Here is a 559,116-nt window from a genome sequence, read left to right as displayed (position 1 = left end):
ACCTATCAAAACTACTTCAATGGCTTTCCAAAGGTGAAGAAAGATGTTATGTCTTTTTTATAAAGTACTGCTGCTCTTCTATCAAAAATCCGTTAATTTCCTGTTCATAAACACTAGAGATTCTGCAAATGCTGGAAATCCAGCACAACACACACAAAATGCTGGAGGACCTCAGAAGGTCAGGCAGCGTCCATAGAAATGAATACAGTCAATATTTCGAGCTGAGACCCTTCATCGGGACTGGAAAAGAAGGGGGAAGAGGACAGAATAAGAAGCTTTGGGGAGGGGAAGGAGTACAAGGTGGCAGGTGATAGGTGAAGCCAGGTGGGTGGGGGAAAGGAAATAAGAAACAGGGAGGTGATCGGTAGAATAGGTAGAACAGGTTAAGGGCAGGAGAGGAAGGAATCTGATAGGAGAGGAGAGGAAAAGGAAGGAGGAAGGCCACCAGGGGATGTCAGGCAGGTGAAGGAGAAGAGGAAAGGTAAGAGAGAAGCCAAAATATTCTGGCCTCTTCCCCTTTCCAGTCTTGATGAAGGGTCTTGGCCAATAACATCAACTGTTTATTCATGTCCATATTTGCTGAGTTCCTCCAGTATTTTGCGTGTGCTGCTTGTGTCACTGGAATACTTTATAATGGGAAAGATGCGCATAAAGAGTAAATGCATTTCTGAATCCACAGAGGTTTTGTGCAACACATGGGACTTGTGATTTAAAATAAATTAATAAACAAATTAAGGAAGAGAGATGAAGAATGGCTTCATTGGGACTGGAAAATAAAATGGGGAAAAGTACATTAGTATGAAGTTCATTAGAAATGTTCCCAGTTGGAAACATCCGGGAAAAAAAGCCCTGGGAACTGAGGGCAGCTGTATCAGTAAAAGAAAATCCCATCAGCACAACAGTAGGAATAGAACAGTCAAACTAGGGAAGTAAACCACAAAAGATACATGTGGATTCAAACTTATGACAGGCACTTACATTAAATACTCTCGATTTCTTTTTCTCTGTGAATTCATACAAGAAGAAATAAGAAACATACTTTTCCCAAAGAACTTTATCCCAAGTGAATGGAATCACTTCAAAATATGAGCGGGAAGATGCAGATAGATTAAACTGAAAACAAATGTGACCCTCAGGATGGATAATATTTATTCCAGTTTATAGAAAGGAACAAAGGGGGAGCTGTGTGAAAAGTTAACAGTCATGATGGGATTAGATAAACATGAAATATACCAAGTAGTAAGAAATAAGACCCTAAGATATAAGAGCAGAATTAGGCCATTTGTCCCAATGAGTCTGCTCCACCATTATCATGGCTGATCCATTTCCCTCTCAGCCCCAATCTCCCACATTATCCCTGTATCCCTTTATGCCCTGACTAATCAAGAATCTATCAATCTGTGCGTTAAATATACCTAATGACTTGGCCACCACAGCCATATGTGGCAATGAATTCCACAGATTCACCACTCTCTGGCTAAAGAAATCTTTAAATGTTGCCCTGTTTCAGTTGCTGTGATCTAGAATTTATGAATTAGTTTCATACAAAATGTAATGGATAAAACTTTTTAAGAGCAAGAATAAGAGGGTATCTTAGGAACAACTTTTCCACCCAAAGGGGTGTTTGAAATCTGGCAACACACACAAAATGCTGGTGGAACGCAGCAGGCCAGGCAGCATCTATAGGAAGAAGTACAGTTGGTGTTTCAGGTCAAGACCCTTTATCAAGAAATCTGGAATGTCCTGCCTTAGGTCCGTAATGGAGGGAGATATTCTCACATTTATTAAGTGTCTAAATAAGCACTGAAATACCCAAGAAAGTTGGGTTTGGACCACATGCTAGTAAATTGGATTAGCAGAGAGGTGATAATTATTGGTATAGAGTTGGCATGGAGATGGTGGTCCAAAGAGCCTGTCTCTGTGCTGAATGATTCTATAACTCTGTAGCTAATATCCAACATACACATACTAGATGGGGACTATTTACCAGTTTGGTGAAAGACCAGGAGCTGGGAAAAATTCAGAAGATCTTACAAATATTAAACACAGCCATGAGAGAATCACCTGGTGCCTGCTTATATAATTCAATGAATTCAAGAAGAGTAACAAAGCAGCAAAAGGTAATTACAAAAGCATAGCAGTTGGCATGGATGCAGCAGGGAAAACAGTGCCTCTGCACAACATTCTCTGAGGGAACACACATCAATTGGTAGACAAACTCAGCAGGTCAGTATCAATGGATATGAGTAAATAGTCGATGTTTTGGGCCAAGACCCTTCATCAGGACTGGAAATGAAGGGGAAAGGTGCCAGAATAAGAAGGTGGAGGAGGGGAGGGAGTTCAAGCTAGAAGGTGATAGGCAAAGCCAGGTGGATGGGGGAGGGGATGAAGTAAGAAGCAGGGAGGTGATAAGTGGGAAAGGTAAAGGCAGGAGAAGAAAGAATCTAATAGGAGAGGGAAGTGGAGAAAGGGGATGAGGGAGGGGTTCTCCATGGAGAGGTGATAGTCAGGTGAGGAGAAGGACCAAGAGGAAAGAGTGGAGAATTGAAGACATGATCATTCTGGAGTTAATGTCAATAGGAGAAGCAAAATACAAAATGACAGAAGTAAAATACTACAGACACAATTAAAAAAAATTTTAAACTGATGAAGTGCTCATTTCATGAAATTTTTGAATGCAAAAGACTGCAATAAGCTTGTAGAAAAATCAGGTGTCACTCCTCAATCCTGTATTGAACTTTAATGGAAGAGAATAGGTGACCTAGCACAGGAGAGACAGTAATTGTAAGATGTTCACAGGCAACTGAAATTATGCACAGAACAAGGAATTTCTGTAAAATGGTCATGCAGTCTCTGTTTAGTATCTCTTACGTAGGGGATACTACATGAGGCACAAGACACAAAATGCTGGAGGAACCCAATGGGTCAGGCAGCATGTTTGGAGGGACACGAGGGGTCAACACTTCTGGCAGAGACCCCTTATTGGACTGAAATTGAAGTTGGATTTTGGTTTATTACTGAAACATGTACCAAGATGCAGTGAAACTCTTTTCTTGCATATTGTTCATACAGATCATATTGTTACACAGTCCATTGAGGAAGAACAAGATAAAACAGTAACAATGAAGAATAAAGTATAATAACTAAAGAGAAGCTACAGTGCATGTAATCAATAAAGTGCATGATCATAACAAGGTAGATGTGAGGTCATGAGTCCAATTTAGTGTACGCGACAACTATATCAGAATAAAAATGTGGAGGGAGGGAAAGGAACGCAAGTGGGTAGGTAATGGGTGAGTCCAGCTGTTCTGCAGAGTCTGTGAGATGCTTTTGCACTGCTCCCCTCTGTGATCTCTGATGTTATCCATACCTACACTCAGCTATTACCTGCCAGTTCGTGCTCTCCCCTCTCCCTCTGTCTTTTTATTCTGGCTTCTGCCCTCTACCTTTCCAGTACTGACAAAGGGACCCTGCCTGAAAAGTCAGCTGTTTACTTCTCCACAGGTGCTGCCTGACTGCTGATTTCCTCCAGCATTTTGTGTGTGGTACTCGAGGTCTCCGGCATCTGCAGAATCTCTTGTGACTACATGACACACATCAAGTATGTTACGCGGAACTAGAATAAGTACTAGTGATTCAGTGTTTTACTTGGAAAGAATGTTTGGGTCTTTGCAGAATGGGAAAGGGAAGTATTAAAAGTCAGATATTGCATCTCCTGTGGAAAAGAGAAATAGTTGTTGGAGACAGAAGAATGAATCACAAAGATCACGGAAAGAAAAAAAGAGAGGAAAATGTCTTTGGAGATGGAAACAAAAGGTGTTGGAAATTATGGTGGGTTGGAATCAAAGACACAGGTTACCCTCTTGTGATTCTGGACAAGAGGGGAATTGAAGGTAATGGAACTATTCCTGGTCTACAGGCTTGTCAATTAAATGAAGAAAAGGCAAAACCTAATAGAAGATGAGATTGTTGGAATAGATAGAGGAAAGATGGAGAATGGAAAGAAAGAGGAAGGAAGATAATGCAACAGTTTGAACGTGAGCTTTTAGAAAGTGCTAGTTGCTAGATGATTCACTAGAGTTTGAATGGAAGGAATTGTTCAGAAAAAGGGGTACAATAACAGGGAACCAGCAATGTATTTTCTAGTTCAGGATGAGGGCCCAAAGCAGTAGTAATGTGGTCACCAATATACCAGAGGGAATATTAGGCTGGAACACCTGAGTAAGACTGATGAATACTTCATGAAGAGACTACTGTGTTTCTAATATTTTGAGAAATTGAGTGGAGTCCAAGGAGACATGGTTCAAAGTTCATAAAGCTAAAATGCTGCTTTTGTAAAGATAATGTAGAAGTTGCTAGAAGATTGGAAATGAGGTAGACTTTAAGGAACAGCATAAAGTGAAGAGTAGAAAGGCTCCAAGATCCAGGAGGTAACTGTAGAAAAGAGGAATTAGGCAACATGTCATAATTGCTGTGGTTAGGACTATAAAATGAGATGAGCACAAGAGGGCGTATTGGAGAAATGCAGAGCTGAAGTGGACTGAGATGCCAGATCAAGAATTGGACTAGACCTTGGTCAAAATCAGTAACAATGAATAGTTTAATTAATTGCCTAATTCTCCATGAAGGAAACCAAAGCAGAAAAGATTGGAAATACTCAACAGCTCAAATAGCATCTGTGGACGGAGAAAAGACTTAACATTTCAGAACGATAGCTTTTCACCAGAACTGGGAATAGCTAATCTGCTTTATCACAAAGAAAACGTTAAGGGAGGGAGGGATTAAGAACAAGCATTGAGAGGGGAAAGAAGTCAGGAGAGAGTAAAATGTGTCAGTGCAGAATAACAACAACCTCGGTGAGTCTAAACACAGAAAAATTATTTGGATTAAGCAAATCAGTGCTGAGAACCAGAAATGAAAATATGGAAAATGCTTATAATTGAACATTCTCTCATTATCTATTTCCATGAATGATTCTGAAATAATTGAGGAGGAAACTAAAGAATACCCACAAATATAGACAGATACAGTGTGAAACATTACCAAGCACTGTGGAGCAACAATTGACGGAATTACCAAGATCTTGAACTCCTCATTGACAAGTTAACAGTCAGTGTGTGAAAAGAGATATTGAGCAAACTGCATTGTGAACAGTGCCAAGTTCAGATTTAACCAGGAAAAATGCACCACTGTCCAAAGACTAAGAGAGAAGAAAGGCACTTGATGACTGGAAAGCATACTCAGAGGAGTCACATTTCTGTGTTTCAGCACTTAGACACTTCGCAAAATGACTGAAAATCAAAAACTGCAGATGCCTCATATCTGAAATAAAAACAGAAAAGGCATGAAGCAGGTGGCATCTGCAAAAAGAGAAACCAATGCTGAATACTTCATCATAACTGGGAATGAGAGGAAACCAATTGAATGTATTTCTAATGGCTATACTTTGGAGGGGGGCCTTTTCAAGATATGACCTTGTAGAAATATTTAAATAGAGTATAAAGTTCACCTCAGATTAAACCATGAAAGAATAATGTTATCTTATGTTCGGAAGTGGAGAGTGGTAAACTTTATAACTGCAAGTCAATGGGATTTATGTGAGTTGTGGAAAAATGATAAGACGTCATGTTCAAAGACAAAGAACTTTGACTTAGAGAAGCTAAGGCAACATGTTAGAGTCCTTACTGAGCTCCTTGATGAAGAAACAGGAAAAGGTGATGAAGGTGGTAAAGCAGGCACAGTCCTTCAAACATTACTTTGATAATAACTCAGATTTGGAATGGTATTAATTTAATGGTGATTACTTGAAGAAGTAACCAAATAAAGGAAAGGAATCAAAGAACAGTGGAGAATAGATGAATTGTTCTTATGAAGCATTATCTTAGCTTCAATTTCCACAGATGTTGCCTAACGTGCTGTGTGTTTCCAAAATTTTCTTTTTAATTTGAACATATTTTTTCTGATGGCACACAAGCTTGCAGGGGTTTGCATTCGTTGTTTTTCTTACTGGATAATTATAGGTAATACAATATAACCTCATAGTAATGGTAGGAGGTTCCAGGGGATAGGAAAGTCAGAGTTTAGTGTTTTATGCACAGTACATGTAAGCACAGGTGCAATTCAAATCTTACTTGCATCAGCATCTCTGGTACTAGTAGCTTTGTGTAGGCAGCATTTACAAAAGGAAAAACATGAATCAAGTTATTCATAATTGTTACAAAAAAGAACAAAATTCAAATAATTTGCAAAGTGATCAAAGTGGTCACAGTATTGCTAAAATGGAGTGATTGGGATTTTGCCAGTTGGTTCAAGAAACGAACCGTTGTAGGAAAATAGCCATCTACTCCCTGCAGCTTCTTCTGTTCTTGAGCATTTGAACTGCTGGATCAGACCGTAATGCAACTTGTCAGGATAAAAACAAACAGGCATGTGGTATATGCAATCTAACATATAGAAAAATAAAAGTGGAGTTTTTTATAGAAATAGGATTGAGATGATGCCTTATAATCACGTGCGTGCGTGCATGCATGCGTGTGCGTGCGTGCGTGGGTATGTACTTCAGATGGGGTTAACATCTCCTGGATCATCCTGATGATCACCTGACAGCTTCTGCTAACAAAACACCTATTCAGCCGTTTCTAAAATTCTCTAATGAATTTGAATAATTTACAAACAATTGGAAGAGATTTACATAATTATACAATTAAAGCTCATTATAATACATTAAAATCATTTATAATTTAACTCCACTAAATATATTTAAAAAATAATATTAGATAAAAGAGAAAAGAATACTTACCCATATTTATCTTATCATTCCAAATCAGCAAACCCAGATGAAAAGGATCATGGCCCATACACTGGCCATGGCTTGTATTCAGCTAATGACAATATACACTACATATTCAGTCCCTCAACTCAGCACAGTGAGTTCCTCTCTTGGACGCAATACTGAGATGATCTTCAACACCTCTGGACCTCCTGTTTGGATCAGAACTGGCCTGTTTGATCTAAGGTCATCCACATGTGACTTTGTTTTGCTCTTCCTATCCCGGTGACTACTTCAAGCAATTTCTTTCAGAATTTGCAGCATCTGCTGAGGTCTGCACCTCACAGTTCCAGCTTGATGTAAATGTATCTCATTCACCTCACCCAGTATACACTCTCCCAAACCGATCAGCTATGATTGGCTAGGATGCATTTTCCACCATCCACGGCTTTTGTGTTACCTAGGCAACCTTGTTCTCCACCCAATCAGAGCCATTCTTTATTGCCTTTCCTCACAAAGTATTTAAAATGTCAGGGAAGTGAGGATCAATGGGGAACTGCCAAACAACAGAAGGTGACGCCTTGGGCAGACTGGCCATGATTATATTGAATTGCAGAAGAGCCTTGAGGGCTGGCCTAGTGGCTTACTCCTGCTCTTATCCTCTCTCCAAAACTTAAAACACCTCGTTGTGTTTTACCCTTAATGTCAAGCACCCCGGATCCACAGAATGTTGTTTTCTATGGAACAGCCAGCGACACTTTAGTGTGATCTGGGCTGATTAAGGAAACAAATGATTCTAATCCTTTAGCAAGTTAATTGGCTACTGTGAATTATCTCTAAGGTGTGGCTGAGTGGGCCTTTGATGGTAACGGGAGGGGGTGGAATAAAAATGAAATGGGACATTGGTGTCCATGTGTGATGAATAGCCAACATGGCCTTAGTGTGCTGAAGGGCCTACTTTCATGCTGTATCTCTTTATGACTCTGTGACTCTTTAAAATCCTCAGCTGGATTATTTGATACTTCTATTTTTATTCAGAGATCTAATGTGGAATAGGCCCTTTCAGCCCTTCAAGCAACCCCCACCGCCCACAAACCCTGCTTTAACCCTAACTAATCACAGGACAATTCTTACAATGAACAATTAACCTTCGCAAAACCTCTCTGGACTGTGGCAGGAAACCGGAGCACCCGTAGAAAACCGACATCCCATGGGGAGGCCATACAAAGATTCCTTACATAAGGTGCTGGGATTAAACTCCAAACTCCGATGACCCGAACTGTAATAGTGCACCCTAACCGCAAATCTACTGTGGTGTCCGTTCCTGATCACCACATCTTAAGAAAGACATCGGGACTTTGGGAAAGAAAATGGAAGACATTATCAAGTTAATACTGGGGAAAATAAATTTTATGCAGAGAAGATAGAAAGGGGCACTGCACTGAGAGAAAAGCAAAGAAATGCAAAAAAATTTTCATGGATCAAATAGGGAAAACCTTAGGTAGGTGAGTCATCAGATTAAGCTCAAGGCTCTGAAGTTAATGTCAAAAGACGAAGCAAATAAATGGACAGGAAAAAAATTTCAGAGAGCAAGAGTTGTTATTAAATGGAATATACTGTCTGAAAGATCATAGATTACATAGGAACTTTCAAAACAACTTCAATAGGTATATGTGGCAAACTAATTTTCAAAGTTAGAAAAAAGAAAATCTGGTTTGGGACTTAACTGGACATTTTTAAAGATTTGCAGACATTCATTGTGATAAAGATTCATTTCTAATGAAGTGACATTACAGAAATCTGACTTTCCGAGGTGCAAATTTAAAATACAAAAGATAATTTAGAATGATTCCAGAGAGGTGGTATAAAACAGCCAAGGAGAAGTTAATTCTCTCCTGACTTTCTTTCAATTGAAGTATTGAAAGAGCAACATTTTTAAAAGTGTAAAACACACTATTTAGGCCACTTAACAGGATCAACCAAATTAGTTCCCTCAAGAATGTTCACAACCTGGAAGAAATTCCAAACAGAATACGAAAGACAAAAATACTCAGGATTGTTAAAAGAACATTTGGATGTTTCATTTGGAAATTAAAGAGGAAGGACATTGCCCTGGAGCCCTGAATTCCTTATCTGTAATTATCATGCAGTGTTGTGTGCTAAAGGTGAACTTCTCTTATGTTATAACTAAGTTAGGCAAGAAATTTGATTGTGAGGTAAAGGTTCTATATGATACACCAACTGAAACATCCAGAAACTTACATTGTCAAAGAGATGGGACAGAATGAAAAGCCAAGTGACCGTAAGTCTTGTGTAAGTAGTAAGTATTGTACATTTTCAGTTACTTCATGAATTAAAACAATCGGTGAAACAGAAATCTACATATTGTGAACTAGACTTGAACAGTAGTGTGTTTCCCATTTGTTTCTGTGCTTCAAGGTTTCAATCTCAAGTAAAACACATTGCTGGAGAGAACAAAAAATAGCAGTTTCAGGATTGTAACATTTTTTTTGATTTGGTAATCATGAGAGTTATTTCCATTTAGCCTGGCTGAATTGTTGCATTTATTTCCACAGGGAATTTTATATGAAATGTTAATAAAGAGAGATCACAAGCAAGCACTGTAGACTCCATGTAGCTGTTCTTTAATGTCTAACCACACTTCCAGAATTTTACTTCCTGAAACAAATCTGAATTTCCAAATATTTCACAATGTGGGCTACTCCAGAACATCCATATCCAATACCCTTATTTAAGGACATGTTCATTGAAATGAAGGTGTGAAACGAATATTTGTTTTGATTTACTATTCAGACTTGATCTGTTTTCTTGACTTCTATGGCTGACCAAATATTCTGAAATGATCATTTCAGCTCCCATCCTTTATCTATCTAAAGTTGCATATTGCAATACTTTAAACGCTAAAGTTCCTTGCAGCTTTAGATGTAAGGGTGTTGAGAGGACAATTTTTAACACATACTGCAGATTTAGAATAACACCATGGATAGAAAGAATGGCATGTGAAGCTACATAATATATTTGCTTATTAAAATACTAATATTTATAATCTTATTTCATATTGTAATAAAGGTATAGAAAAGCATGGCTAGACAAGGAAATGGAAATAGAAAGTGCCATTCCCAAGAACAAATATTTCTAGGAATAAGGGACACACAGAATTAGAAATTAGGACATAATATACAATGGTAATACACAAAAATGCTGGATGAACTCAGCAGGTCAGGCAGCATCTATGGAGATGAATAAACAGTTGATGTTTTGGACCAAGTCCCTTCTTCACAACAAGGGTAATAGTTGGACAAACACAAACCATTCCCATTTTCTTACTCCATACTCACATTTTCCTTCACTTGGTCTTCCCTATCACCTCACCCTACATTCCTGTTCTGGCTTCTGTCCCCTTCCTTTCCAAGCCCTGACAAAGGGTTTCTGCCCAAAACATTGACAGTTTACTCCTACCATAAATGAAGCCTGACCTGCTGAGTTCCACGAGCATTTTGAGTATGTGGCCCAAGATTTCCTGTATTTGTAGAATCTCTTGTCCACTCATGCAAAAAGTAGTTCGGCCAGGAAAAATGGTGAAAGTCCAAATTCTCCAAAGGGAGTTGCTTGGCACTTGAAGGAAACTAATGTGCAGATTTATGAAGAAACTGAGGGAGTTATTCTGTTCAATCCAGTCGGAGCTGTCATAGCCACATTAGGCTGAAAAGATTCATTCTGTGCCATATGTATTCAATAAAGGTGTGAGTCTAATACTGTATTTTGTTTTCTATAACAGCTTACCACAAAGCCACAATGTGCTTAAACCCTGCCATTCTCCTTTGTAACTCCTGTATAAATAGAATAATGTTCAGAAAAGTTCTGTCAATGTAATCAATCAATAAAGGTTACAGCAGGGTTAGCAGTCAATAACTCTTTATTCTTATATTAGAACTGGTCACTTATCTGTTGCAGAGGGTGAATTTCTCTCAGCTCATTTCCAAAGGGTGATGACCCATACTGTTTGTATCCCTGAAGTGTGTGCTTTGCGTTTATCACCGGAAGTCAATGCCTAGCTCTTTAGAGCATGCAATGCCTTCAATGGACCCTGAGAGATTTCAGTCTATTTGATTTGATTCTTCAGCTCTGCTGTAGGAATAGACTACAGTAAGTAAAAGCAAGCTCTGCGGAAACAATACATAAAATGTTCTCCTGTGTGCACAAAACTAGAAACAAAAATTTTGAATTAAATAATTATAAATTATTGACAGTTTAACATTTTAACCATGGCGGAAAACGTGTATTTCAACTACATGATGCATCTCCCTTTATCATACTGCTGTGGAAGTTACTAACTATAGATCTCAGCAAACAATATGAAATAATCCTTATCTGCAGAACCAAACAGTAATACCTGGTACGATTCCAGAACAACTTTCCATATCTCTACAGCATTGGAGGCTGAGGGGTGGCCACTTCTCTGGTGATCAACAGAGCTGCAGCTTAAGAATGAGTGTTTAGCCCACTGCTCTCCTCTTTCTACACTCATGCTGTGTGGCTAAGTGCAGTTCAAACACCACCCCTAAATTTGAAGATGATGCCTCTGTTGTTGAAGAAATCCTTCATGGGGAGAAGGAGGCATGCAAAAGTGAGATAGATTGACCGATTGACTGGTGTCACAATAGCTACTTCAAATTTAACATCAGCAAAGACTAAGGAATCCACTGCTCACTTCAAGAAGAGGAAATCCAGGGAACACACAACAGCCCTCATTGAGGAGTCAGTGGTGGAAAGCGCAAGCAGCTTTATATTCCTGGCATCAACATTTCATTTCTGAAAGGTCCATAAACCCATGAACACAACCTCATTATTCCTTTTTTCATTCGTTCCTTCCTACATCAGTCAATTCATTAATTTAATTATGAAAGCCATTGGATGGTTGTAATGATGATGATACACTATATAAACAGTACATATGCAATAACACATGGACATACACACAAGTATTTTTATGTATGCATACTGTATATACACATATGAATTAACTCGCACACACACTCATACTCACACAGACTTACTAGAAAAAATTCACTGTTAATGACTCATTCTCGAACTGCCCCCCTTCAAAATCAAATTACCCCCCTGTGGGGTGTATGCCCCACGTTGGGAACCACTGGGTTAGATGGAAAAGATTTAAAAAGGGGCCTAAGGAGCTGCTCTTTTTCACAAAGAGGGTGGTGGTACATGGAATGAGGGGCCAGAGAAAGTAGTCAAGGTGGGTATAATTACAACGTTTAAAAGGCATTTAGACAGGTACATAGGTAGGAAAGATTTGGAGGAATACAGGCCAAATGAAAGCAAAGAGGACTAGCTCGGGTAGACAGCTTGACCAACATGAATACGTTGGGCTGAAGGGTCTGTTTCCATGCTGTATAACAGTTGAAAACTATTTTCTTGGTGGTAATGCTGACAAAAATCATTGTATTTTCAGAATTTGTGGAAGTTTCAGGCTTGGGCTGGTAAACTGTGAAAACTCTGGACTTCCACTTGTGGGATTAAAAGCTCCTAGCTCAGCCCAATAGGACTGAAGCGATTTCTGCTTTCATGTCACCAGACTTTAAAAAATCTGGCTATTTGTAAAGCTGTGTCTATCCATTTCTCAGAGGATTTGAGTTTACACTACCTAAGATCAGTTCAACATGAATAGGCATTTCATTTAAGTAGACCTATAATCTTTTTCGTTCATAACAATTCTACAACCCCATGCTTTTAATAGTTTCAATCATTTTGTCTGTGGGTGTTCGCAATTTGTGGACTCTTTGTATAATCCCTATACTCATTTTAAGAAGTTGCCATTTACTGTATACATCCTGTTCTTAATGTAAATCTTAAAAATAAATCACCTCACATTTCTCCATATTAAATTTATTTATCCACTCCACAAGTGTCCTTCCATGGCATTTCAAGGTGCTCCACGTCTCCTTCCACCAATGTTGCCTGACCTGATGAGTGTTACCAGCATCGTATGGGTTTGTTTCTATCATTCTGAAGCAATTCAGAAGTTTCTTCACAGTCTCTGCAAAGGTGCTATCTGCAAATGATAGAAATTGAGGCCCATATGGTGGAGGGTTCCATTCTCCACTGCATGGAGTGGACATGGCATCAGGTAAAGGCAGAGGCATTGGCAATAGCCTCTTGATTAACTCAGCATTGTGCGTAGTTGTGGTGGCTCTATCTCAAACCTGGAATATCCAGTGATGAAGTGTCATCCATTCGATCTGCCGAGGGAGTTCTCCACCATCATCCAGGCAAATGTTGCTGTCGCTGGAGGAGCTGAGCACTATGATCAACAGGCATGAGACATCACACCTTGACACCTTCTTGATCATTACGGGGTATTCAATCTGGCAAGCTTGAAGTCTCTGATAGTCATTAGGTACAGTATATTTTAGAAAAGAAGTTGATAGGTTCTTAATTAATAAGGGCATCAAAGATCAGTCAATGAAAGCAAGCATGCAGGTACAGCAGGCAGTGAAGAAAGCTAATGGCATGCTGGCCTTTATAACAGGAGGAATTGAGTATAGGAGTAAAGAGGTCCTTCTGCAGCTGTTCAGGGCCCTGGTGAGACCCCACCTAGAGTATTGTGTGCAGTTTTGGTCTCCAAATTTGAGGAAGGACATTCTTGTTATTGAAGGAGTGCAGCGTAGGTTCACAAGGTTAATTCCCAGAATGGCGGGACTGTCATATGTTGAAAGATTGGAGTGACTGGGCTTGTATACACTGGAATTTAGAAGGATGAGAGGGGATCTGATTGAAACATACAAGATTATTAAGGGATTGGACACACTGGAGGCAGGAAGCATATTCCCGCTGATGGGTGAGTCCAGAACTAGAGGCCACAGTTTAAGAATAAGGGGTAGGCCATTTAGAACAGAGATGTGGAAAAACTTTTTCACCCAGAGAAGGGTGGATATGTGGAATGTTCTGCCACAGAAGGCAGTGAAGGCCAAGTCTCTGGATGCATTCAAGAGAGAGTTAGATAGAGCTGTTATAGATAGCGGGGTCAAAGGATATGGGGAGAGGGCAGGAACGGGGTACTGATTGTGTATGATCAGCCATGATCACAGTGAATGGAGATGCTGGCTAGAAGGGCTGAATGGCCTACTCCTGCACCTACTGTTTATTGTCTATTGTCTATATTGTCTATTATAGGAAGAAGGCAGGATAATGAGGGATAATAAATCAGCCATGATAGAATGGCAGAGCAGATTTGATGGCCTATTTCTGCCTGTATCTTATGGTCTTATGGTCATATAAAATATTACCAACATGTAAAGCCAGAGGAACCAACACATTAGATCACTCATAAACTCTTCTCAGGCTTCCAACAGAATTGCCAATATGATAGAGATGGCATATGGCTATGGGAGGTCCACCCATCTTTCCGTAATCTCATCATTTTTGGTTGACTGGCTTTTCTTCCTTTACATCCAAAAATAATTAGAGGCACTTTAGAGTCAGAGAGAAGTACAGCGTAGAAACAGGTCCTTCGGCCCATCTAGTCCATGCCAATTCTTTCTTATTTTCCAATATGTTCCATATTTCCAATTACTTTGAAAGGTGGGAGTTGCTAATGGAGCACCAACTTTTATTTGTTAAGGAGCATGAGATAAAAAGCTATCACATCGAAAGAACTTCTTACAGCTGATTAACAAGATGAGCAAGGGTGTCAACTGGAAATGTGTTACTTTATTGGGTGTTTGCTAATATTAAAGGGATATTTCTGCAAAGGAGGCCCGAAACAATGCAAATTTTAATAGTTTCCCCAATTTTCACTCTGTTAATAGAATCAGACTTTAATCGCCAAGTACCTGTGCACATATAAGGAATTTACTTCCGGCAGATGTTGTCTCTCTGCTCATAACAATAATAATGATAAATATAAATGAAAATATAGATTATACATACAGGTAGTGCAATCCAAGTAATAGTTAGCCGGCAGTTAACTGTTCAGCAAAGTGACCGCAGTAGGGAAAAAACTTCTCCAGTGCCTATTAGTCTTAGTCTGGAGGGATCTGAAGCACCTACCAGACGGAAGCAGTTCAAACAGTCCGTGCGCAGGATGGAAGAAGTCCTTTATGATGTTCCCCGCCCTCTTCTTCAACCTGGAAGAGTACAGGTCCACAATTGAGGGCAGGGAGGCTCCAATGATGCGCTCGGCAGTCCTCACTGTGCGCTGTAGTCTGGTTCTATCCTGCTTGGTGGCGGCTCCAAACCACACAGTGATGGAGATGCACAGGACAGACTCAATGACTGCAGTGTAGAACTGCAGCAGCAATTCCTGAGGCAGACCATATTTCCTCAAGAGCCGCAGGAAGTACATCCGCTGCTGGGCTTTCTTCAGGATGGAGCTGATGTTCTGCTCCCACTTCAGATCCTGAGAGATGGTGGTTCCCAGGAACCTAAAGTTCTCCACGGTGGACACAGGGCTGCTGAGGACTGTGAGGGGGGACATAACGGGACATAGCAGAATAAATCAAAGCAATAGTAAGGTTCAGAAATCCTGAACTATTCTTGCCCTTATCTGTTATTTTAGTATGATCTTGTCTTAAGGTCCATTCACACTTCAGGTTTAGTTTCTCACCAACATTAATTATACAGGAAATATCCGATATCAAATCAGCATTAGAACATAAACAAGCTGGAGGGAGTTCCTTACTCTAGGGATCCCAGACTCTTTGCTCCCCTTAATTTCAGATTCAAACTGCATTTACTATACACAATCATAAGACTAGCTGATAAAAAAGCTAATCTATTTTGCTCTAAGGCTGTGGTTCTCAGTGTGAGTAAGTGTGTTTTGCGTCTGCACATCCCAGGTGCGATTACTGAACATTACCTGCATTCCCTTTCTAGTTGGAAGTGTATCCTTTCTAGTGGCTATCAATCCAGCACACCTCTGTTGAAAAGAGTCTATTCAATCTCAACGATATTCACTTCTTTAAAGGTGTAACTGTGTGATTAAGTTCCGCCTTATTCGTAAGTCTCACCTGCGGTCTTTAAGATTTGGTCAGCCTGAGTTTTAATGGGCACTGAGATTCCTCATGGAAGATTGGCACCCTATCCAACTAAATCTTTGAGGATCTGAGCAAGCTCTTCTGTTTTTCTCATGGAGACTATAACAACAGTCAAGGCTGGTTTCTCCTTTTATCTGGAATATACTTCTAATTGACTTCTCAGCAGGTTCCAACCCTTTCAAACCACCTCAACCACTTGTTGTGTGCATCAACCAGAATTATCGCTCTTTCTACTGAGAGAGACAACACAAGTCATACCCATTAAGATCCTGAACCAAGCCTGGGCTGACTTTGGGCAGAATGAAAGACTTAGTATCCTAGACCTTCTGATTGGCAGACCTTAGTCAGTGAGGATTAGTAACAAAATCTCCACTTCACTGACAGGTTCAGTTCAAGCCTGTGTGCTTAGTCCCCTGCTCTACTCCCTACACACACTTGACCGTGCAGCTAAGCACAACTACAATGTCATATACAAAGTTTGCAATGACACAACTATTATTGGATGAATCACCGGTGATGATGAGTCAGTGTACAGGACTGAGACAGACTCCTGGTTTTGTGGTTCTGCAACAACACCCACTTGCTCATCAGTAAAACTAAAGAACTGATTGTTGACTTCAAGAAGAGGAAAGAAAATAATGCAGCTATATAGGACCCTGGTCAGACCCCACTTGGAGTACTGTGCTCAGTTCTGGTCGCCTCACTACAGGAAGGATGTGGAAGCCATAGAAAGGGTGCAGAGGAGATTTACAAGGATGTTGCCTAGATTGGGGAGCATGCCTTATGAGAATAGGTTGAGTGAACTCGGCCTTTTCTCTTCGGAGCGAACAAGGATGAAAGGTGATCTGATAGAGGTGTGTAAGATGATGAGAGGCATTGATCGTGTGGATAGTCAGAGGCTTTTTTCCCAGGGCTGAAATGGTTGCCACAAGATGACACAGGTTTAAGGTGCTGGGGAGTAGGTACAGAGGAGATGTCAGGGATAAGTTTTTACTCAGAGAGTGGTGAGTGAGTAGAATGGGCTGCCAGCAATGGTGGTAGAGGCGGATACAATAAGAGGCTTTTAGATAGGTACATGGAGTTTAGTAAAATAGAGGACTCTACGTAAGCCTAGTAATTTCTAAGGTAGGGGCATGTTCAGCACAACTTTGTGGGCCAAAGGGCCTGTATTGTGCTGTAGGTTTTCAATGTTTCGATGTTTCTATGACAGCAAATGAGTGACAATCTACATTTGTGGATCAGCGGAGTGGAGGACCTGCTTTAAATTCCTGGATGTTAACATATTGAGTGACATGTCCAAAGCCCAGTTCTTAAATGCAACTAAAGAGAGCCAGCCTGTCACTAAACACTCTAACATACTTCTACAGATGTGTCCTGACTAGTTACATCATAATTTGGTACAGCAATTCAAACACATAGGGATTTAAGAAGCTGCCAAGAGTAGTGAACTCTGCTTAATATATCATGGGCATAGCCATCATAAGTATCTACACAAGTCATTGCCACAAAAAAGCAACATATTGTGTCAAAAATCCCCACCATCCAAGCCTTGTCATCTTCTTATATCTATCATTGGGCAAGAGGTACAGAAGCCTGAAGTCCCACACTACCAGGTTCAAGGAAAAGACATTTCCCTTCAACCACTTAGTTCTTGAACCTAATGGCACAACAACCCCAATTATTGCCACAGTTCAACAACTCAATAATCACTTCAATCACATTGAACTACAATAGACTTTTTATGTTTTAATTGTATTTTTTCTTGAATAATTTTAAAAAACTAAGGTTTATGCTTTCTTTTAAATGAGTATCTGATGCAATGTGACAGTGCTGCTGTTGCAAGAAAGTTTCTCATTGCACCTGTTCATAAATGTACCTGTGTTTATGAAAATAAGCTCAACTTCTGCCTTTGGCTTTGAATTGCCTATTGACACTTCTGCAAGTTGTAGGCCTGTGGTACAGCCCCATTTCACCATGGCAGATTTTGGCCAGCTAATGAGCGTAGCAAAAACTACGACCTTCCATTTCACTTCATCTCCATGGCAAACTGCTCAGCCACCCTAATAGGTACCTGGGCTTATGGTAATCATCTGTAAATCATATTGTAGCCTTGAGTATCTTTCTGACTGTCCTGGCTATCAGCACTCATCAAGTAAGCCTGCATTGAATAAGAACATCCCATGAACAGTTACTTTTCCCTAATTAGCAAATGGATCCGTGCACAAATATTTCTCATCTTTTTAAATGTACTATTGAAACACTTACAATTTCTGTGTACTTTTGCTAGATTACTCTCAGATTCTGTTTTTCCTCTCTTAGGCATTAACCAGTCTTTAGAATTCTACTCCTTTTAACAACATTTGAAACCCATTTTCTACAATGACTGCAGCTAAAGCTCTTCAGCAGCCACAAGATCCTTTGGAGCACTCCAAGGTTATGAAAGAATTCACTTAACTCCAAGCCTTTATTTATTTGCTTCATAGGTAAACAAGAGTAACCTGAGAAAGTCAATGAAGACCTGTTGAATCATATCCCAGACAGGATTACTATTTTGAGGAAATTGGAGAACTGAGGCCGTTGCATTAATTATGAATTTTGAAAGTATTTTTTAAACTCTGGTTTAATTGGGAAATACAACAAGCAAACTGGTTGTCTGAAGGAGCTGTGTACTTTTGCACAAGGCAGAGAAACTAATGAAGTTCTGAGGTATAATTGAACTGAAGAACATGGATTGGAACCAATTATTGTTCAATGGCCTATAATGAGCAGGTGGCACATCTGACTGTTTCAAAATGTAATCTTGCTGTAAAGAATGTTATTTCTTCCCTGAATGCAAAGATTTAATTCAACAGATTTACAGCTTTTAATTACAGTAGAGTAGATCATTAAAATGCTAAACTAAGAAAGGAAATTTTTAAAGATCCACAATCTCTCCACTCTTTCACTTCCTGTTAGCTATATTTCAAAATCTATGATAGCAATACAGTCTTGTCTCCGAGTTTGAATTATAATGAAGATTACAGATGGAGAGCACGTGGAATTATTGTTTACTGTAAAACTAAGACATGAAGTTGAATGTTGATGAATTTATAAGGAATTGTTCCCACTGCCTAAAAGAATGGTAGGAGTGATCCTGAGGTGCATAATATCATTCCTGCCTCTGAGGTGGAAAAATGCAGGAAGGAGTTGCATTTTGGACAGCCCCAAGATGCAGGGGGTCAGGGCTGAGAAGCATCAGAGTATTCAGATTCAATGGAATGGTGATCACTTCCAGGTCGCTCCCTTACCCACTATCTCCAGTCAGTCTTTATGGCAGAATTCTCTAACCCAGATTAATCCTGTCTCCAACAGGATTGGATACAACAGGGTCTTGGTCACTAAAACAAAGTTGAATGTGATCCACCAGATGTGAAAGTGATGAGAGAAATGGGCTGCCCGAAGTACCATGAAGAACTGAAGAGAAAGATGAAGACGAGGAAATCCTACCATACCCTCTCACATCACCACTGGCTGACAGCTTGTTAAAGGGAAGTCCTTCTGTCTAACAACATGCATTTATTTTCCCTGCAGAAATAGCTGCAGGCCCACATTGATTTTGCTTCTTTAGTAGTTTCATTTGCTTTTGTCCATCCATTCTTCTCCACAGACCCAATTAGGAAATACTCCCCTTATTTCCCATAGTCCACATATTAATTTAAAGACTGCAGGATCAAATTTCCCTCTGAAATATGGATTCAAGGCTCATCAGGCTGATTGCCTTTCAATATCATAGAACACCTAGAGGATGGTTTTAGTCTCCTGGAAGTGATTAGGCCTGTGTGAGCCTACTTTCTGCATTAAAGTGACAGAGTCATAGAGCATTGCAGCAGAGATACAGGGACTATGGCCCAGAGAAGTATATAACTCGTATTACAGAAAAGTGAACGGACCCAGCAAAACAGTATAGAGTACTTTTTTTCTCACCCACACAATGCAGTAAATCTCTAATAATCCAGAGTCCTGAGGCAACAGTTGCGCCTAAAATGCTGACAGTTCAATCCCCTAGCAGCCCTACAGATGCTGCCCGACCCATTGTGTTCCTTCAACAAATTGTTTCTTGCTCCATTTTGCACCATCCGCATCCTCTTGTGTCTCTTGTGATAGTCCAGCATGCTCAGTACTTTTGTGATACCAGACTTGCAAACTTTCTGGGCTATTTGCTGTTACTCTCTATTAATACACAAACATTTAAATTCCGATCCCCATTCCCTTCTCTTCTACCACAATGAGGCCATCCTCAGGGTGGAGGAGTGATGCCTTATATTCCAAACACGAGTCAGTTTGCAGATACTGGAAGTCCAAAACAACATATACAACTCAGCAGGTCGGTCAGCACCTATTTCCATTCCCGTGTCAATCCATGACCTCCTCTTGTGTCAAGACAAGGCCACCCTCAGGATGGAGGAGCAACATCTTATATACTGTCTGGGTACCCTCCAAACTGATGGCATGAATCCCATCTATCTCTTTCTGGTGAAAAAATTCACCACACCCTTCCTCTATTGCCCACTCTGATCTTTCACTTCTTATCACCTGTTTATTACTTCCCCCCAGGTCCCATCCTCCTTCCCTTTCTCCTATGGTCCACACTCCTCTCCTTTCAGATTCCTTCATCTCCAGCCCTTGACCTTTCCCACCTACCTGGCTTCACCTTCCAGCTAGCCTTTTTCCCCTCCCCCTATCTTTTAATTCTGGTATCTTCCCCCTTCCTTCTGAGTCCTGAAGAAGGGTCTCGGCCTGAAATGTTTACAGTTTACTCTTTTCCATTGATGCTGCCTCATTTGCTGATTTCCTCCAGCTTTTTTGGGTGCTCGCTTATATTCCATCTAGGTAGCCTCCAATCAGATGGTATGAATATTCATTTCTCCTTCTGTTAAAAAAAAATTCCCTTCCCCTCCCCTCTTCTTCTATTGCCCACTATGGCTTATTATCTCTCCTCACCTGCCTATCACCTCCCCCTGGGTCCCTTTCTCTTTCCCTTTCTCCTATGGTTCACTCTCCTCTCCTATCAGATTCCTTCCTCCCCAGCCCTTTACCTTTCCTGCCCATCAGGCTTCACCTTTCGACTCCTAGCTATCCTCCTTCCCCTTCACCCACCTATTTATTCTGTCATCTTCACCATTCTTTCCAGTCCTGAAGAAGGGTCTCACCCCAAATCGTCAAATGTTTCTTCATTTCCACAGATGCTGCCTGACCTGCTGAGTTCCTCCAGCAATTTTGTTTGTGTTGCTTTGGATTTCCAGCATCTGCAGAATTTTTTCATGTTTCTGTTCTTTGTCATTTGTGTTTTTTGATGTTAGATAAAATTATAATATATTTTCCATTGAAGACACAAGAAAGACTGCAGAAGTTGGAAATCTAGAACAACGCACAGAACACTGGAGTAATTCAACAGCTCGAGCAGTATCAATGGAGAGAAATGAACAGTCGATGTTTCTGGCTGAAGCTTTCATCAGGACTGGAAAGATAGAGGCCAGAAGCCTGTATAAAGGGTGGGAGGGCGAGGGAAATGGATGGAGGAGAAACTGGCAGGAGACAGGTGAATCCAGATGAGGATGGAAGGTAAGAAGTTGTGAGAGGGGAATAAGAAAGTGATGTGAGAACCTGGGAAATGAGAGGTGGAAGAGGCAAAATGGTAAAAAGGGAATCCAATAGAAAAGAATAGTAGAGCATAGAATAAAAAGAAGGATGTGGGGAACCAGAGTTGGTTGAGTTGACAGACAATTCATAAGGTGAAGGAGGTGAAAGATAAAGGGTAAATAGGTCAGATGGGTAAGGGAAAACAAAGGCAGGGCAGTGATTAACCAAAGTTAGAGAAATCAATATTTAAAGGCTACCCAAGACAGAATACAAGACGTTGCACCTGACCTCAACGCGGCAGTAGAGGAGGCCATTGAGAGGAGTGTCATTGTGGGAATGGGAAGTAGAATTAAAATGCCTAGCCACCCTGAGATTATGGCTGTTTCAGCAGATGGTGTGAAGGTGCTCAATGAAGCGATCTCCCAGTCTGAGCTGGGTCTCATTGATGGCAGCAAAATCCACACTGGGAGAACAGAATACAACAAGCAACTCTGAATGGTTTGCGTGTGAAGCACTGCTTCACCTGGAAGGGTATTTTGTCCCCTGAACGATGGTAAGGGAGGAGGTGTACTGGCAGATGTAATACTTTGCATGTTTTGCAGCCTGTTGAAAAATACACACGCAGGCCGACAAATACTTTTACGTTTCTTTAATTCCATTATCTGTTTTAGATGTTTTGATGCAGAAAGAGGGTATCAGAATAAAAACGACAAAATGAATTTTAAAAAAACCACAGTTCCAGCTGTTACAATCCCAACTTAATTTCGTTCCACACCCTTGTTGTGTATGCAGAATAACATATAACCATATAACAATTACAGCACGGAAACAGGAAATCTCGGCCCTTCTAGTCCGTGCCGAACGCTTACTCTCACCTAGTCCCACCAACCTGGAATCAGCCCATAACCCTCCATTCCTTTCCTGTCCATCTACCTATCCAATTTTTTTTTTAAATGACAAAATCAAACCTGCCTCTACCACTTTTACTGGAAGGTCATTGCACACAGCTTCCCCTCTCTGAGTAAAGAAGTTCCCCTCGTGTTACCCCTAAACTTTTGCCCCTTAACTCTCAACTCATGTCCTCTTGTTTGAATCTCTCCTACTCTCAGTGGAAAAAGCCTATCCACATCAACTCTATCTATCTCCCTCATAATTTTAATTACCTCTATCAAGTCCCCCCTCAACCTTCTACGCTCCAAAGAATAAAGACCTAATTTGTTCAACTTTTCTCTGTAACTTAGGTGCTGAAACCCAGGTAACATTCTAGTAAATCTGCTCTGTACTCTCTCAATTTTGTTGACATCTTTCCTATAATTTGGTGACCAGAACTGTACACAATACTCTAAATTTGGCCTCACCAATGCTTTTTACAATTTTAACATTACATCCCAGCTCCTATACTCAATGCTCTGATTTAGTATGAAAACAAATAAAACAAAATATACAAAACCAATATGGTAGCGGCAATTCTAAAAAACAACACAAACAGCATTAGAATCCCACCAACCCTGTACCTTATATGAATGAATACATCTCATCTTAACTAAGAGATATACTCACTTTGGCACACATGTGTTTAACTTCCAAACACTTATAGGCTAGACCCCAAAATGAGTTCTTTTCACTCAAACTACGTAAGCAGAGTAAACACATTCACATTAAGTCATGAAACAATAGAGAAAGACAAAAATAAACTTTTACAAAATCTTCTACAATATATTGCCTTGGAGTTTGAATTACTAAGAAGACTAACCTACTAGGCCAATAAGGAACTTTGCACAACCATGCTATCCAGTGCTGATACATTACTCGCAAAAATTTAAGGCATCCACATGCAAAACATCTCAAATTACCGATATTCTAGATTTACAAACAAGTGCAAATCAATTTACATGGATATTATCAAATATTATTCTCTTTTCCTCACCATACGACTAGCATTCGATGTCCTTTCTTGAACCTTGCGACGCTGCTTTCTACACACGTGCATAATGGCATCACTGTTTTCTCTTAAAGGCACAGGCAGCGATTCTAGCATTACATGGTGAATACGCAAGTCAACTTTAATAGTAAAAAATTATATTCAACAGTCACCTGGTTACACATGGTTGGAGGGATAAGTACCTGGAGAGGGATCAGTGGAGTGGGATGGGCATAAAGGAGAGTCATGGAGAGAATGATCGTAATGGAAAGTGGAGATGGAACAGAAGGGCAAGCTGCGCCTCATGGTGGGATGCTGTTGAAGATAGCGCAAGCTACAGAAAATGCTGTTTTGGATGCGGAAGCTCGTGGGGTTGAAAGTGAGGACAAGGAACCCCTATCTTTGGTAAGTTGGTGGGAGAAATGGGGAGAGTGCAGACATGCTGGAAATGGTGGAGAAGGGGGCAACAATGATAGCAGTGAAGGGAAAACCACATTTTCTGAAGATACAAGTAGAAAAAAATGAAAGTTTCTACATGGGTGCAGGAAACAGCACCAATGCAATCGCCAATATAGCAAAGAAATTTAGTGAGCATTATCAGCATAGGTTTGGAATATGGACTGTTCTACATCACTGATGAAAAGGCAGACACAGCTGGGGCTCTTGCAAGTGTCTACAACTACTTCTTTAGTCTGGAGAAAGTGGGAGGAGATGACAGAGACATTTTTAAGGGCAAGTACGAGTTTTGCAAGACAGGGCAGGGTGGTGGTGGAGGGGAACTAGTCTGGTCTGTGATCAAGAGAGCCTTGAGGCCTTTTTGGTGGGGTGAAGGAAGAGGTGTAGGGGCAGGTATGATATTTAGTAAGGTTGGAAGGATAAGTGCCTGGAAGGGAATCAGAGAGAGGGATAAGCAAACAAGGTGAGAGAGGAAGTGTAGGGACAATTGTAACACTTAGCATGGTCACAGAGCTTAATGCTTTGAGTTAGATTGGTGGAGAGGACAAGCAGAGAAGGAATTTTCATTCTTTTTTTTTGTAATTTTTTTTATTGAAGTTCATCATCAAACGAGCATTTCCATAAGATGCATTTCAGATATTGTACATGTATATCATATAGTCACATATGCCGCAAATCTCCACATAATATTTATCTGAGGTATACACTTACATTTATAGAAAATAGAGGAAAGAAAGAACAAGCAAAAGGTGAAAACTATGTGCAATTAGGGAGTGATCATTTTCTTTACAACATATTCACTGAGTTGTGAGAATAAAATCAGGCCTAAGAGGTGTTATGTAGTTAAACTATTTTTCCCAGTATGAATCAAATTATTCCAACTTATGTCAAATTATTCCAACTTATGATTAATAGATGCTATTATCTTCTCCAGTTTGTAAATGCCCATTGTAATTTACATCCATGCATTTAAAGTTGGGCTCTCCTGTGATAACCATCTCCTGGTAAGAGTCTTCTTACCAGCCACCAGCAGTATATTCATTAAATATTTATCTCTTTTCAACTATTCTTGGGGTATATACCCAGAATATATGGTCTGATGAAACCAGTAACTTTACAGGGAACACTGCAACCTGTCATTAGGGATTTGAAAGGGAGAATGAGAACTGAATCGATGTGAATTGAAAGGAGGCAAAGCAGATATATCCTGGTGAGACAGGTTCAAAGTTCAAAACACATTTATTATCAAAAAGAACCTAGAGCTTCACCTCGTTACAGGCAGCCGCAAAGCAAAGAAAATTAATAGAATACATTTTTAAAAAGACTGGCAAACACCCAATGGACAGAGAGAGAGAAAAACCAAATCGTGAAAACAATCAACGTATGCAAATAGGCTTCAGGACTGAAGTTTACAAAAGTGAGTCCTCAGACAGCAAGCCACAGATGATTCAAGAGTCTGTTTAGTTGCAAGCCAGAAGCTCAGTTCAGCGCAGAGACAAGTAAACCTCGCAGAGCTGGCCCATCCCTCAACTCTGGCCCCAGCACCCTGACCTTTTCAACCTGGCCCAGTGCGTCAATTGTCCAAACCTTAGGTCATTCTTTGTTCTCAGACCCAAGCCCCCGATTTGGCCCATACCTGCCCTTTCCAAATCAGCCCAGTGCAGAAAATGATCAAACCTCACTTCTTTCCTTGCTCTCAGACCCGGCTCCACCTCAACTCCACCTCACCTTGGTTCTGCTACCAAATCACCTCCAAGTCCACTCAAGCAGCCAAACATTGGCTCGTTCCCCAGTCTCATGATAAAAGCTACTGAGATTTCTGAATATTCAAGTAGTGTTTACTGGATTTTCACTACATAACAAAACAATATTGGTGATAACATTATTACAGCACAGTGGCATAATGGCTGTGTAGGTAGAAAAGCGTGGGCCAAGTAACAGTGGAGGAGGGCTATGTGAGACGAATGAGTGTAGATAGGTGCTTGATGATCCACGTGGTGGGCTGAATGGCTGATTTCTATGCTCTATCATTATAATAACCAAATAAAAATTACAAAATTGACAACTTGTTTTATAGGGTTCCTTGTATTGCATAATTTATCAATCCAAGGTTATTTGAAGAAATCTAATTATTAGTATACCTCATTTGTAATAAGAACTGGCTGCCTTACATTGCTTGTAACTGAAGCGATACCACTAGAGCAAAATGCTTAGCAAGTTTTCAGTTTGCAGAATTAACGAATATTCACAAAGCTCACAGCAGTCTGCTTTCTCATTTAGGTTTGATTCGCTTCTCATTTGGCTTCCTTGTTTGTAAACTGAAAGAGTTTTAATGCAGAAAATCCTCAGATGTGTTGTATACAAGCATTCTGATTTGTGGTCTGATACTGGGAGAAAGAATAGAAGGTTTTGTTCTATTCTTTGGCATCCTTGTGTAAGCAGTGAGCTTTTCATTCTCTCTTCTCTGCTGCACTCAATAGTGCCAGCATTAACTGCAAACTGCTAGCTGAGAAGTTCTTTGATGTGGGCCCTACTCACTGCCACAGATGGGCCCTCATTGGTGGGTGATAGTTGGAAAATAAGGGCATGTGTGGGAGAATATGGGATGAAAGCAGGGACCAGCCACAATTTGAACAGACCTCTGCCTGTTCATTCTTCCAACCCTAGCTTCTGATTTTGGAGGGCGAGGCACAGTGTAATCTCTTAGATCTTTACAGCTGACCATGAAGAAACCTTTCCCACATAAAACAGCTTTTGTTCCTTTTATCTTTACAATTCGTGAACCAGGCAGCAAGGGTAGAGTGACAAGGCCCTGTTTTCATTTTCCAGTTTTTAAAATTGTACAAATCAAAAAACGGATTAAACCAAAAGACATATACTAATCGTGCTCATAGATGCAGGTCAAACAAATGAACTTTTCACACCTCATTAATTTGGTCATACATGTTTGGTTATCATCCTGATTTAAGCTCAGAAAATGCAGTGTTAAATGATACCATATAACCTGTGTACCATTAACAGAATCATACTTTGATTAAATTAGTTTTCTCCCTTTGGCAATTTAGGCCTAACAGGTTAATTATGTCCGATGAGCTTCTCTAACAATTTCAGTTATCGAGATTGGGTTTAATGTTGAATTTTATATGTGCAAACTGCAGTCAGTTATGTAGACAAAACAAAGGCTAGGCTGGGCCATTATTTGTAATTATACAGGATTTCTGTTGTACCATTACATAGAAACCTATGTAAATTCAGTCCATTGAAACATTTCTATTGATTATCCATTAGGGCCCTTCCCTTAAAATAATATGAATCATTCAGCATACACGAGCATGGCCAAGGAGATGGGTTATATGGTTATTCTTGGTATTGGCACATAAATAATTTATATTGCATAATTTCAGTACACAAATAACACATAGGCTTGTATTGCTATAAAAGAACAGTGTGACATTTTGCAAATCCTAATTTTCCCTGCCCATCACCAAAACCAGTATTCATCAAAATCATGATTGAAAACAAATAATAGAAAGAAAAAAAATAGTATTCTTATAATTTGTAAAAACACTAAAGTACATCCATCAACTTGTTTTCTTTGTTAAATCCGTCAAGCAATAAGACATAGCAGCAGAATCTGGACACTGGGCCCATTTAGTCTGCTCCACTATTCAACCATGGCTGATACGGAATATTTCCATTATTATTTACAATCCTTACCATTTCCATTCAGGATTATTCTCTGGGTTATTCCACGGTGTGCAGTCAGGTTTCTGTTAATCTGAGCGTTTGAATAAATCTGGATTTTCTGATCCATGCCTAAGCAATTTTGTACGGGTGAATCAAGTACACTTAAGCAGAGTATTGGGTGGTGACCTTCAAAGCCAACCTACGTTCAGTCTCACTACGTCTACCATAGATCCATCAAGATGTTTTCATCAAGTGACAGCACTAATTACTTGGTGCGTGAATTCATTATACGAATGGACAATGAAGTCCAACTATTGCCATCGTTTCCTCCATTTCCATTCACTAAGCACTGGAGTCTGACCTAGTTTAGTTAGCAGTACTCGTGCCTCTGGATTCAGGTCCCGCTCGAGCATTTCCACAGTGCTACATTGCCTGAATTGCAATCTTTTAGATGAGATCAAGTTAAATCAAGTTTCTTTCTTGCTATTTTGGTGGCAGGAAAAGATTCTCTGGCTCCATTCTAAAGATGTGCAGACAGTGTGCTTGTCTTTCAAACCTTCCCGTGACCTTTCGAACCATCTAATTTCCAAAGTACATGACCATGAGAGCAACTTACCAGCTCTTCCTTAAAACAGTGACACGGCTCCTTCACACTCATCTGAGTATCATAGTTAATGCTATCTTGGAAATCAGCTCAGATTTTATACAATGGGTCCTGAACTCACTAGGCAGGAAATTATTTCATATATCTCAAAGCCATTTTGCATTTTGTGATGGAATTTGTTTGAAAACTTTATTGTTAAATGTGATTGTACAATTTCCAAAATTTCTTCTTCCGTGCCTATGATAGGCATAAGCATGGCATTTGCCGGGTGAGCCCAGTGATGTCAAATGATTGGCAAATTTTGAATTCATTTTCACATCCAAGTCCAAAACACATCACGGGCTGTTGACAGAGAGTCGAGATACAAGAGACTGCAGTTCTGGAATCTGGAGTGTAAAAGCAAACTGCTGGAGGAACTCAGTGGGTTAAGCAGCATCTATAGGGGTCAAGGAATTCTTCTGGTGTTCCGATGAAGGGTCTCAACCGGAAACATCGACAATTCCTACCCACCCCAACTCTTCATCTCATCCCCTCACTCCTATGAATGCTGATCTATAGAACATTAAAGTTTGCTTTGTGTTAGGAAGGACTAACTGGATATGGATTGTGACCGAGTTGTCCAAGACATCACTTCCCTCTCAGGTATGTCATCTAAGAATTTCCCTTGCTGCCTGCTCTCAGCACACTGCTCCTACCCCAGCACACTCCATTGATGCCTTTTAGGTTCCTAATTTCATCTCAAACTATTCTATAGTGGGTGAAAATCAGACTGAGTGCTGCCATGACAACAACCTCTTTCTCAATGTCAGCAAGGCCAAGGAGCTAACTACTGACTTCAGGAGAAGGAAACTGTAAGTCCATAAGCCAGTCCTCATTGCTGGACTGGAAATTACTTCATGTATCACAAGGTCATTTTCTGCTTTGTTTTGGAATTTTTTGGAAAGCTTTATAGTTAAACGTGATTGCACAATTTACAAAAGCTGCTGTATGTGCCTGGTGGTGTCAAATAATTTGCAAATTCTCCAGCTGTTAGTTTTTTTTGCTCCAGATTCCACCCAGCTAACTGCACGTCCAACATCACAGAGTAACATGTCCGATCCCAGAAGGGTACTCCTCTTGATTCCCTGGAATTGGAGTCTCATTCTTGAATATTCAAATCCCTAATATTCTGACAGTTGGTGTCCTGGACTGCGCCTTATTCCTGGGCACACTATTCCCAATTCTCCTAACTTTCAATCTCTACAAATCTTATTATCCAGGGTCTGTACAATGCTGTGTTCATGGAAGACTGGGCTTTGTGGCTCAGTTTCCTATATAAGGCATTTTTACTGCAAGTGGGTTTTTGAGGCTCATATGCAAAGGAAATTCTTGTGAAGGGGTGTGACACACTAAGGTGATGTGAGACTTTTGCCTCATGCACTCCTCCTTAAGCCAAAGCATTGTTTAGTTTCTCTGTAGCCATCTGCATGGATTTATGCAAATCAGTTAAAGTATCCAACTTGTTTTATATTAAGTTACCATCAATATTTGATCCTTAAGAGTTAATGAACATAATGGCTCCCGGGATACAGACAGTCACATCTATCCATGGTTTTGACACCTCCACACCAATATCTAATGATATGCAATTTGTGAACCAGAGTACTAACAGTGCAGTGATGCTGGAATTGATCTGGGAGTGTCCTGCAGCCTCTATGGCAGGGGGTCCCGACCCTTTTTTATGGCACAGATCCCTACCATTAAATGAGGGGTCGCTGGACGCCAGGCTAGGAACCCCTGCTCTCAAAACTCTCTTTAGTCTTAACCAAAGGAAAATTTCAAAAGTGAAATTGGTAACATTTTGTCAGTGAATCGTTTTGAGGATCATGGAAGGAAGATGAGCAAATGGAAATATGTATTGGCAATGATGTAATTCACCACAACTTCCACAACTTTTGTCTCCTTGTCAGAACATTCCAAATCTCCAATTTGGTTGAACCAAATCATACCAACCCTAGACGTGTGCTGCTTATTGAAGGTGACTTTCTCATTGTTACTCATGCAATACCGAGTCACATGGCTGTCAGCTAGAGTTAGCAAATGAGCCAACTTTGTTACGAGCCGTGGTGAGAGGGTTACATTTATCATTGTTCTAGACCTCTTCTAGACCATCATTCTGAATTGCTTCCTCGGTCATATGCGTTAAGGGTGATATTTAAGACCTTCTGTCATTGAACTATTAGCATAGAGAGAATGCGGGTAGAAAGTCTCTATTCAACACAAGGGTACCAGCATTGGGTGCTGAGCGAGCAGTGGAAGGGAACTTTTACTGGATGAATTCACACAATTCTCACACATGAAACTTTCTCACAATCTGCAGAACAGTCATGTTTCTCTACTTTTTCATAGTAGCCTATGAATATTTATGTGGTTCTGATGAATAATCATAACTTCCTGAAAGTACACAATTTAGAACATTGGAGAGTACAGCACAGGAACAGGCCCTTCAGCTCACAATGTTGTGCTGAACCAATTAAATTAGTAATCTAATAGCCGAGCAAACTATCTCTTCAGCCTACTCAATGTCTATGTCCTTACATTTTCCTTACATTCATGTGCCTCTCTTAAACATCTCTTAAGTATTCCTAATGTATCCACCTCTAGCACCACCCCACGTATTCCAGGCACCCACTGCCCCTCACCTTAAATGCCTGCCATCTGACATAAGACGTTTCAACCCTGGGAAAAGAAAATACTGTCTGTCTACACTATCTATGTCTCTCATAATCTTATCGACTTCTATGAAACTTCCCATCATCCTCCACCACTCCAGAGAAAACAACCTAAGTTTGTCCAACCTCTCGTTATAGTTCATGCCCTTTAATCTGGGCACTATCCTGGTAAACCTCTTCTGCACCCTCACTCAAGCTTCAATATCTTCCTATAATGGGATGACCAGAAATGCATGCAATAATCTAGATGTGGCCTAACTAGGGTTTTATGAAGCTGCAACATAGCCTCCTGATGCTTGAACTCGTTTCCTTGACGAATAAAGGCAAGCATGCCATTTGCCTTTTTAATCACCCGATCAACTTCTGCAGTCACTTCCAGGGAGCTGCGAACTTGGGCCCCATGATCCCTCTGTTCACCTCATTACATTTGACCTACCAAGGTGCAACATTTCACGTTTGGCAGAGCTGAGCTCCATCTGCCATTTCCCCACCCATAACTGCAACTGAGCTATATATTCCACTACACTTTTTGCTATCCACAACACCATCATTCTTCACATCATCTGCAAACTTACTAACTCACCCATCTACATTTTTTAGAGATACTCACTTCCAAGTGCTTCTGCCTCTCCTGGTGTGATGCTCTCAACCATTGGCTTCCCCTTAATTTCTTTCCTCAAACTCTCAGGCTATTCTGTACATAGTCTCAGGCTATTCTGTACATAGTAGCTGAAGTTAGAGCAGCCAGCATGCACTGAAAGAGGGTTCTGCCTCCCGTGAAAGAGTGAAGGGCCATTAAATAGTTCTCAAAATACAAATCATCAAAAAAGCAAATTTAAGGCATAATACATTGTGGTTCGGAACCATAATGACAACACGGATTTAAAGCAAAATTACACTATGGTTATCAATTCTATGAAACAGATGAGAACAAACAATTTGCATGAAAATCCTCATGTAAGGGAATCATCGTTAGAAAAGTTAACATGCATGTTAAAGCCACAGTTCACAGCAACCCCAATGCCCATCTTTGGAGAAGGCTCTGTCGTGTTTTCCTTGAGGCAAACCAGATGTAGCCAGCCTTGTAAACATTTCATAATGGCTTTGTCTTGGTTTTAATGTCATTTTCACTGTAGACGTTTGTGCTGACCTGTGCAGGCACCGGTTGTTACAAAGTGCCCTGTTGTAAATTAGGGGGCAGAGTTCAGGTGACAAAGGCCAGGGGTGAAGCAGCTATATAAGGTTGCAGGCTCGTTGACTGTTTTAAATGACCTTCCCTGAGTATGTGTGAGCACTGCTTTTGTTTCTATTAGTAGTGGTATGGATTCAGCAAGACCAGAGGCGAAAAGGGTCACAGACATGAGTGTTGGGTAGCGAAGAAGGATCCATAACTGCTTGCAATCCTGCTCGAGTGACAATCTCTTTGACACATTTTCGAGCTAAACATTTCACATGAAGTACATAGACCTCCAGGGAATGAAATCTAACAACGACTGGGAAATACATTACTTGTTTTGGCAATCAATTATTAACAATCATTACACAGCATATTATCCATTCTCAACACTCTCTTAACAGATTCATTTATATCAATGCACAGAAGCAATATGTAACGTGTGTAAATAACTTAGTGCTTCAGCTGGAGTTCCCATAAATCAAAAACTGTTAAATATTGTACACATATGCAAAATCTTCCTAATTATAGACAGGGAGATATACACGTACAGACCCAGATTGACAAGTTGATAAATTCACCACTTGTTTGCATTAACTGACACCAACCAAAACATTGATCTCTATGTAAAGGTACCTCTTCCTATTAAGAGAGAATATTGAGTAAAAGCAAAGAAGTGGGAATCATTTTTACAACCATCAGCTTATCTGGGGCATTGAACTTCAGTTACCAAATCTCTCTTGAGTTTGGCTGCACCAGCCTGAATTAATAGCCGCTTGCATGGCATAAGTTAAGAACAACCATCTACTCTGCTCAAACCCAACGTTTTCCTTCCCATTCTATTTCTCACTGCTGTGCAAATGTAAACAAGTGGCAGTTCCATCAAACTTGCAAAGAATAGAGAGACACAGATGGACAGGGAATTTTGTGTGACTGACAGAGAAGAGAACAATCCAGTATCAATATACAGGAGTAAAGGACAATCCAATAGCAAACAATACCAGGAGAGGACGGCCAGTACCAAATTGCATGAGAATTGAACCACCTTATCCAGTAGAAGACTAATAAATCACAAAATTAACCCTTGATAACTCTTCCACTTTTAGAAATGGTGGGAGTTAAGTAATAGTGTGACCCATTTTCTGATTTCCACATAGAATTAAAGAACTCATTTATATCTGTATGGCAGCTTTCTATTTTAATAATATCCCAGAGTCTCATAAAAAGCCTGAAGCTTTGAGGGTGCAGATGCAAATTCCTGTAAACATACCTAAATGACCACTTTATTTGTTAGAGCAACATTAATTGAGGGATAGAGTTGTCCAAAACACTAGGGAAAATTCCTTGTTGCCTTAAAACAGTTTCATTTCATCCACCCGAGAGAGCAGATTTAACGCCTCTTCTAAAAGATCACACCCTCATCAATACTCAACTCTATCAGTCCTGTGTTGAAGACTCAGCCGAGGTTACGTGGTGAAATCGCTGGAGGGGGAGGGCAACTTTAATTCCAGCAGTAACAAAAGTGCTACCCACTGATGCAAAGCCAGCACTGTGGAAAGCCTCCAGTCACCTGAAGAGAGGGATAATGTCACCATTTGCTGAAAACACCAAAATAGGAGAAGTGGCATGCTGTGAAGGATAATTCAGATGTACTGAACATTACAGTACTGAAAGTGGAATAATCCCCCTCTCTCTGTTTCTAAGAAAGCTTAGCTCACTGAAGCAGAAATTAAGTGGGGATGAGGAAAAGAATGGAAACAAATAAGCAGATTCAAGCTTTGTGCAGTGAATAGCTATTTCAAACTACTAAAGCAATGAAGTGGTACAATAATGTATGCAAGGATATAAAAAAACAGTATTTAAAGAGTTGAATTTAAAGGTGATTCTGATTGGGCTAAATCACAGTTAGTAAAGTCCACCACACTCCGAACCACCTAATCAGCGCTCTTCCCACACTGATACTAACCTGCAATAAGTGCTCGGGTCCAATGGAAGCAGATTCTCCACAGCTGAAGGTATGCAACAAGGCTCAATGAAGCTTCAGAAGAGACGAGAATTCAATATGTGCACCAGTGAGGCCCCATCCTCAGAACACTCTGACAGTCATAAGTGATGCACAGCCTCTCATGACAGTGTGGCTAAGACAGCTCTAATGTCTTATTACGTTGCTGACAACACCACTGTTGCGGGCCGAATCAAAGGTGGTGACAAATCAGCATATAGGAGGGAGATTGAAAATCTAGCTGAGTGGTGCCACAGCAGCAACTTCTTACTCAATGTCAGCAAGACTAAGGATCTGATTATTGACTTCAGGAGGAGGAAATCTGAGGTCCTCATCAGGGATCAGAGGTGGAGAGGGTCAGCAACTTTAACTTCCTCAGTGTTGTCATTTCAGAGGGCCTGTCCTGAGCCTAGCACACAAGTGCAATTACGAAGAAAGCACTGCAGCACCTCTACTTCGTTAGGAGTTAGCGATGATTCAGCATGACTTCTATAACTTTGATAACTTCTAAAGATGTGTGATGGAGAGTATATTGACTGTCTGCATCACAGCCTGGTATGGAAACACCAATGCTCTTGAATGGAATATCTTGCATAAAAGTAGTGGATATGGCCCAGCCCATCACAGGCAAAGCCCGTCCCATACTTCCTTGTTCCTCATACTTCCTTGTTGCTGCTACCATCAGGAAGAAGGTACAGGAGCCTCAGGACTCACACCACCAGGTTCAGAAAAAGTCAATACCCCTCAACCATCAGACTCCTGAACCAGAGGGGATATCTTCATTCAACTTCAGTTGCCCCCATCATTGAAATGTTCCAACAACCTATGGACTCATTTTCTAGGACTCTTTATTTCATGTTTTTTGATACTTACTGCTTATTTATTTATTTAATATTATTTCTTTCCATATTTGTTTTGTATTTGTTTTTTAGTCTTTTGCACACTGATTGTCTGCCCTGTTGGTGTAGTCTTGCATTGATTCTATATTGGCTATTGAATTTATTGAGTATGCCCGCGAGTAAGTTAATCTCAGGGTTGTATATGGGGGCATATATCTACTTTGATAATAAACTTACTTTGAACTTTGAACAGCTTGACAGTTCCTGACAAAAGGCTATTGTGGGAGTGGAGCCTTACATCCGGTCAAAGTCTATGAGAGATTTTAAATATCAATGTTATTCAGGGCAGTTAAAGACCATTAAGAAAGAGTATTTAAATATTTTTAAAATTTAATTATAATATTCAGACATTAAAATTATCAGTATCTTAATTTTCATTTTCCTTCTTTATTACCAGATTAGGAATCTTCATTGAAGTGATTGAAACAATTAAGTGCCTGTTTCTTAGCCAGGAGAAGCCGGAGAGCTGGTCTAAATTTTTACAATTTGTCTTACCAATAAACATCCTGTAGCACTATGCACCATCGCTGTGGTGAATACATGGTAGCTACTGAAAATTTTGCTACCTTGAGGTTTGAGGGGTGCAAACAAACTATGACTAGGAAAGGCTTACTCTACTGTTCAATAACATAATGGTCAATTGGATTGTGACCTGACTATACCCCTACACCAGTAACTGTTCACCCCATGTTCAACAGAAATCTATAAATCTTTGCTTTAAAATATTGAAAGTTTCTGCTTCTACTACCCTTTGGAGAGGAATATTCCAAAGATACATAACCCTCAGGGAAAAAAAACAGCATATCTGTCTTAAACAGTAGTCCCTAGCTTCGGATTTCTCCTAAGGAAGGAACAGTTTCTCCCATTTACCCTGTCAAGACCCTACCTCAAGAAACTGTCAAATTGTCCGAATCACTTTTCTTCAAGTTAGCCTGCCAAAATGAACAGTTCAATCTGTGTTCTGTGTCTAACAGAGTGATTGAGTGACAATGATATTCAACTGGGTAGACTATTTCATGAAGATGCACATCACTCAACAGCCATACCAGTCCCAGATCTGATGCCAACCAATCTCTTCCAGATACAGCCTACATAATATCCTTTGGTGTTGTCCATGACAAGTCTTTAAGGACAATGTTCTATTCTGGAAACAATAAATATAGAAACCAAAATCAAGGTCTTCATTTGGCAGTGAATTAAACTTAAACAAGTGTGAGGTGATACATTTTGGAAGGACAAACCAAAAGACTGAGTACAGGGTTAATGGTCAGTTACTTAAGAGTGTGGATGAACAAAGGGACCTTGGGGTTCAAATCCATACATCCCTCAAGGTCACTGCACAGGTTGATAGGGTAGTTAAGAAGGCCTATGGGATGCTAGGCTTCATTAACAGGGAGATTGAGTTCAAGAGTAGAGAGGTCATGTTGCAACTCTACAAATCTTTGGTGTGACCGCACTTAGAGTATTGTGTTCAATTCTGGTCACCTCATTTCAGGAAGGATGTTGAAGCTATGGAGAGGGTGCAGAGGAGATTTACCAGGATGTTGCCTGGTTTGGAGAACAAGTCACATGAAGTAAGTTTAGCAGAGCTGGGACTTTTCTCTTTGGAGCGTAGAAGAATGAGAGGGGACTTGATAGAGGTCTACAAGATTATGAGAGGCATAGATAGGGTGGATAGTCAGTACCTGTTTCCCAGGGCACCAATAGCAAACACCAGACGGCATACGTACAAAATTAAGGGAGGAAAATTTAGGGGAAACATCAAGGGTAAGTTTTTTTACACAGTGGGTTGTGAGTGCCTGGAATGACTTGCCAGGGATAGTGGTGGAGGCTAAAACATTAGGGGTATTTAAGAGCCTCTTGGACAGGCACATGGATGAAAGAAAAATGGCGGGTTATGGGGTAGAGTGGGTTTAGTACTTTTTTTTAAGGATTACATTGGTCAGCACAACATGGAGGGCTGAAGGGCCTGTACTGTGCTGAAGTGTTCTATGGTTCTATGTAATGAAATGTTGTACAAACATGAACTTTTCAAGGTCTACCCAGAATCAGGTGATAACAGGACACATACAAAATGAAAGTTGATGCAGGCAGCACTTTTCTCAAAGGGGTTTCTTAATAATTCACCATCCGAGCTTATATCTGGGATAATCTCACTGGACAACAAATTTTTTCAAAAGTGTTGCTTCGCCAGAATTGTTTTTTGTTTAGGATAGACTGCTTGAAGATGAGCACAAATATAATTTAAGAATACTTGTATCAGGTCGGAATTTGGAGAAACAACAAATTAACTTTTATTGAATATAATGTGTTTAATTGCATAATGCTGCTGATGCTTTGCAATAGTTCAACTAACTTGAAAGTAATCTGTTAATGATTTTCATTTGCAGTCCAGACTGATATTGTCACTTAGCACATCAAACACATTCACGGGCATGCTTGAATCAGAATCAGAGTCAAGTTTATTATCACTGATATACTGTATGCCGTGACAATTTTGTTTTGTGGCAGCAATGCAAAAGTTCAAATTTCAAAATAAATGTATTGGCAAAGTACACACTATATATGTCACCATATACTGTCTTGAGATTCATTGTTCTTTTAGGTATTCACAGTAGAACAAAGAAATACAATAGAACCAATGAAAAACAGCACATAAAGATGGACGAACAACCAATGTGCAAAGGAAGACAAACTGTGCATATGCAAAAAAAAAATAAATGCAAAGAACACGAGTTGTAGAGTCCTTGAAAATCTGTCCAGCGGTTGTGGAATCTGTTCAGAGTTGAGATGAGTGAACACTGGTTCAGGAGCCTGATGGTTGAAAGGTAATAACTGTTTCTGAACCTAATGTTATTGGATCTCAGGATCCTGTACCTCCTTCCGATGGGAAGGGCGAGAAGAAAGTGTAGCCTAGATGATGGGATCCTTAATGATAGATGCTGCTTTCTTGTGGCCGCGTTCCTTGTATATGTGCCCAATAGTGGGGAGGTCTTCGCCTGTGGACTGGGCCGAATCCATCACTTTTTATTGGCTTTTTCACTCTTGGGCAAGTAATTCCATACCAGACCATGATACAACCATTTAGGATACTCTTAATTGTTCATCCATTGAGGTTTTGTCACAGTTTTAGATCACACGCGAATCTACTCAAATTCTCAGAGAGGGCCTGCCATGCCTTCTTTTGCATGGCACTTACATGCTGGTCCCAGGACAGGCCCTCTGATATGATAACACCAACGAATTTAAAGTTACTGACCCTCTCCACTTACAATCCTTTCTCCTGGAGTCAATTATCAGCTCTTTGGTTTTGCTAACATTAAGTAAGAGGTTGTTGTTGTGGCAGCATTCTACCAGATTTTCAATCTCCTTCCTATATGCCAGTTCATCACCACCTTTGATTCAGCCAACAACAGTGAAACTGGGACTGTGGGGAGGGTGCTCCCTATCGATAGCGGGCAAGAACCTGGTCAACCGGTGTGAGGGTGCTCTCTAGGCCGCTGTACTTGGCGCAGGTGTGGCCAGTCCATTGCTCCTTCAGCTCGGAAATCACCCGAGCCGTCTTCAGATCCATCTAGAGATCCAAGATAGAGCGGGTCAGACAGACCACCATGCACAAGACCCTGTACAATGGGGGCAAAAACATTCCCAATGTCACCCTCACCCTGGTGGCCAGCTTTGTGTGTGGCTGCATCAGGTTGTGTGTGGATCTCACGTACGTGGGCACCAAGTACCACTACGTGCCCAGGTTCTACCTGTTGCCCTAGCTACGAAGGATGGGTATGGCCCCCTTACCGCGCAACATCCCTGTTAGCTGGTCGTTGCCGCCATGCCTGTCCTTCATACAGAAGTTCTTTCAGGTCAATGCCTTTGACCACAGGGCCATTAGGCAGTGGTCAGCTCATAAGGTCCTGCAGGTACTGCAGGAGAAGGATGATATGGACACAGTGGGGTGGTTCCCTGAGCAGACCGTCCAGTTCATCTGGCAAAATGCCTCATCACCAGACCTCACCGACAGGCACCAAGACTTTGCCTGGGTGACAGTGAAAGGGATCCTCCCAGTCTGATCCCTCCTGTACGCCTGGAACGTCGCCTGCATACCCCTCTGCCCACGGGAGGAATGCAGTGAGGAGGAGTCGGTGACCCACCTCTTTGCACACTGTGGGTTCGTGGAGGTGTGGAGGAGGATGGAAGGGGCTGTGTCAAGTTTCATCCCCAGCAGCTGCGTAACAGAGGACTCTCTGATCTACGGGCTGTTCCCAGGGATGCACACCGAGACCAACATCCGGTGCTGCTGGCAGACAATCAACTTGGTGAAAGACACTTTTTGATCGGCCCGAAACTTGATGGTATTCCAGGACGCGGAGATGTCCGTGGGGGAATGCTGCCGACTGGCACATTCTCGGCTGCAGGAGTACGTGCGGAGGGACTCACTCAAACTTGGTGCAACCACTGCAAGGGCCCGGTGGGGAAGGACCACAGTCTAGGGTTCTTCTCGCGCGGGAGTTGAGAGGCGGGGGGGGGGTGGGGTGTATACCCCTGAATAAGTGTATGTAAGTATGAAGTAACACAGTGCCACCTGGGTGGCAAAACTGTGGGAATGTAAAGACTGTAATGGAAACATTTGTAAAGGACTGAGAGTCATTGAATGGTTTATTGTACATAATTTTATTATTGAATAAAGTATATTTTGTTTAATTAAAAAAACAACAGCAGTGGTGTTGTCAACATACTTAAATATGGCTTTGGAGCTGTACTTAGCCTCACAGCCATAGGTATAAAGCAAGTAGCCAGGGGGCTATACACATAGCCTCCTAGTGCACTCGTGCTGATAGTGATTGCAGAGAAGATGCTGGTGCCAATCCCTACTGACCAGAGTTTGCAAGTGAGGAAATCAAGTTGCACAAGGAGGTATCGAGGCCTAGGTCTCCTCTCGTGAGGAGGTGATCATGTTGCACACTGAGCTACAGTAAATGAAGAACATCCCGATGTAAGGCATAAAACTATTATATGTCACCAAAATAAATAAACAGTGAAAAGGAGGAGATAGTGTTCATGGATTCATGACAATTCAGAAATCTGATGGCAGAGAGGAAGAATCTGTTCCTAGAATTGTAAGTGTGGGACTTCAGGCTTCTGCATCTCCTTCTTGATGGTAGTAACAAGAAGAGGATGTGTTCCACAAGGTGATGTTTCTTAATGATGGATATCACCATTGTTCTATCAATAGGTGGGATATGTATGCAAGAGAGTCAGTCCCCACAACATTACTTTTGCATATCTGTGATCTCTGTCCTCAGAATCTTTTAGACCATCTGTGTGAATTAGCTTGTCTCAGCACAGGTTTTGAACATTCAGAGATGGAGGAGATGCAACCCAATGGCAACATTGTTACATCCAGAAAATTGAAGTAAACATCATCTTGTAGCAACTAAAACTATATTGAATCATCTGCTGTTACCTTTGATCTTAAGGATATGAAAATGTGATATACTTTGAGATTGAGAGGCTCTACTGAGAGGATCTGCAGAAGTATACCTGCATGTCCTGATGAACAAAAACTTTTATATCACCAACAGTGTCTCTTCAGTGGCTAAAATCACAGTCATAACATCTTTGCCCCAAAACGTTAACTCATCTTCTGTAGATGCTGCCTAACCTGCCGAGAGTTTCCAGAAATTTGTGTTTGTATTTCTCTGTTATACCCACATTGATTGGCCATAGAGATATCAGTTCATATCCAGATACTTGGGAGTGAGCATGCGGGTAGCCAAATTTATCAGGCACTTCCTGCTTAGCAGGACTCCCAGATCTATAATCACCTTCACAAGAAGCAGAATCAAAATTGGAATCAGGATCACGGCTTAAATCACTGGCATAGTATATGTCATGAAACTTGTTCTTTTGCAGCAGCAATACAGTGCAATACACACAAAATACCCTAAAGTACAATAAAAACAGTTATAAAAATGAGATTAAGTAAGAGCTGCTAAAAGAGAGCAAAATTAATGAGGCAGTGTACAAGGGTTGCTTCCTTGTCCATTCAGAAATCTGATGGTGGTTGGGGAGGGGTGAGTAGGGGGAAGAAGCTGTTCATAAAACATTAAGTATGTGTGTTCACACTCCTGTGCCTCCTCTCCAATGGTAGAAATAAGAAGAGAATATGGCCTGGGTGATGGGGATCAGTAATGATCGCTGCTGCCTCTTTGAAGTATTGAAGATGTTCTTGTAGCTGGGGGAGGCTAGTGCCCATGATGGAGCTGGCTGAGTTTGCAACCTACTGCAGCTTTTTCCAATCCTGGCCCCTCGATACCAGACAGTGATGCCACAAGTTAGAATGCTCTCTACAGCACGCCTGTTGAAATTTGTAAGAGTCTTTGGTGATATACCAAATCTCCTCAAACTCTTAATGAAATATAGCTGCTTATGTGCCTTCTTCATAATGGTAGGGATTTAGTCATGAAAAAATTCTGCCACCGCGTCCGCAGCGTTCATGTGGCAGGGAAACTGACCACAGCTCACAACCTTAATACCACAAATTGAAACTAGAGCTTACATTTGTCCTATCATTTACACTGTCTTCGTGTAATGAAATGTCATGAAAAGCCTTCCCCAGCTTGATCATTTCCCCCCATAGGTATCAAGGAGAATCTTCCCTGTGGTTATTGAACTCTCGAGGTACTGTGTAAAGTCCTGTCTTGGCAATGAAATGGAAAGACTTCCATTGGTAACGGAAATGCTCAAGTCTGGGCATATGGTAGAGGAAATGCAACAATGATTCATCAGCTTCATTCTTAGGAGGGTAACATTATTATCTGATGAGAGACTGAGCAGATAGGCTTTATTTTTCCTAAGTTTATAAAAGGATAAGATGCGACTTCAAAGAGACATAAATTCATCCAGCGTTTGACAAGGGGAGGTGCAGAGTTGATGCTTTGCTTGGTGGATTTATCCAGTATCAGGGGTCTCAGTCTAAAACACCTGGGGGCAACCTTTCAAGACCGACATAGTGAGAAGTTTCTCCACTTAGAAGATAATTTGCCTATCACCACGATAGGTCAACTGCAGATGCAATCTGAATGGCTCTCCACATGGCTTTAGACCACCTAGACAACACAAACAGCCAAGTCAGAATGCTGTTCATCAACTATAGCTCAGTATTTAATACCATCATTCCCACAATCCTGATTGAGAAGTCACAGAACCTGAGCCTCTGTACCTCCCTCTGTAATTGGAACCTTGACTTTCTAACTAGAAGATCACAGTCTGTGTGAATTGGTGATAACATATCCTCCTCACTGACAATCAATACTGGCACACCTCAGGGGTGTGTGCTTAGCCCACTGCTCTACTCTCTGTATACACATGACTATGTAGCTAGGCATAGCTCAAATACCATCTACAAATTTGCCGATGATACAACCATTGTTGATAGAATCTCAGGTGGTGATGAGAGTGCGTACAGGAGTGAGATATGGCAACTAGTGGAATGGTGCTGCAGCAACAACCTGGCACTCAACGTTATTAAGACGAAAGAGCTGATTGTAGACTTCAGGAAGTGTAAGATGAAGAAACACATGCCAATCCTCATAGAGAGATCAGAAGTGGAGAGAGTGAACAGGGTGAGAGGGTGTCAAGAGTGAACAGAGTGAGAGGGTGTCACGATCTCTGAAGATCTAACCTGGTCCCAACATATTGATGTAGACATAAAGAAGGGCAAGACAGCAGCTATACTTTATTAGGAGTTTGAAGGGATTTGGCATGTCAACAAATAAACTCAAGAACTTCTATATTTTTACCGTGGAGAGCATTCTGGCAGGCTGCATCATGATCTGGTATGGAGGGGCTACTGCACAGGACCGAAAGATGCTGCAGAAGGTTGTAAATCCAGTCAGTTCTATCTTGGGCACTAGCCTACAAAGTACCCAGGAAATCTTTCGGGAGTGGTGTCTCAGAAGGACAGCTTCCATTACTAAGGACCTCCAGCACCCAGGGCATGCCCTTTTCTCACTGTTACCATCAGCTAGGAAATACAGAAGCCTGAAGGCACATACTCAGCGATTCAGGGATAGCTTCTTCCCCTCTGTCATGTGATTCCTAAATGGACATTAACACTACCTCACTTTAAAAAAAAAACACGGTATTTCTGTTTTGAAAATCTTTTAAAAATTCTATTCAATATACGTAATTGATTTACTTGTTTATTTATTATTATGTTTATTTTATTTATTTATCTTTCCCCTCGCTTCTAGATTATGTATTGCATTGAACTGCTGCTGCTAAGTTAACAAATTTCACATCACATGCCGGTGATAATAAACCCGATTCTGATTCTGAGATCATGAATATCTGTAATTCTCTACCCTAGAGAGAATGGTCACTGAGTATACTGTACTCAAGTCAGAGATCAATAGATCTATAAGTATTCAAGGAGTCAAAGCATATAAGGAAATGAAGGGAAGTATATCTGAGTGGGAACATTAACCATGATGTTACTGAAGCAAGGATGAGGGGCCAGATGACTTCCTTCTGTTTCTATTTCTTATGTTCTTATATTCCTACAATACATTGAACGATAATGTGATCCATGGTGTTAGTAGAGAACATTGAGCACTTACTTTGATTATTTTTTCTCCTCTGCCCTAGTATGCAGATGGCAGAGACATGCAACCCTGTTAGCATAGGTGTATGATTTTATTTGGGATCTTACGATGTTTTACAAGGAAGGAAGTAACTAGCAACAAGACCAACAATACACAGAATTATTAAGCAAGGGCAGGTGAATGCTATTATGAAGCAGCAGATAATCACAAGAGTCTCCAGTCTCCAGAAATGTAGGCTTAAGTTAAGCGATTTGCAATAAAAACCCAATAAATCACTAACTCCATAAAACCGCATCTGGCTCATTGGGTGATATTCCATGCTCCCTTGCAACTGACCAGAGTCCTAATTTCCATGATACCTCAAAAGTCATGAAGGTCCTAATTGTCACACTCCCTTGAAAACTATGTGGTCCCAGTTCCCAGGCTTCCTTTAAACTCCCTGGCATCCAGTTCCCATACTCCTCTTGAACTCACTAAGGTTGTGTTCCGCACCATCCTTTAAACTTATCAATGTTCTAGTCCCAACACTGTTCTACGAACTCAGCTCAGTAAGAAGCTGCAGTCATCTGAACGTGGAATGGCACGACACAGGAACAAGCTCTACAGCCCACAATATCTGTGCTGAATCTAAAAGCAAATTAAATAAATCACATCTGCCTGAACGTGATCCATATCTCTCCATTCCCTGTATGTTCATGTGTCTCTCCATTCCCTGTGTCTATCTAAATGCCCCTTAGATGCCACTATCATGTTTGCTTCCACTGCTTCCCTTGACAGTGTGTTCCAGGCATCTACCACACTCTATGTAAAAAGAAAAACTACCTTGCCTTTCCAACTCTCACCTTAAAGGAAATGTATGTATTTAACATTTCAAATCTGGAAAAAAAAATTCTCTATCTATCTGTCAATATATCTATATTTATTTTTACATGTAAAATCGTCTCAACTTACAAATCTCAATCTGTTCTCTCCTCAACCTCTGTTACTCCATAGAGAGCAATCCAAGTTTTTCCAACCTCGCCCTATAGCTAATACTCACTAACCCAGACACCTAATACTGGTAAAACCTCCTCTGCCACCTCTCCAAAGTGTCCATATCCTTTCTGTAACGTGGAGAACATAAATGCATACAACGCTTCAAATGCAACTTAACCAAAATTTCATACAATTGCAAAAAAAATTCCCAAGTCTCACTCATTCAACCCAGCCTTTGAAGGGAAGTAAACCATCACCTTCTCTACAAGTTCATCCAATTTGTTTGTACATCTTACAACCCTGTCTATCTGTGTTTCCACTTTCAGGTAACTATGCTCTTGGAGCCCAAGATCCCTCTTGTACATCAATGCTCCTAAATTTGTGGCCTTTCTCTATACCATTTTCCCTTACATCTGACCTCCCAAAATGCAACACTTCAACACCTACCACATTAAACTTCATCTGTCATTTCAAAGATTCAAAGCACGTTTATTATCAAAGAATGTACAAGTAATACAACTTGAAATTTGTCTGTTTATAGGCATCCACAAAGCAAGAAACTCGAATAACCCAGCAATTGATTACACGCAGAATTTCCAACACAAACATCAGTCACACCCAAGATTTTGGCCTGACAGGATCAGAATCCTTTGTTTATGGAAAAAGTATCATCCCGGATGTGCATCAAGTGTCAGGAGAAAAGGAAATGGTAGGGCCTACATTATTGGGGAAGAGCTATCAGGAAAACTAAGCTGATAAGACTGGGAGGGAACCAGATGGCAGTGGGGGAAAGTGGTGATGAAGAGAGGTGGGGAGAAGGAATGGAAAGAGGGGGCTGTGAGAATGATAAATTGATCAAGAAAAGCATCAAATGGCCAAATGTCAGGGTATGGAACATCAGGGACTGGAGATTCAGCACTGGTGGGATCATCAATGGGTGGATGTGTTCAGGAGTGGGACCAGAGATATAAAGGTAAGTTTGGGACTTTAAGTAAAAAAGGATCATGAGTAGTGTGGAGTGGGGATGAGTAGTGTGGATTGGGGATTAGTAGTGTGTGAAGAATATAATGCAGAAATGGGATTTCCCTCTCAGGTAACCCAAAATTGGAGTAAAACCTAGATGCCTTGGAACTTTCCAATAGCAGTTACGCTTGGAACAGTTTGGTCTAATTTTCCTCCAAATGCACCATAGAAACTTTAAAAGGGACTCTTGGGTGACTAATGCACTAAGTGAAAATAACATTGAGAACAGTGGATCAAGCACCTTACAGATGAAACAGTCATTATTTTATGTCACTTCAGGGAAAAAAAAAACTGACATTCAAATATGATATCTTGGAAAGACAGTCTTTTATGATTAAGTTCCTGTGAATGCATTTGTCATTTGCAAATGTTTCCTTGTGATATGATCAGTTGTAATTCAAGGAAATGTTCATATTCCTTTCTGTTAACAAATAAAAAATACTGCAGATCCTGAAAAGCAGGAAGTAAAACTGAAAACTCTCAAAATATTCAACCAGAAACCCTGGGTAAATGCAGAGGTGTGTTTCATATGACAAGCCTGGGATGCTGCCTTCAAGTTTAGTGACAGAACAGCTCTCAGAGCAGCCAGAAGTAGCTTCATTTTAGGCATTAAGAGGGCAAAGATCTCCTATGCAAGGAAAAACAACATTGACTGTTCCAGTGACACCTTCAAGGCATGCACCACAACTCTAGCGACAAAAGCTACCCCTCTTCCAAGAGAGCAACCAGTGTCTGTAACAGCAGCAGATGTGAGAAGGTCTCTGCAGAGTCAACTCCTGTGAGGCAGCCGAGCCAGATAACATCCCAAGCCAAGTATACACACCAGATCACTGACATCTTCAACGCTTCACTCATCTGCATGCTTCAAGTCGGCCACCGTCATCCCTGTACGAAAGAATTCTACACCTTCAGAACTAAACATCTATCGTCCTGTGGCATTGATGCCAATCGTCAGGAAGTGCTTTGAACAGCTAACACCATTCCTGCCACATTGAACACTCACCAATATGCTAACTGACAGAACCATTCTACGACAGATTAGTATTTGTCATGCACCTAGCCCTTGCACACCTAGAAAACCAGGACACATGTCAGAATGCTGTTTCTGGGCTTCAGTCCCACGGACTGCAATCAACATACTCTTGCTGCTCGGTCTAAATATACCACTGTGCTGCTGGGTGTTAATCATTTTAACCAAAGACCTTAGATAGTCAAGATGCACAACTGCTCTTCCCTCCTCATCATCCTCAACATGGGTGCCCCCCCCCAACTGCTGTGTGCTGTACATTCTGCTCACAGTCAATGTTTCGGGCCGAGACCCTTCATCAGGACAGCAAAAAAAGATAAGAAGTCAGATAAGAAGATGGGTGAAAGACTCAAAAACAGTTACTTTCCCCAAGCAGTAAGGGTGATCAACACCTCCACTCACAAACCCACCCCTCAACACCCCAAACCACCACTAGTTCATCATTTCCTGTCAGTCACCTTATGTACAGACACTCCAGCACCTCGCATTACTTTATGGACATATAATCAATCCCTGGAGATAATTTATTTTATGTATTTGTATTTATTGTGTTTTTATTAGTCTCATTGTGTTCTTTATCTTTTTGGGGTTTTTTTTGTATGACACCTGATCCAGGTTATCAATTATTTCATCCTTCTTTATACCTGTGTACTGGAAATGACATTAAACAATCTTGAATCTTGAAGGTAAAGTAGGATCCACAGGAAAAGAAACAGACTTACACTACCCTCTACTCTTTACTTCAGATTCAGATCATAGTCATTTAAAAACCACAAATGCAATGCAGTTAAAAAATGAGACAACGTTCCTCCAGAATGATATCAACAAAGCACATGACAAAATAGACTACACCAGAAAATCCACATAACGTTTGGCAATCCCCAATCCAGAGTCCGGAGAGGCTGCTGCGTATTAATATCGCACTACCATCTTAGCGCATTCCCCGGAAAGGAGCTCCAAATTCACCAGACAAAACAAGACCAAAAACTAAAGCTACAAGACCTGCACAAAAACACATAGTTACAACAGTGCAAACAATACCATAATTTGATAAAGAACAGACCATGGGCACAGTAAAAATAGTCCAAAGATGTTAAAAGATTATAAGTTCGGAAAAATTACCACACATTTTCCACAAGTCCTCGGGGTCCCCACGCCAGTGGCAGAAGGGAGTAGCCCCGCTATGGACTTCCACGGCGCCGCCCGACTCAGCCTCGCAGACGCAGCACACACTGAAAGAGACCTGACCGCAGCAGACTCCGAGTCCGTTGAACCTCCGAGCCTCTGACCATCCCCTCCGGCACAGTTTTTCCGAGCACCATCCTCTGCCGAGTGTATTAAGACACTCCCGCCAGCGGCCACCAGCAACATGACCCTGAAGACTGGGGGCCAGTTCTTCTCAGCAGAGACCTGGACCTCACAGCAGCAGCAGCAACGAAGAGGGCCTTCCTTGAGATTTCCAGATGTTCCTCCGTGCTTCCACGTCCATTTTTCATTAGATTAGGATTGCGCATGGCACCCCGCTTAACAAATAACATGTCAGCTCCGGAGTGGCCACTGCAAGCTGTGTTGCGCCACCATATTTATTTATTTGTGTATTTATTGGGATGCAGCACGCAGTAGGTCATTCCAGCCCTTCGAACTGCACCACCCAACAACCCCTGACTTAACCCTAGCCTAACTGCAGGACTATTTACAATGTCCAATTAACCTGCCAATTGGTACGTCTTTGGATTGTGGGAGGAAACCCACGCGGTCACAGACAGAATGTATAAACTATAAACTCTCACAGACAGCAGTGGGAATTGAACCCAGGTGGCTGGTACTATAAGGCGTTGTGCTACTACGGTACCATGTTGCCCCCTCTGCCTTTTATTATCCCTCTCTGCAGTCACTCTGCAGATAGATTTTTTTTGCTGAAATATTATCCTTAAACTTCTTCCAATGCCACAAAGGAAGGACCTTTCCGCAGCCAACTCCACCATCTGATGCAAGCTGTTCAAATATTCTCACTGCATTAATCTGGATCTACAGAACTCCTACAAATGCTTCCGATAAGTCAAATGTTTGTCTTTATCCTTATTCAGCTACTATCAAGCTACTTTTTCTCCAAGAGGTCATCATTGTTAACTGGAACGTTTGAACAACTTCTTTATATTCTTGCTGTGTCCACTTTCCTAATGTTCTGGACCCCTTCTGGGGTATGGTGCTCAAGTGCTGTGGGGCTTCAGCTTTGCCTTGCCTTGCTTGAAAAGCTCTATCTGCCCTCAGATCTTCTAATGGGAGCCAGTCTCCTCCTCCAGTTTCAGCATGCATATTAAGTAAAATAATGATCAGAAGCTGATTGTGGATCATTTGGCCCCTTTCCACTTCTGCACCCAAGATTACTGAGGCCAAGTGGATTAGTTCAAGCCAGACCTTACAGTGATTCCAGAACAGAAAATGCTGGAAACCTTCAGTGTCTACAGGAAGAGAAACAAAATTAACATTTGAAATTGTGAAGTTTGAGAAACGCAAGAGGTTTAAAATGAAATGCAGAGACAGGGGGGAGGAGAGCAGAAGAAAAATAAGTTTTCTTTTCTCTTTTTAGACAAGCCATGTCTATAAAAAGAAAAAAAGTTTCTGTGCTGTAATGTTCTATGGTTTTAAATAAAATCGCAAGATCTGTGCTGTGTTACAACACAGCTGGTTTTAAACAACTGAATTAGGTGGAGTGGCACAAGTATGAGGTCAAGTGTGGATATCTTGTGCTGAAATATGTGAGCCTTTCACCTGTGCGAGGGTAAACTTTAGAACTTTGATCAACAGGACCAAAATGCCAAATGTGTACAGAGCTCGCATCTGCTCTGAACTGCACAGATCCAAACTTTATCGCAGTCACAGTCCATTGATTTATCTTGTGACAGCTTTGCCAAGAAATGGTGTTGAAGGATGTGAGGGAAGAAAATTGAGTGCAGTTACTGTTACAAAAGAGAAAGTGCTCAAAAAGCTGAAAGACCCAAGGGTAAATAAGTAACCCAGGCCAGATGAACTGGAAGACCTAAGGGTACTTAAGTCACTGGGTTCTGAAAGAGGTAGTGATAGAGATTGTGGAGGCATTATTAATGATCTTTCAAAATCATTGACCTCTGGCATGGTGCCAGAGGACTGGAATATTGCAAATGACACTTCACTCTTTAAGAAAGGAGGAAGGAAATTATAGACCAGTTAGCCTGATCTTAGTGGTTGGGAAGATGTTGAAGTCAGTTGTTAAGAATGAGGTTATGGAGTACTTGTTGACACAGGACAAGATAAGACGAAGTCAGCATGGTTTCTTTAAGGAAAAATCTTGCCTGGCAAGCCTGTTGGATTTCTTTGAGGAGACTACAAGTAGGATAGATAAAGGGAATGCAGTGGATGTTATATACTTGGACTTTCAAAAGGCCTTTGACAAGGTGTGACACATGAGGCTGCTTACCAAGTTAAGAGCCCATGGTATTACAGGAAAGTTACTGGCATGGTTAGAGCATTGGCTGATTGGTAGGAGTCAGCAAGTGGAAATAAAAGGATCCTTTCCCTTTGGCTGCCAGTGACTAGTAATGTTGGGACTGCTTATTTTTATGCTGTAGCTCAATTACTTAGATGATGGAATAGATGGCTTTATTGCCAAGTTTGCAGATGATACAGAGATTGGTGAAGGGCAAGTGGTGTTGAGGAAACAGGCAGGCTGCAGAAGGACTTAGACAGATAAGGAAAATGGGCAAGAAATTGACAAATGGAATACCATGTTGGAAAATGCATGGTCATGCACTTTAGTGGAAGAAATAAAATTGCAGACTATTTTCTAAATGGGGAGAAAATCCAAAAATATGAGGTGCAAAGGGACTTGGGAGTCCTTGTGCAGAACAACCTAACAGTTAACTTATTGTTTGAGTAGGTGATGAGGAAAGCAAATGCAATGTTAGCATTCATTTCAAGAGGTTTAGGATACAACAGCAAGGATGTGATGCTGAGGCTTTATAAGGCACTGGTGAGGCATCGCCTTGAGTGTTGTGAACAGTTGTGGGCTCCTCGTCTCAGAAAAGATGTGCTAGCATTGGAGAGCATCCAGAGGGGGTTCACAAGAATGATTCTGGGAATGAAAGGGTTATCATACAAGGAACATTTAAAAGCTCTGGTTCTGTACTCACTGGAATTTAGAAGGATGAGTTTGGGTCTCATTCAAACCTTTTGAATGTCGAAAGGCCTACACATAGTAGACGTGAGAAGGTGGTTCCCATGGTGGGGGAGTATAGGACAAGAGGGCACAGCCTCAGGGTAGAGAGGTGTCCATTTAAAACAGAGATGCGGAGAAATTTTAGTCAGAGGGTAGTGAATTTTTGGAATTTATTACCACAGGCAACTGTGGAGGCCAGGTTGTTGGGTGCATTTAAGGCAGAACTTAATAGGTTCTAGATCGGACATGGCATCAAAGGTTATGGGGAGAAGGCTGGGAAGTGGGGAAAAGGGGTTACGGGAGAAGGCCTGAGGAGGGGAAAAAAAAGATCAGCCACGGTTGAATCATGCAGCAAACTCAATGGGCCAAATGGCCTAGTTCTGCTCCTATCTCTTATGGTCTTAACATCTTCAGAAGTGTGGACTACAGTGTAACTTATTTTTGTAGTTTAACTATGCTTGCTTTATTTTTATATAATCACTTCTATATGTGTTCAATGAATTCAGTGAATTTTTCAATAATAAGAGTATAATTGATTTCCAGAAGTTTATCTGCAGTAGGTGTCATGATTTTGAATATGACTATTTCATAGGTTATTGCTACCATTGGAATGTCTTGTTAGCCGTCTGGTCTGACCTCGATTTTAAGCATAAGACAATCACAACTTTATTTTTTGTTTCTTCCTTGTCTGTTCTTCATTCTTACAACACTTAATAGACTACCAAAACCAAACCATTTTAATGCCTCATTGTTGACTTCTGAAGGAACTTTGGATCACAACATTACCAGGATTCAACAGAAGACAGCCAAGTGGATCTACAGGCTTTTTAGCAAGGTAATTATCCATATAAAACTGAAGTACAAAACCTCATAATCAACTTAATCATGAAATATTTGGATCATTCTATGGCCCCTCCTCTCTCATGGCCTTGACTAGTTTCCATGAGTTTTGAGTTCAAAGTGCAGTGGGGGATCCACAGGCAGAACATGAGGTTTTGATGAGATGGGTGGGAAGCTTGTATCAGATGGTTCGCCTCTTCAGCTGTTCCTCCATGTGCTCTCATCACAGAGACCCAATCTGTCCAGTGCTTTTATAGATGCTCTTTTTCCACATCAGCAGTTACAGGAGCAGAAATTCCCATGCAAGGAAACCTTGAGAATATTTGACAATAAAAAGAAACAAATAACTTAAAGGTTTCACTTGGATGCAAGCGCACAAAAAAAAAACATCTCAAACCCCTCAGCAGGGCGTCAATGCAAGTTAATTTTTTCTGCACAGCATTTTTAAATAATGCAACTTCCAGTGTGCGGGGAGTTCAAAATTGAAATGTCTTTTCTTTATTCTCCGCCCTAACTTTCATCTCATCCTGCGCTTCTGACACTTTGCCCTCCTCCTGCAATCTGTGCTGTGGAAGAGTTAAGAACCCACAGCAGAGGGACGTAGCTGGAGGTGGGGCTGTGCAATCAGTGCTGGAGAGAAGTCGGCATGGGGGATTGCCACACAAATGCCTCTTGACAGATGGAATTAAGTTTGGAAAGTAGGATGTGGTGAGCAGGAAAAGGGAGAAAGGACGGTCCTTTCGTGCATCCACTTGCACAACGACACACTGCTCTTTCCCTCCCCTCAACTCAGTTTGCCATATTCTGAGATGAGAGCAAAATAAAATTAGTGGAGGTATCATGGCAAGCAAAGCAAAAAAAAAACTGTATCCTGACCAATGGAATTCAGAGTGAAAAAAAGAGACAATGGAAAAATAAAAGCATTAATTACTAACTTGCATTACTGCTTTACAGATTAACTTCTTGCCAAATACATAAAGGCCAGCTCATATGATAACTATTATTTATTTATGTTTTGAGATATATTTCAGAATCAGCCTTTCCAGTGCTTAAAGCCACACTGCCCAGCTACCCACTTATTTAATCCTAGCCTAATGAGGGAACAATTAACCTATCAACCGGTACATCTTTGGACTGTGGGAGGAAACCAGCACACCCGGAGGAAACCCATGCAGTCCTTGGGGGGGAGAAAACACAAATTCTTTACCAATATGTTTAGCGTATCAGAAAGTTTTCATTGCTTTCAATTTCAGTTATTGTTCAGACAGAGATTAATGTAAAATCTCAAGTTTAATCATCATAAAATACAGACAGTCCAGAAAAGTGTGCCTCGCAGCTATGACCTTTTTAGATGTTTATGATGCCAACAATATATTACTGACAAGATCTTCAAAGACTTCGGTTCTGTTGCAGCTGAGTTTGATATTTAGTTAAAAATAAACATGGAACTTTGGGCTGTTGTCAAAGAGATAAGATTGCCATGCAGAAATGATGGAGCACATACTGCAGGAGAGTCACAGAAGAGGGAAAGACCTCAATTGTACTTCCTGTACACTGTCTAATAATATTACAGTACTGTATTCCACACCTACCCAACACCCCCTTTGCAATAATTGCTGATTAGGTTGGTGGTATGAGCCAGCACGCCTGCCTCGGGTTGCTATGGAGTAAAATGCATGCTTAGCTGGGGAAGGAGCACAGAAGAGTAAGTGAGCAAAGAGGTTTAATTTGGGGAGGTTAGAATCCTGCAGGCTTGGGGTCGAAGGTGAAGCGACTGCTTGGCTCAAACTGAATATGCAGAAATAAAAGTAAATTGCTTGCATCTGGTCCTGATGCCAGGGAAGAGCTGTGATTGGTGCGTCAGCATGCTCTGCACCTCGTCTCTGTTGAGCAGGGGCTTTGACATACCGAAAGCTTGTAATTGGAGTAATTCCGAATTAATGGATGTAAAATATTTCAGAGCCTGGGATAACACATGACAGCTGGCATGAATTCTGCTGTTTTATGAATGCAGATGGGTTGCACAGAGTATGCGCAATAGTAGAGTGTTCCTGAGCCAATTTGATAAGATTTTCTAAAAGGCAGTGCTTATTATTATGGAGCTCTGAGTATTATATTTTTATGCATTCACTGATTGAGTATCGCAGGTAATAATAATACACCAGGTTTGATTAACATATTGAAATCTATTATTTCTTCCTTTTGCTCCATTCGCAATACACTTAGGACAATAGCATTAGGTCAGCCTGTGATGAGGGCTGTTTTAAGTTTCCAAAACACCTTTCAAACTTTTAAATCTGCCCGTGTTTGTGATTTACAATATTGAAGTTTATCCACAAGCAATAGCGAACTGCATCAGTCCAGAGAGAACAAAGACCCAGGCATCCATTTTAAAGTATTGCACGAGCAGCGTGAATTAGTTAACGTGCTTTCCAAATACATAATGCTTCAATTTGAAATAAAAGAAATGTAACTATTCTAATTCACAATTTCTATGCTTGGGATTTTTTACACAAATAAATTAATTTAATTTTTTTCTTTTGTTTTTAAACTTGAATACTAACATGTTACTTCAGCTTATGACAGCAAAGGAAGCTTTGTTCCACCCCTCTTTATGTCCAGCTGCTTCACTAAATGCTCACAATACCACACAGCCAAGCAACTGGGAGAACTATTTAGATTCCATTTCAAAACGGCAAGACATCAGCCTCACTCTAAATCATTATTAGTGTACACCAACTTTGTCACAAAGCCCACAGAAAAATAAATATGATTGATGCAGATGTGTTTACACGCAGTGTATTTTTTTCCATGTTTCTGTCTTTTCGTGAATAAACTGACAGCTAAGAATGCTCAAATCAGTACATGGTAAATGCTTTTGTACTCACTGTTAGACTGTCGACTGATACAAGTAAAAGAGAAATTGTTTTTTTTCCCTGAGAAATACATTAAACATTAGTCCTTCTGAAGAAGCAGAAATCCTTTGGCAAAGAATGGTTAAATTTCTTCAATACATATGCTTTATATGAAATCATCGCCCACATCCTTGTGAAAAGTCTAATGGAGGACCAGTTTGGCAGTGATTAAAAATGACCCATTTAGGTCAATAAAAGGAAGAAATGTTACTTTAAGTAATAACAGGTCACTGAGATGCTGCTACTGATAGGATGGAAATGAAAGCTCCAGTGAATCATTAATATTATACTAGGGTCTGAGTTGGATGCTGTGTTATTGTTGGCAAAGACCATTAAAAGGGATACTTAACAGCCAGCACTCACTCCCTCATTCTTGCTCACATCAAAGGATCAAAGAATGAGTATTTCAATATCAGGAGTAAAGTCATAGAATTGGGAAATATTTTCCTTCATTAGAGTTACACTTAATGTTTTTAAGAGGGACCATGGGTAATGGTGTCCTTGAAGGCTTATCAGTGCAAAATGGCTGATTGTGTCCATGCTTCAGATGAATAGGAGGTGCCAGCTATTTAAAATCTATTCCCCCTCAACATTTCACCTCTTGGACCTTCTTTTAGTTCTTTGTGAGTCTGCTGACATTTGATGGTGATGGTTAGAGTGATATCATTGCTCTAAATTTTATGTCCTTGCATCTACACTGTGAGATAGACCATTTTATGTATGCACATAAAGATGGCACAATAATAAAGCTTTAAAAAAGGAATTATCTTTTCAATACTGGGAAATCTGAAATAAGGCTGAGGAATTTGTTAAGTTCAGCTTTGTGAGATAGAAAACATTCATTGCAAGGGCTGCATTTGAAAATCTCACTACAGCCCAGGAAAGTGCAGCCTGTTTCATTGGCACCTATCAACTGTTCTAAGCAATCATTCCCTCCATCACTGGTTTCAATGTGCGGCATCTGCAAAACTACCTGCACTTTGGCCACTTTGACAGCCACTCCTAAATCCATGCCTCCCTCACCAAATATGACAAGGCTAGCAGGCACTCGAGAATGCCATTGGCCACAGTTTCCCCTCCAAGTCCAGTGTCATATTGGTTGGAACTATATCAGTATTCTTTCATTGCTGGTGAGACTAGATCCTGGAATCCTCTACCCAATAGCACCTTTGGAGTTCCTTTGCCAGAAGGACTACACCAGTTCAAGAACACAAAAATACAACAGCCCGAAACATTGACTACTCTTTTCTCACAGATGTTTCCTGGCCTGCTGAGTTCTTCCAGCGTTGTGTACGTACCAGTTCGAGAAGGAGGCTGAACACCAGTTTTCGAGGTCCATTAGAGATGGGCAATACATCCTGGCATTACTAATGGTGTTCAGATGCTCCAAAAAATTGAACAACTAGATTTAAAAACTGGCGATATCACCTGGGAAGTTAGCTGGACATTTTCAGTATGTCATCTTCATCTTCTGCAAGGATCATCACCTCATCATGATGGAGAGGCTTGTGAGATCCTAAGAGCAATGCCGTTTGTAGTTTAGCCATTTGGCACTTTAGCTCCTCATAGGGTTCTCCATGGCAGTAAGCTCAAGGGGGAGGGTCCAGACAAAGAGAAATCCAACCAAGACCTCAGTGATGGAGCTGGTGGAAGATGATGGCACATTACAACAGCAGAGAAGGCAGAGGAAGGCTGCAGCAGTGAAGGGTCCTCAGTCATTGTTCATTCCATGTCTCTAGACCTTGAGCATGATCTGTCAAGATCACCTGGTGTCTGCGATGCATCAACCTCCCCACACTAAACAATGCCATGCCTATGCATTCCCCATTAATGGAATCCACCATAACATCCTGGATTGTGTCTCCTGGCAATCAGCAAGTGACAAAGGGGCAGGACTATGCCAGAATATGCCGATACCATATTGGCCTCTACACCCACCAACAAGCTACTCCTTAGGAGAACATCATACTTGACTGGAGTGATCACACTACTTTTACGTCCTCTGATGTCAGGCAAGATATCTGCATCAGTCTTCTATGGGATGATGCAGTTCCTGGTTGCATGAATGCAGCGGGGAGCTTAATCTAAGTATCTCAGAAACAACCATTGTAAGTCAGTCTTAAGATAACCATTTTACTAAAGAAGATTGGATGGGAGCCTCTATAATGTGCATCCCATGGTTACCGTTGTTTCATCAAAGCCTAATCAAAGAAACAGCTGTTCTCTCTGTCCTGAATAATTGACCCTGCTCTTTGCTTCTGAGGATTGAGCCCCAACCCCAGACCACATAATCCCCTGGTTCTTCACTACATCAACTAAAGGCCATCCATTGGTCGAAGACCATATCTACCGCCATTCCTCCTTCACTGACAGGTCTCATTCCTCCATACCATCCAATCAACTACTGGTAGACTCTGAAATTCCAGTGCATTCCTTGCCACTTAACCCTGATTATCTTTCAAAGTTCAAAGTTCAATTTATCATCAAAGAATATATACTATATACGACCTTGAGATTCCTCTCTTTACAGGCTGCCACAAAACAAAGAAACCCAAAAGAACCCATTAAAAAGACTGTCAAACGCCCAATGAGCAGAAAAAAAAGAAACAACTCATGCAAACAATAAAAATGAGCAAATAATATTCAGAACAGAATTTCACAAAGGTGAGTCCACAGCCACAAAAGCCAGTCACAACTGATCCAGGAGCCTGTTAGGTACAGGACACAACCTCAGTTCAGTTCAGTACAGAGATGAGCAAACCTACACAATTACATGAAGTCTGTGTCTTGAGATCTGAGCACAACTGAAATTTTCCTTTGAGGAAAAGATTATTCCAAAGCACACATAATACGTCTATTTTGGATATCGTACAACTTGCAAGCCAGAGTTAAAATTTCAGGAGTTATTTTAGGTAACCTCTAATTTGAGCAGTACAGAAATAAAAATAAATCAAGTTTTAAGATGCATTGAAAGAGTGAGTGGGGGAGGTAAAGGACAATGAATAGTTTGCAATAGGAAGCGTTTCCTTTAACGAGGATCCAACTGAAATGTGACGGGACTGTGGGAGTTCATGGTAGGAAGACTGGGCAATATCCACGGAGAAAGAAAAGAGTGAATATTTCAAGCTGTTGCCATGTCACCAAAATGCACTAGAGATTATTTGATACTCCAGTGCCACAGAAAAATAAACAGTACAGCGGGTTTTGATGTTGCGGTGTTCGCTGAGCTTGGCAATTAGCTTGCAGATGTTTCATCACCAGTAAGAAGGCATCCTCAGTGTGCCATTGTAGGAACAGCGCACTGAGGATGTCACCTCGACTGGTGATGAAATATCTGCAGGCTAATTGCTAAGCTTAGTGAGCATGGCAACATCGAACACCTCAGCCTGAGCTACCAATATTCACCAACATCCTAAGTACAGAAGCTCGCTATCATTGGGATAGGGGATAAACAAGGAGGGGACTGACTGTTGGTCCCTCCATTAGTTAACATATGGCATACAGTATGGACAGCGGTAGGACAAGAAAACTAAACCAGCAAGCTCTGCTGCTTAAGTGAGGAAGCCTCTGTAACCTATTGGTCACTGTAATGCAAGTGGATCATAATAATATAGTATTCAGGTGTCATGGTCTGCAATAAATTTGAATGCAGACTAAAATGTACTCTAGCCTTTCTCCTCCTGGTGTGAAGCCAAGTATAATTAGCCCATTTCCTAACTACATCATTCTTTTCAACTGTTACAAAGTTATATTTTATGATGCAAACTGAGAAAAAAAAAGTTAGCCCTCAGACACTTTAAACTAATGATTATTCAGTCTACCTAATTTTGCCTTGTATTGCATTGCTTCCTGAAGCATATTGGATTGGTTATTGGCAGGCAGCTGTCGATAGCTAAACCCCAGAGAGCTGGCTATTTGCACATTGACTGATCAAGTGCTGCTTAATAGACATATAATTGTTAACAAATATCCTTCGATAGACTGTCAGACTTGTGCGGTAAACGAATGACATTTCACTTTGCAAAGTGACTAAGCTCTCTCTGAAATGTTAGGTCTGACAGAAGTGGCAAACTTTAGAAAATGAAATGTCTGATCATGGTCGGAGATTAACCACAGACAAAGCCTTCATTGTGGAAGTAGACAGTGTAAAAAGAGGCCACTCGCCCATTGTTCCTGTCCTGGCTCTTTGAAAGAGCCATCAGCTAGGTCCAGTCCACTATTTTCCATAATTCTGCAGTATATTCCTGTTCAGTATATTCCCATTGAACTTAGTAATTGCTTTCAAGATTATTGTAACTTACCACAGAAAAATAATTATTGTTCATTTGTCTTTTTTTTCCTCATAAATCTGAGTCCTAAAAGTTCAATTTATTTGTAAACATAAACAGGCATGCTGCTATTAGGAAGGTACTTACTGAAGTAAGCCTACCATCAGCTGCAGTAGAGTTTATAGCACTCTCATTTCTGTCAAAAGGTTGTGGTGCAAATCCAACACCAGGGAGTTGAACATGCAATCAGGGCTGCCGCTCCAGGATAGTGCTGAGAGCCTGCATTCATTGCCTTTCAATTAAGAAGTTCAACTGAAGACTTTCTCTGATGGATGTATAGGATCCCGCAATAGCCAGTGATCAGATTCGGGTACCCTGGCAGACACTTCTTATGCAATCTGAAATGTCCCACACTATTTCTTTCTCTGTGGATGCTGCCTGACCTGCTGGATATTCCCAGTAGTTTCTGCTGCTATTTCAGGCATCAACAACAGCCGGGGTTTCCCAGTGGTCAACCAGTTTAATTTCATTCCCCATTCTCATTCCATCATGTCAGTCTATGGCCTCCTCTACAGTCACGATGAAGACACCCGCAGGTCAGAAAAGCAGCATTTAATATTCTATCTAGGTATCCCGATGGCATGAGCATAGATTTCTTTAAATTATCTACATAATTTTCTATCTTTCTCTTTCTAGCTCGCCTCTTACCTCTTCTCTTCTGCTCACCAGCCTATCACCTCCATCTTCCCTTTCTCCCACACTTCACTCTCCTCTCCTATCAGATTGCTTCTTCTTCAGCCTTTTACCTTTTCCACCTATCACCTCCCAGATTCTCATTTCATCCTCCCTCCCCACCCACCTGTCTTTTCTCTTCCCTGGCTTCATCTATCAACAGCCAACTTGAACTCCTTCCCCTCCCCCTTACCTCATTATTCTGGCTTCTCCCCCTTCCTTTCCAGTCCTGATGAAGGGTCACCCCAAAATGTTGACTGCTTATTTCTCTACATATCTGCTGAGCTCCCTCAGTATGTCGTCCATGTTATTCTTGATTTCCAGCATCTGCAGAATCTCTTGTGTTTTTTACCTCTTTGTTGTTTGTGGACTTTTTCTGAGGGCAGATTTGCTACAGCATTTTCAGCAAAACAATGTGAGTACACTTCAGAAAGTCAAAGGTGTAGAATTTTGACGTGGACATGTGGCTTTTAACTGGTTGCTCCATCCGTAAATGCTGCAGGGACATTAAGAGGCTGGAGGCCAGCAGGTTTAGTGTAAGGGTACCACCAGTGTATCTTCCAGGATTCTGGCTATTTTCCCAGTTCCAGGCAGAATCTGTGATCATGAGCTCTGAATGACTTGGGTCCCAGCAGCCTGTTAGCTTTCATTAAGTACGTGGTTTAGATTACCATAAATAGAAGAATTGTAAAACTATTGCATCTGTTTATAGAACTTATTTGGCACCGATTAGACTTTTCTGCAAAGTCCTTATCTTGTTTTTCAAGGAACTTAAAAGATTTCACGAGTAAAAGAAAGAGAGTTCGAACATCCCCCATAATGTCACCATTCCCCGTCATTCTCAGAATAACCAGGCCACAGGGTTGTTGAAAGTGGAAAACCTGCCTCCTTTACTAATCATAGCAAGGACCTCTAAAAACAAAGATAGAGGACTAAAGTGAAGAAACTGCTTCATTTCAGTCGGCCTTGATGACAAAGAAGAAGCAAGGTCATTTTGAAATGTACAGTTCAAAGTCCTGCTACAACCAAGATGCAGAATTATCCCTGGGTCCCCACTGACCAAATGAGTGAGCAAATGATTCAGCACGAGTACAAACCTACAAACCTACTCTAAGAGACTGCTGGTTCATTAAATTGGCCTATAGAAATGCAAAGTCATGTTATTGAAATTTAGAAGGAGCCTACCCTATTCAGTCATCGTGCAGTCTCCAGAAAGTGACAAAACACAGAATAACTGAAAAAGAAAATCTATAAAATTGTTTTGAGCTTCTTTCATACAACCAAGAGTAGTTAAGTGTCTCAATCTGGTCTTGACAATGCTATGCAAGAGCAGCCTTTGGAACATCAAGGAATTCAGCAATTGGCCCCCATTCCACTAACTGCCAAAAGGTCTATTAATCTCCGGGTGAGGTTAATTTAACCTTGGTGATATGTCCCAGTTACAAGTGGCCAAAGTGATCTCACTCCAGATCCATCCACATCTAAACTGATAGCAGTACTGCCTCTAATCCCCTCATTCCTTTCTCGGAGCCTTCTGATTCTATCTCCTGTTCTTCTGTCTTGCTCTTACCACTATAAATCTCCCTCTAACACCTGTAGGTCTCTCCTTCACCCCTCTAGAAATTCTCAACTCCTCTGGTCAAATGTGTTGCAGATGTTAATAAAATAAAATAAAATTCAATTTTTTTATAAGGCCTTCTGTTTATATTGAACTAAGGACAGACAACTCCATGGGCCAGACTTTGAATATTGCCAATTCAAATATTACATGTTTGACATTGAAAATTAAAAATTTCAATTGCTGGATGTTATCTCACCAATTCTCAAATGTGAGGGGAAGCACAGTCAGGTTGCAGCTTAGCCCCAGTGTTTAGAAAGATGCTGCTTTGATGTCTGGAGTAGGATCTCATGGAAGTGGTGTAGAGGAATGAAGATGAAGTACTCGCAAATCTATTAGTCTAAGAACATTAAGCATGTTCCAGATGACTCTCAACATATTTTACAGATGCGCCATGGAAAGCATCCTATCCAAATGCGACACAGCTTGGTATGGCAAACTCTCTGCCCGAGATCTCAAGAAATCTCAATTACCAATTAGTAGGTTCACCCAGTGTCCCTGAGAAGAGGAGTGAGTCTCAGTGGAAGGTACAGGCCTACACTGACATTACCCTGCAGACTGCTCATGAAAACTCCACTGCCTTGGGTGCTGTATACTGTGTTAGGTCCCATCTCTTTGAACAATAATTACTTGTTAGTCATTAGCCATTTCAAAAGAGGTTTTAGCCAGGTGAGAGTGTTAGCTGCATGATTTCAGTAATAAACTGGACATTCTGTCTTTGAACTCAGTGGCAGATGAAATTTGCTCCCTTCCTCTTCTTAGAGATGCTTCTTAAAATCCACCACTTTCTCTCCTCTTCAGTTTGAGGATTTTGTTTTCCTAATTGTACCTGGAGATGCACTTTGAGCTGGTTTCCCAACAAGGAGAAGCAGATTATAATTGTTAAAATGGCCTTCTCCTATCCTGCTCTTTCTGGAGGTCCTGGGAACAGTGAGTCCTGGATGAGATGTCAGAGGAAGGCTGGCAACACCCCCCTCCCCCACCTAACTGCCCGAGAAGGGCCCGAGTTTTTTGGGCAAATTCTGGCACAAATCAGTAGAATGCATAATCTAATGTAATGAAATGCAAAGTAGAATGGATAATCCCACATCGTAAGTGAAGAGGGGCTCTTTAAAATCTGAGAGGGTCCTTTGTCACCCAGTGAAATCAACTTTCATCAGATAGTGGATTAACACTTTACTTTCAGAGCTAATCCCTCTGTGTTTCTTCCAGACAGTGGCCACGCATATTAGAAAGCTTAATTCAACCCCTAGTTCAGTGTCGTTTCTTCAGACCAAGAGACATCTTCTCTCATGGTGTGGAGCCCAGTGTCTGGACATTATGGTATTACAATAGGTGGCACGGGATGTGGGAGGGAGAAGTAGATGTAAACTGCTGCATTAAATACACACTTAAAATAAAGCTTTAATAGCATCCAGTCAGCACCAAAACAGAATGGAACACCGAACCTTGTTCTTTATTTTGAAAGTAAATAGAATGATAACCAGTTCAACAGAAGGGCTTCAGCTGGATACAAAATAAACCAGGATTAACAAATAAACCAGAATTGTTTAAAAATGACACTCCCTGACAATGTGGTCAACTGTTTGCATTTACATTATGGGCCTTTTAACCCTTTTGTTGCAGTGAGTTTAAAACACGCAAGTTGCAACACTGCAATATCTTTTCAACGCCTTTAGCATACTCGCCCCACTAAATATTGCAACTAATTAGCATGATATCAGGAATCTCTCCCAAGCAGCCATTTGCTCATTTCACCCCCTTTCCAAGTCGACATGAATCAGTGAAATCAATGCAATGCCTCATTTGTAGACTTCAGAATTGAGACTGTGGCAGCTGTTCTTAATAAAAGCACTTCCATCAAAACTCACTTCTCTCCCACTTTGAAATGGCAGCCATTTTGACCACTTAAAAAAAAGATGCTCGAGAAGAAGTCTTATTTATTTTATGCTTTCACAAATTTCAACTCCCATGACACACGCTGTGCCATTTTCTAAAAGCAAAAGGCACATCGTACATTTACAAATATTTTTCCTTTGCTAGGTGGCTAGTGTAAATCAATCAGTATCACAAGCACGAATTATCAGATCTTTGAATCTCACCCTATGTTTAAAAAAAAAACGAACTACTGCGGCATCAAGTACAAGATTTTGGAAATGCCCTTTGCCTGAGCAAGTTAAGCAGCTACAGTACCCGAAGACGTGATTATCCTACCATAGCTCTTTACTGCCATCTACAGCCAAAATTACATAACACAATTAGATTTTATTTTCATTGAAAACGTCCTGGAGGCAAGAGAAAGGAATGAGAAAGATACTTAAGTCAGAGCTTTGAAAAGGAAACAGAGGAATGGAATTTACTGGCAGCCCTTTGAAAGAGTCACCACCCTCAAGGTGAGCTGAATTGCCTTATGATTCTATAATCCTGCAATCAGCTCTGGCCCTTATGACTATAAAACTCAATTTAAATAATTTACTTTTTCAAAGAAATTTTATAATTTTTATCCAGTGTATAATAAATATATCAACTATTTAATAACATTATTGAATAATAACATATCAAGGAATATGCTTGTGAAGGCTTTTACAGTAAACTGAAATACAGAGAGATTACTCGGTTAACTGTAGTCCAATGTTTTTTATGGGTCTTTAAAAATAAAGTTTGCAGGAAGGTTACATTTCCTTTTTATACTTATTAAATTAATTGCTTATTTCTATTTTATATATTAGTCTGTTTACTTATTTATGTTGAAGTGGTCCATTATTAATAACCAGAGCAACACAGCCCTCACTGTCTGAAGTGTCACTTCCAACAAAATTACACAAACTTTCCCTTGCTTACAAAATGTCCTTCCTCGCAGCTCTTTGCTCTCAGTGATTATACTGATATTAAAAAGTCCTCTGACTGAACAAGAAAGAATATGGCGTAACAATTAGAACAGAAAAGAAAGGGAACCACACACAGAAATCTGGTTTGATGCTCAACTTCTAAGACAGGGACATACAGCTCACAAACGGATTTTTAAATTACCAGCAAATTCCTGCAGATAGATTTCAAAACTTTAAAATTGATTTCAAAGTTTTTATTTTGTCTTTCTCCAGACAAGATCAAAGGCAACTATCTGTCTGCCTTGTATTTCTGCAGTCTGATTTTAAAAAAATAAAGAAATGGAAAGCTTGCAACAAAAAAAGAGTTTCCTTTTTTAAGTTGTGGCTATCATGCACTAACTGGTGGGTAATTGAGTAAGAGAAAAAGCAGGGTGAATGACAACTCCCATCAGTTAGTCTGCCTGAATAGGGACCATCTGCAGTAGAGAGCAGTTGGAAACCCATTATCAATGAAAGAATGAGAATGCCACTGAAGTTTCAAGATAACCAATTCTTTTTTTTATCATACAGGGCCAACAAAGGTTTCATACAACGCTTTTTACCTGCATTCATTTTCTTGGGATGAAGAGAATGTGGATAATTTGGACTGTTTTGTTTTTGACAGACACAGCCTCCCTGACATGTCTTAAAGGGGGCACAATGGAATCTGTCAAACAAGGTTGAGCCAAAACAGTGTGAAGTCCTCAATGCTCTGACTGCATTTCGACAAGCCTGCTCCTGTAGCCCCGGGCCAAATTTGTAAGGAGAGAGCAGACAGAGGAAGAGTATTAAAGAATGCAACAATGTTGATTGAATTAAAGGCCAAATTCCAACTTACTTTGGAACAGGTGGGAATACCGTAGGAAAGGACCGAGGGCAGAAATCAGAAGTGCAAAGCCTTTGCTACCTGCTCTTATTGAGTTACCATGGGAAGAAGTTGTTTTCTGCAAAATGGAAAAGAATTCAGGAAATAGTTGCAGTTTTTAAAATATGAAACTTTTCTGTTTTTACATAAGGTTGCTTTTGCTCTGGGTCAATTATAATTCATTACAGAATTTCTAAATAGTTGTTAAAGATATTTCAGAGTGCAGATATGCTACAGAGTAGCAAATAGATACTATTTGTCACTGGTCCATATTATTATAAAATAACATGGTTTTATGTAGCACTTTCTATGGTTTTGCCAAAGTATTTAATTGGCTTTGTATGGTCTAATAATTGTTATGAGGTAGGAAACTCAAGACAATTTTTGTGGACAGCAAGATCCAATAAAACAACAATGTGATAATGATCAAACAATCTGGTTTTAGTTGAAGGACTGAAATCAACCAGAACACAGACTGGAATCCCATCGCTCTTCATCAGACTAAAGGTGTGAGAGCTCAAAGTTTGCTTGAGAGGAGAGACATGGCCTCAGGCTTATAGAACAGTGACTGCGCTGAAGAAGCTCATCATTGCTTCTGTAATAGATCTCTTCAAGGGTACCACAGCTGTTTACACTCCCTTGCCTTTTCCCAGTAGTCCTCAAAGTTTCTTTTCCAATTACAATCCAATTCCTTTTTCAGAAGATCAGCCTGGATCAACTTCCACCATCCTGTCAGGTAATGATACCCAGATGGTAATCACTCATTGCATATAGAAACTGCAACTCATCCAAGAAATATCTTTTTGGTACAAGAAACATGACCATAGCAGCAGGAGCAGGCCACCTGATCCCTCAAGTCTGCCCCATCATTTGATCTGATCAGGGCTGATCAATGCCAGTCTCAAATCTACTTCTGTTCCAGTTCCCCATAGTCTCCATCATTTAACACAAGAAATACTGCAGATGCCAGAAATCCAAAGCAACACACACAAAATGCTGGAGGTACTCAGCAGGCCAGGCAGCATCTTTGGAAAAAAGTACAGTTGATGTTTCAGGCCGAAACCCTTTGGCAGGACAGTGTATGTTTCAAGCTGAGAACCTTCTGTACTGGGAAGAAAGGGGGAAGGTGCCAGAATAAAAAGATGGGGGGGAAAGGGAAGGAGAACTAGCTATAAGGTGATAGGTAAAGCCAGGTGGGCGGGACAGGTAAATGACTGGAGAAGAACGAGTCTGATTGGAGAGGAGAGTGGACCATGGGAGAAAGGGAAGAAGGAGGGGTACCAGGGAGCGTTGATTGGCCTGTGAGGAGAAGAGATAAAAGGCCAGAGTGGGTGATAAAAGAAGAGAGAAGGGAGAGGGGAAAAAGTTACCGGAAGGAGAAAATGTTTGCGGCATCAGGCTAGAAGTTAACGAGATGGAACATGAGGTGTTGCTCCTCCACCCTGAGAAGTACCTCATCGTGACAAAAGAGGAGGCCATAGACCACATGTCAGAATGGGAATGAGGAAAGGAATTAAACACTGGGAAATTCTGCTTTTGGTGGATGGAGCAGGGGTGTTTGGCAGAGCAATACCCCAGTTTATTGTGGGCTTCACCAATGTAGAGAAGGCCACATTGGGAGCACGGAACAGAATAGACAACCCCAACTGGTTCAACAGTGAAGTGTTGACTCTCCTTGAAAGTTCTGTTCTGGACCATGAATAGGTGTAAGAAAGTAGTTGAATGGACTGATGCTGCTTGCAGGGGTTTATTCCAGGAGGGAGATTAGTGTGGAGGGACGATTGGAGAAGGGAATCATGGAGGAGTAATTTCTGTGGAAAGTGGAGACTGGGGGAGGGAAGTAAAGACTTGTTTAGTAGTAGGATCCCATTGAAGATGCAGAAGTATCAGAGAATGATGTGTTGGATGCAAATGCTGATGGTATGTGAGGACAAATGGAGTTCTAGCCCTGTTAAGGCAGTGAGGAGATGGGGTGGGCATGGATATCGGGGAAATGAAGATGCTGGTGAGGTCATCGTCAATGGTGGAGGAAGAGAGAGGAAAGGAAACCCTGTTCTTTAGAAAAGGAAGAAGGTCAAAGAATGAGATCACCTTCATTCTTTCAGAACATTTAACCAGCTCCAACTTATGCATTTCTTGTGACTTGGGCTCCACCAAGAGATTCACTACCTTCCAAGAAATTAAATTTCTGCATACATTAGTGCTGAATGACCAGTCCTTTATTTTGTAGATATCTCCCCTTATTTCTTTGTTTGTGACTCTTCCACAAGTGAAAAATCCAAATATCTTCCTTATCAGACACATTAAGGTCTAAAGTGTTTGAGTAAGATTACCCCTCATTGGAGTATTCCATGTATGCTATCATCCCAGGAATTAGCCTGTTGAGTCTCCTTTGGATAGCTTGCGAGACTCCCTTACCTTTCTTTTTAGCTAATGGGACAAAAATTGTGCATTGTATTCTAGATGTGCCCCTTCCACTGCCACCAATATCCTCAAACTGGCATTTCCTATTCTTAATCTCCAATCTTTTGTAATAAAAGCCAGCATGCTAGTTGTCCTGTTAACTTCCCATTGGACCTAACCGATGGTGTTTTATGTTTCATGCAGTAGAGCATTTAGATCCCACTGAGCTTCATTTGTTTGCCATCTCCTTCCACTGAAAACTCCACCTGCTGATTCCTTTTATTTAAGTGCCTGACCTCACACTTCCTTACCAGTTTTTTTTTGCAATTGTTCAATCTACTTCCCTTTACAGAATCACAAAATCCTCAAAACGTGCCCTTCCACCTATTTCTATATCATCGGCAAACTTGGAAACCTTGCAAATCTTAAGTTCCCTCCTTGAGGTTGTTGATGGAAATAGTGAACATTTGTGAGCCAAAAACCAACCCCTGGGGTGTACTAATAGTTAAATCTCTCCAGCCTGAAAATCAAATTCCCCCAAACAGGAGCTGTATTTCTGACATAAAGCTGGGATTGCTTTTACTGAGTCTAAGTCTTTGAGGATCTTGTGAAGGTATCAGTGGTGAAATCTCTCCTGTTTTCAGATGCCTGCTCTTGAAAGTGCTCTAATCATAGCTTAGAATCACCAAACGCAAGATACTCATCTCCAATCACCTCCTTTCCCTGTGCTGTTGAAGGCAATGATGATTTAATCATGAATATCTGAGCATGCCTTTTTGAGAAATGGACACTCAGCAGGAAACTCAAATCGCTGGTGAGGAGCCACAAGTTCTATCTACGCAAAATCCCCCAGATTCACTGAAAGGGTAATCGAACAGTGTCCTCCCCCCAGGACAACATCTCTAGTAACAAGTCCCTAATCATGCTTGTTTGGTTCATTTGGATGGATCATGTCATATGCATGGCTGTCACCAGTGTCCCAGACACTGCATAAGGCAGACACCTTATTCATGGCAAAAGATTACCAGGTGGATGAAAAAAACAATTCAAGGGTGTTCAGAAAGCTTCCTCGAAAAGTGGAATATTCCCACTGATGTGTGTGCGAATACTGTGTCCATGGACTGCTCAAAATGGAAAAGCATGGTAATTAAAACATTGAATCTGCCCTCAGGGATGCACAAGAAAGGAGAATAAGTAGCCAAGTAGCCGCAGGAGCATTCCACTTCTGAGTTATTCAGGCGCCTCATGTCTCATCAGTGTCAGAGCCTTGCAATGCAGGGATCTTGCAGTGGCCCCATCAGGCACCTCAGAACTGACCAAACCTATGTTGGAAGCAAGTTAATGATCAGTCCTGAAGGACCACTCATGAAAGAGCAAATTTTCCTGAGGCACCTACCATATCGGTCTTCTAAGCTGGATGTGGAATTCCCTCTGTTCATTAACTGCAAGCTAGCTTACTTGGAGTTTGTTATTGAAGAAATGCCTTTCGCACTTCAAAACTGATGCATTTGATTGGAGGAGTGGAATGTTACTCATGTCACATAGAATAGTAACATTCCATGGAACATCCTTGGCAACACTATGAAGGTGAAAAACTCTATGTGGAGCAATGAGAAGTGCTAGAGACTACAACAGCCACATAATTGTTTAGTCCCCATTGATGCCCAAAAACAGGTTAAAGCAGTGAATGAAATAAATTAATGTATCAATAAGATTTGATAACCAAAATCTCATACAATAACTCAAAATATTTTGGTTACAATATGTAAGAATGATTTATATTATAACAAGAAGAACCTTGGGCTCCAAGTCTATAGATCTCTGAAAGCATTTGCACAAGTCAATAGGTATTAAGGTTTCCTTTATTATTTCTGAATACCTGCCTTTAGTAGTCAAGGCACTGAGTTCAGGAGTCTAGACAGTGTGTTGAAGGTTTACAAAGCTCTGGTTAGGCCACATTGTGTTCAGTTCTGATTTCCCCATTATAGGAAATATGTGGAGGCTATGGAGAGGGTGCAGAGGAGCCTCACCACGATGCTGCCTAGACTGGAGGACATGCGTTATAAGGAGTAGTTGGGAAGATTGAGTTCTTTTCTCTGGCAGGGCAGAGTTTCAAGGGAGGACAGATAGAAGTTTAGAAGACTATGAGAGGATAGATGGAATAGACAGTCAGTATTCTTTTTCTAGGGTTGAAGCGTCCAATACTAGAGTGCATGTGTTTAAGATAGAGGGGATTAGATCAAAGGAGATGTGTGGGGCATTTTTTATACCAAATGGTGGATGCCCAGAATGCACTGTCAGGGGTGGTGATGGTGATAAAGAGAATAGGGACACTTCAGAGACTCTTAGGTAGGCACATGAATATGCAAAGAATAGAGGGGTTTGTTTGTGTAGGCAGAAGGGGCTAGCTTTATTAGGAGTTTAATTACTACTTTAATTAGTGCAGCATCGCATCATAAGACCAAAAGATACTGGAGCAGAGTTAGGCCATTTGGCCCATGAAGTCTGCTCTGCCATTTCATCATGACTGATCTACTTTCCCTCTCAGCCCCAATCTCCTGCCTTCTCCCCATATATTTTCATGCCCTGACTAATCAATAATCTATCCACCACCACCTGTGCCAATGAATTCCACAATTTCACCACTCTCTGGCTAAAGAAATTTCTCCTTATCACCATTCTAAAAGGACACCTTTCTATTCTGAGCCTGTGCTCTCTGGTCTTAGACTCCTCCATCAAAGGATACATCCTCTCCACATCCACTCTATCGAGGCATTTCAACATTCAATAGGTCTAAGCGGGGTCACCCCTCATTCTTCTGAATTCCAGTGAGTACAGGCCCAGAACCATCAAACGCTCCTCATACGACAAGCCTTTCAATCCTGAAGTCATTTTTGTGAACCTCTTTTGAATCCGCTCTAATGTCAGCACATCGTTTCCTAGATAAATGGCCCAAAATTACACACAATACTCATAGTGAGGTCTCACCGGTACTTTCAAGGGCTGATAGGCCTGTTCCTGTGCTGTGCTTTTCTGTGTACTCTGTGTAGAGTGTGTAGTTCCAAATGCTGAATATCTACAATGGTAGAAGACCAGGATTAAATTTGCAATTCCTTCAATCTTTGCTCCCTGTTCCATCAACCAAAACCACTTGGCCATTGTTGAAACCGGGTTTTTTTCTTTTACATGAAGTATAAGCAACTTAACAGAAACTGTAAGTATTTATGTCAAGGTTTTTTTTCCAATGTGCTTCATAGTCAGAAACAAAGTCTAAACTGCAACTTTGAAATTTTGATTCAGAGTCACATTGAGGCATCCATTAGAAAAAGTTTGTTGTGTTCAACGTTCGCAGGAAATACCACATTCAGTATGTGCTGAAAAGCAGGCAGATGGCATGAAAATCAAATCTCCTTAGAAGCTTGAGAAAAGACAAGAGCTGAAGAAAAATGGCCCATATTCCTTGGAATATGAGGAATTAAAAATATTGATAGATGTTCAGCATGATGTGGCAGAAGAGTACATTTAAACATAACAATAAGATTTGAGATTCTTGACTTGTGTGAAAGGGCATAAGGTTGGGTCTTAAGGATTTACAGATGCTGGAGGACAAATATCCAGATATTTGTGAATGGGAATTGTTCTAAGTAGTTCTGGGAAAAGAGGAATTACTGTTGCATGGAATAATTAGTGAATTAATTCCTGTAGCTTCTGGGAATATCAATTTAAGTCCATCTAAAGTTTATTCTTTCTGCATTTTTGCTTATATTCCAAATAACTTTTACATTCTAATGATAACCAGGGCTTCTAATTATTAATACAGACATTGGTTGATAAGCAGAGATTAAATAAGGGAGCATATAAGCACGTAAGGTTCTCTAAGTAATTTCTCCCACTCAATGCACTACAAGTAATGAAACATTATAATTCTGATTATTGTAGGATTCATAGATGCTGCTTCCAAAATGTAGGTTTCTTCTCAACTGCTTTCAATTGATTTGTTTTGAATTGTATGAAGGAGTGAGATTCTGTAAGTATACAACATTCATTCAAGGAGAAAGAAATCAGGAACCCACCTGCTGAAAGACACAGAGTTGGGGCGGGGTGCAGTTAAAATTGCCCAAGTTCCATTGTCATCCTGAAGTCAACAGGAATAAATTTTAACCTGATATCCTTTCCATGTGACAAAGACAGTGTCCATGGTCACTGTACTGCTTATATTATGGTCCTTTTTGGGCATGACGCTATTACATTTCAAGGTGTTGGAGTTTGGAGTTCAGTTCTGGTGTCAACAGTAAGGACTCCCAGTATCACCTCACCATGGAATGTGTGGGTTTTCCCTGGATACTCTAGTTTCCTCTCACAGTCCAAAGACATACCGGGTATGTCAACTGATCATTGTAAATAATTGCCTAGTGTTAAATCAGAGTTGGCGCAGGATTGCTGAGGCAGCACAGCTTGAAGGGTTAGAAAGGGCCAACTGCCCACTCTGTCACAAAGCCAATAAATAAATAACTCAATAAATAAAAAATAGTATAGCTGGTTCTGATGAGGTAATCAAAGATCTGAATACAATTTTTATACTAAAACTCACCAGAGAAAACTGGCCCCAAATATATACACAGAAACACACAGAGACACACCCACTAACATAGATGGTAGTATGGCATTGAATTGACAATCCGCCAGCAGTGATAAATCCACTGCATGCAGAAACATAAATAATCTTTACTTATTTCTCCACTCTATTAGCCTGTTTACATGCAGCATTTACCGATCCCTAACATTTGAATATGTTATATCCTCTCTAAACACACATCTGAAAGAAAGACTTACTCCCATCAATGCAGATATACTAAAATAAACTAGACTACACATCCATTTTTCAAAGCTTATCTGCTAGAAGAATTGCTTCTTTAAACCAGCACAATGATATAAATTAATAAAACATGCAATAACAGTGAATGAGCCTTACATATTCAGTAAGTCAAGTCCATGGATGACAGCTGTCTGAGCTACAGTTTGTTATCAGCTTGAAAAGTTTTTTTTAACTGGACATAAAACATAGAATAGTACAGCATAGTACAGCCTCTTTGGCCCATGATGTTGTGCGGACCATTTAACCTACTCCAAGATCAATCTAACCCTTCCCTTATACATAGTCCTCAATTTTTCTATCATCTATGTGCTTGAGAGTCTCCTAAATGTCCCTAATCTATCTTGACAGTGCGATCCACAAACCTATCACTCTCTCTGTAAACAATCTACCTCTGACATCTACCCTTTACTTCCTCCCAATCTTTTAAAGTTATGCTTATTTATATTAGCCATTGTATTAGCCCCTAATAAGTGTCATGAGTGGCAAACACCCAACGCCAGTTGTGTGGTATATTAGCGCAGTCAGAGCCATCTGATATATTGCAGCAATGCAAATTATACACGGAGCATCATTGCAATGTGGAATGTCCCCATGTTTGGGTATATTTTCTGAGTATGAGTCAGGCATGTTATATGACTGATCCATCAGTTATGTGTGGCACCTTAGTGCACGGAACAAGTAGTCTAATCATTACAGAATGATATCACAACATGTATAGTGCATCAGCGCAGCATGGATCACTGAATAAGGCATGGTATATCACTACAGTGACATTCATACTTGGGTGGTCAAACACAGGCCAAATCACATGTGATATATTGTTCCTGCCTCTGTCATATGTGGTAACCTAATGTATGGACAACAGGTTGCATGCGATAAATGTTCTTCATTGTTCCATGTTATAAGTACCTTCTTTCAAGTTCCAGATGATGTAAACAAATGATCTAAATCATTCTAATGTAAAAAAAATGAAACAATCATCCTATCAGAATCAGATTAGCACTGTCTTATATGACACAAATTTTGATGTTTTGCAACAGTAGTATACTGCAAAGACATAAAGTTACTCTGATTATACAAAAATAAATGAATAATGAATGATAGACAGTGTTCATGGGTTCATCTTATTGATCAATAGGGATTGATAGTGATGAGAATCATTTCATGTACCAAAATTCTCCAGCATCCCATAATCACCTTACATTGCTACAACCAACAACTCAAATCTTTGTTTCTATTAGACACAGCTTCTAAGAATGATGCCTTCAATTACAATAAGAACATAAGTACATAGGAAATATAAGGATGAATAAGTTATGCAGCCTCTCAAGACTGTCCCACCATTTAATATGATCATTGCTTACCTACCCCAGGCATCATCTCCTCTCTTATGTCATAGCCTTCAGATCCCAGATCTTTTAAAAAATTATCTACTTTCTTTTTAAATACTCACAATCATCTAGAATCTGTCAAAAAGACTTTGAAGACAATGGCAGAAGCTTCGAGTATTATCTCAGCAATTGCATAAACTGCAAAAAGTAAATGTTTTCATTGCTCCTGATTTTGTTAAATACAGAAATGTCAGTATATTTCGCTAGGATTTAATATATCAGAAATATGAAACCTAATGTATTAGATACTGAAAGATTTATGTACTGCCTTTATTTTTTTACTTTATATTAATATTTATTATATTTTTTCACTGCAGTCATCAAAAGCAAGAATAATCAAAATATCATCACTGGGCATTGCGTATTTGAAGAGCAAACAGATACAGATGAGAAAAACACCCAGCTTTGACGACAGGTATAAACTTATTAATTATTCATTTGACACCTGCCAAACAAACTTTAGAATACAGCATCCATATTTTCATTAAAAGACCGTTCACTTGTCACTCAAGGGAATCTTGCAAGTTTTTTTCTCTCTAGGAATAGGTGCGTTTGTACATTAAGAGTTTGACAGTAATGTAACAAAATGCTACTGGCCTAGTTGGCAAAGGAATTGGCAGCATTTGGGAGATTAATTGATTATTTGTTCGTGTTTTTCTCCAGCACTGCCCCCCCCCACCACAAAACGAGTCACTCCTGAATGAGCAGGAGATGAAATTGACGAGGAAGTGTGGAGCATCATCACTAATTTTAGACTTGTCGTTACCTGTCTATACCAGTCAGAAATCACACTTGCTGGATATGTGTACTGGTCAATACCTGTCCACAGCACTTAGCGGTCATTCACCCGTGCCAGAGGGCAAGCTTCATTGCAAGTACTATTTGCTTTGTAAGTCTTCCTTCAAAACAAAATTGATGCCCAAACTAAAATGTGGAGTTACCAACACTCTCAACATCACTAACTGTTATAGGCATCAGGATCTGTTGATTCCCATTGATCTTTTGTTAATCACCTCACTAAATTCCAATCTGTAGTTGCAATCTCTGGGAAAGATTGTGTTTTACCATTTTGTACGGTCCTTTCTGCAGCCTGTCTTTCTACAGAGGCAGAGGCCTGCACTAATATTCAGCGCAGCCAGAACTTTGGAGCTGCCTTTTAAAATGTTTCTCCTGAAGTTATCATTTCAAGGTCTCCTTGCCTTCATCCCTCAAATTCTAAATATTCATAAAGATAACTTTGCATACACTTCCTTGCATGACAATCCCAATGAGCTTAAGTGCAGAGTTCCTTTGAGGTCTCTCGCACTACTGGGTCAGTACATTTGACAAGTTTGACAAGGTTAGCATTTTTCTAATTTTTTTTTCAGGAATGGTTAGTGTTAAATATTCAGCATCTGGTTTTCCTTTTCCTTCAATATCTGTCATGGCAATCCGATGAAACAGACAGCTATTGCTTGGCAGAAAAATTAAGAGGCCCATTCACATAGGAATAGGGCAAACAAATTAGAAATCAGCTCATAATATTGCAATTTTAACTATTTGAAACTATGGCACTTAAAAGACATTAGTTTCGATGCTAACCATGCCCCTGCCCATCAATTTTGTCCAATATGAATTAAAATATCAAAATTGAAGGAGCCCATTTCATTTTGACGTATTTGCTCCTCTTCCAATATGTAAGGGCAAATTTCAAAACATGGTGAGGTTTCCAAAATGTTTGGCAAAGGCCTCATTAATAAACCCAGATTATCACCAGGCTCTGAAGCAAGACCTTCCTGTAGCCATCATCCACCACCCAATTCCCCAATCTCCTTCAAACGTGCAGTACTTCAACTCTCAGTATCAAGCTAGGCTCTTTCCCCATTGTCCCTGTTTTAGCCTCATTCAAGTTCCCAAGTCCAGTTCCAATTCCAAATCTCACTCTCTAGTTGAATACCCAATCCAATTTCTAATCCCACCGTCCACCCCAGATTTTCAGCCCGGCTCTCCAGCATCAATCCCAAAATCCAAAGAACCTAGTTAAGGTTAGCAATGGGGAGATCTTGTCAACAGCAAGGCAATACCTACATTATGATGGCTTTATTTGGCTACACATATACCCTGCTCATTAGTATTGGAGCCAAAAGCATAACAATTGCACTACTATGACCAATAAAGTCTAAAAAATGCCTGGCTTTTACAAAAACAGAACAACATGATAATATTGGATGGGGAAGATTAGATGCTACCAGGAACAACAAAGTTCTGAATTCTTTTTACCAGTTTGCCACAGGGTTTTCAATCATTTTCTCATCCATCTTTCTACACGTTAACATTCCACTGTGGCACTTTTCCTCAGTTAAGGCAGGAAGTGAGGCTTTCCACAATGTTGCCTACTGAACAAGTGAAAGGTGACCTATAGAATTCAAGGATAGATGGCCTTGTTTATTCATATACAATGCAGAATAGGCCTTTTAGGCCCTTTGAGCTATATTGCCCAGCAACCCCAAATTTAACCAAGGCCTAGTCAAGATACAATTTACAACTGACCAATTAACCTACCAACTGGTACGTCTTTGGACTGTGGCAGGAAACTGGAGCTCCCAGAGGAAATTCATATGGTCACAGGGATACAAACTCCTTACAGACAGCAGCAGGAACTGAATCTAGGTTACTGGTACTGTAAAGCATTGTGCTAAACACTATGCTACTGGGCACAGAGCTTTCGCCATCACCACGGGAATCCAATTTAATATTTCTAAACTTTTAGGTGTCTGGAAAAGCATTGATGATCAGGACCTCTAGGAGATCTGTGATCTGTATTACTGCAAGAATAGAACAGAGTAACCACACAATAAAACGTAAACATTCTGGAAATACTCAATGGGTCAGGCAGCATCTGTGAAGAGCAGGACTGAAGAAAGTTCGGTCAAAAACTTTGTTTTAGGTTAACTGAGCAAGTAGTTTGATTGTCAAATGGGTATAACTAGGTGGTGTGGGATCCTTGGGCTGGAAAGGCCTGTTGCTGCACTGTATCCCTGAATATATAAATAAATATTGTCTCTCCCTTTCTTTGACTTGCTAGATATTAATGGAGCTCTTTATTTTTATTTAATTTTCTTGTTGAGGACAGGAGTAGTGTGTGAGGTAGATTCCCAACAGTAGCTTAGAATTACTTACAATTGGGTCAAGGAGTTGGGGGCAAGTCTTTGTGACAAACAGCTCTAGGGTTCACATGCATGACCATCTGGATTGAATACTAGTACTATAATTTCTAGGCTTCCAGTTCACCAGTGCTTTAGAGAACATCTTTCATGTACTCTTTCATCCCTAAAATATAACCATTACATGGTGGGAGTATTTCCAAGTTACCAAGTAATAAGATCAAGTGGCGCAATCCAAAATATACAGGGCAGCATTCAAATTACACCATAATGAATGAGTAAGCTTCAGCTTTTTCTAAACATAAGCCAACTTTTAAGATGTAAAATTTAGAATAAAATAATAACATTCCACTTACCACAGTCACATCATACCTGACAAAAACTCAATTAACATTCTGGCATCCTGTGGGGAGCGGAAGGCTCATTTTGAAGCAGGCTTTATAAATAGATAATCAAAAACAATCATGGGATTTATTTGTAGGATGAAATTAGCAGTCCAGTGAATAAAGTGCCGTACTTGAAATCTGTAAGAAGAATACAGTTTAAGAGGACAAATTATACTTGTATCTGCAGAACAACAGAATACTTGTAATCTATGTACTTCTATGAAATATATTCCTGAGTTTCTATAAACACACAGGTTAATAGCTTTCTCTTATACACTGTTGGTCCTGTTGGGTGTCTTACATGCTGTTCAATTTGCCTTGTAATAATTGCATTAATAATAAATTTGAATTGTAAAATAGAAATTCTTTATATTTTTATATTTTGTAACAGAAATACAATTACATTCTGAAGAATTTAAATATGAATAAAGGGTAATGCATAAAATAATGTAATGTGGAAGTGGCTTAGTAGAATCAAGGCTCTTGACTGTAATACATAAGCATTAATAGCCTGATTCAGCGGCATCTACTATAGCAATGCTTTCACTTAGTTCACACATGCATACCTTTTGCATGAAGCAGCTCATTTCTGTGCTAAACATGTTAGAGTCTAATGCATTTGTCTCAATAGGCCATCCCATGTGTCAGTACAACTGAAAATCAGCCCTAAGCTCCCTTTCATCCCAAGCACAGCCACTGAATCCAAAATAGTCCCAGAGTTAACAGATCTGGATGGCCTGCACATCATCACTGAATACCGTATTCATTTGCCTCTGGCAAAGAACCTATAGAGGCTACCTCAATGGCATACTGATGTCATCCAAGAAGGAACTATAATTGGGGTAAAAAAAAGAAACAAGGGAAAAAAAGCAGGCAGCACTCAGGATGACTGCAGGCCAGGGACTGTGAGAAGGGTTGCTTTCTCTCACTGAAAGTAACATGAAAATGAGGTAGGCTTTTGTCGCCCGTTAATTGGACTCTTGTGGGCGACATTGCAGAACATAATTAAAACAAACACAGCGAATCGTCTGTACAACTGGACTTTCAGGACTGTGATCACAACGCGGACGATTGTAAAGGGCTCCTTAATTACCTCCAACACCACCGTATCACAAGACTTTTATCAGAAATTAAAGGATATTGTGTCATAGAACTGCAGGAATCGCTAGAAGACAGTAATTAGTATGGACTGTTAATAGATCATGGCTCTGATTGCTGTACCAGCAATGGGCATGCCTGAGAGGTTCAAAAATCTTTAATGAACACCTGCGTTACTGAAAGAAATGTAGCCCATGCCCTCAGATGTGTCTGATTGATGCCTGTAAGTCATTAGAATTAAAGCCTTTCTTGTTGGCTGCTTTATGTGATATTTTAAAACTAAAATCCAAGGATGACTTCCCCATTGTTTTTAGAATCCTGATGTCAAAATCCAAACTGAAAAATAAATTATTTAACGCCTACCCCCAGTTAGTGATGTTATGCAACTCTTAACAAAATACCCCTGTGCTTGGCTGCAAAAAACTCAGGAGGCACAGGATTCTGAAGGAATCTACTGAAATTTTGTCAGTTGTAAGCTTGGTCCAAAGAGTGACTTGATAATACCTTCAACAAAGAAGAAGAACCTTTCTCCAATCCCACTTTTGTGGCACCACCTCTCCAGCCTCTCAGATGTCTGGGACCTTCCCACCTACCCAGCTCTGACTTCCTGCACATTCCTCAGTTGCCTCACTCCACCATTGGCACTAATCTTTAGCACAGCAAAGCTCTTAAATTCCCTCCATCAACTTCTCCACCTTTGCATTCTCTTTCTCTCTCCCCCCCCCCTTTCTTGAAGAGGTTTCTTAGAATCTCCCTTTTAGCACCTCTCCTGACATATTGTCATGGAAAAGTACAGCACAGGAACAGGCCCTTTGGCCCATCTAGTCCATGCCAAAACCTACTAAACTGCCTACACCCACTGACCTGCACCAGGCTCATAACCCTCCATACACCTCCCATTCTATCCAAATTTTGCTTAAATGTTGAAATCGAGCACTTGTGTTGGCAGCTCATTTCACACTCTTCACAACCATCTGAGTAAAGACATTACTCCTCATGTTCCCCTTAAACTTCTCACCTTTCACCCTTTACCCATGATCTCTGGTTGTGGTCACACTCAACCTCAGTGGAAAAAGCCTGCTTGCACTTACCCTATCTATACACCTCAAAATCTTGAATGCTTCTGTCAAATCTCCTCTCAACCTTCTACAATCTAAGGAATAAAGTCCTAACCTATTCAATCTTTCCTTATAACTCATGTCCTCCAGACCCAGCTACATTCTTATACATTTTTCCTGTACTCTTTCAATCTTATTTACTGTACATCTTTCCTGTAGGTAGGTGACCAAAACCGCACACGATACTCCAAATCAGGCCTCACCAATGTCTTATACAACTTCAACATAACATCCCATCTCTTGTACTCAAATACATTGATTTATGAAAGCCAATGTGACAACAGCTTTCTTTCTGCCTGTGACACTAACTTTCAACAAGTTATATTCTTGTGCTTTCAAGTGTCAATACCTATAAAACAGCTTTGGATTACAACTGCTCAAAAAAATAACAGCTGTGTTGTAGATGTTGGTGAGTCCGGCTTTGTTCTCATCATGTGTGTAGAGAAGATTGTTGGCATTGTGAGAGTTCTCCATGGTACACCTCCCAAACCTCCAAAACTATTTCTTCCAGAGAGCTACTTCCAGTATAGGCTGGGGGACTGTAGGAGAATTGCTGTCATCCACACATGGAGTGTGGGATTGGTACAGATGGTGAAGCAAAATTTGAATTAGATGGTATAGAAGTTTTCTTGGATAACATCTGAAACTTTAACACAGTTAGCTAGTGAATTTCAGATTCAGATTCAACTTCCCTGAAATTTTTGATTAAGCTGATTTAAGGCCAACTGATTGTTCAAATTATCTTGCAACAAACAATGAAGTTCAGTTGAAGTAACAAATGGAAACAGTGAAGGTTTATGGAAAAGGTCTTGGTTATTCCCATTCTATTTATCCAGAATGTGGTTTCCATATTATTCAGGGCACACATGAGGTTAAATGATCCCTGCATGAAAAGTTAGAGCAATCACAAGCAAATGTATTCTTCTTTTGACCCTTGGTCCTGTATTTCCTCCTTCCCATTCCACCTGATTGCTAAAATGCTATATTCAAATAACAACGAAGAGCAGCATCCTAAATATAAAAGCCAGCAGACACCTTAGACCATCAATGAATTCAGCTGGAAGTTATTTGGCATACCACTGAATTTAAATTTAAATGTAGCAGTAAGGCCAACATATCAATGTTACAACTGAAGAAGATTTTCCTCAAGACAAGTTAGTAACAAGCATAATTATTCTGGTGACTTAACAGCTTTGTGGTTTATCTCTTCCAACACATGTTCTTAACTGTAGTTGTGATAATTCCTCTTTTTGTGTCCAAGAACCAAAGGGGATGACCACTGAAGTGAGATGGTCAAGAAGGAGCATTGTTTTATAATGCTGAAGGGTCTTGCCAAAGGGTTTTGCCCTGCAACGTCATCTGCATTTTATTCCATAGATGCTGCCTGGCCTGCTGAGCTCCTCCAGCATTTTGTGTGTTTTGCTCAGATTTTCAGCATCTGCAGATCTTTCCTTGGTTATTTTATAACAACAACTTTATTAAGGTTTTCTTAATCCTACCTGTCAACATTAGGTCAACAAAATATTTAAGAAATCAAGATAACTAACTCGTGTTAGCCCTATCTGTCACAATGTGCAATTTAGTCACTATCAAAGCAAATTATCAAAATGTAAGTAACAGTGAAACACACCTGTGTTCATCTCTACTGGGTTCCCAATTTTAAATAAACTCTGGCTGAACTCATTCTATAATCAGAAATATGCTCGACACAGAAATAAACATCACAGAGCAAATGTTATATTAATAGCAGCATGCCAATCTAATAAATCCCAATAAAATGGCATCGTCTAAAAAATAATGCTGTCAGTTATACACACAAGAATTCTTAAGTCATCAGGGAGAGTAACCTTCTTGTTAGTGAAGATGAAACCTGTATGGATAGATTGCTATTAGTTGTTCAATGTGTTGCACTGGTTTGACTCTTTTGGATATCATAATCAGGATGAAATGTGCTGTTGAAGTTGAATTTAAAGGCAAAAATGAATTACTTTCTTCAAAAACAAGATATTTCTCTTGTTCATATCGCAGATATTAAAGCTAAATTAACTGCAATGGGATAAAAGTATTACAACTACTTGTGACATTGAACTTGAAAGATTACAGTTTCAACAACAACTACCAAGTATTTTGGGCTTGTTTAAGTACCAAGGAAATCAGAGCTAATACTGTGCAGCTTCGTCACAATAGTTTTTGATATACCAGAGCTTATAGTAGAATGTGTATTGCTTATGGCTTCCTCACTAGAAAATATCCCATTTAAACATTTTGCGTTACTGAAAAACAAATTATGCAAATATGATTTACAACAAAATAACCTCAGGATTCAGATTATACTGTTGGCTACAAGGATGATGTGTCAACAGTTTGCACACAGTACAGACACTATATTGCTGCCTCAGGGTGCTTTATACTGCTTAAGCCTATTATCCACCCTCTTTCACTTTTGTTTAAGCATGGAAATCACTAATTACTTAGTATCATGTCGTCCTTCTTTGGAGGTATGTGTAATATGTAGCAGACAGCAAAACTGGGAATGTCACCGAGATATATCCAGCTGTGTGCTGTTCATTGTACAGGTGTTGAAAAGTTGATACAGGTTTTATTTTCATCAAAATGTTCACAGATTTGTACTTAGGACTCCAGCCATCCAATGAAGGCTTTAGGAAGGAAATTAAAAATAGGGCTTTAAATTGTACTGATTATGATTCGCTCCGATGCAGAAGGAACATGACAGAGACCTGGAAGTCAGTATTCACAGTACTGTTATAGATAAAGAATAGAGCTGTGGAGTCGTAATGTTTTAATTCCTTAAATAGATTACCTGTTACTATATTTAAATATATCACAGGCACAGAATCATGTAGTACAGGAATAGGTTCTTTTTGCCACAGTATCTATGCTGACCATCCACCGATACAAATCTCACTTACCAGCATATGGTCCAATGCTTTCTAAGCTATTGCAAGTCAAGGGCTGGTCTAGATGGTATTTCCTGTGAATGCTGGAAGTTCCCACATCCACCACCTTTCTCAACCTTGTGCTGCAGATTCCTACCACGTTCAAGGTGAAAAAACAAATCCTCCGATCTCCTCTAGGCCTTTAAATTATCCTGTTAAGGGTAAGGGTTTCCTGCTTTCTCCCCTATCCCCAATCCCAATAATTTTGTACGCCTCTATCAGGTCCTCATTGGCTTTCTCTTCTTCGTGGAAAGCAAACACAGCCTAACCGGTCTCTCCTCATTAGCAAAACGCCTCACCACAGGCAACGTGCTGGTGAATCTCCACTGCGTGCACCCCACTAAAACATCTCCTTCCTAGATTGCAGTGATGAAATATCCTCAATATTTTAACAAATACTCTCAAAAGTATTTAAGAAAATGTGCAAAAAAAAAGTTAAGAAAAAAATGGCCAGATTAGCTATCAACTTTGTAGAGTGAAAACATAGTTATAATGTGCAATTTACCTTTCTGCAGTAATGCCCACTCTCTCTTTGTGCCAATACAGTCAATATTCAATACCCTTGAGGAGAATTCACGTAAAGAAATAATCACTCTTTTAAGATGCCTGGAAGCAGATACAGAGGGGATGTCAGGGGTAAGTTTTTCACACCGAGAGTGGTGGGTGAATGGAGTGTACTTCCGGTGATGGTGATACAGGTGGATACAATAGTGTCTTCTAAGACATGTTTAGTTAGGTACATGGAGCTTAGAAAAAATGAGGGCTATGCAGTAAGGAATCTCTAGGCAGTTTCTAGAGCAGATTACATAGTCGGCACAGCGTTGTGGGCCGAAGGGCTTGTAAGGTGCTGTCGATTTCTATGTTCTCTGAAACAGAGCTGCAAGTTACATAAATTACCTTAAGAGCTTAGTCCAAATAATTAGCTTTTCTTAAGCATGCTTTTAAATTGCAATGGGATGAATGGCTCAGGAAATTGCGGATGCATTGGTAATCATTGGCTCAGGAAATTGCGGATGCATTGGTAATCATTTTCCAATGTTCCTTAGATTCAGGATCAGTTCCTGAAGATTGGAGAGTGGCTAATGTTGTCCCACTTTTCAAGAAGGGAGGGAAGGAGAAAACGGAGAACTATCGCCCTGTTAGCCTAACGTCAGTCGTGGGGAAGATGCTTGAGTCCATTATTAAGGACGAAATAGTGGCACATCTAGATGGCAGAAATAGGATTAGGCCGAGCCAGCATGGATTTACCAAGGGCAAATCATGCTTGACTAATCTGTTGGAGTTTTTTGAGCGTGTAACAAGGATGTTAGACGAGGGTAAGCCAGTAGATGTTGTGTACCTAGATTTTCAGAAGGCATTCGATAAGGTGCCACATAGGAGATTGGTGAGTAAAATCAGAGCTCATGGCATTGGGGGCAGGGTTTCAACATGGATAGAAAACTGGTTGGCAGATAGAAAGCAAAGGGTAGCAGTGAATGGGTGTTTCTCAGACTGGCTGGAGGTGACTAGTAGGGTACCACAGGGCTCTGTATTGGGACCACAGCTCTTTACGATTTATGTCAATGATTTAAATGAGGGCATTGAAAACTATATCAGCAAGTTTGCTGACGATACTAAACTGGGTGGCAGTGTGACATGCGAAGAGGACGTTAGGAGAATACAGGGAGACTTGGATAGGCTGAGTGAGTGGGCAGATACTTGGCAGATGTCATTCAATGTGAATAAATGTGAAGTTATCCACTTTGGAAGCTGGAACAAGAGGGCAGAGTATTGTCTGAATGGTGTCGAGTTAGGTAAGGGAGAAATGCAAAGAGACCTAGGAGTCCTAGTTCACCAGTCAATGAAGGTGAATGAGCAAGTGCAACAGGCAGTGAAGAGGGCAAATGGAATGTTGGCCTTTGTTACAAGGGGAATTGAATACAAGAGCAAGGATGTTCTTTTGCATTTGTACAGGGCCCCGGTGAGACCACACCTGGAATATTGTGTACAGTTTTGGTCTCCAGGTTTAAGGAAGGACATTCTGGCAATTGAGGAAGTGCAGCGTAGATTCACTAGGTTGATTCCTGGGATGGCAGGGCTGTCTTACGCAGAGAGATTGGGCTTGTACACGCTGGAATTGAGGAGATTGAGAGGGGATCTGATTGAAATGTTTAAGATAATTAAAGGATTTGATAGGATTGAGGCAGGTAATATGTTCCAGATGTTGGGAGAGTCCAGTACCAGAGGGCATGGATTGAGAATAAGAGGTCAGTTATTTAAAACAGAGTTGAGGAAGAGCTTCTTCTCCCAGAGTTGTGGAGGTGTGGAATGCACTGCCTCGGAAGACGGTGGAGGCCAATTCTCTGGATGCTTTCAAGAAGGAGCTGGATAGATATCTGATGGATAGGGGAATCAAGGGATATGGGGACAAGGCAGGGACTGGGTATTGATATTGAATGATCAGCCATGATCTCAGAATGGCGGTGCAGACTCGAGGGGCCGAATGGTCTACTTCTGCACCTATTGTCTATTGTCTAATTGAAATGGAGGCCCAGGAAATGGGTGCAGGGGTACAATTGTCATCACCATCCACAATCTGTAAGGGACGAGTATTGGATACATACTGCATCTTGAGGTGTTCATGGTTATTTATCTACCCTCATTGCCAAGGGTTAAATGAAGTCATTGACTTTCCTGGATTTCTACTTAATCTTAATTCATACATTAATCTTCACTATCGCACCTAGCCAAAGTATATACATAAGTTTAATGGCCACTATTGATTGTTGGAACACATATTATATAGGGATTATGTAGAAGGAAGACAAGGAGATTAGGTGGAACCTCATTAAAGATGCAGGAGAAGAAAGCTCTGATCTCAAACCTCCATTGCATTGTGGCTATACCAACTCATGAGGAAAGCTTTGGGAGTAAACCCTGAGGAGGACTCGGGAGCTGGGATCCCTAAGACAGTCCTGCGTTGAGTTCAAATCTGACTGGCAACTTCTGCGACACTGCTGATACCAAACTCTATCGGTCTCTGCTGTTCCTTCGGATTTGTCAGCTGCACGGAGAGGGGGAGCCTGCTGCCCTGGCTGGTGGACAGTGCTGCTCCGAATTACACAACATCCACGGTCAACCCTGAATAAAGAGCTTCAGAAATTAGATTTTTCACATCTTAAACACTATCTGAGACTACCTTTGTGGATTCTGATCTAATATGGCCTGTCAGTTGGCGATGAAAATTTGAAACAAAATATTAAATGTTACTCTCTTAAATCTCCTTTATAAACTTTCAAAATAATTCACTCTTCTATCTTAGAACAGCAGTGAGGCGGAGAAGGCAGATTGGCTATTCTTTGAAGCTGAACATAAAAAAATGCAGCCATGTGTAGATCTGTGTCTGGACTGTGTACCGAGAATGCAGTGATATGGTGGTTCCCTTATAATATCAGCATATAAACTACTGATCCCACCAACATGGTTGGAGAACTTGTACAGCGAGTCAATTGGGGTTCCATTCAAGCTGGAGGCATGAGTGACGGTCACCCCTTAGACTTCAAGACCTGGTGTTTGGGTCCTGTCATCAGCGAGTCCAGCGTTCATGGCCTGGAGTTCAGGTCTTCATCCAGGGTCCTCAAACATTGCAATCAGCAAGTCTTGGATCAATACCAAAGATTGAAGCCCGAAAGTTGGCTGAAAGCCCAGATCAAATACCTGAAGACTAATCGGATGTCTGAAATTGAGGTCTAATGGCTGGAGTGAATCTGCTGAGAAGTTGAAGGCCAGTTGAATTCTATGGGTCTGTTGGGGGGGCTGAAGAGGGTCTGTCCTGGGCTTAAATGCCTGTGTATATGCATGGGTGGATAGGAGGGGGTAAACAGGATTCAATTTGCTGTTGTTGCTTTTCCAACACGTAATTTCTGTAATCATAACTGAGAAATATTACATCATAAAAAATAATCTGTCCACAAGGTAACAATTCCCACCTTCCCTATTTTATCTGACATGAATTCACTAAAATGGACTGATCCCTGAAATTACACCATCAGTGCAACTTAAAAGCAGCCTGATCAGCCTATTCCATCACTTATGTTCCACTTAAACCTTCTCTCATTCTTCCTCCATTAAACTTACCTTACATTCCCTTCAGCCTCATAATTATATCCTTCCTTCCACATGTATGCTATTCTCTTCAAGCACTCCCAATGGGAGGAAGTTTCATGTTCTTATCAATTTTGGGTAAAGTACTTGGTGCTGAATTCACCACTGGATTATTTGCCGGTGGATTTATAAAGGTGGCTCTTCCCACAAACAGAGGCATTTTCTCTGCTTTCGGTCTCTCAAAGGCCATAATCTTGTTCAGTCACCTCTCAGAAAGGCATTCATTCATCCTTTCCTCATGTGCAGACCTTTGCATTGCTCATTCAGGCCTCATAAACCATTTCAAACCTTCTATCGCGTTTCAATTTCCTTTTCATCCTTTTCAGAGTTTAGAAATCTCTGCAGCTTATTTTGATCCTGTGCAGTAGCCCCACCCACCCCATCCATTACCAGATGGTGATGCAGCCAATTAAAATGCTCTCCATGGTACATCCGTAGAAACTGGCGAGTGTCATTGGTGACCTACCAAATCTCCTCAAATTCCGAATGAAATATTACTGCAGTTGTGCCTTCTTTGTAGCTGCATCAATATGTTAGGTCCAAGATTGATCCTCAGACATATTGAGACCAGGGAACTTGAAATTACTCACTCTTTCCACTTCTGAACTCTCTACAAAGACTGACGTATTTCCCTTCTTATGGTGGTCAGAATGGTGCACAGTGCCTTTCATGTGGTTTAACACAATTTTCCTTCTTGTTAATTTTTAGCTTCATTTTATGACCTCTTTAACGCAATGTTTAGTGTAGTTCTGTCCCTTTCCTCCTCTGCTCCTCAGTGATCTTTCTCTTCTTCCTCCCCAAAAATACTTCCATCACTCCACATTTAACTTAGCACTTGAACCCATCCTTTGATGACTGTTGGCAAAACATACTTGCTAGTCTCTTAATAATTAATCTTTGATCTTGCATATATTTTAGTCTTTACACACAAAAAATAGAAGCAGGAGAAATCTATTCAGCCTTTTGAATCTCTTCCAAATTTGGTATGATGAGTACTTTTCATCTATCTCAGTAACTGTCCTCCCATTGCCTTTGATGTCTTTTGCATCCAAAAATTCATCTATTGCTTGAAAATATTCGGTGACTTGACCATTACGGCACCTAGCAAATGTTGTAGATTTACCTCCCATTGTGTGAAGAAATTTCTCCTCTTCTCAACTATAAATAGCTTTCCCTGTAATCTAAGACTGTAACTGCTTTTTCTAGACAACACAGCCAGAGGAAACATCCTCCCATTATCCAGCCTGTCTCGCCCTGTCAAAATTTTGTAAGTCTCAATTAGATCCCCTCTCATTCTTCTAAGTTCTTGTAAATACAGACTTAGTCAGCTTAATCTTTCCTCATTTGACAGTCCCATCAGGATTCAGTCTGATGAGTCATATTTGCACTTCCTCTACAACAAGTATAACTTTTCCTGAATTATCTTAAGCCTATCAGGTAAGGAAACCAAATTGGACAACACACTGCAAGTGTGGTCTCAACATGGACCCATGTAATTACAGCACATCCTTACTCCTTTACTCAAATTCTCTGTTGATAGACACCAACATACCAGTTCCCTTTTTCCCTTTTAAATCGCTTGTTTTACTTGTTGGCTTTTCATAAGTATTGTATTCTATGACTTTTGCACAGTACTGTAGTAATTTTATGCATTGCGCTGTATTGCTGCCACAAGGAAAAGCAAATTTTATGAGATCTAAATTACAATGAACCCGATTCTGATATGGGTATCTTTTATGAACTGAGAGTGGGAATGGAACAGGGAGAGGGGAATTATGGTTGGGAAAAGGGGAAAGGAGAGGGCAGGAAGCATCGGAGAGACATTCTGTAATGGTCAATAAACCAATTGTTTGGAATCAGATGACTTTGTCTGCTGTCTCAAGGCTGAGTGTGTCTGCACCTGCGCTACCCCACACCCTGGCAATCCTTCTCTGCCACTTGTCCCACACCCCTCCCTCAGCAATCCACCCTCACCATTCCCAACATCATTTGCTCCTGCCAGATATACAAACTTGCTCTCTGCTCCAGATAGTCAAATACAATACAGTGCAAAAGTCTTAGGCATCCTATCCTCGATGTTCATATATATATTGAAGACTTTTGCACAATACTGCATAGCTAAATGTTATATTAATTGCAATTTAATTCTTATGGTATGTACTAATCAGCAGCTATTAAAGTTGGAGTGGAGCGGAGTGATGATGGCTCTAAACTGCGACTCCTTTGCTTGCACCTTCAGAAACAGCTCTATTTCCATTTTTAGTATCTCCATTTTTCTCTTTCAAGTTTCTTTTGAAGACCCTGACCTGGAGTTATACATTGACTACAGTTCTTTGCGGGAATGGGACCCGCTTTGGAGGCCTAGGATTGCGGGGGTTTGGAGATGGGTGGATGGAAGATCAGTGTCATGGCAGAAGACCCGTGTGTCGTCAGGGGAGTCAGAATATCTATGGCTGTGGCCGCAGAGACTTGAGATCTTTGGGCACGGAGCTCGAAAAACGTGACGTAACGGACTTATAACATCGTAAACCAGCGAGTTGTTTCTTATGTCTCCCCCCTCACTGTGAAATGGAGATACCCCTTTCTCCCTTATTAGGGAGAGAGAGAGCCTGTGGTATGTCGAATGTCATGCAAACTATGCAAGTCTGTGTCATTACCGTTGCTTTGCTCACTCTTCAGTGCTCAGTGGCGGGTGCTGATGCTTTTTTTTGCTGGTGGGGGAGGTTGTTGCTTGCTGCTGCTTATGCATGGGAGGGAGGGGAGCTGTGGGGGTGGATTTTGGGGTTCTAACATTTAACTGTCATTCACTCTTTGGGGCACTCCTCTGTTTTCATGGATGTTTGCGAAGAAAAAGCATTTCAGGATGTATATTGTGTACATTTCTCTGACATTAAATGTACCTTTGAAACCTTTGACTGTTCCAATCAAAATTTTTTAAAGATTTACATAATTGCAACTCATAATTAATGATAAGCAAAAACTATCCATTAAGTTAATGTTAATTATCAGATTATGAGAAATCTTTTGTCAGCCATCTTGAATTCCCTCAGAAATGAGGACTGTGCTAGTGGAAATGGATGTTGCCATTTAGTACAGAAAAAGTACCCAGTGTATGAGAAATCAGTGATGCTACTTACTCAGTACAATCTGTGCATGTGAAATGAACCTAGCTTTCCTTTCAATGAGTGCATTATGAGATACCAAAGCTGGAAACTTATAAAGCTTCATCTTCATGGTGGTACACAATAGAAAATGATCGATGCCCAACACCACCTGCATTATAAAACTATAACATCACAGAGCAACATAGCACAGTTACAGACCCTTGGGCTCAATAAGTCTATGCCATCCACAATGCCCACTCAACTAGTCCCAATTCCTTGTGATTTGCCCATATCCCTCTAATTTAAGTGCATCTCAAAACGTAGTGGATGTAACCCAGTCTATCACAGAAAAAACTCTCCCAACCATCGAGCACATCTACATGAACTACTGTCGTTGATAAGCAGCATTCATCATCAGGGACACCCATCAGCCAGCACCTGCTCTCCTCTCTCCATCAGGAAGAAGGTACAAAAGCCTCAGGATCAACAGTATCAAGTCCAAGAACGATCATTACCCCTCAAGCATTTTGAACAAAAGGGAATAACTTCATTCAACTTGCCCCATTATTGAAATGCTCCCACAATCAACTCACTTTCTCACGTTCATGTACGTTTCATGTTTTCGATATTTATTGTTTATTCATTTATATTACTATTTCTTCTTTACGCATTTGCACAGCTTGGTGTCTTCTGCACTCAGGTTGAAAACCCTAGTTGGGCAGTCTTTCATTGATTCTGTTATAGTTATGAGAAATCCTGGATCATTTTCCTGAAACAACTTCACTTGCAAAACTGAATAAAATCATATTTAGATTATATATGGGATATATGAAACTTTGAACTTTGAAACCTCTCCTTTATTACTGTTTTATTTTCTAAACAAATACAAGCATCAGCAGCAGCTCTTTCCATATTTTGAAGCATCTGAAAAAGGACTCAGTTAATAAATGCAAAAAAAAATTAGAAGAGGTTGTATCATCGTCCAAATCCATTTGATTGGAGGCATTTTGAAATAGTGTGAATATTAACAATAAAAATAAATTAAATTTAGTTCAGAAAATAATAAATTTATTTTTTGAAATATTTTCAACTTTGGTTAAAATATTAATAGTAAAGTAAAATCTCAACGTCACATTACTTTATTTACTTCATTAATAAAGTTTGCAAACCCATTCAAATGGACAAGGTCCTTTAACTGCACCATTGCCTAAACATCCCGGACTCCTGGTCTCCCCCTATCACAGGTATTCCCTTTGTCATATCCACTACTCCCACCAACTTCACTGCAACTTAATGAAGGATCCTGGAACTGAAACATTAACTCTTGCCACAGGTGCTCCCTGAGTGGCTGAGTCATTGCAGAAGCTTCCAGTTTCATTTTGGATTTCCTACATCTGAACGAGGTCGTACACACAAAATGCTGGAGGAACTCCGGTCCCTATGAAGGGTCCCGGCTCAAAACATCAACTGTTTTCTCTCTTCCATAGATGTCGCCTGGCCTGCTGAGTTCTTCCAGCATTTTATGTGTGTTACTTTTATTTCCAGCATCTGAAGAATTTCTCTTGTTTGTGATCTGAATGAGGTGCTGTTTGTGTGTTGACTATGGCTGCTGCTGCTGGGGCTGATTAAAAAAAAACTACCTGAGCTCTCTCACCTCCCCCTGATCTCCTCCAACTTAGGAACCACCCATGGAGCTGGTGCTGAATCCAGGAATGGAGCAGGAGATCAGGTTTGCTCTATGTGAATTTCAGGGCATTTTGTAGATCCGACTGCATTGAGCATGACTTGGCATTCTGGAGTCCATTAATGCAAGAGCTGCAGCTATTCTGTGTTCCTTTCCATTCCATCTGTTAGGCTTCAGTGCAATTCAGCCCAGGCAAAACGTGCTCTTGTACAAATGTCTAATTTATTAATCTGTCTGTGACGGTCAAAAAGCACACCAGTTCGGATTTCCGAGAAATTATCACTGCAACTTATAATTATCCTTCGCAACCATTACTTTAGCAATAACTGTGCAACAATTCATTGCAACAGGGAAGAAGCAATGATGCACACATCATAATCAATGTCAAATGGGATCTGGTAGTAAATGTTATTTAAATAGTAATGAATAACAGGAGGTTGGCCAGATGAACAATAGATTGCAACTTTAAGCTGCTAGAACTTGCATTAAAGCAACACACACAAAATGCTGGTGGAATGCAGCAGGTCAGGCAGCATCTAAAGGAAGAAGCACTGTCGACGTTTCAGGCTGAGACCCCTCGTCAGGGGTCAGAACTTACATTAAATGATTTTGACAGGGTCTGAAATAACCACCCAAGATGCTATGAGAGGAAATCATGGAATACTGGCCAGTGATGCACCAGTCACCATTTCCCACTCTGCGCCATAAATGGTCTTGACAGTGTTCAGTGAGAGGCTGCTTTGTGGGATGTTGGTACCTGCCTAGTAATCCAGAAGTCTGGACTAATGATTATATTATCAAAGAAGAAGGACATTTGGCCCATCATATGTACTCTGATCAAGAACGATATTCATTTCCAGGCTCTTAATACTCATCTCACCCCACTCAGAAACTGTTATCAATGACATTAATATTGTTCAATCCTCCATAATCAATATCTGGGGATATCACTGGAAACATTCTTCAGATAGCCTACTAATAAAAGAAGTGTGAATTCAAAAACAGGTCAGAAACATGGGAGTGAAGTGATTAATGGCTGACGTAGAGTTCTCAAATTATTTTCATCATCTACAATGCATAGATCAGGAATGTAATGGAAAACTCTCCTCTTCTATGCACTCAACACCAGTCCAGAACAAGACACACAGTCTACCACTGGTGCATTATGGCTGCAGTCTATATCAACTACAATAACAATCCTCAAAATGTCTTTGCATTATTTTCTTTTCTCTATGCCTCCAACACTTCACCAATGAGCGTACTATTTTCAACTCTACACGATGGATGAAAGCTCTTTTCACAACTGTGCATTCTACCTCCATCACCAAACCACCAGAAAGTCTCAATCCTGTTGGACCGAGAGATGTTGATACACAAGAACTTGAAACTGCTCAGCCTTTCCACTGCTAATTCCTAATTGAGGAATTCGACTTTGAGGGAAGTCGAAGGAGTGTGTTCCTTCGACTTCCCCTTCCTGAGATCCACTATCAACTCCTCGCTCTTACTGACATTGAGTGTAAGGTTGTTGTTGTGACACCACTCACCCAATTGTTCTATCTCACTCCTGAAGTCCAAAGCATCAGCCTGATTCAGCAACAGGCTCCTTTTCAACATGAATATAGAGTTTCTGTAGCACAAGAAGGACGCTAATTACATTTTGAAACGGGAACTATTCACACCTGATCAACACCGCTGGCATACAAGAGAGAAGAGTTCTACAAACACTTTGCCTGAGAGAGGGAGGAGAGCTTATTTTTACTTCAGGGCTCCCAAAATAATTGTAGCCCAGGGAGCTCCAATCCACCCCCAGCCATGATGCCGACACCTTCCTCCCTCACCATTATCCATCTTGGCCACAGCGACAGTCCACTGTCTTTGACTGAGTCTGGGCCACTGCCAACTCCTAATGCCTAATTGGTGCCAGCAGTTCTACGGGAAAATGTAAATGAGACAGGAGAATTAGAATGACCGGGATTTCTCCACTGAAGGAATCGAAGGGTGAAGAGTGGGCAGCGCTGTCGTCCGCAAAGTCAAAGCAGGCCCCAATGATTGGCAGCCACTTGGCAGTGATATTCCCAGTGCCGGCTTTTGCTGGCAGTGCAATAATAACAGCAACAAACTCACAATCATACAAGGCCTTCCACTGAATAATTTGCCTAAGGCACTGTACAGGAACACTACCAAGCAACGTTTGATAGCAGATCACAAAAGGTAATATTAGTGCATAAGATAATATTAGTACAGATGACCAAAGGCTTGGTCAATGCTAGGTCTTAAACATTGAGAGACTGGTAGTGGGGCAGAGGAGAGATGGACAGGACTGCAGTGAGATGGAGAGGCATAAGCGGGAGAATTATAGGCAACTCACCTGTTCTTACATGGCCTGTGATCCCCTAACTTTTAACTTTAATGGTTGAAAAAATTCAAGGTCCTGACACTTGCAATGGTACTAGGGATTTTTTTTTCTTCATTTCTATTTCCACATTGGGCACTGGTTACCATCCAAACCCACAATGTGCTAACTTGCTAAAGCCTGATTGAAACAGAAACCCCACTAGGTTTGGGTTTGTTGAATCAGCTCAGCATGTTTTTTTGTAAATCTGTAAAAACATTGATTCTAAAACTGAACTGTAAAATCTTTCTGTAGGTTCTGGAAATGTTGAGCAACACAGACAAAATGGTGGAGGAAGTCCACATGTCAAGCAGAATCTACAGAGGAGAATAAACAGGACACCTGATGAAAGGTCTCATCCTGAAACATCGATTGTTAACTCCCCCCACCTCTATAGATGCTGCATGATTTGCTGAGCACCTTCAGCATAATGTGCATGTTGCTCAAGATCTCCAGTGCTTCTTGTGTTTTATTAAAACATAGGCATTATCAATCCACTTCTTGGAATAATTGAGAAGCGATCAAATTTCTAATCTGTAGCAGAAAGCAGAAAAATATCAGCTAGTTTGAATCATTTTGGAGTTTTGATATGCTTGGGCTTTAAAATTCTGGGATTTGATGGGGCTTTTGACTGTGTCTAGGAAGCTTCTGCTAGGATTGCAACATTATTTGATAAGGGGTGTGTGGGAGAAAAGATGGCATTCTAATCATCATTAACAATGCCAAGTGGGAATGTCAGCCTGGCTGCACTGGTAAGTTCATCCTTTACTCTTTCCTTATGTCCCAAGAGGCCAAATAGTTGACCATAAGACATAAGAGCACAGAATTAGGCCATTTGGCCCATTGAATCTGTTGTGCCTCTTGATCATGGCTGACTTATTTTCCCACTCAACCCCATCCACCTATCTTCTCCCTGTAACTTTTGATGTCCTTACTAATCAAGAACTTATCAACTTCTGCTTTAAATATACCCAATGATTTGCTCTCCACAGCTATCGATGGTGAAAAAATTCTAACGTTTCACAATCTTCTCTCTAAAGAAATTCCTCCTCATCGCTGTTCCAGTGTAATAACACCCTTCTGTTCTGAGGCTGTGTCCTCTGGTCCGAGAATCTTCCAATATTGAAAACATCCACTCTATGCCAACTTTATCCAGACCTTTCAACATTCGCTGGGTTTCAGTGAGATATCCCTTATATTCTTCTAAACACAAGCTGATACAGGCCTAGAGCCATCAAACACTCCTCATACAGTACTGAGCAAAAACCCAAGATATTTTATATAAATTTTGTTACCTTGTGTCTTCTGTATTATTGTGTCAGAAGAAAAGAGCAAATTTTAGATTTCCAAATACTCAGTTTCCAAAAAATTAAATGTTACAGTGCAAGTTTTGTGTTTCATTAAAGATAGTAACAAACTAAGTGATGAACTCTTTTCAAATATAATCTTGATCACTTTGTAAGTATCTAGCCCAGTGCATGATTAAACAGAGATGACAAACGGGTGCTAATGATCAATGACATAATGGGCTGAATGGACTAAACTGATTAACAAACAGAACAGGTGTAGAAAGAATCAAACTGGATGAAGGACAAACAAACTATAAAGTAAAAGGCTGTGGTAGATGTGACAGTTTAATCTTAAACTCATCATTTTCTGTACCATAGCAGCAAGACACAAGGTAGCTACCCTGCATTAGCAAATTCTCTCCAAATTAGAAATTTCACAATAGATGGGAATTTCAAGATGTGCTGTCCAAGCATTTCTGAAGAAGCACAAAGAAACGGGCAAGGTTGATGACCAAGAATGCAGTGGTCAGTTGCAGAAAGTGAGTACAGCAGATGACATATACATCAGACTAACATGCCTTCAAAATTGGAACTAGTTTTGCACTGCTTTCAGCTCTGAACGCACAGAAACACCAGAAACTCCTCAACAGTCTGGGAAAGTTTTGTCCGGAGTCATCTTCATAAGAGTATTGCTGCCAAAAATGCATTCCTCCAAAGTGGAAACAAAATCAAGAGACTCATCTATGCACAAAACCAAAAGAACTGGTATGTTGAACAATGGCAGCAAGTGCTTTAGACTAATTTGTCAAAATTTGAAATTTTTGGCTCGAACATGAGGCAGTTTGTCTGTAGAAGAGCTGGAGAGTGCTACATGGATGAGTGTCTGCAGCCATCAGTGAAGTATGGTGGAGGTTCCCTACAGATTTGGAGCTGCACACTGCTAATGGAATTGGTGATCTAGTCAGAGTAATGGAATCATCAGTGCTAAGAAATACAAGCAGATTCTCACCCATCGTGCAATATCATCACAGAGGTGTCTGATCTCTCCCAACTTCACTCTGCAGCAGGACAATGACCCCAAACACATGGTCAAAGTCATAAAGAATTATCTTCTGCTAAAAAAGAACAAGGAGTTATGCAACAGATAGTATGGCCTCCATCAAACCCTGATCTTAACATCTTTGAGGCCGTCTGGAATTACCGGGAAAGACAGAAGTAAGCGAGACAGCCAAAGTCTGCAGAAGAACTGTAGCAAGGTCTCCAAGATGCTGAAACAACCAGTTTTCTTTTAAAACTGCACGACAGTGTACCTAAGAGAATTAATGCCGTTTCAAAAGCAATGGTCACGCTAAATATTGATTTGATTTAGTTTTTTTACTGTTCACTGCTTTTTATAGCAAAGTTTTTTTTATATTTAGAAACTTTTCATTTCATTACTTTTGAAAGCATCTTCACTTTACTGAATTTTTTTTACATGTGCCTGAGACTTTTGCACAGTATAATACTTCCATTCTAAGGATTATTCTTGTAAATCTCCTCTGGACCCTCTCTAATTCTAGCATATCCTTCCTTAGATATGGGGCCCAGAACTGCTCATAAAACTCCACATGTGGTCTGACCAATGTTTTAAACAGCATCAACATTACGTCTTTGCTTCAACGTCCCAGATTTCTGAATTTGCACCCCATTTAGAGCATAGTCTATACCTTTATTCCTTCTACCAAAGAGCATGACTATACACTTCCATATATTGCATTCCATCTTCCATTTCTTTGTCTATTCTCCTAAACTGTCCATACCCTTGTGCAGACTCCCTTCTTCCTCAACACTACCCACTTCCCCAACTACCTTTGTATCATTTGCAGACTTGGTCACAAAGCCGTCAATTCCGTCATCCAGATCAATACATATTATGTGAAAAGTGATGGATCCAACATCAGTCACTGTGCAACACCACTGGTCAACAGCAGCCAACCAGAAATTGTCTTCTTTATTACCACTCTCTTCTATTACCACTTCTGCCAGTCAGCAATATTCTGTGCATGCTAGTACCTTCCTGCAATAGCATCTTGCTTAGCAGGCTCATGTGCAGCACCTTGTCAAAGACCTAAAAATCCAAGTAAATCCACATCCACAATGACTCTCCTTCATCTCTTCTGCCTGTTACTTATAGAGTCAAAGAGCACTACAACACAGAAACAGGTCCTTTGGCCCATCTAGTCCATGCTGACCCATTTAAACAGCCTAGTCCCATCGATCTGCGCCCATACCATAACTCTCCATACCCCTCCCATCCATGTACCTATCCAAGATTCTCATAAATGCTGAAATTAGACCTGCATCCACCAATAACATTGGCTGCTCATCCCACGTTCAGAGTGAAGTGGTTGCCCCTCATGTATCCCTTAAATTTTCCCCTTTCACCCTTAACCCATGAACTCTACTTCTAGGCTCACTCAACCTCAGTGGAAAAAGCCTGCTTGCATTTACCCTTTCTATGCCCCTCATAATTTTTTATACCTCTGTCAAATCTCCTTTCATTCTCCTATGCTCCAGGAAATAAAGCTCTAATTTATTCAAACTTTCCCAATAACTCTGGTCTTTGAGTCCTGACAGCATTCTTGTAAGTTTTCTCTGCACCCTTTCAATCATACTGATAACTTTGCTGTACATAGGTGACAAGAACTACAAACTATACTCTGCAAAACAAGCCTCACCAACATCTTGTACAACTTCAACATAATATCCCAACTCCGGTTTACTTCAGTTTTTTGAATGTCAATGTAACAAAAGCTCTTTTTATGATCCTATCTACCTGTGATGCCGCTTTCAAGGGATTATGAATCTGTATTCCAAGATCCCTCTATTCTACCGTACTCATCAGTGCCCTACTACTCACCATGCAAGTCTTAGCCTGGTTCCTCCTCCCAAAGTGTATAACCTCACCTTGCCTGCTTTAAATTCTTTCTGCTATTTTGTTCCAGCTGGTCCAGATTCTGCTGCAAGCTTTAATAGCCTTCCTTGCTATCCATTATACCCCCAGTATTGGTGTCATCCATAAGTTCACTGATCCAGTTTACGACCTTATCAAACAGATTGTTGACTTCCTCAAAGAATTCTAACAGATTTGTCAGGCAAGGGTTTCCTTTAAGGAAACTGTTCTGACTTCTCCCTATTTTATCCATGTGTCTCCAAGTACCCTGAACCCTCATTCTCAATCATAGATACTAACAACTTAACAAGCTCTGAAGTCAGGCCAACTGGCCTATAATTTCCTGTCTTTTGACTCCCTTCCTTCTTAAATAGTGCAGTGGCATTTGCAGATTGCTAGTCGCCTGGAATTATTCTAGAATCTAATGATTCTTGAAAGATCACTACTAATGCCTCCACCATCTCTTCTGTTGCCTCTGTCAGAACCCTTGAGTGCGGATCATCTGGTCCAGGTGACTTACCAACACTCAGACCTTTTAGCATTCCAAGCACCTTCTCCTTAGGAATAGCAAATACACTCACTTCTGTCCCAAATCTATTGAATTTCTGGCACTTTGCTGCTGTGTTCCACAACAAAGCCTAATGCAAGAATACATTTCAGTTCATCTTCCATTTTTTTGCTCCCCATTACTACCTTTCCAGCGTTATTTTCCAGCTGTCTGGTATCCATTCGTGCCTCTCTTTTACTCTTTAAATATCTGAAAAAAAACCTTTATATTTTTTATATTATTGGCCAGCTTAACTTTCTGTTTCATCTTTTCTTCCCTTATTGCTTTCTAGTTATCTTCTGTTGTTTTTGAAAAACTTCCCAATCCTCTTCTTTCCTATTTGCGTTTGTTATACTGCATGCCCTTTCTTTTGCTTTTATGTTGCCTTTGGTTTCCCTTATCAGCCACAGTTGCCTCATCCTCCCTTGAAAATGTTTCTTCTTCTTTGCAATGAACTCTATTTCCCTTTACTCAACTGTGATAGCTTCTTCCACTCAAACTGCTTGGTGAATTCTATCATATTAAGATTACATTCCTTTTTCTTGGATTGCAGTATTGACCTGATTTTTCCAATCTAGTTGCATATTGAAACCCCCTTAACCATCATGATATAGACCATGTAACAGCCCTTTCATTTCCCCTTGCAATTTATACCCTAGATCTTGGCTACTATTCGAAGGTCTGTACATAACTTCTATCAGGGTCTTTTTAAGCGTGCTTGTCTTAACCCTACCCACAAGGATTGTACAACTTCTGATCCTACATCACTTCTTTCTAAATACAGTGAATTGCAGTTAATTGAGTCATTGGTTTATTGGGACAGCTACTTATTTGGGACAACTGTTAACAAACAAGTCTACTTGGGACACTATGCTGCTTAATTGTTACAGGGGACTGTTGCTGAACAGTTTCTAACTAGTGTCAGTCGCGTGTGCTTGTGTGGCCATTAGACACGTCATTGTGCTTAGTGCAAGCAGTTTTTGAATATTGTCAGTTGCATGTGTTTGTGTTCAAAACGGAATGATTTTTGTCGCTAGTATTTGACGACAAATAAGCAGCAAGTCATTTCAGAACTGTAGTGCTCGCTGAAGTTTCAAGCATTCGGACTTGGAGATGCCAGAAACAGCCAGGAGTGAAAATGAAATGATTTCACTACTTCAACAAGTTAGAACTATGAAGAATTTGAAAGTATTGACAATGACCTTGAACGCCACCTTTGGTCCCCACTGGACACACGGCTCTCACCTGTGGCTCCAAGTAGCTGTTTACATGTGAGATCAGCCATACTCCAGTACACCACTTTGACAGCAGGCTGAACTGGGTGAGGGCAGCTGGAAAGTCTTGTATCCCAGTGAGATAGGGACATGCCCATCCCAGCATGCGTAGTCAACTCTTGTGGTCAAGATAGTTGACATCTACAGTGAGATCCAACGGCCCAGGAAGGTGATTCTGCAACACGATATGGAAAGCAAAGACCATGGCAAGGCACAGAAGAAGTCATGGTCATCACTGCAACCAGGGAAGACCCCAGATGTGATGCTTAGTCATGCCACAAGTAGTATTCGTAGTGTTCCAATTTGGTCTGTATTTCATTTAAATACATAATATGTAACTCAGTTAAACGGTAGTTTGTCTTTTTTTAAATTCCTTTTTAACTGTTTCCATGAAACTTCAGCTAACTGGAGCAGCTGCTTATTTGGGCCAAAATGTACTGGTCCCAATATGCCCTTAATAACTGGAATCCACTGTGTATAATTTTTTTTTACCATTAGAAAAACCCCACATCTTTGCCCACCTGCCTGTCTTTTCATAGAATGTGTATCCCTGGATGTTTAGCTCCCGGTTGTGATCTTCTTTCAGCCATTACTCTGTGATGCCCACAATGTCATACAAAGCCACATTCTAGCTGCACCATAAACTCACCTACATTATCTTGTATACTATGGGCATTCAAATCTGACATCTTCAGTCCTATATTCAACACCCTCCTTCTCCATTTTGTCTCCATGTTGTCTGAAGTTAAATTTGTATCCCTTTCTAAACTTTATCTTATTCTTTATTCTGAAGAATTCAGTAACCTCTCCTGCAATCCCCCTCCCTTTTACTTTATCCATACTTTTCGAATCTGTTGTGCCCTCTCCCCTTATTATTTAGCTTAAAGCCTTATCTAGAACTCTAGTTATGTGATTTGCCAGAACTCTGGTCCTAGCGTGGTTCAGGTGAAGCTTCTCCCATCAGAATAGCTCCTTCCTTTTCCAATATTAGTGCAAAAGTGTCGCAAATTCAAACCCACTTCTTCCACACCAAGCTTTGAGCCACACATTTAGCTCTCTGATTTTATTGACCCTATTGTTAGATTTTTGGTCCTGTGTTTCAATTTAATCCCTAGCTTCTCAAGTTCCCCCAGCAGAACCTCTTTCCTTTTTCTTCCTACGTCGTTGATACCCTCATGGGCCACGATTTCTCGATTTCTCTCCCCTCCCACTCCAAGTTCCTCTGCAGGTCCGAAGATGTATCAAAGCTGACACCAGATTGGCAAAGCAGCTTTTGGGATTCTAGATCTTTATGACAGAGTATTATGTCTATTCCCCTATGCTATCCCTATTTACAATTAAACTTCTCTTCTCTCCCTCCTCTCAAAATGGCTTCCTGAACCATGATGCTATGGTTCAGTTGTTTATTCTTTTTACAGCCCTCACTCCCATCTGGACATGGAGCAGGAACCTCAGACCTATTAGACAAGCTCAAGATTTGAAGCTCCTCCAGCACTACCTCTTGGATCCCTCTACCTTCCACACTCACAGTGACACCCTCTTGTTCCTTACCACAGAGCGAATGTGAAGTAGTTAATCCAGGATGTGACGGTCTCCTGAAACACAGTACAGTAATGCTCCCGTTCCTTAACGTATTGCAGTGTTTAAAGCTGAGACTCTCTGTCATCAGCTTTGCGCCTGAGTTCCTCGAGCAACCAAGACTTGCTGCAGGTATGGTCATCAGGAACGACACTGGAGTCCAACAGGTCCACATGATACGCTTACAATACATCATCTGATATTGTATCCTGACTTTACAGGTATGCATTGCTTAACATCCACGATACGTTCTGTGAAATCGGATGTTATGTGAATTGGACATTGTGTGAACACCATATTACATACTTTGCCTCTTGCTGCTGCTATCACTAGGAGTGGTTTTGCTGCGTTTGGAAGCCATGATGCACTTTACAACAATACTTTCGAAAGAAAATTAAACAGAGAGGTAACGCTACTACACTCAAGAGACGCGCGATACATGAGATTGGTTACGTCCGCTATGTCACGTTTTCCGATCAGGACTACAGAAGTATATGCGATCAGACTTTGTCCGAATGGACGTTAAGCGGTGCACAACCGTATTTAATCAGTTGGAATATGGTGTCTTTATATTTAACTATATATTTTTTTTAAAAACTTAACTGCTATTACCTGCTGCTGTCCTGTGCCTTCTTCGCAAAGCTTCTTGAGGCAAACCATAAGATTTCCAGTCCTACATTGGCCCGCTCACACAATGGCCGCTCCAAAATGGCCATTCTGCCTTATGCAGTTTTCATTGGCCTCACACCTAGCCAATCACACTCTTTAAAAAAAGCTGTTAGCTCTTCCCCTCGGGATACTGCAAACGGAGAAATCTTCTTGAAATAGCTGGGAAGTCCATGCTTCAGGAATGCTACTGTTAAGGCTCAGGGCAGCTCTGCATTGAGACCTGCACAATCTATTCGGAACAGAGCAGCTGGTGTTCATTCAATGACAGAATGACATGGCTGGGAAATCCAACACTTAGCAGCCAGTGGTCAGGTTTGATCCTGACCTGGAGTGCTTTCTATGTGGTGTTTGCATGTTCCTCCTGTGTGCTTCCTCCAGGTGCAAAGATTTTCCCCCACATCCCAATGGCATTGCAGATTACTTAGCAACAGTAACTGACCCTTGATTTGATAGAATTTGGGGAGTTAGTAGGATAAGGCGCAAAAACACAGATTTAGCATAGGAGTGCTGTAAATGGGTATGGACTCAGTGGGCTGTTTCCATGATGTATGGACTCTTTTTCTGCTGCTGAGATAGTGTGATACCTTCTAGACATTCTTCTGGGAGCACCGGATATGACATTTGGTACATTACAGTAGCCATGTGCGTCAGCTTATCTGAACAAATATCCTGCTGCAAGTAAATCACCTCCTGACATCACAGAGTCTTTCCACCATTGCCAATGCACAAGTCACAAATATGATGCACTCCTAAAACATAGAAAAAATAGAACACTACAGCATAATACAGGCCCTTCCGTCCACAATGTTGTGGCAACCTTTTAACCTCCTGAGATAAAATTAGCATTCCCTCCTATATAGCGCTCTATTTTTCTACCATGCATGTGCCTATCTAAGAGGTTCTTAAATGCCCCTTATGTATCTGCTTCTACCTGCACCCCTGGTAGGGTGTTCCATGCACTCTGTATGAAGAACTTACCTCTGACATCTCCTCTATACTTTCCTCCAATCTCATTAAAATTATGCCTTCTGATATTATCCATTTCTAACAAGGGAAAAAAATCTCTGCTCAGCTGCTCGATCTATGCCTCTTATCATTTTGTACACCTCTACTCGTTCCAAAGGGAAAAGCCCCAGCTCATTTATCCTTTCCTCCTCATAAGGTGTCATCTAACTGGGTGAGTGCAACTCCCAATTTCTCTCAAAAAGTTTAACACCTCCAAAGCAAACCAACTGATTGATTTGGCACCTTAACCACCAATCAAAATAATCATTCCATCAGTGCACACTGCGCTCAAAGTGTATCATACACAGAATTCGTCCAGGGTACTCAGATAGTTTGGAATGGGCAATAAATGCTGAACTTGCCACTGATACCCAGAACCTCAAAAATGAATGAAACAAACTTGCTCCACGCTATCCAGCTTGAGATATTGTTGAGGTTTACCCACTTGACTTGTCTTTGCTAGATGCACCCTCTCACCCTGCACTGGAAATTCCTGGGCTTTTCCTTATTTCAATTAAATCTAAATAATTTTAAAGGATCATTTTCAGAGCAACATCATAATGGAAATATCAGAAACCAGAATTTACTGTAAAATGTCATTAATGCTCAACAACTTGGGGGCAGTGACTGCAGAGATAAAAAGAAAATCAATGACTTTTCTTCAGGAAACTTTTACCACTTAAAGTGGACCATTCTTTTACAGCATCTCAGAACAAGTGTGGTGACGATGCAGTTAGCAATGTCCTGATTTCTTGCTGAATTTAGATTTAGAGTAAGATTGCGTATTCCGTTCTGAGCACCCGCCTCCTTACTTTCCCTCTATGGCACATACAGACAGCATACCTGCACACACTCTGAGAGAGCAACAAGTACACAGTATAAACATGTAACCGGAACAAATACAAAGTGGTATGTGACTTGGAGGCAAACATGAACATTCATTTTGAGAGCAGGACTTTTATTTTGTCCTATGAAATATAGTTGAGGTGATTTACAGAGCAAGATATGTCTGCATTTTGCTGAAGGTTTTGACTGTTCATCAACACACAGAATCCTCAAAGTAATCATGACTTTTAAAACACAGTTGAGAAGTTCTGGACAGTCCTCCATGCATATTTTTAAAAGTGGAAGATCTTCTTTAACACAGAGAAGTGCTGCTGAATAATATTTGGCCTATTAGGAAATGTCACGCTGCTTGTGGGAGTGACAAGCTGAGTACCTGGGAAAAGGTAAAGGTTTCATACTTATCAGTGACGGCTTGAAGCCTGCCGCAGGGCTCAACACTGGAGATTGCAAGAACAGGTTGCAAGGGTCCTTCACCACAGTGCGCCTACAGTGCTGCCTGAAGGGGTACCATGGAAACCAGGCTTGACAGGCTCCATGGGACCTGCCAGTGCTTCAGGCCCTCCTTTTGACAGGCTGATGAAGACATCACAGCCATCTCTGAGGATGGACAACTGATCGTGTCAGAATGCTGGGGATTGGCCTTGACCTATAGCATCTACCAGGATGGTCCCTCACACATTGTAATCTGCAACTGTTTTAAAGTAGTGCCCAGAGCTTTCATAGATCTGTTTAAAAAATCTTAATGATAGGACCAAATTGTTAATTAAAATGCCGAAAGAAGTTCAAGGTTTAATGTTAGTAAAACAATCTTGTTTTGATCTTGTCACTAAATTCACATATTGCTTAAATTATTTTTCTGCTACTAAAACATGATTTTAACTGATATCAGAAATACTAAAGACATTTGCAAATTTGAAGCAAAAGCTCTCAATGCACAAATAACTTAATTACATATGGATCAGTTATCAGCATTAGAGCAGAATTTTTTCAAACCCTTTTTTCAGGACATTGTTCACTTTTTACCATTCTAAATTTTAAATCTAATGGGATGACTGAGTGAAATGATTACGTTCAACCACTGTGCAAAAATGCAAGCACATTATTGATTCAGTTGTCAGATTTTTTTTCCTTGTTATAAAACTGCTCAGATGGAGCTCAGATCTCTGTGCTTGCTTTATTCAGCAGACTCAGGAGGACAACTAAATTTCAGAGAAAAATATATACATTTATTCACGTTTATTATCTTTTAGCGTTAAGTCAAACAAAAGAAAATCACAGAATTCAATCCACTGCAATACAATGAAAACATTGCAATAAATGGATAACAAATGTTGGATGTGCTCCACGAAATTTAGTCAGAGCCTGAACTGAAAGGGTTAAATAAAGTACAAAAAGCAGAAGAGTTTAAACAGGAACCATTCGCCTCCCCATCCCCCTTCCCATGGGGGAAAGCGGGTCCAGATAGAGAATAAAACAGTGGAAAAAAGCATTTGGTATTCATATATCTCATAAACTATTCATTTCAGCTACAAAGAGTTCTGTCAAACATTGATAAGGTCCAGGATTCCAGGTTCTATAGAATTTATACAGTCAGCTATTGACAACTTCTTTACAAGATCTAAGTTGAGACAGCCGACGTTCATTTTATATCCTCTGCTTCTCCAGCCTCCTTCTTCCAACTTCCTAATGAATAATTACCCCAAAAAAAAACACTCACAGGAGACAGATATTTTAACTTTTGGACCGCTCAATATTTAACAGTGATAAGCATACTGAATGGTTGTAAGACAAATAAAGACCCTTTGTGATGCCTTAAGAGATTTTTTTTATATTTTGCCATGGATGGGCTGTCTTGTGTTGGTACGTTTTACAAAAAGAAACTCAGCCTGGATATTCAGGAAGCTAATAACTTTGTCTGTAAAGAAAAACTTCAAAATATTGGCGATTATGTAAAAATAAGTGCCCGCACAACCGCCCTTTACAATCCCCATGCTGCAATTAAAGAACTGGTATCACTAGGTAGTCCAACAGTGCTATCCAGGGACATCATTAAAACTACTTTCAATGTCCCTGGGAAACCAACAAATAGAAGAGGTTTTACTGGGGTTCACAGACAACTGACAATCTTAGTAATATTCCCACTCAATAATTTAGCTGAGGCATCAGTGCCAGCCATTATTAGCATGGAGTAATAATTACCACGTAAATATCACTGAGATTTCACTCTGGTCATTTTTTTCCAATGTAATTAGCAAGTCTACAGCCATGGTTATCACTTTAATATTCAGGAGGGGTGGGGTGTACTTAGGTGCTTTCACATAATCCAGCCACTTAGATAGTGTTTCAAAACTTTAAAACAAAGGGAAGGACGAGGATTGAATATGTCGATTTTTGTGCACACATAAAGGCTACTTTGTCAGAAATATTGTTGCGCATATTAGCACAAGGCTTGAATGGAGAGGGCCACACTTTAGGGGGAAAAAAGGGGGGTCAAGTTAGCCACACCCTACTGTGCAGCCCTTCTCCTGCTCTGTCAAACACAGACATCTGTGTCTTGAGGACACCAGATAATGCACTTTCAGACTGTCTTATTTTTTTTCACTTGGGATGGGAAGATTCAGCTTTCTCACTGCAACAGGGCCGGCTTTTTTGTAACAGGGTTAAAGAGTTCGGAGAATGCCGTGACCCTACCCATTCAGCTGGGTGTCCAGGCTCACATCGTATCTGCTCCATGGCTGTGACACGGACACTGGAGAGCTTTCTATGAATACCCCTTTCCAGCTCTCACAACACAGGCCTATAATTAAATTTAAACAAACAGCTTTACACATACCATCAGCTAAAGTTTTTACTTGAGGGGGACTTCCCCCCCCCCACCACCACCACCTTCCTCCTCCAGTTAATTCAACCCTGTAATCACTTTTGCAAAATGGAGAATAAAAGAAACTGCAACTGTTTCGTGACACTTTCCCAAAGAGCTTTCACCAGGTTTATGTGTTAAAGGGACTGTTGATAAACTGATATGTACTTTCATCAAACCTATGCCTTTTGAAAGTACTAACAACTGCCTGGAGGAAATTAAATAACTTACGTGGTCTATGACTTTCTGCTTAACTGGAAGTACAAACATCTGAAAGAATCATAGAATCCCACAGCATAAAAAATGCCCATTCAGCCCATCGTACCTGGAATGGCTCCTTGGACAGAACGATCCAATTACTCTCACCGCATCACTCTTACTTCACAACCATTCAACATTCTCCTTCGTGTATAAAGAGTCACAGAGTCAAATTGCACAGAAACAGACCAAGCCTTACAACTGGGCTAATCTCATTTTAGTTTTCCCATATTCCCCCCAGATTCTACAACTCATGAACACACGGGAGGCGAATTATGCCAGTCAATTAACTATTTATTCCATGCACGGTTGGTTTGTAGAGGAGACTTGCGCAGTCGCACTGAGAACCTACAAATACCACACGGACAGCAGTGGAGGTCAGGATGGAACCTGGGTCACTGGAGCTCTGAGGAAGGGACTCTGTAAGCAGCAACGTTGGTGTAATCTCAGAAACAGGACCAGGGTTATTATCATTTTCAAAAATGTGAAGTTTTGTTGTTTCGGAGCTGCGGTACAGTGCAAAGAAAAAAAATGCTATAAATTACAAAACTCAGTAGTTAAAAATAACGAGGTAGTGTTCATGGACTGTTCAGAATTCTGATGAATGGGAAGAAGCTGTTCCTGCATCACTGATTGGAAGCCTTTAGGCTCCCTGATAACAGTAACAAGAAGAGGGCGTTTATATTTTTAAAAATCCTCAACTCCCCTTTGGTTCACTTTAACAATGGAACAGTTAAAAACTTCAAGTTCTTAGCTTAAAAAGTTTAAAGTTCCATAGTGGCACCCTTACATGTATTCCCAATATTTGTTCTGTTCAGAGCAGAGTCGGAGAAACTGCAGAATACACAGTGGCAACCTTTTCAAGGTAATCTGTAAACAGATGGAAAGTTGCCTGGCTTGATCGTTTTGTGTGCAATCAACAGAGACTCGACATAGTCAGTCTTGTCTTTCACTGCTCTTTCCGTTTCAATCCTTCTCTACTTTTCATAACTTGCCAGTTCACACCTCTCTTGTTGTCCAGGTGAGTAGCAACGAGATCCAGCAGTGAAGTACGAGGACACATGGTGTGAGTAAACCAGTGTGCCAATGTCTATCAAGTTGATACAAGTCAGGTCAGTTCTTCAGGTAGTGCTATTTCCTTGCTGGGGAGAAGATATTCCCATGTGTCACCAATACTTCATTTAGCTGCCTTTTGTTGTTGTTAGCTTAAAGAGATAAACATCAAAAAGCCCCGTGCAATTCATCTCAATAGGATTAATGTGTGAACATCTGCTGCAGTAATCAATAAGCTGTAATAATTTATTAAAGAGAAATTTATTCCAGGAGAGCAGAGAACATTGCCTCACGCAGAGTTTCATGCATTCTGCTATGAAATACATTCACATAGATTTTTTTTTATTCCAGTTACTTTCACAACTAACTTTCCCATCATGATAAAAAGTAGTGAGCCGTGGTAAGATTGCAGAAAACAACACATGGTCTCCTAGAGTGTAAACAGTTGGGTGAGGGTAGGGAATGTAGCTGGCAGCTTGCCAACATGTGCCTGGCAATCTCACCTCAGCATTAACCCTCCAAACGCCACCTTTCTTTCACTTCACCACATCTGGTGTCAGATTTTAATTAAGCTGTCCAATTAGGAAAGCTAAATGGACAATCCCACCTTCCCGTAATCAAAATCTTCACATTATTAAGTCCAATGGAATAAAGGGAAATACTTTCAGATGGAAAGGACATTCAATGTGGATGTTCATCAGGATTTTGCTTCCAGTGGATAAATTCATGCCTCTTCTATAATTCGGATTTAGCAATATAATCCGTCATTCTTGAACCATAATTCTGCCTACAAGCGTAGGGGCTTTGTCCAGATAGTTGGTTTGCAAGATTGAAACTCGTGCAACTCAACCTCTCACTCAGAGCCAAACAGCACATAAGTACCCCCATCAGCTCAGTAAGTTCATGGCGACCATCACACATCCTAATCCAACACAAATCTCCCCACATTTCCATTAACTCCCCTGAGATTCTAGCACTCATGTACACACAAGGGATGACTCACAACAGCCAATTAAGCCTCCATCCTGCATACCTTAGGGACATGGGAAGAAACTGTTGCAGAGGAAAAGCACATGGCCACTAGGAGAACATGCAAATACCACATAGATAGTGCCTGAGGTCAGGATTGAACCAGAGCTGCTGGAGAAGTAAGGTAGCAGCTCTACTAGCACTCCCTTGCCTCAGAAGCAGAAAAAGAACAGCCTGGGAAAAAAAATCCTAAATAATCCCTGTGTGCATTAGACTGACCTGGTGTTATATCCAAAATTTTTGCAAATTATCAGGAGAACAGCTAGTAAAAATTAATCTCCTTTCCTCATTCCCCTCACAGGAAAAGAAAGGGTTAAGAACGGAGGGATGCTTTCTCAATGGACTCAATGTTGGAGATTGCCAAGGAATCCATGACATGTTCAGATAGGGAACGTTGACTGTGCTGAAATGACCCAGACAAGGGGAAGCAGGAAGCTGAGTGAAGGACGATGATGATAAAAGTTTAATTAGATCATCTGCAATAATATTAAAAATAAAATTCCCTTTTATTGTTGTACAAATGTTTCATTCATTATAAATTTCACAATCATTCATTACAACATGCATTTCAAACATTTGGTTACTCTTGTGAATACTGAATTATTGAAAAAGATTGTAAAAAGGATGAGAGCAAATTATCCACACTATAATTTTTACAATAGGTTGCTACAGGTTTTACAGTTAGCAATTCCACAGCCGTACAAGATTCAAATTTCCCCTAATAAATAATTTAAAGAAAAGAAATGTACAATGCCAAGTGTTTCTTTTCTGCATTGTGGAAGTAATATATTTCCACTTCCACTAACAGAATATCACGAAATTAGCAGTGACGTTGCTGCTGATGCGTTTGCCTGTATGACAATAGCTACCACGCTTTTCATGAAAAATAAAGCAATCAGATATATAAAACAGCTCACTTTGTGCAAAGCAGTTCAAGTTATATGAATGACATCGAATGGTACTCACAGAATGCCTGTCATTAAGTATCCTTCTGAAGAAAGATTTATCCATAGCATCATCAGCATTCTGCTTACATCATAGTTTATAGTTTCCATGGATGCTGCCTGACTTGTTGAGTTTCTCCAGCATTTTGTGTGTGCAGCTTTGGATTTCCAACATCTGCAGAACTTGTTTATAGTTTATTGATTGTGTGTTTTTGTTTAAAAGTGTACATTTCACGATAAACCAAAACAGCTCATGCTCCTTTTGTTGCCATACATTTCTGATGTTAAAACGTTAGTCCAACATATTTCAGCACAGGCTCACTCTATAGACAGACCAATGGGACATTTAAAGCTATTCCTTTAAATATTGGGATTTGGGACTTCTATCAATCTGGTTTCATCTTCACAGGTCGAATCTGCTAAGAAAGGTAAAAGGTCACTTCTCTCTTATCAGCCAGCTTCTATAATAAGAAACAGAAGCAGATCCTTCTCCCCCTCAAGCCTAGTCTAACTTTGAATGAGAAAGTGGCTGACCTTAATACCTTGTCCATCTTCCAATTTGTCACCATACCTCTTGATCCCCTCAGCAATCCAAAGATATCAACTTTTCAGCATCCACAGCTTTCTGAAGTGATGGGGAGGGAGTGAATTCCTAAGATTACCAACTCTCTTAATAAAGAGAATTCCTAGTATTCCAGTACAAAATGGCTGTCCTTCCCTGAGACTAAGTCCTCGAACTCTAGAAATTGATTTTGCAGCACTGGAGATGCCCTGGTGGTCATGTGCAGTGCAACTTGCATTGCTAAGTTTGTGGCCACATCACAACTCTTACATCGAAACCACTTTTTTTTTCATGTTTTGTAATTTGGAACATTCCAACAGTGAACAGGAGTGAGGAACTTCCTAGCAGCTGCTGAGAGAGAAGCACAATACCACCAATGCCCGACACGATAGGAATGGCTTAGGTTCCCTCAAATCCTATGCCATTGCATGGTACATGATCTGGAGAAACCCAAGGCTCACTTGCTTTGCTTTTTATACCCTGTTCAGTTGCTTGTACCTGACTGTTTATATTGGGATGGGGCAGGTTTCAGGTGATGGCCCTCATTTTAATTAATTGCTTCACGATTCAACACCCCCCCCCCACTCCCTTCCGATTCAGTTTCCTGCAAGCAGATGTTAGAATCAATAATCGAAAAGCAAACAAAAATGCAGATGTTGAAAATCTGAAGTGTAAAAAAAAATGCTGTAGACTTTCAGGCAGTCAGGCAGCATCTATGGAAAGAAACACTAAATTAATGTTTCAGGCTAAAGGCTGTTTTTGGAATTGTGGGAAGTGAGTTATTCAAGTGCAGAAAACATGGAGGAAGGAATTGATAGAATTTCTCGGTTAACATGTGGCCATGGTGGTTCCAATGTTTATAGAACAATCTGGTTGGCAAATTCACAAGGACAGTTGCAGAGAAAAGATGCAAATGGGGGGGGGGGCACGTTGAAGATTTAAAATATATGTTACAGATGTTGCTGGAACCAGAAAGCAAAAAGGAAATGCAGACCAGTTAGTGTTTGTGGAGAGAGAATATTGCAGGCGAACCACCCTAGGGCAAAGATGGTCACTTCAAGTACAAACAGTGAAAGAAATTTACCAGAAATTATTAAACTGATTATTTGTTCCTAAAGGCTGAAACGTGTCTGGCTGGAAGATGTTCCTCAACGTTAAAGTTGGAGCCAATTTGAAGCTCAGGACTGCCTCTGTGGACTAAATGGAGGTGTTCTGCATTCACCCAATCTGCACTTGGATTCTGCAATGCAGAGGAGGGGCATCTTGAACCCTAATTGCCCTTGATTGGGTGAAGGGTTATTGAACCAGCGCTTCACTAGGTTTCTAAATGGTGGGGAAGAACAACATAAAGGAGCACCTGTTGCATTTCCTAGGGAAGTAGCATGAGGAGTGAATGATGGCGATCGAAGAACAAACTAGGAAGACACAAGGGGAAGGTGAGGACTGGGGTAACTCTGTCCTTACTCTATTTGGAGGGGATGAGAGCGACAGGAAAAAAGATAAAGTGTCCTCCATTATGGTGGAAGGGAGGTCAAGTTTAAGTAAAATGAGAGATATCTCAGATGTAGCTGTGCAGAGAGTCTTGTCATCATATCATAGAGAGAGCAGAACTGGGAGAATGTAATGTGGACCTTAGAGGAGGTGGGACGGGAGGTATGGGTGGGAGGGTACCTATCGCTTTAATTGATTAGTGCCCTATATTGTGGATATCAAAACCCCAGTTAGTGTACTTTAATTAAAAGAAAACAGAGATCATTTCTTAACCTTGGTTTCTCTTCACAGTGGTAGATGGAGCTTTCGACAGCATTTCATCTTTGTTTCCTGTACCCTTCACCACCTCCCCTCCAAAGTAAAGCACAGATGAAGTTACCCCAGTCCACACCTTCTCTTCAACTCCCTCGACTGTTCTTCCATCTCCATCATTCACTTCCCACAGTACAGTTCCATGAAGCCACTAGAGTTGCAGCACTTACTCCCTTCCATAATTCCCACCAATCCTTTCAGAAACATTTCCTTTTCCAATTTATTATCAGAGCGAGTAATCCCTTTTATAAGTGCTTGTATAACAGGGGAAAAACAAATTTTCAGACACTTAAAGGACTCTGGAGCAAAAATGTTTAACTTGTAAATAAATAAACTTGTAACTCATGAGTGAAAAGCTGCTTGCCACTTCAATTCCCTTTTCGCAGATTTACAAATCCTGGGCAAACAATCCATTTGGAAAAACAAGGCAGAAATCCTTTTAAGAAGGACATCAAAACAGTTTCATAACAAGACCTCATTGACATCTGATACAGTGGCGGGAAACAATGCATTCAAAGGTTTTGTTAGGTAACAAAATTAACTGTTGACCTGTAGAATGGAACACAGTGACTTTAAGAAAATTAACAAGTAACACAGAAATGACATCTGATGGCTATATTCTTGGTCTGAGAAATGCAATGTAGTGCAATCCTCTCAAAGTTGATGGAGCTTCATGGGATGTTGAGCAAGTAAAGAAATGAATTTGTGCTGTCATCAATATGTTGACCATTGAGGCTTGCTTGCAAATCCTTGTTGATACTTTTTAGTAACCATTTTCACTCCTATCCAGTGATTCCAATGCTACAACCCCATGAAACATACATACAAGTTCTGTAACTCTGTAAGTCTTGTGTAGCTGTGGGACACTATGGCATAAGAGCCATGCACTGTCACAGTGCCTGTGCCTATTTATTCACCAAAGATGCTGAGCGAAGCTTGATAGTGATCAGAGTTTCAAGCATGCAAGGCTTAATCCAACATTTTATATCTCACATTAATGTAGAAAATTCCAATAAATGAACAAACATTGTAACTTAAGGTGAAAGTATCTATTCAGTCTCCATCCTCGACCGAAGAGTCTTGGTTAGCAATGATTTGAGCACGTATTCTCCAAGGGATAAAAGCAAAGAAGGGAATTAAGGCAAGGATTTGGAAAGCAGGACAAACCAGATGTCCGGCAGCAGCACGATGGTGATTAATAACTTGATAATCTATTTGGAGAAGGAAAATGAGTGAAGGATAAAAATGCTTCCTGACAAATTTTACCCCACAGGTGCAAAAGGACAAGGTGGGCAGATGCTGAAAAGAACTTAGGGGAAGCAGATAAACACAAACATCTCAGGAGGTAGATTTTGCTCTCTCCACCTGGCCAGTACTGTGATGGACTGAAGGTGCTTCATTCTCCACAGAATTCGATTAATTTAATAGAATAAACCTCCCATGGACAACAAAAAAGTGGGCGTTCCATCAGAAACTACAAGGACATCTGCCTACCCCCACTCTTCCAGGAAATGAGGAAAGCACAAACAGGAAAATCAAAATATTGCAAGAGACCATAAACTGATCCAGTTTATATTCAAATAAATTCAAAATATTGCACATATTTCCATTGAATGCTCTACAAAAGTCACTTTTTTTATACTTCGGCTGATTAAATGGATGTTCGTACCCACATACAGCAAAGTTGTAAAGTGGACAGTCTGAAGTGGGAACTCTTGATGTTGCTCTCAGCCAAACAATCAAAGCAGCACCAGTACATCTGCTCCACAATCTATGAATTGCCTTTCTTCTTCCTAACAGGAGCGAGTCCATTGCTCAGTTTCAGCTCGGCATGCTGCACCTGTTAAAACAAACAGCCCATAATGTTCTAGTTAGGCCTTCCCCAGTACTGTACATGCTAATGGCACCCCGAGGAGAGGCCAAGAGCAAAACACAGAAAGGATCAAACACAATGAATCCATTTCAGGACAGGAAAGCAAAGGGTCATAACTGCAGAAAGGAAGGCTTGATTCATGCAGATCCAAGCTGGGTGAGCTGCTCTCTCACTTGGCATGCCTGGGGAAATCTGCAGCCGATTAACAGTTTAAATTGCATCCAAAAACCCAACACAGGATAAATACCAGTGATCCAGTTCTGTTTCTTATGCTTTATTTTCATGATTTTCTCAATCCAAGTACCTGCTACTTTCACTTCACAGACATAAATTTTGTTCTGCATCCGAGCAGGGCCTTGTGTGACCAATGCACATGCAAGTATGTAACCTCTTTAAGGACAAAGTGGAAGAATACTGTTGGAATTTGTGCTGGGTTGTGAGGTGGTGCCTGCCTGGCCTGTTATCGAGGTGGATAGCCCGCAGTATGAAGAGAAGCCATATTTCTTTCTGAATTCAGAATCACACTTGGCAAGAACGAATTGCAAGAAGGGTTGGCATAGTTCACTGTGGAGCAGCTAGCTGGCATGTAACCTTGTTAAGCTGAATTTTAGTCACTGTTAGCAACATACCCTGAGGTCACGTACACAGTTCTTAAGGCCAAAACAACATAAACAGAGCAATGATCTTTAAGTTTTTGAAGACCAGAACAAATTTTATAACATGAAACTTCATAGTCTGAAAAGACACACAATGTTCCTCCTTTTTGCATTTAGAGTTATGCTGAATCATTCAGGTCAAGTGCTTTTACTGATCCCCCATTCATCTGCTCTCTCCACAACACTAGAAATGTTTCATATTCAAGAATAAATCCATTTTTGTTTGGCAAGTTATTACTGACTCTGTCTTGCAGGGAGTGTACTTCAGATTTAAATTCAATGTCAGGAAAATTTCTCCCTCTCCTTTCCGTGCTCCTAAATTTGAGTCTTCTGATTAACAAACTTTATGCCAGTGGAACGATTTTCTCTGACAAACCCTTTCTATGAAATCTCTTCTAATTTTGAAAATCTATACTATTCCCCACCTATCCTTCTCTGAATACAAAATCAATAAACCACTTCTCACTCCCCACCAAATGCGGGTCTAATGAATCTTCGTGGCACCCTTTTCAAGACCTCCCAGAGTGAGAAGCAGATAATGTGGGTTGGTTATAATCAAACCATGTCTCCTGTGTGTTCTCTACCCAAGTAAACCTCCATACACCAGGATGATCTCACTTTATTTTTTTAGTTCATTTATGTACAAAGGTAATATACAAAGGCTTGAGAGTTTAACCTAGCTCCATTAAAAATTCCTTAATTGTTAAAGGAGAAAATATATTAATTCTTGTCTATGTACAAAAAACCCTCATGAAGCTTCTCTAGCTCTCTGTTCTCCTTTAAGAACTCATTAAAACACAGTTTTTTTTTGACCAAGTTGTTGGTCCCTTGTCCATAGCTCTAAAAGGTTCAGCATCAGTTTGTGATGCACTGCTGTGAACCATTTTGTGATACTGTACAACATTAAAAGCAGTGCATAAGAAAAACTTATTGATGCTTTCAAACTCAGTGAATCACATCAAACAAGTGCATACCTGTTTGCTAAGCACTTGTGGCTTTGCTGAATTTCATTACTTCCTGGTGTCCATACATTAAATGCAACATGACCCATCTTTCCCAACTGCTGGAGTGTTTCTCCAGCTCTTTGAAGCCAATCTTGAGCATTTTCCAACTTCAAGGCTACTTTACCGCCCTTCTCTTCATTCCCACTTCATTACCATTTGCAATGCAAGCCATTCACTCTAGAATCACCTCCCTCAATCAGAGTATAGAACACAGAACAGGACTGCATAGTAGGTGCCATTCGACCCATGATGTTGTGCCCATATTTTTACCTTCTCTATGATCTAACTCTTCTCCCGTATATACCCCATAACCCTCAATTTTTCTCTTAAATGTCCCTATTGTATGACCCTCTAGCACCACTCCCCAGGCAATTTGGTCCAGGCACATGTCACACTCTGTATAAAAAGTCTATTTCTGACATCTCCCCTAAACATTCCTCCACTCATCTGGAAATCCTCTGATGTTAGCCAATGACACCATTCCATCTGTGCTTCTTATAACCTCATACACATTTCACTTCCCTCAAAATTCACTTTGAAGCTCAACCTGACCTCCTTCTTCATAAGAGGTTCACCAGAGAATATAATGTAGAAATTGTCCAACTTCACCATTTTCCAACTCATCACTTCTGTCCAATGCCCTAGTCTGCCTCCATTTAAAAACTGTTATCTTCAGGTTATTCTTTCTTTTTTTCAGTCTCACTTTAGAGTTATAGAGGATCAAAATAGAATTTTGGCCCACTAAATCTACAGAACTGTATATACATTTACACTAATCTCTCTTATCTAATCACTAATCTCTTATCAATAATCTCGCTTTGAGTTGGCATGTGTCCTAGTGGATAAGGCATCCGCCCAGTGATCTGAAGGTCATTGGTTAAAACCTCAGCTGAGGCAGCGTGTTGTGTCCTTGAGCAAGACACTTAACAACACATTGCTCTGTGACGACATCGGTGCCAAGCTGCTTGGGTCCTAGTGTCCTTCCCTTGGACAACATCGGTGGCGTGGAGAGGGGAAGGTTTGCAGATTGGGCACCTGCCGGTCTCCCATACAACCCTGCGCCCTGGAAACCTTCCAAGGCACAAATCCATGCTCTCAAGAGACTAACGGATGCCTAAAATCTCTCTTTATTCTCCCCACATTCCCATTTGAAGGATGTTTGCTTCCTGGGCGAGAGGCCATTTTATTTTTAACCAAGCTCAGCTTTCTAAATACTTAGAAAGATCAAATGGGTGTTTTTGAATAAGATACACCTCCAACTAATATTCTTTGCTTATTAGCTTTTTGTTGTAAACAAGGGCCAGTCTTCAGTTTTTACTGTAAATGGCAAGTGATAATCAATTTGAAGTTGGAAGGACAGCTTTGCAAACAGGCACATTGTCTATAGAAAGCAGGATGTTGGATGACACGACCTGGGTCATTGCTGTTCAAGAGTTGTATATGCGATAATAGGTTATTTAATTTGGCTTGTTTCAAACAGACAACAATGACTAAATTATTTCGTTCAAAGTTGCTTGCAGAGCAGATGGATTATATCACATAGCATATCAAATGCCTGATCTATTAATAAGCTAGAAGGTTTATGTACTCATGGAAGTTAGCTTCACAGTGGGAAATCTGTCTCTAAGAAGCTTCTAGATAGTTTATATAAAAAGGGTATCTAAGGAAAACCTCTGCCTCTGAGTTCAAGTGATGTAGGTAACTTAGATTTCACCTTTCCTCAACTCCAGATTTTTGTACATCACACACTCTGCCCTTAAAAACAACTGACCTGATCATTGATTTAATTCTGAGCTTGCGTGTGCAAGTTGGTTGCACTGTTACCCTGTATCTTATCAGTGACTTTGAATAACATTGGAGGCATCTTCTTTGCAGTCTGTTCAGACTCATTCCCTGTAACCTGAACTCGAGCAGTTGGGTGTGACATGTCTCAAACTGTCTGGAACTTGTGAAGAGTACTATTCAATACACACACTTGCTTTACAACAAGGTATAATACATGATTCTGCTAACTATCAGTGTAATGGTCAGAGGATATTGGCAGTGAGCCAAGAACATTTGTCATGTACCACAAATCTTTGAGCTTCCAATGAAGAAACTATACAGCAGGCAGCCTGTGGCAATTCTTGCAGAACTGTAAATATTCCCGGCAACATTTCACTGGGAATTTGATTCCAATTCCAGGTCAACTGAAAAAATGTATTCCTTTTTCAATTATATAAGCATTAAGAATTAGGTTGAAAGGGAAAATAAATCAGCCTTGACTGAATGTCAGAGCAGGCTGAATGGGACAATTGCCTAATTCTAGTCCCATGTCTTTATGGTCCTATTAATGTACAGATTGTCCCCAGGTTATGGCAGGGCTCTGTTCCTGTGAACTGTCCATCACAACAGTTCACGAATTCAAAAGGCGATCACTAACTGAATTCCCACACAGCTGAAGATGCCTACAGCCCCTCAGCAACTGGTAAGCTCAACCTGCCGACCTCCTGGATTAGAGAACATGTCTTATGAGGGAATGTTGAGTGAATGAGGGATTTTCTCTGTGAAGAAGGTGTACAAGATGATAAGGAGCATAATTTTAGTGGACAGCAAGTCCCTTTACCCCAGAGCGGCAATGTCCAATATCAGAAAGCAAACTTTTAAGGTGAGTGGAGGAAAGCTTAGGGGAGATGTCAGAGGTAGGTATTTTTACACAGAGAGCAATGGCTGCCTGGATTATGCTGCCAGGGATGGTGGTAAATGCTGATACAAAAGGGGTATTTAACAGACTTTTAGATAGGCACATGGATGTAAGAAAAATGAGGGTGGGGGGTTATGGGTGTGTGGATGGGAATGGCTAGATTTATTGTGGAGTAGATTTTTATAGGTTGGCACAACATCATGGGCTGAAGGACATGTAATGCACTGTACTGTTTCATGTTCTATGTTCAAATGCTTACATGTATGTGCAGGCTGTACATACTTCAGTCACTCATTCATAACCTGAGGAGGACACAGTATGTCAGGCTGACAGACTGGTGTGGAGAAAGACAGGTCACCCACCCACACAGCATTACTGACTTGTCAGTGGGTTCCGGAGTCAAAGTTCTGTGTGGACAGGAGGAACGTGGTCCAATGACACTCTGGATTTGTTGATGTGTGAGGCCGGAGCTTGCAGCCTAGTGTTCAAGGTCCCATCATTGACGCCTGGTGTTTGCTGAGTCCTATGGTCAATGCTGAAGAGTGAGGCCTGTTGAATCGGAACACGAAGCCCATCAGCCAGAGCCCCTTGTCTGTAAATCACTGCGAGTCCTCTGGGATAGCTGAACGCCCAATATCTGCATGTCCATCTCTGAATCTGAGTCTGTTAGATCGCCTGTCTTGGGGTTGCTATGTTGGATTTGGAATGTGCAGTGACACTTGAAGGCTGCCCCAGCCCATCTTTGGGTGTGTTGTTTCTTCACACAAACTACGCATTTCACTGTATGTTTTGATGTACGCAAGATAAGTAAACTTGAACATTGAATCTTAAATGGTTTTGTATTCACTGGAGAGCTGCTGACCCTGCCAGTTAACCACCACTGTCACTGAGAACATCTTAGTTCTCTGTCCATTTCCTATTCACAGTATACTTTACAAACCAAAAATAAACAGTGGCACAGCTGGTAAAGCAGCTACTCATGACTCCAGAGATCCTAGTTCAGCTGTGATTTCGGGTGCTGCTTAAATGGAGTTTGCACACTCCCCACGTTACTGCATTAGTGTCGTCTGGGTGCAATAATTTTCTCCCGCATCCCAAGGATATGAAGTTGCAATGAATTGTCTGGTGTAAAGTGCCAAGGGGGCAGGTAAGTGGCAAAATTGCAGGGTGATAAGTTGGAAATATGGAGAGAATAAAATGGGATTCATTTCGAAGGTTGCATGGACTCAGTGGCCCATGATGCCTGCTTCCATGATGTACAGTGTGACTCTGACTAGTGTTAATTCCAGCTGCATAATGGCTCTTCAACCACTTGGTCATGAGATTATAATTAATGAGTTTGTGTCAGGGTCATTCCAATGAGTAAGCTTCATGTTAGTATAGGAGGAGATCATTTTGTGTTATTGGTATGTGCTTTAAATTGTACATGGCAATCTGCCTTTGCCTACTATTCCAAATGACTTCTACAACAAATATGAATGAAGTGTTTCTTGACCCAAAATCTAGACTGTTTATTCTCCTTCATAGCTGCTGCCTGACTTGCTGAGTTCTTCCAGCATGTTGTGTGTGATGCTCAAGATTTCCAGCATTTGCAGAAGCTCTTCTGGTTATGAATTCCATGACTGACAATTTCATAGTTAAGTTTAAAATGTTACATTTAACCTTATACAAGTATTATCAGGAAATAATCTGGGAAATATAAATGAAGATCCAAGTTAACTGTTGTGGATACAAGTCTATAAGCTCTATTTCCAACTTTTCCTTGGGAGTGCATTGTTCAAACTGCTGTTGATGAAACAGAAAGTTGTGTCCAAACTCTAGGCAGGAGCAAGCCCCACACTAACATCCCTTCTGTCTGGTGATTGTGCCTTCTTGTAAATCTCACTAATCACAGGGGTAGAAAGCATGGGGAATTGAATGCAGAACCACACATCAGTATCCATCAGCGGGGACCCTCACAAATCCCAGGAAACCTTTCTGTACATTTTCAAAAATCTCCATATTCCTCTTCAAGATTGCTTAATGTAATTTCAAGCACACAAGTGTAATTAGGAATGAGCTAATTGTTGCAGCAATTAGCAGCTGCAGCTAATTGTTCCAGGTCTGTTGCAGCACCAAAACAACACAATAATTTAAAGAGCACAATAATAAAAATAAACAATAAATATAAAAACATAAGATAGCTTATATACAAACATTGATTGTATGTACATGAAGTGAAGTTGGGTACATGGCTGTTCATAAGGTGACAGGCAATAATTGATGAATTGGTGGTGGTGGTGGTGGGGGGGGGGGATCTAGTGAGTTAGTGGGTGGAGGTGTTGATCAGCCTTATTGCTTGGGGAAAGTAACTGCTTTGAGTCTGGTGGTCTTGGCAAGGATGCTACATAACCTCCTCCCTGATGGGAAGGGGATAAGCAAGCCATGAGCAAGGGTGGGGGGGATAGATAGATAGAAAGAAACTTTATTGATCCCAAATGAAATTACAGTGTCACAGTAGCACAGATATACAAATATTACAGGAGAAGGAAGAAAGAATTTTAAAAAAAAGTTACATCGGACAGTCTAATAGGAGGGGGTCTTCACTAGTGATGGATGCCTAGAGCAAGCAGATATGATAGAGGCATTTCAGAGTATGTTTGATAGGCAAATGAATACGCAGGGAATGGAGGACTTGTATCATTATCGGGCAAAGTTTCAGCTGGCATCATGTTCAACACAGGATGGGTCTCCTTCCCCTCCATCATGTTTAAGGTGGGCTCCTATATAATATTGCTATGCCTGTTCTCTATACTTGTCCTTGATGGTGGGTAGGCTGGTTCCAGTGGTGCTTGGGGCAGCTTTAACTACCCATTTTACAGCCTTGTCCACCACAGTGTAGTGATGCAGCATGTTAGAATGTTCTCTAGTGTAGAAGGTCATGAGTATAGATATGCATAGTCCAGCTCTCCTCAGAAAGTAGAGGCGCAGGTGGGCTTTCTTGATTGTGTAGGATGTGTTCTGGGACTGTGTCTGATATGAGTGGTTACCTCCTGTAAGCGCATGGGGACACTACTTACAACTGAGGAGACGATGAGATGGAAGAGGTAAACACAACGGAAGAAAATAAATTTAGCAACATATATTCAGAGAGTGATAAAAGGACCAAGATAAGGATAATAAACTTGAAACTGAGAAAGAAACATAATAGGAAGAGATTTTTTTGGATAGGAAAGGTAGAACAAGAAACTTCTCCTATTCTCTTTATAGAGAGCTGTGGAAATCAGTTATGACACCATCAGACCATAATGAAGATGGAAATATATTTTCCCTCAATGTATGCGTGGGTAAGACAGGTAACCACAGAGTACTCAGTAGAAAATGGACTAAAGAGCATGGGCTTCTCAAAAATGGTTAGCCTTTCACATCAAGAAAATCAGTTCACTTCAGTGTTTGGTTCAAACACAGAGCCGTGCCCTGCTTCTGCATCGGTGCCTTTTCCAGACTACTCAATCAGAAACCTCTTTCTAGAGGTTGCTAGATTCTTCTCAAAGGCGTGACTTGGTTTCTCCAAACCAACTGGGCATTACCAGAAACTGGAAACATTTAAAGGGGAGAGTAAAAAACAAACATTCAATACTTCAAAATTAGACTTGTACATGGCATCAGATACTGTTCACTGGTTTCATCTTTGCCAAATATTATTAAGTGATCATCACTTATATCATCCTCTGAAATTAGTGTTAAAATACAAAGAGGGTTGACTGGTCCTGAAAAAATACAGCCACTTTAAGTCTCAAAAATATATGCACATACCACAGAGCTGACAAGAGTGCAGGTAGCATTACTCTATAGATCCAAGATCTATTCAAACTTTATGGCTGTTTGACAACTTGACTTTTATTTACAAAATAACCCATGAAGCATTTGGCCTTTACCAAAACCTACCTATTTTTTTTTTGTTATGGTAAGAAACTTGTTCCCCCTTCATCAAAGTGCGCATTGTTCAATAAAGTCCATCAGTTCAAGATGCTGAGTAGGGCCATTACTATCACCCTTGCCAAAGGTACCCACAAGTATAACTGAATATAGAAAGTCTCTCACCTTTTGGACATCTGATGGAACTCTGGAGAGGAAGTCAAGTAGCTCATTATTATCAATGCTGTATGGATTTCTTAGCTTCTTAGTGAATTTGTGTATGCCTGTCAACAGAATTTAATTTAAAATAAATTCATTGAGACAGAAGGAACAGTTTTGCAAGTGAAAATTAGTGAGAAAACAATTACAAAGCAGCAGTCACACATGCATGCCAGGCTTCATGTCTCAACCTTATTACCACTCTCAGTTCTGTCATCTGGGTTCATTAACAAATACCCTCTTTATATAAAATCTCATCTTCTTCGATTGCAAAATCCATTACTAGAGTAACAGCAGGCGAGTCCTCACCTCTCCCATAAGATAAGATTAGTGTTTGGTCTTCACATTTGAAATGGAAGTTTATTAGCAGTATGCTTCCATGACAGGCACTGAGACACGTCACAATACTCCAGCGGGCTTGAGTCGCCTCCTGACCCCAGCATGTTCAGTCATGCTGCCTTCATGAGTAAACAGCGCAAGAGGCTTTTCTTTCATAAAGTAAAACTTCTGTTGATTGCCTCATATATTATTAGTTTAGGCACCATGCGAGTCTTGACAAGCTGGTATATCAGTAGCTCGAGCCGCACATTGGTAACTAAACCCACCCAAATCCTCCTCAACCCCAACTTGGTCCCATCAAGCCAAAAGTGAGGAAGGGAGGGAATCTGAGGGAGGCATAATGCCCAGATAGATAGCAATATGAATGTATCAAACTGCAGGTCTCAATGCAATGTACGTAATTGCTTTTTAGAATGTCATAAGTGTGCCCGCCTTGTGATGTGAGGCTGAGTGGAAGCAAGTTGTTTGTTTTCCGCACACCTCAATAGCCGCGATTGTTAATGGGCCAAGAGTTTATTTCAAGCTTGGTTGGAACATATTAAGGACTTTGGAAGAGTTTCCAGTTTCAACTGTATATAAATTTGTGCCAATAAATCCAGGGTTTCTATTTTAACAATTTGCTCGCCTCATTCCATTGCTTTATTAATCTACGGAAGGTTTAAAAGCCCATCTGTTCGAAAGGTTTTAAACGAGGTGCATTCCAAAGTACAGGCCCTGTAACAGTACTCCTTTGTTTTTCTGTAAGCTATGAAACGCCTCACTACGACAGTAACCCAGCCCATCTGTGTGAGAATAAAATGACTGCAGTTGATCTGCTTTCCTTATACATGTGCAGCGTTTTGTGCTGCATCGCATTCCTAAAATGTGTGAGATGAAATTCCATTGCACTCTGTGTTGGCAGTCCAAACAAAGGCTTTCCCCGTTGACCACATCACAATGGAATGCTAGATTCGAGAAGGGAATATTCCTGGATTGAAATAATGAGGAATGTGTCACCATATTAACTGACAGCACTCACTCCTGACTGATTGATTTAAGCTATTTGTCTGTGGAATATCAATACCACAAAGTTCAACCAGCATCACGGGCAATATGCCAACAAGATTAATAATAGAAACAGAAAATACAGGGAACACTCAGCAGGTCCGATAGCATCTATGGAAAGAAAAATGAAGTTAAGACCTGTCATTCAAACTTTTTTTCGCCTGTTTCAGTTCTGATGACAGGTTTGTTTTCTCAACAAATGCTGCCTGCCGTACCAAGTATCTCTAGCAATTTTAGTTTTACTTGTTGTGTATTTAGCTGAGCAATGAGCAACTATTAGTTTAAAGCAGTTTGGCATAGACTGTGGTTTACAAAGGCTGGAGCATGTTCGATAATATTAACATACACTAATGCTCTACCTTATGGCTGAAACATTTATATTTGTGAGATTTCATTTTCAATAGGTATAGTTTGGCTATTCATACAGTAGATAGTCAGTCTGGAACAGTATGTAACCCAGTTTAATTAAACCCAAAGATGTTAATATTAATAAGGTTGAAAGAGTGCAGAGAAGTTTTACAAGGATGTTGCCGGGACTTGAGAAACTGAGTTACCGAGAAAGGTTGAAACGGTTAGGACTTTATTCCCTAGAGCATAGAAGAATGAGGAGAGACGTGATAGGGGTATATAAAATTATGATGGGTATAGACAGAGTGAATGCAAGCAGGCTTTTTCCACTGAGGCTAGGGGAGAAAAAAAACCAGAGGACATAGGTTAAGGGTGAAGGGGGATGTGGTGAACTACATATACCTGTCTGGACACGCCCCCCCTCGCTGACTGCTCCTGTGGCTCCTCCCACTGACCGTAGCTCCTCCCACAGACCCCGGTATAAAAGCCATTGGGGCCTGAGCCCTGCCTTTCAGTCTCCAGGATGTAGTATGGTGGTCAATTGCTGCTTGTTCTCTCTTCCAGTCAATAAAAGCCGATATCTCCCCTCACGTCTCAGAGAGTTATTGATGGTGCATAAGGGGAAAAGTTTAAAGGGAACATTAGTGGGGGCTTCTTCATACAGAGAAATAGGAAAATGCGGGCTAACTTTTAACATTTAAGAAAAACTTGGACAGGTACATGGATGAGAGGGGTATGGAGGGATATGGTCCAGGTGCAGGTCAGTGGAACTAGGCAGATAAATGGTTCGGTGCAGCCAAGAAGGGCCAAAAGGCCTGTTTCTGTGCTGTCATGTTCTACGGTTCTATGTAATGTTAAAAAGCTCCACCTGTGGAGGAATGAAAATGAGCTTTACCAAATTTTTTAAAAAGTGAACTTAGAGGAAAATAAGCTATGCAAGAGCAAGGTGTGGCTGACATGGGTACGGACAAGCGACAGAAAAGCAGCAAACTATTAGAAACTAAAAATAAAAGCTGTTAGAAGTGGAATTAGTAGCAAGAATCTCTACTCTACCTACTTGAAACCGAGTGAAACCCCAGGAGGAGAGAAGATTTATTGAAGCTACAGCAGCTATAGCGAGAGAATAGCGGCAGAGACAACTGTCCAAGATCTCTACCAGGTAACCAGGAATTTGTTCTGTTAAATCATACCAAGGGATTTGGTCAGGTTTTTTTTCTGTAAACTTTGTGAATCGATCTTCCATGGGATGACCCACTATTTCATCCAATGGACCAAGAAACAAGATGGTGAACCACAAAAGATCGAAGAAGCAGCTTAGCAATAAAATGTTAGACAATGTGGAGGATTTAAATTGGTTGGATGTATAAGTTTATTTTTCATTCAAAGGATCTGAATTTGATTTTCTGCAAGAAATGATTACTGAATGAAATTCACTTTGTTTAAAAGTTGTGAGGTTGTGATGTTGGAGAATTTGTCCCGAAAGGAGTTAAGCTGTATATATTTGGTGTTGAATTTGAATTTGTAGACGTACTGACTGACTGGAACTGAAACCGAGGATAACTATAATACTTGAGAGTTGGAATTCAATTAGTTTCCTAACTAACTAGGGATAAACACCAAGGCAAATGTTAGTCTGTAAGCCTCTAAATAGGGAACATTGCTAGATCTAATTAGTTAGAGAAACTACAGTAATAAAGGTTATTCTAATGAATCTCACTGGTTCTAACTAAAAAGGAATTTGGCTTTCATTTGATATCTGAGATTGGGAACCTAAGACAGAACGTTGGAATTTTGAATTGGTCTTACTCATGTAAAATATTTTGTATATATTGTTATTTTTTATAAACAAACTCGCTTCTAGAATGTGTGATACTTTCCGATACCTAGAGCTTCTGATGGTCTACTAGCACCCAGTTGATTTTTCTAAAGAGTGCGGCAGCCAGTCACATGAGATAAGTCAAGCATTACACAGATGTTACAAGTATGTAGGGCATCTTGAGGTTTTGCATGTTACATTTACGTAGTTATGTTAAAACTTAGATAAAACACAGCGAGAGCATTCCTAATGTCTGTTCTGTGCGAAGGTTTTCTCGCAATGAAAATAAATATTTATCAGAATTATATCACAATTGAATGAGGGGCTATACTTATTAGGAAAAATAGAGAGAGTCTGTCTGAGATATTGTAGTGCTGGTTTGTGAACTGTAGTTTAATGGACTCTGGATCAATGGACTCTTTGGTGCTTCTAATACTGCTAGCATGATGGGGGGGAGGGGGGAGTCAGTAATGTTGCTGGCATGGGTGGGATCGATGCTTCTGCTGCAGTTTGTTTAAAGGGAGGGGTCAGAGGGACTTCGGAGCTTCTATGTTTCTATTGTTCTATGGGGTTTCTTTGCTTTGTGGATGTCTGTGAAGAGGACGAATTTCAGCTTGTATACTGTATGTGTTTTCTGATATAGAACATACTTTGAAACTACAAAGATTGAAGACGCTGGAGCTTTGTTCCTGATTGAAGTATATGGGAGTACCCTGACAAAGGGTTTCGGTCCAAAACGTTGAATCTTTATTCCTTTCCATAGATGCAGACTGACCTACTGAGGTCCTCCAGAATTTTGTGTGTGTGACTCTCGATATGGGAATGACCTGGTACTGGCTTTAAGGCAATGAAGAAACTTGTTAGAGTGGACATGGAGAAGGTACCTTCATGCAGGTGAGTAACCAGTTATTACTAACCAGTTACTAATAAAACCAATTGTGATTTTCATGATATACGTCAGTGATAATAAACCTGATTTTGATTCTGAAGTAGAGTGTGGAAGCTTACTACCACAGGAATTAGTTGAAGTAAACTGTGTTTAAGGGAAATGTCGACAAAAACAAGAGAAGGGAATGAAAGCATATGCTGAGGGGTTATAATGCAGGGGAGTAGAATGGAGTGGAAGCACATGGGATGGAACAATAAACTATTGCACCAGTTGCCTGACTCTAGCTCTTAAGTAATTCACAATTTTAACTATTAACTTGAACCACCTTCATAGAATGCATAGACTTGAATTTCACAGAAAAGATGAGCTACCTAGACTTGCTAGAACCCATTAGTCAGAATGTAGATCATCTGCCAAATTTCCCAAAGTTCTTGAGTGATATGAGATTTCTCCTGGAATTTGTCAGGAAAATTGTCTGCTCATGCTACAAGGGATATGGAAGTGACCGTATATCTTTAAGTGAGATAACCTGAGATTAGCCTTATTTGTCACAAGCACATCAAAACGTACGGTAAAAGTTTTTTTTTGCATCTGCAGCCAATACAGTCTGAAGATTGTGCTGGGGCAGCTTGCAAGTGCTACCACAATTCTGTCTCCAACATAGCATGCCTATAATACACAAACCCTAACCCTAAATGTATCACTTTGGAGTGGAAGAAAACTGGAGCACCTGGAGTCACAGGGAAAACATACAAACTTCTTACAGCCAGCAGAAGGAATCAAACCCTGATCAGTGATTGCTGGCTCTGTAAAGTGTTTGTGCTAACCGTTACTCTACTGTGCCTCCTCATTACTTGGAATGACTCCTGATCTGTCAGTGGATGTCACTATGGAAATTCAGCGATTTCTGCAAACTTACCCAGAAAATAAAAAAAAGGGGTTTGGAACAAAAAGCTCTGCAGAAGGTGATCGGTTAAAAAGTTGAAACACATACTAAAATTAGACATGAAAAATCGAGGCGATATAACATCAATTTATCTTAATAAGAAGAAACTCCATGATTCTTGACTGAAAGTAACACAGATCTAAGTGAAACAATGTCTAGGCTATGAACTTTAAAATACTTGTGAAAAAAGTATGTTTGTGCCGGGTTATTGGGTTGGACTCTTGGCTCTGCTAATTTGTGCTTAAGGTAATAAGACTCTGCAGCCCCAGTCTTAATTAGAATGCCAATTACACTTCTACTTCCCTTACCTAGCTAAGCTAGAATATAGAGGTTTGCTATACACCTGTCAGGTTAAGACAGCTAATGGTATTTTGTAGACGAATAGTCTGAGATGTCTTTCCCCAGGATCTCCACTCAAGGTATGAGTCCATGCCTTCGGTTTGGTCACCACCAGAAACTGGGGAGCAAAGGCATTCTATTATTTCAACAATGGCACAATACTTCCAAAAATATGACTACGTATGGCAGATATGAACAGAACCCTGGTGACTGAGTCAGTAAGAATGTTTGTTGATTACAAGGGTCTTTGACTGCTGAGAGAAACTACTGCTTCATGCGGCCTGCAGCTCCTCTGCCACCACACAGTTGAGGGGTCAACTGAACATTCAAAAATTAAGATTCACAAGTGTATTCAGGGGGAGGAATCCAAGTCAGGCGAGTGGGAGTTAAAATGCAGATCACCCATGATCCGTTGGATTATTCAGCTCGAAGGTTTGAACAACCAATTCCCACTCCTGCCTGAATGAGTTTAACAGAAAAAAAATTGTAAATGTTTCAGACAGCACCTGCGTTTGTCAGGAGGGTCAGACATGAGGTTTTTCTTTCCACGGATGTTGCACGACTGTCTATTTTTAAATCTCACAGCATTTCCGGTGTCTATAGTTAGTGTTATTTTTTATAGAATTAAGGTAATTTTGGATTTTGATGCTACCAAGTGTGATGCTGTCCAGATTCAGTGCAGGTTATAACTGCAGTGCAAATGCAAACTCACAATACAGAAGTTTACTGTTCATTCTTAATCACTTGTTTTTGTTAACTTAAGTTTATAATAACTTCTGCTTGTTTTGTTTGCTGTATTAATATTGCAAAATGCTATTCTTCACGGCATTTATACCCTGGGTCTGAATGTCTATAACAATAAGTTTGAACCTGAACTCTGTTTCCCTTCTTCAGCATTCAGCATACCTGTTGGCCATGTATTATCTTATCTACTGTTTTGTAACTATAAGTCAGACAGCACGTACCACCAGGATCAAAGACAGCTTCTATCTCATCGTCATAAGACTATTAAATGATTCCCCAGTATGATAAAATAGACTCTTGACCTGACAGTCTACCTCATCATGCTTTCTACCTTGTTGTTTGGCTGCTCTGCAATATCTCTTTAACTATAATATTATTTTGCTTGACCCTTGTACTACCTTGATGCACTGATGAAATTAAATTATCAGTGTGGATGACATGCAACACAAAGTTCTTCACTGTATCTGAGCACAGGAACTTAATTGATGAGAGAAATATCCTTACCCCAGGTCAGCAAGAGGTACCTCAGTGGGACAAAATACAACACGACTGTGCAAACCACAAGCACGATGCAGCCCAACTTGGCCAGGAACGGGACCGACCAGTTGAATGTGCTGGGAGTTTCAAAAGACAAAATAACAGCACCATTAAAATTGCAAGTCACACCAATGTTCTTGAATTTCGAGATACCGTATTTGTTTACTCTGTAAAAGAGACTCATCTTCCCTTTGACTTCAACAAACAACAGCTGTAATTTTGCAAAGTGGATAAAATAAAATAAAGCCAACATTTCTAACATAAATAAATATAATGCAGAAAAGATAAAGCTCAGAGGGTCAAAGAGGAATGCAAAAAATCTAGAAACACCACATCTACTCTACTGTTTTTCCAAATGAAGTCACTTTATAATCATTGATTTGCAAGCATTATTATGACAAGGACTGAATGCCTTTCCATTTAAGAGACACTCCAAGGAGCAGCCAATCAAGATGTAATTTAGACCTTAACCATCAGCCTCACAAAATTCCCTACTAAAATTACAATGCTTGTACTTGCCTCTGATGCTAATTAGCTCCATAACTATTGTTACTGCTGCCCTCCTTTTCCCGCTGTTATTATTTATTAAGATGTGAGATAATAACATTGTTAAATATAACCTTGTTCTTACAACAGTTTCTCCTGTACAATACTTGCAAATTTTTTTTGTTTGCAACATCAAAATATATTCTAGATCTGATAACGCGAAGCCTTTATCATGCTCTTCAAATATATTTTAAATTATCCAAGATAAATGGCTTTGAGTTAAATGCAATAAATAATATAAATAATAAATATATTAACACTTGTGGGGCAGGGAGAGTGGAGGCATCTAGGAATGAGGAGTGGAATGAATGAAGAGACTTGATCTTAACTTAGAGAAAAAAGTCTAATAGGAAACATCGACGGGAATTTTAACCTGCAGAAAGAGATCAAGCAACATGCAAATGTTAAATCTGATTCTAACACAAATCCAGCCAGAAGAAGGGTGAATGGGAATGTATTCCATGGATTGAGATGGTGACAAAGAGGGAAATGGTCACTTAGATATGGGGCAGGGAACTTCATATTTAGCCTGCTACAATCAAGTCAGGCAAGGTGGAGGCTGACTGCCTTCAAAACTCTGCTCAGGGCGAGGAGAACAGAAGTGTATCCCATAGTGCTTTATCTTTCTTGCCATCACAATAGAGCAAGGATGGTGCTAGATCAATATTGTCCATGCTTCATGCAATTAATGATAAAGCAAATTTATTATTAAAGTACATATATGTCACAATATACAATCCTGCTATTCATTTTCTTCAGAGCAAGTCAATAAATCTGTAATAGAATAATAATCGTAATAGAATCAATGAAAGACCGCACCAACTTGGGCATTCAACCAATATGCAAAAGACACAAACTGTACAATTACAAAATGAAAGAAATAATAATAATAAATAAATAAGCAATAAATATCAAAAACACGAGGTGAAGAGTCCTTGAAATTGAAACTATAGATTGTGGGAACATTTCAATGATGGGACAAGTAGAGTGAAGTTATCCACTTTGGTTCAACAGCCTGATGGTTGAGGAGTAATAATAGTTCCTGAACCTGGTGGTGTGGGTCCTGAGACTCCTGTACCTTCTTCCAGAAGGCAGCAGCGAAAAGAGAGCATGTCCTGGGTGATGGGAGTCCCTGATGATGGATGCTGCTTTCCTGCGACACTTTGTGTAGACGTGCTCTAAGCTGGGGAGGGCTTTACCTGTGATGGACTGGGCCATATCCGCTACTGTTTGCAGAATTTTCCCTTCAAGGGCATTGGTGTTTCCATACCAGGGTGTGATGTTGCTAAATTACAGACTGCTAATCGGTGAGGTGACAACATATGAGGTATTAACTTAACTACCATTAGATAATAAATCTTAACCAACCAAAGACTACTGATAGCAGGTCACTTCAGCAATTGTCCTGGCAAGTGGGGAGGGCCATACAGTAAACCAAACTTTTCCTTGTTTCCACAGGAACAGCATTCCATGTTGTTGAGGTTTCCTGAACTAAAGTCCTGTAAAATTGGTCAGCGTTTCCCTGGCAAAAGTGCTGAGCAGCTCTGACACACCAAAGTGAGCTGACCTCCCAGAAAATGAGAACACTCCCACTGTACACCAATGGACCCTTTTTATAGCTCTAAATTCTTATTAGTGATAAACAGACCCTACTTTGAGGCCTTTACCTTCTATGAAGGCAACAGAGGTGAAAATCGACATATGAACCAAATGCCATTTGAAGTCACCAAGAGATGTACCCAACATGGACTGGAAATCCTGTGGGTTCTCACACCAGTGTAACACTAAGCAAGCTGCTAGAAGATATATTCCCAAAGTTGTTGTAATTGCATAAAGAAAACATTGGCATTACCAGTTAAAAGCTTACAGGAATGAAAGACAGCAGGAATTATAATGCTAATGCTATTTCATAACCTTTGAAGATCTCAAATGAAGAGCTTTCTGCTTTGTCAGTAGATAAACTATACACAGTTACCACAACAGAAATTGTACCATGGACACATTACCTGTTGGAGTGAGACAAAAATTCAGTACTGGAATATGGAAACGGTGGAACAGAAAATACCCTTGCTCTGCTTTAATACAGAGCCATAAGACTATTTTATACCCAACTGAAGGGACAGATGGGCTTTGCTTTAGCATTTCACAGAATGTCAGACTCCCTCAACATTACCACACTCCCTCAGTGTCTCCCTGAACTGTCACACTAGTCCAAAAGCACCCTTACTTCTTCCTGTATCTCATCATGTTAAATACATTGTGTTGTCTATCAACAAAGACTTATGTCCTGCAATACTGAATGATGAATATGGTGTCACAATGGGAGAGCAATTTGGATCACTGTCAGAGGGGATTGCTGCAAGATCCCTTTTGGTATTGATTATCAGGGCTCGTCTTCCAGCTTGAATCTGTCCGCATTGTCTGAACGTTGACTGTTGACACTCTTGCGTTCAGTTTTTCACTTTACAACAACTGCTTGAAAACAAACACTTTCCAAACGAGCTGATTTTATCACATGGTAAATGGAACCATAATCCTGAATGTGGCTTGTGTGTCAATGCAGAATTAATCCTCTTTTGTGTAATGAACAGAATGAAAATGGCCTGAAAAAGCTCACCTATTTCACATAAAACTAGAATTTTATTAATTAAAAACCCAGAGTGGCATGGTGTAATCAAACTTTAATCATTTCACATTAATATATGCATTTTACAATGAAAGAATCATAATACTAATTTCTTCTGTTTGAAATCCTTGCGACCCTAGGGAAATACATCAGCTAACATGCTCACGTCCTCATTATCACACTTGCGAGGTACATGGCAATGCACCTGGGATGAAGCTAAAGAGAATATACTAAATACATTATCGTTATGAGAATGTAGAACTCTCTCTATTTGTCAATAAAGTAAGCAATAATTAATTACTACTCAATAATGTATTCCAGGATTAGCATAGGCAGAAGGTAAAACACAATAATGATGTGCAAACTGAAGATTGTTGTCAGATCAGATTAAATTCTTGTGACAATATACCACTCTATCATTTTCTGATGAGCTCTGATGTGTGCACAAGCCTATTAGTAGATAGTTTATTGAAATAATATGATCTGATTGGCTCGCTGTTCTCCTCCATACAGCTGTACAAGTGAAAGCATTCATCCACATTTCAGAACTTTATCCTTAAAGGACCCACACTCTCAACAAAATGTGTTAACGATTATGGTGTGGGAGCAAATATTCAGTGGATTCATCAATAGAATTATGGTTTATTTACAATCTGGCTGCAGACCGGGGGACTGCATTCAGACACTCCGCAATTTATTCCAAATATTGAGGAAACTTCCCTTTTCTTCCTAAATTCATTCCCTGCCTTTCAGTCTACAATGCACTGCAAAATGACTAGTGACATTGACTTGGTGAAACAAGTTTTGAAAACTCACATGCAAGTTGCCAATGAGTCAAAGGAAGCATCTTATATAACATTATGGATAATACTACAGAAGAGATAGGCTACTTGGGCCATCTGTTGACTTTTTGTACTCCAACACTTATTATATGGTTAACCGTTGACCTTAAATTCCTGCAAAATCTCCAGCAGGTCCCTTGAAGAATCGCTAAGAGTAGAAGCCAAGGTCTGTGGTGACTTCCACAGTCACGGGCACTGCAAGTCTATTCAGTCCAGCCAACAGCAAGTCTTGCTGCAGGAGATTTAGCACCTAAGTTAATTGCTAGAACATATCGACAACGTAAAGCCTACAACACAACCTTAGCCTCCTGAGATACAAGGTCCAGCAAACTGAGGTTCTGTCTTATGCTTCAAGTGCAAGTTAAATCCAGTTACATCATGGAATATTTTTTGTTTAAGTGAAGGCAGGTTAGAAGTAAGCTGAACTTGTTCTCTTTGATCCTGGTGTTATCCTTCCTGCTCCCATTTTAGATCTTGCAGTGCTGTGAGAGAATCTGGAACACGGGGTCTCGGATTAACTATAAGGAAGTTGACAATTTAAGGCAGAAATGAAGCAAAAATTTCCCCCCAGGATTTTGTGAATATTTGAAATACTAATTCTAAAAGGGTGGTGGAAGCAGTAAACGGAATTATCTTATTGTGGAGGTAGGGAGATTCTGGAGAAGAAAAAAAGGCAAATGATTCTAGGGACGGTAGGAATGCTGAATTAAGATAACAATCAGCTAAGCCATGACAGAGCAAGTCTGTGGGGCCAAGCGCCCTAATTCATATGTTCATAAGAGAATCTCTCACTGCTAAGTCTTTGTAGAGACCTGTTGGTTACTGAAAGCAATTAGGCAGGACCAAAGTGTTTCAGACTGAACAGATAACTAATTCTCTCAGAACTTCACAGTTTTCTAAAAGAAGCTCAACCTTTATTAGCAAACCCTTCAAAGAGTTGTGCGAAAAAGTCGCTCTGAAGCCATAGCATTATTGCTGATTACAGTACTACACCATTACTCACTGACAGGTTATTCTGCACCCTCAATAGATTCATTAGCGCATTTCACAAAACTCTGGCAATCCGTGCACTCAAAGTTAAACTCAAAAATGCAGTTAATGTCCTTCTTAATTATTGATTAACATACATAAAGCACCAATCAGCCTCTCCCAGTCACTGCCTGGAACACATGGGTTAAATCCAGGAGACAGGTTGGACAACTAATTTTTACCAGTTTAATCATCAATCCACAGTACATACACAAGCTCTCTCTAGGGTTAAACAAGCACCCGTGCGTAATAATAGAATCAACCCGTAGGATCCTGAGTTTCACCTACACCCCAAAATCTTCAGGGCTTCATAGCGAAGCATTCGCAAGTTATTCACAGCAACTCTAACCGTTTATTGAGGAAAGGAACATTTTGGTTTCTCCCTTTAGATAAATTTTTAACATTAAACTGATCAGTGAAGTCAACACAAAATGAACTAATCCGTCTGGAGAGAATTCAAATTTCTTCTCTTAATCTATTTTTGAAAATGACTAATTGTAACTTGTCAAAGTCTATGACAAGGCTGATTGATCACCTAATGAATGTTGAGACATATGATCAAGGTTGCCTCAAATGAATATTCATACACGTGCGGCCTAGCAAAACAATTGTGCTTTAGTGAATCCTACAGATTAAATTTGCTAATTGATGCATGCTTCTAATTTGTGTTGTGGGTTTCACGTTGTCAATACATTCCAAAAGTTATTGCATGTTACAAAGACTCATAGGATTGATTATGTACAAAATCAATGAATACGATCCATTTGTAGCTGATTAATTCACAACAATATATAATCACTAGATGATGAATTGTGTTTCGTGTATATTTATCAGATCTGCTCAGTGCAAGAGAGGTAGTTGCTGTAAAATATGCTACTAAAGTCATGTTCACTTCCACCAAGGTGAATTAATATTATTATGTATTTATTAAGTAGCTAAATCTCCAAAGCTAATTGATAAATCCAATGCACAAATCTGAAATTCAAGATATAGATTATTCTGCTCAGCAGGAAGTCCAACAACAACAGATAGATCCTAATCTCAATCTCTTGATTTCTGTTGTGGTTCCCAAAGTGGGCGATATCACTCCCCCCGGGGGCAGAGGGGAGGCACTTAGTAGTTAGGAAGGGAGGTGAGGGAATTACAGGCTTAATTTAAGAAATGAATTACCTGTTATAAGCGTTTGATCCTGACTGCCTCATTATTGATTACAATGATCACATAATCACCTCACCACTTGCTAACCCACAGTTCTCTTAAACTTCGTTCAAAGTGTGTTATAGCCATTTAATACTTTTATATTTGGCATAGCATAAAAAATCTGGACTGAAGGAATTGTGTTATTTCGGGGCCTATGCATTATTGTTGTTCACTACTGTAGTATAGTGTTAACTAGTATGAACCCCATGCTTTAATCATGTAGATTTGCAATTCCTGTGAATTAGGGTATGGCATTGAATGGGGCAAAGTTCAATATCTTCCCTTTCAAATGGCCTGGATCACATTTATCTAGCCCACGCCCAACCGAGATATCGCTGCCCCACTTTATGTACCATCAGGCAAAGCGTCAGGTTTTGCCTGAGCTTTGTGATGTCATAACTTTCCCTTTTATTGATCGCAGGGTTTGATGTTGGGCTTAAACTATAGACTATTGACTATGGTTATCAATTCATATAAAAAATGGTGGAGGTAGACCAAATTAAAGAATAGGTGTGGAAGTATAGTATGGAGTATCTGAAATATAGATTTACAGCAGCACCAAGCAACCAACAGCGGCCAATGTATCTGTTATGCAAAAAATATTTTTTCAAATGAGGCAATGAAACCCTCCAGGCTCCCTGAACATTTGAAGAGAATACACTTTGATAAAGCATAAAGAACATGACTTATTTCAGTCACTTCGTGAAAACTTTCAGAAACAGAAACTACTTCAAAGCATGTTTGCCAGCACTTCACAACTAAACACTGATACTCTGCATGCTTCAAACAATATTTCATTGCTCAATGCTAAGTCTGGAAAGCTCTATCATACTGACTCTGCCAGCAGTAAGGGAGGTTTTGCATAGTTACCAGACCAAATAATTAAAGCAATTCCATTCAAAGATGAATAGATGAAATGTCTGAGAATGTGGAAGATACATTGTGTAATATACTTAGGACAACAGAATTTGCTCTACAGTTCAAAGAGTCAACTTTGTCTGGCAATGTACTTTTGCCTTGTGGTTTTATTTGTTTCATAAAAGATGAAAGCATCGCTCAAGAGTTAATATTTGCAAGGGAACTAGAAAAAGAGATGGAGACGGAGTCAAAATTTCAGGTTGTTGAGCAATTTTTCAGAGAAGTACATTCCGCTCACTAACATTCTTGCTTGTGCAACAGATGGGGCACCATCAATGACAGGAAGCTATCATGGGGCTATTACTTTCTTGAAAAAAACTGCACCTAACATATTTACCACTTACTCTGTAATTCACAGATAGCATCTTGACACAAAAAAAACCTAAGTGACTGGCTGCACAAATCATTAAATACAGTGATCACAATGGTGAATAAAATCAGGTCCTACGCTCTCAATTGTTGACTATGTTGAGAACTTTGTATTGAGATTGATCTAAGTTTGAACACTTGTTATTCTACATAGAAGTCGGGTGACTCTCTTAAGGAACTCTAACTCTAAAGGAAAAGCCCAAGATGCTTTTATGCACTTTTGAAACTGTGATAAAATTCTTTGAAGACTTGAATGCTTCATTCAGCGATCAATTAAAGAATATTAGGCATGAGATTGCTTAGTTATCAGAATTATTTGCAAAGTTTAATGAAATCAGTCTTCAATTGCAAGGAAATAATGTGAATCTTATCAAAGTCAAATCAGTCGTCTCTACATTTCTCTCCCAGTTAACCCTATTTAAAGTACAACATTGGCTGTCGCAACCTTTTCCAATTTCTGAGCCTCTCTGAGTTGGAAGAGAAAGAAAGAATACCAGATGATAATCTTCAAGTATACTGTGCCTAACTGGGTGAGCCACATAAAGACATGTCATAGAAATTTCAGGATCTTCTCTCAGTCTAAATTCCAGATTGGGTAAGAAATCCATTCCTGAACACTTGTAATGAGGAACTCACAGGAAGGATGGAGGAAGAACTGATCTTGCTACAAAGTGACTTTGAGCTGAAGCCGAGGTTCAAAGAAAAATCATAAAAGACTTTTGGTTGCAGAAAGAAATCTCTGAACGCTATCTTGCACTGTGGTAAAAGGCCAAGATGTTCTTTATTGCCTTTCCAGCATTATATTTAGTGGAGCGCAGTTTCAGTGCAGTCGCCCAACTTTTTTCAAAGCAACAAAACAGGCAGCAAATTACTGAACATGAGAATCTAAGACTCCTTCTGAGAGATATTCAGCCTGATGTTGGCACTACAGCATCAAGCCCGTCCATCTCAGTGAAAGGTGAAATAGCAATGAAGAAGTGAACAGTTGTACCACTAATGCATGCTCGAAAATTTTTGATGAAAATTGTTTTCATTGTAATTAAAGAAATAATGTGATTTGTAACTAAATAGATTTCAATATTTGTTCAATTATTTGTCACTGCTTTGAATTTGCAGCTCCTATTTACTTCCACTATTCATCATAAATCAAAAAATTCGTTATAGTTTTTATGTAATAGCCAGAAAAAGAGAGGGGCACTGGGGATGTGGTCTGAGAGACAAGGGGATGGTAACCAAAATAAGTTTGGGAATCACTAGTCTAGATCAATACACTCAACTTTTGATAAAAGGAGTGCTTCACTTTAAAATATGGTATTAGAATAAGATATTGGTGGAATTTTGTAAAAGTTAGTTTCTTGTCCCATATTTGATTTTCTGCATGAAGGAAGAGAGCTTGGAGGTAATTTATTCCTACATATCAGCTTTGAAATCAATAGGCAGCAGAGGAGAATCCTAATATGAATACCTTCTTTCTCAGTAAACCTAGTCTTAGCTGGAGAAAGCTTATCTTTTCAAAAGTAATTAATTCTCTTAAGCTGCAGGTACCTTTATCTATTAGTGATGAAAAATCATGGATCTACACTCCCTGTTCACTCACCTGACCTGAAATTCTGCATCTGGTTACCACTCTGTAGAAAGGAGATGACAGGAGTGGGTGCAGAGCTTAGCCAGGATGTTGCCTGGGGAGAAACTTTCCAGTTTGTTTGTTGTTCATCTATCTATCTATTTATTTATTGGGACATAGAATAGACCCTCCCAGGCCTTCAGGCCACACCACCCTGCGATCTCTGATTTAACCTCGGCCTAATCGTGGGACAATTTACAATAACCAATTAACCTACCATGGGAATGGATCAACTGGGGATGTTTCACTTGGAGCAGAGCAAGTTAAGGAGTCATGACAAAGTACTTGATAAAATCATGAGGATCACAGATTGAAAAAACATTTTTCTTTATAACCACGATGCATAAAACCAGAGGACAGAGCTCCAGGAAAGGGGAGAGTTAGAGGGGGATAAGAAGAATATTTTCTTCACTCAAAGTGTAGTTGAGGAATGCAATATCTAAAGTAGGCAGGGATTAATAAAGGTGTATTGAATTGAGGGGCGGAAGTTTCTTCAGGGCACAGAATTTGTGTAAGAGGTAAAAGATTAATGGGGATAAGAGGAAGAACTTTTCCGACACAGAGAGTGGCTGGAATTTGGACTGTGTTGCCTGGATGTGTGGTGGAGCAGGTACTCAAGCAACATTTAAAATGTATCTAGGCAAAAACTTGAAACATCAAGTTATCAAAGGGTACAGGCCAATTGATGGAAAATGGGATTTGTATGTAAGGGTATGTTAACTAGCATGACCATGGAAGGCCGAAGGAAATGTTTTTGTTCTGTATGAATTTTCTCTTATTATGCCTTTTAGTCTAATTTTTCTATTATAATCTTTGCTGTAAACTGAGACATTACCAATCCTCATTCAACTACTCTGACACCTGCTACGTACAACGTTGCACTCAAGAGGATCTTCTGTGGAGTAATGTACTATCATCTCTCGCCCACATCCATCACCATTTTGCAGAGTATGGACTGACTTACTTTAATTATTTGGCTGCAAACACCATTTGTTGTTTTATCACCACTATAGAAATGTGTTTTTTTTAAAAAATAAAATGTAAAGTTTTGTATCAAAGGTTGAATTTTGATTTACAAGCATAACTCAGTTCTGTTCCATTAGATCTCATGAATGTGTTCAGTTTGGGACTGTACTAACCCCTAGGACAATTGCAGAGATCTGACAACTGGACTGCAGAGAGTCTGGATCAGATCACTGAATGCCGACAGCTGAACTTCTGAATTTCAAATCCCTACATCATGCAGCAGGCAGAACATATTGCTCAACAAAATCAGCAACTCCATGTTAAATCAAAAGCCTGCAGATGTTGTGTATCTGACTAACTCAGCCAACTGCAGCTCACTGAGATACAATGTCCAATGAGGATAAAGCCGAGCCAAGAACTGGCACTGAGCTGTGGAAAACAAGTAGCAGGCCAGGTCAAGTGACAGCTCCAGACTGTTGACAGAAATCAAGGTGAGCTCTGTACTAATCCCCAGCGACTCTTCAGGAAAACAGAGCAGGCAGCAGGCAGAAGCAACCGAACAGCAGTAAACCACTGTGTATTTGTGATGCTGAAAGCAATGGAGGACAAGAAACACAAGCAAATAGCCCTGAGAGCCAGTTCTGGCATTCAATTGGATCTTGGCTCATCGATATCTGAATATATATTTTTTTCTCCACGTCATTCAATCTCTTACTAATAAAAATATCTTTAATAAAACCTTCAATTCTTATTCAATTGCAAACTTTCAGAGTGCTGTAGGCCTATTAAATTACTAGAAATTTAGAAAACAACAAACATGATATGGATCACTGTCCCATAAAGCTCCATTAATTCTGCAGTTTGGCATTGCGGTAGAGTAGGATTTTCTAGTCTATAGTTGCACCCAGTGTGCCAGAAACTGAACAATTGGGATTTATTTATAAAGTGGCTACTTTATTAGGTACACCTGCTCACTAATGCAAATATCTAACTAGATATAGGGGCAACAACTCAATGCTTAAAAGCATGCAGATATGCATAAGAGGTTCAGTTGCTGTTCAGACTAAACATCAGAATGCACGAAGAAATGTGATCTAAGTGACTTTGACTGTGGAATGATTGTTGAATGCAGACAGGGTGGTTCAGAAAATGCTAATCTCCGGGGATTTTCATGCACAATATGCTCTAGAGTTTGCAGAGAATGGCATGAGAAACAAAAAAATCATCCAGTGAACAGTTTTGTGGGCAAAAGATGCCTTGCTAATGAAAGTGGTCAGAGGAGAATGGCCAGACTGGTTCAAACTGACAGGAAGGTGACAGTAACAAAAATGTTACTAGAGTGGTGTGCAGAAGAGCATCTCCAAAGGCATAACACGTCAAACCTTAAAGTGAATGGGCTACAGCAGCAGAAGACTACAAAGATACACTCGATGGCTACTTCACTAGGTATAGGACGTACCTAATAAAGTGGCCACTGAGTGTACTTCAGTTCTAAAACTGAACTCTTTGGGGATCCCGTTGAAACCTTTCTAATGTTGAAAGGCCTAGACAAACCAAATCTGGAAAGAATGTTTCCCATGGTGGAAGAGTCTAGGACAAGAGGGCACAGCCTCAGGATAGAGGGGCGCCCTTTCAAAACAGAGATGCGGAGGAATTTCTTTAGCCAAAGGGTGATTAATTTGTGGAATTTGTTGCCACGTGCAACTGTGGAGGCCAGGTCGTTGGGTATATTTATGGCAGAGATTGATAGGTTCTTGATTGGACTTGGCATCAATGGTTACGGGGAGAAGGCCGGGAACTGGGGTTGAGGAGGAGTAAAAGAAGGATCAGCCGTGATTGAATGGTGGAACAGAGTCCATGGGCCAGATAGCCTAATTCTGCTCCTATCTCTTCTGGTCTTAAAATTTAAGTCCACAGACATAAATTTTAGAAAGGGATTTCAATCCAAGCATTTAATTCCTGCAGGGGTGAATATTAATTGGCCTTTAATCTCTAAGGTTAAAAATTTCTTCAGAACAACTGGTAGTAGAGATAAATATAAACATTTATTTCTCAAACATGCTGTGAAATGAGATGATGAGATTGCCCTGTGACAATTTTTTTGCCAAGTTCGCTACGTTACAAACATGACTTGCCTTCAAACAGATTCAACTGGTGCAGTACTTTGGGCATAAAACACACCGAATGAAAAATTTAAACAAGCTTTCTCGTGTACATGACCAAAAAGGGTTGTGCTATGGAAGACAGAAGATCAGAGATGGAAGGATTACGGATGTTCAAAGCAGCCCCATCCGTGCATTCTAAATGCTTGATTACTTCCAGTACTGGGGACAAAGTAACCTGCTTGCTGCAGGAAAACTACTGAAGGGACATCATGGATAATCTCTGTGGAAAGCAAACAGCCACTTCAACTGTTTATTGTAGTGTTGAGAGACTAACAAGTTAATATACACTAATTATCAAAAGATTGTAGAGACAGGTAAATATAAACCTAATGCAAGCTTTCAAAGGATCATAGAACGTTTCTGGTATATCATGTCATCTTGTAATGGAAATTCTGACCAATTTTTAGCCCCTTATCTAAGGAATGATGTACTAGCTTCTTGAGAGGTTCATAAGAATAATCCTAGGAATACAAGGTTTAATGTATGATTATAATTAGAATCAGGTTTATTATCAATAACGTTCTTTTTGTCTTGAAATTTGTTCTTTTGTCACAGTAGTACAATAGGCCACACTCCTGACACTCCTTCTCTGCCATCTGTCTCTGTCCTCCCGTGGCACTCCATTGTCGCCATTCCTAACATTCTTTTCTCCTGCCAGATTTACAAGTTCGCTCTCAGCTGCACGTAGACAAATATAGTGACTATAATAAATAAATACACAACTGGCACAAAAGAGGAATACTGAGGTAGAGTTCGTAGGTTCACGAACAGTTCAGAAATCTGATTGCAGAGGAGGAAAAGCTGCTCCTAAAATGATGAGTGTGAATCTTTAGGTTGTTGTACAGTACTGTGCAAAAGTCTTAGGCACATGTATGTAGCTATAGTCCCTAAGACTTTTGCACAGTACTGTAGTAATTTTATATATTGCACTCTACTGCTGCTGCAAAAAAAAACATGACCTATGTGAGCGATAATTATCCCAATTCATCCATGCCATTCCTGACATACTTTGCTCCTGGCAGATTTCCTCTCCACTCACGTTGACTATTACAATGCTGTGCAAACGTTTTTGCCACCCTAGTTATATATAAGTTCCTGAGACACAGTGCTGTACCTCCTTCATGACAGTAGCAATGAGATGTGGGCATGTCGTGGATGGTGCCAGTCCTTAATGAGGAGTGTTTGATAGCTCTGGGCCTGTACACTATTACATTAAGTAATACTTGTGAGAGGAGATCTCATTCTGGAAGACCTGGATAGAATAGAGTGAAGGAAATGATTCCTTCAGTATGAGATTCTAGGATCTGAGGGCATAGCCTCAGAATAGACAATGTCCCTTTAGGACTGAGATTAGGAGGAATTTCTTCAGCTAAAGGGTGGTGAAACTGTTAAATATGCTGCTGTGGAGCAGAACTCATTGGGCATATTGAAGAAAGGCTCTTGATTGTTAAGGGGTTAAGCATTACGGGGAGAAGGTAGGACAATATGGAACAGGGTGGAAGTGACTAATATGGGGGTGTCATAAGTCTAAAGTGTTTGGTGGAAATTCTATAAGGGATGGCAGGGGTAACTTTTTTTTTACACAGCGAATGGTAGGTGTTTGGAATGCTCTGTCAGGGATAGTGGTAGAAGCAGATACAATAGGATATTTAAGAGGTTCTCAGGCACATAGATGAAAGAAAAATAGAGAGCTACATGGGAGGGAAGGGTTAGTTTGATTTTTGAGTAGATTACAGCATCAGCACAATACCTTAGGTTGAATGACCTGTACTGTTCTGTGTTATATGTTCCAATGCAGTGAAAGAAAATCAGCTAGGATTGAATTGGGAGCAGACTCAATGGGCTGAATGGCCTAATTCTACTCCTATATGTTACAGTCTTAAGGAACTCTATTTGAATCAGAGTCAGGTGCAAAGCTCCGGGTGAAGATCACACCAAAGGAATTAATTATTCATTATCCACAAGGTGTTAAGCTGAAGTCTTCTATGATAGCATTTTGTGGAGATGATCAATCTCTGTGGCATTGAACGTGACAAGGAGGAACACAAGTATAATCATACGCATTACAAGTTCAAGTTTATTGTCATCTGACTGTACATATATACAACCAAACACTGTTCCTCCAGACCACAGTGCTCCCACGAAATATATAGCACAAAAACATTGCCATAAAAAAGTTAATAACATCTAACTCAAAATACCTGTAGTGTGGCAACACAGGTTGACAGCAAATGGCTCACTGACCTAACAATAAGATGGTAGAGCTGTTCGGGTATTCATTCATCTCACAGCCTGAGAGAGGAAGCTGTTACCCATTCCATTTAACTTCTATACCTCCTTCCTGATGGTACTGAGTCAAACAGATTGTGGGATGGTAGTAGGGATCCTCAACAATGGTATGTGCTCTTTGTCTGCAATGCTCCCAGTAAGTACCACAAATAGCAGGGAGGGAGACCCTGGAGATCCTCTCGGTGGCCTTTACTGTCCACTGTAGGGTCCTGTGGCCCGATGCCTTGCAGTTTCCGTACCACATAATGATGCAAGTTGTTAGAATGGGAGTGGGGAGCCTTGCACGTCTCAATCTCCTCAGAAAATGTTTACACTACTCTGTCGTCTTGACTAGTGTGGAAGTATTTGTGGATCCAGGTCAGGTCCTCATGGGGCCTGTCTCAGTTCATGGGGGAGAAACCATGAGCAGGAACATATTTAGACAAGCATTAAAAAAACTGATTTAAGATTTCACACGTTTATCCGTAGTTACTGATTGGCAAACATCATATCATTGTGATCATGCAAGTTTATTTTTGTTATTCATTCAGAAGATGTGGGAATCTCTGGCAAAGCCAGGATTTATTGCCTGTCTCAAACAGGTGCATTCAAATGAGGGCAAAATTATCTGCAAAGTGTCGCATAATCAAAGTTGAGAAAATAAAATTAGAACTCCAGCCAAACTGTAATACTTACTTTTTAATTCTTTCACCAAACGATGCTATTTCATCCAGGATATTCTGAACGCTAATGACAATATCTTGAACCTTGTGGATTTTGCCCATTAATCCTTTCCTTTCAGGGTCCTGGAAGGAATAACAAATATCTGTCAGAAAAAGAGCGGAAGACACTTTTGTTGAAGTGGTCTTCTTCTCCAGGTAGTGAAGAAAACTGATTTGACAAAAATACTCTTCTATCAGTGATGATAATGGCTTTTTTAATCATTGTATTGTGAGTTTATAAATTGGGTTCAACAGAAAATTGACCAATTCATCTTAATACGCTAAGTGAAAAAATAGAAGTTGCTTTTGGCCAGATGCTAGAGGAAGAATAATCATTCAACAAAGGGATCTTAAGGATGTTACTTCAGTGTCTTCCAATTTTTTTTTGGTAGAAACAGTGGGAAGTTTGCACATTCTCCCCCTGACCATGTAGGTTTCCTCTAGATATTCCAGTTTGTCTCCCACATCTTAAAAAGCTGCAGGTTGAAGGTTAAAGACCACAGTAAATTTTCACTCACATGTAAAAGAGTAAAAAATCTAGGGAGGAAATAATGATTGAGGTATGATTAAGTGTAAAAGCAGATGCTTGATGCTAAGTGTGGACTTGTGTCAATACACCTGCTTTTGTACCATAATCTCTCCATAATAGTATGAGTAGAAGCAGAAGCTACACATTTTCTGGCAGCATAGTGCTATAGTGTAATGCTAATGCAGTGACAGTGACCCAGGTTCAAATCCTGCCGCTGTCTGTATGGAGTTCATACGTCCTCCCCGTGATCGCATGGGTTTCTTCCAAGTACTCCAGTCTCCTCCCACAGTCCAAAGATGTACAGTTTAGTAGTAAATTGGTCAGATGGGTGCAATTGGGTGGTGTGGACTCATTGCCCTGGGATGGCCTGTCATTGTGCTGTATCTCTAAATAATTTTTGGAATTTACATTAATATAGATGATGATAGATGCCTAGAATAAAAGCGGTATCCAAAGTATAGCTGGCTTTTTACAAAGGAAGAATTAGTGTAAGAGATGCTTGGCCAAATGGCCTTTTACTCCCTTTACGTCTTTTCTTTTGAATTTGAGGAGAAAAAAGTCAAGAAGGTACAGTTGTAACGTCCACAAGTTTATGACATATTGAGAAGTCACATTGCTGACTTCAATTGGCACAAATTAGACATTATTTCATTATTTCAGGAAGCTTTCCAAGCCATTTGGTAAACAAAACATTCCTGATACCGAAAGGAGATGTAAATGCTAAAAGTACATTTCACATTTACAATGCTGGGTTGTGGGGAAGGAAGGGGAGGAAGATACCCTTATGGTTGCCGGTGGCAGTGGTGGGGGCGGAAACAATAGGGTCTATTAAGAGACTCCTGGATAGGTACACGGAGCTAAAAAAAAAAGGCTATGGGTAAAGACATGGTCGGCATAACTCTGTGGGCTGAAGGGCCTGTATTGTGCTATAGGTTTTCTATGTTTCTATCATATCTATTTTGTGATTGGTGACGTGGAGGTAGTTTTTACCATCTTTGGCTACTGCACAGGACAGAAAGAAGCTGCAGAGGGTCCTAAATTTAGTCTGCTCCACCTTGGGTACGAGCCTACAAAGTACCCAGGACACCTTCTAGGAGCGGTGTCTCAGAAAAGCAGAATCTGGTATTAAGGACCTCCAGCACCCAGGGCATGCCCTTTTCTCACTGTTACCATCAGGTAGGAGATACAGAAGCCTGAAGGCACACATTCAGTGATTCAGGAACAGCTTCTTCCCCTCTGCCATCTGTTTCCTAAATGGACATTTTCACTACCTCACTACCTCATAATTGTAATCTTAGCTCCGTGTATACTGATTTGCTGAGTGTTCCTAGAGCCAAGCATACAAGAACTGGTGATGTGGCCTTTTGTTCCTCTGCACCAAAAATCTGGAATACTCTAGCAGCTAAGATACACCAGGCTAGTATTTTGGAACATATCAAAACACTTCTAAAAGCCAACTTTTTTTAATTTGGCCTCCTTATAGGACTACTTAATGCCTGTTGATGTTGATTATATTTATATAACTTGGGACATTCAATTACATTTTATTCTGTATAACCTCTGTCTTTACTTACGATTGTTAATTTTATCTTGCATTTTTATGACAATATTGATTGATCTTTATAATCTATGTAAAACTTTGAGCATGAATCTTAATGTATGAATGGTGTTATAAAATTAATGTTATATTATTATTATTTTTAGTGGGTTTGACCATGATGGTGCCAAACAGAGGTCTGAGTATTTAGAAATTGCTGATCTCCTGTGGTTTTCACAGATAGCAGTTTCTGGAGTTTACAGAGAATGGTGAGAAAAACAAAATAAAAATCCAGTGAATAGCAGATCTGAGGACGAAAAAAAAAAGCCTCATTAATTAGAGAGGCTCGAGGAGACTGGCCCGACTGGCTCAAGCTGACAGGAAGGCAACAGTGACTCAATTAACCAAACATTTCAACAGCAATGTGCAGAAGAATATCTCTGAATGCAAACACATCAAATCACAGCAGAAGACCACAAACATACACTGATGATCACTTTATCAGCTCCAGGAGGTGCTTAATAAAGAGGCCACTTAATAAAGCACCCACTTCTTTCACAGAATGATCGGATTTCAGGACCTCCAAATCCATGTATTATTACACTGTATTTATCATGTTATGTTATACACATGAAACAAAGGAAGACTGAAATGCCTATGCCACATTTCTACAGTCCACATCTGTAGAGAATACATGGAAAGACAAGCAGCAGTTGGAAAACATTGGAGCAGCAACAGGCTGTAATAACTCAGCAGGCCAGGCAACATCTATGGTTTGCAGAGTTTCGACCCCAAACATCGCTGTTTCCTTTCCTTCCACAGGTGCTGCATGGCCCACTGAGTTTGCCCAGCACATCCTTTGTTGAGCTGTTGAGCTAGAAAGATTCACCGTTTCTGGATCTGTCAGTGACTTCTTTTTTTAAAAAAGTAAAGATTTAGAATAAGTAAGAAATGCTGATATTGTTCTTCTATAAAAATGGTATTCCAAAGGCAAAGGTAGTCCTATTACGGGGGGGGGGGGGGGGGGTGAAGGTGGGAGTCACCTTTTTAATACAATGAACTGTGAGATTGATGTGCCTAGTAAGTCATCCAAACAACACAGATACCAGTGCTGCTGAGGGAGAAGTGTAGGTAACATCATTTGTGTTGGTAACTTTTGTTGGCAGATAATCCAATGCAACAGGGTAGGAGGTTGTATAAACCGCCTGATGAGCAGAGAGAATAATTAGTCCCAGATCAAAATCAGGATCAGAAGTGATCACATTAAAGAGGCATTGACTCCAGGATACACGTTGTTATTTTTCATCCAATTAAACAGCTTTGAATTATAAATGCTGTTGTAAATCAGCCAATTTGACACATATGGGCCCATATACACTCACAAATAATCCTCCTCGTTGCTTAAAGATGAGGGCTTGCCAAAACATTGGGAGAAACTCGTTCTTTCAAAAATTACATCATAATATTCACTACATCCATGTGACAGAAAAAGTAGGAAAATGGTTTAACAATTCATCTGCAACACATCACCGTCCGATGCAATATTGAGAATTATGCACTCAAGTTAGAGAAGTGAGGTTTAATCATTTTTTTTTATCTCTCAGAGAGTGGTGTAACAAATCCTATGAACAGGAGGGATCAACGTTAGCCGGTTGTAATCAATTTTCTAACAGGCATGTGTATTGGTGGAAGCCGATCGTAATTTTGATTGAGTTTTAAATTGACGAGTTTATTCTACTAGGTCTGATGTGACAATACAAACTGAAAAAGCTCCTGCCTGCAATTCTGCAGCTTGCAAATAAATTGTTCCGCGTTAGTGCGAAAGCATACAATGGACAGAAAAACCTTCACCCAGTGAGCTCACAGCCAAGTCATGGGGAGCAAGGGTAACAAACCCCATGGGAAGCTGAGGCCTAAGGGGAGATTCCAACTCAGAGTTGGTGCACAGGAAGAGAGGGCGAGCAGTGGGCATTAGGAGTGGCATAGAGATAACACTTAATTCTTGATACACCGTAAATGCACAGAATTAATATACTTAAAGCACTTTTTTTCTCCATGCTGAGAGTTAATAATCATTCATTTCTGAAACCAGATTGTAACAATATCAGAATCATTGGCAAGGATTAAAGAGGTATTCATATTGGCTTCATTGCTGGCATTTTTCACTTTCCTTTTTAAGCCCTAATGGGTGAAGCAACAGTATGGCCTGATAATTCAGCTGCTAAGGTTGTCTTCTCCCAAGGTCTAGAATCTAAAAGAATCTGAATGCCATCAAACATTGAGGCAGTGTAGTAAATACTGCTTGAGCAAGACTAGTCTTGTGGCAATAACAAGGTCAGGTATCTACTCCTACATAGAATTAGGTAAAAATATGCAAATGTGGCCCAGAATCCTCCACTCGGCCGACTCCACTTAATTATTTTTGCTACACAATATGCTCTGAAATAAGAGCTCTTGTTTCCTATTAATATTATTAACTATTTATTGACTTCTGGCTGGAAATTCTGTTTAATTTAAAATACTTTATTAGCAAATCTTCTTAGTTAGGGATCCCAAATCTTCCACTGATCTGCACTTTTGCTTTATTTATATCAGGTTGCTCATAAGCACAGCAAGGTCTATTGATTGCCTTCTGTAACTGACTCCAGCCCATTCATGAGCTTTTATTGATATCACTGGACAAAAAATTTTTTTGAAAGTGTTGCTTCCTCAGAATTTTTATTTTATTTCTGATAGACCGCTTGAAGCTGAACACAAATATAATTTCAGACTTCTTGTATCACGTGAGAATTTGGAGGAACAAGGAAGTAACTCCTATTGAATATAATGCATTTAATTGTTGAGGATTTGTGTTTGAGGCTTCTCGCTAAAGTGTCAAACAATTATCAGTCAGTATTGATGGATTACCCTGATACCGTTACACCATGACCACATTATCCCGGTGAAACCTTTCACCATGTTCATCACTGACAGCACCGAGGTTTGCAGGAAGAAGTCTAATTGGGAATGCAGAAAATGAATCTTTAGTGAAATGATGCACTCCATGGCTTTGTATGCTCAAAGCACATTGCCAACCAGCTGCACATAGTTTGGTGCTCTGTAGATGCTAAGAAAATTTTCAACAACATCCTTGAATGCCTTCCATGTGATTTTCTCCGGTCCCACTAGAAATTCTTCAAATTGCCTGGCATTGATGACCTGTTTGATTTGTAGACAAACAAAAAATGCTTTCCTTAATCTTGACATCAGTTATTCTGAATAGAAGTATAGTTATGACTCAAATTAATATAAGCGATTTCAAAAAATGGTGTATGATAGGGGAATTTCATGGTGGTTTTCATGATTGGCAGTCCAAACTCCATAAGATGCATCCATAAGTATTCAGGAAGCAAAATGTCTGTTGTCCTGGTGTGTTCAGTGGCAAACTCAGCATTTATTGTTCCCTCCCCCCTCCCTTCCATTGAGTGTTGGTGAGTCGCCTCTTTAACCCATTGTAGTCCTTCTGGTGAAGGTGCTCCTACAGTGCTACTGTCCGGGTAATTCCAGTACTTAGACCCAGTAAAGATAAAGGAAAGGCAATGTATTTCAAAGTCAGAATAGTGTGCGACTGCAGGTGGCGGTACCATGCTTGGCAGCAGAAAACACAGGTGCCAGGGTTGTCCAGGTGAGTTACAGCAGTGTTTTTATTGAACTGTAAACAGTGCAACCACTGTGCAGTGGTCATGAGGAGGATGAATGTTTACGACGGTTGAATGGACATCAATCGAGCAGCCTGCATTAACGTCAGCTTCATGAGACTGTCGGAGCTACAGTACTGTGCAAAATATATATATATATATATATATATAGATAGATATATAGAGGGAGAGAGAGAGAGAGAGAGAGAGAGAGAGAGAGAGAGAGAGAGAGAGAGAGAGAGGAGAGAGAGGAGAGAGAGGAGAGAGAGGAGAGAGAGGAGAGAGAGGAGAGAGAGGAGAGAGAGGAGAGAGAGGAGAGAGAGGAGAGAGAGGAGAGAGAGGAGAGAGAGGAGAGAGGAGAGAGGAGAGAGGAGAGAGGAGAGAGGAGAGAGGAGAGAGGAGAGGAGAGAGAGAGAGAGAGAGAGAGAGAGAGAGAGAGAGAGAGAGAGAGAGAGAGAGAGAGAGAGAGAGAGAGAGAGAGAGGGAGAGAGAGAGAGAGAGCGCGCTAGGGTACCTAAGATTTCTGCACAGTTCTGTATTTGTCAATGTGGAACGGTGAGTGAGTTTGTAAATCTAGCAAGAGCAAGAATGGTGGGAATGGTGAGTGAGCACCACAGGAGGGATTTGGAGCAGGTGATGGCAAAGGAGTACCAGGGGTGGGGAGGTGGTGCAGTTTTGTATACGCCTATCCCTGAGAAACTGGGCAAGGTCACGATTCCAAATAATTGATTTATTGATCATTACAGGATGATTCTCTGGTGCTTTCTACTCCCTCCCCTCTCCCTCCCCCTTTCCCCGACCGTGACCTCGCTCTCCCTGCCCCCTCCCACTCTCAGTCCACAACAAACACCCATATCAGAATCAAGTTTATCATCACTCACAAATATCACAAAATCTATTTTTTTTTGCAGCAACAGTATTGTGGAATACATAAAAAGACTACAGGACTGTGCAAAAACCTTAGGCATTCTATCTATATACAGTACATGTGCCTAAGACTTTTGCACAGTACTTGTACATTTATCCAGGCTCTGGAGAGTAGTCCTGACTAGTTTTGCGTTCATATCACACACTCCTGTAATGTTAGGAGATCAGTCACTCACTACAGAATATCCAGCTTCTTACCTATTTTTTGAGCCACTGTATTCATGTGGCTAGTTCCAATGAGTTTCTGGCTAACAGCATTCTCCAGGGTTGTGATAATTTATTTATTTAGATTTATAGCAAGCCCTTTCAGCCACTCGGTACAGTAACCTCTGACAACCCCGATTTAACCCAATCATGGGACAGATTACAATGGCCAATGAACCTACCCAGTATGTCTTTGGACCATGGGAGAAAACTGGGCATTCACAGAAAGCCCAGTATTTCACAGGGAAGATGGACAAGCTCCTTACAGAGGACATGGAGGTTGAACTCCGAACTTCAAAGCCCCAAGCTATAATAGCGCTGCACAAACACTATGCTACCCTAGTGAGGGATCACTAATGGGGGAAGTGAGTTTGAAGTGGCCAGTAAAGTACAAAGGACAGCCACAGAATTATCTAGTTTATAATCCATTTCATGTACACTCCTCAAGATTATAATGTTTCAAAGAAAACACCTTTATACATACTTTGGCCTGAGTACAGATTTTCTGCCATAAGTATTTTATATGATTAAATGACACATAATGTAAGATACATTTAGAACAAAATAGTGCCATCCGTTGGAAAATGTATGCTCACAACATAATGCTAAATGTGGTAGTTGTGGCATTGTGTTGAACTCTGCTTCAAAAGACATTTCCCTGAAGTTAATGCTTCAGTGGCAGACTGTAACATTCTGACATCACCATGAAGCATTCAGAACTACAAGAAAGGATATCATAGAGAGCAATGCCCAATCTCAATCGAATTCAGATTGCCACACAATGTTGAACTCTGCTTTGCTAATGCTGCTTCTGTATCCATTTCTCTGGCCAGGAGCTTCCGGCCCAAACTGATCTTCGGTTCTCCTGATTCACCTCCTCTGCCTATTCACCCTCTCTCCATTTATTCATTGCTACCTGCTGACGTTACGTTGGTCATCAGGACTTCTCCATCCCACTCGTGCACTCGGACTGATGCCCTTCGGAACGTGCTGCACTCCGTTCATTAAGAACGAACAACAGTATTATTCCTAGCTATTGTGTGGACAGGTCGTAGCCTAGCTTGTCCGTACCTCGTGAGAAGGGTGGGGGACAGATCTCAGTTTCGAAAAGCCTCATATCAGATATCAGACACTTCCTCCCTTTGGATTATAACCCCACCAGCAAACATCAAGCCATAGGCATCCAAGCTATCAACGAGCTCAGCTCCTTGGCAGGTCTCCCCTCCGCAGCTCCCAGTCTTAAATGGTCACAGCCCCGCACAACCTGTCCAAAATAAACAAATAGGACTGCACTGGCATGCTTATTGTTATAGCCTGCTCTAGTCCCACCAAACCTATTACTTAAAAAAAACAGTTCTGACAAAGTTCTTAACATAAAAATGTTAACTTGATTTGTCTTTCCATAGATATGACTGGATCTGCTTGAGTATTCCCATCATTTTGTGTTTTTATTTTAGATTTCCAGCATTTGTATTGTTTTTTTCTTTTCAAGTGCTGGTGGAAATACTCTTCAAGTTAAGCTGCTTCTGTGTACAAAGAAAGCCCATTGACATTTCAGGTGGACTAGTGTGTACTAGAAATGCTTTAATGGAATCAAGAAGGGAAACAGAAACAAGGAGTCTACCTTCAATGTTCCATGCTAATAGACCATCAAAGGCTCCAGACGAATGTCAACTCACAAGCTGAGACCATCTCCAACCAGATTTCTACAAAATACCAGTGTTTAGTGTGGTGGACAATTAAATGATCCCTGAAATAACCTCACAAGTTACTCAGTTTAATCAGGTAACAAATTTTGGCTATTTCAGCAAAGCACAGATCCTAAAAAATAAATAAATCTTTCATTAATGCAAGACTTCGGCCCTTCTTCATCTTTTCCCAAACGCATAGATATCAGGTTCTATAACGTGAAAGGCTCATAGTTGTCTTTACAAGGGCAATTTGGGATACTCAATAAATTCTCGCCCTCAACAACACCCACATCCTCAAAAATAAATTTAAAAATAGAATATATTTTCCATTAGCGCTGTTTATTCTTAGATTCATCCTTTTAAGAATGATGGGTATTTTTATATGAAATCTACAAATTATGTGATGATTTTCATAAAGCTAACCTAGTACTGACCTTGCAAATAAGTATTTTAATTGATTCTGCAATTTGTTTTCAACTCAGGTAGCACACTGGATTGTAAAACAGCTTGCAATTATTACCAGCTAAACAGTCTGCCCCCCAAGTCCCTAACTAGCTGGTTAAGTTTGAATAATCAGATAACAAATATGTGCTTTATTTGTTATTCACTTTAACAAATTCAAATAATCTGTTAAGTACATAACAGGCCAAAAGGCAAGATGTTGGACTTAAACAATTATCCTACTCCTTTTACCATTTTAAAAGAACAGTAATATAAGATTACTCAATTTAATATCACTAACCCCTTGTCTTTGATCTTGTCCTGTTGTTTTATTATTAAACACAAGAAACGTAACGTTATTAAGCATTCAGTTTCTTTGTTATTCTTCAAAATAATCATTAATAGGATGCAGGTAAGGGCAGCAATTATTGCCCATCCTTTACTGATTTTGAGGAAGTGTAGTGAGAAATACGGCTGAAGATAATAAGATACTCCCTGAGATCTAAGGAGAAGAATTTTCCAAGATTTAGACCTGGGTATGATGATGAAACAGTCATATATTTCCAGATGAGAATGGTGTGTGATTTAGAAAGGTGTCTTATGGCAGTGGTTGTATCCATTTTCCTGCTGTCCTTAACTTTCTTGCTGGTAGAAACTGAGTTGAGTTGCTCTCTGTGTCTTGTGGCGCATCAGGCGACAACCTTGCCATTTCTTCAGCATTTGTCTGTTTTTTTATGAGGCCGAGTAGCTAGCTCACCACTCAACCCAACACGGATGGAAAGTATGCAGGGAAGCGGCTGGAATCGAACCCGGAACCTCTCGCCTTGAAGTCCAGGGCGGATGGCACTAATCAGCCAACGCAGAGACCGAGGGCTTGGTAGATCTGTCAAAGGAGCACTATCAAACAGGGGCATGCTTTGCCTGCGATGAGGACTTTCTATTCCAAAGTGCATCTGGGATACAAGGAATGAACACTTAGAGTAGTGATTGGGCTAATTGTGTTATCTGCTTAATACTGGATGAGAATGAGTTTCTTAAGTGCTGTTATACAGCTTCACTTGTTTTAGGAAAATTATGCTTGTTCCAGCATACCGAATTTGTAAATTGTAGGGGAGGGAAAAGCTTTGGGATGTCAGGAGATGAGTGATATATCGCGATGTACTAAACTCTGTGACATACTCTTTATATGGCTGGTCCACCTAATTTTCTCATCAATAGTGAATCCCAAATGCATGAGGGATGCAGTGATAGTAATGGCAATGTTAGGTGATTATACCAAGATGCTACAGTGACTAAAGGGACATGTGCTATAAGGAAAAGTTGAACAAATTTGAGTTGTTTTCTCTGGAGTGTGGAGACTGGGAGGAGACCTGATTGAAATTTATAAGATTTCAAGAGGCATTGATAGACATGCGGCACCCTTTATCCAGGGTCGAAATGTCTAATACCATGGGGCATGCATTTAAAGAGGCTGAAGGAAAATGAGTTGAAAGGAGATTCACAGGGTAAGTGTTTTATACAGAGAGCAGTGATTGATTGGAGTGTGCTGCCATTGTTGGTAGTGGAAACAAATACAGTACAGGCTTTGAACATGAAGAGATTGGAGTAGTCAGATATTTAAACACCAGCTTAGTCAGTCTTGCACAAGAGCTTGGGTAAAGGTCCTGTTCCCATGCTGTACTGTTTTATGAGCAACAAATGCAAATTATTGGAGGAACTCAGCAGGTTAGGCACCACTTATGGAGAGAAATAAACAGTCGACATTTCAAGTACAACATTTTGCATGTGTTGCTCAAGGTCTCTTGTGTCTTTTTACCGACTGTGTTCTATACCATTAACGTTTGATACATGTGTAACAATAAAATAATCAGCTTTAATGTAATGAGTTAGCAGCACTCATTATGTTCACAAGTGAAGTGTATTCAATATTTCAACAATATTGTAAATATATTATTTCAGTAAACATTCTTTGTTTACATAATTCTTTTTGGGTTATATGTAAGAAGTAAGTGAAAGGCAAAGGTCATCATGACACCATGTCAAATGTGAGCACCTCACTAAAAAAGGGAAAAGAAAACCGAATCAGACAAATATCCCGGCTCTTGTGTTTTTTTTCATCTAATTATTTTCTAGAGTTACAACACATAACAACAAGGCTATTCTGCACCAGCAGATTGCTCCAGCTACCCAAACCCAGTACTGAGGCCCACTGTCTCACGCTTCCTTCTGTTCGAGCAAGAGCTTTATGAGAATGGGTTCAGGAATGAGGGATTGACTTTTCTTACATAGAGCAGAGGGCTGGATTTATTTTCCATTGAGCAGGAAAGTTAAGAAAAATATTTTGATAGATATATTTGAAACAACTTAGACTTACTGAAAAGAAATATTCCTATATTCTTAATAGAGGTACAGATTTAAGGTGAAAACTAGAGGTAACATGAGGAAAAGTAACTTTTAGAAATAAGAAAAGTACCTTTAATATTCAATGACAACATGCCAGTGGGAATTGGATTAATTAAGCAGATTCTATAGTGACACATATGGATGAATAAATATAGGCAAAAAAATCTGCAGGGAGATGAGGAAAGAGCAGGGAAGTGGAAGGAATTGTTCTTTAAAGAGCCAGTGCAGACTCAATGGACCAAGCTTTACTGTATTACTTGCATTCAATGCTGCTATCACAGAGGGGTAAATTGGGATTAGTGTAAAATTGGGTATTTCTGATCAGCAGAGATGCGATAGACAAAGGTTTAATTCCCAGACCATATCTCTCTTTGATTCTATGACAATTAAGAGCCAATCATGTTTCTTTAGTTCTGTAGTCACCTATAGAGAGTTTTCTGCCCTGAAGAACAGAAGTGAACAAGCTGGGCTTTTACAAAATGCAAGCTTCCGCAGTTAAATTCCACGTTATTACCTGAAGTTGAATTTCACAGCTGCTATGTTGAGATCTGTACTTGCATCACTGAATTAGTTGGCTCAGGATTACTAGTCTGTAATTTGATAACCCAACCACTCTAATTAGATTTGAGACCATAAGATTTTGGGCAGAGTTAGACTATTTAACCCACTGAGTCTGCTCCACCACTTGATCATATCCGATTTATTTTCCCTCTGAATCTCGTGCCTTTTCACCATAACCTTTGATGCCCTTGCTGAGCAAGAACCTATCACCTTCCACTTCAAACATACCCAATGATTTGGCCTCCATAGTCGCAGATGGCAATGAGTTCCACAAATTCACCACTCCCTGACTAAAGAAGTTCAAATTGTCATCTCTGTTCCAAAGACATGATCTTCTATTCTGAGGCTGCATTACTGGCCATAGACTTCCCCACTATAGGAAATATCCTCTCCACATCCACTCTATCTAGGCCTTACATTATTTGATAGTTTTCAATGAGATCCCTCCTCATTCTTCTGAGCTCCAGCGAGTACAGGCCCAGAGCCATCAAATGCTCCTTATTCATTAACCCTTTCATTCACAGGACCATCCTCTCTGCCAGCACATTGTTGCTTAAATATAGGGCTCAAATCTACTCACAACACTCCAAATGTAGCCTGACCATTGCATTTTAAAACCTCAGCATTACTGTACATGTTTGCTTTTTTTTTTATCTCAATCCTCTCAAAATGAATTGTATTTGCATATATAAGAGAAAATCTGCAGATGCTCAAAATCTGAGCATCTCACTCAAACGCTGGAGGAACTCAGCAAGGTTTCGGGCCGAAACCATGTCGAAACCTTCAGTCCTGCCAAACAGTTTCGACCCAAAATGTTGGCTCTACTTTTTTCCATAGATGCTCCTTGGCCTGCTGAGTTCCTCCAGGATTTTGTCTGTGTTGCTTGTATTTGCATATGTCTTCTTTACTGTCAAATCAACCTGCAAGCTAACATTTAGGGAACTCTGTACTAGAACTCCCAAGTCCCTTTGCATCTCCGATTTCTGAATTCACTCTCCATTTAGAGAATAGTCTATGCCTTTCTTCCTTCTACCAAAATGCATGACTACACACTTCCCTATACTTCATTCCATCTGCCACTTCTTTGCCCATTGTCTTAATCTGTCCAGGTTCCGCAGACTCTGCTTGCTCAATACTACTCACCCCTCCATCCATCTTTCTATCAATAGCAAACTTGGCCTCAAAGCCATCAATTCCATCATCCAGCTCATGAACATATAACAATAAAAGTAGTGGGCCCAACACTGACAACTACAGAACACCATTATCCCCAAATACAAAATGCCCCTTTATTCCCATAAGTTGCCTTCTGCCAGTCAGCTAATCTTCTGTCCATGCTGATATCTTTCCTGTAATACCATGGGCTCTTATCTTGTTTAATAACCTCATATGCAGCACCTTGTCCAAAGCCTTTGAAAACATAAGTAAACAACATCCACCTACTCTCCATTTATACCGGGCCTCCTAGTATTTCTTCAAAGAATTCCAACAGATTGGTCAGGCAGGATTTTGCTTTAAGGAAACCATGCTAAGTTTTGCCTATTTTATCTCTTGTCTCCAAGTACCCCAAAACCTTACCCTTAATAATGAACTCTAACACAGTGCCAGTCACTGAAGTCAGGCTAACTGGCCTATAATTTATAGGAGAAGTGCTATCGACGTTTCGGGCTGAGACCCTTCGTCAGGAAGCATCTATCTCCCTATAGATGCTGCCTGGCCTGCTGTGTTCCAGCAGCATTTTGTGTGTGTTGTTGTTTGAATTTCCAGCATCTGCAGATTTCTTCGTGTTTGGCATATAATTTCTTGTCTTTTGCACCCGCTCCCCACCTTCTGAAAGAATGGAGTGAAATTTTCAATTTTCCAGTCCTCCGGAACCATTCCACAACCTAATGATTCTTGAAAGATCGCTACTGATGCATCAACAATCTCCACAGCTACCTCTTTCAGAACCTTGGGATGTACTCCATATGGTCCAGGTGACTTATCTATCTTCAGACCTTTCAACTTCTTAAGCACCTTCGCCTTAGTAATGTCTTACTTACTTCTGTCCCGAGACACTCCTCAGGGAAAGTCTGGGTTCTCAACCGGGGAGTTCGATCCTCCATTTGCAAAACTGAAAAGCCATCAACAAAAGGCCAAGGATGGAGTGAAAGATCCATCTGGAGCTCTTTGTATAAGGTTCTAAGTTTAGTTGTAATAGTCCTGTGACCTAGAGTTAAGTCAGGTTCTTGAATGAAGCTGGACATAACTGTTTAGTTTAAGCCCGTTTTAGTTCAAGTCATTGGAAACAGTGACTTCGCTCTGCATTGACAGAAGCAATATCAAAGAAGCAATGAGCTCCTGGGACCCAGGTTCAATTCTACCACTGTCTTCAAGATGTTCGTATGTTCTCACCATGACTGTGTAGATTTTCTCTGGGCATTCTGGTTTCCTCTCACATTCCAAAGATGCATTGGTTCGTGTTAATAAGTTGAGGGCAAGCTAAGTTGGCGCCAGAAACACGACACAATTGTGGGCTGCTCCCAGCACATCCTCAGATTGTGTTGGTCATTGACAGAGTTGACATATTTCACTAAATGCTCCAATGAATATGTGAGAAATACAGCTATTCTTTCACGATCTTTATCCACTGTTGCTCTGGAAGTCACACCTCATCCTGACTTTGCCAACCACTGTTGCTTCTGTTTTCTCTGTCAGGCACCTCCTGCCGAAGCTGTGTCAATACCTCGTGGTTCATTGTTAACCTCATCAGTGCCTCAGAACCCACAAAGTGGCAACAATCCCTCCTCAAGTTTGCTAAAACGAAGTGAAATCATGTAGCTTCTGAACTGCTTAGATTGCAGAGGTTTATAAAGGGTCATCACCTGTCTGGACACACCCCCTGCCGACTGCTCCTGTGTCTCCTCCCACAGACCCCTGTAAAAAGGCGATTGAGGTCTGAGCCCGGCCTCTCTGTCTCCAGGATGTAGTACGGTGGTCAACCACTGCTTGTTCCTTCTTCCAGTCAATAAAAGCCGATATCTTGCCTTTACGTCTCAGAGAGAGTTATTGATGGTGCATCAACTAGGCTAACCAAGGACAAGAACGTCACTCAGCCTTGGAGATGAAGTTCACAATTTGAGTTCAATTTTGTAATAATTGTTCACACTCAAGGTCCTAATTGTAACCAACCATATTAGTTCAGAGATGGAAAGCATCTAAAATTGTTGAAATGTACAATGTTAAGGTAAGTAAAATGAGGCATTTTGAACCCTGTTATCTATAAAAGAAATATAAAGCTGAATTTTAGATTTGTGTCGGGGACAACGAAGGCCAACACATTCCCAACAGGTTTAACAATGCAAAGTAAGCCTTTCTCAGGTTGCTACCTTCCACCACATGGGAAAGCACATCAATGTCCAGGCCACTTAGCCCTAAGTTAGCAGGAGTCTCTTCACAACAAATTAGACCAGTTATTATAACAATCTAGGATAACATCCGGCTGTTAACATTTCCAGGACCGTAGAGACAGTCGAGAGCTTTTGTAAAATGCCATCTTGTATTTAACAAGCTCTGCTCCTCCAAGTCTGTGGCATTCTGAATTTTATTAAGGAACTCGAGTGGAAAATAGGTTAGAGGTAATTGCAAGCCAAGCAAAAAGACACTAGCCTCAGGTAGCTTGGGAATACTTCAAACAACCAGCATTTAAAATCCACAGGAACATGGCTCCTTCCTTTAATGCCTCGCTCCCAGAAATATTTAACATTCCAGAGAGGGAAAAAGCCTTCAAAAATATATCAAACTTGATTTATTACTGAAGTCGTTTATAAATCAGAGTACATCTGAGTAATGATTCACAGTTAATTTTATTGTCTTGAACTTATTACCATACTTTTAGGGTATTGATGCCTTCACAGTAAAAATCGAAGCAATGAGCAGACTAACAATTCAATTCTAAAGTGGACATCAATTGTCCACTTAAGAACTCACCATCTTATTTGCATGTATATGTCTTGCAAGAATTAAGATTAAAGCTATTCCTCTGCAATTTTATAAATAGACTTACAGCTCATATGGTTTAAGACCGCCCACTGTAATATCAAATGGGTTGCTAATTCCAGCGTATCTAAGTCTCTCTCTGCTTAAATGAATAACTAACCATTAATCACTCCTGTCCATTTGTAAAGGGTTATCATTGTGCTTTATGGCTAAACTGTTTTCAAAGCTATAAAAGAAAAAGACCTTGTGCATGGTGCCAACAGATTACAAACTTTGTATACGAACTGGGCCAAAGGAAGATGTTTAAAACTGTACAATATGGAGGAGGGAAAATTGGGACTGAGCCACAGGGACCAGAAATGCCGAGGATTGAGATTTGGTCAGAATTGTCTATGAGAAAACAGAGCCTTTCAAAATTTCATTAATATTTCTGAGATAGGCTGAGGATAAAATCATTTTTTGCAATCTGAATTTAAGAGCTTACAGAGATCACTGGCATGCAGAACATGCAAGTTCTCTACAAAACTGAATGGGTAAATAATGCTAAAAGAATGTTTGGCAGATTTTATTGTTTAACTGCTGTATAGTCTGATGCCTTTATATGAATGATCCCTATTTACATTGATTCTACTGTACCTAGATAACCAGCCTATTTAAGAATACTGCAGCTTATGTTCCTCACAAGCTTTTTCCAAATTAGTTCACCCAAACCTATTCATCAATCTTTTTTGAAGCAAGGTCTTGGCCCAAAATGTCAACTGTTTATTCACTTCCAGAGATGATGCATGACCTTCTGAGTTCCTCCAGCATTTTATGTATGTAGTTTTGTATTTCTAATATTTGCAAACTTGCTCATGTTCATCAATTTTTCTTCCTTGTCTATCTGTCTCTCTTCAATTAACAAATAATTGATATTTCTTCTGGTTAATAAATGGGTCTTCTTTACAGAAAACTAAAATATAATTCCTCGTGATCAACTGGAGTCGACTTCAGCAAACTTCCAAATCGGGCCAAGATAACAAATGGATCAGGCATCTCTACTTGAAAGGTCCAATGACATTTGCAACATGCTGCCAAAACTCCATGTTGTAGATTAAAGACAATCTCAAAATATCAGAGCAGAGATCAGCCCTGAAAGGAAATAGTCAGGGTTGATAGGAAGGAATACAGTAGGGACAGGAAGGAATAGTTGATTTGTAGTATTGCAAATTGCAAAAAAAAACCTCCAGAATATCTGATTAAGATCCAGCAAAATATGGAGGAAATAAAAAAAAAGCAAACGGTAGAGTCAAGAACAATCCTCAATGCAATTAAAACCTGTCTTGGTTATCAAAAATCTGAAATATATTCAGTATTTTTCAAGACCTTCAGATATCTCAATAAAGTGCATTTTAAAGTAATGTTGTAATGTTGAAAGTGCTTACACAAGGACCTACAAATATAAGGTGCTGGTCAGCCACATTTTAAGTATTATGAACAGTTTTGGACTCTGTATCTGTTATCAAGGTCATGTCATTGGGTATCTTTAAAGCAGCAGTTGATAGGTTCTTGATTTGTAAGAGTATCAAATGTTATGGGGAGAAAGCCAGAGAATGAGGTTGAGAAGGAAAATAAATTAGACACGATCGAATGGCAGACTGGGCTTGATGGGCCAAACGGGCTCATTCTGCTCCTAAGTCTTATGGTCTAAATAGTCACAATCCGTTTTAGGACAATAGGGCTATCTTTCATAATTATTCAAGATAGCATAAAAGAGTAGAAAGAGTAGACTTGAAAGAGTAGACTAAAGGTGCTCTAAATGCTTCATCTGAAAGGCACACCTGTGGTGAGCCAGCTCTCTCTCATTACTATACTCATGTACCAGCATGGGTTTGTATAGGTAGGGATGGGATCTGAACCCAAAACTAAACAAAAGAAGCTGAAAAAATGGCTGTTAAAACTGAGTAGAATACAGAACTTGTACACCATCATTTTTCCAGATTTCAAATGGATTTAAGAAGCAGCAAATGACCCCTTCATAAATAGGACCCTGCAGTGAAGGAGAAAACTTACATAAGAGTTATATATAGAAAGTCAATTTACAAATGAAGTATTGAAAGGTGCACGAGGTACTATGGCTGTAATAACAGAGAAAAGCTGAAGGAAATCATAACTAAAAGAAGACATTGTCCAGGATGAAAAGGGAGGAAATAAGAACTGAGAGATCAAAGCATTGAAAATGCAACAGGGTTACCATGGAAAAGAGGTTGGAGTTATTTGCTAGTCAGAAATTGTTGTATTGTATCTGTAAAAAAAGATATTTCCATTTTATTTTATTGCTCGTTGTTAGTTAATTCAATTACCTATATTAGCTTAAACAAAACTTTATAATTTAATTATGGCTTAAAATCACAGATGGAGAACTATATTTGAAGAGTAGATCTCAGTGAATACTGTTCTAGCAGCAAGATGTTGACATCTGGTTTTAAACCTCTCCCCTATTGTAAAACTGAACACACGGCTGATTGTGATGTTATTCACATTAGGCACTCAGTGCAGAAATACCGGAGGTGCTGAGCTTTGATTCAGAAGTTAAACAGATGCTTTTTCTTTATCCCCCTCAGGTGAACACAAACAGTTTCACAAGGGAATTTCCCTTGGTGTCCCCCCCAACATTTATCCTTCCAACAATGTAACAAAAGCACATGATGCCCCCCTCCATATCACTGCTGCATGGGGGGGATGTGAAGTTGGACCGAAGTAGAGAGACACGGGCCGAACCATTGGCTGAGCAATCCAGAATTCTAAAGAAAGGTCCCACCATGGCAACAATGACATTTCAAGGCAATTAATGATTTTTAAAAATCTAATTTTAATAATGATGATGAGTTGGAGCTCAACCAGCCTACATGTGGCTCTTGCCCCACAGCAATATGATGGACATGGAAGCAGCCTTTGCACGGTCAACAAAGAAAGGAAATAAATACTGGTCTCGGCAATGAGAATTAAAACTAAACTTCTTCTTGCAAAATGTGGTGAACTTATGGAATTCTGGAGTACAGAAGGCCAGATCACGGAGGTACTTAAAGAGGACATAAATGCATTTTGGAAAGATCTGGGGAGTAAGGGTGATGGGGAATCAGTACTTAAGAGATGGGAACTGGGGAAGACCAGCCATGATCCTATTGAATGGCAGTAGGATTGAGTGGCAACATCACCATTCCTGCTCCTGCACTCTCAGCCTCTTCTGGTACACTTCCAGACTCATGACAGTGTTTATTGATTGTTTCATGCTTTGGGGTGTTCTTAAGTCATGAAACGAATCATGTAAATCAAAGCATGCGAGTCAGAAATTTGTCTTGGTGTCCAGTCGATAAGGTACATCATCATAATGGCTGTGGGTTTCACTCTGCAAACGAGCTTTGAAAATTTGGCTTCACCGAGCTGAATATCGGAAGCAGAGTAAAACCCATTCCTATATTCTGAATGTTGGCCACTCTTGCTCACCTAAGATCTGCCTTAATCACATAGTTTACTGTAACTCATAATAGGTAGGAGAGATCAGGGGTTCCAGCAAGGATAGGCACTCAGCCAAATTCCCCTACTCCTTGCATCCCATCCCAACACTTAAATTGGATGGCTGAATAATGCTGGGACCCCTCATTCAGAATGTAAGTATGGATGGATAGGTAGATAGATAGATGAAAATGCAACTGGAAATTAGGCAAAGGGAAACAAGGATTCAAGCATTTAATGTTAAAATTTGATAGATTAAGGAGCTCATCTTTTGGTTGAAGAAATCTGTGAGGACGTTGTGAGAAGAAGTAGTTTAATTCATGGCCTGTTGTTTCTTTATCAGACTAGCAGAGCTCTGGGTAATGATGACTTTGAAAACGCTGATGCAGTATTTCACCCATACAAGTCACCAACATTTCTGGACCAATGATCGAGGTGCAATGGCTATGGTCTGAACTCTGAACTGTCTGAAAGCATGGCTCATTATCAGAGGAAAATACCCACAAAAGGGAAGGATAAGGGAGGGGGTTGGTAGAGCACAAAGGTGCCTAAGCATCCAATGGATTTTTACTCTATCCTCTCTTGACTTGTCAGTGGTGTGCAGGTCTTCAGATTCAAATTACATTTTGTTGCTGACTCCATTGTTCATTCGGAACGGTGATTCTCTTTATCGGTCTCCCACTCCGCCCGAATCCTCTTTCAGCACCCCTTTGTCTGGACTGGTTATAATGTACTACCTAAACCCCAGTCTTCCTCTGTACCCCTCCTCTGAGCCAATTTAGAGGAAAGTACCCAACTATTCATCCCTGCTACCACTTTCCCAGAGCAGTCTCATTGGCCCCTCTGACACTCCCATTAGGCACCACTCTTGTTCTCTACAACTGCATTGTCCAACTAGCTCTTTCACGCCACCTTATTTGCTTTAAATTGCCAGCACTAACTTACCTCACCCAGACCAATTTTAGCTTTCCTAGAAATGAAGTGAGTCAAAGACAACTCTTCTTTTAAATCTGACACCATCAAATGGTTCCCAATCCCCAGACCACATTGACTCAATAGATATACCCCAGTGCACTGCATTATGCCAAGTACCAAAGTAAGAAATGTGAGGCATAAACTCTGAAAATTAGAACTCCAATCAGTGCTTCAGGCATGTGCCTCAACAGAGTTTGACAGTATAACAAACACTGGCTTCAATGAGTCCTTTTTAAAGATAAAGATGAAGATTAGCTTTATTTGTCGCATATGCATTAAAACATTGAAATAGTGAAACACATTGGTTGCATCAATGACCAACACAGTCTAAGGATGTTCTGAGGGAAATCTGCATGTGTCAACATAGCATGCCCACAATTTCCCAACTCTATCCCATACATCTTTGGAACGTGGGAGGAAACCATGTTGCCCATTTAAAACCATGCAATATCACCAAACAGATTTATAGACAATAAGTGAATCTTTGCTGTGGCTTTTGATATGATTTATTACTGTGATTTTCAAATGAACTTCATGCCATTTTCATTTTCAAGGTCACTGTCTTAGCCTTCACTGTTGCGACTCCAAGGTTTTCACACTTCACCACGGACAAGCCTGCATCTTATAAAGAGACACAGTCCGGAAGCAAGCTCTTCAGTCCAATGCGCCCATTCGCCAGCAGCCACTCATTTAAACTAATCCTACATTGACCCCATTTTCTATTCTCCACATATTTCCCACTAAGCCAGTAGAATTCACGCACTGAGTGGCAGAACATTCTAGGGATAATCTTTAAACTGAACCACCCCTCGGGTGCCCAGGGCATCATGTACACCTCAGTTCAGGCACTATAGCCGAGTTTCTGCACGCGATGTTTTACAAGACAAAGTGCTTCCGTAGTTGTCAGCTTGGCAATGTAGCTGAGAAACATTCACTACTGTGGCTTTCATGGGATGAGACAGCACAGTGACCTAACTGTACAGAAATGTGAGCTCTGACAGTTCAAAAAAGACTGAAAACAGCTCCATGACACCAGCCTGGCTTTCTTTAAACTAAATGTAAAGGAATTCCATGAGAGAGAAAAAAAATCTTTGACCAAAGGCCAGTGGGAATAAGTGAACTTTTATCTTCTGCATGATGTTGAGGCACTGTTCGTGAATTTTGGTAATTTAATGCCGTGAATCATTTAGATTCGTAGTTTAAGCAAAAGGGATTTGTGTTGGCCTTTTGTTTATGTATCAAACAATATGGTTATAAGTGTAAACAGCTCTCCCCCTCAAGGACTGATTAGGAAAACTAGAAATGGCATCTGCTGTGTATAAGCTGTGCCAGAAGGGCTCTATCTTTATATTAAACATAACACATTTCTTCTATTAAGAGAACCAAAAGGGCATGAACCTTCTGCATTGTGTCACAAAGTGCAACAGGATCGTTTCTGGATCAAGTCTCTCCATATTTACCATGCCAGCACAGTCAATTACTTTTGCATTCAAAGCATGGCTAATTATCAAGCAAGGCACAAACAAAAATAGTTTATGTGGGACTCAAATTTTTGATATTGAGTGAGAGCTTCCCACATTCCTCTCCCCAATCATTGTTATCTGATTGAAGAATCTTCCTTCCCACACCCACCCAACATGAGCAAAACTGGAACGCTGTGTTTCGGAAATTATTGCACGCTGAGCTGCTTGGGAACATTTGGGGTTCTTATTTACTCGTTTTGTGGTTTTCAATTATTCGTTAACCCTCACTGCCTCACCAGCTGGTGTCAGCTACTTCTGCAGAAAATCAAATTTTGATGAGGCAAGCTTTGAAAAGTCGGTGCAACAATTAACATGCTTAAGTAATTTGCCTAGACTTACAAAGCAACCACGACCCAAGAGGTTTTTGTCCTGAAGGAATGTATCAAACTTTTATGGATACAACGGATAGCAAAGGAGGAAGGATACATCGAATCATCCACTTGTGTATTGCTCTTTGATGTGGCTTTCTCCTACTTTAATGTATTTAACATTACAGCAAAATCGCTGCCATAGCCAATTAATATATTTTTTTAAATCAACCTTTTAAATTCTAGTAATTTCTAACATGGATCTTCAGGCCATACACTGAACAAAGTATTGCAACACTTGTAATTGAATTGATGTGATTCCCAATCATCTTGACAGTTGATCAATAGGATCTATTCCTAAAATATTTCTTTGTTAACACATCAAAATTCTGCTGCCCACATCCCAAATTATTAGATAAATTATTTCAGTTGCGATCATTTCTGACCAACACCGGCTCCCAGACCAGCAAAACCTTGACTTTTAAATTCTTATTCTTGCTTTAAAATCCATCCATTGCTTGCTCCTTCCAAATACTCTCCATATACTGCATTGGGTCATAGATATAGAGAGGGCTAGGGTGCCTAAGACTTTTGCACAGTACTGTATTTGCCAAAATGGAGCAGAGAGTGAGTAAATCCGGCGGTTGCAAAGGATGTTGGGAATGGCGAGGGTGGAGTGCCGTGGGAAAGGTGTGGGGAGTGCCGGAGCAAGGAGTGGTAAGGGTGCAGACACACCCAGTCCTGAGACACCAGGCAAGTTCATTTGATTCCAAACAATTGGGTAATTAAACATGACAGAGTATCTCTCCGGTTGCTTCCCACTCCCTCTCCTCTTCCTTCTCCTTTTCCTAATCAAGATTTTCTGCTCTCTGCCTCTTTCTTACTCTCAGTCCACAATAGAGACCCAGATCAGTATCAGGTTTATCATCACTCACAAATGTCATGAAATTTGTTTTTTTTTTGTTGGCAGCAGTGTAGTGTTATACCTAAAATTACTACAGTACTGTGCAAAAGTCTTCTGCACCTTAGCTATATACATTTTGCACAGAAAAGTAATTCTCCATGATCTCTCTGCAATGTGAACCTTTGTAGCATCTTCCATGGTTAATTCCCATGACTGTTTAATAGCCTTCAGTCTTCCATCCTCAATGTACTTCTTTAAACCACACAGCCTCCCTATCTCTGTGTCCTTCCTTAATACACTCTTCAAACTTACCCCACCTGTCTTAATCCAACTTTATGCAGCTCACTGGCAAAGTGAAACTTGGGACATTTTATTCCATCAAAGGAACGAAGTATTCAGTTTGCAACTCAAGGATAGCTTCATTGCAACCTTCAAAAAAAATTTGCCAAAAAGTCTCAAGTGACTCTGTGGCAAGGAATTCCTCTTTTCGAATCTGACTCACAGCTTGGAGACTTTTAGGAAAGATCTCTTGCCTCCAGCAGAATGTCATTGGCTGATATAATTGAAGAATTCTAAAAAATAGCAAACCCAACAGTACAAACTTCCCTAACATTTAATTAATGTTAAGCCTTTTCAATATTTTAAAGAGACCAATTAAAAACATTAAGATGTGCACAAGGGATTATAGTGATACCATCAACTTCAAACCATAGAATAAAAATCTTCTTTTAAATTCATGGAAATTTGACATGATTCTGTGTTTTCTTTTTTCCCTTTCTGAGCTTGAGAAATGGCAAAATAGCAATTACTACTTAAATACTGTGAAGAATCACTCACAAAAGAATGGAGCTACTACAGAAAGAGGAGCAGAAGACCACCCAGCCATTATCACTGGTGGGTTCAATAAAATTATCACTAATATTGAACCTCAGCACTGCTGTCCTGTATTAACCAATTCCCTTAACATCATAATATCTATCGATTAATCTTCAATTTTATCAGAAACGGAACCTCCATAGCTCTCTTGCAGGGAGATTTACAAAGATGTACATCCCATAAGACCACAAAAAGCAGGAGCACAACAAAGCCATTTGGGGGATTGAGACTTCTCTGCCATTCTGTCATGGCTGATTTTTTTTTTGTATCCCTCTCAACCCCACTCTCCTGCTTTCTCCCCATAACCTTTGACACCCTGACTAATTAACAAATCTATCAACCTCCGCTTTAAAAATACTCAAAGACTTGGCCTCCACAGCCATCCGTGGAAATGAATTCCAAAGATTCACACTGTCTAGCTAAAGAAATTCCTCCTCATCTCTGTTCTACATGGACACTCCTCTATTCTTTGGCTGTGCCCTCAGGTCCTAGGCTCCTCCAATATAGGAAGCATCCTTGCCACATCCACTCCATCAGTATTTGATAGGTTTCAATAAGATCCCTGCTCATTCTTCCAATGGAGTACAGGCCCAGAGCCATCAAGTGTTCCTCGGATGTTAACCCTTTCACTCCTGGCATCATTCTTGTGATCCTCCTTGAGACCCTCTCCTACGTCAGCACATCTTCGATAAGGAGCCCAAAGCTGCTCACCATGCTCCGAGTGCAGTCTCATCAATGCCTTATAAAGCTTCAGTATCACATCCTTGCTCTTATATTCTTGATTCCTCAAAGTGAACGCTAACATTCAATTTAACTTCTTTACACTGACAACATTGACTCAATCACCAACTTAATCTTTTGGGAAATCTTGTGCAAGAACTCACCTCCAATTTTTGTATTTTCTTTCCATTTACAAAATAGTCTATGGCTTTATTCCTTCTACTAATATGCATGGCCATACACTTCCCTGCACTATATTCCAATTGCCTCTTATTTGCCCATTTCCCAACCTGTCAAAATCCTTTACATCCTTCTGCAGATACCCTGCTTCCTCAACACTACAGACCGTTCCACCTATCTTCGTATTGTCTGCAACCTTGGACACAAAACCATCAATATCGTTGACATATAATGTGAAAAGAAACAGTCCCAATACCAACCCTTGCGAGACACCACTAATCACTGGCAGCCAACCAAAATGGGCTCCCTTTATTCCCACTCTGTCTTCAACCAGTCAGCAATCTTCTATCCATGCTCGTATCTTTCCTGTAATACCATGGGGTCTTATCTTGTTAAGCAGCTTCATAATTCCCCCTTTAGGAAATCATGTTGACTTTAGCCTATTTTATCATGTGACCCTAAGTATCCTGAAACGTCATCCTTAATAATGGACTCCAACATCTTCCTAACCACTCAAGTCAGGCCATCTGGCCTATCATTTCCTTTCTTTGGTCTTCCACTCTTCTTAGGGTGAAGTGACATTTGCAATTTTCTCGTCATCCAGAACCATTCCATAATCTAGTGATTCTTGAAAGATCATTACTAATGCTCCACAATTTCTTCAGTTACCTCTTTGAGCGCCTGGGGTGTATTCCATCTGGACTAGGTGGCCTATCTACCTTCAGAACTTTCAGCTTCCCAAGCACCTTTTCCTTAGAAATAGCAACTACACTCATTCCTGCCCCCGATATTCTCGCATTTTTGCCTAATACAACTGTTTCCCGCAGTGAAGACAGGCGTAAAATATTTATTAAGTTTGTCCGCCATCTCTTTGTCCCAAAATACTACCTCTCCAGCATCATTTACGATCGGTCCAATATTCAATCTCACCTCTCTTTTACTGTTTATATTGTTGAAAAAAACTTGTGGTATCCTCTTTTATAATATTGACAAGCTTACTTTCATTTTCACCTTTTCTCTCCTTACGGCTTTTTAAGTTGCCTTCTGTTAGTTTTTTAAAAGCTTCCTAATACTCTTAACTTCCCACTATTTTTGCTATATTATAAGACCTCCATTTTGAAAATAGACACTGGTGATTGATGATCAATAATGAGGGTAGTCTCTCTCCTATACAAGTACTGGTTAGATCACATGGAGGCTAAAAAAATTTGTTCCAAAATTGAGTGAATCCCATGGACAATGGCAGTGATCTCAGTAGTCAAGGGGAATGAATCTGTCAGGATCTGTGGTAAGGTCACTACTTTTATACCCCAAACTAAACTCAAGGCTCCTCTGTCAATCTGTGTGAACTTTTTTCTCTGCAGTAGCAAGGTTATGGGTCTTCACTTCCATCACTCATAACATGTGACGTAACTGCACCTATACCATGGGGCGAGGAGTCACGGGCAAGCTTCACTGGACGATGTGGATCATTACTTGAGTACAGTGTCTGACATCACCATTTCCTTTATCTTTGGGAAAGCCACTTCACACTGCTTTGTCCATTATCCTTTTTTTCCCAATCTGCAATAATGAGTTCAAGGGATAGAGCAAAGTAGCCAGGCTTGGCAGGAACCTGTTATAGTAATAGATATATCCTAAACTGGACCACAGCTTTAACACTTCCCTTGCATTTCGGGGCATCCAGTACTGCTTGTCTAATTCCTGTGTTTGAATGGTGTGACCACAGTAAGTGATGCGTGGTTCAGAAAATTCACAACTGTTCTGTCATGCTCTGAGTCCATAATCTTCTAATTTTTTTAACACCGTCTTGAGATTTTAGAGATATTCCTTTTGATCCTCATCGGTAACAATGATGTCATCCAGTTAAAACTGCATGCCCAGACAGCCTTACAGCACCTGGCCCATAGCTTTCTGCCAAAGTGTAAGTGCAGATGCTACTGCAAAAAAATAAGCCTCTGATAGTGATAAAGCCTTTTGTGAATGTTTATGGTGAGAAATACTTAGGTCACCTCTTCCACCTCCATTGAGAGGTAGGTCTCACTTAAGTCCACTTTGCTGACGTGTTTTCCTCCAAAAAAATTTGCAAATATACAGTATCCTCTATCCTGGGCAGAGGGTATTGATCTATTTTCAGTACTGGGATGATGGTGTCCTTAAAATTACCACAGTTCCTGACAGATCCATTCCCCTTGATTACTGAGACCACTGGCATTGTCCATGGGATTCACTCAATTTTGGAAAGAATTCCTTTAGCCTCCATGTGATCCAACTCACTGGCTACCTTATCACGGGTGGTATAAGGAAACAGATGGGCTTCATAAAACTTGTATTTTCATTTAACACTATTTTACCCTTGATACATTTTAGTTTTCCAACACTATCCTTGAACACTGCTATGGCATTACTGAGCACCTTTCCTAACTTGCTTTCTGTTGACTCCATTACAGGTGATGTGGCAAGTAAATGGTGGATGGATCTCCAATCAAATTGTACTGGTCTCAGTCACTCATTTCCCCACAATGCTGGTCCTCCTGTTTTACCAATTGGGTTTGTAGAACATAGAACTTAGAATAGTACAGCACATTACAGGCCCTTCGGCACACAAAGTTGTGCCAACCTTCAAACCTTGCCTCCAATATAAACCCCCAGCTTAAATTCCTCCATATACCTATCTAGTAGTCTCTTAAACTTCACTAGTATATCTGCCTCCACCACTGACGCAGGTAGTGCATTCAATGCACCAACCACTCTCTGAGTAAAAAACCTTCCTCTAATATCCCCCTTGAACTTCACTCCCCTTACCTTAAAGCCATGGCCTCTTGTACTGAGCAGTGGTGCCCTGGGGAAGAGGCACTGGCTGTCCACTCTATCTTGTACACCTCTATCATGTCTCCTCTTATCCTCCTTCTCTCCAAAGAGTAAAGCCCTAGCTCCCTTAAACTCTGATCATAATCCATACTCTCTAAACCCAGGCAGCATCCTGGTAAATCTCCTCTGGACCCTTTCCAATGCTTCCACGTCCTTCCTATAGTGAGGTGACCAGAACTATACACAGTACTCCAAGTGTGGCCTAACCAGTTTTATAGAGCTGAATCATTACGTCGTGACTCTTAAACTCTATTCCTCGACTTATGAAAGCTAACACCCCATAAACTTTCTTAACTACCCTATCTACCTGTGAAGCAACTTTCAGGAATCTGTGGACATGTACCCCCAGATCCTTCTGCTCCTCCACACTACCAAGTATCCTGCCATTCACTTTGTACTCTGCCTGTGAGTTTGTCTTTCCAAAGTGTACCACCTCACACTTCTCCAGATTGAACTCCATCTGGCACTCCTCAGCCCACTTCTGCATCCTATCAATGTCTCTCTGCAACCTTCAACAATCCCCTACACTATCTACAAAACCACCAACCTTTGTGTTATCTGCAAACTTGCCAACCCACCCATCTACCCCCACATCCAGGTCATTAATAAAATCACGAAAAGTAGAGGTCCCAGAACAGATCCTTGCAGGACACCACTAGTCACAACCCTCCAATCTGAATGTACTCCCTCCACCACGACCCTCTGCTTTCTGCAGGCAAGCCAATTCTGAATCCACCTGGCCAAACTTCCCTGGATCCCATGCCTTCTCACTTACTGAATAAGCCTACCATGTGGAACCTTGTCAAATGCCTTACTAAAATCCATATAGGTCACATCCACTGCACTACCCTCATCTATATGCCTGGTTACCTCCTCAAAGAACTCTATCAGGCTTGTTAGACACGATCTGCCCTTCACAAAGCCATACTGACAGTCCCTGATCAGACCATGATTCTCTAAATGTCCATAGATCCTATCTCTAAGAATCTTTTCCAAACAGCTTTCCCACCACAGACTTAAGGCTCACTAGTCTATAATTACCCGGACTAAACCTACTAACTTTTTTGAACAAGGGGACAACATTTGCCTCCCTCCAATCCTCTCGTACCATTCCCATGGACAACGAGGACATAAAGATCCTAGTCAGAGACTCAGCAATCTCTTCCCTAGCCTCATGGAGCAGCCTGGGGAATATTCCATCAGGACCCAGGGACTTATCCGTCCTAATGTATTTTAACAACTCCAACACCTCCTCTCCCTTAATATCAACATGCTCCAGAACATCAACCTCACTCATATTGTCCTCACTGTCATCAAGTTCCCTCTCATTGGTGAATACCAAAGAGAAGTATTCATTGAGGACCTCGCTGACTTCCACAGCCTCCAGGCACATCTTCCCACTTTTATCTCCAATTGGTCCTACCTTCACTCCTATCATCCTTTTGTTCTTCACATAATTGAAGAATGCCTTGGGGTTTTCCTTTACCCTACTCGCTAAGGCCTTCTCATGCACCCCTTCTTGCTCTCCTCAGCCCTTTCTTGAGCTCCTTTCTTGCTACCCTATATTCCTCAATAGACCCATCTGATCCTTGCTTCCTAAACATCATGTATGCTGCCTTCTTCCACCTGACTAGATTTTCCACCTCACTTGTCACCCATGGTTTCTTCACCCTACCATTCTTTATCATCCTCACCAGGACAAATTTATCCCTAACATCCTGTAAGAGATCCTTAAACATCAACCACATGTCCATAGACAATTTCCCTGCAAAAACATCACCCCAATTCACACCTGCAAGTTCTAGCCTTATAGCCTCATAATTTGCCCTTCCACAATTAAAAAATTTCCTGTCCTCTCTGATTCTATCCTTTTCCATGATAATGTTAAAGGCCAGGGAGCGGTAGTCACTGTACCCCAGATGCTTACTCAGATGCTGTGCTTCAATTAAGAGCCATTTTTGAATAATTTCCTGTAAGATTTCACAAAGTAAATGATCTCTCAGTGTATCATGAAGCCCATTACTGAAATGACAATGCCCAGACAAAGTCTTCAATTCACCCTCATATGCTGAAATGGACTCCCCTTCCTTTTGATTCTGCTTATGAAACCTAAAACATTCTACAATCATCAATGGTTTTCATTCCAAGTGTTACTGAATTACGTGCACAATATCAGCAAAGCTCATTTTGGCTGGTTTGGTTGGAGCAGATAAACCTCTAAGCAAATTATATGCTCTTCTACTGGTTGAAATCTCGAGTTGGTGTTGTCCTTCTTTGATTCTGCATCCTTTTTAAAGTAGGGAGACAAGATCTGTTCATCAATGTATAAGCTCCCTGGGATGTCTGTCACTAAATGCTAATTATAAATTCCAAACTAAAATCCAATAACAGTAACACTAACAATGAAATGTTCAGAGTGTCATGAAAACTTCCACGTCATATGAACACAAAAAAAAACAAGAAAATGGGCACAGGATTAGGTCATCGAGCCCGTCAACCATTCAATATGATCATGGCTGATCTCTGCCTTCTGTAGTTTCCCTTTTTGCTGATTCCCCATAACTCTCACTCCTTGATCTTTCAAATACTTAGATTTCTCTATCTTAAAATATCTAATGAATAAATTCAGTGGTCACTTTATTCGGTACCCCCTGCACCTAATAAATTAGCCAGTGAGTGTATGTCCTTAGTCTTCTGCTGCAGCAGTCCAACCAGTTCAAGGTTTGATGTGTGGTGCTTTCAGAGATGCACCTCTGCACATCGCTATTGTAATGTGTGGGTATTTGAGTTACTGTTGCTTTCCTGACAGATTGAGTCAGTCTGACCTCTCCGATGAAAAAGGCATTTCACCCACAAAACCTCTGCACTCTGGCTGTTTTTCCTTCACTTTTCACACCACTCTCTGTAAACTCTAGTGACTGTTGTGTGCAAAAATTCAAGGAAATGAGCAGTCTTGAGATACTCAAGCCACCCTGTCTGGCACCAACAATCATTGCACAGTCAAAGTCACTTAGATCACAATTTTTCTTCTTCATTCTGATGGGACTCTTGACCATGTCTGCATGTTTTGAAGTCGCTGCGACATGATTAGCTGATATTTGCATTAATAAGCATTTGTACAGGTGTACCTAATAAAGTGGCCACTGAGTGAATGTCTCCGCTGACTTCTAGAAGATAATTCCAGAGGTTCACTACCCTCTGGAAAAAGAAATTTCTCTGCACCTCAGGTTTTAAGTGAGTGGTCCCTTATTTTGATGCTATGTCCCCTTATTTGTGATTCTCCCACTACTGAAAACATTTCACTATCTGCCCCGTCATGCCCCTTTCATTTCATATATGTTTGAATAATGCCACTCTTCATTCTTCTAAACCACGGAATTTCCAAACCACAATGTCTAGCCTCTGTTAATAGAACAGATGTTTTTCCCAGGACTCAGCCTGATATATCTTCTTTGGACTGTCTCCAACGATACCATATCCTTGCACAGGTAAGTGGACCAAACTGTGCTGTAACAAAAGTTCCTTGTCCTCAAACTCCAACCCCTTAGCAACATGTCAGTTGCCTTAACATTTAGTGATGCATGCGCTTAACATCTAAATCCCTCATTAGCAGTTTCTAATTAGATTATAATCCATCTTTTGATTCGTGTTACTCAGTGCATGAATCATACTTCCCTACAGTGAACTCTAATTGATAAGGTTTCACCCTATCTATCGATATCCTGTTGCAGAACAACAATGCCCTCATCACAATATGTCCTTCCATCTCCATTTGTAACTTCAGCAAACTTGGGAACCTTGTATTTCATTCCTTCCTCAAGGTCACAAATATAAATAGTGAATAATTGAGAGCATGAACCAATCCTTGGCTGCTCCATTAGTTACATCCCTCCAACCTGACAAAAATCCATTTACCCAACATTTCTGTTTTGTTTATAATGACCAGTTTTCAATCCATGCTAAATACTTTCTCCAACACTGTTGGCTCTTAACTTATGTGCCAGCTTTTATGTGGCACCTTGCCAAATATCCTTTGGAAATCTAAATGTACTATACGTAAAAGTTCATCTCCATCAACTCTATCTAACCAACGCTGAAGAAAAATGATTTGCCTTTCATATGTGCCTTTCAACAACACTGACTAGGTCTGATTATATTCAGCTTTCCTAAATAGTTGATTATTCCCTCCTTGTTTACTGACTGTACAATCTTGCCAAAAATAGATGAAACTGGTCTTTCATTCCCTGCCTTCAGTTTTCCTTCCATTTTGAACAGGGGAGTCATATTGGTTTTTTTCCAGTCATTTGGCCCACTCCCAGAGTTTTGTGAGTTTTACAAACCTTCAACCAATGTAACCACTTCCTCTAAAACCCCTGGGTACAGGCCATTGGGTCGGTGATTTGTCTGCTTTTAGTCCTGCGAGCTTCTCTGATGCTTTCTCCTTTGTGACTTTTACTCAGGTTCCTGCCTGTTATTTAAAATAAGCTGATTTGTTACCTTTGGGATAATTGCACTGATGTCTTCGGAGGAAAGAATGCCGCTGGCTTTGCAAAACCTGGCCTATTTTTCACTCTGGATCCACAACATTATTGTCAACTCATAAGTTGTTCCATAAAACTGGACGCTAAGTTTCTGGCTGGGGTAAGCCTCCCAGAACTCAGTTATACAGGAGCTAGATCAGCAGTTCTTTCTCAGTAACAGCTAAGTTTGGGCAATAAATACAGGGCTTACTTGTAATGGCATTAACCTGCAAGTGAATAAAAGAAGATATGATTGAGTCACTGGATTTGAGTTCAGTTTCCAACTTTCTCCTAAAAATGTTAGAACAGCAGCAATAAAGAAAGCCCTTTGAACTTGATCGTCATAAATCTACACTTTCCTTTTATGGCCATTCCAATTGGGACTGTTTCCGGACTGGAAAGCCAGTTCGCATTTTCCAAAGCATGACTTGAATCTACTGTGTGTTCAGCCTTTTTTTTCCACTGAGGAGTCACTTAAATGTTACATGGCGGGGCTTCAATTGGAGATGCTTTGCAGTGACAGATGAAGCAATGAACCAGATTTTTTGTTAAAAGAATGAACTAGGTCAAGTGACGCAATATCACTTGTGTCAGATCAGAGCTTCGAATTATCAGAAGCAGTAAACAAGTAAGCTCTGACCTCAGCTATGTAAACTGACTACATTGGGAAGAATAAACAGATGGAATTTGTTAGCACAACAATGTCCCAATTTAACTAATCACATCACTTTATTCTGTACTTTAGTACATATATACTCTGGGAAGTACTGAGTTGTCTTACAAATGGTTACCCAGTAAATGAGAAAGTAATTCCAGAAATGTTAAGAAAGCTTGTATCATGTTTCTTCAGATCCCAATGCTAATTATCAGCAATTTGACCCACTTTCCTCCCTCCATCACTGCGACCTTCAGTTCTGCTCTCTGGAATGTGCTTCCTAATCTTTTCTGCTTTGGGACTGCTCTCTTTTTCTTAAAGGGCAATTCTAATTGTATACACGCTTTCCATTACCTCAGTCTGAGCAGCACTGGAAAATGTAAGCTGTTCCTGCCAGCCAGCAAAGGTCCATGCAATCTTACCTGATCTCTGCACTAAAATTCCTGGCTTACGAGAAAAACACCGCATTCAATGATGAAAGATTAAAGATTAACTTTATTTGTCTCATTTAAATTAAAATGAAATTCATGTGCTGCAGGTAGCCCACAAGTGTTGTCATACTTCCAGCACCAACGTAGCATGTTCACAACTTAGCAACTTAAACCTGCGCATCTTTGGAACGTGAGAGTAAAATGGAGAACCTGAAAGAATACCGCATGGTCACAGGGAGAACTGCAAACTCCTGAGACAGCGGCGGCATCGAACCAGGTTTGCTACGCTAACCGTGGCAGTACCATGCTGTCCCAATGGATATGATAACTGAGCTTCACAGCTGCAAGTTCTCTGTTTTAGTCCCTTTGCTTTGCCCAGAACAGGACTCACTGTGGACAACAGAAGTAGATTCCAAAGGTCGAGAGGCCAAAATTGGAGATGAGTGGAGAACTCAGGAAGAAGAAGATTAAAATGGTTCAGTAAGAGGGAAGAGGGAATCAAAAAGGGATTTGGTGTTGCTTTATTATTGCCACATTTCCCAGTCTTACATACTGGTTATACCAACTAACTCGTTACACAGTCACTGAACTAGAATAAGGTAAAATAATAACAACGCAGAATAAAGTGTAAAAGCTATCAAAAGAGTGTGGTGCAGCTAAATGATAAAGTGCAAGGACATAACGAGGCAGATTCTGAGGTTAAGAGTCCATCTTTAGGGAGCACGTCTATTTTTACAGTCATACCCATATTCCCAACCTTTCCTTGCCACATTCTTTGACTATTGAATTAGCTCCTAAATCTATGACACTAAACTTCTCTCATCAGATTGCACCTTTGAAATGATGTTCATTGGTACTCAATACAACTAACAATACCTTGTTTGACCAGGGTAAGAGTAATCCGTCAGTCTCTCAGAAATCTCCAGTACAGTTATAAAATTATTATCTTCCAGTAAGTTAGTGCTGCAGGAGAAGCAGAGGCAGATTTCACATCCCTCACAGGAATCATCGAAAAACAGCACACGTTTACCCAAATGTCCTGACAGCAACCATGTCTAAAATATAACCGTTGCTTCCACACCTCAAATATCTCAAAGTTATTCCCCTCAGTGACAATTATCCACTGGTTTACTGCAATCTTCGCAGTAAAGGCTAACTTGTTCTGGGTAGGCAATCAAGTGTGATGACCTCCACATAAAGATTGTTCAACCCTTCAGAGTCAGCAAAAGGATTAATACTGAGCACATCTCTGTTTAAACTAGGAGAAATAAATACTTATAAAGGATGTACCAAAATAATAAACATTAGGAAAGGAAGATTGAATTACAATAGCAGAAGAACAAGTAAAACAGAATCTCTAAAAATGTTAAATTCTGAACAAGTTAGATTGTGTGCCTATGATGGGTTCTCCAGTGAGAATTGGCTGCAGGAAATTAGTTTTCAGATAGAGTGGTCTGGATTTTGTATTGAGAGTAAGGGTGCTCACCACTGTTTGAGGAATAAATAAGGCAATGTGCTGGAGTATCCGTATATTCAATTAAATGTGGACATTCTAATTGATGCCAACCCTGCACAACAGCAATTCCTCACAGATAGATTTGCCATTGAATTCAACATATGCATGAACTTGCAGAACTTGGCCAGTTACTATTTCAGATCAGAGGTTAGACACACAAAATAACCTTATCATTTGCTTGTTTGTTTACTTGATACCTGGTGGTCAAATGCTTCAATTGGCTGCTATAAATTGTCCCTGGCAAGTAGCCAATAGGAGAATCAGGTTTAATATTACTGGCATATGTTGTCATTGCGGTAGCAGAACAATGAATACATAATAATAGAGAAAAACATGAATTACATTATATATACATTTATGAAAAGCTAGTGAGGTAGTGTTCATGGAATCAATGTCCATTCAGAAATCTGATGGCAGAGGGAGAAGAAGCTGTTCATGAATAGCTGAGTTTGTGCCTTCAGGCTTTGATACCCCCTTCCTGATGGTAACAATTAGAAATGGCATGTCCATGGGAATGTCATTGGGATTAATAAAATGGGATTAATGTAGGATTGGTGCAAATGGGAAATTGTTGGTTGGCAAGGACTTAGGGGGTTCCCAAGAGCCTATTTAAAGTCATAGAGAAGAACCGCACAGAAACAGGTACTTCAGTCATCTAGTCCACTATTTAAGCTGCCTACTCCCATTGACTTGCACAGGGACCACATCCCTCCATGTCACTACTATCCATGCAGCTATCCAAACAACAACACACACAAATTGCTGGTGGAACACAGCTGGCCAGGCAGCATCTATAGGGAGAAACGCTGTCGACGTTTCGGGCCAAGACCCTTCGTCAGGACTTGTCCTGACCCTTCGTCGTGACGAAGGGTCTCAGCATGAAACGTCGACAGCGTTTCTCCCTATAGATGCTGCCTGGCCTGCTGTGTTCCACCAGCATTTTGTGTGTGTTGTTTGAATTTCCAGCATCTGCAGATTTCCTCGTGTAAGCACTTATCCAAACTTTTCTTAAATATTCAAATTGAGATCGCATACACCACTTGTGCAGACAGCTCATTCCACACTCTCAAAATCCTCTGAGAGAAGAATGTGCTATATGTCTATGATTCTGTATTTACTATAATTGAATTACAAATAAATATTTCACTGGATTTCCCTTCTGCTCTGAACCATTACTTACTGTTTCCCTGAATTTACAAGTATGTAACTCTCATTTTCACTATAAACGTTGACTTAAACTTGCTATTTTTGTGTTGCCATGAAATTTCAACCACACACATCAGGAAGGATTTGTATCTGCAGTAATGCAACGCTACAGATAGGAGGCAGATTAGAGCAGCTTGTTGATCTGACACTTTACAGCTCCAGATATCCGGGTTCAGTCTTAACATGTGAAGTTTGGACATCCACCCTGTGACCACGTGGTTTGCTTCCATTTCCTACTACAACCCAAAGGTGTGCAGGTTTGTAAGTTAATTGGGCACTGTGAACTTCTTACATGTAGTTAAGCAGTTAGGGTTAGGGAATCTGGAGGATTGATGAAAAAAAAAATAGGATTAGTGTGAACAGTTGTTGCAGACCAGATGGGCCAAAGAGCCTGTTTCATGCTTTAGGAGTCTAAATGAATGCAGATAGGGAGGCAAAACTCCCATTGTCTTTATTGCCACAAGGTTTTCTTAGAGGCTCATCACTGAATCACACTATGTGGCGGAAGTCTTGTATCCCCTCTGAAATCCCAATGTGTTCATTGCGAATGATGAAAACCCAAATCTGATACTGAAAGCAACATTAAGCAATATCTGTCATACTCTTGCCACCGGATTTTGAACATTATTAAGTATTACATTAGTCCTCAACGGTGGGAAAGAGACAATGGGTTGATTACAGAAAATCATAAGTTGACGATCCGTAGATTGAGGAATATGTGCAGCATTATATGGTACAGTTATGTGGGCAGTTAAGAATCAACCACAATGGCATGTCACATTGACAACACCTCCAAAATATTTCACTGCAGCTGAAGCACAATAGAAACATAATGGTTCAAAAAATAAAAACAGAAACTTATAAATTTGTTGTCTATGACAAACAGGTAGACAACTGTTGTGTCAGATCCCATGTTTAGCAGACATGCCAAGCTCTCTTTCAAATTTGGCCAGAGATAGGTAAAAGAAGCTTATTTTCTGAAGATTTAAATCCCCACATGCAACAGTGCTTGAAATCAGCCGATAATTCCCTCAGCTCATTCTTGGATCTTTTGTCAACTCAAACAGATTTCTTTCACTAATGAATATTAGATATTCTATTGGATTCTTTCAATTACAGGTCTACAGTCATAGATACTGAGATTGGCTTTATAATTACAATTTGTAAAAAAAAACTTTATTCAAATTCTCTTAATACCATTCAAGCACTTGCAATAACTTCCTTTGGGTTATTAGTTCAATAGCATAACCTCCACGCTGTTTGTGGGTTCAAATTCCATTGGAAATTTAATTTGCATAGCTTACCATCAAGCAAAGGTTCACAACAATTCATCTTCATGTTGCTATGAAGAAATAACTTTTTGAGTGCTTACTCTCCAGGTTCAACCAAGAAATGAACGGTTCAAATTAATTCAATGTTTGAAAATCGATGGATCTGAATTTACATTCATAAAATTAAGATTATGAGCCATTTGTGTTCAAACAGTGCATACCAACTAATTAGTGTGGAATGCTAATGTCTCCTTTCCCATCCCTTCCAAGGCTTTAATGATTTCTTGACTTTGTATGGAATCTTGCCAAGGTCAAGACAAAACCCCCCGACCCTCTTCTCATGACCTGCCTGAAAAAGAAGCAGCCCCCACTACCCAGGTTTCTCCAGCCTTATTTTGTGCTTTGAGACAGACCCACACAGACCAGACCCTTCTTTTCCTAAGATCTCCTGGAGGCAGAGGCCTCTTGCCATTTTGGTAGATGGGGAGAAGGGCAGTTACCCCACCTGAATCGCCAGTAGAGGGCAATGGTTGGGATATTCCGCTGTGATACTGGTGGGATCTGTTGCTCAGGCAAGGCCCTGTGGTGGGACAACAGAATTCCTTATAGAGTTATAGATCATAAGAAGTATATAGTGCAGAAACAGTTCCTTTAGTTCACTGAGTTGCACAGACCATCCAGCACCCATTTACAATGAACCATTTCCTTCTCATCATATATGCCCATCAATTGCTTCCACCCCTCCAGTGTCTTACCCCCACCTACACACTGTACTGTGGCCAATTAACCTAGCAATCCACGCCTTTGGAATGTGGGAGGAAATCAGAGCACTTTGAAAGAAACCCATACGGTCACAGGGAGACTGTGCAAGCTCTAGAGATCTAAATTGAATTTCTGTTGATGGGGCGGTGACACATAGAAATGGAACAGTACAGCACAGCAATAGGCTCCTTGGCCCACAATATCTGTGATACCAGATTAAACCAGTCCATTCTGCCTGCACATAATCCATTCCTTGCATATTCATGTGTCAATTAAAAAATCTCTTGAATGCCACTATATCTGCTTCCCCTACTGCCCTTGGCAGTGCATTCCAGGGACCTACCGCTCTATGTAAAAAAAAACCCAGCCACATACACCCATTTTAATCTTTTACCCTCTCACCTTAAAGCTATGCCCTCTGATATTCAATATTTCTACCTTGGTAGAAAAGATTCTGGCTTTCTACATTATCTATGCCTCTTAAAATTTTTGCAGCTTCCTTCACTTTTCCCTTCAGCCGTCAGAGAAAATAATGCAAGTCCATGAACCAAGCTGCATCTTTGTCCGAAATGGAAGCTCACAAGACCTCACAGTTACATGAGGAACTATCTGAAGTGCAATGCCCTCAAGGTCTACGAGTCAGCTTATGGCAAGTCAAGACTCACTGGTTGGATGTTTTAGACAGAAGAACTATTCAAAGTAAGGTTGGATTCTATAGCTGAAGAGAAAGAAGTTAGCACAATTAGGAACAGCTCAGACCAAAGACAACAATGCAAGTGCTGACTAGCTCTTAAAAATGACAAGTTATTTTTTGTCTGACGCAGTGGAAACAGATAAGTAATTGGAGATACATGAATAGCTCCATACTGAGGACAACTTCCAAGAAAATATAGCCAAGATGTGGCAGGTATTTAGTCTGTTAATGAGGATAACCTGTCAAAGATTTCATAAAACAACAAAATCGCAGGCTGCTTTGAATCATTTTATTCTCCAACCAGAAGAATGTCACATTTTACATTTTTGCTTGCTATTGCTCAGTGAATCATGCTTTGAGAATCTTCACAACGTTCAAGGCTATGTCCGTAAAATTCTGCAAACTGAGAATGCATTCCATACTTCATCAGCTGAGTGATGGTTACAAAAAAATTTTAAAAATCAGCTCAAAATCCTACAATTTTTCAACGGGCTGTGGACTGGGAATAACATACGAGAACAATACTTGATTGACAAATTGATAAGTATGTACTTTTTTTAAATGCCTTTCAGAGGAAGCCAAAATTAAAAGCAATAAATAGCCAGTCTCAGCTGATGTCACTTCTGAATTGCAATGTATTAACTGCAATAGCTAGTTTCAATAATTAGAGAATGTGGATTTTATTTGAATTAATTGATAGTGGATTTGTTGCTACTTAATAGAGGAAAAGGTGGTGATAAAATTAGGCTGTAATGCAAAGCAGGCAATAAACAATGTAAAAAGAAAACTATGTAAAATGCTGAATAGACCACCAATTTGCCATTCGGCCATTTTGTACCACTGCCCGGAACCAACAGTTTCCCCATCATGTGGCTTTTAATTGTGATTCTTGCTAACAAGTAGTGAGGGATGACAGCATGATGTGAGATTAGCAGGCATTGCCAGTATTTTATTGAGAGATATTATGCTGACATAGAGCCACGTAAACTGAGGTAAACCCGACAGCCTTGCACATACTTTGTAGGTCCAGAACTCTCTGGCTGATTAGGGGGTGCGGGAAATCAAATCTATCACAATTACCTGCCACTGGACACCACATGGAATATAACAGTGGGCAGACTTTCCTGGGTTGATTGTGCTGCTCAGTTTTCACCCCAGATGGGGCCTGCTAAGGAGCTAAATTCCCACTTATTTTGATTTGCCTATTTAATGCCTTGAGTGGCTGACAAGCCTACAGCTTTATACAAACATACGTACTGGGAACAGGAATAGGGCACTTGGGCCCTCAAACCTATTTTGCTATTCAAACAGATCATCACTGCTTGTAGCATCAGTTCTGTGTTCTTCCACCTAGACTTGATAACCTTACATTGTCTCTTATGTCAGGAATCTATATACAGCTGTAGCAATATTTATAAAGAGTTCCAATATTTCATGATGTTGCAGGAGTAACAATTTCACCTTCTCGCTCCTAAATTGGCAATTCTTTGCAAAGAGTGGCCCCAGGATTTTGTTTCTCCCAGAACAAGAAGCCTCCATGTCCACCCAGTAAAGGTCTGTAATGGGTCTCTCAATTATGGTCTAAGAGTGGGAAGGGGAAAGAGAGACGGTTGGGGAAAAAGAAAGGGGAGAGGGGAAGGGAGGGGGGAAGGGAGGGGGGAAGGGAGGGGAGAAGGGAGGGGAGAAGGGAGGGGAGAAGGGAGGGGAGGGGAGGGGAAGGGAGAGGGGGAAGGGAGACCGGGAAGGGAGAGGGAAAAGTGTGGGAAGGGAGAGGGAAAAGTGTGGGAAGGGAGAGGGAAAAGTGTGGGAAGTACCAGAGAAACATTTTTTAATGCTCAAGAAAACAATTGCTTGGAATCAAATGACCTTGCCTGGTGTCACAGGGCTGGGTGTGTCTGCACCCGCACCATTCCCCACCCCAGATATACTTTCTCTGTCCCACACCCCTTCCACAGCACTCCACCCTCACCATGTCTAATATCCTTTGCTCCTGCCAAATTTACAAACATGCTCTCTGCTTCACAATGACAAATACTAAATACTGTGCTAGAAACTTAGGCCCCCTAGCTCTATATATATCTAAGACTTTTGCAAAATATTGTAAAGTAAGGACATTGAACAATCATTCCGGACAGAGGGATAATGTTCAACACAATCTAGCCGTTGGTCTTCAATAGAATGGAACTCTGTAAGTTGCAAATTTAAGGGTATCTGGTATCATAATTGTATTACACCAGTTCTAAAATTGTAATGGGACAGCAGAAGGCCATTCTACCCATTAAGCCAGTGCCAGCTTTTTGCAGATCAAATTCACTCACCCACCATTTGTGCAGAGTCTTGCAAATTATTTCCCCTTAAACTCCTATCCAAATTTGCTTTTAAAACCCCTCTGTTCCCACCACATTCACAAGGCAATGAGTTCCAAACCACAAGCGCTCTTCAGACTTCTAATAACACGAGGGTGTGAAATATTGAAAGAATTTTGTAACACTTTCAGATAACTGTACAAATTAACATTTTAAAAACTTGCTAAAAGAGATCCAAACTCTCCAATTAGGATAGGTTTTAGTTGAAAAGATAAGATTTTGAAATGCTTGAAATATTAAACAAAGTGCTGCTTTAAGTATGTTGAATGCACCAGCCAAGTTTATTTTAATATACTTAAGCCAAGACTTGCTTGTTGCCAAACACTTCATTCCAATCCTTTGAGAACTATGTAGTGCACAAAGAGAATTGGCAGAGGGACAGAGAAAAGTCAGAGCAATGGCTTTTCAACTCATAAAATATAAATGTTTCAACCATAAATTAAGATTTTCTTGAGAAAAGTTAGATAAGTTGACCATTACCTTCTCGTCATCCTCATCATCATCGTCAACGTCCACATCTTCATCTTCCTAACAAGGAAGAAAACAGAAATCTTGTCATTTTAAATGCATTTATTTCCCTACATTTGCAAAGCATGTTTAATTCTGGGCTATTGCCCATTGATACAAATCTCAAAAGGGGTGGATTGGGATCAGGTCAGAGGTTAAACCGATTAAATTCCAAAGTCCATCCGTAACTTGCTGACAAAGGAAGGTTGAGAGAAGGAGGTCAACACTCTCCCAGGAAGTATGCTGTCTCTTTAGATGTTGGCCGTCTTGGATTCAACTTGCTTTGCAGAGTTAACATTCGCCAACCAAATATCATGCCACTTGAGAAACCCTTCAGCTGAAAACAGGCAAGGTTAGCCTCAGGTGAAGATAAACATTTTTCCAGCACTGCTTGAGGACCTGGAGATTAACTCTCTGCCTTTGGTTAGACAAATCCTGGCTGTATGCTCAGATACCTTATAGGCAACTTCCGACTTTTTAGCCAGAGGTTCTGGCCTGCCCTGTGGTTCCTCCAACCCATCCAGAAGCCACATCTGGAGTGTACTCCAGGCAGGAATTAAATGGCAAAACAACACTCCTCAATGCAGCTTAAACCACAAGGCATGCAGGGTAGCCCAGAATTCCAGAGATCTCAACTAAAAGCCCTGCCAACATCGAACAAAATAGGAGGCAAACAAGAGAGAATCTGCAGATGCTGGAAATCCAAGCCACCACACACAAGATGCTTGGACAAACTCAGCAGGCCAGGCAGCATCTAGAGAAAAGAGTAAACAGTCGATGTTTCAGGCCAAAACCCTTCAGCAGGGTGATTTAGTAGCGGCAGCTAGATTTAGTGCTTCACAGGTACAGCTCGAGTGAAATTCCGCTACAATCCTGATTTCCAATGCAGGGAGTAGCCACGAGAGTTGTTCAAGAGCTCCAGTTACCTCCCACATCTCAAAGACATGCAGGCTGGTTGCTTAAATGGCCACTCTAAATTGCCTCTACTGTATAGGATAATGGTGGGGAGGGGGGTAATTGATGTCTATACAGGGAGAATAAAATAGGGTAAGTGTAGATTATCATAGATTGGTGCTTACCAGTTACTGTGGATTCAGTGGTCAAAAGACCTTTTTCTAAAATTCAATGATAAAAAAACAACTAAATGATAAATGACCTGATGTGTCTGTGACAATGTGAGGTATGTCTCAGTTTCTTATAAACTGCCATAAGACAGCAAATTAATTGCTTGTGACATTCACATTCTCAGTAAACCTGCCAGGGTATTACCAATTGGTTCTTCTCCAGCACTCTTGCTTAAATTGTTTTTAATTCCACGATATGCCATGATTGATACTGGAGGCAATTTGTGGTTGTATAGAAATGAAAGGACATGATGGTGTACAAGCAGGAAGGTGTTGTTCAGCCTATCAAGTCTGCCCTATGATTAAGTAAATTCATAGTCAAGTATCGACAAATCAGGGGTTCCCAAACTGGAGTCCATGGACCCCTAGGTTAATGGTAGTTTGGGCATCCCTGTTCTACATCAACTCCACTTTCCCAAGACACTTTATTTTCTTTGCATCATAAAATCTGGCATCCTTACAAATATTTACACAGAGCATCTACCATCCTCTGGGACAGAAAACATGAATAACTGAGAGTCCATTTAATTATTGTGCTTTTCTTTATTTAACTCCAAATCCTGAGACACTCCCTGATTTTGATTGTGAAATAACCAAAGGAAGCAAGCCTTTAGTAACCACTTGGTCAAGATTTTCAAAGGCTCCTATGTGTCAGTGAGGTCAGGTCATCTCACCTTCCTTATCTTCATAAAATATAAGCACATCCTCTTCAATCTTTTCTCACTGAAAAGACCTCTTACCCTTTTCTGGTATATTTTACCTTCAGGGAGCCCAGAACTATGCACTATGCTCCCAGTATGATTTCACCTGATGGCCCCCAACCCCCGAAAGAGCACTGCTTGCTGCTATAAATATATGTATATTTTGGGCTAAAATAATTTTCTCAGTAGGAAACATAAAAGAGAATGGGAATTTTCTGTTCCTGTGATGGGTGGAAATGTTCTCCTACCATTTTCATATCCTGTTAACCTGCCCCTACATCTGGAAAGGAATCCTGCAGTCCTGTAATACTTGTAGCTGATCATGTTTCCCTATAATGAGCTCACAAAAAAAGATCCATCTGCTCACTAGATGTCCAATCGATTGAAGTTCAATTTCTAGGTGATACAGAGTAGATGATATTGGGATGAGTAATAAATATATACAGATAATATTGTCCCACCAAGAGCAAAGAAACCTCTCTACTCTAGGAAAGAAACAGGGGAAGCCAATTTCCGTGGATGCAACTAGAAAAGTTGGAATCTGGAACAAAAAATAAACTGCTTACAGAACCCAGCAGGTCAACAGGCAACTGTGAAAGCAAATGGATGGCTGATGTTTCAGGCCGAGTCTCTATATCAAGACTTACTGGGACGGCACAAGGTGAACACCGACAACTCTCAGGAGGAACCACGTAAACAACGTTGCTTGGGAAAAGTCTGATGTCCTTTCGAGTTTTGAGCTACCAAAGCATTCAGCCCGTCCCTCAGAACCACCGGAAACTTTTACAATCTTTGTAACTGCCACTTCCCAACTAGACACATTCTTCATTAGTAAAATAAACCCTGATATTTATACGTTAGAGACCTCTAAAGTCTGTCATACCACTGCCCAGCTTGGTCTGATAGCTCAACAGGTCTACAACCCGTCTAATTCCTGTTCCCATCAAGCAAATGATTTTCCAACCTTTCTTTTTGTTTCTGCTTGGGAATTATCAGATGTTACTGCCGATGATTTGCCCTTTAGTTAATGAACTCGAATGCAGCTCTTAAATCATTTAAGGAATCCCTCATATTCGTCAATTCCATAACAGAGTCTTTGCTCTCTCGGTCACGGACCACCCACTGAGGTCTGTTACACTGACCATGGATCACAGTAAATGTCAGTCTGGATTAGGAATTTAAGATTTAGAATCCGAACATTTAATCACCAAATAATGGGAGTGGATTGCTGGAATGACAACTCATGCCACCACACTTCTGGATTCCTGGCCCCATTCCCAACACCACCGGGAACAGAGAGGAGGTAGCTCTAAATCCTATTGGAATTCTGAGTGGTACGTGACTTAACTCCCTCAGGATGCAAGTGTTAGCACACGTTGCAGTTGCCAGGCCTTCAAACCTCATAACAGGAAAAGCAAAAGCTACATAATGGAAAAGAGTGGAGCTGATGGGAGGCAAAGGTTGGGAACTTAGGAGAACTGATCAGTACATTCACCAAGACAATCACTTCTCTGTAAGCACTGCCTAAGAAACCATGAGTGATTTAAATCCACAAAGGCCTGAAATAACTACATTCTCCTGAGACTGAACTGGCTGGTACTCTTTTCTCTAGAAAAGAAAAAGCTGAGAGTTGACCTGATTGAGGTCTTTAAAATTATAAATGGGTTCAATGAGGCAGCTGCAACGACGTTGTTTCTGCTTGCAGGGAGCCCAAAACAAGAGATCATAAATATAAGGTGCACGCTAATAGATAGGCAATTCAGGAGAATGGTTCTTTCTCAGAGAGGAATCTGTAGAGTTAACTTCATTGCAAGGAAGATTTGAGTTGAATTACATGGACTGATTCAAGGGAAAGGCAGTTAAACATGAAGTGAAAAAGTAATAGATTGATTTGTTAATAGGGTTAGATGAAGTGTATACAGCACAAGTGGATACTCATACCAGTAGGACTAAAGACCCCTTATTTTGGTCAATATATTCCATTCATTTCAGGGTAGTATATAACTTGGAGATATTGAATAGAGTTACAGTAAAACTCTAATAATCTGGAATACTTGAGATCTTGGAGTGGTCAATTTTTCAGACACTTGGGTGCTTCAAATGAGCTTTTTATGATGTTACACAGTAATATAATAAATTCCCCATGGAAATTATTAAGTTTTAGAGGAGTGCAGGAAACCGGGATTTGGTGGGTCTAGAGTGGGTCAGGTTCCCGAACTGTTTTAGAATGGACCCTTACTAGTAACTGAGGGGTCTTTGCATCTGAAGTTGGAAACCCCTGGTCTAGAGGGAATGCAGGGATTGGTGGGATGCAAAGGAATATGGAGACCAATGAGTCTTGGGCAAGTGTGGGGCCTAATCAGTCTAGGAAGAACAGCGACTCATTAACCTGATGAGCCAAATGCCAAGTCATTGGGTTCTGAGTAGTTGGACAGCAGATTATCAGAGTTGCACAAACAAAATGCTGGAGGCTACATCTATGGAAATGAATAAACAGTTAACACTTTGGACCAAGACCCTTCTTCTGGACTAGAAAGGAAAGGGGTCGATGCCAGAATAAAAAGGTGGAGGGTAGGGAAGGAAGATACCTTGAAGTGATAGGTGAAGCCAGGAGGGTGGGAAAGATCAAGGGCAAAAGAGGAAAGAATTTGATAGGAGAGGAGAGTAGACAATGGGAAACAGGGAAGGAGGAAGGGATCCAGGAGGAGGTGATAAGAGTTTTACTGCACTAGAGGTAAGCGCTATTTTTTAATCACAAGGACTACAAAGTGGGCACTAAGAGGTAACACTACCCTAATATGAGCCCAAATATAAATTAAACACACAAATATGTTTTAACTCTCCTTTCCTCGAAGAATGCCAGTATCCCAGCGGCATTAGCCCCCGCAAACAAAAATGCCCATCCTGTGGTAAAGAGGGCATTAACAGTCAGGAGCAGAGATGGGTCCTGCTGCCACAAAATATGGTGTATATTCACAGGGCAATGCTTGGTTCTCGATGCCTGGGCTTATATTTTATGCTCATTGAGACATGTGGCTGAAGAATGGTGGTAAGATCATTGAAACAATGCGTTACTAATACGAAATACTGTCAAGAGAAAGATTTTCAGGAAAGATTCATCAACTTTACAGTATTTTTCTCTTAATTCAACAACATAATTAAATGGTGACTCAATGCAGTTAAAAACGATTGAACTTCCCCCTAATTTGCCCAGCCATTTTGATCTGTGGTGCAAAACATGTCAAAGACTTCAATATGGAAAATTATTGCCTTATGCATTATGAATGGCTCTTAAAGTCATACAGCACAGAGACAGGCTCATTGGCCCAATTCCATCTCTTTCCCCTCCTCAATGTCACGTCAAAACCACTTAAAAACCAACAAGTGAATCTTCTCAGAATGTGATTTGTTCAGGGGATGAGCTTTAGATTAAACTTATGGTAGGAGGGCTTCCTCAGCTATTTTCTCTCTCGTCTCTCACCACTACTCCATGCAGCGTTGCATTTACTCAACATTTTACAGAAGAAAAATCAGGGTTTCTGCCCCAGCTCAGATAGGTCACAGCGCCAGAAGAGAATCATCACCAAGTGATATTCCCGCCTTTGTCTGTTGCCTCTCCTTTACAATTATGGTCAGGGGTGCTTGAAGTCAGCTTGTTCACAGTAACATGCTACTCCAGGAGGCAGGGATTGCTCAGTGATACAAGAGAGTGCAAATGCTCGAATTTGGTCACATGGAAAAAGAGTCATCTATTCAGTAGATGTCCAATCCACTAAATGTCATCCTCATATGAGGAGGGAAGTGAGAGAAACCCACTTCCCTGAAACCGAGACTGGTTGGCCAGTAGAATGGAACCATTAGAAGCTGCAGATACTGGGATTTGGAGCACAAGGAAAGCTAGCTGCATGAGGACCACAGCAGATCTGGTAACATCTGTACATGGAATGGGCAGATGACGCTTTGAGGTTGAGACCCTTCACTTGAACTAGATTGCTTGGTTATGGTCAAAACAACATCTTATAAGGAAGAGGCCAACAAAATGTTCGCACTGGGCGGGTGCAGTAGGCAAACCAGTTAATATCTTGGCAGGAAGAGGGAAGAGAAAATATATAATGCACACTGCATAAATATTCACACAGCCGTAAATCAAAAGACCTTATTATCCAATGATTTTCACCAGTCTCTAAAGGAATCTGCAGTAAAGACCAGTGGACCCCCAGTACGAGAATAAGGAGCCATCTTTATCTGTGTACGTCATCATTTGGGTTCATCAACCTACAACCAGGTCATCTGCAGGACTCTGCAGGAGTTCAAAACAGTCATCCGCAATATATTTCAATAGGTCGGCTAACAAGGGTCCAAGTGCAGAAGGAAGCAATAATATTAAGTAACGTATGAATGCCTCCCATTTCAAGTTAACACCATAATAATATTAAGATAGTATTTCATTCTTTATTCGTTGTGCTCTTCTTATAGGGGAGATGCCACTTGCTTTGTGGCTATTTTAGAAAAGATATTCTTCCTCCACTGGAGTGAAAGAGGTTTATTAATAACTCACCATGTACTGCTGACTGACAACCTTTCCTCTGGCGATCTGAATGTAGTTCCAGGCAAAAATCAACAAGAGTGCAAGTGGGAGCATATAGATCTCAAACGTCCAGACAATCACCAAATACAGCTGGAAAAAAGAGAGAGAGAACTGTCAGTAATGCCTGAGAGAAAATCTAAAGAACATTTAAAAACTCCGGGATACCTTGGAAGAGGGAGGACAGATTTGCTTTTTCAACTGTTAAACACACAAAAAGGTTTAAAAAGACAATACAGAGTGAACACTGAAGCTAATAGCTCTTGAAAGATCACTTCAAGACTTCAGCCATACCGTGAGATGGAAACGCTAATAATCTATCTGTATTGTAAGGAATCACTTCACACAGAAGCAGCCTTGTTTGCTACGTAGTCTGGAATGGTCTCCTACCACCCTGTGGTGGAGAATCCAGAAAACTGGTGTAACACAGAAATAACAACAAGCAAAGTGTGAGTATTTGAAAGCTTCAAATGTCTTCATGAATGTCTTCAGTTTTCTGGTGGTGGATGTTCCTGGATACCTTAGGTGTTTCTTTGCCAGGCAGTGATTGTCATTCATTGAGTGGTTGTAACATGCAATACATTACACACCACGTGCTTTGAGGAAGAAAGCAAGCAGATGATCCATTCAAATACCCAGAAGGCCAGTATAAGGTTATAAGTTAATCTTCAACAACAATAGGGTAATGAAAGATAAATCATCCTCAAGATACTTGGTATCTTTTGTTCCTTCACCTTACCACTTGCAATTGGGGTCCTAGCTTCCTTGGTCCATAGCCTTGGCTTCCACCTTTCTCATCTTCTTAATTGACCTAATTGATTGAGTTGCTATGAGGTTTGTTTCATGCCTTCTTTGATTGCATTGATGCATCGTACAGAAATATAACATAATTAAATGCACTATATTAGTGTTACTTTATGATATCATTCTTGAGGAACAAATTGCTTCTATTCAAATAATACCTCTTGGTCCCAAGATAACAAAATGATCAAAATGATCTCCTTCCATATTGTGAGGAAGTGCCGCATGGTGAGAACAACATGGCAGCACCATTAGTATTAGGGTCACCTCCAGAGATTTGACAGGCAATGTCCTCTAGTACTAGCCTCGCCTAGCAGTAGAAACAACTTCTCTGCCTCTATCTATTCTATCATTTTCATAATTTTATATGTTTCTATACAGTAACTTTTCATTCTTCTGAAGTCCCGCGAGTATGGTCCCAGTCGACTCAAACTTTACTCACAGGCTAACATCATCAACTCTGGAATCCACCCACTGACCCTCCTCTGCACTGTCCCAAGAGCCAGTTTCTTTGCTTGAGTAAGAACAATAGTCAGCACGGTCCTTTTAATTGTTGTAAATCTTTCACAATGTTAAGCAAGGTACAGAAATCCTCTTTCAGACCTGAGTGAGTGCTGGACTGTCCCTAGTGTCACCTTACAGCACTTTCTGAAAAATTACTCGAAATGTCATCCCTCAAAATGTTATCCCTCAATATTCCAGTGATTATCCCTCAGTCAACACCATTAAACTAGATTATTTGGTCATTAATATTTGTGTTGTGATGGGAGCATTTTTATTCTTTGTTACTGTGAGGTAACGCAGCATGAAGCAATTGCTGTCTATTCCCAACTACCCTTGAAAATCCATAGGTGAACCCATAATCCTTCTGGTGATGATGGTTTTGGATACCACAGTGACATAGATGGTAGAGCTCCTGCCTCTTAGCTCCAGTGACCTTGATTCAATCCTGGCCCTTTGGACTTTCTTTTTGAAATTTGCACATGGACTCAGCTCCATCAATCTGCCTTTTTCCCCCATAACCCTTAATTCACCTACTATTCAAAAATCTATCTAACTCTGTCAGGTCAGACAACCTCTATGGAGAGAAATAAACAGCATTTTGCACCGAGACACTTCATCAGTCCTGTTTCAGCCCAAAATGTCAACTGCTTATTCCGCTCCACTGGTGATTCAGGACCTGCTGAATTCCTCCAGCAATTTGAGTGCAGAACCTATCAAACATGACATAATTTCAGAGCACAATGTTGTGGCATTCCATGGTCTTTTTTCCAATAAATCCATGGCCCGGAGGTGTAGCCCAATGCACAGAAAACGGCAAGAAAATCACAAAAGCTAATCAGTCATTGATGTGAAATATTTGCTCTGGTGACTGGATTATCTGCACCAACAGAGGCTGGAAACCAGTAATTCCAATACCAAAACAAAATATGGAAATGATAAGAAGGAAGTCCGAAATGCTAGAAGTGCTCCACAGGAGAAGTTACAAATGTGGGGAGAGATCTGAGGAAAGGCTGTGAACCTAAAATGTTGACTCTGCCTGATGCTACATTGTGGCTGCCTGGCCTACTGAGCATTTCCTGCATGTTCTCCTTTATTATAGCTCCAGTTGTTCACCTTCAAAGCAAAATTTTCAAGTAGCATATAAATAGTGTAGAGATTTCCCAAATGGCAGTAAAACAGGCTGCACATTGCCTCTCAAATGAGCCCCTCGCTCTCTCTCTCTCAGGTGGGTAAAGATCACTTAGACCAAGTAAGGTACGGGAGAGTTCTCCCTAGTAACCGGGCCAACACTTACTCCCCCACCAGCATCACTTAAACGGATCATCCAGTCATTATCACATCGCTGCTATTCTGAAAATTAGGTTTCATATTACAGTACCTCAAAAGAATGTCATTTCTGTGAAGTGCTTGGGAGGTCCAAAATGAATATATATACAAATAGTTTGGCATTGATAACATCTCAAGGTTTTTGAATACAAATTAAGCTCCATTGTGCTTTTGGCAAATTCCTTGGCCAGACATATTATTCAGACCTTTTGATAATGCAACACAAAATTCTTATTCAAATTAATGCTATTTACATTTTTCAGGTAGTCTACTCTCCATCAAGACAAGAAATCGGACAAGAAATCTAAGGGAGGAAGGAGGGGTTTCAGGGCTTCAATATTTCTATCATTCATTGTATGGGGTTTCTTGTTTTGTGGATGCCTGTGAAGAGTATGAATTTGGTATTGTATACTGTAGTTTCTCTGATATTAAATGAACCTTTGAAATGAGGTTCATGTTTTATTTTCAATAAAGATTAAATATTTCCCAGCTTAAAATACACGTGGAAGCTTACTTGTTCCCCATTTGTGATGCATGTCCTTTCTCGGGATATTTTTATGTAACACTGCCTCAGAATACATATCAGGTAATTATTTTATGAAGCTATTCAAGTACACACTTGCAACATAGAAAAGATGTAACTAATACCTTGTTTAGAGCAGCAAATGGTCCATATATTATGGCTAAAGACTCAGCAATAAAAACACTTATTAAATGTAACTATCGTCATGTAAGCTCAAGCAGAAAAAATTGCCTTAAAATAAAGTGTAAAGATCCAATAACTTTGTATCAGGGGAATAATTGAACAAAACCAGTCCAGGTCAAATAAAATGCAAATCCTTTTCTAACTTAGTGAGAAAGACATTATACAGCTTGATAAACTAACCAAATTGGAGTAAAAGGACATTCTTAGAGAGGTTTTACTAAATACGACAGGCACAGGAGAGAGGAAACTTAATTGCGTAACTACTCAATGCATTTTATGGACTAAGGCAGAAATAATTGACAAGAGTTCTACCTGCTACTAATCCATGCATATAGCATAGGAAGCAACAACAGCTTATCAGTAGCATATCCCTGATGAGCCCACTAATTCATTCCATTTCTTTTCTTTTTGCACAAAACCTTGCAAGAATTTTCTTTATTGCAATTAATCTTTGGACTGTTTGAGTGCATCTTGGTGTAACTTTCAACCCAATCCTCAAGGCATGAACAATTAGATCAAAGGAGTATCTAAGTCCCTAGCTGGATCAGTGAAGTGACCATCTCTCATCCATAATTTACCCATTGCTCCTGAGACGCTGGTAGGTGCCTCCTGATTAGAGCCAGCTTCAATCCCAATCAGAACTATCCTTGTGTCACCCACACCTGTGCCTTTTCTGAGGGCATCCTTGATCATAAATCTACCTGAACAAGGAATTGCCTGCGGAATACAGTCAAGTATAACCACACTATGTTGTGCCTTAGACGAAGTCTGTCTGCACTGGCTAAGCATTAAGCCAAGGTGAAGGTATTACTTCTAGGGTAATATGCACAAAATGCAGGCGAAACTCAGCAGGCCGGGCATTATCTATGGAAAAGAGTAAATAGTCGATGTTTCGGGCCAAGACACTTCTTCAAGACTTCAGAGTGAAGGGTCTCAGGCCAAAAGGTCGACTGTTTACTCTTTTCCATAGGTTCTGCCTGGCCTGTTCTTCCCACATTTTGTGTGCATTGTGTTGGATTTCCAGCATCTGCAGATTTTCTCGTGTCTGTGATTCTGCTACCTCTAGAACTGTTTTCTTAGTTGCTGGATCATAAAGTAGGTAGATATGTTTCAGTTGGCAGGACCTGGAGTTTTAAATCCAAAAATTGGTGGTTCAAGTCCTGTTCCAGAGATATCAGCACATAATCAATGCTGATATTCTTGTTGAGAATTGAGAAAGTTGATCAGTGTCTAGAGGGATGAGATTTTTAAACATATCCCCAGATGGATGCCTTGAACCTTCTAGAAGTTGAGTGTGGAATTTCCCTCAGTCGTCTCGGCCAATATACCCATTCTTCAGAATCAGAATCAGGTTTAATGTGTCGAAATTTGTTGTTTTGCGGCAGCAATACAGTGCAATATATAACAAGCAAACTACATATTACAATAAGAAATATATTTTTAAAAGTTAAATTAAATAAGTAGTGCAAAAATAGAGCAGGAGAAAAGAAGAGGTCTGTTCATACGAGACAGCGATGTAACCAGTTAGAATGCTCTCCACAGTACATCTGTAGAAATTTGCTACAGCCACTACATAATGAGAAGTCATATAAACATCACCATGTTGCTGCTTGTGGGAGCTTGCTATGTGCAGAGCGGTTGCTGTATCTCCTGTGTAACACTGTTGATTGCATGTAAATGATGGAAGGGGCAAATGTTTATCCAAGCTGCAGGGGCAATGGAGGTTGTAGAAGGGATAATGAGAGGGAGAAAAGGAAACCACTCAAGGGAATAAATTGCAGGTATACACCCTACCTGCTGGTTTCAGAGGGTTAAAATTGGGTCAGAAGGTCTGCAGATGCTGAAAATGTAAAACAACACACAAAAAACACTGGAGGAACTCAGTAGGTCAGGCAGCATCCATGGAAATGAATAAACAGGCAACATTTCGGGCCAAGATCCTCCTTCAGGGTTGAGAAGGAAGGGGTAAGATGCCAGAATGAAGGGTAGGAGGGGGAGAGGTGGAAGAGGCTAGCTGGAAGGTGATAGGTGAAGCCAGGTGGGTGGGATAGGTCAAGGACTGAAGAAGAGGGAATCTAACAGGAGAGGAGAGTGGACTAGAGGAGAAAGTGAAGGAGGAGGGGACTTGCTATTAAGATTTCTCCCACTGGTTCCGAATATCTAAATTGCCAGTCAAGTATTCTGCAAGATAAGCAAATGGTATGTAAAGCAGAAAACAAAAACAGAAGTTGCTTCCACTTCCTTGAAGAGATAATCCATACAGGTTTCAGCAGAGTTCCATTCCTGTGAACTGATTCAGAACCAGGACAGTCTGCAAGTTGGAAATACCAGCACGTGCTGAGTTCCCACACATCAGACCAATTCATCACAGTGGTCATCCAAATGGCCATTTATAAGTACAAGCTGTATGTAAGTCAGGTGTTCTTAACCTGGGGAAGAACTGCATCTAAGAGCAACAAATTAGAGGAAAGAAATAAATTACACAATGCAGGTCAGAAAACCAAAAGAATATGGGAGTCCATCAGAAACAAAACACCCAGGGATGCAACTGTCCCTGATGTCAAATGAAGAACAGAGAGCTGGAGGCAGAACTCTGGTGCTATCCAGTGAAAAGCAGGTCAGGTCATGAGAAACGTCAATAGACAAGAGGATGGGTTTCTGATAGCCCAGAGGTACACACAGGCCAGAGAAAGCATTCAGTTTAGCTCATCATCTGGCGATTTTCGAAGTAATTTTTGCCAGATCATTTTTAAGTTAAATTTTGGTTTTGCTATGGTGCTGTCACCTGAATAAAGTACAAATTAAGCTGATTTAATTGTGTCCTGAAGCTAAAATATACAGGTACAATATAAGTAAATGAAATGATCCAATCTGATCCTTATAACAAAATGAAGCTGAACTGTTCAGTTAACAAACATAAATTGAGTAATGTCATTTTGGATCATTCACAATTAAGCCCGTTACAATGTTGAACGCTGGTTGTTAATAAAACACAAGATATTCCCACCACCCAGTCCATGATCTTTTCTCACTGCTGCCATCAGGTAGAAGGTACAAGAGTCTCAGGACTCACACCGCCAGGTTCAAGAACGGTTACTACCCCTCAACCATCAGGCTCTTGAACAAAAGGGGTTAACTACACTCACTTGTCCATCCATTGAGATGATTCCACAATCAATTATCCTACTTCAAGGATGATCTTTATCTTGTTTTCTCATGTTGCCGTTATTTATTGCTATTAATTTATACTTGTATTTGCACATTTCATTGTTTTTTATGCTCTACATGATCGTTCACTGATCCTGTTAGTTACTGTTCCATAAATTGCTGAGTATGCCCACAGGAAAGTGAATCTCAGAGTTGTATACGGTGATGTATATGTACTTTGATAATAAAATTTACTTTGGACTTTGATCAATGTATGATTGAACATTATTTTTTGCTTGATAACTGGCTGTTATGCTTTTATAAGGCAAAGTGAGGTCTAAATAGGCAGAAATATGGCTTTTGTTGCTTTATACAACTCTGCATGAATTGATGTAATTTGAATAAGAGATATGAAGTGAGCTAGCATAAATAAAATGCAGAAAGTTTACATGAATGGAATAATGAAGGGCAATTCACGGTCACAGAACTTTGAAGGATAACTTGATAACCTTTCAAAACTTTATTTAGTACAGCACAGAAAAGATAAATTAAGTTATTTGCTTTGGCATTGTATCTAGTTCTGTCCAATACATTCTACAAAGAGTACAGGCCTAGAGGGGGGTGTAGAGGAGATTTCACCAGAATGACAACATGAAGATAAAGGAGCTTAATCACTCTCCATTGAACAAAGATGATTAAGGTGAGATTGCAATGTTGTGTTCAAAGTTATGAAGGTTGTAGAGCCACACGGTATGAAAGTAGGCCCTTTGGTCCAAATGGTATATGTTCACCAAGATACCAACTTAAAACTAGTTCCATTTGCCTGTGGTTGGCCCAAATCCCTCTAAACCAGGGGTTCCCGAATTTTTTTTATGGCATGATCCCTTACCATTAACCAAGGGGTCCACGGATCCCAAAAAGAGAACACTTGCTTCATCGTAGCTGTTCAGAGTCCTTTTAAATCTTGTACTGTACCTGCTAAATCCACTTCCTCTGTCTGTTTATTCCATAAACAGACCACCTGCTAGGTGAAAATGTGGCCCTTCAGATTCTTATTAACATCATTTGACAAGTAGCTAACTAGCTGCCATGTCACCATTGAAGAACTGTTGGCTCTGTTGTCTCACAGTTTCAGAGCCCACACTCAGATCTGGCTTCGGGTGCCTTCTACATTCCCCCCATGGCCCTGTCAATTTCCCCAGGTGCTCCAAAGACACATGGATAAAAACTCTGAATTATTGTAAGCATATATATTTTTAAAAGTTCTATTAAATAAGTAGTGCAGGAAGAGCAGTGAGGTAGAGTTCATGGGTTCAATATCCATTCAGGAATCTGACGGCAGAGGGAAAAAGCTATTCCTGAATTAATCGAGCGTGTGCCCTCAGGCTCCTGTACCTCATCCCTGGTGGAGAGGGCATGTCCTGGGTGATGGGGGCCACCGCAAATTGCCCTTTGTGCAGCTGGGTGACAGATGAATCCTGGGTGAATTGATGGAAATGTGGGGAAGAATTTCTAACATGGAAATAACTGGGGAATAGGATTAAATAGACTGCTCTGAGAGCCCACACAGTCTCAGTAGGCTGAATGATCCATTTCTGTTTCAGGTGAAATATGAATATGAGGGGAACAAACAAATTAATATCTGAAAAAAGTCAGTAATAAAACAAGAAACCATTAGGAATAAGTAGCAGATCCATTAGTTCTGTGCTCATCTCTCAAAAGCTTCCAGTTCATCACCCTGAGAATGACAAGTTATAGAAACACAGATACATAGAAAACCAACGGCACAATACAGGCCCTTCGGGCCCACGATGCCATGACGAACATGTACTTATTTTAGAAATTACCTGGGGTTACCCATAACCATCTATTTTCCTAAGAGGCCCTATCGTATCCACCTCCACCGCCGCTGCCATCAGCCCATTCCACGCACTCAACCAACCCCTGCGTAAAAAACTTGCTCCTGACATTTCCTCTGTACCTACTTCTAAGCACTTTATAACTGTGCCATCTCATGTTAACTGTTTCAGCCCTGGGGAAAAGCTTCTGACTATCCAGACAATTAATGCCTCTTATAATCTTATACACCTCTATCAGTTCACCTCTCATCCTCCGTCGCTCCAAAGAGAAAAGGCCATGCTCACTCAACCTAATCTCATAGGAAATGCTCCCCAATCCAGGCAACATCCTTGTAAATCTCCTTTGCACCCTTTCTATAGTTTCCACATCCTTCCTGTAGTGAGGTGACCAGAACTGAGCACAGTACTCCAAGTGGGGTCTGAGCAGGGTCCTATAAAGCTGTAACATAACCTCCTTGCTCTTAAACTCAATCCCACAGTTGATGAAGGCCAATGCGCTGTATGCCTTCTTAACCACAGAGTCAATCTGCGCATCAGCTTGCAGTTTTTGTTTGCTTTATCCAAATACAGGTCCTGTAACACAAGGGCCTTGTCCTCCAACCTCAAAATCATAAGATCCTGACATTCACCATGATCACAAAAAATAATCCATATAAATGAATGTACCACAACTGGAATCTCCCACAACAGATATTTACAAGAGAGAAATTGTGCCAAGTTATACCATCATCTAGCTCAGAGTTTCCCAACCTAGACTCCATGGACTCCTCACTAAATGATATTGGTTCCTAGACCTAGAGCATTCCCAGTCTGACCGACTCCAAGAAATAAAGATCCAACTCCGAAAGCTTATCAAGCATTCCAGGAAGATAAGAAAGCAAGAAATTCAGGTTAAAATCACAAATTCATTCAACAATTCACACTTCTTGAAGCAAAGTAGGTATAAAGTCTTTACTCAGGTGAAATTCTCACACTGTTCAGGACACACAGACAAATTAGGCCTAAAACAAATCATATTAAAAACAAATTACGGAATTTTATATTAAGGGTGCCAATTTAGTATTTCTCTTTCTGATAATGCTACAAATGTCTTTACAAATGAATATACGTTTTTCCCAGACAATCCATCAAGATCAAGGGTGACTTGTTTCCTTTCTAGTTTTGTAATGGCTAATGAAGAGGACTCTTCCACAGATAGGAGAGATGGTGGCCAATGGGTGGTACACTCCTTCCTCTGCTTATGCAGGACGTCTGGGTGCTCCGAATGCAGGGAGTCAAGGTTCTCATTTCATCCCAGATGCTTCTTCTTAACTTTGACTGATGCTTCTTCTTAGCTTTGACCAGTCAGAGTGGAGATTCCCAAGAGTCAGTAAGGACGTTGCATTTTTTCAAGACTGGAATATACTCTTCATACCACAGTATATTTCCAGAAACTTCTCAGAGAAACCCCTTCAGATCATTACACCTCAGAATCAGTTTTAATACCACTGGCATACGTCATGAAATTTGTTGTTATGTGGCACCAGTACATTGTAATACATAATAATAAAACTGTAAATTATGCTGTGTGTGTGTGTATCTATATCTATATATATAAATTAAATAAGTAGTGTAAAAGGAGAAAAAAAAAGTAGTGAGGCAGTGTTCAGGGGTTCAATGTTTATTCAGATATCTGATGGCAGAGGGGAAGAAGCTGTTCCTGAATTGCTGAGTATGTGCCATCAAGCTCCTGTATCTCTTTCCTTGATGGCAGCAATGAGAAGAGAGCATGTCTTGGGTCTGGGGGTCCTTAACCTTATTTAATACAAATAAAATCTAAGTTGACTTTTGTTTTTTTTTGCCAATTACCTTAATTACCTTTGCCTACCAAGGGTTCAAAGAATGTATCTCCACATTAATGTCACAACAACCACCTCATTCTCAGCATCCACAAGACCAAGGAACTGATTGTGGACTTTGGAAATGGGAAATCAGGAGAAAGAGTGAGAAGCTTCAAGTTGCTGGGTGTCATCATCTCAAAGGATCTACATGGGCACAGCATATCAGCGCAATCACGAAGAAGGCACACCACCAGCTTTACTCATATGGAGCTTGTGCAGATTTTGTATGTCACCAAAACCTCTGCAAATTTTTATAGATGTACAGTGGTGAGCATTCTGACTGGATACACCACAGCCTAGCATGGAGCCTTCAGTGTACAAGATCACAGGCTGCTGCAGAGGGTTGTAGACCCAGCCAACTCCATCACAGGCACAATCTTCTCCACCGTCAAGGACATCTTCTAGAGTTGATGCCTCAAGAAGGTGGCGTCTATCATTAAGGACCCTTGCCATCCAGTAAATTCACTCCTCACATTACTACCATCAAGGAGGAGGTACAGGAGCCTGAAGATCCACACTCAATGATTCAGGAACTGCATCGTCCTCTCCACCATCAGATTTCAGAGTGGCCCACAAATCCACAAACATTACCCCATTATTCCTTTTTGATGCATTATTTATTTTGGTATTTTATAGGTTTTTATGTTTTTACTCTTCACTGCTGCTAGAAAACAATAAATTTCACATCATATTTCAGAGATAATAAATCTGATTCTGTTTCTGAATTAGTGGGCTTAACATTAAGATTCTGGTCTTTTAGATTGTTGACTGCATCTCAATACAAGAAAATAGGAGCAGGATTAGGCCAACAAGCCCTTCAGGCCTGCTCAATCTGACCATGGCTCATCTCTGATGGTCCCAGATCATCTTCATTGCCAGTTCCACTTAGCCTTCTAATCCATGACATTTCAAACATTAATAATCTCCACCTTAAATATATCTAGTTATCTGGTTCTACCACCCTCAGGGGCAGCGAATTTGAGATTCTCTACCATCTGAGAAGTCTATATGCCAGAAGCCCCATCTTTACCTATGTCCCTTTGTTTCTGACTCTTCGAGGGAAAACATCTCAACATCAACACTGCCAAGTCCCTTAGGATCTTATATATCAGAGTAAGATGACCATTCATTCTTCTAAACTCTAAGGAAAGCAGACCCAATGTACCTGTCATCTGACAAGATGACCCTCTCAACCCAGGAATTAGACTTCTGAATCTCCTTTGGAGTGTGTTCACTGCTACTATATCCTGTTGTAGAGAATGGGACAAAAACTGTGCACAACATTTCAGGTAAGGTCTCACTAAGATGCTGCATAACCGTAACAAAACCTCCATATTACTAAACTCCAGCCACACTTTTTAATAAAGATAGACATGCTGTTTGCCTCTTTACTTCAAACTGCACTTGCCCACTTTTTTTTTTTGTCTTCCATGCACAAGAACACCTTAATCTCAGTGAATTCATCACATTTGCAGTTTTTTCCCAAATTAGATAATTCACCCCCCTACACTCCCTACTAACTTGGTTTCTCCTCAATCACTCACTCTATCCATGACATTTTTCAGAATTACAAACTTTGCATCCCCTCATGCCCAAGCATCTATTTTCATACTACAGGCAAACTTTGAAAGCTTACGTTTTGTTCCCTTCCCAGGCTATTAATGTAAATAGCAAATGACTGAGGGGCAAGAACTGATCCCTGGGCTGATCAACTAGTTGTATCCTTCCATTCTGGGGAAGGACATACTTATTCTAACTCTTTGTTTTTAATGTAACAGCCAGTTTTCTTTCTGTGCAAACACAGATTCTGTTAATCTAGACCCTAAGGTTATGTACCAGTTTTCTTATGTAGCATCTCGCCAATCGCCTTTCAGGAATTTAAATACATTACATCTGCAGGTTCCCCTCTATCAACTTCCCTGTAATGTCCTCAAAGAATTCAAACATATTTGTCAAACATGACTTACTTTTCATTATCTTTCACCTTTTCTAAATGATTATTTATTTCCACTTTATTGATTTGAGCATCTTGCCAATGACACATGTTAAACTCACCAAACTATAGTGCCTCACTTTCTATCTTCGTCCCATTTTGAACAAGGGAACCACAGTGGCTGTTAATCTTCTGGTAAAGTGTAATTTGAAAAATTTCAAACAATGACTTCACCATCTGTGTTCCTTTAAAACCCCGGAGAGCAGGCCATTTGTTTCTGGTGATTGGTCCATTTTAGACCTATAAGTTTCTCTAATATTTTGTTCTTTGTGATAGGGATTTTTACAAATGTGCCCCTGCCATTTGACATTAGTCCATCTGTTACCTTCAGGATATAATGGTATCTCCCATGAAGGACACAAATTTACAGGAACTGGCTGCAGAGATGGTTAACTCATTGTTCAAAATTTTTCAAAACTTACATTTCCAAATTACTAACCATTTCTAAAGCATAAAGGATTTCCAAATCACTGGTACAGTTCCTATAAACTAAAAAAACAAATACCAGTGATACAGATGACCACATCATTCATCTCAGAAATCGAAACCAGAGGAATGGATTCTAGTTCGGCCCATGTTTCCTTCATGCTTCTTGATGTTCCATAACCCATTCCTAGTAAGCCTGAACTGCTCTCTAATTCAGTTTCTTTGCCACTTGGGTGACTTCACACGTAAATATCCTCAGATACCCTTTTTTACACAAATGGTCTAAAAGCTTTATGGAGCTACAGAGCCCAGCTACTCACAAATTTAACTTCTCTGAAGACATAAAGAACTCCCAACTTATTAATAGATCAGTTATTGATATGCTTAATGATTGCCTCCATCTGGTGTACAAGCTTCTTTGAACTAAGTAACTTAGTCAATGTTGTCTGTTGTGAAACAAGTCAAATTAAGTAATCCTTTGCCTTATACTGCATCTCTTGAGTAGCAATAAACCAGCTGTTCCAGATATACAATCTACTCTACAGACAGTGCTTGTTTGCACTGCTGTTTTTAACTTCAAGCTGATTGTTGCCTGCGATTTACATTTTTAAGAACTGAAGACTCGCTCCCATTTATGACCAGAAGCTAAACAATGCTAGCTGGAAGCTTACTTACAACTATTTGATCTGACAAGTGGCAGCTGCGTGTTGAGAAAGATGAGCTTGGCAAAGCATGAGGCTCATTGTCCCGGGAAACGGACATCCATCACAACTGTTCTATGTCCTGTGTTCTATGGTGCATTAGAAAGTTAGAGTAAAGCACTCTAAATAAGGACTTCAAAACCCCTGAAAATTCAGCACAGAACAATTCATTCAGACAGTACTGTATGATTTTACATTAGTGGAAATGCATTAATGCAATGACAAATCCCACATGACTGGACATAAAACTTTAATGATACAGGTATGATTTTAACCATGGTACCCAAAGGGACCTCATTGTATCCATATAATACACCCAGTACAGTAAGGTAGAAGTCTGATCCCAGCTTTGTAAGCTGGTGTAAACGAGAAGCAAGTTTTAAACCATATTTAAATGTATTAGTACATTTTTTAGCTATTCATCATTTTCTTTCTCTGTTCTCTGATTTGGTTTATTTGGCAGGCATGCGCTGTTCCCTTGTTTCAACATAACGTATCCCTTCATTTGAATTTCTTCATCTGCAAAATGTGCCAATTAGAGTAAAAAACCTGAATCAAGTTCCCTCTAACCGTATATACTCATCAATGGTCTCAGGTTAAAGTCTGCAGTCAGTGAAATGGCGTAGCTGAGACTTCTGACTGAACAATCTACACTCTCAAGTCAATTTCTCACCCTTTATTTTCAAGTACAGCATTATAGGACAGATCATTTCTCTTATGTTCAGCTAGGATGAAGGCAAGTTACATGAAGTTTGATTAAGCAGGCTTCTTTGTGCAGAGGGTGGTTAACTTCTGCAATTCTCTAACCTTCTGATTAGTTTAGGCTGGTTCATTATTTGAAAAGGAAATAGATACATTTTTTGAGCCCACGAGAAATGGAGCTCTACGTGGAACTGGTATAGAAGAGGAGGGGCTTGAGGTATATGATCGTATTGGGGACATGATCATATTGAATGGCAAGGCAGGCTTGGAGGGGCTGTTCGCATTCTCTGGAGTTCCTCTTCCTGAACCATAGGAAAATGAAGAGTTAGCCTTCTGGAATCCTTGCTCCAGAGTCAGCTCCCAGCTCCAAGATTTGAGCATACAGACCATTGAGGGCACCATCAGTGGTGCTGTCCTTCAGATGAAATCTCAAAGGGTGCTATTTTAATAAATATCCTTAAAGAAAAATGGAAAGAATCTTCTTAAAATCACAATTGATATAAACATTAAAGAAATGATAGGAAAAGTAGGCTCTATGCCCTTTGAGATTTCTCTGCTAATCCATAGGAGACTGCCTGATCTGATTTTTGGTCTCCACCTTCCTGCCAATCCCATAATTGTTGATTCCTCTGTGGTTCAAAAAAATCTGTCTTTGTCTTGAACATCTTCACTCTCTCAGCAGCTCGAGATTTTAAAAAAATTCCAAAGTTTCACAGACAGCTGAGAGAAGAAATTCAACCTCACCTTTGTCATAAATGGTTCACCTACAAGTTTCATCCCTTATCCCGCCATCTTTAAAGTCTGCATCTCAACTCTAGATAGTCCACTACTATGGAAAGCATTCTCAGAACATCCACCTCATCGGGGTCCTCTAATTCCAAAATTGTAACATGATTATCTCTCATTCCACTAAATTCCTGGTGGTACAGGCCCATCCCGCTCAACCATTCCTTACAGGACAATCCATTTATTCCTGCATCCAACTCAACCAAAACTAACTGGTCTGCTCATATTTGTCACTGCAGTTTGTGGCATCTTATGGTGCAAAAATTATTAGCCTTCAGCCCAGGATTCATGATAAGCAGTTGTTCAGCGTTCAAAGAAAATTTATTAACAAAAGTGCTTGAGATTCATTTTCTTGCGTGCATTCACAGTAGATACAAAGAAACACAACAGAATCAATGAAAAACAGAGGTATTCAGCAGCAATTTTGCCACATCCAAAATATGGTGACTATCTTAAAATCAAATAGACTTTATATAAATTCAAGTTCCTTTATTCTAAAGCCGTTAACAGATGGTTCAAATCTCACTCAGCATTTTACAATGGAAGCTGAATGCTTATGAACTCCAAAGCAGTGAGGTTCGGTTCTCACTTTAGATATAAAAAAAAACTTCCAATGTCTTTGTTTATCTGCAATATAATTTAATTGAACAACAGTCCTGTTGTAAATAAATTAGGAAGCACTTATAATAGTGATCAAATCATAAATCTTTCATTGTTTAGCCCTTAGGGAAGAATACAATTAGACTCAAAGTCTAATGAAAGAAACCACAAGGCATTTCATTTATAAGTGTATTACATTTAAAGAAGTTTTCATTCCAGCTCAGCTACATGAAACAGTCAACCTCAATATTGCAAAAAAACTATTTTGGTTTTGAAACCGCGAAGGGTATCAGACAATGCATACATTACGATGAAGTAGTCTGATCTAGTCAAATGTGGTGGCTTTACAACAATGGTACATGAAAATCAATTAAATACTTGTGTGAAATCTCTCTTGGAAATCAGGCTCCCAAAAGAACCTAAAGTTGAGATCTTACATGAAGAACTTATGCGAAGATCTGATCACATTTTTGGTCATATTTATGCAGAAATAGAGAAAATTCTACAGGGTTCACAAACTTTCTAGCACCATTGTAATACACTTCAATGGATCATGTATGATTGATCTGAAGTTAGTTCTGGATGGTAAATGTCCAGGAGGATGTATTTAACCACCAATTAACCATAATAACTCAATTGTTAAGATGCTTAATACAATCATCCCTCAGGGGCTATTGTGTAAACTGTACTCGTAGGGACTCGATACCCCTCCCTGTAACCGAATCCTAGAATTCTTGATGGAAAGACTCCAGTCAGTCCAAGTTGGCAGCAATAACTCAAGCTCCATCATGCTGAGCACTGGTGGTCCCAGGGTTTTGTTCTCAGTCCACTGCTGCACCACTAGATTCAGCTCAAACCACATCAAGTTCACTTGATGAGTGCTTGGCCTCATCAGCAATGATGAGTCAGCACACAGAGAGGAGATAGAGAGGCTTGTCAAATGGTGCAGGAATAACAATCTGTGTCTCAACACAGACAAGACAAAAGAGAAAGACCGTGGACTTCAGGAAAGCAAAGGCTGACCACTCTCTAATAGCTCTGCCATGGAGAGTGAAGAGCACAGAGTTCCTTGGTGTGCACATAATGGACTATCTAACCTGGACCCACAACACCTCCTCACTAGTTAAGAAGGCGCAGCAACACCACACTTCAGAGGAAATTGAAGCGTGCAAGGCTCCCTGCACCCATTCTAACAAATTTCTACAGAAGCACCATCAAGAGTGTCCTGTTTGGCTGTATCATTGTGTGGTACTGAAGCTGCAAGGCATTGTATCACAAGACCCAACAGAGGACAGTAAAAACCACTGAGAGGATCGTCGGTGTCTCCTTCCCCTCTATTTGTGACGAAGGGCCCAAAGCATTGTTGAGGATCCCTACCACCCATCAGACAACATCTTTGGCCCACTACTGTCAAGAAGGAGGTACAGAAGCATCAGGACTAGGACAGCTTTTTCCCCTCAGGTTCTGAGACTACCGAATATCCTGCCACCACTGAGGTTTCATCACTAGTTAACTATTGACTGTACTGTTTCAATGCTGTGCTTCACTACATGCATTTTGAATTATATTTTATTTACTTCTTTATTTTGGTTTTATGTGCTGCGTGTGACATGTTGTGTGGGTGCCCTGTGGTCCAGAGGAATGTTGCTTTGTTTGGATGTATAAATGGACTGTCAGATGACAGTAAACTTGAACTTGTCTTCTCAGAAGTAGGTCCAACTTCAGACCTTGGGAAACGTACTGTTCAGCTATCAAAATCCAAGAAAAAAGCCAAGTACTGACAGCCTGGTAGCCTAAATATAACAGTAAAAAGAGAGGGCATTCTGCCCATCAGATTGATATAGAAATAACATTTGCTGTGATTTTATAGTGCACTGTCGGAACAGAAAGTGTTAATCTTCTCAAGGAATTCAGTCAGCAGTGAAAACACTAGTGTTGTGTTTGCTTTGAATGGCATGTCATTTTTGCTTCCTAAAGTCACTCACAATATACTTCTGCAAGTTAAATGAGCAAACGTAAGACTGGAGACAATACAGATATGATTGATAAGAGCCAGAATTCCTGGGCAGAAATATTGCACTGCACCATTACACAAATGGGCCCAAAACTATTATTATCTCTGCCCGCTGTAAATAAAGTCATGGTTGAATTTCCAGATTATGCACCTCTACTTATATTTATGCAGCCCCAAAATGCAAGCTCGGGTGCGTTCTTCGTTTCTTTCGTAATCTGAATCCCAGGTATCAGGTTGCTTTATAACTCTCATAAAAGGCTGAGTGCTGTTGGAAAAATAGCCTTCTGGGTGGCAGAATAAAGGGAGTCGAATGTTTTTAAACTATCAACTCAAAAACTGTAGGTTTAAAGGGGGGGGGGGAGAAAAGCATACCTGACTGAACTCACAAAGCTGCCTGCAGGGGTTATGCAATAATGAGAAAACATTCTTCCATAAGGAAAAATGTCCTACATAATCCTTGTTAGAAACCAGATACATCCGACATGTAAAAAAACAAGTTTTTGTAGAGTTAAGCATGTAAAGGGCAATAACTACACACTTTAATAACTGGGTAATCAGGAGAAATGGATTACTGAGAAACAAAAAAGCATTATCAGATCAAATAAGATTGTATCAACCACATAATAACAGACAAAGCTACATTAGAAAACCTGTATTTTTGCATCCTTGTTTCAGTTAACTCGCAATCACTCCCTGCTGGTCAAACTGTGGATTGAACCTTATCAGTAAAGACGTTGCTTGTGTTTCAAATTAGACAATGAAACATAGGTGTATAGAGAGAAAGTGAAGCCAGTATTGAAGCATAGGTCACTTCATAATTATTGATAACCCCTGGATTAATTACTGGTGCCAGGCAGAACAAAGGTGCAAAATTCTGTCAGCTATTTAACAGGGCAAAAGAGAAGAATTGTCAGGTCAGTTCCATGGGCAGATGCTCACTGCATAGAGCAAAATAGTAATAGCCTGTAGGTAACTGAAAACAGAGAGCCAAGCAACCTTACCATGCAGTGTATTTACCTTACTTCTATCACTGGTATTCATCTACTGCCAGTCTCATTCGAGGAATCAGCTGAGCTCTGCTGACGAGATGTAAAGTGACACGCACACTGGGTTCATCAGCTACACCAAGAGTCAATTTTTTTGTGCAGCTGGCACAGTGCTGGCACAGCAAACACCACACTTTGAACTGGTGGAAATGGTTTTGAGCAACCCCGCTTTAATCTGAAGCAAAAGATGGTGAAAGAGGATGCAAAACTGGGCTGAGAAGTGGCAGATGGAGTTCAACCCAGATAAGTGTGAAGTGCATCATTTTGGTAGGTCAAATATGATGGCAGAATATAGCATTAATGCTAAGGCTCTTGGCAGTATGGAGGATCAGAGAGATCTTGGCATCTGAGTCCATAGGATACTCAAAGCTGCTATGCAGGTTGACTCTGTGGTTAAGAGGTGCACTGGCCTTCATCAATCCTGGGATTGAGTTTAAGAGCCGAGAGGTAATGTTGCAACTACAGTATATAGGACCCTGGTCAGACCCCACTTAGAGTACTGTGCTCAATTCTGATCATCTCACTACAGGAAAGATGTGGAAACCATAGAAAAGGTGCAGAGGAGATATACAAGGATGTTGCCTGGATTGGGGAGCATGCCTTATGAGAATAGGCTGGATGAACTTAGCCTTTTCTCCTTGGAGCAACAGAGGATGAGAAGTGAGCTGATAGAGGTGTACAAGATAATGAGAGGCATTGATCGTGTGGATAGTCAGAGGCTTTTCCCCAGGGCTGAAATGGATAGCACTAGAGGGCATAGTTTTAGGGTGCTTGGAAGCAGATACAGAAGAGACGTCAGGGGTAAGTTTTTTTTTACACAGAGTGGTGAGTGCGTAGAATGGGCTGCCGGCGACAGTGGTGGAGACAGAAACAATAGGGTCTTTTAAGAGACACTTGGAAGGCTACATGAAGCTTAGAAAAACAGACTAGGTAAAGCCTAGGTAGTTCTAAGGTAGGGAAATGTTCGGCACAGCTTTGTGGGCCGAAGTGTAATATGCTGTATGTTTTCTATGTTTCTAAATTGGGGCAAGTTTTTTTGAGAATAAAACAAAGCATTTATAAAGGAGACAGAGATGGAAAACCACAACTTGACATGGGAATGACCACAATAGGCTCCTACACTGATACAGTGTGGGGATTACAAGGTATCTCTTGTAAAATCAGAACATAAGGGCTAGCAAAAGAGCACTTTGAATCCCATCCTGCCTCATTATAACTAACTTGTTCTATGGTCTTCAATGAAGGTCAATTTAAGTCAGAAGAGGATCTCAAAGTATAGAGACACTCTTGATAACACTGTCTGTTTTGTCAATCCTGCTATACTGTAATAATATGACTTGACTGTGGTTTTACTGGGGAAACAAAACTACAAACGCGTAATAAATAAAATATGAGCCATTCACTGTGAAAATGTGCAACATTTATTAATTATTTCTGTCCACAGATAGTTTCTGCTGAATACTAATGTGGATCAGATTCTGAACAGATAAATTCTAAAAAATTTAAATCAACTTAATTGACTATGTTTTTAATAAATTTAGTAATTGGGCTAAGATAGTTGATATAACTTTTGAAATTTCTGTCGTACTAAAGTACATGCAGTACATCCTTCTCATGGGCAATGATTATTTCACAAAAACAGTTGCTCATAGATCATAAAGGCTTAAAATACAGAGGCAGCAAGTTTGCACCTCATTTCTGTCTGATGATTTTCACTGCCAGCCTCAATTTTGGTGAGTCTTTCATCTGTCTCTCACTAGGCTGGTGATTGGAGCATAAAGGTGACTAGAAAAAGATGGAGCTATCGTTCAGACAGTTGAGGAACAGCTGGTGTCCTTGACCCTGGCCCTCCACTGCACAAGGGCTCATGTTTTTCGCAGTGCCGGGACGAAAAAACACAAGGGTTCAAGTAGGCCAATGTGCTTGTCACACCAAGCAGTAGGCTGTGCGTTACTCTATTTTCTGAGAGGATAATGTCACCTCTGAGAATAGGTGATGCCATCTTGAGAGAGCTTCTGAAGGGTGGTTGCAATGAAGAAAAAGGAAGAACTACATCTAAATCTTACTGAGATATCCAAAAACACTTTATGTTTAATGCATTGACTCATATAAAGAAGGAAACTTGGCAACATATCCTACAAACAATAATTAAAATGAGGTAACAACAAGGCTGCTCTACTTTGAGGAGCTGGTTAACAGATAATGGGCACGATGTAAAAAAAAACTACTGCTTTCTCCCACCATCCACCAATTCTTCCTCAAATCACCTGCCAAAAAAATTAATGGAGTCAATACAACTATTTAATGATCCTTAAACCACAGATTATTAAACTACTTTTAGTATAAACATAGTATTAATTCCCATGAAGTTCAGCACAGTTTCATGGTCATCATCAACCATGTGGCCATTCTTTATAATCATTTGCAAAATTTTTTACCCTCTCCCCTACATTTAGATCCAAATTTCTAATGCCTTACAAAAAGCCAAAACCCACGTAGAGCCCTCTGGAAACCCATGTTGGAGATGTTTATGGTTGATTTAATAACTCTGCTCCACCACTAAAATTCTCAGCAGGAAGTTACGGCAACATTACAGCAAAAAATAAGGAATCCGGATACATCCAGTTTGATGTGGTGCAGGAAATCTTCCCCCATTGATTTCAGTGGAGCAGAAAGTAGTGGGAGACAAATGTGTTCCCCCTTTCAGATTGTAATGTGGTTGTAAGTGATACATTTGTTATACTTTAGTGTTTTGCTACCTTTTTTTGCCACTTGCAACCACACTGGTGAAGTTGGACTAGTTGTTTTCCACCAATTAGACCTTGACACCGCCACCCGCATTTGTAAATCAGCAATGAGGGCAAACACCTTATAGTTAGGCACACTTCTAAGCCAATACCCCTGAAGTTGGGGAGAGTGAAGAGAGTACTTGATCTCCAAACCAAGTTAGAAGTATTTACAAGACTGGCACCAGGGCAGTTCACAGCAAGCAAGATACATATCACACAAAAGATAAAAACACATAGAAACAAGCTATTCAGCCCAACCAAGCCTCCCATCTTATATCTTTGCTGCAATTGCCCTCCTCCAATAAGCTTGTCCAAACTTGCCTTAAAGACTAGACTAGCATTTACTCCCTGGGGTAGTGAGTTTCATATTTACACTGCTCTCTAGCTAAGGATCCCTTTCTAAATTCCAGAGTGAATGAAGATCATCCTAGATTGCTGATCTCTGGTTTTGCACTTACTCATAGTATAAACATTCTTTCAGTAACCACTCTGTTAGAAATTCTCATTATTTTTAAAGATCTCTATTAGTTCAGCTGTCAGGCTTCTCTCAAGAGAAAATTGGCTTTTCATGAATCGATATGGAGGGGAATAGGGGGAAAAGACAGCTAAGTAGAATTAGAGCATGGATTTGTGTGATATCAATGAGCGGAGAAGTAGGTGAACGTCCTCAAAACAACAGGATAGCCGATAGAAGCTAGTTCCTCAAAGGACATCCCACATTCTGCTCATCATCCCTAAGAATGTTGTCATAGACAACATCTATATATAAAAAGCACGTTGGTACCTGACAGTCTCACAATATGAATGTATCAAAAGCCTTCCCAAAGCAATAGTCACCATGGTGTATTCGAGGTGACCAGATTGGAAATAGGCTTGGGCCGTGCAACAGGAAAAGAAGGCCTTGCTTTGGAGATCAAGCCAACCTCTTCTAAGATGGAGGTGTGAGGCTGAGTTTCTCAGCCAGTCTCAAATGTTATTAAATCAAATTATCCTGAGACTCAAAGTTAATTCTGACTCTGTTAAATGTGAGAAAAAAACAGGGGAAGAGCTTGTTCAAATAACAGTAACAGCCCAGCAGTTCTACCCCATTAAGTTTTTGTTTGGTACTTTAATGTTTGCTTTATGTGGATTATATTAAGTTATCTTAAACATTATCTGATTTATTCTACTGTATACACTACAGTTACAGCCTTATTAATAGAAAAATAGTCATTGTCCAGCAGCTTCCCATATTACCTCATGTCAATGTTTCCTTTTAACAAAAGATTATTAATTTTAAGAGGTAAGCCAAACAACTTTATCTTTAGACTTATTATATTTTCAGGAGCCGGTCATCTCTAATAAGGCCAGTAATTATTGTACATTCCTAAATGTCCTCAACTGTTGTCTTACTGGTAAAAGTACACTCAAAAGATCTCGAGGACTTGGAGCCAGCAAAAATTAAAACCAATACTAAATTTCCAAGTCCGAATGGGCAGTGATTTGAAGAGGAGCTTCTATGTGGCTGTTACGATTCACCTGTGGGAGGAGCTGTCAGAGCTTAAGTGAATAGCTGCTGTGTTTTTTTGTAGATGGTGTACATTGCAGCCACTGTGCATGAACAGTGGAAGGAATGCATCTTCAGTATGGTCCATAGGGCACTATCCAAGCAAACTGCATTTCTCCGGATGGAGTTAAGCTTCTTGACTTTTGTTTGAATTGCATACAGGAAAATTGAGAATGTTTTATTGCACTCTTGACTTGTATATGGTAGATGACTGACAGGGGTTCCCAACCTTTTTCATACTATGGACCAAAACTATTAAGCAAGGGGTCCATGGACTCTAGTGCTACAGGTGAGTCACTTCTAGTGGGATGTTTCTTTTTGTTGCTGTTTTGTGCAATTTTGAACCGGGCGGACTAGTGCTGTGGCCTGCAGATAGTGAGAGACTGGATTGAGCAGAACTGAACATGCTGGACTCTTTCAATGTCTTTGTGGTTTGGCATTTTGTATTCTGTACTCTTCGCTTGTTTTGTTTTTTTCTCTTGCCATTTGCCTAGTTTGCTCTTTTTTTGTGCATTGAGGATTGGGCGTTTTTCTTTAAAAGGGTTACGTGGTTTTCTTTGTTTCATGCTGGGATGATTAACTTCACCCAGTACCTCTGTGCAAGCTCATACCAACTAATTGGAGTATTTTCCCTTCGACGCTCATCGACCAATTTCACCACAGTTTCCGGAATTGACACCCAAGTCAAATGACATATTGATATCAAAGGCAGATCTCAAATCTCACCTCACCTCTGGAATTCGCTTTTTGTTCCATATTTAGACTAAGTCTGCGATGAGATCCGAAATGGATTTGGAGACACCCAAACAGAGTGTCACTGAGCAGAGTTTTTGTGACTAAGTGACACTTGAGAGCTCTGTCAGTGTCAGCTTCTATCACTTTGGTGATAACTGAGAGTAAACTGATAAGTAGTGAATGCACAGGAGTTAATGGAGTAGATTACTCACCAAATAGATGAACAGTTCTTAATTACAGTGCATCTATTGTGATGGGAAAGCTCTTAAACTCATTATATCATCAGACTCAGTCCTCGCTGGGACTCAGCACCTCTCTCTGCAATTAGATACCGGACTTCTTAGCAGTAAGGCCACAGTCAGTCTGTGTGGGAAGTGACATCTTTCTTCCCATTATGCTGAGCACTGGCACTCCCCAAGGCTGTGTGCACAGCTCACTGCTGACGTACGAGAGTCACAGGATCCAGCTCAAACCGTGTCATCAAGTCTGTGAATGACACAACAGAGGCTGGCCTCATCAACAATGATGATGAGTCAGAGTACAGAGAAGAAGTCAAGTGACGGGAGGATTGGTGTGAGAAGAACAACCTCAGCTTGAACGTCGATAAGAACAAGGATATCATGATGGACTTCAGGAAGGTGCAGACAAACCATCCTCCTCTGCAAATACATGACTCCTCCGTAGACTGAGTTAAGTGCAGCAAGTTATTGGGAGTTCACATCACGGATTACCTCACCTGGCCCCTTAATATCACCTCCGTGAACAAGGCGGCAGCACAGCACCTCCACTTCCTGAGAAGATTGAGGCATGCAAGGCTCCCTCTCCCCTTCTTAACTGCATTTTACTGGAGCACCATTGAGATTGTCCTCAGAAGCTGCATCTCCATCTGGTATGGGAGCAGTTGAGCTTCAGACAGAAGACAAGGGACGGTGAGAACAGCTGAGAGGATCAGGAGTCTCCCTACCATCCATCAGGGACATTTATCAGGAGAGCTGCGTACAAATCCATCCAGCATCTTCTTTGACTTTTTACCATCAGGCTGTACACTCCAATGCATAAAAACAAGGATGCTTAGAAAGAAAAACAGTTTCTTCCCCCAGGCAATTAGGCTTCTGAACTCCCTGCCGCATCATGTTCGAAGTGTCACCGGATAATCTGTTCCGTACCTTACAATATTTAATATTAATACACTTTAGTTTGTTATTTATGTGTGATTCACCTGCAGATTTTATCCTTACCTTCATAAGTTATCATGTGCCATGTGTGTTATGTGAACTACTATGCTTTACACGCTGGTTCGAAGAAGCATTGTCTTGTTTCTATATACATGTATATAACTAAATGACAATAAACTTGACTTGACTTGACCAGAAGTCATAGGATGAATTGAACCACTTCCACCGTCTCTCAGCTATGGATAATAATGACACTGCTGGTATATTCACGAGGACCCATTTATTGGCTATATAAAGATTTATAGATGTTCAATAAAAAGCCTGTGACCACAGCTTCCTAGGGTGACTATAATGTTGCTCTGGTGGAATTTGGTTCTTTTTAAAGCATTACATGGCAAGGTGCTTCCACTGTGAAGCTATCAAAGATGTGCCTCTCAAATACCAGATATTAATTGGATATCTGGAGCACTAGAATGCTCAGGACATGGATTCAGGATTTCTACCAGTCAGTCACATGTTGCATTTTATAGAGCCCTGATCTCTTGCCCTTTCAGTAATAAGTCATTTGCCTCCAACATGAGGTGAAATGTAGTTAATGAAAACTCCACTGATTTTCTACAATCGTTTTAGTTTTATTCCTGTCTACTGTGATTCATTTAAGGACATAACACATTCATGCACGGTCACTGTGGGGTGAGTTCCAGGGGCTATTAAGTGAAATTGAAGTTAAACGCAAAAGCTTGATGCTTATGTTGATCTTTCCTTCTACCTACTCTTGCTCCCCACAGGGAAAGGCCAATTTCTCCTAGAGGAGATGTTATGCAGGAAGCAGGAAATTACTACCTCATATGGAGATCTGCAACTGTTCACTGCTGTGCATCCCTAAACGGTACCGACAGCACAATCTACCTTTAGGTGGCCCACAGCAGTCCCCTCTGACCTTTGCAAAAAATCACAGCCCCAAACCACAGAAGTTCATGGAGAATGTGTAGGCATCGGAAATCACAGAAGGGTGGATGACATTTCTTGCCTAAGAAACACATCCAGCCTCTGGGACTAAGTAGCCAACAAATAGAATCAGAATCAGTTGTAACATGTCATGAAGTTTCTTGTTTTGCCACAGAAGTTCAGTGCAATACATAAAATAAACTATAAATTACAATAAGACACTCAGTGGCCATTTTATCAGGAACATCTGTACAACTGCTTGTTAATACAAATATCCAATCAGCCGATCATACGGCAGCATCACAATGCGTAAGAAGATGCCGACCTGGTCGAAAGATTCAGTTGTTGTTGCTCAGACCAAACAGCAGAATGAGGAAAAAATATAATCTAATTGATATTGACCGTGTTGGCGCATGGCCTAGTGGATAAGGCATCAGTCTAGTGATCTGAAGGTCACTGGTTCGAGCCTCAGCAGAGGCAACGCATTGTGTCCTTGAGCAAGGCACTTAACAACTCATTTCTCTGCGACGACACCGACGCCAAGTGGGTCGGGGGGTGGGGGGGGTAGGGGAGGAAAGAACACAAGGTGACAGGTGAAGCTGAGAGGGGGAGAGGTGAAGTAAAAAGCTGGGAAGTTGGTTGGTGAAAGAGATCCAGGGCTGGAAAAGGGGGAATCTAATAGGAAAGGACAGTAGGCCATGGAGAAGGAAAAATGGGGAGGAGCACATGAGAGAGGCAATGGGCAGGCAAAGAGATAAGGTGAGAGTGGGAAAAGGGGATGGGAGATAGAGTGGGGAAGGGTTGCCGTTACTAGGTTTGAGAGATTGATGTTCATGCCATCAGGTTAGAGGCTACCCAGATGGAATATAAGGTGTTGCTCCTCCAACCTGAGTGTGGCCTAGAGGAGGCCATGGATGGACATGTTGGAATGGGAATGGGAATGGGAAGTGGGATTAAAATGGTGGCCACTGGGAAATCCCGCTTTCTCTGGCTGACGGAGCACAGCTGCCCGGCAAAGTGGTCTCCCGATCTATGTCGGGCCTCACTAATATACAAGAGGCCACACCAGGAGCACCGCATACAAAAGCTGACACCAAAAAACTCACAAGTGAAATGTTGCCTCACCTGGAAGGACGGTTCAGGGCTGTGAACGGTAGTGAGGGAGGAGGTGTAGGGGCAGCTGCAGCACTTGTTCCATTTGCAAGGATAAGTGACAGGAGGGAGATCAATGGGGAAGAATGAATGGACAAGAGAGTCGCATAGGGAGTGATCCCTGGCAGAACACAGGAAGTGTGGGGGAAGGAAAGATGTTCTTGGTGGTGGGATCCCATTTGAGTTACGGAGAATTATATGCTGGATGTGGAGACTGGTGGGGTGGTAGGTGAGGACAAGAGGAATCCTATCCCCCGTGGGGTGGTGGGAGGGCAGATGTGTGTGAAATGGAAAAGAACAAGAGGTCACACCAGGAGCACCAGATACAACAGATAACACCCACAGACACTCTTCCATTTCATGGATTCCACCAAAAACCTTTCCCTCCCCCCACTTTCTACGTTCTCCAGGCCAACTCCCCATATGACTACCTTGCCCATTCATCCCTCCTGGCACTCATTCCAATATGCCCATCTATGTCCTCCTCTACTGTCGTGATGGGGCCACACTCAGGTTGGAGGAGAAATACTTTATCCTCCGTCTAGGTAGCCACCAACCTGATGGCATGAACACCATTTTCTCAAACTTCCAGTAACGGCACCCCCTTCCCCCTTCACCATTCCCATTTCTCTCTCTCATCTTCACTCCTTATCTGCCTGTCACCTGCTTCTAGTGCTCCCCCACCTTCCCTTTCTCCCATGGCCTTCTGTCCTCTCTTATCAGATCCACCTTTATCTCTTTCACCAACTGACTTCCCAGCTCTCTACTCACCCTCCCCCAGTTCCACCTATCCCCTATTACCTTGTATTTATTTCTCCCCTCCCCCCACCTCTTACTCTTTTTTTCCCCAGTCCTGAAGAAGGGTCTCTGCCCAAATCATCACTGGTTTCTCTTTTCCATAGATGCTGCCTGGCCTGTTGAGTTCCTCCAGCATTCTGTGAGTGTTGTTTCTCTGAAATCTGTTCTCCCTCAAATCAACTTCACCCCAGTTCTCCTGCCAGCCATCTACAGCTGGAGAAATTTAGAGCGGCCAATTAATCACCCAACCAGTAGATCTTTGAGATGAGGGTAGAAATCGAAGCACCCAACAAGAACCCACATTCTCAAAGGGAGAACGTGCAATGTGCACAGAAGAAGCACCTGAGATCAAGATCAAACTTGGGTCGCTCCATGAGAAACGTGCAACCACAAATTGAATGAAACAAAGAGTTTGTGATTCAAGTAAAGTTCCAGGTAACGGAGCCAATTTAAGCTGAGCTCGAAGGGCATGTCTGTGGTCATTCTCTAGCCCAAAAAATCAAACTCAAATCACAGTAATGTCAGCTTTTAGAGTGTACGGTCCTTTTAAATGGGATTGTTGGAAAGCAAGCAGCAGGGAGGAATCAGTTTGCCTCATGCATACTAACCAATAATTATTCCTATTTACCATCAAATTACTGGAAATCCTCAAAAATTCTGCTACATTAGAACTACTGAGTTCCGCCGGCTGTGAGCAACTATCAAAACTGGGAATGTCTAGAAAAGTTCCCAGAGAGGGACAATGCAGAACAGAAATAGTCACAAGTGCAGCAAGCTTGGGGTTATAGTTTACACAGAAGTAGACTTGCTGGCCCACGATTATTCCAACACTTTGCTGGATCCATGTTCGAGAAAGGATGTAAAAGTCCTTAGCAGTTCAAAGAAAATGCTGCAGGTACTCAGCAAGTAAGGCAGCATCTATGGAGGGAAATAAACAGATAATGTTTCAGGCTGGGGCAATAAAAATCCTTTTCAGAAACTCACCTTGGGACAGTGGCAATAAGCTGGTTGCTTACAATGACTGCTTTTTATGAGCAAGGCCCAGCCTGTAATACAACTGAAAACTGGTTTTCACATGCATTTGCTGCCAAAGTCAAATCTCTCTTCCTACACACCTTTGCCAGACCGATTTCAATTCTGAAACAGTTCTTCTCATCTTCTGAGGTTATCTGTGGCAGGAAACATCAGAAGCTCTGTTCAAAACAGGGTCAATGATCCTTTGGAGCCTTTGGGGAAAGTCGTCAGCTGTCTTTGCAGAGATTATATGAGGGGTGACCATAGTATTTCTAGAATAATTAAATGATAACACTTCTGTTCACAAATCCCCTCCTCCCTCCTTCCTTGTTGGAAACTTAGCCACACCAGTCTGTTCTAATTTAATTCTTAGAAATGTACAGAGATTCCTGTACACAGGTGTCACTTCAGAGTAAAGATATGCATGTGCAGAAAATTAAAGATATTCTGGAAGGGTTAGGTAACACAAGAGCTTGCAGCCTTAGTATCTCTGGTCACTGTTAATCCTCTTTGCCTATTAATATGCAGTAATTTCTTTGACACGTTATGGCAAGGCTTAAATACTGCTGTCAGAAGGCATTTTCCATTCAAATATCAGCTGCCACAATGTTACATCAAGACACAGTTTACAAGACAGGTAAAGGTAAGATAAACAAGCTGTCAGAATTGTCACCTACAGTATGGCCCATGATTTAGTATATTATCAGGTTTCCTAATCTTCATGTTTATAAAGAACGGCATCCAACCTCACCCTTTCTAAAGGCTGTCTGACATGAACTATCACCTCTGGTGTCCATTTAAATACTTCACAAAGTGTGTCTTGCATTAACAACATCTAAAGGGGGTCTGTAATCTGTGTTGGGTGCATTAACACCATCCGACCTCCCTGATGATAGATCAGATGACTGGACATGTAATGCTCCCTCTAGGCTTTTAAGCAGAAGTGTTAGCTGATCTAGCCTGTCATTCTGTGCACATGCAGTGACTTCATAGAGTGAATACGCAATAGTGGACTTACTCTGAAAAATTAAATACTCTTAAGTGTATTTTTTTCTGAGTAAGTCCATTATTGCCTGTCCAGTCTATGGCTGAGAAAACGCAATATTTATTATTGTTTTTGCATGTTAGGTACTGAATAGTTATCTTGTTTTATAACATCTAACATTGGCTGCAGTTCAGTGGTCTATTTTTTGTGCACACGTGGGATTCAGAGAGAGCTGTAATCCCAATTTCCTGCATGGATCAATGGGCAAAAGTAAAAACATTTCCTAAAATGGGAAGCTGCACTGTGCGCCAAGTAGAAAAGACAAAGCAAAGATTAACGCATCATATAAAAAGAGAGGGAAATACAATTCAGAAAATGTAGTAAAGTGAAAAAATGTTACAAGATTTTTTAAAAATCAACAGCACCGATTTTAAAAATCTGAATTTTAAAAAATCATTTAATTTTGACAAAATTCAAAAAATGGCTGGGGCTAGTGGTGGTGATATTGTGCAATCAGTACTGTACTACTGCTTGGAAGCCAACGCTTTATAAAATAATGAAATGATGAGCTAGGTCATCTCATTCAATGTAATACACAGAATGTTTGCCTTAGGAATAATCTGAGCCAGGAAGAGAGACAGAGAGACCAAGAAGTGTGCGTGCGTGCGTGTATACATACTGGAATGTGAATATCCATAAGTGTGAACATGTCTGATTGTGAACATGAGTAAGATTGTAGATGTAAGTGTGAGCAGTTGTCGGCATTTACAATCACGCGGGTTTACGTTTCTTCATGCGCCTGTTCCTCCACTTCCTGTTCTGCCATCCCACTATCCGCCTCATTAAGTTCCTGCCAATTTCCTTTCACATTGCCATCAAAACCTTTTCAAACTGTTTCTACTTCCTGTCAGATCTTGAGCTCAGCTTTTCCAATTTTATTTCCCCATCCGTAAATTTAGAGAAAATCAAATTCCTGCCCCAGTCCTGGCAACAAGGATTGTAAAGATGCTTCACAATGTCCATCAAACAGTATGCTCTCTAAACATACATATATGCAAAGACCAAGCTGAACACAGTCGGCCAGGCAGCATCCGCTGAAAGACAAGAAGTTAATGTTCCTAGCTGATAACTTTGTTAGATCACGGGGAAATTAGCTGTGACACTAATTTTAATTTGCTGAGGTATCAGGAAAGGGCAAGAAGAATAGGGTGGGACAGGGAGTTCGGGCGGGAGGCATAGTGGCCATGCAGTGGTGGGGAGAAAGCTAGAGAGAATAATGTAGAAGCTAAGCTAAACAAGCTCAGTGAAGGAGTGTGGGAGGGCTGGCAAGCTTAATTACATTTAGTGCAAGGAGCCTCACAAGTAAATCAGATGATCTGGAACACGGACCAGCACACGGAATCACATTACTTCTGTAATCACAGAAGTATGGTTGAAGGAAGGTCAGGATTGCCAGTTTAATGTCTGGGGTATAGAAGTTTCAGATATGACAGAGGAGAATAAAATGAGGAGTGGGAGTCACACTATTGATTGGAAAGAATGTAATCACAGTACTTAGAAAATATATCCTGAAAAGCACAACATATTCTCTCTATCTTTCTCCCCATCTGCTGCACAGTGACAGCACCTCCCACCTCATCTTACTGTCTCAACATGGTCATACATAACAATAAGAGAGGAACACTTTGCTCGGATTTTCTACGGGCCTTCCAACCATCGGCTGGAATTAGAGGAATAAATTTATAAGCAAATTGCAGAAAAGTACAAGATTGATATGGTTTTAATAATGAGGGGTTGCAACTTTACCAATATTGACTGGGATTGCCTTAGTGAAAGGGGGCCAGATGGGATGGAATTTGTTAATTTGTTAATTGTGGTAAGGGTGATTTCAACAGCATGAGAGAGGGCCTGGCAAATAAAGTTTGGAGTCAGATACTTGTGGCCAAAACAACAGCTGGCAAATATCTTTAAGCGATTCAGTAAGAGTTCGGTGCCAGCAGGAAGTGAAAAACCTTGGATGACAAAGGTCATTGACGGTTTGATCAGGAACAAAAACATAGGGCAGCTACAAGCAACTGGGATTGAGGGAGTCCTGCAAGGACTACAGAGTATAGGAGAGAATTTAGGAGCACAGAAGTGGAGTGTGAAATATTCTTGGAAAACAATACTAAAAATGAATTTCAAGACATTCTACCTCAGGAGCAAAAACAAAGCCAGGGAAAGAACGAGGCTGCCTAGAAACTAAGGGGATAATCTATAGGTGGAGCTAGGTGATGTGCAGATTTCTTCTGGCATTAGATTCAAGATCTCAACCACTCTTTCTTTTTTTTTGACCCCAACCATTTCTATGCCATCGACCCCTACCATTAACAGAAGGGTCCGCGGACTCCAGGTTGGGAACACCTAACTTAAGACGATGGTGTGATGCTACTGGCCGAGAGTGGTAAACTGTGTATGGGAGAGTTGTAAGTGCAAGCAACGAACATATTTTTAATACCACAAGAGGGAGAAAATGCTGAATGTTGGAAATCTCTGGAAAAAAGAGGCAAAAATGGATGATAATTTTAAATTGTCAAATTCGGTGAGGAGTCCAGCTGGTTAGTACACCACCTTTGCATCCATTCCCTTCACCACCAGTGCACGGCTGCAGTATGTACCATATACAAAATGCTTATTCACCTAGATCATCTGACAAAACTATACGATTTTCCACCAAGGAAAACAAGACCTTCAGATATATGACTTCACACCAAAACACACAGGAGATGGACTCATGTTTGTATCATAACCACAAGAAGTTCTGCAGATGCCGGAAATCCAGAGCAGCAAACACAAATGCAGCAACTCCTGTACTGCTACAATGAGGCCGCTCGCTGTTTGGAGGAGCAACACCTCATATTTTCTCTGGGTAGCCTCCAACCTAATGGCATGAACATTATTTTTTCTATCCTATGTTAATTCTTCTTCCCCGCCCCTACTCTCTTTTACTATTTACCATTCTGTCTCCCTTCTTACTCCTTCTCCTCTCCTTTCTCGCCTAGCACTTCCCACCAGTGCCCGTCCTCCTTCCCTTTCTCCTATGGTCCACTGTCCTCTCCCTTTAGAGCCCTTTACCTTTCCACCTATCACCTCCCAGCCTTTCACTTTATCTTCCCTCTCCTACCCACCCACCTTCCCCCGTCACCTAGCTTCACCTATCATTCACCAGCTTGTGTTCCTTCCCCTTCCCCACCTTATTCTGGATTCTTCACCCTTTCTTTCCAGTCCTGATGAAGGGTCTCAGCCTAAAATATCAACCGTTTATTCCTCTTCATTGATGCTGCCTGATCTGCCAATTTCCTCCAGCATTTTGTGTTGTTGCTCATGGTTGTATCATTGTTCCAGATTCATTCTGGAACACCCTCACTAATAGCAACAACATTGTGGGAGCAGCTTCATCAGAACGATGGGGGGTGCAAGCAGCAGCTCACCATTACCTGTCCACGGGCAATTAGAGATATGCAAAAAAACTGGACTCACCAGTGACATCACATCCTGTAAAATAAAACTGTGAAACAACAGGCTGAGCAGAGAAGTTGCAAAATGGACTTTTCAATCTCAAGACTAATAATGGCTCTGTTTTACTCTCACACTCTATAGTACGGAGTGCACTGAGGGTCTGTCCTCAAAATAGATCGGGCAACACTGAAAGCACTAGCATGGCATTTCATTTCCCGTTGAAATATAGTCGACATAGAGTTGCGCAAAGATGTCATCATATCACACTTTATCCCAAGCCTTGGGATTTGTCCTTCCAGCTGAGGCAACACTTCACCTGTGAATCTGCTGGGGTCGTCTGTTGGGTCTGGTGCTCCCAATGCAGGCAGCTCTACATTAGTGAATTCCGTCATAAACTGGGGGACCGCTTCATCTGCCACAAGCAGGATCTCCCGGTGGCCAAACATTTTCATTCGGGTTCCCAATCCTGTTCTGACATGCGGGCCCACAGCCTTCTCTCGTTCCAAGATCAGGCCACCCTCAGGGTGGAGGAGCTACACCTCCAACATCTTGGTAGCCTCCAACCTAATGGTATGAAAATCAACTTCTCCTTCTGGTAAACAAATACACCTCCCTCCCACCTCCGATTCCCCACTCTGACCTTTTAACTCATCTCATCTGCCTATTATTTCTCCCTGGTTTCCCTCTCCTTCTCTTTCTCCTATGGTCCACTCTCCACCCCTATCAGATTCCTTCTTCTCCAGCCCTTTACCTTTCCCACCCACCTGGCTTCACCTATCACCTGCTAGCTATCCTCCTTCCCTTCCACTCACCCACCTTTTCATTCTGGCATCTTCCCCCTTCCTTCTGAATCCTGAAGAAGGGTCTCAGCTTGAAATGTTGACTGTTTATTCATTTCCATACATGCTGCCTGACCTGCTGAGTTCCTCCGGCATTTTGTGTGTGTTGCTTTGAATTTCTAGTATCTGCAGAATTTTCCATGTTCATAAAGAATAGCCCATTTTATTTCGTCAATCGTTCTAATGCAATTGTAATCAAAGGACAAACTCCAAACGTGATTAATAAATGGCCCTCAGTTTCTCATTTCAGCGTTGGATTAATACAATACAGCTACTATGCTGAACGTGAACTTCACTTATCAGTTTTAAGAAGAGAGCTGAAATGGTACTCTGTCTTATTTTTTCTCACATCACCCATTCCTACAGTTCATTTTGGGAATAAATAGCCAAGCAAGTCTACTTTTATTTTGCAAGCCATTCTGAAAGGAAGTTTAGGAGATGCCTTATTCGAAATGAAGAAGTTTCTCTTTCCCTGAAGAAATAACTGAGGGCTTAAAGAACTCCCTTGGTCTGCACCTTTTGATTCCGGATCACCATTCATTTGCACCATAAACGGTAATTTATTTCTAGCAAGTGCCCTATGTCCAGTGTTTTCAGAAGAGTCTCTGCCACTAAAGGCACTAAAATAACCTTAATTGTACCCATGACATTGCTCAAGGAATGTCTCAATGCATAGGAGTAAAATTCACAAGAGGCATAAATATCACAGGCAAAACAAAAACTGGCAAAGTCAAGAAGTGGGTCTCACAGTTTTCCATCCGTAACATCTCATGACCCAAAGGAGTCCTTCAAAACCCACAGTTCTCTAACCTCTCCCTATTTAAATTTGCTCTCAGCAGACATTAATCAACAAAAAGGGAGAGAATATCAATTAAATTCTAAAACTGAGGTTGTTTATTAAATATTCAAGTGTATTCTCTACTTCAGCAATGTTAATGACTAGAAAAGCAAAAAATTGGTCCTCAAAGACTTGCTGGTAGCTTTCAATCCCAATAAACTGGAGTTGCACAGGAAAACCAGAACAGTAGTTAAAGCGATTAGGGATACCCTTACTCAACCAAAAGAAGACTTGTAGTCTCTGATGTCAAGTGGACAGGAAATGTTCAGGGGGTTATTAAAATGAGCTCACAAACTGCTATTATTGAATCTTGCAAATTATTACTTGTTAAACAGCATTACTTCATAATTATTAATGAAAGGCTCCCCTAGAATTCAAGAAGTCTCCACACTTTGATTCAGAGACCTTTAAATCTCAAAATAGCAATGGTTTCACAGATGGACTCTCTCTGGAATAACTTCTCACTCTACATCGCAACATAGCTAAGTTTATGCTGGAGGATGAAATCTTGCTGGGGTATTGATTATTTTACTTACCTGTCAGGTTGTAAAGAAAGACCTTGGCCTGCATAACTCAGGTAGAATGAGTTGGTAACAATATCGTGAATGCAGCAGTACACACAGATCCTTAGCGAACAATGGAACTGATAGTCTCTCAACTCAACATAAGAACACAAGAAACCAAAGCAGGAGGAGAGCCTCTGGACTCTGGTCCCTTCTTTGGCATATAGTAAGACTACAGCTAACCTTATATCTCATAACCACTTCCCTGCCCCCTTGAATCCCTTATTATCTAATAGCTGAGCTCCTGTTCTGCTCTAAATTGTGTATGTGATTTTTTTTTGGTACATGTATTTGATTAGTTAGATTTCAACCCGTCACTGCCATTTTCCCAGGTTAGGGGACTCTAAAATGAGAGGACACAACTTTAGGGTCAGCAGGAAATTTTTAAAAGGGACCTGATGGGAAACTTTTCCCACACAGTGGGCAGTAGGTATACAGAACAAGCTGCTGCAGGATGTTGTAGAGGTAGGCAAAATGACCATGTTTGACAGTGGAGAGAATGCAGAGGTGAGGCTAGGCGAGCAGAGATGGGAAGAGGAGGAGGCAGAGGCGAAGGTGAAAGTCCTGATGTCTGATCGATTTGAGTATACGCTGTGCTAAATTGGAAAGGTTGGATACGGGCCGAAACGTGGCGGCAGGGTCCAGCCCCAGATCTGCCCAAGAGCGAGGAATGACCTGACATTTGGATGATTTAAATGCTGGGCCAGATTGAAAAAATTACGGTTTTGGGACCGGAGGTGAAGGACAGGCAGGTTCTGCCTGAATCTGCTCGATTTTGCTCACTGCTCCACGACGACTACTCAGCCCTGCACTTAACTGAGGCTGTGACCTGGTCCGGTTGCTGTGATGACTGGCTTCACGTCTTTCATAAAACTTCAGTTCTGAATGCTATCTGCTTACTTTTTTCGCCTGCACTATTTTTGTTTCTCTCTGCGCACTGGGTGTTTAACAACATTTTTTTAAATGGGTTCTTTCGGGGATTCTTTGTTTGTGGCCGGCTGTAAGGAGACAAATCTCAAGGTTGTATAATGTATACATACTTTGATAATAAATGTACTTTGCACATATAGACATGTGGATGGACAGGAAAGTGCTTTGAACAAAACACATGCAGATGGGACTTGGTTGGCTTGGGTGAGTTGGCCTGATGAAAATGTCTCTGTGCTGCAGAGCTCTAGGGTAGGAATTGAACTTAAATCTCAAGAATAACACTTCAGGCCACTAGAAACCGGTTACTCCTGTGTCCAATGATGCAGGAACTGATGTCGAACCATTAATAAAATAAAAAGATTAGAAGATAGAAAGGTAAAAGTTGCAATGGAAAGAAAAAAATAAGAAACTTATTTAAATTAATTGATTAATAAAGGATGGCAGCTTCATGATGGCGAGGGTTATATAAAGAGTGGCAATGTTCAGCGTTGGTTAACAAAACAATCACAGCTGTGAGATGGGGTTTATTTGAAGATTCATCAAATGAGACCATATGTGTTAAGTTAGAAAAACTCAATTACATCATGGAGAGTGCGACATAAACCTCTAAACAGTCTGAGGTAGTTAGAAGAACAAAGCTGTAGGAAATCAATGGCAAAGTCAAAAATAATAGATATTCGTAGTGGGGGATTTCATCTATTCTAATAACTAGGATAGAATCAACATAGAATGCACAGAGACCATGGAATTCCTAAACTGCATTCACGTGAACCTTCTCAACCAATACTATATGTGGCAAGGCCAAGAGAGAGGAGCACCTTGAGCCTTTGGTTAAAGAAATGATTATCATTGGAAGAGTGTTTTTGTAACAGCAATCATAAGACATTTAGATTTCACATGGAAGAGACAGATGATGCAGCAGTGAAGGTTCAAAATTCACAAGGCAAGTTTCACTAGACTGAGAAATGATATAGTGTGGCGACCCACTTTCTGCGCAGGCGAACTGGCTCACAAATAGCCAGCGCCTGGGGAGAGACTTTGGTACTGTACCTCTGATGTCATTTCCGCCCGGAGAGGGTGGGCGCTAGGGATCAAATGCCAGCGCCGCAAAGTTTTAATAAACTAGTCTCGAAACGACTTACCGACTGCGTGTCGTTATTTCAGCGCTGTGTGTAGCACATCGCTACAATAGCACAGAAGTGGAAAGGGAAGAAATGAAGATAAATTAGTTTCAGAGCAAAGGAAAGGCAGAAAAGGAGGAGATTCAGGGTAAACATGTTCCCACAAAAAAAAAAGATAAATCTAAGCTCTCATGAATGACAAGTATAGGGTAAGACTTTAAAATGGTTTGTGTCAGACATTAAGAAACACAACATTCCCATGGATTTCTGGGGATCTCTGACTCAAAGTGGAGGAGGAGCAGAAGGACGTGCACCAGGACAGTACGTGGTGGAAGAAATAGGCAACCTTTCAATCTACCTGCCTCATATAAACTATTTCACAACCCACACATCTGGAGTGGAAGTAAGCGACCCTTGATCTCATGGGACTGTCTAAACAGGAGGAGTACAGCAGAACACCTGGAACAGAATGGGAAGTGTAGAACTGAAATTAAAAGGAAAACTTGTGCAAACACCAAAGATCTGAAAAAATTTTCTGAAGATACCTTGCAAGTAAGTAAAAGGCAAGAGAGAGGGAAGGGCCCATTGAAGTCCAAGAGCTAACTTGTGTACGGAGGAAGGATTTTGACGGTAATGGCGTTACTAACCACAACCTTGACGTGTGTAAAGCATTGTGTAGGATAAAGTTCATAAAACTGCAAGTTGAGTGTAGTAATTTGAGAATGGATGAGTTGCTATGCGTTGAAGTACAAGGCTATTTTAAGTATATTCAGGAAAGAAATCACTGGAGTTCTGACCACCAATTTATCCATAAGAAGAATATTGTATTTTATAATCTCCTTGCTGACACAAGTGTCAGAAGACTGGAGGTTTGCCAAAATCTTACTTAAAAAGGAAGGAATATTCAGAATAATTGCACGCCAGTTGGTTTAACTTTGGTGAAGGGCAAATCATTTGAACTGATTCTCCTTGCCACTGCCACGGCTATCTATTCCCTCTGATTCAGGATACCATGAGTCTGACCTGGAAACCAGCCCCTGCTGCTACCACCGGACAGGTCACATGGAAGTGACGGTCCCGGTTACGATTCAATATGGACGCGGCCATGCTGTGTGCCGCTCACTCATGCTTTTCTCCTCTCCTCTTGTGTAGTGCACAGCTCTCCCAGCAGCAATTCAGAGCAGCTGCACCCGTGTTAAACAGCTAACGTCCAAAGTTTTCTGGCCCTGCTTACGGATGTCTCTGAAGAGCAGATGTGAGCACCCAACAGGCTTTTCTTCCCCCCTGAGGAGAAACATCTTTGGGAATCCTCCCATCATTGACTTGAAGCACATGCTCGAACCTTTAAAAGCAATGATTCCAATAAAGGGAAGAGAATAAACAGCTTCTGCTTGTGTTGCCTACAACACATGCTAAACCCACCCCAGAAAAGAGAGTTCCAAAATCTGATATCCTTAACCATGCACAGACCAGAAATCAATTATCAGCAATATAGGTTAATAATCAAGGACAGTCAGCATGATTGTATTAAAGAAAGGCCATCCCTCACTAAGGAAGGAATCTTTTGAGGAGTACCAAGGATAGTTGATGAAGGCAGTACAGCCAACATAGATTTTAGCAAGACTTGTCATAAGGTCACTCTTTCCGGCCTGGTCAGAAGAAGTCAGAGCCACCAGATCCAAATAAGTGTGGCAAGCCAGACCCTTCAATTGCCCCATTGGCAAGAAAGTAGCAAAGCATAAAGGGGAGTGATGGGATCAGGTTCAGCAGCTCATTCTCAACCAGAACAGACAATGGCAGGCTGAATGGCATTATCTCTGCCACAAATTCTCTATGACGATAAAACATCAGGAATCTCTCATTACTTGAGAGAGCTGGACAGCAAGGTCTCAGATGTTCAATTTCTTGGACAGACGGATGTGGAAGCATAAATAACATGAGGTAAACTGCCCTCTTGTAATGAAGTACTGCACTCAGTTTCTAAGACATATTTAATTCAATAATATAAATTTGGCCTTTGGTTGGAACTTGGGGTGGCTACACTTTTCATAAGGCTGCTGATGGTTCCCATAAATGATCCAATAAACCGTGATAATTCACTGCTCAGTCCGACTACATTCTCGCCACAGCTGCTAGGTTAGTTGCCTCCGCGCGACAGAGTGCACATTTAACTTGATGTTAACTTTCCCAGAAAATACTGGGTCAGAATGAACTCTAATATAATAAGCATTAATCATTTCCAAACAATTTGTTTCAGATTGTGCCAAACCATCTATTGCAGTGCTATAAGAATGCATTTACCATGCTATGATAAATTGCCACATTCTCCACAACACTTCACTGCTATCAATGTAAGCTCTGATGCATCTTTGCTTAAACTGACACACCATGACTCACCTCAGCTGCAGAAGTACTTCTATTGCTCCTGTGTGAACTATTTGTCCCTCCTAACTACAGAGTGCTCTCAATGAGAGAGGGTTATTTAAAAAAAAATGGACTGAGTGCCCCAGACAATACTGGATTCAGTCTACAATCTGAACTCTCACACACAGGGATTTCCCTCATTAACATCTTATGTAACGGAAAGTACTGGCTGAACTAGCAATCTGCCCAATGAAGCAGAGAATCCCCTAGGTCCCAGCCTCAAATCGCCCTTCTCACCTTTTGACAGTGTGCTGCTGTCAAAAGGTTTTTAGAATATTTTCAAAGTGCTTTTCACCGGTCAAGGCATTGTGTAGAGGAGTTGGAGTAATATGTGCTGTTTGGTCTCCCTATTACAGGGAGAGAGATAATTAAACTGGACATAGTGCAGATAAGGTTTGTGAAGGCACAGTCAGGACTCAAAGGGCTGAATTATAGGGGGAGATGGGACTTTATACCTTGCGATGTAAGATCTTAAGAGGTGACCTTATAGAGAGATATAGATAAAGTGATGCACGTTGTCTGTTCCCAGGGAAGGAGAAATAAAAGTAGAATTTATAAGCTTAAAGTGTAATGTGTAAGATTTAAAAGGGAACTGAGTGGTAACTTCTTCATGCAGTGAGTGGTGAATATATAGCATGAACTTCCAAAAGAAGTGGTTGTTGCAGGTACAATAGGTTCAATAGGTCAATGCCAGAGAAATATATATAATATACATCCCGAAATTCTTTTTCTTCACAAACATCCATGAAAATAGATGAGTTCCCGGAAGAATGAATGACAGGTAAATGTTAGAAACCCAAAGCACCGCTCTAGCTCCCCCTCCCACACACGAGCAGTAGCAAGGCAATGACTCCCCCCCCCCACTAGCAATAAAGCATCAGCACCCCTCCATCAAGCACTCAGGCGCGCGGCAATGAAGACGCAGAATTGCAGTACCCCAAAGTCTACTCGTTCACCCAGTAATTCGACATACCACAGGCTCTCTTTCTCTCTCTCTCTCCTTAATAAGGGAAAAAGAGGTGTCCCCATTTCAATGACAATATTTAACAATCATTTGTGTCAGTACATGGATAGGAGGGATTTAGAGGGATGTGGGCCAAATGCTGGTAAATGGAACTAGCTTGGTGGGTCTAGCATGGACGAGTTGGGCCAAACAGCTTGCTTTCATGTTGTATTACTCTATGGCTCTCTACCTGACATACCTAAAAACTCAGATCATTTTGCTCGGTCAAAAACTTAACAGTATTCAAACATACAGATAGAAATACCTCAAAGTACCATAAATTAATTAAAAACAATAAGCAAAGTGATGGAAAATGAACAAAACATTTATCTGGACTTATCTTCTCATTCAGGATTCCTAAAAACTCAGCCTGAGTAGACATGAAGGTGAGGATTAGATACAATATCGATCCAGACTCACACCTCAGCTTCACCACACCCTGTCCTGGACTCCAGGGTGAGTCCAATGGTGGCGAGGGTAGTCAGAGGCATGAACGTCCAATTTTCAGCCTACCTCTCACTTCTGTTTCTCAACACAACAGTACAACAGTCATAGATAAAGTGATCTGAAAGAAGGAGGCTACCAAAGGTCAAAGACAATCCAGGCTATAGTTTCATTTCCAGTTATGTAAAGGGACAAAGGGAAAGATAACTAGGTATTCTTTCCCAATAGAATCTCCTAATTCTTCAGGGGAAAGCTGAACTATTTCTTTGCTGGGTGACAGATTCACTGTTAATAATTAATGTACACATCAGCAACACAAATTCTTGGATTAGTTCTGAAGGTCTGAGAAATAGTTTCCCTCTGTTGTGTCTGGATCTTCCTTGCCTCCCCAGGAGCTAAAACTACCAGCGGGCATACATTCAAAGTTCAAAGGGAATGAGTGGGGCAAGTTAGTTTTTATGCAGAGAGTAGTAGATGTGTATGTCTGGAATGTGCTGCCCGGAGTGGTGCTCTAGGCAACTATGATAGAGGTGTTCAGGCGGCTCTTAAGAAAGGGTCATAAATATGCAGGAACTGGGAGGATATGAACACTGTGTAGGCAGAAGGGATCAGTTTACAAACATAGAAATCTAAGCAAGTTGCATGCTCTTCAGCCCACATCTAGGCACTCTAGTAACTGCCTAGAATTTCCTTACTGCATAGCACTCCATTTTTCTAAGCTCCATGTGTCTGTCTAAAAGTCTCTTAAAAGACCCTATTATACCAGGCACCTATTACTCTCTGCGTGAAAAACTTGCCTCTGACATCCCCCTCATATCTACTTCCAAGCACCTTAAAACTATGCCCCCTCATATCAGCCCTGAAAAAAAAGCATCATCTTATGCACCTCTATCAGGTCACCTCTCATCCTCTGTTGCTCCAAGGAGAAAAGGTCAAGTTCACTCAACCTATTCTCATAAAGCATGCTCTCCAATCCAGGCAACATCCTTGTAAATCTCCTCTGCACTTTCCTGATAGTATCCACAAGAATGTTGAACACTGCCCGTGGTTGGCGAGCTGCAAACTCACCATTGAATGAATTTCAAACATATGCAATGTAACCACTAAGCTAAACCCAACATTTAATTGGACATTTGATTATGAATATTATTAGTTTGGCACAACACTGTAAATTGAAGGTCCTGTTCCTGTGCTGTTGTTCTATGAATACGTGAGCTTTTGGAATCCATTTTATGATGCAGCAGACTAGACAAAATGGAGCAGCTTTGAGCAACCAGATGTTATACTTCTGAATGTCATTTCCTTTACCATGTTACTAGCCAAGTACTGGTGTGTGAAAGACAGAAGGGGATCCTGTCTTGTCACCCCGCAAATGCAATGGCAATGGTAACAGTGAGCGAAACATCCCAAACACACACACCAAATCACCTGACCCTCAATAGCTAGCAATAAAAACGTGAGAACAACCCACACTATCAACCAAGAAATATATCTTTCTGAACCCAAAATAGAAATATTATCCATTCTCTCCTTTTGGATGAAATGAAAATTGGTTATAAAGGTTGATAATGAAGGAAAGAAATTCAGGATTACAGGAATATATCAATAGACTGGTTAGATGCATTTGGTGATACAGTAATTTTTGACTGAGGAGCAGAAGACAAAAGCAGTGGAAGGGGGAAATTCATGTAATTAGTTCAAAATCATTTAGGCCACAGTAACATACCGTGCTGATTTTTGATTACTATAGTGTCTGAGGGTGCACAGTTATAGAAAGAAATGTACAGAAGTTGCCCCTTCAGTCCACTCTTCCATCTACTAGATTATAGTCTAAATTATCATTTTATTATCAATTATATTCAATTATCAATTATTATCAATAATTATCAATTATCATTAGTAGAGCTTTCTTAATGCTTGTTTATATGTTTGTATATTCTCCTGTTTGTAAAGTATTCAGTGGGTTTTCAGTAATTGGCAGTATATAGCTGGTTTGGTATTTTTTGCTGTTTCTTATCTGCATGTCTGTGTCATCCCAGCATAACTCAAACCGCCTCAGGAGCTGTTCTCATGAAAAGAGCTTTCTTACTTGAATAGGTTGAGCTCATTCTCAGAAGAAAGACTGATCATAAGGCAAGCTTCTTTGTCTTCTTTCGTTGGCTCTTTCCTTGTTCTTTCTCGCTTACAGTACCGCGAGTTGCTCATTGTTATTTCACCTAATCAAGTAGTTGTAACTGGATTTATGACTCATTCTTGACTTCCAAAGAACCTTCTTGAAATTATCATCTCCATATCCACCAAGCCACTCACCTAACCTACGCCCATATCCAAGTTGGCCATTTGGTTCCTTTGGGATATGAGAACTAGAGCACCGGGGAGGGGGGGGGGGGGGGCTCATAAAGAGGGTGTGCAAACTCCACTTACATATCATGCAAGGTAAGAATTGAACCCAAGTCTCCAACGTTGTACGATAGTGGTTCTACCAATGCTGCTATATCACCCTACAAAGGAGATCAATTAAGGTGTCGCCAGTGCTGTAGAATTATATGAGGAGAAACAAACCAATCATTGGTCAATTTGTTTGGAAAAAAAATCAGAGACATGGGGTTGGATTGAATTGAAAGCGTAAAACAGTATGAGACCAGACAATTATAATCTGAGGTGAAGATGTGGTTATTTTAATTTAACTAGAAAATAGATAAAGCGCCCTTTAAAAAAACATATTCATCAAGGAGTGAGATTTAATTGGAAAATCAGGGAGGATTTAAAAGTAGTATACACAATTATGAGGGATATAATTAGGGTAAATGCAGGCTTTTCCCCCCACTGAGGTTAGGGAAGAGAAGAGTGAGAGATCATGGATTAAGGGGGAAAGGTGAAATAATTAAGGGGAACCTGAGAGAGAACGCCTTTACTTTGCTTTATTGAGGTACCGTGCAGAATAGGTGCTTCTAGCCCTTACAGTGTGCCGCCCAGCAAACTCAATTCAACCTTAGCCTAATCATAGGACAATTTACAAAGACCAATTAACCTACCAACTGGTACGTCTTTGGACTATGGTAGAAAACCAGTACACCCAGAGGAAACCCACGCAGTCAACAGGGAGAACATAAAAACTCCTTACAGGCAGCAGCAGGGACTGAGCCCAGGTTGCCTGTACTGTAAAGCACTGTGCTAACCAGTACACTATTCAGAGAGAGGTAAGAGTGTGGAATGAGCTGCTGCCAGAAGAAGTGGTGAATGTTGGCTCCATTTCAACACTTAAGAGAAGTTTGGCCAAGTACATAGATGGGAGGAGGACGGAGGACTACGGTCTAGATGAAACCAGGCTGAATACTAGTTTGGCACATCTTAGATGGGCTGAAGAGCCTGCTTCTGAGCTGTACTGCGCTGCAAGAGGCTGTTTAGAAAGCAGATGAATACTTGAAGAGCAAAGAACTGCAGAGCCACGGATGGAATAGAAGAGACGAGAAAAGGTGAAGGATTAGACCACGTGAGCTTACTCCACCATTAAATGTGATCACAAGGGCCTCAGCTCCACTGTGCCAGATCCCTTAAGCCTAAATCCCAAACGAGAGCAGGAAAATTGCATTTTGGCTGGAGTGGGTAAAAGATTCTCTTTCTACAGAGGGACAATATGAATCATATCTTAACGGCAACCAAAGAAATGAATTTGTACAAATCCCTATTCTCACCGTCAATTGTCTGAAATATTTGAGGACTGCTTATTTCTTTGGAGATAAAAGAGAAATACAATGGTGTCTGATCATACTCTCGATATTTTAAGCACACAGGATCAGTTTCGTGCTGTTACGAATGTGCCACAACTCTGAGGGGCCAAAGGGTATAAAGTAGCCCCCTCCTTTTTGAGAATCGCAAGATCGCTATTAATTCGGGTCTGGGACCCAGGAAATGAGAGAGAGACACGCAGGATCCTCAAGGTTTGGAATGTGTCCCGGGCCTTCGAAAGACAACGCCGCGGATAACGGCCATTGTCTCTTGGAGCTGGAATTGTGTATTGAGTACTGTACTATTTATTTGAAGCCCTCAGGGAATGACCAGAGTGGGCTGATTGAGGGATGGCATCATTCCAACCTGATTGACATCTGGGACCCCGTGAGTGAGGATAATAGAAGGTCTGGGGAACAACCCCTTTAGACGCACCAGGAGAAACGCTAGAAATCCCGTGACAGCGTTTAATAGCGACAGCCAGTGGGTCCCGCATGCGTCCTTTCCCATTGCCTGGGATTGGCGGGACAGACCACGGAAGAACGGCTTAGCTAAGAGGAAAAGGACACCAATGACATTTCAAAGGATCAACATCATAAAAAAGGAAACTCTGGCAAGTTCTAAAAATCTGTCTTTCTCCAACCAAAGGCTGCAGCCTGAATGAACTAAAGTGACTTTTATATTTCCATCGGACAATACATTATCCCCTAGACAACGATAGAGCTATTTCTTATTGATTATTATTATACCCACGCTTTTAGATTTAGTATTGATGATGTATATTATCTGGGTGTTTGCATTGATATTATTTTTGTGTATTTTTGTCAATCAATACTGTTAAAAATAATACCATCAGACTTCAACGGACCTCTCTGTCTTTGCTGGTAAGTGACCCAGTTACGGGATACGTAACAGTGCATGCACACATTTCAAGTGCACAGTCCAACTTGGTGCACATGGCGTGGTTTGCACAACTACAGCTCAGTTTTAATCAGATTTTTTTTGTCACTAACTTTCATCACTGTGTAATTAAAACCACATTGAGAGAATCTTTCCAAATCCATCAATCAGCCGTGACAGAAGCCGTCTGAGACCAAAAGGGCAAGGGCACAGAAACAGGTGAAATATTCTGTGTTTTTTTTCCCCCGATACAGGAAAGACTCCAACTGCCATGAGGCTGCGCTGTAATCAGCATGCTGAGAGACCCTTGCTCCACAAGCCACCATTAAGTGAGCACTCAACGTCTATCAACCTAACTTAGAAAACGTAACCATCCTGCTGTTAATAAGGAAGACATACCTAATAAAGTTATTGAGGTAATTTTTAAACTTTCTTTTTACAGTAGAAATTTAGCCACATCTCTGATAATCGCCCAACCAGGTGTCCATAAAATATTGACTATTGGCAAGCAAGCACTCAAGAGATATGCCTGAAATTTCTTTCAGCTAGCAAGTTTTTGATTCATTCCGGGGATGAGCATGTCATTGGCAAGGCCAGCATTTATTGGACATTCTTAATTGCCCTCAAGAAGGTATTACTGTGCTTCTCACTGCACCGTGGAGTTTGCTTGCTTTGAAAAGAGACAGACAGTGCCATCTAAAACAAGTTATGTGTTCAGCAAGTGAAATCGACCAGTGGGATTTATATTTTGCAAATGAACTGAGGTTAAGAGATGTGTAGCTGCAGTCACTGTCCTCTGCTGGATTCATGGAAAAGTAGACAGCATTACCTCCCTCCTGGCGGGACAAAAGGAAGATTTTTGACTATCAACTGATATGTTCACACAGGACTTCCCCACGTATCTAACAACCGAGGGAGCGAGGTTCCTCCTTGGCCCCTCTAGGGAGAATCATTTCATTCTGTGCACCTGTGCCATGAGATTGCCCACATGCCAACTGAATCAGGGAACTGAGAAGATCAGAGAGGACATTTTCTGCCCACTGCTCTCTACCCCCAAAAAAAACAGAGCTGTTGGTATCAATTCTACCGAAGCTACAACAAGCTGGCACTGAGACCAGAGAGTTGCCTCACAAGGGGTTCAGTTGTTCCGACCAAACATCAGAATGGGGGAAGAAATGTGATTTAAGTTATTTTGACTGTGGAATGATTGCTGGTGCCAGATGGGGTGATTTGAGTATCTCAGAAACTACTTAGCTCTAGGATTTTCACACACAACAGCCTCTATTTACATAGAATGGTGCAAAAAAGCTAAAAAAAAAGTTCAGTAAGAGGCAGTTCTGTGGGAAAAACATGTCTTGTTAATGAGAGAGGTCAGAGGAGCATGGCAAGACTGGCTGAAGCTGACGGGAAGGCATGACTGACCTTCTTTCCCCTAATGAGGACCTGCTCATGTATCCCTGGCTTCTTCTTTCCATGAGCTCTTTGGTTTTACTGACATCCAGTGAGAGGCTATTGTTGTGGAACCGTTCAACTAGATTTTCAACCTTCCACCTACATGCCGATCCGTCACCAACTTTGATTCGCCCAACAACAGCAGCGTCGTCATTAAACTTAGATACAGCTCTGGGACTGTACATACCCACATAATCATAATTATAAGCTGAGTTGAACAGGGGACTAAGCGGACAGTCCTGTGGTGCACCTGGGCTGATGGTACAGTTGTGCACGTGACTGGTAAAATCTGCGCAGGAATAAAAGGGATTCATGTAAATAAGTGTTTGATGGCAGCTATAGACTCAGGAGGGTGAAGAGACTGCTTTCATGCTGCGCAGTTCCATAACACTGTACGGAAATTTCCAGAAATGCCACATGTGCAGCTTATCAGGGTGGAAAGCTGCCAGCCTGCTGTCACTACAACTGATTTATCAGGAATTGAGGAATCCTCCATTACTTTCCAAATTGTACGGAAAGGACCTAACTGGAAAATCCCGCACACACGCTTTCAATTTCCTTTAGGGATGGACGACCCTCCGATGACACGACAAGCCATGCTACCTCCGACCACCAGGTCAGACGTTAAAAACGGGGCAAGGAACACGCACACTTCAGTTTGTATGTTCTCCCAGCATTGGTAAGAAGCTGGAGTACTTGGGTGAAACTAATACGTTGACAAGAGAATTCCCAGATTGTTAGGGTCAAGGGTCAAGATTAGACCAAGGTCATTGGGAATGTTCTGCAGAGGCACTACTTGTTGTAGTGCTACTTTGAAAAGTAGCTACTTTGAAAACCACAGGAGAGTATCTGGGTTGGGGCTGTCGAGGAGATGATACCCTAATCCTGCTCAGTTGAAGTCTCCCTCATGGACTTCCTTTCACTACCTGTATTTAACTGAACTTAGGGAGAGCCACCTCTACAGTGACCACGTAAAGGGTATTAAATCGCAGAGGGTAACTATAAAAATAACGCAGTGTACGAGAACAGCTGGAAGCTAATGATCTTCTCGTGACACGAAGGTAAGCCATTGGGTTTCAGTCACACCTTTAAACGCTATGCCACTTAAGTCTGAACCATGCTTATTTCTATCCTTGCCGAAGGAAAGGGACTTAAAATTTGAAAGCCTCCCCGTCCTCCCTCCACACTTTGGATATTGTCAAGCCCAATTTTGACCACCACAGTGCTTCTACTGAAAGCATTCCCAAAATACTGTTAGATAGGGAGTTAGAGGCTTTCGATTCAATGACTAGGAGGGGGCAGTGACAGAGATTTCCCTATCAGTATGGTATGAATTTCGATGGGAATAGAACAGTATTGCTATTCAAAAGCATCTGTTGCCTCTCTTCTTCGAGGTGACAAAGGTTGAGGGATTGATGGGTGCATTCGAAGCAGCCTCAGGAGAACAACGCCCAGACCGAACAATGTCGTCAGGGTGCACTAGCGGTGGAGAAAATGCTTACGGTGGTGGCTGAGGTGCATTTGCTGCTTTGGCTGGGATGATGCCGAGTTCCTCCCGAGCTTCGTTTGATCTGCACTCATTACCTTGAAAACGGCATAAAAGCTTTTAGATGTCAGGAAATGTGTCACTTGATCCAAACACACAGCTTCTGTCCTGCACCGGTGGCTGCCATTTCATACGGCCAGACCAGTTGACTCTCTGATCTCTTGTGATTCTTGATGGTAGCGGACTTAGTAACAATAAGGCCACTGATTGTACGTGATAGGTGATTCGACACTCCCACTGGAGATTATCAATGACTGATATGTAACAGCACACGTGCTACTAACCAGCAACAGGCCATGCTTAGTGTAATTTCACATTGAGGGCATCAGTGCAAATACTCCCTATCCACCTGATGATGGAAAGAAATCACTGTTGGAGCAGCTGAAGATTCCTGACCTGATGAAAGAGTTCTGCAGAACTCATACAGCATATGTCTTGGGATTGAGATGCCAGATCTACAAAGTCCACAACAATCTTACGAGGAGGAGTTTATATATATGAAGCAGTAAAATGAACAAAGACAAATCCTTATGCATTGAGAAGGCTCTTCGGGGCTTCTGCAGTTGCTTGCATGTGTGGGGTGGGTGGTCGGAGCTTCTGCTAGGGAGGGTGGGGACTTTGAAGTTTCTATCATTCATTCTATGGTGTTTCTTTCTTCCATGGATGATAGTGAAGAGGACAAATTTCAGGTTGTGTACTGTATACATACTCTGATATTAAATGTACCTTTGAGTGGCCACGATCAAGGTCAAAGCTTATGACAACTTGAGGCAGGACTTCACAGTGAGTAAGAAGCCAATCCTCTCCAACGTGGAAATGATCGTCACCTCCATTGCTCTCCAACCCCTGCCCCTTGTAGAGCGTTGAGTTACACTGTGCTTATGCTTCGGAGTAACAATCATTTCATTCTGCTTTACACTTGTGCAGTGACGAATGACAATAAACAATCTTGAATCCTATTCTCCCAACTATGCCACATTCCAAGGGGAAAACTCTGAATGCATTTTTACCAGAAGATATGCTGAAGCCCTGAAGGCGAGGCAAAATCCTGAAGTAAACCATTCGCCTTTCTCCAATTTCTCAGAGGCTCTAAACAGAAAAATATTGTCAACAAGTAAAGGATGATTCTTTTAAACTTAGTGCTGATGGGGGAATGCAATTAGGGAGGATGGTGTGAATAGGGAAGTGAAGAGTTTAGAATACGTATTTAGTATGGAAAAGATAAGGGCTACTGGAGCCTTTGGCTGGCAGGATTGGGATTAAATCGGTGTTGCATATTGATTATTGCCATGAACCGGCTATTCTGCATTATAGTGCACGACATGTAGATCGCTGCATCACTAACAGACACTGCTGGAATACAGTGTCCGAAGCAATTCACCTCAAAAGCACACATGTAGCGCAGACGCCATTTTGGACCTCGAAGGAGTCAAATAATAGGCTTTGTGGAGCCCAGTTTCTCACCGTTGGTCTCTGATTTGGAATTGGCAGCCTTCACTACACACTCTTATTAAGGAATGAAAGAGCACAGTGGGTTTCCAAAGTCCTTGCATGGTGGGTGCCCTTTATGACTCTCTTTTTTAATTGATTGCAAAGACTGTTAGAAAGGCCTATTGTAAACATGAAACACATCTGTGAGCAAATACTCTCCTGCTGTATAAACACTTGCTGAGGATGCTTGAAAGCAACTCACACAAGCTATAAGATCTCACTCACTGAACTAAATAAATATTTTATTTGCTTAATTAAGTTACTTCTAGAAGTTTTCTTTTGTTTTGATAGTGTTTGGTTTTTTGCAAAAAGCATCAAGTTTACAAAGAAAAGCTCATACAATATGCTTTGACAGACAATTCAAATTATCTCGGAATTTAGAAGGGTTAATCATAAAATAAATGGGTTAAACATAGAGCTGTGTAAAAAAGACAAGTTTCATAGAAATGTATCAAGCTCCTTAATTAATGCGAAGTCACTACCATACAGGTATCATTTTAATGTCTCAGTAAAAGCCTAGACTGTTGCAGCGCAGTAGAGAGGGAGAGCCACATCATGAGAGGTACCAGCATATAAGGTTGGCACAGTAGTGTAGTGGTTAGCACAACGCTTTATAGTGCAGGCAACGCAGGTTCAATTCCTGCCACTGCCTGTAAGAGGTTTGTAGTTTCTCTCAGTCCAAAGACCTGGTCATTGTAAACTGTCCCTCAATTAGGCTAGGATTAAATTGTGGGTTTGCCGGGCAGTGCCCCACAAAGGGCCAGAATGGCCTACTCTGCATTGTATCTCAATAAATAAGCAAGGCATTGTATTAAGAACTCATCCTTGATATGGACTCTATGATACATAGAGCTCTGCAGGATATGGTCCCTTGTACCGTGCAGTTTGTAGCATCCTAAGGCTGCAAGGAGAAATCACATTTTTCTTTCCTCAAAATGGATATATCAAAATTCTCCAAGGGCATTAATTTGTTTTTCAGACCACTCTCCCTTTCCAGTCTATCCACTGACCGAAATCAAAAACAAATCACAAGCAGGCCATTCAGCCCATTGTGTCCAGGCTGGTTCAAAAAGAACTATTCAATCGAATCCAATTTTCAGCTCCAGATCTAAAGGTCAGATCTAAGTACCAGGGAGACACTGGAATGTTCCAGTGGATGGATTTCAATAATATAACGCTGAGAAAAAGTTGATTGAAATCCCACTTTGACTTTGGCTAACACTTGTAATCTGATGTAACTTCAGGTCATGGTTACACAGGCCAAAGTGAGACTTAGAGCTGGCTGAATACATTGGGTCTCTCTAGCCCAGATTATCTCAGCTTCTTTGGCCCTTTGTATAACATTGCCCTTAAACACACTGCTACGTTTGATTTGCTTCATAACACACAATGTTTGTAAATGCAACACTGGCTAGAGGGTATTGATAGAAGCATTCACTTACCTCAGTGGAAAGATCTATACTTTCTGTCAACTGCAGAGCAATCCAAGCGGCTTGGCTCCCTGAATACATCCTCCAGCTACTGGCCAAAAAACTTAGCTCAGTGGAGAATACCCAGACTGCCCAGTTCAAAGTGGATGGGGCTGCAAGTTGCTGGGCAAAGGGCCACTGTGATCTATGCACTTGAAGGACAGTACGTCTTCTTTTTCAAACTATAGTAGGAGTCAATTTAAAGGAGGTCATCAGCCCACAAAGCTCATGCCAGTCCTTTGAAAGAACTGAACTTGAGACCTTGCTAAGACTCCCTAAGGTGGGGAATACTGCCGTGATTGAACAGATATCTGCCTGAAGTGTTAGATATATTATGCTTGAGGTAAAGCACCTCTGCCTACTTAATCAGTACTTTCAGAAACTCTAATGTTTTGTAAATTCAGGCGGCTAAAAAAAACTTCAGTGGTAAAACTCTGGCTATTGCCAGAACTCTTAGCATCAGTGCTGTATTTTGTTGACTTTAACTTTAACTGGTCCATTTGCCCGTTCTGCTTCATCACAAGAGAGTCTAACAAAGCCCTTTGCATGCTTGAATACAATTTATTGAGCCCAAGTAAAACCAGGGGCTGCCTGACTGAAAGTGACATCAAAACTTCCAGTCAACAGAAACAGGCCAAGGGAACTGCACACAGAATTCACCTGTGAAAGTAAACAGTCTCTCAGTTAACAAGGTGATGTTGCATTTTTTTTTGCCTAGTTTTTATCTTTTTGTTGCCTCAGATCATTGTAAAGTCTCTGCCGCACTTTACCTCCCAAGCTGTGTTCAATGACCCTCAGCCATGCAGTTACTGCTTGATTCATGTGGCTACACTGCCATCTACTGACCAATAGTGGTACATCAAAAGAGCCATTCAAAAAGGAGACACAAGAGATCTAGACCACCACAGAAAACACTAGATGAATTAAATACAGTATTCAGTCTAGATTTTGGGTCAAGACCCTTCATCTGGACTAGGTGAGTGATCTCAAACCAAAACATTGTCATTCCATTTCACTCTATAAGTACCGTCTGACCCACTGAGTTCTTCCGACATTTTGTTCCATTCGAAAAGCCTGCAAAATCCACATTTTCTTCATCTTAAAGAACTCTGAAGGGATTTAGATTACTCAGATATAAAGGAAAATTTGTGACTGACCTTCTAAGGCTGAGATCTTTACCAGTAAAAACACTGTGGATGCACTGAGCCAACTTCCCAAACCTATTCCCATGTCCAGCACATGGCGCTTAATGCAGTGTCCATGACTACAAGGATACTGACTCACATTTGGTTTCAAATAACAGGAGGAGGTCACTATCTAGCCAATTGTAACTGTTCTAGTTGTTGAAAAACTACTCTCTTTCATCCTCTTTTGTGGTCGCACTCCAATTCTCTTCCCTTGCAATCACACATTATTTACCCTGTTGAAAGGTGGTACTGAATCAGCTTCTACTATACTTTCCAGTATCATGATGTAGTTAGCACTTCATCTCTGGCTGAATCACCATCAGTGCGCAGTAAATAGTAAATTAAGATTATGGGGCGCACAGGAGTTAATACTAATAAAATATGTTGGTAGCAGATGTCAGAGTTGGCACAAGTTTAGCTTGAATCTACATAATCTCTCATTGTTCATCTCTGATACAAATACTAGTAGTTGTGGTGAAGCATGATTGAATGAATGGAAGGAAAATGCCATAATCAAGAGGGCTATCTTCCCCACTGGGCTCCCAGCCCAGCCCATTAGGACAACTGAGATGAAGAAACACTACAGAAACAGCAGAGGCTCGAATGAAAGACAAAATGCTGAGAACTCAGCAGGTCAGGCAGTATCCATGGAGGGAAATGAAAAGTTCATATTTCGGGCCAAGATCTTCCTCTGAGTCCAGCTGAAGGGTCTCAGTCCAAAATGTTGACTGTTTATTTCCCTCCAATAAATGCTACCTGACCGACTGAGTTCCTCTAGCATGTTGTCTGTATTGCTGGGTATGAACAGCTTTCCTTTCTCCTGCCAATTTTTGATAAGTCAATTCTCAAAGGATGGTCTTCTTACATTCGAATGTTAGTATTTCCCAGTTGCACTAGAACAAGACCTAACCATCAGAACACTTCAAATATTTCAATGCAATGGCTTCTTTAACTATGCCACACACAAACAAAATGCTGAAAGAACTCAGCAGGCCAGGCAGCGTCTGTGAAAAAGAGTAAGCGGTCGACGTTTCGGGCTGAGACCCTTCACCAAGACAGGAGAAAAAAAGATGAGAAGTCAGAGTAAAAAGGTACGGGGAGGGGAGGAAGTAGTACAAGGTAGTAGGTGATAGGTGAAACCGGGAGAAGGGGAGGGGTGAAGCAAAAAGCTGGGAAATTGATTGGTGAAAGAGGTAAAAGAATGGAGAAGGAATCTGATAGGAGAGGGCAGAAGTTCCATCAAAGGGTGTGAAATGGAAGTTCATGCCATCAGGTTGGAGGCTACCCAGACAGAATATAAGGTGCTCTTCTGCAGTCTGAGTATGGCCTCATTGCAGCAGTAGAGGAGGCCATGGAGAGATATGTCGGAACGGGAAGTAGAATTAAAATGTGTGGCACCCATTACTGGTGATACATCAGTGAGTCCTGACTTAGACTGGGAGACGGCTTCATGATTATCAGTGAGACCCGACATAGACTGGGGAGACTGCTTCGCCAAGCACCTACACTCTGCTGGCCAGTAAAAGTGGGATCTTGCAGTGGCCACCCATTTTAATTCTACTTCCCATTCCCATTCCAACACGTCAGTCCAAAGCCCCCTCTATTTAAGGCGACTGACAAGATATAATGAAGTAGTGGTGGTTGGGGATGTGAAGGGGTGGCTTAGTGGGTAGAGGTATTGATCAGCCTTACTCCTTGGGGAAAGTAACTTTTTTCGAGTCTGGTGGTCCTGGCATGGTTGCTATGTAGCCTCCTCACTGATGGGACCATCAGTGTGGGTTGAATCCTTTATGGAATTGAGAAATATGAAGAATATGGAGAGCTCATCTGGAGAAAAGTTAAGCCAATGGCTTAAACTTTAATTTTGCTTGTCTTTTCACAAGTGTTGCTTGATCTGCAAAGAGCTGTAGCATTTTTAGACTCAACAATATATTGCTCCTAGGAAGGCCCATGAATTGGCCAAGCAAGCAAGCTTAAATTGCATGAAGGATGACCAATGAAAGCTAGACCTCCCTGTAAGCTCTAACGCTCAATAAACAAAGATAAGGAGAGCAAATAATGCTTAGAGTGACACTGGTCAGACACCATCACCAGCTCCTTTCTAGAAATTAAACTCAGGTTTGTTCTACTCAATGTTGGAAAATAGGACTAGCTTTGATGGGCATTTGGTTAGCTTGGACCAACTGGGCCAAAGGGCCTGTTTCTGTGTGAAAAATTTCTTTGAGTGAGATGCAGGGATGCTCAATACCACTTGATAGTTTTATACAGGCCACACAAAAAAAAACTGTGGATTCACAGTACAGCACTGTCAGACCTCCTGAAAGAGTCTAATAAAAAGGAGCTTCAGAGAATATAGCAAACAAACATTACATATAAAAGGTAAAGTGCTGGTGGTCCTGATATTTCCATGCTCTGGGGGAACGTCACGTGATGACGTAGGATCGAGACGTGGAAATCCAGCTCTCCCGTAAAAAAACAGTAAAATAATGTTTAAGTGAAGAAAAGTTAGTAAATACTTTTTAAAAATAACTTATAAACTACTCAGGATTGTCTTAAGATATGTCTCCTAAACAGAAGCACAAGAAAACTACTACTTTGAAGACAACACAAGTTGGGAAAGAAACAAGGCCAGCTGCCATGAAAGAGCCTCAGGCTCAAGTTCATTTTACCTCTGGTGATACAGAACAGGAAACTGCAGTAACATCAACCGTTTCCAAAAAAAAAGAGCAACTGGAATTACGCATGCGTGAAGGAAGGGGGATGTGCAAACACGAGCAACCCAAACTACAAATCCCAGCTATAATCAGAACTGAAAGTGAATATGAGGTGGAATCAGATTCTCTGGATAAATCAGACGAAGATGAAGAGACAAACAAAGAAGAACAACAGGAAAAGGTTGGAGGTGATATTGAAGACATAAAAAAATCTTTGGTGCAGATAATGCATGAATTAAAAGCATTAAAAGTAATAAAAATATGAAGATTATGTTTGATAAAATTATGAAAAGACAGGACAAAATGGACAAGAAAATTAAAAACTTGGAAGAAACAATGGGAGACACCATTGATAGAGTGAATAAAATGGAAGTTAATATTTCTGCCTGGACATCAGAAAGAAAACAGTTGTTGGAAAAAGTGGATGTACTTGAAAATTTTAACAGCAAAATAATATTAAGATTGTTGGACTTAAAGAAGGTATAGAGGGAGAGGATCCAATAATTTTTTTTTCAAAAATGGATTCTGGAAATTTTGGAAATGGAAGAAGGAACCCAGTTAATTGAAATTGAAAGGGCTCACAGAGCCTTAAGATCAAGACCTCAAGTTGATCAAAACCCACGATCAATCTTGATAAAATGCTTAAGATATCAAGATAAAAAAAAAGATCCTGAAGGCGGCTGCCCAACGTGCCAGAAAGAGAAACGGGCCATTGATGATAGAAGGGAAAACAATTCTTTTCAATCCTGATATAAGTTATGATCTTTTGAAGAGAAAGAAGGAATTTAACCCAGCAAAAGAAGTTCTATGGGAAAAGGGTTATAAATTTATATTGCGCCACCCAGCAACCCTGATAATTTTTTTGGATGACAGAAAAAGAAGATCTTTTACTGATTATCGGGATGCGGAGGAATTTGCACAAGAACTCCCAAATATTTGCTAACTACAGCCAAAGATTTAAAAGTGAAACAGATTAAAGATGAAGACAGGGACAGTGAATGGAGTTGATGGATGTTTAAGGACAGAAGAATATTTAAGTATATTCTTAATTATATGATACAGGGAGAGAAAGGTAAAAATTTGAGAAACATTAATCGGGAGTAGTGATACTACTTTTTCTTCTCTTATATATACTTTTTTATGTTACAGGGGAGCTGGGGGAACTTCGGACTGATTGCTATGGGATTCACGTGTGTAATCATGGCGATTGCCATGACCCGTACAACGGAGGGGGGTAATGTTGTGTTTTTTCTTTATTCACAACATTAGTAGGGGGGTATTTTGTTATCTTTTTTTTATAATCTATTTTTCTTTCATCTTTCTTTCTTTGCCTGGACAATCGGGGGGAGGGGGGGGGAAGACACATAGCAACACGGAGAATTTTAGAAAGACTCCCCAAGGTACTACGAAAGTTGAAAAGTTAGATATTACTATAGACTGGAATAACCCTGTTAAAAATAATGACTAATTTACTGATTTTTTTTAAGTTTTAATGCTAATGGGCTTAATGGACCAGTGAAAAGAAAAAGAATTTTAACATACATTAAGAAAATGAAAATAGATATAGCTTTTAGCTGCATTCCATTTGAAAAAATTACTTATAATTTAAGAGATAAATACGAAATATTTCTGAAAATTTGGCACCCTTATTTTCAAAAGATAGGATTAAATATATAGGTGCTCCGAAGATAAAATTATTGGTTATTTGGGGAAAGAAATAAATATATATACTAAAGCTATTTTGAATTCCATGGAGCATGTGGGGATCTTCCAATATCCAGGCCTTCTTTCTTTTTGTTTTCTCTTTCTACAGGGATATGTTAGGGGGGAGGGGTTAAGGGGAGGGGGGAAGGGTTGATAGTTTCTTTTTTCCTTCTGTAACCATTTGAAAATTCAATAAAAAAAATTTATATATTTCCATGCTCTGAACTGACAAATGTCAGCGGTTGAGTTTTAAAGCTCAGAGTGTTTCTTTTTAAAGACACAGAAGCAGAATTAGACCATTTGGCCTATCATGTTTGCTCTGCCATTTGTTCATGGCTGATTTATCATGTCCTTCAACCCCTTCTCCTGCCATTATTCCGTACCTTTGACCGTGTCTTTACTAATCGAGCACCTATCAACCTCTACCTTATGGATGGTGGAGGGGGTCAAGCTGGTTAGATGCTGCTATGATAGCGTTGCACTACTGTGCTGCCTCTCTGTCTGCCTGATCACATCCTCACCCTTCCCATAAACAGGCAGACTCCAGAGAAATTGGTGTTCGTCTTAATGGTGCAGATGGATTCTGGTCTACGTGGTTTTAAATGATGTGGCTACATCCATGATTATTTTCATCACCCAGTTTCTATATCATCCCCTGCTTTCAAGAAGCAAGACTGGAAACAGGCCAAAGGAATCATGATCCAGATCTATCTTGTGACTGCTAATTTTGTGAACCAGATTAAAGGGAGAAGGAACTTGGATTTATCCACAGCCTTCCGCATCATCTGGGTGTCCCAGAGCACTTCACTGCCAAGAAACTATTTTTGAAGTGCTGAAATGTGCAGCACGACTGCCAACCTGTGCATTGTGTTGCAAATACCCAGATATTCCTAATTTTATAAACGTCAGAAGAATGATCGATACAGGCTATTGGGCACCAAAAGCCATGCAAGATTTCCAAACACCCTCACGATACTGCGAGAAGGCATTCCCTTCTTTTCGAGCTACCAAGTGCAACGAGGAGATCAGCAGCATCTGGTCTCATACATGCAATGAGAATAAGGATGCAAATGCAGAGTGATGAAGTGCAGTCTTCTGAGAAGGCCTTGTAGCTTGCTGGGTTTGGCAAACTAACCCACTTTACGTTTCATGAACTGACGACCGAGAAATTATGAAGTTATAAAACAGAAGAATGCTCTGATTGCAACTAAGAGCCACGCATTTTCTCTTTCCTGTAATCCATATTTAGCTTTGTGTCAGTAAACTATTATTAAATGACTAAAATTATACATGTACCACTAGTAATTCTTTCTGTGAAGTCTCTGCCGTCTGCGCACTCAATGTTGCCAAATTTCAGCAAAGTTTTGCCTAAAACATTTTGTTAGATTAACTTTTTGTACACTAGCTGAAAGAAAGCTTTACGCCTTACATTCCATCTGGGAATCTTCCAACCTGATGGCATGAATATCGATTTTTTTCTTCCGATATCCAAATTCCACCCCCACCCCTGCCACTTCCTCTACTCCCCACCCTGACATTTACTTCTTCTCACCTTCCTATTACTTCTCCCTGGGTCTGCTCTTCCTTCTCTTTCTATGGTCCACTCTCCTATCAGATTCTTTCTTCTCTAGCCCTTGACCTTCCTCCACCCAGTTGGCTTCACCTCTCACCTTCCAACTAGCTTCTTTCCCTTCCCCTCACCTTCTGATTCCAGCATTTTATCCCTTCTTATTCTGGCCCAAATTGTCGACTCTTTCTTCATTTCCATAGATGTTGCCTGACCCGCTGAGGTCCTCCAGCATTTTGTGTATGTTGCTTTGGATTTCCAGCATCTGCAGAGTTTCTTATCTTTAATAATTTTGGTTTGAAGTGCAGTTGGTCTTTTGCAATATAAAATGTGAAGTAATGAAAATAAATTATTAATTCCTAAATAGTCCTTGATTGCAAATAGGTCATTACCTTGCAGCATACAAATCCTCATCGATGTAGGTAAGAATCTAATTTTTTTTTAGTCATTGCAATGTCTTATCACACAAGTTTCCTGTAACTGCCTGGCAACTAATAAAATATTAAAGTTCAAAGTAAATTTTATTATCAAATTTTATTACGTATATGTCACCATATACAACTCTGAAATTCATTTTCTTGTGGGCATACTCAACAAATCAATAGAATAGTAACTATTAGGGTCAATGGAATATCAACCAGTGCAGAAGACAATGCACTGTGCAAATGCAAATATAAATAAGTAGCAATAAATAACAATAACAATAAGTAGCAATAAGTAGCAATAAATAGCAATAACAATGCAAAGTCCTTGAAAGTAGCAATAAATAGCAATAACAATGCAAAGTCCTTGAAAGTGATTTCAATGGTTGTGGGAACATTTCAATGAAGAGGCCAGTGAGGTTGAGTTTGTTCATGAAACTGATGGTTGAGGGGTAATAACTATTCTTGAACCTGAGGGTGCAAGTCCTGAGGCTCTTGTACCTTCTATCAGAAAAGGTTTTTAGAGTTAATAGTTATAAATAATCACATTTGCCCATGGAAAGGCAGGAGGTATCTGTGTGAAGTACTTGGCATGCATGTGATGTCAGGAGGATGAGGTATGTGTCAGGATGTGTGTGATACGTGTAGAGGAGGATGAAGCTGTCCTTGTAAATGAGAACGTAGACCTGCAGAAAGTCAAAATGAAGTGGCAAGATATGAATAAGACTTAGAATGTCAAGAGGTTAAAGGTTTGGAGAGAGGTATGAGGAGTTAAAATTCAGCATAATAGGTGGGGGTAAGGGTAAGACAGGGAACAGTGTGGGAGCCAGAGGATGAGATTAACTAAACTCTGAGGGTGCATTTAAGTGGCAAGGGTTTGGAAATAAATTCACAGAGGAATAAAGACCACAGGCATAATAGGGAAGCAGGATCTAAACAAGTCAAGATCCAAATGAGCTAGCAAAGTAAAGCTTTGAGGCAGGTGAGAAGAACAACAGAGAAATTAACATTTTTGGTCATGAGTTGCTGTTGAGACATTCGTGGGCAAAGGGAACAGGGCAGTGGATGAGGACAATGGGAGAAAGGTGGATGGGAGGCAAGAAGGAGATGAAAAGAGGGAGGCAGGATTGCAGATGCTGGAATCGGGAACTAGGAGAACTCAGTGGGTCGAGCAGGATCAGTGGGGGAATGTTTCAGCCTTGATACAGATAGTAACGCTAACAATTCCTTCCCCTCCTAGTTGTCCCCACCTCCCATCTCACCAACAGATGCCGTTCCACCAGTGAGCCATTCCAGCAGGTTACTCTTTTAAACATTATCTGAAAGTAAGCCAGGTTGAGGATGGGTAGAACATGGGTTTTCAACCACTGGTCGGGACTGATCACCTATTTCTGCATCACATTTAGTCAGATTATGCCATCATACTATAAATAAGATACAATTTAGTGAAAACTTTGAGGGAACTTAAAAATGTGGTGCCCACAACTCTCCGTCCCAACACCATTCACCATCCTATCCTATTCTCACGTACATTGCTGAATCCTGCTCTACATCCCACTCTCCAAACTCGAAACCACGTGAAATTCTACGTGCTCTGTTTCTGCAGTTTTGAACTTGAAGCCTCGTCTGTACCCTGAAGTCAGACTGTCAGCCAACATGGCCCACATTCAAGGGTTCCCAACTTTTTTTTATGCCATGGACCAATGCATTAAGCAAGGTCTTAATTATTTATACCCCAAGAAGCAGTAGCATTGCTTGAAAAAAAAATGCTGCTTTTTTTCCAAAAACTGTTTGAACATGTGTTACTAAATCTACTCACTTTTGTTTGACTAAAGAAGGCATCACTACTATGTTAACCATTTCTGGGTGGTTTTGTATCACTTCAATAATTCCATCAAACACTTCCTAATAGAGTCTTACTTGGTCTTTGACAGAGTTCCCTGGTAGACGCCCATCAAGTGACATTCTCCAAGCATGCTGCTTTTACATGAATGCTTGAGTTTGTTGCTGTCACACATTACAGTACTTTGCATTGTTCAACTTGTTTCCAATAAGGTAACTTGTACTTTCTGTCTGACCTCAATACTCACCTTATGGTATCACCTCTGCCATCCTATTCCAATCAGCCTGACTCTACCCCAGTTCCCGCAACCTTTTCCTGCACCCTCCACTCACTGGCCTCCATTCTCACCAATAGCTCAAAATCTCCATTCGTTACCTTCCCATTTCCGAATGCCTCGGAGAGGGCACCAAATTTCTTGATCACTGTTGTTTATCTTAATTTTCTGCCCTTATATTCATTCTGTCCCCAGTCTGCTCCCATCCACCATTAAGGAAGGAGAGCAGAGAGATCAAGAAGAAGCAACAACTTCGAGAGGGGCAGAGAATGGATGGAAGGAGACAGAAGACCGGGAAGCAGGAACAGCATTATGCAATGTTAAGAACAGAGGTGAGACAAGAGGAAAATAACAGGCAATATAGCTACACTACTGGGTTTTGATAACACAATATTTTCGTTAATCAATACCATAACCTTGGCAAATATATTCAGTTAAGCCATCACAAACAAGGCTTCATCTTTTATTATCAGCACAATAATCTGAGTCGTGTGCAGTTACCATGGTGTTGTGCTAACCCGAACCGAACCAAGCTGAAACAGATAATGGACATTTTCCCTCCAACTGGGCTAAATCATAGTGAATAATCCCTAGGGTCAGCAGGAGCAAAGTGCTCACCCTTTCTGTAAGGCAGTGGTGCAAGTTTGCAGCAGAGAACCGACCCGAGCACTGCACTGATGCACAATGGAGATGCCTTAGAGGGCGTCTTTTTATTATTTTGGTTGCATTCACAAAAGATGAGTACGAAGAGCCCTAAAGGATCCACATATTAAAATATGCAGATGAGACCTGCTAGAAAGCAGCATTAAAATCACATTACACTAAACCACAAAATGAAAAAAAGAATCCCAGAGCACAAGTTGTGTTTTTGTGCGAAGTTTTCCAGCAGTTACATTATCGCTAAAGCCTTCTTGTAACTATCACTGGCAGTGAATATAATTACATCCTACCCACATCAAGCACGCCCACATCCAACCACAATGAAAAGAGCTGGCTTTCCGCAGGACCCAGCAAACAATGGAAAACAGAAAACCACCTGACATGCATCTCAGGAAAAAAAAAGATCTGTGTGTCCGACTAATAAAAGTGACAGCTTCAGAACAGAATGACAATCAAACCTCAGTCACTGAGAGACAAGGCCACACTGTGTGGAATTCTAGGTACAAGGGGAGTTCCACTGTGGGACTATAGTTCATTCAAGGTATCAGCCTTCTGAGGCAATAATTTAATGTTATTGTGCTCAATTAACGCACAGGTTAGTGTGTTGCCTTTTGTGAACTACTGACAGTTGTGTCGGTTGTCTGCAATATTTCATTTCCACTAATGTTTAACGATGACAAGGAAGACTAGGTGGACAGTGCTAAAGAGAAAGACTGAAGTTGTTGGGGAAGAGGTACCTTTTACATTGTGAGTGTGCACAACAGAGCAGTAGTCTGCTGAACAGGCAGTTTATGATCTATTATAAGAGCAACAGACCTTACAGCAACAGAAATAAATCCACCTTCAACATGAACCTTTGCATTGAGTTTTACCTCCACCGAAAACAAAACCATGATTAAATATATAAGATCGTCTGCGGTTATTTAAAATGTGGCAAAGGAACAGGAGGAAGTCATTCACCATCTCAAGCCTGCTCTGCCATTCAAAACGGTCGTGGCTAACCTCAGCCTTGATTCTGCAACCAAAACCAAAAGAATCACCAATCTGAGTGTGAGCTTTTCAACTGATCCTCAGGTGTTCAACCTGACTTGAACAGACCAGGCCACAACTGGCTCGGAGCACTTCCTGGCAGAGGGATGTCATTCAGAACACAATTAAACAGGCTAATGTGCATTAGTAGTTCCAACTTTGGGAAGTTAAGGTGGAGCATCAACCTTGGGCATGATTAATGCTACAACTCTGTTATCAGACTCTTGAATTGACCTTTTATGCTAAAAAAAATGAGTTCATGATCCTCCTTTCTACCCCATCAGCCTTTGCAATTTATTTGTTACATGCACTGCATTTTCTCTAACTTTTTTCTGTTTTCCTATTCACTTCCTCAAAACAGTAATGCTTGGAACGATCATTCCAGATGACACATGAACAAAAGTTTTTCAATATATCTCAGTGAACATGAAACTAATAAATTAATTCTAATTTCTCAATCCTAAAACCTTCAGATCTTGTCTGATCTACTGTCTGATAAACTTGAAATCTTGTTCTCATTATCTACCTATTTGTGGCCCTTATACTTTATTTATCCACCTGCATTGCACTATCCCTTGTCACTTTTAACACCATATTCTGTATTCTATTACTACTTTTCCTATTTTACTATCTTAACATATTTAATGTTTTGAAATTATCTCTGTGGGTGGCATGCAAACCGAAGCTCATAAATGTATCGTGTTACAGATGTCAATAATAAACCGATTTCAACTCCTCAGTCTTACAATCACGAGGGCTCAGCTTGGCTCTCTTTAATCTTCTTCATTCCAGATTTTAATCAATCTCTGGATTTCCTTCCTGAAATTTCTCTGTCTTTCTCCCATCTTAAAATCAACTTCCTTCACTAATCTTGCGATCATTTTCCCTAATATCTTAAGTAGTTTGGAGTCAACTTTGCACACTAAGTGATATCTGGCTATGTTATGAATGCAATAAGAAGGCGAGTTATTGCTGTTCTACTTGGTGTGCCATTGTGATTTATTTCTCACTGGGGTAGATGATGTCATGCTCCCTGGAGTTAAACATTCAGCCTCTTTTTCTTCCTCTGAAGTTTTATGGTGGTTGGCAAACAGGTTTAAGGTGCATTATCTCAGGGTTATATATGGTGATGTATACATACCTTAATAATAAAATTTCCTTTGTACCATCACCTTCTGAACTGGAGTGTGGGTCAGGATACCTAAATCCTATATATTTATATTTGTATCAAATTCTACTAAAAAAAAGACCTGCATTCTTAAGGAACTGCACTATTTGCTTAAAGCAAAAAACCTGTGATTCTTTTCTGTAAAATATTGCTAATGTTAAATTGTATTTTATTCTGTAATAACTTTAAAATCAACCATCCCCCTCTCTTGATTATATCTTAAGCACCTCATCAAGCCTTTTCTGTTCTTTATCTCACACAGTGAGCTGTAATTTGGCTTAGTTGAGGTATGTATCACCTGGAAGATTTAGATAAAGTGGATATGGAGAGGATGTTTCCTACAGTAGTGGAGTATAGGTCCGGACAGCATAGCCTCAGAATAGAAGGACGTCCTTTTAGAACTGAGATAGGAAGAAATTCCTTTAGCCCAAGGGCGGTAAATCTGTGGAATTCATTGTCACAGATGGCTGTGGAGGCCAAATCATTGGGCATATTTAAAGCAGAGTTTGATAAATTCCTGATTAATAAGGGTGTCAAAGGTCACAGGGGAGAAGGCAAGAGAATGGAGTTGAGAGGAATTATAAATCAGCCAATGTGGAATGGCAGAGCAGACTCAATGGACTGAATCGCCTAACTCTGTTCCAATGTCTTTTGGTCTTATAAGTGGTGTGAACTCACAGTGGATAACCGGTGCCCATAACTCAGCAGTAGGATGTCACACTTTGATGTTGCACTGAATAAAAAGGGACGTTCCTACATCTAAAGTCTCTGGTAAACTGGCACAAGGGTGATAGTTTAAGAATCAAACATTTTTTACATTTCTTAAATATAGCCCACTAATACAGCAAAATTGTTAAAACAAATAGTTGTTTTGTTTAAATAAAACTGTCATCTCCTGAGAGCTGATTTTAGAATTGCATTACAGGTTCCTAGCAAGTTACTGGCACAAGTTTTAGACACAGGAAACTCTTCAGGTGCTGGAACATACACAGAAAGGTTCATTACTAGTCCTGATAAAGGTTATCGGCCAGGACAGTCAACTGTTTATTTCCCTCCATAGATGTTCCCAGACCTGCTGAGTTCCTCCAGCAGTCTGTCACTTAACAGCTCATGATCATTAACCTGCATTTCTAGAATGACTTCCCATTTGACTGAAGTTGCAAAAACAGTCTCTAACATAGAGTAGAAAACTTTAAAGCATGTAACAAATTATAATCTATTTACAGATTGCTAATATCAAAATCTATTGGGACTGGAAGACCTGACAAGGAGGGGCACCATCACCATTTCTCAATTGTTCAGGTGCTGATGAAATATAGAGTCATAGAAAATTACACCTGAGAAATAGGCCCTTTGGCCCATCTAGTCCGTGCTGAACCAGTTAAACTGCTTACTCCCGTCGACCTGCACAGGAAGTATAGCTCCCCATACCCCTACCATCCATGTACCTATCCAAACTTCTCTTAAATGTTGAAGTCAAGCTTGCACACACCACTTGAGCTGACAGCTCATTCCACTCTCACAACCCTCTGAATGAAGAAATTGCACCTCATGTTCCCCTTAAACTTTTCACCTTTCATCCTTAACCCATAACCTCTGATTGTAGTTCCACCCAACTTCAGTGGAAAAAGACTGTTTGCATTTACCCTATCTACACCCCTCATTTTTTTGTACCTCTATCAAATCTCCTCTCAGTCTTTCAAGTTCTAAGGAAAAAATCCCAACCTATTCAATCTTCCAGACCCAGCAACATCCTTGTAAATTTTCTCTGTACTCTTTTAATGCTTGTTTGTATTAAATTCCATCTGCAATTTTTCAGCCTATTTTTCCAGCTGGTCCAGATCCCACTGCAAGACATGATAGACTTTCTTTCCGATCACTACATCCCCAATCTTAGTGTCCTCCTCAAAATCAATCACATAATCATCCAGATCATTGACAAAGACGACCACCAACAACAGACCCAGCACAGATCCCTCTGGAAGTCCACTATTCACAGGCCTCCAGTCAGAGAGGCAACCATCTACTACCACTCTCTGGCCTCTCCCACAAAGCCAATATCTAATCCAATTTACTACCTCATCTTGAATGTCAAGTAACTGAAACTTCTTCACCAGCCTCCCACGTGGGACTTTGTCAATTGCTGTACTAAAAGCCCATGTAGGCAACATCCACAGCCTTGCATTCATCAACTTTCCTGGTAATTTCCTCAATAAACGCTCCTAAATTGGTTAGATGTGACCTACCATGCACAAATCCTTGTCCATCCTGACTATCCTTGTCTATGCAAGTACTTATATATCTTTACCACTACTGATATCAGGCTCAGCGGCCTATAAATTCCTGGTTATTTTTAAAGCCTTACTTGAGCAGTGGAAGGACATAGGCTATCCTCCAATCCTCTCGTACCTCACCTGCTGCTAAAGATGATTTAAATATCTCTGCTCAGGCCCTGGAAATTTCTGCCTCCCGCAGGGTCTGAGGGAGTACTTTGTCAGGCCCTTGCGATTTATCCACCCTAATTTGCCTCAGGACAGCAAACACCTCCTCCACTGTAATCTGTGTATAGGGTCGCTGCTACATTGCCTCATGCAAATGGACTCTGCGTCCATCTCCTGAGTAAATACAGATGCAAAAAAAAATATTTAAGATGTGTCGCCCACCTCTTAGTAATAATTGTAGCTTTCATTGGGGCAGAGCCTTTCTCACTTAGCCTAACGCTTTTCCAATGACCAATGGTGTTTCACCTCTTTCCGAGCACTGTATTATTTCCACTTTATTTTCAATCGTGTTCGTGATTATTTTCATGAACAGAAACACTGCAGGTTCAGATATCTACCGCCCGGTCTTAATGTCCACAGCACTGAGACAGGTTAAATAAGGGACTTCAGTATCTGCGAATTTTGGTAACCACAAACGGTCCCGGAACCAATCCCTCGCGTATAAAGAGGGCAGACTGTATATTATTTCTGAGTTTGCGTGATTTTTAATCTATTCAATGTACATATACTGTAATTTATTTATTTATTTTCTTCTATATAATGTATTGCATGGAATTACTGCTGCTAAGTTAACAAATTTCTCGATACATGCCGGTGATAATACACCTGATTCTGATTTACCTGCATAAGGAAGGGTGCACATTGGTATAGATGGTGGCTTGTTTCTATGCTGTAACTCTTTGATTCTACTTCGCACATCTTTCTTCTAGCTCTTCCTGACTTAGATGGAAATCTTCAGATGTTCACAAGCAGGACTTTGTTGCGTGTGACTGGTCTGGTGCTTGTTAATGCTATGTAGACCCTCTGGTTTTGTTCTTATTGTGATTTGATGTGGCAGTGTGATTTAACTGAATGCACTGATGACCATTAAGAAGACAATTAAGTACAAGGAACTTTTTTAGAAATCCAAATAAATATCTGTTAGTATAAATGTGAACACTTTAGCTTTAACAAAATAACTATTATAACTAATTAGTTTGAAATGGCCTTAGTGCTGTTGAAGAGCGGGAAAACTTTGAGTGATAAGTTCACAGCAATAGAAGCACTTAAAATTGACAAGAGTAACACTGAACTAATAGAAATGTATCCCAAGGAATACAAGGAATACAAAAACAGATGGGGAATGATGAGGTAATTTCAATCTTGAATGCCGCATTCTGTATGAGAATTAGAGAGGGTGTAACACCATGTACCTATTCTGAGGAAATAGAAATCTGAAGAAAGGCTTGAGACATTTTTCTTTCATTCATATCATGGGTAATAAAGATTTTTTAAAAATTATGGGTAAGGTTGAATCGGGCTGTTCCTATTGTTTGGGAGCAATGGAGATATTGTTAAGGGTGAAGGGGGAAAAGTTTAAAGGGAACATTGGGGGGGGGTCTTCTTCATGCAGAGAGTGTTGGGATTGTGGAATGAGCTGCCAGATGAAGTGGTGAATGGGGTCTCACTTTTGATATTTAAGAAAAACCTGGACAGGTATATGGATGAGAGGGGTATGGAGGGATATGGCCCAGGTGCAGGTCAGTGAGACTAGGCAGAAAAATGGTTCAGCACAGCCAAGAAGGGCCAAAAGGCCTGTTTCTGTGCTGCAATGTTCTATGGTTCTATGGTTCTTTTGGCTCCACAAATGGATTTCCATTCGGCTCTTCCAGAGGACCAATTTTGTCCCTTACAATCCTTTTGCTCTTACAATATCTGTAGAATCCCTTAAGATTCTCCTGCACTGTCTGCTACAACAACCTCATGCTTTCTTTTAGCCCTCTTGATTTCTTTCTTAAGCGTTCTCTTGCATTTCTTATACTTAAGCACCCAGTTTGTTCCTACCTGCTATATACCTCCTTTATTTTCTTAACCAGGGCCACACTATGTCTTGAAAACCAACGTTCCACACACCTGTTTTCTTTACCTTTTATTCTGACAGGCACAGACAAGCTTTCTGCCATCAAAATTTCCCTTTAGAAGGCCTCCCACTTACCAAGTTCACTTTTGCCAGACATCAGCCTGTCCCTATCCACACTTGCCAGACCCTTTCTGATACCATCAAAATTGGCCTTTCTCCAATTTATAATCTAAACCTGCGGACCAGACCTATCTTGTTGCATCCTTGTGAACTTCCTCTGAACCCTCTCCAATGCCAAATTTATTCCTCTAAACTTGCAGTTAGTTTGCGGGGGGGGGGGGGTGATCTGTAATATAGCCCCATTAACATGGTCATACATTTCTTATTCCACAGCTTCACCAATAATGCCTCACCAGACGAGTTCTCCAGTCTATCTTGATGGAGTACTGCTGTTACATTTTCCCTGACTATTAACACCACCCCTCCTTCTTCAATCTCTCCCACTCTGTTATATCTAAAACAACTGAACCCTGGAATACTAAGCTGCCAATCCTGCCCCTCCTGCAACCAAGTCTCACTAGTGGCTACAATATCATAATTACAGGTGTTAATCCATGCCCTGAGCTCATCTGCCTTTCCTACGATACTCCTTGCTTTGAAATATACACAGCTCAGGACATTAGTCGCACCGTGCTCTACCTTTTGGTTCCTGACGTTGCCTGGGGTCTAAACAACATTTGTCTCCACAAACTCTCCAATAACTGTTCTGGCACTGTGGAGCCAGTTCACAGTTGTAATGTTGGGAAAATGGAGCCAAAAGCACAGCAGTAACGTTATTAATGACAGTTGACTTGGTGGCATATTATAGGAAGTTAAATACTAGCCAGGATAATAATGCTGTAACCCACACACCAGTGCCTGATAAGTTTGTTAGACAATTCATAGACAAAGTATTTTCTGCTCATAGAAACATGAGAAAAGTCGGACAATATCTGAAGGAAGAGAAACACAATTAATGCTCCAGGTCTGGGATCCTTCCTCAGAACTTGGGGAAAGAAAGAAGATTAAGAGTTGATACGTAAAAGTTGGAAAAGTTAAATAAACTAGATTTTTGCACCATTCACTTCAACCACTTTAGAAACTCTCATCATGTGCATGTCATGACTATTCAAGCTAACTAAGGTTTGACACGTTCATGGTTGTTGAGCATCTACAACAGTGAATATGTACAACACCCAGTAGCAGAGGCAACCATGACACTTTGCAATCCAGGTTAGCTGACCACCAAAACAAGCTCTGGAAAACTATCCACCCCTAATTTTGTCAAAATATTGCCTTGCAACTTGCTAAGCATGTGGAATTGTGCTTGGTGATGGAGGATGTGCTACACAGTCTAGCACAAGGCAGCAGGCAGAAATACATCGACAGATGTAACGTGCAAAGTATCACAAGTCTGAATCTCAAGTGTGACAGCACCAGCCCCATGGCAGGTCCTGATCCCGCCACGTTGCAGGACCTTGCAAAATGCTAGGAGCTCGTAAAGCTGCCATTCCCAGTAGAGAAGGACACTGTTCTGGAGTGGCAGAGTATGGGAACAAGCACCATAGTTAGATCCGGACACTCATGGCAAGACTAACCTGCTGCTTGATAAGGTTAAGGTTGACCAGGTCTTGGCCTCAACATTTTCCTCCTGTTACAGAATACCATCAACTACCCATAGACCATAAGTCTGAATATTGAAACAGACAGTAGGCAATATTCCGACTCTGCAGTTCCCTGTGGCACAGAATTCCAAAGATACATGGCCATCAGAAAGAAGATGGTTTTCCTCCCCTACAAATCAAATGATGAACCTCTTATTCAGAAACTTTGCTCCCTAGTTCTGCCTTTTAGAAGCTATCTGGTAAGTCCTTCAGAGTTTTGTGTTTAAATAAAGTCATCTCTTACTCTTCTAAACTCCCTTGGTTATAGTTTCAACCCATTCATCTGTTTCCCATAGACTGCATGGGGCCATGCCAATGAATTCCTAGTCTACTGAGCTTAGAGCCTAGCATTTACACATATCCAAACTGTTGGCGTTAATATTCCAACTCATACTGCCCTACAATATTTTGACTGTAGTATTCCTAAATTCAAAAGTCAGGCTCACCTCAAACCACTGCTTAAAAATCTCACCTCTGAATCCGAAGCCTGCGGACTCCGGATACACACTAGGAATTTGAGCACAGAACCCAAGATGATACTCTCCAGAGGGAATTAAACTGAGGGTATCTCAGCAACATTAAACATTTGGAAGCCATATAGATAAGTGCATGGACAGGAGAGGCTCAGATGGCTATGGGCCAAACGTGGGCAGCTGGGACTAACTCACTGGGCAACACTGTCAGCATGGACAAGCTGGACTGAAGAACCTGCTTCAATGCTGTATGACCATCTCTCTGGTGATCAGCCCCATCAACATTTCAAAACAACCAGGGTTCTCACAGTCTCTTTGCCAAAATTTATTCTTCACCTAAAATATATATTTAAAAAAAAGCTGGCATTATCACATCATTGTTTACACATTGGCACTTATCCAATGCGTTATCATTCCTTCATGATCAGATCACTGCAAAAATACTCCTTGTTGAAAATTCTGATAATAAAGGTCAAATGTGGGCACAATTTGGGTCAACAAGTTGCTAGGTTTACAGCAAGTATCACATGTAGGTAAATTTTGACCCTTGGATGATGAAATGTGCAACTGTTCTCGTGTACCATTAGGGGTTAATTGGTCACATGGGTGTAAGTGGGTTGTACAGGCTCGTTGGGCCTGGAAGGACAGTTACCATGCTGTATCTCCAAATAAATAAAAGTCCTGCTATCGTGCTGCAAAAACAAAAGCTGTTCATTGCAAAGTCACTAAAGATTACATAGTTCACCATCCCCAAGGAGGCGACATCTATTAGTCCCAAGACATATTCCTCTAGCAGAGTGAGGCAAGAGGACCTCACGGAAGTTTGCATGCCTCCAGCGGCCCACCTCATTTCAGTGAGGTTCAGAAACTCCAGCTCCCCCTAACCAGGCAGATTTCTATTCCCTGAGCCTCTAACATCCCTTGAAACTGCAGAGGCGTGCGTGTTGCAGAAGCTTCAAGCAATGACTGGATGCCTGTGACCAGAATCCACTTGCATTTTGAAGAATCGATCACAAAAAAAAAACTGGAAGGATATCCAAGCAGCCTTTGTGGGCTAGCAGGGTCAGCGACCAAAGTTGGGAAATGTGCTTCTCTCAATGGACTTTTGAGCAGCTCGCACTAATTCCATCAATAAATCCATCGGCAAATCCAGAGCTTAAGTACTGGATTATGGACCCTCACCCAAGGTCCTTATTGTTCATCACTGACAAGTCCTGAGTCGATACTTTAGGTTGAAGCCTGAAGGTCAACCAGGAGTCCAAACTGAAGCCCAAAAGTCAATTGTGAATCCAGACCAAAAGTCAAGGCCCAATGGCTGGAAAAGCAAGGCTGCAAATCCCTGCAAGTTCTGGGGGGTGGGTTAGTATTCAAAAGTGCAATATCTGCGGATCCACACGCCTGCTGGAGGATGAAAAACAGCTTGGTTTGCTGCTGTAACTCTGTCAGTTGGCATGTTGTGTTTTGTTGTGCTGTGTGTTCTGCTGAGCACGATGAGCGTGCTGTGTTGGCACCGGAATGTGCGGCAACACTGACAGGTTACCCCCCAGCATACCCTTAGGTGTGTTGGTTGTTAGCACAAATGGCGTTTTTCACTGCATGTACATGTGATAAATAAATCTGAATCCAAATCTGACAATCAATCCTTGTGCCTGCAAGGAAAATTACTACGCTAATTCCCAGGAGTTCTTAGTAATTCCTTTTTGTAAGCATTTCATTCAAAATCCGTCTGAAACCCGGGATTATAACGAGGAGAGGAAGCCTTATGAATTCTCTCTATAAATAAAGGATCCATAAATATGTACACCATTTAACAGAGATCATTGTGTATTGAAGACACAGAGATTTACAGCAGGAAGATACTGTACTCAGCCTGAAGGCAGTGTTCTAATCTTCCTTTTGTTCTGTATTTGCTACCATTATTGAACAGAGCTCTGAACTTCTTGTTAAATGCAAACTAGAGAAAAGAAAAATACGACCTACCATGAAGGCTATTAAACTTCTCTGAACAGATTGCCACTCAAAACAGCTTTGGACATAACAGACTGTGCTCCATAAGGTCCTGGTGATATTCCGGACTCGTCTAAGATTCCTGGTTAACACCTGCAAACATCAAGCAAACACAATTGTCACGCAGCTGAGCAGGAGTCCTTGTAATGTCTAACAGCAGCATCTTGCTTCTCAAGCAATAGTGGGTCAATATGAAGAGTAGGCAGGAACAGAGTTTGGGGCTTTCCACACACCCATACTTCAATCGCTCTTTCACCCATTGGATGAAATGTTGAACTGGAACTTCTCACATCCCTTTGAAGGAGCAGTGCAGAATCCCTTCCATGTTTATCCAACGATCAATAAATCAACCAGATTATCAAGTCATTATCACACTGCTCATGGGAACTTGCTGTGTACAATACAACTGGTTGCATTTGTCCAATAAGTATTCCATGAGCTATGAAATTCACTGGGCATCAGAAGAGGAGTGATATAAATGCATGACAAAGAAACAGATGGCAGCCTGACCAATCTTGCCTCATTTCTCTGCACAACTTTAACAATAAGTCCCATGATCTGGGTGGCCATCAGGTGTGAACGTAAGCAGTGAAAATCCCTCCTGCAATTGAATACCTTAAAGTTTTTAACATTTCCTCATTAATCTTCCCTTCTCCATGTTTCGCACTTCTTGTTCTGGAAGGGAAGGAACAATTTGATTCCAAATATCCAACTTAAGCTTGGACCGAAGCCAGCAATGGTCAGTAGTGAAGATTTAAAGCAATGTTTTATGTCAGAATCACAAAAATAAAATCCCTTTATCTCTTACCGTAAAGACCAAACTCATTGACAAGGAGGCTATCCTTGGCATTTCTAGGCATTGGCAAGGAGGTTCTCCTTGGCACTTCTAGGCATTAGCAAGGAGGCTCTCATTGGCAATCCTTGACATTGGCAAGGTGGCTTTCCTTGGCTCTCTTTGGCATTGGCAAGGTAGCTCTCCTTTGCAATCCTTAGCATTGGCAAGGTGGGTTCGCCTTGGCATTGGAAAGGAGGCTCACTGTGGCAATCCCTGGCATTAGCAAGGTGGCTCTTTATGGCTCTTCTTGGCATTGGCAAGGAAGCTCGTTGGGATTTAAAATCAAACAATCATGACACTTCTGCATTATGTCGCAGAACCTTTAGGAAAGATGTCAAGGCCTTATTGTGAGAAACAGAAATTTAACAGAATGGTTCAAAATACAAAATGCTGTGAGTACAGTATTGTAATTAAGTTTCCTTCATCATTTTGAATGTTTCCACACATTAGACATATATATGCACAAAGCAGTTTTGACAACTACAAAGCTTGCGCTGGCTGCAAAATGGCTAGGTTACTTTTAGGGTCATTGTTGTTTCAATACATAATTCTGGATGTTGCCACTGCAGTTCAGGATTCTTCAGATCAGCAAAATAGGGCCTTCACAACTGAACCGTAGGCGTTCAGTGGCACTGGCCAGCAAGTTTTTGGGTGATTTCAAATTGGGACAGCCTGCAGATAATGAACACAGAGCTGAACTGAAGTTGCCCGGACTCTTTCTCATTCAATTTGTTTTTTAGATTCTGTGCTTTTCACTTCTTTTTTGGCTGCCATTTGCCTGATTTTTACTTTTTTTTGCACTGGTTTGCATGTTCTTCTTTGAATGGGTTCCATGGTTTTCTTTGTTTCGTGGCTGTCTGTGGGGAGATAAATCTCAGGGTTGTATACTGCAAAAAATATACTTTGAATCTTGAATCTTTTGAACATTTGGTCAAGAAAATAATTGATTTTAAGTTTAACTGGGCATGGAAAAGATGTTTTATACAGTTGCACTGCACAGAAACTGACCCTTTGGTCCACCAAGTACATGCTAACCTTTATGCTCATCCAGATTCTTGTCAAAGAATCTACGGCAGGAGTTCCCAACCTTGTTTTATGCCCAGAATCCCTACCACTAACCGAGGCAGACCTCAGGTTAGGAACCCCCAGTCTAGAGCGATGAGTTACTGATCAGTAACAAAGAAATCATCCGTTCAAGGCAGAGATGAAGTGAAAGCTTTTCTGGCAGAGGGTCGTGAGTCTATTGAATTCTCTTTTCCAAAGGATAACGGAAGCAGACTCCAAATACATTTTAAGACATTAGATAGAGTCTTGATAAATAAGGAGGTGAACAATACTGAAAATGGAAAGGAAGAATACAGAGCTGAGCTTACACTTAACTCTGCCATGGAGCAGAACGCTCAAGTGCCTGAGTGGTCAACTCTACTGCTATGATTTTAAATGGGGAACTAAAACAACTGGATATACTATTTTCTAAGATAAGTCTTTATTTGTGGTAATATTACTTTATAGAGTATGTGTGAATTACACGTATTGTTTTGTGCATCTTTGTCTAGTGGAACGTGATTTCATTAGGCAGTTTATGCATACATGGTTGCATGGCGATAAACATGAACTTGAACATCACAGGCACTGTTCTATAGGCATAGTTTTATCAATATATACTGTGGGGTAAGGTAATGGTGGGGACAGATCTTTCATTGTACTACACGGGGATACAGTACCAGTGGACATAATTCTGTCACCATGTAACACTGGGGTAGAGTACTGGTGGGTACAGGTCTGACATTGTATAATACGTCTATACTTTACTGTTTAAGTTCAAGTTTAATTGTCATTCATCTATACGCATGTATGCAGCCAAGCGAAACAGCGTTTCTCTGGAGCCAATGTACAAACATATATAGTTCGATAGCAGATAGAGACACAGAATAATATTAGCACAAGTCCCTGAGTGGCATGGCCTTACGATTGACAAAGACTGGTTGGTCCTGGAAAGCACTGATCTGTCACAGTACAACACAGTGAGACAGTACAACCTGAGGAAAACAGGAGATATATGCTTTCTGTGAGAAAGATGATAATAACTAGGCTTTAAAAAAAAATCCATTGCTTCCATGCACCTTTCTTAAATGGTTTGAACAGCTGGTGATAAAGTTTGGTTCTAAAACTAATAACGCAAACTTTCAAAAAAAGGGGGCAAAATTCAGGAGTTTGGCAGATCCTGTGTTATACACCCATTTTTTTCCTTTCATTTATTTAAGATTGTTATGTAATATTTACAGTTACAGGAGATAATCTGAAGCATTGAGCTTGATTCTGAGATCTTCTGTTTCCTAATGAGGTTTGATGAGGCCCAACTCAAGGCAACTCGCCAGCCATATCTATATCCTGATCACATCATAATTTTATTGGAAAAGATCTGAAGGTCTTTGGGTGAAAGATGTAGACATACAGTACATTATAAGATTACTTGAATAGACATTCCAAAAAGATGACAGAAGGTCAAAGGACTGAATGGTTTCCTTCTGAGCTATTTCCTTGCATGGTACAAAGTAGAGTAAGAATGAGACCAAAGGGAAGAATTCTGGTCACACATTAAGAATGTCTTTGTAATTCTCTGAAAACAAACAAAAGTAAAATACAGAAGGTGAATATTTCTGCATCTTCCCTGCAACTATTACTTGATCCATACTTTCCTCTTTTAGCATTAATGCTCAAGTATTACTTTATTTTAGAGATACGGAACAGAATAGGCCCTACCAACTTGTGACACCTAGCAATCCTCAACAACTCCCAATTTAACCTTAGCCTAATCACAGGGCAATTTACAATGACATATTACCATACTGATCCCAATTTCCCTCGGGATCAATAAAGTATGCCTGCCTGTCTGTCTGTCTGTCAGTACATCTTTAGACTGTGGGAGGAAGCTTGAGCATCTGAGGAAAACCCACACGTACTGGAGGCAAACACAAGGAAATCTGCAGATGTTGGAAATTCAAGCAACACGCGCAGTAGGCCAGGCAGCATCTGTAGGGAGAAAAGCTGTCAACATTTCAAGCCTAGACCCTTCGTCAGGACTAACTGAAAGGAAAGATAGTAAGAGATTTGAAAGTAGGAGGGGGAGGGGAAAATGAGTACTGGAGGCAGATATGTACAAACTTTTACAGAGGATGCCGGGTTTGAACTCCGGACTTTGATGCCCAGAGCTGTAATAGTGTTGCGCTAACCACTATGCTACTGTGGCGCCCAACAGGGCCCTTGAAGCTATATAAATCTCTGATCACATTGTGTTCAAAGAAATGAGTGCTAAGCTGCCAATATATAAATTATAGTTGTTAGTCTTAAAAAGTTGAAATACCTTTTTTGAAAATTTAGGGTTTTCTTCTAATTTCCTTGATTCCTTTGGTTTAAAAGTTCTGAGGCTTGCTTTAATCTGAGAAAATTAAAAAAAAAACAAATATTGAAGCTTTACTCATCATTTTGGGTTATTCACAAGGAAATAAAAATCATGTAATGCTGAGTTAAACTCTGTACACTGAATATAAGACACAGTTTGGTTCTTGAACCACTGGCTATGCCGTAATCACTAAACTTTAGAAACAGCATGACCACTTGGATCACTTTGCACTAACATGGAGGTTTTTTGCTGTAAATATGTTCCTTCTTGTAAAAATTGTGCTTAATTTATTTTTTGTGTGATTCTCTGAGTCTATAATGCTGCTCTGAGTAAGTTTCTCTGTGTACTTGTGCATATATGAAAATAAACTCAACCTTGACTTTGAACTGTAGCTGGTCTAATTTTTGATTTGGAATACAGCTCAGGATGGGTGCACTGCACATCCAGCTCGCATACTTGGAACATATATTTCCTCTAAAGGACGAATAAGGTAAATTAATTTCCTTCCCACCGCCCATGAACAGATTTCATATTCAATAAGCTGGCATCCATTAGTCTCGCGAGACCATGGATCTGTGCCTGGAATGGTTTCCAGGGCCCAGGCCTGGGCAAGGTTGTATGGAAGAACAGCAATCACTCATGTAGCAAGTCTTCCCTCTCCACGCCACCAAGGGAAGGGCAAGATCCGATACAGCTTGACACCAGTGTCGTCGCAGGAGTTGCCAGAACGAGGTTGAAGACAATGTCAGACTGCCTTAGGGACTCCAGCTCAGGACTTCTGCTCAGGGTTTACTGCCGTAGCCTTTCCCATGAGTGGGTATGGCCACAAGGCAGCAGAGGTTTGAAATCAGAGTTTTCCCTCTCTTAGATGGACTGCCTTTGGAATGATTTTGAATGATTAGTAGTAACCATACAGCAATGGTTTAGCTGTCCCTCAGCTCTTATGATAATCTAATAGCAGCATGGTTTTTTAGAGATTCATGATGAAGATGGCAGAGTTTGTTAGTTAAAAACCGATACTTGCACCCAGCTGGAAGCCCAAGAAGAGTTTATTCGTCAAGAATATGTGGATTTACTCTCAGTGGCCATTTCATTAGGCACACCTGTACACCTTCTCATTAATGCAAATATCTAATGAGCCAATCATGTGGCAGCAGCTCAATGCAAGAAGTCAAGAATGGTCAAGAAGTTCAGTTGTTGTTCAAACCAAACATCAGGATGGGGATCTACGCCAGCCACTTTGAACGTGGAATGATTATTGGTGCCAGATGGGGTGGGTTAAGTATCTCAGAGACTGCTGGTCTCCTGGAATTTTCACGCACAACTGTCTCTAGAAATTACAGAGAATGATGAGAGAAAGAAAATAAACTATCCCATGACAGCATTTTCTGTGGGTGAAAATGCCTTGCTAATGAGAGAGGTCAGAGGAGAACAGCCAGACTGGTTCAAGCAGTGAGGAAGGCGACAGTAACTTAAATAATCACGCATTACCACACTGGTGTGCAGAATCTCTGAATGCACAACAGGTCAAACCTTAAAGTGGATGGGCTACAGCAGCAGAAGATCACACTGGGGTTCCACTCCTGCACCTAATAAAATGGCCACTGAGTGTTTTGCTCTGTACTGTTAACATGGGAGCAGGAGAGTCAGCTCCTCGGGCCTGTGCAACCAATGATCTGGACCACAGCTTTGTCAGACCTGTAGCATATCCTTTAGAGCTACCAATGATATTGGGTACCAGGAAGGTACGGAGACTTGGACCCTGCATTGGTCCCATGCACCAAATCTGTCCATTACATTCACTCCATGTGGTAAACCTGGGCATTTTAATCTTCATTACTGCAGGAACTAGGTCTTTTCACTAAATGGCCACTAAAGCAAATTAAACAGAAAATGCTTATAATCAAAAACGGCTACTAAACGACCTACAGAGTCAGAATAATCCACACCGTGCTTACTCACCGGGTTAGAGATAATGTCCATCTGTAAGTAAAGAACTCCCTTTTCTCGTTGTCCCAGCTTCCTGTTCTTCAGTACGTATCCAGTCCTGTGACCATTCCTGACCTAGAGTCACAAAGCAGAACATTCTGTGGAGTCGAGACTTAACCACGAAACCTCACAAGGCCTCCTCAGCCCCAGCAGGAGAATGGCAAGTCATCTGGTTACTGGTCAACTGCACTTTTACACTCAAAGCATTTTGAGTAAAGCTGAAGCTGCTTTGTGTCAATGTCAAGTTAAGATTACAAGGATAATAAGAAAGCTCTAGCTGATCACTTCCTCCAAAATCCACTCTACTTTGTTTCAGGGTCTCAAACTGTATTAGCATTATAATTATTGAAAAGGGTTTCACACAGCTTAACAACTACACCTCCAAGAGGACCGCAACCTTGTCGTCGGGTTTGGAGGGATGTGTGCCTTGATGACCTAGAGACCTGTGTTAGGGCCTAGTGCTTTGGCTCTTGGTAGGGTCACCCATGCCAAAGAGGTCAAAAGTCAGAGGTCAGACTAAGAGTGGTCTACCAGTCCTCTGGGTTGGGGGTTTCAGCTCAGGGCTAACAACCCTTACTGGTCAAAACATAATTGTTACAGAAACAGCAATGCAGACTATGGAGGACCTTCATTACTGTCCTAAACACCAGTGGAGTAACAGGCAGTAACTAACTAACAATCATAGCCATGTACAGAGATGGAAAATGAAACTATAAAACCTTGGCAAAGGAGATCCTGAAACTTAATCCACTATGTGCCTCAAACAATAGAACCTGAGGTTTTCTCGAGGTTTATTGCTTCAGTAGGAAGGTCCAGTAGCAGGAATTGCAATGTACTTCCTCATATGTTTAGTCTGACTGACCCTACTTTAACACCATATTTCACATGCGAATGTGATTAGATCCTGCACCCCCATCTTCCTAACATAAGGTTCCTTTCTTTAAATTTATAACTACTGTTTATTTGTTGACCACTGAAAAAGGAATATTGTCAACTGAGAGAAAGACAGATGCTCACTCTTTAGAAATGTTTAGCATGTACCTAATCCAAGGGGATGTATTTTCTTGTTCTGATTTTACAGTTGTTAAATTGTGTTGACTATTGCCTCGTAAATGCAACCTTGTTAGAAACTTCGCAAGATTATAAATCCCCAGGGTCTCATTATAGTCAATAGAGTGGCTTAAATGATTGATAGGGTGGTTCTCTCATGTTACAAGCTCATAGCAAGCACCAATATAATTTCAACATATTTAGCCTTTCCAGGTAATTGTAATAGCAAGGTTTGATTGCTTGCTGACAGTTTATAATGAGCTTCGTCTAGTCTCTTTATTCTACATTCCATCACGAATATGTATGTACTGAAATTCCACAAGTGCGATTTCATAACATGGTCCAAACACAATCTCTAGAGCGACTCTCTTGCTGTAGGCAGACAGGTCCAGTACTCTTTCCGTTCCATTTCAAGCATGGTCCTTCCTCTCTCTCCCTCCCATCACCACCAATGTGATGCTATAATAAACGTAAGTCGAGCAGGTTTCGTTCTGACCAGTCAGAATAAAGGCCATTTCTAATCTTGTCCTAAAATAATTAGGTGGCAGTAACTCACTCCACAGGAAAGAATAGATTTAATCTTAACAGCTCATCTGTAGCATGTCAAGCCCAATGGTTCTGACACAGCTTCAGTTCACCTTGCACTACATTGTCATTGAGATGTAATACAGTTTGTCCAGAGTGAACAAAATATGCAGCTGATACCTCCAGACCAACACACACAAAATGTGGAGGAACGTAGCAAGTCAGGCAGCATCTATGGAGGGGAATAAACAGACGACATTTTGGGCTGAGACCCTTCCTTGGGTCTAGAAAGGAAGGGAGCAGAAGCCAGGATAAAATGATGGGAGAGGGGAAGCAGTACCAGCTAGCAGGAGATAGGCGAGGCCAGGTAAGGGAGAAGGAGGGTGCTTTGGGGAGGGGGAAAGAAGTAAGAAGCTAGGAGGGGATAGGTAAAAGAGATATATGGCTGAAGAAGAAGGAATCTGATAGGAGAATAAGATAGGTGCTAATATGTTTGAAATATTATTGAATTTGTTCATAGGATGTCATGCTGAGACAGTGAGAATCAAGGACTAATGTGCAGAGCGAACTGCAGTTGTAAACTATCACCATGAGTGCACCCAATACACAAACAAAAGAGCTAGAAATTACAGATCAAAAAGTTCCTACATTTCATTTTTAAACTCTGCTACATCTCAGGAGTCTCACCCAGTTCCATAAGGGAAATAAAAACAATATGCTGACAACACCTAGAGGTCAGTCAGAATCTGTGGACAGAGAAACAGAATCAATCATCAGCACATGATGACCTGTAAGATGAAAAGTTTATTTGCCACAGATGCTGCCCGAAATGCTGAGGGGTGATTGATAAGTTTGTGGCCTAAGGTAGAAGGAGTCAATTTTAGAAAACCTAGCACATTTATTTTTCCAACATTTACACACTTAGTCCAGCAGTTGTGGAGCATACGGATCCCTTCTTTGTAGAAGTCGGCGTCTTGGACCTCAAGAAGTGGTCCACAGCATGGGGTGATTGATAAATTCCTGGCCTAAGGTAGACGATGAGTTATTAATTTCAAACTTTCTGCATTATCACTCAAAGAGTTGAACTGCATGTGCATGTAATGAGAGCTGCATAACAGATCTCCTTCTACCTTAGGCCACAAACTTATCAATCACCCCTGCTGTGGACCACTTCCACAAAGAAGGGATCCGTATGCTCCACGACCGCTGGACTAAGTGTGTACATGTAGGAGAGGACTACGTTGAAAAATAAATGTGCCAGGTTTTCTAAAATTGTCTCCTTTTACCTTAGGCCACAAATTTATCAATCACCCCTCATTTTTCTTATTCATTGAAGATTCTAGATTTCAGCCTCATGACTCTTTTGACAGCACACAGATGACGATGTTTCTCTGTCCACAGATTCTGACTGACCTCTAGGTGTTGTCAGCATATTGTTTTTATTTCCCTTATGGAACTGGGTGAGACTCCTGAGATGTAGCAGAGTTTAAAAATGAAATGTAGGAACTTTTTGATCCTCCTACCGTATTTCATTGGTTTTCTCAGACTATGTTTATGCCTAAATTTAGAAAAAAAATAGAAGTGTTGTATTTGACCCTTCTATTAAATTTGAAAAGATATAGAGACCATTTACTCAATATTTTCATATGATATAATGTGACCCTGTTCCAAGCCTATTTGTTTTTCCAGTTTTGATTTTACATATGTTGAGAGAGGATCGGAGTTGATGACACTGATGATTTTGTATTTTTGTTAGATATTATAAACAGCCCTTTTTTTTCATTTTTTTTTCCTTTTTTCTTTTTTTGTTTTTTTTCCTTATTAGGTATTAGGTATTAGGTTGTTAGATTAGTTTTTCTAGCTTAATTTTTTTTTCTTTTTCTCTTTTCTGTTTTTTTTATATATATTATGATATACCTAGTTTTGCTTTGTTTATATGTTACTTGTATCGTCCATGATTTGGGAAGACTCATTTATATTGTAACTATTGCTTATGTATCCTTTCATGTTCAGTTTAAATTTGTATGTTTGTAATCCCATTTTCTATGTATTAATCTTATTATGTTGATATTAATAATAATAATAATAAAAAGATTGGAAAAGAAAGATGACGAAGGGTTTAATGCTGGAAATAAGCTGGCCTTTGCAAACAAAATTCACAGTAGTTGTAGACACTGAGTGCTTACAGAGAGCAAAGGTATTGCAACTTTGCCGAGGAAGTCCGGTGGCTTGTCCCCATCTTCATCGTAGACCGTAACTTCCAGGACATCGTGGATGTCCCTAATATTACTACAGGGAAAAGGAAACAATTATTAACATGTTGTACTGTGTTGAATTCTGCTGTTTTAATCCAAGATTCTTTCAGAAGTCAGGAAAGAGGCACAAAACTTGTTGCTTCACAATTGTTTTATTAAGCGCTAATTGATCAAAGAAAATTAAAAAAACAGACAGCAATAGAGGTCTGATAAATGAAGGAAGAAAGAAGCAGAAAGAGAGAAAGATGGTGTAGCTTCATGGTCAGCTCTTTTAGCACTCCATGGATAATAAACATTCCATTCGAATTTGTAGATAAGAGTTAACCAATCAGAAAGTCCCTATTCAAATAATGCAGCACCGGAGAAACTCCCAAAGCTTTCCAGAATGACACAAATATAATTAATAGGAACATACAGTGCTAAATAATTGTGTATACATACCGTGGTCACTAGGGAACACACTAAACAATTACATATATATAAGTGGTTAAATAAAACACAAGCAATTAATCGTGAAGCTGCAAAGAAAATAATAATTAAACAATCTAATCCAATAAATCTGATGCACAACAGGAGACATTAACAGCCATCCTCAGCTAGAAATGCCACGTGCACAATTTATCTCAGCTTTCTACTACAATCCTCATCGGCATACTGGCCAGCTTCTGGCTAATTCATGATGTAAAGAAACAGCTGTGAACTCTGGACATAACAACGGTTAAAAGACTAGACAAGATCTGGCTGCTGCCGAACTAGTTGTAGCAGCACAGTTGCAGATTTATTAGAACTACCGCCTCACAATACCAGAGACTCTGTTCAATTCTGACCACTGTGCATAGTTTGACCTTTCTCCCTGTGACTGCATGAGTTTCCTTCAGCTGCTCTGGTTTCCTTCCACATCCCAAAGACATGAAGGCTGGTTAGCTAAACTGCCTCTACATATTGCTCCCTCTGAATTGATTGGACGTAGAAAGAATAGCGTGAATGCAAGTGGGCGGTTGATAATTGTTGCAGATGTGGTAGGCTGAAGGGCCCATTTGCCTGCTATACTTGTGAGTGACTACGTGACTCTAGGCAAGGTGTTCTAGCCCAATTCCCACACTGGCATCCACTTAGCACTCTAAAATATTGATTAGGTCTGCAATGGTCAGACAAAAGAAGACAAATGTATTCTAGACCAATCATCCGTCCTTGGACTCACTTTACATCGCACGCTGTCGGAGCAGTGCTGCCAGGATAATCAAGGCCAAGACCCACCCAGCCAGCACACTGTTTGTCCCGCTTCCCTCCGGGAGAAGGTTCAGGAGCTTGAAGATTCGTAGGGTCAGATTTCGGAACAGCTTCTTTCCAACAGTGATAAGACTGCAGAACAGATCCCGACTCTGACCTGGGCCGTACCTTCCAAATATCCGGACCTGTCTCTCGGGATTTGTTTTTGTCACTACCTTACTTTCCCTTTTCTATTTTTTTATTATGATTTATAATTTAAATTTTTATTATACTTACTATTGATTTGCACTCCAGGGAGCGCGAAGCACAGAATCAAATATCGCTGTAATGATTGTATGCTCTAGTTTCAATTGTTTGGTGATAATAAAGTATTCTTCTAGTTACTATTCATTTAATTCTCAACAATTAACAAAACGATAAAGGGTGTTGTTGAGCAACACATATTCTCTAGAAACCTGTTCACCAACATTCATTTTGGGCTTTATTAAGATCACTTTGTTCTAAACCCTATCATAGCCTTAGACCAATCAGAAGAATTCCAGAGCTAAAATAGACGTGATGATCTTTGACCTCAGTGCAGCACTTAGCTGACTTCAGTTTTACCAGAATGTCTTGGAGTCAGTGGGCATCAAAGGAATAAAATGCTTCAAACACTGGGACTGTAGCTAGCACAAAGGAAGATGACTGTGTTTATCATCCCAAATACAGGAAATGCTGCTAGAATTCCTCAGGTGTTAACCCATCTCTGACTACATTGATCTAAATCATCAATTACAATGGACAGCAATTTATTTTCTAACGTGTTACTTCCTCAGAATTGTTTTGTGGTTATGCTACACTGCTTGAAGCTGAAAACAAATATAATTCCAGACTACTTGTATCACATAGGAAGCTGAAGAAACAAGCAAATAACTTTTATTAAATACAATGTGTTTAATTGCTTAACTATTGCTTTGCAATAGTTCAGCTAAGTTAAAAATGTTTTGTTGCTGATTTTCATTTGCACTCAGTGTCTGAGGCTTCTCCCTTAAGTGTTCAGCAATAATCAGCCTTCACTGATGAATTCCAATTGTCCTGATAACTTTTATCCAAGACCACAAAGTCCTGATGAAACCTTTCACATGGTCATCAGTGATTTGCAGGGAAGAAATCTAAATAGGAATGAAGAAAATGAATCTTTAGTGGCAGGTTACACTTTGAAGTTTTGTATGCCTGAAGCATGTTGTCAAACAGATGCACATATTTAGTGTTCTGTAGTTGACAAGAAATGTTTCTACAACATCCTTGAATGCCTTCCTTGCGATTTTCTCCGGTCCCACTGGAAGTTCTTCCAATTATTTGTCATTGATAATCAGTTCGATTTGTGGACCAACAAAAATGCTCTTCCTTAATCTTGGCATCAGTGACACTGGGAAAAATCGGTCTCAAATATCAAAACCCTTCCCGGAAATTTTTGTGCCTGGTGATAGCAAATTTCACTCTGGCAGACTGGACCCTAGTAATTCTGCTATTGCTTTTAACAAAATGAAATCTCTGACCAGGTCATTTAACTTAGATTGAGTTATCAGATGAGGCTCACTCAATATAAAGGGTTCAATATCTTTGTCTGTATCGGTGTCAGTGCCGCTTTCCATTCCTGTATCATGGCATCCTCCTCTAGGCTCCATGTCTCTGATGGCTATCATCATGCGGCATAGGTCTCATGGCCGAAGGGAGGTTGCAGTATTCAATGGATTTCTTGTTTTTTATTGGAGAAACCAGAGACACTGGACAGAAAGAAGGAGCAGTTAGCCATGTGATTCTTCTGCTCTCGCCGTATCATCAGGACAGTGAATGGCATTGACTTCCAAGTACCTCTGAGCCAAGCTCTAAGATCTGAGCGCATTTTGCACGATAAATGTGAAGAGCTTGGGCTTTACCTTGGTTGCCAATTTTACATGCAAAGTGTAGCTCATAGGCTTTCTTAATGAGAGGAATTATGCTCTGTATTTTGGATTTAAGTACATACCCACAACAAATATAACAGAAAGTAAACAAGTGCATGGAACGGTGTGCAAGAGAAGCTTTTTTATCCTCTCTGTCCTGCCATGTAGCATCAACTCTGCCCAAGTATACTTGTACAAGATAAAGAACTTTTCAGTTTAATCGTGGGCAACATTTTAATTGGCTTGAATTATGAATTCAAATAACAAGTATAAGTGATTTTAAAAATATGGTGTGTGATAGGGAATTTCATGGTCAGCAGCCCAAACTCCATCAGTTACACCAAAATGTATTCCGGAAGCAAAATATTTGTTGTCCAATGTTTGTTTTTCTTTGTCACAAATGGGGATACTTGTTAATGGCCACACGATATTTATTTTATACACAACTCCTGAGATAATTAAACCATTTCTGGCTGAGTTATAAGCATAACCTGGTGAGAAGCTAGAAAAATTCATAAAACCCGTGCTATACAATAAACATCTCCAACAAGACAGGGTTTCAATGATTACCCTTAATACTCAATGGCACTACATTACTGAGCTCTCAAACCATCACACGAACCTTCTTTGACCAGACACTCAAATAGACCAACCATATAAACAATTAGACTATAAGAGCAGTCTAGACAGTGGCTACCCAGCAGAGAATGACTCCCTTCCTAACATCTTTAAGTCTTCCCACCATCGAAAAGTCAGAATGTGATGAGATGCTTTCTACACAGCTGGACTAATGCAGTTCCAAGATCAATAAACATGATTTGTGACATAACAATTAACTTGGTCCTTTCATTATATATAAAACTAGAAATGCATTCCTTCTGCAGGATGTATTACCCACTAACTCACTGCAGTTACTCAGCTAATATAGCAGCACTTCCTATACCTGTTACCTTTACCACGAGGAAAGATAATAGCTTCACATGCAGAGGAATCACCAATTACTGCAAGCTAGCTTGACTTAGAAATACATCACTTTGTTGGCATTGAGACTAAATCCTGGAATCCTTATCCAATGACATGATGCACATTCCTTCACCAGAAGGACAGGAGTAGTTCATGTCACTTACCTCACTTCTCAAGGGCAACTAGGAATGAGCAATAAACGTGAGCTCTGCCAGCGATGCCCATTAATAAATAAACAAAACTTTGATCTTCTCCTGTCATGTTGGTCAGAATAATGCTCGAGCAATGACATAGAAGCTAAAGATATAACTTTGATTGGCTCAGAATATTATTTTTTTTAATTATTATAATTACTGATAATTTCTAGATTAAGAAATAAGGATTGTAATTCAAAGGGTTTACACGGCATAATAACTAAATAAACTTACTTGTGTGAGGACAATAAAATGTGCAATTTTTATAGTCTAAAAATGAGGTAAAGCCTGTTAATAATCACAATCTTACACCTGATAATAAGAAATTTCTTACTTTAGCATCAGGGACACACTCATACAAGTAAAACAACCTTTCAGTTGTTATAAAATAACTTACAATGAGAAAACTTTGTTCCATTCAGGATTGAGATTCTTGTAGATGGTATGTGTTTGTAGTCGATCGTTTCCCAGCTCCAGAACACAAAACGGATCACTTTTTCCTATTAAAAAGAATTGAATATTCATTGATTAAGACAAGAACCAATGGGTCAAATTTTGAAAGCTGAAGTTCAAAGTTCAAAGTAAATTTATTTTCAAAGTACACGTATATCACGATAGACATTTTCTTGTGGGCATTCACAATGCATGCTAGAAATTCTATAAAATCAGTGTAAGTAAATTAATAAAAAGCATTTAAAGAGCATTGATAAGGTTCAACAATGACTTACTAGGCTGATGCCAAAGCCAAGGGATTACAATAATCAGGGAAGATTGAAAGCTGAGGAGTGATCCAAAAGAAGTCTAGAAGATTGAGATGTACTATGCAGAAATATGCTTCCGATTGTAGGGAAGTCAAATGTTGGGACCATAATTAGACAAGAATTATGAATAAATCAAATAAAGGATTTGTGAAAACTCATTCAGAGGGAGAGGAGAATGTATAACTTGTCGATCATTTTCCATTATATTGCACAAATGTGAGTTTGTTCTTCTTTCTTAAACCAATAACTCCTCACTGGAACTGGAGGGATCGAGTTATGATGAGAGACCCAATAAGTTAGGGCTTTTATCCCAGAAGTAAACGAGGTTGAGACATGACCTTGCATATATTTACAAATCATGAGGAGTTTTGATAAGGTCTGTCTTTTCTCCAAGGTAGGAGAGTATAAAGGGTAGGCAGTTTAAGGTGAGAGAGGAATGATTTGAAAAAGACCTGAGAAGCAGGTTCTTCCTCACAGAGAGTGGTGGGTATATGGAACGAGAGAACTATATACATTTAAAAGACAATTGGACAGGTTCATGGATAGGAAAGGTTTAGAGGGATTTGAGTCAAATGCAGGCATATTTAGACTAGGTTCGGGAAGACACCTGGTTCATAAGGACAAGTTGGGCTATAGGGCTTAACTTCCATGCTAACTCCCTGACCTTTGCTGACCTGTGTCTCGCACATCCATTACATACAATATTACACATAGACATACACAGAACCAAAATGTACTTCAAAGTTACAAACAGAAGAAAATCTGCAGATGTTGGAAATCCAAAGCAATGCACAAAAAATGCTGGAGGAACTCAGCGGGTCAGGCAGCATCTATGGAAAAGAGTAATCAGTCGACATTTTGGGACAAGATGTCAACTGTTTACTCTTTTCCATTGATGCTGCCTGACCTGCTGAGATCTTCCAGCATTTTGTGTGCATTATTATTCAGTGTTTATCTTTTTTAACTTCAGTGGGGGATTGGTGGAATATGATGGAAGCTGCTAGAAATTCTATTCTTAGCTGTTTACACATTTTTACAGAAAGACTCACAAACATCTCCACATTCATTTTGTCTATACACACAATGAATACACACACAGCCTTTCATTGTATATCTAGCATTTTAACAAAGATTACTAATAAAAAACTGCAATAATATATGAAAAATCCTTTCAGAAAGCATTTCATTTGTGCATATTTTAGATTCATTATCAAAATTGCCTTTTTGAAAACTGATTTTGCAAAGTCTGGTATTTAGTGGAAGCCAACGGCACTTTCAAAGCAATAGAGTAATGTTAAGTGCAGTAATTTTATATGATACTATATCCTGGTGTTAGTCTCCTTTGGCTTTGCATCAAAGCATTAGGAACAGAGTGGCCAGACAAGGTTAAAGGGCATTTCCTAGAAGCTCTTGTGAATCTGACTACACTGTAAGTCACAAAGACACAAAATTTTTTGCACGCACCATCTTATGAGGTAATGAATCATGCAGCACTTATTGTTCTTTGTTTATGAACGGGTTCACACACTCCATTAGCAGGCAGTGCCAACTTTATTACTTTAGTGTCATGATTTATATAGCAGCTCAAAGAGTTATCACCAATAGAAATCTTCCATACCTTGTTTAAGTACTGACTAATGGGGATCATGTGCTGTGAAGGAGCACAAACAATAACATTTACCTCAGCCTGCATCGTTTGTTCCAACTGAAACATGTGTTATTTATTAAAGAGATAAAAATATGGATGACACATTAGAACTAATTAAACGGCATCTTGTTTAAGGGTGAGTATTGCTTACTGGTGCAAACCGTCCTGATATTCACACTTTAATATTTACGAGGTGCACACTGCATTTCTTCCAAATGAATTACTACTTTAGTGGCCAGGACTTTTTTTTCTCAAGAGGGACCTGTGGCCTATAGTCACAACTGTTCTGAAGTTGCCTGCTCTGGACCCAGAAGGTTGATCATTATAGGATTGAGTTGCCTGACCCCATGTTACAGCTGGACCTCAAGCAACACAATTGGGACACAGTAAACCTTCAACAGACTTGCAAGCCTTTGACAGGCAGTTAAGCCATACCCCCAGCATAGTCAATCATCAAAGCTGTCGAGGCTTACCAATGCTCTGAAGACTTCATTTAGAGACATTTAAATACAACGTAAGCCGGAATTATTAAAATATTTTCAATCCTGATTTCCAAAGTTGCCTGTATGGAGTTTGCATGTTCTCCTGGGGACCATGGGGTTGATAGGTGAATTGGCTGTTGTAAATTGTCCCTAGTTTATGTGGATTGTAAACCTGCGGACTGCTACAGGAATATCGGGAAAATAAAATGGCATCAGTATAGGAGTAGTGTAAGTGTTTAGTTGCTGCTTGGTGTGAACTTGGTGGCATTAAGAATTTATGAACTATAGTATTAAAGCAAACACTACTAATTAAAAAGAATTCTTCCCTACAGTCCTACAGAGCAGATCTAAATGAATGGGTTCAAACATCCTGTGCCAGGCTAACCCTGTGAAGACTGCAACAGCAGTTTACCCAATGCCCATCATTAAAATGTTTCCACAACCAGTAATCTCAGTTTCAAGGACTCTTTATCTCATTATTTCATGTTCTTATTATTTATTGCAATTTATTTATATTTTCATTTGCATAGTTTGTTGTCTTCTGCACTCTGGTTAATCTTTCTTTGATCCTGTTAGAGTTTCCATTCTATAGATTTGTTGAGTACACCCACAATAAAATAAATCTCAAGGTTGTATATGGTAATATATATGTAATATGATAATGAAATTTACTTTGAACTTTGGAAACGCTAGGTTAATTTCAGCAAACAGAGTTCAAATGCAGTACTACTAAAAGAGTTTAAAAGGTGTGTCTTCCTGTCTCTCTGCGTCCATGAACACACTCACAAGCTGAGGCTCTGACAGAAATATTTCAAATGTCATTAGGAATGGGGATGGTGCCAGAGGATTGGTGCATTGCTCATGTGGTTCTATTGTTTAAAAAGGGTTCTAAGAGTAAACCTAGCAATTATAGGCCTGTCAGTTTGACGTCAGTGGTGGGTAAATTAATGGAAAGTATTCTTAGAGATGGTATATATAATTATCTGGATAGACAGGGTCTGATTAGGAACAGTCAACATGGATTTGTGCGTGGAAGGTCATGTTTGACAAATCTTATTGAATTTTTTGAAGAGGTTACGAGGAAAGTTGACGAGGGTAAAGCAGTAGATGTTGTCTATATGCACTTCAGTAAGGCCTTTGTCAAGGTTCCACACGGAAGGTTAGTTAGGAAGGTTCAATCATTAGGTGTTAATATTGAAGTAGTAAAATGAATTCAACAGTGGCTGGATGAGAGATGCCAGAGAGTAGTGGTGGGTAACTGTTTGTCGGGTTGGAGGCCGGTGACTAGTGGTGCGCCTCAGGGATCTGTACTGGGTCCAATGTTGTTTGTCATATACATTAATGATCTGGATGATGGGGTGGTAAATTGGATTAGTAAATATGCAGATGATACTAAGGTAGGTGGCGTTGTGGATAATGAAGTCAGTTTTCAAAGTTTCCAGAGAGATTTAGACCAGTTAGAAGAGTGGGCTGAATGATGGCAGATGGAGTTTAATGCTGGTAAGTGTGAGGTGCTACATTTTGGTAGGAATAATCAAAATAGGACATACACAGTAAATGGTAGGGCATTGAGAAATGCAGTAGAACAGAATGATCTAGGAATAATGGTGCATAGTTCCCTGAAGGTGGAATCTCATGTGGATAGGGAGGTGAAGAAAGCTTTTGGTATGTTGGCCATTATAAATCAGAGCATTGAGTATAGGAGTTGGGATGTAATGTTAAAATTGTACAAGGCATTGGTAAGGCTGAATTTGGAGTATTGTGTACAGTTCTGGTCACCGAATTAAAGATGTCAACAAAATAGAGAGAGTACAGAGAAGATTTACTAGAATGTTACCTAGGTTTCAGCACCTAAGTTACAGGAAAAGGTTGAACAAGTTAGGTCTTTATTCTTTGGTGCGTAGAAGGTTGAGGGGGAACTTGATAGAGGTATTTAAAATTATGAAGGGGATAGATAGAGTTGACATGGATAGGCTTTTTCCATTGAGAGTAGGGTAGATTCAAACAAGCGGACATGAGTTGAGACTTAGGGGGCAAAAATTTAAGGGTAACACGAGGGGGAATTTCTTTACTCAGAGAATGGTAGCTGTGTGGAACAAGTTTCCAGTAGAAGTGGTACAGGCAGGTTCGGTATTGTCATTTAAAGTAAAATTGGATAGGTAAGGAATGGAGGGTTATGGGCTGAGTGCGGGTCAGTGGGACTAGGTGAATGTAGGCGCTCAGCACAGACTAGAAGGGCCGAGATGGCCTGCTTCCATGCTGAAATTGTTATATGGTTATAAGTATACCAAAGACTGTTCTGCCTTGCTGTTATATGGTGAACTCTGTCTCTCAATTTGCCTTGTCATGCTCCTTATTTATTACCTGAACAGCACTTTTCTTTAACTGTTACACTATATTCTGCATTCTGTTGTTGCTTTTCCCAATCTACTACCTTGATGCACATACGTTTGCAATAGTAAGCAGAACAAGGTCTTTCATTGTACCTTAGTACAACCAATTCAAATTCCAAAGAGAGCTGTATTTGTAAGTGTCAGATACTCATAGGCACTGGGAACAAAGGACATTCATGTCGGGAGAGGATCAGATCTTTTGAGAGTAGTCATACTGTTGGTCTATAAACTCAGTGGACACATTATTAGGTACAGCTATACACCTGCTCAATGCATTAAAGCATGCAGACATGGTTCAGACTGAACATCAGAAAGGGGAGGAAATATGGTCTAAGTGACTTTGACCGTGGACTGATTGTTGGTACCAGGCAGAGTGGTTTGAGTACCTCAGAAACTGCTAACCTCCTGGGATTTTCATACAGAGAGTGGTGTGAAAAGCAAAGAAATAACCAGTGAGCCGCAGTTCTGTAGGCAAAAACACCTTGTTAAGGTGAGAATGGCCAGACTGGCTCAAGCTGACAGGAAGGTGACAGTACCTCAGATAACCATACATTACAGCAAGGGCAAATATGAACGTACAACACGTCGAACCTTGAAGTGGATGGGCTACAGCAACAGAAGCCCATGAATATTCACTCAGTGGCCACTTTATTAGGTACAACAGGCACCTAATAAAGCAGCTGATCACTGAAAACACAGAAAAATACCTTAAAGAGAGAAATAAGACACTGGACTCAAACAGTCTGTGCTGGTTCTTCCTCTGTACACAATTTTCTTTGCTCTTCAGCACTTCTTTCATTCTTTCAGGAAATTCCCCTCCCTTCTTTAATGAATTTAATCTCCTTCACCATGACCATTGATCCAAATGGTGCTGAGGCATTCCGTAGCAGACTCATAATACCCTTTTTAATTCAGACTTTATTGTAAGTGGACAGGCTTACAGCCAAATTATATCACTAAATATTTACTTACTTTCCTAAATAGAGAGTACACCACTTAAGACAAAAATTAAATGATGTCCGAAATATAATCAGATTTATTACAAAACCCCATGTGGCTTCAGTCAGAGAACTGGTGCTGAACAGCTCTGGCTGTAGAACAGAAAAGGCTTGTTATGAGGAAAATACATCTGACATGCAGGCAAGACAGCAGCTTGATGTGTAACTGGATACACGGCATCTATCATGGTCACCGCAGACATCGTCAGCTTCCAAATCAAGCCTCTAAATTGAAAAGAATTATGACAGCAGGAGGGCAGGTGAATAAATTCGACCTCCTCCCACAGATCACTGCCAGACAATTAAGCCGCAGTGTATTGGAGTGAAATATCACAGTGCCTCTAATCTTTATTTAGAGCAGCGTCATTAATACAGCTCATCTCTTAGACAAAGTAAATGCTTTGTGGATTTATTCGCAATGATGCATTACTCATCTAGTTGTTAAGGTGGAGATTATATAAACTGGTCGGAAGCAATCATGTGTGGTCCTGGTTCAGGCTCACAAAGGCAAGCTTTAGGCAAAGGGGATTTCTATATCTTACAACTATCCCAGTATTTAATGAGAATACTAAGTACCCATTCATAAAATAGAAAATTCTGTATAGTTAAATAATCTTCTGTTACGTTAAGCGTGTCATGGCAGCGTAGTGGTCAGTGTAACAGTTTACAGTGCCAGGGATTGGGGTTCAATTCCCTCTGCTGCCTGTAAGGATTTCGTGTGTTTACCCTTGTGAGCAGGTGGATTTTCCTCCCAATGCTCCGGTTTCCACCCACAGTCCAAAGATGTCCCCGTTGGTAGGTTAATGGGTCATTGCAAATTACCCCATGATTAGATTACGACTAAATTGGGGGATCGGTGGGCGGCGCAGCTCGAAGGGCTGGAAGGACTATGCGCATTGCAATAAATAAATAAATAGAATGGCTGCTGAATTGCTGATAGGAAATCCACATTTATAAGTGCAAATCCTAGGCTCCAACTGCAACTTCAAAGAATTTAGCTTATACAGCACCTATTGCTTACTTTTTCGCCCAAACCGGAGCGTTTCACAGATGATGAAACGATTGCTGTCACTACAGCTGTTAATTTGTGCACAGCAAGATCCTACAAACAACAATGTGGCAAAACCCAGGTGACCCGTTTTTGACAATGCCGGATAACACTAACCAGGGCAGAGACCCTATTCCTGGGGGCTTCACTGCCCACTCCCAAGTAAATGAGACTACAGTAAAATGGCAATCAGAAAGCCATCAGAACTGCAGCTTCTGCAAATCTTAAATACAAGCTGCTGAATCTCGACGGCAGTCTCGGCTTTCGTCTCAGTTAACTTCAGCATCTTTACAGCAGCACACATGCACTGTTGCACTGGACTGTCAACCCTGGACACTTCTATGTAGGTATACAGATTGAGACTTGAATACACAGCCTGCTTCACCATCTGAGCCACAGTGGGGTCTACAGGTGGGAGCTGTGATGATGGATGCTTGTGTGACGGGTTAAACCACAGCTTTGTTAGCTCTTACAGCTGAGTTTAAAAGATCTTACTGCACCACGTTGAAGACCAGTGGGAGAAGTTCTCAAAGCTATCTCGGCCAATATTTAATTCTCAAGCACCATCAGTAAAAAGGCAGTTTTATATTAATGGGGTCTTGATGTGCTTTGGCTACCAACTTCACCATGTTGCAACAGTGAAAACAATGAAGACTACTTCATTGGCTGTCAAGTGCTAAGTAATATCCTGAGGTCGTAAAAGTTGATGTATAAGGACAACATCATTTATTGCAGGCATCAGTAAGAAAACTATTGCTAATTGAACTCTCGGAGGCATTGTCCTAAAGCAAAGCCATGAAGTGTTGGAACAAATAAGCATTCATCCTCAAATTTCCTCATAAATGGTTACTTTTATCCAGTACAATTAAGCTTGATGGTGAAATAGAGTAAAAATACAGCACAGAAACAGACCATCCAGCCCATCTAGTCTGTGCTGAACCATTTAAACTGCCAACTCCCACTGACCCTCAGGGGGACCACAGCCCCGCATAACCCTCTCATTCATGAAACCTATCTAAACTTCTCTTAAACATTGAAATCATGTTTACTTACACCACTTGCACTGGCAGCTCGTTCCAAGCTCTCACGCCCTTCTAAGTGAAGAAGTTTCCCTTCATGTTCCCTTTAAACTTTTCACCTTTCACACTTAACCCATGACCTCCAGCTGCTTTCATGATCCTATTTATACCATTCATAGTCTTGTATACCTTTATCAAATCAAATGTTTTCACTAGTGGGAGAATCATGAATAAGGGGACATGTACAGTAGTTAAAAAGGGGCTGTTCATTTAAAGTCAACGTGCACAGAAATTTCTTCCCACAGGGTACACTCTTCTCCTGAGCATGGTTCAGGCAAGATCACCAAATATGTTTATGATGGAGACAGATAAATGTTTGGAAGGTGAAGAAGTTGCGGGGAATGGGGAACAGGTGCAGGAGGGGAGTCGAGGCCGACATGGATCAGCCATGATCATACTGAATAGTACGGCAAGCTTGAGGATCTGAGTAACCTACTCCTGCTCCTATCTGCTTGTGTTCTTGGTGAAATGTAACCGTGCATAGAGCAGAAATGAGATAAGAAGGGTGCTGACATAACCAGAAGTAGAGAGCCTGTAACAGGTTCAAAGTGTTGCCGGTGAAGAGTGTTAGAACCAATAAACCTTAAGTTGACCTGGTCAGTAGTGCTGGTGTTGTTGATACAACATTATACCAGGTTGCATTTACTTACAATGCAAGAAAAATTAAGTGAAGACACCAGAACAGCTAACCAGGCAAGCACCTGAAGAGTGAACCTAATGGTAGAAAGCTACCAAGGGACTGAGAGGTACCTAGGATGAAAAGTTCACAAAATAGTACCTGCAAAATCGGCAGCTGGTAGGTTACAGGCTTTGATCACTTGAACTTGAAGAAAGCCAATGTCACTCATATCCTGGAAAGTGTTTCGCAGACTCTAGCGTTAAAATTAAAATGAAAACACTTATTAAGTGCAGAAGATGTGCATCATAGGTGTGCATCATAGATGTGCATCATAGGTGGTTGATGGTTGGGTTGAGTTATTCTTCGATCTTGGCAATTTACTCACACTGTCAGGAGACATCATTAGTGCACTGTTGATTGTGGTGTGTCCTCCAAATATACTTTTATATATTTTTCAATGATTGGATGTCATTTTAGAAACTCAGTTGTGATGTGTGGAGGAAGTCTTGCCACTGATTGGCTGTGGGATGAACTTCGTGCATTGTGGTCTAGAATTTTGCCCCATGTCAGTTCATAAGTAGGATCGAGGTCTACATGTTTGTTTCCAGAATTGCTCACGGAAAACCAGGTTTCTAGAAATTCTCTTGCGTACTGATGAAATGTCCGGCGGTAAATTGCCAAGATCGGAGAAAACTCAACCCAATCACTCACCAAATTGCACAGAGAGAAAATCACCAGCTCATCATTTACATTATACATTACTCTGGTATAAGCTACATCGATAATTTGTTGCGTATTTTCACATGACACCAGAAACCACTGATGTCAATGACACCTCTCTGAGCAGTCTGTTTAATCTCATTCACCACTTATACATGGTGGCCACTTTATTAGGTACACCTGCTCGTTAGTGAAAATACCAATCAGGTAGCAGCAACTCAATGCATCAAATTAAGCTGACGTGGTCAAGAACGAAGATCAGAATGGGGAAGAAATGTGAGCTAAATGGCTTTATCTGTGGAATGATTGTTGGTGCCAGGTGGGTTTCACACACAACAGTCTCCAGAGATGACAGAAAATGGTGTGAGAAACAAAAAAAAACATCTAGTGAGTAGCAGTTCTGTGGGCAAAAATGGCTTGTTAATGAGAGAGGTCAGAGGGAAATGGCCAGACTGGCTCGAGATGTCAGGATGGTGACACTCACAGAAGAGGCCCAAAGTGGACAGCTTGTTGAACCCACTTCAAGCTGTCCCATGACTTACATATCTCTGAAGTATCTGCTGTCTCTCGGTCTGATCGTTCAACAGGCTGACACAGGGGTCAGAGATGGAGACTCCACTGCAAGCCATAAATGTGATCTGTAATACGACTGATCCTTGTCCATTCTCCAATGGAAGCTCCAAATGGCTTTTCTGTTCCTTAGGTAATGTCAGAAGGTCAACCCTGCATCTGAAATATGTGATCAGAACATAAACATCTAATAAACTGATAGAAAGTTCAACATTTCACAGCAGAATATTGATATAACACAATTATAAATCTAGGTTGTGGAGTCATAATCATAGTCATACGGTACTACAGCTCAGAAACAAACTATTTGGCCCATCTAGTCTGTGCTGAACCTAGTTCCAACAACTCACCCCTGGACCAGAACCTTCCATACCCCATACCCCTGCCATCCATGTACTTACCCGAACTTCCCTTAACGTTACAATCGATCCTGCATCCCCCACTTCCACCAGCAGCTCATTACGTAATCACACTGCCCCCTCAGTGAAGAAATTCACCCCTCAGGTTCCGCTTAAATATTGCATCCGAGGGACTGCTGGTTCCAGTCTCACCCAACCACAGTGAAAAGGCTGTTTGCATTTACCCTACCTATACCCTTCATTACTGTGTATAATTTATCAAATCTCCCCTTATTCCCAATATGTCCCAGGCAAATAAGTCCTGACGTATTTATCTTTTCCCTACAACTCAAGCACTCAAGTCCCGGCAACATTCTTGTCATGTTTTCTGTACTCTTTCAATCTTATTGATATCCTTCCTGCAGATAGGTGACCAAAACTGCACGCAATACTCCAAATCTGGCCTCACCAACATCTCATATAACTTCAACATAAAATCTTAACTGCTGTAATTAATATTCTGATTTATAAAGCCATTCTGCCAAAAGCTGTCTTTGTGAACCTATCTACCTGCAATGCCACTTTCAGGGAACTATGGATCTGTATTCCCAGATCCCTTTGTTCTACTGGCCTCTTCTGGAGCCTACCGTTCACTGTTTAAGTCCTATGCAAAGTTTAAAGTTCAAAGTAAGTTTATTACCAAAGTACATATACGTAACCAAGTACAACCCTGAGATTCATTTTCCTGAGGGCATACTCAAGAAATCCATAATAGAATAATAACCTTTATAGAATCAATGGAAGAATGCACCAACTTGGGCAGTCACCCAGTGAACAAACAACAACAACCTGTGCAAATACAAAATTAAAGAATTAATAATAATAAATAAGTAAGCAATAACTATCAATAACATGAGATGAAGAGTCCTTGGAAGTGAGTCTATGGGTGTATTTCAATGATAGGGGAAGTGAATTTGAGTGAAGTTATCCCCTTTGGTCAAGAGCCTGATGGTTGAGGGGTAATAACTGTTCTTGAACCTGATGATGTGAGTCCTGAAGCTCCTATACTTTCTTCCCAATGGCAACAGCAAGAAGAGAGCACAGGTGGTGGGGATCCCTGATAATGGGTGCTGCCTTCCTGTAACAATGCTTCATGTAGATGTTCTCAGTGGTTGAGAGGACTTTTCTCAAGATGTATCTCTACTTTTTGTAGGATTTTCTGTTCAACTTTGTTCTCCGGGTTTGTCCTTCCAAGAAACATTGTTGAGATAAATGAAGATAATTCCTGATTGGTCTCTACATGAAGAAACTTGCAACGCAAACTTTCATGAAAGTTAAAATCTTGTGAATCAAATGAACACCATCATCTCTCTCATACTTAGGAGAAATAGAAGTTTATTCCTGCTTTGTTGTTCTATAGAAGGAGTGGATTGGCCATCACAAACACAAAGGAGTAGAGATTCTGCCACCTTTTATAAGTGTTTGAGTTTTGTGGATCAAGTGGGGGGAAATAATAGAGAGCACTTTAAAAATGAGCTCGGAACTATTTGCGTTTTCTGTAAATGTTTTCTTTGATTTATGATTCAGTTTGCCCAGATCTGATAGTACCAGCTATCTTGTGACACCACAATCCTACCTGTTGTCCTACTTCAGTATGTCTCTCCAAACCACGCTCAATTTTATGAATGGTTTAAAAGTCTTCATTTATTGGCAAGATTTCAACTTTCATGGAAGTTTGAATCGCAAGCTTTTGGAGGGGTAGTGCTTGAACACACATACAATTCAAACTTCCATGAAAGCTGCTACTTGTCAAAATGAAATGCGAGCAATACAATTGATGACGAGGGTCAGTTGTGAAGTGCTTCAAGTACAAAGGCATCCTTTAGCAGATAATCTCTTGGATTCACTAATGACCTGCATTCGTTCTGGGTTTGTGAGTTCTGTGACTTTTCTTTCAACAACTACCATGTTTTTTTCTGTATTTCAAGGCTACCTGGAGGAGATGAATATCAGAGTTGTATTGTACATGCATACTTTGACAATAAAATGAACCTTTAATGTAGAAACTGTAGACTTTTTTACAGGTGAGGAAGGTGGTGGCTGATGAAGTAAGTGGGTAGCTTGAAAGATGGAGCAATCCTATCACTACTTACACACATGCTACTTGAGATTACTTAAGGACTTGTTGTTTTCAATCCAGTCCCACAGAGCCCAAGGCGACCTTTGGGGAATAAACATATTTTCCTAGGAGTCAGTGTGGATATTGTGTGTAGCAGAAAATGAAAGGTGGCTTTTCAAGATGACTTGATCTCCACCTGGACCCTTGAGCCATTAACTGTGCTACAAAATGGGCACATCACCCAGATATCTCCAAACCACAATCATCAGGATCAGGAATGGGCTACAAATCAGCAGATTTGACTCCATCCTGTTCCCACCCTTAAAACATACACTTCGGAATATGTAATGAATACTTCTCATCTTTTAGATGCATTATGTCCCAAAAAAAAAATCCAATAGTTTTGTGGGACACAATCTACTCTGATAAGACCTTGTGGACATATTAACAATTCCTGGGTAGTTCATTATTTACCTCTAGTCATTTATTAATAACAAACATCAGACTAACTTATTTACTATTCACATATACATAATGAACCCCCTTTATTTTTAGTAAGCTGTCCTTGCATTTTCTCTTTCCAGTCTGCAGACCCAGTGCCTGGTTCCAACAAAACGATGTTGGGAAAAGATTAATTTTCTTGGTGTGCATTGCCTCTGACCTGGGTGCATCATACTTCCTGCATTCTGAAATCTGTTAGCTCATTTGTGACCTTTTAAGTTTTTTGTGCTTCCCCAGACCTCTCTGGAATTCTTACTGATCCATAACATCCAAGCCTGGATGTCGACAGATTGTTCAGACATACATAGAGAAGGTATTGCAGTCCTCAGCTAGCAACAGGATGTTGAGAAATATCTTCCAAACACTAGCTGCTTGAGATAATGTTACAATTGGAAATTGTCAGACCAGCTATTATTATAACTCATTGTCTTGTCAGAAAATTAATTATTAAAAATTTCACATTGCATCATGGTGCAGCGATGTGATTTACCCATTTCAGTTCCTCACCAATTTTTCTGTCTACTGAACACTAGAAGGAGGCTGGTGTCCACCTTTCAATCTATTTACTTTTGACAAAGTTTCTGCATGAAAACCACACTGTCCACAAATGATTCCTATAGTGATGCCCAATGTATTCCCAGCATGGTTCCTTATTAATAATCAGTCCACTCAGCTCTGTTAGCTCATCTGTCTACCAAAACGTGACAGCTTCATAGAACATTGAACAATATTTAATTTCATTTTCATTTCATAGAACAATTGCACAGTAGAGGCCCTTCAGGTCACAATTTTGCACTGACCTTTTAACCAAGCTCTAAGATCAATCTAACTTTCCTTCCACGTAGCCTCCCATTTTTCTATTCAACCATGTACCTGTCCAAGAGCCTCCTAAACGTTCCTGAAGTATCTGCCTCTACTGCCACCCCTCGCAGTGCATTCCACACACCCACTACTTTCTGTGCACTTCTACTGCACTTATTACTTAGTGAACCTAGCAATGTATATTTATATATATCTAGGATCATTGGAATCTCTCTGGGGAAGGTATGACCTGTACAACAAAAGACAGTTTACACCTGAACCTGAGAGGATCAACATTTTTGCGAGCAGGTTTGCTCGAGCTGTTGGGGATGGTTGGCAAGGGGATGCGATCCAGAGGGACAGAGCTGAGGACAAAGCAGATGGTATACAAGTCAATGCAATGTGCAGTGAAACCGTGAGGATGGACAGGCAGATGGTAGGGCAAAATTGACGTCAGTGGGATGAATTGAGTTGCACTTAGGAGCAAAATCGAAAACGGTGATGAACAGAGCACTGGGGGTGTTATGTTTGAATGCACACAGCATTTCAGATAAGGTAGATAATCTTGTGGGGCAATCAGAAGTCGACAGGTGTGATGTTGTGGGCTTCACCGAGACATGGCTGAATGAAGATCGCATCAGGAGCATAACATCCAAAGATACATGTATCGAAAGGACAGGCAGGTGGGCAGAGGAGGTGGGGTGGCTCTGTTGGTAAAAAATATAATCAAATTCTTAGGAAGAGGTGACATAGGATTGAAAGATATATAACCTTTGTGGGTAAGGTTAAGAAACAGCAAGGGTAAAAAGACACTGATGGGAGTTATATACAGGGCCGAGAACAGTAGCCAGGATATGGGATATAAATTAGGATATATATGAAATATACAGTAAATTAGAAAATGCATGTAATGAGGACAATGTTATGATAGTCACGGGGAATTCAATGAGCAGGTAAATTGGGAAAATCAGGTTGATGCTCGATCCCAAGAGAGGGAATTTGCAGAATGGTTGTGAGATGGGTTTTAGAACAGCTGGTGGCTGAGTCCACTAGTGGATTCTGTGTGTAATGAACCAGATTTGATTAGGGAGCTTAAAGTAAAGGGACTCTTGGAAGGCAGTGATTATAATACGATAGAATTCACCCTGCAATTTGAGAGGGTGAAGATAAAGTTAGATGTAACAGTATTACAGTAGAGTAAAGGAATTACAGAGGCATGAGAGAGGATCTGGCCAAAGTTGATTGGAAGGGGACACCAGCAGGGATGACGGCAGAACAGCAGTGCCTGGAGTTTCTGGGAGCAATTCAGAAGGCACAGAATTGATACATCCCTAAGATGAACAGGTATTCTAAAGTGAAGGTGAGGCAACCATGGCTCAAATGGGAAGTCACAGACAGCATAAAAGCAAAAGAAAGGGCATATAATATTGCAAAAATTAATGGGAAGTTAGAGGATTGGGAAACTGTTAAAAGCAACTAAAATAGCCAGGATGAATAAAGAAGAGTCAGTGGATGTTGTTTACCTGGAGTTTCAGAAGGTCTTTGACAAGGTGCCACACATGAAGCTGTTTCACAAGATTAGAGCCCATGTATTACAGGGCTAGCACGGATAGAAGATAGGATGATTGGCAAGAAGCAAAGAGTCAGAATAAAGGAGGCCAATTCTAGTTGGCTACCGGTGACTATTGATGTTCTGCAGGGGCTGGTGCTGGATCAAATGTTTACACATTATATGTCAATGATTTGGATGACAGGAATTGATGGCTTTGGGGCCTAGTTTGCAGATGATACAAAAATAGGTGGGACAGCATGTAGTTTTGAGGAAGAAAGGGGGTCTGCAGAATGACTTGGATAGATTGGGAGAATGAACAAAGAAGTGGCGGTTGGAATATAGTGTAGGGAAGTGTACGGTCATGCACTTTTGTAGAAGGAATACAGACATAGACTATTTTCTAAACAGGGATAAAATTCAAAAATAAGATGAGCAAAGGGAATAAAGAGTCCTTGTTTATGATTCCCTAAAGGTTAACTTGCCGATTGAGTTGGTAATAAGGAAAGCAAATGCAATGTTACCATTCATCTCAAGAGGAATAGAATATAAGAGCAATGAGATGATGTTGAGGCTTTATAAGTCATTGGCCAGAGCACACCTGGAGTATTGTGAACAGTTTTCAACTCCTTATCTAAGAAAAGATGTGTTGGCATTGAGAAGAGTCCAAAGGAGATTCATGAGATTGATTCCAGGAAGGAAAGGGTTAACATATAAGGAACATTTGATGGTTCTGGGCCTGTTCTCGCTGGAGTTTAGAAGAATAAGTTGGGGGGGGGGAGGGGAATCTCATTGAAACCTATCAAATATTGAAAGCCCTAGAAAGAGTGGCCATGGAGAGGATGCTTCCTATAGTGGGAGAGTCTAAGTCCAGAGGGCACAGCCTTATAGTAGAGGGATGTCCATTTAGAACAGAAATGAGAAGGAATTTCTTAAGCCAGAATGTGGTGAATCTGTGGAATTCATTGCTACGGATGTCTGTGAAGGCCAAGTAATTGAGTATATTTGAAGCAGAGGTTGAGAGGTTCTTGATTGGTCAGGGTATCAAAGGTCATGGAGAGAAGGCAGGAAAATGGGGAATAATAAATCAGCCATGATGGAATTGTGGAGCAGAATTGATGGACCTAGTGGCCTAATTCTGCTCCTATATCTTATGGTCTTATATCCATGACATATAAGATGTTCACAAATGCAAACTCCTCGCCCAGATCTGGGATATTATTTAACATTATATCTCCCGATAATATTGCACTCCAACTCAGCCCGATGAGAATCCTACCAATCTCATATCAGGATAATGAGCATACTTTCATTCAACCCAAAGTGGGCTGCCTACTTTATCCTTGAGAAACTTTAGTTGCCTTTAGCCATCATGTCTAGGCCTTCCTGCATGCATCTCTTACTTTTGATAAGAAAGCTCCAGGTCTATTCATGCAGAGACCACACTTCTTCTGCACTTTAGTAAACTGACCTCAGCTCATACCATTTCTACTTGGTTAACTGATCCCAATTTCTCTCAGTTATCTCCGTATCTTTCCAGCACACAGAGGTAGAACTGCTCCTTTTTTTTCTGTCCATGTGGAGCAGTCCATATGAATTCACAACTGCTCTGTGGGTTCCTACTCCAGCTTAAATCCACAGCAGATTCATCCGGCCCTGGTGATGTTTACTCCATCATGTGCCGAACTGAGGCCGAGTTTGTCGGCTTGCTCTGAATGTTTCAGGTTTCATGTCTGAAAACTCACTTTCGTTCTAAATGCTATTTGCTTACTTTTACTGTTTGCACAATGTTTTTTTTTCTCTCTCTGTGCACTTTGGGTGTTTGTGGATTTTTTTAATGGGCTCTTTTGAGTCTCTTGTTTTATGGCTGCCTGTAAGCAGACAAATCTCAAGGTTGTATAATTTATTCATACTTTGATAATAAATGTACTTTGAGCTTTGAACTATATTTGATATTTGCCCAGATACAATCTATCTGTTGCTTCATTCCTGAGTCTATCCTGCTGCCTACTTTTCATCAAAGGGATAAAGGATTTTGATGTGGTAGTTGTGGAAAGCCAACTGACGTTGGCGGGAAAATGCAAAACTAGAAGGCAGAAACTTATAACTGGAGCTGACTTGTTCGGGAGTGTAATTATGGAGAACTTCATTCACAGAGAAAAATCACAGATGTGGAGTATTTTCCCCCCACCTGGCTGCTGGCTCTTTGGCAAGGTGAGATTTTTGTTGCATATGAGGGACAGTGGAAGACTGGAAAGGAAATGGAATTCACATAGCATAGTCAATTGTGATCTCAACTGGAGCAGAACAGCTCTGTTTCCTGTATCTACTTCCTTACAATGTACAGCACAGCCATTCACAGAGCAACCTATTCCCTTGCTAATTTTATATTCAACTTATTCTACTCAGATTCCCATTAGCTACCCCTCAGATTCACAAGGGACAACGTATCAAAAAATCGACCAAGTTGCATATCATTGATATATGAGTACAAACCAGAGGAGCCAGAAGAAGCCCATTTAGTCACAGAGGAACACTGCACAGGGAGGGCTGGAGGTCAGGATCGAACCTGGGTTATGGGAGCAGTGAGGCAGCATCTCTACTAACTACATCACTTTGCCACCCATGATCTTGTTTGTCACATTCGTAACCATCGCTTCTTTACAAGTCAACTACAATCTTCATTTATTTAGAGAAACAGGATGATAACAGTAACTTCTGTCTTAACCAGCCCACGCTGCTCAACCTATGTGATGTGACCAATTAACCTATGAACCTGTATGTCTTTGGAACCTTCTCTGTACCCAAGGATATCAATTTTCCAACCTCCTGTTTTTTAATACTTGACTAGAATACCTTTGTACAATTGATTGCAGGAAAGTTATTATTCATCAGCTCTGTGTGGCCCTCTCCCTCATTACCAGTTTCAGTTGTTTATCATTTTCCATTGTATGCCGTCGGGTAGGATGTTGGCTGTGGATCCAGCTTGATAGAAGCTGTTTTGTTTGGCTAGTTCCTAGTGTTCCTGAATGCATCCTAATCTCTCAGAAACGTGAAATAAACCGTCCTTGGGACAAGCCACCAAGAAGCCTGGCTTATTTCTTTGTAATCATTTAAACGAACAGCCAATATAAACCTGAAACTACTGCTGAAAAATAATTTATATCCATCAAGCAAACTCTCCACCCTGACACTTTCCATTGCACTGATTTCTGGCTTGGTTTACCTGACTTTCAATGAATTATTCTTAACTTGCTTCACTGCATCTGTCTTCTAGTTGCGATTTGCACAGTCGCCATTACACATTCACGGAACAGGGGACAGAGCTAATTCCCTTTCCTCATCTGCCTGCTCCCTGGACATACGTACAGCTGAATCCTTCCATGTTTCAACATCACATTCTCAACCCTTGCCTCACTTTGTAATGCATGGACGGTCTGCAGAACGTTCTCACGTCTAAGTATGGCTTTGCAGAATGAACATCCTATTATACAAAATTAGCACATTTCACAGTCATCTCATGCACATGGGATACTTTGAAAATGTTCAGAGTCCTTTTCTCTGTTAACTAGAAGCATTGCCCACTAATACGTATGCAGAGATTGCAAACTTACTGTCCATGAATTTTCCTTCACTATTTTTAATAGCTGGCATTAGGTGCTTCGGTGACCTTCCAGTTCACATAGCTAACAGGCAAGATCATTATTCCCCCTCAATTGTGAAGCTCTTTCCCTGACCCTGTATTAAAATGCATTGTAAAACAACAAGCCTCCTTCCCTTAATCCTACAGGACCTTCAACACAAACAGTATCAAACGACTAACCGGTGCCATTTCACTTTTGGGTCCTTCAATACTACACTGAAGTTACAATAGCTTGCTCGTCCAGCTCCCCATGAAAGCCAGGAATATGGGGGTGGGGGGGGGGGGGGGGAGGTCAATTTCATCCTCATTGCTTATAGAGAACTTCCAGATTGGGATTGTGTACCTCAGTAGAAACCATCTCATGTTCTATTTCAACACTGCAAAATATTTCAATTGCCTTAAGTTGCCCACTTAACAGATGAAAAATCACCTTCCCACCATTCAACCCATTTCAACAAATTTCATGACATATGCCAGCGATATTAAACCTGATTTGATTCTGATATCTACACTTCTATTTCTTAACTTTTGTATTTTCTTTATATTCTAGTTGGTTACAGCCTTTAATTTATTTCAGAATAATACTTTATATAGCTGAAATTAGCTATTGCAGTTGAACCTGTCAAAGATGCATGTATTTTTAGAAAGAAGATCTTATCATAACCGACAGACTTTAATTTCAAATTAATGTGGAATACACAGGTGGGAAGCAATAGAACTTCAGTTTGACAATTACTCAGTCCTTTTCACTTGTTTCCTCTCACAGCAAGCCAACTCCATCCATTGTACTGGAGCCTACCAGGGAGAAGGCAATTCTAGATTTAGTGTTGTGCAATGAACCGGATTTGATCAGGAACCTCGAGGTAAAGGAACCATTAGGAGGTAGTGACTATAATATGTTTTAACCTACAATTTGAGAAGGAGAAGGGAAAATCGGATGTGTCAGTATTACAGTTGAACAAAGGGAACTATGGAGCTATGAGTGAGGAGTTGGCCAAAGTTCAATGGACCAATACCCTAGCAGGGAAGACAGTGGAACAAAAATGGCAGGTATTTCTGGGAATAATGCAGAAGGTGCAGGATCGGTTCATTCCAAAGTTGAAAAAAGATCCTAAGGGGAGTAAGGGGCGGCCGTGGCTGACGAGGGAAGTAAAGGGCAGTATAAAAATAAAAGAGAAGAAGTATAACATAGCAAAGATGAGCAGGAAACTGGAGGACTGGGAAGCTTTTAAAGAGCAACAGAAGATAACAAAAAAGGGAATACGCCAAGAAAAAATGAGGTACGAAGGTAAACTAGCCAAGAATATAAAGGAGGATAGTAAAAGCTTCTTTAGGTATGTGAATAGCAAAAAAATATTTAAGACCAAAATTGGGCCATTGAAGACAGAAACAGGTGAATTTATTATGGGGAACAAGGAAATGGCAGATGAGTTGAACAGGTACTTTGGATCTGTCTTCACTAGGGAAGACACAAACAATCTCCCAGATGTAATAGTGGCCAAAGGAACTAGGGTAAAGGATGAACTAAAGGAAATTCATATTAGGCAAGAAACAGTGTTGGATAGACTGTTGAGTCTAAAGGCTGATAAGTCCCTGGGACCTGATGGTCTGCATCCCAGGGTACTTAAAGAGTTGGTTCTAGAAATCGTGGATGCATTGGTAATCATTTTCCAATGTTCTATAGATTCAGGAGCAGTTCCTGCTGATTGGAGGGTGGCTAATGTTGTCCCACTTTTCAAGAAGGAGGGAAAGAGAAAACAGGGAATTATAGACCGGTTAGTCTGACGTCAGTGGTGGGAAAGATGCTGGAGTCAATTATAAAAGAGGAAATTACGACACATTTGGATAGCAGTAGAAGGATCAGTCAGAGTCAGCATGGATTTATGAAGGGAAAATCATGCTTGACTAATCTTCTGGAGTTTTTTGAGGATGTAACTGTGAAAATGGACAAGTGAGAGCCAGTGGATGTAGTGTACCTGGACTTCCAGTAAGCTTTTGATAAAGTCCCACATAGGAGATTAGTGGGCAAAATTAGGGCACATGGTATTGGGGCAGAGTACTGACATGGATTGAAAATTGGCTGGCTGACAGGAAACAAAGAGTAGTGATTAACGGGTCCCTTTTGAAATGGCAGGCTGTGACCAGTGGGGTACCGCAAGGTTCGGTGCTGGGACCGCAGCTGTTTACAATATACATTAATGATTTAGATGAAGGGATTAAGGGATTAAAAGTAACATTAGCAAATTTGCTGATGACACAAAGCTGGGTGGCAGTGTGAAATGTCAGAAGGATGTTATGAGAATGCAGGGTGACTTGGACAGGGTGGGTGAGTGGGCAAATGTATGGCAGATGCAGTTTAATGTGGATAAATGTGAGGTTATCCACTTTGGTGGCTAGAGCAGGAAGGCAGATTACTATCTAAATGGAATCAAGTTAGGAAAAGGGGAAGTACAACGAGATCTAAGTGTTCTTGTACATCAGTCAATGAAAGCAAGCATGCAGGTACAGCAGGCAGTGAAGAAAGCTAATGGCATGCTGGCCTTTATAACAAGAGGAACTGAGTATAGGAGTAAAGAAGTCCTTCTGCAGCTGTACAGGGTCCTAGTGAGACCTCACCTGAAGTATTGTGTGCAGTTTTGGTCTCCAAATTTGAGGAAGGATATTCTTGCTATTGAGGGAGTACAGCGTAGGTTCATGAGGTTAATTCCCGGAATGGCAGGACTGTCGTATGTTGAAAGATTGGAGCGACTGGGCTTGTATACATTGGAATTTAGAAGGATGAGAGGGGATCTGATTGAAACATATAAGATTATTAAGGGATTGGACACACTGTAGGCAGGAAGCATGTTCCCGCTGATGGGTGAGTCCAGAACTAGAGGCCACAGTTTAAGAATAAGGGGTAGGCCATTTAGAACAGAGATGCAGAAAAACTTTTTCACCCAGAGAGCGGTGGATATGAGGAATGCTCTGCCCCAGAAGGCAGTGGAGGCCAAGTCTCTGGATGCATTCAAGAGAGAGTTAGATAGAGCTCTTATAGATAGCGGGGTCAAGGGATATGGGGAGAGGGCAGGAACGGGGTACTGATTGTGTATGATCAGCCATGATCACAGTGAATGGTGGTGCTGGCTAGAAGGGCCAAATGGCCTACTCCTGCACCTACTTTCTACTGTCTATTGTGTGCCACATTGAATTTTCATATAGCCCAATAGCGGATCATCTCAGATATTAACTGTGCAGGAGAAAAACTTTATCAGATTTTCCCCCAATCCAGGTCTTCATTTGTTTATCTGTCGCTCATTCAACCTCCCTCAACTCTTTGCCACCAGGTATTCACTTTCCCCATCATTAGCAACTCCCACGTGGGCACAATTGCAATCAAGATCAATTCCCCAGTCTTGCAACCCAAGCTCCAGCTACCTCACATCACAGCTCAATCCACTTGGATACTTTGTGCATTTGGGGAACATTTCACTTGATTTTTCTCACCACAATTCAAGACCAGAACTATTTGTAATAAAGCTCAGCCGTAATTGACCTCAGAGCACCCAGGCAGTGAATTTGCAGGTGAATCTGGGAAGTAATTATGATGTTGTAGTTCAATAGCTAATTGGAGAAATATTACAGCTTTGAATCTTTAATCGTCATGACTAATGAAAAGCAAACAATTACATTTCTTAAATCTCAGTCTGGTTCCTTTACCACCTCAATACAATTATATAAAATATCTTCTAATATTATGCCACAAACAACACCTGTTTCCTCTCAAAATATTTTGAACAAGACCAAATATGCAATACCAACTACCACTGAATTATGGCCCATATCATTCTCTTACTCTAAAATTGCATCAATTAGGAACAAAGTTTAAACTGGCCAACTCTTTTAATTCCAGATCTTTGTGAATATCAGAGGGAGCAACTTGTTATCACATCAGTCTATACTGAATTCAAACACAACGACCAGAAATGAAAACGGCTGTGTTTACAGTCTACTGTAGGGCTCTGGAATTAGATTACTGATACACTTCTGTTTAACTCATCTGATTAAGACAGACAGCGATCAAGCATACTTTATTTTTTTTAGTTAGTTTACTTATTAAGATACAGCGTGGAGGGCAGAGTTTAGTTATGATTGTGTTAAATGGTGACTCCTTTGCTTGCATCTTTGGAAACAGCTCTATTTCTATCTTCAACATCTTTTTTTTCCCCCTTTCAAGATTTTTTTGAAGACCGTAACCTGAAGTGAAACTTTGACTTTGGTTCATTGCAGAAATGGGACCCGCTCTCAGGGCCTCACAACCAGCCACTTTTCGATATCCCAAGGTCACGGCCTAGAAGACTAGTGCGCCTTCAGGGTTCCAGATTTTCATGGCTCTTGAATCAGGCTGATTCAAGGCTGGTGCTGCCGCCTGACACATCGCGGGAGAACACAGAAGATCGGAAGCAGCGAGCGTGCTGCTGGGTGTGTACCCAGAGACCTGAGTTCTTTGGGCACAGGGCTCAGAAAAAGTAATGTAACAGACTTTCAACACCATAAATCAGAGAGTTGTTTGTTATGTCTCCTTTCTCGCTAGGAAATGGGGCACCTCTTTTTCCATTATTAGGGAGAGAGAGAGCCTGTGTTATGTTGAATACTGGGTGAACAAGTAGTCTTTGGGGTACTGCAAGTCTGGGTCTTTATTGATGTTTTGAAGCATGCTTGAGAGTTCGGTGGGTGTTGCTGATGACTTTTTTGTTGATGGGGGCATTGTTGCCTGCTAATTCTAGTGCATGGAAGGGGGTGGCTGAGGGGGTGGGGGTCTTTGGGGGTTCTAACATTTAACTGTCATTCCTTGTTTGGAGCCCTCCTCTGTTTTCATGGATGTTTGCGAAGAAAAAGAATTTCAGTATGTATACTGTATACATTTCTCTGACATTACATGTATCTATTGAAACCTATTGACCTATTGGAGTAGGCCCGCAATGACCGGCAGCCCCAGTTAAACCTAGCCTAATCACAGGACAATTTACAACAACCAATTAGCCTACGAGCTGGTACATCTTTGGGCTGTAGGAGGAAACCACAGTACCTGAAGGAAACCCACACGGTCACAGGGAGAACGCACAAACTCCTTACAAACAGCGGCTGGAATCCAGCCAATTTAACACATCCTTCCATAGATTGTCTCTCCATTTTAAAGATAATCATGAGAAATTTCAAAAAAAAAATCACAAATAAAAACATGCAGTTCTGCAGACTGGGGAAATTTGCATCTGCTGCAGAAGATGGCAAATAATATAACAGCATTTTGAATCACTGTACTCTTCCCTACACAGCCCGAGATTTTTTCAGTCACTGATTATTGTCCATTTAAAGTAATCTGCCTGCTATGATCTTCTCTTTTCGGCCATTTCAGACTGATGCAAATGATCAGCTTGGGAGTTCTCCCGCTGTGCTTAACCAGCATGACTGAAAACAGATTATCACACAACCCCAGTGTTTACAAATTGGTTGCCACTTTTCATCATGACTACACTGACTCCAATTTTAAATCATTGGCTGGTAAGCAATGTGGGACAAAGGGAGAAGAATCTCTTTATGGAAATGGTTCATCCAATCATTTATTTATTAACATCAATTTTTGGAGTAAAGTGATGTGACACTTTGGTTGTGGATGCTCGGTTAACTATGAACAAGGCCAAGATCAATAGATACAGACAGTGCTGGAATCACTAGGCTTTTCAAGCAGCATTTGTAGAAACTAAAAGCGAGTTTTAACAATTCAGATCCAGGAAAGAGTAAACAAGTTAGCGTTCAGTGGCAGAGCGGATAACGGTAGGTAGGGATGAATTAGACAAAGAAAATATCGCTGATTAACAATGATTCTTTAAAAGTTTCTCCAGATCAACAATGTTCTGGTCAATAATCATTGCTACATCTAATTGAAGACTGAGGAGCTTGCCCTCATCTCTCCAAAGCTTGGATATATTACACTAAATCTGGCTACTCAAACTAGTTAGCAGAGAACAAGTGCATAATATCTAAAATATTTCAGTTCTTCTCTCACTGACATATGCAATAGGAGCAAAGGCAGAATATTTTGCAGATGCTTTAGGCTGAAAGAATTAAGATGTGGATGGATGCACTGAGATAGAATTCAGGCATAATCTGACAGAATGCCTGAACAGGCTCAATGGCTGAGTTGGTGACTTGAGTTCAAATGTTTGAATATAAGGTTAGCATACAAAAGGAGTCTGTTCTCATGCCAGAGTAACTGCACCATAAATACAAAGTCTGGACTCAATGAAGTTGGAAGGACAAGAGCTCATCTCACTAAGTCACTTATGATTTAGAGAGGAATTGACATGGTAGATGCCAAGAAGCAGTTAGTTTCACAGTGTCACAGGATGGAGATTTCGGGTGTGCAGCCTCAGGATATGAGGCTGGCCATTTAGGAGGAGAACTTTTTTTTTATATGCCAAAGGTTTTCAGTGTTTCTAATTCTCTCCTCCAGATGGTTGTGGATACTCAGATGCTAACTATGTTCAATGTCAAGAGCAATAGCTAAACACAAATTGTTCTGCAGCTGCTGGAAATCTTGAGCAACACACACAAATTCTGGAGGAACAGGCAGGCATTGTCTATGGACGGGAATAAACAGTCAACAATTCAGGCCAGGACTCTACATCAGTGCCATCATGAATCCTGATGAAGAATCTTGGCCCTTTTCGGCGACTGTTTATTCATCTCCATAGATGCTGCCTGACTTGCTGAGTTCCTCCAGTATTTTGCATGTGTTGCTTGAGCAAACGATCTTTGGATACAATGAGCCTCAAGTTTACATGGATTGGGCAGCAAGATAGAAAAGGCGCAAGGTTGTCATGATCTCACTGAAAAGAACATAAGTTCAAAGGGGCTCTCCTCCTTCTGCCAATTCCATTCCAACTTGTACCTTCACCACATCATTGAAGCCTGACATCTCATTCCAGCAAATCCTCTCTAGTTCCACTCTAAGACTCTTGCATTCTTTCTCAGATGTGCCCCCTATACCTGGTCACAATAAGGTAACAGCATTGTGTAACACAAAGCAACTTAACATCCACCTGTAAAGAGTAAACAATAAAGAGAGGAAGAGGGAGACTTAGGGTGTCAAAGGAGCATAAGGAGAAGCAGGAGTTGACCATCTGGTCCTTTGTTCCGGTCCCAGGATTCAAAAAGTCTGTGGCTGATCTTTAAATTCATTGCCTCTTTCTTGTGCTAACCCTCTATTCCTAGAGTCCCCTAATATCTACAATAAAACCCCTGTCTTCAATATACATGGCAGTCACAGGCCCCTGAACCTTTGTGCTCTAAAAAGAGGTTTATTCTTATGTTAGTCTCAAATGTCTTAAGACTGTAATTCTTGGTTCTAGACACCCCAGCCATAAGAAATCAAACCCTAGAATAAATGTTGGTTAGCAGAGCTGCTGCCTCAGAGCGTCATCAACCCTGGTATAATCCTCAGCTCAATTGCTTTCTGCGTGGTTTTCCCATTTTCTCCCCGTGACCAGGTGGATCTTTCCTGTATGCTTGTGTTTTCTCCCACGTTCCAACAACAAGCAGGTTGAGAGAGTAATTGGCCCCTAAGTCTGCAGTCAAATGGCAGAGCCTCTCAGGGGGTAGGCGGGAATGTGGGCCAAGTATAATAGGTTTGGGTAAGACCAGTGTAAAATTGTGTAGTTGATGGTCAGAGCAGAGTTGATGAGCTTACAAGCCCATTCCAGTGTTGTATCTCAACGACTCTGTGAAATATGTATTTTAATGAAACTCTCATTCTTATGACATAATCAAGTATTGGCCAATCTGCTTAATCATAAAACAAACTCACCAACACAGGTGCTTAACTGCTGAACCTTTCCCAGACTGACTTAGATACATTTATTTAGTGATACAGCACTTTCAGCCCAAATAGCCGGCCCAATTACACCCATGTGACTAATTAACCTACTTAATGGATACCTCTTTGGAATGTTGGAGGAAACCCATGCGGTCAGGGGGAGAACGCAATGCCTGACAGATTGTGGCAGAATTGAACCAAAGTCAGTGGCACTGTAACAGCATTAAGCTAACTGCTATACTACCATGCTGCTCCATTTCTTTCATCACTCTTCTATCCAAATATAACCTTCCATAGGTCAGGAGACCAGAGACACTACACACAATAATCTTGGTGTTATGGTCCTTTATAGTTCCAATTTAAGATTTGACATGGGGACAGCAGAATTTGATACGGTAATGCAACGTAATAAGGTGGAGAGACTCACATGAGGCACAAACAATACCTGAACTTGTTAATACTTATCACATTTAAATTCTGATAACTCGGCAACCAACTATTGAAAGTTACTGATGATTTTACATCTAGCTTAATACTCAGCATTGGGTAAGAAGTCGTGAACTACCCCAGTGCCTCATGAACTCAAGCTGAACCTGAAGTTGCAGGATTTGGAACCATCAACAAAGCAAGTCTGCAATTTGGATAGAACCTGCAGGTGGTAATGATTCTATGTGCCTTTGTCGTGGCAGAGATCACAGCTTTGGGATGTGCTTTTGGGAAAGGACTGCAGTGGTGAGGATGGCATGAGCATTAGATGCAAGTACAGTATTTATTTTTGGCATTTGTTGTCAGCTGAACAATTGGGAGGTTCAACAATCTCATCAAGATCTGAGACTACTAGTGTATTGTGGAAACTGGATGCAGCGTTAACTTATCTTGTGGAAATTAGACGCAGCATTAACTTATCTTGATGGCTGGTAGCAGGTCAATGAACTTTTTTTTTCCCAGGAGTCCACAGTCCTTAAATTTCCCAATAACCTGTCAGAACCATGTGTTCCCACTGTTTCCTCAACGTGTGTCAAGGCTCCCAGCAAACACAAGATCTCTCTCCGGCCTTCCTCTTCCAAAGCAGCGTTCAAACGCCAAGGAAACCTCCTTCTCCCACCTGTCAAAACTGCACCTCCTCTTTAAGAGGCTTATTTTAAGCCACACAGTGGCTTCAGAATCAGAATTGGAATTAGCTGGCTTCCAAACAGCAAACAATACGATTTACTCTGGCTGAAAGCTGCAATTGTCACTAAGCCCAGACAGAATGAAGGTAGGCAGCTACAGCATTGCATTAAACAGACAGAAGATGATAGGCAGAAATTGTCACAGGATTTCCCATTTAATCCCCAGTTTTCTGTGAACAGAAGTTCTCATCCTGCCCCATCAGATTTGTATAGAGTGTAGATCAGTGTAGCACAGGCACAGGCCTATCAGCCCATGATGTTGAACCAAACTAATTTTAAACGCCTAGCTAAACTAGCACCATATGTCCACGTTCCTCCATTCCCGGCACTTTCATGTACCTACTTAAGAGCAACTTAAACGACTCCATCATATTTGCATCCAGCACCACCACTGGCAGCATACCCTAGATGCCCACCACACTCTATGTAAAAAAAAAACCTGCCAAAAAAACATCTCCTTTAAATTTGCCCCCTCTCACCTTAAATGCACGTCCTCTGTTCTTAAAGATTTTGACCGTGGCTGTCTATGTCTCTCATATTCTTGTATTATGGTTATTCATAATATATACGAATAAACTATAACAAAATGTATTTGATGTTAATAGAAGACAATGTACCCTTACACGCCATAGCTTTCCTCCTGCTTCATGCTGTCCTTCCCACAGACTTCAACTTCCAAAATACCTGTCCTGTCATTGAACAGATGCAGATGGAACCTCTCTCTCCATTGAAGGGTTCCAGATTTGTACAAGGCCTGGTGTGAGTGAAAGGGACAACAGTGAAATGACATTTTAAACTCCGTGATTCCAAGTATAGAGGTTTAATTAATTCATTATTTCTGGTTACTCTTTCTGAACAAATGAAAAAAAAAACTACCAGCTAACTGAATGCCAAGTGGATTAAAGCCTAAATCATCAAGCTGCAACTTTTTCTCTAAGGCACCATATGTGAAACATCTTGGATTAATGGAACTTTTGATAAAGGTTGACATGCAGGACTTCCAAAGTAATAGCTTGGACTATATAGCACATAAAACATCAAAATACTAAGGACACACAGCAGCTCAGGCAGCATCTATAGGGAGAGAAAGTCAAAAAGTTAACATTTCATCTTAATTCATGAGAAATTAATGATGAGCAGTCTTAATAACGAAAAGTTAATGATTCTGTTTGACCTGCTTGCGTTTCTATCATGGGCAGTTTTGTTTTATCGTGTTGTATTTATACTACCTGCCAAGAAGACATGTCAATGTTCCTCCCAGGAGTGTTAGTTAATAAACTCTGACATCAGCACAAAATGAGATATTAGGACAGCCAACCAAAAGAATAATCAAAGGATAGCATTTAAGGCACACCTCAAAAGGAAGAGGTTGTATATGAGAAGTAGGGAAGTTTAAGAAGGGACTATGTGATGACTAAGTTAGAGGACTGGCATAAAGTTCTAGGGGGAGGGTTTGGTTACATAACTGAAGAGAGTCATAGCCTTGGAGAGGACTGGAAACAGGTACAAGGACTTTAAAATCGAGTCAATATTTTTCCCAAATATGCTCTAAGAGAAAAGCAGCAAATATACGGTCAAACTTTTCCCAAGAGTAGTTAACTAGTTGCTTGAAAGTTTCAGCAGCATGGGAATGGCACTAGGTTTAACCAAATATCCTGAGTGGTTTGTCTCAGCTATGGTACGTGAGAAAAATAAGCAGGAACCTTAACTGCTGTGCTGTGTTTGATGTGAAGATAGGGATGAGAGCAAACCCACAATGCTCTACCTCATTTCTACTCCTGGAAGCAGAACAAAATCAGAGAGTCACTTCCGGTTCTCCAATAGTGCATTCAGGGCTTTCCTGAAACTTCTTCCCGAAACAGGACAATTTAAGCAGTATGAATGGCAGGTACTTCAGGATTATTAAATCCAATGAAAGTTGCCCATCTCTAGCACTTGATTTTGTTTTACTCTATTTTGAGCATCTCAGCATTAGTTTTTGAAGTAACTGGACTTTTTCATTAATTTCTCATTAAACACACAAAAAATAGAGCTTAAACTGACTTGGTAATTATCATTACATCAATCGGCCTATGTTCTAGAAATGAAACTGCAAACTTTTCAATCATATCCCAACAGTTTGTAAATTTTTGATATATATTCAAAAAGTTACAATTGTTTTCTTCTCCTCTCTCAATTAAATCTATCTTTTGCATGAATATCACAGCTGTTGGATATTGAAAGACATAAAAAGGCATTCGGGAATAATAGTCAGGACTGAGAGCAACTTTGAAGGGATCACACAACTGACATTCCAAAATCTATTGTTAGAACTGGGCGTTAGAGATGGATAGGGTGAATGATGTGGGAATAGGAAGAGGGGCAAAGAGAACAAATGGAAAGGGTTGTGATAGGTGGAAAACAAGACAGATCCTGTGAGAAAATGGGATAGTAGCACAGGAAGAAAAGGTGCAGCCGTGGGATGACAAGCACAAGAGGACATGAAGATGGCACAGAGAGTTGTCTTCCCTATCCACTGTGTAGTTAAACAGGACATAGTTACATTGTCTTATTGTCTTCACACTGACGAATTCTGTAGCTGCATCACACTTAACCAGATGATGAGCGGTTGTTCCTTGAGCTGGCTTGGAGTGGTGAAGAATGATAAGCAATTGCAAGCGTAATTGTATAATGGACAGATTATATTTTTCTATACAGAAATCAATAGTCTAATCTGCATTTAGATTCAACCTGGGCCATGAGCAATGACACACATAGCACTGAATATTGTACAAGACCTGTCCCGCTTAAACAGAGCATTGGTACTTTGATGGAGGGATAGAAGCAGGTAAAAAAGAGAGTCTGGTGGATGCAGGAGAAGGGGGAGGAGCTAGTGGGCTTGCTTTAAGACCATCATTGGGTTCCCTTTACAACAGTGAGTGGATGCAAGCCAAGATGAAGTGAAAATCAAAGTAAACTGCTAATGCTGGAAATTTGAAACTAAATCACTCAGCAGGTCAAGCAGCATAGAACCATAGAACATTACAGCACAGAAACAGGCCTTTTGGCCCTTCTTGCCTGTCCTGTTTTTCTGCCTAGTCCCACTGACCTGCACCTGGGCCATATCCCCCCAAACCCCTCTCATCCATATGCCTGCCCAAGTTTTTCTTAAATGTCAAAAGTGAGCCCACATTCACCACTTCATCTGGTAGTTCATTCCACGCTCCCACCACTCTGCGTGAAGAAGCCCCCCCCAATGTTCCCTTTAAACATTTCCCCCCCCAATGTTCCCTTTAAACATTTCCCCCTTCACCCTAGCCTCAGTGGAAAAAACCTGCTTGCATTCACTCTATCTATATCCATCATAATTTTATACACCTCTATCAAATCACCCCTCATTCTCCTATGTTCCAGGGAATAAAGTCCTAACCTATTCAACCTTTCTCGGTAACTCTGTTTCTCAAGTCCCGGCAACATCCTTGTAAACTTTCTCTGCACTCTTTCAACCTTATTAATACCCTTCCTGTAATTAGGTGACCAAAACTGCACACAATACTCCAAATTCGGTCTCACCAATGTCTTATACAACCTCACCATTACAATCCAATTCTTAAATTCATTACTTTGATTTATAAAGGCCAATGTACCAAAAGCTCTCTTTACGACCCTTTTCTACTTGTGATGCCAGTTTTAGGGAATTATGTATCTGTACTCCCAGATCCCTCTGTTCTACTGCATTCCTCAGTGTCCTACCATTTACCTTGTATGTTCTATCTTGGTTTGACCTTCCGAAGTGCAATACCTCACACTTGTCTGCATTAATCTCCATCTGCTATTTTTCAGCCCATTCCTCCAACTGGTCCAAATCCTTCTGCAAGCCTTGAAAACCTTCCTCACTGTCCACTACACATCCAATCTTTGTATCATCAGCAAATTTGCTGATCCAATTTGCCACATCATCATCCAGATCATTGATATCCATGACAAATAACAATGGACCCAGCACTGATCCCTGTGGCACACCACTAGTCACAGGCCTACACTCAGAGTAGCAATCCTCCACTACCACTCTCTGGCTTCTTCCATTGAGCCAATGTCTAATCCAATTTACTTCCTCTCCATGTAATCTGTGGAAGGGGCACAGAGTTAAGCTTTCAGATGTTAGACATGCTGTAAGAACAGGGAGAGGGAGAAAGCAAGCTAGTTTTCAGCGGCAGAGAAAGTCGGGGGAGCGCTGGATCGAACCGAGGGAATATCTCTGATGAGGTGAGACCAAATGGGTTAATGTAGCAATCAGAAAAACTTCCGCTCCTTTTTCTGTGGGCCCCTAGGATGAACCAGGCAAGCAAATTAATTAAAGGAAATTAACCCGAGTTGGGTTCTCAGCATCAGCATGGGGCATCCTTGGGAAAGCCCCACTTAAGGTAGAGAAAACCAACAACTTGCTCCTCCTTGGCTGGCCCACCATCATTTCCTCCCTCTTTTGCGCTAAATGGATTATACTAAATAACCGGGTTACATTATCTGCCGATTGTCTATTTTTGATAAATCCTGTTTGATCCATATGCACTAATTTTGTTAAGTATTTAGATAATCTATTAGATAAAATCTTAGCTATTATTTTATAGTCTGTGTTCACAATGCAGGTTCCTGTCGAAACATTCGGAAAAAGTAGCAAGCCGCACATTTGGTCATCTGGCGCACAGAAGACTTGGGGAATAAAACACAGTCGATTTGTGACTCCAAATTTACAGTTCACAGAGGTGAAACTGCGTGGGGCTGCTGGGTCCTGATACTTTAATCCAAAGTTCTTTCAGAAGTCAGGAAAGAGGCACAAAACTTGGTGCTTCATTATCATTTTATTAAGTGCTTTATGAAGAGCAATAGAAAATTGAAGCGGACAGAAACGGGAGCAGAAGCAAAAGGAAGACTTAAAAGACAGGAAGCTATTTTTATACTCCATTAATTAAAAAAATCCATTCAAATTTGTAGATAGGAATCAGCCAATTAGAAAGTCCTTATTCAAATAATGCAACTCCAAGAGACGCTTCCAGAACTTTTCAGAATTACACCAACGTAACCACTAGGTGACACACTGAACAATTGTATATACATACAGTGGCCATTAGGAAACATACAAATAGACATTTAACTATTAAACTGCAAAGAAAATACTAATTAAAACAGTTGGATCCAACAGTACCCCCTTTAATTCTAATCAGACATTTAGAATTATTACATCTGAAAATTCAAAGGCACAAAAACTTGTAGTGTCTACATTAGGTATAAGCAAAAAAAAGTTATGAAATACAAAAGATTATATATTTATATATTCTTCAAACTGTTCAAGGAATACGCCACGATTAGGCAGATTAGTGAGCACACCCACATGAGTTTGAACTATTGTATTAAAGATTGCCCTTGTACAAATTAGAAAGATGTATACTATAATAAAGCATAATAATACAAATATTAGTTCTCATTGTAAGTAGGGAAAATCGACAACAGTATTAACAACTACTAATATTAAAAAAAAACAGTATGGTGTTGAGTAGTTGTTGACTTGCTTGAAGTCTCCTGGCTGGTTAGTAATTTGCTCGCTGTAGCCCAGCAGTTTAGGCATTAGATCAAAGGGTGACAAGTACATTAACCATAGTACTTGCTGTTCTCATCCGCTACCATTTCAGCTTGCTTGCATATGCTGCCACGCATCCACTTACTTTTAACTTTTACTTTCACTGCCGAGTTAGTAATTGACAGTACTTGTTAGGGAACCTTCACATTGAGCTCCCAGTCGATCTTTAGGCAGTTTCTTAATCAGGAGCCGCTCACCAGGAATCAGGGTGTGTCCTTCCTCTGTTGGATCACTCCATGCAGCAGAAACCTACTGAGAAGTAGACTGGACAACTTGGGAAAATTTCACACAATAGTTGACTAAGCTGTCTGCCATAATGTGATTATCAGTTTCTCTCAGATCGGAGGGCTCCCAGGAGTGATGTAGGATATCATATCTCCATACTCCATCACTGTTTAACCTTCCGCCATTCTCCATCCAGAACCACTTTGCCTGGTAAGAACACTGAGCTTTCATCTCTTGAATATCTTGCATGTTTGTCTGTCATAAAGAGTACAACTTTGTTTCCAGTTGTCTGGTTCGCTGCATGTGTTCTTGGTATTTCTTTTATTTCCTTCACTTCTTTTACCGCTTCCTGTGACACCTTTTCGCAACTTTATCTGCAAATGGATTTCCACGGCTTTCCATTGTAGTCATTTTAGAGTGGCTTTTGCATTTTAATACAGCAAGATCTGGCAGCAGTTGTATGACATCCAGAAACCCCTGTACCAGTTGACCATTTTATATCGGGTTTCCAACAGCCCTAAAAAATCCTCTCTGCCTCCATGTTTTTGGTCTTTATGAACTCCAAAAGCATATCAAGAATCAGTGTAGATATTAGTTGATCTTCCTCCTTCCAACTTATAGGCTTCAGTCAAAGCCTTCAGAGGTACCAGGAGTCTTACTTTCTCATGCCAGCACTTCAGTTTCAGAAACAACAGCTCACCATTCAAATTATTTTCTCATTCGGTGAGGAACCATCAGTGCACAGAATCAGATCTGGGTTCAAAAAAGGCTTCTTCAGCTTTTTTAATTGTATATATATATTAATCTGCTGAGGTTTTGTATCATTTTATAGCTGTTGAAGATTATATATCAATAAAAAGATTCTAAAAATGAAAAAAAGGCAATACTTTGTAATAACTTGTATCTTCTTGGCATGTTATTATTCTTGCACAGTCATGGTCATCATAGTCAATGGTTCAATGGTAGCAGTAGAGCTGTAATTGCCAGATTCACTCATGTAATGAAATTTGGTCCCTCAAGAACCGTAGACCACTTGAACCACTGGGCAGCTGTTAATTGAGAGACTCTATTCATAGTCACTAAAGTGTGTACTGAGCGTGGCCATTGAGCATTTAAAATGTGATCAAGCAGTGTGCTAGAAACAGCCATGACTATCCGATGGGCTGCCTGCACTACTCACCAATATGGACACCATCCTAATACTATATTATCCAATTTAGCAGAGTAATAACGAGCAGGATGCTACCAGTCTCCAGGATGTTGACTTAAATTTGCCATTATCTCTCATTGACATACAGGTTAAATGGTCTACTTGTATCAGGAATTCCTAATGCAGGTGCAGTACACAATGTCACCTTTAAAGTTTGAAGCGATTTCAGTTGTTCTTCACTATGAGTGACGGGGTCGTCTGAGCACTTAGTGTCCTTAGCAGATTGTAGAATGGTTGAGCAGTTTCCGCATATGAATCACCCCATGTTCTGTTGTAGCTGCATAAACCCAGAAATGACTGAAGTTGTTGTAGAGGGCTTTGCTGACTTAATGGCTTTTGCATGATCCTCAGTGATTTTCCATTTATCTTGGGAAATATAAATGTAATCGCCAGACTCACTCATGTAATGAAATTTGGTCCCTCAAGAACAGTAGACCACTTGAACCACTGGTCAACTGTTAATTGAGAGGCTCTATTCATAGTTACTAAAGTGTGTGGCCATTGAGCATTTAAAATGTGATCAAGCAGTGTGCTAGAAATAGCCATGACTATCAGATGGGCTGCCTGCACTGCTCACCAACATGGACACCATCCTAATACTATACTATCCAATTTAGCAGTTTAGCCAATTAAGCAATTTAGCAATTTACAATTGCAATTGTGCCTTGTCTGGATTTGCTTTATTCACCTTTGTAGGACAGATAATTGAGCAAATAAAGCACATCATGTTCACACTGACCTCCAGCCTTGCATACAAACAGTACCACGCTCATAGGGGTGGCATCCGTCGGTCTTGAGAGACCATGGATCTGCGCCTGGAGTTTCCAGGGCGCAGGCCTGGGCAGGGTTGTATGGGAGACCGGCAGTTGCCCAAACTGCAGGCCTTCCCCTCTCCACGCCACCGATGTTGTCCAAGGGAAGGGCACTAGGACCCATGCAGCTTGGCACCGGTGACGTCGCAGAGCAATGTGTTGTTAAGTGCCTTGCTCAAGGACACAAACACGCTGTCTCAGCTGAGGCTCGAACCAGTGACCTTCAGGTTACTAGTCCACTAGGCCTTGCCCACTAGGCCACGCTCCACCACACTCATATTGTATGATATTGAATCAATGACTGCTGCAGTTAAGTCTCTCAGATGTTGTCTCAAAGCCATGTGATAGACAGTGGGACTGTAGTGGAGCCCTTGTGGTAGCCTCATCCACTATTATTGTTGACCATCAACTGTGAAAGCCAACCATGGATGGTATTCAGACGCCAGCGGTACTGAACAGAATCCATTGGCCTTATCCATAATTGTAAATCACATGCGTGATGACTTCAGGGCATTGAAAATAATCGATCGATCTTCCACTAAAGGGGTTAGCATGTCCAATAATTGATTAGCAATGGTTTCATCTTCAGTGCTGTGCTTCTTCATTTCTTTGGTCTTTGTTGGAGCAAGCTATGACAGAGCAGTCCATCTTATTATTGTTTTATTACTGTCATCTTCACCCGAGTCACTAGAGCTCAATCTATGTTATGGCCATCCTGTAATTTCTTGGAGTTCAGATTGTGTCACTGTCTCGGGGGACTGTACAGTGTAGCGGGGGTGTTTCCCATATAGGAGCGATAGAAATAGCGCCACTAGCAGGACCACCTTCTGGAAGTCCCTGTTCAGTTTCTCCATATTGTTTCAGTTTTCTTCTGAGCTCCACGCGATGCATTTCAATTCAATTATCACATTGCTCAGTCAGTTAATGCAGAGATTTGTTCTTCAGATTTTTTACTGTCTCTGTCACACTATCACTGTTTTTGTATTTTATTGCAAGTTTTGGATTTCTTTCCCAATCGATTAGCAGGAGCCTTTACTTGTCCAGTTAACTCTTCCATTCGCACACACATTTGATCAAACCAACTGCGTGGTCTTATCTCTAAATCACTAGCAGTCATTCCAAGATTTCACTTCCCTCTGGCATTTTCTGGATCTTAATAAACTTAACCTTGTTGGTATGTTCCATCTGGACTTTTTCATTAATTTTATGGAACTCAGATGTTTTATTCTAGTAAAAGCTCTTAGTAGGATTCAAGACATTGGCTATTGTTATGATTCAATTTTAATGTAACGAATAGATTGTCTTGCAACTGTAATAGATTGTCCATCAATCAAATAGATTGCCCAACAAAAGTAAATTCACTAGCTACCAAAATAGATTGCCATGCAACTGAAATAGATTGCCAGGCAACTGACATAGAGGGTCCTGCAGCCAAAATTCTTCTGTAATCTACCAGCTTGTATGGCTGACTCTAATATTAATTTCAGTGATCGTCTTGATTTTTACCGAACTATTTTGTATTTCAGAATAGCAATGCAAAGGTTTCCTCACTCCTGGTTTCAATCCAATAACATTTTCAAGCCAGAAGTTAAGTCTTAACTCAGAAATTATTGGAACAAAGAAAGTTCTTTCCCCTTTTGCTGTGTGTTAAAAAATTCCATGTTGTCTATGATTGTTCCAAGTCCTTAAACAACACAATCATCCTCCTGCCGACTACACCGATTGCTGTATTCTGAGGTTTAAATCCAACGTTCTTTCAGAAGTCAGGAAAGAGGCACAAAACTTGTTGCTTCATTAAACATTGATAGAGCAAAGGATAATTGAAAAAAACAGCAACAGGAGCAGAGGCTAGTAGCAGAAGGCAGAACAAAGACTTAAAGACAAAGAGACTAAGATGGAGCTGCCTTGTGGTCAATTATTTTTATATTCCATAGATAAGAAAAATCCCATTCAAATTTGTAGATAACAGTCAGCCAGTTAGAAAGCCTTTATTCACATAACGCTACATCAAGAAAGCTTCCAGAACTTTCCAGAATAATACCAATGGAACCGCTAGTGGGCACACTGAACAGTTGGATATACATACATTGACCACTAGAAAACATATTAAACAAGTACATGTACGTAAAATACAAGCAGACAATTAGCTGTTGAATGGCAATGAAAATAACAATTAAACAGCTGGATCCAACAGAGCGCAAAAACAAGGTACCATGTCATACAGTACTCGGGCACTCAGCACATTGTACCACTTCTCATATTGTGGAGCTTGCTATAAGCTTTTTGGCTGCTACTTGCACTCCAGATACTGCAGTATATGTGATAGATATAGTACTGCATTAGCTGCAATCCCACACACACTATCCTTAAAATGGATTCAGATATTGCCACATTAATTCAGGTTTTTGTTTAAGTATGCAAAAAACTTGTGCAAATTTGGTTGTCTTATTGCCCTGCTCATTCTTATTGCTCAGAAAAATGAGAGGAGATGTTCGAGAAACATATAAAATTATGAAAGGCATAGATAAGATAGAAGCAAGAAAGTTGTTTCCATTGATAGGTGAGACTAGAAATAGGGGACATGGATTTGGGGGAGTAGATTTAGGACGGAGATGAGAAGGAACTGCTTTTCCCAGAGGATGGTGAATCTTTGGAATTGTCTGCCCAATGAAACAGTGGAGCCTACCTCAGCAAATATATTTAAGACAAGGTTGGATAGATTTTTGCATAGTAGGGGTATTAAGGGTTATGAGAAAAAGGCAGGTAGGTGGAGATGAGTCCATGGCCTGCTCAACCATGACCTTATTGAATGGCATAGCAGGCTCGATGGGCCAAACAGCCTACTCCAGCTCCTATTTCTTATGTTCTTATGCAGAAAGAAACAACTGCAATTCAGGTTTAATGCAGAGGCAGGGGTTCCCAACCTGGAGTCCATGAGCCCCATGCATAAAGGTATTGGTCTATGGCATAAAAAAGGTTGGAAATCCCTGCTTGAGTATGTTTTGAAGGTGTCCCTAAGAAGTTAAAGACACTTTACCAAAGAAACTCAATCCTAGAGATGATTTCATTCAGCAAAATCAGAAAAAGGAAGAAGTGCATAGTGTATGTTTCAGTCAAGTATATACAGTAACACTATGGAGAATGCTGCACTATTTTTTCCAGTGCAATAAAGATCATTAATGGAAGACATGCACTCCTAAAAGACTGAATGACAATGAATATTTTTAAATCTTATGTTCTTCAATCAAAGAGTTCCTGTGTCCTACTACATACCTTGCTTGTGTACTTTTCATCCCCGAGTCTGAACCTAACGTAAAATTCTTCAACTGCCTTCTCGTGGAGGCCCTTCCCCTCAAAGAGGGTGATGCCGACAACCTCGTTCCACAGCTGGCTCTTCCGAAGGGAATCGGACAAGCAGATGCTCTGGATGAAGTTAGCCTTTAGCACCAATCGCAGCCACAGGTAAGCAAGGAGAGAAGAGAGATGATTTAAGCGTTAAAGCAATACGATTTTTAAGTCACAAAATCATCTTCATACATAAAAGAGATTTTTATAAGCAAAAACCAAATAGGTGTTGACTTAAAAGGAAACAGGAAGTTGTTTGTTTATTGAGAAAGGCATCAGGATCTCACACAGAGGTGGAAGGGATCAGAAATACACAGAAGTCAAATATTCATGGGTATGGATCCCCTATGTTATGAATAAAAACTGTGGATATTATTCGGGCAAGAAGACGCATTCATCTTTCATCAGAAACTTTCAGCCTTTTATATTAGCAATTGCAAAGTACTGAGATAATGATTCGGAAGTATTTCTGAAACCCGGTTACTACTTCTGTGCTTAGGTTCACTGTCCACAAAGCCCTGAACTCAAAAGGAGATTTTAAGCCGTATCTGATCTAGGTATCTACGGGGACCCTCACTGGAGGGAGGTTATACTGTGTCCACCTACTCTTCAAATTCCAGCTTACTTCCCTGTCTAGCCTCTGCAGTGTTTAACTGCCATACCCACGATTTCAGTGATGGGTTCCCCCTCCCTACCAAGGAGGAGATACTTCCAATTAACGAAGTAGCTTAATCACAGTTTTTTTTAATGATACATGTTTCAAGTTAGACAAATATTTCTTAACACACATTTAAAGCTCAGAAGATTTCTGATTCATTAAAAATAATTAATAAACTACAAAGGATCTCCAAACACAAGCACAATTCCTACAGACTAAAAGAAATGCCAGTGAGCTGCAAACAAACAAGTTGTCCTTCAAAGTTGGAGAAATAAATTCTTTCTGTCACCCCATCTTCCTGTCATTCACCTTGTCACTCCCAACAAAACCCAATACTTTCTAACATTTAAATTGTCTTGCTACAAGTGGGCATTAAATTCATGTGATGCTTTTTCAGATACTTTTGCCAGGACAAAGTAATTCAGACAGATGGTCTATGATCTTCTGGGGACAGAGATCACAGGCACCAAAATGAATTCTGTGAGGGCTGTCTCACTGAATACACAAGTATCCCAACTGTTGATGTTCACCTGTACCTGTGAATTTACCCCATTATTTCATGTTTGGCTGATGCATATGAGAATGGTCTCATGGTCACGTCACTTTTCAAACCGTACCTCCTGAGCAGCCAGTCCCCTGCTGTGGGTTGGCAGCCCGTGTTCTGTAAACAGTGTTGCTTGTTTGCAAAGCTGCCTTTTTCACTTTTTGCTTACAATTGACATTAAGAACAGAGACTTTTCCTTGTTTACCACAAGAAGCTGAGCAAGGAACTTTGGTTAGAAGTTTAACTTTGTCACAAACAACCTAAGCCCTTTGGAAAGGTCATGTTGTTGTGCTAGAAAGCTAAAGTGAGCCTCTTGGGCTCTGGAAGGTAAATATCCTTCACACTGCAAAACATATAGCAGGACTACAAGTTCCTACAGACCACAATGAGTGAATAATCAGCTTATTGTGAGGGAGAACTGTTGGCCCGGACACCAAATCCACTTGCAGTTCTTCAGAACGCTGGGACCTTTGGAATCCACTTGAGCAGAAGCAGTAAGCAGAAAGACAAGGCTTCCTGTGGTGTCACACTCCTGCAGTACTTCAGTGAGGCTCTGAGAGAGACATTGGGCTGATCTGCTATGCAAACTGAGCTGACTGCTTCCGCTTTTTTTTTAGGTAATTATGAGGACGGGCGCACAGGGTAAGAACGTGTGTGAAATCTGTAGGGACATAAGGGGAGGAATAAAACTACTAGCAAATCTAAAGAGGCCATATAATATTAAAAAAAAAGAAATATTTGTAACATTCACCATGTCAGGCAGCATCTGTGAAAAGAGAAACAGTTAACGTTCCAGGCCTGGGACCCATCACCAGAACTCAAAAGATCCTACTGTGAATGCCAATCAGCCACTTGACCCAGTGAAGGAAGGCCTTCTTCCCACACAAGAGCACAATTCCCAGGCAAGGAATTTTCTTCAGAGCTCAAGCCCTGAGCCATTCCCAGGGTTAAGCTTCAAAGTGCCGGGAACTGTTCCCTTCAGCGTAGGAGAACACTTGTGGGTTTATATTTTAGCAAGGGAGGGGAGGCTGCTTTTCAAAACAGGATCAAAGAATCCCACTGAGGCCTGGCATTCACTTAAGATGAATAGCAGCACTTCTTTTGAAATACGTCTAAAGAAATCTACACCCCGGTATGTCTAATTTTTAAATTGAATGTTTATCTTGGAAGTGACTTCTATCTTGTTGGTTCAAGAGTGCTCTTCTCTCAGCTCTGCAATGCCTGTGAAAGTGGATTCCAAAGATTGCTATTAACAGGGTTAGGGTGCACAGGTCGGGGGGGAGGGGGAGCTGGAGGGGAAATTACTTCCATATGGTGGAACTATACGAGAGAGGGGAATGTGGGCAAAGTCAGACCCAGCCAGTCAGTACACCACAGTTATATCTACTGACAGACTGGTTGCTACAATTGCACATCTGCTTTATTGCTGCCGATTCTGGGAACTGTCGACCTGCTCTCCTCTCAGAGAAAGGGAACTAAGTCCCTAACCTCCTGGTTCCTCACCTCCTCCCCCACCAGATAACCCATCTCCAGATTCTTTGAAGGTCTCCGGGGTATTCTAATTTCTCGACAGTGAAACTTACAACCGAGCAACCTTGAAATAGACCAGACAACCGCTCAGGCCCATCAGCTAAAGCAATATTTGGCCAGGGAGCACTAGTTTCCAGTGCCCTTTGATAGTAGGAAGACAAGAGGCTCATTTTCACATTTGAGAAGACGCAGGTGACACTTTTAATGGCAATGACCTTGTTTAGTGAGGCTGCAAATAGCCTTTATTTTTTACAATCTCAGAATCAGAAAATCCTGAGAGTGTGCAAAATCGGGCCCACTGCATCCCCCCTTTGGGAGCTGGAGGAGCATTAAACCTTGGGACTGTCCCTGTACAATTAGATTTCTAGAGCAGCGTTACTCTTCATTTTAACCAATCAACCATTAGCGTCACCATTTTGCAATCCCCTGCATATGCATATTTATTTTTTAATTAACGTGAGTAATTTCCATCCGGAAAAACACAGAGCAAATGAAGTGCTTGTAGAGGACATGGGCTGCATGGCAGAATGGTGGTTATCATAATCCTTTACAGTGCCAGCAACCTGGGTTCAATTCCCACCACCGCCTGTGAGGAGGCTGCATATTCTCCCCATGACCTGGTGGGTTTTCTCCAGGTGCCCTCTTTCCTCCCACGGCTCAAAAACGTACCAGTTGGTAGATCAACTGGTCATTGTAACTTGTCCTGTGATTAGGATGGGAATAAATCGGGGGACTGCTGGGGAGCACAATTCGAAGGGGCAGAAGGGCCATTTCGCGCTGTATCTCAATGAATAAATAAATAAGATGCTGAAAAAAATCCTAAGAGTCACAGGCTTAACTGTTGTCAGAGTATGAAACAGCAGACCTGTTTGGAGGAAATTATTTACACATGTTTAAACCATTAGGAAAGTCACCGTGTTTATTTATCTTCACTGTAAAACTTCCCTCAGACTCTTTGGAATTTTAGCAGACAGAATATTTATTTAGCCTTGCTGAAATTGCAAATGGATGCACCATTTGAGCACCAATGGAGTGCAGTGAACCACATGAACTGAGCTTCTTTGTAAGGTTGTAAAGGTTCAAAACAGCTTCAAACACAAGAATTTTTTTAACCAACTTTCTGAAAAGTGAACCTATGCAAGACAGAGCCCCAGGAGACCCTACAGTGCAGCTAAAATGTGATTTTAAAAGCTGATGCACTGCAGTCAAGAGTGTACAGAAACACCAGTCCTGTTCAGTACATTCTGATTCCAAAGCCAGCAATTTTAACCTCGCAGTTTTTATGGAACATCATACCAGTGAAATGTGGTCTCATTTTCTTCAGCATCCTAATTTCCCGGACAATAGAGTGCTTGCAATTAAAAATGCCAATCTCTTTATGTTATTGACTGCTTCAATGCCGGCAAGTTTTCAGATACACCTGGAGGAAATCCATTCAAGAGTGAGATGCGCTGAATGAGAGCAACGTCCGCTGTGCCACCAACAACAAGTGGCAGCTGCAAAAGGAGAGACTGAACAAAAGATCCAACCATAGCCACCACTTGCTCCTGCCCGCGCTGCACCAAAACACGTGGATCCAGGATTGGCCTCTATACCCACCAATAGACAACCCCCTTAGGAGACAGAACATTATTCTCGACTCGAGTGATTGCACCATGCAGACAAATTACAAAAAAAACTGTCAAGTCTGAAGTTCAATGTCTTAAAATGCCTTGTCATGCTAATTGCCACAAGTTTTCTAAAAGATAGAAGTATACAAAATTATGAGGGGTATAGGTAGGGTAATGCAAGAGGTTTTTTTCCACTGACGTTGGGTCGTGGGCTAAGGATGAAGAGTGAAAAGTTTAAGGGGACCATGAAGGGAAAATACTTCACTCAGAGGGTCGTGAGCATGTGGAACAAGTTGCCAGTGCCAGTGGGGTATGCAAGCTCAATTTTAACATACAAGAGAAGTTTGGATAGGTACATGGATGGTAGAGGTATGGAATATTATGGTCCTGGCACAGGTCAATGGGGGTAGGCAGTTTAAATGGTTCAGCATGGACTAAATGGGCCGAAGGGACTGTTTCTGTGCTGTACTTTTGTGTGACTCTATAACTCCAAGAACTGAACCCTCAGGTAGAAGAAAAGGAAGTAAAAGCCCATCCTTTTACCTCCACAGATGCTGCCTGACCTGCTGAGTTCTTACAACAGCTTGTTTTCTGATATCTGCACTGTGCTATAACTTCTGCCACTTCTGTTTTTGCTGCTTATATATTTACAGGGTTACATACCACGATGAGTTAACTGCAGACCCTAAGTTAATGTTTATATAGTCATAATGCAGCAAAAATATCAGCCTTTGGAGAACAGATTTTTCTTCAAGTTACAATTTTTTCCAACTGCTAATTACTGACCTGTCAGAGTACTTTAAACAATTATACCTGATGTGTTAAATTGAAAAACATAAAGTAGAAAATAAAGTGCTTGATACAAAACCACAGGGATCTTCAATTTTTGAACACTTAAGATAATCATGCATTTGTCATAGTTAAAGCTTTATAATAAGAAAATTTGCAAAAGGCGTGAAGCAGCAGCCACAAATAATGAAAGTGACGTGGACATAGTTCAAAATTATAATTAATATCTATTGGCTGAACTATAATTTTTAATGTGTTTAGACTACTGACTAGTAATTCAACACCACCCCCTAGTGTTCATCTGCTGACACTGACTCAGTGCAGAATGGCCTGACAACAGCAGGGCTGCACTTTTTGCTAATGGTCACAGCGAAGTTTCTGAGCTGGAAATGTTGTGGAACTAACCTTCAACTTGCAGTGGAACAGAAACTACTTCCGAAAATCTCACTAGAAAGTAGTAGCTGTAACCTAAAGCGTCAAGTTGAAATGGTAGCGGAGGGTAGCAGAAGAGATACAGATAACATAGCAGCTCTTCACAGCCCCAGAGATGCTGATTCCATTCTGGCCTCTGGTGTTAACTTGTGTGGAGTTTGCATGTTCTCCCTATAACTGCCTGCAGGTGTTCTGATCTCAAAGTAGGTTAATTGTCCTCTGTATACAGTAAATTACCTCTTGTATGGAAGTTGTCCTGTCCAAGACTGGAAGAAGCTGCAGAAGATCATGAACCTAGCCCAGCACATCACACAAACCAATCTTCCATCCTTGGACTCACTTTACACCACACGCTGTCGGAGCAGTGCTGCCAGGATAATCAAGGATAAGTCCCACCCAGCCAACACACTTTTTGTCCCACTTCCCTCCGGGAGAAGGTTCAGGAGCATGAAGATTCGTATGGCCAGATTTGGGAACAGCTTCTTTCCAACTGTGATAAGACTGCTGAACAGATCCTGACCTGGATCTGGGCCGTACCTTCCAAATATCTGGACCTGACTTGCACTAACTTACTTTCCCTTTTCTATTTTCTAATTATGATGTATAATTTAAATTTTTATTATATTTACTTCGATTTGCACAAACGTTTGTACTTCAGGGAGTGCGAAGCACAGAAACAAATATCACTGTGATGATTGTACGCTCTAGTATCAATTGTTTGGTGACAATAAAGTATTTGTATTTGTATTTATTTGTACATTCATTAAATGTTGAAAGGGGCAGGGAGAAGGTATTGATGCAAATATGTGCAGAATAAAAATTGAATTAATATAGGATTAATGTAAGTAGGTGGTTGATGGTTGGCACAGACTTGATGGACAGAAGGGCCTATTTCTAGGTGGTATGTATTTATGATTACAAATATATAAATTTTCCATCTTCAGCCTGCAATCCATGTCTTCATACCATCTGACTCCAATGTTCTACTTAATTCCTCTCAAGCTACTCCCAATACAATGCACAAATTGTCCCAAAATGCAACTCCACAACCTGTCCCACTTCCCAACCCTTGTCCAATTTCTCCTAAATCTATGTAATATTCCAGCCCAACATCCCAGGCATAAATTCAGGCATAAAGTCCCTAGATCCCACTCTATCTCTTTCACATGAAGATGGTCATTGTTGGCACACTGCTGGTACAAATGTTACTTGCTAATTATAAGTCTGTGCCACCTTAAATTGTTGAGTTGTGACATAACTTCATTATGAAAGGAAAGTTACTGATAAATAGCTGAATATGGATGTGCCTAGGACACATCTTTCAGCGAAGTCTTTCGTTTGGAACTACATACTCTATGCATCTTCCTATCTGTCACATGTACATCAAAACATATAGTCAATGCATTGCTTTGGTCAACAACCAGTACAATCTGAGAAAGTGCTGGGGGCAGCCCGCAGATGTTGCTATACCTCTAGCGCTAACAGCATGCCTACAACTCAGGAAACTATCAACTTCCACCTTAAATATACGCATGGACATGGCCTCCACCACAGTCTGTGGCAAAGCATTCCACAGATTCACTACTCTCTGGCTAAAAAAAAATCTTCTTTACCTCTATTCTAAAAAGTTACCCCTAAATTTTTAAGGTTGTGCCTTTTAGTTTCAGATACCACACCCGAGGAAACAACCTCTCCACATCCACCATATCTAGTCCTTTCAACGTTTGGTAGGTTTCAATGAGATCCCCACGCATTCTCTAAATTCTGGTGAATACAGGCCCAAAGCTGCCAAATGCTCCTCAAATGTTAACCTCTTCATTCCCGGGATCATCCTTGTGAACTTTCTCTGGACTCTTTTCAATCACAACACAACCTTTCTGAGATATATAGCCCAAATCTGTTGACAATAATCTATGTGTAGCCTGACAAGTGTCTTATAATGCCTCTGCATTATCTCCTTGCTTTTATATTCTATTTCCCTTGAAATAAATGCCAACATTGCAGTTGCATTCTTTAACCAGAGACTCCACCTGTAAATTAACCTTCTGGGAGTCTTGCATGAGGACTGTAAGTCCCTCTGCACCTCTAATGCTTGAACTTTCTCCCCATTTAGATAATAGTGCGCACCATTGTTCCTTTTATCAAAATGCATCATCATACATTTCCCAACACTGTATTCCAGCTGCCACGTTTTTGAACATTCTTCCAAGTTCTGCTGCAATCGCACTGCTTCCTCAGCACTACCTACCTCTCCACCTGTCTTCATATTATCTGTATACTTTGCCACAAAGCTATCCAGTGCTCCTTATTTCCATAATATTCAAAGCTCTATCAATCTTTGCTTTTAATATATCTCAGAAACCGAGACTCCACAATCCCCTTGGGTAGAGAATTCCAAAGTTTCCCTCCCCTCCGGATGAAGACATTTCTTCCCATCCTTGTCCTGAATGGCTAGTACTTAGACTGCTAATTCTATTTCCACCAGGGATAAGATTAGCACCGTACTTTCCCTATCAAGCTTTGTACATTTTCACTTTTAATTCTCCTAAACTTTAGAGAGTGTAGGCATAATTGCTTAACCTGTCCAGTGACCAAGCTAGTGAATCTTCATTGCAATCACTGTTTTCATAAATACATCCTTCGTTGCAGAGGGTCAGGTCAAGACTTGTACATGATATTCCACATGCAGTCTCACTAGGGCCTTTTATAATTAGAACAAGACATCACTCTACTCCTGCACTTAAATCCTCTTGCAATCATAGTTAATGCTTGTGTGTTAACCTTCAGCGATTCACGTACAAGGACATCCACATCCCTTTGAAAACTAACACCTTTCAATCTTTCAGCATTATAAAAGACTCTGTCTTTCTATATTTTTCTTAATAAAGGAGGATGGCTTCGCATTTTTCCACATTTTCCATTTGTCACATTTGTACCGATTCATTTATCCCATTTGTATCCTTCAAAAGCATCTCAACAGCCTCATTGCCACTAACACTGACACATAGCCTTACACTTGAAACCCTCTTCCAAATCACTGATATAAATTGTAAACTGGAGTCCCAACACTGGTTCTCCACTCCAAACCAATAATGACACGTTTGTTCATTCACATTAGAGATTCTGTTCAATGTTCTGTTCAATGTTCAAACTTCTATAGATGCGTGGTGGACAGTGTGCTAACTGGCTACAGTGCCGCCCAGTATGGCAACACCAAATCCTTTCAGCAGAAATTTCTACTAAGGATATGATTTCAGCTTAGTACATCACAGGTAAAGCCCTCCCAACCATTGAGCAGAGCTACATGAAACATTACAGTAGAAAAGCAGCATCCATCATCAAAGATCGTCACCACATGCTCTCTTCTTGCTACTGCCATCAGGCACAAGGTACAACTGCCTCTGAATTCTCACCGCCAGATTCACGAACAGTTACAATCCTTCACCCAACAGGCTCTTGAACAAAAGGGAATAAATACACTCATTCTTCTTCAGGTGTTCCCATAGCTGATGGTCTCATGTTAAGGGCTTTCTATCTTGTTATTTATTGCTATTTATATATATTTGTAATTGCACAGTTTGTTGTTCATTGACATGAGGAAATCTGCGGATGCTGGAAATTCAAGCAACACACACAAAATGCTGGTGGAACACAACAGGATAGGCAGCATCTATAGGGAGAAGCAACGTCGACGTTCACTGATCCTGTTTACAGTTGTTGTTCTATAGGTTTGCTACATGTGCCGGCAGGAAAAGGAATCTCAGAGATGTTATGTGATTACATATATGTAATCTGATAACAGATTTTACTTCAAACTTCAAATTTTGTTCATAATCACATGAGACAGTTCAGTCCACGGACCATGTTTCTCCCGGGATCTTTGCACACAAGCTGCACCCAAAAAAAAAACCCTTATCCAATAACTAAGTGTGCATTGTTTCCATTTGTACCTAGTCTGAGCAGAGCAGACAATCAATCACCAGAGTACTGTCAGGATGTCACATAATTGCAACACATATATGAGGTGGCCACACACACAAAAAATGCTGGAGGAACTCAGCAGGCCAGGCAGTATCTATGAAAAAGAGCACAGTCAACGTTTCAGGCCGAGACCCTTCATGAGGACTGGAGGAAAAAAAAGATGAGGTGTCAGCATAAGGTGGTGGTGGGGGGGGGGGGGGGGGGAGAGTAAGAAGAAACACGAGGTGATAGGTGAAACCAGGAGGGGGAGGGGTAAAGTAAAGAGCTGGGAATTTGACTGGTGAAAGAGATACAGGGCACGAGAAGGGGGAATCTGATTGCAGAGGATCAAAGGCCATGGAAGAAGGAAAAGGGGGAGCGGCACCAGAGGGAGGTGATGGGCAAGTTAGGAGGTAAAGAGAGAGGGGGAATGGGAATGGGGAATGGTGGGGGTGTAGGGGGGACAAAACCAGAAGTTCAAGAAATTGATGTTCGTGCCATCAGGTTGGAGGCTACCCAGACGGAATATAAGGTGTTGTTCTTCCACACTGGGTATGGCTTCCTCGCAACAGGTGAGGAGGTCATGGACTGACATGTCGGAATGGGAATGGGAAGTGGGATTAAAATGGGTGGCCACTGGGAAATCCTGCTTTTTCTGGCGGACACAGCATAGGTGCTTGGCAAAGTGCTCTCCCAATTTACATCCAGTTAATCTATGACGTGGCCATTCCAAATTGAGAACTCAGAGTAAGTGGAAGAGACCAGGCAATTCACTGGATATTTCCTTTTCCGCACTACAAAGGAATGGGAGATTGCAAATCCATAAAGCTACGCTTCTAAAGCATTATTTGAGTGTGAAAGGTAATTGAATTCCAATAAAATTAATCAACAACTTGCATTTGCAGAAACACTAAAGATCCTTGGAAATCTGAGCAACACACACAAAATGCTGGAGCAATTCAACAAGTCAAGCAGTATCTATGGAGGGAAATAAACAGTCGACTTTTCAAGCCAAAACCCTTCATCAGGACTTACTTTTGCATGAGGTAAAACATCTCAAGGTGTGCCTCACTGAAATTCAACATTGGGCCAAGCAAGAAAATAACAAGACATGCGTTCAAATGAGGAAGATCAAAAGAGTTGCTGAAATTGATTCTGCAAGTATTTGCTAATGTTGTTTAGTACTTTTGCAGTTTCCAGAGCTGCAGTTAACTCAGTAATATCCATGCAAACCTCCGCGAAAACTAAAGCCTCAACACCTGGACTCCACTGATCAGTGCAGCTCCTGATTAAACGGTACCTTTATTGACCATGTGCACTGATGTCTCTGTGCAAGCCTAACAACTGGACTAGGGGATTCAAAGCGGTCACTCAGCTGCACGGGTTACTTATCCTGCACACCACACCAAGCAGGCCTGTTAGAACAAGATCAATGCTTTGTCCAAATCTGTAACGTTTCTCATTAGAAGCAGAGCCATTTCTACAGGATTTGGCAGTCAACACAGATAGCTGGCTAAAAGAGGTTACGTGCAGAACTATTCCCGTGCACTGGCAACGTCTCCAGCTGGAATGATTTGAGAGTTCTGGAATCATTCTCATTCTGACTTGCAACAGCAGTCATTAAGTGAAGGCACAATCTATTTCACTAACTTGTAAGTTAGCATAATCCCCAGGTACTTCCATGTCCTCAAACAGGCAGCAGAGAGCAGAGTCCACTTGACAATGTGCTTTTGGATTGTCAGAGTGTCGACTTTTGGGCCTGGTCTCTGTGGTGCAAGCAAGGTGATTACTGAACTGATGGGAGTTCTTTTCAGGGCCTCTGGGGCCCAGCCGGAAGGGAAGTGCAATCTCAGAATTGCCAGCCCATCCTGGGAGGGGGTCGGCTCAGCAGGAATGCCAATGTTAATTTAACTTGTCGCTGCTGCTGGTAGACAGCTTGGAGAATAAGAGGGAAGTGGAGTTTAGCATCCGGTGATTCAGGATAACAGTGGGTTTAACAAGAGCACCAGTCTCTTCACTGCCACACTGTAATACTATAACGCATTACTGTTCCAGGTCAGATGGAGATGAATGGGACACCCCATCCCCCCACAACCCAATACTGTCTACACAGGATTTGCCATGGAATTGCAATACATTTTTCAGTAGTGCAGCAAGTTGTGCTGCCCTCTCACAAGTCAAGCAAACCAGGCTTGCATAGGGTTCTCTCTGTGACAACATGTTTCCATTGACTACTCCAGCTTCCTCCCACATGCCAAAGATACCTCTCGTGTAGGTGAATGGGGAAACAACGAGGGAGGATAGGATTGCTCTGTGAGCTGGCATAGCCTTGATGGGCCAAATATACTTCTACTTAAGTAGATATGGAAAAATGCTGGGAAAATGGGAGGCAGGGTGTGTGGCCAAGGGGCAGATTTGAGGGTACAGGGTTACAGAGTAACAGGTTGGGGAATGTGACTGATAACATTGTTCCAAAGCTAGTAAAGAATTGAAAGGCCAAATGGCTTCTTTCAAGGTTATCAGCATGTCAACATACAGCTGTATTATTGCCAACAAATCCCCCATCATCAGCTTTCGGGGAAGCACAACTGAACAGAAATTCAGATGGACCAGACACATCTGCACTACGGCTACAGGAACTTTTCAGAGGCTGGGTATCTCACAGGTCCCTCTCCAGTTATTCCATGGTCTTTCTGCCATAAAGAATTCACAAGTAAGGACTTTACTAGAAGATAAGCACTATCCAGAACAACGTGGACCATTGACAGGTACCTCGTCCACTACCCAGACACCCTGAATGTCCATTCCCTACACCAACAGCACATTGTGATACAAGACACCTTGCAATCTGGGACTCACATGACTAGTTTAAGTCATTTACAGAAATATGGGCATTCATTGCTAATCCCTAATTACTCTTGCAGTCTCTGGTTTGTCAGGCAATCCCAATGGGTGATAGAGTCAGCCATGTTGCTCAAAGTCTGGAATCACTGGGTAGTACAGCTAGTGACCCTCCTGAACAGACATTATTAAACCAGCTGAATTTTTAACCATTTTCCAGTGGTCTCACCCTTTCACGTCCCATGTTTTATTTAATTTTAGTAAAATTAACCAGTATTGATAGAATTCAAAAACATCAGCACAAGGTTTGACAGAGTAGCTGTTGGAATATTTTAACTAATGATAGAGTCTTGAGGCCAGCCATTTAAAATTGAAACATGTAGAAATTTCTTCTTGCAGAGGGTGGTGAAACTATGGAATTAGCTGCTCTGGGAAATGGTGGACACTGGATCATGTGTAGTATTTAAAGTGAAGATAGATAAATATCTGATAGATAAAGGAATAAAGGGATATGAAGAAATGTGACAGAAGAGGAGGTAAGGACAGTAAAGATCAGCCATGATCATATTAAATAGTGATTGTCTACTCCTGCTCCAATTTTCTTGTGTTCTTCGAAGCCAACTGAAGTGCAAGGTCAAGAATAATGCAAGCCTCAATCAAGAGCCCTTGGGTACAAGTGACTCAACCTTCAGAAGGTAGATGCAATTGTATAATACAGAAAACACAAGCAAAATCAAGGGAATTAAACTTCCAGATTAATGTCCAACCATAATCTTTGAGCTGATGTGTAGGTACTACATCACCAACAGTTGAGAGAGGCTTTGTTGTTCATTTAGATCAAAAAGACTAGTTTTGCAACAGTTTGAGACACAAGGACAATACATCTGTCTTGTGAAACTTGGAGAATTTATTGTTGGAATTATCTTTTCCTAGAAACTCAACACAACTGAAAGTCTCCTGAGAATCTGCAAGATAACCTACTGTAAATATTTCCGACTGTCATTTGTTGACGTTTTTGGCACAATGTCAACATAGTCTGGCCTCAAGGCCAGGATGGTTAGAAACACTTCACAGAAAGACTTTACTCTCAAGAAACCAAGGTATTAGATTCCTTTATAAAAATTTTGGATTAATGAACGCATCAGGAAGGTGAATTGAAGACCAAGGCATTACCTTTGTGGATGTCCCCCGCTTCTTCCTGGCTTGATTAGACTGTTGAGTGGAACGGACACAGGTTGTCACAGGATGCAAGAGAAGGGTGATGGGATGGAAAGGAAAAGAGAAAGTTGACTGTTAATAACCAATTAGCTATTCCTGAAGGGATCTATCATACTTCAAAACACACTGTTCATCAAAACATAACCATATTTAAATAAGTAATTCCCTAAAACATATTTATTTCTTGTGCTCCTGCGTGGATATCCCTTTCACATGTGAGCTCATCTCAAAGACTTTGTTCACATACTGCAACACACAAATTGAAATGAGCTCGTTACCAAATATATCAGCACCTAAATCAGCTTACAGAGTTACGTCATCACCTCTGCTCACAGAGACAGATTCACAGTACATGCTTCACGTAGTTCAGAGACTGCATCTTAGTTATTTCTTATTCCAAATCTAAATTTTAATCACATCAGCACAAAATTTCTTCACTTTCCTGGCGTTATTGTCAATACATTTATATCATCACAGAGTCCGCAGCCTTCCTGTTCAGCATACCCAACACATGTCTGAAAATACGCTTTTAAGTAGCAGGGCCATGGACTGTGGTCCTGTCCCACAAAGACTCTATATTATCTGCAGAAGCTTCAGTGTATCCCCAGGCATGTGCTGCTACAGCCAGGAATGTGTCCACTGACAGTATCCACTGATGGATGTCTCATTGTTCTGGGGGACAGACTATTTCCAAGCAGGCCAAAGTGTGTCTTTGATGATCTTCCAGAGGATGTTTGACCTGGATAGGGAGGACCTCAGAACCTCATAATGCTTGGTGTCCACATACTTCAGTTCTACACACATCTTAATGCTGCGACACATAAGTGGCGAGAGCAATGATGGATACAACTCCCTCCATTCTATGGAGGATTGTGCATGGCAATGGGTTGGACGCACTCCATTTTGGATCTCCTGTTAAAATGGGAGATGGCTCGGGTGACCACTACAGTGCAGGAGCTGGACAGAGACCACACCATCACCTCGTATGGCAACACGGAGAGCACTTCACACCTCATGACTAAGCCCTTGCCCACCATCAAGAGGCAAACAGCCAAAGAACCCTAGACACAGGCCTGGGATCAGAACTGACCACGACACCCAGTTGACAGACTTGGTATAACACTGACCTGTATATCACAGTCAACTTAATACTTTTCCACAACTTGGCTTTCAGGATACAAAATTGGACTAATTAGGCGGGGGAATGTGAACTGGCATGACAGGAGTTGGTATACAAGCTGTTGCAGTGTGTGGTAAGGCTGTGAGGAAGGATCGCACAAAATTGCAGTCAGAGTGATGTGTTGAAGTGTAACGCTGAGGCAAAATCAAAAAGAACAATGACTACAGGACTGAGGGTGTATCTGAATGCACATTGTACACAGAATGGGGTGGATGATCTTGTAGCACTGTTAAGGAGATTGGCAGGTGTAATGTTGTAAACATCACTGGGTCGTGGTTGAAAGACCATAATTAAGAGCTTAATATCCAAGGATACAAAGTGTATCAAGAGGACAGGCATGAAGGCAGGGGGAGTGGAGTAGCTCTAATAGTAAAAAAATGAAATCAAATCCTTAGGAAAATTGACAAAGGATCAGAAGATGCAGAATCTTTATGGGTAGAGTTAAGAAACTAAGAAACTGCAAGAGGAAAAGTACCCTGTTGGGAGTTACGTACAGGTGAAAAGTTGGAAGTAGCGGAGGTCGAAAGAATGTGAAACGCCTGCATACATCAGGGGTTCCCAACCATTTTTTTTTAATGCCATGAACCAATACCATTAAGCAAGGCATCCATGGACACCAGGTTGGGAACACCTGACATACATTGATTATTAAAATATGGATATGCAGTAAATCATCAAAATGTAGTCAACTAGAGAACTAGACTATGTGGGTAGAAGGTATCTCTGCAGAAAACACAGGGATGCAGTAAGTCATCTGTCAACCACATCTGGGGAGGATACTCCGGCCAGGGAAGTACAGAAAACGAGGATGATACATAGACTTCAAGGAGAGGCTTCAGAAACTAGGATTGTGCTCCACTGTAGTTAAAAGCTTTCAAAGTATTAAGTGGAACTGATTGGGTAGATGGAGGCTCCTATTCCCCATGACTGGGGTATTTTGAAATAGGAAACAGTCCGAAACTCAGAAACAAGCTTCTCAGAAGTGAAGTTATGAAACATTTCAGCAATCGAAGTATGGGAGAAATGTTCAACTCTTTTGCAAACAGCAATTTTGATAAGTCAGTTAGTGATTTAATTAACAGACACAAAATGCTGGAGAAACTCAGCAGGTCTGGTAGCCTCCACGGCAATGAGTAAGCAGTTGACGTTTCTGGCCAAGACCCTTCTTTGGGACGAAGGGAGGAGGGGAGAGATGCCTGAATTAAGAGGAAGGGGAGCATTCTTGGATTTAAAATGTTTGGAAGGATATTGAAGAAATGTCTGTTGATGGAATTGGGTCACAGAGTGACCATCATCCCATTGAAGGGGTTAAACAGCTAATTTCCCTTCCCATGTTCCTTCTGTCTCCTCATTTGAATCTACTTACATCTGCGAGATGCTGAAACAAATGAAAATTAGGAGCATTTAAATTAAAACAATTTAAACAGTCCAGATCTTCAGGGAATAATGTCAATCAAATCTAATTCTATTTACACAGATTTCACTCAGCAGGAATCAAAGCATTATCATACAGTACTTGGCTTCAACGGGGAATGTTGTGGCTCTGAATTCAAGAACAACTGCTTTCTAACTGCATGACGTCGGGAATTCTCCATTACGTTATACACACAATTACACAATCTGGCACTTCTTTGGAAAGCATCGAATTTCTGTGCATGACTAGCGACGACCGAGTGTGCACCCCACATTGTGACAGTCTGCGATCATCATTAAAAAAAACCACATAATTGCCATTTTTCAAGCTACTTAATAGCATACTTCAAGTAATAAGTTATTGCTACTTGACATATCTACCCAAGGCCACAAAATAAATCCTAGAATAGAATATCCATATTGAAAAACACCTACAATTAAATAAAGAGCATGTTAGTCAGCGAGTACAAAGACTTAGAGTAGCTCCTAACACAATGAATGAACCTCCTACTCACTTTTTTGATGCTTTCTCTTGGCTTATTGATCAGCTTTATCTCCAGGACTATTTCCCCCATGTAGTCTTCCAGGCTATTTGGATCATCAAGCTGCAGCTCCTTCTGCACAACACTAAAAGGGGAAAAAAAATGCCCAAGTAAGAATATCTTCCAACCATCCAAGTGTTCCCTTGAATTATTGGGGCTAGAGTTTCGGAAGTCAACATTCACAGCAACAAGATACCATGTTGAAATTTTAAATGTGAAAATAAGAAACATTTCAAAATTAAGGGCAAGTGTAAAGGGTCAATCCATCCATGGGGCTCCATATCTGCCCAGGAATGGAGATCCCTACAAAATAGTGGTGGATACAACCTAGTTCATCACAGAAAAAGCCTCCCCTCCACTAAGCACATCGACAAGGAGTGCAGCCACAAAAAAGCAGCATCTGTCATCAATGACCCCCACCTCCCAGCTCATGCTTTCTTCTCCTACTGCTATTGGGAAGGATGTACAGAAACCTTCCGCCCCACACCATCAGGTACAGAACAGGTACTATCAACTATCAGGCTCCTGAACCAACGTGGACAACTTCACTCACTTCAAGACTGAACATAACCTATGGAGTCACTGTCAAGGACTCTACAACTAATGTTCTTGGCATCATTTATTTATTTATTTGCTTGTTTGTTATCCATAGTTTTTGCATTTGCATAGTTCATCTTCTATTTACGTTAGTCTTTGTGTGCAGGTTTTCATCGATTCCATTGCCTTTCATTGTTTTACTGTAAATACCCGCAAGAAAATGAGAATCAGGGTAGTATATGGTGGCATCTATGTACTTTGAAAATAGGCTTAATTTGAACTTTGAACTCTACAAGCAGAATAGGTAACAATTGAATCAAACCGTGACAGTTGCTAGGGGCTACGCAAAGTGGATTTCAAAGTGGGGATGGTTAGCTCAGGACACTGCACCTTAAAAACTGAAAGCACATGCCTTTCATCTTCTCTCTCTCTCACTCATGATGAACAGTATTTCTTTTAAGAAGCAAAAGCATCATAGACATGATGGGCCAAATGGTCTTTTCCTGTGTTCTATATTCCACGTTGAATCCAGTTCTGGTCACCCCATTACAGAAAGGATATGTAGGCTTTAGAGAGGGTGCAAACGAGGTCTGGTGGAGTCGTCGGGGCACTGTCATGACAAGCTTTGTGCACTGATCTTTTTTGGTGATTGCTCATCGTATCAGCGTGTCTTGGGCATCTGAAACCTGGCGGAACCCATCCCTCTCCAGGGCTATAAATGTCAAATAGTAGAGGGCATAACTGTGAGACGGAGGGGTGGTGGGAGTATAAAGGAGATTTACGAGGCAAGTTTTGTTTTTACCACAAAGTGGTAGGTGGATAGAATGCCAGGGATGGTGGTGGTAGCAGATACAATAGGGACATTTAGACAAGTACACAAACAGGCATGGAATGGATGAATAGGGACCATGTGCAGACAAATGAGGGCAGTATCATCTGGTATCATGATTAGTGCAGACATTATGAGCCAAGTGACTTAGTGGAATATAGAACTACAGTATATCATACTTGATAGAGTATCTGGTTACATCTGTACTCAGAGCTTTCACTGTAGATTTACGCAGGGTCCTTTAAAACTTTCGCTGAAATTGTGCCCAATAAAAGATCTTCACTAAAGTTCTAACAATCTCCATTAGTTTATAATTTATCACCTTTAAAACCTCAAGGCTGTCAAACAATTGTGTGCTTTCAATAGCAGTTGGTCTCAGACGATAGCATCGGAGTACTTTGCATCTTATTTGTTAAGCCTCAATATTGTTTTTATAGCTCAGATACTGTTCTGTTCAATCATACAAGACTCATCAATCACTCACTACATAAAGCCAAATTGTCTGTATTACTGTCTAGTGTACTGGTTAAATCAAAACACTAAGTATTGAAAGTTATTACAGACCTGTTTATTTCAAGATCATTCAGACTGAGATACGCAGAGCCCATGAAATCATCCGTGGCCAAGTCTCGGTCATACACCTGTTTGCAGAGAGATTGTCTGATTGTTATCAGAAAGTACCACGAGTTCATACAAACCACAGAACAAAGATGAATATCTTTCTACCAAACTCTGGGTTCTACCTACCCCAACGAGAAGTAATGTCAGACTACACCTGGACCAAGGGGGGCAGGTGAAAAATGGAGGCGATACTCGAGAGCTGATGATCATACTTCTAGGGTCACAGCTTGAGTTCTGACAAATGATCTTATCAAGATTTTAAAATAGGACGCAGTGTATCCTGAATACTCTCTTGAGAAAAGTAAATTAGGACAAAGTTGTAATAGAATAAAGCTCAACTTGAAAACTGATAAGAGGTATTTCCATGTAAAGAGGAAATCTCATTATAAAGAAGGTTCTGGATAAGGATCTGAGTCAGCTTGAGGGATGGGATTGGGGGTGTCCTCAGCCAGAAGTAATTGGTGCTCTTATGACCACATTACAGTCAGAGAATATACATTTACTTCCCATAATCCAGTTTTTGGTACCATTAGAGAGTCTCATTCATTATTAGCCTGACCTTGTTCCTGTCTCCACTGTGATTTAATTTGGTACAGCTCTGTTGAAACTTTCATGATTCCAAAAATAACGTACCCATCAATCAACATGGATTAAATAAGAGTAGCAATGGGAAAATACAGAGCCGTTCATGGCATGGGCAACCTTACACCCAAAATCAAAAGGATTAGCACAGACAGAGACTGATGGCAAAAGAGGAAACAGACAGTGGGGAGGTGGGGTTAGGAGAGACGTGGGGACAAAATCTTCACCGAGAACACATCTCTTTCATAACCACAAAAGTAGCCCGACAATGGGGGAATCACTTTCTGTTACTCTCTGCCACTCTAGCAAGAGAGCTCCAAAAGAACTTTTCCTCTACCCACACAAACACGAGGAGCTGTTCAAAGTATTAAGTGCCTCTGCTCCATGCCCAAGTATTGTCCCTAAAGAAGAAATCCAACAAATCCTTGTTTGGGAACTGAAAGAGTGATCAGTTCCTGTGCAGTTGCTACTTCCAAAGGCTACCTTCGCCAGTTCCTGGCATCACAAACATTTCAGCACACCCTCAGACTGTGACAAGAATTCAGCACATTCGAGTGACATGAACACGTTCACACTAAATGCAAGGTCGCACAGGTTTGGTGGGAATCAACTTTGCACGGGAGCTGAAGGGACAGGGAGCAGTTTCGATGTGAAGTCTCAGCCCACTCCCCCACCCTGTCTCAGTCCACTTCTAAATTGGCTCAAAAGGGAGTCTGCACCAACAATACAAGTGTTTCACTGAATCTAACGCCAACACTACAGCTTGCAAATGTAAGCCATCAATTCATGGTTAAATTGTGCCCAGCAGTTTGCTCAATTTCTCCTCTTCTCTGCACACTTGGTTATCCTTTGATACAGTAGGGACTGCTGACACTTCCAAATTCCAACCAGGAATCTAATGCACCTCATTTTCATGGAATGCAGTTAGGCCTGGAGTAGTGGCACTTAATTAGTTGAACAACACCTTATGTGTACATGGGCAAACGGAGGCTTCCTCAGTAGCCGTCTAGTCGGAAGCTGAGGGAGCATGACAAATGGTTTCCTCTGCTCACAAGCACTTGATTCCCAAAAGTACATATTCTTGGAAAGTGTTTCACTTAACAAAATGTTAATAAATCAAAAAGGCTGGGCAAAACACATCATGATTTTTGAGTATAGTGGAAGCTGCATGGTACACAATTCAATATTGCAAAAGACAGATTCATGAATCAATATTTGTAATTTTAAGGTGATTGGAGGAAAGTATGAGGGGACATCAGAGGTTTTTAAGAGTAGTTTGTCATTGAGTCTATTAGGGATCAGCTGTACTGGAATCAATGTTATGTAATGAACCAGAGGCAATTAGTGAGCTTAAGGTAAAGGAACCCTTAGGAGATAGTGATCACAATATAATTGAGTTCAACTTGAAATTTGATATAGGGTAAAGGTAAAGTCTAATATAGCAGTCTTTCAGTGGAGTAAAGGAAATTACAGTGGCATAAGAAAGGAGTTGGCCAAAATAAGGAGATGCTGGTAGGGATGACAGCAGAGCAGCAATGGCTTGAGTTTCTAAGAGAAAAAATAAGCAAGGTGCAGGATAGTTGTATTCCAAAAATAAAGAAATGCTCAAATGGCAAAATAGTACAACCATGGCTGACAAGGGAAGTCAAAGCTAATGTAAAAAGCAAAAGAGAGGGTATACAGCAAAGCAAAAATTAGCAGGAAGATAGAGGAATGGGAAGTTTTTAAAAACCTACAGAAAGCAACTAAAAGCATCTTCAGGAGGGAAAAGATGAAATATGAAATCAAGCTAGGAAACAATATCAAGGAGGATAGTAAAAGCTTTTTTATAAATATATATAAAAGAGAGATGAGAGTGGATATGGGACTGTGAGAAAATTAGGCCAGAAAAATAGTAACAGGGGACAAAGAGATGGCTGAAGAACCAAATTAGTATTTTGCATCAGCCTTCACTGTGGAAGAAACTAGCAGTGTGCAAAATGTTGAAGGGTGTGAGGGAAGAGAAGTGAGTGCAGTTACTATTACAAGGGAGAAGGTGCTCAAAAAACTGAAAGATCTAAAGACCTGAACCAGATGAACTGCACCCTAGGGATCTAAAATGGTAGCAGTAGAGATTGTGGAGGTATTAGTAATGATCTTTCAAGAATCATTAGACTCTGTCATGGTTCTGGAGGGCCGGAAAATTCCAAATGTCACTCCACTCTTTAAGAAAGGAGGAAGGCAGCAGAAGGGAAATTGTAGACTATTTAGCCTAACCTCAGTGGTTGGGAAGATGTTAGAGTCAATTGTTAAGGATCAGGTTATGGAGTACTTGGTGACAGAGGACAAGATAGGACAAAGTCAGTATGGTTTACTTAAGGGAAAATCTTGCCTGACAAACCTGGTGGACTTCTCTGAGGAGATTACAAGTAGGATAGATAAAGCGGGTGCAGTGGTATTGTATATTTAGATTTTCAGGAGGCCTTTGACAAGGTGCCACACATGAGGCTGCTTACCAAGGTAAGAGCACATAGTATTATAGGAAAGTTACTGGCATGGTTAGAGCATTGGCTGATTGGTAGGAGGCAGTGAGTGGGAATAAAAGGATCCTTTTCAGGTTGGCTGCCATTGACTAGTGGTGTTCCACAGGGGTCGGTTTTGGGACCACATCTTTTTATGCTGCATATCAATGATTTAGATGTCGGAATAGATTACTTTCTTTCCAAGTTTGCAGGTGATTAGTGGAGGGGTAGTCAGTGTTGAGCAAACAGCAAGGCTGCAGAGGGACTTGCACAGATTAGGAAAATGAGCAAGAAAGTGGCAAATGAAATGCAATGTTGGAAAATGCACGGTCATGCACTTTGTTGGTAGAAATAAATCTGCAGACTATTTCCTAAACGGGGAGAAAATCCAAAACTCTGAGATGCAAACTAAGGGATTTGGGAGTCCTTGTGCAGAACACCATAAAGATGAACTTGCAGGTAGATCTGGTGAGGATGCCGAATGCAATATTAGCATTCATTTCAAGAGGTCCAGAATGTAAGAGCAGGGATGTGATGCTGAGGGTTTATAAGGCACTGGTGAGGCTTCACCTTGAGTATCATGAACAGATTTGGGCTCCTTATCTAAGAAAAGACGTGCTGGCCTTGGAGAGGGCTCAGAGGAGGTTCAGAGGGATGATTATGGGAATTAAAGGGTTATCATATGAGAAACATTTAATGGCTCTGGGTCTGTACTCACTGGAATTTAGAAGGATGGTGGAGGGGTGGGGAGATCTCATTGAAACCTTTGAATGTTGAAAGACCTAGACGGAGTAGGTGTGGAAAGGATGTTTCCCATTTCCCATGGTGGGGGTGTCTAGGCCAAGAGCACACAGCCTCAGGATAGAGGGGCATTCATCTGAAACAGAGATGCAGAGAAATTTGTTTAGCCACAGGGTGGTGGATTTGCGGAATTTGTTACCACAGGCAGCTGTGGAGGTCAGGTCGTTGAGCGTAGCTAAGGCAGAGATGGACAGATTCTTGATTGGCCACAACATCAAATATTACGGGTAGAAGGCCGAGGAGTGGGGCTGAGGAAGAGAAAAAGAGGATCAGCCGTGGTTGAATGGCAGAGCAAACTCGATGGGACAAATGGCCTAATTCTGCTACTATGTCTTAAGATCTCATTGTAAGTTTATTTTACACAGAAAATGGTGGGTGCTTGGAATCCCTTGCCAGGGATGGTGGTAGAGTCAGGTACATTGGAAACGTTTAAGAGGCTCTTAGATAGGCACCTGGATGATAGAAAAATGGAGGGATATGTAGGAGGGAAAGGTCAGATTAATCTTAGAGTAGTTAAAGATCTGGTACAACATTATGGGTCAAAAGGCCTTTACTGCACTGTACTGTTCTACATTCAATGTTGTAATTGAGATACTTATTACAGCATTGAAGGCAGCAATTTTGCCCATTGAATCCATGCCAATTCTCAGCAGAGAAATCCCACCAGTCTCATTCTGTCATCCAATTTCTCTGTAGCCCAGCAGAAGATTGCTTCACCTACATCATCGCCATCTTCTCCATTTGGTTCTTCTGCCACTGACTATACTAGGGCTCATTTGCAGTGCCATTAACCTAGCAGCACGCCTCTGGGATGTAGCGAGAAATTGCAGTACAGGAACAAAGCTGCAGAGTTACAGAAAGAGCATGGAAACTCCACACATCCAGCACAGGAGGACAGAATCAAACCTTTATCACTGGAGTTGAGGCAGCAGTGTTAACTAGTGAAGCACTGTGACAACAGCCTCATCAACATCAGATAGATGAGCGTCCATTCGCATGACCACCCAAGCTCATTTTGAAAAATTGACAATATATTTTGAGTTCTACCTAGTAAGTACCATAGGAGCCATGAACCATACAAAGCCAGAGTAAACCATTGTTTTTACACCAGATTTATTCTCAAATTCCACTTTCTAGGCCTGCATAATTTACCAGAGCTCACCTGGTCAAACGTTAACTGTTCTTGTTCGATAATAAGGCATTGCAATCTTGTTCAGTCTTTCCTCAGCTCAGGTGTCATCACTGTAAGTTTATATTTTGCACCTTCTACATCTTTTCTTGCTAAAAAAAAGTAATAATGCAAGGCTAACTTTCACCAGATCTGTTCTAACAAACACCACGATGATTTGCACTCCCAAGAGTTTTAGTTTACATGCAATCACTCAATTATCAAACATCTCTCACAATTCCCTTCACGACTGATTCACCTTTCTCAGTGTATCTTTAAGTGGGTTACTTCAGACTTGCACACTATGCCATATTAAAATGTACAAATGACACAGCTCTTCGACTTTAACCATGGAATGCTACACGACGAAACATTCAACCAAAACAAAACACGACCTTAACTGCTCAACCCAAAATAAACACTGCTATTTTATCCTAATGAAACCAGGAAAAGTGCAACCATTGACCCTACCACTGATCCTTACTAAAGCATAACTATTAATGAAAACCGCAGAATCCAAACAAACCATAACTATTGACCTGAATCAGTGAACTGAACCAAAGTATAATCAATGAACCTTAACAGAATTTATGAGAATATCTTGCACAAACACAAGAAAAACTTGTTGGCAGAGTTTTTATTTTACCTTGACATAAAGCTTTTGATTTAAGTTCTTGACTGGAACTACAAATGTTTCATCCCATCGAGGGTTTAAGTTCTTATAAACAATCTTGCTCTTGTACAAAGTCTTCCCAGCAAGTTTAAACTTGACGTAGGGATCGCTTGTACCTGTAAATGAAAATAAATATAAATATTAAGAATTGCTGCAAATTTTTCTTGGCATATCCTTCACATCCATAGTCACACAGGTTAGATCCTTTCCTAAAAACGTTAAGTCCGATGCGGGTCTCAGAGCTGAATAAAAGAAGCAGCAAAGCCATTATTTATTCCTTACAAAACCTACTAAAGGTGTAAAACCTTCCTTCAGCCCCTTTCCACAGGCCTGACCAAGAATGCGTGACGCAAAGCTGGGGACATAAACCCGGTTCAAGGTTACCCCGTCCTTGCTTGCAAAATAACACTTCACTTGTGAGTCTGTTGGGGTCATCTACTGCATCCGGTGCTCCTGGTGCAGCCTCCTCTACATCGGTGAGACCGGACGCAGATTGGGGGACTGCTTTATCGAGCACCTCCACTCCATCCGCCATAACAGACAGGATCTCCTGGTTGCCACCCGCTTCAACTCTGCTTCGCATTCCCATTCTGGTATGTCCATACATGGCCTCCTCTACTGCCATGATGAGGCCAAACTCAGGTTGGAGGAGCAACACCTCATATACCGTCTGGGTAGTGTCCAGTCCCTTGACATGAACATTGAATTCTCCAACTTCCGGTAATTCCCTCCTCCTCCAGTTGCCTATCACCTCTCTCATGACTGCCTTCTTCTACTACCCATAGAACTTGCCCCTTACATTCCTTCTTCACCTTACCTGCTTATCGCCTCCCTGCTTCCCCTCCCCCACCCCTTGATCTTCTCTCTTATTGGTTTTCACCTCGCACCCACCAGCCTTCTCCTTCCCACCTTCAAAGGGTCACTGCCCCCTCCCCCTTCAGTCCTGATGAAGGGTCTCGGCCCAAAACGTTGACTGCCCATTTCCACAGATGCTGCCCGACCTGCTGAGTTCCTCCAGCGTGTTGCTTTGATCCCAGCATCTGCAGAGTACTTTGGGTGTATGCAAAATCACAGCTTGTTAACAGTCATCCTCCCTGGTGCAATGACCTGTCACCTCATGAGTGACTACCCCTCGTGCAGACAGTTTACTTCCTCAGGACACCCCTTGCATGGGCTTGGGAAGAAGTAACCAGTACAACCAAGGCTGTGTGGATGGACAGCACAGGCAGTGAGAAGGAGACTGGTTAAAGTCCTTCACAAAATACACAGTGGTTGTTATCTAAAAGTTTCTGAGTGTAAGTTGCAGAATCCTACGCAAATATTTCTCAGTGACAGGTGGATTTCACATGTAATTGTTTAGGAGTAAATGAGTCCGCAATGACAACAATTTTCATTTTAAATCAATCACATTTCAGGTGACTCAGGTTGAACAAAGTGTCCTTGCTTTTTGTTATTCTTTTTTGTAATTAGAACCGCAATTGATTTATTCAAATTGAAGTTCAAGTTTAATTGTCATTCAACTATACATGAATACCCATTAATATAGCCAAGCAAGACAGCGTTACTCGGGGGCCAAGATACAAAACACAGTACAAAGTCACACACAGCACAAAACACACATAACTTATATAAGATAGCAAGCACATATAAGGTATCAGAAAAACACAGTCACACAAAAAAAATAGTCTAAGACTCTGGAGTCCATAACTATTTGCGGGAGTCTGCAGTCAAAGACAATACAGCTTGCCTTCTGCTAGGTGAACAGTAGGGGGCAGCACCAGCTCCAGCATGGATGCTGCACTGGTAGAGTGCAACTCCAATGCCTCTCTCCTGGGTGGCAGTAAACAGGCGACACCACAGCTCGAGGCCTAGTCCTCCTTACAACCGAGGCCACGCAGCTCTCCCACTCTCCACCCCCGCCATCTACCAATAAATTCTGTGAATCAGACTTGTAGGATTCCACATTAACCACGTCCAAAAGAATCTTGCAATCACGAGAAAAGTGAGTAATTTGATCAGACCGTGCACTGCCTTGGTGCACCAACTCCTCAACGCCTCTCTGTTCAGGCAGCAACACAATCCACATTAAGTCCATCTCCCTCGCTTTCACCACCAACGAGCAACTCACTGATGGGGTCGACCTGCAGAACTTTAAGTACTTAATGTTCAACAGCATCTTGCAACCATAAAAAACATGTTTAAAAAGGACAACAGCACATTTGCTTGAGCCCATAGAAGCCACAGCGATTGAACGTGCCAATATCATATAACCCTCTAAACCTTCCATACCTATATAAATACCGTACCTGTCTAAATGCATGCAAAACGTTATTAATTGGAACTACCTCAATCACTTCCTTTGGCAGCTCATTCCATATATCAACCAATCTCTAGGTGAAAAGTTGTCCATCTTCCTATTAAATCTCTTCCTTCTCAGCTTAAACCTGTGCCATCTAGTTCTTGATTCCCCAACCCCAGAAAATGATTGTGCACTTTGATCCTACCTATATTTCTCATGATTTTACAAACCTCTATCAGGTTGTCCCTCATTCTCGAGTGCCCCAAGGAATAAAGTTCCAACCTGTTCAATTTCTCTCCAGAACTCCCAGCAATGTCCACCTAAATCTCCACTGCATTTTTGCTGGCTTGACAGAATGGCCATAACTAACGCTTGCTCCTGTTTCTCATACCCTTGTGTTCATTCGCAGCTCCACAGCCTACATGTACCAGGAGCTGCATAACACTCAGGTCTGAACTCAAAAGTACAACTAATGCCTGTACCACGTGAAAAGCAAGGAACATCTATCTCTTATAAAGGGAGCGCTCCACCGCCTTTCACATTAACCAGACCCAAACTATTCTATCAGTTTCCTGAAGGTTGCCAATGATCCGGATCACTGCCATACATCTGTGCAAGATCAGGTCAGAGACTGGGTATGCTGCAAGTGAGTATCCTCTAACTGCACGCCTCAAGTCAAGGGGGAGAAGACAGACTCTCTACTCATGAGGATGAATACAGTGCTACAAGTAGGGAGGCTCAGCAGCAAATGGGACAAATAGTATCAACTAGAACACTGGAATCATCTGGTCAATAGATCCATCTATCACCTACCAGCCTCAATCCTACCCCACCCCTTCATACTGCTATAAACTGGCTATTCTACCTGTTCCCTCTGATGCAAGCTTTTGACACAAAACACCAGCCTCTACAGATGCTGACTGACCTTCTGATGTTCTGTGTGTTTTTTTTGTTCCAGCATGTGCATACTTTTTTGCCTTCAGGACAAAGAAAACCTGCCTTGTTGTCACTCCATCCACCACATTATACATTCAGCTCGCTCACCACCAATGCAATCGTCAGAATGCAGCTCACATTTTCTCCATAATGTTAATCTCCTAGGTCGGGTGCATGGAAACACCACTTCCATGCACCCGTCCAAAACATACACCTTCCTGACTTGGAAATACGTTACCATTCCTTCATCAACCCTGGGTTCAGGTCCGAGAACCAGAAAGACACTAGATTTTGGAAATGATGACTCACCACCATCTTCTCATAGACCGTGAAAGAACACCAATAAGTAACAAAGACACCAGAACCCCCACAGAAAGAACCTATAAAAGATTCTTGAAGTGGAGTCACTGTTGTAATGTGGGAAAGGCAGCTGGTAATTTGCATTACATGAAGTTTTATAAACAATAATAGGCTTAGTTTTAGGCACAAAGATAATGCAAGTTATCTAAACCTAATTCTTTTCTCATGCCTATTGCTACCAGCCTAAGTTTTCAGGGACATTGAGCCAGCAAGCAGTAGCGAATGAGGAAAGAATCCAGCACCTACTGTTGTCTTCTATTACAGCAACTTTAAAAAGCAAAAAAGAAGCTGATTGCCAAATCACGTCCAGTGCTGAGGAAGGCCAGTGAGCTGACACCAGGACCTCACCGAGCTGCTATTCATTAAATGCTGAGAAAAGAAAGCCAGTCTCCGAGTGCAGTCGACAATGATCTGAGCAGACCTGATTGCAGATGACAGGAAGGAATTTGCCTCCTCCTTGCTGCCTGCTTTGGGAACCAAATTTACTTTTCTGCTCACTATTGTTCATTTTTTAAAAGAAAAATTCAGCTAGAGACCGTGTGGACAAGAAACTCAGATGTAATAGTCAGCCATCACTTCATTGCCAAAAAAAAAATAATTTGCAGACATGAAAATCACATCAAAAGGAATTAGAAATGGAAAACAGAAGAAATGAGACCCATGAAAAGTTGCCTAATAAACCAACAATTCTGCTGTCTCATCTGGTTAAACTCTGTGTTCCTGCTTAGCCAAAAATCAAAAGCTAGTAACTAAGACTTGCTACCAATCATGTCAGAGTTAATTGAACCTAAAACGTCTGCAAAGCCTCACAACATTCCAATCAGATATAATTATCCTGGTCAATAAGACTGAGAAGGTGTTATACAGTATCTGCAATGTGGAAACAGGTCATTTAGACAACAAGCAGGCTGAAATCATGTTTCTTGCAAGCTTACTGCAAATTCTACAATGCCCTTTGATAACATTTGTTCATGATCATATCCTTGCTTTTCACTGCAATAGTTTAGATTCCATCTGGATTCCCTTTTCTCCATTTTCCATTTTAAAGTCATGTTGTGGTAAGCCAGCATTAAGGTTCACTAATAATATGTACAAATTTCCAGTTTAGAGACAGAGCCAACAACATTCTAAACAACATTCTGGAGGAACTCAGCAGACCAAGCAGAATCTATGGAACAGAGTAAACAATCGACATTTCGGGCCAAGACCCTTCATCAGTTCCACCAGCATTCTGTGTGTGCTGCCATGGATTTCCAGCATCTGCAGATTTTCCCTTGTTTGTGATAGTACAACTCCTGCAAAGTCTCTTCAAGGGATGCCTGTCGTTAAGAAGTGTCAATCTTCCTTTTCACTCTTTTCTATGGATGCTGCCTGGCCTGCTAAGTTTCTCCAGCATTTTGTGTGGGCTGCTTTGGATTTCCAGTATCTGCAGATTTTCTCTTATTTGCAATCACTCTAAAACCTGGCTACTTAACAATATGTGCTAGCTTTTTTACTTAAGAGATTTTTAAAGGAGATTTATGCTATTCCTTACATCCACCTCACAACATAAGGGAGTAAAAATCGTTACGTTGCATCTCCATTGCAATGTACAAGCAACAAGAAGGGGAATGTGGGAGGATATTACCCAAACACGAAAGTTGTAGAAAGAATTGTTCTGTATACATGTTTATACGGTCAGGTACACAATCAGATCAATATACGGTCAGATATGCAATCAGATCAATGTGTATTGATTAATCTGATGGCCTGGTGAATGAAGCAGTCCCGGAGCCTGTTGGTCCTGGATTTCATGCTGTGGTACCATTTGCCAGACGGTAGCAGCTGAAACAGATTGCGGTTGGGGTGGCCGTAGTCCCTGATGATCCTCCAGGCCCTTTTTGTGCACCCGCTGCTGCTGTAAATGTCCTGAACAGAGGACAGTTCATATCCACAGATGCGCTGGGCTGTCCGCACCATTCTCTGCAGTGCCCTGCAATAGAGGGTAGTACGGTTCCCGTACCAGGCGATGACACAGCCAGTCTGAATGCTCTCGATGGTGTCTGTAGCTCGGTTTAGCTTGGGTTCAAGTGCTCAGGTTTAACTGCACACCTTAATATTCCCAAACAACTGTTGCCTGACTAAAAAGCTTGTCTTTCTTGCCAAGTCTCATTCAACTGATGGCAATGCTCCATCACCAAAGAGGATCACAAACACATAGTACAGTTATATTTTCGTATTTCTGTTTTCACAGGCAGTCACAAATCCTTCAAGGAATTGGAATATTATCATCACATATTCTGAAATATAGTGAAAAGCTTGCCTTACAGATCAGATCCATTACACACTGGTAATCCAGCAAATCTCACAAGAATTTCGCCATTACAAGAAAGGCAGGGACCAATTGCTCACTACACAACAGAACCTATGGAGATATAAAATAATGTTCTTTGTAAAATAGCAGACTTGATAGTCACCAAGTTTGGCATACAAGTTCAAAGTTCAAAGTGAATTTATATTACATATAGTACATACACATCACCATATACAATCCTGAGTCATTTTCATACTCAGCCCATCTACGGAATAGCAACCATAACAGGATCAATGAAAAATCAACCAGAGTGTAGAACACAATAAACAGTGCAGATGTAAATATAAATAAATAGTAATAAATGATGAGATCATGAAATAACAAGATAAAGAGTCCTTAGAGGGAGATCATTGGTTGTGGAGACATCTCAATGGAAGGCAAGTGAGTGAAGTTATCTCCTTTGATCAAGACCCTAATGGTTGTGGGCTAGTAACTGTTCTTGAACCTGGCGGTGAAAGTCCTGAGGATCTTGTACCTTCTGACTAATGGCAGCAGCAAGAAAAGAGCATGGCCTGGGTGATGAGGTTCTTAGATGATGGATGCTGCATAAGTCAGCAGAATTAGAATCAGTTGGTTTTACAACACAAATCACCCTTCTCTAAAAGATAAGGGATGTCTAAACAAGATAGGAGGAGACTGAAGAACATGCTCTCACTTAACATTGCTTGGAAAAAAACATGCTTGTGTCCAGAACACAATATGAAAGGAGGTGATGGAATGATATCTAAAGCACTGATGTCTAGAACACTAATATCTGGAACCCACTAGGAAAGGTGGTGATGGAATTAGATAATAATTACAATGATTAAGAGACATTAAATGAGATATTTGCCTCAAGGTGGCATAGAAGGATACAGACTTAATGTTGGCAAATAGAACTAGCATAGATGGGCAATAAGGCTGGCATGGGCATGGTGGACAAAAGGACCTACTTCTGCATTGTACTCTATCTGTGAAGCCCCAGTTGTACACAGTCAGGTATGTTGAGAAGCTCAGATTGCTCTACCACAGCAAGAGATTCTCGACAGATGGGGAAAAAAATCTTCAAGGATGTTAATGAAGTTTCCTGGGGGGAAAAAAAATGCAACATCCTCACTAACTAATAGGAATCTCTGGCCCATGAGGACTCAAAGTTGTGGATGAAGCAGAATTGAGAGCATCAGCGGTATATAGCTGCTTTACATAATGAAGACACAAGAGATTCTACACATGCAGGAAGACTTGAGTAACACACACAAAATGCTGGTGGAACTCAGCAGGTCAGGCAGAATCTATGAAGGGAAACACACAGCCAAAATTACAGACTGAGACCTTTCATCAGGGTACAGGATCTTGAGGACAATCTGATGAAGAGTCTTTGGCCCAAAACTTTGACCGTTTACCTCACTCTGAAGAATCTGCCTCCCCTGCTGAGTTTCTCCACCATTCTGTTTGCGTTGCTTCACATAATTGTCAGGAGGAACAGACAATCCCACCACATCAGGCTCCTCTTAATCTATCTGTGGAGTAACTAACTCTGGATTCGTAAGCGACTTCAGAGCCCATAAGTTAGTAGAAGAAAATTAATTCCATTCCCAAGGGATTCCCTAAGAAGACTTCACTAAGAGGAAAATTGATAACTGTTAAAAAGAGAGTGACAATACACATAATTCTGACCTGGTTATTACACTGGCATGTTCAAATCACAATATTATCCACTAAGTTCATGACATTATTTAAAAGAATATTTTTTGTATAGGAACTGAATTGGCAATGTAAAAACAACTGTATCTGCAGACTTAGCGCAATTTAGTCTCTGCCATTCTCTGAGGCTCGCTCTCCACTGAACAGTTGTCCAAATCCTTCTTTGCATATTAACCCCAATCAATGGAAGATTTTAACTGAGGTTTATAGTCTGTTTCCCATGAACAATAAGATATAATTGATTTTTCTACTTAATTATCAATATGAAATGATACAAAACAAAATAGAACTTGGGCCAAATAATAACAATTTTCCAAAATATACAGCTACTCCTTCCACACTCCCGCCTCTTCTTCTGGCTCTGTCCCTTCTTTTCCAGTCCTGATGAAGGGTCTCTGGCCAAAACATTGTTTATTCCTCTCCATAGATGCTGCTTGACAATGAGTTCCTTTAACATTTTGTGTGTGTGTTGCTCAAGATTACCAGCATCTGCAGAATTTCTTGTGTTCATAAGTTTATGCAAGATCCCTTCACCAAAGGAAGAATGCTCTTTACCTTGAATGACCTCAATCACACACCAGTTATGGCACATTATAGCTTGCTTCACCTCAACTCTGCACATTTTCTAGTGTGAAATAGGATAACTACGCAAAGCCAAAATTATGACACATTTTAACCTTGTGAATTTATAATTAGCAGATAACAAAGTTGCAAGATTATCACAAAATTTTCAATTTGATTGTGATACCCAGCATGCAACTTTGATAAATATCCTCAGGGATTAGAAATTTATGTGAATAGAAACTTCAAAAGTACTTATTTTTGGACTCAATGACAAAGTACCTTTGCTAGAACAAAGATGTATTGCACAATCTAATGCTGCTGAAAGTCACAAAATATTTCTGATAACATGTTAACATCTCTGTAAGCCTGATGCAGGTTTATTGCTTCATGTTACAAAATAGCCAAAGGCACTTCTTCGCTAAAAAGAAAACTATTATTTGTACAGCACTTTAATGTGGCAAATGTCTCACTTATATTGTAGTAATAAAATCAAACAGAGCATTGCTTCAGTAAAGGGAAATCAAAATTAAATCCAGAGACAGGAAATAAAAACAGAAAATGCTGGAGAAACTCGGCAGATCTGGCAGCATCTGTGGAAAGAGAAATGGTTAATCTATCAACAGAATTTTGCCTCATTCAAGGCTTGGTTTAAGAGATGAAGACAAAACAGGCTGGAATTTGAAATGAGAAAATAGAATGCTGTAATAATAATTTGGGGTAGCTCCGTAGTGTTCTGGTTAACCCAATGCTTTACAGTACCAGTGACCTGGGTTCAGTTTCTGCTGCTGCCTGGTTGTACGTCCTCCCAGTGACCGCTTGGGTTTCATCTGGGTGCACTGGTCCTCTCCCACCGTCTAAAGATGTACCAGTTGGTAGGTTAATTGGGCATTGTAAACTGTCCCGTGATTGGGCTAGAATTAAGTTGGGGGTGGGGGGTTCCTGGGCAGCACTGTTCAATGGGCCGCAAGGGTCTATTTCATGCTGTACGTAAATAAGAGCTCAGTGGGGCAAGCAGCATCCATGAGTATTTGTTGACATCATACTGCTATATACTGGCAATCTGTCCTCTTTCCTGTCAGTCTTGATGCAGGAAGTTAGCACAAAACATAAACACAAGAGATTCTGCAGACACAAAATGCTAGAAGATCTTAGCACGTCAGACAGCATCCACAGAGAGGAATGAACATTTATCGTTTCAGGTCAAGACCCTTCATCAGGACTGGAATGAAAGGGGAAACAAGACAGAAGAAGAAGCTGGGTGGGAGGGACAGGAGTACAAGCTAGTAGGGGATAGGTGAAGTCAGGTGAGGAGGAAGGTAGGTAGGTGGATATGTTGGGGGGGGCAGGGGGGAGGTTGGAGTTGGAAATGAAATGAAGCTGGGAGGTGAGTTACTCCTAACACAAATTGTTGATGTATACCTTGCTGCGTGGGCCACTGAGTTTTTTTTCACTATCTGTCATTTGGATAAAGAAAGGTTTAAAAATTAATCTTACAATTAAAAAGGGACATTATACTTGTGCAGCACTTATAAACCTTGAAAGTCTCCGTTAACATATCTATGAGTGCCACCATTCACACAAATCAAAATTGTTTTGCATCAATAAAGTTTTTACCTCTGTCACACTTCAAACACAAAACCTGCTCTGATGACCACAGTGCTGTAAGCACCAAAGCTTCTGCTTCAGCTCCTAAGCAACACACACAAAATTCTGGAGGAACTCAGCAGGTCAGGCTGCATCGATGGAAATGAATAAACAGTCGGTATTTCAGGCCGAGAGCCTTCTTCAGGATTGTTTTAACTCCTCAGTTTATGTCGATGGCATCTCAAGGATCACATGTGGTAAAAGTAACACATTCCATTTCTTCTTCGAGTATCACGATTACTCTTTCCAGGGGTAAATAGTTCCCTGACACTAAAGAGGAACATATGTTATTAAGGGTCTGAACAGCTACCCAAAATGGCTGGAAGCCTCAATGTAGTATTAGGGTCTTTAATAATTTCCTTCTTAATATATTGTCCTCTTCTACTTAATAAATGATAGCTCAGCTTTGCTTCTTGATAACACAAGCCACTTGATCGAAACTGATCTATCTGCTGGTTTATTTTGTGTGAATCTTATGCAAATCTACCTGGAGTAACTTTCACACCGAGCTTTAGCCATTCTCTTTCCCTTCAGACGGGTAATGGGATGAAGCAGGATCTCAGGCAGAGAGTTTTCATTTTAAACAGTGAGTAGCTCAGTGATCAGCTGTCATGCCTGTCAGATTAAACACTAAATGAACATCTCAAAACTTCACTCATCAGTGACACTTCTCTGCATGCAAAGGATAATGGGTAATCCCCCAGACAGGTGGAACACAACATTTGACAGGCTAATAATGTTACAACTATTCCATGGCTGAATAATAAAACACTGGAATGAATGATGATATTAAACCCGGCATTAATACAGGCAGATTACAGCTCACAAAGCTGGTCAAGGAAAGTGTCAAGTTAGTGGACCTTAACTGTTGGTAAAATAATTGGGAGGGAAATGTGTGGTAATTGTATACAGAAACTATGTGTCTCCTGTCAAACAAGTAACATCTCAACTAGGCAGCTAGTGAGAGGAGGGAAAAAAGGACATAAAAAGGCTCTGTTGGTCCAAAATAAGGAGCAGCTTTGAGAATAAGCACTTCAAAATGTAAAACCCTGTTGTGTTCTTATCAAAACCAGCGGGGAGAACTGAAACAAACTGTTTCAGTCAATAACCTTTATTTCTTTTCTAAACATGTCAGAATAATAATCAAAAAGTTCCTTGCATGTGGCAGATGGGCAAGGTGCCATACCTATTCAATCATGTAACTAATAACAAGACCGCAAGACTCAATTAGTACTTGATAGAAAGTTATGGTACACAAAAAGAGACAATTTTGGCTTTGTCTCTGCCATTTCTGTGGCATGAATTATATATTCGAAAGAGAATATTCAAGTGATTTGGATCCCATTACACTACAGAGGAGAATGCCCTGTCAAACTACAAAGTGTGGAGTCTAACGCACAGACAGAACAATATAAAGGAGACTTGTCTTGAAAAAAAATAAACAACTTTTGTAAAACTTGCTGCTGATATCAATGAAATGATTATCTGAAGTCACAAAGACAGCCTTGCATTTTCAAGAGTACCTTTTTATAAATTCAGAGCATTCTGAAGTGGATTGTAGGCATCAAAGTACTTTCAAGTTTAATTACTCATGATGTGAGAAGTTGCCACTGTCCACAACACCAGAAGGGTCCTAATGAGGGGTCTCGGCCCGAAACGTCGACTGCTTCATCCTATCTCCAGATGCTGCCTGGCCTGCTGAGCTCCTCCGACAGATTGTGCATATTGCACCAGAAGGAATAAACAAATGCAAAAATGCACTGGATAAAACTCACCTGCCAAAGTCTGGCATTTACCAGTGGCACCTCCCTCCTCCTGGGAAACAAAATGTACTGGTGTTACAGAAGGACTGCGGTCACCTCCACAGAGCTGAGAACAGCAAGGAACTGAAAGGCACTTACAATGGGAGAGTCTGTAGCTCTCACCTGTCTTTTTTTTTTAACCTGCACATATAATTCTGCAAACAAAATTTAAATGCCGGAATGGAAAAGAAAAAGAAATAGTGAAAAAGAGTGTCATAAAATATTGCGGAATAGCAAGTGAATTCACCGTTTCTTAGCTCCAGAAACACAGATTCAACCCTGACCGCTGGAACTGTGTTGAGTTTTTCCCAGTGATCTCACGGTTCTTACACTGAATGCTCCAATGACCTCCCACTTCTCCAAGGCATACAGTCTGGAGAGGGTTCAAAGAAGGTTCATGAAAATGATTCCAAGATTGAATGCCTTGTCATACAAAGAGCTCTTGAGGGCTCTGGGTTTGTATTCACTAGAATTCAGAAGAATGAGGGGTGACCTCATTGAAACCTATCAAATGGTGAAAGGCCTTGATGGAATGGATGTGGAGAGGATGTTTCCTATGATGGAAGAACCTAAGACCAGAAGACACAGTCTCAGAATAGACGTGTGCCCTTTTAGAATGGAGATGAAGAGGAATATCTTGAGCCAGAGAGTGGCAAACTGTGGAATTCTTTGTGACTCTTTATGTATATTTAAGGCAGAAGTTGATAGATTCTTGATTGGTCAGGGTGTGCAGGGATACAGGAAGGCAGGAGATTGGGGCTGAGAGGGAAAGCGGATCAGCCATGACAAAATGGTCGAGCAGACTCGATGAGCCAAATGGCCTAATTCTGCTCCGATGTCTTACAGTCTTATTTCCCCTGGTGGATAGTGAGTGGTGGAATCTGGGCGAGGTAAATCGAAATATGAGGGAATAAAATCGGTTAGGGTGAGATTGGGTGTAAACCAGAAATAATAGGCCAAGGAGCCTGTTTCTATATTATGCACTATGTAATATACAGGCATCAGCACTGGCCCAATGAGTAGTCTTAACAACCAGTATTGTGACTTCAACTGTGGCTAAAGAAAAAAGAGCAAGATCTACACCCGCAAAACCAGAGGGCTACAATATAAAAGGTGCAGCATCAGATAACATTAAATGTTCACCTCTGCATTTGGGTGGAAGTAGAAGATACCCAAATAGGAACTTATACTAGAGAAAAGCATAGCAGGGATAGCAGAAGTTCTGCAACAGACAGCCGTGGAGGCCAATGGTGTGGATCCATTTAAAGCAAAAATTGATAGTTTCCTGATTGTTCAAGGCATCAAAGGTTATGGCGAGAAGGCAGGTGTATGGGGTAAATGGGATTTGGGATCAGCCATGATGGAATGGTGGAGCACAGTTGATGGGCTGAATGGCCTAATTCTGCTCCTATGTCTTATGCTCAGATGATGCTGTGGTAAAGAAACCACGAGGAGAGACCAGATTGTAAAGGGAGCAATAGAAGGATTAATAACAGAATGCTCCAGTGAACTAAATGGACCTTACCAAGAGACAAGAAGAAGAAGAAGAAAGAAGAAAGATGCCCAGATCTGACAGAACAACATCCCTCAGTCTCACAATCATCTTCTACAACCACCATGGAGGAGACCCCAAAAACTGAGATTGTTTCACAGCCGTAAGTCTCACCTGCCAAGCAGAGTGACCACCCTTGTCAAGATAGACATTATCCCACAGCAGTAAGAAATCCTCCACAGCAATTAAATCTTCAGCCATGAATGGGACAATTTAAAAGCTTGCTATGCTGTGTATGTCTATATTTAGTAGCTGTATTATATAGTATACTGTGCGTTTAGATGAGATGCATTCTCTATTGAGTTGGAGTTTATAGATAAGCAGGGAGGAGTGTTGTGAATTTAATATTCCAGTAACATTTGAGTAACCTTGTAAATATACTTTTTGATTAAGCTTCTTTGTTGTTTAAATAATTCATTATGGTTATATGTATAAAGAATGTGACTTGCATAAGCTACAATGCCGCTACGTGGTACGTGTGCGTCTCACTTAAAGTATGAACTAAGACCCAGCTCTCTCAGCTCTTCTGTTTTTCTTTGAATTAGTTTAATGTTGTGGAGTTTCAAAACATAACAAGTAAAATCTCCAACCTCTCACTCGTGCTAATGATACTAAGCCAGATAGATGTGGCTTTCAAAAACCGTCCAGTCAAAGTTATTACTGGCCCACATCGCACAAATTCTCAGTGAAACTTCTGCACTCCAGATAAATGGGTTTGCTTTCACGAAACCTTCAAGAGAAATCTTAGACTCTTCAAGTTGAGTTGAGAAAAATGAGGTTGACACCAAACGCCTCACTGGCATCACCTCAAAGTCATTATCTGCAAATGATTTGAATACAAAGAGGTGCAAGGGCACCAGTAAGTGGTTCCAGTCCATTCCTGAGACTATCCTACAATGAACAGCTCCCTTCTTTTCCTTCTGTCACAGTGCCTGACCTGACTAAGTGCTTTGGCGCTGATACAATTCCAATTAAGAGCGCTTCAGATCTCTGTGCATATATCCGGGGTTCGTTCCCACATATCACTTCTTATAACAAATTAGAAAATCAAAAGTGTTGAGTTTCTGAAAGGAGACTGTTTGAAGTTTACTGAAAGCAGATGTCAAAGGAAGTCAAACAATTTCAAGACATTAACATACAGAAAAACAATGAAGAAACTTGACCTCAGAGGTCCAACAACCATGTGTTAAAAATCTAGATAGTAAAGAAGTTGTGTACTTCTTAGATATCAAACACATAATCTTTGGATCTCCCAGGCAATCCCGTCAAACACAGTGACATTAACTTCTCAAGGTCTTTGGTTTAGAAAAGCATTTATGTCATTTATTTCCCAAATATTTTAAAATCTGGCATAGTGAAAAGATTATAAAAATAAATAACAATAAAATTTTTAGCTCCTAAATCTTAGTGCTGATGTTTAATACAAAAACTAATGCTGGAGTGATAAAACGCGCTTGCGTCTGTTTCCCAGGTTATTCACTGCAGATCGTTAGATTGATACAAGAGGAGGAGGGAATCATGGTTTTCCTCTGGTGAGAATAGACAGTGATGTGAACAGCAATGAAGTTTTGAAATATTTGAATCTGATCTATCAGTTAATTTCTCATGAAACAATAATTTGCTTTGAGTGATTACAAAACACAGGCAGCATTTCCTGTGCGATTCAGATTCATTGAATAGAACTGAGTATCAACTGCAGCAAATAGTACACCATCTACATGGCATCAGACATAAAATGCTGGAGGAGCTCAGCAGACCAGGCAGCTTCTGTGCAGATTAAACAGTCAATATTTCAGGCTGAGACCTTTCACCGTGACTGGAAAGGAAGGGGAGAAGTTAGAGTAAGAAGATGGGGGAAAGGGAGGAAGAAGTACAAGGAGACAAGTGAGAGGTGAAACCAGGAGAAGGGGAGGGGTGAAGTAAAGAGCTGGCAAGTTGATTGGTGAAAGAGATAAAGGGCTGGAGAAGGGGGAATCTGATAGGAGAGGACAGCAGACCTTGAAAGGAAGGGAGGGAGGAGGAATATCACTGGGAGGTGATGGACAGGTAAGGAGATAAGGTGAGAGAGGGATACAGGAATGGGGAACGGTGAAGAAGAGGAAAGGGGGGGTGCAATTACCTGAAATTCAACATTAATGATCATGCCATCAGGTTGGAGGCATATTATCACCTAGTCTGTGTTATTAAATCAGTTGCATTACCAACCTCATGATTCTTAGGTTTTTATTTAAAGATACATCATGGTAACAGGCCTTTCCCACCTAACAAACCCACATCACCCAATTCCACTGATATGATCCATTAATCTACTAACCTGTATTTCTTTGCAATCTGGGAAGAAACCAGAAGACCTGGAGGAAACCAATGCAGTCACTAGGGAACATACTAACTCCTTACAGAGACCGGTGGCAACTGAATCCAGGTCCCTGGTACCGTAATACACTACACTACCATGCTGCCCCAAGCTCTTAGTTCAAAGCACACCCACCCTGCTCATGAAAACAAATGGGATTATTACTAATTTGTGTTTAACAGTAAAACTTGCATCACATGTCAATTATCATTATTAAAACTCAACAACGCCTATCCATGGAAACTTTTACAGGAACAGGAAAATCTACTTCAGAACTCAACTCAAAGATCACAAGATTTTTCCAAACTCACATAATATTTTGATGAATACCTCCCATCTTCAATTTCCAACCAGAAGGTAGTATATCCAGTCTTCCGGAACCATTCCAGAATCTGGTGATGCATGAAAATTCATTATTAATGCATCCACAGTTTCTTCAGCCACCTCTTTCAGAACCCTGAGGTATACACTGTTTAGTCCAGATGACATATCTACCTTCACAACTTTCAGTTCCCCAAGAACCTTCTGTCTAGTTATGGCAACTTCATACGAGTTCCCTGACACCTGGAGCTTCCACCATACTGTTAGTGTGTATACCTCCAATGACCCAGATTCAGACCCGACCTCAGGGATTATCTATGTGGAGTTTGCACATTCTCCCTGTAACTCCATGGATTTCCTCTGGGTGCCCTAGTTTCCTACCACAATCCAAGGATGGCGGACCGGTAGATTACTTGTCCACCGTAAATTAGTACTAAAGTTTTAAACAGTAGTAGAATCTGGAGGGAATTGATGGGAACATGAGGAAATAACAATAAAATGCAATCAGCATAGGATTAGCGCAAATGGACCTGTTTTCATAATGTGTGACATGTGACTCTAACCTTCCTGTTTTATTCACTCGCAAACTCTTGACATTGCAAATTCCTGCTTATGCATCTCAAAGCCTTCTCTAACCCTGCAAAAGAAAATCCTTTTAAGAGTTGGATAAGCTTGATGGAAACCTCTTCACATACTTCACTAAAAAGCCCTTGATTTTGAACCAATTTCTAGTTGGCTTTATTGAATACGTTATTTTCTCTCCAGTTAATTACTAGAAATGTGTCAATGTAGGTGTTACAAACTTAAAGTAATGGTGCAAAGAGTACAGAAATATCTCTGGAATTATTCAGATTAAATGTGAGTGTAAGTTTACTCCGTTACTTAAGGCTGCACCAGAAACATACGAAGCACGGATCACAAATATTTTCCAGACAAACTTTCTGGCCCATTGCTTCCATTTAGCATAGAATCATAGAGTGATACAGCACAGAAACAGGCCATTCAGCCCAACCTGCCCATGCCAAATAAGGTGCCAACTTGAGCTTGTCCTACTTGCCCAATTTAACCTTTATTTCTCTAATTCTCTGGTATCTATTTAACCATGCAAATACCTTTTGCATGCTGTAATTGTACTTACCTCGACTATTTCTCATACCATATACTCGCCAAACTCTGCGTGAAAAAAACATGTCATTTAAGAAAGATTAGTTATTGAGCTGCATAAACTTGCAGCCCAGAAGCAGTCCCATGTGGTCATGCCAACTTCCTGCCCAAAGACTTGCAGTCTAATCTGGCTCAATCTATTTTAAATTCTATCTCAATATCTCACCACAGGGCTGACTTTATCTTTCATACACTCGACCACTTACATCCTGCAAGAAGTGATAGCCTCTGACTTAATCATATCCACGCTCCAATAATCTACTGAAATTCCACCTAATTGTTTCATCCCTGATCATTTTGATGAATCTCTCCCCTCATCTATTACCGACCAGAGGATATGAACTTTCTTGAACCTTTGCAAACCCTTTGGCATTATAAATTCCTGCTTATACCTCAGTCTTTTTCCAACAAAAAATAATTAGTCCAAATCTCCCCATGTTGCTATGGCATCCCATTGCTAAGAGCATCCACCTCGACTACAAATGAATACAGTAATCTGTCAACAGTGGCTTCAGCAATGGTTGATATATATTGTTCTCACTCCCTCCAGAATCCAAATCAGGTTTATTATCACTGGCGTATGTTGTGAAATCTGTTGCTTTATAGGAGCAGTACAATACAAGATATAAAAAAAAACAAGAGTTGCAAATAAATAAATAAATTTATTAATAGGGCATGGGTTCAGGAACTGTTCAGAAATCTAACAGCAGAGGAGTAGTAACTGTTTCTCAAACACTGAATGTAGGCCATTCACACCAACACTAAAATGTCTAAATTCCAAAGCTCGTTTCAAACTCCACTCACTTTCCAAGGATGCTTAACTTGAACCCCTTGAGCTCCCTGATGTCTCCAATTTCATTATTCCCCACAGTCACAATCTCCTTCTGCATATACGATTTACCTCAGAATTATCCAATTAAATGAATCTTGTAAATTGCATATATATAATAAACGTGAAAAAAATCTTCCGCACTAGTTGATTTTGATGAGTTGATGTCAGTGTGGGGCGGGGGAAATAGGAAGAAAGCTATACGGCAATGCAAAAGGGTGCTAACAGTTGTGGTTTCCAAGGTGATTAATTTCGACAACATAAATTCAATGTAAACTTCCCCACAGATTGAATGGGTGGGTAGCTTGCCTGGGGCTCCTTCTGCCACTTACCCTGGGCTTCTATATACCATGTTCTATGTGGGGAAGTTTCTCTTCGTTAAGGGAGTTTTGAATCTTTTAACTCTGTCCAACTAGAAATCCCCTCCTCCAACAAAGCCCAAAACTAAGCATCTGGTTTGAAGTCTGGCATCATATGAATGAAATGCCAGGCCCTATGTCAATGCTAGGGATGGTAGCCTGGGTGGAAAAAAGTGATATTGGTTTGCTTATCGCTCCAAAGAATTTAGAGGGTTTTGGCATCTTTTCAGCACCTTGAGATACCTGCTATAAGTAGTTGCCAATCTCCGATTTGAGATTACAGGTTAGAAAGCCGTACTTTGAGTTTTCCAGTGGCACCAAGGTAGGAAGCATTATTATCTGTCTAGATGTAAAATGACCTTTCCCAAGAGAGGACAATAGAATAAGCAAATAAACAAAGCCACAGGAGATTGATCTGAATACAGACTAAATGTTGTAAGTTGAGATCCACAAAAGCATCAGACTACTCCCTAAGTAGGGTAAAGCTGGACACTCTGCTGCTGTGAGGAGGCTCAGGGAGCGATGTGCATAAAATCATGGAAACCGTCCCTCCAACCAAATCATCGAGGCCAACAAGATGCAAACCTAAACTAATTTCCTTTGCCCATGTTTGGCCCAAATCCCTCTAAACCTTTCTCATTAACCTATCCAACTTCCTTTTAAATCTTGTTTTTGTAGCTACCTCATCCACTTCCTCTAGTAGCTCATACCATGTATGAAAACATAAAAACATATAAAACATAAAAACATATAAAAACAATATTGCCCCTCAGCTCCCTTTATCCACGACCTCTGTTTTTGGTTCCTTTTCCCTGGGACAGAGACTGTACATTAATCCCTATCTATGCCCCTCAGTCATGATCTGATACACCTCTGTAAGGTCACCCCTACATTCTGAGGAATAAAATTCTAGCCTGCCCAATCTCTCCCAATAGGTCAGGCTCTTCAGTCCTGGCAGCAGTCTCATAAGCCTTTCCACTTTTCCGAGCTTTTCCACTTCTCCTATGACCAAATATTTATGCAATACATCACATGCAGCCTCACTAACTTCTTGTACGTAGACTATAAAAGCACAACAATTACATATAAATGGAGTTGGACAACTACACTTACGTTAGAGGACCTGGTGGGATCACAACTGGATTACTATGAGCATTCAGGTCAGCACACACTATAATGGACATGATTATTTAACGGGAGAAATAAGATGGATTTATTAAGATGATACAGTTATTCCAAGAGTAACATTATGAGCAGTAATGACACAAGCCAGGGATTTATTATGAAATTAAAGGGACGATGAGATATTCAGGGGCGATTATGGGAAGGACTTCTTCTGCTGGCTAGGTATCTGTGAAAAATGGCCTAAAAATGAAAGCCAGGTCTTGTAGGGATGAACTACACGTAAAAGGAGATGGAAATCGGAAACTCACTGCCACATTTAGTGCTCGGTCAATTGCTATTTTTAATTTTACAGCTTTTAATCAAAGAAAAAAAAAGTGTGGCATAGGCATTTTTAAGTTGGGTCACACTTCAGCCACAAATTGGATGCAAGGAGATAAATTGCTTCCTTCTGTCCTGAGCTTGTGAGCATACGGCACCATATTCAAGGACACCTTCTATTTCACTGCAGTCAGACACTTGAAAGGATCTCTCATATACTAAAGGATGACCTCTTGATCTCCCAATCTACCTTATCGCAGCCGTTGTACTCTTTATGTCTACCTGCACCACACTTCCCTGCAACAGTAACCATATCCCGCATATTGCTCTTCATTTAACCACCTCCATATTATTATATATAACAATCTGTATGAATGGCATACAAAATAATTTACACTGTATCTCACTGTACATGCAATGGCCATTGGGCGCATGTTTGTGGCCTTCTGCTGCTGTACCGCATCCACTTCAAGGTTTGAAGTGTTGTGCATTCAGAGATGCTCTTCTGTAAGCCACCTTTGTAACCGGCGGTTATTTGAGTTATCATCACCATCCTGTCAGCTTGAATGAGCCTGGCCATTCTCCTCATTTGCTTGTCATTAACAAGGCATCTTCACCCACAGAACCACCAACCAATGCTTTTCTCTCTGTTGTCTACACTTCTATAGATGCGTAGTGGAGAGTATATTGACCGGTTGGAGATGTGTATTGAACAGCATATTGACTGACTATGTCACAGTCTGGTATGGAAACACCCATGCCCTTGAAAGTAGTGGAAACAACCCAGTCCACCTCCACAGCCCTCCCAGACACTGAACATGAAATGATGTCACAGGAAAGCAGCATCCACCGTCAGGGATCCCCACCACCCAGGACATGCTGCCATCAGAAGAAAGGTCGAACAGCCTCAGGACTCAACCCAGCAAGTTCAGGCTCTTGAACCAAAGGGAATAACTGCATTCAGCTTCATTTGCCTCATCATTGAAATGACCTATTGACCCACTTTCAAGGACCTTTCAACTCATTCAATAAATAAATTTATTTATTTATTATTATTATTTCTTCTGTCTTCTTTTTGTATTTGAACATTTTGTTGTCTTATGCACTCTGGTTGAACACCATGTGTGACACATGCCCAAGTGGTTAAGGCATCGGTCTAGTGATCTGAAGGTCGCTAGTTCGAGCCCCAGCTGAGGCAATGTGTTGTGTCCTTGAACAAGGCACTTAACCACACATTGCTCTGCGATGACACCAGTGCCAAGCTGTAAGGGTCCTAATGCCCTTCCCTTGGACAACATTGGTGGCATGGAGAGGGGAGCATGGGCAACTGCCGGTCTACAATACAACCTTGCCCAGGCCTCAGTCATCATCGAAAATCGATGGACAACCGAAGAAGGTGGTTGAACACCCTAGTTGGGTGGTCTTTCATTGATGCTGTTGTCGTTATTATTCTATAGATTTATTGAGCATGCCCATAAGAAAATGAATCTCAGGATTGTATATTGTGGTATATATGAACTTTAAATATAAAATTTACCTTTAACTTTATTATGTGTGAAGATCAAAGGAGAAGAGCAGCTCCTGAGCTACTCTAACCACCACATCTGGCACCAAAAATCATTCCGTGGTCGAACTTACGTTGATCATATTCCTTCTGCATTCTGATGTTTGGTCTGAACAAAAACTGAACCTGTTAAGCATATCTGCATGCTTTTGTGCATTGGGAAGCTCCCGCGTGATTGGCTGATTCGATATTCATATTAAAGAGAATATATACCTAATAAAGTGGCCACCGTGTATGTGGTAATAGTGAACCAATACCAATAAACATGGCTCAGGTTTGATTTGTTTAAGTAAAAAGTTCCCCAAAGTCCACCATCGTCAGTAAATCATCAAGATTACCGGGTATCAGGTCTGGGAAATTAAAACAGCTCAATAAAGACCAAAGCAGGTACTTCTGAGAACAAATTTCAGCTGGGTCAACCATGGGGAAATCACAAACGTCAGTGATTCGACCAACATGCAACCTCAAAAGAAAAAGTACATTTCAAAATAGAGAATCAAAAACAGAGAACTAAATCTAAATGTCAGCAGGAAATTCAAAAGTTTCAATGAAGATAATCAAAAAGTCTCTAGTGTCGTCTTCCCCAAGCTCCAGACACAGGCATAGAAACAAATCATTCAAAACAAAAGAGCCACAGAGGCAACGAGGAGATTGCGTTTTTTTAAATTTTATTTAGAGATACAGCACAGTATCAGGCCCTTCCAGCCCAACAAAGCCACACCACCCAATTACAGCCATGTGACCAATTAATCTACAAACCAGTGGATTTTTGAGATGGGGGAGGAACTCGGAGTAGCCAGCGGAAACCCACATGGGCATGGAGAGAATATACAAATTCCTTGCAGACGGCAGCGGGTATTGAACCTGGAGCACTACACCATTAGGCTAACCGCTATGCTACCATGCCACTATCATGCTCTGGATGACACTGCCTTAATGGGCAGTGGAACAGGATTGAACAAGTCCGTCAGAAAGGAACTGGAGGGAAACGAACAGCAGTACTAACATGATGTAGCTAGCTTAATTATAGCTCCAATTGAGGTATGATGGGTTGATTTACCTCATTCTTTAATATTTAATTGTTTGATAAACAACAGAGCTTGGATGCATTTTGTGAAAATGTTTCTGCACTTAACCTGTCTGCTTTATTTTCTGTATCAATCTGCACTTCACAAATGTTTACACATTCTTTTCAAACCCCTTAAGGCTCTACTTCATTTTCTATTCAAAATTTTTCAAAATCTTTCTAGTATCAAGAGATCAGATTATTTTCTTTATGTTTCTTTGGGAGGCCAGGGAAAGTAACAGATTAATGGGTTGGGATGACAAAGCAACATCTTCTGGAGTAGTACCAGAAGACTGGAGGATGCCAAATGTTATTTCTTAATTCAAGACGATAATTACAGACCAATGAGTCTTACATTAGTGGTGGGAAAATTTTTGGAGAGGATTCTTACAGACAGGATTTATAAGCATTTAGAGAAGCATAGTGTGATTAGGGAATGCTTTACCAAAATCCATATACACCACACCCACCACTCCAGCATTACCAGTCTGATTTGTCATTTCCCTAAAAGAGCCAGCACCTATTTTCTCTGGGATAATAGGACAGGACTTACTTTCAAAGTGTTTGAAGGAAGTACAGGGAGAGTGAGCTTGTTTTTTTTTTAAACACACAGAACAGAGAGTGGTGAGCACATGGAACGCACTGCCGGGGGTGATACAACGGGGACGTTTACGTGGGAGGAGAGGGTTAGATTGATCTTGGTGTAGGCTGAAGAACGTGGTGTGCCTAAGTGTCTGTACTGTGCTGTGCCATTTTATCTTCCTCTGTCTACATACCACACAGATTCCAGGGATCTCAAAACCTACCACACTAAGAACATCCATTATAGTCCAATACATAGGTATCTAAAACTACAGAGGGGGATGGGTGTAGCCCGCCCCTGCATTTTTTAATGACCAAAACTGTTTATTGTTCTTGCGTTGAAATGCTTTTGTGGGATTATGATGGGAAGTTCCAGTTCATTTATTGATACATTTTAACTTGGGTTATACAGTTATTTGCATGACTCTTCGGGTCATGGTGCCTGGTCTGTTCTGTGTTTATCACAATAAAACCTTCTGTTGAGTTAAAGAGCTTCCTCGTTTGTCAGTATGGACCAAATGCTCGCCACATTGGTGTCGGGAGTGGGAAGTGGGATGGGCGACGAGGTTGAAGAGCTACCAAATTGGATAGAGTGCCTTAAGACCCGGGGGAATAAGACGAGGGACCGAGCAGAATGCCTCTCTGCACCCACGGGCAGGACTCATCAAGACGAGACCCGAAGCGAGGACATGGGAACCGAGCGTTCCAAGGGAGCTGACGGATCGAGCGTACGCAGGGGGACAGAGCAAAGCGCATCGCTCATCCCAGTTGCAACCCGCACCGGGGAACCCAAGACACCAGGAAGATGGGAACCAGGGCAAACGGCACCAGAGCGAGAGGCAAATCAAAGGGACTCAACAATTTACACCTCAAGATCCACCCTGAAGCTCCCCAGAAACAATGGTACCAGCCGCCTGGAGCCCTACCTGGCGCAAATCAAATTCGCCACGTGGCATAATGAGCAGAGCCCCACCGAGACAGCGGTGCACCTTCCCTGGCACCGGAGGGAGATGCCCTGTGGGCCCTCCTCAACCTAACACTGGTGCAGCATGACCACAGGGCCCTCGTAGTGGGACTGGAGCGGCGTTTCGAGCAGAGGCCGTTGGTGGAAGCAATGAGGGAAGAACTGGCAGCAAACGGTTCCATGTGGGACAAAGCCGGGGGGCATTGGCAGCTGATCTTTGCCCCCACTTCTCTCCAGCGACCCAGGAAGAGCTCGCCCTCCACGCCTTTGTAAAGGTGCCGAAGCCGGAGCGCCTTTGGCAGCATGTTCGCCTGATGCCGCCATCATCGCTGGCGAAGCGCTGGCCGAGGCAGAGTGGGCAGAAGCATCTTCAGCCTCCCAAAGTGTTTCAGCGTCACGCCGCACGCAGCGAACACGGGTTTGCGTCACCGAGGGGGAGGAGGGAGCTGATGAGGAGGAGCCCGTGAAGCACGGGCCACAAAACAGTGTGATGAGGTAGGTCACTTGGCCTGGGACTGCCCCACACGGGCACCACGCCACAAGCCATCGGGAAATGCCGAGCGGGGAGCACTGCCCGAGTCCTCCACCCTCCGGGTAGGCTATTTGGGTGAAGAGCAAGGCTTATACGTGGACAGCATGGTGGAGGGCATTCGATCTCATGCATCGGTGGACAACAGGTTCAGCCATCACCATCATCCATCCCGTTGTTCTCCCTAACATGGACCAGCCGTCTCCGCCTGGGTGGACAACAACGGAGGCCCGGCTGGCTACGGTCACCGACGACTGTGCGGCGATGCGAGGGAAGAGGAAGCTGCGCATCACAGTGGAGCATGAGGTGTGGCTCACCGATGTCCGAGAGTCCTGCATCATTGTCCTGGGCCTGTTACCCCACTGGGCGGCCCGTGTGGATGTGTCGGGGGCAACACTCTACCTCACTGCTGAAGCCGTGGCTGCCCAGCAAGGGCAGCTCCCGGAAAGCGTACCCAACAGGGGGCAGCAACCATGCTGGTTTTGCAGCGGCCCGCGGCAGTGCAGCACACCCAGCGACAGCCCAACACAACACAGCTGAACCACGGTCTAAGTGTCAATATAGCAGCACATGGTGGAGGCCCTGAAAGAACAGACCATGCCCCAGGTTTGGAAGCCATTGGAAGGAGTTGGGAGAGGTGCTTGACCACATCTCTAATGTGGTATATCGGGTGCTGTTGCCTGGGCGTCGGAAGGCAGTCATGTTGCCCCGGAACCAGCTGGCACAGCGTCAGCCCTCGGCCTCCACTAACCAGGCAAGGCTGAAGGGAGGAAGTGACAATCCAAGTGCCCTGCCTCTTGCCTCACCAAACAGGCGGCAGTGTCGGAACCCACTGAAATTTTTAGGCTTTGCTATGGGCATTGGGGTCGCCAGGGATAGCTGACCCCTCGGGTGGGGGTAGTGAGACATTCGGGGGGGGGGGGGGTGTAATCAACCCCAATCAGCCGCTGCATTTCTAATGACCAGGACTGTTTGTTGTTCTTGTGTTAAAATGCTTTTGTGGGATTATGGTGGGAAGTTCCAATTCATTTATTGTTGCATTTTAGCTTGGGTCATACAGTTATTTGCTTATGCATTTGTGGATCACACTAACTGTAACCAGGCTGTGTGATGGTCACCTCCCCTGTCTGTGTGAGACTGGTTGGGTTCGGTCTCCAGGTCATGGTGCCCGGTCTGTTTCGTGTTTATCACAATAAAATGGTTGTTGAGTTCAACGAGCTTCCTTGTCTGTCATTATGAACCAAACGCTCGCCACAATGTGTTTAGCTTAAGGCTAGGAGGTAGAAGGGTTGCAAGGAGGAAATGGTACAACCACTGGAATCTAGAAAGCACTGAGAGAGAGGATGGTGGAGGCAGTGTTTAATCTTACCACTACTGAAGTCACCAAGACAAAGAAGGCAAAGAACCAAGTGCTCATAAAAGGGAGTAGAATAGCCTGCTGCTTGACAACTGGCAAGCACAGAGTCGGCCAAAGAGCATTTTCTGTGTTGTGTGGCTCTATAATCACCGACAAGTCTGGTATCAATCTGGTATGTGGTTTGCCAGTTGACACTCAGTCTCAGATTAATCTCTGAAACGTTGATCTGCGAACAAGATATTAACCTCAGGTGTCCTAATTGCATCAATATGAATATATATTATTAACTAAGCAAGGTGAAGAATTAACTGCAATCAAGGGCAGATGTGGAGGATTTTGCATTCTGCCTGGAAGAGATGTCAATTCTGCACCTCCTCCCAGCATTGTTCTCAGCCTGCCCCACAAAGAGCTGCCCTGAACAACATCACAATAGCTGAGGAGGCAAACTTAGGGAGGTATAACACCTGGACCAGAGAGAGACACAGGGCAACTATCTCAAAGTTCAAAGTAAAATTATTTTCAATGTCCACGCAGTATACTCTATGTCATAATGTACTATCCCCAGGCTCATTTTCTTGCAGGTGTTTATAGTGGATATAAAGAAACACAATAGATTCAGTGAAAAACTATGCACAAAGACAGACATACAATCAATATGCTAAAGAAGACAAGCAGTGCAAACACAAAAAGAAAACGAATAATACTAAATAAACAGTAATAAATAACATCAAGAACATGAGTGGTAAAGTCCTTGAAAGTTGAGTCCGTAGGTTGTGGTATCAGTTCAGTGAGTGACGTTATGCACGCTCACTCAGGGGATGGGTGGTTGAGGGGCAATAACTGCTCCTGAAACTGGTGGTATGAGACTGAAGGCTCCTGTACTTCCTTCCTGATGGCAGCAGTGAGAAGAAAGCATGGCCTGGATGGTGGGGCATTCCTTGTAGATGTGCGTAATGGGAGGGAGGGCTTTACCAGTGATGGACTGGGCTGTATCCACTACTTTTTGTAGTCCTCTTTCCATTCAAGGGCATGATGTTCCCGGATCAGACCACAATGTGACCAGTCAGGATAGTCTCCACTTCAATTGTTGGTCAAAACTGTAGATGACATGCAAACTTCTGAGAAAGAAGCACTGTCATGCAGTCTTTGTAATGGCAGCTACGTGCTGGTTTCAGAATAGATCTTTTAAAACGATAATGTCAAGGAATTTGAAGTTACTAATGCTCTTCACCTCCAGTCTCCTGATAAGGAGTAGCTCGTGGACCTATGATTTCCTCCTCCTGTAGTCAATAAACAGCTTTTTGGTTTTGTTGAAGTTGAGTGAGAGGTTGTTGTTATAGCACCATTTGGCCAGATTTACAATCTCCCTCCTACATGTCAATTCATCTCGACAGAAGAAGTGACGTCACCCACCTGATGCTCCAAGACAAAACCAAATATCTAAGTCCAAGTTGATTTAATTATCGTAGGAGCAGCATCACAAGTACAAGGTGTCAGATAAGCAGCATTCACAAGAAAAGCATGTAAGTAAATTATACACAATAGAGTATACAAGAGATTAATCAACAAAGTGCAGGTGCCAACAAAATTGGAAACACTCTGCAGGGCAGACAGCATCTGAGGAGAAAGAAACAAAAATAACACTTGAGGTCTAATAGTAATCAAGAAAAGTCTGGATCCCTCATGTGTGGAGATGAGAGAAAAGGCAATTACATCCTATCTTTCTTTAATTCAGTGGTCAAAGGAATTAAACTCTGGCACAAGCAGCCTGGGTAATAGGCAGTTTCAGTTAGAGAATCTCAATTGCGGGTCAAGATCCAAAAGGGCTCACTTTTAGCCATGGAGATTCGGCAGAGTATGGCCACCAAAAGAAAATCTGTAGGATGGGAATTTCAGAACTGAGGTACAAAAGGATGACTCCTCCTGCCTGAGGGAATCTTGCCAAGCAATCAGACTGCATTCTAATAGAATGTGGTAACCTGCCTCAATGACTATCATTCAGTAGCATGTATATCCACCATGAAGTGCTTCGAGGCTGGTCATGAAGCATATCAAGTCCTACCTTGAGGAGTGACTGATCCACTACAATTTGCCTACTGTGACAAGCCAATAGCAGATGCCATTTCCTTGGCTCTTCACTCAGCTCTGGAACACCTGATCTATGAAGCTGCATACATCAGGATGTCCTTCATTAACTACAGCTCAGCATTTAACACCATCACCCCATTGAAACTCATTTCTAAACTCCAAATCCTTCTCCTCAGTACCATCCTTCGCAACTGGATCGATAATTTCCTCACTGGCAGACCCCATTCAGTAGGGATTGACAATGCTCCACACTCACTATCAGTGTAGGTGCCGAACAGGACTGTGTGCTTAGCTCCATGCGCTACTCACTTTATACCTGACTGTGTGGCTACATACTGCTCCATTGCCATACTTTGCTTGCTGATGCCACTGTCGATAGCCGAATCAGCATACGGGAGGGAGATTGAAAATACGGTTGCGTAGTGCCACCACTGCAACGTCATCTCACTCAACACCAGCAAAATCAAAGAGCTGATTATCGACTACATGAAAAAGAAGCCGGAGTCCATGAGCCCATCCTCATGAGGGGAACAGAGGTGGGGAAGGTCAGTAGCTTTAAAATCTTTGGTGCTGCCATATCAGAGGATCTGTTCTAGGACCAACAAGTAAGTGCCAGCACAAAGAAGGTATAACAGCACCTCAACTTTATTAGAGGTTTGAGTCGATTTGGCATGTCACCAGAAACTTAGACGAACTTCTATAGTTACACAGTGCAGAGTATCCTAACTGGTATCATCAAGGCCAGGTATGAAAATACTAATGCACAGGAACAGAAAAGGCTAAGAAAGTGATTGGCACGGCTCAGTCCATCACAGGCAAAGAACTCCCACTATTAAGTACATTTCCATTGAGCACTTCTACAAGAAAGCAGCATCTACCATTGAGATCATGCCCTCTTCTCACCACTACCATCAGGCAAGAGGTACAGATGTCCCACACCACCAGGTTCAGGAACAGTTACCACCCTGCAACCATCAGGTTCCTGACCCTGCATGGAGAACTTCATCCATTACTCCAAACTGATTCTACTATCGACACTCACTTTCGAGGGCTCTTTACAACTCATGTCCTTGGTATTATTTTTATTTGCATTGTGTCTTCTTTGTACACTGGTGTTTGTCAGTCTTTGTATAGCTTTTTATAAGATTCCACTTCCTTTTTCTATCCCCCCTGTAAATACTTGCAAGAAAATGAACCTCATAGTAGTATACAGAAACATGTAGTACAAAATTGATAACAAATTTACATTCAATGTCACTGCCTGGATCTCCCACACAGCGAGAGAATTGGAGTTAGTGGGAGTATCTGTTACAGACAGACAGACATACTTTATTGATCCCGAGGGAAATTGGGTTTCATTTCAGCTGCACCAACCAAGAATAGTGAAGAAATATAGCAATATAAAACCATAAATAATTAAATAATAATAAGTTAATCATGCCAAGTGGAAATAAGACCAGCCTATTGGCTCAGGGTGTCTGACACTCCGAGGGAGGAGTTGGAATGACTTCCTATGACGCTCAGTGTTACATCTCGGTGGAATGAGTCTCTGGCTGAATGTACTCCTGTGCCTAACCAGTACATTATGGAGTGGATGGGAGTCATTGTCCAAGATGGCATGCAACTTGGACAGCATCCTCTTTTCAGACACCACCGTCAGAGAGTCCAGTTCCACCCCCACAACATCACTGGCCTTGCGAATGAGTTTGTTGATTCTGTTGATGTCTGATACCCTCAGCCTGCTGCCCCAGCACACAACAGCAAACATGATAGCACTGGCCACCACAGCCTCGTAGAACATCCTCAGCATCGTCAGGCAGATGTTAAAGGACATCAGTCTCCTCAGGAAATAGAGACTTAGTGGGATTGGATGGGTTTATTACTGTCACACGTGTTGAAATACAGTTAAACGCTTCTTGTTCTGCATGCCATCCAGACACATCGTGCCACATATAATTACATATGGTCACATATAATTACACCAAGGCAGTAAAAAGAAACTCAGAATATGCAATATGTACCCAGTGGCCAATTTATTAGGGAGCTGTATTCCATAAAGTGGCCACTGAGTGTGTGTTTATGGTCTTCTATTTCTGTAGCTCACCCGCTTGAAGGCTCAACGTGTGAGCGAAGTTCTTATGCGCACCACAGGGTTCTTTCAGTTACAGTCATGTTTGAACCAGTCTGGCCATTCTCCTCTGACCTCTCTCGTTAACAAGGACATCTTCACTCACAGAACAGCTGCTCACTGGATTTTTTTTATTTTTTTGTTTTTCGCACCATTCTCTGTAAACTCTTAAAAATATTGCGCATAAAAATCCCAGGAGATTGGCAGTTTCTGAGATGCTCAAAACATCCTGTCTGGTATCAGCAGTCAAAGTCACTTAGATCACATTTCTTCCCCGTGCTCATGCTTTTGAACTGAACAACAACCAAACTCGACCATATCTGCATGCGTCTATGCATTGAGCTGTTGCCAGGTGATTATCTAATTAGATATTAGCATCAACGAGAAGGTGCATAAGTGCATCAGAATCAGAATCAGGTCTAATTGCACTGGAACATATACTGAAATTTGTTGGCAGCAGTATATTACAATTCATAAATACAGTGGATTCTGGATAATTGAGACACATTTGGACTTGTATATTTTGAACTGATTAGCTGGTTTCATGGAAATAGGTTAAAAAGGTATAAGAAAGGCAAACTACTGAGTAATAAATTATGTTTTTAAATGAAAAACAGAACAAATTAGAACACTCTCAATACTACTAGAAGAACAGGAAGGCAGATTACTACCTGAATGGTGTCAAGTCAGGAAAAGGGGAAGTACAACGAGATCTAGGTGTCCTTGTTCGTCAGTCACTGAAAGTAAGCATGCAGGTACAGCAGGCAGTGAAGAAAGCTAATGGCATGTTGGCCTTCATAACAAGGGGAGTTGAGTATAGGAGCAAAGAGGTCCTTCTGCAGTTGTACAGGGCCCTGGTGAGACCACACCTGGAGCATTGTGTGAGTTTTGGTCTCCAAATCTGAGGAAGGACATCTTTGCTATTGAGGGAGTGCAACGTAGGTTCAGGGGATTAATTCCCGGAATGGCGGAACTGTCATATGTTGAAAGATTGGAGTGCCTGGGCTTGTATACAGTGGAATTTAGAAGGATGAGAGGGAATCTGATTGAAACGTATAAGATTATTAAGGGATTGGACACACTAGAGGCAGGAAGCACGTTCCCGATGTTGGGGGAGTCCAGAACCAGAGGATACAGTTTAAGAATAAGAGGTAGGCCATTTAGAACGGAGTTCAGGAAAAACTTTTTCACCCAGAGAGTTGTGGATCTATGGAACGCTCTGCCTCAGAAGGCAGTGGAGGCCAATTCTCTGGATGCTTTCAAGAAAGAGATAGATAGAGCTCTTAAAGATAGTGGAGTCAAGGGATATAGGGGGAAGGCAGGAATGGGGTACTGACTGTGGATGATCAACCATGATCACACTGAATGGTAATGCTGGCTCAAAGGGCCGAATGGCCTACTCCTGCACCTATTGTCTACTACAGTACTATAAAACTGTTTATTTGTTCCTAACCAGAATACCACAATCTGTGCAGATTGGAAATAGCGTCACCAACTCACTGACAATCAACACTGGCTCACCTCAGGGGTGTGTGCATAGCCCACTGCTCTACTCTCTATATACCCATGACTGTATAAATTTGCTGACAAAACGACCATTGCTGGTAGAACCTCAGGTGGTGATGAGAGGGCATATAGGAGTGAGATATGCCAACTAATGGAGTGATGCCGCAGCAACAACCTAGCACTCAACATCAGTAAGGTGAAAGAGCTGATTGTGGACTTCAGGAAGGGTAAGACGAAGGAACATATACCAATCCTCAGAGGGATCAGAAGTGGAGAGAGTGAACAGTTTCAAGTTCTTGGGTGTCAAGATCTCTGAGGATCTAACCTAGTCCCAACATATTGATGCAGTTATAAAGAAGGCAAGACAGCAGCTATACTTCAATAGGAGTTTGAAGAGATTTGATATGTCAAATACACACAAAAACTGCTATAGTTGTACCGTGGAGAGCATTCTGACCTCCTGCATCACTGGCTGGTATGGAGGGGCTACTGCACAGGACTGAAAGAAGCTGCAGAAGGTTGTAAATTTGGTTGGCTCCATCTTAATTTACTAGCCTACAAAGTACCCAGGACACCTTCAGGGAGCGGTGTCTCAGAAAGGCAGCATCCATTATTAAGGACCTCCAGCAGCCAGAGCATGCTCTTTTCTCACTGTTACCATCAAGAAGGAGGTACAGAAGCCTAAAGGCACACACTTAGCGATTCAGGAACAGCTTCTTCCTTTCTGCCATCCAATTTCTAAAAGACCATAGTAGCCACAAACACTACCTCATTATTGTTTTTTTTTAATTTATTTCCCTTTTTGGTCTATTTATTTTAACTTAATTAATAGACATATACATACTTCCTGTAGCTCAGTTTTTTTTACATTTATCATGTATAACATTGTACTGCAGCCGCAAAGTCAGCAAATTTCATGGCTTATATCAATGATATTAAACCTGACTCTGACTGTTATTGATAGAGTAATTCATCCAGTGTACCTGTACACTACCATGTTCTTTTGCTTGACTGTAGATGAACAAAATTGGTACTGACAACTCGTGCTGATAATTGACCTCCTTCATAGAATGCTATCAACAACTAAATCCTCCAAATTCTCATTGTAATATTCAAGATGATTGTCGATACTTTCAAATTATTCATTGTTCATAACTAGTTGAAATAGTGAAATCATTTCATTTCACTTCCGGTCGTTTCAGGCCTTTCCGAACCTGAATGCTTGAAACGGCAGTGAGCAAAATAGTTCTGAATTGTCTTACTGCTTATTTGCCACCTATCAATAACAAACATCACTGCTTTTTGAACTATTTAAAAACTATTTGCTCTGAACATGATGTAGTGTCTAACACCCAAACAATGTGCACTTGACTGATGCTAGTTAGAAGCTGTTCGGCAACCGTCTCCTGCCCAAACTAAGTGGCATGGTGCCCCAAATAAGCAAAGGGAATCCCAGCTATTTTCTCAGTTAGTTTATACAAGTATGAATGAAATGGTTAAATTAAATAAATAATAAAAAATAGAAATAAAAATGGACTGAGGTAGTGTCTATGGGTTCAATGTCCATTCAGAAATCGGATGGCAGAGGGGAAGATGCTGTTCCTGAATCGTTGAGTGTGTCCCTTCAGGCTCCTGTACCTCCTTCCTGATGGTAACAATGGAAACAGGGCATGACCCGGGTGATGGGGGTCCTTAATGATGGACACCACATTCTGAGGCATCACTCCTTCACTCCTTGAAGATGTCCTGGACACTATTGAGGCTGGTGCCCATGATGGAGTTGGCTCAGTTTGGAATTCTCTGCAGCTTACATTGATCCTGAGCAGTAGCTCCCACCCCACACTCCCCCCCCCCATACCAGACTGTGATGTAAGCAGTTAGAAGCTCTCCACAGTACATCTGTAGAAATTTCGTAGTGTCTTTGGTGACATATCAATTCTCCTCAAACTCATCCTGAAATACATTTTACAAAAACTACATCAAGTTTTCTAACTTAACAAAATGCTCCGTCTGTCCTGGCTACTGCCACCTGATGAACTGGCTGACAGCTTGATTGATCTTTTCCACAGGAAAGCAACCCAGAAGACTGAACAAAGCTTCACAGACCTGCCACCTTTAACCTCACCACCCGTATCCCACAAAGCCACTCATACTTCACCAGTAGCCGACCAAGCAAAATAGGCTGGGCTTCTGCTGACAGCGCGGAACACATCAACACTTACAGGGAGACAGACAGATGTTGGAGGCAAAAGCCACAAGGCCAAAGGTCACCTCAGCAGAGCTGACACTGTGCAAGTTCAAACCAGCTCTGGCTGGTTTCAAATTAAACTGATTACAAAAGACCCTCTACCAGTTGTATCACTTCTATAAACTCTGACAGGTTTTGAAACACTCTATTATTTACAGATTGTAATTCTGTAACACCAAAGTACAGTGAAATATTCTGAGGCCAATCACAGAATTGTTATAAAACCAAATTTGACAGCAAAGTTTATAATGAGACATTAAGACCAGCTATGGGTTTAAAGTGGATTCTGAAGGAAGGGCATTCTGGGAGCGAATTGTAGGGCCTAGTCATATGAAGGCATGGTTACCAACAAAGCAACTGTGACTTGATAAAGTGCACGAACCTGTATGGGTCATTATCATTTGACACAGAAGCCTACCTACCCTTCAAAGTTCAATGTCAAAGTTCAAAATAAACTTTGTTATCAGAGTACATGTATGTCACCATATACAACCCTGAGATTCATTTTCTTGTGGGCATACTCAGCGCATCTATGGAATAGTAACTATAACAGGGTCAATGAACGATCAACCAGACTGCAGAAGACAACAAACCGTGCAATTGCAAATATAAATAAATAGCAATAAATAACAAGAACATGAGATAATGAGATAAAGAGTCCTTAAAATGAGACCATTGGTTGTTGGAAAATTTCAATCATAGGGCAGAGAGGTGATGGTTATTCAAGAACATGATGGTTTAAGGCTAATAACTGTTCTTGACCCTGTTGGCTCAAGAACACCACCTGAAGCTCTAGAACCTTTTACCTAACGGCAACAGCAAGAAGGGGACATGACCTGGGTGGTGGGGATTTCTGGTGATGGATGCTGCTTTCCTAAGACAGCATTTCATGAAGATGTGCCCAATGGATGGGAGGTCCACCATCCACCAAGTCTGCACTAACCATCAAGTTATCCATTTACATTAATCTCAATATATCCTTCCCACATTCACCTCAACTTCCACCAGTTTCAACCACTCACCTTGGACAAGGAACAGGCTACAGTAACAAACTAAGTAATCAACCAGTTTGTCTTAGGGATGTGGGAGGAAACGAGCACAAAGAAATCCCATGCAATCATCATGCTACAGTGACAGCAAAGGACAAGCCATACAGGATTTTGTTAACAAGGATGAGACTGTTAAAATGTGTTCCCTTTCAGAGTAGGAGTGGGTCAGCAAAGTAGTTGGTCATAATTAGGTGCATTAATAGCAAGTCACTCACTCATTCACAACAATATACCTTCATTAAATTGCCTTGTAAATATCAGTGTTACCTGAATGTGACTATTAACCATTCAAAACCCACAAGCAACAAGTGTCTCCAGTTGACAATAGTTGATCAGTTTCTATCTTCCATCCAACAAAATTTCCAGCTGGTCTACATTGCATGTCTCAGTTGATCATTTCATTTTGGTATATGCAATCAGAAAGGTATTTACAAGCAATGCACACAGCTGAATTGGAAGCTGCAATGTTTCCTCAGCTGGCTGTCGAGACAAGCTCTGCGGCTGCCCCAGCTGCGCCCAACCATCAACGGTCCATCTGTGCAGAACATTATCAATGTGCAGTGGACAAAGAGGTTGGACAGGGGACCAGCCAGCTGGAATACAATGCATTCCATGTGTTTGATATGAATGCTGAGAAGGTCTCGCCAACTTTCAGCTGTAGGCAGCTATGAGGAACTTGTTAGAATTTTATCACAGCTCAAGATTCATGTTCCATAAAGACTGTCATCAACATTCATCTGTACTGGTTCACCTGTTAATCGGGGCTGTTATGTTTTGTAACTCCAAAGCATAAAAACTAATTTAAAGAAAAATATGGAGCCAGAAGTTAACTTATGTATGTCTAGTTTCATTTTTACTTTAACCAAAGTGTGCACTTATGACGTGGTATGATGACATATGCTATTCAAATACTTTGACATATAACTGATGATTAATTATTTAGACGAACAAGAATGCCTAATCAAACAAGATGCTTACAAGGTTTCTCAAACATTAAATATTAAATGCACAACAGAAGCACCTGCTTATTTGGGACAAACCTTAATGAACAAAAAATTATCAAGAAAATAGCTGGAATTCCTTTCATTTATTTGTGACACTATGCCACTTAATTGAGAAAGGAGAATCTGGCCGAACAATTTCTAACTGGTGTTAGTCGACTGAACTTGTGTGCTCATTGGAAGCTACACTGTGCTCACAGCAAATAGTTTTTAAATAGCATCAGCTGTATGTACAACAAACAGTGATTTTTGTCACTGATGCAGAGAAATGAGCTGTAGGACAATTTAGAATTGTTTTGATCTCTGCGGTTTCAAACATTCAGGCTTGGAGGTGCCAAAAATTGCCAGGGGTGAAAATGAAACAATTTCACTATTCAACAAGTTAGGAACCAGAAAGAATTTGAAGGTATCAACAATCAACCTGAATGTTACAATGAAAATAAAGATTTGGAGAATGCAATCATCAAAAACATTGTTTGAAGGCACTCCACTATCTGCAGTAGCTGTCGGGGCTATCTTTGTTCATTTATAGTCAACCAAAAGAACACAGGAGTGTGTTGGTTTTTGGTCATATCCAACGATGACAGCAAAACTTGTGCAGGAGAGTTTTTAAGTGGAAAAGCCATTGCACTGGGACAATTCCATTCTCTATGGACATCAGAAGTCCAGATTCAATGGTACAAGTAGTTATCACAAACTGGGGTTGTCCTTGGCTCTAGCGTAAAACTATGGCTACTCACACCCTTCAGTCTCCACGAAGCATTGCAGAACTGGTTTCCTGGCCATTGGGTCTCACTGATCTCCCAGACCACCAGAGCCGACCTCCCATTCTGGGACAGCCATGCCCCTATTTCATTGGGGTATGAGGCCCACCAGCTGCACTCTCCTGGTTTAACTCACCTGTCAGGGTGTGGCTTCTGTCACATGCAAGCAGATACATGGAACCACAGGTGAGAGCTGGGTGTCCAGTGAGGACAAAAGGTGAGCGAGCTGCCCCAGAATCCCTTCACCAGAGTTGATAACACTCCCTGGACACCCAATGCACTGACTGAATTCCTCCATCGATAACTATTATGGACTAATACACAGTTCTATTGTACTGTACTAGCTTCGGTTGTGTTGAAGTTTCAGTATTTTATTTAAATACATATCTTGTTACCAGTTAAACAGTAGTTTGTCATTTTTAGACCTTTTTGACTACTTCCATGAAACCAGCTATGTGCAGCAGCTGCTTAATTGGGCTAAAATAGCCAATAGGTGCAGAAGTAGACCATTCGGCCCCTCAAGTCTGGTCCCGATGTGTCACAATGAACTGTACATGCAAATTAATCACAGGAGTAGGTCAACTTGTTCTTGAAGCTTGTTCCAACATTTAATGAGATCATGACCAATCTGACTATAACCTCAACTCCACCTTCCCACTACATCCAGTAATATAAGCCCCTTGTTTATCAAGAACTCTACCTTAAAAATACTGTGCTTCCACAGAACTTTGAGAAAGTTTAAGCCTCTCAAAACTTCTACTTCCACATTCCTGTTGCCCTCTCTCACCTAATCTACTTGCCTGCCCATCACCTCCCTTTGGTGCTCCTCCCCCTTTCCTTTCTACCATGGTCTTCTATCCTCTCCTACCAGACTCCCCATCCTGCAGCCCTTTATCTCTTTCACCAGTCAACTTCCCAGCTCTTTACTTCACCCTGTCCCCCTCGCCCAGTTTCACCTATCACCCGCCACCTTGTACTTCTTTCTCCCCTCACCCTACTCTGGTTTCTCTTCTTTCTTTCCAGTCCTGATGCGAGGGTCTCGGCTTGAAATGTTAATTGTTCACTCTTTCCCATAGATTCTGCCTGACCTGCTGAGTTCCTCCAGAATTTTGTGTGTGTTGCTGCAGATTTTCTCGTGTTTGCATCTCAAACAATGGCCTCTCCCCACCCCCAGATTCTGATTCCAACACAAGAGGAAACAAACTCTCCACACCCACTCTGTCTGGAACCTTCAGGATCTTACAGGTTTCAATCTAGTCCCTTCACACTCCAAACTGCCGACTAGTCTGCCCAACTTTTCAACATACTTTCAAAAACTTCCCTGTGCAAGTGAAGGACATGTTCCATGTTACCAGAATAAAGTACATGGTGTTAAAATTTGTTTTAGGGTCAAAGAGATCATTAAGTAGTAAATACAACATTAAAAACTCATTTGCATGACACTTTCATGGTAGCTTGAAGTGTGGATAGAGCACACTTAATAGCTAAATTTGGAAACAGCTCTCATTAATTCACAGATTGTTGGATTGTTCACGGTGACTTCAGAGAGTGAAACTTCTTCACAGAGTTGACAGGTTTAATATCAAATGTGTATATTATCAATTAATATGTGCCATTCTAAGATCAGAAGTAGTCAAAGTCTCAGGGTACTCTTGCGGAAAACAGAAGGATGTGTGAAAGTGCTGAAACAGCTGAGCTTCTGTTTATCTCGGACTTGAAACAATGAGGCATCCTGTTCGCTTGTGGCCCAGAGAAGGGGTGGGGGGGGGGGGAAGCACAGGAGGTAAAGCTGCTGCCTCACATTTGCAGTGAACCAGTTGCTATGTAGAGCTTGCACCTTCTCCCTGTGGCCACTGTGCTCCAGTTCCCACCCACGTGCCAAAGACATGAGGGCAGGCTAATAGGCTGCGTTGTGTGTAGGTGAATGGTTGGAGATTCACAGTCGCACAGCATAGAAGCAGGCCTTCTGCTGTACCGACCCACACAAACCATAGTGACCTGCGTTAGGTCACTCTGACTTCTCTGCCTTAGTCATTCAAGAACTTATATATACGTTTCTTAAATGACGTGACAGTACCTGCCTCCGTCAACTCTCCAGACAATGCGTTCCAGACTCCGCTTTCTACGTGAAAAGGATTCCCCCCTCAGATCCCCTTGAAACCTTCTAACTCCCACCTTAAACGTAATCTTTAGTACCCCCCACCAGGGGAAAAGGATTTCCCCTATCTCCTTTATCTATCCCCTCATAAATCAATAACTCTCAGTTTTCACTCCTCAACATCCTCCATTCAGAGGGAAACCTAGTGAGTCTCTCTTGTGTGCGCAATGCTCCAATTCGGACAACATCCGAGTGAATCTTCCCTGTGTCCTCTCCGGTGCAATTACAGAGACTAGAATCTTTATGCAAGATCTGGTCAGACCGATAGTTTCTAATGCTGTAACATGACACCCAGCTCAGATAGTCTTTGCCATGACCGTTGAAGGCAAGCATCCCCTGTGAATACAATATTACCTTTCCCACCTGTGGTGTCACTTTCAGAGATCTAAGGATTTGTAGCTCTACGGTCCCCATGCACATCAACAATCCTAAGGACCCCATCATTTACTATAGAATCTTCCCATATTTGCCTTGCCAAAATGTGTCACCTCATGCCTGTCATAATCAAATTCTATTTGGTTTTGCTTCACCAACTGTCCAGCCGACCTACATCACATTGCAGACATACACAGGCCTCCGTAATAACCATGTAACAATTACAGCACATAAACAGGCCATCTCGGCCCTTCTAGTCCATGTCGAACACTTAATCTCACCTAGTCCCACCGAGCTGCACTCAGCCCATAACCCTCCATTCCTTTCCTGTCCATATACCTACCCAATTTTTTTTAAATGACAATACCGAACTTGCCTCTACCACTTCTGCTGGAAGCTCATTCCACACAGCTACCACTCTCTGAGTAAAGAAGTTCCCCCTCGTGGTACCCCTAAACTTTTGCCCCTTAACTCTCAACTCATGTCCTCTTCTTTGAATCTCCCCTACGCTCAATAGAAAAAGCCTATCCACGTCAACTCTATCTACACCCCTCAATTTTAAATACCTCTATCAAGCCCCCCTCCCCCCTCAACCTTCTATGCTCCGAAGAACAAAGACCTAACTTGTTCAACCTTTCCCTGTAACTTAGGTGCTGAAACCCAGGTAACATTCTAGTAACTCTCCTCTGTACTCTCTCTATTTTGTTGACATCTTTCCTATAATTCGGTGACCAGAACTGTACACAATACTACAAATTTTGCCTCACCAATACCTTGTACAATTTTAACTTTACATCCCAACTCCTATACTCAATGCTCTGATTTATAAAGGCCAGCATACCAAAAGCTTTCTTCACCATCCTATCCACATGAGATTCCACCTTCAGGGAACTATGCACCATTATTCCTAGATCACTCTGTTCTACTGCATTCCTCAATGCCCTACCGTTTACCGTGCTATGTCCTATTTTGATTATTCCTACCAAAATGTAGCACCTCACACTTATCAGCATTAAACTGCCATCTTTCAGCCCCCTCTTCTAACTGGCCTAAATCATCCACGTCACTAGGAAATACATAAAAATATTCCTGGTATCTGAGATCAACCTTCAGAATCAGGTATACGTCACCAGCATACGTCGTGAAACGTGTTAAGTTGTGGCAGCAGGACAGGGAATACATGATAACAGATAGGAAAAGAAAGCTGAATTACAGTAAGTGTACATATTAAATAGTTAAATTAAATAACTAGTGCAAAAGAACAGAAATTAAAAAATACATAGTGAGGTAATGTTCAAGGTTCAATGTCCATTTAGCAATCCGATGGCAGAGGGGAATAAACTGTTCCTGAATTGTTGTGTGAAAGCCTTCAGATAATCAGAAAAAAGCAGAACACATTGAAAATAAAAAGGTACTTCAATAATGATCATACTACATAACCTTGATCTTAATAGCTTAATACTTCTTTTAAACTTTTAAAAAATATTCTTCCATCATCTCGCAGCATTAATTAACCAACGCAATAATAGACATTTAAGCATGTGATTCACAGGCAATCCACAAGAGGGAGCCGTCTCAACGTCACACCAACTGAATGCACATTCAGTAAATTAAAGGTTCACCAATATTTCAAGCAGTATCTACTTAATCTATGGAAGGAAATGAATAGACAAGGTTTCAGGCCGAGAGTATTCTTATTTCTCTCCACAGATGCTGCCTGATCTGAGTTCCTCCATCATTTTATGTGCTTTGCTCAATTTTTCCAGCACCTGCAGAATCCTTTGTCATAGTTATGAAGTCATACAAGATAGAAATGTGTCGTTTTGCCACCATATACATGCTGACGAGCAAGCACCATCTTTACTAATCCCTCTAACAAGCACTTGGATTCTGATTTTCTATGCCTCAGTTATTCAAGTGATCATCTAAATAGGTTTTAAATGTTATAACAATACATACTTCCATTGCTCACACGGGCAGGTCATTCCAGATTCCTAACACCCTCGGTGTGAAAGAAAAATTCACCAGATCCCTTCCAGCCTTCTTACAGCTCACACTGACCTAAATTCTTTTGCATTGGATGATTACAGTAGCGTGATATTAATACGCAGCAGCCTCTCTGGATTGGGGATTGCCAAACGTTATGTGGATTTTTTGGTGTAGTCTGTTTTGTCATATGCTTTTGTGATATCATTCTGGAGGAACGTCGTCTCATTTTTTAACTGCATTGCATTTGTGGTTTCTAAATGACAATAAACTGAATCTGATCTGATCTGAGTCAGAGAAGAGCAGGGTAAAGCACCTCAGTCTATCGCAAAGTTTCAGTCTGAACGGTGTTGGTTGGCATCTGAACCTCGCTGCGTTAGTGGATGATGGGAGCAGGGACCTTTACGACCTTTTTGAAACTTCGGGATTAGACTCAAATCCATAAGTTTCTGACTCAAGAGCTGCAGGTGCTGGTGGCTCAGCCACAACAACACCAGAACAGTAGTGAAGCCACACACCACTGCCAATCCGGAATCCCAAATCAAGGAGGTGGAAAGTCAAACTCACCACCTCCGATTCACATAGCAACTTCGGGATCAAAAACTGCAGCCAAAAGCAGCCAAAAATAGGTAGATAAGATCAACGTAGCTGCAGACAGGCCCAGTCAGTTGACAGCTTCAGTGACCCAGTGGGATTTCCACATTCTCTCTCCTGCAGCTGCAGTTTCCTCCCACGTCCCAAAGATACGTGCATCTAGTCACCATAAATTGCCGGTCATGCAGAATCTGGGGGCATCAAATGGAAATTTGGAAAGAATAAAATGGCCAAGTGCAAATGAGTGTTTAATAACTGGAGCAGAATCAGTGGGCCAAATGGATTTGTTTCTATGTTGTATTATATGCACAATTTAATATGGTGAGCAATTATTGGGCCTGTATTTTTTTTTCTTTATTAGCTAGTGGTTAGTTTGTTAGATTAGTTTTTCTTGGGGTAATAATATATTTTTTCTCTTTTCTGTTTTTTTCAACATGATATACCTAGTTTTTTTTGTTTCATTTACATGATATTTGTATCATTCATGATTTGGGAAGACTTAACTATATTGTACTTATTGCTTGTGTATCCTTTTATGTTCATTTTAATTTTGTAATCCCAATAACTATGTATTAATCTTATCACATTGATATTAATAAAAAGATTGAAAAAGAAAGAAAGATCCCAGGAATGAAAATCTTGAGAGATGAAGAGTGTTTGATGTATCTGGGCCTTTTGAGGGGAGGAGTCACACTAGAACCTATCAAATACTGAAAGAAGTGAACATGGAGAAGGCAGTTTCATTAGCAGTAGAGTCTAAGATATGTGGTGCAGCCTCAGAATACAGAGTCATTCCTTTTAAACTGAAACAAGGAGGAACCTCTTCAGCTAGAGCTTGGTGAATCTGTAGAAATTGTTGCCACAGAGGGTTTTGCAAGCCAAGTCATTCAGTGTATTTAAGGAAAAGATTGATAGGTTCTTGATTTGGTCAGACGGTTAATGGTTACAGGCAAAAGGCAAGAGAATAGGGTTAGGATAACATGCAGCTATGATTGAATGGTGGGGAGATTTGATGAGCTGAATGGCCCAATTGGGCTCCTATATTTTATAGTCTTGTAGTCTAATAACTGTGTCTTTATGCAAAGGGAAGCATTAGGTTCACAAACATACGGAATAAATACCTTGAAAATTAGTTTTTTGCAGCAGCAGCACAGTGCTTTACAAATGTGACAAACAGATAACTTCTACATAACTTCCCTTGTGCAAAAAATAAACAAACATAACAACACCATGGCAAGATTGAGAGGGAGAAAAAGAAATATAATCCAAGATAGCTTTAGGAGTTCTCAGGTTGGTTCAAGAACATAATGGTAGTAAGGAAGATGTTGTTGTTGAATGCTGAGGTCTGGTTCTTCAGGTTCCTGTACCTCCTGCTTGATGGAAGTATCAAGAAGAGGGCATGGTCCAGATGATGGAGTTCCCTGATGCTGGAGGTCATCTATCCAAGAAATCTTCCCTGGCAGACATTCCTGATGAAGGGGAGATCAGTCCTTGTGATGGAACTTGCCAAGTCCACTACCACCTGTTGCCTCTAGTGTTTCTGTGCATCGGAGTTTCCATACCAAGCATGATCCAACCAGCTGAAACGCTTTCCACTCCACATCTCTAGGAGTTTATCAGACTCGTTAATGACATGCTGAATCTCCTTAATTTGAAATTTCCTTCCATGCTGTTCTTGAGCTCATCTCCTTTATTAACTTGGTGACAGTCTGATCTCATCCAATGGAGAGAAGTGATCTCCAATACATTTCCCCAGTCATACCCCTGGGTTCAAGGTAACTCCGCCAGAAGTAACATCAGGATTCTAGAAAGTTGCCGAGAACTCAGTATTTGACGATATTATCATATTAGAATTAGAGTGTTGGATGCTTCACAGGTGGCATATGCAAACTAAACAATGACACTCCTTTGTAATGTTTGAATTAGTCACATTTTTTTACCCCGAGCGTATTAAGAGTGGGGCACCTCCTACTGAGACCTAAGCATGTTGTTTCAGCCCAGTAGCAACTTGTTTGACCAGATTCCTGAGCTTGTTAATCTTGCTATCTTTGGTATGTCCTATGCCTATAAATACCATATATCCTGAGATGCCTTCACTTAAAATCAGATAGCAGGTCAATCAGTCAACATCTGGCTGGTTATGGCTGTTGTCAATCACAATGATGGCACATTACCATCAAAACATTATTAAAAGCATGTAGAATCAGATATCAAAAAAATAACTGGAGTGTAGTCACCTTCAGAGAGCTTATGCTGTGTTACTCTATAGCTCATGGGTTAACAGAATGACAGTTGAGTATTTTAAGTGCATCTGTTTGCTTTATTTCCGTGAATAGATGTCCAATCGTGCTTCCAGTGAAGGAGTAGATGAAGTGGAAGTAGATAAGGACTTTCACTTGTCCTCTCCAACTCTTCCCACAAAACAACATTATAACGAGAATGAGAAACGTTCACATCCCTAGATCACTTTGTGACTTCAGGATGCCCAAGGTGTTTTTAGTCACTCGAATACCTTTAAGGTGTCGTCAATATTGCAACCAGGGACACAAAGGAGCCAACGTGTACACAGCAGGATCCCACAGAGGGTAATGCAATAGCAACCAACCTGACAGTGTTTGCAAGATAAATTTTAGACAGGTAAATCGCTCTGCTACCCCGCAATATCCTGCCCTAGGATCTGGTGTATCCATGAGCAGACCCGAGTTAACGCCTCCGCATTGCCTTGGAACTTCTGTTCAGACTCCGGTCTCTGACCCAGAGGTGAAAGTCCTCTCGTTCTTCTTAGGCATTCCAGCAGGATCAAGGACGAATTTCTTCAACTCCAGCTTTGTGGGTTCCATGGTGAAATTGCTACCAACCCAACCACAGCAGATGCCATTTTGACTTAATACAATCACAACTCAACAAGTAACTAAGTTGCCAAAAGCTGTTGTGAGAACTCACTGGACTGCTTTGACAATACTTTTTAATAATCTGATTGGCTGCAAAGTACTTATTTGCATCCCACTGTATTCCAGGATACTCATTTGAAGCAAATCTTCTGGGAAAACCTACCAATGTATACAATAATTGATTTAATAATAGAAATATGACTCATTTCTTCCTCATACTTAGGGAGAAAACCTCTTCAAGATAAGAATCGGCGATTCTGATAAAGCTAGACGCAAATGCAACTCCACACCACTGAAGGTTCCACTGATAGGTCACCAATCCCAAAGGCCTAGCTCTGAACCTCTCTTCACAGATGCTGCCTGACCTGCTGTTGTTATCACAGTGAGTTTTTCCAGTTTGTGTACCTGCAGGAGAAATCACACAGTCACCAGAACAGGAGAACATTTAGCTTCTCAAAACTGTTCCACCAACTAATGACTGGTCCATAAGACACAAAAAACATAGGAGTGGACCGCCTGATCCTCAAGCCTGACCCAACCATTCAGTAGGATCATGGCTAATCAGCTCCACACCTTATCTCTGCCTTTGTGTCAGATGCACATACCCTTACTCAGCTTGAAAAACCTTCTCTGATCTAGATTCTATAACCCTTTGGGGGCAGCGAGTTCAAGAGACTCATCAGCTTTTACAAAAAAGTTCCCACACTCCATTTCTAAATGCTTCCTTGCTCCATTTTTCACTTATTACGTGCCCCTTAAAACCCTTGGTTATCAATTTCTATCAAGCTATAAACAAAGATAGGCAACTGACTCAACTTCTACTATAGTTGTCAAAATTTCAAAAGCTGATCCTCTCAACTCCCCTCCTGAACTTTTAAACAGCAACTCCGACCCCAGACTCCTCAACAAGCAAAGATGGTTTCTGACCTTCCCTTTTAACTATCCAGAAACAATGAATCTTCTCATTTCCAAAGAAGTCAAGCCTGGTCTGTGTACTCCTTGGTCCAAGTTGTGAACTTTGGTGCTCTATTATCATTTCAAAACTTCTGCAATGCCCTCCTTCCTCCTGTGCAGTGCCCAGACCTATTCACCAAGGTGCAGGCAGGATCAAGTCATGAATGAGGGATCACATCTTAATAATTCTTAATGGGATAGAGTCGGAGAGAGTGGCTTCCTCTTGTCAGGGGTCTGGTGACTGGTTTTGGAACAAAAGATACACAATTTCAGACTGAGATAAGGAGAAATTGCTTTTACTCTGACATTGGTGAACCTTTGAAACAAAATATTGGAAATACTCAGCTGATCTAGCCGTACCTGATGAAAGGTCATCCACCTGAAACATTAACCCCGTCTCTGCCAGCAGCTGCTGCCTTAGTTGCTGCATATTTCCAGTCTTTTTCTGTTTTTAAGTTACATTTCCAGATTCAGCATTATTTTGAGAATAATCAACATGACTTTTATCCATAACAAGGCAATAAAGAGAGAAAACAGCCCATCCCCCTGTGGTGTAGGAGAGTGTTTCTCAAGGATATAGATACCTTGCCAGTCCACTAGTCAAGTATTCAGAAAACCCAGTGACATTTGCCTCACAGAGTGATCTCTTCCAGTAATCCCCTTAAATCCTCTGAAACCCATTTCCCATGCTCCCATTAATCTCAACAGGGTCTGATCTTCCACACTCCCGCTAAATCCACCAGGGCCCTTGCCCCTCACTCCTGTTAAACCCACTGTGGCCTCATTTTCTGCACGCTGATAAACCCAACAAGGCCTCATTTTCTGTACTCAACTTTAGAAAGAACTCCAGTTTCCTCCCACACCCCAAAGGCATACGTGTTAGTAGGTTACTTGGTCACTTGGGTGTAATTGAACAGGGCGGACTCATTGGGTTTGTTACCATATTGTATCTCCATATAACATTTTAAAATTGAATAAAAATTTTACTGGGCTCATTGGAAATTTTATCATACAACTGTGTAACATCTACAGTACAGCGTGTTGGGAAATAAGATCCAATGCTGCGGAAACTCCACCGACCGGTAACACCAAAGTTGTAAGATTGCTGATTTTGCTCAGAGAAGGATCGCACTATCAGGGAAATAAACTAAACAGAACCTATTACCTCGCTGACTCTCGCCGAGTTTCCCAATCAGCATTAGGTTGTTGGACAAACATTGCTTCAGGGAAGTCTGATGGACGGTGTGCTTAGAGTAAAGCAAAGCCACTCTTCTTAATAATGTTGACATTAAACAGTTTCAGTTTATCAGATATGCCTGTAGGGCTGGTTTTAGGAGTGCTGCAGCCCCTCACAAATTGTAATTTAACTGGAACAAACATTGTAATCTCATTGAAAATAGCCTAATCAAAACAGTCCTGATAAACCTGGTTAGATCAAAAGATAATAGTCTGTCAATGGTGCTAGTCAGACTAGCTCCGCCACTTATTGAGGCTAAACTGCCTGCAGTTTTCAAGATATCCAAGTGATGGCGATGTTTCTCAGTTTACAAGGCTAGGCAGGACTGAAGAGGACAGCACTTATCGTTCGGAAAAGGGCAATTCACTTAAAATAATGAATCCGTTTGTCCAAATTAACATTTAATAGATGTTAGAGCAGAAGACAAACTTAAATACTCTCGGAACTTCAATGAAGCCGGCCTGCTTTTCATTATAACAGAAACATAGCACTAACACATTGTCACAAAGGAAATTAACTTATTTATGTAACAAAACAGCAAGATTGGCAGCATTGTCCTAACAAGAAAGTCATTGTTTCAGGTCTGCTACCTTTTGTCAGAGCTTTCTCATGCAGTGCGGATCACAAAGGGGCTAACTCAAGTACTTCAGCTGTGATATAAGATACCTGGCCGTGCACAGCAGGATGTTATAAATGGCTATAAATGGCTGTTTAGTGATGTTGGTCGAGGGATATACTTAGGCTGAAACAGCTCTTTAGTTCTCTGAATTTCCACTGCCTTCAACCCACTGGTCCACCCCCAAGTTGTACAGCCCCGTAATTTCTTATTTTGCAGTGTGCAGGTGATTGCTAATGTCACAGCATTTTATTTCCTGAAATAATCCTTACGTGAATGTTGAAATTGAACTCCCAAATTGTCCTGTCATTCCTTAAAACTCACATCTCTTTATTGTCCAGTAAAACAACCAATATATTACATAACTGAGGATTCGGCCCTCAAGATAAGGGCTGAGCAGGACTCCTAGTCTGGCAGACCACCGAGAGAATTGGTTAGCATCACAACGACATGCACCAAATTTCTCTGGGGCGGCACGGTATTGTAGTGGTTAACACAACACTTCACAGTACCGGCAACCCGGGTTCAATTATGGGCGCTGCCCATAAGGAGTTTGCATCTTCTCCCTGCGTGGATTTCCTCCGGGTACCCTGGCTTCCTCCCGCTGTCCGAAGGTCGGTAGGTTGATTGGTCATTGTAAATTGTCCCGTAATTAGGCTAACAACTAAATTGGGGGATTGCTGGGCCAGAATGGCCTACAGCACGCTGTATCTCAATAAATAAACAAACACAGCATGGCACTCATTTGATGCACATCTGCTGCAGAAATTGCATCAAATGCAGGTTCTTGACTCAGAACAGTAACACCCAAAGTGACAGGTAACATGGAAATGGCCACTCTATGATCTCTGTGCAGTGGCAAGATTTCAAAAGAAATAGGAAAGGTTAAACCGGGCTGCCTAGTCTTTTTCTTGACACATTTTTTCTTTCTTTGGGCATTTCTATTCTCAAAATCATTAGAAAGATGATGGAAATGGCATCAAGGTTGATTTACATCTGAAAGAAATCATTGACAAAGAAGATTGTACAAAGAGTGTCGCACCCTACAAAAGTAATTAGAAGAAAGGCTTATGAAAGTTTATAAAAATATTACAGGAAACAGATAAGGCAATCTTGATATTGACTTCAAAGTGCAAAACCAACATTGCTGCCAAGGACTGAAATTAAAATAGTCCAATAAATCTTGAACAGGTGTGTTTAAAAAAAAGACTTCTTAGAGTTATTCAATCTTTGGAATGATCTAGAAACTATTCCGAATGCAAGGAAATTCCATTAAAATCTGTGTGCTGGTATCAGTTTCAAACATTCAATGGCCTCTTTTCATCCTTGACACAAGCTATAATTCTAACATTGTGAGTCTTGGAGAACATTACGTACATGATGCCAGAAATGTCAAGGTACCGTGTAAATTATAGTCACAGCAATTATTGCTTAGATTTAGAATGAAAAACAAACTCCAAACAAGCAAAGAATCTTTTGTTTCTTCACTTTAAAATAAAAGCATCAAGAGGTTTTGTATAGTTCATGGTGCTCACCCAGGTGTTAGTAGGCTCTGGGGTTTATTGCTAATTGATTCCTGAGATGGATGAGCTGATGGATTTACCGATGTGCTAGAACTCGAGTGGTTAACCCATTAAAGGAACATGGGAGAACTAAGAGTACCGGGTTTGATAATATATTGAGTTTCCGAAGGTTAAGGATTGGAGATTGTGTCACCTGAGTCTTTAAAACATTAGGTCACAGGAAATCGATATTCACCCCATCCTATGCCAGATCCTAATAAAACAATCCCTTTATTTCTTTAATGACCTGGGTATTCCTTTCTCGGAATTATTTTCTCTGGTTCCACTCCAAGTTCCATGTCAAACGCAACTGTGCTGTGGATTCTCGAGCTGGATCTTACCTGAGGAATGGGATGCCTAAATCCAAGGGCAATCAGGGAAGATGCCTGCAAGCAATTGTTCATAAAGGGTATGGAAGGTCGGGATGTATCAAATTCTCCTCCAAAGTGCATTTGAGGTTGCAGGACACTTGAAAATCTCCAAACCCTAACTGGCAGATTACACTATGATGTTAAAATTTGCAAACCGCAAGCAGGTATAATCTCGTATAGTATAAGAGGCCAAGTGGTCGATCAAGCCTACGCCAGTTCTCAGACCATGCCCATCAGTCCCATTCCGCACATTTCTCCGTAATCTGTTCTCTCTGACATAACCCATCAACTTACCCTGATTTTCACATCATTCTGTGCTAACTCACTGTTGACAATTAACCAGTCAGCTTTAGTATATTGGGAAGAAAGCACAGAACTCAGGAGAAACCACTGTAGTCGCAGGGTCAATTTGAGATCAGATTTGAACATGGTTCCGGAACTGTGAAGCACCAACAGTACCTGCTACTCCATTGTGCCATGTTACCACAAAGAACTGTCAGGATTTCACCAAACAGCAGAACAAACTTGGGGATGAATGACTACAGTTCTTTATGGTCCACTGGATATTGTCACCAACATGTGCTTCAGTTGTGGAAACCAGGGTTTTTTTTTGCTGGACAACAGTTCCTCATAGGGAACTGTGTTTATTTTTTCTTGAGGCATGCCCTCCAGTTGAAAGAAATCACCTCAATTATATGTGCTGGGAGCTACGGAGAGGTAGGGGCCTTTGGAAATGATTTATTCCCACTGGAAAACAGCATATGCTTTCCAATTGCCAAACAGGTATCCAGGAACGAGAAGCAGGAAGGCGTTTTAATATAAAACTAGTTTTTTTTCTTCTTCGCCGTTTGGATGAAAGGTCCCTGGCTTGAAACGCTCTTTCTCCCTCCAAAGATATTGCTGGGTATTCCCAACATTTTGTTTATAACTTAGAAGAATCCACGGATCGTCCAAGGGAACGCCATACCCCGTACTTCTTATTTTAAGCAACACACTGCAAATGCTGGAGTAACTCAGCAAGTCAGGCAGCGTCTATGGAGGGGAATAAACAGTCAATATTTTGAGGTGATATTCACTTCCTTAAATTCAGCCTGGCTTGCTGAGCTCCTTCAGCATTGTTCTATGTGTTACTCAAGATATCCAGCATCTGCAGAATCTCATGTTCATTATTTTAAGCATGATGCTTTGCTCCTGAAAGATAAAGGTAGAATTCTTTATGCTGACAATCCCCAGACAGGTAGTGCCCACATTGCGAGGAACCCACCCCCGCCGCCGACTCTCAGCTGCAACATTCATTACACACACAGTGCAGTTGAAAACCAAGGCAGTATAAATTCATGTTTCACACATGGAACATCAGCCTTTTCCAGGGAGACTGGTGGAGAGCTATGGCAACTGAGCATGTCATATTTTGTATTGCCATTCCATTGTACAATTATACTGCATCATTATACATAAAAATGTAAATACATTTACCCAGAGGGCGATCTTAAAATGAATACTATCTCCACCATGCAGAGGTCAATCTTAAAATGAACACTGTCTCGTCTAAAGGCCCACTAACACAGAGGTCTGCGGCACTAATGCAGTGACCACAAGGGTGTGGTGTTCAGTGTCCGAGTCAGGATGGTGTGGGGTTGAGAGGTGTCCTGGAAGTGACTGTGTTCCCATGCAGCAGCCGCATCTCCAGCAAACGATTCCCAGCTCACAAGTGTGTGCCCGCCATCCCCCCCCACCACCTCAGAAGGGAAACTGGGGAGGAAGCCAGGAGTTAACCGTACACGAGGAAATCTGCGGCCGCTGGAAATCCAAAGCCACACAAAATGCTGGAGGAACACAGCGGGTCAGGCAGCATCTACGGAAAAGAGCAGAAAGTGGACACCTCGGGCTGAGATCCTTCATCAGGACTGGAAAGGAAGAGGGAAGGAGACCACTTAAGAAAATGGAGCCAGGAAGAAGTATAAGGTGGGAGGGGAGAGGTGAAACTGGGAGCGGGGGCAGTTAGGTAAAGAGCTGGGAAGTTGATTGATGAAAGAGATAAAAGGCTGGAGAAGACAGAATCTGATCGGTGGTGTAGGGGATGCAAATGATTGCAAATGTTCATATCCAAAAAGTATAATATGCCCCACCCAAATATCACAGTGGTCTCTATGTTCGGGCATATTCAGCCCTGAAATAGAAGCAGGCGGATTGAGGTGATGTTGACAACTCCCCATTCAAGCTAATACTGATGAAGAGCAGGCAGGAGAGGATTCTGCACTTCACCTCAACTCCCACACTGAGCCTGGTGATGAGAAGCAAACTGGCTAATTTCAAGAAATCAGCATTTAGATTTGTTTATTGACTTCTCAGACACACATCTCAGATCACATTCAAACCCTGCAGAGCGTTATTCAAATATTTACACAGAAACAACTAATTAGTGAGGAGCCGCAGTCTGCGCAGACCAACAATCTGATTACCACTATTAATTTCACAAGAGAGCAACAATGAATCCACTTGCTTCTGCAGCTTCCCAGCCCTTTCCCAACACATCTCAATTTCTGCTCAGCATTCATAGAGCTTCTTGCTCCCGTGGCAACGGCTTCGACATTCACTGCCTTCGTTGTCTACTTTCCAATTTCCATCACGTGCACCTCACATTCTATTAGTCAGTCACAGAGCAGAGAAGCTCCAATTAGAAAGCTAGTGGAAGCATTAATGTTAAAAGGGAAGAACACCTTAGAAGCAAACACGAGGAAATCTGCAGATGCTGGAAATTCAATCAACAACACACAAAATGCTGGTGGAACACAGCAGGCCGGGCAGCATCTATAGGAAGAAGCACAGTCGACGTTTCGGGCCGAGACCCTTCGTCAGGACTAACTGAAAGGAAAGATAGTAAGAGATTTGAAAGTAGGAGAGGGAGGGGGAAATCCAAAATGATAAGAGAAGACCAGAGGGGGTGGGGTGAAGCCAAGAGCTGGAAAGGTGATTGGCAAAAGAGCTGGAGAAGGGAAAGGATCATGGGACGGGAGGCCTACGGAGAAAGAACAGGGGAGGGGAGCACCAGAAGGAGATGGAGAACAGGCAGAGTGATGGGCAGAGAGAGGGAGAATGCTTTGAAGCTAATAATATACACAGCCATATTCTGGTCACTGTTACAAATGAGGCAAGAATAAAAGGGAAGCCACATTTCTTCACAAATTTACAGTAATCCAGTAACTATATGGTGTTCTGGTTAGACAGTAACAGCTGCCATCCTTACGGGAGGGTCTATATACATAGAAAGCATGCAATTTGTCTCATTCTTCTAAATGCATGGAATGTGAGGTGCAGCATTTTCCCCACTGTGGTGCTGTAATCCAGGTGGTTTGCGACCCTACTCCAGTGTATTCATAGGGAGGGCAGCACTAAGCTGTTGCCTTTTGGGAGGAGGTGTCTGTTTACACACAGAGGGTGCATGGCAGTATCTCGACAGATGGAATTCCCTTGTTGCCATTTGCATCACTCAATCCTCAATACAGACAAATAGAAAAAAGAATTGAGCAATCATCATACATGGTGTTTCCAGAGCTTACTGCATACAGGTGTGATTCTGCTAGTCTATATCAGTATAACTTCTTTAAAAAGTAATTTGGCAGCTGAATAAACAACCAGCACCAGGGTTGGAGCACGTTTTCTTTGCATTATGGATTTGTTTTTCGAGTGATTTGCTACTCACTGGAGGAGCAGGAGGCTTCCTTCACGAAGCAAAGAGGCTGTGGAAAATGTGCGAAGACATTACAAGCTAATTACCGAGTGCAGTACGGAATGACGTGGAACTCGTCAACCTTTCAACCTAATCTTCATGACACAAGTCAGTGGAAATTCAATTCCATAACCCAGGCCTCGATGTGGAGTGTGAAACAGCAGTAAGGCTAACGCTCTGGTTCCCTGCTTGCTCTTTCATTGCTGACAAGACAGTAACTGACTCAACTTCAGCACTCCTCTCTCCTCCTTGAACCTTACCCCTCTGAACGCACTGCCCTCCTCTCTCCACACCAATCCCAACCTTACCATCAAACTCGCAGACAACGGCAGTGCTGTTGTATTGTGCTAGAGTGACCACTACCTTGCTGAGGACAGGCGGGAAGACACCTCCTCTTACTTTGCACTTGAAAAGGACAGCTCTCCAGAAAATTGTCTCCGACACCATCTCTGGAGGACTCCCATCCACTGCCAACAAACTCATAGTTCCCTTGCTCTGTCCTGCTCGTTTCTTTCTGCTTCCCAAGATCTACAACCCCGACTGTTCGGGTAGGCCCAATGTCTCCGCCTGCTCCTGTCCCACTGAACTAGTGTCTGCAAACCTCTCCTCCATTTTATCCCCCTTGATTCAGTCCCTTCCCACCTAGATCCGTGACACTTCACACGCTACCGATCTCATCAACAACTTTCAATTCCCTGGCCCTCAACTCTTCATTTTCACCATGGATGTCCAGTCCCTATACACTTCTATTCCCCATTGAGAAGGCTTTAAGCTCTCTGCTTCTTTCTCAACAACAGACTCTATGGATTCCCCTCCACCATCACTATCTCCTATCTGAGAACTTGTCCTCACCCTCAACAACTTTTCTTTTGGCTCCTCCCACTTTGCACTGGGGTACCAAAGACAACTTGGAACAAGGATTGAAACAAGACTTGTTGAAGCAAGCCAGGATCCGTGCTTTGGAAAATAGGTCAGCATCGTTAAAGCAAGGTCTCTATGATACTCCTTATTGAATCATATGCTAGAAACCATCGGTCATAAAGCATTTTTTAATCCGATACTGCGCACATTGGTAATGCCATTACATAAACAAAGTAAGACGTATCTGGAGACTGGAGTAGGGAAACCACAATACAATAAATGCCAAGTCAAACCTGGTTCTCCAGGGCAGACAAACCTAAAATTGTTTTATATTCGCTATCAATAGTGGGTCCATATGAATTTCCTAAGCATATTTTAATGCCAGCAGCAAAACATTGAAAAGAGGGTTAAATACTAACAGATAAACTAAACCAAAGCCAAGCACAATACATTTTAAATGGGCAGTCACCACTGAAATCCATTCAAAAATGTAATGTTAATCACAAGGTAAAATTTATAAAATAGCTGAACAATATCAATGGCACTTTGTAGACCAAAATCTTCTAGTAACAGAAATGACTACATTTTTAGCTGTCAGCTTTAAATGACAATTTATTCATAAACATCTGCAGAAAAATCAATGAAGTAAATAAGGATGCAATTATTTCTGTAGCCGTGTTTGATACAGGATCAAACACTTTAAACAATACAGAAATTTAAATTTCATTTTGATTTTTTAAGTTAAAAGAATCTCGATATTAACATTGAGCTTTTACTGCAGGAGTTTTGCATTAAGTGCTTAAATGTTTTGTTGATACATTTTGCTGGCAAACTTTCAACTGAGAATTAATTTAAACTGCTGACACAAAACACCAGCGTTACCAATAATAAACCAGAGTTTCCCACATATAGGTCATTTTTTCCAGACAAGGGACTGTCACATGCAAGTTCAATAGCATTCAATTTAGATAGCACCACTGGAAGCCAAATGAGCCATGGGCATAGTTGTAACACATCTTTCTAGAACAAAGAACATAGAAAGCCTACAGCACAATACAGGCCAATCAGCCCACAATGCTGTGTCAAACATGCATTTACTTCAGCAATCGCCTAGGGCTACCCATAACCCTCTATTTTTCTAAGTTCCATGTACCTGTCCAAGAGTCTCTTAAAAGACCCTATTGTATCCACCACCACCACTGTCACCACAGCCCATTCCATGCACTCACCATTCTGTGTAAAAAGCTTATCCCTGATATCTCCTCTGACAGCCCTCCACCCTATCCACAACACCTTTGTGTCATCAGCAGATTTACTAACCCATCCCTCCACTTCCTCATCCAGATCATTAATCTGATTTCAGATTTCAGCTTTTCCTTACAGAGGGCAGAGCTTATGAGGGTTAATGACTCCGAACGGTGACTCATTTGCTTGCATCTTCAGAAAGAGCTCCATTTACATCTTTAATATCTCTATTTTTCCCTTTCAGGGTTTTTTTTTAAGACCCTGACCTGGAGACACACGCTGACTACGGTTCGTTTTGGGAATGGGACCTGCTCTCAGGGTTTCACAACTGGCCGTTGTTCGACACGCCCAAAGGCTCGGCCGAAGAGTTCCGCTCACTTTCAGAGGATTGAGTTTTCACGGCTTTGGAGATGGGGGAATCGGAGGTCGGTGTCCAAGCAGAAGACCAGTGTGTCGTGGGAGATGGAAGATCTAAAGCTCTGTGTCCGGAGACCCGAGATCTTTGGGCACAGAGCTCAGAAAAAGCAATGCAACAGACTTTTAACATCGTAAACCAGCGAGCTGTTTGTTATGTCTCTCCTCGCGCTGTGAAACGGAGACATCTCTTGCTCCCTTACTAGGGAAAGAGAGGGCCCGTGGTATGTCGAATGCTGGGTGAACAACATAGTCTTTGGGGTAACTACAAGTCTGTGTCTTTGTTATTGCTTGCTCACGCTTGAGCGCTCGGTGGCCAGTGCCGATGCTTTTTTTTGCCAGTGGGGTGAGGGGGGATCATTGCTTGCTGCCACTTATGCGCAGGAGGGAGGGGAGCTGGGGGGGGGGGGGCTTTGGGGTTCTAACATTTAACTGTTGTTCATTCTTTGGGGGCACTCCTCTGTTTTTGTGGATGGTTGAGAAGGAAAAGCATTTCGGGATCTATATAGTACACATTTCTCTGACTTTAAATATATGTTTGAAACCTTTGAAGCATTCACTGTTAGTGGTTGACTATCGATCAGCAGGAAAAAAATAAGTTCAAAGAGCAAAAAAAATTGTAGATACAGGAATTCTGGGGGAGGGGGAACAAACACTAGAAACACACGTGGAGTATCAGATAACATCCATGGAGAGTCATACAGATCTACAAGATGGTCTCCCAATCTCCACCTTATTTCAGACAACCCCTGTATTCTTTCCTCCCCTTACCATAATCTGCAAATGAAGATATGTAATTTAGACTTTTCTTTGTTCTGACTGAAGACAGTCAACCCAAGATCGTAATTTATTTCTCTCTCCACAGATGTAGCCTGACCTGCTGAAAATCTCCAGCATCTAAATTCTATTTCATATTTGCGGCATGTGCAGACTTGCTTCCCTTTCAAGACTGTTATTACCCAATTCAAAACCCCTAGGAATAATATCAGACTACCACCATCTCTGATTATCCACAAGGCCACTGAAATACACCACCTGTTAATACAATCTGCCAACTTTCATCATGATACACTGACCTCATTTGAGCTCAGTTAGCTTGCAATGGTTGCAATAGATTAATGATAAATCAAGGTCTTAACCACAGAATGTGGCAAACAAAGCTTTGTTTACATGATAGTGGCCTGAAGCTGTTCTTAAAATTGAAAGTCCGTAAGATCATAAGGTATAGGAGCAGAATTAGGCCATCTGGCCCATTGAGTCTGCTCCACCACTCCATCAAGGCTGACCCAATTTTCCTCTCAGCCCCAATCGCCTGTCTTCTCCCCATATCCTTTCATACCCTGACCAACCAAGAATCTGTCAACCCCTGCCTTAAGGAGGGAGAAAACAGAGAACTATCGTCCTGTCAGCCTAACATCAGTAGTGGGGAAGATGCTGGAGTCCATCATTAAAGATGAAATAGTGGCATATCTAGATAGCAGTAATAGGATTGGGCCGAGCCAGCATGGATTTACCAAGGGCAAATCATGCTTGACTAATCTATTGGAGTTTTTCGAGGATGTAACCAGGAAGTTAGACAAGGGAGATCCAGTGGATGTAGTGCACCTCGATTTTCAGAAGGCGTTTGATAAGGTGCCACATAGGAGATTGGTGGGTAAAATCAGAGCTCATGGCATTGCGGGGGGGAAGATATTGACATGGATAGAAAACTGGTTGGCAGATAGAAAGCAAAGGGTAGCGGTGAATGGGTGTTTCTTGGAACGGCAGGTGGTGACTAGTGGGGTGCCACAGGGCTCAGTATTGGGACCACAGTTGTTTACGATTTACATCAACGATTTAGATGAAGGCATTGAGAATAACATCAGCAAGTTTGCTGATGATACTAAGCTGGGTGGCAGTGTGACATGTGATGAGGATGTTAGGAGAATTCAAGGTGACTTGGATAGGCTGGGAGAGTGGGCAGATACTTGGCAGATGACGTTTAATGTGAATAAGTGTGAGATTATCCACTTTGGGAGTAAGAACAGGAAGGCAGATTATTATCTAAATGGTGTAGAGTTAGGTAAGGGAGAAATACAAAGAGATCTAGGAGTCCTTGTTCATCAGTCACTGAAGGTGAAGGAGCAAGTGCAGCAGGCAATGAAGAAGGCTAATAGAATGTTGGCCTTTATTACAAAGGGAATTTACAAGAGCAAGGAAATCCTTTTGCATTTGTACAGGGCCCTGGTGAGAATACACCTGGAGTATTGTGTACAGTTTTGGTCTCCAGGGTTAAGGAAGGACATCCTGGCTGTAGAGGAAGTGCAGCATAGATTCACAAGGTTAATTCCTGGGTTGTCCGGACTGTCTTATGCAGAGAGGTTAGAGAGACTGGGCTTGTACACACTGGAATTAAGGAGATTGAGAGGGGATCTGATTGCAACATATAAGATTATTAAGGGATTGGACAAGATAGAGGCAGGAAATATGTTCCAGATGCTGGGAGAGTCCAGTACCAGAGGGCATGGTTTAAGAATAAGGGGTAGGTCATTTAGGACAGAGTTAAGGAAAAACTTCTTCTCGCAGAGAGTTGTGGGGGTGTGGAATGCACTGCCTCAGAAGGCAGTGGAGGCCAATTCTCTGGATGCTTTCAAGAAGGAGCTAGATAGGTATCTTACGGATAGGGGAATCAAGGGATATGGGGACAAGGCAGGAACTGGGTATTGATAGTAGATGATCAGCCATGATCTCAGAATGGCGGTGCAGGCTCGAAGGGCTGAATGGTCTACTTCTGCACTTATTGTCTATAAATAAACTAAGACTTGGCTTCCACAGCTGCCTACGGCAAAGAATTTCACAAATTCACCACACTCTGGCTAAAGAAATTCCTTCTCAGCTCTAAAACAGTTAGTACTAAAATCCAGCAATAGTGGCAGATCATTAAACCTCTCTTCAAATCTTTCAGGAAAAATAAGTTTCAAAACTCTGGCAGATTTGATCAAGTTTCAAAGTTCAAGTATATTTATAATCAAAGGATGTATGTATTATACAACCTTGAAATTTGTCTCCTAACAGGCAGCGACAAAACAAAGAAACCCCAAAGACCCCATTAAGAAAATATCCAAAATAAAAAACAAATCATGCAAATAAACATGAGCAACAGTGAGGGGGTGGTGTGCAGGTAAAGATTATTTGTTTTTTGCACAAGTGGACAAAGATCCATCGACTCAGTTGGAGTTGGCCAGCTTGCACAGCCATTATAAAAAGAGCTCCCTGCTCATTCTGAGAATGGCCTCTCCAACCTCTATATTACAACAGTGCCTGAACTTCGAAAGAACATCAGTGAACGGTCAGACACTAGAACATCCTAAAATCAAAAGCAACAGGCAAATATAAATTGTAAAGAGTCACTCTCTAAAGCAGGAGACAGACCACAACAGCTAGGTAAATAAGCCACAGCTCATGCCCCAAAACTCAATATTTAGTCTTCATCCAAAGAATCATACAGAATCTGATGAGGATAAAAGTTCAGAACTTTAAACTGTTGGTCTTCTGAGGGTGGTCCTGAGGACAGAGGGCAATTCACATCCACTCCAGCTCTGCAAGAGTGATTTCCACAGACAGTTGTTAGGGACCGCATTGGTGAGACAGGAGGCACTTAACAGGGAGATGTGGCTGGGAGGAGTGCCCCTTCTATTCTTCACATTGGACCTCTGTGTGCTCTCAACTTCTGGGCTTTAGGTTCAGAGGAGCCATGGATCAATTGAGCAGTCCTGGATCTGGAATGCCCAGGAGTTGGTGAGAAGGTTATATTTGCTCAAGGAGGTTCAGCACATTCTTGACTTCTTTCCTCTGGCACAACTTTGGTCAGTTTTGGGTGCCTCTTGTTTAGCCTACAAATAATGAAGCCCATCCAAAGAGCCAATGGAGGGCTACCTGGTTTTGACACCGGAGGTACCGTATGTTCAATCCACTTCTGAAATCCAGTGGAACGGGGGCCAGCAGAAGCATTCACTTTATTTGTAGGACTGCCATGCTAATGGGATCCTCAGCATTCATTGCCCTAAATTTAGCACTACCAAATCAGGACAAATTACCTTGCTTGCAATGTTTCAGAAAACTATTATTGGAACAGCAATTAGACTCAGAGTGTTAAGGGACAGAAACAGGCCCGTTGGTCCATCTCATTCACATTGACCAAAATGCCCACTTAACCTGGCTCCATTTACCTGCATTTAGCCTGTATCCCTCTAAAACATTCCTGACCATATACTTATCTGAATGTCATTATTGTACTGTGATCAATTGTATTCTCTGGCAGCTTGTTCTATTTGTGCCCTGTTCTCCGTATGGGGAAGCTGCTCCACAGGTTATCCCTCCCACTTTACAGCTGTGCCTTCCATTATTTTTGGTTCATTTTCCCTGGAGAAAAAGGGCTGTGCGCATTCACCACAAGAGAGGAGGCTGGAAGCTGGAACCTTCCCACGCCTGAAGGATGTGATTCAAGTCCTGTGACTTGGTCCGTGCTGACAGCCTGCGAGGGAGTAAGGTGACCTCGGCTCAAAGCCACAAGCATTTTGTAATTTAACTCCCGCAGTCTTTCTGTTCAATGGGCAGAGAGCATGGCAGCAACAACACACGAGCTTTGGAGATCCATTAGCAGAGCAGTAAAAGAAGAAATTAAGTGAAAGTATTGTTGGAAGATGTAAACATCTCCCCACAACTTTCTTATTCTGTACACTTTTTAGTACGTGAGCAAGCACCACTGGCGAGAACCTCACTACAAGTTCTTAAAATAATCCATCAGCTCCATTCAAGTGAATACTAGACAATTGCAAACTCCACAGCTACTTTCAGGGGATCTAAACGCCAATCCCTGGATCATTAACCCAGCACACTGCGTTACTAAAGTACAAACAGACAACACACAGCATGTCAGGCAGCATCTATGAAAACAGAAACAGAGTTGATTGCAAAATGCATCAGAAACTGAAATGTTAACACTCTTTCCCTCTCCATAGATGTTGACTAACCAGCTGACCATTCCCACTATTTTCTGTTTACATTCTGGATTTCCAGTATTTGATTTCCCACTGGATTATTAGTTTTACCTGTGCTAAACAACTGGCAGGTGTGCCCAAAGACATTTTCAATCTCTCATTGCCACAGGTGGAAGTTCCCACCTGCTTTAAAGGGGCAACAATCATACCAGTGCCCAAGAAGAGCAGAGTGAGCTGTCTTCATGACTATCTACGTGATGAAATGCTTGGAGAGGTTGGTTAAGGCCAGAATCAACCGCTGGACCTGGTCCCACTGCAAATTGCCTATTGCCACAATAGGTCTATACTAAATGCAATCTCATTGCTTTCCATGCGGCCTTGGATCAACCGGACAATTCCAATACTTATGTCCGGCTGCATTATTGACTACAGCCCAGCGTTTAATACAATCATTTCAACAGATCTAATTAACGAAGCTCCAAAACCAATGCTTCTGGACCACCCTATGCAACTGGACCCTCAGCTTCATTACCAGAATATCACAGTGTATACGGATCAGTGTATCCACCTCACTGATAAACACTGAAGTGCCTCAAGGATGTGTGCTTACCCCACTGATCTACTGACTGTACAACCATGACTGAGTGGCTAAGCACAGCCCAAATGCTACCTATAATATTTGCTGATGACATAACTATTGTTGGCAGAATTTCACATGGTGAAAAGAAGGCCCGCAGGACCGAGATATATCATCTAGTTAAATAGTGCTGCAACAACCTTGCACTTAATGTCAGTAAGACCAAAGAACCAATTGTGGACGTCAGAAAATGTAAGATGAGGGAACACACACCAGTCCTCAAATAGGCATCAAAAGTGGGTAGCGTGAGCAATTTCAAGCTCCTGAGTGTCAACAACTTGAGGATGTATTCTACGCCAAACATATTGATGCACTTACAAAGAAGGCAGCAACCATGGCAATTTGCCTTTAGGAGTTTGAGGAGATTTGGTATGTCACCAAAGAGACTTTTCAAATTTCTACAGATGTAGCGTGGAGAGGATTCTAGTTGGCTACATCACCATCAGAAATGGGGTTGGGCGGGGCACTGCATAGACTCGAAATAAGCTGCAGAAAGTTGGAAACTCAGTCACTCCATCATGGGCACTAGCCTCCCCAGCATCCAGGACATCTTCAAGGAGCCTCAAAGAGGAGGCATCCCTCATGAAGGATCCCCATCATCCAGGACATTCCCTCTTCTCAGCAAGAGGCTACATGATTCAGGAACAGCTTCTACCCCTCTGCCATCTGATTTCTGAATGAACACGGAATCCATCAACACGACTCCACTACATTCTTGAACTACTTATTTAACTTTTAAATATAACTCACAGTGTTCATTATTATGTCTTACAATGCACTGCAGCTGCTTAACAACAAATTTCACATAATATGCCGGTGATATTAATCCTGATTCTGATTCTTATTCCAATTAACAATTTAATCATCACCGTATCTTACAACAAAGGGAAGAGAACAGTAAGAGGACATTTACAAATAGCTCTCACAAGACATTTGAACAGAATGTTCAATTTGAACCTTTTTGATTACCATGAAAGAATAAAATTGTTCTGTTTTGTCCCCATGGGTTAATGCTTAGCTGAGACAGGCATTTGGTATCCCCGCTTGTGTAGCAAAGCCAGATCCACAAGCTGTCTTCTTTTGAAACAAATAACTAATGAGGTAAAGTTGGGATTTACTTGGGTTTATATTTCCACTATGTAAGATACTGATTCAGCCATAAAACTAAATAACTGTCAACAAATGACCAAGCCTAATTGCAAATATGGCTTGGACAATTCACTACTTTCCCCAAGATTTTCCATCAACATACCACTGTGTAAGTAAACCAAAGGCTTACTTCAAAAGGATAACATTCAGTAGCAAGAAGACAAAGTTCTCCAACTTCGAAAATAATCACTTGGAATCCAGAATGACTTCATCTTTACTTAGTCTATGCTAAAATGCTTACTAAGTAACTAATAAAGCTGATAGCACAATTAATAGGAGATTTTTGACCAACCTCCTTGGATTGACATATTAGTACTTTACACCCCACCCCGCTCCCCCAGGGATACATTGATCATAACCAGTGGACTACCATTACTCCATGGTTGGTCAAGTTATTTGTCTGATTGGCTAAGTTAATGATCTTATAGTTAGTGAACTGGATTAGTTAGCCAATAGTTCACACCTGGGAAAAAAATAAAGTGACAACAGGAAAAGTAAACATGAAATCACCAGATTGTCAGAAGAACTATCTGGTTCATCAATGACTTTCAGAATTCCCAATTGTTAACATATTTAATCTATATGTGACTTCAGACATCCAGCAATGAGGTGGAAGTCACTAGCCGTTAAATGTCACTAGTCAGGCCCCTTCAGTTTCAGGAATTATTGATGAACAATTTCTGAGCTTCTTACCAAGACCCACATTATGTGACTACCATCCAGGCAAAGTTCTCTTGGTGATGATGCCATTGGTTCAACAACCTTTGGACCCACACCACCAGATTCAGGAACAGTTATAACCCTTCAACCATCAGGCTCCTGAACCAGCATGAATAACTTCATTCACCTCAACACAAATTCCCCAACCAATGGACTTGCTTTCGAAGAACTCTACCACACATGATGTGAGTATCGTTTGTCTGTTTATTTATTTATGTAGTATTTGCACAGCTTGTCTTCTTTTGCTCATTGGTTGTTTGTCAGTCTTTGCTTTTAGTTTTTCATTGATTCTAATGCATTTCTTGTCCTACTGTGAATGCCCGCAGGAAAATTAATCTCAGGGTAGTATATGGTGACATATATACAAAATTCAATACTAAATTTACTTTGAGCTTTAAACTTAACAATAGATGAGTTGGACTATGGTGGCTGTTTCCCAGCTGTACTACTCCATTGCCCTATATTAAAAAGAGCAAAATCAAAACGCCATTATTTTTCTCCAGCCCAGAGCATTTACACAAATGTGAAATGAACAAAGAAAAGTGTTCCACATGGTTGTGTTCTCAAAATAGCAAAGCTCCAGCATGACGTGAAAGTTTTGAAAGTGGTAGAAATCAAGTGCTGGGGGAATAATTTTAAAGGCACTGTCATGTTAGGTTGGTACTTTCCATTGTCCTTGACCAGTTGTCTTTACACTCTTTGGGATCTTGGCATTATTGGAAACTCACCATTTACAGTCCATCCCTTGAAATGACTGGCTTGCAAAGAAGTCAACCAAAATGATGAATCAGTAGTACATATCGGACGGGCTGTGTAATAGCAGCAGATTTCCTTCTCTGAAGGACAGAGGTGAAACTGAGGCTTTCTGATGACTTTGATTATCCAATGGCTTCAAAGCTATCATTGCTATTGCAAGATTTTTCTTGATATAAAAATTTTATTATGGGATTTGAAGTCAGTGACTTAAAATAGTTTTCCAGACTTCCATACACCAGTCCAGTAAATGCAACCTCCATGCCCTACAGGCATCAACTGAATGGACTTCAGGAGCAGACCACAGTACTCCACAAGTTACATTCAGCATTACTGACCAGGTTGAGCTTCTATAGAGATTCCACAATCCACCAGGCTGAGGCAAACTCATTCCACATATTCAATCAAGAATGCTAGAAGCCATACTGTCCCCAAACAAGATATTTCGGACGCAGCTACAGAAAATAATGTGGCATGTTCAATCACAGATTGCACCATGCTGTTGTGCAAAAGGACTTGGAAGTACTTGATCCCTTCTCACAACTGCACTCAGGTAAGTGGTACGAAAACCCTTGGGTCTCACACCACCAGGTTCAAGAACAGTTATTCCTTATAACCATTCGGCTCCTGAATCAGCAAGTATAACTTTACTCACTTCAACTCAATCTACAGACTCATTCTCAAGGCTTTTTTTTTACAACTTATCTTCTCCAGATTTTTTTTATTTGCAGAAATCATCTTCTTTTGCACATTGGTTGTTTGTCAATCTTTGTTTATATGTGTTTTTTTTCCTCATAAATTCTATTTTATTTCTTTATTTTCTAGTAGGTGCCTGCAAGAAAATGAATCTCAGGCTGGTATATAGTAACATGCATGGTAAATTTTGCTTCAGATTTTTGCAGGTTATTGCAAAAAGTTCTTTTGTCAAGACAGCATTTAGAATGTTCCCCTTCATTGTGACAGAGACTGAATTTAAGAGCTGGGAGGTTATGCTACAAATGGACAAGGTACTGATTAAGTTACATGTGAGGTACTACGTGCCATTTTAGTTTCCTTACTTGAGGAAAGACATACTGACTTTGGAGATGGTTCACTAGGTTGACACTTGAGATGAGGGGATTTGGACTACAAAGGGAAACTGAATAACTGAGATGATACACCCTGAAATTCAGGAGAGATAATCTAATAGAAACATACAAAATTATGAAAGGAATAGATAAGATAGAGGCAGGAAAGTTGCTTCCACTGGTAATTGAGATTAGAATTAGGAGTCATAACATCAAGAATTGGGAGTTTAGATTTAGGACTGAGAAGAAGAGGAACTGCCTTTCCCAGACAGCAGTGAATCTGTGAAATTTTCTGCCTAGGGAAGCAGTACGGGCTACCTCATTAGATATATTTAATTCACAGTTAGATAAATTTTTTTGCATTGCAGGGGAATTAAGGGTTATGGTAAAAGGCAGGTAGGTGGAGCTGAGTCCATGGCCAGATCAGCCATGATCTTGTTGAATACCAGAGCTCAGCAGGCCAAGAGGTCTCCTCCTGCACCTATTCCTTATTTATTTTGTTTCTATTTTTAATTAGAGATACAGCAAAATAACAAGCCCTTCTGACCCAACCGTCACCCAATTACGCCCATGTGACCAATTAACCTACTAACCCACTTGGCTTTGGAATGTGGGAGGAAACCGAAGCACCGGGATGAAACCTACGTGGTCACGGGGAGAATGTACAAACTCCTTACACTCAATGGTTGGAATTGAACCCAGGTTGCTGGCGCTGTGTTACCATTACACTAACTGCAGTACCGTGCCACCCCCAAGGATTTTCTATTCCAATTTACTTTCCTAAGCTGCTGCAGACCACAAATTCTGGTCTTCACTTTGTAATTAAGAATCGCCCTAAACTTCATCTGCACACGTTCTCCCGGTTAAGCAGCACACAAGCAGGTGACCCAGTTCGGTTCTTGTTCAGAAAAGTAAACCTGCTCTGCTGCAACACCAGACAGTTAATACAAGGGCACGCAGCAAGTGCTTTCAGAAAGACTTTAGTCAGGAAGTTCCTCTGTGCAGTAGGTAAGCTTAAACTTGCAGCAGGATTCACTGTAGGTAGGCAAAGCAAGTTGAAAGTGGATTACCGCAGCGATCCCGGATCACAAGGTTCCTTCCTTCCTTCAGGTGAATCGTCAGGAGGTACGAGGGAATACGGAGTGATGACAGATCACCACTTTTCCCTTCATATTGTTCTGAGACCTGGAACAGACACAACAAAAACATCAGTGTATCCCCCACTAGCCAGCATTTGCTTATGAGCTAACTGTGCCAAGTTTCAAAGCCTGTGGGCAGGATTAAAAGCCTGGCTCTAGAAATTTCAATAAGAGCACAGCAGGAGTTCAAAGGCTACCACTGCAATACAGTAATAATGTTTTATCTGCAGTAAATCCATTTGGTGATTAGGGACACAGCTGACTCTATCCTCAAATCAGACTACACTGTAAATACATCTAAATCCCATTACAAAACACACTTGGCTTGAACTACTGAACAGAAATGTGGGGTGACTGAGAAGCTGGAACAGTTTTAAAACAACTCTCAAATAAACAACATCTGAATGTATTATATAAAGTACCGGGCAACTCATTTAATTACAGGCTTCACAGCAGCTTAGGCAGGTGGTGAATATTGGTAGTTTGGTTAGAAAGCAGCACACAACTAACTGCAGTTTGGTTAGAAAATTGTATCCAATTTATTTTTTTATCCTTCTATTATAGACCAAGCTTATTCAGCTTGGAAGACTAAAGGATTACTACGATTTTCCGATTTATTTTTGGATAATTGTTTTATGTTTTTTAAACAATTATCTAATAAATATAATTTGCCTAGATTACATTTTTTTTTAGATATTTACAGATTAGGAATTTCTTAAATACTGTACTTCCTACCTTTCTAAATCTTGAGTCTTTGGGTATTTTGGAGAATTTGTTAAAACTAAATCCTTCTCAGAAAGGTGTAATATCAAAACTCTACAATATAATTATGAAAATACGTTCAGAGCCCTTCTGTAAGATTAAAAATGATTGGGAAAGAGAACTTAACCTTACTATCCCTACTGAGAATTGGGATAAAATTCTTCAATTAGTCAATTTATCATCTATATGTGCTAAACATTCATTAATACAGTTTAAGGTTGTGCACAGGGCTCATATGTCTAAGGATAAATTGGCTCATTTTTATTCCTATATAAATCCTATTTGTGACAAATGTCATTCTGAGATAGCGTCTTTAACTCATATGTTTTGGTCATGTCTGCTTTTGAAAAAATATTGGAAAGACATTTCTGATATTATTTCCACGGTATTGAACATTGATTTACAACCTCATCCTATTACTGCAATTTTTGGTTTACCAATGATGGACTCAATCCATTTAGCTTCTTCTGCTTGTCGAATGATTGCATTTCTTACATTAATAGCTTGAAGATCTATTTTGTTGAATTGGAAAGGAATTAATCCCCCTACCATATTTCATTGGCTTTCTCAAACTATGTTATGTCTAAATTTGGAGAAAATTAGAAGTGTTGTATTTGACCCTTCTATTAAATTTGAAAAGACATGGAGACCATTTATTCAATATATTCATATGATGTAATGAGACCCTGTTCCAAACCTACTTGTTTTTCCAGTTTTGATTATACATATGTTGAGAGGATTGGAGTTGGAGACACTGATGATTTTGTATTTTTTTTATAGATATTATAAACAGCCCATTTTTTTATTATTTTTCTCTCTTTTTCTACTTTTTTTCTCTTTATTAGTTATTAGGTTGTTAGATTAGTTTTTTTCTAGCATAATTTTTTTTCTTTTTCTCTTTTTTTAAATATATATTATGATATAACCTAGTTTTGCTTTGTTTATATGTTATTTGTATCATTCATGATTTGGGAAGACAATTATATTGTAACTATTGCTTGTGTATCCTTTCATGTTCAGTATATATTTGTAAGTTTGTAATCCCAATATCTATGTATTAATCTTATTATGTTGATATTAATAATAATAAAAAGATTGAAAAAGAAAGAAAGCATTTGATGCTGTGCTTTATGCGGAGTTCAGCAATTAGTTTGCAGAAGTTTCATCACCAGTTGAGGTGACATCCTTGGTGCACAGTTTTTGGTGTTTCTCTCTGGGAGTGCACACATTTTAAAGCCTCCCATTCACTTGCCTCGGGGCTGATTGGTTACCCCTGACCTTTGAGTTATATTGGCTCGTGGTTCTTTGGCTCTCAGGGGTTTGTAGAAGGCGTCTATTTCCATGTTTTTTTTAACCGAGTTATCAGAAGCATGGTAGCTTAGTGCAATCACATTACACTGCCAGTGGCCAACGATCAGGGTTCGATTCCCGCAGCTGTGTGCAGGGAGTTTGTACGTTCTCCCCCTAATTTCATGAGCTTCCTGTAGGTCTCCTCCCACATTCCAAAGACGAAGGGGTGGTTAGGGGTTGCGGGCATGCTACGCAGCGTCTGAAGCATGGCAATTCTTGTGGCACGCCTCCAGCACATCCTCGGACTGCGTTGGTTAATAACGATGCACCTCACTGTTTGTTTTGATGCTTCGATGCACGTATAACAAATAAAAGTAATCTTCATCTGTAATGTATTTCTGTGTATTTTGTGTTGTCCAATGTTTGCATTATCCGACACATTTAGAGTTGAGTATACATGCTGATTTTATTTTGAAAGTAATCATAGGCTTGTGGGTCTTCTGCCCCAATTCCAGCACTAATGCTGGGAATGGTCGGCTGATAACTGGGGTTCCAGCATTGGTGTAGGCCAGGGAGAGCAGCTTCCATCGCAGTGGGATGTCCCATAGAACTTCCAAATTCTTAGCGAATTTTAAAGATTAATTACATTTAAAAGATGAGGTTCATATGTCTTATGTACGATGAAATATACAGTGAAGTGCATTGTTTGTTTCAGCAACCAACCCAGACTACAGATCGTGCTGGGGGGCGGAGGGGCAGCCTGCAAGTATTGCACACACTTCCAGCATCGACATAGCACACTCACAATTCACTTACCCTCAATGGAATCTGTGCTGGAAGTCCATGTGATAACAGGGGGAACAAAGAAGTACTTACGGACAGCAGCAGGATTTAAATCCCAACTGGTGATCACCGGCGCTTCAGAGAATTGTGCTAAGCACTACGCTACTGTGGCAATTTCTAACCCAGTGTGTGTTGGGTTAAATTCAAAGCAAGCACAGTAGCCCCGTAAACGAACAGGAGAAAGAAACGCAAGCAGCTGTTGTTCTTCTCCATTCTTTATTATTCACTTGAATTGGTTTTGATGTTTTTAAATCCATTTTTAGTCCATTTCTTCCAGTGTTTCAAACAGGAAAGGATGCAAATTGAAAAGTGCAAATATTTTGCCCAAACATTATTGAATGCATTTTGCAAAAGTTAAACAATCAATGGTCCAAATATACTAAAAGCTGGTGAACCTGAGGGTGTGGCTTCAGTGCTATCAGAGGCAGTATCTCAATGCAGCCATACATCTGAACTCCACTGAAACAAGTGGATTGAATTAGGACAGCAGTCCCTGGCAGGATGGAATTTCTGCCCTAAAGTCCTGAGGTAACTGGTTAAAATAGATAATCACGTTCAAAACATTGATATGAAAGCTCTAATTACTTAGAATTTCACTGAAATTCTGAGAGGAGTTTTGATCACAATTTAGGCTATTGGATAATTCAAAATGTACCTTTTATCAATTTACCAGAAATCATTAGTTCAGTACAAAATTAAGCTCAACTTTAAACTGTAAATATTATGTGAAAAAAAATTAAAAGTCAATCACAGAAGGCAATTAGAATTAGGTTACTAATTTAGTTTTAATTTTACTTTTGTCCACTGACAAACTCTATAAATAACTTTATTTTAAATCTGAAAATTGATCTGACTTCTGCAGTTACACATTGCTCAGAAAACCACATCAAATTCCTCAAAATCTTTCATTCCTTCAACCTAGTTAAGTTGTTTGAGGAATGCAACACAGGCTCATTAACCTCCTGCATACACTGTTTGCATCAAACTAAGGAGTCTTTTAACTGTTAAACATTTAAAGATATTACAACCAGATTTTACCTGCTCCTCGAAGAACATTGAATTTTGCGAAGACTCCAGGTCAGTACTTTCACTGAGTTCCTCCTGAAAGATAAAACACTCTGTCAGATGATGACAAGAACATAGGAGCTGGAGTAGGTCTCTTGGCTACTGGTGCACTCTGGATCTTTCCTAAGATCATGATTATGTTCTTCAATCACTGTACCACTTTCCTGCACAAATCCTTGATATCCTATACAGTAAAAATATTTTAAAGAATGCCGTCAGAGTTTAATTGAATAGGAACTTCCAAAGACTCTACCCAAGGCTCAGTCACCGAATATATTCAAGACTGAAGTAATTGCTCCTCATCTCAATCCTGAATGCTGAGGAGCATCCTCCACCCGTTAAGCCAATTCTATTCTAATCCCATTTATTCTTACAACATACCCATCAACATCTACCATTCACCTACAAAATCTGGGCAATTTATAGCATCCAATGAAGCAAGTAATCCGAATGCCATGCTGTCTCAACATACAAACCCTACTCAGACAGAAACCAAGGTCAAGATTGAACCCAGGTCACTGGAGCTGAAAGACAGCAGCACTACTTACCGTGCAACCCAGTATTGCCAACAGAGAAACCGTGTCAGTGGTGCAGCAGTCTCAAGGCAACAGCCTCAGCCTCCAGGCAACAGTTGATTAGCCAGTGCCTATCAGGTCCATGTGCCAAATATGTGGCCCATGCTTATAATATACACAAAATTATTAATATAACACATTTTAAGGATCAAATTGAAGTTGACACAATGTACCTTCAATATACAAAGAAAGAAATCCATCTGCCACCAATAAAAAGTGGAACTGTGACTAATATTTCTGGTGAGGCAAAACTGATTTTGTTTTTAAAATAGTGATGTTTGAAGGGAAACCCCAATAAATATACTTAATTTTTTGAGAAGTTTTGACAGCATGCCCACAGAGATGTTTCCATTTCCAAACTCAAGCAAAAGACGGACAATCATAAATACAGATACTAATAAATACTTTTGACCATTAAGGAGAAACTTCTCTTCCTGGTGTCATTACAATGGATAATCGTTAGAACATGTTATGATTCAGGCAGCTATCATAAAAGCATTAAGGGATGGTGGGAACTCAGACTGGAATATTCTGCCGATAAAGTGGAGGAATCTAGGTGGAAGGGAGCTTGTGTGCAATGTTTTCCATAAGTACAATGTGGAGAGTATTCTAACAAGTTGCAGCATAGTATGAAAATTTCAATGCCCAGGAACGGAAATGTCTACAAAAAGTGACAGATACAACCCAGTGCATCACAGCCAAAGCCCTCCCCATCAATAAGCATATTTACTAGAAACACTGCCACAGAGTCCTTCATCAAGGATCCCCATTATCCAGGCACTGACCTCTTCTCGCTACTACATCAGGCTGGAAAAACAGGAGCTTTAGGTCATACCCCACTGTGTTCAGAAAGAGCTATTACACTGCAACCATCAGGCTCCTGAACCCTTGTAGATAACTTCACTCACTTCAACACTGAACTGAGTCCGCCACATGCAGATTCACATTCAAGGACTCCACAACTCATATTCTCGGTATTATTCATGCATTTTCATATTATCTACATTGTTTATCTTCTTTCACACATCGGTTGTTTGTCAGTTCTTGGTATTTAGTCTTTCATAAACCCTCAAGTGTTTCTTCATTTTCCTGTAAATGCTGCAAGAAAATGAATAGCCAAGGAGTATATAGTGATATATACATACTTTAATAATAAATTTATTTTAAATCTTACCAGCACGGAGCAAATAGGGTCAACAGCCTGTTCATGTACTGTATTTTCTGCATAAATGTTTAATATGATGAGAGTAGCACAAAACCACGCACTCACTGGCCAACCTACACTCATGTCTAATCATGAACACTGTAGTGTTCTCGCTCAGGTGTAAAAGAACTCTGAACTAAACACCGAGGTAAACTGTAGTCAATGAAGACAGGATCACTGTAGGATTAACTGTTTACTGTTCACTCTTCCACATTAACGTATGATGAAAAGGCGTTGCTTCTCGGATGTTTCTAGTGTAGAAAGAAAACTTTTCTCGCGCTGATCCTGCACATGCGAGCCCCCTCCTTCCCGTTTCTCCAAACCGGTATTTTCCCACAAGACGCAGCGAAACCGGGTGAGACGTCATTGCATGCCGCGATATATCACAGACAACGAATTTACTTTAAACAATCTTAACTTTAACTAGAAAATGATAACAAATGAATTACTAAAGTGAAAATATTATAAACTAAACAAATGCCATAAAGGCAACACAAACACCATCATGAGTCAGATGACACAGATCCAGCACCACAGTCAGCATGGACAAGATGGGCTGAAAGGTCTCATTTCTGCACTGTACAGTTTTATAATTCTATAATTAGAACCATTCTTTAGGCAAAAGCTCACTGGCACCAACTAAATGATATCTAGACACAAGAGATCCTCTTGGTTACACAGTTGGTTTACCCGTGCCGTATGTTTCCTAGAGCAAAAATCACTCAAAAAGAGCACATTTGTCCCATCAGCCACAGACAGACTGATGCACTCAGAGGTACATACACGTCAAGACAGATTATCAGAGTCACTTATTGCACAAAAGTCTCGATCATATTTCAACTATAATCATTGAAAAGTCCTCCTCTCCTCAAAGAAGAGAGTCAACTATTAATTCAGATTAACTGGAGAAGCTCCTGGCCAAACTTCAATTCATCCAATAGTAGAACTTTGTTCATTTTGATAGCAATAATTATAGATGACATTCCAGAAACTGGTACAATAACTGTCACTTAGAGGAGCTTTGAGAATGGTGCTTGTCATTACCTAGACTTGAACACATTCTGTGTTATTATGGAATTTATGCAATTGGTTCCTGTGCTTTTCAGTGTTTCAGCTATAGCCTGATGACTTGCAGTTCAATAAGACTGTGCCTTCCAGAATGCAGGATAAACATATACTTAATGGTCACTTTATTAGGTACACCTGTACACCTGTCCTTAACATAAATATCTAATCACCCAATCATGTGACAACAATTCAAAAAATAAAAGCATGCAGACATGGTCAAGAGGTTCAGTTATCATTCGGATCAAACATCAGAATTAAGAAGAAATATGACCCAAGTGACTTTGACTACAGAATGATTGGTTGGTGCCATTATGGGGTGGACTGAGATCTCCTGGGATTTTTCATACACAACAGTCTCTACAGTTTACAGAGAATGATATGAAATGCAAAAACCATCCAGTGAGCAGTAATTTTGTGGGGAAGATCCCTTTGCTAATGAGAAGTCAGAGGAGAGTGGCCAGTCTGTTTCAAGCTGACAGAAATGCAACAATAACTCAAATAACTATGTGTTATAAGAGTGGTGAGCAGAAGAACTTTCTGAATGTACAACACTTCAACCTTTGAAGTGAATGGGCGACAGCCACAGAAAACCACACCAGGTTCACCTCCTGTCAGCTAAGAATAGGAAAATGAGGCTACAGTGGACACAGCTCAGAAACTGGACAGTTGAAGGTCGGAGAAACATTGCGTGGTCTGACAAATTTCAATTTCTGCTGCGACATGGGTCGGAATTAGGCATAAACAAAATGAATCCATGGATCCATACTGCCTTGTGTCAACAGTGCAGGCTTGTGGTGGTGGGATAATGGTGTGGGGTATGTTTTCTTGGCATACATTAGGCCTCGTAATTAGTGAATAGTAAATAGTGTTGGCGCGTGGCCAAGTGGTAGGTGTTCGTCTAGTTATCTGAAGGTCACCAGTTCGAGCCTTGGCTGAGGCTGAATGTGTGTCCTTGAGCAAGGCACTTAACCACATGAAACAAGACGAAACAGAAATATAAAGGATAATAGAGATTCAGAATCAGTTTTAACCAGAATATGTCATGAATTTTGTTAACTTAGCTGCAGCAGTACAATACACACACACTATATATAATGTATACGTGGCCAAGTGGTTAAGGTGTTCGTCTAGTTATCTGCAAGTCACTAGTTCGAGCCTTGGCTTGCGTGTGTGTCCTTGAGCAAGGCACTTAACCACACATTGCTCTGCGATAACACCGGTGCCAAGCTGCTTGGGTCCTAATGCCCTTCCCTTGGACAACATCGGTGGCGTGGAGAGGGGAGACTTGCAGCGTGGGCAACTGCCGGTCTTCCACAAAAAAAACCCTGCCCAGGCTTGCGCCCTGGAAACTTTCCAAGGTGCAAATCCATGGTCTATCGAGACTAACGGAGGTCTACTACTATACTAGGCTTCGTAATACCAATTTAACATTGTATAAATGCCCTGGTCTACCTGAGTATTAAAAACTCAGGCTGTTCTGAGGGCAAAGGCGAGATTCTACCCAGTATAAGAAACATGTACCTAATCATGTGGCCACTGAGTGTACAATTATATCATTTGAAGCTATGACAAAGAACATCCCTCATAATGGCCCACAATTTGGGTATACTCAAGATTCAAGGAAATTTAGTATTAAAGTATGTACACGTTTGTATGTACTACCTTGAGATTCATTTTCTTGCCGGCATTTACAGGAAAAAAAATGTAGTAGAATTTATGAAAAGCTAGACATAAACAAAGACTGACAAACAACCCATGAGCAAAAGACGCCAAACTGTGGAAATAAAAATAATACCGAGACCATAGGTTGTAAAGAGGTCCTGAAAGTGAGTCCATATTAGTTCAAGTGAGTTCAGAGTAGTGGTGAATGAACTTATCCACATTGGTTCAGGAGCATGATGTGGAGCATGATGGTTGTAGGATAATAACTTGTTCCTGAGCCTGGTGGTGTAGGATGCAATGTTTCTGTATTTCCTGCCTGATCACAATGTGCTTGGTCCAATCCCTAGATAGTGAGACGTAAGGGGTCATAAATATTTAACCTCAAGTCACTTTTTAAAGGTGGTGAGGCGTACAAAGCATGTCAACAGGAATCCATAATGTAGTTTGAATGGAATACTCCTCCAATTATTTTACTTAAAATCACCTATGGACACCATTCCCGGTTTTATTTTAAATATTATTTTTCTACTTTCAGTTCTCCCCCATAATTCTAGCCTGTTCCATTGCCAGGATTTGAAAATTGTACCTGCTTTCACTAGGTCCTGGAGACGATACAAAAAAAGTTACCAAAATGACTCTCGCAAAGAAGTAGCCTGTAGAGGCTGTGGTACCTCTCGTGAAGCAGACATCGTGCTGTAAATTTTCTACACTTTGTAAATCTTTTGACCTTAATGTTGAAAGAATGCACAGAGACCCAAATAAGTTTAGATAAAGTAAATAGAAGGGAAATAGTTGAAGGATGAGGGATGCAGATTTGGGCCAAAGACAGGAAAATTAAGCCTTTTCCCTCAGGGGTAGTTCTGGTCTGGAATTTGCCACCATTAGAGGTGATGAAAAAGGCATCAATACCCTTCAAATAGAAATTGTGTGGGAACTAGAAAAACAGCAGTGGAAAGAGGACACAGAGATGGGACAACTGGAACTGGTGAATGAGAATTTCATGGGCCAATCAACCTTCTGCATTGCAACAATCCTGCAACTTTTAGCTAAGCAGATCATCCTAGGTCAAAACAAATAACCACTTGTAAACACCACTCCTCTTCTCTGATCCATCAACCAATTATCTTAAACCTATGGCTGTTGGCTCCTGGCCTCTTCCTAGCGGAAGTATTTTCTGTTAAAAACCATTACAAGGCAGCTCTTTGTCTAATTTGCTGCAGGAATGCACGTCCAAAGTATTTTACTGCCTTCAGAATGTGCAAGGCACTACAAAGATTAAGTTTTTTTTTAAATGAACAACCTCAGATACAGATGGCCCACGGAGAGAACTTGAGGAAATCATTATACAACTGTGTACCTTGCACAAATTAATTTAATTACTATGAAATACTTAAGTGAAGCAGGGAACTCCCTTTCGGTTCCCTTTGGTTGCTTAACACAAAACAGAAAACACTGCATGTGTATACTTTCACAAGGTCTTTACAGGTAATGTCGTACTATTGAAGTATTATTGCATGGTCATCTCTGTTGGGAATAGGAAGTACATCAGCTACAAACAACTGCAGCATCTGATACATAGCTTGTAAGATGTTCCCCAGCATGAAATCAGTCAATGCAACAATCCTTACTGTATTGGAGTGCCAGTACAGATTCTTACCCTCAAAAACCTGTATGTACAGCTTTCCAACTCAAAGGCAAGACAGCCAACGACCGAGCCACAGATTAAGCGACCAGGAAGGCACTGGCAGAGTTGTCTACCCTGCTTCAATGACAAACAAGAAAAGCCATCATGTTGATAGTGGGTGAAGGTTCTGCTCCAGTGTTGAAAGAACAGGCACACTTTGCAAAACAGTACTTGATGTCCGGATGGATCTCGTATCCCTGGGGCTGAGAAGCAGCAGTAATAACTTGCGTGTCACTGTGGAGCCCTTAAAGACATTAACTGGGCATTCTCTGGGAGAATTGCATCACCAGAATGCCCTTTTAATCTCTGAAAAGGATCACAGCACAGTAATGAGTCTGTAATAAAGAAATATATTCATAGTCTTTCATTTGTTAACAACATTTCATAAACTGGTAGATCTACTTTCAACATATTTCCTCCCACACCCTTAGTGTTAGGCTGTTTTAGCTTTGATATACTCATTACAGTTTGATGAAAACTTCCAGTAATTTCTGCAGAAATTCTTTCAGACTCCTCATTAAACTTTGTTTATCCAATTTCTGACAAAAGCACAATCTAATTTAATTCAAATTAAGTACCTTAATGTATTTAAGGGCCCCTCAGCAGTTATTACTACTGCTTCTCTGCCCCAGGAATGAGAGTTCGATCTAGACATCAAGTACTGTTTTGCGAAGTTTGCTTGTTCTTTCGACACTGGAGCAGAACCTTCAGCCCACAGTAATGCCAAACTAATTAAATTAGTAATCAAATGCCCATTCAAACCAAAACCTCAGCCTACACAATGTCCATATCCTTACATTTCCTGCACATTCATGTACTTATTTAAGAGCCTCTTGAACACTCTTATAGCAATCAACTCCACCACCACCCCAGGCAGTGCATTCCAGACACTCACTACCCTGAACAAAATCTTGCCCAAACATCTTCATTTAAGCTATCCGCCACCCACCCACCTCACCTTAAATACATGCCCTCTGTATTAGATATTTCAACCCTGGGATAAAGATACTGGCTGTCCACTCTATCTATGCCCTGTATAATCTTCTAAACCTCCCCTCCACTGCTCCAGAGAAAACAAGGCAAGTTTCTCCAACCTCTCCTTGTAGCACATGCCCTCTAATCCAGGCCATGATAAACATCTACTGCATCACTCCAAAGCCTTAACATTCTTCCTATAACGGGACAACCTGAAGTGAATGTAGTACTCCAGATATAACACAAATAGAGTTTCATAAAGCTCCAAACCAACTTCCTGACTCTTGAACTCAATTCAAAATGAATAAAGGCAGGCATACCTTTTTGTCTTCTTTAACCACCTGTCAACCCCTGTAACCATTTTCAGGGAGTTATGAATTTCCACCTCAAGAATCCACTGCAATCAACACTGTTAAGGGCTTCGTCATTACCTTTAAGGGTCTTGTCATGAACAGTGCACAGACCCTTTACATTTGACCTCCCAAAGCGCAATACTTGACACTTGGCCATGTTAAGCTCCATCTTCTATTTCTTTACTCATATCAGCAAGTGATCTATAACCCACTGCTTCCTCTGCCAGTCTCCTACACTGTCCACAACACCGCCAATCTTCTTATCATCCACGAACCTGCAAACTCACCCATCTACATTTTCATCCTATGTTTACACATGTACACCCGCTTGTTAATGCAGATAACTGATCAGCCAATCAGGTGGCAGCAACTCAGTGCATAAAAGCCTGGTTCGGAAATTGCACCATCTCGGATCGCAAGACGCTGCAGCGGATAGTGAGGTCAGCTGAGAAGATCATCGGGGTCTCTCTTCCCGCCATCACGGACACTTACACTACACGCTACAACCGCAAAGGAAACAGCATTATAAAGGCCCCCATGCACCCGTCATGCAATCTCTTCTCCCTCCTGCTGTCTGGGAAAAGGCTCCGAAGCATTCGGGCTCTTACGAACAGACTATATAACAGTTTCTTCCCCCAAGCTATCAGACTCCTCAATACCTGAAGCCTGGACTTACACCTTGCCCTACTATCCTGTTTATTAATTATTGTAATGCCTGCACTGTTTTTATGCACTTTATGCAGCTTTCTCTGTGTTTTTTTTAATTACGTAGTTCAGACTAGTTTTTGTACTATGTAACACCATGGTCCTGAAAAACGTCGTCTCATTTTTGCTATGCACTGTACCAGCAGTTATGGTCGAAATGACAATAAGAGTTGACTTGACTAGATATGGTCAAGAGGCTCAGTGTTGTTCAGAGCAAACATCAGAACATGGAAGAATTGTGGTCAAGAGGACTTTGACCATTGTTGGTGCCAGACAGGGTCGTTTGAGTACTTCAGAAACTGCCGATCTCCTGGGATTTTCACGCTCAACAATCTCAAGAGTTTACAGAGAATAGTGCAGCAAACAAAAAAAGATCCAGTGTTTATAGTTCTGTGGGCAAAAATGCCTTGTTAATGAGAGAGAATGGCAAGACTAGTTCAAGGAGGAATGTGGCAGTAACTCATGTAACCACACACTACAACAGTGTTGTGTAGAAGAGCATCTCTGCACAATACTTCAAACCCTGAGACTATGAACATGCACTCAGTAGGCACTGACTGTACACCACAAACTGCAGAGGTCCCAGCAAGGGTTCCTGCAGAACACCACTAATCACAGACCTCAAGCCAGAATAAGTCCCATTGATCACTATCCTCTGCCTTCCATGGTAGCATCTATGGAAAAGGAGACACTGAGTTATGTTGCAACATTCAGGGCTTGGAAGGAGAAACTAATGCAGACAGAGAAAACACAAATCAAATGCAGAAAATGCTGGAAAACACACAGCAGGCCAAACCGCCTCCATAGTACTCCAATGAATCCTCTGGTCTACAACCCCACCACGCATCCCTCCTTCCTCCCCATCACAAATGGTCAACAACCCTAAATAAGCTCCACTCTGCTCTACACCCAGACAGACAAGAAACTACAAAAAATGTTGGAATACGGGGCAAAAAACAATATGCCAGATGAACTCAGTGGGCCAGGCAGCATTTTGGATCAAGACTAAAAGATGGAGGGAAGAGAGACAGTATAAAAAGGAGTAAAGGGGAAGAGCAAGAGCTCACAAGTGATAGTGAGGAGGGGAGAGTGACAATAGAAAAGAACCTTTGGAGTGACTGGTGAAGGTGACCACCTCTAGAATTCATTAGATTTATATACAGGGGATGAAGCCAAGGCCTCTCTTGAAGACTGGCTGGCTTGAATTAGAAGAATCAGAAAGCACGGCAAAAGCACAGCAGGAAGTGAGGGAGTTCGAGGAAAGAAAAGGAGGAAGAACATAAGAATTTAAATTCTTCTGTTAATATCTGCAGTCTCTGCGTACGAGTAGTAGGAATAGGCACAAGCCATTCAGCCCCTCAAACCACTGCAGAGTCCAATAGGATCCTGGCTGATTTGACAATCCTCTCAACCACTTTACTTACTTTCTTCACATCGATCAATCCCTTTCCCAATTCAAAATTTAAACACAATACACAAAACACTGTATTGTCACAGTCTCAAATATAACCAAGGACTCTGCCACCACAGCTCTCCATGGCAAGGAGGTCCAAATATTCACAACGGTGGAGAAAATTAATTCTGTCTTATGTCACTTGTAAGCTGAGTGACCCTTACTCCAAGATCATGCCCTTTGGTTCTGGATTCCCCTCATGAGAGAATATCTGCTCAGTTTATACCATCAATCTCCCTCAGAATCTTGCATGTTTCAATGAGGACTAGCAATGTTGAAATAAATGACAATTGAAAGAGAAAAACTAAGCCTAATTAATGGCAGACAGAAATGACCATTTCAGCTACAGACAGAAAAAGAGGGTGGGCAATGTAAAGTTGGAAAATTTGCAACCGAGTCTGGAAGGCCTCAACAAAGGATGAGGTGTTGCTCCTGAAGCAAGTATTGTGTCGGTCTTTACTGTAACGCAGTAAATTGAAGAATTCCGGATATTCAGCCACTCCAGCTTGTATCTCGTATTTACACCCTCACCTCTTCTGGCATGTCAGATTTCATTCATCTCCTCCTAGTTACATTTCCTTCTGATATCGCTTTACCACTTCCTTTTCAGCCGGCAGCACCAGCCCTCATCTCAGTTTCTATCTGTCTCCGCTTTTGCACATGGACATATTCCCTTTCATTCTCTGTTCCTCCCCATTATCAGTGAAGTTTAATACTAGTTTCTATGACTAACTCTTCCCAATTCTAACAAGGGGCCATTAACATGTACACCACGAGCTCTAATTCCCTCACCACAGAATTTTCTTGAACCATCGTTAGCATCTTGGGATTTTATTTCAGACTGCCAGCATCTGTGGTACTTTGCTTTTGAAGAGGTGCAGCAAGAAGTTAGGCAGAACAGCTCTCACACTTTATGAAGCCACAATGGTTCCCCACAATCACTTACTCTTTCCCCAATACTCACTAACTCAGCTACATTGATTCCAGTACTTTTCCCACAAAATGGCCTGGAACAGAATAGCTGGTTCCTTCTTTTCAGCCAAAAAATAAATTGTTTGCTACCTCTAAAACTGTTCTCCTTTCACAATCTCTCCCCTCTTAATTTACTTAACATCCAAGGCTAGAAAAAATTGGAATCAGAAGATTGCTGTTGCTTTAGGATCATTAACATGGAGTAAAAATCTGGTTTCTCCTCTAACCATCCCTTCACTATTCCTCTGGCATCATACCCTCCTTCTCCACAATGGCCATTCACCAAAATCTACATTCAGTATTGTCTAGACAGAAAACTGTTTTGTTTTGACTTCACCTGAAGTTCAACCAAACTTGCAAAATTAGATGACTGCTACATATTTCACTTGAGGTTTGACACTCCAGAGGAGCTGTGAAGGTCATCCTGCCTCAGTTTCCTGCGATTTCAGTTTCCTGTGGTTTCAATGGACATAAAACAAACTTGTCAACAGACATGGAGCAAATTACTCCCAGCTCACCAGAGGAAGTAGCACAATGTTACTCCCTTTTCATTGAATGAGTCATAAGACATAGAACGTAGAACAGTGCAGGACAGGGACAAGTCCTTCAGCCCCCAATGCTGTGCCAAATCAGCTAGACAACAAAAACCCAAAAACTAATCCCTCCTACCTGCACAATGTCCATACCCCTCCAACTTCCACATATTTGTGTGCCTATTTAAACGTCCCTCGAAAGCCTCTAAAGTATTTCCCTCTACCACCACACCAAGCAGTGCATTCCAGGCATCCACCACGCTGAGTTAAAAAAATGAACACCTCACGTCCCCTTTGAACCTACTCCCTCTCACATTCAAAGCATGTCCTCTGGTATTAGATATTTCTACCCCGGGAAAAAGACACGATCTGCTCTATCTACGCCTTTCATAATCTTATAATCCTCTATCAGATCTCGCCTCAGCCTCCATGCTCCAGAAAGAAAATAACCCAAGTTTGTTCCACCTCTCATGATAGCACATGCTCTCTAAACCTGGCAGCATCCTGGTGAACCTCTTCTGCATCCTCTCTAAAGCCTCAACATCCCTCCTAATGTTGGACAACCAGAACAGTATGTAATTCTGGCCCAACCAGAGTTTTATAAAGTTGCAACAAAACTCTTGACTTTCAAGCTTTGGCTAACAAAAGCAAACATTCCATAAGCCTTCTTAACCACCCTACCAACCAGTGGAACCACTTACAAGGAGACAGGTTACTTCCAGCAGCCAATAATTTGAGTTTTAAAAAGTTAATCATTCTGCAAAAATTCCAGGAATGCTCATCTGTTGACCCCACCCACCCTCTCATCTTTCATAGAGAAAGAAACGGGAATCCAATGAGATCTTGACAGGGTAGTTTTTGAAAAAGATGCTTCCTCTTGTGTGAATCTAGAACTCAGTGGGGGGAGCACTACTTAAAGATGTGGGTCAGATGAGGTGATGTTTTTCTCTTTAAGTCACAGAACTTTGGAACCCATCTCCAAAAAGGGTGTGGAAGCAATTTCCTTGAATAGTATATGCTTAAGACAGGTGTACCTTGACTCTTGGGAATCAACATACACCTGTCTTAAAATTAGTTTAACAATGGATTCTTTGTATTAGTTTATTGACTGCTTTCCAGTATCTTTAGAGATTACAAGGGTTAAGCAGAAAAGTCCATTGAGGTTACAATCAGATTGCTGATGGTCTTGTTAAGCGGCAGAGCAGACTCGAGTGGGCAGGGTGGCCAACTCCTGCTCCGAATTTGTATATTCAGATTTACGACTCATTTATTCATGACCATAAGGTACAGGAGTAGAATTAGGCCATTTGGCCCATCGAGTCTGTTTCACCATTTCATCATTGCTGATCCATTTTTCCTCTCCACCCCAGCCTTCTCCCCTTATCCCTTCATGCCCTGTCCAATCAAAAATCTATCAACCTCTGCCTTAAATATACATAAAAACTTGGCCTTCACATATGAATTCCAAAGATTCACCACTCTCTGGCTAAAAAAATTCCTCCTCATCCCTGTTCTAAAAGGAAGCCCTTCTATTCTGAGGCTGTGTCTTCTGGTTTTACGCTCTCCCATCATCCTCTCCACATCCATTCTATCAAGGCCTTTCTATCATGATGGTATCCCCTTGTGAATTAAAACTGCTGTTTTAAGCTCGAACAGAGTGATCAGCCATTTCTGACTTCATTCTGGAGTTTCAAGAAACTGGCCAAGATAATAATCTCTTACAGCTGGTGTAAACAATCCCTCAGCCTGATTTCTTCTGAAACTTAGCCCACTGTGGCTCAGCACGCAAGCCTTTCACTGACATCTCAACTCCTTATTAAAAATTAAAGCTTGTGCAGTTATGAACCACAAATGATCAAACTACAACACCCACACTATTAAACCAAAATTGAACATTATAATTAACACCATGAAATATTTAGTTAGTTCATTGTATTCTTAAGGTTTCCTTAAATTCAAGTGTGCAATTAAGAAATGACGGTATGTTCACTAGGTTAAAATTTTTTGCAAAAAAAACTTTTGTTGCAGTTTTTTAAATTACTATTTTTTAAACTTTAATCTCTCTATTTATTTACCTATCTTGTTATCTAGTTATCTTTTTATTTCTTTAAGAATAGAGTGGAGAATAGGCCCTTCTGGCCCAATGAGATGCATGGCCCAGCCACCCATCTATTTAATCCTAGTCTAATCACAGGACAATTTACAATGACCAATTAATCTACTTAAATAGTACGTCTTTAGACTGTGGGAAGAAACTGGAGCACCCAGAGGAAAATCATATGCTCACAGAAGCCTTTCTTCTGGCTTTATATGTCTCACTGTGAAAGCACAGCATGTTTTTTTTTGCTCATCAAGTCCATATCACTTTAGGAAAATTGAATCAAGTGATGGGCAAGAAATTAGGCCAAAGCAAACTGATTGATACTATTTATCAGTATCACTAAGGACATTGGAAAGCAGTCAATAAACTAAAGCCATTCATTGTTAAACTAACAGAGAAAGTGAACCAAATGCCAGACATGTAACTAGTTTCACATCAACAATGTAATAGAATATATAGTCACATGATACTACACAGGCCATTTATTACAAAGTTATCCAGAAATGGACATTATACTTCAACTGCTTACGCAAATCTTCCCCTTTGTTTTGAATTTCCAGACAACCGTGTAGGCAGCACGATTGCACAGCGGTTAATGTAAAGCCATCAGAGTGCCAGCGAGCGAGGTTTAATTCCTGCCGCTGTTTGTAAGGAGTTTGTACATTCTCCCCATGGCCGCGCGGGTTTTCTCATACAGGTTAGTAGGTTACAATCAAGAGAGAATCTGCAGATGCTGGAAATGCAAGCAACGCACACAAACTGCTGGAGGAGCTCAGTAGGCCAGGCAGCATCTACGCAAAAGAGTACGGCCCACAGTTCGGGACGAGACCCTTCAGTTAGTAGGTTAATAGGTCATATGGGTGTAATTGGACAGTGAAGGCTTGATGGGCTGGAATGCCCTGTTATCGCACTGTATCTCTAATATAAAAAAGATAAAGTTGTAGCACAATTGTCAACTAATTCACCCATTATATTATTGATGGGAGTTCTATCTCAAAAGCCAATGCCATGTCCTGACCAAGGGTCTCGGCACAAAACATCGACAGCGCTTCTCTCTATAGATGCTGCCTGGCCTGCTGCGTTCCAACAGCATTTTGTGCGTGTTGCCATCAGGGTTGATGGCCACGGTGGGGGGGAATCCTCCACAGCAGTTTCAATACTATTGAGTCTCAAAAGAAGGGTCCGGTTTGTACAGTAGGTCAGCCATTAGTTTCCCAGACTAACATCATTCTATTCATTTATTCTTTAAAAACTTATTTATCTCTTTGTTTTAAATAAAGTTCAGTGGCTAAGCTCTTGGGAACTTGAGAAACTCTTGACAACTTTCTTGAGAATTGTTAAGATTCACTATCCATTTTGTGAAGAAACTTCTGTTCAACTCATTCTTGAATGATTGACCTGGTACTTGAGATCATAACCCTCAGTTCTGGTTACTCCAGCCACTGGAAACATTACCTACATCTCAGAGTTATGTAGCACTGAAGTAGGCCCTATAGCCTACCAAGTCCATGCTGACCATCAAACAACAAGTTACACTAGTCTCATTTTATACTTTCCAGTTTCTCACCAGCTCCTCCTCATTCTGCCACTCATCTCTTCCCAAGGGCAACTTACTGTGATCAATTAACCAACCAATTGGCACATCAATTGGAAGTAGGAAAAGAACAGGGAAAACCCTCAAGATCATGGGAAGAATAGGCAAACTTCATTCAGAACACACCTTAGCTACTTTCTGTGAATGCCCATATGAAAATGAATCTCAGGTTGTATATGGTGACATAAAAGAACTCTGATAATAAATTCACATTGAAGTTTGAAGTCAGGATTGAACCCAAGATGTTCAAGTGAAAAGGCAGCAGATCTACTAGTTGTGTCACTGTGCTGCCCCAAAGTTTTAAGAATTTTATATATTTCAATGAAATTACCCCCTTTTTATGAGTATAGGCTCAGAATACACAATCCTTTCTCCTATTTCACATCAATCAGTTGAACAATCAATCTGGTGAACCTTCCCTGCCCTCCTTCAATCATAATTTCTCAAAATAATTTCCACATCCCATTTCCTCAACAACGTTAGTGAGAGCAGCTCCTCGGCGGCAAAACTGAAATTAATTACTGACAGTCATATGGCGAAACCAGGGAGCAAGAGTGACCTAGAAATTTACTCATATTGTGCAGTGTGTGCACACGATGCAATTATATTTCTCAGAAATGAAGATTGGGGAAGTACAACCCATACAGTAAGTCAGCAATCTTCTTTTCTGTCCTCTGGCCCTTTGATGCACTTATTCAAACAAGATGTCCATACATGGCACGAAGCGTCCAAGTGTGGTCACTGAAACGAGGATGGAAGACTTCTGGATTATTTTCAGCCACAAATACATGACCTGCAGACCCAAACTTTGAAAATCACATTAGGCCCTGGGGTCAAATGACATTTGGAGAACTACCTGGGGCTTGGAGGGAGCTGGGCAAATAGAACTAGACTGATAGGTGCCATGACATGAACAAGTTGGGCTGAAGCATGATTGTAAAAGGGATGTGCAGAAGCACTATTGGGAGCTGGAAGCCCGAATCCCACCAAAAACTGAGCCCCGCTTTAATAACCCTTGCGTCCTCATGGGCTTCTTCTTCCCCTCCCCTCCCGTCATTCTAAAAGGGCTCCATTCTCCCCCTGAAGATTGAACACCTGCACTTTTACCTCAGCCTTCTCACCGCGCACTGACCCAAATTGGTCGAGGAGTGATTTATTTGCATTCTGTCCTCTAAATGTGGTCTCCTCCACAGTGAAGAAATGAAAAGCAGAATGGCTAAGCACTTTTGTTCAGTTCGGAACAATGACCCTGTGCTTCCAGTTGCCTGCCACTTTACTTTTCCATTTCTACACACCCATCAGCCGTTTCCTGCGCTCTTATGCAGACCGACGCAAGCCTGAGGAACGACCCCTCATCTTCCACCTGGGCACACTGCAACCTTTGCAACTCAAAAAAATTTAACAGTTTTGAGCATCTCAGTCTGGTCAGTTCCAATACAAATATCTGTAACATTAACCCAGGTTTGCCCTCTTCATGCAGTGGCTAGTGTGCAATTCATTTCCAATATGCTGTATTTGAATTCAGTTCTCCAGTACAGCTTTGACCTGCATTTCATAGTTTTTCTTCGTTAGCCCATGAACCAGGTTACTTCAGAAACAAGATCACCACTGCAACCACAGCCTCAACCTATCTGAGATAATCCTTCCCTTCATCGCACTTTATAACTCAATATCGCGACGTTCTCCCCCCCCCCCCCCACAATTGTGATGAAGGGATTTAACACAAGTATTATTTCCTTTTCTCAGCTCTACAGATGCTGCCTGACCTATTGCGTTTTTCCAGCATTTCCTGCTTTTCAGATTTTGAGCCTCTTTGATCTTTAAGGAAGTTTCTCTCGTTTCTCATCAATTATTTTCAATTCGCTTACTTCCTTTAAATCCCAACCAAACAAGTACTAATGGATAGTTCATTACTCTGTTTGTTTATTTATTTTAACTTTATTGAATTTCAATCCATGATTAGTCATTTCCTGAAGTTCATGTGAACCTCTGAAATGGTATAACAAAAAGATGAATATTTAGCTTTTAATTCTTTGCTTTCATTTGCTATATTGCAGTTTAAGGGACACAAACTACCATTGTTTACATTCATCTAATATAACTAAACAGAATGAGCTTATCTTGGTATCCCTCAGAAGCCTGACATTTCCTCTTTTGCAATTTTGCTTCCTGCACAACAAGTAATTTCATGACATGTCCAGTTATATTAATCCTGATTAGGAGCTTGAGGAGGTCTGGTACATCACCTAAAACACTCGCTACAGCTGTAGCGTGCAGAACGTTCTAACTGGCTGCATCACCACCTGGTTTGGTGGGGGCACCACACAGGATCAAAATAAGCTGCAGAGACTTGTAAGCTTAGTCGGTTCCATCATGGACACCGGCCTCCGTAGCATCCAGGCCACCTTCAGGGAGCGGTGCTGCAAAAAGATGGTATCCATCATTAAGAATCCCCACCACGCACGACATGCCCTCTTCTCGTTGTTACTGTCAGGAAGAAGAAATAGAAGTATACAGTCGTAGGCCTCCATTAGTCTCGATAGACCATGGGAAGTTTCCAGGGCGCAAGCCTGGGCAAGGTTTTTTTTTAAATGGAAGACCGGCAGTTGCCCAAGCGGCAAGTCTCCCCTCTCCACACCACCAATGTTGTCCAAGGGAAGGGCACTAGGACCCATGCAGCTTGGCATCGGTGTCGTCGCAGAGCAATGTGTGGTTAAGTGCCTTGCTCAAGGACACACACGCAGCCTCAGCCAAGGTTCAAACTAGCAACCTGCAGATAACTAGACAAATGCCTTAACCACTTGGTCATGTATACAGTACATATTCTGTATATATAGTAAGTGTGAGTGTGTATATATTGTATTGCTGCTGCAAAGTTAACAAAATTCACGACATATGCTGGTTAAACCTGATTCTTCTACATTATCTTTTATACTTCTCTTTCATCTGTACTCTTTTATTTGTTCTGGCTATTTTATTAGACCAGTAGGGACTATGGTGTGTAAGGATCATATGTGTATGGACCGGTTATGCATAAAGCAAGATTATTTTCTAAACACCGTCCCCCCACATCAAGGGGCGCGAGTTCAGGAGACAAGCCCTGAACTAGATGATTAGCCATTACCTTATTGGATCACAGCACAACCAGAACCAGCCAATTAATGCTGGAATTTGTACTGCAGTTCATTTTATGCATTCATCTCTGCTGATTCTCCTTGAGGCAGTTTCACATTTTTTGTCATGTTAGGAAATGGATTCCAAGAGATTGCAGGTGATGAAATCGGTGAATTTCAAATCACTAAAGGCCACACATACAGGATATAACTTAAATGTATGCTGTGACAGCGGTCAAAATTAAAATCTGATGAGTCACTACATGCAAACTTCTTTCATTTACATTCTGCTGTTTAAGTTTCAACCTGGACTCAGGCAATCCTACAACAGCTGGAAAATGAAATATTTTACCTGGGATTTTGTTTGCCACTAGAAGTAGGACTTAACAGAAAAATACAAAACCTACACCTGGGTTGAGGGCAAGGGGAGTCACAAGGGCAAAAGAGCATGAGGAGCAGTTCAAGGGCGAGAGGGTGTGAGTGCTTTAGTTGTGAGGTTGCTTTAACCTGTTAACTGTATATTGGAACCTGCTCCAAGGATTGCTGTCCCTATTTCCACAAAGAGGTGATTTAACTCACGCATTTCAGAGAATCACAGGAAGACCCACTGCCCTCCTGAGAGAGCTTCATAGCTTTTTATTGTGATATAATTATGAATTTTGTTTTGTTTTAACTGGCAATGCATTTTGTGCTTAAGACTTTGCAATGAGGCATATGCCTTTCTGTCTTCCTTTTAAGCAAGCATGACCTTCATTAAGTCAAAGTTGTCAGACCACACTACATCTACCAACACTTAAAAGTCCAGTGGATTCCAGGTAATTGGGACACATTGGGACCTGAACATTTTGGCCCAATTAAGTGACCACCCCAGTTAGCTGAAGTTTCATGGAATTAGTTTAAAAAGGTACCAAAAAAGGAAAACTACCATTTAATTGAGTAAAATATTATGTACTTAAATGAAAAACAGAACAAATTAGAAATATCAAACTACGACAGCACTGTAAAGCTGTGTATTAGTCCCTAATAGTAACTGACAGAAGAATTCAACCAGTGTATGTTGCCGTATTCTTTACATTGGCTGTAAATAAACAAAATCATCACCAACATTGCCTTCATCCAATCCTTTTGGTGATTGCATCCTCCAAATATTCACTTACATTATAATATTAAAGATCATTGTCGATACCTTGAAGTTCTTCATAGTTTCTCACTTGTTAGAGTGGTAAAATCATTTCATTTTCACTCCCCATTGTTTCTGCCATCTCCAAGCCAAAATGCTTGAAATCGGAGTGAACATAACAGTTCTGAACTGTCTTACTGCTTACTGCTCACCAATTATCAGTGACAAAAATCACTGCCTTTGAACACAAATACACACAAACGACGCTATTTAAAAACTGCTAGCTTTAAGCACGGTATAGCGCCTAACAGTTACTGACACTAGTCAGAAACCATTCGGCAACAACCTTCTCCCCAATTAAGGGGCATTGTGTCCTAAATAAATGAAGGGAATCGAAGCTATTTTCTCAATTAGTTTTGTTTCTGAAGAGTTTACCCTAAATAAGCCACTGCTCCAATTAACCAATGGCCCAAATAAACAAAATCTACTGCACGAGGCGTCAGTTTCATCTGATAAGGTATGTGACCTTCTTAGGGAAACAAAACAATCATTGGACAAAAGAAAGTTGACTGTAATACTTGCTTCCCTGTTACTAAGGTAACCAGACAGATATTTGTTCTTCAATTTTTCCCTCTATTGTGGAAACATAAACTTATTTAAAAAAAGGCACCTCATCACATCTTCACGCCATCCCAATGTGTTTTACAAGTAATCCCTACAGAAATGCAGGTATGACTGCTTTAAAGATGACATGTAAAATACTGACATCACACATGTGAACAGGCACAATAATTACTGGGTGGAGAGGACATACTCCTGCGATCTCCAGCCCAGAAACAAAGGATTATTCTTCACATGTTGACAATTTGTTAGGTAAATCTGATGGTCAATTAGGACACAGAAAGATCAAAATCAGGTTTAATATCACTGGCATATGTTGTAAAATTAGATATTTTTGCTGCAATAATACACTGCAATTCATAATAATTAATTATTGTAAATATATATACATTAAATAGTTAAATTAAATAATTAGTGCAAAAAAAAAAGTAGTGAGGTAGTATTCATGGATTCAACGTCCATTCAAAAATCTGACAGTAGAAGGGAAGAAGCAAGTTCCTGAATCATTGAGTGTGTTCCTTCAGGCTCCTGTTCCCCCTTTCTGGTGGTAGCAATGAGAAGAGAGCATGTCCTGGGTGATGGGGGTCTCACAAAGACCAGATGAGTCAATGACTAGGTAATCAATTCTGGGAGGGTTGTTTGGGAGAGTGATGTTAGATCAACTGAAATTACATATTTTAGTCTCAAGTATTGATCACTAATTCAGAAGGCAGCAACATCAGCAGACTCAATCCGATAAAAGATATTTTTTTTTAAATACGCTATCCAAGATCTTTGGTGGAACTGGCTGCTAAATGAGTAGATAGAAAAAATTAACAAAAAAATTAAAAATGAAATAAACATCCATGAACCAGATAAAAAGGTAAAAGTGAAGAAAGGTGTATTGTACATGGCAGTATTAAAACAATGAGCAAGGCTAAAATCATACTTATTTTTGAAGGTGCTGTTACCGTGGCAACCACATTACTGATGCTCAATTTTGGAATTATAAGGTCAGAATTATGGCACAATTCAAGGGACAAGAAAGACACTGGATGCAAAATGTGATACAGGCAACAAGCCACACAGAAGAGGTACTCGGGGAAAAAAACATGCAATTAATTTTGAGCCTTTGAAGCGCCATTTGCAGCTTACAACTTCAGATTCAGTCTATAATGGCGCTACCAGGCTGCTTAAACAGTCCTTCACACTAAATTCTAAACTGATGAAAGTCAGAATCCTCATTGCCCACAGTATCCAGTTAAACATGGGAGTCTCAGGCCTTGGTGTTTCAAACCATCAAAGCCCTGCCCCTTCGCTGCCCCTTTAATTACGCCAGAATTCCAATCTTCCCATGTAAAGGGGTGAATGCATCTTCAGAAATAGGGTTTAGAAAACCAGCATTTTTTGTGAACACCCTAAATTAGGACACCAAGGTCAGTAAGACAAAATAAGATTCATAGTTCATACTGTTTATTAAAATGTACATTTCAAGGCTCCACTAAACTCCACCATGTGGATCTCAAAGTCAAAAGCCTGAGGCCAGAAATGCTAGATATTAACCAACAATTCCACATGGAATTCATAAAACACTGCAAGGCAATAAGTGAATAATATCTCATTCAATATTAGATACTTCTCAGGGAGAGGAATGAGACTGGTAGTTGTGGAGAAAAAGGCAATGCGTATAGTTTTCTCAACACTTAGTTGGAAGAAATTTCTGCTCACCCTATAATGGACGTTGGATAAGATATATTTATTTCATTCATTAACTTACTGAGATACAGCACAGAATAGGCTCTTCAAGCTGCGCCACCAAGCAATCCTCAATTTAATCCTGGCCTAATCACGCGACAATTGACAATGACCAATTAACCTATCAACCAGTATGTCTTTGGACTGTGGGAGGAAACCAGAGCACCCAGAGGAAACCCACATTGTCACGGGGAGAATGTAGAAACACCTTACAGCTAGTCAACCCGGGGCATTTTCAGATGAGTTTAAGATAAACACAATAGGGTTGGGAAGAAGGGCACACCAAAAGGATTAAATAATAGGTGGGGAGACCATTGTAGGAATCATGAATAGAATCATAGATCAGATAGGCATAATAACACTGGACTTATTGGAGCATCAAGCCTAGAATGTCTCACCTACAGGCCAAAAGGAAGCCACTTACTTGTGATAATTACTTGACATCAAGTTATCAATTATTACCCACAACAGCCACTTGATAAAGACTTGAGCCACCTTCACCCAGGGCAATAAAGTCAATCAGTGTACCAATACTGACACATCATCTGTAATCAGCCAACCCAGCACCAGCAGGGTTAATGATGGAACCCTTCGCACTTGTGAAAAAATACCCCAAAATCTAATATCACCCCGCCTCTATGATCATTCAGAGCTTCCACGCTCTGCACAACTAGCCCCTGCTTTACGACATTGGATTATGGAAACTCTCCCTAACAGGATTCACAAATGGCCACCCAAACCAACGTGGAAATAGGAATTCCATCAACGATAGCATTGCCCTCAAACCACTGATGAAGAAGATCACTTAGGTCAGGGGTTCCTCACTTTTTTTTAATGCTCTGGAGCCTTACCATTAACCAAGGGCTTTGTAGACCAGAGGTTAGATCAAGGCAATAGAATCAAAGCATTCCTAGTTTCTTTCAGAATTGGCTTTCTAAAGTCCAGAACCACTTCAATGAATGGTTACTGATCTACATGAGGTGTCACAATCCTGCTCTCCATTTGGTGAATTAAGAGGACTCCATCAATGATGGTATTCCCCTCAAATTATTGATGAAGTCCACCTGAGCTCAAAAATCAAGATCCAGAACAGGATAGGTAAAATTATAACTCTGTACATAAAGAGGCTATTTTTACTAGGAAACAGAAGACCAACTGGTGACCCAGATATGCTTATTAAGATTATAAAGGATTTGACTGACTAAAACTCACTTGCACAGAATTAATGTGAAAAATATTGTATGTATATAAATTTGATCCATGTACAAATGACTTATCTTCACTAACGGAAAAAAAAATCAGTAATGTCCATTTTCTAAGAATGCAACCTCCCCTGTAATGTAGGGTTCATTTGCAATAGATTTAAGGCAAGAATGGCATAGATCAATTTTCAAGACTGGGATCTGTTCTGTGATTGGCTAGTATGAAGCTGCATCTAACTACAATGAAGCATCTTCAACTCTTCCTCCTTCTGAAACCACCACTGACCACAAAAAACGACACCCAAATCCTGTCTTCACCTCCACTTAACAACAATCTGAGCTTCCATTGGTCCCCATACTGAAAAGGGAGAACAAGTCTCACTTATGCAGAACTAGCTTATGTATACTTAGGTAACAGGAATGGCTTTATTTTCCTTGACTGTTTAAATAAGGAATTGAGCTCAAGGTCCTTGTAGTTGATTTTACTCAATAAAAAGGCACTTCAGTATCCATCTCCACTCTGATATTTTAACATAGTCCATTAGCCTATTATCATTTTTCTTCCACTGAGATAGTTGGAAGTCTCTTCATATTTGTCAAGTCGAATTATATTTTGTTCAAGCTCACTGAATTTGTCCAGCAAGTTACAGATATTTCTTACTGTGACAATGATCCTGCAATGTAAAATCTCATGCTGTCTCTATTCTTGGCCAATCCTCAGTTAAATTCGAGCTATAATTGAACATTTTGCTTCTGACTTATTCAATAATTCATAAGTCAAGTAAAAATAGTAACAATGAACACAAGAGACATCAGGCTCCACAATTTTAAAATAATGATTAAAATGTCGAGGAAGGCTATTTAAAAAGATCTTCTGGGAAGCAATTGTCAAAAGGTACCTTGTAAATAGAGAACAAAAAGGGGAAGAGGGGCATATCTGAATTGGAAAGGGTTGAGATTATGATGTGGAATTAATGCAGACTTTGAGACACAAGAGAGACTGTAAATGCTGAGACATGAAGCAAAAAAAAATTGCTGGATGAGTTCAAACCACATCAGTGAAGACAAAGGAATGATGAATGTTTCAGGTGAGACCTTACATCAGGACTGATGCAGTGTAATGCAGACCATTTCTTTGCCTTCACTAATGCTGTTTGATCTGAAATATTCTTCAGGTAGTTTGCTCATTGTAGGTTTGCCTTATTTCTTATACTATGAAGTTGGATGAATGATCTAAAGAAGCATTTGGAATGTTTAAGGGGACAGGAACAGGTTTCTTCTCATGTGATACACAGAAATGAGTTAGGTCATCGAGCGGTTAAATAGGGAATCACGAACACCAGAGGGTCTGCAGATGCTGGATATCCAAAGCAATAGACACAAAATGCTGGAGGACCTAGGCAGGCCGGGCAGCATCTATGAAAAAGAGTAAATAGTCAATGTTTCAGACTGAGACCCTTCATCAGGACTCATAGACAAAGAGTCAGAGGGCAAAAGAGATCACAGCCAGGGAGCAGTGAGAGACTCCTGTCGAAGGGAAGATTTAAACTTCTTCATGTCAGGCATCCTTCAAAGAGACTACGTAGTAGTAGTATCACAAATATTACAAAAACAGCAGATGTTGGAAATCCAAAGCAATGCACGCAAAATGCTAGAGGATCTCAGCAGGTCAGGCAGCATCCATGAAAAAGAGTAAGCATTTGATGTTTCAGGCCAAGGCCCTTTATCAGGAATCAAGTCTTCCACACAACACAAATACGGGTATGGATCCTTTGCCCTGAGAAATGATAGTTATTGGAACAAACAAAATTTTCAAGAGTTGTATTTGATGGAGATAACAAGGAATGCTCAAGCAGATCAGAACAACTGTGGTACAGATCATGCAATGACACTATTTTGTTATTCATTTAGAACCTGGCAATAAATGTCTATTCCCAGCTTCTTTCAGAATTGGGCCTTCCAAATTCTAGAATCATTTCAATGAATTGTTACTGAACTACAGACCAGACATTCCCGAGTTTTCACAATCCCGCTGTCTATTTGGTGAATTAAATTAATAGGATTCCATCAAGAATGGTATTGTCCTCAAACTACTGATGAAGTCTATCTGAACTCAGAAACCAAGTGTCTGGGATAGCATAGATTAAATTATACCTCTGCACATAAAAAGGCTGTTTTTACTAGGAAAGAGAAGGCCAACTGGTGACCCAGTTAAGTTTATTAAGATTATAAAGGATTTGACAGATGTAGAGATTGTTTCCATTATTGAAGGAATCCTTTTTAGAATAAATCATGCTATCCACTTAATTGATTCACACAAGTAATAGTGGTAAACACGAGCTACCTTTAGCCATTCTCAATCTCACCCCGTCTGGAAAACAGCACCACATTTCTTCTGTAGCACTTGCCTTAAACATGAATTACACACTGCATTCATGTAGGAAGAAAAGCCTACAAAAAGAAGTGGATATACCCCAAACCATCACGGGTAGAACGGGTAGAACTCTTTCTACCATTAAGCACATCTACACATAGCACTCTCGCAGGAAAGCAACATCCACTATCAAGGAGCCCCCCCTCCCCCTCCCCCTCCCCCTCCCCCATCCAGGGCATCAGGACACACTCGCTTCTTGCTGCTGCTGCCATCAGGAAGGTGGTACAAGAGCCTCAGGACACACACCACCAGTTTCAGAAACAGTTATTATCCCTCAACTATCAGGCTCTTGAGCCAAAGGGAATGACTTCATTCACCCTTCACTGAACTGTTCCCACTAAACTGGACTCTTCATCTCATATTCTCAATACTTATTGCTAATTTATATATATTTTTTTCTCTCTCTCTTTCTTTTTGTATTTGTTATTGTCCATTCTGTTGGGTGTGATCTTTCACTGATTCCGTTGATTCTACCCTTTACTCTGACTGCCTGTAAAAAAAAATCAAATGTCAGGGTTGTACGTATACAGTGTCATATATGTACTTTGCTAATAAATTTACAGTGAACTTTAATAGTTATGGCGACAGAAACTGGCCATCTGACCCATTATGCTGATCATCAGTTATCTGTCCATACTAATCTCATTGCATTGTAAATGTTGCTAAGTGCTTTTAGTAATGACCATTTTTTTTTTTCATTCCTGAACTTGTACAGCCGGTTCCAGGAAAACCGTCAGAATAAAAAAAATTTTTAACCTTCAACTTTAAAGGAGCATCTTTATTTTCCCATCTATTTTCATTCCTTTAAGAGTGGGATGGGTGAAGCAGTTCGAAGAACCACAATAGTGAATAAACTAACCATTATTACTGATTTTAAACCCTTTGTCCATTCACTTAGCAACATTTACAATGCACAAATTTGTCTGTAGAAAACTCTCAGTGGTCCTGCTCAATTTTTTTTAAATGTATTATTTATGATCTGGGCATTTATTGCGCATACACAATTGCCCTTGAGAAAGTGGTGGTAGCCGCTTTACATGAACCACCGCAAAAGGTATCATGAAGATGCTCCCAGTGTTCTGTTGGGTGGATAAGTCCAGGATTTAGAACCAGGAACAAATGAAGGAATGACAATACATTTCCAATCAAAGCTCTACCTGATGTGGAGGGGAACATAGAGATAATGGTGTTCCCATGTATCTGCTGCTCTTGTCCTTCTTGATGATGCAAGTTTATTTATTTATTGAGATACAGCGTGGAAAAAGCCCCGCCACCCAGCAACCCCCAATTTAATGTTAGCCTAATTACAGGACAATTTACAATGACCAACAAACCTATTAACCGGCATGTCCTTGGACAGTGGGAGGAAACCAGAGCACCTGGAGAAAACCCACGCCTTCTACAGAGAGGACATACAGTCTCCTTACAGATTACGTCAGAATTGAACTCTGAACTCTGACACCCTGAGCTGTAAGAGCATGACTCTGGCCACGGTGCTACCAAGGCACCCTGTCCCAAACCAGATAATGGAGGGGAGATTACTGGAGAGCAAATGGCACTGCATTTCAATGTTCTATTGTTACGCTGTTGAAAGAAAGTCAGACCAATTTTGGGGTGAGTGGGGGACCAGTGAAAGAAATGAGCATATTATATCTAGAGCTATTTTAAATGGAACCCAATTTCAGGTGTCTGAGGAGCCAACCAATTTGGAAACTATTACCCACTTAATACGGAAGTGTGGGACTGATGATGTAACCAATGACCTAAATATCCTTCCAGCTACGGTACATCCCAGGCGGGCTCTCACACTTCTATTAGCTCCACAGCTGTAAAGGGACTGCAGAGGCCTAGCATGCAAGGCACACATGTAGGTGTGCACCCACATTGAACAGTACATCACTAGAACAGGCCCTTCAGCCCACAATGGCTGTGCTGAAAACAATGCCTAAATAAATTAAATCTCTTTCACCTGTACGTGATCCACATCTCTCCAATCCCTGTGTATTCATGTACTTCCATTACTACCTCAGCAACAGAGTCCAGTACTTAATACACGCTGTGCTCAAGAAAAACCTGACCTGCACATCTCTGTAAAATTTTCCCCCTCTCAGCTGAAATGTACTGTATATGCTCTAATACTTGACATTTCTAATCAGAAAGAGATTGTGACCGTCTAACCCAGGAGTTCCCAACCTGGGGTCCATTACCCTTCAGTTAACGGTACGGTTCCACACCATAGAAAGTGTTGTAAATCCCTGAACTTATCTATGCCCTTCAGAATTTTATAAAATTCTGATCAGGTCTCTTTTCAACCTCTGACCCTCTGGAGAAAACAACTCAAATTTATTAGCATCACAGTAGCATTACAGGCGCACTGATATACAAATATTAAGAAAGACTGAAAACATAAGTTACCTCAAACAGTCTAACAGGAGGGGTGGGGGGTCATCACTTCTCTGGCTATAGCTTGACTCATTATAGAGCCTAATGGCCAAGGGTAAGAATGACCTCATTTGGCACTCTTTGGAGCAGTGCAGATTTCTTAGTCTATTACTAAAAGTGCTCCTCTGTTCATCCAAGTTGGCATGCAGAGGATGATTAACATTGTCCAGAATTGCCAGGATTTTCCGTAGGGTCCTTTTTCTACCACACCTCCAGTGTGTCCAGTTTGACTCCTATAACAGAGTCAGACTTTCTAATCAGTTTATTTAACCTGTTGGCATCACCCATGGTGATGCTATTGTCCTGGTGTACAACTGGCAACAACAGGCTGGTAGAACATGTGAAGGAGAGGCCTGCACACTCCAAAGGACCTCAGTCTCCTCAGGAAGTAGAGGCTACTTTGGTCCTTCCACTCCTCTAATCCAGGCAGCAGCCTGGTAATTCCTTCTACATCCTCTCCAAAGTCTCCATATCCTTTCTGCAATGGGGTGACCAGCATTGCGCATGATACTCTAGGTGCAGCCTAACTGATGTTTCACATAGACAATAGACGCAGAAGTAGACCATTCGGCCCTTCAAGCCTGCACCACCATTTTGAGATCATGGCTGATCATCTACTATCAATACCCGGTTCCTACCTTGTCCCCATATCCCTTGATTCCCCTATCCATAAGATACCAAACTAGCTCCTTCTTGAAAGCATCCAGAGAACTGGCCTCCACTGCCTGCCTTCCTAACTCTTCTTTGTGGACCCAGTGAACAATCTAAACCTCTGCTTTCCCCAAACATTCAACACCCCCCTCCCCCCGATCGGGACCTCCCTCCCTGATCTATTTTGTTGACCGCAATGCCATCCTGGTTGCCAAGCTAAACTCCTCACACCATCCTGCAAGAAAAGCCAGGTTTGATACCCTGAAGCTCAAATACCGAAATAACCCAAACTAAGTGAGCAGCCAACAGGCTCACTCTGCCAGTTGATAGTCAGTTTGTAAGTCTACTTCATACCAATAACAATGGCCCAGAACTCAATGGTCTCTGTCAATGAGGACAGGAGATGACCAGCTGAGATATGTGGTCAGAGTAGTGTCATGAAAACACCAAGGCATCACTATTCTACCTTCACAACCAGTTTCACCAAAATTAAAACTGTTAAAAAGTTATTTCTCAACGGACTGGTTTCAAATAGGAGCAACATACAAAACACTGGAAGAATTCGGCAGGTAAAGGCTTGTTTTGTTTGTTGCTCCAGATTCTAGCATCTCCAGTTACTTCTGTCTCCTTGCTTCATGCAGGGTTGCCTAGCTCACTCACAGTCCTCACCAAGCAGCTCACTGGTGCGAGGAACAGGCAATTTTAAGCAAATATCTTCAAACATGCAAGTCAGAACAAGATTTGGAAAATCTAGAAGTTCAAAATAAACTTATTATCAAAGTACATACACATCACCATCTACAGCCCTAAGATGAACTTCCTTGCGGACATGCTCGATAAATCTATAATAGAATAAGAACTGTCACGGAATCAGTGAAAGACTGTACCAACTTGAGGGTTCAACCAGTGTGCAAGAGACAACAAACTGCAAAATACAAAAATATATAATAATAATAATAATAATAATAGATAAATAAGCAATAAATACCGAGAACGTGAGATGGAGAGTCCTTGAACGAGAGTCCATAGTTCACAGGAAAATTTCAATGATGGGGCAAGTGAACCTGAATGTAGTTATCCCCTTTGGTTCAAGAGCCTGATGGTTGAGGGGGTAATAACTGTGCTTGAGCCTGATGGTGTGGGTCCTGAGGCTCCAGTAGCTTCTCCCTGATAACAGCAGCCAGAAGAGTGCATGACCTGGGTGGCAGGCATCCCTGATGATCGATGCTGATTTCCTGCATCAACGCTTTGTGTAGATGTGCTCAATGGTAGAGAGGGTTCTACCCATGATGGACTGGGCCACATTCATTACACTTTGTAGGACTTTCCATTCAAGGGCATTGGTGTTTCCATACCAAGCTGTGACACAGCCAGTCAATATACTCTCCACTACACGTCTATAAAAGTTTTTTGAAGTTTAAATATCATGCCAAATTTCCACAAACTCTTAAGGAAGTAGAAGTGGCGCAGTGCTTTCTTCATCATTGCACTTATTGTTGGGCCAGGAAAGGTCCTCCAAAATAGTAACTCTTAGGAATTTAAAGTCGATGACCCTCCACCTCTGATGCTCCGATGAGGACTGGCTCATGGGCCTCTGGTTTCCTCCTCGTGAAGTCAATAATCAGCTCCTTGGTCTTGCTGACATTGAATAAAAGGTTGTTATTACACCACTCAGCCAGATTTCCATTGTCTCTCCTGTGTGCTGATCCATCACCACCTTTGATTGAATCTACAACAGTAGTTCTGTCAGCAATCCCGACAGAATAAAATGAGCAGAGCAGGGGCTAAGCACGCAGCCTTGTGCAGATGGAGATCATGGAGGAGATGTTGTTGCCAATGATGTTGTTCCCAGCTGATGGGGGTCTGAAAATGAGGAAATCGAGAATCCAATTGCACAAAGAGGTACTGAGGTCAAGTTCCCAAAGCTTATTGATTAGCTTTAAGGGAATGATGGTACTGAATGTTGAGCTGTAATCGATAAAGATTTGGATGTATGCATTTTGCTGTCCAGATGTTCCAGGGTTGAGTGAAGATCCAGAGAGATGGCATCTGCTGTGGACTTGTAGCTCCAGTAGGCAAATTGGAGCAGATCCAATCCGCTTCTCAGGCAGGAGTTGATATGTTGCATCACAAACCTCTCAAAACATGCCATCACTGTGGATGTAAGTGCTATTGGATGGTATACACTGAGACAGGTCCCCACACTCTTCTTGGGCACCAGTATTTTTGAAGCAGCTGTGTCCCTCAGACCGCCAAACTGAGAGGTTAAAGATCATAGTGAACACTCCAACCAGTTGATGAGTGCAGTTGGTACTTGGCCAGGTACCCTCTTCGAGTGGGTTCATACTCCTGAGGGCTGCTTAAACATTGGCCTCAGAGACTGAAATCAGAGGGTCATCAGGGTCAAGGGAGATTGTGATGGTTCCACAATGTTTTGACAGTCAAAGCAAGCACTGAAGCTCATCCGGAAGAGAAGTTCTGTTGTTGCCTATGCCACTTGATTTAACTTGTATAAACTCGTCATATTACTTTACTGCTCTGGACAATATCAAACAGGATGGCTTGATTGAGACAGAGATAGTTGGAAATCGCTTGGGCAAGGTAAGCATCCCCTTAGAGTGGAACTGTGTTGCACTGAAACCTCGCCTCCTCTCATCTGATTCCTTTATATACAGTATAAAAAAAATGCCCTATGGAATTTTGAATAGGTTCAACAGAAGACTTGGTTGGAGTTCTCGCTTTAAGTATTTGGGGACATGTTTCACACATCCATGAACAAAAACTAAGCAGAGCTCACCAGATTGCCATGCATCATTTGTGCATTTAACTCGGGAATCAAGGAGCGAGTACAGCACTCCACAAATCATACACCCATGTCAGCCTCACCTCTCTTTATTCCTTAGTCATTGTTTGGGAGCATCAACAAAATTCCATGCACCTGATAACAAACCCCCAAGGTAAGTCAACTGTTCCAGGTCAGTGTGCCAGATGGAGAACCAGTTGTGTAAATACATAAACTACAGGAGTAGAGTTAGGCCACTTGGCCCATCGAGTCTGCTAGAAGGAAGAACAGTAAAACACATAAGGCTTCTTATTGGGGGTGTTAGTTCAAGGATTGGAAAGGGGAGTACAGGAAGCTGCCCACTAGTGGGAAGGTCTCAGATAATTCTCAAGCAATTTTCCGTCTCACAGCCTATTTCACTCGCAGCCCAGGAATAATTTTAGCAGCCTCCCAGCAAATGCACACATCAGAAACCGTCTCAATAATTTGTGGGTGTGGCCTTCTGGCAGTATGTCACGAACGAGATTGAATAAAAACCAGGTTTAGTTTATCTATTTATATTTTTAAGTATTCTCTCCAGCAACTTATCTATAGCTTAAAGAAATTACTTCCTCTCTTTTCTTGTAGACTCACCTTATTCAAAATTATAACTTTAATTTTACATCAAACTATATTCCACCAAACCCCAACACACGAGGGGAAATAAAAGACAGAATAAACAAGATTTTATATAAAAGATAGGTGTTACAGAGTCTTCAACCTGAAATGTTAACTCCATTCCTGTTACTAGATTTACTGGACATATTCAATTATTATTTTTGTAACAGAACCCTCAACCAGTAAGCCACACTGAAACAGAGAGTAATTACAGTACATGGTTAGAAACATAGACAAACTACAGCACAATACAGGCCCTTCAGCCCATAATGCTGTGCCGAACATGTACTTACTTTAGAAGTTATCTACGTTTACCCATAACCCTCTATTTTTCTCAGCTCCATGGACCTGTCCAGGAGTCTATTAAAAGACCTTATCGTATCTGCCTCCACCACCGTTGCTGACGGCCTATTCCATGCACTCACCGGTCTCTGCGTAAAAAAACGTACCCCTGACATCTCTGTGCCTACTTCCAAGCACCTTAAACCTGTGCGCTCTCGTGTTAGCCATTTCAGTCCATGGAAAAAGCCTCTGACTATCCACACGATCAATGCCTCTCATCAGCTCTATGCTTTTCCGTACAGCTTTCGACCTTCACCTCTGTGACACTGGGCAGCCCTCAAAGGAAATGCAGCGAGTGTGAAGGATGACTTATACCAAGCAATTCTTTTGAAGCATTCTCTTTCCCACTTACATCTCTGGACAACAGCTGTACTCCCTCACAGGTGATGAACCTTCACGGTATGTGCCACCAACCTTACCCATCTCTCGGGTCCCCTTTCTCCTCCCTGGGTCACTTCACTCCAGGTGCTACAATGACAAGTTTACAATTCTCATTCACCACAAACCTACCTCCTTCTCAACTTCAAGCGCACTGTTCGCCATCTCCGGCACGGTCTTCGTTGCGGAACCTGCTGACATCCCTTTGGTTTGATAGCCCAACCTCTGCACTGCGAAGGCTGTCCACCAGCTTGATGAAATATCCTCATGGCTCACCCTGCACCGTGAACCCGCCACCACACATAATGCCAACGCTACCCAGACTGGCCTTCTTGCCTCTGGAAATCAAGTGCAGATCGAGCTCCCTGAAATACCACCGTGATCTGGAGTTCCTGACTGCCTGACAGCGCAGTCTTCCACTCCACTCCCACCTCCCCATCCATGACCTCCTACACAGTTCCTCGAGACTAACGAACAACACTTCATCCTGTGACTAAGCTGATTTCAGCCTTGTCTCAACAATGAGATCAACAATACCAGATAATAAGCATTTTGTTTTTGTAACAGCCACAGTATGTCCCCCTTTGAAATTTCAGATACTAATTCTGCTTCCTCCGTTAACACCCACTCTAAACCAATCTTTTGTTCTTTGCCATCCTGCACCATCACTTTCGTCATTTCAATTGCTCCCACCTTCCACGTTAACACAGATCATTGCTTGCACTTTCACTTTCCCTTCTTTGTGTATCAAAACTTGTTTCTGTCTATTTTTTCCCCAGTTCTAGTAAATCCAAATACTGAGCTGGATTTTATTCTGGTTTAGCCAGTGGTTTTGGGGGAGAAAACATGCAATCTTCCGCTCAGCGCACAGAAAATGCTGGAGTAACTCGGCAGGTCAGACAGCATCCATGGAAAAGAATAAACAGGCGGTGTTTCAGGCTGAGACCCTTCATCAGGACTTGTAAAAGAGGGGCGGGGTTGTACCTAAACTGGAGAGGATCAATATCCTGTTGGGAGGTTAGCTACTGCTACTTGAGAACATTTAAACTAGCTTGCCAGGGGGATGGGAAGCAGAGCACCAGGTCAAAAAGCAGAGAGATGGAAAGGAACATTGATGTCAGAGCTAATAAGAACTGACAGGAGCAAAAATATAGATATGATAGGACAGATAGCATAAAGCTATGAGTATTATGGGTAAAGGTGATGAACTTAAGAGCATGAATCCACACACAAAACTATGATGCTGTGGCCATTACAGAGACTTGGTTCAGAGGAATATAAATAGGTGTTTAGTGTCCAGGATTTTGATGTTTTAAAAGAGATAGAGAAGGAGGTAAAAGGGGAGAGGTGATTTGCACTACTATTTAACAATATCACAGCTACACTCAGAGGACATAACGGAGGGTTTACTTACTAAAGCAAATGACTGAATGCTTGTTAAAGACATGACTTTTGAAGAACATTGGAGAAGGAGACAGCAGAGGACTATTTGAAAGGGCAGGGCTTTGGAAGTTCAGGGTGCAGGGTCCAAGTTCATAGCTCTCTGAAAGTGGTTACACAGGTTGATTGGGTGGTTAAGAATCAATATGGCATGCTTGCCATTATTAGACAAGGCACTTAGTTCAAATGTCAGCGAGGCAGCTTTATAAAGTTCTAGATCGGCCACATGTGGAATAATGCATACAGTTCTGGTCGCCTCACTAAAGGAAAGATGTTGAGGCTTTGGAGAAGGTGCAGAAGAGGTTTACCAGGATAAGGCCTGGATGAGAGAACATGTGCTATAACGAGAGGTTGGACAAACTTGGGTTGTTTTCTCTTGAGTGGCGGAAGCTGAGCGAAGATCTGATAGAAGTTTATAAGATTAGGAGAGGCATTGATAGAGTAGAGAGGCCATATCTTTTTCCCAGCGTTGAGATTTCTAATACTGTACAAGTGAAAATGCTTATGGTGAGAGGGAGTAATTTCAAAGGAGATGCGAACAGCAAGGTTTTTTTTTTATAAACACACGGAGTGGTAGGTGCCTGGAATGCCTGCCTGGGGCTAGTGGAGACTTTTAAGAGATGTCACACGAATGGGAAGAAAATGGATGGAGACAGACGTTGTGTAGGCATTAGTTTAATTGGTCATTTGATTTCTAATTTAATTGGCTCAACACAACATTGTGAGCGAAATGGTCCACTCCTGTGCTGTACTGTTCCATGTTCAATCTTCTTAAATCCAGGAGATCAGTAGTTTCTGAGATACTCAAATCACCATGACCGGCATTAGCTATCATTCCACCGTGAAAGTTACTCAGATCACATTTCTTCCTCATTCTGAGGTTTGGGCTGAACAACAACTGAACCTCTCGACCATGCCTGCATGCTTTTATGCATTGAGTTGCTGCTTTATGATTGGCTGATTGTACAATTGCATTAAAAAGCCCGTATACAGACGTATCTAATAAAGTGGACCACTGGCTTCTTCCTCCTAATCAGCTCTTTGGTTTAACTGACCTTGAGTGAGAGGTTGTTGAGTCACCACTCAACCAGATTTTCAATCTCCCTCCTTCGTGCTAATTTGTCACCACCTTTGAATCAACCTATTGGCAGTGGTGTCATCAACAAGTGTAAGTACGACTTGCAGCTGTACTTTCCTACACAATCATAGGTATGAAGCGAGTAAAGCAGAGAGGATAGGCACATAGTTCCATGGTGGCCCTGTTCCAATGGTGTGTGTGGACCAATCCTTACTCATTAGGGTCTTCCAGTGAGAAAACCAAGGATCCAGTTACACAAGGAGGTGCCAACGCCAAGGTCTTGGAGCTTAGTGATGAGTTTCAGGGTATAAGAATGTTGAATGCTGAGCCGTACTCAATGAAGAGCAACCTGACACAGGTACCTTCATTATCCAGGTGTGCCAGAGCTGAGTGAAGAGTCAATGGAGTGGCATCTGCTGTTGACCTGCTGTGACAGTACACAGATTGAAGTGGATCCGGGTCACTCCTCAGGCAGGAGATCATCTGCTTCGTGGCCAATCTCGACTTCATCACACTGGTTGTAAGTGCTACTGGATCATGGTCATTGAGGAAGTTTGTGACATACTTTGTGGGCACCAGTAGATTGAAGCCTGCAAGAGGCAGGTTTGGACCTCAGAATGCCTCCGTGAGAAGCGGAAGTTGTCAGTTAACACTCCAACCAGGTGATCAATGCAGGTCTTCAGTACTCAGCCAAGTACACCACCTGGGCTAGGAGCTTTCTGTGGTCCTGAAGGATGCTCACATGTCAGCCTCAGAGACTGAAATCACAGGATCATCAGACACTCTGAGAGTTCGGGAAGCTGCCTTCATGCTTTGTCAGTCAAAGCGAGCATAAAAGGTATTGATCTTATCTAGGAATGAAACCTTGTCCTTTATGTTGCTTGTTTTTTTTTCCTTGTAGGAGATGATAGCATTTAAAGCCTTACCACAGCTGTCAAGTCTTCCTTTAGTCCGGAATTTCTACTTTGCATGCGAGCCAGCCTGCTGGAGGTCAGTCCTGGACCTCTCATACTTTCCTGGATCTCCAGTCCTAAACACTGTCAATCTAGGCCTCAGCAGATTTTGGGTCTCTTAGTTCAATGGGTGCAATCAAAAATCATGGGAGGGAGAATAGATTACAGGAGAAGAAAGTAAGGCAATGGGACTGGTGAGTTGTTCTGCTGGGAGCTATCAAGAATAGGCGTGCCCAACAACAACCTCACATATAACAAGCAGGTAAGCAACATTTTTTTTATATATAAACATACTATGTGATCTTGCTTCTACTGGCAAATTGTATCATTCATTTCCCCCCCCCCCCCCACTTACTAAATTATCCAGCCTTCTTTTAAATGCTTCACCATTAATCTCCTCAAATATGCGGAGGCAAGTTGCAAACTCACTCCAGTGCCTGTGAAGCTCATCATGAATCATTCACTGGATTTGATTTAGTAATCATCTTATACTATGGCCCCCAGTGCTGGGTGCCCACACAGAAAGGTCTCTTCCCTATGTCTTCAAATGATCATATTAGGCCTTCTCTTTTCCAAAGAAACAGGTCAAAAGCTTGTTAAAAATAAATAATACTTTTTCAAAATATATTTTGTATTATATCCATTCAAACATGAATCTTCTAATTCAGAGTTCAAGAAGAATCAATGTGAATGGATGCTCGGTGATTTAGTAGTCCTAAGGACGCACTACCATGCTGCAAGTCCACGAGAATAACTAAGTGTGATTGGAACACCATAACAGCAAATGAAAATCAAATGCTGGAAATCAGAAAGCGATAAATCCCCTTCACATTCAGAACTGGTGAAGGGTCTTTGACCTGAAACTTTAAAAGGGCATTTTCTTCTCTCTGCAGGTGCTGCCAGTTTCTAGCATTTTACATTTGTGTTTTCCTCAAAGTATTGGCTAAGGTATCATCACTGGTGGGCAAGTCTAATTGGGATGTGATGTGCCTGCATGGTACTTTCCTATCATGGGTACTGACACAGGGATTTATGTATCAATATATTGACTCAAATAAATGACAAAAATGACAGATTTCAGGTAACGCACATAAATGCTGGAGGAACTCAGCAGGCCAGGCACAGTGGAAAAGAGCACAGTCGACGCTTCGGACCTAGACCCTTCAGCGGGATTGCAGATGCTGGAAGGTCAGAGCAACACATACAAAATGCGGGGGAAACTCAGCAAGTACAGTCGACATTTCGGACCAAGACCCTTCAGCAGATCATTTGAATTCGGAGCTGGATTTATACAGCTTGGTCTCTACATTAAATTTCAAACTTCCACTCCAAAGAATTTTATAAAAAGTTTTGTAGGAAGCTTCCAGTTCACGGAGCTGTAGTTCTTGCCCATTAAATATTAAACAGTTTGCAAACCCAGGCCAGAGAAACCACATTCTCAGAGCAAGGAAAACAGCACGAGCGTGAATATCTATTGAATGATTTGTTCCAACGCAGCATTGGCTACACCCGAGTTGCTAACAGAATGAACCATCGTGCTTCCTTCTTCATCGAGACTCTCCCCTCCTCCAGCACGTTACTGTATCGGAATCCTGTACAACTGCCCATCTTCCTAATTCAAAAGTGCTGGGTCAAAATACAGCTGCTTACCCCCAGTTTGCACTCCTCCAATGCCAGCTGGCATCAGGTAACTTGGTGCCTACAGGGACGTTAAACTAGGAACTCCGGAATTGTTATAGCTTAGGCAGTCTCAAGTGCATATTACAGGGAGGTGTGACCTCATATAATGTTATTCTATGCCTTGTTTCTCTAAATATATCATTATAGCAAAATGATCTAGAAATCAGTCAAATAGTAATAAAGAACAATAGAACTGTATATTTTAATACCAACAGGAAATTTCAATTTAAAGAAATATTTTTAGCAAGAGAATTATTTGTTGACTCATGTGTAGCAATGCCCCTATGAACCATTTCCATCTATCAGTATCCCCCAACTCCCAGCCCCCTTTAGATTAACATCTATAAACCGCACAGTAGTTTTCCGCCTGATACCCACGCACAGCCAACCCTACAATTAGCAAAGAACCAGAGCACAAATAAAAACATAAAAGAAAATCTGGTGGTAAATTAGCCCAAGAGCCTAATGGTTACAAACTTAAAGCCCACATGCAGCATTTCTCAAACATCAGAGGAACTATTTACCCAGTAAAGGAAGCTAGCAAGCTCTGTGTAGTACAGGTTTCAACTCCAGAGCTGGAACGGGGCTTCGTGACAAACAGGGAGACGACTGCAAGGAAAGGCAGCTTCCTAACGAGGAACACAAACAGATGGAAAGTGGATTCCCGAGAGTACGGACCTCAGAAGGATTGAGGAATCCACAAGCAAACTGCAGAGACTAAACCACTCGCAATATAATTGAAATGCAAACACACAAAACTCTCAGCAGGTCAGGCAGCATCCGTCAACAAAGAAGTTGTAAATATTCCAGGTTAAAATGTTCCAGTGAAGCATCTCTTTCCACCAGATGCTTTCTGATCTGCTGGGTATTTCCAGCACATTTTCTTCTTAGTTTCAATTACCAAGAATGACATGGTTTTATATATAAAATTTTCATTTACTGCGGAACATTATTGGCTAGATAGAACAACAAAGTGGAACAAGAGTTGCAGGGTAACGTTGCAGCTCTATAAAATCCTTGTTAAACCGATTTTGGAGAATTATGTTCAGTTCTGTTTGCCTCATTGTAGGAAGTGTATAGAAGTTTTAGAGAGGGTGAAGAACAGATTTACCAGGATGTTGCCTGGACTAGAGAGTATGCCTTATGAGCGAGCTAGGGATTTTCACTTTGGAGCCAGGGAGGATGACAGGTGACTTGATAGAGGTGTACAAGATGATAAGAGGCATAGATAGATTAGATGACCTGAGATTTTTTCCCAGGGCGTAACTGGCTAATACAAGTGGGCACAATTTTAAAGTGATTGGAGGAAAGTATAGGGAGATGTCAGAGCTATATTTTTTTCACACAAAGTGGATGAAAAAATGGTGGGAAACAAGGTTTACATTGATCTTAGAACAGGTGAAAAGCTTGTCACAACATCACAGCTCAAAGGGCCTGTGTGTGCTGTACCGTTCCACGTTCAGCATACATAACCTACCGCCACACAGGAGATATTCCTGTTTTATACTCGTTAATCTTTCTATACTTTTAGATAGACTAATTAATATAAAAGGAATGGAAGAAGATAGATGATAACATAAGAGGAGGACAATTAGCATAAATTGCCACCCAGATAGGCACAACATCGTGGTCTGGACGGCCTATGCAGTGCTGTACTGTTCGAAATTCCATTCCTTTGTTTTGCAAAGTTTATTTGTGTCACTTACAGTAACCGTATCTTTGCATTGTACTCCTGCTACAAAACATCACATTTCACATCACCTAAGTCAGTGATCATAGATCTGATTCAGAATTCCAGAACAGTACCTGCATTTTATGGGGAACCATTGAAGGCAACCTTCCAAACTCGATAAACACGAGAAGGTCTGCAGATGCTAGAAATCCAAAGCAACACACACACACACACACACACACACACACACACACACACACACACACAAACACACAAAATGCTGGAAGAGCTCAGCAGAGCAGGCAGCATCAGTGGGAATGAAGAGATAGTCAATGTTCTGGGCCAAGACCTTTAACCTTCCAAACCACAGAAAGGTTTTTGCCTTTATAAGTACTGTGTGTGTGTGGGGGGGGGGGGGGGGAGAGACGTGTAGAATATTAGCTAGTTCCAGCCAAAGTACTCTGGGTAAGAACCAAAAACCAAACCAAAACTGCTAGAAACCCAAAATGCTGGAAATAAGTCAACCAGCATTGGAAGAAAGAGCATCGGCTTGAAATAATGCAACGGTTTCTCCATGGATGTTGCCTGTCCTGATGAATATATCCAGAAGTTTTAAAACTTTGCTGACAACTTCCAATCTTATTTAGAGGAAATTCAATTTATGAGCAACTGGACTGAATCCAGATATTTTGTGTCAATATTTTGAAAAGTCAAACAGCAGCTGTTGAAAGGGAAGGGGGTTAATATTTTATCTTAAGTTTTTAGTTTTCAGGTACAAATGACTGGTCTCCTATGAAAGAAACCAAATAAATGCACGAAATGTGTCACATGATAAGTCAAGGCTCTTCAATAAATTGCATAGCAAGCAAGATTAGATCGATCTCATGTGGTGAATAGTTCATCAGAGACAAGAAAGGATTAACTCGGCCTCCCACTCCCAATTACCAGCTGACAAATCACATTCTCAAACCAAGAACGCTCATCATTATCAAACAAAAACAACTAATGTTCACCACTGGGCATGTTCATGAATACTTGGCCATAGGACAAAAGGAATTGAGTGCGGAAAGTTCCATCATTCTGAAGGAAGGTTCCAATTGCAAAAGAGGAAATAAAATTTAATTAAAACAAGTTTTACAAAAGCTTTATTAAGACAAGTGCACAATGATGCAACTAGTAGACCCTGATGCAAAAGGCCTGGTTCAATTCGGACCATCTGTATGGATTAAGGTTCTCCCTCTCACCATACGGGTTTCTCCCTGACACTCAGGTTTCCTCCCACATCCAAAAGACATGCAGGCCAGTAGGTTACTAGGCCACTGTAAATTGCCCCCATGGTGTCGGGGAGTGGAGGAATCTGGGTGTAGCTCCGGCAGAAATGTCCACAAACCTGGCTGCAAAAGGAGGAGGGTTGGGCATGGGACTAGCAACCTTATCCTGTAAAACCCAGAGCGACAGGAATGCCAACAGAAGGTCCACAAACCTCATCCCTGGGAGAGGAAGGATCCTCAAAGATGGGCTATATCTGGGAACAACTTGAAAGACTGGCCCTGGACAGAGGATTCTGGCAGGTTGCTATCAGCGGCCTATGCCCCAGTAGGGAGATGGGCTGAATAAGAAGAATCGCGGGGTGGGGGAAATTAATGGCAATGTGGATTTTCAAGAAAATGTGTAAGATTGGTGCAATTGATGATTGAGGCAGATGTAGCAGATCCATGCATCTGTTATCATGCTGTAGGACTCTATGTTTGATTTTATTTACATGGATGAACATGACCTGGAGTCGGATTCTATCTTCATGTTATCAAGGAGAGGCACTTTCCTCTCCCTCTGCAGTGCAATACCCATGCCTACATCAAGTTTCATCCTTTATTATACAACCCACTCAACAGCAAATTCTGATCTTTAAACTCCTGATCTCAATGCCGGCCTCTTGTTTCCCACCGTTTATAAATTTGACTAGTTCTTAAAGGTTTTTTAAGTTCAGGGTTTGATACAAATCAAGGACATCAGTGATAAGAGCTATCTCCCAAACAACACAACACTCTAAGCCAATTTACACTAGGAAGCCAAAATGAATTTCCAAAATACGATTGTGCTACCTCTTACTTAACAGCTAAATCTCCATTGGCACTTCCATTGAACAAATTGGGAACCAGATCTTTGAGATCATAATCAGGAAGTGGAGTAGGCCACACACTCTTTGCATTTACCTATTGTTCAGCAAGATGCTAGTTGTGATTATATATTAATTCCCATTTCCCCATCCCAAATTCAACTCTGTTATTACACAAATATCCAATAATTTCAACATTGAAGACATTCATCACCAAACATTTACATTACTCCAGATTACACAATTCCAAAGATTTACAGCACTACCTGGAGAAATTCCTTCTCATTCTAGACTTTTCCTGTCCAGAAACCATATTACTGGCCATACATTCTCCATCCAGGACATCCAACCTCTCTGCATCTACCCTATCAAAGTCCACAACCCTTCTCCTCCCAAGAATGTTGAACATTTCAAGGCAACCATTCATTTTTCTCATGAATCCAAAGTCTCACTCTTCATTGGCACAGGCCTCTCATCCTATCTTGGACTCCCTCAAAAGCAGAGAATATACTCTTGCTATGGTGAAGATGGTCGCTGTACTTGTTGCCTCAATATGGTCTCCAGAAGCCTACGTAATTGCAGTATTGCTTCATTCTATCGGCCCTTCATTGAGGTTAACAAACCATTGTTTTTTCCAAGTGCCTCCTGCTGTTACCCAAGATACTACAAATCTCAAACAGGCCTTTTGGCTCATCTAATCCATATAGCCATAAAACATGGAGTTATACCAAGTCAATGCTAATCTCATTTTTTTTCCTCACTGCATTCCCACAAAGTTCATCCAGATTCTACCATTCACCTGTATACCAGAGACAATTTATAGTGGCCATTTACCTTGACCTGTACATCTTTGGAAGGTGGGGAGAAAGGGGAGGACCCGGAGGGAAACCCACAGTCATAAGAACATGCAGACTCCACACAGCCAGAACCAGGTCAGGATTGACCCCAGCTCACTGGAGCTGTGAGTTAGCTGCTCTACTAACCATGCTAATATGCCATTCCCAATGCTGAGAAACAGTACTATAGACAGCCCTGTGCTAAACTTAATATGGCAGTGTTTCAGACAGCTATTTATCCTGTATCTCCTTAAATCTATTCCCTATTTTTCATATGCTAAACTCCAGACTGCGTTTCTATAATAGTTAACTTGTTCATTGCTCCTCCAAAGACTCAAACATCTTTCCTGATATTTATATGATTAGAGTTTTTCCCTTATCCTTTTCCAAGCAAATTTGCTGAAGTTGTTGCTATGGAAACACCCAGGAACCATTTATTTCTGTATCATCCCCAAAGGTCTGATCCAGTCTATGTTAAAGCAGTCACTATTCAATCCCAGTTTCACACAAGAGGATCTCTCGCATGGGAAGAACATTTTGCAGACATTTCATAGAACATGGAACAGTAGAGCACAGGAACAGGCCATTCAGCCCAACTAACCAAACTAGTAATTAAACACCTAACTAAATTAATACCTTCTGCCTGAACTATATCCATATCCTTCCAATTTATGCACATTCAAGAGACTTTCCAAGAGCCTCTTAAACCACAAGACAGAGGAACAGAATTAGGCAATTCATCATGGCTGATTTATTATACCTCTCAAACCCATTCTCCTGCCTTCTCCTATAATCTTTGACATCCTTCCTAATCCAGTATTTATCAACCTTTCTCTAAATATATGCAGTAACTTAGCCTTCACATCCACCTATGGCAATGAATTCCATAGATTCACCACCCACCGACTAAAGAAGTTCCTCTTTATCTCTGTTGCAAACTGACATTCCTCTCTTCTGAGGCTATGCCCTGGGTCTTAGACTCACCCATTATATGAAACATCCTCTCAACATCTACTCCATCTAGGTCAAGGGTCGGCAACCCACGGCTCCGAAGCCGCATGCGGCTCTTTGATCTCTGTGCTGCGGCTCCCCGTAGTTTGTTAGTTTTTGAAATGTAATTCGAAATTTGAAGATTATGGTGATCTTGTACAATCTAAAAACGTTGTGGCGACCCATTTCCTGGCACATCCGAACCGGCTCACAATTAGCCACCGTTCAGGCTAAGGGAGATAGCCTACGGGGGTTTGTGAGTACGTGTCTTTTGGAGCATCCGCGCCCACGGGGACGGGTTGAGGGAGGCTTTAAATCAAGGTTGTTTAGTTCGAATACAGTTACCTTTGTCTTTATTTTAGCGCTGCGTGTAGCGCTACACCGCTACAACGTGTTTTTTATCGCTATTAATATACATCACCAGTGTGCGCTTTCTTTTAATTCTTCAATCCAAGGTAGGCTACCTATGGAGTAACCTTCAACCCAACGTCTTTTTTTTGGAGTTCAAAATGTTTTTGTTGCATGCAGAAATGTAATTTTGTTTTCTCTGCAGGAGTTCATCAATTTCATAAATGCAACACATTATAGTTTGTTTATACATAGCATAAAGGCAAAAAAAAAACCGTTGTATGCAGTGTTATTTCATTTTAAATGTCAAACGGGTTTTGTGGCTCCCAGTGTTTTCTTTTCTGTGGGAAATGGGTCCATATTGGCTCTTTCAGTGGTAAACGTTGCCGACCCCTGATCTAGGTCTCTCAGTGTTCAATAGCTTCAATGAGATAGCCCCTCATTCTTCTAAATCCCAATGAGTACACACATAGAGCTATCAAACACGCCTCATGTGTTAACCCTTTCATTCCTGGAATCATTTTCATGAACTTCCTCCGGACCCGCTCCAATACCAGCACATCTTTTCTTAGATAAAGGGCCCAAGACTGCTCACAGTACTCCAAATGTGGTCTGATCAATGTCTTATAAAGCCTCAGGATTACTTCTTTGCTTTGAAATATTGTGGAATATTGGTAGCTCAGGTTGGCTATTTGGAAGCTTGGTTGATTGCTGAGCTTGGTAAAATGTTTGAAGACTTTCAGCTCCAGTCAAGAAGCCATCATCAGTGTGCAGTTGAGGGCTGTCTTCTCAAAATGCCAGCTCATATACTCCTGTGGCATCAAAAATGGATACAGAGGAGTCCAGAATGGATACTGATTAGACGTCATGATTTGCTTGGCTTTGCTTTATATTCAGAATGACTACTAACATTGCATTTGCTTTCCTTACCATTGACACAAGCTGCAAGTTAACCTTTAGGGCAGGGGTGTCAAACCCATTTTAGGTCACGGGCCGGATTGGGCAAAATGCAGTTTCACGCGAGCCGGATCAGTCGGACGCGTGCGGACACAGCTTTCATTGCCTCCGTTTTTTCAGCCTGTTCTCATGTGTCTCAGTCTCTGCTATAACTACAAAGTATTTCACTTCACAAATTCCGTTTCTTATGAAGAAGACTGCTGAGCAAGCATTATTTTTATGATTGGTATTAACTTTCAATCACAGGCTTCATATCGCCGGGCAATTAATAATTAAAATAATAGATCTATCTAAAATGATCTCACGGGCCGGATATAATTGTACGCTGGGCCAAATATGGCCTGCAGGCCTTGAGTTTGACACCTATGCTTTAGGGAATCCTGCATGAAGGACCACCCCCCCCCCCCCCACCAAGTCCCTTTGCACCTCTAATTTCAGAATGTTCTCACCATTTAGAAAGTAGTCTACATCAGGAGTGGGCAAACTTTTTGACTTGAGGGCCACAAAGGGTTCTAAAATTTGACAGGGGGGCCGGACCAGGAGCAGATGGACGGAGTGTTTTGGTAATACACCTCATAAGAGAAAATAAAATATCATGGGATATGTAGAAAACATGTGCTTTAATTTCAATTGAAAATGAACAAATGCATTGCAACAAAATATCTGTCTTTGAGGTCTCATGGTATTTAGCTGTTTATTGAAATGACTTTTAAGACGCTGAAAATTAAATGAATAAAATACAGCTTTTTTTAATAGTAACAGTTATTATTTTAAAGCACTGAAAATTCTGTTATCCTTCAAGATATTATCATCATCACTCTCCTCTTGACTGTCTTTATTTCAAAAACGGTAGGAGATGCAGGTCTACTTGTCCTGCTCCTTCTTATTCAATTGTCCCCTGTGCCAAAACTCAACAATGACCCGCACAATGACAGAACAGTGAGAGCGCGCCAGTATGCGGAACTCTGTGCTTGCAAATCCCCGCAGGCTATCTCCCTTAGCCGGAACGCTGGCTAATTGTGAGCCGGTTCGGATGTGCCAGGAAATGGGTCACCACAAGGTCACAAAGTAAAGCGCAAATGTGGAGTAATACGCTGCACCTCAACAAAGGTCAATGTATATAGAGTGCGTCATCTATTGGGAAAACGCCAGAATTGCGGGGAAAAAATGTTAACAAGGTTTATTAATATAATTTCATCAAGTTCTGCGGGCCGGATTAAAAAGCTTAACGGGCCGCATATGGCCCCCGGGCCGTAGTTTGCCCATGCCTGGTCTACATCTTTACTCGTTCTAACAATATGCATTACCATATACCTCCCTACACTACATTCCATCTGCTAATTCTTTGCCCATTTCTACTAATCTAAGCCTTTCTCCAGACTCCCTACTTCCTTAACACTACCTGCCACTCCACGTATCTTCATATCATCCGCAAATTTGGCCACAAAGCCTTCAATTCCATTATCCAAATCTCTGACATACTCTCTAACATGAAAAGAAGCAGTCCGAATTCCAACACTTACAGAATACCATTGGTCACCAGCAGCCAACCAGAAAAGGCCTGCTTTATTCCCAGTCTTTGTCTCCTCCCTGTCTACCAATCTTCTATCCATGCTAGTATCTTTTCTTTAATACCATGGGCTCCTATCTTGTTTAGCAGCCTCATGTGCAACACCTTGTCAAAAACCTTCTGAAAATCCAAGCTAACAATATCGACTGACTCTCCTTTGGCTATTCTGCCTTAAAGAATTACTAAAGATCTGTCAGACAAAATCAGAAAAGACTTAAGCCTATTTTATCATGTGCCTCCAAGTACTCCAAAACCTCATCCTTAATAATGGACTCCAACATCACTGACGTCAGGCTAACTGGCCAATAATTTCCTCTCTTTTGCCTCCCTCCCTTTTTAAGGACTGCAGTGACATTTTTAATTTTCCAGTCCTCTGGAACCATTCCAGAAACTAGTAATTCTTGAAAGATCATTACTAAAACCTCCACATATCTCCTCAGCTACCTCTTTCAGAACCATAAGTTATAGTCTATCTGGTCCAAGTGACTTATCCACCTTCAGACTTTATAGCTTCTCAAGTGCCTTCTCCTTAGAAATAACAATAATACTCGTTTCTTGCTCCTGAAGCTCTCGATTTTCTGGCATACTACTGCTCTTAAACCTTTCAACCACTATCCAGGCACCTATCACTCCGAGTAAAAAAAAATGTTACCCCGCACATTTCCATTGAATTTACCACCTCTCACCTTGAATGCGTGCCCTCTATAATTAGAGATTTTGATCCTGGGAAAAAGATACCAGCTGTCTACCCTGTCTTTGTCTCCCATAATTTTATAAATTTCTCTCTGGTCTTCCCTCAGCTTCCACCACTCCAGGGGAAACAACCCAAGTTTGTCGAACCTCTCCTGATAACACCTTGCCTCTCAGCTGATCAGAATCCTATTGAACCTCTTCTACACAGTCGCCAGAACCTCCACATCCTTCCCGCAATGGAATGACCAGAAAATTTGACATCTGCCTGGCAAATAACAGGGTGTTTTTTTTTTCTGGAACAGAAATAGATTGAGTGGGCCATTCAGCACCATTGTGCCTGCTTCACCATTAAGCATAATCCTTACTGGTTGCCTTCTTCAACATCTCTGTCCCCATAATCCTCTATTCTCTATATATCCAAAAACCTACACAGACTCAATCTCAATATGCTCAGTTGAGCCTCTACACAACCCTTTTGGGTACAGAATTCCAAAGCGCCCACACAGTTTCTTTGGGCACAGAATTCCAAGGATTCATTGCCTTCTGGATGAAAGTTCTTCAGTGGCAAAGCTGGTGGAGCCAATAGCTCCAGCACCAATGGCCCAAGTTTACTTCTGCCAGATCTGTGCGGAGTTTGCATGTTCATCTTCTAACGAGGCATGTTTCCTCCAAAAGCTACATCTTCCTTCTACAGCCTAATAGTCTGTGGCTCAGCAAGTTAATTGGCCACTGTAAAATCTTCTAGCATCTAGGAGAATGATCAAATCTAAGGAGAGTTGATGGGAATATTGTAATATTAAAATGGAATTAGCACTAAGTGGCTGTTTTGTGATCAGCATGGACTCTCCAAAGAGCTGTTTCAGCTATTACAAAGCTTGATCCTGACTGACCAGAACCCTTACTTGAAGACTGAATCTTCTCCATCTCACGCAGAAGAGATAATATCTAACGTTTCTAGCACATTTCTTAAGAATGAGGTCATTTGTACTCATTTACTCCATTGTAAATGTCGTTCTAAATTCATGTATATTTGCCTCATGCATGAATACAATTTTGGTAAATTAAGTGGCTAATTTTGTGATGACAGGCCGTGAAAGGTAGCTTCTTAAGAAAAACAAAAGATACCTTAATAAGCAAACACGAGGATATCTGCAGATGCTGGAAATTCAAGCAACACAGACAAAATGCTGGTGGAACACAGCAGGCCAGGCAGCATCTATAGGAAAAGCACTGTCGACGTTTCGGGCCAAGACCCTTCATTAATCCTGACAAAGAGTACCAGCCCGAAATGTCGACAGTGCTTCTCCCTATAGACGCTGCCTGGCCTGCTGTGTTCCGCCAGCATTTTGTGTGAGATACCTTAATAATTATTTTCACTGTTGAATTGCCTGATGATTGTTTATCACCTCAGAACAATTCAGAATCTTAGAGTCACATAACACAAAAACAGACACTTCTGCCCACTATCTCAATACTAACCAAAAACCTACCTATAGTAATGTCATTTACCATTACATGGATCACAGCCCTTTGTGTCTTGTCAATTCAAGTGCTCAGCGGGATGCTTTTACATTTTAAAGAATCAATGTTTACCACCCACATGGGTAATGCATTCCAGTTTGTAATCACCCCATAGGGTAAAGGAAAATATTTATTTTGCTGGTTTATTCATATACCATAATCAAACATTTAATGGCAATGTAACAGGACAATGGTTATCTGAGACAACGTTGTGCTGCAATACTAGAAGCATTTGAAAGATTTGATGCTTTTCCACAAAATCAGGATTCAGTCAAGATCCCTCAGAGAATACGGCGCACTAGATTCACACCAGTCTGTTTTGAGATTAGGTAGCTTCTGGAACAAACTAACACGTTCTTCTTTCTTTGATTTTAGGTGTTGGCTTGGATTTAATATTCTTGGCTCGCTCCCTGGGTTCACTCACCACTGTTCCTGCAAACATGTTCGGAACAAAATCTTTGCAAGAACTAATTCCGACCCACTCATTCCACATATCTCACATATCTGGTACCAGGCTGCAAAGAAAGGCAATCTATTGCAAGTTACATCATGTGAGAAGATCACAGAGAGAAAGATTCAAGGACAGCTTCCTTGAAGAACTGCAAATTCCTATCAACTCCTGCAAATTCTCTGGTCCACCACTGTTCAGAGTCGACAAGGAGTATTTGGATTTGGTGCTACTAACATTGAGGCCGTTTATCAAGAACACAAAAAGGCCCTGTGTAGACAATGGAAGGAGTGTGCCATCTCAGGAACTACTCGTCCACCTACCCTGCCTGCCTCCTCCTGCCTGACATACAGGAGATTTTGTAGAAACCACACTGGCATCATTAGCAACCTGAGCACCCACCCAAACAGACGAGAAGCAAGTCGCCCTCAATCTCATGATACTGCTTAAGCAAAGGATAAAAATTCCAAGTGTGCGCAAAGCACAAGATGCCAGAAAGCACAGTGTTGTTCAAGGTTCACTGCGCATATTAGCTCTCATTTCAGTAAATCTCTGATAATCTGACAAACTTGGAATTTAAACAACACACACAAAATGCTGGTGGAACACAGCAGGCCAGGCAGCATCTATTGGGAGAAGATGTTTCAACGTTTCGGGCTGAGACCCTTCTAACTGAAAGAACTTGGAATTTAGGTAGTTTTCAGAACTTTCAGATGCTCTATAATATCCAACATACTTTTTTGCTGTTTTCTTTAGAAAGATGTTACACAGTACATTAAAGCAAAATACTGGAGGAACTCAGCAGGCCAGGCAGCATCTATGGAAAGAAGTAGAGTCAATGTTTCAGGCCGAAGCATCGACTGTACTTTTTTCCATAGATGGTGCCTGGCCTGCTGAGTTCCTCCAGCATTTTGTGGGTGTTGCACCTGCAGATTTTCTCTTGTTGTGACACAGTACATTAATAAGCTTTACAATGAGCCAAGTAATTTTAAGGTATATCCATGCCTCCTCTATTGTAATTGTAAGGACTATCCATGGCCTCCTCTATTGTCAAAATGAATCCAAACTCAGGTTGGAGGAACAACACCTTATATACCGGCTGGGTAGCCTCCAACCTGATGGCATGAACATTGACTTCTCTAACTTCCGTTAATGCCCCTGCTACCCTTCTTACCCTATTCCTGACATATTTAGTTGTTTGCCTGTTCTCCATCTCCCTCTGGTGTTCCCCCTCCTCCTTTCTTTCTCCTGAGGCCTCCTGTCCCATGATCCTTTCCCTTCCCCAACTCTGTATCACTTTCGCCAATCACCTTTCCAGCTCTTAGCTTCAACCTACCCCCTCCGGTCTTCTCCTATCATTTCGCATTTCCCCCTCCCCCCACTACTCTCAAATCTCTTACTATCTTTCCTTCCAGTTAGTCCTGACGAAGGGTCTAGGCCTGAAACGTCCACAGCAGTTCTCCCTATAGATGTTGCCTGGCCTGCTGTGTTCCACCAGCATTTTGTGTGTGCTGTTGTTTGAATTTCCAGCATCTGCAGATATCCTCGAGTTTGAATTTTAAGGTAGAGCAGGTACTAGGGTCCACAAGAGAGGGAAAAGGGAGCTGCAAACATTAGCCGATGAGCCAGCTGCCAAACCCACAAGGACCATCGAAAAGTCAGATAGTGGATTGGCAGAGTTTTACTGTACTTCTCCCACCAAGGTCAATTACATGGACCGAGAACTTTCCAATCATTTTCTGGCTCAACGTGCCAGGAATTAACCCGCCACTTGTACTCATCATTATCTCTCACTCTGCTCAGCATCCACCAAGGTCAAGGTGAATGATAGTGCAGATGGGCTACATGGTTTGAGTTTGTTGCTGAATGAAACCCAGCTAGAATTAACTGAGAGACAGACGTACTGCAATAAACACAGCAAATTAAATTTCAGAATATACTTGATGTGTATTAATAAACTAAATTATAATTAATTATTTTTTCCAACACTGAAGCATAAGCAGTAACAAGATTGATGCAAATCTCCACTTTTCAGTTCTTTGCTGAGGTTATACAGTTTTGGCTATACTAATGTGAGGCCTTTGGAAACAAGAGCATTAAAGATTCAAGATTCTTCAATGTCACTTCCAGTACTCAAGTGTAATGAAGAACAAAATAATTGTTATTCTGGATAGGAGAAAAGGAGCTGGATTAGGCCACTCCATTGCTCAAGCCTGCTCTGCCATTCACTAGCATGGTGGAGGCAAAGAACTACAGCATGGAAAAGGGCCCTTTAGCCCACAGAGTCGGTATAGGCCCCATCAACCACCCATTCACTAACCCTACAATAATCCCCTTTTAATTCTCCCCACATTCTCATTAAGCTCTTTCTCATCAAATTCAACCATTCAGCTGCACGCTGAGGACAACTTGGTGAGCAATGATCCTATCAACCTATTTGCCTTTGGAATGTGTGAGAATGTGCCAATTCCATAGAGGCAGCACCCAAAAATCAGGACTGAACTGGTTCTCCGACCTTGAGACACACCCAGCCCTATTATCTGTGACTTCCTCCCTATGCACTATTTATTTATGTTAATTTTTCATTGCAACTTAGTCATTTTCAATGTACTAAATGGCATCTGCTCTTATATCTTATGATCCTACTACCACAAAATCAGAATCAGAATCAGACTTTAATCGCCAAGTACCTATACACATACAAGGAATTTACTTCCGGCAGATGTTGTCTCTCTGCTCATAACAGATGATAAATATAAATAAAAATATAGATTATACATACAAGTAGTGCAATCCAAGTAATAGTTAGCCGACAGTTAACTGGCAGTTAACTGTTCAGCAAAGTGACCGCAGTAGGGAAAAAACTTCTCCAGTGCCTATTAGTCTTAGTCTGGAGGGATCTGAAGCGCCTACCAGACGAAAACAGTTCATACAGTCCATGTGCAGGATGGAAGGAGTCCTTTATGATGTTCCCCGCCCTCTTCTTCAACCTGGAAGAGTACAGGTCCACAATAGAGGGCAGGGAGGCTCCAATGACGCGCTCGGCAGTCCTCACTGCGCGCTGTAGTCTGGTTCTATCCTGCTTGGTGGCGGCTCCAAACCACACAGTGATGGAGGTGCACAGGACAGACTCAATGACTGCAAAATAACAACTTCTATGACATAAGTTAGTGATAATAAACTTGATGCTGATAAAACCCATATTGCTGATCAGTCTCAGTCCTCTCTCTTCTTTTGTGCCAGTACATCATATCCTTTAATTCCCCAATCTTTCAGAGATGCATCTACTTCCTATTTAATTACCACAACAATCTATCCTTCACAAATCTCTGGGGTAGACAATTCTAGAGGCTCACCACCGACTCAGTTTAAAACCACTGCCCCTAATCTGGTAACAATGCCAGATTAAAATTAAACAATTTAATTTTATACATCCTCAGCATGATACCCACTCCATCATGGCAGATGGAAGCCTTAAATACAGCTTTTCTTTTGGTCATTTAGTTCACCGATCTGGATTCACTATTTAAAATTTATGATGTAGAATGATTTGGAATAAGAAGTAAAAAACCTGAGATCGATAAGACAGAGAGCTATCAGACGCTTGAAATCACCATGGTACCCGATAGTTGGTATGGGAACTGAGCTGAGGACTTGCTTCCTTGTTGTACTAATCCGTGATACTAACCACAGGGCATACACTTAAGGTGAAAGGAATGAAAGGCAGTCAAGGAGAGAAAAATGCAGCACAATCTGTGGAGTTGAACTAGAACTCACTGCCACAAAGGATAATGGCCGAAGAAGTGCACGTCATTTTGGAAAAGCTCCTGGACGCAACTCAAATTGACCCAAGCATTTCTTCTGCGCCAAAATGGTGACTGATGATGGACCAGCTTCTCTCTTTCTGTGGCTTCAATTTCTACACTTCATCCCAAATAAAAACATCAAATATTGTTGAACAGTGGAAGCAGTTCCAGACAAGAACACGGAACATGCTGGAGAAGTTAATCTCCATTCCTGGGCTGTGTTAAACTAGAGAGAGTTCATGCTATGCAGTTCATTGGAGAGAACAGGTCACCCATACCATCTGGGCTGTACTGGTGTTTACAATCCATGAAGCCTCCTCTCACCATTCTGCACTTTGTCCTAGCAACGTAACTTCTCTTTTACATTTGACATGTGCTCCCATCTACTAATCAATCGTATTTATCTGAGTTACAAACCAAGTTTACTATCAAGTGCTCAATCTTGTTTGCAGCAGCATCACAGCCGTGTTGATATAGACAGCCCACAAAACATAAATTAAACATAAAATCTAGGTTACCCTAGGCTCCACGTTCCAACTACTCCCTGGCTATATACTTATCTCTCAAATTCCTTAGTGTTTGATTTATGATTATTCATATTTCCATATTCTGGTCTCCTTTACTGTCGAAAAGTAATCTTCCCGTCTGCTCAGTCAAGTTTCTTTATCGCGAGAGCCCATCTGATATCAAAACTTCCATCTTCTTTCTTGTACAAAAACCCCGCTACCCATTAAAGTAGTTAAAATTAACTTAATACATTTCACTCTAGACAAGCTGTTATAAAAGTGTTTGAGTTTTAAGTTTTAATAGTTTTAAGAAGGCAAGTCAAGAATTGGAAACTTGAGGTCGACGTTTTCAGTCTACAGTCAGTATATTACTAAGATGGTATTGCGACTTGCTAAATTACAAGACTTAACTATAGAGACCAAACAGGTTCTGTGGATGTGGGAAATCTGGCCACATTTGGAATCCGAGGACGGCATCAACTTGAATGAAGCAACAGTATTGAATGGATTAGTGGCAGGCTGGGAAATTTCAGAATTCCTGATCCTTGTGGCACCCACCAGTTGCAACTTGTAAAGTTCAAAGTAGGTTTATTATCAAAGTACATACATGTCACCATATATAATGCTAAGATTCATTTTCTTACGAGCGTTCTTCGTAAGTACAAGAAACACAATAGGATCAATAGAAAACCACTCCCAAAAGGATGGACAAACAGTCATTGTGCAAAAGACAACAAATTATGCAAACATGAAAAGAAATGATAATAAATAAGCAATAAATAAGCAAGAACATGAGAAGAAGAATCCTTGAAAGTGAGGTCACAGATTGTGGGAACAGTTCAGTGATGGGACAAGGGAAATTGTGTGAAGTTATCCCCTCTGTCTGGTTCAAGAACCTGATGGTTCAGGGGTAATAAATAATTCCTGAAACTAATGGTGTGGAACTCAAGGCTCCTGCACCTTCTCCTCGATGGCAGCAGTGAGAAGAGAGTATATAGTATGGTGGGGATCCTTGATGATGGAAGCTGCTTTCCTGCATCAGCTCTCTGTGTAGCTGTGGTCAATGGTGGACTGGGCCGTATCCACTGCTTTCTGTAGGCTTTTCCATTCAAGGGCATTGGAGTTCCATACCAAGCCACGATGCACCAGCAATATACTCTCTGCCACACCTCTACAGAAGTTTGTCAGATGGCATGCTGAATTTTTGCAAACTTCTAAGACAGTAAAGGCACTACCTTCGTAATGATAGTTGCATGCTGGACCCAGAACAGATCCTCTGAAATGATAACATTGAGGAATTTAAAGTTCCTGACCCTCTCTACCACTAATCCTCCAAGGAGGACTGGCTCACGGACCCCTGGTTTCCTTCCACTGAAGTCAATAATCAGATCCTTGCTCTTGCTGACATTGCGTGAATGGATTCTGTTATGGCACTGCTCAGCCAGATTCCGTCCTTTATGCAAATTCATCATCATCTTTAATTTGGCCAATGACAGTAATATCGTCAGCAAATTTAAATATGGCATTGGAGCTGTGCTTACCTCAGAGTTGCAAGTATAAAACAAGTGGACCGGGGGCTAAGCAGATAGCCTGTGGTTCATCTGTGCCGATGGTGATTGTTGAGGAGTTCTTGTTGCCAATCCAAACTGACTGGGATTTGCAAGTGATGAAATTGAGGATCCAGTAGCATAAGAAGGTATAGAGGCCAAGGTTTTGAAGGTTATCGATTAGTTTTGAGGGGATGACAGTATTGAATATCGAGCTGTAGTCAATGAATAGAATCCTGATTTATGCACCTTCATTGTCCAGATGTCAAAGGCTTTTTCCCAGGGCTGGAATGGCTAGCACGAGAGGGCACAATTTTAAGGTGCTTGGAAGTAAGTACAGAGGAGATGTCAGGGTTAAGTTGCTTTTTTTTCTTTTTTGTGTTTTTTTTTTGTTTGTTTGTTTTTATAAACGCAGAGAGTGGTCAGTGCCTGGAATGGCCTGTTGGCAAAGGTGATGGAGGCAGATACGATAAGGTCTTTTAAGAGACTCCTGGATAGGTGCATGTATCTTAGAAAAATAGAGGGCTTGGGTAACCCTAAGTAATTTCTAAAGTAAGTACATGTTCAGCACAGCATTGTGGGCCAAAGGGCCTGTATTGTGCTGTAGTTTTTCTATGTGCAGGTTTGAGTGAAGAGCCAGTGAAACGGCATCTGCTGTGGACCTGTTACGATGATCTACTTACCCAACCTTAAATTTCCCAGTCACTCGCTAATCTTCTATACATGCTAATATATCATGACTAATCCCTTTTATGTGAACCCTTCTTCCACTTGGAAATCAAATTATACAATATCTAGTGGCTCCTCTTTATTATTTTGCTCATTACATCCTCAAAAGGACTCCAATAAATTTGTGAATGCTACTTCCTCTTCTTCAATAGAATACTATTACTTCCTTAATAATGGATCCCAGTAATTTCCTCCAACTAATGTGAGGGTAAATGGCCTATAGCTTCCTGTTTTTTGACCTTCTCATTTCTAGAACAGAGACATTACATTTATAGACTTCTAATCCACCTGAACCTTTCCAAAAAATTGGGAAATCGTAAAATCTCAGTCCAGTACCTCTGCAGTTACATTGTTTTTTTAAAAAAAAATACATTAGGGTGATGTGTTGGTTAAGATACTAGCATAATTCTGAAGCACAGTTTGGGACTGTAAAATCAAAAGCAATTAAATAAAACTGGACATCTTTTTTTCTAAATAACCTCAATGGTAAATCAGATAGCTGAAAAAACACCCACTTTACCATTGTCCTTCATCTTGCCCTGTCTAGTCTACATGCAGATTTAAACAACAATATGACTTACTCTAAATTTGCTTCCTTATCTCTGGATCAAGTATAATTGAACAATAAACTGCAGCATTTCCAACTAAGCAACACGTACAATACGCTGAAGGAACTCAGCAGGGTCGGCCCGAAACGTTGACTGCTCATTTCCATGGATGCTGCCCGACCTGCTGAGTTCCTCCAGTGTGCTGTACACGCGTGCTTTGACCCCAGCATCTACAGTGTACTTTGTGTTTAGCATTTCCACCTCCGTCACTAAATTTCCAGAGATGGGTCTTTTCTGTTGAAACAGGAAACATTTTGCTTCAATTAATCAATCCTGTTGCATTTCACACAACCACATCTAAAAGAAAACCTGATCCTGGCTGGTTCCACAACGTCCAAATAGTTAGGACCATATTTTTATACAACTTGTGCATTTAAGTGTCTACGTGTCTCTTAAACACAGTAATTGGATCTGGTCCTAAAGGAAATTCGTGAATGTGCTCCACAAATTCATATCCACAAACAATCATTTCCAATTTAATTTTCCCATCTATTTGCACACAATCCAGAGCCCTTCTTGCAAACTGCTAATTTATCTTGATTTATGCACCCTCCTACAGTGCAGTTATTATCATGGATCCTCAAGATCACTCCCATCAGATTACTGATTTGCTATTTCTCCAAGAGTAACAAGGTATTTGACCTTTATCTCAGAAGTCAAGAACATTTCTCACTCTTCAGAGAGCCAGCTATTTCACTCCCCTTTTACCTATCCTTCCGACATCCATCTGCCTCCGCAAAGGAAAAAAAAATTAAAGATAGCTTATCCATTATTTTTTCCTCATCCTTGTGTGCAAATTAACTGCACATTCATACATTGGTGAGTGACTGAAATGAATAACATTGAGAGCCAGAGTCTGCAAATCACCTCAGCCAACCTTTCTGCCCATCCACCCTAATCCTATCTGCCTTCATTAGAACTGTATCCTTCCCTGTCTCGCCTATTTAATGCAAGTCCAACTGTCTATTAAATGTTGTAATTGTAATCTAATTTTGCTACCCCTTTTAGCATTCCCAAGAGCAACCATTCTGTAAGACCAGAGCAGAATTCAGCCATTCAGTTCAGCACATCTATACATTCTACCCATAAGGAAAATCTTTCTCTGAAGATACTCTTTGAATCTCCTACCTCTACCTTTAGTTATGCACTCTTCTTTTTGATACCCTTTCCATGGGGGGAAAAAAGACTGCATATCACGCCTTTCATAACTTAAATACTTCTATGAGTCACCTGTCAGTCTTCTCTAACCAAATACACCTCATAGCTCAAGTTCTCCATCAAGGCAGTGTCTTGGTGAATCTCTTCTGCATTCTCTCCAGGGCATATACACCTTACTTAAGAAGCTATTAAGATGTCCTAAAAGGCTCCATATTAATGTATGTTACTTATACTCAAGGAGCTGTTAATTCTGTGACCCAACTAAGTTCAGTATTTAATGCAAGCACCCCCATAAATACAAACAAATTCCTAAGATAAAATACTGAGCAGCGGGAAGAAATGTTTGAAAGCAAAGATAGGTAAGTCACCTGCAAAACTTCACAAAATAGACTTATGCCAAACATATGCCAAACATTCAGACACACACACATTGATCTTATTGACCTCTTTAGAGAAACTACTAATGCTGATTACCATAACTCGAGCTTTGGCGTATGGGCCTGTTGTCCCCAATTCAGCAAGAGACAGAAATAGATATCACTCTGACTTAATGTAGTGTAATTCTTCTTATTTCCTCTTACCATTCTCCTCTGTCTGGTTATTACTGAAACATCCAAATCTTTCTGTTGGTTGTAGATAACCCATTAGATGAGCAGCACCAAGCAAATGCTTTCTTTTTCTCCATAACAAAACTCGGGACTGTAGGTTGGAAAACCTCCAGTTTGGTCAACTAGGACCACAGGGGAAAGAGCAAAGTAAAACTCATTCAGTAGAAGGGGAGTTCTATCAGGGTAGAGAAAAGTTGCATGCACTTCAAATGCAACTCTACCTAAATTCAAGTTGTTCCCAAATTATAGCAAGATTGTCTTCTTGTGAAGTGCTTGTAACCAAAGCAGCTCACAAGTTTGAAATGCAGTCACAAGCAGAGCTCACAGGTGACAGAACACGTCTGCAGCAGCCGGCAAATCTGTATACAGCTTGTCTCCCAGACGCGTACTTGTACGTATGGGCATCCGGACCTGGGACCTGCCCTCTTCTCATTACTACCATCAGGGAGGAGGTGCAAGAGCCGCACTCAATGTTTTCAGAACAGCTTCTTCCCCTTTGCCATCAGGTTTATGAATAGTCCATAAACTGGCGAATACAAACTATATTTCTCCTCTTGCATTATTTTTTATTTTTATTGTAACTAATGGTAATTTATTTTATGTATTACACTGTACTGTTGCCACAAAACAATACATTTCATGACACGTCAGTGATAATAAACCTGATTCTGATTCTAATGTAAGTCAGGGGAGGGCTGCAATTGGGATCACAATCAATGCCCTTCCAGTCTGATTAGATCTGCTTGGCATAAACACACATGATTAGATTTAGGAACTCAACAAGGTAGTCTCTGCAAAGAAGTCTAACTTAACCTACCTACTGCCTAGCTTGCAAGAAGAACAGAGGAGGACTAAGGAGCATATTGATTCAGACTATGAATTAGGAGGAATCATAATTCTCATGAAATTCCCGACATGAATATCAGCCTTCATGTTAATGCAGAACTTGCTTCCAATCAATCAGGTGCAAACACAATGTACAAACCAAGTGTAAACTCAAGGTTACCCATGGGAAAATGGCATTGATTTGAGGTTTTGTTCTGACCATAAACCATAGAGGAAGCAAATTTTATAAGTAGGTTCTTCTGACCTTGAGATTTATTTCATAGGATCACACGGACTCAGTCCTTAGATGGTGGGGTGTGGTGGGAAAGAGGAAATTATTTTAACCTCAGTTTTTTCAAGTGTAGGATTCTCAGATTATTTACTGTAATGTTAACTATTAACTGCATATATAAAATGGCTTCTCTGTAGCGTTATAATGAAATGGCTTCTTTGTATGTTTCTGACGAGGTAATGCTCTGTTTAGTTGAAATGTTTGGGTTGTAATTATTGATAATGGAGGAACTAACCAATGGAAGCGATGTTGTTCTATCTGTATGTGTGGGAACCTGGAGTCAGGGCACAGGTTTTTCGGGAGGAGAACCAGAGAGGAAGGACGTGCTCTGGTCGAGCACCAAGGTTGGTCCCAGGCAGCAGGTCGAGGAGGTTGGAGAAGATCGAATGGGGACGGAAGGCTTTGATAATTGAGCTCCAACGGTTGTGCATGAACTGATTGAACTTTGTTAAGTTTCTTTTTATATTGTATCACTATTAATTACCCAGTTCTAGTAAGATTTATAAAATGCAATCTGTAAAATGTACATCGTGTGCTGTCTGATATTGCATGTGCCAGTTTGTTCCAGGGTGCACTACACTGCGTCTGTGCAAACGGGAGACACGATTTGGGTGGGTGGATGGATTTTCCCCTAGACAAACACACGCCGATAGCCCCAAACGTTACACAAGTGTTGGAAGGGCACGAAGTATCCAAACCCAGCTTTGCCCAGCTGCGTTGGCATCTGCCCCATCCGGTCACAACTGTAGATGGGAGACACCAAGCTGCAAAGATCTGACAAAGCCCCAGGATCACATTTAATCTTGCAGTCTCCTCGCCGACAACTTGCTACTGAACAAGTTTGGATTCCCACTGTGAACCCCCAAACTCCAGCTGTGTAGGATGTTGACAGCTCTCTCCATCCAAGCATCAACAACTGGAAGCAATTAGCAGGGGGAAAAAAAAGGCTAAAATCTGGGGAAACTTCCCCTCATTTCACCACTTTTGGTATATTTCAGATACCCAGAGCATTAGGCTTGCGGCAAAGTTTGGTTATAAACGGGGAGGGCTGCAAGATCACCACTCTTTTCTGTGCTGCTCAGAAACATTTGCTTGCCAAAATAATCAAATACCACTTGAAAAAAACTCCTAATTCAGTGTAGCCATGCATTCAGCTACAAATTCAGAAATTAGTGTTTTTTTTAAAAAATCACTTACCTCAATGAGTGTATTAGTCTTTTCTTCCCCATAGATCATACTCTGCATTATACAGACACTTATGCCATGTTTGAAACATAAAAGTCAATCAAAAAACCATTGCGGTATCAGCTGATGGATCTGCACCACAGTTCCATGCAGAATACAGAACTGAAACCACTTTTCAGTGACTCATTAACTTCAACAGATAGTTAAGTGGTGTTTGTTGGAAAAGGGATATTAAAATTTTGCATTCAGTTCATTGTTCATCTTCAACAAAGAACTAGTATTTTACATGGCACAGAAGAAAGGGGAAAATAAACCACAAAACGGACAGTTGTTTGCATTTATATCGTGCCTTTTGTGACCTCAGTGTGATCCAAATCACACAACAGTTTTACAGCCAGAGACACACTTTTAGTCGAGTTACAATAGTGTGCAGGAATTGTTTGTTTATTTATATTTATTTGTTTTCTCATTAAGATGCCACACAGAATAGGCCCTTCCAGGCCTACACGCCGCACCACCCAGCAACCTCCCCACCCCCACCCGATTTAAACCTAGCCTAATCACAGGCCAATTTACAATCACCAATTAACCTACTAACTGGTGCTTCTTTGGACTGTGGGAGGAAAACAGAGCACCAGAGAAATCCCATGCTTTCCATGCGGAGAATGCACAGACTCTGCTGGAGCCATTTTTGGGGGTTAACACATGTAGCAACTTATTTAACTGACATCGGCCACTAGTCTTCAGGTCCTACTATGCATTGAAGATTAAATTTAAAACTGCAGGCCCAACATACCTGGATACAGGCACTGAACTGATTGTCTACATATGCATGAATCCAACCTGCATCTCATTGCATGGATACAACACGAATTAACACTTATTTTGGGTGTAATGGTGGGGATTGAAGTATTTTAAACTGTTATATGTGTAGTTCAAGAGGGTATTGTAAGTATGGCAAACACGAGGAAATCTGCAGATGCTGGAAATTCAAGCAACACACACAAAATGCTGGAGGAACACAGCAGGCCAGGCAGCATCTATGGGAGGAGGTAGTGATGACGTTTCAAGCTGAAACCATTCATCAGGAGTGAAGTAACATGGGATGGTCAAGGGGGGATAAGAAGTGGGGGGAGGGATGAAGTAGAGAGCTGGGAAGTGATAGACTGGAGGGAAATGGGCTAGGGGGAAGGTGGAGAATTATAGGAAATAAAAGAGAAAGGAAGGTAGGGCCAGGGGAAGAGATTATAGTGAGGGGGGGAAAGAGAGAGAAAGAGAAGCAGACTATAATAATAGATAGGGATGGGGGTAAGGGTGGGGGGCAGGGGTATCAACAGAGGTCAGTGAGTTGGATGTTCATGCTGGCAGGAAGGAGGCTACCTAGGCGGGAGATAAAGTATTGCTCCATCGACCTGCGTGTGGCCTCATCTTGACGGTAGAGGAGGCCATGGACAGACATGTCAGAGTGGGAGTGCTCTGTGGAATTGAAGTGTGTGGCCACAGGGAGATCCTGCCACTGCTGGAGGACTGAGCGCCGGTGTTCGGTGAAACGGTCTCCCAGTCTGCGGCGGGTCTCCCCAATGTATAAATGCCCACATCGGGAGCACCGGATACAGTATATCACCCCAGTTGACTCACAGGTGAAGTGGTGCCTCACCTGAAAGGACTGTCTGGCGCCTGGGATGGTGGTGAGGGAAGAAGTGTGGGGGCAGGTGTAGCACTTCTTTCGTTTGCAAGGATGAGTGCCCGGAGGGAGGTCCGTGGGAAGGGATGGGGAGGATGAATGGACAAGGTAATTAGCAAGGAAATCATGCTTCATCTGAGTGAATACAGCAACCTAGTATTTTGCAGATAAAAACATTGCACCGCAAAGCCAAAAGACCAGTAAATGGTTAAAAATAACCATGCTAATATATTCCTCATCTACAGAAAGATCAGAGTGCAAGTAGGGTGGTGAATTAATGCATCCAGCTGCCTGCCACTTTAATTTATCATCCCACTTGCTCTGGGACCTTTATCTGAGGTCTCCTGTATAGTTACAATGCAGCCCAACACAACTTTGAGGACCATCCTCCAACTGAGCCCAATGCCGCCTTTACTGCCCAATATCAAACTCCCCAACTTTAGATGATGTCTTTTTTGTTTCTGTTTGTCTCAGAGTGGCCACTTTCCCCCATCATCATATTATATTTTAAGATCTTTTTCTGTTTATAAGGCCTGGTCTCCTAGACCATTATACAGACATCATCACAGATGTTAACTACCACATTAATAGACAATGGCCCAACTGATCAATGAGTCCTCACTGGCCATCAAGGCCCTGCTTTGCACTAACTCATTTTATTCTCTTCATACTCCCATCAATTCCTACCATTTCCCTAGATTCTACCATTCTCTACAACTTAATAAGCTAGAGTTGTTAAGAGTGTGGAAGGAAATCCAACTCCACCCAACATCACCAGTGGTCAGGTCAATGGAGCTAAGAAGCACTAGCACTTGCCTCAGAGATATTCCCTGTGTCCTACACAGCCTTTTCTCACCTGCTTTGCCTCTGAAAACTTTTTTGCTTTCTCACTTCTTCAGTTCTGACAAAGGATCTTGGACCTGAAATAATAACTGTTCCACTTCTACAGAAATTATACTTGAACTGCTGAATGTTTCCTGTTTAATCCTTTAACAGTAACTATAGGCACACATGTTGGGGAACGTTTACTCAGTTAAAAAGGTATCCTATTCCTTTTATCTTTTATGAAGAAAAAGTATTCAATTTTCACTGTGCCCCTTCAAGATCACAGGATCCCAAAGTTACGGAGGACAAATTAGTTACGCCTCAAAAAAGGCCAGATTACTGCTTATTCAAACAAACATTGATCAGTTGACTCAGAAAATAATCACTATTTCTACAAATAATGGAAGATTCTTTACAAAATCAATCCCTTTTCTTTTCCAGGTATAAAAATCCAAAGGAGTCCCTTCAAGCTCAAGTTCAGTGCCATTTTCACCAAGAACATTGTTGTCACTGTATTAAATTTGAACAGGGTTTACCTTTACACTGATTTACATTCCTGGCTGACAGATTTTTAATTCTTTCAATTCCTATTCTCTAACGATCTGTCAGCAGGAGAAACTCTCTGATTGTCACCACCCTTGGACTGATATAGAATGTGATTTCCTGTTAATTGGGCCATCGGTTAGTTGTAGCAGCTGCTTATTTGGGACACCTCTTAAAGAACAAAAGGAATCGAGAAAAGAACCAGGATTCCCTTTATTTATTTGGGACACTATTCCGTTGAACTCAGACAGCAGACCATCGCCAAACAGTTTCTACCTGGCGTCAGTTGTGAGCACCTGCGTGGCCGTTAGACACTACACCATGTTTCGGGCAAACACATTTTAAATAGCATCAGTTGCAAGTGCTTCTGTTCAAAAAGCAGCGATTTTTCTCACTGATTGTTGCCGAGAAATAGGTAGTAAGACAACTGTGGTCACAAGCATTCGGGTTTGGAGTTTCGGGTTTTACGATTTACAGTGATGAACAAAAATCGGAGCAAACTTCTATTTCAGATAATGGTCTACCTTCTTACAATGCTTTCGATGTCTGCATTCTGACTGATTGCATTACCGTCTGGAATGGACAGGCCACTGCACGGGAGCCAAAAAAGCTGCAGGAAACTGTAAACACAGCCAGTTCCATTACGGGCACTAGCATCCAGGGCACCTTCAAAACAGCAACGTCTCAAAAAGTCAGCATTCATCATTAAGAACTCCCATCTCCCAGGGTATGCTGTTTTTTCATTACTACCATCAAGGAGGAAGCACAGGAGCCTAAAGACACACACTGAGTGTTTCAGGAACAACATCTTCTCTTCCGCTATCATATTTCTGAATGGACAATGAACCCATGAACACTACCTTACTAACATGAGGAAATCTACAGATGCTGGAAATTCAAGCAACACACACAAAATGCTGGTGGAACACAGCAGGCCAGGCAGCATCAATAAGGAGAAGCACTGTCGACGTTTCAGGCCGAGTCCCTTCGTCAGGACTACCTCACCATCTCTTTTTGTACTAATTATTTAATTTAATTTTTATTATTACTTATAATTGTATCGTATGTTTTTTATTAATATGTATTGCAATGTACTGCTCCCGCAGAACAACAAAAATTCACGACATATGCTAGTCATGTTAAACCCGATTCCGATTCTCATTCTGATCCTCCAAATGTTCACTTTCATTGTAACATTGAAGATGATTTAGAATTTATTTACAATCCATATACATCCCACAATGTGAGGGAGTAAAAACTTTTGCGTTATGACTCAAGTCGCAACGTACAGACATGTGAATTTAAAAGACAAGTGGCTTGTAGAAAGAAGCTGTCCCGTAGCCTGTTGGTCCAGGCTTTAACGCTGCGGTACTGTTTGCCAGAGGGTAGCAGCTGAAACAGTTTCTGGTCGGTGTCCCCAATGATCTTCCAGGCCTTCTTTCCGCACCTGCTGCTGTAATTGTCCTCAATGGAGGGAAGTATGTCAATACCTTCAAATTCTTCACAGTTCCTAACTTACTGAAGCAGTGAAACCTTTTCTCTTTCACTCCAGGCCAAATCTAACATCTCTAAGCCTGAATGCTTGAAAACGTAATGAGCAAAGCAATTCTGAAATCTCTTACTGCTTACCTCTTGCCAGCTATCGGTGACAAAAATCACTGATTTTTGAACGCAACCACAAGCAACATGCTATTTTTAAACTGTTCACTCTAAGCACGGTGTAGTGCCTAATGGCTACACAGGTACACACAACTGATACTAGATAGAAACTGTTCGGCAACAGTCTCCTGTCCCAATCAAGTGGCATAGCGTCCCAAAATAAATGAAGGAAATCCTGGCTACTTTCACAATTAGTTTTTGTTCTTTAGGAGTTGTCCCAAATAAGCCACTGCCTGAATTAATTGATGGCCCAATTAACCGAAATCCACTGTATAAGGAATTTATACAGTTTTTTTTAGTATTGTAGTGGTACTGCTTGTGTTCCATTTGTTCTGTATTTCTTTTAAATAAATAATTTGATACTCAAAAGGAATACTCTTTTCCTCCCCTAAACAATTACCCTAAGCACACACATTGGCATTAATAATCACTTACCACAGAGTTCCCTTCTTTCGCATCATCCGCAAAGTTCTTCTCCAGTGTGCCATCGGTGCTATTTCCATTGGATTCCTTTACCATCGTGGATGATCCAGAAGCTTCATTCTCAGTGCTGGTATTTGTTGACGGACAAGTCTCTCCTGTTGGTACTGCAGCATCTTGGAGAGCAGACTGTCCATTACTTTCGCCCGTTTTCTTGACTGGGGTGGACGGGCTGCTGTAGTAATTGACAGCGGGAGCCTGGATGACTGCATGTGGGCAGCTCTCGCTAAAGTTCTTGCCCACTTGTAGCATGTCTGGTTCTGATACGCTCATCCGCTGGTCCAAGAGGTGCCGCTGCTTTCCTGCTTTACCCTTGCTTGACATCTTGCCCTTCATGTTCTGCAGAATGGGCTTGGTCATTGCACGAAAGGATTTCCACCTCGTAATCTCCTTTTGCTCATCCATTTTGTCGGCCACCCTGCCAAGTCCTCAATTAAGCAGCAAAACACGGGCCTCCAGCCAGCATACGTTTAAACAGGATCTGTGGGAAAAAAAAACAAGTAAACAATATGAGACAGTGCTATTTACCACGACAGAGGAAATCTACAAAAGAGTTCCAAACCCACTACTTTCCTTCTTGCCTCAAAAATCCAGATCGGTATCTAAATCCCATCGATGGAACAGAAATCTCTTCATCTCAAGAACCAATTAGGCTATGATCATCTAAAAAGGCTCATTAACAAGAAAGGACCAAACCATTAAGGCGAGACATCGAAGACTTTACTTCTGTTAAGTGCTGATAGGATTACAAACGAGAGAAAACCTGCAGATGCTGGAAATCCAAGCAACACACACACAAAATGCTGGAGGAACTTAGAAGTCCAGGCAGCATCCATGGAAAAGAGAACAATTGACGTTTCAGACCGAAACTCTTCCTCAATCAAACAGCCCAGAAACATGCTCTTTGGCCCAATGTATCCTCAAAGCACCAATTTACACTAAACCACATTTCTAGCATCTGGCCCATAACCTTGAAAGCCAAGTACTGTGCCTACTTACATCTCTGCATCTTCCTCATTATCAAATGACTGGCCACAGTGGTGTTTAAAGATGCAATGAACTTCAGGCATTACGCAAGCTGCATTGATTGAATATTAACACTGGACTTCACTGCAAGGGACTGAAGTAACGTAACCACAGCACTGAGATCCTGCACTGATCCTGCTATTGGCTCGCAGGTGAGGGAATCCTCATTTGGGGTGAGACCACATGGTCAGGGCTCAGCACTACCATGAATTTACTAGGATAGAACAGAATCTCATTAAAACATGCAGAATCTTTAAAAGTCTATGCAAGATCAGAGAATAAGTAGTAATATTGTTCAAATCCTAAAACTATTGCCAATCCATTTCTGAAATTACAGCTAGGCCAACTAATTATTGCTTTGCTCTCTCTCTCTCTCTCTCTGAATAGCTAAAGTGATAGCCATGGCTAAAGACAAATCTTTCATCTGCAAGTTGCTTTCAAATCTTCACAACTTCCTTAAACATTTTGCAGCTACCAGTGATTTGTCTACTGTTACACAAACAGTAGATGACTAATTAATTTGTAATCAGTACAACTGCCTTTTTACCAAGACAATTTGTCTTCCATTACTGTCATGGAATCACTTACATTCCAACTAGAAGGCCATCATCTCACCTCCAAAGAGTAATCCTGCCCCAGAGTTACCAGTGAAGTGGAAAGATCCCATAATGATGCCACTCTTGAAAATACAGCTCTTGCACCATGGTTACTGTACAAACCTTCATCAATAGCAACCCCCAAATCAACAACATCTGCCTCCAACACATGAGAATGCTAGAAGGTACACGAAAATACTACCACATCTATCTTCCCTGAAAATTCCCGATCAAAGCCCAAAAGATTGATTAAAAATCTGGAAGTCGAGGCCTGATGGTCAAAGCCCTGGGTCTAAAGGTCTATGTCCTCTGGGGAAGTCAAAGGCCCAATGTCTGCAAGTCTGCAAGTCCAATGGAGGCTGTAGCCTCGGAGGTGGCCCTTCCAGGATTGGAGGACGATCGGTGTGTGTGAGAAGGTGGGTTGATGGGAGGGAAGAAAGAGGCCTGTTCTGCTGTTGTTCTGCTGAATGTTGTGGACATGCTATGTTGGCACTGCAACGTGTGGCTGCACTTGAGGACTGCCCCCCAGCACATCCTTAGGTTGTGTTGTTGGTTGTTGACGCAAACAACACATTTCACTCCATGTTTCAATGTACAGGTGATAAATTAATGAACCTGAAAAAAATGAACTTGGAACAATATTACGTTCATTTATCATCAATAGGTTCAAATCCGAGACCTCCTGACTTAAAGCTTACCGCTAGCTTTGACGCAAATTAGGGATGTATAATGAATGAAAGCCTTGTGATGCACACATTTTGATTTTAAAAAAAAACATACCTTGCCCTTCTTCTCCAAAAGGCAGCTCATCATAGCCTCCTCAAAAATTGCAAAAAAAAAACCTTGATCAGTACATGCAATATCTCAAAATGATTCCCTGAGAGTAGTGATGAATCAAACTAATACCCACCCATTCTCTGGTTCAACATTAAAACAGAGCATGCAGAAATCATGGGATAAGTGACCTAGAAGGTCAACTCAGAGCCATGCTGCACAGAAACATGCCCTTTGACCCAAATGGTCCATGCCATGCAAGATGGACCATCTAAGCTACTCCATTTGCCCATGTTTTGCCCACATTCCTCCAATCCTTTCCCATCTATGTACCTCTCCAAGTTCCTTTTAAAACATTTTTAATCTACCTGCCTCAGCCACTTCCTCTGGCAGGTCATTAATATTCTCTGTTGCCCCTCAGGTTCCCATTAAATCTCTGTCTTAAACCTATGTCCTCTAGCTTTTGATTCCACGTCCCTGGGGGGGTGGGGGGAAGGACTGTATGCATTCACCTTATTTGTGCCCTCATGATTTTCTATACCTCTGCAAGATCACCCTCTATCTCCAATGCTCCAAAGAATAAAGTTCCAACTTCTCTCCAGAACTCAGTCCCATGATTCCCAGTTAACATCCCTATAAATCTCTGAGCTCTTTCCAGCTTAATGGCACCTTTCCTATAGCAGGGTGACCAAAACAGAACATAATATTTCAAATGCTACCTCACCTACATATTGTATAGCTCTTATGGGGAGATTAATTTCAGAATGAGAAGGGAGAGCAAGTGCAGCACTTGGTTTAATTTGGAGGTCTCATTCTTTTCAAGTTACAACAAAAATTTGGATGAGGATACATAGCCACAGAAACTCCAGCATATCTTGTGACTTAACAAGCACAACTGTAGGGCATCAAAAACCAGTTCAGATATTGGATCCTGCAATGTAAACTTCACTGGATATTGGGCATCACCCCTACCAGTAGCATCAAAATCATGCAAAACATGCAATATGGATGCATCAGAGGTACAGGAATGAAGCCAGTGGCAGAACTTAGTGTGATGCAGAGCCAATTGAAACATTTGCAGTCACATTTTGCTCTGAGGTTGAAGAGCAATTAGACTTTCAAATGCATAAAACTGAAATAAACAGTTCAAAAGTTCAAAGTAAATTTTATTGACAAAGTACATATATGTCACCATATACAACCGAGATTCACTTTCTTGTGGGCATACTCAGCAAATCCATAGAATCTCCGCTACACATCTACATAATAAAAACTATAACAGGATCAATGAAAGATTAACCAGATGGCAGACGACAACAAACTGTGCAAATGCAAATATAAATAAATAGGAATAAATAATGAGAACGTGAGATAATGAGAAAAAGACTCTACTTGAAGTGAGATCATTGGTTGTAGGAACATTTCAATGAAGGCAAGTGAGTGTAGTTATCCCCTTTTATTCAAGAGCCTGATGGGTGAAGGGTAGCAAGTGTTCTTGAAGCTGGTGGTGTGAATCCTGAGGCTCTTCTATGTTCTATCTGATGGCAGCAGCGAGAAGAGAACATGACCTGGGTGGTGGGGGTCTCTGATGGTGGATGCTGATTTCCTACAAGAGTGCTTCCTGTAGGTGTGCTCAATGGCTGGGAGGGCTTTACCCATGATGTACTGGGACAAATCCACTACCTTTGTAGAATCTTCCATTCAAAGGCATCGGTGCTTCCATACCAGGCCATGATGCATCCAGTCTACATACTCCCCACTACACATAGAAGTTTGTCAAAGGTTTGGATGTCCTGCCAGATCTCTCCAGACACCTTAGGAAGTAGAGGTACTGATGTGCTTTTTTCACAATTGCACTTATGTGTTGGGCCCAGGACAGATCCTCCAAAATAATAACAGCAGTCCAATGAGGACCAGTTCATGGATGACAAACATGAAAAAATCTGCAGATGCTAGCAATCCAAAGCAACACACACAAAATGCTGGAGGAACTCAGCAGGTCAGGCAGCATCAATAGAAAAGAATAAAGAGTCAACATTTTGGGCCGAGACCCTTCATCAGGACTTCTGGTTGCCCTCTCTGAAGTCTATAAACAGATTCTTAAGTCTTGCTGACATTGAGTGAGAGGTTGTTGTTATGAGAGCACTCAGCCAATTTTGCAATCTCCCTCCTGTATGCTGATTCATCACCACCTTTGATACGGCCCACAGCAGTGGTTTCATCAGCAAACTTGAGTATAGCATTGGAGCCGTGCTTAGCCGCTCAGTCATAGGTATAACATAGGAGACCGTGGAGGAGATACTGTTACCAATCTAAATTGACTGGGGTCTACAAATAAGGAAATCAAGGATCCAATTGCATGTGGAAGCATTGAAGCCAATATATTGGAGCTTATTGATTAGTTTTGAGAAGATGACGGTACTAAATGCCGAGTGGTAGCCGATGAAGAGCATCCTAATGTATTCGTCTTTGCTGTCCAGATGTTCCAAGGTTCAGTGAAGAGCCAATGAAACAGCATTTGCTGTGGACCTGTTGATCCGGTAGGCAAATTTGAACAGATTCACATCACCTCTCATGCAAAGGCTGACTTGTTTCATCACCAACCCCTCAACACACTTCATCACTGTGGATGCAAGTGCAACTGGGTGAAAGTCATTGAGGCAGGTCACCATGATCTTCTTGGGCGCTGGTTTAATTGAAGCCTGCTTGAAGCAGATGGACAACACACACTGCTGAAGGAAGAGGTTACAGTTCTCAGTGAACACACCAGCCAGTTGTTCAGCGTAAGTATTTAGTACGTGGACAGGTACCCCATCCATTTCAGATGCATTCCGTAGACCCCCCACTCCTGAAGGCATTTCAGCACCACACTTGGGGGACATGGGTGCAGGTACAGCGATACAATATCAGGATATGCCAGAAGAGTGACAGACAAAATTGAACACAGAAAATGCACAAAGCCAGCTCAAGGTAAGAACGCACCACACCTGTACTGTCTGTGTGATTGGTGCACAAATAATTAATTAATGACATGGAAACGATCTAGCTTCAGTGCACACTCTATTTTTAACACACACACATACACAGACACACAAATATATTTCTCACTAAGTGCATTCCATCTTCATTTCTTTCCACAGCCCACTGTGGCACAGCATCAAAAGATATACTTCACTTATGGAATAATTCTAGGTTCTACTCTTCCAACAACACTTATTAGATAAGCCTTTGAATCATGAAGGCTGGCAAATAGGATAAATAGGTAAATAGATAAACAAGCAGCATGGTTGCATAGTGATTAGCACAACACTTTACAGTACAGGCAGTACTGGTTCAATTCCTACTGCTGTCTGTAAGCAGTTTGCACGTTCTACCCGTGGCCGTGTGGGTTTGCTCCAGGTGCCCATTTCCTCTCACAGTCCAAAGACATACCAGTTGGTAGGTGAATTGTCCGTTGAAAATTGTCCCGTGATTAGGTTAGGATTAACTCAGTGATTACTGGGCAGCATGGCTCAAAAGACCTATTTTGCACTGTATCTCAATAAATTGAATTGAATTTATTCATGGTTGGCATGGACGTGACAAGAAGTGTCTGCTTCTCTGCTGCAAAACAGATGAGGTTAGGCCTTAGATCATCCAGACTCGACTCGCAGCTCGATATGGGGCAAGTGAGCAAATAGAAAAAAAAAGCAAGTGGGAAACAAAGGAGAGACAGAGAGAAATAGGGAGAAATTAAAGCAAGAATAGAAGGAGAAGAGCAAGTATAAAGAAGGAAGGGACATATCAGAGGGGGGAGGAATGGAAAAATGAAGTGGATAACATGAGAGGATGGCAAGAAAGAGATAGAATTAACAGAGGATCCAGAGAGAAAGAGGTTTCTTGGAGCTACCGCATTCCCGTGTGCCCAGGCCAGAACTTTGCTGGAAACGTGGTGGAGGTTTGTGAGGGAGGGAAAAAAAATAAGATAAAGATACAAAAGAAATAAAAACAGGATGAGAGAAACATAAGAGTTTAGGAGTAAAGTAAATAAAAGTAAACATTCTCGACAGCCAGGAAGCAACACTGATGTACGGAGACCATTTCCTATAATATTATTGTTCTGAACACGTCTTTAAATAAAGGGACATTGGTAAATGACAGGAATTGGGAATAGTCTCCACAGAACTGGCAGCACATTGAACAGACTTCTGAGAAAGGAAATGGGGACAAATTCTTTTGAAATCATTCAAGAACAACCTGGCTGAAGGTCTGACATTTTTTCTTTCATGACAGACAAGGAAAGATGGTCCAAAATGTCCATGGCTGCACAAGAGTTATTCTGGGAATGCAAGTTTCACAACCCAATGAAGCAGCAGCTTTAGAAATTCAAACCAGCAGCAAATAAAAGTGTTCGATTAAGAGTGAAGCAGACATGGAGGCCACTCCTGAAGAAAACTTTCTAATTCTGTCTCAAAAGTCAACCAAAAATTAATAACTGGAAATGATTCCTTTCGCTACAACAGAACAAAATGTTCCCTACTAAGATCAATTATAGCACCTGCACCACTGGGTGTTATAAAAAGCAGCTTCATTTTTACACTAGCAACCAGGAGGTTGCACTTTCTCTACAGATGCTAGCTTACTGCTGTCAGTCTCGCAAACAGCTTGCTACTGTACGGAGAAATCAACATGACATTTCATAGTCATAATACTTTATGCTGCAGAATTGGTTGCACGCTGCGGAATTTTCTTTTAAAAAGCACTTCAACAGGTAAACAACATCAATTCTGTCTGGTACGAGACTGTACCGACTAAATTGTTAACAGCCAATTTTTTGTTGATGTCATTTAAACTCTGGCCTTTGATGGAGCTTTTCCATGCCGAACTAAAAGCAGGGCGAGAGTCAATCAGTAGCACTCACTACGTGAAATCCTCTTGAAAAAAAACAAAAGGAACTTAGATTAACACAAAGTACACTGCAGATGCTGTGCTCAAAGTAACACATACAACACACTGGAGGAACTCAGCAGGTCAGGCAGCATCCGTTCACTCTGCCTCCACCTCCAGCTGCCTATCACCTCTCTCTTGATTCTGCCTTCTTCTACTACACAGTGCTTTCCCCTTACAAATAGTCCCTCCAGGTGAGGCAACACTTCACCTGTGAGTCTGTTGGAGTCATATACAGTGTTTGGTGCTCCCAGCATGGCCTCCTATATATCAGTAAGACCTGACATACATTAAGAGACTGCTTCACCGAGCCCCTACGTTCCTTCTGCCAGAAAAAGCAGGATCTCCCAGTGACCACCCATTTTAATTCCGCTTCCCATTCCTATATGTCAATCCGCGGCTTCCTCTACTATCACAATGAGGCCGCACTCGGGTTGGAGGAACAACACCTTAATATTCCATCAGGGTAGCCCCCAAACTGATGGCACGATCATCAATTTCGCAAACTTCTGGTAATGCACCCCCTTCCTCACCATTCCCCATCCCCTCTTCCCTCTCTCACCTTATCCCCTTACCTGCCCAGAGCCTCCCTCCGCTCTTCCCCTTTTCATTCTTTCATGGCCTTCTGCCCTCTCTTATTAGATTCCCCTTCCCCATCCCTGTATCTCTTTCACCAATCAACTTTCCAGTTCATTGCTTCACCCCTTCCCCTCCTGGTTTCACCTCTGTTTCTTCCTGCACCCCTCCGCCTCACCTTCCAACTCTACTCCTCATCTTTTTTTCCTCCAGTCCGGCTGAAAGGTCTCAGCCCGAAATGTGGACTGTACTCTTTTCCATAGATGCTGCCTGGCCTGCTGAGCTCGTTCAGCATTTTGTGTGTGTTGCTCAGATTTCCAACATCTACAGATCTTGTTTGTGATTGGACAACCCTTACCAGTACAGTTTAGCAAACTATAATCGCTTTAATCACTTTGCATGTGCTTTTTGTTCTAGCTGTGTTCTTTCTTGTAAAAATTGTATAAAACATGTTAAATCACCATGGCAATCCTGATTTTGCTGTATCAGAGGTAAATGGAACTGGAAAAGTCAACAGCTAAATACATCTAGATTTCTAAGCTCACTATTATGCTCCTCCTTCCACAGAACTTGCAAAATTATTTTGTTAGATGGAAAGCTAAATATTGCAGAAATCCAGAACAAAAAAAAATGTTACCATCTGCAGGTCTAGCAATACCTGTGGAAAGAGAAAAAAAACTGATATTTCAGATTGACAACTTTGCATCAGATCTGAATCATAGTTCTTTTCTCTCTCTCTCCACAGATGCTGCTTGGCCTGCTGAATTTTTCCCCAGGTGCTTCAGATTTCAATTTATTTTTGAGGCTTTTTAATCTGCAGAATATCCTATGTGCGCCACCATACTTGTATGCTACTGCGGTACATAAGATGAAAGTCACCCCAAGAGTCTGCAACACCAAACAGGATATAGATGGAAGCAGCTGCCAAAACCAAATCTATATCAAAGCAAGTTAAATGATTAACACAATTATACTGTGTGTAATGAATCATAATTAAATGAGAATTTTGTCATATACACAATATTTTGTTGGTAGCTGGCATGCCATTGTAATGTGTGATCACATGTAATGTGGCTCTAGCTTTATAACAATCAATTAACATCTTCCTTGCTGCCCAATAAGATTTTGGTGAGGCTGTTTATACGTGTCACTATATCATTATATGCCGTGGGTGATCATAGCTTTGACCATAATTGTTCTTGGCAAATGTTCCTACAGAAGTGGTTTGCCTTCTTCTAGGCTGTGTCTTTACAAGATGGGTGACCCCAGCTATTGTCAATAACTTTCAGAAATTGACTTATGATATCCACCAGCTACATATGGCTTCATGTGACCCTGATCAGGAGCTAAGCAGGTGCTACACCTTGCCCAAGTGCGGACTGCAGGCTAGCAGAGGGAAGGAGCAGCTTAAACCTTCTCTGGTACAGACGTATCTCCACCCCTCCACCCATCTATGAATGTAGGGAGAAACAAAATTGAAGACCTTCTGTTTCAAAATTCAAAAAGTGAGAATAAAGAGGACCTTTTCTGCTTGACTGCTGGTGACTAGAGGTGTTCTGCAGGAGTCAGTATTGAGAGCACTTTTTTTTAAAAAAACACATTATATGTCAATGACTTGGATAACAGAATTGATGGCTTTATGGCCAAGTTTATGGATGATACAAAGATAGGTGAAAGGACAGAGAGTGTTGAGGAAGCAGGGCATCTGCCAAGGACTTAGACAAATTGGGAGAATGTGCAAAGTGACAGCCGGAGTATAGTGTAGGGAAGTGCAAGATCATGCGCTTTGGTAGAAGGAATAAAGGCATGGACTATTTTCTAAATGGGGAGAAAATTGAAAAATCAGAGGTGCAAAGAGTCTTGTTAGTCCTCATGCAGAATTCCCTGAAGGGTAACTTTCAAGTTCAGTCGGTGGTAATGAAGGTGATTGCTATATTAGCATTCATTTCAAAAGGATGAGAATACCAAAGAAAGGATGTAATGCTAAGGTTTTGGGCGCCTTATCTAACAAAATATGTGCTGGCATTGGAGAGGGTCCAAATTGGGTTCATGAGAATGATCCTGGGAATGAAGGAGCATTTGATGGCTCTGGGCCTTTTCATGCTGGAGCTCAGAAGAATGAGGGAGAATCTCACTGAAACCTGATATTGAAAGGCCTAAACAGAGTCAATGTGGAGAGAATAGTAAACACAATGTACACTGCAGATGCTGTGGTCAAATATAAACAAGCTGGATGTCCTGACGAAGGGTCTCGGCCCGAAACACTGACTGTTCGTTTCCAAGGATGCTGCCCGACCTGCTGAGTTCATCCAGCTTGTTTGTACGTGTTAATGTGGAGAGAATGTTTTCTATAGTGAGAGAGTCTAGGACCAGAGGGTACAGCTTCAGAAAACAAGGGACATCCACTTTAAGGTAAAAGATAAGATGAGATAAGAAAAAGTTTCTTTAGCCAGAGAGTGGTGAATCTCTGGAATTCATTGCCACAGACTGCTATGCAGGTCAAGTCACTAAGGCAGTGTTTGATAGGTTCTTGATTAATCAGGTGTCAAGGGTTACAGAGAGAATACAGGAGAATAGGGTTGAATGAAAGAATAAATCTGATACAATGGAATGCTGGACCAAACTCAATGGGTTGAATGACCCAACCCTCCTATCCCTAATGGTTTGTTCTGTCTATCTATCTATTTAGATGCAGTGTGGAATAGGCCCTTCCAGCCCTTCAAATCATTACCCTAATTTAATCCTAGCCTAATCACACGGCAAATTACAAGGACCAATTAACCTATCAATTGGTATGTTTGTAGACTGTGGGAGGGAACTGAATCACTCTGAGGAAACCCACACAGTCACGGGCAGAATGTACAAACTCCTTACAGACAAATTAAACTCTTCTTCTGCTTCCGGCCAGGTACAGGTATCAATTATAACCGACAGTTCAATGACAAACTCCACCATCTGCATCAGGAATGGCAGAGTTCGTCATCAAAATGTTGGTTGTAATTAATACCTATAATCGGCTGGAAGCCCAAGAAGAGTTTATTCATCATAAACGTCAGGAGAGCACTAGACTGTTTTTCTTCACTGACAGGTCACTGGTACTGTAAAGTGTTGTGCTAACCACTATGCTACCATACAGACTGTGTACACGCACACATTTTGAAAGATATTAGTGGACAGAAAAAAACCCTCTACAGCAATATTTGGATCAATAGAAAAAAAATTTCATCTTTTCCCAGCCCACCCTCTATTGCAGAATGCCAGACACTTACAAAAACAAACGGCATGGAAATGAGTGGACAGCTTTCATTCATGAAGCTCAAGGACCTAATTTTCCGACAGTTGATAACTTCAACTATTGCAGGTCCTCAGCTATTCAATATGCAAAACCAGCAGAGAAAATGCCTTATCAATAGCAGTTACACCAACTATCATTACAAACAAGATTCAAGTTGGGTCATGGTCAATGCCCTCAAAATAGCCTCATTACTGCTGTTTTTGTCATTTAGGCCTCGTATTTTTGGCTGGAGTTGAACTCTACACAACATCCTCAATAACTGGAACCTTTCCTGTTTCGTAATATCATGGAATTCCCTGAGATTTTGATTTGCTGACTTCAAACAACACCTCCAGGTTGTGAGCTGTTAATCCGTGCCTTATTTCCACAATAGCTGATGTATCATATCCTTTCAGAGATGTCACATTCAGATTCTTGGCTACAACCCCAAAGTTTATTCCAGGTTCATTTATACGCTGTTAGGCTTTATTTAGTGAAGAGTTGGTTTTTATTCACACAAAGTTCAAACTGTCTGTAAACAACTATTTAACATAACAGTACCACGCAGATAATTGAATTCACGTTCCCCTTCTGACATGTTGGTCCATGGCCTCTCTGGTCCAAGAAGAAGCCACCCTCAAGGTGGAGAAGCAAACCTTATATTCTGTCTAGGTACCCTCTAACCCAATGGCATGAATATCAATTTCTGTTTTTGGTAAAATGATTACCCCCTTCTTCTATTCCCCACTCCAACCGTTTACTTTTCTCATCTACCTATCACTTCCCCCGCGTCCCCTCCTATTTCCTTTTCTTCTATGGTCCATTCTCCTCTCCAATCAGATTCCATCTTCACCAGCCCTTGACCTTTCCCACCCACCTGGTTTCACTTATCACCTTCCAGCTGGTCACCTTCCCCTCCCCACACCTTTTTATTCTGGCATCTTTCCCCTTTTCTTCTCAGTCCTGAAGAAGGGCCTCGGCCCAAAACGGCAATTGCTTATTCATTTCCATAGATGCTGCCTGAACTGCTGAGTTCCTCCAGTATTTTGTGTTGTTGCTTTAGATAAGTGAATGAAGGAAAACTACAAAATGACATAAAAATCTGAATTCAGAAAATACAGGAAACAGTCAGCAGGTCAAGTAGGATTTAAAGAAAGAAACAGAGTTAATGTTTTCAGGTTCTGGACCTGTTGTCATAACCAAGGAAGAGAGGAAACAAATCATGGAGGGAGGAATGGATAGGACAAGTACCTCTGATAGAATGCCAGAGTTGCCATGGTGATAAACTGTGGATTGATACATCTGCTCAACAGTTTAATGAGGCATGTTCTTCTGCACATTGCAGTGTGAGAAAGCCTACCAACTGTACTGTCCGCTGCCCAAACACAATGCCACATTGCCTTTAGTGTATCAGAAACCACAGCAAAGACAGCATGCAATGGCTTACCAAAACTGATGAGATGCAACAGCATTCTCAAAATGACACCAGTTGTTCTCAGACATTAATCGAACAAAACAGAGATGCCAAATACAATACTGGATGTGTCATTTTCACAAGAATAGTTTCTGCATAAAATTGATGAAGCCACAATCGATCTGTCAACTTTCCTGCAAAACTTCAGTGTTACTGCACAAACGGTCATTCAACTCACTCAATGTTATAAAACCAGCCTTTAGATTACAGCTCTTCAGAGTGGGGAATTTCAAATATTCATTCACATTCGGATGGACAAAAATGTCTTCACATCTGCACCCTGAATAGCAAACATCCTATTTTGAGCCAGTTACAGACAGCCAGCCAGAGGAAATGTTTTCTTTCTCAATCTTGTTTAATTAAAACCAAATAACATTTGGTATTAATCAGTTTAAAGCAGCTGGGAGAATAAAGTGGACAAGCTGTATAACTTAAAGAAAACCAATGATCCTCACTTCCCTACACATATCATTTATCTTACTGTTGTTTTGGAGACATGGCAGTTGTGTGTCAATAACAATAATAATTGTACATCAAAAGTTGGTGATAAGGATTTTGGAGCTGCCTAAACGTTGCACAGGGAATCTTATCAATACAAGTTTCGTATTCTATTTCAATTTCATCATGTTTCATTCAGTCCCCAAAGCCAAAACTTTGGGAACTTTGAGCACAGAAGCCAACATGAATGGAATTGAAATCCTGGGCCACATTAGGGCTTCAGGTCTTTACCTAATGAAAAGATGTAAAATTTCAAGAGTAACTTGGTTTAAAAGGTTCAAAGGTTCATTCTGTTATCAAATTATGTATGCAGCATCCAACTCTGATTCATCTTCTCCAGGTAGCTATGAAATACAGAAAAACCACTGTGTCGTTGTAAGAAAAGACTCCAACACCTCTCCCCAGCATGAAAAAGAAACAAACAAAAACTTGCAAACCCAAAACCCCAGCTCAATCCCTCTCTCACACAAAAACTAACAGGTTGCCCACCCAGAAAATGGCAGAAAATTAAACACCAAATCCCCAACCCCTGTCAAAGGAGGAAGGATTAAACTCCGAAACAGTTGCAATGTATTTGGTGAAATTTATGTTGCCATGGTAAATTGATATTGCTCAACACATCTCTCCTCTTAACAGGAACTCGTGGTTTACCCAGTGATAAAAGTCTTTTAATCTGGTGATAAGTAACTATTGCTGAAGTCAGGGACACCCAAGCACCCCAGCCAAACAGCTTAAGTGTGAAAATGATAGAATATTAATTGGTTCTGTTAGTGACTAGAGTCCTAAGTTTTGGTGTGTAACAGCAAAACTATTTCTGGCACTTATCACAAGTTTGTGGTAAACTTCCCTATAAAAAAAAGCTGGCTGCAAGTCGTTGGGTGAATTCTGCTGCCTAGAATGAAGGCCCAAACAAATAGCTCTATGATTTGTCACAGCACTTTTCCAAGAGGAAAGTGTTTAATGCTCAGTTGGCACGGACAACAACATCCAAGACATTCACATTAGTTCATGTTGAACAGTTGTCTGTGAGGCAACAAAAGAATGGAGCACATATTTCCCTCAAGCCATGGCTGATCTTTCCAGCTTGGACCACTGTAATGATTCTGCAAAGTATTTACACTCAACAGGAGCTAGAGTCAGATTTCTTTCTCCAGGGGATGTTGCTCAGTCTTGGCTCAACAATCTCAGCCTGAACTTGCACAACATTTATACATGATCATACAAAAGGAAGTTAATTTATACAAGAGGACAGCATCATCTTGGGCAGCACAGTAACACAGCCAATAGATTTGTCCCTCCAGCTCCAGTGACCGAGTTCAGTCCCCACCTCTGCTGCTGACTCTGTGGAGTTTACATGTTCTCCTTGTGACCATGTGCATTTCTCTGTGAGCTTCAGTTTCCACCCAAAGCTGGTAGTCATTTGTAAATCACCCCTGGTGTAGGTGGATGATAGAACTAAGGAGGATTTGAGGAGAATAGGTCACAGGGAAAATGGGGTGCTGTTAGCGGGTATTAAATAAGAATGTGTTCCAAGTTGCCCTAGGCTCAATGGGATAAATGGCCTCCTTCAACATTGGAGAGATATGAAGGCAGGCATTTAAAACTAAGGTCAGAAAGTTCAATGGTTCCATTTAATATCAGAGAATTTATACAATACACAAGCCGAAATTCTTACTTTCCGCAGGAATCATTGAAATAGAAGAAAAAACACAAAAGGACAGAAAAAGCATCAGAACCCCAAAGCTCCCTGCCCCCCCACCTTCCCACGCACCTGCAGCATCAATCCTCCCCTCCCCCCATTTATCCTACCTTCAAGCATCAGCATACCCACCATCCACCATACAAGCTACAGCAAGCCTCCAAAGAGAGACCGCAGTCTACAGTACATCAAAATCTGACTGTTCAAAGTGCTGAATCTCTGGTTATGGAAGGGGGATCACGAGAGGTTTTTTAAAAAGGAGATTGCAAAAAGGTCAGAAAATGAAGGACACTGTGGGACCGGCATAGAAGAGTTGAGGTCTGGGGTAAAAATCAACAATAGTCATACAGAATTTTGGGGCACGCTTGAGGGGACAGGTGATTACCTCCTGCTTCTATTTCCTTGAGGTCTTGTATTTTTCACAGGAGATCCCATTGTAAGTGCATTCTAAATGGCAAGCGGGGTGATTTATAGATAGCCGATGGCCAAATAAACAAATAAAGTGGGAGAAGTTTACAATTTTATGCAAACAAATTAAAAAGCCGACCTCACCCAGCACTAAGAACTGTGACTCATTCTGCACTCATTTACCTTGACTCCTACTGTATTCATTAATAAGCAGAAGCCTGGAAAGGAAGCAACTGGGAGATGATGGCACTCACAGCTTTGTGTGAACAAGGGAATAGCACACTGTACAACTCAAAGCCAACAAGGGATTCACAGGATAGACATTCCACAGCGAGGAAGACAAAAGGAGCTTGCTCTGCTGCCCACTCTGCACTCCCACATATTCAAATCATCGCCCCCTCTGCATATCGTTTGGTTATTCAGAGGACACCAGGCATGTTTAAGTGATGCCAGTCATCACACCAAACACAATTCTCAGAGGATTGAAATATGCAAATAGCATAAATAGCCTGCTCTTGAGTTAATTAAAAGGCTATCCCTAAATTAGGGCAACACACACACACAAAATGCTGGTGGAACGCAGCAGGCCAGGCAGCATCTATAGGGAGAAGCACTGTCGACATCTCGGCCCAAAACTTCAACAGTGCTTCTCCTTATAGATGCTGCCTGGCCTGCTGTGTTCCACCAGCATTTTGTGTGTGTTGCTTGAATTTCCAGCATCTGCAGATTTCCTCGTGTTTGCCCTAAATTAGGGTTTGGCAGAGATTGCACGATGATAGGGCCATCTTTCAGGAGAAGGTGATGTGTTACTTTTACTTTTTAAAAAATCTTTGCACTACCACCATCCTGCGTGGATGTCATTAGAGAGGCTGCTGCTCTGGACCATCATCCTCCCTGTCTGTTCTTAAAAGGGGAGTCTTCCCCAAAGAGGTCCAATCCTCAGCTGCAAACTTGGGCTTGCAGTATAGCTTGTACATATAGAACACAGAGATCGCTCAGTATAAGACACAGGGCTTTGCCGATCTGGGCTTGAAACAGAGAAGTGCTCATGTGCATGAGCTAAGGCATTCTGAGGGCCAGAATATACAGATGGGCAAAACAGGGATACTGCAACCAAAGATTTTTTACTTCAGCAAAGGTAGTCAAAGGGTGACTTGATTTAAAATGCTGATGAAATTCAACGGACAGATGTAAAGAAATCCTTACTCTTGGAGCACAGCCAAAAATACAATGGCAATGAAGACTTCATTCCAATAGCAGAGCCTATGACTGCAAGGAAAAGAGGCAGAAGGTACATTTAAAAGAAAGTGAAGTGACTATATATAAAAATATTTACTATGTTACATTGAATGAACAAGATTAAATTTTCTTGCAGTTCTGCGTAATTCTCGGAACTGAGATCAAAGTACCCATTCATAACTTAGCGGCGTTAGCAACACATCATTACTTGCAGAAGTCTCTACAGGAGTAAAGGCAGGCCATATTCCCACAGTCAGAGATTCATCTATCATTACAATATTTCAAGTTCCTCAGGTTTCCCCAGAATATTAATGGTTCCAAGGCACAAAATAACATTTCTAGGTGCAGATAAACCCTTCACAAAATTTAACCAAGGACAAAAAAAATTGGGTATACTCACCAAGGTGAGAACAACTGCCTTTCCACACATAACCTCCTCCAACACAACAGTTAAAAGTCACCCCATTTGGCTATTTCTGTGATGTTTCTATCAAATCATTGGCGTTCACTTACAATACACCCAGTACAGAAAGTGCTTGAAGCAAGGAAGCAAAACCTGAACCTCCTTGGATTGCTAAGTCTGAAGATTGAACTTCCCATGGAATGAAATGTCCTGCTAAAACTGTTTTTACCACAGCAGTGAAGAGTACTTATTAGCTTAATTGACATCACAAGGTTCTGAGAGACTGCATTATGAAGCAATTCTTTTTATAAGACCATAAGGTATAGGTGCAGAATTAGGCCATTTGGCCCACTGAGTCTGCTCTGCCATTTTATTATGGCTGATCCACTTCCCTCTGCCTCAACCTGTAGCCTTCTCTCTCTATCCCTTCATGCTCTGACCAATCAAGGAATCTATCAACCTTAAATATACCCAATGACTTGGTCTCCACAGCTGTCTCTGGCATCGAAATCCACAGATTCACTACTCTCTGACTAAAGATTGTCAGGATGTACAATATACATCAATCAGCTGGGCCATGTCATCTTGTCACAACTACCATCAGGCAGGAGGTACAGAAGCTTGAAGTGCTACCTCACCAGGTTCAGGAACAGTTGCTTCCCTTCAACCATTTGGTTCATGAACCAACCAGCACAACCCTAATCATTACAGTTTAGCAAAACTATGACTACTTTGCACTACAATTGACTTTTTGGTTCCAATTCTGCACCTTCTTATAAAAATTGTGTATATTCTTTGCGAATGCTGTTTATCCTATGTGATGTGCCTATACTGCTGTTGCAAGTCTCTTTTTACTGTAGCTGTGCATACAAGAACTGGTGCCTATGACAATAAACTCTGACACTGACCAGGAATTGGGGGGGGGGGGTGGGGGGGGTGGGGAGCTCTCTTGTTGGCAAGCTCAAGTTTTTTACTAAAACCTTCGCTTGGGACCACCTGTGTTCAGTTACTTCCTCGTGGATTCACAACAACCATTCAACATCTTGCCCTGAGGTACAGCCAGTCATTTAACACGTACCAAGGACACAGGAAGAGATCAATCAGTACCCAGTCTTTGCTGCCCATCTGTCCTAGTCTGCTACCCATTTCCCTGCAATCAGTTTCTTCTCATGTCTGTCAACACCAGGCCAACCCCCTCCCAACCACTATGCACTCTTTCCTGCCATCCATCTGCACTGAAGGATAATCTTAACTAACCCTCTTTTATATCAAAAAAAAAGGATTTTGAAGAAATCTGAGTTCCTGTGGGGAAGACGTGTGGAGAACGCCACACGCACAGCACTGGAATCATGAATGAACCCAGATAAACCTCTCTAATATCAACTCTCAGAGCCACCGGCTTCCCATCACCACATCTCATCCAACCTTAATCTGAAATGTCACCTTTTGCTCAAACACTGGCTTGAAAGTGGTTGAGTAACTATGAGCAGCCAAGTGGCATTAGCAGGAGAGCTGTTGCCTCATGATTTCAGAGACCTGTGTTTGTTTAATCCTAATCTCTTGTGCTTTGTCGGCACAAGGCAAAGTGTGCTGACACTTTGTATTGTGCTGGAATTCATATTTAGGGTTTTCTTCTAGTGTTCCCGTTTCCTTACACTTCCCAAAGTTGACTGGCCACTGTAAACAAGCTGAGGTGCGTTGGAAAGTGGTTGAATCTGGGGAGAGTCGATAGGTATATGCGGAGAATAAAAGACGGAATTGGTATTGTGTGAGCAGGTTCTTGATGGTCAGTGCAGATTCAGTGGACCTGAGAACCTGCTTCCTCACTGTGCAACTCCCTAAGTTACAAAGCAAAAAAGTACAAGGATTTAACTGTCTGTTTATCAAACAATCAGCTTTCATCCTAACTCTTTGAAAGCCAGAGCAATGTGCTACTTTAAATTAAGTAGCAATTAGTTTAAATCAACATCAAGAATAAACATTGCAGGGAGGGCTGTGAGGGAAAAAGTCACAGCACGAACTTGAACTTTTTGTTTTTTGCACAGAGTCTTGCAATTGTTTCATCAAATTTCCTCTGTGGACAGAAGAGTATTTATATCCAAGCCTATTTATTTTTGAAGTGTTTATGTTCTGGCCTCTAGAGGTGCAGTTCATTTTCTATGGACATCATTTCCTGTAGGTAGATAGATAGATAGCTAGACATCTTATGGATCCCACAGGAACTTACAGTGTCACAGTAGCATTACAATTGCACGTCTATACAAATATTATAACAGAAGTAAGAAACAATAAAAAAAAATTACGTCAAACTGCCTAACAGGAGTGGAGCGTCATCGTTTCCCTGGCTATAGGTTGAATCATTATAGTGACCAATGGCCGAGGGTAAGAATGACCTCACACAGAGCTCTTTGGAACAGCACAGTTATCTTAGTCAATTACTAAAGGTGCTCCTCTGTTCAGCCAAGGTGGCGTGTAGAGGATGGGAAACATTGTCCAGAATTGCCAGGATTTTCCGTAGGGTCATTCGTTTTACCACAGCCTCCAGTGAGTCCGGTTTGACAACCATAACAGAGCCAGCCTTTCTAATCAGTTTATTGAAGCGGTTGGCATCACCCGAGTTGATGCCATTGCCTCAAGATACCAAGCAAGCAACCAATTTTATTTGTACAGCACTTGTCAATCACAAAGCAGTTCAAAGCACTAGAACAAGATATAAAAATCAAACACCCAAATTTGTGACAACATATCAGAGAATAAAATCGTATAAAAAATAGAATTGGTAAGTGTAAGTTACAGTGCAGGAGATTCCAATTAAAGGTTACAGCAAAAAGTTTACGACTCAATTAAAAGAGCTTAAAGGTGGGGCAGACTTCAGATCCTCCGGAAGGTTATTTCAGATACGTGGAGCATAGTAACTAAAAGCTCTTTCACCATGTTTGGTTTTGTCCCTGAGGACGGTAAGCAGACCTGCCCCAGATGACCTGAGAGCTCAGGAAGGTTCATGATGCAGCAGGAGATTAGAGTTGGATCTTGGCCCGAGACCACTCAGTCCTTTATAAACCAATAGCAATATTTTAAAGTCAATCCTAATGGACAGGAAGCCAACATAGCAATCTAAGAACTGGAGAGAAATGTTCTACTTTCTTGGCCTCAATGAGGACACTAACAGTAGTGTTCTTAGTGAGTTGCAGCTGACCGAGGGATATTTTATAGAGACCTGTGAAAACGCCATTACAATAGTCAAGCCTACCAAACATAAATGCATGGACAAGTTTTCTGGACCTTACTGAGATATAAGCCTCTTAACTCTCATTATATTTTTAGGATGGCAGTAGATAGCATAGAAGATTGTACTGGTGACAACAGACTGGTAGAACATGTGAAGAAGGGGTCTGCATACTCCAAAGGACCTCAGTCTCCTTAGAAAGTAGAGGTAGCTCTGGTCCTTCTTGTACACAGCTTCTATGTCGGTGCTCCTCAAGTCTGTCATCCAAACGCACTTCCAGGTACTTGTAGGTATTCACCACATCCATGTCCTCACTATCAATACTAAGAGGGAGCAGGGCATGATTAGTCTTCCTAAAGTCCATTACTATCTCCTGTGCCTTACTGATGTTGAGCCGCAGATGATTCAACTTGCACCATTTGACAAAGTCCTCCAACAGGGCCCTGCATTCATCCTTCCATCCTCCCTTTATACAAAACTATTGCTGAATTATCAGAGAATTTCTGCAGATGACATGACTCTGTGTTGAACCTAAAGTCCGTGATATACACAGTAAACAGGAAGGGAGCCAATAAAGTCCTCTGTGGGGTCCCAGTACTACTTTTAGCCAAGTCTGACACACAGCTCTGAAGCTGCACAAACTGCTTATATAAGATGTTTGTATATCATTTCCTGCACGGATATTTTGATTTGAAGCACACAATGGAAAGACACGCATCTCCATCCTTTCTTTATTTGCAATTGAAAAAGCAATATCTTTTGACAAGAAAGATCTCATTAAATACCCTGGAACAAAGCTTCCGTCCTGGGTGATTTTTGAGAAGGTGCTTAAATTTTCATTCTTCTGACCTGGCAGTGCATATGTACAATGCTTGGCAATGAGTTAACTCACCTTCAAAGGCATCACTGCAGACTGAAGGAGGGTCTGAACCCTGTAGGCCACAATGCCGGATACCGATCTGAGGGACACTGATCACGAGAACCTGGAAGTGAGGTCAGAATGCGACGCATCTTTCGCACCTTCACAGAATCCACAATTAGCATACTTGTAGCATGAACCCGTGCCAGAGCTGATGCGGCAAGAATGAGAGTGGCTTTTGTTAAGCACGAAGCTGGGATGCAAATGGAAAAGCTCATATAGACGTGGAGAGAACTCATGCAGAGGCTACTTCAATGTGCTCAAGGAGGAATGTGGAGCTGAGGCTGCCTCAGCAGGGAAAAATGTATATGAAGCAGCAGCCCAACCTGGAGAGTGGTGAGTCTACAACCAGAATCAGTCATCACAACAGCTAAGACAGCTTACTGAAGAATATGTCTAATGCATTTTGGCAATGAAAAAAGACAGTGTTCCAGCTCTACTAGGAGAAACTGTCCACACCACACAGCTAACATGCCTTTCATATAGTCCAAGGTCTACAGCAGCAAAGACCCACAAGAACCCCTTCGGCAGTTTTATCACAGCAAAGACACAAGTCGAGAGTCATCACTAATGCCAATCCCTTCTGCACAGACATGGACAGATAGAACTTCCATCCATCCCTGAACACACATTTGGCAAACATATCTCCACAGTAGGTCACTAACTAGGACTGAGCTTCTTGGATGCAGCAAGAGGAATAAATCCTAGAGTGGAGAAACTACCACACGTTATGCAAGAACAGTAGATAACTAAAAGGTTCAAGCATAAAATGAAGCGCCATGCCCCCATCTGCCATTTTCATTCTTTGCAGAATTTGTCTGCCACCAGCAGAAATGCAAATGACTCAGGCTTTATGCTTTCGGTTCTAGGCAGAACCTCATTCAAAGAGGCCTCCAGCAGAAGCATGGAAAGCCAGAACTGCTATCGTGGTCAACAAATTCTGAGTAGAAAACTATTATAAATCCAACCCCTGTCCATAAGAAACCTCTTATTTACTGTTCACCACCAAGAACGACAGTCTACAAATCAGTGAATTAACATGAATCAAGGACAGAGGAAGCAGACAGACTAATTGTCTTCGTTCTTGCCGCTTGGTTGGGGATGGAGGCTGCCGTCTTGTGAAGACACTCTATTCTCCATTTTGTAAGCTTGGCATGCTGGGCTTGATCAATGTTTTAAAGAAGACACAATGATACTTCAAGTAATCTGCGGGACTGGAGATCATTTCCAAATAAAAAGTTATTTGTGAGATGTTCTTTGGTTGGATATAATATGCAGATTTGTGAATGTTGGGGTTGGTACCTGCCCGAGGTGATTCAAGCTTGTTGCTGATTGAGAACAAACAGCCATAAATTATCCACTATCACTTTATGGGAAGAGGGCAATAAATGGATGCTGGCTTGGACCAGAGCCTATTACAACATGTTAAAGGTCAGGCACATGACCTGTGGCCAATGACAATGGAATGCAATACTTGAATTGATTAGGATAAAAGTGGATGCTTCATGTGTGCTGGCAGTGGTAACTTCAAAAAATAACCATCACAGACACAAGCGCAAGCATACCTGCATGAAACACTGGGCATAGGCCACCAACAGCAGCTCAGCAGAGTCCCCTTTTCTGGGACAGTCTTTCAAGTTGTCCCCCAATCTTTCAAGTCTGCTTGGAGTCCTCATGTGCTTCAGAGCTGTGTCCGACACAGTGAGGGCAGGTATCAAAAAAATCTTCCGCAGCTTCCTCGTGCGACAGGATCATTGAGGCAACCTCAGATTCTTATGGTTTTGTGACCACCAACTGGACAGCGAGGTTCGTGAGTACCACATGAGTTTTCATATATTTGGTAACAGTTCCTCACCAGTTGCGGCCTGGAATGGCCTTAAGAGGGCAGCTATCGAGGGAGAGAAGGAATTCAGGGCTGAAGCATGGAGGTATATAGAAAGGCATTTCTATGTGGATAATGGTCTTAAATCATTTTCTAGTGCAGATGAAGCAGTCAGCATGCTGAAAGTAGCACAGGACATGTTGGTGCAGTCTAATCTCAGATTGTGTAAGATCACATCCAACAATGCTAAGGTCAGGTCACCCGTCTCATCTGAAGACCTGGCCAAATAACTACAGACTCTTGAGCTTAGACCAAAACCTCACTCCTGTGCAGTGCAGTCTGGTCCTTGGATGGGACTTCACTACAGACACCCTTATTTTCCAAGTCACTGATGCCAAAAACCCTTTGCATGTCATGACGTACTATCAACTATCAATAGCCCATTTGACCTTCTTGGATTTGCTGCTCCAGTCAGTAACCAGAGACACTTCATGTTCAGAGAGCTGACCTTTGACTCTTGTGGATGGGACATCACACTCCCTAAAGAAAAACATGAGCAGTGGCAACAGAGGTGTTCTTCCCTTCAGGATCTTAAAGGACTAAAATTCAAAGAACTTACATAACAATTCCACTATCTACAGCTCAAATGAAAGAGGTCCACACCTTCTGTGATGTGTGAACTAATGCTATCGCTGCAGTTGCATACCAGAAGATGACAGATGTGACTGGATTTAGTGAAGTTGGGTTCATCCTGGACAAGGCACAGCTTGCTTCCAAAGCAGATATCACCATATCAAAATTTGAACTCAGTGCTGCTGTTCCAGCTGTTGAGATGACAGAGACGATGATCAAAGAGCTCGACACAGGACCAGATGATATCAAGTTCGTTCCCCACAACAAGGTTGTGCTCAGTTATATATTTAATGAAACAAGGAGATTCTATTTTTACGTACATAATAGGATCCAATTTATCAGGCAATGAACTCAGAAAAGCCAATGGAACTATATTCCTACTGACATCCTGGTTGACCAAGCTAATCAGGTCACCCCCCCCCCTCCTCATGGGTAAATGGCCCAGCATTCTTGTTGATTCCCAACAGGAACACAGTCAGCAGGAAGCTTTCAACTTAGCCAACTCTGAGCCAGATTAGAAATACATCCTCTGGTGTTGACCAACATCACTCACTTTTCTCCGCTCCAACCTGGCAGTACATGATTTGAACGCCTTTTTCAGGGCAATTTTCTGGGTCTCACATACTGCTCATTCCTCTACAGGAGTGGCCAAAGACATTTTCAATGGTTGGCACATTTGTGAGCAACCTCTCAGTGCCAAGTAACCGAAGAAAGGTTAGAATCCTTCTTGTTGTTCAAACACAGGTTTATGCAGACGAAGTGGAGTACATCACAAAGCAGGAACCTCTCCCAAAACAAAGCCCCCTTAGTAAACCCCATCCTTATTTTGGACTCTGCAGGGCTACTGAGAGTTGGATATAAATTAAGAAGGCACAACTCACTTCGGAGGAAACTCACCCACTTGTCATTTCGGGTGAGCACCGTGGCACCTCCCTGCTCGTTAGACATTACCAAGAACAAGTGTGTCACTAAGGCCAATATATTCAAAGTGAGAACAGTTAAAGGCTGTGTAGTGGGGCTGTTTTCAAGATCATTTGCTGAGACTGCCGTTCTTAATAAAAGACTGACTGAAATTATCATTTGTCTTTTAGTTACAGTAATCAAGTTTGACGTCCTATGGATGGAAGTGTTCTGGCCTCTAGAGGCACAGTTCATTTTGTACGGACAACACTTGCTGCTTTTCATTTCATTTCCTTTATGGAATCCTTGATTCGATTTGAAGCACATAGTGGAAAGACATCCATCTCCATCTTCTCTATTTTCTCTTGAAGCAACAATATATTTTCACAAGTAAGATCTCAGTAAAAAAAAACCTGAAGAAAGCCTCCATCTCTAAAGATTTTTGTGAAGATGTTTAACTTACTTCGTGTACACACACACACACACACACACACACACACACACGCGCACACAGTTTTCATTTCATCAAACCTTAGTTAACAGCTTCATAATGATATTAGATGGTTAAATATAAGACCCAAAGGAGCTTTGAAGAAACCCTTTATACATCAGGTTCATTGTAGGCTGGACAAAAAAATACAAGAAAAATTAAAAGTATCTTGACTTCTCTTTTTCTTCGAAGCAAAAATCCATTAAATTCTGACCCACATCTACATTCAGGTTTTTAATCCAGAAATTTAGTTTCTTGAAGAACTGTTCAGTCTTTCTAAGGTTTCTCAACTGAACCGATTTGTTCTTGCTGCTGTCTTTACCTTTTTCCCCTCTCAGATCTACGCAAGTCAGAGGTATGAACAGCTCAGTCACTGAGCAGAAGAAAATGAGCAATCCAATATTACAACTGCAAACTATTGTTTGTCCCACAGACAGATGGTAGCTTTGCTTGGAAAATAAACCAAGCTGCATTTTGACTCATTCTGAGTGCGCAATTCATATCGGTCAAACTGGTTTCATTCCAGTAATGCCATCGGAGTCAGCAGAGATCTACACTACTTCATATCAGACTCTCGCTTACACATCAACTTTTGCTGCCTTGTGAAATAATTCATAGCAAACAGACAGCTTTTGAAGAGTAATCATTGTTGCAGGAAAAGTGGCAGCTAATTTACACAACTCCCAGAAAGAACTATGTGATCATTGCCAGGTAATCTAATTATGTAACACTGGCCAAAGAATGAAATTGTCCAGGACAGTAGGAAAATCTCTCCTACTCCTCTTGAAGGATTTTAAACAACTAACCATGAAGGAAGATGAGCCTCCACTTTAACATTTTAAAAGTGCAACCCCCATTCACTATTGAAAGGGCATCAATCGCCTCACAAAATATCTAGTTTGAACACAGAAATTAACCATTCCGCCCACACCTCCCCACAACCTTCATCAGCTAAGCCATTGAATGCATTGTTCCAATCCCTCCCCACAGCCACCAACGCACACCATCATTATGTACCTCATTTTCCCCAACTCCACCTGGTCAGTACAAGAAACCACGACAGCAGTAAATCCCAGAGTCGTCTTGTTTTGTCTTCATTTCCAATTTTACCAATATTAATAAACGGGGAATATCTTTCAATATCCTAGTTGCAATGTGGAAGTTGTTGTATCCTTTTTTTGTCGGGGGGGGGGGGCTAATTTACTTTGCTCCCGCTGTGCTTTTTTGTTTATTTATTGAGATACAGCAGGCCCTTCTGGTCCTTCAAGTCACGCTGCCCAGTGATCGCCTGATTTAATCCTAAATCACGGGACAATTTAAAATAACCAATTAACCTACCAACCGGTATGTCTTTGGATTGTGGGAGCAGACTGGGGCACCCGGAGGAACCCAAGCAATCACGGGGAGAACGTACTAACACCTTACGGGCAGCATCAGGAATTGAACCCTGGTCACAGGTACGGTAAAGCATTGTGCTAACCACCCCACTGTCATGCTTGCCCATCTTCAGTTTCCTTCCCTGGAATAACTAAATCTAAGATACCTGTAGCATTCTTGCCTCTTTGGGAGGGATGAAAATTACACAATTCTTCTGCAATTTGGACAAACCTTGTTGTTCGTGCTTTAGAATTGACCAGCATTAATCCGTCTCAATCCATGTATTGTTTTCTACCCTTTGGGTCAAGGTGGAGGGGAGTTACTGAGGAAGTCTCACAGATGACACTAGCCATGCCCCAGTTTTGGTGGCCGGGTCAGTACCGTCTCTCCAAATGTTCCTATCGACGCTCCATTTCCTTCCCACATCCCAAAGATTTGCAGCTTGACAGGTTGATTAGCCACTCTAAATTGCCAAGAATGCAGCTGAGTGGTGAGATCCGGGTGGGTGGAGCCAATGAGAATATGGGAAGATTAAAACAGCATTAGTATAATTGATGGCAGGTGGAAATTTGTGGGCTGAAGGATCTGAGAGTGTTTTATGAATCTAGGTCTCATGCAGAGTAGGTAGGAGAGTCATTGTTCTGGATTGTATACAAATTATGAGGGGTAAAGGGTAAATGCAAGCAGGCCTTTTACACTGATGTTAGGTGGGACTACAACCAGAGGTGATGGGATAAAGGTGAGAGGTGAGAAGTTAATGGGGAGCATGAGGGGAAGCTTCTTCACTCAGGAGGTTCATGAGAGTGTGGAATGAGGTGCCAGCACAAGTGGTTCATGCGAGCCAATGTTTCAAAGAAGTCTGGATAGGTACGTGGATAGTAGGGATACAGAGGGCTATGGTCCCTGTGTAGGTTGATGGGAGTAGGCAGCTTAAATGGTTTCAGCATGGACTAGATGGGCCAAAGAGCCTGTTTCCATGCCATGCTTCTCAATGGCTCTATGACTCCGTTGGTCATGGAGAGCAGAAGGGAGGCTAAACTACATTCACACAGAAATGACAAGTAGATTGTCACCACTCTGCACACTAGCAAACCCAAACAACATGGGCAACAACCCCTGCCAGCTTCCTTACACAATACTGTCAAACTCAATATGCCAGCATGAAACTTGGAGTCTGAAAGTCACCAATCCCAAGCACAAGATCAGCAGGCTGGATGGCCCTTACTCATGAGATCTTGAGCCAGAAACATCACATTTCTCAGTGCATACAAGCTCCCAAAGCACAGTTCAATGAAAGATGAGGAAGAGTTCATTCAACCATCATTTAAAAAATCACTTGTTCTGAGCTATCTTCCTGCATAAACAGGAAGATCTGTTTACACCACCAGTATTTGACTTAAGTGGAGAGATGACCCAATTCTCAATACTGGTTTCCCCCATATTAACTCCTCTCTCACCTGGCAAGTCCTTACAGCATGTGCAGAATTTATCTCATGGGTCCAGGATTTCTGGTACTGTAGTTTTCACCAAAAACTCAAAACAGGCAAAGAGACCAAAATGCTACGGGGAACCCACGTGCTCAGTCACCAAACTGTGGCCAAAGCTAGCTCCAGCATTCATGTTATTTTTTTTAATGGTAAGGCTGTGGAAAATTAATGGGATAACATAACCCAACATCATGAATATGTAACACAAGTCAGTGAGCTACCTGAGCATCTTTCAGCTCATATTGGAAAAAAAAGGGATGACAGGCAAAATCAAGGACATGGGGAGAAACAAAAAGGACAGGGACAGATAGGGCCCAATTCAAAGGGCCCTATCTGTCCTTGTCCTTTTTGTTTTTAGGGTTCAACCCAAAAGTTCCCAATTCTTCTACAAAAAACATAGGTTTTAATTGTCTGATTGAGGGTTGCTGCAAAAAATAATGCTTCCAGCTGCACAATGGAACTTTAAGCTGCCCCAATAATGTATTCTGAAGAGTTTTCAACTTAGACATAATAATTAAATATTAAAATCAAAATTAAATATACAAAGTTAGAGATTTACTTACAGGACTACACACTAAATACACACCTCAGTCCTTCCAGGTGAGGCAACACTTCACCTGTGATTCGGCTGGTGTGGTATACTGTGTCCAGTGCTCCCGGTGTGACCTTTTATATATTAGTAAGAACCGATGCAGACGGGGAGACCGCTTCGCTGAACACCTACGCTCGGGTCCGCCAGAGAAAGCAGGATCTCCCAGTGGCCACACATTTTAATTCCACGTCCCATTCCCATTCTGATATGTCTATCCATGGCCTCCTCTACTGTCAAAATGAATCCAAACTCAGGTTGGAGGAACAACACCCTATATACCGGCTGGGTAGCCTCCAACCTGATGGCATGAACATTGACTTCTCTAATTTCCGTTAATGCCCCTCTTCCCCTTCTTACCCCATCCCTGACATATTTAGTTGTTTTTTTTTCCTCTCTTTCTGCCCATCACTCTGCCTGTTCTCCATCTCCCTCTGGTGCTTCTCCCCCCCCCCCCCCGGCCTTTCTTTCTCCCAAGGCCTCCCGTCCCATGATCCTTTCCCTTCTCCAGCTCTGTATCACTTTCACCAATCACCTTTCCAGCTCTTAGCTTCATCCCACCCCCTCCAGTCTTCTCCTATCATTTTGCATTTCCCCCTCCCCCCACTACTTTCAAATCTCTTAGTATCTCTCCTTCTCCTTTCAGTTAGTCCTAACGAAAGGTCTCGGCCCGAAACGTTGACAGTGCTTCTCCTTATAGATGCTACCTGGCCTGCTGTGTTCCACCAGCATTTTGTGTGTGTTGTACACTAAATATTTACTTCAATTTTTAAGTCCTTGATGCAAACTAAATGTCTCTGAAAGTGCTACATTATCTGAGACGCAGACACTACATAACTCTGCTGAGCAATAAAAATCCATGCTTAAAGAGGAAGAATGCAGAAGCAAAAGCTGCAACATTTGTAAACATCCAAATTTTTAAGTCCATTTTTGTAGTGACTTACAAAGCAAAGTCAAACTGGGTTGGCCAATGCCAATTGGTACCCCAGTCGCACACACGAGTTGATCTAACAAACCAGTGTTCCTTCCCTTAGATTATAGACACTCATTTCTGATCCTCAATGCACCAACCACTACATCGGTGTGCCCAATTTGTGGTCCACAGACCCCTTGCTTAATGATATTGGTCCATGGCATAAAAAAAGGTTGAAAACCCCTACAGAAGGACATCACTAGTAACAACCTTCCCCATCTTCCCAAAACAAGAGACCCGATTGCTCTGTCAATCTTTTCTCCACACTCCCAGGACGTTGTACAGTAGCTTCCAGTAATATTGCATTGGAAAGGGTTAATTTAGAAAACAATACCAATTGCTCAGCTTTGTCCGATTTAGGGATATGGAGCAGCTACAGAAAAATGATACTCCGTTACAGCTCAAATCCATTTTGGGTAAAGGAAAATGTTTACTTAACTGTATTGAGCATTCGGTCTCACCTGACAGATGGATCAATCTGTCCAGCCATTAAAAATACAAGCAATCTTATGACAAGAATGGAAAGAGATCAGCAGAACTGCATGTTTTATTAGCAATAAATACAAAGCCATCAGCCAGAAACATCAACCCTCTCTCTGCACAGATACTGCCGAGTCTTTTCAGCAATCTCCCATTTATTCCCAAGTTAGACCCACGGTGTTAATTCAGCAAAGGAAGTCAAGGGTCTGTCACAGAACTCGTAGGCTGGGTGGAAGGCAAGAGGCAAGAGGTGTTGCTGGGCGCTGATGAACCAGCCTGCTTTTAACTGCAATCCTGCCACTACCACCACACCACAGGAAGAAGTCGTTGGCCTTCATCCCAGGACAGAAATAATCACCATCGTCTGCCTGCTAAGATTTGCCTTCTTGCTGCTATGGTTACCCTGCTGCCTCGCTGATACATTTCATTCGTGATAAGATTCAGGTTAAATTGATTTCCACCCCCATCCCACACACCGCCACACAAGCGTGTACTGCAGCATCAGATAGAGGCCAATTTAAATTTGGAGGCATACAGAACTGAATACACCAAGAGGAGCCTTCTCTGATTTAAAGGACAATCAACAATTAATGCTACAACTGGATTCTGCTAATTTTAAAATGAGACATGCAATTATAAAGCAAACAAGGTCTACATCCACAGAACAAGATGAATGTAAACCTATGACCTTCTGCACTGCCAGCGATGAATCCAAGACAATACTACTGATTAGATAACTGTAGAGAGAGACAAAAATCACCCTTACCACAGGCATTCCCTCTTTTCTCCCACCTCTCTTCCTTCCAGGCAACTTCAAGTATGGTTACCAGACCTGGAAACATTTATCTCTAGTTCTTTCTCCCCAGAGGCTGCCTGAAATCATCAGTGCCATCTATTTTCATTTCAGATTTCCAGTTTTACTTTGATTTGAGAGACAATACAGCAAATTATGCTCAAAACCACGGAGAGGTGGTGATCAACATTCAACAGACCGGACTGGTGACGTCCAGCCCCCGGTACTGAGCTGCAAGTGGGGTCGCTGCCAAAGTCCTTTGCTCGAGTAAATATCTACAGAAACCTATGACCTAATGAAATGGTCACCAGATTTTCTTAATGCACGAGGAAAAGAAGAAGGAATATTAAAGTGAACAAGCAAAACACAAAAGGCTGAAGGAACTCAGCCAACATGTACGGAGGGGATTAAACAGTCGACATTTCGGTCCAAGACCCTTGATCAGGACTATCCAATTCTGCTGAAAATAGTTCAAAGTTCAAAGAAAATTTATTATCGAAGTATGTATATGTCACCAAATACTACCCTGAGATTAATTTTTTTGGAGGCATTCATGGTAGAACACAGAAATACAAAGGAATCCATGAAAAACTACAAAGAAAGAAAGACCAATGTGCAAAACAAGCTCTCTCTCTCTCCTTCACTACAAACACCAGCCTATGCATTCTCGGCGTTGCATTGCTAAAGTTACCATGTGGTCAGGCAAAGGCTCGGAAATAAAAAGCATTTTCACTAAAGCCAGAATCATCCAGCTTCACTGCCTCCTGTATTCTTCCTGAGAAAGGAGAGGAGATGAGCAGGTTTGGGAGGGAATGCATTTGGCACCACTACAGAACAGCAGATGCTCCCTGGAGATGAATTTTCCTCAGCCAGATCACATTCTCTCAATCATTGTTGCTCTAGCCTTAGGGTGTTAAAAACAGGATCTGAAGAAAGGATGACTAGATTGCAAGGCAAGAAAAGTACGGCTGTTGCTTTATTCAGGAAGAAGAGATAAGTGCACCAACGTGTTTGTACTGCTTTGTTAAGAACGCAGAAAACATTTGAGTTGTAGCAGGTTCAGATGGTCTAGGATTTTAATTTGCAATATCGCAAATACTTGGGTGGTATGTATTATGTCACATAGATTTAACCTCGTGCACATGTGCACAATAACATTAAAAAATGCTCTCAGAAAAGGCAATGGAAAACCTAATAGCCTGAGCCAATCTCAGGAAGGGCACAGAACACTCTGCAGTTATGAAGAATCACACAGTCAGTCTTCACATAGGAACACAATTGGCCATTTCCCAACAGGGGCTCGCCCTGCATACATAGAACTGTGAGGTTAGCTAACCTCACAGGTTCGCTGTGAGGTTGAGCAGTTTCTCAGCAGAAGAATGCTACCAGTGTTAAAGCAAAGAACAAGGACAGCCAACTTCACCTCATCTGAAGAATTACAGTCAAGCATAACAGAAGTTCCGTGACAGATATGCTTTCTGAGCCTAAGGTAATTTGACACATCCCTCTGCCCATTATCAATTTTTTATGGAAGGGCTACACAGAAGGTGTCCCATCCGGAAACATCATGGTTTGTTATGCCAACCACACTGCCCAGGACTGCAACAGACTCAGCTCAGCACATCACAAAAACCAGGCTCCCCACCAACTACTTTGCCCACTTTCCTGCTGCCTCGGTAAAGGGCGCCACAGGAGTTCACTGGAATTCCGGCACTGTCTCTAAGGAGTTTGTACGTCCTTCCCACGAGCACATTGGGTTTCCTCTGGAAGCTCCGATTTACTCCCACAGTCCAAAGACGTGCTGGGTTAATTGCTCGTTGTAAATTGTCCTGTGATTAAACTAGGCTTAAATAGGTGGATTGCTGGGCGGTGCAATTTGGTGGGTTGGATGGGCCTATTCTGCATTGAATCTCCAAATAAAATAAATAAAAGTAAATAATCAAAGATTCCACCCACCCATCTTCTCTCCCCCTTTTATTGGGCAGAAGATACAAAAGCCTTAAAGTACATATCACCTGCTGTTCTAAGCCTATTGAACAGACCTCATACTATGAGAAAGATTCTTGATCTCACTATCTACTTCATTATAGCCTTGCAACTTACTGTCTTTCTGCACTGAACTTTTTCTATAACTGTAACTGCATTCAGTTGTTGATTATTCCTTGTGCTAGCTCAGCATACTTATGTTTTCAAATTATCTGTACGGATGGTATAAAATTAAATGTTTCATTGTATTGCGGTTATAAACTGCGATTTCAAATCAACTTTCTCTCGCGGTAAAAAACTTTAATGGACACAACCTTTAAAACCTCTCACATTGGGAAAACTTGAAGTCTTTTGGGCTGTGAGCAGGTGTGGACTTCAAGGGAAAGAGTTCAAAGGCAGAAAAATGCTGAGGTCACCAAAGGTGCTCAATAGTTTCCTCTTCTTGACTGCATTTAGCATCCAGGCAAGACGTAGCTGTGCCTCAGAGTGAAACTATCGATAAATCCAAAAGAGCATCCTTCAGCAATGGTACAAGTCTACAGACAGCAGCCATGAACAGAAGCAGTCAATTCTGAGGCATACAGTAATGTTCCAGGATGCACGGAACCAACAAAACTTCTTCAATACAACCCCAGAGAAAAAAAATCAATTTATTTTGGGCTCTTCATTTCAGGAAGACAACATGAAAATTGAAATCTTTGGATGGTAACAACGTAGAAAACTGATTTGGGGGTTAAGATGGATAGTCTGGATACACAGATTGAAGGGAAATTCAAATCAAGAAATTTCAAACGTTAGAGGGATTCAATAGGGAGGAACTAATTTTCAGTGGATCTGTAATGAAGGGATGGGATGGGGTAAAAAAACAGTTTTAAGACCAGAGCTCAGCCTCTCCTAAATAAAGTGAGAACTCTTCCCACACAGAGGGTAGTCAATGTCTATACAAACCCCAAAATCACTGGATTCAATTAATTAAAGTCAACGTTAAGTCTACTGTCATATGCACAGATACATTTGCACAGGTCAAAATAAGGACTTACTTGCAGTAGCAACACAAATGTCAATAATTAAAATTAAAATAGAGTTAATATTTAGACTGGTGTTTTTGGTGGGAAAAGGCATTGTGGGATATGGAGCTAAATGTGGGATGAGGGATGGGGAGATACTGCGCAGCATCATGGAAAGACCAGGGGAAATAGGCTGAAAGGCCTGCTTCCCATGACAAAATGGCACAACAGAAAAGAGGAGGCTGCTGAGTAGGTGTGGGAAAAGTGCCACTAAAAATGAAAGTTTTAAACAGCGCTGACCTTCAGGGACACTGGCATTAAAGGCAGATGGTGAAACTCGGTGAAAGACGCTCTTTGGTCGGCCCGAAACTTGATGGTCTACCAGCACATGGAGATGTCCGTGGGGGAATGCTGCCGACTGGCACATTCTCGGCTGCAGGAGTACGTGCTGAGGGACGTACTGAAACTTGATGCAGACACCGCAAGGGCCCGGTGGGGAAGGACCACAGTCTAGAGTTCTTCTCCCGCGGGAGATGAGGGGTACACCCTTCAACAAGGGTATGTAATTATGAAACAACAGAGTGCCACCTGAGTGGCAAAAAGTGTGGAAATGTAAAGACCGTAATGGAAACATTTGTAAAGGACTGAGAGTCATTGAATGGTTTATTGTATATAATTTTATTTTTGAATAAAGTATATTTTGTTTCATTAAAAAAAATTAAAGGCAGATAGTTAAATGAGCTGTTTATTCTTGGTCACGGTCAATGGTTATACGGAGGCAACACCAGTGCTTCAGGCGTCATCTCCTGTGAATCCATCCTTCAACGACCCAGCTTCCCCTTGCCTTCTTCTTCAGCTGCTGCACTCCACAAGACTGACTACTCACACGGTCACACAAGCTATTGTTCATGTCTTAGCGCAGCCCTCATACACCTGCAGCCTAAAAGACAAAATCAAGGCCAATCCTGCTGCAGCTTTGGGGAAACAGCACACCATCCTCTAACTGGAATATTACATGGTAGAAGCAACACGTTGCATAACACTCCCTCAAAGAGCAAGTATTCACTTAGTGCCATATTCAGCTCTCAAAGAGCTGATTAATTTTGAAGATCTAAAGAATCATAAGACTCAATAACAACTTCTACCTCACTGTTATCAGACTTCTTCCATAATAAGATGGACTCTTGACCACACAATCAACTCATTATGATCTTGTACCTTATTGTTTACGTGCACTTTTTTCCTTAGCTTCTTCATGATTATTGTTCAAAGTTCAAAGCAAATTTCTTATCAAAATACACTAATGTCACCATATACAACCTTGAGCTACATTTTCTTGCGGGCACGCTCAATAAATCTATTTAATAATAACCATAACAGAATCAATGAAAGACCACACCAACTTGGGTGTTCACCCAGACTGTAAAAGACAACAAACTGTGCAAATATAAAAAGTAACAACTAATAATAATAATAAATAAGCCATAGATCTTGAGAACATGATATAAAGAGTCCTTGTAAGTGAGTCTATAGGTTGAGGGAACAGTTCAGTGATGGGACAAGTGAAGTTGAGTGAAGTTATCCCCTGTTTCTATTGGTTTGAGTCTAGCTCAATGGATTTGTGATGACTTGAACTGTATGAACAGTATGCAAGACACGTTTTTCACTCGTAGTACATGTGACAAAACTAAACGAATACCTACTATTCGACTGCTTCCCGTGGGATCTTGCTGTCATCTTTCCTAGGCTTGTAGGAATTTGTGAATAAAACATGTGGGAGTTGTTTTATGTGCTGAATAAAAGCCACAGACCTTTATTTCCATTACAAAGAAACCTAAAACAGTCACCTTACACTTACGTCATTACAAGTCTCTTAAAGTGACCACTGTTTGTGAATTATGTGAAACAGTTTCTATTATGAACAATATGTGTCACCCATTACATTACCCTACACACTGCCAATGTACCAAGTAGTTCAAAAGCTATACTTTGGGACACTAAGGACATGGAAGTCACTATATAAATGCAATACATTCTTTCACTGCAGTAAAGATTAACCAGAAAGTTATTTCACTTAACCAAAAGCTTCAAAACTCGGTATTGTAGAGAGCATGATAGACAGCCAGGGACAGGGAACTGGCCTGAGGCGAAATAACAAACAAAAGCCGGCAGGATGACAATGGATCTTGGTGACCCCATACATATACCAAAGAGCTCACACGGGTCCAGGGACAGGCCTCGTGTCCTATGGATACTCAGGACCATTAATCAGAGGATCTGCTCTTCCCATTCAATTTCAACCAGCAGTGGCATTTCCCAACATGTAAATCAATTTTTTTTCCCTCTCCAGCCCAAAAAACATACAGCAAAGAACAGTACAGGCCCTTCAGCCCACAATGGTGTACGAACCTACATAAACCTATTCCATAATCAATATAACCCCTTCTTAAAAAGGAGTCCAGAACTCTCTATTTCCCTTTCATCCAAATGCTTACCTATGAGTCTCTTTAATATCCCTAATTTATCTGCCTCTACCACCAACCCTGGCATTGCATTCCAGGCACTTACCAGCCTATGCAAACTATACCACCATCTGACATCACTTCAGATGGCAAGTAGTAATAGAAAGTGGAACTAGTAACCGGTGAGGCCTCATGGACCAGATTCCTGAAGCATCACCTGTGATCCATTACCCGGCCACCACTCAAACTCAGGCTTTAATAAGGCCTATTTTGTTTTCCTCTCATGAAAACAGCAGAGACGCTACAATCGAAAGCATCTACTGAAACATTACCACAATGGTTTAAAAGGTAAATGTAGTGTCTCTGACTTTAACCTCTCTCCTCACTCTGACATCTCCAGCAGAGGACAGAACCAAGTTCAAATGCAGTTGTTCTGACGACAGTCCCAACCCGCAGATCTTCGACATGGTGAATTTTAATTGTCACAGGATGTATGAGGTTTGCAAACCTCATCCTGGGACAGAACTCTGGCAGAAAATTTAGCAGAATATTACAAACTTTTATTTTTAATACCTGTCAAGGAACAAATCAGAACTGCTTCTCAGCATTAAAAAAAAGTGCTGTTAGCTCACACCAAAAGAGTGTCTTTTCCAAATTTCAATGCACGCACTCACTCAAGACCATAATCACTCAAACAGGAAATGCTACTTGGAGCAGCTTTGTTTTGGTAGGTGGAAAAAGAAACTCAGTTGGCACATGTTCATACTAATGATGCAGCTGGGTGACCTTTGCAAAGGATAGTGGAATAAACTAGGACCTCATCCAATGCAGGTTAGAGCATCCCCTCACATGCCACATTTAAACAGAGGTGGCACACTGTAGTTACGCTCTGCTGGCAAGCTGACTACATATAGATCAGCTTTCAATGAAATCTCAGTCCTGTGAATCACACCCCCTCCTCCAGGTACTTGCTGAGCAGCTGTATCTATTCTCCACGTAAGTCACATTTCAAACATCCACAGTACTTCACCTCTATTTTTAGAGCATTCCGTGCTTGTGCCAGAAAAAAATCAAATTTTCCTCAGTTCTGTTTTTATAATGTTTGAGCAGACTGAAACATTGAAAGAGCAGATACTAATAATGGAATACGTGCATATGCTTTCTGTTTTTCGGGTGCGTGGTCAGCTGAGAAGATCATCGGGGTCTCTTTTCCTGCCATCATGGACTTTTACACAACACGCTGCATCCGCAAAGGAAACAGCATTATGAAGGACCTCATGCACCCGTCATACAATCTCTTCTCCCTCCTGCCATCTGGGAAAAGGCTCCGAAGCATTCGTGCTCTCACGACCAGACGATGTAACAGTTTCTTCCCCCAAGCTATCAGACTCCTCAATACCCAGAGTCTGGACTGACACCTTGCCCTACTGTCCTGTATATTATTTATTGTAATGCCTGCACTGTTTTTGTGCACTTTATGCAGTCCAGTGTAGGTCTGTAGTCTAGTGTAGCTTTCTCTGTGTTTTTTTTTATTACATAGTTCAGTCTAGTTTTTTGTACTGTGTCATGTAACACCATGGTCCTGAAAAACGTTGTCTCATTCTTACTATGCACTGTACCAGCAGTTATGGTCGAAATGACAATAAAAGTTGACTTGACTTGACTATCTGCCGCATGCTAGGTGTGTAAGGAGCTGATTAGTCAAACATACTGCTTGGGAGTGAGCAATGTATGAGCACAGGGTTCAGAGACCAGCATTCAAGTTCCACCATAGCAGCTGCAGAACTTACATTGAGTCGATAAGCTGGAACCTCAGTGACGACTGGCCATAGGACCATAAGGTACAGGAGCACATTTAGGCCATTTTGGCTCCTCAAGTCTGCTTCGCCATTCCATCATGGCTGATCTGTTTTCCCTCTCAGCCCCAATCTCCTGCCTTCTCCCCGTATCCCTTCATGCTCTGACTAATAAAGAATCAGTCAAGCTCTGCTTTAAATATACCCAAAGAACTTGGCCTCCACAGCTGACTGTGGCAACAAATTCCACAGATTCATCTCTCTCTGGCCAAAGAGACACCTCATTTCTGTTCTAAAAGGACGCCCCTCTATCCTCAGTCTGTGTCCTCTGGTCTTAGACTCCCCCACCACAGGAAACATCCTCTCCACATCCACTCTATTGAGGCCTTTCAACATTCGATAGATTTCAATAAAGTCAGCCCTCATTCTTCCAAATTCCAATGAGTAGAGGCCCAAAGCCATTAAAAGCTCCTCATATGACAAGGCCTTCAACCCTGGAATCATTTTCATGCACCTCCTTTGAATCTTCACTAACATCACCAAACCCTTTCTGAGACTAGCGGCCCAAAACTGCTCAGAATACTCCAGTTGAGGGCTCACCAGTGCTTTATAAAGCCTCGGCAAAACATCCTTGCTTTTATATTCTAGTCGTAATTGTAATAATAAAAATGTTTTAATAATCCAGCAGGAATGGGGCTGTAGTGGACAGTGAGAAAGACTATTGTGGCTTGCTTTCATGGATTAAAGTACTGAACACAGGAGATGGGATGTTACGTTGAAGTTATGAGATGTTGCTGAAGTTTAATTTGGAGTATTGAATTCAGTTTAGCTACAGGAAAGACGTAAATAAGATTGAAGGAGTACACAGAAAATTTACAAGGGTGTTGCTGGCACTGAAGGACCTGAGTTAGAAGGAAAGATTGAAAAGGTTAGGACTTTATTCCTTGGAACATAGAACATTGAGGGAAGATTTGATAGAGGTTTACAAACTTAGGAGGGGTATAGATAGGGTAAACACAAGCAGGTTTTTTCCTCTGAGGTGTAGTAGGACTACAACTAGAGTTCATGGGTTAAGGGTGAAAGGTGAAAAGATTAAGGGAAACGTGAAGAGAAACTTTTTCACTTAAGAGGGTGGTGAGAATGTGGAATGAGCAGCCAGTGCAAGAGGTGAATGCAGCTTAATTTCAATGTTTAAGAGAAGCTTGGGTAGGTACAGGAACGGTAGAGGCTATGGGCTGGGTGCAGGTCAATGGGACGAGACAGTTTAAATGGTTCAGCACCGACTAGATGGCCAAAGGGTCTGTTTCTGTGCCGCATTTTTCTATGACTCAAGTTTCACAAGACATATGACAGTGGTAATAAGCCTTATTCTGCTGTCAGTTAATAAAGTGTTCCAGATTGTGAGCAGTCAAATTACCAAATTTTCACTGTATTTCCTAGATTGTTTTGACCCACTAATTGGGCAGTTTGTCCTATGCCATCTTTTTCTTCCTCATCTTATTCTGTAAAGCAGTAAGACACATTTGTTTAAATGGTGTGCACCATGTGCCCCACTGCTTCTACATTTCACTCCTAATATTCTTCAATGTGAAATTCCCATCAGCAATCACAGTGCCTGTTCTGAGTTCCTGCATTCCTTATCCCTCATTTCACATGCTGGACATTACAATCTTGCTTCCAACTCAATGGAACAAATTATTATACAAAATCGGAGAACATTAAGCCAATTTAATAGCTGTACAGTACAGCACAGTACGTGCACTTCCGCCAATGATCTTGCTCCAACATTTTAACCAACTCCAAGATCACTCTAACTCTTCCTTCCCACATAACCCTCCATTTTTCTTTCAATCATGTCTATCTAAAAGTCCCTTAAATGCCCCTAATGTATCTGCCCCTATTACCACCCCTAGCAGTGTAAAATCCTAACCACTGACATAACCACTATACTTTTCTCCAGTCACCTTAAAATTATGCCTAATCTTTGAAGAAACTATTTAATTAGTCCAAGGTTGCAAATGTAAACAATGTCACACCATTCATATCTCAAGAGTTAAATATGAAAAGTTCCTCTTTCCCCTGCTCAATCCCTTCACTCTCATAACCCCACAATTTTCAAACATTTAATTGGAAGTCCTGGTTAGATCACTTTCCAGATTATGGTACTGTGATAAACTTCTCCAGTCCGTTTGGTGACAAGCTCACTATATCAAATATAAAAAGGTGTGTTCTAAAACTTAGTATTTTGTGCAAAGTTGACAAATTCTTCTATCAGATGCCGTCACTTCACGTCAGGAGCCAGGATTGGCAGCTATGACCCTTACTGTTGATAGGTGGAAAAACTGCATTCTTTTTACAGGTTGGAGGCAGTAACATGTGCACAGTCAGTTATCAGAACCAGTGGTGCTACCTCAGTGTCAACAGGTTTCAGACATTTCTGTATTGCAAATTTGACTTCTCTCCTCATTGATTCTCATTCTTTGGTCCACTAAATTCCATCTCTCCCTGTTTACTGACCCTTCTATCACGAGAAACAGTTATATGCCCAAATCCTTCATGTTGCTACCTCCTTCAAAATCAGGTGCTAGAACGACTTCTGCTTCTTCGCATCATCAAAGTTCCTCATCCCCAGGTCGACCTTCTTCTTCACCCCCCACAGACATGGGCAAAGAAATCAAAACAGGTCAGAATTCCTTCATGCCCAGCGAAGAGCAGAGACAAGAACTGTCAGGTTGTCCAATGTGTAATGTCATTTGTGAAGAGTTTTGCACTGGTCTGGGCTTTAATAAACAGATATTTTCTAATCCTGTTTATTGACACCTGCTGAACAGACTGCTACATCAGATTTCCAGGCCCCACTTGCTGCCCACAGCTTCTTTTACTGATAATTCTCTGCGGCAACAAAATGGAATATTCATCTGTTGCTGAAACTAAAAGTTCTAGGAAGCTCCCTCTTCAAATCAAGGATGACTTGCTTCCAATGAGACAGTGAGTAGTAGAGGATTGATGTCTGTAAATTCTCTTAACTTTGGGGTTGGTCCTTATACATCAGGTACTACTTACACCCAGTGGCCACTTTATTAAATACCTCAGTGCCTAATAAAGTGGCCACTAGGTGTACGTTTGCGGTCTTCTGCTGCTGTAGACCATCCACTTCAAGATTCAACATGTTGTGCGTTCAGGGATGCTCTTCTGCACACCACTGTTGTAATGCATGGTTATTTGATTTACTGCCGCCTTCCTGTCAGCATGAACCAGTCTTCCCATTTCCCACTGACCTCTCTCAATACCCAGGTACTTCCACCCACAGAACTCTGCCGATCGCTGGGTTTTGTTTATTTTGTTTCTCTCACCATTCTCTATAAACTCGAGAGATCGCTGTGCGTGAAAATCCCAGGAGGTCAGCAGTTTTGGAGATACTCAGACGCACCAAAAATCATTCCCCGTTCAAAGTCACTTCGATCACATTTCTTCCCATGCTGAGGCATGGTCTGAACAACAAATGAATGTCGTAACCAAGTCTGCATGCTTTTATGCATTGAGTTGCGCTGCCACATGATTGGTGGTTAGGTATTTGCATTTATAAGCAGGTATACAGGTGTACCTAATAAAGCAGCCACTGCCTGCAGTCTGAGCAAGTGAAGTCCTGACCCAATACAAAAGGCTCTGCTACATACCAGCTTCCTCCTCTGATTGCCACTGAACCAAGGTAGATCTCAATAGCCGAGACTGTATAGAGAACAGCAAGGAGTAAATGATGGCTTTAGCATGGTCAGTAGTTAATACCTGCACCAATCTCCCTACCTATTCTGCATGACTTGCAGGGCATGAAGAAATTCCAGATTTCAATCATCCTCAGTTTGTTTTATACATTGATGTTTAGATGTACATGTGGCGAATAAATGGAAAGCCCTGATTAAGATTTTCACTGTTATGCTGTAGGTATTTCATTTTAGCAGTTCTTGAAGAGCAATCTGTTCTGCTCTTAGAGTTTGAGCTAAAGATAAAGAGCTATGCTGTGTCAGGCAATCGGGATGGTGGAACGGGGAGAAGTTCTAGAGAATGCTAGGCGGAGAGCTTTTTGGTTGGACACTGGTTGAGGTCTTTTTGGCAGGAGCTGGGAGAGGACAGATGGAAAATGGCTGAGGATGCCACCTCTGTTGCCCAAGGTGCTTTATGGAGATGAATGGCTTCAAGGACGAAGGACCAATACATCCATGGGGGAGCCTGTTTGTTCAAGATGGATTGCAAGAGACATTCTGTGCTTTCACGCAGACGGTGGGTTAAAGACAACTTCAAGGTGAGCTCTAATTTATGTGCGCATTTGGACTTGGTTAACCGTAATGGGCCCTTTTTTTTCTTTTCTTTTTCCTACTAACTGCTCGACAAAGCTGAAATTTGTAAATATACTTTCTATATATTTATTTAACAACAGTAATAGATCTGTTATTTCATGCTGATGGTCAAGTACAAGTGGGCAGCATTTACAGTATTCGCTCAGATTGGGATGCAGGTGGTGCAAGCTCTCCCACTCTGGTGGGACACAAGTTACACAGACTCTAGACAGAAGGAGTTTGAGAACTCCTTATGTATTGTTAAGAGAGTATGGTGTGCTGGCCTTCATCAACCTGGTGGCTGGTTACTGCACAGGATCGAAGTAAGCTGCAGAAAGTTACAGAATTAGTCAGCTCCATCATGGGCAGTAGCCTCTGTAGCATCCAGGACACCTTCGAAGGAGATGTGCCTCAAAAAGGCTGTGTTCATCACCCAGCACATGCCCTCTTCTCACGGCTATCATCAGGTACATAAGCCTGAAGGCACACATTCAATGATTCAAGAGTAGCTTTTTTCCCTTCTCCATCCAAGTTCTGAATGGACATTTTTTTCCCTCTGTTATTGAGTAATGCGTTGTAATTGCAAAATTAAATTTCACAACATATGCCAGTGATATTAAACCTGATTCTGATTAGAATCTAGTCAGGGTAAAAAGGAACACGCTAACTTATTCAGTCCTCATTTCAGTCTGTTGTAGGCAGACTCGCCAGACTGCAGTTTCCTCTTCAGCCGATGCTCATGTTGAAACCTACCATTCACGTGTTGAAGGATGAAACTCTCATCAGTAATAGAAGCAACTACACTGCTGGTGAAGGCAGTCAATGGAGAAAGCCCAGCCTGATAGAGCTCGCAACAAGTGACACACGCGCACATCAGTGTCAGAAGCAGAGAGAACAGCAACCTCGAGGGACAGACACTTCACAGACAAGAAAAGAAGCACCACTGAGGAAGTCAGCACAGTGGGATACTAATAAAACTACTGCTCGACAGGGTTCAATCCTGACTTGCCAAGTCATCAACGTGGAATTTGCACATTCTCCCCAAGTCTACCTGGGCTTCCTCCAGTACACCAGGTTCTTCCCATATCCCAAAGGCGTGCTGGTCAGCAGGCTATTTGCCAACTGTAATCTGTCCCTTGTGCGAGTTTTAATATCTGGGAGGAAATTGCTGATGGGTGGGGTGTGGGAAGATAATAGGACTATTGTTGGATTGGTGTAAATGAGTTGCTAATCATCAGCCTGAACTCTAGGCTGTAAAGCATATTTCCTTGTTGTATAACAATACTTCTCTAAAAAGGGAGGCTCTAACTCAGGGGTGGGCAAACTTTTTGACTTGAGGGCCACAAAGGGTTCTAAAATCTGACAGGGGGGCCGGACCAGGAGCAGATGGACGGAGTGTTTTGGTAATACACCTCATAAGAGAAAATAAAATATCATGGGATATGTAGAAAACATGTGCTTTAATTTCAATTGAAAATGAACAAATGCATTACAACAAAATATCTGTCTTTGAGGTCCCATGGTATTTAGCTGTTTATTGAAATGACTTTTAAAACACTGAAAATTAAATGAATAAAATACAGCTTTTTTTAATAGTAACAGTTATTATTTTAAAGCACTGAAAATTCTGTTATCCTTCAAGATATTATCATCATCACTCTCCTCCTGACTGTCTTTATTTCAAAAACGGTAGGAGATGCAGGTCTACTTGTCCTGTTCCTTCTTATTCAATTGTCCCGTGCCAAAACTCAACAACGACCCGCACAATGACAGAACAGTGAGAGCGCGCCAGCATGCGGAGCGTGTTATTTGATCTGGAGCGCATTTTTTATTTTGAGAACGTACGTGCACCTGCGCACTACTCATGTCCATCACTTAACAGAAATGACATGTAAGGCTTATTGAAAAAAATATTTTCAAATGCATTTTTTTTACATAACACAACGAAGAAACTTATTTTTAATTTCAGTGGGAACAGTGTTGTTGGTCTCCCTTTTTAGCCAGCGCATCAAAGTCTGGATTTAGTTTTGTTGTGGCGATTCTCAGGATGGATCTGAGGTGTTGGTCAGTTAACTTGAATCTGTGGCTGGCTCTGTTGATGTTCATGACGCTGAATGCCTGTTCACACAAATAGGTCAAGCCGAACAAATAGTAAAGCGCAAATGTGGAGTAATACGCTGCACCTCAACAAAGGTCAATGTGTAGCGGTGTGCTACATGCAGCGCTAAAATTACGACACGGAGTCGGTAACTGCAGTCGAAGAAAAAAAACTTTATTCGAAATCCCCAGCCTCACTTTTAAGCCTCCCTCAACCTGCCCCCCTGCGCAGAGACTCCAAAGCTCTGTGCTCGCAAATCACCGCAGGCTATCTTCCTTAGCCGGTACGCTGGCTAATTGTGAGCCGGTTCAAATGTGCCAGGAAATAGGTCGCCACAAATGTATATAGAGTGCATCATCTATTGGGAAAATGCCAGAATTGCGGGGAAAAAACGTTAACAAGGTTTATTAATATAATTTCATCAAGTTCTGCGGGCCGGATTAAAAAGCTTAACAGGCCGCATATGGCCCGCGGGCCGTAGTTTGCCCATGCCTGCTCTAACTCATTAGGTATTACAGGGATTGTTGCCGGATGCCCAGCTGTTGATAAGCTCTATCACTGGTTTGGATGAGAGGAAACAAAAGAATGATATCCACGTCTAAGAACGTGTGAGTTGGGGGGAAGATGTAGAAAGCATTCAAGAGGTCAAATTCAGGCTAAACACATGGGCATAGACATGACAGATGGAATATCATGTGGAAAAGGGGAGATGTCCACTCTGTAGAAAAGAAAGACAGAATGTCTTTTTACCTGGTGAGAGATTCAAATGTTGGTGTTAAAAGGACCTGGGATTCTTATATGCGTAGCATTGAGGGTTAACAACAAGGGCCACCAACACAATCAATTTCTCTAACTTCCAGTAATTTTCGTCACTCCCCTCTCCTTAAAGGAAAATCTTGCCTGACAAATCTGTTGGAATTCTTTGAGGAAAGAACAGGCAGGATAGACAAAGGAGAGCCAGCGGATGTTGTTTAAATGGTTTTTCAAAAGGCCTTTAACAAGGTGCTGCACATAAGGCTGCTTAACAAGACAAGGGCCCATGGTATTACAGGAAAGATTCTAGCACGGACAGAAGATTGGCTGATTGGCATGAGGTAAACAGTGGGAATAAATATTCTGGTTCGCTGCTAGTCTTCTGCAAGGCTTGGTATTGGGACTGCTTCTTCTCACATTACAGAATATATCAATGATTTGGATGACAAAATTGATGGCATTGTGGCCAAGTTTGCAGACAACACAAAGATAGGTGGAAGAGCCCGTAATACTGACAAAAAAGGGAGTATGGAGAAGGACATGGACTGATTGGAGAATGGGCAAATAATTGGCAGATGGAATATGATCATGCAGTTTGGTAGAAGGAATAGAGGTGTGGGCTAAACGGGGTGAAAATTCAAAAATCAGAAGTACAAAAGGACTTAGGAGTACTTGTGCAGGATTCCCTAAATGTTAACCTGCAGGTCGAGTCTGATGCTAAGGAAGGCAATGCAATGTTAGCATCAATTCTGAGAAGACTAGAATATAAAAGCAAGAGTGGGACGCTGAGGCTTTATAAGATATCGGTCAGGCTGTGCTGGCATAATGTGAGCAGTCTTAGTTCCCTTATCCAAGGCAAAGAAAAGGGGCTAGTCCAGGAATGAAAAGGTTAATGTATGAGAAGCAGTTGATGGCTCTGGGCCTGTACTTGTTGGAATGTAGAAGACGAGGGGGTTTTCATTGAAACCTCAAATAATAAAACCCTGAGATAGAGTTGACATGGAGTGGATGTTTCCTATAGTGGGGGAGTCTAGGACCAGACACAGATAGAGTTGACATGGAGAGGATGTTTCCTATAGTGGGGGAGTCTAGGACCAGACACAGATAGAGTTGACATGGAGTGGATGTTTCCTATAGTGGGGAGTCTAGGACCAGAGTGCATCACCTCGGAATAGACAGATACTTAGTCCAGAATTGCCAGTTTGCCCAAGAGTTGGCTTTCCAGGTATTGTACCTGGACCTCTTGTAACTTTCTTGGTCACCGGAGAATCAACCATCTGATGGTTCATTCAGGGCTTCTGGTTAGGGAGGACTCTGGATGACTTTGTGGATACACACTCACCTACAACTGCTTTTTTTATCAATTCTGTGACAACTGTGGACATAAGGAGGAATCTGACAAGAGAGGACAGTGTACCATGGGAGAAAGTGAAGGATGAGGGGCACCAGTGGGAGTTGATGGTCGAGTAAGGAGAATAGAAGGAGTAAGATGGAAGACAAAAGGGGGAAAAGAAAAAGAGAGACCAAAAGACATAGGGGCAGAATTGGGCCACTGGGCCATGGCAGGGCTTAAATGCTGTCACCTCTACAATGTGAAATCAAGTGACATAGGTGACAACAGGGCTTCACTTCCAGGTGAGCTCAATCCCTTCTATGATCACTTTGACTGTCAAAACATGGCGGAACCATCAGGAATTCCCAAAGCCTCCAATGACCATGTGATTTCAGTCTCTAAGGCTGACGAGAGAGCACGCTTCAGGAGTGTGAATCCACGGAAAGCAGCGGCCCGAATGGAGTACCTGGCTGAGTACTGAAGTCCATTGCTGATCAATCGGCTGGAGTTTTCACTGAGTTTGTTAACCTCTCTGAAGTACCCACCTGCTTCAAGCAGGCCTCTATCATACCAGTGCCTAAGAAGAACGTGATAATGACTTTCGTGATGAAGTGTTTTGAGAGATTGATGATGAAACATATCAACTCCTGCTTGAGAAACGACATGGATCCACTCCAGTTTGTCTAAGGATACAACAGTTCAACAGCAGATGCCATTTCATTGGCTCCTCGCACAACCCTGAAACATCTGGACAGTTAAGGTGCATACACCAAGATGCTCCCTATTGACTACGGCTCGGCATTCAGTACTATCATCCCTCAAAACTAATCAATAGGCTTCAAGAACTTGGCCTCAGAACCACCTTTGCAATTGGATCCTCGATTCCCCCACCTGCAGACCCCAGTCAATTCAGATTGGAAATAACATCTCCTCCACAACCTCCATCAGCACAGATGCACCACAAGGCCGTGTGCTCAGCCCCTTGCTCTACTCACTTTACACTTATGATTGCATGGTTAAACATAGCTTCAATGCCACAGTTAATTTGCGGACACCACCACGGCCACAGACCCAAACAGAGGTGGTGTCGAATCAGTATATAGGAGTGACATTCAAAACCTGGCTGAGTGCTGCCACACAACAACCTCTTGCTCAACATTAGCAAGACTAAGAATCTGATTGTGGACTTCAGGAGGAGGATCTGTAAGTCCTTGAACCTGTCCTCATTGGGCGATCAGAGGTAGAGAGGGTCAGCAACTTTGAATTCCTCTGTGTTATCATTTCAGAATACTTGTCCTGTGCCCAGCACGAGAGCACTTACAAAGAAAGCATAGCAGCAACTCTACTTCCTTAGAAATTTGCAAACATTCAGCAGGACATCGAAAACTTTTGAAAACTTCAATAGATGTGTGGTGGAGAGTATAGTGACTGGCTGCATCACAGGCTGGTATGGAAACACCAATGCCCTTGAACGGAAAATCCTACAAAAAGTAATGGATACGGCCCTGTTCATCACAGCTAAAGCTCTCCCCACCATTATGCACATCTGCATAGAACGTTGTCACAGAAAAGCAGCATCCCTCAACAGGGGCCCCCACCACCCAAGTCATGCGTTCTTCTCACTGCTGCCCTCAGGAATAAGGTACAAGAGCTTCAGGACTCACACCACCAGGTTCAGGAACAATGATTATCCATCAACCCATCAGGCTCTTGAACCAGAGGGGATAACTTCACATAACTCCCTTTGCCCCATCACTGAACTGTTCTCACAAACTACCCACTCACTTTCAAGGACTCTTCATCTCATGTTCTCAATATTTATTGCTTATTTATCTATTATTATTATTTCTATTTTTCTATTTGCACATTTCGTTGTCTTTTGTACACTTGTGGTTGCCCTGTTAGTGTGGTCTTACATTGATTCTGTTACAGTTATTGGATTTATTGAGCATGCCTGCAAGGAAATGAATCTCAAAGTTGGTAATGGTGACATATGTTATTTGATAATAAATTAACTTTAAAACTTGCTTTGTCTTTACCTCTTCCACCTGTTCAAAGTTCAAAGGCAACTTATTATCAAGGTGCATATAAGCCTAAGAATTGTTTTCTTGCGGGTACGCTTAGTAAGTCCAAGAAACATAATAAAACCAGTGAAAGATCACACCCAACAAGGCGAATAAACAACCAATATGCAAAATCGTTTAATACAAAAGAGAAAAAAGTAGACAATGATAATAAATAAAAAAGCAATAAATAGCGAGAATATGAAACAAAGAGTCCTTGAAAGTGAGTCTACAGGTTGTGGCAACAGTTCATTATGGGGCGACTGAACTAATCCCCACTGGTTCAAGAGCCTGATGGTTGCGAGTTAATAACTGTTCCTAAACCTTGTGGTGTGGGTACTGAGGCTCCTGTAAGTTCTTCCTGCTGACAGCACCGAGAAGAGAGCAAGGCCCGGGCAGTGGGTCCCTGCTTTCCTGCGATAGCGCGCCATGTTAGTTGTGCTCAGTGGTGGGGAGGGTTTTACCCATGATGGCCAGGGCGATATCCATTATTTTTTATGGGATTTTACGTTCAAGGACATTAGTGTTTCCATACCAGACTGTGATGCAACCAGTCAATATAATCTCCACCAAATATCTATAGAGTTTGTCAAAGTTTTAGATATCATGCCAAATATTCGCAAACTTCTAATGAAGTAGAGGTGCTGCCGTACTTTCTTCATAACTGCACTTACATGCTGGGCCCAGTACAGATCTTCTAAAATGTTATCACCAAGGAATTTAAAGTTGCCATCACTCACCACCTCTGATTTCCCAGTGAGGGTTATTAAGGAAATCAAGGGATGCAGGATTACTGAGGACAGCAGGACTGTGATAAAAGATCAACTATAATAATTTTGAATGGGATTCAAAACTGACCTGTAACCATTTCATTGGTAATAGATTCTGTTACTATAGCAAATGAAAGCAGAGGCAGATCATGCAGGGGTTACACTTCAACAAAAGCAATTGTGATTTCATACCTAAATAAGATCACTTGCTCCCTGTTAATAAATATTTCCCCTGTGACTACATAGCTTTTCTCTAGCTGTTCCACTTTCTTCAGAGAAATCGGGTTGCATGGATTAATTGGCTGCTGTAACTGGCCTCCTGAGAGTGTAGGTGAACGGATGAGAAGGTGGGGGGGGGGGTGAATAAAATAATTAGGTTAACGTAGAAATAGTGTAAATGGGTAGTTGGTTGTCAGTATGAACTCAATAGACTGAAGAATCGACCCGATTTTTAGATTGGACTTGTTCTTTACTTCCTATTTTGTGCAACTTTGATCGGGGCGGACTGGCTCTGAAGCCTGCAGTCAATAAATGACATACTGTAGCGCTAAATTGAACTGAACATTCCTAGACTGTTTCAATGACTCTGTGGCTTGATGCTTTACATTGTGTTTTTTGTTTTTTTTTGCTGTGTGCATGATTTGATTTTTTTTTTGCACATTGGCTATTTGATGTTTTCTTTGAACGGGTTTCGTGGTGTTTCTTTGAATCTTTGGCTTGCTTCTATGCTGTACTTCTTCATGGTTTTACAGCTGTGTTGGCCTGGCAACCAGAGACCTAATGCAAGTTCAAATTCTACCAGAGACTGCAGAAGATGTATTCAAGTTATTAATTAAACCTTAAATATAAAACTCCTAGTTATGGTAAAGATTCCATAAAAACCTACACATTGGCCAATTTCCATTAAAGGAGGAAATCCACCACCCTTGCTCAATGTGACTGCCCTCAAACAACTAGAGATCTTTCTCAACTCAGAGATGGACAATAAATGCCACCTTTGCCAGTAAGGTCCACATGCCATCAACATATCAGTTAACACAAATGAAAATACACCGACGAGCCCATTCCAGGTAGACCGAGATCCCCAAATGCAAATCAAGAATTTAATAACACTTTTGCTTTTGCTTGAATTATTTTACAACTCTCCTTCAAGGCTGCTCAGCTCCTTGGTTGCAAGTACCACAGAAAGTGAAGACAATGTGATTTAAAAGCTGCAGGAGAGCATAAATCACACAAAATTACTGCTTTCCACTTCTGGTGTACAAATCATTGACATACACCGTTCCTGACAACTACTCTTTTAACAGGAGGAGCCAAGTTATTGGAAAGGAACAAGATGAGGCCAGGATTTAAATAGCAAAGTGCTATGTCAATGTGCTAGTTGGTAAATATCACTAAAGGTTATGCTTAAACTCTAATGGAACTACTTCCATCAGCATAAATGCTGGCCCACATATACTTCTGGTCCATATCTCTTGGACTGGTTTCAAATGACCAAGGAGAGGTGAAGGTATTGTGCAAGGTCTCTCTCCCTTACTGCAAATAATCTTCTTTCCTTAAAGATTTCAACATCTTCAAGGCCTTTGGCAGGCAACATGGAAATGAAAATCTGCCCTACGTGGGTTTTGGCCTAACAATTCTTTTCCTTATTTTCCTCAACTTCCAATCCAAGAATTGCACACAGCATTCCCAATATAATATTACCAGTGAGAAATCCAAGTTACAATGAATCCAATTGGACACATTCTTCATTAATACATACTCTCCTTGAAACTCAATTACTCATTCTTATTCAGTAACAAACTACCAACCAACAAGGAACACAGGTAAGTTTTCACTCTGCCAATGACTGTAATTATTTTAAGAGGTCTCCTCTTCCATCTCCTCTTCACTGTGGGTGAACCAGTGCAACCAGTGAATGAAGCTTAGAAGTCATCGAATCAGAGATCCAGCACAGAAATATCCCCACCCCAGCCCGCTCCATTTGACTAGTATAGGCTGATCAATCAAACACCAAATGACACTAATCTGATATTATCCTATTTTGTTTGCACTCCCCACATCCTTACTAGTTCCATACAGGTTCTAACACTTACCTACAAACAGGGCAAGTAGGGCCCTTCAGCCCTTCAAGCTGTGCTACCTAGCATTCCTAGCCGAATTTAATCCCAGCCTAATCACGGGTCAATCTACAATGACCAACCAACCAACCAGTATGCCTTTGCACTGTGGGAGGAAACCGGAGCACCTGGAGGAAGCCCATGCGGTCAAGGGGAGAACGTACAAACTCCTTATTTCAATGTACTCTTTGTCGCAGACGATGAACGGTTGCATTGTGCCAACCACTATGCTACCATACCACCCCGAATGTCAGTCAACCTACTAACATGCTCCTCTTTGGGGTGTGGGAAGAAATCAGAGCACCCAGTGGAAACCGACCAAGATAGTACCCAATGTCAGAATTGACTCGGAGTCTCTCGCGCTGACGGGGGTGGGGGGGGGGTGGTGGGGGGCAGCTATTCTAATAGCTGTGTCACTGTGCTCTCCTTAACACCAATGCAAGTTTATTGCACACGCCATGACCGAATTAGGAAACATTTAAAATGCACCATGTACAAACTTTGTGGAAACTAACTACAAACTTGCTAGCAAAGTCCAAAATTTCTACTGATAATAATAAGATTACAACCTAAAATACCAAAGCATCAGCTTTGCAATCTCTCCCAAGTGTCAAATAATCCTCAAAATGGACAGAACAGTTACCAGTTCATAATGCAACCTTTCTTTCTCCATTAACTACCAAGAAGAGATTTGCCAACCATATAAACACAGCACTCACTAAATGATTATACTCCCCAGGCAAGGATTTGTTTTAAATGAAGGCATTATGATGTGGTTTAAAATTCTGCTGGGAAGGAAATAACAGAGATCTTGGACTTTGATATGTAGAGCATAGCATCTTATTTTTGAAGACATTTTATGAGATAACCAGCCTCTTTTATCTCAAAACGTTTCACCAATGGTGCTATTAGAAAATTGCAGAGAATTGCATAAAATTACATAGAAATCTTGGCCAAATGTTTTGTGAAAAAAAGTGTTTTGACATGAGAGAGACCAAGTAATGTATGGATCTATTTCTTTTAGAGCTATAACACCCCCCCTCCCCAAGCACTATGTAATGATCTGTTTCTGTGCACGGGCTGTTGTCTACACATGTGTATTGTCCTCACTCATGTTGCAATGTGAATACACCAGTTAAAGCCATCTCTCGCATGACTGCTTTTATTTAATCGATACACAGTTGTGCACAGACACAACAAGTTGGCAACGAGTACGAACCTGAATGTGAGAAAACATCACAAACTTCACCGACAGTGAGGGACAAAACAGCACGAGAAAGCCGAAGGATCCGTGAGCAACAGCGAAAGAGGCGCTGAATTTAAGGTGAAAATAATGTGACAATGGCTCCAATTGGGAAAGCTGATGAATTTGATAGCGCTAATGAAGGTTGGGAGTCACATATTAAGAGGGTTGAACTGTATTGTAACTCACACAATGTGGAGGAGCTAAAGAAAGCCCCTGCTCTTCTTAGCTGATTGGCTGTAAGGACATACAGTCTCTTACCCAACTTGGGTTTACCCCTGCAAAGCCAGCAAGCAAGACGTTTGACAAAATTGTTACAATTTTACAAAATCACTTGAGCCCTAAATAGCTGAGAGATTTAGATTTTACAAAAGGAACCAGTCAAAAGATGAATGCATTTCTGAATACTTTACCGAATTGTGCCAACTTTCCCAGTACTGTGGCTTTTGAGATGGGCTCTCTGATGCACTCGACAGGCTCATGTGTGGCCTGCATAGTCAAAGCACTCAAAAGAGGCTACTGTCCGAAAGAAACCTAACCTTAGAAATGGACCGTTATATTATCATTAGAGACTGCAGCAAAGGATTCAGCAGAACTACAGAAAAAGAAAGTTGGAATGCAAAATGCACAAAATGTCCCTGAATGGTGTAAAACGCCAAAAATATAAGCAGAAAGTGACACAGACAAGGTCACATAGAGAGTGTGCGAGGCAGACGAAAAGCACAACCAAAGAGAGAAACCACACCAAGTGAAGAGTTTCACATGCAAAACTAAGCAAATGCATAAAGTAATCAAATGTGAAACGGATTCAGATAACATAGTCTGATGGAGGTGAGCTGTCATGTCTAGAATTGTATCGCATTACTGAAGCAGATCACAAAATCATCTGGTTCACAATAGGTGTGTCTGGTGTAAAACTGAAAATCGAACTGGGCACAGGGTCAGTTTTGTCTATAATTTCAGAGGCTGACTACAACATCCTTTTTTCTGAGGTATCATCAGAGAAGACCTTGGCGATGCTAAAGACCTACGTAGGCACAAAGTATCTCCTAAAGGCAAACTGAAGGCAAATGTGATGTGCAGAGACAAACACAACAGTTAAGGCTTCGTGTATTGAAAAGTGGAGGGCCAGCATTTTTCGCACGTGAATGGTTAAGAAAATACCAACTAGCCTGGCACTCAATCAAAGCTCTCAGTGTGACATCAACAGGCAACTGCAGCCCAAATGGCAGAACTAACCAGAGGCTTTAACAGCTGCTTAATGCTAATCAGAAGGTGTTTGAGAAGGGAATAGGTAAACAGATCAAAGTCTTGGCCAAAAACTGTTCCGGATGCCACATAGTTCGAAATGTACCCCACAGGCAGCGTTACGCCCATGGGAGTGGCCATGGCAAAGAGTACATATCGACTTTGTTGGCTCATTCACAGACTCCATGTTCCTGATTGCTGTGGATGCTCATTCAAAATGGCCAGTCGTTGTACCAATGAAGTTAATCACCTCAGCAAAGTCCGTTCCACTCCGAGGACTAGCTTCGCCAGAAATGGCTTACCAGAATAAACTGAGTGACAATGGACCACAATACGCATCAGAAGAATTCTGACCACTCATGATGGAAAATAGCATCACACATTTCAAGTCAGCTCCTCACCACCCAGCTGAAGGTTAGCTGAAGGTTTACTCAAACCTTCAAGAAATCCATTAAAGTGATGGGCAAGGAGGACATCTCTCTTCAGCATAAGGCGAACAACTTCCGTTTTGTGTACCAGACCTCTGTTCATGCAACCACAAATCAAACACCGGCAATGCTGTTCATGAGCAGGAATCTGACATCTTACACAAGCCGCCTGAACCCAGGCCTCCAGAAGGAAGTACAGGGTAAAATGTTCAGCCAGTTACCAAATGAAACAATAAGGAGCTTCAAGATTGGACAGGAGGTCCTAGTGTATGATTACCAAGAAGACAAGTGGACACCCGATAGGTTAGCTACAATAAGTGGACTACTGATGTAGACAGTGGATGTTACAGATGAGACATGGAGACGGCACATGGGTCAGATACCAGATGTCAACTGAAGAGCACACATGAGACAACTGCATCCAAACAAGACGGAAACACTACCATCACCAGACTGACCTCCCAGTAACGATCACGTCACTGACAACAACGTGATACGGGAAACCAAGAACGTTATCTTAGACAACACACCTACCAACCCCGATTCCACTCCACAGATACAGAGGTATGACCAGAACATTTCTGTTGACAAGGTACCTGCCAAACCTGATGCCACTCCACAGGTCTAGAGGCACGATGAGAACATTATTATTGACACGACACCTTCCAGAGGCGCTATCCTGAAAGAATCAGAGTGCCGCCCAAAAGACCGAACCTTTAATAACTGTGAATTACGGATTGTTACTGTGAAAGCATGTTTATTTGGAATACTGTATAAGTTTATGAAAGGGAAATTGAATGTTTTATATATAACAAGTTTCACTTTGCATTAATTTAAAGGTTGAGGAAGTGTAATGTATGGATTGATTCCTTTTACAGCAATGACACTCCCCCACACCTTTAGCACTACTTATTTATCTGTTGTCTGCGCATGCACTGTTGCTAGTCTGTGCATGCGCATTGTTTCTTTCTCCATCATTGCAATGTGAATACACCACTTAAACCCATCTCCCGTGTGCATGTTTTTATTTTAATCGGTATGTCATTGTGCACAGACACAACAAAACACATGATCTGCCATGGTGTATACAGGGGTTATCTTGCTCTCTATACAGACCTGGTGGAAACTTCATCCCAAGAAATCCTTGATATAAACAGTGGTAACACACTGGCCTATAGATACTCCCTGGGTACAGAAGTAGAAACAAGGGTGACTGCACAGGATCAAAGCAAGCTGCAGAGAGTTGTAAAATTAGTAAAATCAGCTCTATCATGGGCACTGGACTCCGGAGTACAATATCCGGGACAACTTTAAGGAGCGATATTTCAAAAGGCGGTGTTCCATTATTGATGACTCTCTTCACCAAGGACCTGCCCTCTTCTCATTGTTACCATCAGGAAGGAGGTGCAGGAGCCTGAAGGCACACACTCAATGATTCAGGAACAACTTCTTCCCTTCTTGCCCTCTGCCATCCAATTTCTGAATGGACATTGAGCCCATGAACACTACCTCACTACTTTTTCTTTATTTTTATTTTTTGCACTATTTTATATATATAAAAAACTGTAATTCAGTTTCTTTTTCTATTATTATGTTTTGCATCATACTGCTGTCACAAAGTTAACAAATTTCACAGCATATGTTGGGGATATTAAACCTGATTCTGAATATCAGGTACAACTGAAGACAAGATGAAATCTCAGGGTGGGTACCAAAAGGCCACCTTCATGCAGAATGGATGGACTCCTAATGCATGGTATTGGTTTATTATTGGCACATGTACCAAGATACAATGGAAAAGCGTGTTGTGCATACTGTTCATATAGATCAACTCATTACACAGTGCATTGAGAACACACTAAAACAATAACAATGCAGAATAAATTGTAAAGTGACAGAGAAAGTACAGTGCAGATAAACAATAACATACAAAATAGGTTGTGAGGTAAAGAGTCCATCTTATTGTACAATGGACAGCTAACAGCAGGATAGAAGCTGTCCATAAACGTAGTGATGATGGCTAGCTCTTCGCTTGCGAAGATCAGGAGGGAAGAAGAGTCCGCAGGAGGGAGCAACTGCACAATCGTTGGTGACTGTGGAGGCCAGTTCTGGATCAGCAGACTCTGGCACAGTAGGAACACGGGAGCAGCTGGGATGCAGGTGCTTGGGTAGTTGGATCCTTCCTGCATCTCCACTTCCTTCCTGCATCTTCAGCAGACTCTCTTCTGGGTTCCTCAAAATTCTTGGCTGCTCCGTGGGTCAGCGATCTCCAGCGGTCTCTGTTACAAGCCAGCTTCTGCCACTCATTGAGCTTGATATTTGCCTGACAGAGCTGCTGCTTAAGTTGGTCTTTGTACTGCTTGCGCGGGGCACCACAATCTCTCCTGTCCTGAGAGAGTCCTCCGTTGAGTACTGCTTTTGGTAACCTGGAGCTGTCCAGGTGAGACACGTAGCTTGACCAGCAAAGTGTCATCAATGCTTGGAAGCTGAGCCTTCTCTGGGACCTCGTTATTGGAGACACGATCCTGCCAGCTGATACCCATGATGGCGCGGAGGCAGCGCTGATGGAAGCACTGAAGCAACTGGATTTGCTTGTGGTACAAGACCCAGGCTTTAGAGCCATATAGCAGTATTGTGACGATGGCAGCCCTGTACACCTGGATTTTCCTAGACAGACGCAGCTGGTGCTTTGTTTCTGGAGGTGCCTGAAGGCACTGCTGGCTCTGGCGAGTCGATTGTCAACATTCCTTACTAAAATAGTGTCATTGGGGATTACAGTGCCCAGGTAGAACTGGGCAACTGTGGTAGGAGGGTGATTATCAATGGTGATCCAAGGTGGGCTGTAACTGCCATGAAGGGGGCTTCTGATGGAGGATCATTGCTTTCTACAAACACCATTAACCCAAAAGCCCTTGCAGCCTTGGCAAACTGAGTGACTGCAGTCTGTAGTACAGGCTGTAAGGCTTTTGTATCTTCTGCCCAGTGGGAGAGGTGAGGGGAAAGAAGATTCAAGTAAGTGATTTACTTACCCAACAGGAAGTTTGGTTCTGAACACAATGCTAGGTGCCCAGAAGACATAGGAGCAGAATTAGACAATTCGGCCAATCGAGTCCATTCCCCCTCAACCCCATTCAGCTGCCTTGTGCCTGTCACTTTTGACACCTTACTAGTCAAGAACCTACCAACCCCCGCTCTAAATATACGAAAAGACGGCCTCCACAGCCGCCTGTGGCAGTGAATTCCACAAATCCACCACCCTCTGGTTGAAGAAACTCCTCCTTATTTCTGTTCTAAAGGGACGTCATTGCACTTTGAGGCTGTGGTCTCTGGTCCTAGCCTCCCCCTACAATAAGAAACATCTCCACGTCCAGAAGGAGCACGGCATGGGGAATTCAATGCAATCGAATCCCTCCAATGCACACAGACTGCCTGACCATGTACCTGTCCCAATGCCTTGTAAATATTACTATTGTATCTTCCAGAGAGAGTACGGTCCAGACACCTAGAACATCATGCTAATAAAACTTACCTCATAAATCTCCTTTCAGCTTTCTCCCTCTCACCTTAAAGCTACGTCCTCTAATATTTTTGACATTTTCTCACTGGTTCCACATCAGGTTCAAGGAACAGCAGGAAATATCTAGTTCCTGACTGATGAAAAATGACCAGAAAATAGCTGCTGTCCCGTTTCAAACATGGAAACAATTATAAATGGCAGGGGACTGGAAAACAAATAAAGGTTTATCAACCGAATTTCCAACCACCAGTTGTTTAAATGAATGTTTACAACATTTCTCCATTAAACCTCTCCAACACAGTAATAGTTATGAAAGCAACAGACACCACAAATGAACAAGTTTAAATAAGCAAGTTTCATTATAAATAAAGCCAACGGAATTTACAATGGAAGCAACTGAAGGACAGTTGCACTTTCTAATCCAATTATATACTTTCAATTGCCACTTCGCTTGAAGGCCACACTCACAGCCTGAGGTGTCACATTTGGGTCACATTCAAATTAAAAATAGTTTATTGCTACCACCAAGTCAGTTGCCGGGCATGCAAGCGGACACGATGCAGTACTCAGCAGATAGAAACAAAATGGCGCACTACAGCTACAGTACCTACTTAACAAAGAATCTGTAAAACCAGAGCAAGATTACCCATTAAATGGTGGGCAGTTATTCCAGTATGTGAGGAATAGCTTTATAATACTAACTGGGCATTTTTATAGTCACAGCCCTCAAGATCCGAGTGACTGATCGACAGAGAAATGGGGTGCCATGTTACTGCATGGTAGCAGTTACTGCAAAGCTATTACAGCTCGGGGCACTGGAGTTCACTGCCCATGTCCTCGGCAAGAAAGTTTGCACTTTCTTCCTGCTTGCACATGGGTTTCCCCAGGTGTTCCGATTTCCTCCCACGGTCCAAAGACATACAGTCACTTAATTGGTCACTGTGAATTGTCCTGTGACTAAGCTAGGGTTAGATAGGTGGGTCGCTGGGCAGTGCATCTTGCTGAGGCCAGAGGGCCTACAGCACACTGCATCTCTAAATAAAGAAGTGATCCAGTCAATAGTATTCTAGTCCAGAATAACTGCACCATCTTGGTCAACCAGAGATTAACCTGAAAATATTTCAGACTCTAAAAGGTAATGATCCCTGACAGGATACTTTGTAAAAACCATTTAACACATTGGGTTGAAGTTTTCCAGAGATGTGTTACTCAGTTAAAATTTACCCACCTCCACCTTTACACTTTGCCCTGAAGACAACAAAGAGGTTTCCATTTGTGAAGGAAAAATAAAACTAATACTCATAAGAGCAAAGCAAAAAGCAAAATAACACTGACAACTGAACTGTTAAAAAAAATGCTGGAAACACGACAGATCAGCAACATCTGTGGGGTAAGGCAGGGACCCAAGAGCTGAAGTTTACAGTATCTAGCCATCAACCTTAGCCATCAACTGCATGCCTCTCCGCGGAAGCTGCCCAGCCGCCGAGTATTTCCAACACCCGTTCTTTTAACTTTTAAGCCAACAAGTACTAAAGAACGGCCAGCAGTCAGCATCTCAGTGAACCCTGGAGTTATTCCTCTTCTCAGACATCCAGGTGCTCAGCATCACAGAGACTAGCCGCGGCACATTGAATGGGAAAGAGCAGCAAGTATGAATTCCTGGAGTTAAGTAGCACAGGGCAAGGCCGTGCATGTGGTAGCGGGGCATTCTCCTACACCAGTTCCATTTTCTCTGCTCTACACAGTTCCTTCTGAAAGTTATTCTTCAATCTGCTTCTGTCATCCTTTGAAGCTGATCAATAACTGCTAGCGGCCCAATACAGCCGACCCCATACCTCGGTGCACTTACACTGCTGGTACACCTTCACTGCATCTAAGCTATAATACATCCACAGAATCACCAGACACAGGAACACTAGACAAATCACATGAGGTCAGAGATATAGATCCTGCCAGCCCCGATCCAAATCCAAATGCTTTACTACAATTATAGTAATAAAAATCTATTTTTATATTGCACAATTATATGATCAATGATTCATTGGGCGAAAGCTTATATATATTACTGCTAATGACATCACCAAACGAGATATTTTTTTCTACACGACATTCATCTTCACTGCTATTTTTATAAAAGGCATAACACAGATCTGAAGGTGTTCCTGTTAGAACAGCAGAGACAAATATTGGCAACGCTGAATTGTAAGTGGATGCAGCAAGAAGCAAGCATTATTTAGTAACAGGTTTTCCACACGATTCACTGCTGCCAGTTTTCAGACCTGCTTCGTTGGGGTACAAGCTGTCAGACGAGATAACGCAGGCAGGCGGGCGAGAGGATGACTGAACACCGCGCTGGCCAGGGAGGGTCACCTTATTCGGATCCTTCCAGTGTCGGCTTTGCACTCAGAAATAGGTTACCGCCTATTTCCCCATTCCACATCCCTCCCCCACCCTCCAACCCCACGCTAGCAGATTAAACGGTAAAACAGCGCAAGTGAGAGAAATGCAAATAACGAAAAGATCCGAGGTCGCTGCTTAACAAATGCGAAGTTCACCAAAGTCGCTAACTTATGTATTTTCACATACAGGCAATATCGGTTTCCTACAGATGTAAACGGCTTTAAGCCAAGCGCTCCTTTTCTGTTTTCAAGCAACTAGTCGATTAGCAGAAAATAACAAACAAAGAAAAATTGTCTTACATTTTAGAGTGACTGCAAGAAGTTAAAGTAGCACGCACCTCCTGGGACCATCCGGCTGCTACCCGGCGCTCACTATCCGACTACACAGGCACACTCCAACTCCACCGTTCACTCACTTCCTCATTCACACGCTTTACAACATACCTTTAAAGGGAAGGCGATTCTCACCCGACTAAAAATGCTGCGACTTCAGCAGCCGCCGCCAGAAGGCTCTGGTATCCACAAGCCCGTCCTTGAGCACGATTCGGGAATGGGAGGAACAATCCGCTGCTTTTAAATATTGCCCTCGCCAGCTCGGGAGGAGCTCTCCGCCAGGAGAGAAACCTTGCAAGTTTCCAACAGTACGGCGCCGGTCTCTTTCATTGGCTAGATTCTCAATCTCACTGCATTCGTAGGAGATGGAGACTAACTTCATTCACCTTCAAAAGGCCATCAGTTTTGTGAAACGTGGCTGTATAAGTACCGTAACCAGCATCAAAAACTTATTGGGTTCGCTGTCTCCACCATAATGCACACACACCTCTCTGCACGCCCATCCAACACACACCTACCAATGACCATTTCCCAATCACACACCCACTCTCCAGATCCTATAATCACTCTCCATTAACCCATTCACGGCTTTATTTTCCTCATCCCAGGATCCACTCCCTTTTCACAGACTAGGTCCCCAACCACAGACTCGCTCTCCACTGCCCCATCCACAGAAGCACTTCTTGCCTCCAAGACCTAATGCATGGCTTCATGTAACTATCCTCCACTCCACTTCACAGTGATCTTCCCTCTCACAGAAGTTCTCTCCATTCCTGTCAACAATTTTTTTTTTGCTCCTAACCTTTCACTGTCCACATTTCCATCCAGTGGTGATGTTTTAATTAGACCAGACATCAAACCCAGACCCCAGGTGAACAGAATGGGAGATCAGTGGCTCCTGGCCAAGACCTGTTCCTCACACCATCTCAACAATACCAATCCCCCGGTCGGTGACCTCATCGTTGCTTGATGGGGCCAGTGTGCCTCCATAACAGGGTGTCAAAAGTAACCCATTGCAGAAGCCAGGTGAGGCAGATAAGCAGGATTCAGTGCAGCAAAAAGTGGGCCATCCCCTCGATCCAAATGCTCCAAAGTGCATCGAGCTGAAATCTGGCCCCCGATCTCTTGCACTCACCCCACAGACTCGAGTTCAAAGCTCCTGGGTGACAGAGGCAGCTACTCACTCCAACATCTCCTGAGGATAGAGTGGGCTACTGCTTTTCGGGGTGGCAAGGTTGGAGGTACGTCTCTACCAAAGGAGGTGTATGGTGATCCTTCCCTCCGCTGGTGTGCAGGTCACCATTTGGCAAGGTGTAACACCTGCTTAGCACCCCCCCGCCCACCCTGAGCAGGATCACACGAAGCCATGGGAACAGGAGGGGAATATGAGCTGCAGGTCCAGGCTATGGGACCGTTGACACCAGGCAGACAATCCCTGAAGAGTATTGATAATGGCTGGGATCACCTGAAGACACCGCCCAGAAGAAGGCAATGGCAAACTACTTCTGTAGAAAAATTTGCCAAGAACAATCATGGTCATGGGAGGGCCATGATCGCCACGGTGTACAACATGGCATGTAACAAGCAAACTCCTTCACTGATGTGGTCTATTTCAGGGAAAACCAGCTTCCCATGGGCCCCATCCTAAGGAACTCACTTTCAACGATAGACTCTTTTTCAAGGCCTCTGCATTTCATGTTCTCAATATTATTTATTTACTTTTTTATAATTTGCACTATTTGTCTTCCTTTGCTCATTGGCTGTTTGTTGATCTTCGTTATGTGGAGTTTTTCAACAGCAACTGTGTGAGAAGAACAGTCATCTATCGTTCAGGTCTACGCCCTGCATCAGGACCAAGAGAGGAGAGGGGAGGTGACCTGTGCCATAGTCCTATAATGCTGACAGTTCCTTTCCTCCCTCAAGATGGCTGCAATGTGAAAGAAATCATTGCTTACCTCATTATGAACTGAGCCCAGAAAGTCTAGCAAAGAATTTGATGGTCTTTGCTCAGGCTCTCTGTGAGAAGTTCCATAACAGAGGATTCTGTTACCTATAGACTGTCCCCAGCGAAGCAATGAAAGATGAGCATCTGCCAACTGGCATATTCAGAGTATAGCACTACATGCTGAGGGAAGCACTGAATCTTGGTGAAGCCATCACATGGGTTCAAAGTTCAAAATACATTTATTTATCAAAGTATGGATATATTATACAACCTTGAAATTTGTCTCGTTGCAGGCAACCACAAAATAACGAAAACCCAAAACAACCCATTAAGGAAAAGGCCACCAAATGCCAAATTGGCAGAGTGAAAGAAAAAAATCGTGCCAACATAAAAGTAAGCAAATAGCATCCAGAAAGACAGAAAGCCAAGTATCCTGCTGCTGGATTAGGCCACAGCCTCAATTCATAGCAGGGCCGAGTACATGACTGCAGGGACCACAGGCCCAAAGCCAGGCATGACTGCAACTGGATCAGGCCACAGCCTCAGTTCAGAGCAGAGCTGGGTAAACATCACAGAGCAGCCAGCAGAACCGGGCAGAAACGGACCCTCTCTTGTCTCTGGTCCCAACACCTGACACCCCACTTAAATCATCCAAACATCGGCTCGTTCCACGCCTCCCGACAGCTCTGGGGCCTGCACCCTGCCACCACAAATATGCCTGTACCTGACCTTTCCAATTGGGCCCAGGGCTTAAATCGATCAGACATCAGGACTTTATCTGCTCCTGCCTCCAGCAAGCTTCGCCTTTGCCTCCACTCGCTTCTGCTCGCCTCTGTTGTTAGAGTTGATCACTATTAATAAAGCACTATTAGTAAGTTGTTAAGTAGCTTTCTTTGTTTTGTGTTTTGCCACCGGTAAGTAGTCGCTGGCCATCTTAAACAGGTTTCATGCAGAAGGATCCCTGGCCAGGCTCCAGCCGGTACCTAGTACTGAAGGGCTCGGCCCTGTGTTTGGATGATTTACGAGCCGGGTCAGATTGTAAAGGTCGTTGTGTTGGCCCTCTCAAACACTTCATAGGCATGTTGTTCAAAAATAAAATAAACATAAGTGGTATTGCTGCTTTGTAGGAGGATGCATTGATTTGATGATAAAATAAATGTAAAATAAAATGACTGCATTTACTGTAAATATTATTATGAATAATAAGTATTGTTGTAATAAACAATCAGATAAAAAGGAGAGCATCCAGCTATTTGAAGTCTGTTTGAAAGATGCCGTCTGACCTGCTGAGTTCTTATTTCAGATTTCCAACGCCTGTAGATTTTAGCTTTTCAATTTGAGCTTATTTAATGTTATAATCATAGTATAACACTTAAGGCTCCTTAAGGTTGTCATAGCTGGGGGGCGGTAGTGGGGGTAAGCTCCTGTTACCTGTTAAATGCTCCCAATGGTGTGCATCTCAAATAGCTTCTGACAGCCAAGCCCAGCTCTTGGCCTTCACGTGTGGCTTAGGTACAAAGCTGAGCGGAACTATTTCTACTGACAAGAGAAGGGGCAAAGGTAGGTTGCTGGTGCCTTAAAACTGGTTCTTTCAGGCAGATGGGGCTTATCAGCTGTGGTAGGCAGCTCATCCAGGAGAAGGAAAACTCTGACATCCAACCTCCACTGCCTTGCAGCTATACCCACTCACGGGGAAGGCTTCGGGAGTAAACCCCAAGGAAAAATCCAGAGCTGGAGTCCCCAAGGCAGGCCCACGTTGAGTTCAATACTGACTGGCAACTCCTGCAGTGCCGCTGGTGCCAAGCTGTTTTGGTCTTTGCTGTTCCTTCAGATTCATCAGCTGCTTGGAGAGGCAAATCCTGCTGTCTGGCCAACTGCTTGCTTTCAGTATCGTACTGCCCTGGCCTGCGCACTGGCGTGCACGTCAACTTTGACAGCTAGGGTACAACATCCATGGTTGACCCTCAAACTGTACTAGATGATGGAACAATGGAGAAAAAGCTCATTTGGAGAGGTGATTCAGACCAGATGTCATATAAGCCAGTGCAGCTAGTTTCGTAGTGATAGTTTTGGCATCAATGTCACTGCCCCCACTTGGGCAAGCCTGCAAGAAGAGTAGTTTCAGCACACCCACAGCCCGGCGGGAAGGAGCAGCAATAATGCAGAGCATCTTGACCAGCTTCATTCCAGGATAATAACAGGTCAGTTCCTAAGTTTTCCCAGCAGAGGGCAGGGTATTGGCAGGGATCTGGAGCAACTGAAGTGTCCCTGTGATGAAACAATCTCAGCTCTGTCCTGTTGTAAAGGAGCAGAGTGAGATGGAGATGAGGAGGAATTTTGGCAGGAGATTCAAGGACATGGGGTCTTAAAATTGAAAGCATGTCAGGGTTAAGGAAAAAAGGCAGGCAAATTAAAATCAGAAACCTGAAGAGGCTGAAAATCACTATTGCGCTTAGCACAATCATTTTACAATGTCAGCAATCACTGATCGGTGTTCAATTCCCGCTACTGTTTGTAAGAAATTTGTATATTCTCCCTGTGGCCATGTAGGTTTTGGCTGGGAGCTCCAGTTTCTGCCCATGTTCCAAAGACATATGGTTACAGTTGATAAGTTATGGGTATGCGATGTTGGCACCGGAAACACGGTAACACTTGTGGGCTGCCCCTAGCACAATCCTCGCTAATTTGACTTGATGCAGGTGATGCATTTCACTGTACATTTCAATACTTGTGTCAAAAATAAAGCTAACCTTTAAAAACAGAAAATGGTGGAAGCTCTCAGCAGATCGAGCAGTATGTGAAGGAGAAACAGCAAATGTTTTAAGTCGAGGATATTTCATTAGAACTGGGAAAGTGAGAAAACAGTTTAGTTGTCATCAGCGGAGGAGATGGGAGAAGCATAATCTGGTACTTAACAGTCTCATTGAATCATTTGGTGTCCCATATCAGTAATGTTCCCTTTTTTCTAAAACACTCGTAAATTTCTACAGATTTACTGTGGAGAGCATTCCAACTGGCTGCATCACCATCTGGTATGGAGGAGGGGGTGGCGGTGTGCTACTGACAGGATGGAAGTAAGCTGCAGAGAGTTGTAAAATTAGTCAGCTCCATCGTCAGCACTAGCCTCTGTAGTATCCAGGATATCTTCAAGGAGTGATGCCTCAAGAAGACGGCAGCCATCATTAAAGGCCCCCTTCACCCAGGTCATGGCCTTTTCTCATTGTTACCATCAGGAAGGAGGTACTGAAGCCTGAAGGCACACATACAGCAATTCAGTTCCTTCTCCTCTGCCATCCGACTTCTGAATGGACAGTGACCCCATAAACACTACCTCACTATCTTTTTGTTTTTGTTTTTGCACTACTTATTTAATTTTTTAATTGAACTATTTAAAAAACACATGTATATACTTAGTGTAATTCACAGTTATTTTCTATACTATCATGTATTGCATTATACTGTTGCTGCAAAGTTAACAAATTTCACAACATGTGCCAGCGATGTTCAACCTGATACTGATTCTCATTCTGTTCTGCGCATCCCTCTCACTCCGGCTAGTGTGGCACTGTTGCAGCTCATGGTTCTGAGTTCACTCAGCGAAACGAAATACTCGGCGTGAGTACAGAAACGGACGGAATCCCAGGCGCCACCGTTCAGCTGATTATCAGACTACCAACCTACTGCCCTCTGCTGTGTCTATTGTCTTGTTTATCATTTATTGTAATGCCTGCACTGTTCTGTGTACTTTGTGCATTCCTGGGTAGGTCTGTAGTCTAGTGTAGTTCTTGTGTTGGTTTACGTAGTTCAGTGTAGTTTTTGTACTGTTCGTGTAGCACCGTGGTCCTGAAAAACGTTGTCTCGTTTTTACTGTGTACTGTACCAGCAGTTATTGTCGAAATGACAATAAAAGCAACTTGACTTGACTTGACTTCCTGCACCGACTGTATGAAGCTTGTACGTTCTTCCTCCGAGCATGTGGGCTTCCTCCAGATTCTCAGGTTTTCTCCCCCATTCCAAAGATGTACCAGTTAAGAGTTAACGGGATATTGTCTAGGGTTAAATAGATCCGTTGGACAGGAAGGGCCTGTTCTGTGCTTCATCTCTACATAAATTAAATCAACCTTCTCTGCTTTTGAAAACTGACTTAATTCTCTTGTACAACATACACAAAATGCTGGAGGAAATCAACAGGTCAGGCAGTATCAACAGAAATGATAAACAGCCAACATTTCTAACCAAAACACTTCATCAGTAATGTCTTGTTTTGTCCATACTGCACCAACCGCTGCCACTGGGCTATAAACGTGCAGGAACAGTGTGTGGTTAAGTGCCTTGCTCAAGGACACAACACGCTGCCTCAGCTGAGCCTCGAACTAATAACCTTCAGGTCACTAGTCCAAACCCTTAACCAGATGACCACGCACCAACACTGGAAAGGAAGGGAGAAGATGCCCGAATAAGAAGGTTGGAGGAGGGGAAGGAGTACAAATTAGAAGGTGATAGGTGGGTGGAGAAAGGAGGGGGAAGAAGTAAAAGCTGGGAGGTGACAGGTGGGAAAGATAAAGGGCTGGCGAAGAAGGAATCTGATAGGAGAGGAGAGTGGATCATGGGAGACAGGGAAGGAGAAAGGATACTGGGAGAGGTGATAGGCAGGAGAGGAGACGAGGTAAGAGAGAGTAGAGTGGGGAATTGAAGGAGATGGAAGTGGAGGGAGAGAAAATGACCAGAAATTGGAGACAACACACACAAAATGCTGTATTCCACCAGCATTTTATGTGTGTTCTTTGAAATTCCAGCATCTGCAGATTTCCTCGTGTTTGCTTCAGAAATTGGAGAAATCAGTTTGGAGGCTACTTAGCTGGAATATGAGGTATTGCTCCTCCAACCTGAGAGTGGCCTGATTGTGGCAGAAGAAGAAGCCACGGACTGACATGTTAAAATGGAAATGGGGAATGGAGTGAAAATAATTGGCCACCAGCAAATTCTGCTTGCTTCCTTTGTTTCTCAGTTCTGATGCTCCTGTTCCAAAATGTTAACTTTGCTTCTGTCTCCACAGATGCTGTCTGACCTACTGAGTGTTTCCGCTGTTTACTGCGTTACATACAAAAAGCCAGAATTAATGAAATAGAGTGTTCAGAGCGATCACAGGTTGGAGGTGACTGCAAAAGTAAGAACAAGACAGATTATGAAAGTATTAAAATTGAAGATGAATGTTGAAAATTAACAGGATTGAGTTCCAAGACGGACCAGAGGTGGGGTTGATTGCTGACGGGAAACCCAGGGAAATGAGCTGAGGATAGGCTGAAGTTTGCAGTGGGAGGAGACAAGGAATCCCTCCAGAACAGTGGGAAATTTAAATGTGTAGAGCCCAAGTGCATGGATTATATGCTGCATACATACTTTTATAATAAATGTACTTTCATTCTTTAAAACGTTGAGGGTCCTCCAATCCAGTAAAACATCCTGGTGAATCTCCATTCACTTCCTCCAGTGCAATCTCATCTTTCTTATACTGTGTGAACAGAAATAATACCAAAAGACCTTAAGATATAGGGGCAGAATTAGGTCATTTGGCCCAATGAGTCTGCTCCACCATTTCATCATGGCTGATCTATTTTCCCTCTCAGCCCCAATATCCTGCCTTCTCTACTTATCTTTTCATGCCCTGACTAATCAAGAATCTATCAAACTCTGCCTTAAATGTACCAAATGACTGGCCTCCACGGCCGCTTGTGCAATGAATTCCACAGATTCACCTCTCTCTTGCTAAAGAAATTCCTCCTCATCTCCATTCTAAAAGGATGCCCCTCTATTTTGAGGCTGTATCCTCTGATCTTAGACTCTCCTGCCATAGGAAACATCCTCCCCACATCCACTTTATCGAGGCCTTTCAACATTCGATAGGTTTCAATGAGGTCATCCCTCATTCTTCTGAATTTTAGTGAGTAGAGACCCAGAGCCATCAAATGCTTCTCATGCGACAGGACTTTCAATCCTGGAATCATTTTTGAGAACCTCCTTTGAACCCTCTCCGATGTCAGCACATCCTTTCTTAGATAAGGGGCCCGAAACTGCTCAGAATACTCCAAGTGAGGCCTCGCTAATGTTTTGTAAATCCTCAACATTACATCCATGCTTTTCTATTCTAGTCCTCTTGAAATTACCGCTAACATTGCATTTGCTCCCCTAACCTCTGACTCAACCTGCAATTTAATCTTTAGAGAATCCTGCATGAGGACTCCCAAGTCCCTTTGTGCATCACATCTTTGTATTTTCTCTCCAGTTAGAAAATATTCTACCCTTTTTATTTCTTCTACCAACTGCATGGCCATACACTTCCCAACACTGTTTGGACATGCTCCAGTCTAACAACGTTTAACCACTCCTCCTCCCTGAATTGATTATCTTCTACAACCTTCTCCTTAGTGAGTACCAGTGGGAAGCATTCAATTAGGAGCTCAGACATATTCCCTGGATCCATACATAGATTACCCCTTTGGTCTCTACAGAACATATTCTTTCCCTATCTATAGAATATCTTGGCATCAGAAAGAGATCAGATGAGGAAAGATTTAAGAAATTGATCCCCAGGGCAAAATGAGCTTAGATAGTCATGGAAGAATGCATGAGAAAAACTGTCAGAAGCCTTGGCTCCGGGTTTTATCCTGGAGCATAGGAGAACAGTGACAACCCTAGATGAATAACTGATGTTAGTCAATGCTGTAAAGAATTTTTATACTTGTCACTGGAGATGATAGATAGAGAGAGGCATTTGAGGAAATAATTCACAAAGAATTATCATTTTCTGAAGTGATTGTGTGATTTGGACAGAGAATAATGTTGATTTAGTTCAGAAAGGGGATAGGTCCAGTAGAAAATGAATTTGAAAGGAGCTGATGTAGGAATGGGTCAAGATGAAGAAAATGATTGAAGAATTGTTTGGAGAAATAAACAGGAGGTCAGATGGGCAAGGATGGGCTGGATTATTAATGGATGGAATGAAGGAAATCAGCATGAATGGAGAGGACCAAGCAGGACTGGGGAAATAGGAAAGATGGGCCAAGAGGAATGAGCAGAAGTCATGGGGAGTTAGAAGTCCAGGAGTGAGCACAAAATGTGTGCACAAGAGAGACCAGGCAATTTGTGCAGCAAGGATTACAAATGATCAGTCCTGAGTGAATTTTGGTAGAGCAAGAAGTAGGAGGTACTGGCAAACAGGAGGACTTCATAAAAGGGATGACGTGCTACTGCCAGGAGCCAGGTTTCAGTAAGATCCAAGGCAGGATTGCCATTATTCAACCAAAGTAATGGACAACAAAGCTCTCAATCAATGGTGACCAAACATTCTGGGGAATGCAGGGAGTGCCAGGGTCAGGGAGTAAAGGACTATCAGCGGGCCAAGTGAGTGGATAATGGGGGTTCCTTACTCTCAAAGGAAAGGTCAGTGAGGGAGGAAGGTAATGGGTTATAGGAAGCACTGCTTATACAGAATCAGTGGCTATTTCTTCAGTAGGCTATTTGTGATGATGCAGGCACATTCTGGGGTCTTCAAAGCAGCAGTGTGGAGTGGCAAGCAAGGCAGAGGAGTAGGGACGGGCTGGCGTATAGTTCGCCAGGCTTGGATTAATCAGTGTTGGAAAAAAGTGAAGAGAATGTGCCTGGGTGAGAGCAAGCAGAGCAGAGAAAATGGGAAAGATGGATCGAGAGGGATGACATGAGATTTATAGGGCAGTTAGATGTTCAGAAGTGAGGGCAAAATGTATGCATGAGGGGAACCAAACATATTGTGTGGCAAGATTTATAAATTATTGGTCCTAATAAGAAGCAGAAGACCACCCCCTTAAACAGATGGCCTGTATCATAAAGGTAGTTCAGAAAATGCTGTCTCCACTTAACTACCACCTAATGTTGCAATGAAATACTACAGTAATCAGTTAAGCAAGAGTCAGCCCACACGTGCCAACCACTGGATCAGCAACTCAATCCACACCACTCTTTGCTGCCCTAAATGGCTCTGGCTGAATGATGGACATTCGACCTGACATTCACCAGGTTCCCTTCCACCTGAGGGTCACCATAAACCATAAATATACCACAAAAAATTAATGTGCTTCCAGTTCTAGATCAGTGCATCTCTGCCCTTAGGAAATGGTGCCTCCTAACCCGCCCCCCCCCCCAGTCATTTTACCATAAACAAGGCACATCAGGAGTTTTAAAGACTCCACCCCATTTACCTGCAACTCCTGTAACATTCAAGAAGTTTAACACTCCACAAGGTAAATTAATCTGCTCAGTTGACGCCACATTCACCATTCTCATCTCTTGTTACATAACTTGCATAATTGAGGATGATTTCTGTGCCATTTCTGTAGATTCTGAAGTGGATGATGAGGCTAAAGAGGGACTGTATACTCTGCCACAAGTTGGACAGAGATGCAGGAGGATGGAAAGACCAATAGTGTGGGGAGTGGCCAGCTCCTTCTATCTTTCACACTGTATGCTCCTGACAAAGAGATTGGAAGTCATTAGGGGAACACAAACAATCCTGTTCTATTTTGAGCAGACATGGGTCAGAGAACAGCAGAACATGACAATTTTTTGCAAAGGTGTTGACAACACGTTTGGAGAGCTTCTTCTGCCGAACTGGCAACCTCTTCCCAATGACAGAACACAGAAGAGAATACTTATTTTAATGCAACCCATTCAACAGAATGCTGGTGTTCGATTGCATGCCTTTCCAATGGATTTGGATGAGTTTGTGGAGTTAGCATTGGAGGCACCTATTCTTTGTATTGTGGTGCTTAATATTGTCCATGACTCCGAAGCTTCTGGGAAGGCAGAGGTCACTGCTACCCCAGTTAAACACTAGCTTTGTACTAGGATTCAGATCCTGATCTTCAAGCACTGTTTACCTTGGATAGCCATGCTAGTGCATTGAAGACAATGGTGAATTTCACCGTCAACATCCGCCTTCACTGAAGCGGCTCCTGAGGTACGGGAAGCGATCGGTATTTGCAGAGCACCCCACCCCCTTTTATTGTCAGGAGGTGATGTTTTACACCAGAGGCAGATTAGCAGAGGCTTCAATGGTACCGGTGCCCGAGAAAAATGTGGTAATCTGATTAATGACTATCATTCAGTAGCACTTACTTTCACTGTGATGAAGTCCCTTGAGAGGTTGTTCATGAGGTGTATCAGCTTTGGTGTACAACTAAAGGAAAGAAGAAACCTAAGGACAATGAGCCAGTCCTCTTTAGGGGGCTGGAGGTGGAAAGGGTTGGTAACTTTAATATACTTGGCATTATCATGTCAGAGGATCTGGCCTGGGGCCAGCACATAACTGCCATCACAAGGAAGCCACAACAAGCCCTCTACTATCTTAGAAGTTTGTGCAGATACCGCAGTCATTTCAAACTTTGACCAACTTCTATAAATGCACAGTGCAGAGTATCCTGACTGGTTGCATCACAGCCTGGTATGGAAACACTGATGCCAATGAATGGAAACGCCTACAAAAAGTGGTGGGCACAGCCCAGTCCACCACAGCCAAAGATCTCCCCACCAGTCAATACATTTTCATGGAACACTTCCCCAAGAAGGCAACAGCCACCATCCAGGCCATGCACTCTTCTTGCTGAAGCCATCAAGGTCCCACACCAGCTGGTTCAGGGCAATTCCTAGACCAGAGTGGATAACTTCATTCACCTCAACTCTGAATGGATTTCACAACTATTAATAGACTCTCATACAAAAACTCTACGTCATGTTCTCAGTATTACTTATTTACAGTACGTATTTACTTTTTTACTTGCACAGTTTGTTGTCTTTTGCACATTGACAGTTTGTCAGTCTTTGTGTGTCATTTTTCATTGATTCTATTGTATTTCTCTACCCACTGTGAATGCCTGCAAGAAAATGAATCTCAAGGTAGTATACTGTGCGTACTTTGATAATAAATTTACATTGAACTTTGAATTTTGTATTGGGACTGTTGACTGTCCTGTTCATTGGGGTGTATTTCATATTTCAGTCAAATTTGAATAATATAGTAAATATATGGTTTGGTTAAGCATTCTTTGTTGTTTACATTGTTCATTGCAGGTTCTATGTAAAAGGACACAAATGGCATACATCATTAAGCCACTATGCATTTGTGCACATTTTGCTAAAAGTAAAAATGAACTAAGCACACACATCGCCAGTATCCGTGTTTTTCTTTCTATTAGTTTTATCTTTTGAAGTTACAAAACATTACATCCATCTCCTCATCTGCTTCATTGAAAGAGTGGACACCTACTCAGAGCTCACAGAAATGTGGTTGGCAAAGTGACTGAAGCTGGGGTGACATTGCTTCTGGAATAGAGAACGTGGAGATTAAAAAAAAATCCTTCATTTTCTCTATAGATTAACTGCATTCCAGCAGGGTGCTTGCTGGATTTGAGCAACAGCTTGGTGGTGAGAATGGAGTGATTTTTGTCAAGGAGATAACTTTGCATGACATTGCTCTGCACTGCGATTGGGTCTACAATGGATCCTAATCATTCATTCACTCCGCCCCCAGGGTGTCCCATCTGCAAGTGAGCAGCAGCCCCTCTCTAAATTGACTCCACCAGCACGTCCCAAATCTCCACCCTCTATGGGTAAGCAAATGGTAGTGTTGTGGCGGCTCATTTCCTAGCGTATGCGAACCGACTCACAATTAGATAGCCTACGGGGGTTTGCGAGCACAGAGCTTTGGAGCCTCTTCGCCATGGGGGGCCGGTTGACAGAGGCTTAAAAGTGAGGCTGAAGTTTTCGAATAAAGTTTTTCCTTCGACTGCAGTTACCGACTCCGTGTCGTAATTTTAGCGCTGTTTGTAGCACACCGCTACAATTGGTGACCCCGACGGTCCAAACGATTTTTGGACCAGAAATGACCGACGCCGCCTCTGTTCATGCGGTTTCGTTGACACTGCCGGGTTTCTGGACACAGCGCCCGGACCTATGGTTCCAGCAAGCCGAAGCCCAATTCCACGTTCGCCGGATCACCTCAGAAGACACCCGCTACTACTACGTGGTGGGCTCCCTCGACCAGGACACAGCTGCCCAGGTCGCGGAGTTCGTACAGTCGCCCCCGGCAGACGGCAAGTACACGGAATTCAAAGCCCTGCTCCTCAGGACTTTCGGACTCTCACGGCGCGAGCGGGCTGCCCGTTTACTGCACCTGGATGGCTTGGGCGACAGACCTCCATCGGCTTTAATGAATGAGATGTTGTCTCTCGCCGACGGACACACACCCTGCCTCATGTTTGAGCAGGCATTCCTGGAGCAGCTGCCCGAGGACATACGCCTGCTGCTGTCCGACGCGGATTTCAGTGACCCCCGGAAGGTGGCAGCCCGGGCGGACTTGCTGTGGAACGCCAAAAAGGTGAGCGGGGCGTCCATCGCACAGATCTCCCAGCCACGCTCCCGGCAGCAAACCAGTCCAGGCCCGGCCGCAGAGCCCACTAACCCCCGGCCCAATGACCACTGGTGCTTCTACCACCAGCGGTGGGGCGCAGAAGCCCGCCGTTGCCGCCCGCCCTGCAAGTTCCCGGGAAACGCCAGGGCCAGCCGCCGCTGATGGCTACGGCGGCTGGCCATCGGGATAGCCTCCTGTATGTGTGGGATAGCAGGTCGGGACGCCGCTTTTTGGTCGATACTGGGGCTGAGGTCAGCGTTTTACCTCCGACAAGTTACGACACTCGCAGCAGGGCACCGGGGCCCCCCCTGAGGGCCGTGAATGGCAGCACAGTAAGGACCTATGGCACCCGTCAGGTGCAGCTACAGTTCGGCCCCAGCCAGTTCACGTGGGACTTCACACTGGCCGCCGTAGCCCAACCGCTTCTGGGTGCGGATTTTTTGCGAGCTCACAGCCTGCTGGTTGACCTGCCCAGGAAGAGACTGGTACACGCCGAGACCTTTCAGACGTTCTCCCTGGGCGCGGCCCAGTTGCCAGCCCCTCACCTCGGCTCCATCATGCTGTCCGACAACGACTTCACCAGGGTCCTGGCGGAGTTCCCATCGGTTCTGGCACCGCAGTTCACAGCAGCCATGCCCAGGCACGGCGTACAGCACCACATCCCGACACAGGGACCACCCCTCCATGCCCGTGCTCGGCGGCTTCCCCCGGACAAGCTCCGACTGGCGAAGGAGGAGTTCCAGAGAATGGAGGAATTGGGGATCATCCGGCGGTCCGACAGCCCCTGGGCTTCCCCCCTGCACATGGTGCCCAAAGCGACGGGGGGCTGGAGACCGTGCGGCGACTACCGCAGGCTGAACGAGGCTACCACACCGGACCGCTACCCTGTGCCGCACATTCAGGACTTTGCGGCAAACCTGCACGGCGCCCGGATCTTCTCCAAGGTCGACCTTGTCCGAGGGTACCATCAAATCCCGATGCATCCTGACGACGTCCCCAAGACGGCTCTCATCACCCCGTTTGGCCTCTTCGAGTTCCTCCGCATGCCGTTCGGCCTGAAGAATGCCGCACAGACGTTCCAGCGGTTAATGGACGCGGTGGGACGGGACCTGGACTTCGCGTTCATCTATTTGGATGACATCCTCATAGCCAGCGGCAGTCGTCAGGAGCATCTGTCCCACCTCCGTCAACTCTGCGCCCGACTGAGTGAGTACGGTCTTACAATCAACCCTGCCAAATGCCAGTTCGGACTTGATACCATTGACTTCCTGGGCCACAGGATTACTAAAGACGGGGCAACCCCTCTGCCCGCTAAGGTAGATGCGGTCCGCCACTTCCCCCGACCCACCACGGTCAAAGGCCTTCAGGAATTCGTAGGTATGGTCAATTTCTACCGCCGCTTCCTCCCTTCAGCTGCCCGGATCATGCGCCCCCTGTTCGCCCTGATGTCGGGTCCGAGCAAGGACATTACCTGGGACGAGGAGTCCGCCGCCGCTTTCGTTCAAACGAAGGAAGCTTTGGCTGACGCCGCAATGCTAGTACATCCCAGAATGGACACCCCTACCGCCCTCACAGTGGACGCATCAAACACGGCAGTCGGTGGGGTGCTGGAGCAGCTCATCGCAGGTCGCTGGCAACCCCTGGCGTTTTTCAGCAAACACCTGCGGCCACCCGAGCTCAAGTACAGTGCTTTTGACCGGGAACTGTTGGCGCTCTACCTGGCAATCCGGCATTTCAGGTACTTCCTAGAAGGTCGGCCCTTCACCGCGTTCACGGACCACAAACCGCTTACCTTTGCGTTTACGAAAGCATCCGACCCCTGGTCATCCCGCCAGCAACGCCACCTGTCCTACATCTCTGAATACACAACGGATGTCCGGCACGTCTCGGGTAAGGACAATGTCGTGGCGGATGCGCTCTCTCGCCCTACCGTTCATGCCCTTTCCCAAGGGGTAGACTTTGAGGCACTGGCAGAGGCACAGCAGGTAGATGAGGAGATTCCGAGTTACAGGACTGCAGTCTCTGGTTTGCAGCTCCAGGACCTCCCCGTGGGCCCAGGTGAGAGGACCCTACTCTGTGACGTCGCCACCAACCAGCCCCGTCCGGTCGTCCCCGCAGCCTGGCGGCGACGTGTTTTCGACTCCATTCATAACTTGGCGCATCCCTCCATCCGGACAACTGTCCGGATGGTTTCCAGCAGGTTCGTTTGGCACGGACTCCGCAAACAGGTCAGTGAATGGGCCAGGACGTGCATGCACTGCCAGACGGCCAAGGTTCAGCGGCACACCAAAGCCCCACCACAGCAGTTCCATCCCGCCCACCGGCGTTTCGACCACATTCATGTGGATATCGTGGGCCCCCTGCCAGTGTCGCGCGGAGCGCGTTACCTCCTGACTATCGTGGACCGGTTCACAAGATGGCCAGAGGCGGTCCCGCTCACCGACACCACCTCCGAATCTTGCGCCCGAGCCCTGCTCGCCACCTGGATATCCCGCTTTGGTGTACCAGCCCACATTACCTCCGACAGAGGCGCCCAGTTCACCTCCAGCCTGTGGTCAGCTATGGCCAGCCTTTTGGGGACTCAGCTGCACCACACAACTGCCTACCACCCACAGTCGAACGGGCTAGTGGAGCGTTTCCACCGTCACCTGAAGTCGGCCCTCATGGCCCGCCTGCGAGGAGCCAACTGGGCGGACGAGCTTCCCTGGGTCCTTCTCGGCATCCGCACAGCGCCCAAGGACGACCTGCACGCCTCGTCGGCCGAGTTGGTATACGGCGCGCCCCTGGCCGTCCCCGGGGAGTTCCTACCAGCCCCGAGGGGGCAAGAGGAAGAACCCGCTGCAGTCCTGGGCAGACTTCGCGAGAAGCTCGGTAACCTGGCCCCCATACCCACTTCACAGCATGGGCGGCACCCGACCTGCGTACCCAAAGACCTACGGAACTGTAAGTTTGTGTTTGTACGAAGGGGCGGGCATCGGCCACCGCTGCAGCGGCCATACGAGGGGCCGTTTACGGTGCTCCGGAACAACGGGTCCACGTTCGTGCTGGACGTTGGGGGGAAGGAGGAGGTTTTCACGGTGGACCGCCTCAAGCCGGCCCATGTGGACCTGGCGCAACCGGCCGAGTTTCCGGCGCCTCGGCGCAGAGGCCGACCTCCCAAGCAGGTTCTGGCCCAGGCTGTGGACATTGGGGGGTGTATCGCCGGTTCTGGGGGGGGGTTATGTGGCGGCTCATTTCCTAGCGTATGCGAACCGACTCACAATTAGATAGCCTACGGGGGTTTGCGAGCACAGAGCTTTGGAGCCTCTTCGCCATGGGGGGCCGGTTGACAGAGGCTTAAAAGTGAGGCTGAAGTTTTCGAATAAAGTTTTTCCTTCGACTGCAGTTACCGACTCCGTGTCGTAATTTTAGCGCTGTTTGTAGCACACCGCTACAGTGTCATATTTTCGAGAAAACCACCACTTGCAGGTTCCCCTTCAACTTGCACACCATTCTGATCTTGGAAGCAAATCCTCCACCCTTTACAACAAGCACAAAATGCTGGAGGAACTCAGCAGGCCAGGCAGCATCTATGGAAAAGAGTACCATCGACTTTTCAGGCCAAAACCCTTCAGCAGGGCTGGAGAGAGAAAAATAAAAACACATCTTTTTCATCCAGTCCTGCCGAAGAGTTCTGGCCCGAAACATCAGCTGTACTTTTTTCCATAGAATCTGCCTGGCCTGCTGAGTTCGTCCAGCATTTTGTGTGTATTGCTCGGCTTTCCAGCATCTGCAGATTTTCTTTTGCTTCCACCCTTCGCTGTCACTAAATCTCCATTCAGATATTTCCTGCTCAGGAGTATCATGAGCTTGCCTTCACGAGATGGTGACCTTCCACCAACGTCCTACAGATAATTAAGGTAGCCTGGTTACTCTGAAACAAAAAAAAACATAACTTTCTATCAATTATTATTGAGCTCTCTATTAAAGTCAATCAATATTTAGCCTTCTCTTGGTCAATGTTCAATTCTTTGATGCAATGTGTGGCTTCCTTTTGATCAACGTTGAGCTTTCATTCTTAATCTGTGGCTTTCCCTCTCTCTCACAGTAAATATTTCTCTCTCTGGACTAAGTCCAATCCTTTCAGTCAATGTGACACTTTCTCTCAGTAAAAATGCAGACTCTTTTGCTCTCCCACTGCGTGATATTCTCTCAGAAAATGTGTGGCTTTCTCTTGTTCATTGTGCAGCCCTGCCTCTTGATCAATGTGCTGCTTTCTATTGCTCATTTCATCATGAGTAATTATCACTTTCATGATCAATGTGTGGCCTCTTTCAAATTCCAGGCCTATTCAAGTTGCCATTTAACGTGTATGTGTTTAGAGTGGCAGAGAATCGTGAGTGATTCATCAGTCTTCTACTCTAATTTAATAGGTTTATTAATCATATGTACATTAAAACAGACAGTAAAATGCATCATTTGCATTAATAACCAAAACAATATGAAGAAGTTTGGACAAGAACAAGGATGGGAGGTACATGGAGGGCAAGGGCCCAGGTGCATGTGGATGGGATGAGGCAGAATTACATGGCATGGACTAGATAGGCTGAAGGGTCTGTTTCTATGTTGTAGTGCTTTATGACTATCACTCTACTTGATGGGGGCAGCCTACAAGTGTCATCATACATTCCAGTGCTAACATACAGTCAAATACAACATGCAACTACAGCAAAACAAACCTCTTTCCCACCTCCACCCCCCGGGCCTCCAATCTCCAGACTGTGGCCCTAGACTCATGGATATCAAGCCTTCGACTGCCAGACTTGCCTTCCTAGGGGCTTCTACTCTTCTGTAGATCTTACGTTTGCTCTTAATAAAGAAAAAGGGTGCAACCAGCTCACTAACGTTATTTCTGCTTTCGGACTCCAGGGTGAACCATCCATCCTGCCCACTGGGAACTGAATTTCTTTCATATGTACACACGTAATAGCACATCTTCCCCCTTTAAAGAAAAACAAACATAATACTATGTCCTCATAAGCCTGCAAGAAACAATAATCCTTTCTGACAAAAACATCTGTTGGAATGTGCTGCTACTTCCTCTTGCACATCTTGTTGCATGGACCATGTGTCAGAATCATGATCTTGGATTCATGCTTGAACCCCAGGCTTCAGGACTGGTTGGATTTTCAGTCTTTTCATGATACTGTTTTCTGTTTCTCCTTTAGCCAATTCGTCCTTGTGTGCTCCTTTAGTTGTCAACAGGTTTTCATGCACTGGAAGGTTAGTGCATATGTGTCAGCCCATCATCATTTGGGCAGGTGAAAGGTCACTGTGCAGTGGTGCTCTTCTGCAGATCATCAGACTTCTGTGGAAATCTTTTCATCCATCTTGCTCTTTCTACATGAGGCCCTTCACAACCTTGACCAAATTCTCAGCTAAGCCATTAAATTTTGGGTGATATGGGTTTAAAGTTATATGCCAAAACCCCCGTTGGCAAAGGAACCAAATTCATAACTTGAAAATTGTGGACCATTGTCTGATACCACATCACGTGGAACACTATGCCTCGCAAACACAGTTTTCAGGAAGGTGATGAACACCTTGCTGGATGTTGATTGCAGTGTTTCAACCTCTGGGTAATCGGAAAAGTGGCCTGTTACGACAATATGACTCTTCCCTTTACAATCAAACAAATCCACTCCAACTTTGAAGTATGGCCTGTCTGGTACAGGGTGTGAGGTAAGCAATTCTGCTTGTTGCTTTGGTCTGTAGGTAAAACATATTTCACGTGAAAAGTGGTCTGGCTGATGACTTAGTTCATTCTTGGCCAGTACATTACTTTCTCAGCTCTACATTTACATTTTTCCTCACCAAGATGCCCTCTGTGTATCTTCTGGAGCATTTCTTTTTGTAACAACATTGGGAATCACAAACCCGTTCCCTTTGAAGACCATGTCTCTCATTTCTGACACCATGTAATGTCTGTTCTTAATAAAGACAAACTTGGCATGGGTAAAATGCTAGAACATTTTTATTTACAGAAGGGTTCTAG

The 559,116-nt window shown here is 41.4% G+C and overlaps 1 protein-coding gene and 1 long non-coding RNA gene across 8 annotated transcripts; one reads left to right on the top strand and one right to left on the bottom strand.

Moving 5' to 3' along the window:
• Positions 1-109,319: 109,319 nt before the first annotated feature.
• Positions 109,320-540,094, bottom strand: LOC132382466 (multiple C2 and transmembrane domain-containing protein 2-like). 7 transcript variants are annotated; one of them, XM_059952689.1, is made up of 23 exons: positions 539,809-540,091; positions 479,181-479,706; positions 414,087-414,149; positions 410,085-410,199; positions 344,181-344,323; positions 338,426-338,502; positions 336,469-336,580; positions 333,316-333,354; positions 319,707-319,871; positions 309,196-309,326; positions 290,567-290,753; positions 289,464-289,557; positions 280,674-280,776; positions 275,896-275,998; positions 272,108-272,209; positions 270,107-270,181; positions 265,881-266,000; positions 192,909-193,028; positions 186,499-186,546; positions 144,772-144,881; positions 129,490-129,599; positions 122,488-122,585; positions 109,320-114,028 (listed from the first exon to the last, which is right to left on the bottom strand). In XM_059952689.1, exons 2-23 carry the CDS (start codon positions 479,628-479,630, stop codon positions 113,960-113,962), a joined length of 2,634 nt encoding a protein of 877 aa, XP_059808672.1. In that variant the 5' UTR covers positions 479,631-479,706; positions 539,809-540,091; the 3' UTR covers positions 109,320-113,959. The 7 variants fall into 7 exon arrangements, with proteins under 7 accessions (XP_059808672.1, XP_059808673.1, XP_059808676.1 ...); XM_059952690.1 differs by lacking the exon at positions 539,809-540,091 and adding an exon at positions 539,665-539,801; XM_059952693.1 differs by lacking the exon at positions 539,809-540,091 and adding an exon at positions 539,703-539,794.
• Positions 184,034-196,195, top strand: LOC132382469 (uncharacterized). The gene is made up of 3 exons (XR_009508325.1): positions 184,034-184,196; positions 185,099-185,206; positions 195,830-196,195. It is a non-coding gene; the product is annotated as an uncharacterized LOC132382469 (long non-coding RNA).
• Positions 540,095-559,116: the final 19,022 nt, after the last annotated feature.

This window comes from Hypanus sabinus, chromosome 28 (genome assembly GCF_030144855.1).
Source record: "Hypanus sabinus isolate sHypSab1 chromosome 28, sHypSab1.hap1, whole genome shotgun sequence".
Classification (NCBI taxonomy): Eukaryota; Metazoa; Chordata; class Chondrichthyes; order Myliobatiformes; family Dasyatidae; genus Hypanus; species Hypanus sabinus.
Note: the sequence above shows the minus strand (reverse complement) of the source record. Positions and strands in the feature narration are given on the sequence as shown.

Excerpts from the sequence above, each read along its gene's own strand:
- LOC132382466 (XM_059952689.1), bottom strand. The coding sequence starts at position 479,630 with ATGGATGAGCAAAAGGAGATTACGAGGTGGAAATCCTTTCGTGCAATG. Across the intron at positions 290,754-309,195 it reads CAGGAGGAAAGCTATGGCGT|ATGCAGGGTTGACCTTCTGA; the intron begins GTAAGGGTACAT and ends CACATATTTCAG. Across the intron at positions 122,586-129,489 it reads GTACCTCTTGCTGACCTGGG|GCATACACAAATTCACTAAG; the intron begins GTAAGGATATTT and ends TTCTGTTGACAG.